Below are 449,779 nucleotides of genomic sequence, written 5' to 3' on the forward strand. Positions count from 1 at the left end.
TTTGGTTGTTTTGATAAAGAAGACCGCATTCCCAACAACTATCACCCTGTTTGGGGCCAGAGCAGAAGGAGAGAAGGGAGAAGTCTGGTTGATTTTTCCAAAACTAGCTTGGGAGTCAGGATTCTTGTAACTTGTGTGGAAGACATGGAGACGGCTGAAAGAAAACATTCCTTTGTACCCAATGAGTGGAAGCAATTCTCTACTAATCTACAGTTATTGTCAGCTTGCTCTCCCAACCAGGTTCAGGCCGGGTAAAACGAATAAAGTCATATTTTTGCTTGATATAAATTATTAAGTTGTCCTTTACATGGTTGCTTTAAATCAAAGGTGTATTAGCATATCCCTGGCACCGTGTTTCACAGTCACAGCATTTTAAAGTACATTTGCTGTCAGTTGAATTTGCCTCATTCATGCATTCATTCAAGGGAACTAAAACTGTGCCAGGAATCATACACGCTATGAAAGAATGAAAGGTGACAAAGGGACTTTCTCTGTACTTTAAAGGCCTTACTTGGGGAGGTAGGAGCAGTGGGGACAGCCTTTATGTCACACATACTGTAATGTGGAAAGTGGTGAGGGCCATAAGGGGCTGAGGTAGTCAGGAGAGGGGAGGTTATTCCTACTCTCTTGGGCTGGGGATCCATGAGGAGTTTACGGGGAGGGGGTGGTACGGAAGCTGGATCTAAACACCAGCAAACCATGGCAATGCAGAGATGAATGTCAAGGGCATTCCAGGAAGTGGGTGTGGCCAGAGCAAAGGCATGGAAGTGTGGGACAAATTGGCAAATACAGAGGGAAATGTGGTATGGTTTGCCTGCAGTGTGGGGGTAGAGGGAACATGAGAAAAGAGCGAGGAGAAGGTTGAAAGACCTGGAAAATGACAGCAACCTCAGCAATCTGCTCTGTTGCTGGAAACACAGATAGACTAACTGAATTGAAATATTGTCGAACCACTCAAACTTTACCAGTTTCATTGACTATTTTGAAAAGTGTTTTCTGCCTAAAACAGGCAAGGCTGTGGATGAGTGGGATACAGAGGAAAGTTGGCCGCACTGTCCATGTCCTCACTGGCTGCCTCAGCCACGCCATCACAGAACACCTCGCCCAGATCACATACTCTCATGCTGGAGAGCCTGTGCTCAGCAGTTGGTGGGGGTGGAAGGTGTGGAGGGAGAAGGCTTTCCCATGTCAGCGCAGGCATGTTGTCACTCAACTGAGAAGGGGCAGAGCACCTCCTACCTTGTGAATCTATGTATAGTTCAGCCTGGAAATAAATCACACCAAAGACTATTCAATGAGAACCAAGCTACTGAAGAAGCCAGAAGAACCACCAGCTCTGAAGAATACTCACAGCCCTAAGGTGTGTGAAATGCACACAAGGAACACGAGGGGAACCAGCAGGTCTGTGCTACACACACACTCACACCACAGTCACAACTTGCACACACATCACACTCACACATCCTGCACACATACACCACACCACACTCCCCATTCACACACACTACTCAGCCCCCCACCCCTCACATACACCACACTCACACATGCCACACTCACATGCACCCTGAAAACTCACACAACACACACATACACACACACTGCCAAGAAACTACACATCTGTGCTAAACTGCTATACACATACAAACACTGACAGGAACTTGCACGTCTGTGCGTGCTAAACCCCTATACACACATACACACACACACACACACACACCAGTTTAGCTTATATAAAGAAGGGGAAAAGCGGTCAAGAAGTCTCTGTGCAGAGCAATTTTTATGTTATCTTCTTTCAGCTGGTTTCAAAGTCTTGTCACATTTGAGCTCACGGGCCTGCACCATCTCTTGGTTATGTGGTCCTGTGCTGTTTACCTGCCTATGACTTGTCTCCTTTGACCTTCACATTTGACCAAGCTTCAGTGATTTAAAATGCTTTTCTAGCCCACTTGGTGCTATAGGATTACAGATGAGGTAGAAACAGAAGGTACATTTTGTTACTTTTAATGGAAAAGCCACTAAGAATCTAATCAGAACAATCCAAGTAGAATAACTTCTCAGATTGACTCTTGGGCTATGGGTAACAGGATGGTTTAATGGATTGAAAAGGAAGACGGTTCTGAATGTTCTTATACATCAGAAACTTGGGGATTTAGTTCTGTATTAATTTCACATTGGCTCCACATCTTCAGCTCTGTAATTCACACACCTTTCCTCCAATTTTAAAACAGATTCTCTTCCTAGAAAGAGCTCATAATTCACTTCAGAGAGTTTCATTGCTCATTTTGGCCAGCCTTTCTGTATTCTGTAGGGTGGAGCTGTTTCTCTCAGCAGCTATTTCTACTAATACAACTTACAGAAACCCAGGAATTGAGATAGTGGTGAGAATCACTAAGTAATGGCACAGAACTGGAACCAGTGTCACAGGACAGCCAGATTTCTTCTAAAAAGAGTGCTGTAGGTGGGGGAAAAAAAGAAAAGAAAAAACCCAGCAGCAATAAACCATCTTTCATCAGAGGAGGGATGAATTCTTCAACATGAATTAACCATATTTCACTCCAGGGGAAGTAAAACAAAATCTTGTTTTCCCAGACATCAAGACCGTTTTAACAACCCCCAAATACAACTACTTCCACCACTAAGCCTTTGCTCACTACCTTAGCCATATCTGCATTCCTAAATGGCTTATAAGCCAATCATATACTCCATTTCTCTGTTACTTTGTGAGTTTCTTTCTGTCTTTCAGGAAAGTTTTGTCCTCCCACACAGAATCTTATTTTCTACTTTTGTTCTTCATTATTTTCCACCTTAGCTTTCGTTTTTTCAAAATAGTCAATGAAACCGGTAAAGTTTGAGTGGTTCGACTAACTGAATTGAATAAGGATACTTTCTAATCAGCAATCTGTAAAAAAGTGCCACCAAGATGCAAGATCCTTCTGTCCCTCTTTTCCTCCGATTTCTCTGACATAGCCAAAAGAGAATGTTAGGATTGGGCACAAGGAATACTAAAGGGTGGGAAGGAGACTTCTGATAATTTCCCAGCAGGAGGATCTTTGCACTTACATATTTGACCTCCACCTCTATAATACAGACTGCACATACTGTAATCCATAAATAGGACCAACTCTCCTGTTAGATGGGCTGCAATGCACTGATTCCCTGACATGCTTCAGTAAAGCCCAGCCAGGGAACTATTTCTATGCATACATTTAATAATATATGGCCATATTTTATGCTCAGTTTCTTTTGGACCCTTCTTGGGGCCTTTTCTGGTGAGAGGTTGTTTTCCACTTTATTGCTTTTGTAGACTTCCTTCTTTCCTGATCTCAGTACAATTTGGGCTATTTTTGTTTCATGGCAGTATTCGGATTTTTTTTTATAAGTCCTTCAGATTTGGAAATGAATATGAAATTAACAAAATGTAAATAATGTTCTAACAATAGTTCCTGAACTTCTCCTGCCTGGTTGGTTTTAAATAACAATAAGGTTGTTGAACACTCAGTTCTCGAATTTACAGGGTTCCCCCCTTTCTGGAAGCCACACCTCCTAGGTTGTGATTTTATTCCCTAGGGTAAAAGTCTTTTAAAAGTATGTCATCACCAATCTTTAACACACATAAGAGGATGGCCAGGCTGTCAGCCCCTGAGGACACTCTCTCAGCTTGGCCCTGGTAAGGATTTGCTTATGGGAAGAAAGTCATTTTTGTCAGAAAAAGAAGGGAAAATCACTCACAGCTCAAGGCAACTTAAGATTCCATTTTTCTCTTGAGAAAAGCACTACCTAGTCGGAAGTACTACCGTGAAGCAAAATTTTTAAGAAAAGTTTCCTTCTCTGCATTCTCTAAACAGGGTTCTTTGTTATTACCCCAAGAGAGCTAGCTGACTACCAGTGGGCAATCAAATCTCCCTTATCATTTCCAGACTACTTTACCTTGCTGTGAACACCCGATGGTGGGAGGGCCACAAATGGTTCTCTCAAGCTTCACTCTAACCACCAACCTGCTGTGTCTGAATTGTTCCAGCCCTGTTCTAGCCTCCATACACCACTGGAAAGTCTCCCTTGGATTCCAAAAGAAAATTAAACTCCTTGGAATCCAAAACAAATAAACTTTCACAGAGTGGCCCCAGGTGGATTGGTTATCATGATATGTCAGTCTCACCTAACCAATAAGAGGGCTGGTTGGCAAGTTCCCAGGAAGAATATTCTTATATGAGCGCTGGATTAGAGGAAGCCAAAAGATTTTTGGCCATCTACATGCTCAATTTACACCCCACTTGAGTTCTGAGGCAGGGATCTTGTGACGGTTGGGGCCCTGCAGAGCAATTAAAAGAAATAAAGCAAAGTATTATATTTTAATTGATGTAATCTTCAAGCTCCCAGTGGAATCTCGGGTGATATCTGACTAGAGTTACCCCAGGTATCAATAGATGGCTATTCTGTGAAAATGCATTTAGGAAGACAAAACCCTGAATCCAGTTCATTAACATGTGTATCCGGGTTTTTTGGGGGGAAGGGATGTGGTGGGGAGGATTGGCTCAGAGTCCCAGGACTAAAAACTGAAAGAAGCTACCTAGACTTTTCTGGGATCTGAACAAAGAGTGGAAGAGGGTGGGGGATTACAGAGGGAGCGGGAGAGAAGGGGGAAGTCTGGGGAGGGGACGACACAGAAGGTATTTCTATTTTTATTTGCTTTCCAAGTCGCACACACCTGGGCACATGGAAGCATACTTCCCAAACCAAAACAGTTCTCACCCGTCGCTAGCATTTCAGGGTTTGTTTCCTTTTTTTTTATTGTAAATATTCCAGTTGAAGAAAGATAAACAGACAAGAAAAAACTGCTTTACACAGTACACAGAGTCAGATAAAAAATACAGAATGGAAAAGAAAACCAACAGCCAATGGATAAAAAGTGGAGACAAACCAAGGATCAAGGAGGACTAGCTGATTGCAAATTCACACAGCAGCAGCAGGAGAGACGCTCAGGCTGAGAAAAACTGCCTAGCGCTGTCAGTCTTGTCTTCATTCCACACAGTGAAGGAAACAGACTTTATAAATGATACATGGGGACATTTTTTTCACTAATCCATTAAAAAAGGTTGTTATCGATCAAGATATCCTGCTCATAAAAATGAGCTTTTTTTAAAAAAACAAAAAAAAACAAAAAAAAAACCCAACTCTTCCGCCCCAAATGTGATCCGAGAGGAGGGACCATGGAGTCAGAAGCATGAGATGGAGCTGCAGGTGGTGCTGTGTGGCACCCTTGGGGTCTGTGGACACTTGGTCTTCAGGTGCCTTTCCCACAAAAATCTACGTTTTTCCATGAGGCTTGGCTTAAAAAATCCTCTAGTGTCAACATGCTGTCATTGGATGATTAAAGAGAAAAAAAATTAAAGTTAATGCGAGACAGGAGGTCAGCTAAGGACAAAACTGGCATCCTGTGTCAAGGTACCCTCTGGTACCCAGGATGGCAGCTCTAACTAGTTATTCCAGCACAAGAAAGATGCCTTCCTACCCAAACAGCAAAAACATGAATTCAGCTTGTCATCTCCAAAATGTCTTTATTTTAGTACATTCAGAACAGAAGCAACGTGAGGACAACTCGACTTGGGCATGGTGGTGGTGGTGGAGGTGGAGGTGGTGGTAGCAGTTTTTTTGTTTCTCTCTCCCTCTGAATTTTCTAAGTTTACAACCAGAAATTGCATAGAATTTGTTTCCCATCAGAAAATGACAACTCTTGGTGTGAAACTCCCAAGCGGTGAGGCCAAGCAAAGGTCAAGCAGCTGCTAGGAAGTCTCACCCCTCCCCTCAGATGTATGCTCTGGACCCTCCAACTTCCCACAAGTAGAACAGGTGACCAGCGTTCACCTGACACCTCAGAAAGCATCCTTAACTCCTAGACTGTGAGTGGAGGAGGATTTAAACACTTGGCCTAAAGTCACACAAGGGGGCCTATTGCCCACACTCAGGTGAAGATTCAAGGTTCCTGGATCCCCCAGGAATCTGGGAAATTCTTGATTACTTAAGGTCTTTCCATTTAATAAACACACACACACACACACACACACACACACACACACACACACACACACTGGCACCCAGGTTTTACATCTACCAGCAAGAAATCATCCAATCCATGATAGCCTTTGGGGAGGGACTTCACAGGCAGCTACAGAGTTTGCTTAGACAGAGATGCAGTTAGTCAAATGTGCATCCCACCAACAGGGTGGCCCTGTCTTTCCTTCCTGGTGAGCAGTACTTTGCAAAGAAGTTGAGGCCATGGTATGGGAAAATTCTACCCACCTCTCTGCTCCCTACAAGGCCCCATGATACTTTGTGCATCCTGTTTTCCTTCCTGGTCTGTCCTCAGAGACTGCATCACAACCAACCAAACCCAACCTGTAATAGTGAAAGTCACAAAACTAAAAAAGAAAAGACAGATTAACCCTGAAATCCCAGACATTTCAAGGTCTCTGTGAGTAAACTGTGGGTTACTTGCTTTTTGGCATTTAAAAAACTGCTTTAATGGCCTTTCCTTTGATACTCTCCCCTGGTTCACCCCAAGACCGCCTCCTTCCAAGACCGCCTCCTTCCAAAGACTGCTGATCACCACAAGACGGGGGAGAGTTCAGCACCTGAAATCTGATGCATGAGCGACTCCACAGCCTAAAATACTGGACAAAGGAATAGGAATTATTTAGATTTCCATTTCTCCCTGTCAAAAAAACCCTCCCCCCGCCAAAAAAACCAAGTGAACAGAACTGGGAAGTAGACAAAAGAAGAAAACGGGGAGAAAGAAAAGAACATGAACAAAATTATACAAATCCAGAAAAGAAAAACTTCCCTGTTGCGTTTAATTTTTTTTTTTTCCTGTAAGAACTAGACCAAGGGTACAATGGCCCCTTTCCTGGGGGGCGGGATTTCCATCCATCCGTTGGACTGGTCTGGGCAGGCCCCTACCCCCACCCCAGACTCCATGTTATTTGGGTGGAGGGAAAGGCCCACTGGGGGAAGATGGGTCCTTGTGCCCATGATGGAGCGCATCCATCCCTTTGCCACTTGGGTGCCACGTGTCTGGGTAGACCCGCTTCCCGACCCAGGAGCTCTCTGTCCCTGGCTGCCGGGGGGGCTTCAGGCTCTTTGATTGGTTTGTAAAGTGACAGGATCCCAAATCCGCAGAGAAGTGTAGACGCTGTACAAGTCCGGGCGTGCAGCGACAGCGACCGGGGCTACTCGGGCTCGCTGCTGTTGGTGGTTTTGTCCCACTCCAGGCTCTCCTCGCTGCGCGCTGGCGACGGCCGCGCTCGCAGGCCCTGGAAACGGCGGCACTCGGGGCAGACGCGGATGTGGGTGCAGCCGCGGGCCACCAGCGCGGCCTCCTGCGCCAGTCTCTGCGCCAGCTGGTCCGGCTCCCCGGCGCCGCACAGCTTGCCATTGCTGAGCGTCGCCGTGCCCCGGGGTCGCCGCTCCTCTGGCACCGGGGGCCGGGGCTGCGGGACCCCAGTGCGCCGCCGCCTGGGATGGATGCTGTCCTGACACAGGATGATGCTGCGGAGCTCAGTCACCATCTCCTGGCACACCGACACCTGGGGGAGATAGCCAGGTCACAACCTCTCAGAACCTCTCTGTCTCCTGCATCCCCTGGGAGGATGGGGGCGGGGGTGCCTATTATAGGGGGTGGTGGGGGGCAGGGCTTAAATAATTATATCACCTTAGGTATGAAGAATATATAAAGGTCTTTCAACCCCTCGCCTCACTGGCACCCCTATTTCTTAATGTCCCAAAGCACCCCATACCACAACGTCCTACAGTCCTGCCAGCTTGTAGTCCAGTGTTTGCACACCTTCAAAGACAATGACCTCACCATCTTGGGAAAGAGCCGGTACCATTTTTTTTTATATATATACATTTCCATTATATGTTGCTTCTTTCTACTGAGTTAATTTCTCTCTCTGAAATTTTCATCCGTGAATCGTAGCTAAATTTGGACCTTGAAATCTACTCAAAAAAAAAAAAAAATCCCTCTACCACACAGTCTCTCAAGAATTTGCAAAAGCTACCATTTATTTGACATTGTGTTTTCGGCCCAAAGATCCTCAAATCATGTGACCAACTGGTTTGGGCTGGAAATGATGCATTCTGATAACTGGAACAAGGACAACCATTACCACTGCAGCTCCAGTCTCCTAGTGTAAAACCCATGGCTCCAGCTGTGCTTCAAAACTGAGAATATTTTGGATTTTAGGAATGCAATACAAGGCACAAATGTTATATCAGGTATCTCACACAGTAGGTCTTGGGCAGACTCCATACTCAAACCTGTTGCTATTTCTATAGCAAAATGTGTGTATGCTCACACAGAGTGAGACAAAGACCATAAACAGTAGTGAGGTTTATGAGGTTTTGCCAACTGAATGCATTTGCATAGAAACTTACAAAGAACTTAGAATTTTCTGAACTTTTTTGGTTTTGACAACATGAACCTGTTACTGTTATTGGATGTGCAAATGGAGGTTCAGAGAGGTTCTGTATCTTGTTGAAAACTGATTAACAAATAGCTGACTGAGAATTTGAACTTTAACATATCTGACTCCAAAGCCCCATCCCTGCTCCCTCAGAGTTCCCTTCTCTGAGCTGGAAAGGAGATGAAGTACTCTCTTCTTCTGTGTTCTCTCTTCCATTTCTATCAATGGGACAGTGAATATACCACAGCCAAATAGCCAACATAGTTTCTCCTCTTCATTTTAGCTATTGAGAGTATGTCAATTCTCATGGAATTTTTCAATGTGTGTCTGGATCATGGGTGAGCTCTTGGAACAAAAACCAAATGTGAAGCAGCTAAAGAAAGTATCACTTAATGGAATATGGCCTGCATTAGGACTTCAGACCCGGATTCTAGACCCATTATTATTACTAAACAGCAGAGATTCTTGTCAAGTCACTTAACCCTCTGTGCTTTTAATAATAACTATGACAACAAAACCACCACCACCCACTTAAACCATTACACGCAGCCAGACTGTAGTGACATATATTTACTGACTCTACTATGTGTCAAGTGCTTTGCAGTGGAAATACAGAGACAAAAGACACTGTCCTTACTTCAGGCAACTCAGTGTCTAGTCATGGCCATCCAGAGTGTTAAGTGCTCTAAGCCTAGGTTTCCATGGTGTTGGGAAGGAGGAGTTATGTTCTACTCTGCTGGTCCAGGGGAGAAGACAGGGGAATTGGGGAAGGTTTCCCAGGGAAGGAAGCACCTAAACTAGCTTTTATGGGATAAGTAAGTACCACCACCATTTAAGTAGTGGTCAAAAAGCAAGAGAGAGGCAGTACCTCTGGAAAGAGGAGTACTAGAGAGCTTGGTGTCACACAAAGCAAGGGAGAAAAGATTTTGGAAGGAACTGTCAATACCATTGGGGCGGTGGGGGGGTCACACTGAGGCCGAATAATGAATCAATGTGTTTGTTCTCTTTGGTTTTGTCTTTGCTTAAAGAGACCAGACTCTTTAGCAGTGACCGTTCAATAGAGAGGTGGGGAGAAGCCAGGCTGGTCTGGATTGAGGACCAAATGGGATGTGGGGAAATGGAAACAGCTTATTATCGGGACCCCCCTGGTTTAGGAGAGGGGAGGGATAGGGTAAAAGTGATAGTGTTATTACTATTACTCTCAAATATAGGTCAACTAGAGCATATTTACAGATTTTGGAGAAAGAACAGTCTGAAAAATACACAGGGAAGACAGGATAATCTCAGAGTAGCTGAAGAGCAAGGTGGGGCATCTTCTGCAGCTGTTAAGGGTAGCTGTGCTTGTGGGTGGGGATTTCAATTTGGGGCTGGTTGCTTCTGATTTCTTGGTGAGGTAGAAAGCTCCATGAATGCAGGAGCAGAGAGTACGGAGAATTTGTGATGGTGTGGAAGTTCTTCATAGGGCCAGGAAAGAGGTATGAGCTCAGAGTAAAAAGATTAGTAGGCAGTGCTATGTCATGGTCGCCTATGAGGTGGGACTCCATAGGTTCCAGAGTACTGCTGTACAGTCAGATGTTTCTCCAGTAGAAACTAGGGAAAGGGGTTTTGAGGAAGACCCACAGTGGGGATCTTGAGATTGAGGCTAATGTATTAAAAAAAAAAATCTCATAATGCAAAATGGAAGAACTGAAGAATATTCCCCATTAGTAACCTGGTACTCACACACACACACACACACACACACACACACACACATCTATCTATCTATCATCTATCTATCTATCCACACTACATCCTAAGTTATAGTTCTATAAGGGTTGGTTGTTCACCAAACATCTTTTCCATATTTATTTGCAGGGATGTTTCAAAGAAGAATCTGGACCCCAGAGAGATTAGTACCCTTTCTGTGTCTGGATAGTCATTAAGTGATATCAACCCAGATCTCCTAACCTGGAGACTGGGACTCTCTCCGACTCACCTCCTGGGCGATTCCATAGGTCTTGTCTGAAATATGTGAAGGCACCTGTAAACTTCACCCCATTGCCAGCTCTATGGGACATATCCTTTGAAAGCTTACCTCAGTTGCTTCTGAGTGTCTAAGAGTCCATAAAAATTCCAACATAGCCATAAAAATGGCCACGATTAAGCCACAAATAAGAACCACAAAGATTCCACCAATATTCTCCATTCCCAGACCTGTAAGACAGTGATAACAAATGAAAATGATTGTGAAAGAGCAGGAAGACATGATCATTCCTACCAACAATGCGAAAGTCATTTAACCTTGACTCTTGTAGATGTATTAGTACACATTCCTGGAAGACATTCAATTATATGTTTTAAAAAAATGCGGGGTGGTTGGAGTAAAGTCGGGGAGAGAGTTCTAGCTGCAAAGGAAGGAGACAAGAAAAGCTGCAACATAGTTTTGGGGGTTGGAAGGTGAGGACCATCCCAAGAAAAGGTACAGGGTAAATCTGATTTAGTTTATAGCAACATGATACCAAAATGCTCATAAATGCTAAAAATTTTAGTCAATCTTCTTAACATTGTGTGGTATAAAACAACTGTTCTGATGAATCCATGTCTAGAACAAATATTCCAAAATCTAAAAAGCTCTGAAATCAGAAACACTTCTGGTCCCAAGCAGGTAAGAAATATTCAATGTGTTACTGAATGAACAATTTGGAAGATAAAACTTTTGGGATAGTGGTTCCCAAAACGTGAATGCTGTCAAAGCTACCTGGAAAGCTTGTTCAAAATAAAAATTCCCAGTCCTTACCCTTGCAAGGACTCAGGAATCTCTGGAGACAGGAGTCAGGAATCTGTATTCTAAAAGAAGTTTCAAAAGTTATTCTTTCCTGGCTAGGCAGGCCTAAAATTAGTTTGCAAGTTGATAACTCTGGAAGCATTTTGCAAGGTCTTTAAAGTTTGGTTGTATCCTCACTGGCTAGCATGATACCTGACATATAGAATTTACTGGATGCATATTTGTAGAATGATTTTATTTCCACAGTATCAGTGAGCTTAGCTGTGTAACTAAATGTTTTCTTTGGCACTGAGAAACTAGACTTTAGGAGGAACGTCATAAACACATGAAATGTTGATTCAAACAAAAGGCAACCTTTATCCAGGAAAATGCCAATGTTCTCTACTCTTTGGGGACCTTGCCCATTTGAATGCTTGGTCAGCCATCACAGAACATGGAACTATTGTCAAGACAATGACATATAACAGTATGAGGTGAGCACAGTAAGGAACAGAAATTGGATGCTACCTTCTGCCCAATGGACAACTGGAGAAATAGCCCTACCTGGCCATTTCAAGATGCTTCGGGTATCCTCTGACAAAGCCCCAAAGGGTGTCTGTAGTTTTTTTTTATTATTATTATTTAAAATAACACAGCATGGTTGGCAGTGCCTGCCTCTCTGAGAATTTGCTTACAGTGGTTCTGAGGGCTCATGTGATGAATGCAGTTCACACAGACCATATGCTGTGGTCTGCAGATTCTTACTGTCAACTCTTGCATACCTGTGTGAATGCAGAGTCACTATGTCGAAAGTCAAAGATAAAGGATCATTAAAAATAGGGATTGTTCCAAGAGGAAGGTGCTTTGGGTTCATTTGAACAATGACCCTTCTCCCAGGAGACATTTGGGCAGAAAGCTTTTGACTGTGGGAGCATCAGGATCCACATGAATGGAGGGACAAAAAGGGACCCTTAAGAGGGAATGCACACTCAAAGGTTTGTACGCAGGAGCTACAGTCCATGGTTTAGGGGTGATCAGAACAGGGTATTAGGCTGTGTTCTGTGCATCCTGGATGAATCAGTTTCTTTAGCCACCACCTCCCCCACCCCTGTAGAGGCAGACTGAAGGAAGATCACCAAGTAAAGAGGAGTGACCACACTAGCACTAAAGATGCTGGGACACTCCAGTTTCTTTGGCACTTGAGAAACTAGACTTTTCTGGGAACGTCATAAACACATGAAATGTTGATTCAAACAAAAGGCAATTTTTATCCAGGAAAATGCCAGTGTTCTCTACTCTTTGAGGACCTTACCCATTTGAATGCTAGGTCAGCCATCACAGAACATGTAACTATTGTCAGGACAATGACATATAAGAGGTGAGCACAGTGAGGAACAGAAATTGGATGCTAGGTGTCAGGACATTCCAGTTCTGCCTGAAATGGAACAAAGGACTAGGACCCACTTGAAGGGCCTCCCCTTCCTCTTGTTTCTGGAAGAGGGTCCTCTTTCTCCTCTGTAGGCCTCATTCTGCTACTGTGCTGTAGCTGTGCACCCTGTCCACCTGTCACTCATCACCTGGTTCTCTTCTAGCTTTTTCCTCCCTAACGGCTTTTTCCCACTCATGCTTCTCCCTTATTATAGAAAAAAAAAGTCCTCCTTACCCCTCCAATTCTGTCTAATCAACACCCCTTCTCTCTCCTTTCTGCCACCACCAAGCTTTTTGAAAGAGCTCTCTATATCAGAACTATTTGAAGACATTCTAAAAGCCCTTAAAACCCTTACATTTGGAGAGACCCTTTCCCACATAAAAGCAGGTAGAAGAAAATGTATCTACCTCTTAGGGGAAGTGCATTTTTAAAATGAGTCACAAGAAACAGTTAGTTTACAATTGGCTGTCATTTCTCAGCAATCACTGTGCCTACCACGGAATATTTGCAAAAATGAGAAAAAAATATAAACCAAAAATTTTGTTTCTAAATGTGATGAGGTTTTTATGAATATTAAATTTAAAAATTAATGAAGTTGAAACAATGTTCCATTTTGGAGATATTTAATTAAACACGTCTTAATTTAATTTTGCAGTTTTTTCTTTTTGCATTTGGAAGTCAATTTTTTTCTAGACTTCTAACATACATTTAGACACCTGAGAAGCTTTTTAGGCCAGAGCTGCTCTGTCTATAGTATCTGAAGGAGAAAATGACTGTTGACTTTACTTTTGTTCTTCCAATTCAGTCCTCATTCCATTTTTGTCTTATACCACTAAAACTATTCTTACCATTTTGTTTATAACTTCTTGGAAATTTTCCCATCCTGATCTTACACAACCTCCCTGAGCACTTGACACTGTCCACCATGACTCCTTTTTGACTTTTTAGAAAGTAATTCCTTGCCACGCTCTTCTAATCTTACAAACTTGTTGAGTTGCCCTGGGAACATTCTGTCCTTGTTTTCCTGCATTTGGTCTCTTGCTTCTCCTCCATGCATTGGTTATTACAGAGTCCTGATGATTTTGCCTTCTAAATAATTTTCAACTACTCATCCTGTCCCCATCTGTCCTGCTACTTCCCTACTTCACCTCTTGCTTGGACAATTACAGCAGCCTTCAAAACAATTTCCCTGCTTGGAACTATTTGCTCTTCAACTCTACCCTCCACACAGTTACCTTGAGTGATCTCCCTGAAATGTAAAATCTGAATCTGAGCTGGATGTGGTGGTACACACAGGAGAAGGAGGTAGGAGGATCTCTGTCTGCAGACAGTCTGGGCAAAATCACAAGACTCTATCTGAAAGGGCTGAGGCCATGACTCAAGTGGCGCCTAACAAGCATGTTAGGTCATGAGTTTAAAATTCTGCTGTTGTCCAAAAGGAAAGAAAAAAGACATTCCAGGTATAAAGGACTGCATTATGAAAGACTCTGCTCCATACTGTGATATAAATTCATTTCTTCATTAAATTTTGCTTGTGATAATAGTAAAATGTAGCAGCCCCTGTTGAGGGCTCCAGCAGATGACCCAGACTGTACTAAGTGTCTGACTGAAGTGGGACTGAACGTGGGTGATCTACGTATAACAGGGACATCCTGTGCTGTGTGGGGGCAGAGAAAAGGGTAAGCAAAGGACATGTGGCTTGTGCTGGGTTGTCTGATTCTGTCATGAAAAGCTTCTTGGAGGAGCTGTGGTTTTTAACAGACGGTTGGATGAAAACAAGAGTCACCACAATGGCCCCCAATCTTTCTGCCTCTCAGGGCCAGCATGAGAACCACAGGTGTTGGCTCCAGTGTGCCAATTCCTGTCTGAGTGGCCTTCTAGTCCTAGGAGTGAGGCTTGTGTGCCTTTAGGAAGTTACTGGAAAGTGGAAGCAAGAATAGATTCCTGGCAGATTCAGAGTCGAGAAACAGATGGAGTGGGGAGTGGGAAGGGAGTGTTCGAAGGGTGCTGCAGTTCCGTTTAGCACTGTCATCAGTCATTCTCAGAGAAGTCAAATGCCTTCCATAGCACACAGCCATTCATCAGAAAGGCCTTTGGTATGGCCTCCGTCCAGCTTGCAAGGCCCTTGCCACACTCACAGATGCTTCAGCATCTGCAAGAGCGACCAGAAGCCATTGACTCACCTCCTCCTCCTCCCTTGCCTTTCTCAGAAGGGACCATACGTAAGCCACCCAGACAGATGGCTTTAAAACTGGGGTTTTCTCCTGATGCACAGCCTCATCCGTGCCCCAGCAATCAGCCTGCACTAGCTGAAATAGAATCCAACTCTTCTTACAAATCCCTCATTGGTTCAATGTTAATTTTGGTGTTACTCACAGATAGCCCACAAATACAAACAATAGTTCTCAAGGGCAAGGGCATCACTCTGTTTGTCTCCAGAACTCCAGAGGGAAAAAACATGGGCAGACACTACCTTTGCAGAGACTTGAATCTCCACCCACCCACCTGTTCTTCCTTTGGCTAAGAACCTCTTCTTGGACTCAGCGCTTAAAACCCTCACCTAGCTCCAGGTACCACTGTGTGGTCACCTGTACCTAAGATATAAGAGGGGAAGTTCCTTTTGAACAAAGTTGTATGGGGAGCTGCGTCCTGGAGGCAAGGAGGCTGAGGCCACATGCAGAAAATCCAGATACAAGGAGAGGATAGACTGGGACCATCATCCTGACAAGAGACAGTGTATTTATTCTATGACATTGGTCAACAAACCTTTATCAAGGAGATTCCATGAACTGAGAACTGTGCTAGGTGCCAAAGCTTTGTGTAGTGTTGGCAACTCAAGAGCATTTGATGAGAACATGGATTCACTGACCCAGGGTGGTTTTCAAACACTCGGTGTCTCAAAGCCACATTCACCTACATCCATGCAAATATATAAGGTGGCCCTATCTCCATGGATTTCTTTGTTATAAGTAGCAATTTCCTGTGCCCATGTATAAACTGACCTACCCGACCTTTCCAGAAAATGCAGTGACTAATCGTGTGCGTTGCAGAGGACTGTGCACCAGTAGGCTTGTCCCTGTGACATCTGCTGACTAGATCATGGAAGATTCTGGATCAAGTGATGAGAGACAAGTGGATAAAAAGGGACACAAACAGAAGATAAACAGGAGAGATATTTGATATATTTTGCAGTTTATCAAAATAGAAACTATGGGAGAGGTACTTTTAAGTCTATCAGAATACAAGCTCAAGTATCTCAACTTTTAAAACACTCATTATCTTATTTATTAAAAACACTATACAGGAGAGCCACTGTTTCTGTTTTATAAGGAAACAGAAATTTAGAGAACTTAAGTTGCCCCAAAGTTTGGCCAGTTGAGCAAAGATGTGAATTCCAGATGAATTTGATTCAATAGCCGATGCTCTTTATAAATAAAGAGCTGACGTTTTTGTGTTTACTGGGAGCAAGGTTCCCATGCTACTTTACTCAGTCCTTACAGTTGCCCTGTGACAATAGCATTTCTCCTCCTTCATTCCTCTGCCAACATAGTCAAGGCGCAGAGAAGTCAGGTAACCTGTCTGCAGTTCCATGCCTGACTAGGGGAAGTGCTCAAGTCCAAACTGAAGCCAGGGTCCTCGCTCCTCACACTATGCCACTTCTCTCTGTCACTCAGTGTCCACTCAAGCTGCACAGTGTGGTTATAAATCTCAACTGACATCCTGGGGACTGGATTCATTCTTTCAGAGTGACAAGGGATAAGGGAAACTATGTATGAGCTATAAGTTCAGCTAATAAAATCCTTTTCTGTCTTGTAGAACGTTATGTCAAATGTTTGAATATGATTTATTGACTTGAACTTGGCTCAGTTTCCAGACAAAGGTGGGCTGTAGTTTTTATAATTGCCGCCCTCCTTGGTCAAGGACTCTGGACCACCATTTGCCTCGGTGTCTGAGCCTGCTTTCTGGTACCCCAGCCCCCCATAAGTTTCTCTGTCTCTCAACCATCAGTCTGAGTTGATTAGGTGCTGACTTCCTCTGCAATATCTCTAAGACACTATCAAACTTTCACATTCAGGTTTTCAGCCTCGGTGCTCTCCAGAGAAACCAGAGAACTGGCCTAGCCAAGCTGGGCCCCCTGAGAAGAAAGAGAGGGAGAAGCATCCCCAGAGTCCTCCACTTTCCCACCCTCTGCCCCCACCTTGCTAAGATGTCTCATGCTTTCATTCCCACTGTGCCAGACAGCAAACTTCCTGTTCTCCAAGGATTCTATGAGTCAATGCCACCGGCCTCTTTTCCATTCTTGAAAGGGGACCCTGATTTCACAGGCTGGTGGTGCATTTAGGTTCCTTTGAAGCCCGATTGTGAGCTTGTGTTTTTCAAGATAAAAGTATTTCATTTCCTTGGAGTTCATCCACCACCTTTTGTCTAGCAATTGTTCTGTGAAGCCTTCAGTAAACCAATCTGCTTACACGGGGATGTCGGCATCTGTGAGTGGCTAGGGATATTTCTTTTTATAGGAGCTGAGTGAGAAAATAAATAAATAAAATAAGTGGTTTTTTGTAAAGAGAAAGCAGAAGAAAATGAAACAGCCTGGAACGGAGCCTGCCTCTTTTTGTAGTCTGCAACTTCCATATGATTGGCCATTTCATTTCTTGTGGTTGTATACGGGTCGATGGCCACCAAGCTTGTGGAGTGGGAGGGATTAAAAGGGGAGGGAAGTGACGGGGAACGTTGTGGCTCTTACCAGAGTCGAGTAAGACCTGGCAAGAAGGCTCAAATGGGTGGCACTATCCCAGTGTTAGGATTCTTCTCTGGAATTTGGCAATGACGTTTGAGCTGTAATATTGGATTAGAAGCAGGGTGAGCACCAGTTCCTTTTCTTTGACATTTCTCACATTTTAATAGGATAACAAAGCAGAAAAGGATTATGTTAGACACTGGTGTGTTGTCTGGTACATTTTAATTGAAACCAAAGTGCCTGTAGCCACTGTTGGTTTCAGAGGTCTCCAAAAGAAAAAGGACCCCCCTACTTCCCTCACCTCCATCTCTCTCTGCCTGTTCCTTATTCCTGTTGTTCCTTTAGGCACATGTGAAAGCGAACGGATTCAAATTATAAAAAGAATGATCACCTAGGCACTGCCTTGGAAAGCTAATTAAAACTACTGCCCTCTGTGTTGTTGGAGATACAAGGAAAAAATGTTCCTGTGGGTTGACTCCTGTTGGCCATTTAAAGACTTCAAAGAGGAGATCTTTTGGGTCACATTTGTCCTGTTTTTCCAAGCCTCTGGAGCAGTGAGTTAACATTCTGCAGTAAGTCCAGTGGTTAATTTGCCAGAGAGAAATGAAACAATATTTTCCATCTTGGGCTATCGCTGTTTTTATGGCCTGGAAGAGGTAGCAGGCTAGTAATTCTTCCTTGGCCAAGGAGGTTTTGAGCCTCTCTGAGTTATTGCCTGGATTCCAGCCATGGCAAAAATGGGGCCACCATGTGCAACTGGCCCTAACTATTGTGGCTGGGTTGGTATCCAATGCCCTGGCTTTCATGAGTTAAATGTCATCTCCCAGACAGCCCTGCTCTTGGAACTTGTCTCTTATTCAGAGCTTGTTCTAAAGCATGGCCCCAGAGAGACAAGTTAACACCAGCAGGTTGGTAGGACCCAGGAGTCTGGGCAGGATGACTTTTCTGTTGATTGTCCCTTTTCATCTGTCAGTTCTCTTTTCTGTGCCAAGGAACATTTAGTTCCTGTGTGCATCGGAGAGAGGCCTCCTGTTTACACTGTTGCATCTTTCCTGGGACCTGATATCCCTGATTCTTTCTCCTCTCCCTCCACCCTGAACTTGGCTGTCTGCTCAGTCTTTCCAAACCTCAGAGGAATGGGGGAGAATTTCCAATGCCAAGTACTGCAAAAATTGTAACTTCATTTTTCTATAAAGGAACCTAATTTTTAGCTCAAACTTCCATTTCCACCTGACTGCCAAACACATAGACTTCTTAAAGTCAGTTAACTTCAGTGTTTTCTCAATTCCCTTCCCCTTCCCCCAGGGTGTATTTCAGGCCTGGGGCTGGGAAGGAGGAACACTTTGCTTGCTGGATGGGATGGGTGTCTGGTCTTCCATTTGATTACACTTTGATTTCCAATTTCCTTGTCTGGAGCCTTGGAAACTCAGGCTTTTCACTGAGTCCTTTCTGCCCTGTGTCTCCATGTGCTGCCACTTGTCCCCATTCCACTTTGGCATGCTAATTCTGGGAGTGACACTTGCCACAAGCTCCCAGCAGGGCCCAGGGCTCCTTCTCAGCCACTTTCTCACAGGTCCTAGCCAGGACATTCCATTATTTGGTTTGCAGACTTGGTGGACTTTGGCCCATTTAGTCTTTTTTCACTCTCTAACTTCTACCATCATTTTTCTACTCATTTCCTCTGTATTCCAAAATACTTCTCTAGAAAAAAAAAACCTAGTCTTTCAAGAATAGTGTCTCTAGCTATGAGCTGCAAGAACTTGTTTTGGAACTCAATAATATTTCTCCTGAGGCAATGACTGTCCCTTGGGACCAGGAATGTCACTAAGAGCTCAGAAATCACCCCAGAGTGCCAGCACGAGGTGCCACACTTTAGCCTAGAAACTTTGATGTCTACAGCCTGGTTTTTTTTCTTTTTTTGGCACTGGAGTTTGAACTCAGGTCCTCACACTTGCTAAGCAGGTGCTATACAATTTGAGCCACTCCCTATCCCTTTTTGCTTGTAATTATTATTATTATTATTATTATTATTATTATTTTGGATAGGGTCTTGGGTTTTTGCCTTGGTTGCCTCAGACCATGATCATCCTAACTACAGCCTCTCTTGTAGTTGGGATGACAGGTCCACACCACCATATCTGGCTTATAGATTAAGGTGTGTGGGGGGGTCTCATTAAATTTTTGCTTAGTCTAGCCTTGAATCTTGATCCTCCCAATCTCCACCTCCTGAGTAGCTGGAATTACAGGCATGAGCCATCAGGCCTGACCCTCTCAGCCAGTTTTCTTATACCAGCTCCAGTACAAGGTACACCAAGGATCCGCCTGCCCCACCTGTGGCCTCCCCTCTTACTGATTTCTGCCTCTACATCTTTCCTCAAGGCATTTACTTGCCCGCAATGCCCTCTTCCCACTGTCCCTACCTATTCAGGTCCTCAGCATCTTTAAAAATCTAGTTCATTCTACTCAGTCCACACACAACTTTTCTCTGTATTTCCTTCATTTTTTCCCTTGGAAAAAATAATAGAGTTAGTCTTCTCTTATGCCCAGTGTTTAATTGTAGTTTGGGTAGTATCTAAAATTGTTTGCCAATTAAGTATGTTGGTTTTATTTCTAGAAGTCACTTTAAGATCCTTGATGGTAAGCCTGAAGGACTTTCTCACTTATTTCTAGGAATAAGACATCTCTGTCATTCAGCATCTCCCTATTGATTGAATGGATGTGGCCTCGCTGGCTTCCTTTTATGGCAACATTTCCTCTGCATTCCAAACGACCCGTCCCCTAGATCTGGAGACCTCTGCTTGTCAGAGATCCACATATGGACACTTAGAAACACACAGTCACTCATTCACAGTCTCATCATGGATAATCAATCATACTGAGCAGGAAGGCAAGCACATTATCCTTCATTTTGCTCCTTGGCTGTCTTCCTAGGGGACAGCACGTTCAGGATAAAGTTGTTGCATGTTTTAACAAGGCTGCAAGTAGAATGCTAGGGTGTCCATATGATTAATTGTTCAAACCAGGACATGTTGAGAATAAAAGTTACCTAAAAATAACTAACAGGCATTAACTAATCTGTAGCAGATATAATCAGGGCATATTATGTGTTCCTGTACTACCCGTGCAATCAGTGTCTGTCTACTCTGTGTTCACCCCAATTCAACATTCATTCATTAATGCAATAAAATACCCCCAGGCTGGCCCTGCGGACAGCCTTGTGAAGAAGACAAACCCTGCGCTCATGAAACATGTGTTCTAATAAAGGAGGGAGAAAGAAAACCAAGAAACACATAGAAAATGATATCAGGCAGTGACAGGTCTGGAAAGAGAAATAAAGTCTGTTAAGGTGGGGGGGGAGTGAGGTCCTCTTTCTCTCTGAGGGAGGCTAGGGAGTGATCAGGGGCACTGACACTGGGGTGGAAGCAAGCTGGGAAACTGGTAGCAGAAAGACAGAGGCAGTCAGAGGGGTTGCAGATCTCAAGGCTCAGCTTGGACTTTATTCTGAGCAAGATAGGAAGCCATTAGAGGCTTGAGCAAGGGAGGGCTGCAATCTGATTTGGATAATGAACTGTAAGGATGCTAGAACGGGAAAAGGAAACCAGCCTATTGCAACCACCCAAGTGGGAGATGATGGGGGCATGGGCCAGGGTGGAAGCTGTGGTGCTGGGGGTGAGAAGCAAAAGTAGCACCTCTAGGATGTGTGACACATGTGCTGTGGGTGCCCACAGCAGACAAGATCATGCAATGGGACTGACCAGCCCCAGCCTAGCCCTTGGTGCCCTCCAAGGCTCTTTGTCCTTGTGTCTAAAAGTCAGTGCCTGGAATTTGGACATGAGGAACACGCCACTTTGTCCTCTTGGGCAGGAGTGAGCTTACCTTTAGCCCTGTGGTCTTCCTCCTTCGGGCACTTCCCCCCTTCCCACCACTTGCGCTTCAGGATTTCCAGGCGGTTGTTCTCCTGTAGCTGGAGAATGGCCAGGTCAAATTCATCCCGGAACACTGAGCCTGTGGGGTCACAAGAGAGCCCAGGATAGGGTGTGAGTGCTCTCTTAGGCACCACTCAATTCCCCTTCCTGGCACACCTCCTGGCCATTCTGCCTGCTGGAGCTTCAAGAGGGTGGCAGTGCAGCAGGAGAGACCTGGCCCGCAGGACTGCTATCTACCCACTCTGTCTCCTCTTTTGCAGAGACCAGGGCCTCTCGCTTCATGCAGGCTTCTCAGCTCTTCCACTTTCCTTCCTCTGCCCCACTCATGGGCAAGCCCAGCCCATGGCCAGAGATCCCACCATGGATCAAGTAATGGCTTTCCACTATTGGATGGGTACTTTCACCCCATTTTCTAAATTAAATACAGGGCCTATCCAGCCTAAGCCACCTACCACTAATACTCAGGAAGCTAGCTGCAGAGCTGCTCACCTGCCTCCAGGAGGCCATAGTTTCTGTTTCTGTGATGCAAACTTCTCAGTCAGTTGTCCAGGGCCTACTTCACTTTAATTTCTCAGACTGTCACTACATTATACTCAACAAAGAGTAGCCACCAACCAGTGGGAGAAGAGCTGCCCAGAGCATGACAGAGCCTGGCATAGTGGTTCATGTCTTTGCGGGAGGCATAGATAGGAGGATCACGGTCTGAGGCTGGTCCTGGGTGAAAACACAAGGCCCTGTCTGAAAAATAACTAAAGCAAAAAGGGCTAGGGGTGTGGCTTAATTGGTAGAGTTCAAAACCCAGTCCACCACCAAAAGAAAGAGAGAGAGAGACAGAGAGCAAGAGAGAGAGAGAGAGAGAGAGAGAGAGAAGGAAGGAAGGAAAGAAGAAAGAGAAAAACAGAAAGAAAGAGAAAGAAGGAAGGAAGGAAGGAAGGAAAGAAAGAAGAAAAGGAAAGGAAGAGCTTCTTTTCATCCATTCTCATGGAGGTGTCCCTGCCCCCTGTGCTCCCTCTTCCCCTTCAATAGAAGGTTTCTCTCTGTTCAGTGTGATTCTTTAAAACTTTTTCTGATGGAATATGGTTAAGGAGCTTTGGTTCTAGAATTAAGGTTTAATCACAAAAACAGGCTTAAGTGAAACTGGGGAAAAGCTGAATTTCCCACAACAGGCTGAGGCCCGAGCTCATTAAGAAACAGCTGCCAAGAGACTGGAAAAACCACTTGGCTGCCGGGTTCCCTGTCCAAGCCCTACCAAGGTCTGGTGTGAACAGATGCCTCAGAGGAAAAGGCTGTGGTGGAGGATCCAGGTAGAGGCTTGGAACAAACTGACAGATAATTGTTCCTCACATTTGAATGTGCATTGGGACCACCCAAAGATTTTGTTGAACTGCAGATTCTGTCTCAGTAGGTTTGGGGTGGGGCTTGAGGCTCTGCATTTTCAACAAGTTCCAAGGTGGTTGTCCAGGTTGCAGCAGGACTATAGTGTAGAACGTACTCTACTGCTATTGACACAACTGTGCTTGGGCACACATGTGCCAAGCCTGCAGCACTGAATGCATCTGAGATGGGTGAGGACATCCACTGAGTCTCATGTAGAGTAGGTGCCTAATGCACCCCTGAAGTGAACGGATGCATGAATAATTTGCCTAACAAATGTGGCTAGGTATTATCATAAGAATGTTCCAGATTTAGAGACAAGTGTCCGGCCCTGCAGAGCACTTCAAGGCATTTTCAACTTAGTATCATAGCATACCAGGGACCTTGTGGAAAGTTACTTTCTTAGCTCCTAAACCACCTGATTAATTTTCTATCTGTTCCTTATTCTGATTCTCTTCATTGTTCTGGGCCAACCACCTTGCTTATTCTGTGAGTTATGTTCTTACATCTCACTTAAGAATGGTACATAGGCACAACCTCAAGTAAGCTAAATCCTGCCTCCTAATGACTGTGTGATGTTCTTTCCACCCTCTCCTGAGACCTTGGGCCAGCCCACAGCATGCCTTCTCTTCTATCCCACCCTGTCTAGCTGATGGGTCTCCTTTAGCAACTTGGTCTGGTCAGTGAAGATCTAGATTTGGAGACAGGCATTCCAGGCTCAAGTCAGCTTCTCTATCCATTCTGTGACCTTGGGCAAGTACCTATCTGCTCAGAATCTCAGTTCTGTCCTCTACAGAATAGGAATAACCCCTTGTTTCTTTTAGGTGGGACCAGTGAGTGAGATTACATTTGTGAAAAGAGAATCATGTCAGATACAGGACAAATGCATTTCTCTCTATTTTCTGGAATTGGTCTGTTTTACCTCAACTATATCTAGTCAAGTTCCTCATGAAACTTTTGAAGCACTTGACATTTAGATTAAATTTATTTCATCACTGGAGTATTACCAAGGTACACCCTAAGTTCATTTCATGGTTCACTCCACCATCTTAAAAGAAAATGTCAACCAATGAGAGCAAAGGAGCGCATATCTACAATATTAATGGACATTGATAAAATATGACAGTAAATAGAAGATGTGCAGGCTTAGGAGTGTGCTGAGAGAGGCCTCCAGTTTACAGAATTGCTAGTGTCAGAATCCACAGAGTCCAAGTATGAGCCCTTTAATTGCCTATGTTCATTTGCTTGGCTTCTGATCAATATTTAAGAAGTCATCTACTTTTCATCGACAACATAGGGAACTATGGGGAAGGAACCAATATTCCCCAAGGCAGGGTAAGACAGAGACCCTGAGGGAAGAACCAGACCAAGTTATGATGATCAGGTTTAACCTTCACAGTAACTCCATGAATAGGTTTGAAAAAGCTAATTTTACTAATGGGATAACTAAGGTTTGGAGAAGTTAAAGAACCTATGAAAGGGAACTCGGCCAGTAACCAGGATGCATGTCCAGGTCTGCCTGACTCTAACACCATTACACTCCACAGGTGTAAGAGAATCCTGTAACCTATAGAGCTTTGTGGCAGGGAAAGATCAATAGAAGGGCTATGTAAAATAACTTACGGAGATGTGCATTCTATGTAGCAATTTTCTCACATGGTCCGATGGCCTCAATTCCTACTTCCTCTCTGGGTGCCTTGTTCAAGAACACCCTTGTACAAGGATAACACTATACAGTGACTCTCAGTGGTGTTATGTGTGGGGAAGAGTTCATATCAGAATCACCTGGGGAACATGTTCAGACCCATCCACAATCATAACAGCAGCCAATATGTCCCCCTCATCTTCTTGGAAGCACTACCAGCAGAGGAAGGCCCAAAGTGTGAATGTCCTTTAAAAGCACAGCTGGGATACCTTTTCAGAAGCCACACCTCTACCCTCTTGTAACAAAACCAGATGACACCCAGTCAGCAGGCTGCACACCAGAGCTTTACTGCCTGTTCTCAATTACCCCAGCTAACTTGGAGGAGATGGATTAGTGAAATCCACAAATAATTTGAAAGTCATCTCATCTGATGGTGGGAGTAAACTTTTCACCAGGGACACTAACAAAGAGAAAAATTAATTCATTCATTTGTTACTACCTATTCCTTCTTCCCATTGCTAGTAAAGATGCCAATCAACAGAGAAATGGCCAAGGGACTGAAAGAGACAGAAGGAACAAAAGGCCTAAAGTATCCACCAAGGGCATCAACATGCCCTTTAATAATTAGAATTAGTCTTTAATAGTAATGACATAGCTAATCAACTAGCTCTTTAATAATTATAGGTTGGGCACTGATTACTAATTAATGGAAGTATATGGGTTTGCTTTTTTTTTTTTTTTTTTTTACCTTAAGAATGCTCAATTCAGGGTAACAGCAAGGGGAATGTCTCCCAGTTGCTCACAAAGTGAATTGAGCAATCTGCTTATACAGCCAGAAGGGGGAGGAGACAGGGGTGTCTGTACCAATCACAATAGTCCCCTCATGTTTCTACCAATTATAGTTCACCCCATTGTGCAAAGGAACAATTGTGTTTGAGCCAATCACAGGCCTTCTGTTGGGCTAAAGTACCCCTCTCCCTCTGGCCTGGATGGAAGCAGAAGTTATGGCAGTTGGTCTTCTTTTGAACCAAAGTGCCTCTCAAGAGGATGCTTACAACAAAAGCTTATCAGTAACAGGACCTTAACAATATATTTCACACACAAAGAAATAAACTTTCAAAGGGTACTTACAAAAAGCAAAAACAGATATCCACTTAAAGTCACTATTAAACTGGTTCTAGAAATAGGGGTTATTGAATTCAATCCTGTGTTCAGTGGTATTAAATACCCTGACCCTGCCTGGAGGAAACTACCCCAAGAGGCTGTTCCTCTCCTGCATACCGACTGGCATGCCAATCCCATAGCCCTTGGTGTCCAGCAGGCCCCCAATCTGAGTGAGGTTGCAGTTTCGCTGCCGATAGTACTCATTCATGGTGGACTCCAGCAGGAAGGCATAGTTGGAATTCAACACCCTGGCGATTCCCTCCTCTGTGCTCTTCACAAACACACTTGGCTGCTTCGAATACATGTAATTCCACATACGTTGGTAGGTCTGGTAGCGGGAGTTCTGGGGAGAGAACAGAAGGAAGCAGGATTGGGAAAAGAGAAAGGAAGTGTTGACTTAAAGGAGGGGGAATCAATGCCTTAAAATGTTGAACCTTCTGTCTCTCTATTTTCCCCTTCCATCTCTCAATTCAAGCTCACTGCTATTGGGTAATGGTGGAGGTGGGACTGTGCCTTTTACAGAAGACGATGAAGCCACAGGGTCCAAAGGCACTGTGAATTACTACTAGTTTGATCATTAGTTCTGCCTCATTTATCCTAGAGAGGTCTTCCATTGACAACTTTCATTTTCTCGTAAAAGAATAGACATTCTGGTTGTCTTTTCATTGTCCCTCAATTTGGGGCAGAAAACTCAGGCTCATTTAGGACATAACTCATGTATAAATAGGGACCTGAAGAAGCAGTGTAGCTGTTTTCTATTCACCCTAAGCCAATGTATCAGTCACACATTCAGTGTTGGCTTCTGTTTCACCAATAATAATAAGACAGAGAATTCAGGGGTCTATCCAAACTCTGTTTGCGTGAAGTCTTCCCTGGTCTCTGTGCCATCAGGAATTGAGACTTGTTATGTAAAACAGAAAACTGAAGGCCTTAGGCTTGTTTCATATGAAAATGAGCTTCTTGGATGTTAGGTTGGTTAGACACCTATGAGCCTCAGGGGAAATCTGTTTCCCTAGAAATCTTGAAGCATAGGAAAACTACTATTCTGTATGGCCTGGTTCTGTCAGCCTTGGTGATCAATCAGCTTGTCCGTCAGCAAACACACTCTTATTGTGGCAGGGTATTCTTCTGAGCCTTGAAAGAGAATCCTAAAAGAAGTCAAGACGGGCTCTATCTCAGATCCATGACACCAATTCATCTTAATCTAGCGTTTCTCAAACCTCAGTCATTTGTATATTATTTTAATCTTGCTTTGTCTAAGAATTACTTATAAAATCTAACTCACTTCTCAAAATTTAGATGCACACACTAGCCCCATCCTATGCAGTAATGCAAATAAAATTACAGGTCTGATTCACAAGGAATGCACACACACACAAACACACACACACGCACACACGTACACATTCTAATGTATATAAAATAAACATGAACCTATTGCAATCAAAAAAGAGTTCCACCAAATTAAACCTAAAACCACCTCAAGGTTCATAATACAATTGCTCATATACAACCCTTTGGAATGGGCTGATTTAAACCCAAAGTCCTGTTGGGACCTCATTCTGGGGATATTTTAAGGAACATGAGAAAACCGAGCCCCGTGTGGGTCTCCAACTAGATGTTCAAAAGAGAGGATGAAATGAGGAGAGATGTTTTTATCTGCAGTGGACAAACATCTCAACTTCATTCTGCCCAACCCCCAATGTCAGCAATCACATGGGGTTTACTTGGAAGAAGGTCATGCTGGAGCCTCCGTGAATCGTGCCGTACTCAATGGCGGTCTGGTCGGCCAGGTCGTCCACTGACTCAATGGGCACATCCATACGCTGCACAGTCAGGAAGGCTGCCAGGTTGGCCGTGTAGGATGAGATGATGATCAGCGTGAATGCCCACCTATGCAGGAAAAGATCAGGAAGTGATCATTGCCAGGAGGCTTGGCCTCCAAACCCAGTCCTGTTACCACAGAGGAGAGACCAGATGTCTTTCTTTTGAAGGAGTTCTTGATTTAGTGGGGAAGGAGAAAGAATGCAGGACGTATGATGTCAAGAGAAATGAATCAAGTTTGTGAGTGTCGTCTGAAAGCAGACAATTGATTTTTGCCCCAATCTCTGAAAGGAGGTGGTTATTGGTTGCTATTCCAAAGATGTGTGGCCCATGCACATGAGATAGTTTGGGGGAAAATAAATGAGTGAATGAGTTAAGGGTGGCAGCTCTGAGGGCTCTGTTCAGAGCTGGAACTGGGCTCAGCCCTCTGCCTCCTCATGCTTAAGCCAGCCTTCAGATGCACATGACCATGTACTGAGCCCCTCCATGAGCTGAACCCACTGCTTCACATAATCCCCACAACTCAGGGAGGCAAACCTCCTATCCCAATTTTACAGGTGAGGAACTGAAGTTCAGAGAAGTGCAGAAACTTCCCAAGTAAGACATTAACAAAATTGTATTTTAGAACCAATTCTATAAATCTCAATAGCAGAAAACTGGTTAAAAAAACGCCCTTCAACTGCTAAAAAGTTGAATTTGAAAATACTCTGACAATGGTTAAACTTGATTGCTTTATTGAGCATCTAGAACTCATTTAAAATTAGAATCATTTTGCAACGCAAACAGCATATATGCTAAAGCCATTAACAACGGTTGGTTCACTTTGGTAGGTTAAGCAAGCTCTTCCTACCTGATCAACAGTGGATTTACATTCAGATCTCTTTGTGTATAGGAGGTGGGTAATTCTAAGCACAAATCACATTGAAGAATCACAAATTCCCAATCAGTAGGGCCTGAAATCATGAGGTTTTACCCATTATGAAGTTGATGCCAGCTAATGTATAGCAGCAGGCAGACACCAGGTGGATTTTTAAGAACAAAGTCCTATTGCCCCTTTTTGCCACGTCCCCAAGAGCTCCTGCTGACTGCCATCACAGGGGTGAAGTGACAACAGAATCTGCCAACTTAAACGGGACATCTATCTACCAGACCACCAGGGAAGTGAACTGGTTTTTAGTTCTGGTCATACTCCATGTATGAAACGGTGGGAAAAATCACTGGCCTTCTCTGAGCTCATTGCCAAAAAAACAAAGGGCATACTAATGCCTGCTCTGTTTATTTTTGGAGATTTGTGAGAGAAAATGAGGTAGTATTTATTACTGATCAGTAATCTAGAAAGGAGTAGATGAATGTGAGACCCTCACTCTGAATATGGGATGGAAATCACTTGGTCACTTCCTTACAGCTGTTCCCATTTCTGACACCTCCCCCTGCTCACCACCTGTTCATGTTGGCTCTGTTGGAAGTTGTTTCACAAGACTTTCCCCCAGGAGTACCCTGCGTTCTGCAGCTGCTTAGCTGTGCTGGTGAGAGCCTGGGGTTAATGAGCCCTGAGTGTGGACATAATCTTGGAGTTGGCTGGGGGGTTCTCCCAATCTCATGGCTCCCTCTGGTGCCTACCTGTTCCACCCTGGGCAGCATGTGCCTGTTTAGGCCCCTGGTCACAAAGGCAGAGGTCAGAGAGCCTAGGTGGCTCAGTGCCAGCCCATTGCCTCTGCTGTGAAAGCAAATGATGACCATGCTGTCTCCAGATGGGTCAGGAGAGTCTTGCTCCTGTACAGCTGGCATTCTTGTGAGCAACGCAAGAGTTTCTGTTATTTGCTCTAGGTAAGGAGGCCAAGGTAGGTCATGATGACCCTGTCTTCTGACTGTCAGTACTCAGGGAACTGAGACCCCAATTTAATCACTAAGAACTCCAAGAGGCAGAGGGAACACTGACAATTCAGGTGAGGGTCTGGGGAGGGTCCCTCATGGTGGTGCCTCTTTTGTGATGAGCACCCTTCTCCCTTTTTCCACAGGTTCTGGAACAAAGTAACCAAACCAACTCAGATCAGCTATTTAGAGTAGAGCACTATATGACATACACCTCCGAAGCTCTCTGATGAGGGATTATTCCAAGATGGGATGGGGGAGCTAACAGGTGGATGAAGCAGGCTGTATGCTGCACCTGTACCAATGGCAAAGCACACCTTCTGGAAGGGACACCCTCAGGGACAATGAGATCAGCATCCTCAGCTGATGAATGCTCACCTCCCAGGGCTTCTGCACAGGTGTCCTGGATTTTGAGGCAGCTCTGTGCCTGTCCATGCCAAGATTATCCCCTTTTCCTTAGGACATGAGCATCCCATTTCAATCTATTCTGTAGTGACTTCTCAGCAATATCTGGTAATAGGTAAACAACTTGCCCAAGTGTTTTCAATCCTACAGTATTTATTGTTTATCAGGGAAAATGAGAACTCTAGACTGGAAGATGTACCACTGTCCCAGTCACTAGCCCCAGCTTCAGCAGTTTCTCTGAGCAGACCAACCCTGACCCAGCCACCAGTACCTTAAGATGGAAACACCACTTTTCCTTCTCCTCTAAAAGCTATAAGCCTTAACTGCTATGGCAGCCAAACCTACAAACTTGCCTCTCTAGGCTGTTTATATCTTTTTATTCTCCCATAGTAATCTAATAAAAAATATTAGTCCATACATTTGTAGAGTACTTTCAAGTTTTCAAAGAGCTCTCCCATCTAACCAGTCATTTATCCATCTGTGAGAGTCTAAGAGTTTGCACTTGTCACACATACTGAGGTGGAGAGACCTGGTGAGCCAGGCACAGGAGGACAAGCCTGAGAAAGCCTGGACAGGAGGCTTGCTATGGCAGCCTCCTCCTTCAGGGAACACCCCCAAACCCACAGTCTCGTATTTGCATAAATCTGCATATTCAAATGATCTGAGTGGTCCAGTCATTCAACCTCAGTCATTTTCAGGCCAGGAAGTTATCTTTGCTTAGCTGTGGGTAGTCAAGGCTGTTTCCTTGATTCGTCTTCCTTTTTTCCTTGGCTCTGCTCTGTAGCCAGACCCCAGTGGCAGAGCAAGGGGAAAGTTGGGTCCTGTTTGCTGCCCCCAACATTCTGAGCTGGAAGAAGGCACCTCTTCTCCTGCTAAGGTCTGCTGTGAAAGGTAGAGGCATGGCACTCTCCTGTAGGGCTGTGAAGGTTCCTGTTAGCCAGCAACCCAGGCTGGGTTTATTGAGAGCCCCCATGGGTCCCCATGTGGCCTGGTCCCACCACCCCTTTGGTCCCAGCCCTGACTCATCCTGGGACCTTACCAGACGCCACTGACACAGCGGGTGGATAAGGCGCGAGGGGCAATGGTGGAGCCCTGCTGCATGAAGCCCCCAACTGGAAACCAGAGGCTGTTGCCCAGGGAGTACTGGTTTACCAGGAGGTTGCACCGGCCCTGTGCACATGGGTGTGGGCTGTACCATTCATATGGCGTCAACCTGTGAGAGAAAAGGAACATACTTTGGTGATGGGGTGATGGGCACAAGGAAAGAGGCGAGAGAGAGAGCTCTCTTTCTTGGTCTTTCTCTGTGCCTCAGTGGTTGGTCTTGTGGCTGGTTTCCTTTGCCGGACCTGGATTTCTCCCAACCAAAAAAGGAAGGGGGGGGGGGCGCTAATCAAATAAACACTTTTTTCCCTTGTGAATTCTAATGTGGAACTCCAATTTCAAAATAGATAACAGTGGAGCCCCATGACTGGAAACAGGGAGTGTTGGGGGCTGGGGGCCAGCCTGTGAAGTGGATTGTTTGTCTACCCTGAGTTCCCAAAGTGATCAGGGAGGGACCCTAAGGGTCCACAGAACCTTCAGCCTAGTTCTGTAGTTCTTAACCTTCGGGCTACATCAGACTCACCAAGAAAGCCTTGTTAGCATGCAAACTCCAGGTCCCACTCTTACAGCTTCTGAGTCAGTAAGTCCAGGTAAGGCCTGAGAATCTGCATGTTCCCAGGAGATGGCAATGATGCTGGTTCAGTGTCTACACTGAGAGCCACCAGCTCACACTACTGAGATGCAGATTCCCAGGTTTAGGCCCTAGTGAAGTAAAGACACTGGGACCTGGGAAATTGAAATGTTTAAGAGCTCCCTGTGCAACTCTGATGATTGCCTCTCTTGGGAATGGCTATGTGAGATCTGTAGTTTCAAGCATTTTTCTTCTCCAAAATCTCACCCAGAAGTATGATGTTTAAGAGATAAAACTAGAGCTGGTCTGGGGCCCCAGAGCTCTTGCTGTCCCTCACAGTCTCTGGTAGCTTCCAGGAACCTTTGCACTGAACCCTGTTTGTAAGCTACTACCTTAGACAGTAGTCCTGGGCTAAGATATCTTGTGTGTGTGCATGCACACGTGATAACCAAGCCCTTTTCCAGCTCTGGGGGTGGCCTGAGAGCTGTTCCATGCCCCACACAGCTCAGCCTCAGGGGCCAGAGCAAATTTCAGAGCAGTGGAGTTGGGCTCACTCAGACAGCTTCCTGAAAGCAGCAGCAGACAGCGCTGCGAAGTGGAGAGCAGAAGTGTCAGACAGCATGCGAGCTCCCGCGCCTCACCAGCTGTCACTGACAACAGATACTTGACAGTGGCAATGCCATTGGGCCCAAGAGGGGTAGATGGCACCCGAGTAGCAAACTTAGCGCTTTTGTAGACTACTGGGTGTTAAGCAAGGCCATTCTTTGTTAGGTTGGACATTGTGGGCTGCAAATGACTTTCTTCATCTTGGCCTTGATCTTAAATGGAAGAGGCATGGTCAGGGTCACGCAGTCCCTCTTGGGCAAGATGGAAACTGCTTCAGGGAGTTAGGCACCCTGAGGTTCCTCAGATCTTAGGACTCTGCTGCTTCATCCTAAGAGGAGACAATATGTGCTCCCTTTATCCATGAAGGAACATGCCCTTGGGGACACACCACAGAGAGGGGACTTGGGCTATGGGATCATCTGCCCTGCCACTGTGACCTGGAGGCATAGAGGACAACTGAGAGGTCAGTTGCAACAGAGCCTCTGACAGGTTTCTAGAAACTCATTCTGAACTGCCCCTGCTTTCACCTCCACTGCAGTAAGTAAGGATTTGAGCAAGTGGCCTGGGAGCCACTAGGGCTCATTCCACTTCTGGGGAATAAGACAGCTGTCCTGAAGCCCAGGCTGGCCCAAAGCCTGTAGGCTCAGAGAGAAACAAACCCCACTGTGAGACCACAGTCTGGGGATGCTCCCGGGGTTCTTCCATAGGGCCTCTGGCTTCTGAGGATATGGGAAGCTTATTTTCCCCAACCCCAGCTCTCGATCATTTATCTCAACTTAACACTGCTTGCAAACGTGTCTCTCCATCCTGCCCTCTTGCCATCTGCCACCTCCATGGTCTTATTCAACAAGACAGCTGTATTTTCAGATCCAGGCTCTGCAGAGGAGCACTCTCCCTGGCCAGTGTCACTGCTGCCTCCAGTCCCATTCACATCTCCCCCCGTCTTGCTGGATTTGCAGGCTCTGTTTCTTGTCATTCAGCACTTTGTGGCAGATCCTGGCAAGGACTGATGCCAGGGCAGCCAAATGCACAGTGCTTAATCACAGTGATCTTCCTGCCACCTCCTCCCTTCCTCTCTTTCCCAAGGCTCCTATAGAAGGTGGGAGCCAGAGACCAGGAGGGGGCAAGAGGCAGGGGTGCAGGTACAAATCCAGATGAGCTCACCTGGGCTACGCACTTTAGGGAACACACGGATAGATGAGTGGTCGGGTAGTGTGAGGTTGACAGCTGGGCAGAGAGCATTTCAGTCCCTGGACTCCCTCCCCCATTCCTCCAGCTTGGCACCAAGGTCTTCTCAACTGCCCTTGCCTCCTCCTACCCCAGCTCCATGCAGTTTCCAGAGGTGGACACAAGGTGGCGGTGTGAGGACAGAGAAGGGAAGTGGAGAGTACCGTGCCACAAGGAAGAGGACGCAGCTGACAGCCAGATAGGCTAGAAGCATGAAGAGCCAGACTCCTGGAGAAAAGGGGTCCAAGAAGGAGAAATAGCCGGGTCTTCGTCCCTGGAAATGGAAATGAAAACAAGATTCACCATACACGGTCACTGCACAGTGACCTTGGGCAGGGTAGGGCAGGGCAGGGCAGAGGGTATGTGAGTGTGTGTCTGGCCCCATATTGCATTGTTTTGTGTTCTGGTTGGTTTAAATGCTGCTGGGGATGAAGGCGTAATGGGAGCTGCTCCAAAATACCTTCCCAATCCTGATTTCATAGAACAACAATATGGGAGAATCACTTCCTAGGATGAGGGAAGCTGTGCTGGGCAAGTGGACCAGCTCTTGATCCCTGATGTGTCACCCCAGGTCCTCAGGGGTGGCATGGATGGGCTCAGGAGCACCTTTGAGCTGCTGATGTCTGCAGTGCTGGAGTCTGACCTCCTAACCCCTCTTCAATACTGTATCTTTCTTGTGAGAGTGCTAACACAACAGGCATCCTTGGCTTTTTGCTGGCAGAGTGATTTCACATACAGTGAGACCTTATTAGTAAACCTTGAAATGTTCCTGGAAGGACCATTCAAAATGGAAAAGGCTACAGTTTTTGATCTTAGAAATTCAGGAAGTCCATGGAGAGAACTGGAAATCAGTATTAAGCTTGGGCGCTCTATGAACAGCAAGGCCTTCAAGCTTAAGATTGTATCAGTCATGACACAATCTACTATCAATATCCAGATATGCCGTTTTTACACTGGGGTCCTCAGAAACAAAAATGGAAACCATTTATGCCATGATTGTGCTAAACCCAATCAGCTCTCTGAACTTGCACTAGTCACAGAAGGCTAGAAGAAGTCAAGAAAATCCAGGTACCAACATCTGTTCCCATGGCCACAAGTGTAACAGATGGAAAGAGACAGTTCTACATGGTCCTCTGTGTTCGCACAGCCCCAGTCCTGGGTGATTTTCCCCTGCTGTTTTGGATGGTTTTCTGTTCCTTCTCAATAGGCACATTCCTGATCCACCTGTGGGGCAGTTTTACTTCTCCCTTTGGGACCACAGCCCAAAGGGAAAGAAGGCACAAAGGAGGCCAGTAGCTCACCCCCTGCCAATGGGGCAGACATTTGTGGACCTCTCAGGCAGTCTCTCTGAAATGTTTCCTTTCACAATAGGGCTTGGGCCAGGGAACAGCTCACTGACACCAGTTGCAAGTATCTTCCTTGTAGTGCACGCATGCCTGATCTTCCCAGAATACATGAGTTCTGTCATTTATTGGGAAAATGAAAGTATTTGAGGGACAAAGCCCAGTAACCAAGAGAAGGGAACAGGGGAGGAATAGGGAGAAGACTTGTGAGCAAGTCTGGACCCATTAGTATGTAAATCTTTCAACAGGAAGCAAAGGACTTAAGGGCAGCAGGATTAGAGCCCCTAGCTGGTTGTCCCAGTGTCCATCGCAGGGTGACCTTGTCCATCTGCACCATCTCAACAGCCAGTGGCAGACAAAGGAAGGCATGGGATGTGCAGAACCCATACACAGAGTCTGGAAGGGGACAAAGGAGCCATTCCTACCTACACTCCTATGGTAGCAGAAATTACTAGCTTGGTCCACTCCCGAGGTTCCCATTTACCTCAGACTTTCTCTGGGCAAATGTACATGAATTCAATGTCCCCTGTCTCTTAGAACTATTTTACTCTGTGTCTCGCAATTGATAGATATCCAGGAGAAAAAAAATGTTTTATTGTTGCTTTCTGAATCTGAAACCCCATTAGATGTTCAATGTTGGAAATCTATACCTGATTATATCACAATGAGTGAAAGTGAAGAAAATGACAGCACTATTTAAAGCTGCCATATTTGGTTATGGGTGATAAGGAATGATGCATAACTGTGGGAAAAATTCTTGGAGACGGGTTATAAAACATAGAACATCACACAAACAAGGACCAAGACATAAACACAGCTCCACTAGAAAACTATCTGTCACATCGGCAAGGCAACATCTGATTCCACATGTGATTTGCTGACGCTAACCAGAAGAACAAGGGCTAGCCAGTCATTTGAGATTTGGGTCTGGGTTTATGCAGCCTTGCCTTAGGTTGAGATGATGCCAAGGAGAATCTTCCTTGCAAGATTCTGAATGCTAACATTTTTCCTATGCGGATGCATTAGATTGCTTCCTTCCCAAAGGACACCCGAATTACTGGCACTTGGAGCAAATCAGGTGTCATATGCCATGGGCATTTCTTCTAAATAACAGCTTTTCCAGAATCCAAAGGATGTATGATGGTGCTGCTTCTTTTCTGAAGAGCTCAAAGTGCTTTGCTATGTTCTCTTGATTTCAACACCCAATTTTCCATGCTGACAGATGGAAAACTGAGACCCAGGGAGGTTAAATGCCTCACTCAAATCACTGGTGATGGCTTCAATTTCTCTGGTGCTCATTCATCAAGATGTGCCATGGGCATGGCATACTCCTGCATTCGAATGGCAGCTGTACCAAATCTTCCTCTCCTTTTAATGTTCGCAAGTTACTCTAATAAACTCCCTCATTAATCCCATGCCTTCTCCCCAATGCCCACAGAATCCGAAACTACTCCATCTTACCCCCTTAAAGTACTCGTAAATGTTATTTATTTACCTTCATAATCATTTACTGTGACTCTGTTGTATTTATAGGCATTTGTATTGATTTATACAATCAATATAACAACTGCTGACTACAAGTTGGGCCAGTTCCTTCTGGTGAATGCAACCATTTTGAAAGTAGATAAGTGGTATTTTATACATGTCTATATATAGAGATAGATATAGATCTATGCCCCAAATGTCAAGAACAGGTCAAGCCCTGCCGATGGAACAAAAAAATTAGATGGCAGTAAAATTAGAATGGGTTCCCTTAGCTTTTGGTGTGTGCTTCAGCTGATCACATCAGAGTCAGCATCCTTGATGCTCTGTTTTGACAGGCGAGACCCAAAGGACTGGCCACCAGCTGGAGTGTTGAGGTCCTTTGAATGACAACAGTGTAGCAGTATAGCTTCCCTTAGAGCTATGATGTGGCACTAAACTTACATGTCAAGAATTCCTCTTATCTTTAAAAAATAAGCTTGTTAATTCAAGGAGACTTCACTGCATTTGTCCTGGAAGAAATGGTATTACAGTTCGATTGCAATTGCTTTTCCAGAATCTGGAGCCAAATGAATGGGACAATAGAGTCAGGTAATGCAGATAGGAGGTGAGTTAAAACACAGACTCTGGAGCCAGACTGCTTAGGGTTGAATCCTGGCTCTAACCAATTACAAGTTGTTTGATGCTAGACAAGTTACTTAACCTCTAGGTCTGTTTCCTCTTTTGTAATATGGGGGGATAGAGCCTGCATCGCAGCACTGTGTTGAGGACTGAATATGTTGGCATGTAGTTAAGACTAGGAGTGTGTCTGCTCCCCTTCTGTCTAATGACAGCAATGAGTGAAGGAGAAGAAGGAATGATATATGAGAGAAGGAGCTTGCTTTTATGCTGATACTTTCCCCATTGGCTAAGAAATACTGCTTTCCATCCCATGGTGACACACACACTGTGGGATGATATGATGTTTGGAGTGGTGGGGGGTGAATTCCAGATACTTCTGGAGTTTGTATGGGTTATAATACATGAAGCAGGAGGCTACTCCCCCTGTCCCGCCCCGCCCACAGACTCTGCCAGGAAGCAATTAGGGCATTCCCAGACTTCATTCTGAAAGGACGGTTTTTAGAAACCAGTGGTTCCAATCTTCAGAACTTGTTTCCACCTCAGCTTTCCCCCAAAAAAATCACCATCAAAGAGGACCAGATAAGCAGCAGTTTCTCCTGGATCTGTGTGAGGGATTTGTACTCTCATCATCATTTCCCAACACACAAACTTCCTTCCTTTTACCTCATCCCTGCCTTACAATATCAATGACAAAGGGTTGTCATGTCCAGAACTAAATGGCAATTTATAGAGGTTTCTTTTCAGATGGTCCATTGCCAGCAGTGGTCAGAGGTCAATGGAACACTCACTGGGGCTGAAGGGAGAGAAAACAGTCTTTTTTTCTGTGACTCCTTTTGAGAGAGTAAGAAGGAGGTGAGCTCTTCCTATTCCACCTCAGCCCCACAGGCAGACTCCCACGAACATCTGCAATGAGTTGTCTTGCAGATTTTGGCTTAGCATACACTCCACCTCTGACTCCAAGAGGAAAAGGAAGCAAGCAATTAGCTCCTCTCCACATAAAACACCCAGATGGTTTGTTGCCTATATAACCCGTATGTTAGCATATGTACTTCCACTCCGCTGGCTGGAAGTCTGGTGTGAGGAAATCCAAGTTCTTATCTTGGCACTGACCTTGACTTGCTGAATAGCCGTAGGCAAGCCATTCAACATCTCTGGGTACCATTTTCTTTTCGCCTATAAAATGGAGCACCACAATCCACATGAAGAGTAAATGTGAGAATTACTGAAATAATGTTGATAAGACACCTTGAGTTTCTTGAGAGAAGCACTCAATAAATAACCAATATTAAAATGATTATACATTCAGGGATTCATATTTCCAGTAGATGGGCTATCATGTTACTTAGCTTTAAGGAATAGAACTCTATTCATTTTCTATTTCTTTATAACAGTATTAAGCAGTATTAGAAATGATTCACTGGTTTATTTAGCACTGTTCTCTATTTTCCTAGACAGTCTTTCTGAAATGAAACAGTCCTTTTTGAAATACAAGTAATATATCCAGCAAATGCTGTACATTAATTTAATGTTGGCATTTTCTTCTCTCTCACTTTTTAATCACTATCTTTTTTTAAATTTTTCTTGAGAGAGAAGACTCCACCTGAGAAGAGAAAAATGAAATGTTTCCATTTGTTCATCAAAAGTGGATCATGACAGTATAGAGGGAAAATGGTAAGCTCACATTTTCCAGGGAGTCTCAGGTGCTCTGGTTCAGGGCCCTACATGGGCTCATAGATACCATCTTCAGATAGGAAAGGATCTGGAAAGATTATCTAATGCGTGGCCTTGACTCTGAGAAAAAATATTCTTACTATACCATGAAGTCAGGCAGTTGGATGTGTATGGAACTTGGAAAGAGAAGACCTGGATTCAATGCCTGTCCTCTTTCTACTGCACTGACCAGGCTCACAGAGTCTGAGACTCCCACCCTGCAGAATAGGAATGAGCTGACCCTCCTCTAATTGTGCTTAACTAGAGCCTGTGGGTGGAAGCATTTCACAAATTAAGAGCTATTGTCAACAGACAAATATCTTAGACATGTACCTGACCTCTCTGAAGAAGCCAACACTGAATTATTCAGGTGAGATTTATCCATTTGGAGGTTATACAGGCCAAATGTTGAATCCTGGGTTGGCTTCTGGCACACTCTGATGATGCCTGGCTACAAAAGTCAGGGTGTGCTAGAGGAATACAAACTTATTTTAATAGTAGTTTCAGCAAAACATCATTAGGTACATTGCTGCAGCAGGGGGAAAAAAAGGACAGAAAACTACGATCTACTCCGATGTTAAATATAAATGTTTTTGTTTTGCTATGCTCTCCTCGACTCACACATATTTGAGAGCTCACAGTATGTATCAACACCATAAAACCCTCGAAAGCAAAATGCCTTTGGAGATATACTGCTATACCAAACACTGACCTTCTCAATAAAAAAGAGATGAGCTAATTTGCCAGGGATATCAAGAGTCTTGAACTTTGAAGGTCCTATCACTTGACTCCCATCCTTGGAGTAGCAGGAGATATCCTGGATTCTAAAGGCTGGGCCTTCTGCATATGGCTTGTAAGCACATTTGACTCTAGCCAGGGATCCTGATGCTTTCTCAGGTGAATCCTATGTTGTATGTGGGCTATTTAGGCATTGGAGGGAGACAGCAGTGAGTTCAAGTGGCCCTGCCTGAGCAGAAGATGTACCTGGTATGCATGAAACATCTGTTTCCCAACTCTTTTGGCTGTCAAGACCAATGGAGGTAAATGCCATAATGAAAAAAATCTATTTATATCACTGCCTAGAATACTGGCCCTGCAGGGCACCCAGCAGAAACCCAGCTTCCTGGCATTCAGTACTGTCCAACCAGGAGACTCAGAGGGAAGAATGGTGCTCACTGACCCCAAGGTCATTACATTCCTTCCTTCCTTCCTCCCTCCCTCTCTTCCTTCCTCCCTCTCTTCCCTCCTTCCTTCCTTTTTTTTTCTTTTCATAACTATCAAGTAGATACTGCATGTTTAGGATGATCACATTTTCCATAATAAAGATAATTTCATAAAATCTATAGCCCAATGAGAGGATACCTTTCCCTTAATGTACCTCCCACTATGGTCTACTTAGAGAAAGACAGATAGAAAATACTATAACACAACATAAAAGTGTTACCTAGATGGAAGCATCTCAGAGAGAGAAGCAATCAGCTCCATCTAGGGGAGTCACTTTGAAGAGCAAGTGCCATTTGATCTGGGTATTGAAGGCCAGGAAGAGTTTGTTCTATGGCTGAAAGGTGAGAGGGTGAATGTGAACCTAGACGAGGAGGCAGGAAAAGGCTATTGTGATTAGAGAGCAGTGAGCAACATGGGGCAAAAGGGCCTTCAGGCAGAGAACTGGAAATGGGATGGGAGACATGGGCTGAGAGGTTGAACTTTTTCTTTTAAGTGATAGACAGCTGGTGAATGATTTGAAGCATGAGGCTGATACGGTTACAATTGTAAAACAAACAAGCCACCCTTAGGCTTTGGTATGGAGGACATACTGCAGTGAGGAGCAATCCCCATACATTTATTAACTGCAATAGCTAACACTTCATTGTTCATACATCAGCACTGCTCTAAGTGCATTATGTGTATATTTGCATTTAACTTGCAAGACAACTCATTTGTACAGATAAAGAAACTGAGACACATGCAATGTGCAGCTAATGGCCATCAGATCTGGGAATAAATGCAGGTAGGCTGGCTCAAGCCCACCCTGATTTTCACTATTGCTTCTTAGAGAGTGCTTATGATGACTGTGGCTCTTGGAAGAGGACAGTGACGGATAAGAGATCCTTTGCCCTTGAGGAGAATATGGGTTGCTGGAATGGCAGCAGGTCAGGTTAGAGAGAAGCAGAAGAAACAAGGATGCAAGGGATGTTTCAGAACTATTTAGGAGGTGAGAGGAGAGGTGAGGAAAGTCAAGACAACTCAGGTTACCGGATAGAGATGCTATTTCCTGTGATTTGGTAGAGAGAATAAGAGGTATTCAGAATGTAAGAAACATTCTGAATGTGGTTTATGATGGCTTGGGGGTGTCTATGAGACATCTTCTGCCCTATGAGAATTCAGGGGAGAGGCCAGGGTTAGATTCTCAGATTGGGAGTGGGTGGGATTATCCAGGGAGACAGATACAGAGAGAGAGAGAGACAGACAGACAGACAGACACAGAAGAGAAAAGAAGAAGAGAGAAAAGGAGAGGGTGGAGGAAGAGGAGATGCAGAGAGGTGTAAACTAAAATGATGAAGAGGCACAAGAAACACCAGGAGAAAATGGTGACTTGCATGCTAGGACTGGAGAGAGTTTTAAAACACAGGATGGATCAACAGTTACTCATGCTAAAGCCAAACTCCCCAGCCAGCCTGTCAAGAGCAGGGAGTAGGTGGTAAACAGAGCAAAATGTTCTCCTTATTTTGTTCTTAGAGATGCATGAGCAGAAACAGACATTGTACCCTGATGTTGGGTAGAGGGAAAATAGCCCATAATAAACTCTTGATGACCCATGTTCATGAAAAAGCCCAGATAATCTTAAGTGTTGGAAATGCACAAGTCATTTCTGGTCATCTTGGAGCTTCAGAGACATACTTGCTTTCACTTCTTATTCTGGGTGCTTTTGCAATTTTCTTGACTAGGGATCACATTGCACAACATTCATATGTAACGAAACATTGGATGGTACCCATTAATATGTACAATTTTTGTGTTAAAAATAAATAAATAATTCTTAACTAGGCATTTACACTTTGGGTAACTTTAATTCTACTTTTAGACACAGATTTAAGTGCCACAAGATGCTCACTTTTTGGTAACAATCACTCATTAGTCAGGTGACCTCATGGACATACCATAGAGTCTAGATCCTTATAGATCATAAATGAGATTAAATGAACCATGTTTTTGCTCAAAAATAACCATCAATTAGAGAAAACTCACAAAATAATAAACACCCATTATTTAACATTAATTTCATTACCTTGGCACTAATATATTAGAGATAGCTTCTCTATGTAGAGATTCCTGCTAAGGTGTCTGTGTCACATACAGCAGAGTTTATTTCAGACTCATTGTCACCAGGTGTCTGCTTTAGTCAACTAAGGATCGTTCTTTCCCAAGCTGACTTTTTGGTACTTTCTAAGACTAGTGCTTCACACACTGAATGCACTCAATAAATATTTGTTGAATAGATGCATAAACTGTCAGTTCTGCTCAGTGTAAGCTGTTCATGCCAGCACTCATTTTTCACTGAGTTTGGCCCCATCATAAATCAGATCTGAGCAGCCATGTGGCATACTGGGTCCTCCAAGGGGAGGCCAGAGGAGGGGAGGAATCCTGACCAGACTGGGAGAACATATCAGTCCTCTATCTATCTATCTATCTATCTATCAATCTATCTGAGTAACTAACTATCATCTCTCTCTCTCTCTCTCTCTCTCTCTCTCTCTCTCTCTCTCTCTCTCTCTCTCTCTCTCCCCCTACCTATATTGATTATAAGGAATTAGTTCACATGATTGTGGTAACTGGTAAGTCTGAAATGTCAGCAGACTGGAAACTCACGCAGGATCTCTATTATGGTCTTGGGCAAATTTCCTTCTTCAGGAAACCTGAGTTTTTGCTCTTACAGCCTTCAACTGTTTGGCTGCAATCCACTCACATTCTTGAAGGTAATCTCCTTTACTTAAAGTGAATTCTTTATAGGCTTTAACCATATCTCCAAAAACCCTCCACAGTAACACCTAGACTAGTGGTTGACCAAACATCTAGTCAACATAGCTTAGTCAAGTTGCACATAAAACTCAATATTCTGGGAACTGATGCAGGGGAACTTATACAGTCATAGGTTTGTATGTGGTAGGAAATATCTGGTCAACAGTGCAATTTGGGAGGTCCAGAGGATTGGAGTGTGGTTCTGGCTGGAGTTGCTATTCAAGGCAGTGGCGCCCTACTTGCTGAGAAGCCCAGCAGCAGGTGTTGACAGTGGATGGAAACACCTGGTGTCAGGTGCCTCCAGCCACATGGTTCTCTGTGTCATCACGTCATCAACAGGGCTCTAGTTAATAAAGAAATCAGAGTTTACTTATGTGTCTATAGCTGGTTGATATCTCCATGTCTTTGGATGCCCCAAGGGCTCAACGGAGAGAAGTGAGAGGCACTTTGAGAAATGGTGCTGGCTGGAAAACTGGCCAGGGAGCAGAGAGAGGTAATGAGTAATAGAACACTGACCTGAAGTGAGTAGGCCGGGATTCTAGGCCCTGCCCTGAGTTAGCTGTAGGTGTGACTCTGGTTTTCCCTGTTCTTGTCTGACAAATAAATTTCAATACTCACCCACTTTCATCAGAGAACATGCCTGAGGATCAAATTAGAAGGGAGTACTTACAGGAGGGGCCTTATAGAACAAAGTACCATTTGCAAGGGAGTGGGCTGAGGTCATAGAGAGAGCACAGAGTGGAAATCACACCATTTCTGGCTTGAATCCTGCTCCCTCACTTATTAGAATGTGTAAATTATTAGCATGTGGACTTGTTCCCTTTTTAAGTTGATTTCACTTCAGTTCCTCATTTATAAAATAAGAACAATAGGCCAGGCATGCTGGTGCATGCCTATAATCCTAGTTACCTGGATGGCGGAGGTCAGGAGGGTCATGGTTTGAAAACAACCTAGGCAAAAAGTTAATAAGATCCCATATCAACAAATAAGCCAGGTGTGGTGCTGTGATCCCTGATATGCAGGAGGCTTAGGTAGAAGGATCACAGTCCAAGATCAGCACTCAGACAAAAGCATGAGACCCTATCTGAAGAATAACTAAAGCAGAAAGACCTGGGGGAATGCCTCAAGTGATAGAGTATTTGACTAGCAAGCATGAGGCCCTGAGTTCAAACCCCAGAACTGCCAAAATAAGCAAACAAATTAATTAATTAATTATTTTAATTAATTAATTAATTAATAAGAGTTACCATTCTTAGTGTTCTAGCATGGTAATGACAAAGTACCACAACTGAGTGACTTAAAATAACAGAAACTTATCATCTCACAGTTCTGGAGGCTGGAAAGCCAAAGTCAAGGTATCTGCAGGGCCTGGCTGTCCCTGCAGGCTCTAGGGGAGGATTATTCTCGTCTCTTTCAGCTTCTGGTTGCTGCAATCCCAGCTGCTCTTAGGCTTGTGGCTGCATCGCTCCAATCTCTTCCTTTGAACCCACATTGCCTTTTCCCCTATGTGTCTGTGTCTACATTTCCCTCTTCTTGGAGGGATTAAGGATCACCTTAATCCTATATGATTTGATCTTCCCATGATTACATTTGCAAATACTATTTTTCAATAAGGTCATGTTCGCAGGTTCTGGGGTGAGGACTTCAATTTGTGCTTTGAGAGGGAGGGACACAATTCCCCCCAAAGCTAGGACCCACATCAAAAACACTTGGTAGAGTATCTGGGACATAAGGGTGCTCAGTGAGTGGGACTGTCATCATTGTAGACAGGAGGAAGACACTGCCAGGTGCGATCAAATCTCCTTCCTCCACAAAACGGACACATCAGTAACCGTGCTGGTTGTCATCATGTCCTCATATTTCCTTCTGTCTTAGCCTGGGGAGCTTGTAATTTTGATGCTATCTCTTTTTTTTCAGATGACTGGCCATCTTACTCAAGATGGGTGGTGACCATGATGGACATGGAAGCCCAGCACTCATCTGAGCTGCCACACAGGCTGTGTGGCTCTGTGATAAGGAGACCATGTTCCTAGAGAACCCTGACACAACTTCTGATGCTGGCTCTCACTGCCAAGGGAATGATGCTTTGTGTACCGAAGGGATAAAACCATTGGCAAATGTCAGTTTCTTCTGCATCTCAACACCAACAGGAGCCAGGTTGAGGCAGCAAAAGTGAATAGTAGACCCCTTTCTCTAGGGCTACCATTGGGCCCTGGGAAGGGATCACTTCAGTAGGCATGTGAGTGTCTCTTGGTCCCTCCCTGTTGAGCAGTCTCATGGTGCCAGGTTATGTTCACAGCAGCTGAACTGTTGTCACTGATAGTGACAATGGCACAGGGAAATCCTTACGACAGCTGTGCACTGAGCAAGTTTAGATAAAGGAGGAGAGGAAGGCTCTCTGGTCCAGAGAGGAAAACTAGGACAAGTCAGCTATTGACTGGCAGTAGAACCATTACCTACTTGATGCACAAGACCCAGCCAGGGTAACTCTTCCCTGCTCAGTCACCAGCCAGGCTATTCAGGGGTCACATTCATTCTTGGCTGTCAATTGGTGTGTTCTCACATTCTCATTTTGACAGTTGCTCTGGTCAATCTAGCTAGAGAAATCTTTCTTTTAAGGGGGAACACAGAGGGTCAGGTATAACTGACATTAATTAGATGACCATCTCTGTATTCCCCAGTATGAATAATCAGATAAGAAGCCTTCATTCCTCACCAGATGCAAGGCTCACAATGAACACAGTGGACCTGGGAGGCAGAGAAATCCTGGAGAATGCTGGGAGGACTAACAGAGGCTTTAGGTCCTGCCCCCAGGAGGAAGCACAGTGACCCACAGGGCCAGTTACTGCCACACTACGCACCAAGTGCAAACCCATTCCACTTGGCCATCCTTATTCAGAGGCAGAAGCAATTTGTACTGGAAAGCTCCCAAGTCTGACTTATCCATGCCTCCTGTCTGTAAGTTCCTGCAGCTGATGGGGGAAAAAATAGCCCAGCACATTTGCATTTAAGTCCTGAAATCTAAATATTTCTGTGAGTCATTCATTATTACCATATAACTCAGTGTTTGCATGCAAATAACTTTAATGACATAAATGCTTATAAAATAAGTCTCTTACCATATGAACTCGGTAAAGAATGCTAATTCCCAGCGTCATGAATGGCTTAGAGAAGTCAATCACCTTCTCGCGTTCAGCTGTAATGGTGAGGCCTGCCACAGCCAAATCTGCTTTCTGAAAGGAACAGAGGGAGCTCATTAGTAGGAGGGGGTCACAGGGACTTCTGACTACAGGGTGTCCCTGCTGAAGAGACATGATTCTGCACTGGCTACTTGGCTCCAGGAGTGACTCTAAAGAGATGCAGCGTAGCTCAGATCTGAACCATTGCTCTTGGAAGGACAGCGTGTCAAAGCTGTGACTCATGGCCACTTGTGGTCACAGCCCTCTAAATACACAGGTGATCAAGCAGCAAGAAGGGTCAGACTGCTCAGACTTTATCTCTAGTAGTTCCAGGAGGCACACAGGAGGGGAAACCAGCAGAGAGGCTCCCAGGTCCTCCATATTGAATAGTTCTGACTCAATTTATTTCCTCAACACAACCTCGCTGATGCTGTGGTAGGGGAGTTACAGTGAAAGGTAAAAATGCGGGGCTGGAGAAATAAACAATAGCCAATCAACTGCAGTCATTTCTCAGAGAGGAAATGACACCAGGAAATGGAGCAAGTAGCCCAACAAGTGGACACCAAGTCCATCCTTGCCAGAGCTGAGGCTGGGATCCAGGCTGCCTGTTCATTAGTGACTTACATTGTGGACCAGGTTTCCACCTGGTCATAGGCAGAGCCATCTGAAGGGTCTCCAGTCCCTTTAGTGCAGAACAACTCAGCTTTGTTGTGAGGATCTTCCTTTCCTCTCTCTTTGCCTCCTAATTGCACTTCTGATGAGAGTCTGGCTTGATTTAGGGCCCTCTGGGTAAGGGGATGCTACAGGCTTCCTCACCACTCTTCTCCATCAGGAATTTCTTCCTTATGTCCAACTTAAATCTATCCTATGGAAAGCAAGCCTCTTCCCTGTTGTCTGCTCTCCTATACCTGGGGCTGTGGGAAAGGAATTGCTAGCACCTATTTCTAGTTCATTCTCTGTCCTGACTAACCAGATGAGCCTGGTCACTTTGCTTTTCTAGGCTCCAAACTTCATTCAAAACCAAGGATATAGAGTTGAGAGACTACCAGGTCATTTCCAGCAATTCTGGAATTGATGCTCTAAACCCAGCCTGTGGGACCACTTCATCCACACCACCTGTTGGGCTGATTCAGCTGTGAATTCCTGAGTCTCTTCCCTGACCCCCTGAGACAGACTCTCTGGTGGAGACTCAGGACTCTGTAACAAGTGGCCCAGGTGATTCCAGCTTACACTCATATTTAAGTATCACTTTTATAACCTCGGCTCTGAATTTCAGAAGGACCACTTTTTTAAACTTCTTCTAATGCTGTTATTTTGATCAGTTGATACAAAAGATGAACAAAGACACAAGGAAAAGTGAAGCATCCAATAATCTATAAACAAGTCCATCAGTCCTGAACACGTATGCAGGTGTGTGTACATACATTCTTGATTCTTGCTAAACCATTGCAAAGAAAGTAGGAAACAGATAGGCTGGCCCTAATTTTCTCCAAGGGAGTTCAAATATGTCTTCAGGAAGGATAAATCTATTAGCAAATTTTGGTTTCTTTTACATCTCAACACCAATCCTCCATTTTCAATTCATGCCCCAGCTCCTAAACCAGGCATGTGACCCAGTGCAGGTATAAACTTAGGGTCTTAGAAAATAAAGCTAACCTTGAAAAGAATTAGAGTGCAGATGAAAGAGGTTTTTAACAAAGGAGGAAAAATGGTATTTCTCCAAGAGAAGGCTGATGACTATCATCAAGCAGTCTTGGGTTACAGAGTGGGGTTGAATTAGAAGACGGTTAGCACCTTTATTTGGGGAATCCTTTAGAGGGCTTCTCTCAGTACCTCAGGCCCTCAAGGGTGGCGGCACTGATTTGAATTCAGCTTGTGAGTCTGAGTGCAGAGCAACAGAAATAAACTATAAAGTCCAGGCAGGTGCAATGCTGGTTCAAGAATACAGGTGTGCTTCGGACTAGGAGAGCCCAGCCCTGCTGGAGACCTGGTGGGGGGACGGCGGGGGGGGGGGACGAGGGGAAGAAAGCAAGAGCTAAAGGAGTTGAAAGCAAGGGGTTGAAGTAAATAAAGATTAAGAAAACTAAAACTGATAAAATGGGCAAGAGGAAAACACGGTATCCAGTTCCTTCTCTGGTTATTTTTTAAAAATCCAAATCAATTAGGCAACATAAACAATGCTGTCCTCAAATTTCTTTTTCCCACACTTAGCTTTCCTCCAGAAAGGGCAAACTTTGGATTAAAATTTGGAAATCATTTCACAAGTTTGTAGAAGTTGGCCAACAATGACACTATGTATGCCAAAACAATTCCATATGTCCATATGGAGAGAGAGCTGGAAAGGGACCGGATCCCACCGCCAGGGCTCTTCCTAAATGTAGGATGACTACATACCCAGAGATAGAATGTGCCCCAGGCTCACACAGGGCGTCTGTCTCTTCACAAACAGACACCTCCCCAAACTAGGCCAAGCAGAGCAACTGTTTCTTGCCCACATGGCTGACTTGGCATCTCTAGCCCCATCTCTCTTTCCTTTGTCCCCAGGCCAGAATAAGTTGGGGGAAGTGATACAGGGTATGGGAAAGGGCAGTGACAAGCTAACATAAACCGTAGAGGTTTGGTATTTTTTACGTTTAATTGACTCAGTGTAGAAGAGTAATTATCTACCTTGGCTTCAATGCACCCTGGGGTATCCACAACGATCACATGGGATCCGATTATTCCAAAAGATGTGCATTCATTTTCCTTTACCTTAGTTAAAAAGACATTAAGGTATAAAGCAGCTTTCAGAGGAGAAAATGTGTCATGACACCAAACTAATAAGCAAAGGGGCTGGGACTGCACAAATGCTAGGAATGGCTGGCATGGGAGGGTGAAGGAAGAGGGGTTCCACGGCAGCCTTTCCAAGACCTGTGCCCTTCGGGGGAAAGAGCAGTATACAGGAGGACCTCAGAAAAGCTGGTTCTTGTCACAGCTGGGCCCCAACTCATCTGTTATTCTTCTCTCTGGAATAGTCTTATTGATTCTAAGATGAAAGGATTCAACCAGATCAGTCTCTAAGCTCTTTTCCAGGTGAAAACCACATGAGGCACCCCAGCTTCTTTTAATGGGCCCCTCGTCTGCCAAGAGAAGATGGCAGCCATCAGCAGTATTGAATGGTGCATAGTGGATGAGGAAAATGAGCTTGGAGGAAACTGGTAACCAGATTGATCGGAAACCAAGGCAGTCACCTCACTTTAGAAGAATCCAGAAAGGTCAGAAAAGTGCAACCCATCTGAAGAGCTCATGCCTGAACTGAACTCCAGGGACTGGGAATACAGACAAGGCCGGGACACCAGAGCCACACAGGGTCTTCTGGAAGTTGAGAAGGACTGTACAGGGAAGTGGCAGTTCTACACACAACATGTGTTCCTGGTTGTGACATGGGGCATGCACACATAAGTGTATAAACATTCCCTGAGAGAGACAGGCCTCTCTTTGTCCAGTTTTTGATAGAAAGCAGTCTTTGAAAAGCTCTGTGTACAACCTCTGAGGCAACCCCCTTTTATCTCCTGGATGTTTCTGGGATTTACAAGGCCAAGGCAGGCAGGAGTCAACCTGAAGGTGACTTCCAGAACATATTCTCCTTTGCCTCATGGAGGTTAATTGGGGTCACACAACTGCCATCATTGTTATCAAAGCTGGAAGGCTTGGCACAGCCTGGGCTTCTCCTGGGACCTGGACTTTGCTGGAGGAAGAACACCTTTACAATTGCTCACAGGAGCCACCCTGAGAACACGAGGAGGGTCTGATGGTAACAGCAGCCTTCCCTGTCACCTTTGCTTCTTGTTTTACTCAGTTGCTGCCCACTTTCTGGAAAACTCCCTGACATAGGGCCATGCTGATGGGAGGAGGGGACAGGCAGAAGGCTGCCCCTGCCTCTTGCCAGCAGTTATCTATGAACAACTTGCCTGTTTTCTCTGGACTCATCTTTTTTTTGGCTATAAAATGGGCAGTGCCTATCTTTCTGTATGATATGAGAGTCAAGAGAGATGGTGGATATGGAATAGCCTTCTAGGCTGTACAAAATTTACAGAATTGCTATATCAATATGGCGGTCATTGATTCAGTGAGGGTCAGACCCATCTGGACTCTGCCACTTACTTGCTATGTGACCTTTGGTAAGTCATTTCATTTCTACAAATCACATCTAGAAAGTAGTGATAGTAATAGTAACTCCCTCTAGAAGGAGTGAAGGTGAGTGGGACAGTGTCTGTGAGTGCTGAGGCTAGACCTTGCTCAGTGCTGTTGTCTGGGTGACAATGGCAATAATGATGAACTTGACAATGATGAAAATGTCCGCAAGGGCTTTGGAGACAGATCCTAGCCCATGGTGAGTTGTAGGCATGTTTTGGAGGGTGGTGAGTCTGCTCTATCCATTATGCAGTGCTGACTGTGCACCAAGGCCACAGGCACTTGGCCCCTGGTGGTCTTTCCCAGTGACCTGGAACACACATACCTGTGCCACCAACACAAGGTGCTTCTTGTGTTGTCATTGTCCGCAGTTTCTTCCTGGCTACATGACCCTCCACTGGGGGAGGCATGCTGGCAGCTCTTCTTTCCTTTGCACATCGGGCCTCCACTTGTCTTGTTTCACCTGCTGCTCAGGTCCAGAATACCTCCCATTCTTTGCTGTCATTTGTTTAACTCTGTAATTTTCTGACTTAACTCTGGAAAGCTCTGGGAGGCTGCATTCAGAATGAGAAAATGCTACACAGAGGTTGTACTGAGCACCCAGAAGCCTTCATTCCCAGGTAATTGTCTCTGGAGAGCCCAGGGATCAGAAGGTGCTCACAGAATGCCAAGCAAGGCCAGGCCCAGCCTATGGAAGTGGGGCTAGCCTTACCATGGACACCAGCCAGCCTCGCTGTCCTGGGAGGGAGGAGGCATGTGGGCCTCTGACTGAGGATTTGGGTAGAGGATGACACCGGAATGTTGAACCAACTGGGGTCCTCAGGAGGCATGGTTCCATGGAGTCTGCCCTTGGGTGTGGGACCTCAGTGCAGGCAGCAGCTGCCTGCAGGACTCCTTGACCCCCCTCAGCTACCCTTCCTTTTTAATGCTTGGTGTCACCTGACGCTCTTTATGGATTTCATTTATACAAGGCAGCGTGCAAGGTGCTGGGGATACTGGAGACAGTAAACACAGGTGGGGGCCCTGACAGAAGAGGGCTTACAGTCCAGGGGAGGGGACAGACAACATCAGATTGCTTAAATAAATAAATGAATTCTGCCTCTGCCAAGTGTTATAAGAAAGCCATCTATGGCACCATGAGAAATTGGAGTAGGGGGCTTAACAGTCTGTGGGGGCACCAGGGACTTTCTCAAGATAAGACTCAGTTACCTGAGCAGGAATTGACATAGAAAAGGGCCTGGGTAAACATGTTCATGTGCCAAGGCCCTGAGGCAGGAGGGATTCCAGGTCTGCATTCCAGGGGCTGCAAGAAGTTCAAAGTGGCTGGTGCACACAGGGCAGGGGAGTGTGCTAGATGGTGAGGCTGGGGAGAAAGGAGGGATCAGGGGATGCAATGCTTTGAAGGCAGCCAGAAGGTTCTGGAGTGTTTTAAAAGTCAGCTCTGTGATAATAACACGTTATTTTGTGTTTGACATGTTCCTGTGTGTTAGGCACTGAACCAAGCTCTTTACATTTGTCGTCTCCCTCAGGACCCACAAAACCCCTGTGAAGTGGGTTACTAATAGTATTAGTTCTATTTTACAGATGACGAAGCTAGGATGCAGAGAGGTAAAGCAATATTCCCAAGGTTGCACAGCAAGTAAGCAGCAGCGCCCGGATTCAAACCCAGGCTTTCAAGTTATATTCTCAACCTGCAACAAATTCAATGGGCTTTATTGGAAAACAAAGTACTGAAAAGAGTCAAGAAAGGGTCTTCCTCACTTTGGTCCTCACTTCCTTGCCACATACACCAGAGTACTAGACATCTAGTCTCCATTCCACCACTCCACCAAGGTTGCTCAGCCAAGGTCAGCAGTGATATCTATGGTGCAATGACAAAGGAGGCCTTTGTGATCAAATCTGGTAGGACTGCCTACCCAGCTACTCCTTCCAGTTCCTGCTGGGCCTTTCTTAATAAGACCAGTGTCAAGGACACAGACCTTTGTCCCCTTCTCCCCCTGCTCTGTCTGTGACCATATGTCCCATGTCACTGGCACCAAACCAAACTGGGTTCAAGTTCTGGCCCGATCAAGTTCATCACTATGTCCTTGGGTGGGTGTCATGGCTTCTTCACACCCACTCTTCTCACCTAAAATTGCCAACTTGGGGTCATGAGCCTGAGATAATTAACATATTCAAGCATGATGCACGGTAGGTGCCCAATAGATGATCACTAATATTACTTTTCTGGCAAAATTCACCTTAACAACAATCCTTATCTTTCCTCTTAAAAACTGACCCGTGACTCCCACTGGTGTGGTGTCCAGCTGGAGTCAGGGCCGGCCGGGAGTTCAGCCCTGTCTCCATCACTCTTACCAGGAGCCACCAGTAGAGGGTCTGCTCAGCTGACTCTCAAACATGCCTGGGACTCATCTACACTTACATTTCCCCCCCTTGCTCTGAAGGTCCATTCACAGTTTCCCTTCTCCATTGAATTACTCCTGGTCATCATTCCAGGAATGAGCCCTCCTGCCTCTCTGTGGCCGGGGAGAGAAGACTTGGTTAGGGGTGCCTACATAAGATTGGGCTCACGCTCTAGCTCTGCCACTGACAAGCTGGGTAACCTTCACTTCTCTGTGACTCATTTTCCACACTGATAAAGTGGGGACAATTACAGGGACCCACATGGCCCCTATAAGGCAATTAAATGAGCCACCCATGCAAAACCCAGGTCTGGCACACAATCATGCTCAATCATTACTATTATTGTTGCTGTTTGTTGTTGACACTCCTGTGCATATCTCAGCTCATTAGATTCTAAGTTTCTTGAAGCATGAACCTCACCCTTTAAGAACGTCACATATACAGCATTTTGACATTGTTATTGGCTGGGTTTTACAGGCATTTGGCTGAGGCACAGAGAAGTTAATAACTTGCTCAAGTACACACAGCTAGGAATGTGGACAAAACTAGCTTTAGACCCCTGTACAGATTCTCAGCACTGTGCACTTCCCTTGCTTGTTGCTGCACTGTTCATGGTGACTTTTTCCCCAAGGACAGCCCCCAAACACAGCCTGACCCGGAGCCCCTTCCTACTGGCTGCAGGATTAGGCAGACAGCTGTGTGCAAGAGGAGGTTTTTCAGGAAACTGGAATGTTGGAACCAAATTCTTGTCACGCTCAATAGATGGTCTCAGTCCTTGTTCTAACCTAAGGACTTGAAGCCATAGATTGGCCACTAGAGGGCCCCCTCCTCTTTGCCCCTTTCCTGACTGTGAGCTGGTAACAGCTTGGACAGCATCCCACAGGGCCCAGGCCCCAGAGAAACAGGCCCCACACTCGCTTGCAGCAGCCATCCACAGAGAGGTGGTCATTACACCCAGAAAAGAAAGAGACAAGGCCCAGCCTGAGCATGAGCAAGGCCCTGGCAGGACCGCTCCATGAAGTGGGTCCCCATTCTTCCCAGCTCCCCGTCCTTCTGTGCTGCGTAGTTGAGCAGATAACATCTGCATCTCGGCCCATTTCAAATGAGATCATCTGCCTACTTCTTGTCTTTTGATCGATTTACCTGCTGCAAGCCTTTCTCCTCCCTTCCCACCCCCGCCTATCGAGATGCCCAGGGAACTTGCTGTGACTCACTGGGGTCACCAAGCTGAGAGGCAGTGGGCGCTGAAGATGCCAGGAAGCTGACTCCCACTCTGTCTCCTGCGTGCCTGGGCAGGAATCCTCATCTGGATTTTCTTATAACATGCCTGGGGAAAGCCACATCTGCTCCCCTGCCACATACATCGGGCTGCCTCCCCACTCCACCCACCCACTGTGGGTTGGCCAAGGTCACATGGCACCCATAAAATGTTTGGTGTCCTTGTGCACTGGGGAGTTGTGATGCCTGTCCCTCTTTCAGAACTAGGATATGGGGACAATGAAAATGCAATAGCAAATGAGAGCCAGTTAGTCACCTGTGCCAACACCCACACTTCCACACAATCAACCCAGCCTGTACCCTTAAGCTCCCAAAGGACTGCTTGAGCTCAGAGGAGTGCCACCCAGAGGCTGCAAACCAACCGAGCCCCTATTTGTAGGCTTCACCCAGCTCATTGGGCCCAGCCTGTCCATGAGCTTGGTGACATTGCAGGAGGCAGAGGCCAAGGGGAGCATTAGCATTCCCGGGAAAGTGGCAATGTCATTCGTTGGTCCAAGTACTTCCTGGTGCTATTTCTCGAGCTGACAGGCTATTCTCAGGATCGGATGAATTTCGTTAGAGTTAAATTAAAATCCCCATGAAATACTGACTTGGCTCAGTCAGTATTAGCCTATGAAGGCAGATCTTAGGAAGGACCTAGATCTAGGAAAGAAAGGGTGGGGAAATCATTCGTGGGTGAAGTCGTGGGGCACAGAGATCCACATGGGGTCAGGAGGCCAAGCAGATATTGCTCACCTTTGACTTCTGGTTCACTGACTTCTTATTCCCTGGGGTCAGAGAAATACGTTTGAATCCCAGCTCTGCCATGCACCCACTGAGCACAGGGCCTGAAGTCTTAGCTTCGGTTTCCATATCTCTAAAATGGGTGCAATAACATTTACCTCTTGTGACTGTCACGAGGGTTATATCGAAGGACTGGTGCAAACAGAGCCTGTGTGTCGAGTTTGACCTTAAGAGGAGAATTCTGAAGGGCTAAAGCAGACTGTGCCATTTTCCTCTGTATTGCTGCCTTTAATCTTTCGTCCCAAGGACCTCTTTGGCAGTCTGGTGGCTTTTGAGGAAATCTCTTCTTTAAAAAATAGTTTTAAGCTCAGTGCTGGAGGCTCATGTTGGTAATCCTAGCTACTCAGGAGGCAGAGATCAGGAGGATCACAGTTTGAAGCCAGTCTGGACAAATAGTTCATGAGACCCTATCTCAAAAATAGCCCAAACAAAAAAGGGCTGGCAGAGTGGCTCAAGTATGCCTGCCTAGCAAGCATGAAGTCCTGAGTTTAAACTCCAGTACCACAAAAAAAGTAGTTTTCAGGCCCAGGGTTAGTGGCTCACTCTTGTAATCCCAGCTGTGAAGGAGGTAGAGATGGAAGTACTGTGGTTCAAAGCCAGGGAAGGCTAAAGTTTGTGAAATCCTATGTCAAAAACAAGCCAGGTGTGGTGGTACACAACTACAATCCAAGTTATATGGGAAGAAGAGGATCATGGTCCAAGACCAGTCCAAGCAAAAGCAGGAGACCCTATCTGAAAAACAAACTTGAAGCAAAAGGACTGGGGATGTGGCTCAAGTGCTAGAACATTTGCTTACCAAGTGTGAAGCCCTGAGTTCAATCCCCCATACCACTTTAAATGATTACATAGAAATACTTTTCAAAATGTTTTCATAGTTTTGGGGGATGAGAGACATAAGTGCATCTTTATATAGCAAGAACTATTAGAGGTGCTACTGGTGACAAAGTCACAGGTATGGTTAATGCTAAACTAAGGTTTGTGCCCCACACTCAACATTATTTTGGGTTTTTGGGGGGGCAGTACTAGGATTTGAACTCAGGGTCAGGCACTCTACCTCTTGAGCCATACCTCCCAAGCCACTGTGTTTATTTGAATTTAGAAAAAAACATAAGATGTGAATTCTCCTTTTCTAAATTTATGGACTCTCTTAATACCATCCTCAGATTTTTGGTGGTGTGGACCCCACCCCACCCCACCCCAAGCTCTGTGAGATCTGGCAGCACCCTGCAGCCCACTCACCATACTAGCTGGCTGTGCTGACCTTTGTCCTGTCTCCCCAACCCCACAAGGTCACTTCCACCTAGATCTTCACATTGAATCTTTCCTCTGCATCCATGCTGTACCCTGACCATGGCCAAGGCTGGCTTTGTCTCTCTCTTCAGAACTCAGCCCACACATCAGGCCAGCAGAGCGGCCTTCCCTGAGATCCTGTATCACAGCCCCTCCTGACCTTGGGCCCTTTATCTGGCTGCAAGCTCTTCATGCAAGAATCATGATCTAAAACTGTCTTGCTCACTTACTGCTCTCCTTGGTGATTATGTAGAGTGAAAGCCCGGGGAGCAGGGACCACTTGTCTGTCTTATTCACCAGATCTTCTCAGAGTCTACAGCAGTGCCTGGCACATAGTAGGCACTAATCAGCTCAACAAAAGGACAAATCCACGAAAGAGGAGTTCAGTCAATGAGATTCCCTTGCTTTGGCTCTCAACCAGGGAACAACTGTAGACTAGGATGTTTTGACTTGGAGCACGCACTTAAGGGCCAGCTCAGTCATTTATCAGCCATATAATCACAAATCAGTTACTTAACCTCTGTATCTCATTTTCCTCATCTGGAAAATGGGAATAGTAATAATATATATACTTCAGAAACACATGAAAAAGGTTAAATGATTGAATAAAAAAATGTGTTCAGGACAGTGCTTAGAACATAGGAAATTCCACAGAGTTGTGAGTTTCAATTTAAAGGGTTAATTTCAATTTTATCTAAAAATTATTGTTTCAGAAAGTTCAATGTAGATTTTGAAGAGGGAGCAGAGAAATTTCATGATTGGAAAATCAATAAGTATTATACATGCCACACGGTGTTTACATGGTAGGAATGTGAAAAAGAAACAGAATCAAGAGTTTGGGTCTTGGCAGGTTACACATACAAACTGTCATGGCCATTGTCACCTCACCCGATTTCTGAAGACTGACCACCCATTCACACATCACATAAAGAGAAGAATTAGAAGCTTGCCTGAGTTTTCAGGATGACAAGCTCATTTTAATTCAAATGCCCCCATAATTAATGCCACCTCCAGCCTATATGGCAACATAGTCACCAACAGCCCATGTGCTGATGGGCTCCAAATTTCCACTTTCTGCAGTGGGTCTGTCTCCTATTCCCCTGGCTAGGGTCTGGGAGGCAGCATAGGGCTCTGACATTGAGCGAGGCCTCCTGACCCATGTGGAGCTCAAACCTGCAGCTCTGACCTTGTGATTAAGGGCCAGCGCTGAACTGACCATGCCAGCCTTCCACTTGTCACAAGGCGAGGGGTTCCAGGCCCGCTTGGGACCTGTGCAAAGCATGCTCAGGCAAGCTCTGGCAGGCAGCTTCGGCTGCTGTAGGAATCTGACAGTAGCTAGCTCTCGGAACTATCTTTCATTTTCCTTCTCACTTGTCAGCCCTGTAATTAGGAATGGTGTGATTCACAGGCCTGTTATTAGGACTGTTTTTGTCGGGTGAAATAAAGTAGCACCAATTGCTGGGAGCACTGCTGACAGCCCTACAGAACCTCCAGAGTCCTCCCCAGGGCTCTCTCCATTTTTACTTCCAGCCAAAGAGCCCCCTCCAACTGCTTCTCATTCCAGCTCTGCCTTACAGAACTTGGGCTCCTGGGCTGCCCCACTGCACCAAGAGGTGAGCAATGATTGGACCAATCAGATCCCCACTTGGAGAGCATCTGGCTCTTTTCTCATTTCTGATTGGTACATGCCCCAATGGAAACATTTAGGGGCAACAGGGCATTTTCCCAGGGACCCCTAGGGTCTTTTGAGGAAGAAAGCTGGAGACATTGCTGGAAACCTTTGGCCGCTCTTCTTGGAGGATGAAGTGTGTTTGGTCTGTTTCAGAGAGATGTCTCGCCTTGTTGACATGGCTCATGTGCCTGTCAGTAACAGTGTCCTCAAGGTTGGTTTCCACAGATTGTATTTGAGCCCCACAACTACCTCAGAGGTCAGCAGCAGCCCATTCAAAGCTGAGGAGAATGAGGCCTACAAAGCTGTGTGGTGTTCAGTTTGAGTAATGGCTGCCTTTGGGAGGAGGAGATGGATGGGACAAGGGGGTCTTCCAGGTGCTGGTAAGATCAGTGATTACTTGGGCATGTTCCCTTGTCATAATTCATCAAGGTGATCCATGGTTTGTGTACTTTTTTTTACATGTATAACTCAATAAAAGTGTTTATTAAAGAGTTGAGTGATTTACTTCAGTAGAAGAGAGATAGCCCGACATGGAACACCCTGTTGACTCTATGAGGGAAAAAGCTGGAAAGGTGCATGGTGACTGGTGACTTCACACATCCAGGAGAAGTAAGTGCAGGTGCAGGTGTCTCCTGGTACCTCTGCTTAACCTCTGGGTGACTCCTAATGCGGGAAGGGGCAAAATGAACATCTGGACATTTTACTGGGTTTTCATTTCCATTTGGATGGAGAAAAGCCCAGATCCCTTGTCTGTCTGGTCCAAACAGCTAAGCAGACTGTGAAAATCCCAGAGGAGCCAATTCTGACTACTGCAAACATTAGGCAAAGGCGGGGAGCCTGGTTTCCCCTCCATGAGCCACAGTCACCCTCCAGAACTTGCCATCCCCATCCTCGAGGGGTCTTAGAACCTGGAAGAGGGAGGGAGGTTTTTACCAGTTTCAACAGCAATGCTTACAGTGTTTTGTGTAAACGCCCCCCAGAATCTGAGGGTGGAGAGGCATCAGAGACCCTGGATCTAAGTCTGCCTCTGGCTCACTGTGTGACCCTGGACATTAACTTAGCCTCTCTCAGTTTGTTTTCTCCTGAGTAAAGTATGAATGATACCCTACTTTGTGGGGTTGTCTTGAGAATTAAATGAGCAAATGCACAAGGCCTAGCGCTTACTAAGTGTGTATCTCTCTTATTCCAATGCTAGGTTTGATTCCAGCACCTGCTTGCTTCCTCTGATGGTTCCCGTGAGGGCCAGAGACCTGGCCTTTGATTTCAGCCACTCCATTCCTGTCCCACTACTTGATTTTCTCTACTGACTCCCTATCGCAGGCCGGCTGTGCTCATTGACCACACAGACACTCCATCTTGATCTCCTGCCCATGCACCACTGTGTGCCCCTCCCTGGCAGCCAGCCAGGCCTCTGGCCCACCTTCTGCTACCATCTGGGACAGGCAGATTGCTCAGGTGTCACCTGGATTTGGGTAGGAATCCTGCTTCAGAAGAGCCAACGATTCCTTTCAAGCAGTCTAAACTCATTGACATGACTGCATGCTGCTGTTACAAGGGACCAGAGCCTTCTTTCTATTGCCTAGGCAGCAAACACAGGACAGCAGGGGCAGAAGTTTGTCATGAAGTAAGGGGCCCTATGTGAGGGCTACTGAAGACAAGGAACAATTCCAGAGTCCTGGGCCTAGTAGACAGTGTGGAGTCTGGTACGGCTGCTTTTTAGATGCCCACATAGCTACCAGCACAGCAGAGTCAGGCCTGGGCACATGTGGGTTCAGGCTGGGACATGAGCGGCCCCTGACAATTAGAGATCAGTAGGGAAAACAGTGTGTGAATCAACCTCCCAGAGCACAGACTGATTCTTTCCAAGTCATGGTAACAAGCAGGTGGAACCCCACCAGACCTTCTGGCAAGAGGCAGCCAGAGGACAGGGGAAAGGGACCCATGTGGGATTCTTGGAAGCAGGAAGGGGAGGTATGAGCAGGGCCTGCCTGCTGGGCAGGGCAGGGAACCACAGCCTTAAGATTCCATGAGGAGTCCCTCTAGGTAAGTGAACTGGGGCAGCTCTGCACAGCAGTTAGAACACACCATAGATCAATCTGAGCTTGAATCCTGATTCTGCCACTTCCCAGCCATGTGACCTTGGATCAGTTATACAACCTCTGAGCCTTGGCTTTCTGATCTCCAAATTGGGGCAATAATACTTTAGATTTCTTTCTTTTTTTTCTTGGTGGTACTGGGGATTGAATTCAGGGCCTAGTGCTTTTGCTCTGTCATTTGAGCCACGCCCCTAGTTTGTTTTTCAGACGGAGTCTCAAGTTTTTGCCCAGGATGGCCTCAGACCTTGATCCTCCTACCTCCACCTCCCAAATAGCTGGGACTACAGCTTGTTTCGGAGATAGAGTTTCACTAACTTTTTCCAGGGCTAGCCTCAAACTGCAATCCTCCTATCTCTGCTTCCAGAATAGCTGAGATTACAGTTGCACACTACCACACCTGACTACTTTGGGCTTATTCTAAGGGCAGTTGGAAAGTGAATGTGTACATAGTGAGGCTGAGCAGATACCCAGGTAAGCCAACTAATGCTTCAAGTGAAGAGAGGAGTTGCCATGGCCTGGGGAACCTAACAGGAGGCAGACAGCTAACCCTGGATCTCCCACCCATAGGAAGAGGGAAGAGGACCATGAGTGCTAATGTTCTCCTTTCCCAAAATCTTGCTGCCATGGGAAATGCAGTGGGGTTGAGCAGTAGGTGAACTGGAGGCCCAGCTGTGGGGAGCTGGGAAAGGTGGAGCCAGGAGGGGAGGCAGAGATTACAGAGTGAGCCAATGCCTTGGCTTCCGTGGAAGGGCAGCCTCAGTGAAAACCACCATCTCCTGCAGCCTCAGATGGCTGAATGCACTAGTACATATGAGTTCCTGTAGTGCTGTCCTCATTACTAGCCAAACAGACCATATGAAAACCTATAGCTGGTTCTCTACAGGATCCATGGGCTGTAATGGTTAGTTCTCTTGGACATCCCTTAGAGTGTGCATCCATCCATGTTTCCTTCCATCCATCCATCCACCCATCCATCCATCTGTCCACCCCACAGTTACTGACTGCTATTATATGCTGATGCCTGTTCCAGATGGTACCAGTACAGGGATGAAGAAGATGGATTCAGTTCCTGATCTCAGGGAACTTACATTCTAGTGAGAAGAGACAGAGAATAAAGAGTCCTATAATAAGCAAGAAGATTTTTGCATGGTAATACTTTCTTTGAAGAAAATTAAACAGAGAAATGTGGCAGAAAGTGACTGGGAGAGGGGATGGATCCTGTAGGGCAGTGGAGAAAGCACACTTCTTGAGGAAGTGACATTGGGCTTACACCTAGACAATGTGGTGGAAAGAGTCCATTGGAGACTTGGGGAAACACAGGTTTAAGAGGAAGAAGAGCAAACTTAAGTCCATAGCTGTTGCACTTGAGCACGCTATGTTCGAGGAAACAAGGAGGATGGAGCATAGTGAGTGTGGGCACATCATTGGCCACACAGGGCCCGGTGGGCTCTGGATGACTTCTTCCCCATGGGAGGGGCATTGCTGGCACTACAGAGGGCTTGGAGGAAGTGGTTATGCTAATTTTTCAGGTAAACAAATGGTAGCTCAAGAAGATTCCAATGCTAATTTCAGGGTCGGGGTAAATCCCGACTTCCAGCTCAGCTTAGAGATATTTTTCTCTAAGCCCAAGAGGACAAATGGACTTGCGATCATTGCCACCAACTGATGTCTAACAAGAGACTTGTTTGGTACTGCTCCTTATGTCTGTCCTTTTTACCCACAGAGGGCAGGAAGACAGAAATAAGGACAGCACAGCAGGCCACCACCACTGCATATGACCTTGGAAGACTGCTGGGCCTTCCCACTGTAGGACTGAGACTGGACGCAAAGTGCACAAGCTCCATGTTGATAAATTACACTGTCAAAGTCACTGGACATGGCATGGAAAGGAGAAACTGTCCCAGGCCAGCCTGGGAGAGGGAAGGACCTGGGTCTGGATGAGCACATCACATGGAAGCAGGCAGACATGCGTGCACCCGTGTGTGTGCTTGGATGGTGGAACTAAGCTTCAGGCCAGGGGAGGAGTGCAAGCAGAACCTTATGTGGAGAGGGAGAACAGGAGAGAGCTAATGGCTACCAAGAGTCTGCAAAGCACCCAGCATGCAAGGAATGTCAGATTCTGTCTGTTTCTCACAATAGCCTGGGGTGGGTACTCTGGTTTCCATTTGAGGATGAAGGCTACTGAGTCAGAAATGTTGAGTGGCTTGTCCAAGTCTACACTGCTCCTAACTGGCAAAGATGGGATTAGTGCCCGTGTCCGGCAGCGGGGGGAGGTGGCGTGAGAACAGGATAAGCGTGAACCTTCTATCTCACACCACCTATTATTGACAACTTCTGAATGGAGCGTGGGCCCAGCTCTTGCTGGCCTTCCTCACTCACCTTCCTAGCTTGCTGTACCCATGCCATCCACACCTCATTTCTGTATCTAAAGCTATTCTTTCTCCATGTACCGTTCATAACTTCCCTGCCCATCTACCATCCCAAACAGAGATGAGGAGTCAGCCTGAAGTCTTCCTTGTCCCTCTCTTCCCTGCTTACTCCCCAGGCAATAACCAAACGCTGTCCATTTTACCTCTGAAATGCCTGCTGAATCTGTCACCACTGCTGCACTCACTGCCAGAATCATCATTCAAGCCTTCCTGTGAATTATTCAGCAGCCAGTGCCCTGGTCTCTTTGCTTCCTGTTCTTTCCCATTCCATCCATCCACTAAATGGCACTGGGCACCAGGAGTTCTCAAACTCCAGCATACATCAGAACCACCTTGGTGTGGGAGTAAACTGATGTCCCTACCCCCAAATTTCTGGTTCAGTAAGTCTGGAAGGGGGCCCAGAATTTGGATTTTTGATAAGTTCAAGGTGATATTGATGCTTCGTTTTCAAGGACCACTTTGAGAACCACTGCCCTTGTTTATTTTTATACCAAAGATGGAATTATATCCCTTCACTGCCTAAAATCCTATAGTGATTCACCATTACCTTTAGAACAAACTCAGTCTCATTCCTTACCATGATCATGATCACTTTCACAAGCTGAGCTAGATGTGCCTCTTCAAAGTCACCTTTGACTGATGTCCCTTCTATCTAGGATATGACCTCATTACACAATTCTTGTTCCTTAAACATGTCCTATGTTTCAGACCTGGCAGTTTCTTCTGCCTGTAACTCACCCCTTTTGTTGCTTGTCAAATTCCTGTTTGTCCATCAAGGCCAACCTAGCTGTTAGTTCCCTTGGAGGCAACACAGGGTGTTAGAATGACAGAGAACTTTGATGTCACCCAGGCTGGGCTTTGAATTCTAGATCATTTGCTTGCTAGCCGTATGTCCTGAGTTTGCCTCTCTGGTAAGCCAAAATTAACCTTAGCTTCTTCATTATAAAATGTGAATAATAATATTTACCTTATGAAATTGTTGTGCCCACAGGAAACAGTGCATAATAAATGCCTGACAGGCAGTAGGTACTCAATAAACAGCAGCTATAATTTCCAATAGCTCTGCAGAATGGCTTCCTTTCCTCTCTATGCTCCAACAGAACTTGGCACATGACCTCATTTTGCATATAGCGCATGCTATGGTCTCATATTATTTTTATACACTGGGCTTCATTCCCAGTAGAATCGGACCGTTGTATGAATAATAAAAAATGAGCTCTCCCAGCAGACTTTGGGCACAAGATTTGGCAAATCTGAAGGCATCTTTATAGAAAGAAAATCTACTACAGGTGGATACAATCCCACACGACAGCACATGCTTGGTGAGCAGAGCAAAGCTGGGCTTCAGGTTACGTTCACCCCTTGGACAATATACAGCCTGCACACTGTACCTCAAGGCTCTATGTACATCAACTGTGAGTTCTGTGAAAGTAGGAATTACGTCTTATTCAACCAGAAGCCACAACTAATGCCAAACTAATGCATCCAGAAGACACTATGGGCCTGGGATAGAAAGCACACCAGCAGAATCAGTAGAGTTCAGGAAAAGGATCCTTATTCTTATGCAGGAGGGGAGTGCAAGAACCAGAGTTAGCAAGGTAGTAATCTTAAAGCCAGGTGGCCAATAAGAATGTCCTTTGAAGAGGCTTAGTTCCTGCTTGCTGAACAGAGCTCTTAAAAGCACACGTGATCTCAGAATGGAGTTCAGGGCAGGCAGAACCAACAGGTAACATCGTCACTTCTCCCTCACAGGTAGGGAATTGGGACAAGAGCACTCTTAGAAGACCTTAAGGCCCAGTGTCCATTGCTCCTTCCCTGCTCTGACCCAAATCAATTCCCTACTGCTTGTCTCTTTGCTTAACAGCAAGACAATCTCTTAGAAGGCTTCAGGTGCCTTAATTAACACATTCTCATTTCCTCTGCAGACCCCTCGCTCCCCATGGCAGTTGGCACTCGGTGGGGAAGGCGGAAATAATTCCAGTGAGATGAGTCTTCTGATGAATTTCCCAGCCTGCTTCCAGACACCCCTGGGGTTTGGAGGAGTTCCCAGTTTGAAGCTGCAGAGACGGCTCTGAATCCAACTGAACTCCAAGCCCCTTGAGATGCTTTACATCAACAACTTTGGTGGAAAATAACCATCCCAGGTATCTATAAAGATGGGCAGGCAAAACTCGCAGGTCTTTTCCTGAGTCTGTGGCTGGCCTTCTTTGGGTTTCAGGTTGTACAATCCCAGGACAGGACCAGGCTATGCCTGCTATATGGGAGCTGAAGATCCAAGCTGTGCATGGACACAGGTATATGACAAGGTCATTCCTTTACTCTGACCAGCTTGGGCTCCCCTGGCATGCATTCATACCTTATACTTTCTCTTACATGTTCACATTTTCCCTAATTGGAAATTGGGGAAAATTTCCTCCATAAGCTTCCAAAGACAGAACAAAATCTGATGTCTTTTACCCAAGCCCCTAGCACAGCAACTGACACAGAAGCTGTTAAATCACAGTCTTCTGCTCAAGCAATTGATGTTCTAAGCCCTGGGCTGACAGTTGGGTTGATACAACTGGCTGAGGGAAGCACTCCCTGGATCTATGCAGGAATTCTCATCTTGTGGTGCCTTGTCCTGTATGATTCAGAGGAGTGTTTCCTGACAATTTACAGTGTTTCAGGCACTGTGTCAGGTGCAGAAGGAAGTCAAGATGCACAGGGTGCTGTACTTCCCCTCAAGGAGCTGCCAGTCTTTCCTCCACTAAGAATTCAGCCAGTGGTCCCCATTGGAAGTCATTTCTCCCTCCTACTCTCCTATTCCAGTACTACATATGTTGGCATTTCTGTATAGCACTCACCCCAGATGGCCTTGTGTTAAAGTGCCTGTCTGCCCTTTTAGCTGGAAAGTTCACTAAGGAAAAAGATCTGGTTTCAAGTCCCAGCACCCTACTTTCCAGAAGAGTAATTAAGGACATAAGTGTCATCCAGTGTCCCTCTCAAACCGACCCCTCAGAGCTACCTCTCTTAATGCCTTTGTCCTGGATCAGCCCATTCCTTCCTCCTCCTTCTTCTAGGGAGCAGAGAACAAGAAGATTCAGTCAAAATCATTCTCTGTGACAGTCACGTGTCCTTTTGGTATGTGGGAAGAGTACAAGATTGGTGTCTGAATAGGGTGTGGGTCTGAGCTCTGGTCACATACTCGTGCTGCACTTGGGTTAATCGCAGATCTCTCTGGGACTCTCTGAGCTCATCTGTAAAATGGGATAACAATCCCTACCTCATAGCCATATAAGGAAAAATGGAATAGTAAGCAAGGACCTCTTATGTGACATCTGGTCTTGTCAGAAGCTATCAGACCCCGTAGCTGATGGCTCATTGTGGCTCAGCTTGAACTGGGAAAAGATGTCATTGAGGGTCAAGGGAAGTCAGAGGGAGATTTGGAATCATGGGGAAGAGCCTCCACTGAAAAAAGGACACAACTAAGGCAGAGTGTGGGCTGGGCTCTTACTGATGGCAAGCTGTGGCTCTGGAGGCCATATTGAAGTCTTTGGTGAGGGGAATGAGCTCCTCAAATCCGAGAGGGGGAGGGAGTCAGGAGATCTCCAAGTAGTCATCTTAGAAGATCAGGAGTGGCATTGTAGTCACAAAACTGTATTTATTGACTTTTTAATCAGGTTGGTAAAAGAACTCAAGTGACCAAAAAGAACCTTTAGAGAATTCAAAATGAGACTGAGTGTTGTAAGGGAAGGATAGACGAAGGAAGGAGTGAAGCCACTGTGACCCGGGACACAGCCAGGGCTCTAGTCTTTTTATTCCCAAGTACAATAGTCAATGGATAATGAACCAGACTAGATAGATTTCTTCCCTTCCCGTGTTGCAATGATTTGCAAACAGGAGTCACATTTGGCACACATCCCTCAGGAAGCCATTCTAGAGGGGCCTTTTCCAAGGGTTAAATTGCCATTCTTCTGAAAGGCAGGACAACCTTACCCATGCTTACAAGGCAACATGAAAAGGAAACTCTCCACTCACCAGGCCTAGGCATAAATGCTGGAGTCCCCCTATTGGGCATGCTTGCTGTTGCTGTCTTAATTCAGCCCCATTCCATCCTCCTGCATCACTGGACAGCTGCCTAATGAGTAGAACTGTATCTGGCCTTTCCACCTGCAATCCTCCCCCCTCACCTGCCACAGTGACCTCTGGACCCAAAGTCAATGATGCCACTCCCCTATGAATAAAACAAATAAGCATCCTGATCTTTCACAGCTTCCCCTACCTCTCTGGACATTGTTTAAATATCCAAATACATAAGTCTTATCACCACTGGCCCCTGATGACAGTCCTGGCCCCCTCTGCCCCTTTTCATGCTTGATTCTAGTTGTCCAGAACCAAGAATACTGCAATATATATAGATACAGATATAGATATAGATATAGATACAGATATAGATATAGATATAGATATAGATATAGATATAGACATAGATATAGGTATCTCAGCACCCACGACACCTAGAATATCGTATTCTACCAAGACAGTCCTTCTTGAGCCTCAATAAAGTAGTCTCCTCTTTTCTGTGAGGGATATGTTCCAAGACATCCATTGGATACCTGAAACTACATAATACCCTGTAATTTAATGTCTTATCCATCTTAACTAAGCAGTTATCACACACAGTGACCATATCTTCAGCAGTTTGAGATACAAAAACAAAACTAGCATGAATTTATTCTTCCTTCTTCATAATTCATAATTTCATAGATAAAGGATTCATTCTTCATAGCAACCACAGAATGCAATAATTTATTCTTCTTATTGAGAACATTCACCTTTTCACTTATGGCTTCTCTTTGGCATATCTGAGCTGTCAGCATCACAACTGTTGCACTTTGGGGCCATTATTAAGTAAAATAAGGGCTCCTGGAACACAAGCACCACCATACTTGCTAGTCTGCTAACCTACACAGCTAAGTAACTAATGAGTGGGTATCATATACAGTATGGATACACTGGACCAAAGAATAATTCATGTCATGGGTGGGATGGAGAAGGATTGTGCTACCTGAATGGCACATGATTTAAAACTTATGGAATTGTTTACTTACGGAATTTTCCACTTAAATGATTTTCAAACCATGGTTTACCATGGGTAACGAAAACCACAAAAAGTGAAACTGCAGATAAGGGGTGGCTACTATACTCTGCTCAATTGTTTCCTCTCTGAGTCCCTCCCTGATCCCATACTTCTGCCAGACCTATTGCTGCCACACACTATGCACATGACTTTGAACAGGTATCTCAACTACTTTTTGACTTAGTTTCCTTCTCTAAGACATCTGGCCATTGTGAGGATTTGCTTAACATAGTCAAGTACTCACAGTAGTGCCTGGCCCATAGGAAATACTTAATAAATGTTAGCTATTATAATTATTATTATCATTATAACTATTATTAATATAGCATGTGACACACTATATACACTTCTGACTTACCTGCCTGTCTCTGTGAACTCCTTCCAGGCAGTTCCTCACATTTAAACAGTGCTTATCAGAAAGTAGGCATTTTGATGGTTAAATAAATCACCCAATTATAATTGAAGCCTAACTCTTCTTGATTTGAGTAAATGCAGAAACAAAGCCTTCATGAGGAAAGTAAAGCCCCACCCCACCCCCAACATGGCTGTCACACGGGGAAAGAGTTGAGTACTCAGTTTTGGCCCCTTGTTCAGTTTCTTTATTTTAAAGAATGCTGAATAGAATTCTATGACCTGTTTGCAGTTAAAATACTCTATGGCTTCAAGGTGAAAAGTGATCCCAGGGGACAAGTTGAATTTTTTTTTTTTAAGCTCAAGAAAATGTCTCTGAACAACCTTCCCAATGGACTGAGGCCATGGAAAGCCACCCCTGGTTCCCCCCTCCCCCCAGGATAACTGGCAAATTCCCTTCCCAGGAGAGGAAATGGAATGAGGTATTTCAGCTTCATTTACACGTAATACGTCAAAATGTCATTGGTAAAAGCTATTTGATGTTCAAGGCTTATGAGCCTTGAATCTAAGCCTCTCAAAGCCCTTTTCTCTTTGAACCTCAACGTGCCATTCGGCCAACATGGAGCTGAATGTCAACAGGGTGCTTTGTTCTGAACCGTGAAGCTGGATGGGGGCTCTCTCTCCTGAACGGGCTCGCCCTTCTCTCTAGCAGGGCCCGAGGATTGAAATGCAGCTGACTGGGACAAAAAGAATCCAAACCTGAAGCCTGCCAAACAACCATCCCCACTACCCCTGCTGTGATTCAGCCCTTGGGGGAGAGGCTGCCCACCCAGCCCCGATCATTTGAATCCACTTGCTTTAGTTCCACCTACACTTCCCTCCTAGTGGAATTCACACCGAAAACCACGCTCTGTCGATTTTCACACATACACAGGAAACGTGCTTGAATGCTACTCTATAACTAATGTGCCATGTGTCACATCCTCCACCTGGGTAAGCAGGTGTTAACGGACAGAGGCTCTAGGACTGTTACTGGACAGGACCCAGTGCTTCTGTCCTTCCTCCAGGTCATGCAGACACAGAGGAAGTTGCTATCCTCTTCACTCTCCAAAGACAGAGATTCCACAGCGAGCCCGAGGCCCCTCATTGGTGGTCCCCTTGGCACCAGGCCTTCCTCCCTGCTGCTGTGGTTTCAGCTGTCTTGACCTCGCTCTTTGCCCAGGAAGTCATGGAGGGCAGCCCTGTCAGTGCACACCCCAGCACCTCATCCCTTACTTGCTCCTTCACTTCCTCCAAGTTCCACATGGACTGCATGAGTGGGAACTCTGAGTTGCCACCCATGCCTGCAGGACAACTCTGAGGCCTGGCACAGAGAATCTGGCTCAGAATCCTGAACCCCCAAGAAGAAACCTCAGGTTTGTTCTGTTGTGATGCAAACCATGGTTTATGACAATCAGCTTAGTTTCATTCTTTGCATTGGAACACATCTTCCTCAAACAGGAAAACGGACACTGAGAGACAGCCCGGTGTGTCCAAAAAGGCATAGGAACAGTCCCTCCTCAGCCACACCTGCTTGTGCTCATCACTGGGTTTGCTCACCCAGGAGGATTTGCTCTCAATGTTCCCAGTGACCCTCCAGAATAGCAGGTTGGCACCAACTGCACTTGCAGGAATCCACAAAGGGCAGCTTCTTTCCTCCCTGGAAGGAGGTCAGCAGTGTACACTGCTCCCTTGGTGGCCAGGACCATGCCATCAGGGTTCCACCTGTATGGCTTGCCAGCACCTGGCCGGCTGTTGTTGCTGCTTTGCCTGCTCCTTACACCATGTACCCAGAGCCTCTGGTCCTGAGACTTCCAGAGGCTACTGAGATGAGAGGACATGTGGGACCTTTGCTAACCTGGCCCAGTCCAATTGCAGACTGCCTGCCCACGGTTCACACCACTCACTGGATCAGCCCACAGGATGTGCCCTGTGTCTGGAGCCCTGCCACTGTTGCCTTGGGATCTAACTTCTCTGTGGCACAGCATCCTGGTGCACAGTCTAGGAGAGTGGGAGAAGTGATGCCCTGTGGCATGGACTTCAGCCAGTGGGAGATGGCACTCCAGAGGCATGTGTCACCCTCCTGGCTGTGCATTATTTACTGAGCAGTAATTTCATCTTGTCTGCAGACCAGGCAACCAGCTGTGCTTGTGGATGCTAATACACTTCCTGGCATGTGCTGTGTCCCCTTCCTGCCATTCTCCCCAGACCCCTCACTTCTGCTTCCTTGAAATTACACTCTCTGCCTTAACATGGAAACTTTGGTCTTGGCCTCTGTTTTCCAGGGAGCCTGGCCTAAGACAACTCTCATACTTCTTATATGTCAAATACTCTCACTGTAGTGGGACAACAGACATGCACCACCACGCCCAACTTTTTTCTCTTGAGATGCAGTCTTAGAAACTTTTAGCCTTGGCTGGACTTGAACCACCATCCTCCCTATCTCAACTTCCCCTATAGCTGGGATGGCAGGTGTGTACCACCATGTTCAGCTATTGGTTGAGATTTTGCCTGGGCTGGTATCAAACTGTCACCTCAGCTTCCAAGTAGCTGTGATTACAGGCATGAGCCAATGGTGCCCAGCATTAACTCTATAGAAAGTTCTTTGCAAATGAACCCTGGAGCCATGAAGGGACAGGTGGAAAGGGTAGAATAACTTTCCCAAGAGCACATAGCTAGGAAGTGGATGTATTGAAATGTTCACTGACAAATCTATCTAACATCAGGATTTGTGCTCTCTCAAATCATGACTACTCAAGTCAGACAGACTAGGCTTAAATGCTGGCTCTGGATTTACTAGATGTGCAAACTATGTCAGGTTACTTAACCTCTCTGAGCCTCCATTTCTTTATCTGTATAATGGACAGATTTAGACATGATGACCTCTAAGGTCTTGCCCAATGTATACATTCATGGGGGACCCTCTGCTGTTATAGCCTCTAGGTCCTAGAAGATATATCTAGACTTAAAACTACTATAATCCTAGGGGAGCATCTTGGCAGATATATCAAAGCTTCAAACCTGGTGAAGGTAGAGTCTCAGCATTACCCACTCCTGCCCAGGACCACCCCCAGAGTCAGTCAGGCAGCTTTCCTCTGAAAGGCTCTTTCCTTCTTGCCCAGGTAGCTCTGGCCCATTCTTTAGAAGCAGTACAAACTTCTCCCCGGGGTAGTCCTACCCTCCCAACTCTCCAGATGGGACCCTGCTCCCTTATAACTCCTTGTACTAATCATAGTTCAAAGTTATATACAAATCTGATCATTGGTTACTATCTGTTTTACCTCCTAGTCTGGAGGATCCGTTAGGGTAGAGTCCATGTTTATTTTGTTCCCACTCATTTTCAAAGTCTACAAGATTGGAAAGTGTTCAATAAATAGTTATTGAGTTAATGGGCTAATTGGTTGATTAAACTGTGTCTCTAAGTTTTGATGAGATCAACGCAGTAGTGTTTTTACTAGAAGACAAGCTGGAGTGAATTTTAAGAGCCTGTCTGATTGCCCATGTCACTTAGTATGTAGCTGCATGTCCTTGAGTCGCCAGCTCTTCTTCTTCTCCTGCCAGTCCATGTCACAGCTCATTAGGGGGCTAATAAAGAGATGGCTGTGCACTGACTCTGCCATCCCTGAAGTCACCATGCCAGGTACCAGGCCACCCGAGGGGGCTGAAGAACTGGGCTCAAGGTGACCGAGGATAGTGATGAGAGGTAAGGAAAAGGCCTGGAATTTCAGCTGGCTGTAGATTAACTGCTGGGTTGAGCCTTTGCAGAGAAATCTCAACATGAACGTTGCAGGAGTGGGGGTCTGGGACTGCATAGAAAGGCAGCAAATCCCTTTTTTGCAAAGCTTGTGCATCATCACAGGGTAGTTTGAGTCTCAAAGACTGCAGGAGCCCCTGCTGAAGCCTTCACTCAACCTCTCCCACCCCTTGGGTTATTCCTCCCAGGCTCCCCAGGCCTTCTGTTGACTCATCAGTCAGTCCTCCATTCACCAGCCTCTGTCTGCAAGCAAGGCCTCTCTTCCAGACAAGTTCACTTTGGACTCCACCCTCTGGGTGCTTCACAATTCCCTAAATGAGGCTGGTTCTTCCCCCCACCCTGGTTCACTGCAAACACCGTCTACACTGCCAGAGCTCCTTTCCTCCTCAGCTACTCAACATCTCTTCCATAGTTCTCACCTACATAGAACTCTCACAATGCAGTCATCAACTCTTATTGAACACCTCGAGTACTATTTGTATTCTCCAAGACTGGGATTTAAAATTTTTATCTTATATTCCAAGTTGGTGCATGTAAAGGACTAAAGCCATATTGCAGTCTGAGAAATGAGTTGCTAGGCAATTTCATCAAGGTGCAGACATCACAGAATACTTATACAAACTAAGAGAGCTACGACATCACTAGGTGATATGATCTTATGTGGCCACCATCAATAAATAACCTGAGGTTGATTGAAATATCATTATGCTACTCGCTATTACAAAGGGATCTGACTTTAAGTCCTAGCTCTGTCTCAGGCAGTGGGTCTCTGAACAAGTCATGAAGCTCACTGAGCTCAGGTTATTCATGTGTGAAGTAGGGACAAGTGGCAAAAAGGTATATTTAGGGGATCGGAGACATTGTGTGGAAAACACCTTCCACATTGACATATCTGGAAAGCTGTAGAAACTCCTTCCACCCTTGAAAAGCAAGGAAAAGGGACAGTTTCAAGATCACACTAAGAACCAACATCAGTGATCTCTGCATTGAATCCTCATCATCTATCCTGGTCATTAAAACCCAGTTGTAGAATCACAGGTAGTCAATTAGCAATGATTTAATTATTTCTTACAGCTGTTAATGGTGTGTACAAAGAAAACAAGAGATTTTCTCCTGGAAGAGCTTTCTATACCCTTGCTCTAACCTAACAGAAGATTGACATGCTATAATGCTCACCTGCATTTTAACCAACTCTCCACATTTACCCTGAAAATTTACAGTATACCTTGGCCCTCAGTCTATAAAAGGACATGGGTGATGGGAAGACAATCCATGAAGGAACAACATAAGCACCACTGTGACCGTCTCTCCTGACAGTTCAACCCTTTCTCCCTGTTATTTACCACACTTCCTTTGGCAGTATCTCTCAGGCATCAAAGTCAACTGAGGTGGGTGTGTTTTACTCTCTCCAGGCCTGGGTGTCTGTGAGCAATACAATCATCAGAACAACGATAATAACAACAACAACAAAAATCCCACCTGAATTATCCAAAAATAGACCCTAACCCCCAAATCCATGTTAATGAGTCAAAACATCTATGACTCATTCCAGCGCCAGACTGGGAGAACCACGGGGCAGAGATCACTGTTTTATTCATCAAAACCCACCAATGCCTGGCTCCCTGCCAACTCAGTCAAGGTTTCTGGAATGGATGATTGACTGGGCAAAAGGGTTCACAAGCACACAGCACAACTTTACGCCCTTCCATCAGTCTCTCACACACCAGCAAGTGAAGAGCACCCATCCTGTCCTTACCCGAGCAATCAGCTCCCCGACCATGCCGGTCCAGGTGCCATTGGCCTCGGGCACACCGTACACACCGTCACCAACCAGGCGGATCTTGTAGTTGAAACGGAGGATCTCAGCCAGCTCCTTCAGCATGTCCACGCAGAAGCCCTCGTAGCGGTCATTGCCCTCCATCTCCTGGTGGTTCCCCTTCAGCATTAAATATGGGTTTTCCTGCAGCAAAACTGGGCAGCTGTCATTCTCATCTTAGCCCTGGTATCTCAGCCACACAGGATGGGGAGGGCAGGGAACAGGAAGTCCCGGGATGAGATGGTGTAGGGGGACATTGCTTGGGTAATGAACTACCTTGGAGGTGGTGATGAGCTCCCCTCCTCTGAGCCACTCCTCAAAGTGCTCCTTCAAGGGGCTTCTCCTATCAGGAACACAGATGGCTCCCACTCAAGGTGAAGTCCCTCCACACTGTTAAAGGTCATCATTTGGCCCTACCCTCCTTCTACCCCTTTCTATCTTATTTGTTTTTCTTTTGCTTATTCCACACAGACCTATTGCTGAGAAATATAAGTGATACAAGGAGTATCTCTTATATGCTTACAATGTAGCAGTCTAGGTAAGAAGTTGCATATGATGAATGGAGAAAGAAAAATGTGGTCTATTAACACAATCGATTATTATTCAGTCATAAACAATGAAATCATGTTATTTGCAGGAAAGGGGATGAAGCTGGATTATCATATTAAGTGAAATAAACCAGACACAGAAAGACAAGTACCACATGTTTACTGTCATACGTAGACAATGAAAAAAAAGAAAAAAGAAAAGTAAACTATGGGAAAGGGAGGGCAAGAGAGAGTAGTTGGGAGAATGTATATGATCAAAGCAAGATGTGTGTGTATGGAAATGTCACAGTGAAACCCATTAATATATACAATTAATATATATTAGCAGCTATAATAAAAATAGTTCACTATCAAATATGTCAAAATTCAACAAAGTAAAATCATTCTAAAGTATATATATGAACAAAAACATGCACACGAACAATGGCAACCCAAGGCAGAGGGCAGTGGGGAGAGGGTGAGCCCCTGTGCTGAAAATGTCCAGAGACAGTTCCACAGAGGAGTGGGGTCCATACTGGCTCCAGAGACGGCAGCACATTGACAAATGGAAGGGGCAGGAGTGGGGCCCATTATGGGTAGCAGAAAGGCCTAAGTGGGGCATAATTCCAGCTCTGTCCCACTCAGGAGAAGATGGATCCTCCAGTCTAGTTGGCCCATGTGTTGTGTGGGAGAAGAGATTTAGAAAGGTGAACCAGGGTCAGCATGGGCCTCGATGGCAGGATGAGGTGACTGTACGTCACACAAGACGCAGCAGGAGGACATGTGGGGAAATAGTTCCACAGGAGATGGCTGAGCATTGTGGTGGAGATACTAGAAGCAGAGGGAATGCTGCAGTGCTGAGTTGCGGAACTCAAGCAGGCAGGGCTTCTATGCTGGAGGAGATGGCCAGATGGACTAGCGGTCACAGCGGGAGTGGGATGGAGAGAGCAGTTTTGTGAGCATGATGAAGTGGGAGAGCGATGAGTGGCAAAGAACAGGCGTATTAGAGGTGTGAGCTCCAAGTTGAAGGTGATGTGATTTGATTTGTGGTCAAGTCCACTGTCATGGCAATGAGATGGACTAGTCTCTCTGCCTTCCATACATGCCATCCTCAGCTCGAGGGCTTCTCCCCGCCCCACATCCTCTCCCTTCCTGTCTTCTCTCTAACCTAACTCATCTCTGTCCTTGAAGTCACATTTCCTCCTACGCTAACCTGCTTCTCAGAACTCTCCCTGTGCTAAGTCCAGGACCACAGGATCAACCAGTGCTTCCTCTAGCACCTATGCTTGAGGCTGTGTGGTTGCAAGGTGCAGTGTAAGCAGGGATGGGACAGCGTCTTCCCCTTCTCTGGTACCACACAAGGCTGTAGGATTAAGCCCTTGCTGTAGCATGATGAAAATGGCCAGAATGGCCTCAAGGACTGGGCTTCCATCCCAGAACCAGGATATCGTCAGTCATCCTAATTCTCCCTCCAATATACTCACTAAATCATGGACATACAAGGCTGATCTCGGAGGGAGGAGATGTGTTGGAAGCCAAAGTAAAGCATGGCTGGGGTTCACTGGCACTTTGGAAGATGCAGGAGGTGAGCACTGACAGGAACGAAGAAAATGTTTAGCATGGGCAAACGGGAAAGGAACTCAGGGCAGGGGAGCTGCAGCTAATCCTATGTGTTTGCTGGTATTAACCAATAAATCATTCACACATCCCAAGAGAACCTGACAGGAGTGAGAGACAACATGGATATGTGCTGAGTTTTAAGGGATAAACTAGGCAGGATTACCATGTGCCAGGAAAACCCACAAATGGTCGCCAAGGGACTGAATTAAGATCATCATTCCTGACAAGAGTTTGATTCAGATCAGCAGTCTCAGACACATGTGAACAAGCAAAGAACTGATCTTGATTTTGGGTTTGCCTTGTACTCACCATGTTATTAGATGTCACCTTCCACAGGAGTGTCCTGTCAGCACCCCCATTCCTCATGAACTCCCATGTGTGCAGGCATGGGTACACACACACATGCACACACACACAGATCAAACTTTCTCAGACTGGAAAACACTACCCTGTGGTCTTGGTGTGGCTGTGGATCTATGTCGAAGCCCCAGGCACAGTTAGACTTCAGACTCTGAGAGGCAGGAAGTGCAACCCAGCAAGTCTCTCATCCCCTTCCCAAACCTTTTGGCTTTCAAGGACTTCCTTAAAATTTCCTCTTCCAATTCCATGGAAAGGAATCCCTTCACCGTCATTGGAGCTATTGTGTTCCTGATACTCTGGTCTTTGAGGAGCTCTCATTCTAGAAGGGGAGGCAGAGATTTAAACAACAACCTCTAGGAGGAGATGTGCCACATCAGAGGGGTGCAGAAAGGGCCAGACCATGAAGGCAGTGGTTAGATTAAGAGGAGACTTCAAGCTGTAGCCAGGAATTGAGGGAAGGGCAGGACATAGCGTGTGCAAAGGCAGGCAGAAGCATGATGCAGTGAGGAGACTCTGGGCAGTCCAGCACTGCCGGACCCCAAAGTGATGGAGAACAAGCAGATAAGGCAAGGCCAGGCCTGATTGTGAGGTGTTGATGGCCCAAGCTAAGGGACAGCAGAAAGGAAATGACAGGACAATTCTGATTGTAGTTGGGAGGGTAGGGTGGCAGACAGAGCAAGTGAGAGGGGATCTTGTAAGGAAATCACTAGGCAGAGGGTCCTTCCTGGGTCTGGATTAGGGTACTGGCTGTAAGGCAGATATAAGGGGACAGGAGTTTTTCAAAGACAGCCAGAAAGAGGTCCCAGCAGTCACCCTATATATGTTGTGTTCCCTCCCCCGACTTGGCTCAGCCAGGCTGTGCTCAGCTCTCAGCTGGGATTGGGACAGAAGATACTACCATTCTCCTATCGTCCTGGCATTTCACACTGTTCAGATGAGATAAGATTGGGGCTGGGATGGGGGAGACTGAAACTCTAGGAGCTAGGGCTTCTGTCTCTGTGCTTCACTCTAACTGTCCACTCTGCCCGAATCTGCACATCCTCTGCCACACTCACACAGCTCTGTCTTGTCCCTCAGCCTCTCCACCATCTAATTTGTTTGACTCTAGGTTAGGCACCCTTATCCTGAAGATCCCAAACCTGAAATGCTACAAAATCTAAAACTTTTTGAGTGCTGACATGACACTCAAGTGTTTTGGACTTGTGATCTTTGGATTAGGTCTGCTCAAACTATAAAGTCCAAAACCTGAAAAAATCCACAATCAGCAACACTTCAAGTTACAAGCATCTGGATAAGGCAGGTTCAACCTGTGTTGACCTTTTATTGCCTGCCTCACATGTACTTCCCACTGGAAGGGAAGCTCCTTATCAGCAGGGATTTTTGTGTTTGGCTCAAATGATATACCCAGAGCATCTGGAACAGGGCCACACATATAGTAGGGTATAATAAATATTCATTGAATAAATGAGTGAAAACACTCAGCTACCCATCTCCTACTGAAAGACGGGGAAACGGAACACCTGGCATTCAACTTCCTAAGCATCAGGTCCTATTTTTCTGACTTTTGCGTCTCCCTTTCCCTAACAATACTCATCCTCCGGGGAAAACCTGTATTTTTAGCATTTCCTAAATGCCAATGCCCTCCTTTATTCATTCCCTTCCATAATCACCCGTCTCATTCAGGGTCCATCTTATATGTTCCTTCTTCAGGCTTTGCTGACATCTGCCTAGGATGGAGCCTTTCTCCCTGTACCTCCCACAGCCCATGGCTCTAGGTTTGTGTCTCTTTCCTGGTTTCATCCCATGCTGTTTACAGTAGATCAATAATCCCAGCTCAGGGTTCCTGGGCCCTAGGTGTTCACGAAGGTCACAATGGAGGTCCCTGAGCTCTTTTTATTATCTCAAAAGCCTGTGAGAAATGGACACATTTGCAGACCTTGCACATTTAGTGGGAGGAGACTGAGCAGACCAACCCTGTTTCATCTCTGCTTTGAATTAAAATGGTATCAGTGTGACAACACTGGTTTTCTCCTGCTGAAGAGATGCTGTGCTAGGTGGGGAAATACACTTTTGATTAGTTCAAAAGGAGATGAACAAACTATTGCTGAATATACATAGTTGGCTTAATAGACAAATCTTTTAAAACATGAGGCCTTCGGGACAGGCAGACAACTAACACCTTGGTTGCATACGTACTTGACTTATCCCATCTGCTAAATGAAAACCTCTTGGGAAAAAGAGACTGCCTCTTATTCATCTTTGGTCTCCATGAGAGAGCACAGTGCCTGGCACATGGCAGGGGGCGGGGATGGGAGGTGGACTTGTGGACTTAGTAATCAATGAATAGAACTGTGCCAAATATAAAGGCAGATGGTTCCTGTGGGGAAGTGAAAAGAGGAGGCCATATAAAACCACAGACATTCAAATGTCCACTTGGGGTTGTAGGAGGTGAGGGTCTCATTGTGTACACAGCAGGCACCAAGCAATGGAGACTGCTGGGAAAGAGCAGGGGCCAACCCAGTGGGCTGGATCCACCTTCTCTCACCTGTGTTGGAAGGTCCCTTTCCTGGGGTCTTGGCCACCAGGGTCCCCTGATGGAAGCATCCAAAAGCTGTGGACATCCCCCCCCCCCACCCCTCTTCTCCAGCTGCTCAGGAGCTCATCAGATATCATTTCCATATGAAACAGCAACTTGAGCACAATTACACTGTCACAAATTGGCCCTGTTACTGTGATTAGCACTCCCATCTTCTGTTCACTGGGAAGCCTGTGAGCTCTCAGCTCCAGGAGGTGGCCCCTTTGGGGAGCTGCAGCTGGGAGGCTCAGAAGACCCCCGCTTACCAGGATGGTGGTGACAACCAGAGTGGTGTTGAAGAGGCTGTCCGAGATGTTGGAGGCATAGAGACGGCTGTCCATGCTGAGGCCCTCTGCCACGTGCCACTGGCCAATCTGGGGAGACCAATGGGAGAGGGACTGGAAGACATGGGAAAAGAGGAGCCAGGGCCACTCAGCCTGTAGCAGCAGAGGCCAGTCCCCTTCTGTGCATAAGCCACGGGACGGAGTGGTGTTAAGTATGGAACAGCAGGCTGGATCTGGACGGGGATTTACACAGGGTTTGGGGCTTGAGGAAACAGGAGAGCTGCTAAGGTAAGGGAAGAAAGGAGTGAAGACTTGGGAGAGATGGCAGAAAAAATGGAAAAAGTAAACAAGGAATGGAATATGGCTCAGGAAGGGAATGAGACATGGAGAATCGAATTATTTTCAGGCAGGGTTGAGTCACAGTGCTTGCCTTTGATAAACCTGATTATCTAGATGAGAATCAGAACTTGGTAGACTGGAGGGAATTAGCATAAACTAGGCCTTTAATGCATGTTTGCTGAATGACTAAATATATGGATGGATGAATGAATGAGGGAGGACCCATGCTCTCATCCTGGTGGAGTCTCTTGCTCACTGTGAGGATTTAGACAAGCTACTGAAGTCCTCCAGAGCCTCAGTTTTCTGTAACTGGGGTCAGTAATGCTCCCCTTCCTTCTTCTCTGAGCTGACAGATTATGTAGGTGGAGGTCTGACATTGTACCCAGACCCAGGAGCACAGATCTCATGGTGCAACCTCAGAAAAGTTTCAGAGCTTCCCTGGGCATGTGACCTCATCGGCCAAAAGGGAATAATAATAAAAACTTCTTGGAGTTAATGTGTGGCTGGATTGACCTGGCCCCCAAGAAATGCTCTCTTCTTTCTACTTCCCTACTGTTTTTTTTTTCTTTTTATTGCTTTGTATTTTATCTTATGGTGGTAAAAACACTTAACATGAGATCTATCCTCTTAACCATTGTTTTTGCAGTACTAGGATTTGAATTCAGGCTCCTTCCACTTGCTTGGCAGGTGTTCTACTACTTGAGCCACACCCCCAGCTCTTTTTGCTTTAATTATTTTTCAGATAGGGTCTTGTGTGTTTTTGCCCAAGCTGACCTGGACTGAGATCTTCCCACTTATGCCTCCCATGTAGCTGGCATGACAGGTGCAGGGCATCAGGGCCTGGATTATGTGTTGAAATGGGGTCTTGCTAACTTTTTGCCCAGGCTGACCTCAAAACACAATCTTCCCAGTCTCTGCCTTCCAAGTAGCTGGAATTAAGGCATGAGCTACAGTTTCTAGTCATCTTCACCAATTTTTAAGTACAAAACGCATTAGTGTGGACTATTACATTGTCTTGAAGATCTCTAGGGGAAAAAGTATCTACAATTTGCTCCATATGCTACAAAGCTACCTAAGACTAACTTCAAAGGCAATGGATTCTTTAGATAAAAAAAAATTATCCAATGGAACTCTTTTTAGAACATACCTAAGTTCACATTGCTTAAATATATGTTATGTGTGAATAAAACAGAAATATGTAATACATAAAATAGATAAATAAACATATATAGAATCCCAATATAATTCTACTAGCCAGAGTCCCTGACCAATCATTTCTGTTGCTGAGTATTTGAGATGGGCAGCCAGGAGAGACAGCTGACAGCTGGCTAAAAGCCCAGTGAGATGCACATGGCTGCCTCTACCAGGCGTCTCCAGACACCAGCAACAGCTTCTCTGGAAAAATCTGAGTCCCACAGGTGCCATATGGCTCAATTCCCCAGAGCTGGGTTCTGGGTTCTTTTCTAGAAGCTCCAACAATAAAGCCATGGCTCATCCTTGGCCCCCACCCTCACCCCATGGCGTGAGAGGGTTTAAGATCACAGCAAGCAGGAACCAGCAATCTGCCTTCATGGTCTGAAAAGGGTAGAGCATGCAGAAGGCAGGTGACCCAGGACATTGGGCCACCAGCTGAAAGCTCTGTGGGTCTTCAGGTCCAGGTAGGAGCCTTATGGTCTCCAAGGGAGATTATCCAAGCCTTTCCAAGGATGCCACCTGGAGGGGTGGGGGAAGCAACTCTCTCCATTTCTGCAAGGGAAGGATGGTTCTGTACACGCTTTTGTTCATTTTCAGTTTGCGAGCAGTGTCTTAATCATATCCAAATAGCAATCCCCATTTTACAAGTAAAGAAACTGAGGCCGAAATTAGAGATCCCCCATCCACACCAAGTTTTCTGAGGTCACACAGCCCATCAGCAGAGAGGCCTGAACTTTGAGCCCTGGGCTCCTAATTGCAGATAAATCTTCCATAGAAGCCCACACAGCCCTCCTGTCGGAACTTTCCAGAGTTCTCTTGCACGCTTTGTGTATGTCCACCACCAGCTCATGTGGCTCATGACAAAAGGCCAGCCTTATCTATGCTCAGTCCCAGCACCTTGCTCTGTACTTGGCCTTAGAAAGCCACCATCTCCTATCAGTGGATTACTCTTGTTTGCCAGGCACAGGCAGCCCAGCCCTCCTCTGGCCTCTGGAGCAACTATTGTCTCTCAAAGGGACCAGCAAGTCTACGTGTCATCTGAGCTTCTTCCTCCTCCTTTCTGCAGGGCGTAGGGATTGCAGGGGGATGAGAGATGTGCTGTCATATTTCCAAATGAAGGAGAACTGAATAATAGTTACTGGACACCTGTTGTGCCAATACATGGTTCTATCACCTCCAAATTCTCCCATCACCCTTTGAGTACTTATGATGTTTCTATTTTATTTATGAAGAAACTGCATCTCAGAGAGATTTAATGGCTGACCTAAGGTCACCTAGATAGTAGGTGTGACACAAGCTTGAATCCAGAACTAACTCCTGAATCTGTATCTTTCCTGACCCTGTTGCTGTCTTAGGGAGGGGATGCTAAGTAGCAAGTCAGGGTAACCAGGAAGTGGCTTCAAGGGGCCTCTACCATCCAGTATGAACTCCAGACTCACAACTTTCTTTTTGCTCTTGGCACTCCACAAAGACAGGAGGAATTATTCTAGTGCAGGCTCAGTTTCCCTGCCTTCAAAATGGGTCGAACTGGCCCCTGGGGCTCCTAGGCTGAGAAGGGCTGTACTTGGACAGAAGGAATACAAAAAACAATTGGACTGGATGTCAGCATCTGAATGTTTCAGACAGGATTTCTTAGGGTTCTGTTTGTCTCCCTAAGCCTATGCTGCACATCAGCAGGGCTGGTAAGACCTCAGTTCCCACTGCTCCCCTTCCCACCTCCGATGTTGTCAAGGGATTCAGTTCTCACTGACTACCTGCTCTACGAGGGTCTTATTCAAGCAAGGAGCCAGGTTCCTATGAAAGCTAAGGATAGAAACGATTTATCCAGAGCCAGACTTGACAGCCTGAGCAACACACCCTCCCAGTACTCACCTCTGGGGACCTGGCAAAGAGACTAATTAGCCTCCAAGCTCCATTTTGAAAATGAATCTCCCACCCACCCTCCTATTAGCCCTCAAGAAATTAATAAACTCATCAGATCCAACAAAGCGGTTTGGCAGCTATTACCCAGCACAATCTAATTGCAGAAAGGCAGTGGGAAGGAAGGGGAGAGACAGTGCCAGATGCCCTGGGATACAGGCTAATTGCCCCACCCACTGGGCACCTTTGAAGCCACACATGTGCCAGTGGTGGGCAAGAGACACAGCTTTCTCATCACAGTAAATGGTATGCCTCTGCCTGCAGCCAAATCCCCTCGCTCTACCCCGCTGACTCCTGCCTCCAAAACTTCCTGTAGGAACAGCTGCTTTTTAAGCAGTTCCCACAGGCCCCCATGTGCAGGCTTGAGCTTGCTACAGATAATGTATCTACTTGGCACTCTCTGGACTTTTGTCTCTCTACCACTTACTTTGGCTTTCCATGGGTGTAGAGGCTCTTGGGGTTGCAGTGAAGGAAGGAGGGGAGAGCACGCCTTTGGACAGGACCACCACTGACCTCTGCAGCATTTTAGTCAAGTAAGAAAAAATCACCATGCTGTGCTGATATGGTCCCAGCATGCATAGCTCAGGGTTGGATTTCCACCTGTATTCACCTTTAAGCATTGTACAAGCTGTACCACCCAGGCAATGGCCCCAGAGTTGGAGAACCTGAGCTTTAACCTGGCTTCTCTGCTATGAGTTGTGTGACGTCACGTAACTTACTGAATCCCTCTGATCCTGTTTCCTCCATCTGCAAGATAGGGAGTCAAATAGTAATTATTGCCTCTGAGGGTTCTTAAGACTGTTAAATGAGATGGTGTGTGTACTATGTCAGTGCTCATTATAGCACCATTATCTGAGACGCAGGTGGTCTCTTCTGTGTTCTACCAAGGGCTCCACACTGAGGACTTATTTTATTAGACAGATTAGGCCAGTGTCTTCAAGTTTGGTTTCCAGACAATCAATATCATCATTAGAAAAGCAAATTCTCCAGCTCCACAAGTTTGGTTTCCAGACAATCAATATCATCATTAGAAAAGCAAATTCTCCAGCTCCACATCAAAGAGACCAAATCAGAAACTCCAGGGGTAGAGTCCAACAATCTGTGTTATGGCAAGCACTCCAGGTGATTCTGATGCTGGCTGGATTACAGCAGGGTAGAAAGAGAAACTCAGACGACAGACAGGATCACAGGGAACTGATTGGGTGTGGAGATTAATAGTGATTGAGTACCCACCTCTCTGAGCCAGGAAATGTTTTAAAACTGGCCCTCTTGGGAAAAGAAGCCCTGATTTATAGCATCTGCCAATTTCTATGGTATAAACACTCCCACCATAGCCTACATGATGTTACAGAGCACCAAGCTGGGAAGACAGGTGGAAGGGGCTCTTGCTAGCTGGGGCAAGCCTGCACAAACAGGTTCTGGGCTGAGCACTACAAGTTTGTGAATACTCATCTCATTGTCACCCCACCTTATCAGTAAAGAAAGTCAAGTCCAGACAGACAAATTAATAATTTATCCAAGTCCCAGAGCAGATAAGTAGAAAACATAAGATGCAATACAAGGCCAATGTGATGCCTCGTTGAGATCATGATATTTAAAGCAAATGTGTAGTCCTTCTAACTCCCGATTCAAATGCTATTAGAACATTTTCTGATAGGAGTACTTAGTGAGAGATGAAAACTTAGGTAATATAACTGGCCCAGAATGTGCTTACACATAAAAAGTATCATCTACCTAGCATCCCCAGAGGACACAGAGCTACATAAATTAATAGTCACTTTGCTCCTTTAAGCACTAAATTTTGGGGATTGTAATTACGTATTCAAAAGTATTCTTTCCAAAAATCCTTTCTAAGGGAACTATATGTTCCTCTGTCCTCTTAAACAGAGTGGGTATCTTTACCTTTATGTGTAGTGTTATCATTAAAAAGCCTTTTACTGCACTGTGTTGTGATCTAATGCTGCCCCCAGGGTTACTATAAATGGGCAGAACCACTTGCTTGCACTTCTGGGCCTCTCTAAGTTCATCTGTCTACTTTTCATAGTATTTGTTTCTTTTCTCACTGGGAGCTGTGAGAAAAGCTTCTTACTTCTGGCAGGACAGTTGCCTTTGAGCTTCTGTCCTTCCAGGAGCTGTGTTTAACACCCATGGGTGGAGCACCAGGGACCAAACTTAAAGAACTGGTTGGAAGTAAAGCTTAAACAGAGGACTAGTGGAGTTATGGGGCCTGTAGTAGATGGCTTTGATAGGAGTTACCCATAGCCCTTTGCAAGGTGATGACAGTGCAATTGAATTACATTAGACCCCTCTATCTGGTCTGCCATGTTGTCTCAGGTCACCATGAGCAAACTGGTCACTATGAGAAGTGCTTGTCTAGGAGCTCCAACCATAGGTGTGCCCTGCTGCTTCATGCCAGAATTGGCAGTGTGTCACATGGAGTCAGGAGACCTGGCACTAGTTGACCAGACCAGACCAGGCTAGGTGATCCTAAGGGAGTCATTTAATTTCCTAGAACCCTCCCCAGGCTCTGCCCTCCTCCACGTTTCCACTGACCTTTTAGGGACTAGAATCTGTTCTGGGCCTTTCTGTTGTGTTCTTCCCACGGTCACAGCCAGCCCTCACTCCAAAGTCTCCCCTATAACCACACCAACCTCGGCATAGAGACCCTGTTTTTTGTTTTTTTCTTTCTCATTTTGGTTTAGGGACAGAGACAAAAATCCTTACTACAGCCTATAAGGCCCCATGAGGCCTATTCTCTGCCCACTTGCCACTCTCATCTCTCAAAATTTGCTCTAGTCATACCTGCCTTCTTTCTGGTTTCAAGTGCAAGAAGCTCTGTCCTGCCAGAGTCTTCATACATGTTATTCCTCGTCTGGAACTTTCCCTGCCAAGTGGCTCCCTTGACCCCTACCCATGGCCTATGGGCCAAATCCGTCCCACTGCCTGTTTCTAGAAATAAAGTTTTATTGGCACACAGCCACACTATTTATGCATAGTCTGTGATGGACTTCATTTACTCTATGTGGAGTTGCAACAGAGACTGTGTGGCCTGCAAAGACTGAATATTCACCTTCAGATCTTCCAGCTAGGACGTGTTTCACCTACCTTGATGCAAAGAGCACTTCCTCCGGGAAGCCTTTCTTCTCTTCTGAAGTCAGAGTCACATTCTTTTCCTCTCAAACATTTGTTAACACGACATTCCTCATTGCCTGTCTTACTACACAATAGGCTTCATGATGGCCAGAATTGTGGCTGGTTTGGTCCGTCCTTTTATCCCTAGAGCCAGGCACCATACTAGCTTACCATAGATGCATTACTGGCGGTTGAGCCCAGAAGTATGCACCATCATACACAATGCACAATGAAATCTAATAGAATAAACACAGCAGGAAGTTTGCATATATCACCTCATTTAATCCTCAGCAAACCTATAAGCGGTAGATCTTTTTATATTCATTTCACAGATTTTAAGAGCTCTGGGTCCTAGCAAGATTAGGTAATCAAAGCACCCAAAGTCACATGCTGCTAAGTACCAGAATGAGGATTCAAACACATGCCTTCTCCATCCCCAGGGCATATTCTCCTAATCACTGTGCTATCTGATTACAAAAGATTAAGGCCATAATGAGGGAAAAGAGCCTGGCATTTTTGGCAAAGTTGACACAAACTTCGCCAAGTCCCTCTCTGTGACTGCTCTCCTTCCTAGCTCTCAAAGATGTGCCCCCAGACCCTTTTTTACAAACCAGTCCTGGAGGTCCAGGGATGCGTCTGATGGGACTTGTGTGCCAGGCTGCAGACAGGGCGCCCTGGTGATGCTGTAGCTCACAGTCCTCTCCCTCCTGCCTAGAGTTACTCAGTTGTGATTTTGCCACTTTGTTCTCTCTAAAGTAGGTAAAAAGGGATTCATTTTTAAAGCCCGAGGGATTTCCTCACATCCTTGCCTACATCCATGGGTGTGCATGCATGCTATAACATTCAATATTTTATGTACATTTAGACAATTGTTCTCAGTGCCACTAGGACCCAGCTTCTTCTAGTGGGGGACTGACAGAACCCCAAGGCAGGGCAGTCTTTCTGCTCCAAAGTCAGAATCTTCAAATGCTTATTGATCTTCTTTCCTTGCTGGGCACTGGGCCATGTGGTTTGCTTACATAAATTTTCTTGATTCTGCCTAACAACACTGTTATTATTCCCACCTGAGAAATGTGGCCTTAATGTAGGTACTTCAGATAACAATAACTGCTTAATGGAGGTACTTTCATACAAATTTTTGTTGAATGAATGAATTAAAGTGAGACTCAGAGAGGACATGCAACTAGCTGAGGAGCACAGTCAATAAGGATTAAACTGGGATTTGAACTCAGATTCTATTTACTACTCTATCATCTGTTTGAATTAGGACAGCTGCAGGCTAACTTGACTTTAAGATCTGGGTCTCCCCACACACCTCTCTGATCACTGTGAACTTGTCTGTTAAGAGCTCTGAACAGAGGCTGCTGAAAGAGCCCACATGACTGATTCTGGCCAAGGGTTGTTGCTCAGAAGCTAGGCACAAAAGAATTCAGGGGAGCACCAGAAGACTCACACTCTTTCCTGCTCTGCCAGGCATAAGCTGTATGACTTTGGGTAAGTCCCTTAACCTCTCTGAACCTTGTTCATCTGTAAAATGGAAAAAGAAATTGCCTATACATATGACATAGTTTGGATCTGGAATGTCCCCCAAAAGCTCATGTATTAGAGGCTTGGACTTCCCTTGGTGGTCTTGGGAGGTGGTGGAAATTTTAAGGGGTGGGGCCTAGTGGGAGGTCTTTGGGCCATTGGGGATGTGCCCCTGAGGGGGATGGTGGAGCCTCATCCCTCTCCTCACTCTTTTTCAGCTTCTGGCTATGGCCACAAGTTGAGCAGCTTTGCTCTGTCACACATTCCTTGCCATGATGTGCCGGGAACAGGACCAAAACAACAGGGTCAACTGACCATGGGCTGACACCTCCAAACTGTGAGTCAAAATGTCCCTTTTCTCTTTATAAGTTGATCATCTCAGATGGTCATTATAGTAACAGAAAGTTGATTAATGCAACATGATAAGAAGCTGAAAGAGTACACATGATGGTGTCTGAAGAGCCATAATAAGCCACCGGGATGTAAGATAACCTGTTACTATTGGAATGCAACATGTAAGACAGGAGATCCAAGATCACTGTCCAAGATGGCCTTGGGAAGTCAATTTTGCTACCTATAAGACAAGCATAATCTCCCATCCTTTCTCCCTTTATGGGAATGAGCTGAGGTAGTCGCAGATGTGACAAAAGTTTAAAGCTCTATCCAAATTCAAGTTCTTTCTAGTCTGGTATCTTTTTCTCTAGGGCCATCCAAAGTCTGATGAGCGGTAACCAATGACTCATTTTTTTTTAATCTCAGGCTCTAAGTTGACGTTCTCATTAGGAAGGATGCCTGTGATAATATATTAATCTCCTTGAATGCACAGAACTCCTGACATATGGGCAGGAAAAGCAGCACTCAGATGTAAACCACTATGGCCAGAGATTCCAAGGATGGATAGAGATTGAGTCAGTGTTCCAGAGCCTCTAGGATATGAGTCTGCACCTTGATCCACATTAGCTAAAAAGACTTGTAGCATCAGTTTCTGTGGTGAACACCTAGCAGGAAGAAGTGGATCAACTCCAATATCTCCACCCATAAAACTTAAGTTCACACGAGAGACTGGGTTATGAGCTAGTCCCCAACTGAGAGATGAATAATGATGGAGAAAAAAGAGAGTTGCTGAAGTTGGCCACAGACCTCATTCTCTTATTAGAGCAGCCTCAAAATATGCACTTGAGTTCAGAATGCTGGGAAAACCTACCATCACAGAACAGCAATGGCACATGCTAAAGGTAAGAGATCAAAAACAAGTCCAGGAAAGCTGGGAAGACTCCTTATCAAATGGACTCTGCCTGAGTTCAATGAAGCCTTCAACTCAGTTGGTCTAAGGCAGATTAAAGTATGGATTGCAACCCATTTGTGAGCTATGCAATAAATTTAGTGGATCAAGAGTAAATTTTAAAAAATGAAATCTAAAGCTGTATGTGGAGGTTCAAGTCTGTCACCCCAGCTACTTGAGAGGTAGAGATTGGGAGGATGATAATTCAAGACCAGCCCAGACAAAAAGTTGGCAAATCCCCATCTCAACCAATGACTGGTGAAGTGGCACGTGTCTGTCATCCCATCTACCTGGGGAAGCACAAATAGGAAGACTGACATCCAGACTGGCCTAGGCATAAAATGAGACCCTATTAAAAAAAATACCTAAAGAAAAATGGGCTGGTGGAGTGACTCAAGTGGTAGAACACCTGCCTAGCAAGCACAAGTACCTGAGTTCAATCCCCAGTCCTACCAAAATACAATACAATACAATACAATACAATACAATGCAATACAATACAATGAAAGCTGTATGTAGACACATTAGGGCACCATGTGCACAGCAGAGTGACCATCGTTTCATACATGTGGTTTAGTTATGAACAGGCAGGCATCTATGTGTAGGCCCTACTTGGTCACTATTCTATCACCGGCCCCTATAAGAAATTATACAGTCTAATATTTTGGGACATTGGCCCCATGCCACCTACTGAACTAAATGCTTTATTTATATGTATTACCTGATTTAGTTTTCCCAACCACACTTTAAGGGGGGATGCTAACATCCCCATTTTAAAGATAAGAAAACTGAGACTTCGGGCGATTCAAACCCAGCCAGGACCACTATGCTATACTGCCTCTAAGATATTAATTTTCTTGGGCTGTGGCTACACAGTTATTCATTTAGGAACATTTTGATGGTTATTCTTTATCCATTGGTATTTATTTGCCGTGAGCATTCCTGCCTGAGAGTTCACATTCCTTTGTATTTCTTTCCTCTGATTCAAACTATGGATTTAAAAGACACTATTTAAATTATGCTTGAGGAAGGGGAGAGTGGGGTATTGTGGAGAAACAAAGCAGCAGGACTTCCGGCTGCAGGACCTGGTTCTGTCAGCCATGCCCACTGCCTCTGGGGAGGCCCTTGTTCAGGCTCATCTCGCTCCCTTCTTGTGGGCTTGTCCACTCATCAGTCAGGCTTCAGCCCACAACCCCTGACTCAGTCAGGTCCCCCATTACAGTGACTCATGGGGTGCCCCAAATTGCTCCTTGATAGCACACACCACACTCATAATCATATAACAATTTATATCATTATTTGTTTCATGTCCATTTCCCCCACTAGGCAATTCATTGTAGAAATGGTGAGACTCTGTCTTGTCCCCATCTTGCCCACAGTGCCTAACATGGAATCGGCACTTACTAAACATTTGGTGACATGAACAAATTCCCCTTTGTGGTTCCAGCTCCTATAATGAGGCTGGCTTATAATGGGTGCCCAGTAAATATCTGCTGGCTTGAATAATGGAAATCCACTGGGCAAGTCACTTCCTTTAGATGTCAGTTATCACACATTCCAGTTCAAAGAGAAATTCCTGGGAGTGTTGCCTGTATTTGTAGTGTGGTGTCGTCTTCCAAAGTGCCTTGGGACAGAGTCTGGGAGAGACAGGACTAGGAGTGCAACACAAAGACCTTGGGCAAAGATGACCCAGATGGCCACCTATGTAAGGATGTAAGAAAGACCCTTCTCCAACTTGCCACAAACAGCCCTCTCTGAGCCCCTGAAAGGAAGGCAGTGAGTGGAAAGATGAAACAGATATGGGGGCTCCAGAAGCAGAATCAAGGGTGAAAGAAAGAAGCTTAAGAAAGATGTCTGTCCAATAGATGAAAGAACTTTCTAAGAATAAGAGTTTTCCAAGTTGGAATCTGCTCCCCTGTAGGTACTGAGTTCCCTGACACTGGAGACATTCAAGTACTGGTTCTCCTTTATGAGGATGCATTTGCAAGAATCCAAGAAGACAATTAGAATGCTGGGCTAGAGGATCTTGACTACTCCATTTGATCCCAGGAATGTAGGATCTAGGTTCTACATCAGGGAACCAAGAAGTCAGGGCCTTGAGAGGCAGATGGACATTGTACGAAAACAGGAGAGCTGTGACCACAGAGACAGAAGGCTATGTAGGAAAACTTCAGCTACTCCAAGTTTGCTCACTCCTGGTCTTCTCTCCCTGCTGTCTTATTACAGCCGATCCTTCTTATTTGTGATAGTCTAATCTATATAAAGTGGCCATACATATGGAATTAGGGAAAACTGAACTTTATCCTAGGGGAAACGCGAGGATAGGTTCTTACAAACCCTCGGTCAAAACATTTTCATCAATACAACCTTGATAATTCATGTGTGTTTCTCCTTACAAACACCTCATTTAATTTATATTGCTGATTCAGTAACACTGAACAAGAGCTCTATAGCCCATGCCCGAACAAAGCTAACCAAACATGGATTTTCTCTGCAGAGCACGTCCCAGCCTTCTTTTGCACAGGAACAGAGAACAGCACATCAACACTGCAATTGGAAGTCATTTTGAAAAGAAAAATTAATAGAAAAAAAAAGCACACAAATGCCAAAGAAATGGCACTAAATATATTCTGTGAAAAGGGTGCTTTTTGACAGCATTAGAGCTGACGCAAGAAGACAGAATATTGCCCTGTTCAACCTTTGCTGCGAGTGTGCACATCAGGTGATTCAAATGTTTTGCCACTCTGCCTGCCTGCAAAAACACTGTGAGTATTGATTTGAGGTTTACAAAAAGATTTTAGCAAGTCATGAAATTTGCAAATACAGGACTCACAAAAGAGAATCCATTGTGCTTCCCTGCCCTTGAATGTTTGGCTTTTTGCTAAGATAGGCTCAGACTTTCATTCCTAATCCCCAACCTCTGGAATGTGACCCAGAATTTGGTCACTATTGTTACAGCCAAGGAGAGTAATGCCCCATTGGCTGTTCTCACAGACTCCAGTGACAGCTACATTATTCCTAGGACAGGAATGGAGATCGGGCTGCTTCTGCTGACTCTGACTATAAACGCAACCATGCCAATGATGTTCTCATGGATTTAATGGACTCCCCACCTAGTTCAAGGTTTCATAAGTTAAACTTCCCAGAGCAGGGCTGGAAGGATGCTCAGATCTTTCTTTTTGGACAGAACTACTAAGTGAATTTAGCAATTTCTTGTGCCTACACCTGAACTCGCTCTTCTTTTTCTTATATAGTCAAAAAGCTTAGACTCCCTTCTAAGTATTTTTGGGATGATCCAATTGGGCTTTCTCACACTGACACGTGGTGAGGGCATGGCAGAGTCAGCAAACAAGAAAGCTCATCTGCCTCTCTCTCTCCGCCTCACAGAAGATTGAAGGTATTTCAAATTAGCTGCCAGGGAGAGGATGTGCCAGAGGAACTCAGGCACACCGGGGATTTTTCATCTTCTAGGAATATTACAGCTGAAGGACGTGACACAGTCAGGGCATGCCCAGCTTTCTTTGTTCCACTCACCAGGTGAAAAGTATCTTGGGAGAGCAGTTGTATTAATACTGAGCTCTGAGTGCCAGGTGCCAAGTGAACTCACGGTTTTAATGAAGAGTCTAGGCTGATGGAAGCAGGGCACTCACTGTCCTGGTGTTGAAATCAGGGGAAGGGTGGAAGGCGGGGAGGATGTGGTTTTTGAGTGTAAGCGATGGGCTGAAAGTGGCCCAGCCCTGCCCCTAGCTGGATGTAGGCTTATGCCTTGGCCTTGCTGCAGTCTGGGAAGATGGGGATTTTTACTTTTGGGGGTGTCAGCTGCTCTTGTCTGAGCAGCGACGTGCTAGGCAGGCCTTCAGTGTGCTTTGGACTCTCCTCAGAGTGGCCATACTCTGGTTCCCATCTTGACTGTCAGGGACGGAGAGAGTACAGAGAAAGGACCAAAGTTAGGGATGGAGAAAGGAGAGAGAAGAGGCAGTGGAAACCTTCCAGAAGCAGGGAGGGACTGACGCAGAATGGATCTCAGCCAGGCATGAGCAGGCATGGACTGGTCCTCCCAGCCCTGGATTGAGTGACCTAAGCACTTTACCCTACTGTGTCCTGTCTAACTTTTACCAGGCTAGAAGTGAGATTCCAGGAATACTGCGAACAAAGATGGAGAGAAATACGACATCTCCACGTGAGACAACAGAACTAAAATTTGCAAATTAGTAGAATCCTCAAAGTACAGCCATAAACAATGCTTCACTTTGTTCTCAATAATTTTATGATGCACAGGAAGCAGATATTATTATGATCATCATCTCTGTTTCACTGAGGAGGAGGTGAAAAAACAAAGGCTAGGAACTTTGAGATATGGGACTCAGCCCTGAGTCTCGTGTTGCTGACATCTGGACTCCTTCCACTCCACCTCACTGCCTGCCCTGCCCCAGCCTGTACCTCACTCCCCTCCTCAATTCACCTTCTTTCTTTGCCCTTGCCTGATTGCCTGCAATCCCACACTTCTAGCCCATGTCTGCTCCACTACTCCTCAGAGCTGACTGACACAGACGGCTTCATGAGACTAAATTAGCAGGTCACCCTCTTCCAGCTCCCCCAGGCATGAGCTGGCTGAAGAGTCACAGAGAGGAATTGCTGGAACTGGCAAACTTCCCTGGGCTGATCTCAGACAGAAGCGTGATCGGGCACATTACAAGAAATAGATTTAAAATGCAGTACTTCAAAATCCTGCTCCTCTGCCCAAAAGCAGGCCCCTGTTCAAAAATTTAAGTAGCTCTAATTTGTTTGCCGGCTGATGTGTGAATAAGCTTTGCAGTGGGTGAATTTCCCAGCAAAGCTGATGAGCAGGAAGTCCCTGTGCTTTGAAGGAAAAGAACCGGATGTGTGGGGACCAGGGATTTGGGATGACAAAAAATGCTTTTCTGGTTACATCTTTCCAAAGCCAGCTGGTCTTCCCCTTCACTTTTGTCCCTGGGGTGCCAGGACAGCCTACTGCCACCCAGGAGAAGGTACTGGAGTGCCTTTTAATGAGCCAGAGGAGCGCTGCTCTTAGTGGAAGCAAATGGAAAGGGAGAAAGAAATGTACCAGTGATTTGAGGGATCTTTCATTTAAAATTTTTACATGCTAGTTGTCAATGTAAATTTTGGCACATGAAATCTCTCTTGAATAGGTAGGGAGCAGTGGCTTTAAAAGACTGTCATGACACAACCCTCAGGTCCCCGTTGCTTCTGATCTCATGAAGACCTAGAAGGTGTGCCCTCTGCACACCTACTGCCCCAGGCCCCAGTGAGTTGGGCTCTGCACACCCCAGATTCTCATTCAATATTGTGCCCACTCTCTGCCAGTTGGGCTAAGTCCACACTTATGGAGTCCACAGTCTTGGCATGAAAGATATGGTAGAAAGCTGTGGCAGAGGCAGTCACAGGAAGGTCACAAAGAAGCATTTTCCTGAGTCTGCAGAGGCATCTGGAGCTGAGTGTTAGAGACACATGGAGATGTGGCCAGGTGAGAAATGGGTAGGCACAGAGGGGTAGGCATGGGGTGCAGGCATCACTGGGAGGAAGCCTGGTGTGTCCCAGGTACCTGTCATCTAGGATCACTGGGCAGAGTGTTGAGTGGGGAGGGAAGAAGGGGAGGTTCAGAGTAAGCACGTGTTGTCCTGAGATCAAATGGGGGACTTTAAAAAACCCAGAAATGAGGGCTCTCTTACAGGCACTGTCTGATAGGACAGTTGGCCTAGCTGACCTCCAGCTCTAAGAATTTATGACATTCTAAGAGACGGTGTCAACTATTTTAATCTCCATGCCAATTCTCCTTCTCCCAGCTCCTTAATCAAAAAGAAGAAATTAGTGACTTTTCAGTCACCTTCAAAGAAGCCCCAAACCACCTCCCTCCACCCGGACCTGCCGCCTGCGTTTCCTCATCAAAGGCAAAGCTGCTGCTTGCTAGGGGCTGGCTCTGGGGGGATCGCAGGCTGGCAGCCTCCCCAGCTGGCCCTCTTTCTTAGGTCCGTCCCCCAGCTGGGGAGCTGGCACCCGAAGCTGCTGATTTCCAGCAATCAAACCTCTCTCCAGTGTTCTGAGCCAGGTCCCGGCTAAGGCAACTTCAAAGGATCTGCATATTTATGGTACACGCCTTCCTCAAATTGAAAATGTATTAGAGGATGGCAGTCATAGGAGTCTCAGGGCTGCCTCTGCCACTGGGAACCTGGTTGAGTCCTGATGGATGTTCTCCTTGGCCAGAAGGGACTGAATCCATCATGGCGGCGGCTCATAGTAAGAGGAGCTAAAGCATAGATGCCAGGCGTGGATTATCTATGGAGATTGTGACACCCTCCTCACTTTCCTCCAGTGCCATGTGGAGGCAGGGGCAGCACTGTCTCATCTGGCAGGCAGGATGTCTTATGGTTTTCTGCTGTTCTGTGTGATTGCTTTTGAAGTAAGGGAAGGGGTCAGGCAGTGAGGACGAAGCAGACCCCACCAGCAAGTTTGCTCAAATTGCCTTTGAGTAGAAACAGAAGCTACTTCCTGTCCCCCGCCCCCGCCCCGATTGTGTGCTGCAGAAGGCTGTAATAAGACATGTATCTGCTTCTGCACCCTTAGGGGTGCTGCAAAGCAAGGGATTCCACTGTCAATATGGAGGATCCCAGACTCCTCCAGAGAGGGACCAGACCTGCCTCTGTTTGGACTGTTGTCAGGCAAGATGGCAGCAAGAAGATGAAAGCCAGATACCCTGACCTTGTAGTGGTGAGTAGAGACCTGCAGGAAGCTGGGGTTGGGTTCCCTTCTAAAATGGACCCCAGGTGTCTGAGCTCCTGGCTTGCAAGGGTGACTCCAATAAGCCATCTCATCCATTCCCCTGCCTCTGGTTAGTACTGTACTCAGATCACTCCAGACACCAGTCCTTGATGGCTTATATCTGTTTTGGAAAGCAAAATAAAGCTATCAGCTCATTAGATTTTTATGTGTCCTCTCTGGCCAATCCCTCCAGCTTCTTCATCTATATAGGAGCAAAGTTACAGGGATCAGTGGCCCAGGGAAAGGATGGTTTAGGTCCTGTTTCCATGAAAATCCATGTGAAAAGAACTAAGAGAATCTGGTGGGGAGGTGTAACTAAGTGACACTGAGGCCCAGAGTTCAGAAGGAATAAAAAACTTGAAAAATAAAATTCCAGTAAAAAAGTTAATGCAGTAAGTAGAAACTGAGCATGCTGTTTGAGGCAACAGATAGTCCCACAGAGTCTCAGCTCTGTGGAGCCTTGGGCTTTCATAGAGGGCTAGACAAACCAAAAAGCATCCATGGTGAGAGAATTACAAGCTGTGTCATGTTGGGAATAGGCACGGACTGCTGCTCAGGGAAATTAAAAATAAGAGGGGTATAATTAGAATACAGTGTAGTAATTGCTGGCTGCAATTTTTGCCTTTCTCCAGAGATCATTGCTCCTAAGTGAACTGTGGCTCATTTATCCTACATTCCCAGTCTTTGACAAAGAGCAGATGCTAAAACATTTTAGGTTGAATTCAGAAATGAAAGTAAAAGCAAACTGTATATATCTGAAGAGTTGGTAAGAAAGAGGAAGCAGGCAATTTTGGACTACTCTATAGGGCAGAATGAGGAGGCAGAGTTTAACCTAGTACCTGGAAGAATCTAGAATGTGTCCCTAAAAGGTGATGAATTACCCAGCCCAGTTTGTGCTTACTGAGAGGGTGGGGGCTGTCTCCCCTAGGGACACCATGCAAAACATTCTTGCACTGGGTTGGCAGATTAAATGAGACTTGAAGCTCTCCTTGCCAACATGGTGTGGGCAAACGTTGAGGAATGGAAAGGCCTTGGACTTGGGGGAAGCTAACTAGACTCACATTCAGCTCTTGAGTCTGGCACTTCCTGGCTGGATGAGCCTGGATACATTTCTTTATCTCTCTGCCTCAGTTCCTCCACTACAAGATGAAAGAAGAGCTTTCATGCAGGATTAATAAAAGGATGGGAAAAATTTAAATATGTATGTAAACAGTTAGCATGGTACATCATGTAGTGACAATAAATGTTAGCTATTATTATTATGTCAGGAGAATCAGCCTCTTCCACACTACCACAGCAAGCAAAAGAGTGCAAATCTGGTTGCCTTCTTCATTGGGTCCAGCCAAGCCAAATGTGGAGGGGCTACCATCTTCACTACACAAGGGAAGAAAGGGAGAAAACTGAGGGAGGACCCCTCCTCATCTGCCACCATGGTATACAGTGAACTAATAGAAAAAGGGTAGCTCTGCATCTTCACCAGGGATGTCAAACCCCAAAGGCTTAATTAGAGCCTGTTAAGCCACTTCCGATCCACACATGAAAGGTGCGCTCATCTTATTACAGCACTAACAAACAAAGTCGCTCGAGGCTGCTCAGAACCTTTGATCTTTAGATCAAGTTAAATGAAGGAAATTAAGGGCCTTTTAAAGCTGTGCTTGGGTTGTTTTTTTTTTTTTTTTTTTTTTGTCATTACTGGGGTTTGAACTCAGGTCCTTGGGCTTGCTAGGCAAGCATTCTATCACTTGAGTCGCACCCCCCATCCCTTATAGCTTGAGATATTTTGCAGATAGGGTCTTACAGCTTTTGCCCAGTTTAGCTCTGACCTTGACTCTCTTATATACTGGGATTATAGATGTGTGTCACTATCTGGCTTGTTGAGATAGGATGTTGCTAACATTTTTGCCTGGGCTTGCCTTGAACTGCAATCCTCCTGATTTCTGCCTCCTGCTAGGGAATCTCCCAGTCTCTTTCAGAAAGGACTTTTCCCAGACAGGAAGGGAGACCCATCCTAACACTACCCAGAAGATTTTTGGGGAGATGAGAAGGGAGAATATGGGATGAGAATGGTGATCTCACATGGGAAGAAACTGACAGATGGACTGAGGCAATGCTACTGGCTCATTATAAATAAATACTCAGGAAATGGTCCAGGTTCAGAGTGTCACATACAGGTCATAACGGGGGTCACGTTCCACCAAATATGCTCCAGTAGAAGTGCCACAGAGTCCCAAGACAGAAAACACTCTCTAGGCAGAATCAAAATAGTAATTTTTCAAATGGTAAAAAATAACCCTGAGTTCTGAAAGACTATTTTTAAAATGGTAATAATCCTTTAATCAGCCACTGGCAGGGAATATGGTATTTGGTTCAGACATTTTACCAATTACAACCTACTGGGTCCCTGCGTGGTGCTTTCTAAATAATCAAAACTTGCTCTTAATATCACTCTCCCAGACAGAAGAGAAAGAATAAAACCAAACCCAAATGAGAAGATGCCATTACTAAAGAAAGCCCAGCCCAGCAGGTCATCAGAACCAAGCGCCATCCTGGCTTGAAGCAGGTGGCAACAGACCTGGAGAAGAGGTTTTGTTTTGGGGGCTTAGGGAACTCAGCGAAGTGAGGAAAAGCTTAACAAGGGAGAGTTCAGAGCATGGATTTTGGAGTTGGACCAACCTGAGTGAGAATTCCACTCAGCAGGACTTGGTCAAGTTCCTTACCCTCCCTGAGCTTGAGTTTGGTTATTGCCATTGATGTACCTTGAAGGGTTGTCCTCCAGACTGCAAGTGATCTGTGCAATGTGCTGAGTGGTGTCTATACATGGAAGGTCCCCAAAAGACATTTCCCTGCTCCGTGTCACTTCCCCTCTCCTGCCGGGTGGGCTTGTGAGAATATCAGAGCGGAGATACTGACATTCCTCCCACCCTGGAAGAGAAGCCCAATTAATTATCCCTCCCTAAACCATTTCTTCATCGTGCAATAAGCAGGGCAAGGACACCTGTCAAGAGGCAGAGATTGGGCTGTGATTGGGATGGGACCTGGGGACCAGCCCTGCGAAGCTACATCTGTGCATGTGATATATCACACAGTTTCCACTAGGTACTCACAGCACCTGGACCAGACAGAAAAGCAATAGGACAGTCACCAGACTTGAAGAAAAATGGGTCACAAAGAGGATTCTCGTCTTCACTTTTAAATTCATTCAGCAGTGTGTGTCCTTTAGGGTAACCCAAGGTCAAAAGACCATCCTGTTTAATGGTCACTTGTGTGGCAAATTCCATTTAAAAAAAATGGAGTAGGCCACAGGGAAGCCAAATAAGAAATTCTACACACAGAACACTCTTCTTCTAGAGCAGGATTTGCCCTAGAATGACTACCTACATTCTAACATGCTAGCTAAACTAGCAGATTCCTGGATGTCCCCAGTTTTGCTAAGTTACAGTGCATAGCTGGGTGGGAGGAGGGTCTGGAATACATTTGTTTTTTGTTGGTACTGGGGTTTTGAACTCAGGGCCTCATGTTTTCTAGGCAAGTGCTCTACCACTTGAGTTCCACTCCCACCCCTTTTTGCTTTAGTTATTTTTCAGAGAAGGTTTCATACTTTTAGCCCAGGCTGTCCTTCTAACCTCTTCATCCCAAGTAGCTGGGATTATAAGTGTGAGCCACTGTGCCTGGAGCAGAATGCATATTTTAAAGCAAGCACTATGGGTCACTCTTGATCACACTTACATTTGAGAAATCTGTCCTATACTGCTAGTGGGCACTGCTGATGAAGGGGCAGCAACCACTATGAGGAAAGCCTCAGTGCAGATGCTCTGGTCTTGGCCAGGATGGAAGTGGGGGCTGATGATGGTGATTCTTAATGACCCAGGCAAACCTGTGGCCTCACAGCTGCTAAAAGCCAGCCTGAGTGGCAGCTAATGTAGAAGCAGAATGAAGGTGAAGAGGAACTTAGAGCCAAATCAGTGGTGTCTGAAGTGGAGGGTCAGAGATGGCAGGTGACACTCGACGGAAAGGATACCAGAAGTGAACTGTTTCCCCATTCATAGAGCAAGATGGAGGTCCACGGGGAGTTTTGCAAAGGCCAGAGTGGGGATCTATGGAGGGGGGTTATGTTCTCCTAACTTCTGCTTCCTACCCACTTGCCTTAACTGGTTGTATTTTTTCTCAGAGCGCTTACCTCCAAGACACAATGTTATTATGTATTTCTCTGCCTGTCACCTATCCTCTACTAGGATGTATGCTCCAAAAAAGCCGATACTTTCTCTATTTTTAAAAACCTTCATCTAGGAGGGAGACCAGCACATCGAAGGTGCCCAACTAGTTTTAACTTGCAACAGTGGATGAATGTTCTTCACTTCATGTCTCCCAAGCAGACTGGGGCTTGGGGTGAGGGAGAGGTGACCCTGACAATACCCCTGTAGGTGGGCAGCTTTATTGTGCAGGGATGCTGAGCCTCAAGGCCTGATTTGAGTCGAATAGCCCCAAACTGCAGTTCTTTTCTTCTGTGTCACCCTCCCACACTAGACTGACTGTAAGCTCTTTCTGAGCAGGGAATGTGTTGTAGTTTTGTTCCCCCCACCAGGCCCAGCATGGTGCCTGACACATACTACATGCTCAGTAAATGAACTTGCTAGATGAATGGGATAGCCATTCTGTGATACTCCATCCCTATAGTTTCTGGCTGCCCTCCTGATCTTGCTCCCATTTGAGAAGATATGGGAAAAAAAAAAAAAAAAAAGGTAGTTTCTACCATTGCCCCAGCCCAGAGGTAAGGGAACTACTGACAGCACCAGGGCTCAGGAATTATCTCCTACTGTCTGGAACGCTTTCCTTCTTCCCTTATTGTCTTCTAAGAAGGGTGACCCTTCAAGAAGGGTCCTACTCACTACCCACCTAGAAAGAACTCCTCTGGACCATCTGGGATGCAGGGACAGAGTGGCAGGAGGCAGATGTGACAGGCCTCTACAGTGGAGGGTTTCATCAGTACTGCCGTGTGTGCCCAGTGACATTCGTTTAGTAGGCCCTTTCCTGGGCCTATCCACCCAGACTCCTGCAGGTTGAGTCTGAAAATAGGCAACTCAGGACTTCGTACTTGCTAGACAGGTACTCTACCACTTGAGCCACACCCCCACAACCCTTTGTGCTATAGTTTTTTCCAGAAAGGTTCTCATGTTTTTGCCCAGGGCTAGCCTCTGACAGTCTACCTTTGGTTTTGCATATAGGTAGGATCACAGGTACTTGTTGATTGAGATGGGGGTCTCACTAGATTTTTTGCCAGAGTTGGCCTCAAACTGAGATTCTCCTGATCTCTGCCTCCTGAGTAGCCAGGATTATAGGTATGAGCCATTGTATCCAACCTAAAAATCTGATTTTTAACAAATTTCCAAGGTAATCCTGTTGCCTAATTTGCCATGATGGTTAAGGGTTTGCGCTTTAGAGGAGAAAATATATGGATCCAAAACAAGTCAATCTCCCTAAGCCTCAGTTTTCTCACTTGTAGTAAAAAAAACTAATGAATAACTATTTTAAGGTTATTAATAAAAGTACCTATTTTATAGAGTTAAATACGTATTATATTTAACATGGTAGGAGGTCTATGATAAGTGCTTAACAAATGAGTTGCCATAAGTATGATGGTGATGGTGATGACAGTGGTGGTGAAGATGATGGTGATGGCTTTTCCTAATCTGCTGGAAGGGTGGTTTTCCAAGCTCTGCAGTTGAGCATTCCCTTGTCTAGCCACTCTGACACAAGGCTCTTCTATATACCTGCTTCCTGCTGTAATTAGTATAGCCCTTTCTCCAGCCCTTCCTAATGTTGGAGAGGGCTCTGGATAAAGGGAGTTGATTATTAGGGTGGTGGGGGAGACCTTCAGAGAGCCACGTGGAATGGATGTCAGAGTTCCAGTTTCCCTCCAATGGAGAGGATCAGAGAAATGGAAAACAAGAATGTTAATGAGGGAAAATGAGGAAAGAAGTAGGGAACTGAAAGGAGCTACGAAGGATATAGCATCCCTGAGATGAAGGGAGTAGGCAAGAGAGGAGGGGAGTGATTGGCATGGAGTAGAAGCTGTGGATTGGCTGGAGAAGAGCAGACAGGAGAGAACAGACCGTGCATTTCAATGTGAAGGGCTTCTTCAGCCCATGTGGTATCCACCATTCACCTTACCAATGGGCCCATGGTGTCTAACAGGGTTATGGTGAGATTCAGGGAGTAGAATAATCCAAAAGATTGGCTAAGATCTCGGTATCTCTTCCTTAATGACACTCCTTGTCTCCCCTCTTACACCCCTAAGCATCACTGTCTCCCTCTTGGTATTTTGCTGGGAGGGCCCTTGCTGACTGATCTGGTGGCAGGAAGCGGGAGGCCAGTGCAAGCCAAGAGCCTTGCCCAGGAAGCAGCCTGTTGTTTTGGAGACAACCAACAGCAGGAGATCATCTGGAGCTAGGGACAGAGAAAGGAACAAAAGCCAGTCTTACCTGCCGAAAACCATTCCTTGTGAACTGTAAGATTTTCAAGGCATAGTTGGACCGCTGGCCTTTGCTGTTGAATTCAATGTGGCCGGTGAGACCTTCCAATTCTACCTGTCCAAGAGAGAGTGAGTTACAGCACCAAATAGATCCCATGTTCACCTAGTCCCAAGCAAGTACCCCAGATGTGCCACTTGGGGAGGACCAAGAAAGGGAAGGCATCAAGACCCATTCTCCTGACTGTTCTCAGTCACAGCATCTGGGTTGAGGAGAAGGATGGTCCACACCCAACACCCCAAACCAACTGCATAAGCCAATACCAGTTAGGATGCCAACTTGAGCCAATTCCCCTCTGCCCTTCTAGGCCCTGAGCCTTTAGCACTTACTCCCTTTGAGCAGCTGCTCATTCAGGCCTGTAAGAAGTCAGGATGGCCCAACACCTAACTGCATATGTAAACACCAAGGTCTTGAGCCTACAATTCCTGGAGGGATCATAGGATCCAGCAGCACAGCCCTTCCCCAGCTGTTCTGAGACCACAGTTGAGCAGAGAGGCAATGTTTCAAGCCTGAAATTTGGGTCCTTCATAGTCAAAAGTTTGAAGGTCATTGCCTGGGGAACAAGCTTGCCATGGATGCTCAGTGGGTGTTAAGGATTCAGGAACAAAAGGGACCCATGAGCCACTCAACTGGGGTTGCCACAGATGACATTTTATCAAGGCAGTGATCTACTTGGGAAACCTGCAGTTGACGGATCTTTGCACCTTGCACAGGGCATCCCACCCCTTGGGCTGGGCATGGCCAGGCCCTCAGCCGCTCCTCACCATGCGCAGGTAGTTCATGAGGCTGGTGCCATGTTGCCAGATCTGGGCTGAGCCACAGGACAGGGGCTTCACACCGATCTCCTGGCTCCGGTTTAGCTCCTGCACGGCTGTCACCACAGCGTACACAGCATCAAACAGCAGGGCCGAGGACAGCTGCGAGAAGCACAGAGAGGAAGTGACAGGGTATAGAGAAAATGAGGGACAGGGAAGGGAGAGAGGAGAGTGAAGGGAAGAGGAAAAGAGAACGCAAACAAAAGAGAAAATAAGGGAGCATCTTCGTTGCCCTTCCCCCACCCCGTCTTTGGGCTGGCTCCATTTCTGATGACACTCCAGGTCCTCATCCAATGCAGACCATGGTGTCAAAAGCTGCTCTGGTATTGAAGCATCAAGCTATCCCTTTGGACTCCAAGTGATTTCAGCAGTATCCTTCTCTCTTTTTTCCAGGGAAATAGCAACTTCCATTGCTCACAGGAATCCTCAAGATTGGGGTAGGGCAGCTTATGCCAGGAATAGGGAAGGAGCTTTGCTTCTCCCGTCAGATTCACCTGTTCTTACAGGCTCAGTTGTAGGTCACTTACTCCTGGAAGACCTTCCTGATGTTGTTTCTTTCTAGATGGACCTATGATTACAGTCTAACTTGTGTCGTCCAGCGTGACAATTATATATGAAGTACATGGTAAGTTCAAAGCCCACAGTTGAGTAAGACCTCACTCCTGTGACAGATTATAGTGGGATGCAGAGGAAGGAGCAGGGAGACAGAACACCAATGAGGGTAACAGGACCCTGAGTGAGTGAACACACAAAAGTCCATGAAGGTCCAAAGAGGGGGATGTCATGTCATGTCAGGGAGAAAGCAGCACAGGAACTCAGCACTGAGGATTTTGGTAGATAGGGTATTGGACATGGGAGTGGGGAGCACCAAGGAAGGAGAAAGGCACTACATGGTGTGAATCGACTGGAACAAAGACTAGCCAGTGGAAAGCATACAGTACACCTGGAGGGGTAGAGGGAGCAATGAATCAGACACATAGGGGGTTCATGCCCTGGGGGAGCCTTTAAGGTGAGGAGGAGGTCAGTGCAACTGTGTCTATATTTTCATCTTCCCTGTAAAGGGTACATGCAGGACCTCAATTTCTATATGCTGCTGGCCTCTCATGTGGGGCCTGACATGTGGTTGACCCCAAAACCTATTTCCTGACTTAAACCGAGTTATTTATTGGCTGACACCTGCCCAACCTAGTGAGTTAGTTCGGCGTCTGCAGCCTTTGGGGAGTAGGGAAGGCCAGAGTGTGTGTGTGGTAGGAGTGGAAACAGTACTCCCTGGGGGGAAATGTATAATCTACGGAGATGACACTGTTGTCCCAATGTGCCCAAGGTCCCTGACAAGAAAGACCTGCTGAGTGCAAATGCCTTTGTGGTCAACACTGCTGAGAGACCCCAAGGGAGGTCCAGAAAGGCAGCTGGAGCTCTCCTGGGAAGAGCAGACTTAAGGGGCTAGAAGTCCATACAGAATCCCCTGGCAAAGCCAGTTCTTCCCCTGGCAATTCGGTTTTGTCCCCTCTGGGCCTTCTCTTTCAAAAGAGGACACTCTTGTGAGTGGGTAAACATTCTCTTATAGGACTGATTTCTTTAACCTACCCTCTATCTGGACAGGTTCTGGAACACTGCCGCACCCCCCCACACACCCCAAGGCTGGAGGGAGGGAGGGAAAGAGGGAGGTCACAACATGTACAAGTGTGACACAGTGAGGTGCAGAGGAAAGAGTTTAAAGCAGAGCTCCAACCCAGGCTCCAGACTCAGATCACTGCCTTGAGTGCTGAGTGATCTTGGATCTCGTTGAACCTCTTGGATTGAGTAACAGTTCTGTATTTGTAAAGGAGAGGCAGTGGTCCCTGCCTCAAAGGGCTCTGTGACTACAAGTGTCAGGGGTCAGCATTCCTGAGGATGGGGCCATGCACCTCCAGGTCCAACCTGTGTCAGCTGTGTGCAGGAAGCAGGTATTGGCTGAACACTGGCTCTGGGGAACAGTCAGAACAGAGAGCTACAGGGGTAAAAATCCAGGCTGGGCCATGCCTTATTTCCTGGAGTTTTGCTCCTGAAGTTTTTGGAGTTCTAATAGGAGCTAGGTGAGCTGACTTTGGATAATGTTTGCAAAAGACAATTACAGCAGCCAACAAAGTTTCTCTGTTCCAGTCTAAGTTCACCTGCATTGAAAAACCACCTGGCCAGTGTATCCCCTCTCCCTTCCTCTCTTGCTTCTTCTTTCCTTCCTTCCTTCACCTGCAGCTTTTCTTTCTTCCCACTTTTATTTAGTGCCTGTTGTATAGCAGGTCCTATAGACTTTAATGTCTCCCTACTCTCCACAGACACAACCAACAAAGTCATTGAATCCCTTCTGCCGCCATGGACTCTCCTGCCTTCCCTGCTCCACCTGCCCTGATCGCTCTTTCTTGGTCTTGAATCTGCCTGTAATCTCAAGACAAGTCCCAAAACAGTGGAGACATCTATGGTCCTGCTGAGCCAGGCCAAGCAGCCACACTGTCTTGAGTCCCTCCAGTCCATCCATCACCTTCCACTCTCTCTCCTCCAGCCCCTGCCCTTCCCTTGGCCACTAAGTTTCTTCTTCATTTGATTCAAGGCTTACTGGCATTGCACTTGATGCTCTTCCACAAGCCTATAAACTGTCCTTGTGCTTTGCACACAATTCATTTTCCCCTGAGCACATGTGGCTTTTTTATTAATTGGCTGCTTGCACTTCCTTGCCAAAAGGACATATGGAAATGGTGGATTCTACAGATGCTCCCTTTCCAGCTTAGACCACCATCAACCCTACTACTGTTGGCTTCTCCATCCTTCAGCTGGGCTATTTAAATGACACTGTAAACAAATTTCCATACAACCTTCCCCTTGCCTCTCAGTTAATCTCTTCATTTTAAGATTTCCCCAAATCATAGTGTTTTCAGTTGGAAAGAATCCTTGAATTTAGCTAGTCTTACAAGTGAATAAAATAAACTCAAGGAGTTCTCCTCTTGCCCAAGGTCACACAGGAAGACAGTGCAGGGCCAGCACTGGCTCTAGCACCCTCTGGTCTGGTGTGGTGTTCTCCCATTTCTGCAGCTATCTTTCCACCTTAAGAAGCCCATGTTATTTTTGCTCTCAGACTTATTCCTGTGCCTAGACTCCTAGGACAACAAGGAGTAATCTTTTAGGACATGGTTACCTGCTCAATAGTAGATGGGAATGTGGGACACTGTGGCCAAGGAGGGTTGGGGGCAGGGAGGGCTGGTGAGGAGGAGAGCTGGTGGCAGAACAGGCTAGGGGCAGGAAGGGCTGAGGCCAGAGAGGTCTGAAGGGAGGAGGGCTGGAGGCCATAAACAAGAATGAAATTATGGTATGTGCAGGAAAATGAATGGAACTGGAGATCATCATGTTAAGTGAAATAAGCCAGACTCATAAAGACAAATACCGTATGTTTTCTCTCATATGTGGAATCTAGATTTTTAAGAAAAACAAATGAAAGTAGAAGGAAGCCTTTTGGGAAGAAGAAGGGGACTTGCATGGGGAAAGAGAGGGTAATGGGGGGAGAATATGATCAAAGTACATTATATACATGGATGAAAATATCATAATGAAACCCATTATTTTGTACAATTAATATATGCTTGCTTAAAAAAGAATAAAACAGTTATAGACAGAAACAAAAGGCTTGTGGGTAGAGAGGACTACAGCAGGCTCCTCTAATGCTGTAGTTTGGGGGCATCCCCAGTTTCCCTCCTGGCCCCACTGGTTGATTGTCCTATGTCAGCTCAGTTGAGGATACACTTAGCCATTGCCACTTACCTAGCACCCATTGTCCCTCTTCCTCCCATTTTGTTTAGGTGCCCTCTCCTCTCCCATGGTGTCAGTGGCTTTAGGCCCCAGGTGAGCCTGAGGGGGTCCAAGAGTTATCCAGCCCCTGCCAATATGCAACTCAGGACTAGTGACCCCATTCTAACCAATGAGACTGAGCTGAGGTCTGAATTGACAGGTTTGCTTCTAAGGAGCTCATTGTCTCCTTCCTCCTCCTGCAGACATTGCTGTGTCTGGATGTAGTAGCTATAACTGCTGCAGCCATCTTGGCTATAGTGTGAGCATTAAGTTGACACCAAGGGTGATCCAGCAGAGATGAGAAGAACCTGGACCTCCAGTCACATCACTCTGGAGTCTTGCTATGCCAGGTGACACCACATTGCCTTTCTGTACAAGACATTTTAACTGGAGCTTCTGCTACTGGAAGCTGAGAGCACCCTAACCAGTATGGAGGCCCTGGGATCCTCCACCTTTTGGGGGTGCTGTTGCACCAGAGAGGCCTCTCCCCCTCAGGAGAGGAAGAAGCACTGATCCCTGAGAGACCATTGCCACTGCTCACTTAAAGAGGAAGTTTGCTGCACCCTTCTCCCACCCTCCTGCCCAGCCCCAGCTTGTTCCTGCCACATGGTTGTTACTATTCCCACTCCCTCTGGGATACATTTCCTTGGCTGTTGCTCTGATTCTGAGAGATCAGTGTGTGCTTGTTTGCAATATTCTTTGGCATCTTTAACTCTGGGGACTTTTCAAGATTCTTCAAGTGCTTCTAATAATCAAACTCCATCTGGGGACACTGGGGGCAGGGAGCAGGTGGAAGGAAAATCAGCATGGTTCTCATCTCATCTGCACCAACATAGAGGCTTCAGAGGGTGGCAAAGGTGACCTGTCCCCGGTAGGCTCTGCATTTCACAGGCCTTTATAATACAGTCTGGGCTGACCTGAGCTGACACCTCCTAAGCCTCGAACATCCACACCCCCAGGGCAGTCTCCTTCGGGTCCTCCATCCATCACCAGATGCCCCTCTTTTGCAGACTCCTGGCCATCTATCTGCCCAGGCCTTTCACCTAGATCCTCCACTCTCCTTCTCTGAGGACTCATCTCCCTTGCTCCTCCAGTTCATCTGTCCAGTCACCAGGCTCATCCCTTACCCGATTCTACCTCCCAGAGTGAGAGGGCCTGCAATCTCTCTGCCTCATCAATTTCCCTCGTTCCAGATCTCCATCCTGAAGCATCTCTCTGCTCTCCTAATTGCTTTCTCCCTCTGCTATTATTTACTAATTTAGCCCTGGGAAACATTTGGGGCTGCACTCAGGGAAAAGTGGCTTATATCACAAAGCCTTTGTCCCCATTTCCACTTCTGGACCCCCTTGGGTAGGGAAATGGGGGCATCCCTGCTGTCCCCCCACCTTCCTCTGCCTTTCCTTCTATTTCTTTTTCCTCTCATGATCCCCCTCCGTGTTTCCAAGGCCTCCATTCCCCATCCGTTTGTGTGCATGTCTCTCTTGGTTTTTTCTGTTTCTGTCCCTGTCTCTTCTAAATACTAAATCCCCCAACTGGCTCAAGTCCTCATTGAAAATCCTTTTCTCTTTCTTGGCACCAAAATGCTGTTTGGCAAAGAACCCTTGATTCTCTTGTTTTTATATTTTCATTTGGTTCCTCATTGTTATTTTCTTTTGAGCTGTTTGCAAATTGTTCTGGGGAATGAAAGACTCGGTATAAATTAAGATGAATCAATTCTGACTCAGGGAGTTGTAACTGAGTTCCTTCCCCCTCCCTACAATGAAAATAAGAATATCTTCTAGACACACACCTGTAACCCTCATCTTTCCCCAAGCTCCAACAACTGGATTCCCAGGATCCTCTCAGATGCCCATTTATAGCTGAGCCTCTCTAAGTTTAAACTCTGACCCCTAATATAATACCAGGGCAGGAACCATTAAAATCTCATGGAACAGTTCTTACAATCTGGATTTTATTCAATGAAATAAACACTTAATTACAAACATCTGCTTTAGCCTAAATTCTAATTACTTAATCTAGCCATCTGTAATTTTAATGATTTCCCACAATTTTCGTTCTTTGCGGCATGATTAATGGGAATGGCAGATGAGACGATTGGGTATGTGTCTCCCATCCCAACCTTCCCTCTCCCCTTGCTTTGTCTCAGGCAGGAAGTGCACCTGCAGCCTGCTGCTGGCCACCTGGTAGGTTTGGCCTGAGTGGGTGCATTGAGCTTTCTCCTGGCTACTTGTTATCTAGCTCCTCCTTTCTTGCCCTTCATTTTGCCCTTCAAATTGGGCTCCCTGCCCCTTAAGCTCTACCTGGAATATTGGGAGCCTCACACACAAGAAAGAAAAGGAGGGGGAGAAAAAGTCACAAGTGGAGAAGGGGTGAGGAACATTCAATGTAGGAGAGGGAGAAATAAAAGGTTATAGGGAAAGGGAAGAGTGGAGGGAGGCTATGGAAGAAGGCAAAGAAAGTCTGGGTCAGGGAGGGAGAGAGCAAGGGTGAGGCTGTGAGAGCAAAGAAGGGGAGGAAAAGGATGGAAAGAGATGTCCAATTGAAGCAGGAACTGGCTTCAGCCTTTTTTACTACATGCAATAGGGGAGAGAAAACAGGCTGGAACTCACCCCTTTGCCTTCCAGCTCCCTGTCCTAAAAGAGCTGGGCTGCTAGAGGCAGGAATTTCTCAGCCCCCAGAGAGATAGGAAGACACAGCTTTTGAAAAGGTAAGCTGCTAAAGTGAGAAAGCTTGAGAGAAATGTGCTACTGTCACTGCTGCCAGCTTCCCTTCCATGTTCTTGAAGTGACAGTGTTGATAACACCTCCCTTCCCCCAGAGGCCTCCCTTTCCCATTAGAGGCCACCCCAGAGGTGATAGCTGGCAGGTTCTCCCTCAAAGAGAGACAGATTTAGGCTCTAGTTTAAGCAGGGTTAAAGAGAGGACCTCTGGAGACCTTCAAGTGCCATCCAACTCTTCTGGTCTTCTGGGCCTCAGGTTGCTCATTTGTCAAAAAAGAGTACATGACTACTCTTAACCATTCCTTGACCAGCAGGTCAAGGTGTTGGCTCATGGCAAGTGCTATAATATCTTCAGGACTGTGCCTGAGGCAGGAGCACCCAAGGCTCATAAGTGAAAAACACAAGGAAATCAAAGGGGCTGGTCTGACACCAAGCCCACTGTTTAGGACCAGGACCAGAACCTGTGACACCGCACAGGGACCTGTTCTAAGTCTGAGGCCTGGCACGTTCTCACTCCCAGCAGGAAGGAGCCTTCACAATCACCCAAAGCCCTCCCAGACACTCTTGGGGATCATAAGACACTGAGGGCCCTGAGAGGTCAGACACCACACTGAAAAGGTGACAGATGAGAATAGGGTTTCTGTCTTTTAAACTGCCCTTTTAAGCAGCTTCTATGTGACAGGATGGCTCTTCACACCCTCAAAGCGAGGCAGCACACGCATCCCCTGCTCGACCCGGAGGCTGTGCACCCTGTACCCTGCTCAGGGTCTTGTAATAGAAAATGAGCAGCAAGTCACAGCCTAGTAATGGGGACATGTTCTGAGAAGTGTGTCATTGGTCAAGTGCATCATTGTGCAAATATCATGGAGTGCACTTACACAAACTAAGACAGTCACAAAGTCACTAGGCAATAGATTTTTATGGCGCCACCCTGGGTATGCGGTCCATGATTGACCAAAACATCATTAGTGGCTTGTGACTATATTAGCTTTCCCACCTTCCCTGATCATGCAGACTTTCTTTCTTCCCCACTGCAAATGTAGAAATAGCACACCTCTAGGGACCACTTTCCCAGATATGGAGCAGATATGGAGGTGGAGCATGCAACTCCATGGTGCACCTTGGAGAACAGTGACTTTGGCCTTACCTCACTGTATGGACTGCCTGATGGGCCCCATTCTGTCACCTCATTCTGTATTCAAGCATTCTGGCCCTTTGCCATATGACTTTGTGGATTTTTTTTTTTTCCTCTAAAAGGGTAGGCTACATTTCCTTACTCTCTGACTTTATCTGTATACCTTCAACTGACTAGTAAAATGAGGTGGAAGTCATAGTGTGCTTGTTCCAGAGACTATGACAAGAAATCTTGTGTGTTTCCATTTGCTTTGCTGTCCTTCTGCTCTGACCATGAGGACATGCCAGATTGGTCTGCTGGTCCAAGGGAAGGGGGAAGGTATATGGAACACAGCTGCCTGGACAGTCCTAGTCTAGATCAGTCAACCCATATTTGTTGCATGACCTTGGCTTAGATGAACCAATCCCCAGCTGACTCTCAGATGCATAAGCTAAATAAATGTGCAGTTTACTGTGAGATTTTGTGATTGGTTATCAAACAGCATTTATGTAGCAAAAGCTATCTGATATATTTACTAATGCCTATTCCAGCATCTGCCATATAGATTGTTAAATAAACTTATTCAATTAATAACTGAGAGTTGAAGATAGGATCATATCCCATTTTATCTTCACAATGATCTTCTAGGATGATCAAGCATAATTAGCCAAATATTACAGATAAAGAATCTGAGGCCTGGAGGGGTGACATAACTACCTAAGAACATGTGGCAAGAACATGGTGAGGCCAGCGCTTGAATGCTGGCCCTGTGTCCCATGACCAATTGTCTTTCCAGTATGCATGACCACAGCTGGCCTTGCAGCTCTGTGAGAGGCTCTGCCTGATTTTGGTTGTTGGGTCCTTACAAAGGATCTCACTGGTCACTAAGGCCTCTCATCTATCTGCTCATGGCCAAAGTGAGCATCAGTGGCAAGGCTAACACTCTGGAAATATGACATGGAGACCTTTAATTATACTAGGCCAAATGCCATCTATATACAGTGTGGGCTGAAGAGGGGGAAGCAGAACTATTTTCCTTTTCTGATATTCTGCTATCAACCTTTCAAGCCCATTGGTGCCTCATTAGAATTTCAGAATGATCACTGCAAGAACTTCTGACTAGACCAGTCAAACAGGACTTGCATTCCTGTTGATGGATGCCTCTTATCCTGCCCATGACTCTGTAGTTGAGAACATCCTTCACTGTCCCTTAAGCCATCTAGTGGGATTGAGGACCCGTTCCTTCAGATGCTCCCCCCTCCAGCCCCTAGATCCTTCCTATGGATTCTTAACCTCTTCCAGGTCTAGAATAGCTTCCATGAAGCTCCCTTTTCCTGTGTCTTCCCTAGATCAAAGCTTCCTTGGTTTTCATGAGGTCTAACCCCCTTCATCATCTGTTCCTTCCTGAGATTCTCACCAGGTTACACAACCATAAAGGGCCAGGGTTTATGAAAGGTCACTATGTCACTTGTCTGCCTTTCTCAGGCCCAACTTGGTCACCATTTTGGCCCACTACTAATTCTGCCCATGTATGCTGAAATCTACACAAGGCTTTGCTTTTGGGCACATTGAATAAAAGATAGGTATGGTCCCTATTTTAAAAGCCTACGAGAGGACTTCCTACTCCAGGAGGATTCCCAAATCCATTGCCATCTCCTAGGCCTGATGACTTCCCATGGCTTTCTATCTCTAACTCATCATTCTACCTGACTTATTTAATCATTGATTCATTCAATAAATAACTATCAGCTCCTTTCATTTTGCCAAACCAAATTACACTGCAGTGTGTCAAGGAAATTACAGACCTAGAGAGAGGCAAAATGGCACAGTGGTTAAAGATACAAATTGCAAAGTATATAGTAAAGCCAGGGTTCTGATCCTAGTTGCTCTGTTCACGAGCTGTGTGACCTTGAGTAGTTTTTTGTTGTTGTTGTTGTTTTGTTTTTGTTGTTTTTGTTTTACAGTACAGGGGCTTGAACTCTGGGCCTACACCTTGAGCTACTCCACCAGCCCTTTTTATGTTAGGTATTTTCGAAATAGGGTCTCATGAACTATTTGCACGGGCTCGCTTCGAACCGTGATACTTGTGATCATTGAGTAGTTTTTCAACCTTTCTGGGCTTCAGTTTATGAGCTGTAAGGTGGAGATACTGATAGCAGTTATCTCAGAAAGTTGTGATCATGTCCTGCCTCAGGTGATGCCTTGTGGACTGCCTTCACATGGTACTTTTGAAATGAAATGATGTGTGTAACCTGGCCAAGGCAGGCCTAGAAAGCCATGCAATCCTGGACAATCCTGAGAAGTTGCTTTTTAACAAATGGATACAGCAGATATACTTGACCCACCTCACAGTGTAAGGATGGCCAACCCAATGAAAAATGGCCAGGGAAAAGTTTACATCCATTAAACACAGCCAGGGCAAGGAACTACAGGGACAAGAACATGGGTGGGGGGCAGAAAGGAAGCCTCTCTGGATGAGCTACGTGGGGCTGTGGCCCAGTGGGGTGGAAAGAACACTGGATGAGGAGCCAGGAGTCTTGGAATCTAGTTCTGCTCTGAAAAAGGTTCATCCCGCCGCCACCCCCATTCCCTGCCTGGGCTTCAGTTTCTTTGTACATAAGAGAGCAGATTAACTCTCAAAGTCCCTTTAATAGTGAGATTCTTGGATCCTAAACTCAGGCACTTCTCGGCAACAGCATTGTGGGAGTCTGGTCTCAGGACACTTGCAGGATATCACCAAGTGACCACTGGGTGCCTCTACTCTTTCCTCATTGCCTTCTTGATCTGGCTTGGTGTTCTAAGCTCACTGCTCCCAAACCACCTCCCTCATTTCCCAACACATGTACACATTCCCTTCTGAGCCAGGACTAGAGAAGGGAGAGGTTGGACTTCAAGAGAGCCCATTGCCCAGTGGCCAGAGTATGTGGGAAGGCCTGGGGCCATCCCGGAGGACTCTGGGGGACACTTACCGCGGGTCCAGTGAAGGGCACGTGGTCACAGTTTTCCTGCCAGGACTGGTTGAGGCTCTGGGCAAACTCTTGGAAGAAAGCATGGGACTGGTTGAAAATGGAAAATCCCAGGATATTGACACGATCATCCACAAGGCTGTCCATTCTCTGGAGTGAGAACTCCTGGAAGACCCAGGAGTCAGAGATAGAGAACACAGTCAGGAAGGGAGAAAGGGAAGGACAGATACCCCAGTGCCTTGCTTTAGTCCAGTACACACAAGGCTCTCTGTTGAACACTAGGGGTCCAGGGATGGCAGAGAGTGGTTCTTTGGGGAGCTCACAGTGTCAGAGAAATCATCGGAACAATTTCTAAGCAAGGTATATATAAGATGTATCAGATGGAGACAGAAGGAAACATGGTATGTGGTGCCTGGTGGAGACAGGACCCCGTCCACTGCAGACCTAACATTGGAGTTGAGGCCTAAAGGATATGTAGACGTTTTCCGGGTGGAACATGTGGATGGACAAAGATGATTCTAAACAGAAATTGCTTTACAGACAAATGCCAGGGAAAGTGCGTGATCATTCTGTGAGCTGCCCCTGGCAATTTGACTAAAGTGTGACTCCTTGAAATGTGATTCTACCATCAGAACCGCTCTGGCGGTCTTCTTAAAAAGTGACAATTCTTGTATCCCCTCTCCAAAACTGCCTGACTCTGTATGTCAGGAGGTGACGTTTTCAGCAGATCCCTAAGTCTTATATGCATAAGACCAGAGTTTAGGAACCTCTGGATGAGCACACATGATACACAGGTCCTGGGGAGGGAGGGTGAGAACGAAGCTGAGGGCTTGGCAGGGCCAGAGCCAGAGGGCTGAATGCCAGGCTAGGAACTCCATATTTTATCCTAGGTGATATGTGCAAGGGACTGTCAGCAGAGGAGTGTAAAAATCAAGTTTGCTTTCTACAGATCTCAACCTCAATGTCTGTAGACAGAGTTTATGCCTTAGTTTATCATTTTTTTATTCATTTGACATGTATGTGTTTCTATGGACCAGACACTGTTTTAGGCATAGAGGACATGAATATGAGATGGGCTTGCTGTTCTCAACAGCCTTGCAGGAAGTGAAAGAGACAGAGAGGAAGTAGGAAATAAGCACATTGTCATTTCTGGTAGCTTTTGCGATGGGAGTCAGGCTACTGCCTTACATGAGGCAGTCCGAGAAGCCCCATCTGGAACACCTGTAAGTACGAGGGAATTCTCCCAGCAACCCACGGTCCTCATCCAATCACCTCGCCAGGTGTGAGCCTGCAGGTGTGCATGTTGCCGAGACTGCTAGTGTTAAGCAGAGTCCTCCTTTGTGTTCAGAGCTCTGCCCTCCAAAATCTCCCTTGGCCCTATACAGGGAAACCAGGAAACAGAGTGTGGAACATTCAGCTCGCTGATCCTCACTTCTGGAAAAATGCCTTCATATGTGACTCAAACCATCTTCTTAGACTGAAGTCACATCTGTCACACATTCATTCTAAGTGCCTCACACACAGCTCTGCACCCCATGGGTACATGGTACTTAGAGACCCTAGGACTACCCCATCAGCTGCTGAGCCTGACGTGACAGATGGCAGGTGCCTTGGTTTACTTCCTGGCTAAGACAGAAACACTGCTTTCCTTCAGGCGGTCTCCTTTTCTGAAGACTTTCTCCTCCAGCCCCTGGCACCTCCCTTGCATCCTCACTCCCATCTCCAGCCACCAGGGCTTCAGGCTACAGGCTGAGTTCACCTGCCCAGTGCTGGTCTCAGCAGTTTCAGCTTGCAGACTAGAGTTACAAAGACTCCTTTGGAGCCACCAACCCCTGACAGAGTATTGTCGGATGAAAAAGAAGTGCATTTTGGATTCTGCCACATTCCCATTAGGGGAACACAGACATACCAGAGAATGTATTGATTCATAAGCTGATTTTATGTCCTATTTCTCTCGCAGGGCAGCTGCCCATGTGCTGTGGGCTATCAGCAGGCATGAAGGGGCAGATGGTTAATGAGAAGAGATGCAGTTGGCAAGGGTGAGATGACTGGGGCATAAAGCCAGGCTGCTGTTGTAAAACCAACAGGCCTCACTGGCCATGGACAGAGGGGCCGTATCAATGTGGGGCAGGCACACGGCTCCACCTCTATCCCTCTGCACACACACACACACACACACTCTGATAAATACAGCCCCATTTCAAGGGAGCCCTGACATCATGAATGACCAGACTCCTAACAGCACTAGGGGATATAGAATGGATACCAGCTTCCTCACTATACTGGATGTATGACTTCAACCAAGGCCTTTAACTTTTCTGGGCTTCAGATCCACATTTTGTGAAATAGGAGCAATAAATATTAGCAACCTCCTATGCTGTTTCAAGGAACAAGTAAGATGTACGCAAAGGCTTCACATCGTATCTGGCAAAAGAGGGATGCTCGGTATGTGATTGTTACTGAAATACTCCCACGGGGCCCTAGGCAGCATCTGGCTCTCTCATCTTTAGTTCCACTCGTCTAGGAAACCTGAGTTTGGACGGTATTCCTTGCCAATACATGTTCTAGGCAGAGTAAGAATGAATGAAGTAATTGCAGGCACTTAGAGATAGTCTATCCAGAAGTCAGCCAGTCTGTCTTCCTGCATTTTAATTCCTATCTTCTTATCCCTCGACTATATCCTATTTTCAAAGGTCTCTTTAGATAAAAAGATTCCAGGAGCTTCCCTGATGATTCATTCTACTTATGGCCACTCACGGGAGAGCTTGCAGAAGGACAAGAAAGGGGGTGGCATGTTCTTTTACTGCAGTTTCCCGGGACACTCTGGAATTCTACCCTCTAAGCACCCATACTGTTAGAAAATTCTTCTTTATGTCTAAACTTAGATACTCCTGCTGCTATGGAAGCATATTTTCTAAAAGAATATGGGAAACAGCTAAGTACCTCCAGTTTATGTATAATGAAAAGCTTCTAAGCCAGTATTTCTCAAAGTGTGTTCCTCAAGACATTAGCTTTCTAAGAGATTCTAACAGAATTTCATGAAATTTCATGAAAACCAGAAATAAGGTGAATCATCGCTTTCTATATTTGCCTTTTTGAGATTCATAACATACACTAGCACATTAAAGTTTGAAAGAAGTCCTACACTGGAGCAGCTTGTTTAGTTTTCTTTAATCTTGAACTTTCTAAACAAATTGGCCCTGGAATATAATGACTCTCCTCAAAAAAAAAAAAGAAAGCTAAACTTTTGAGAGTCTTACAGTAGCATGCTACAGAACACAATTTGGGAAATGCTATTCCAAAAGTATTCAGAGAAACACTATAAACCCCAAATCAAGTGGTGGGGACATTTTGCTGACATGGATATTTCATGAAATTAACAGATCTCAGAGCTGGCAGGGATTAAAGCTCAGCCACTCTCCACGGCCCATCTTGAGCTCTAAGCAAGTGCCCCGGGCTCACTCAGGGCCTGCACGTGCTCCACCCCACCCTATCATCCTGACATCAGAAGAACCAGGGTGAATCCCCAGGAAGAGCAAACAACCATGTGGTAAGGACAAGTGGCAGAACAGATATCAACACCAAATCCTTTCTTGTTCTGCATGGTCATGGCTTTCAGACAGTCTTTTTTACATGTGCGGACTCCCTCCAAAGAACTGTATGTTCTTGGGGAGCAAAGATGCATCTTCCTCACTTCTGAACCTCATATTATACCTAGCAGAGTGCCTGATCTCTAGAAGATGCGTGGTCAATGTTAGATGATGATGACATCTCAATACGTTAGGTCCTCACCGTAGCCACTATCACTAACCACATGGTCTTGTAACTACAGAAGGTATAAGAACATGAGCAGGAGTTGTACCTGCTCATTGACTTCCCAATTGACTTTTGAAAGTTGCAGTATTATATTTGGAAAAACAAATTCCTGATGCCTTGCTTTTCTATCACTGGGCTTTCTCATTAAAAAACAAAACAAAAAAACAACAGAAAACAACTTATGGCTGGCCTTCCAGGTGGTGGTGGTAATACCCAGGGGGAAAGTTAGTGAGACCCTATCTCAAAAACAACCCAGGTGTGATAGCATACACCTATGATCCCAGCTACTCAGAAGGTAGAGGTAGGAAGATTGGGTTCCAAGCCAGCCCAGGTAAAAGTGTGAGACCCTATCTGAAAAATAATCCAAAAGTGAAAAGACCAAGGGGTATGGCTCAATTGGTAGAGAGCTTGTAAAGCAAGTACAAGGCCTCAAGTTCAACCCCCAGTACTGCAAAGAAAAAAATAAAGAAACAAGAAATAAAACAAAACTTAAAAATGTGTGTGCATGTTTGTGTATACAATGGTATATAAAGACCCAAATAACTATAGTTGAAGGTCAAGACATAGCCACAGTGAATACAGGAGATTGTTACCCTGGAATAGAGGAACAGCTCATTAGCAATGATGTAAGGGCCTATATGGACCAATCACCATGGATGGTGGAGCACAGTTGGGTGCCCCTCACTTTCTTAAAGAGGTCTGATATTTCCAGCTTCCCAGTTAGGTATCCATTTCCTGATGAGCTGTAGGAAACTTTCTGCAGATATTCAGTCTGTTCATCCACCTGGGCCAGGAAGCAAGGGCAGGCTATATGTGGGGAACTGAGTTGGGGTAGGATCCAGGGAGGTGGAGGTGTTGGTGGGGAGAAGAAGGGAAGAAAAGGTTTAGGAGAAGAGCAGAGTGACCATGCCTCATACCACACAGAGTCCAAATGCCAAGAAACACACAACCTTGGTGCCAGGTGTTTGGTGGATAAGGCTCCTGACCTAGTGGAGAGCATTTGGACAGGGTGAGAGTGAGGGGAGGAGTTAGTTACCCCCGCTCAGAAGCAGGAAGCCTGGGCTAGTCAAGTCAACCGAGGTGCCAGGACAAAGTTGGTTGAATGTAGCTGCAAGCATAAGAACTTTTTTTTTCAGTACGGGGGCTTGAACTCAGGGCCTACACCTTCAGTCACTCCAACAGCCCTTTTTGTGTTTAGATATTTTCAAGATATGGTGAATTATTTACCCCAGCTGATCCTCCTGATCTCTGCCTCCTGAGTAGCTAGGATTACAGGCATGAGTAACTGGCACCTGGCAAGCATAAGAACTTTTGATGATTCAGATTCTACTCTTGTGTTTGACTTCAAGGAGAAAAGCAAGAAACTAAAGCACAGGTCAAACAGTATCCTTGAGTCAAGTTCATCTCCTAATCCAGGCTGGATGGGAATTTAGGGAAAGTGGCATTCTGAGATAGTCTCCCCACCAGCTGTCCTTTCTCCTTCTCCTTTCTTAGCAAGTGCATTGCTATTCTGCCAGGCACCTAAGCTGGAAGCTTCAGAGACCATCTTTTTAAACTTTGTACCCAGCCAATTGGAGTTCTGTCATCTCTATCTTCTCACCATTTTTTTTTAATCTGTCCCTTCCTTTCCAACCCCACTAGCTTACGCCCTCACCATTTCTCCTTTGCAGTTGCTGCATATTTAATGGAGATGGTGCCTCCGATCTTGGGAGACATGACCACTCTATCTTACAATCCTCAGGTGCCATTTTTTCATAACGACAATGCAAATGGTGCCTAAGACATTGTGCAATGTGGCAATCTCATCAGAAGACAGCAGTGCGTAGAAAAAGCAGAGGTTTTGGAATAAAACAGTCCTGGGTCCAAACCCTGACTTAGATACATCCTGGATGGGTGATCTGGGGCCACCTACCAACTGTCAGTTTTTAAGTTTGTTTACTTGTAAAATGTAGATAGGAGTATTTACCTGCAGGACAATTGGCAGAAATGTGGCACAAAGGAGACCCTCAGGATAGGTGAGTTCTCTTCTCTGGGCTGTAGGTGTTAACAAAAAGGGTAAACTGCTCCTTTCTTCCTTCCTCTCCTGGTTCCCAGGCTACAGTTGGGCCCAGACAAGGGAAATATCTTGCCAGAAGGGAGGGCTGCCCCTTGCTCCTTCTCTTCACTCTAAAAGAAGCTATTCTTAGCTACTCATCAAATGAGAAAAGTCACCATAAGGTGTCAGAAGTCATCACAAGGTGTTAATTGCTTGAGAGGCTATTCATGTCAGGACAAGAGGGCTGGAATTCAAGTTCAAGTTCCTGGATATTCCAATAAGAAGGAAACAATTATAATAGTAACTGCTATAATTTATTGATCACTAGCTGAGTGCCAGGCAGAACTAGGCATACATATCTCACACATGATCTCCATTCATCCTTACTGCATCCCATTGGCAAGGGAGTTACTATTGCCATTTTACAGTTGTAGCACTCAGAATAGCAAAGTAGCTTTCCCAAGGCCACATGGCTGCCAAAACAACAGGTTCTAGATTCAAACCCAGACCCTATTGCCTTCAAAATCAGTACTCTATGTCCATGTACCCTTTATTCACCACAGGAGTCAAAGGTACTATGAATTCATTGGTACTGTGTAAAATAACCAGCAAAATGGAATTGAAGCTGCTTTCAGAATATACATGTGGACCTTAAGATCTGAGAGATTTACATCTAGGAAATAAATGCCGGTAGCCTAAGTGCAGAGAGGGATTATCAAACATAACTACATTTCTACACGAGGATTTTAATGACATGAGAGTCTGAGGCTTGCTACTGGCGCTGAATTGAGTACCTCAACAGTGCTTCTAGGAGCACTGGAGAACTACAATTTGCCCAAGCACTGTCTGTTCAACTTGAAGAACCTGGAGAAATGATGAGTAACACCGAGTGCAAGAATCTGAAGTAATGCACAATTGGAGACATGTGACTAAGATGGCACAGAGAAACAGTTAAATGCAGCTTCGTGAACTTGGTCAACTTCTGCAGAGAACTGTTCAGGACTCATTGCTGTTCCTAGTAAAGACCCTCTGTGTTGCCATGACTCAGGTCACAAATGCTTCCCTGATGACCTGTGAACTCCTTACCGGTGCAGTGGGCTATCTCACTCTCTGCCATATCCCTGACACTGAGGCAAAATCAGTGAAACCCAAAACTGCCTCTTTGGTTTAATTAAATGATTAATAGAATACTTGTTCAGGGGAGAGATGTTAATGGATTTGGAGCTGTAACATTTGAAATCATACACTCTCAATTGGTTTTCCGTCCTAGATTTTCCTCTCTGAAATCTCACATTTCAAAAGCCAAGCATTGGTTTTCAAGTTTCTTTATTTTTATCTCTTTTAATTAGACAAATTTCTTCAGGGGAAATAATACATTACAGTATAATAGGGGAAATAATACTTCACAGAGATGTTGTGAGATTCAAAAGAGATGGGAAAGAGGAAAGCTGGAGTAGTTTGGAAGGAGGATACAGGCTCCATGAGTTATTAGTATTTTTAGAAGTCACAACAAAACAGCTGAAGGCATGCATGAATACCTGTCTCATGTACTTTCAGGCATCATTAACAGGCAATAAGGAAGGCGCTGGAGATAGAGAGCCTATGTACAGGGCCTGCCGCAAAGGTGGCCCTCTGCTTCTGCTAAGGCCACCAACTCTGGTTGACTCTAGAATCTCAACAGCTCCCTACTTGCCGGGGTCACAGGCAACCTTCAAAGGGAGTCATTCCAATGTCTGAACTCTGGAATTTCTCTTAGTGTAGCCATCTGGAACCAGTTGGGTTGTGACTATCCTCACTTTTAGCCTCTTCACTTCAGAGCTGATTCTGTTTTTTTATCCTTTCCCCCCTCCCCCCGGCCCCAGTTTTTTCGGCAGATCTGGGGGACTAAACTCAGTGTCTTCACTGAGTTCAAGCAGTGAACCCTGCCACTTGAGTCACATCCCCAGCCCTCTTTGCATTGGTTATTTTTGGGACAGGGTCTCGCTTTATACCCAGGCCATCCTGGACTGCAATCCTCCTATTTACGCTTCCTTGCATAGCTGGGATGACAGGTGCACCACCCCACCTAGCCATTGGTTGAGATGGGATCTTATGAACTTTTCCCCCATGATCTTCCTGATCTCCTCCTCAACATCTCAAGTAGCTGGGATTATAGGCTTGAGTCAGCGCACACAAGTGAGCAGGTTCTATTTTGTAACAGCAGGGTGTCAAACTCACTCCATAACCCCCTTAGAAGCAGGACTTTAGGCAGCCCCCTGTTTCTCTGCTGCTTTCCCAAGCCTCAGCCTTTGGTCCTTTCTCTTCCATACTCAGCCCAGGGAAAGGAGGCTGGCAACTGTATGTCACACCAATCATAAGTTAGTTATTAAACCTCACTTTATTCTTGAATATAATATCACCTGCTTCCACTGTGTGATTCTAGATAGCTTATACGGCACTCTTCTATTTGCTTGGATTCTCTAGACCACACTTAGACAGGACAGATTTTATTCCCATTCTCATTTGGTAGAAGAAACTTAGATGCCCAGGAGCTAAACATCATGCCCAAAAGTCAGACAAGGCATAAAAGAGCAGAGTATTCTACTTTCCCCCTACTGCATGCTCAGCACAGGGCTGGGCCACCAGGAGATACATTGTGACCCACTCCTCTTCACTGAGGTTGTTCATGACTGACAACTTGAAGTGTTCTCACCCTGGGAGTCCTAAGAACACCAAAGACTCCAATTTCTTAAGCTACTATATAAAGCAGGAATGGTGGAAGAAATCTTTAAGATTATATCACTCCTCAGCTTGAACTCCTTATCTTCCCACCCCAATCTGTTCTTTTCCCTTGTTTCCCTATCTGTGAATGTCACCTGTACCCACCAGTCTTTCAAGCTAGAATTTGGAATGCATCTTCCACTTCTTACATTCTCTCAGCATACACATCTCATTCACACATGCCTACATGGACTCATTTATTGTCATTTGAGCTCTCTCTCTCTCTCTCTCTCTCTCTCTCTCAGCAGTACTGGGGTTTGAACTTAGCGTCTTGTACTTGCTAGGCCATACCTCCTGCCTTTTTAGCTTTATCTTTAGTTTGCTTTTCAGATAGGGTCTCATGCTTCTCCCCAATCGGCCTTGGAACACAATCCTCCTCTTAAGTAGTTGGTATTACAAGTATGAAACACATGCCTGTCTTGTTTTTGAGATAAGATTTGACTAACTTTTTGCCCCAGCTGAACTTGAACTGCAATTCTCCTATCTCTGCCTCCCAAGTAAATAGCTAGGATTACCGGTGTGAGCCGCCATGCCCAGCCAACATTTTTATGACATCGCTTAAATTCAGACCCTGCCTTCCATTCCCATTGCCTCTACCTCAATTCTGATCCTCACCATCTTGTGTTTGGATTGCAAACTAATTGATTTCCCTTCCTCTGGTCTTGCAACACACCAAGTACCTTTCACTGTGTTGCTAAAGGGACATTTCTAAACTGTAAATTTAATCATGAACCTCCAATTCCCTCCTCCATACTCCTTACTGCACACAGGACAAAAGCAAACTCTTCAGCTTGATATCCAAGTCTTTTCCTGTCTACCTTTCATCTGTTGCCACCTTGACCTCCTCCATCACACAACCCAGGCAAAATTGGCCACTCAATTGTCCCACCACTGTACCTCTATGTACACTTATCATCACTTGGAACTTTGTACCATGTGAGTTTGTAAAAAGCTACTGCCCCCAAGACTGAATGCTAGTTGAAGAAAATGCATTTGCATTACATTAGCATCTACTCTGATGTGTCACACATAGAAAGAAGTCAATGCTCTTGACCAAATGAAAATCATAAGGGAGCACCTGCCAAGCTGTCTCTGATCTCACACGGGCAGCCTGGTCCTTGAAACTTCCCAAGGCTCTTCTTTATGGATATGGTCTGTTCGTTTCTCCTTGGGGCCTAATACATGACAGAAGCCAGGCTCCAGGCCCTTGTCTCACAAGTCCTGCCTTAGCTTTTGTTAGCAAAGCCCTAGAGCCACCCAAAGGCCAGAATCTCCTGGACACCTCTACATCTTCTCCCTCCCTCCAGGGTCCACCTAACTGTGGTACCTGTCAGTCTATTTATCTGCATCAAAGCCTGTTCTCTCTGCAGGCTGGAAGATTGCTTTTTGTGTAATAGGTCTTTGAAGACAGTAGCAGCTGGGAGGCTAATTCATACCTGTCAGTAAGTTCTATTTAATAGGAGATTTCATTCTGAACCTCCCAGCTCCCAGCTCTCCTGGATTCTTCTCCCTGCATGTTTCCTATTCATTTACTTCCATGACCAGAACACGCATATCTATTCTTCCCAGGAACTCGGTCTCTCCTCTGTTTTTCTTTCCCCATGTGAGTCCACAAACAGGACTTCAAAGGCAGGGCATATTATTCTGTCTTCTTATTGCTCTGTGCCCTGCTCTATACCCTAGTCTTGTGCTTAGCAAGTGCTCAAGGAACATTCATTAAATGAATTAATGCTCTCCTGCAAACACCCGCCAGGGTGGAACCATCTTTACAAAGACTTCAGTCACTTGCTCCCACAAAAAGGAAAGCACAGGCCAGGTGGAAAGCCCTCCCACCTCTTCTGCAGCAGCTGTGACTGTCTTCATTTTGAATTTAGAAGTCTGTTCTGTGTCTCTGGACACTAAATAAGTAGCTGTTAACTAGGTAGTTAACTGTGCAGCTGAAATCTCCGTGAGTGAAACTGACATGAAAAATGGTGGATACCTTGTGCTCCCAACCCCCTAGGCTAGGGAGAATTAGGGCTTTTCTGCAGGCTTGTTTCCTTCATCAGGCATTGATTCCTTACCTCTGAGGTCCTCCGCACTCAGGAGCCACTGATCAAGCCTCTTATCTGCACCACAAGTGAAGATAAGTGAATCTCTCCTTTCCCAGACCCCAAAGCATTAGCCTCAGGTATGCAGAGACCTAAGGCATCTGCCATCTCAGCAGGGGTCCAGGAGTTGTTGAGGAAAAAGAAGTGGCACTGTCAATCAGTAGCCTCTACCTCCTTACTGACTTTGCCTGTCCCGTCTCTGCAGCAGGTTCAAATACTGGGTTGCCCGTGAGGGATTGGCATCTTGCTAACTCTGATGTGCTTGAGGCCACTTGGCTGTCAGATGGGTTCCCAAGCAGCAGGAAATATACATAACATATTCTCAGATCTTGGCCATGTTGGATGGTCTCATTCGTTTCTTCATTCATTCAACATCAATAGACATGAGTGTCTTCTTGGGGACATACATCCTATGAGGCACTAGAAACATAATGAGGAAGAAGTCCTGTTCCTATCCCCAAGGTGCTTATTCTGAGTGGCAAGTGGGGGAAAGCCCTCAAGAGAGATAAGTACAAGGTGGTCCCCTCTACCAGAATTGCTGTTGCTTTTCTTGGGCCAAGAATAGACTGCAACAAGAAAGATGAGCAGGTGTCAGTCAGGTGACGAGGTGGGAAGAAGAACTTTGCAAACAGAAACAACAGCACATGCAGAGCTCCAAAGATAGCTCGTGATAAATTCTGGTAACTACAAGTCACTCAGTCTGGCTGGGGCATGCAGTGGATGGTGGGGAATAAGGAAGGAGAAAGCCAAGGGAAAGTTCATAAGAGACTGTCAGTGACAGTCAGGAATTTGGGCTTTATCCTAAGGGTAATGGGAGCCCCTAATGAATCTTAAGCAAGAGAGTGATATGATCAGGAATGGTTTTATCTTTCAACCAAGATAAAAAGCCCCACTTTGGAATTCAAGGAGAGGTGTCCACCAGGTGAATGATGGCTGGAGTTTCCGGTGGATGGCAGGCACATGCTTGCCATTGGGCTGTGAATGCGAGCTGTTGGCACCACAGAGCCACGACCACGGAAGCCTCCAGGGGTGATTAATTGAGCTGTGGATAACTTTGACACTGAGTGGAGCCTGACGCTGAGGATGGAGAAACTGGATTGCTTAATAATAATAGCACTTGCTACTCCTAATGGTGCTTGTAATACAATAGCACTTATAATGTAATAATAGTAATACTAATATGATTTGCCCTAATGTCTTTTACTCTTGTTCTCCCTATGCTTCCCAAACATTCATTAAATCCCAACACTCCTCTCAGAGGAACCCACATTCCTCATGGCAGAGAACTCCTTCCCCTGACCCCCAACCCCCGTAGCTGTAGCAGTCTCAAAAGGCCTCAGTTTTCCCCTTTACTTGGCTCTCAGTCTTCCCATATTCTCAGATCTTGGCCATGCTGCATGGTCTCATTCGTTTCTTCATTCATTCAATATGGCCCTGGGGGGCTATCAGAGGTAAAGGAATGTGCCTTTCCTAGAGCCATCTGCTACCTGGTACATTAACAGGGGATGTATGGATAACCTGTCCCAACTCTCTCCCCTGACTTTTACTTGGTTCCCTGGCTACATCTCTCCTTGTTTACCCTTTTGCCAGGTAGTAGAGAGGAAAGCAATAATAATAATAATAATTTACACAGGTGGTATGTGTGGTGAGTGTTATTCTAAGATGACCCTAAGATATCCCACTTCCCTGAAACACACACACACACACACACACACACACACACACACTGTCCCCAGGATTGTGATTACAATGAGTATTACTTCTGTAAGTAGGTCATGCCACATGGCATGCTTGACTTTAAAGGGGGAGATTATCCAGGCAGGTCTGACCTAAGCCCATGAGTCCTTTAAAAGCAGAGTTCCCACTGGCTGGTTGCAGGAGAGGAAGTCAAAGAGATGAAGAGGATGGAGGCACAGCACTGGAGGGAGAGCTCCTGCTGGTGAGATGGAGCAGACCAGGGGCCTAAGAGCCGCTGTAGACACTGAGAGCTGTCCCTAGCCAAGAGCCAGCAATAAACAGAGATGTCACCTCTACAGCCTCAACAAAGTGAATTCTGCTAATGACAGGATTAAGCTGGGAAGAGGACCCTATGCTCCAGATGAGAACACAGCCAGCAACACCTTGAGTTCAGGCTGAGCAGAGCACCATCATGCTAAACCAGGCTTATGACCTCCACAACTCAGATCTAATAAGTGCTGCTGTTTGAAGCTGCTAACTTTGTGGTGATTTGTTATACGGCAACAGAAAACTAATACAGCACAGAAAAGCCTTAAAGATCAGTTTGATAAGGGAACGATGGGGGCTGGGAAAGAAGAGAAATTCTCTCATCCACCATGAAACTGGAGAACCTTAAAGGCTCTCAAACTTCTCTGAGCCTCACCTTCCCACTTTGTAGAAATGGAGCTCCAAACTTACAGGGTTGTTTTGAGATTGGGGCTTGAGATGTGGGATTCAAGATCTTGAATACAGAGCTTGCTGTGATGTCTGCCACACTGCGACACCCAGAACCCAGAGCAACAATCATTCCTATTTCAGCTTGTGGAAATATATAGATTTTTAGGACTAGATTCTCTTGAATGTGGACAATTGGAAATTGCTGGATCAGCAGACAGAAGGGAAAGCCTTGGCATCTCTTCTTGAATTAATGGGACTAATGAATCTTTAACGACTTTGTGACAGAGGTCAAGGCCATCTCCCCCTTTCCTGAAGCTCTATCAGACAGATGGTCTGGGCAGTCAGAGGGGACATTTCCATTATGTTTCCGGAGATACTGAGCCAGAGCAATCCCCAGAGCCTGGTTCTTATTTCAATTTGATTTATTTCCCACATACAGGCTGATGTACCCAGTCATCAACACAACAAATAGGCACAGGTGACACAAGTGTATGTGTGTGCGCAGCACATCAGGGGCAGATATGAGGAGCAACTTCCAGCTTTTATTAAATGGCTGATACACAAATATCTCCAACTTGGCTCTGGGAGCCTGCAGGACTTATCTTCACTGTCACACTGTTTGTCAAGCATCAGCAGAGGGGTCCTCTGATAATTGGTTCCTCTGGTGCAGTTTCTTCACCTCCATCAGGGCCTCAGCACTTCATCAAAGACTTCTTCGCTTGCCACTAATTTTCCGAGCCATACTAATTCTGTTCTCACGCCCCACCCCTCTGGTTAGGATCTCCTGCTTCACCGTGGGTAACCAGGTGGCACTGTGAGTTCAGGTGCTACTGGCTTCTCCCCATCCAAGTTCTGGGAGGGAGAAAGGCATAATTGGCTCATTTTCATGTTCAATGGTTCTGCAGGCCTGGAGTTGGCTTCTGAGTCTCTTTGAGATAACTGGCAGAATGCCTCATTTTCCCCTCTTGGATATTTGGAATAATTGGTCCCATGCACACTAGTTCTTGCTATGAGTGGACAGCAGGTGGAGGGAACAAGTATAATTGCTCGAGCATGGCAGTTCTTGGGAGGCCTCCCTAGCCCAGCAGCTTAGGGTGATTCTTGTGGTCACCTGGGCTTGGCAATGAAGGGTCCCACCTCTGAGGCTTTTACCTCTTCCCCTTGGTAAACAGTTACTGCCAGCCAGGTAAGGCAGTGACTTCATTCAAATGTTTCCGGGTCCAGAGTCTGCACCAGGTACTACAGAGGAAGGAGAGGGAAATTTTCCGATGTTCTGAAGAAACTGTGGCCATCTATGAATGCTGGAAATAAGAAAGGTGGATGGAGTGTTGACCTGGGGTCACCGGGGCTGCAACTGAAGAGAACCCACTGCATCTGGATCAATGCTTGTGTGTATCATCTTCTGCTCCCCTCAAGGGCTGTCACAGCTCCTCCAAGAGGGAGTCCTTCCTTCCTCGGGTCTCAGTGTTAGAAGCCCATGGGCAGACTCCTGAGTTGTCAGAAAAGAGTTCTCCTACCCAACACTGAATAGCTGACACCCCAAGTGATGCATGCCACTCCACCTGCAGGAGTGGCCACACCCCCTGCTCACATCTTAAGGCAGCTCTGGCTCATGTTCTCTTTTTAGGCCAGTGATGGGGACAATTGTTGACAGCTATCCAAATGGTAATCCTTGAACCTGGGATCTGTGACAACTGGGCAAGGGGGAGTAAGAGATGAAGGTAGCTCACAAGCCAGGAATGCTCCCTGACCTGGAGGAGCCGGACAGCTGAGGACACTGGAGGGATGAGCAAGCCAGGTGAGGACATTGCAAAACCATGTTGAGGAAAGCACCTAATTGGTGGAAAACAGGCTGGCTAGGAAAATTCATCCAGACATTTATTGAATACTCATCCAATCCCTCAACTAACTGGATTTCAGAGTTGAAAGGCCTTTGGAGATTGTTTAGCTTACCCCCAGAGAAGAAAGGACTTGTCCAAGATCACACACAGTTAGTAGGACAACTAAGACCTTGGGCTATTAATGTCAACTGCAAAGCTGAAAAGACCCAGCAACTCTATACAGCAGATACACTGCCATCTGACCTGAACTTTCCTTTGCCAGCTCTGTCCCCACCTCTCTCCATCACACCCCTTGTTCTAGCCACCTTGACACCATAACTTACTTGGTCACAGTCACACTCCCATGCTCATTTCTAGCCCATCCATCCATGAAGGAGCTGTGTCTGTAAACCTTTCTCCAAGCTGCCCAACAAGTACCAAATGCTCCTTCCTTTGGGTTTCCATGCCCTGAATTGCTAGATGGAGACCTTGTAGAGAAACAACCTACTGGATTATATCAAACTGGTCCTTGTGTTTCCCACCACACAGCAGGGTCTTAGTAGACATTTGTTGATATGTGTAGTTGATTTCAGCATTCTCCACGGGAAGTTGCTTCATCTTGACTGGCTAATCATTGTATAATCCTGTAACTCAGGCCAGGGAACTTCATGCTGTTAGCCATCAATTTCCCAGATGGAAATGCAAAAAGAAAATTTAAAAATCTCAGTCAATGCTTCCTGAACCCCCTTTTGATTTTCCCTGCTATCAACTCCTGAACGCATTCCCATTTTCCAATCACCCAGTTCGGAGAACAGGTACAGAGGGTTAACAGCTTCAAAGAGCAGTGTTGGAATCACAGCTCCTGTGTAAGATGCTGTTGTACCCATGTGTGCCCAGCAAACAGTTGTCACTATAGGACCTGCCACTTCTCAGGAGCCATATTGGGTGAGGGTGGTACCCTTGCAGTTCAGACACACAGGGAGCTTTCCCTTCATTACTCTATTCCTTGTTGCACTAAAAACATATATATTCACCAAAGTGTACTGTAGTATGTAAAGTGACTCTCTTAAAAGGCTCAATAAAGCTGAAATATGTGGGTACTCTTAATAATTTTACAATAAACTACACTTTAGAATCAATTGCTCGGGCACTGGGAAGTTGTCTGACTGATGGATCGTAGCTTCTGGCTGGATTTGTGGGGGGGGGGAGGTGCATTATACTGTCAGTGAAAGAACGGACAATACAGAAAAGGCTCAACTACCCCAGGGACTCCAGTTCAAAACAGGTGAGAGGATAATTTTGAAATTTTTCTGATGAGAGCTTTGGAGTGTTAGCGGCCGTATATCAGGAAACTGAGGTCTCAGGATGGAAATACTCAATAGGGAAGTGGAAAAAAAAAAAGGAAAAGGAGGGAAATATTTACTAGTAATCATCTGAGAATTAGAAACCTTCATTGTTCTTCCTAAAGTGGTTATAAGATAAACATCGCTAACCTCATTTTGCAGAAGGGAAAGTAAGAGTCCAATAGGTTAAATAACTTGTCACAGGTACATCTGGTATATGGCAGGATCCAGATTAAAACTCAAGTCCCTTCTGATCTGAGGCCCTGGTCACCTCCATTGAACCATGTTTCCATCCTCAGTGTCCACAAAACACAGTGCCCAGCATGGGCACAGGAGGCAAGATTACTTTCGGAATGACCTTTAAAACCTGAAGGAGAGGTTTCATGTTGGAGACCCTTGAGTTATGGCTCCATGAGGCATTTGCCAGGTTCTGGCCTCAAGAAGCCACTTGGCTAAGGCTGACTGGGGTAATTACCTTGACTGTCCTTGACTTGTTCTTCCCTTCTACTTCGATGGTCATTCCCAGTGCCAACCCTTGGTCTCAGATTTTGACCCACATTGCTCAGAGCCCTGAAACTCTCCTCTTACTTAGGCATCCTAAATAAGGATGTGGTTCTGAGCACCTTTAATTCCAAATATACCCAGACCAGGAAGGAAGTAGTTACCAGTTACTATGCAGCTATGAAAATGTAGAGGCATCCTGGGAACAGACAGGTGAGTAGAGGGCTCCCCTCCTGGGCTGTTGGCACCCCCTGGGCTCCTTTGTCTTGCAGGGCTTTGTCTGGATGAGCTAAATTCCTAATGGGTGCAAGGAGATGAGCTATCTCACCTGGCCAGCCCTCCTAGTCCCAGGACTCTATCATGTGATGAAATACTTATCACTGAGTATTTATTGAGCACCTATTTTGCTTCAGTGAGCCACTGGCATTACAGTGATGGACACGACAGCTTTTATGAATTTCAGTCTGGAGGAGGGGCAGATACAGGAGAAAGAATTCTCACTGGAGATGGATGCTACAAAATACAGAACACAGGGTGCTGTGTAAATGTGTGACAGCAGCCTGAACCTCATGGTGTTTCAGAGACGATTTCCTTTGGGGAAGTGACATTTAAACAGCAACTGAAAGATGTGTAGGGCTGGCTTGCAAAAGAAAGAAGCAAAAGCATGGGGCAGAAGCATCCTTACTTTCTCCTGGACACGATTGTTTTTTCTCTCTCTCTGTCTGTCCTGGCTCCCCTTTCTGTAATAATTTTTAGCAATTTCAATTACTTATGGTTTATCTCTCTGATCGATCTTAGGAAACAATAAACATAGGTTCAGGTCTTCTTTGCAATAAAATGAAGCCAGAAAAGGAAGATTAGCTGCATATATCCATTCTGCCCAAACAAGATAGAGATTCGGACATAGAGAGGTTATTGCTACAGGGCTCACTGGGACTTGGATAGAATCTGAGGAGTTATTTGGTGAACAGAAACTACTTCTGCAGACCACATGGACCCTCCATCCCATGGGCCATTCTTCCCTCCCTCTAGGGCATGTCACCAACCTGCAGACATTGTAAATTGGAATGTCCCCAACCACATGTACACAGAAACAAGTTCAAGGCTGGAAGAACCTTCAGACATCACTTAACGTAACCCCATAAGTTAAAAAATGAAGAACTGAAGCCCATTAAGGAGAAATGGTTTATATAGACAAAAGCACAGTAAAGTGACATATTTAACAGTGAACTGACTGGATTTATGATCTGGCCCCTACCTTGAGCAAAAGATCAAGACTTTATGAACCTCAGTTTGTTCATTTCTAAAATGGGAATAAAAATGCCTCCTTTTGCTACAGCTGTTGTGAGGCTTAAATGAGACAGCGTAATGTGCTTATGACGGAGCCTTGCACAGAGAAGGTATTCAGTAAATATCAGCTATTGCTATTATTATGACACCAGAGTTAGGAGCAGGGCTAGAGCCTGAAAGCACAGTGGCTTCACGGCCAATCCAGGGCTTTGTGCCCTTTGATGAGGCCTCCTGCTGGGGTAACCCTCCCCTGGCCTTCCAACACAGACACCCAGGACTCTGCTTTTTCTCTCTAGATTCCCCAAGGGAAAAACTCTGAGGTGCACCGGCTCTGTCTGCTATCTGCACCCCACAGTGACAGCCTTCCTTTCAGGCTCCAGGGAGGAGAAATGGAAGAACTGGCCCTGCCTGGCGGGGGGAGAGGTAGAAAGTGGGGATGGCGGGGAGGAGAGGTAGGAGGTGGGGGCTGAGGGGAGGTGGTGGTAATGGCATTCTATCCAGACTGCCTGAAAGGCAGAGGCAGCCCAGACCATACAACCTCCTGCTTCCAGTGCACAATGATTTCCCAATTTCCTTTGACATCCCATGACTTTTGACCTTTACCCTTAAATCTCCATGTTTCTCCTGCCAAGGTGGCAGCTCCCTCCTATGTCCCACTGCCCATCTGGGCTCTGACAATAGATTAGGTGATTTTATCTTTTCTATTAGGCAGTGATTGCAACTTGCTCTGGGTTCATTAGTAGCTGGATAATCCCTCCAGATTTATTAGCTCAAATCAAGCTTTCTCCTTCAACAGCAGACAACAGGTCTTTGTCCAAAGGCCCTTAATTCTTCATGTCTTCCATACAGACTTCCACCAGTCTTGTGGAACAAAGATTCCTCCAGCCAAACCCAGAAGCCAACCTGAGGCCAGAGCCTCCCTTTACAGACTCTCGAATGGAACAAATGCAGTGCATTTATAATTGCCCTATGCATGCCCTACTCAGACAAAAGCACTAGGAGTCCTAGAACTTTGTGGTTATAGGAAGCTGACAACTTTGTAACCAAGTACCAGTCTCTACTCTTAGGATCAGTTATCCTTTAAACTGAGAAGCCAGGGTCTTGGATACCAATTGCTTTTCTGGCATACAAGAAATAGATGTGTGATGATGATTAATTAAATTACCATAGCAGAGACTGTTTCCTGATCAACAAACCCATTTTCATTTCTCCCTGGGCACACAGCTAAACTACATTTCCCAGATGCCTTTGCAGGTAGGTGTGGCCATGTGATGAGATCTAGCCAATAGAATTGTGAGAAACAATATGCACTACTTCCAGATCTGGTCCATCAACTTTCCCATATGTGATCCTCCATGTTTTTTCCCACCCCTGACCTCTAAGATGACACATTTATAAGCTAGATGAAGCCTGAATCCCAAGGACCTTACTGGAGACTATCCACTGCCAGGAATACCCTTGTAGGATTTCAATTAAGGAATATACAATTATCTCTCCATATCTGTGGGTTCTACGTCCATGATTTCAACCAACTGCAGGTTGAAAATATTCAGGAAAAAAATTAAGCTAAACACATAAAGATTTTTTTCTTGTCATTACTCCCCAAACAATATAGTATAGTAACTATTTACATAGTGTTTACATTGTGTTAAGTGCTATAAGTAATGCAAAGAATACTTAAAGTATATGGGAGCAAATATTATTCTGTTTTATATAAGGGCCTTGAGCAGAGAGTCCTGGAACTGATCCTCCTCAGGTACTTACTGAAGATGGTACTTCCACTGTGTGCAACTCTGAGATTTGGGGGTTGATCGGTCATGGCAGCTAGCATTGTCTATCAGACAGTATTATCAATAGCTACCACAATTATTATCAAGAATTTTTAAAAAGAGGGATTACTATTACTCTTCACATCTTATTGATGAGGAAACTTAAGAGCCACATGGTCACACAACTCATAAGCTCCCAAATTCAGGTTTTTACTAGTTCTGAATGTCCGTAAGGACTGAGTTGTGTTTTTTTTTTTTTTTTAATATGCCAGCACTTTCTCTTATTAGAAGGTTCTTAATCAGCAGGACCGTTGGCTGCAGTCTTGTGGTCTTGCTTCTTCCAATTTGCAAACTCTTAATAGAAATAAGAAACATGTCTGACCACACCTATTGGGAATGGCTATTATAAAAAATGAAAAATAACAAGACTGGCAAGGTTAGAGCAAAGCTAGAACCCTTGTGCACTGCTGGTAGGGATAAAAAAAGATGCAGTTGTTCTAAGAAACAGTTTAGTGGTTCCTCAATAAACTAAACATACAATGGCTATATGATCCAGAATTCCCCTCCCAGACATACATCCCAAAGGTTTGAAAGTAGGACCTTGGACGGATATTTGCACATGCTTGCTCACAGCAGCAGAATGCACAGTAGCGAAAAGGCAAAAGCAACCAAATGTCCACTCATGGATTAATAGGTAAACAAAATGTGGTAGATATACACAATAGTATATTATTCAGCCTTAAGAAGTCAGGAAATTCTGACACACAGATGGGCCTTAAAGACATTAATCTAAGTAAAATAAGCCAAACACAAAGGATAAACAGCATAGAATTCCACTTATATGAAGTGTGTAGCCAAGTTCATAGAAAGATAGAATGATGGTTGCTAGCAGTAGGGGGAAATAGGGAGTGGGGAATGCCTGCTAAATAGGCATTTGGAAAGATGAGGAGATGCCAAGATGGCCGTTAGAGGGAGGAAGCAGAAAGCGAGCCTCCTATAGTGAAATCTTGGAGAGACACTGGAGACACACTTTGCTGGCATAATCACTGAGAAGAGGCATAACTTTGACCCCCTCCACACCTCCAGCCGGCGCTGAGAATCTCCACTTCACATTAAACAGAGAAACCAGGAGGGCCCCCGGGCCGCTAGTTGCCCGGGACCAGACGGCTTGGGAAGACACAGACCAGGTGAGCTTCGCAGTACCACTGTACTCCCACAGACAAGCCTGGGCCAGAGCAGCATAGCCCCCTGGACAGACCAACCCCCACCCGGGGAAAAAAAGATAAACTGAGTAATAAGCAGTAAGAACAATAAAGACACGCGGGAAAGAGGGTGGGGCGCACTGAGCGCCAAAGATTGGGGGAAGGGAATCCTTCCCGGGACTGTAAATAAACAAGCCGGGCAGGCCGTAGAGGCTCTGGTGGCGGGGGGGGGCGCACCCAGCAACCAGGTGCGGGGAAGCTGGTGAGAGTGGCAGAGGGAGGAAAACTCCACAGGAGAGAAGGGAAGACCCACTTCCCACGGGAGCTGTAAACAAACATGGCGGCTGGCAGGAGCAGCAGCACCACCCAGTAATCAGGAGCAGGAAAGCCTATAAAAGTGGTGGTGGGAGAGAAACTGCACAGGAGAGGGGGGAAGACCCACCTCCCACATGAACTGTAAATAAACATGCAGGCCTGAGAACGCGGGTGCAGTGTCACCTTTCCCAGTGTGCTTGGAAAGGGGAAAGCTTGTAGCAGAGTCTCCCGCACAGGAGAACTCTAAGCAAACAAAGCCTGCAGGGCCAGAGATCTAAGCTCACCCCAGAGATCTAAGCTCACCCCAGAGATATGCATAAATAATGCCTCCAGCAACAGCAGGCTGACAGCAGCAGGCAGGCAAGCCACAGCTGCAGATACCATTCTCAGAACTGTCTCCAGATTCTTTTTTTTCTTTTTCTCCCTACCCTTGATGAGAGAACAACCAAATTACACCTGAATCCTGAAAAACTTACTGAAACTATTGCATCTGAACTTGGGACACTTGGTGGTGTTTTTTTTTTGTGTGTGTGTAGTTTTGTTCTACTTTATGTGTCCCCTTTGATGAGACAACTACAGAACAACATCTGAGGCACCATCTCCAGGACTGGAAACTGAGACGGACACCCAAATTATTAAGACTGAAACTTCATTGGATTTGAACTTGGAGGTTTTTGGTTTTTTGGTTTTTTTTTTAATTTTCTATTTTTCATCTTATTTTAATTCATTTTTATATATAGATATTTCTTTCATTTACTTATTTTTTATTTTTATTCTTCTCTTTATTATTTTTATTTTTTATTTTCAATCCTCTTTCTGTCTCTCTAATGTCTGTTCAGCTTACTGTCAATTAGAACACTAATGCTCCCTGTTTATACCTTTGAAACTTTCTTGTCTGATACCTTGTTCTGTTTTCTCCTTCTTGTCTGTGTATTTGTTTTCACCCTTTCTTTAACTTCTTGCTTTCCATCTCAGCTCACCCTTCCATTCTAAATATTACCATTGTTATTATTACAAGCTAGAAAATACTTAATTGCACACAGTACAGAGATAGTAACAACACCAAAGACAATGACGGGAAGACAGAAAAAACAGGGAAACCAGTTTCCCCATAGCAAAAAATTAGTACAGGAACCAGAGGGGAATGAAGAAAACAGGTACTCAGATCCAGACTCCAACAAACTGAAGATAAACTATGCTAAAGGACCCAATGAAGCCCACAAGAATAATTTAAAAGAAGACATACTACAGGTACTCAATGAGAATTTTATAGAGATGATACTAGATAGGCTCAACCAAAATGTACAGGAGACACTCAAGAAATTCCAAGACAACAAAAATGGAGAATTTGAAAAAGCAAAAGAAGAAATAAAGGAAACCATAGAAGCACTGTATAAACACCAAAGTGAAACAGAGAACACGATGAATAAACAGATAAATAAACTCAGGACAAAAATTGACAACATTAAAGAGGAAACCACCCAGGATATGGAAAACCTCAGAAAAAAGAATGAAACAGAACTGCAAAACAAAATGGAAGACCAATCCAGAACTTGAAGATGAAATGGTAATTAAAGGAAAAACCAAAAAACTATTAATTAAACAACTCAAGACCTGTGAAAAGAAAATGCAAGAACTCACCGACTCCATCAAAAGACCAAACTTGAGAATCATGGGCATCGAAGAAGGAGAAGAGGTGCAAGTGAAGGGAATGCGTAATATATTCAACAAAATAATAACGGAAAATTTCCCAAATCTAGAGAAAGATATTCCCATACAGATGCAATAGGCCTCTAGGACACCACACAGACCAGATCAAAATAGAACTACCCCACAACATATCATCATTAAAACAAGTTCAGAAACTAAGGAAAGAATATTGAAGGCTGTAAGAGAGAAAAAACAATAACATACAAACATAAACCCATCAAAATCACAGCAGACTTCTCAACAGAAACATTAAAAGCAAGAAGATCATGGGGTGAGATGTTCTGGGCACTGAATGAAAATAACTTCAACCCCAGGATACTCTACCCAGCAAAACTATCATTCAAAATAGATGGAGCAATAAAAGTCTTCCATGATAAGCAGAAACTAAAACAATATGTCACCACAAAGCTGCCACTACAAAAGATTCTGCAAGGGATTCTGCACACACAAAGTGAAACTCAACTTAATCATGAAAAGACAGGCAGCACCAAACCACAGGAAAAGAAAAAGCAAGACAGTAGAGAGTAACGTCAACTTAGGTACACACAATCAAACCTTCAAACAACTAAGACAACTAAATGACAGGAATCACCACATACCTATCAGTACTAATGCTTAATGTTAACGGACTTAATTCACCCATCAAAAGGCACCACTTGACGAAATGGATTAAAAAGGAAGATCCAACAATTTGTTGCTTACAGGAGACCCATCTCACCGACAGAAATAAGCATAAGTTTAGGATGAAAGACTGGAAGAAGATTTACCAAGCCAATGGCCCCCGAAAACAGGCAGGAGTAGCAATACTTATCTCTGACAAAGTAGACTTCAAACCTACATTGATCAAATGAGATAAAGAAGGACATTCCATACTAATAAAAGGGGAAATAGACCAAAAGGAAATAATAATTATCAACCTGTATGCACCCAATGTCAACGCACCCAATTTCATCAAACATACCCTGAAAGACCTAAAAGCATATACAAACGCCAACACAGTGGTTGTGGGAGACTTTAACACCCCATTATCATCAATAGATAGGTCATCCAAACAAAAAATCAATAAAGAAATCCAAGATCTAAAATATGCAATAGATCAAATGGACCTAGTAGATGTCTACAGAACATTTCATCCAACATCTACACAATATACATTCTTCTCAGCAGCCCATGGAACCTTCTCCAAAATAGATCATATCCTAGGGCACAAAGCAAGTCTCAGCAAATATAAGAAAATAGAAATTATACTGTGCATACTATCTGATCACAATGCAGTAAAAGTAGAACTCAACAACAAAAGTAAAGACAAAAAACATGCAAACAGCTGGAAACTAAATAACTCATTACTTAATGAACAATGGATCATCAATGAAATAAAAGAGGAAATTAAAAAGTTCCTGGAAGTCAATGAAAATGAAAACACAACCTACCGGAACCTATGGGACACAGCTAAGGCAGTCCTGAGAGGAAAGTTGATAGCCATGAGTGCATATATTAAAAAGACTGAAAGACCACAAATCAATGACCTAATGATACATCTCAAACTCCTAGAAAAACAAGAACAAACAAATCCCAAAACAAATAGAAGGAGAGAAATAATAAAAATAAGAGCTGAAATCAACGAAATAGAAACCAAAAAAACCATACAAAGAATTAATGAAACAAAAAGTTAGTTCTTTGAAAAAATAAACAAGATCGACAGACCCCTGGCAAACCTGACTAAAATGAGGAGAGAAAAAACCCAAATTAGTAGAATCAGGAATGCAAAAGGGGAGATAACAACAAACACCATGGAAGTCCAGGAAATCATCAGAGACCACTTTGAGAACCTATATTCAAATAAATTTGAAAATCCTAGAGAAATGGACAGATTTCTAGATACATATGATCATCCAAAACTGAACCAAGAGGAAATTAATCACCTGAATAGACCTATAACACAAAATGAAATTGAAGCAGCAATCAAGAGTCTCCCCAAAAAGAAAAGTCCAGGACCTGATGGATTCTCTGCTGATTTCTATCAGACCTTTAAAGAAGAACTGATACCAACCCTCCTTAAACTGTTCCACGAAATAGAAAAGGAAGGAAAACTGCCAAACACATTTTATGAAGCCAGTATTACACTTATCCCAAAACCAGGCAAAACACCTCCAAAAAGGAGAACTATAGGCCAATCTCCTTAATGAACATTGATGCAAAAATCCTCAACAAAATAATGGCAAACCGAATTCAACAACACATCAAAAAGATTATTCACCACGACCAAGTAGGCTTCATCCCAGGGATGCAGGGGTGGTTCAACATACGAAAATCAATAAACGTAATAAACCACATTAACAGAAGCAAAGACAAAAACCACTTGATCATCTCAATAGATGCAGAAAAAGCCTTTGATAAGATCCAACACCATTTCATAATAAAAGTTCTAAGAAAACTAGGAATAGAAGGAAAGTACCTCAACATTATAAAAGCTATATATGACAAACCTACAGCCAGCATTATACTTACCGGAGAAAAACTGAAACCATTCCCTCTAAAATCAGGAACCAGACAAGGATGCCCACTATCTCCACTCCTATTCAACATAGTACTGGAATTCCTAGCCAGAGCAATTAGGCAAGAAGAAGGAATAAAAGGAATATAAATAGGTAAAGAAATGGTCAAAATATCCCTATTTGCAGACGACATGATCCTATACCTTAAAGACCCAAAAAACTCTACTCAGAAGCTTCTAGACATCATCAATAGCTATAGCAAGGTAGCAGGATATAAAATCAACATAGAAAAATCATTAGCATTTCTATACACTAACAATGAGCAAACGGAAAAAGAATGTATGAAAACAATTCCATTTACAAAAGCCTCAAAAAAATCAAATACCTAGGTGAAACCTAACAAAAAGATGTGAAAGACCTCTACAAGGAAAACTATACACTTCTGAAGAAAGAGATTGAGGAAGACTATAGAAAGTGGAGAGATCTCCCATGCTCATGGATTGGTAGAATCAACATAGTAAAAATGTCTATACTCCCCAAAGTAATCTACATGTTTAATGCAATTCCCATCAAAATTCCAATGACATTCATTAAAGAGATTGAAAAATCTACTGTGAAATTTATATGGAAACACAAGCGGCCATGAATAGCCAAGGAATACTCAGTCAAAAGAACAATGCAGGAGGTATCACAATACCTGACTTCAAACTATATTACAAAGCAGTAACAATAAAAACAGCATGGTACTGGCACAAAAGCAGACATGAAGACCAGTGGAACAGAATAGAGGACCCAGATATGAAGCCACACAACGATAACCAAGTTGTCTTTGACAAAGGAGCTAAAAATATACGATGGAGAAATAGCAGCCTCTTCAACAAAAACTGCTGGGAAAACTGGTTAGCAGTCTGCAAAAAACTGAAACTAGATCCATGTATATCACCCTATACCAACATTAACTCAAAATGGATCAAGGATCTTAACATCAGACCCCAAACTCTTAAGTTGATACAGGAAAGAGTGGGAAATACTCTGGAGTTAGTAGGTATAGGTAAGAACTTTCTCAATGAAACCCCAGCAGCACAGCAACTAAGAGATAGCATAGATAAATGGGACCTCATAAAGCTAAAAAGCTTCTGTTCATCAAAGGCCTATTTCAAAAACCTGTGCAGCAATGCATATTCCGTTCAAAAACTAATACAATTCTCATAGGGAAACAATGTGCTCTCCAAACTGAAGAGAACACCCACAGAGTGGGAGAAAATATTTGCCAACTATACATCAGACAAAGGACTGATAACCAGAATATACAGGGAACTTAAAAAACTAAATTCTCCCAAAACTAATGAACCAATAAAGAAATGGGCAAGTGAACTAAACAGAACTTTCTCAAGGAAGAAATTCAAATGGCCAAAAAACACATGAAAAAATGCTCACCATCTCTAGCAATAAAGGAAATGCAAATTAAAACCACACTAAGATTCCACCTCACCCCTGTTAGAATAGCCATCATTAGCAACACCAGGAACAACAGGTGTTGGTGAGGATGCGGGGGAAAAAGGAACCCTCTTACACTGTTGGTGGGAATGTAGACTAGTACAAACACTCTGGAAAAAAATTTGGAGGCTACTTAAAAAGCTAGACATTGATCTACCATTTGATCCAGCAATACCACTCTTGGGGATATACCCAAAAGACTGTGACACAGGTTACTCCAGAGGCACCTGCACACCCATGTTTATTGCGGCACTATTCACAATAGCCAAGTTATGGAAACAGCCAAGATGCCCCACCACCGACGAATGGATTAAGAAAATGTGGTATCTATACACAATGGAATTTTATGCAGCCATGAAGAAGAACGAAATGTTATCATTCGCTGATAAATGGATGGAATTGGAGAACATCATTCTTAGTGAGGTTAGCCTGGCCCAAAAGACCAAAAATCGTATGTTCTCCCTCATATGTGATCAAGGGCATACACAACAATGGGATTGGACTTTGAGCACATGATAAAAGCGAGAGCACACAAGGGAGGGGTGAGGATAGGTAAGACACCTAAAAATTTAGCTAGCATTTGTTGCCCTTAATGCAGAGAAACTAAAGCAGATACCTTAAAAGCAACTGAGGCCAATAGGAAAAGGGGACCAGGAACTAGAGAAAAGGTGAGATCAAAAAGAATTAACCTAGAAGGTAACACACACGCACAGGAAATTAATGTGAGTCAACTCCCTGTATAGCTATCCTTATCTCAACCAGCAAAAACCCTTGTTCCTTCCTATTGTGGCTTATACTTTCTCTACAACAAAATTAGAAATAAGGGCAAAATAGTTTCTGCTGGGTATTGAGGGGGTGGGGGGGAGAGGGAGGGGGCAGAGTGGGTGGTAAGGGAGGGGGTGGGGGCAGGGGGGAGAAATGACCCAAGCCTTGTATGCACATATGAATAATAAAATAAATTTAAAAAAAAGAAAGATGAAAAAAATCCAACCGGAGATGGATGGGGATGGTGGTTAGACAGAAACTTAATGCTAAAAGGTACATTTAAAAGGGTTAAAATGGAAATTTTGTTATGTATATTTTACCACAATTAGAAAAAGCTTTTCATAAAATAAGAAATAGATTCCAATAAATGCTACAACATGGCAAACCTAGAGAATATTTTGCTGAGTGGAATAAACCAGACACAAGGAAACATATTGTATGACTTTGCTTATTCAAGACACTAGAAGACGCAAAGTCAAAGAGAAGAAGGAAGACCAGAGGGTGCCAGGGGTGGGGGAGAGGGTCTGGGGAGCCAATACTTAGTGGGCACAAAGTTCATTAGTGTTGGGAAAAAGTCTTAGAAATAGACAGTGGTGGCAGTTGTACCCAATGTGAATGTAGCAATGCTACTCAATTGTAAACTTACAAATGGCTAAAGTGGCAAATTTGATGCCATTTATACATTGCACAATAAACAATTCCAAAAAAGAGAAGGAAGGAAAGGAGGGAGGGAGGAAGGGAGGCAGGAAGGAAAGGAGGCAGGAAGGAAGAACCCAGTTATTTCCTATCAAAGACAGCAAGGAGCTCTCAGAGGTACGTACACACCTGTCTTTTGTGACCTTGCACAGAATTTTGTTTGCCTTTCTTTGTCCCTTATTCGGTCCCTCTCTCACTTCAGCCTGTACTCTTAACATCTGACTTTGGTCTGCCAGCCAGACCTTGCTTCTGCCTGGTTTCTCTTCATGTACCTGAGCTCTGGCTAAGTGCAAATCTGGCTTTCAATTTATCCCTCAAGTTCTCATGATTTGGATCTCACAAGCTGGCCTTCTGTGCCTGGGCTTCCACCTTAGCCATGATCTGATCTAGTTTCCTCTGTTGAGAATGGCTCCTGACCCATTAGAACCAAAAACAGGGGCAAAAAACATTTCATTGATCAAACCTCTCACCAGTACAAACTACCCTTAAACCCATCTTGGAAGAAATATAATATAAATGAGAAACCTGGACATCTATTGCTGTTTTCTGTGATGTGGGTGTTTTATATACTTCTGGTCCCTGACCTCTCCTTCTGGTCTGGGCAGGGTCTGTCCCTGTGCACGGGTTTCAAATGAATTGATGGTTTGAACTTTCATTCATGATGGATCATTTTGTTCCATCTCTTGTGATGGGTAACCAACTGATCGAATCTGGAGCAGTCAACCTAAACCATTTATTAGAGATGCCCTGAATCAGTCTTCTGAATGCCTGGATGTGACTGAGGCATGGGGACCTGGCCAAATACTCAGTAATTACCAACACAAATAAATCCTGTAATGGTAGCTTCAGTTACACACAATAACCAAACCACCTAGCTCTATTTAGTCTCTGGAAATAAATAAAATGGCATTTTAGGAGTCATTTTTACAGGCCATTACATGCAGAGGAACAAAATATGTGTCTCTCATTCCTTTTAACCCATGAAATCGAAAACAGGACTTTAAAAAACAATAACTCAATGGAGAAATGACCCAAACAATGTATGCACATGTGAATAAATAAACAACAAAAAAAAACCCAATAACTCCTCCTTATTAAACTCATATAGTGAGCCGATTGCTTTCCTAAGGCAGGTACCATTAGTATCTACTTACAGAAGAAGTCACTGAGCTCACAAACGTTAAGGAACTTGCACAGGATCATACAGCTGGGAGCTAGTCAAATTAGAATTTTAAGTCCTGTCTACCTAATACCTGTGCCTTTCCCAGTATCCCATACCAGAATTGGAATTCAGCAAAACTCAGAGAGATGGGACATGATGAGAATCCTAAGGAATTTAGAATGAGAATAAATAAGAATGAAAGCCCAGGTGCATCCATATAGGGGAAGGAGATGCCAAAGATAACTGTTTCCCTCTGTGAAGTCCCTTCTTATTTAGCTAGAAACCCCAGCTGCATGGTGGCAGGAAGACTGGCCCTAAAAAACATGTTTGACTCCAGTTGGAGCTCCACCCCTTTGGAAACCCAGGGCCCTAATGAAAAGTTTCTAAATATTCTCTCACTGACTGATTTTGGCCATGGTTCTGCTTCAATTTCTTGACTATTATTCACACAGCATCACTCACACCATGGGTTCTCTGGCTTCTATGTGAGTCCCGTTAATTCCAGGTTCAAAGAACCCGACAGAGGTTCACTCCTGGAAGCTGCCTCCCAAAAAGGAGGAAGCCCTTCGCAAGCCAAAAGCATCCTAATGTTACATAAAATAACACACTACCTAGGGACGTAGACGGCATTGCGGTTTACGACACATTTTTACTTAGAGAATGTTGGTTAATCCTCATAATAACCTTGTAAAGTTTTGTCAGCCTCATTCTTAACAGGAGAAAACTAGGGCTCAGCCCAAGTCCCAAAGTAAGGAAACAACAGAGTGTGGACTTGGCCCTGGGTGTCCTGATTTCACAGACCAGAACTTTTGCTAATAGATAATGTGACCACGTCATTCTCATCCAAGAAGGGGGAAGGCTGCTAACAGTGTGGTGTGGATGATGCTTGCTGTCTTCCTAAAAATCTCCAAGCCACAAAGAAGCTCTGTATGGTCTGGGAACTCCTATTTCAAAGGACTGTCCTCCTTCCTTCTACCTGTCCAGTGGCCCAATGACTCAGGGCTGCCCAGCCTTGCCCTGATGCTGCTGCCTAGAGCAGAGTAGGGGAAGGGGCTCCCTGACACATGCAATACTCCTCCACCCACACACACCTTTTGTCCCTCCTCCCTCTGTTTCCCAGGCTCCCAGAATGGAGCACAAATGTACTTTAATCTCTCTTTCCTCTCCTGCCAACTCGCTCAGCCTGCCCTAGGTGCCTCCTTACCTTAAGCAAAGATTCTTGTTTTGCTCTGGGAATAGCTAATCCTTTTCTTCCCTTTTACAGGTTAATGCTCTGATTTGCAGCAGCAGAATTGGATAGAAAAAAAAAGAAAAAAACAACCCAAAAATGGCAAACAAAGAAGTTTGTTCTGTTTTACATTTTGAGGGAAGGGAGCGCGGGGTGTTGGTGAGGTTCTATTTCTGGATGTGGGTACTGCTTACACAGGTGTGCTCTTTTGGAGAAAGTTCTTTGCACTGTGCACATATAATACACATAGTCTCTCCACGTGCATCTAGACTTCAATAAGCAATTTCAGCCTTAGGGCAGGCAATTGGACCGGGGTAGGGGTGGGGAGGGGTGAGTCAGCCATTTATAACTCAAGTTCAAGCAAAGGGGAATGACTCTGGCAAGTCCCAGTGGAGGAAGTACCTACACCAGAGGGAAGGCCATGCACCATTCCTCTGAGGTCTCTTAGGAATTCCACAGCAGCCCCAAGAAAGGGCTGTTTATGACACCTGCAGGTAGAAAAGAGCGAGGGTCTCAAAGCCCATGTCATTTTCTGTGAACAGGTACCTCCTACATGCTGCAGGACATTTTAGGAGATCTGGCCCCTAGGTCCAGGTTGGGAGACCTCCTACATTATCCTATGACACACCTTCAACAGGAAAGTCTTCATTTCTGGGTAGCTTTTCTCTTTTTAAGGCTGAAGAGTCCAAGCTGTGAGGTTGTATTCTGCTTCCTAATTTAGCAAGGCTCCTTCAACTAACTGATATCTGCTGTAAATCCTCCAGAAAGATTATCCTCAAAGATGGATGCCAACAGAGGAGTAAAACATAAACGACATGCATATCTTTGGAACGGTGAATTGCAGAAAGGAGCTCGTTATTTCCTGGGTACACTAGGAGCACTGCATGCTCTTCCTTTCCTTGTTTGTCTAGAAAGTTCCTACTCTTCTTTCAGGGCACAGCCTAAAGGTCCATTCTCCAAGGAAGCTTTGCCTGACTGCCAGGTTGAGCAAGAGGCCCCTGTTTGAGGGTCTGGAACATTCTGCAAACACATCTAGTAATCTAGGAATCTTATAATTATTCCCAAATAAAAAGTTACATATTAAAAAAAAAAACCTTGTTTTCTGAGGTTCTGCATACTCTGGAATTGACTGTTGATATTACAGAATATCAATTTTTGATATTACAAAAATTCACATTTCTTTTGGGTTTTTCTTTTGATGGTACTGAAGTTTGAACTCAGAGCCTTGCACTTGCTACTACTTGAGTCACACCTTCCCAGATATTTTTTTGCTTTAGTCATTTTTTCAGATAGTAGGGTCTTGTGTTTCTGCCCAGGGCTAGTCTCAGACTGTGATCCTTCTATCTATCACCTCCCACATGGCTGGGGACACACACCACCACACCTGGTTTATGGATTAGTTAAGATGGAGTGTTGTTAACTTTCTGCTCAGGCTGGCCTCGAACTGTGATCTCCAATCTCTGTCTCCTAAGTAGCTGGGATGACGGCATGAGCCACTGCACCTGGCTACTTTCTCATTTCTTAATGCTTTACAATTTCAAAATTCTTCCATATAGATTAAATCACTTCATTTCAAAATTACAACAGCTTAATGGTGTAGCTGTTCATATCCCCATTTTAGAGATCAGGGCACCAAAACTCAGTACACATTGTTGGTATTGGCAAAGCTGATGCTTGAACCTGATTTAATAAAATTTCTACAGATCTCGGCCTTCTCATGCGTAAAATAAGAGATTTGGCTAAGATGACTTCTAGAGGTTTTGTACAGTAATAAAACCATAAGACAGGCAGACATTTAGTGCCCTGGTTTTCCTTCTGAGTTATCATGGGGGTTGGCAAGGCGGAGATCTGACTGCAGACAGTACCTGGTGCTTCCCAGGAGGCTCATCCATCACACAGCTGCCCAGGGGAACCAGTGCTGCATAGCTAGTGGCATTTGAATGGTGGCATTACAGGCCACAAGTTCCCATTCTTCCAAGGCTAAGAATTGTTGGGGTGAGAATGCCAGTGGGCTCTGAGACCCACTGCCATGTGTCCAAAATGCCCAGATTGTCTAGTTGCCTTCTGCTCCTCTGCCTCTATTTCCCCACACCCCATCTTCTGGGCTTCCTTTCATCACAACCTATGAACTTGGACCACTGACAACACTACGCCAAGCAGGGGAACTGTGAAAATGGCTTACCAGATTAGTGAAGATGTATGTGTAATACGCTGACACCATCCCTAGTTCAGCTGCCTGCAAAGTAAAGAGAAGGAGGTTAGAAGAAAAAAAAAAAGTGAGGGCTCCAAGAATCTGCCATTTGTCTGACCTATCACCATTCAGGATCAGGCAGGGCAGAACATCTTGACTAGTTCTTCAGTTGTCCTTGATCTTGGACACAGCAACAATTAGCCTCTCGAGCAGCGTTTCTCCTCTCCTACCCCTCCCCTCCCCACCACTGGTGACACACACAGTAGCTGATGTTCTCATGCTTAACACACTCCCATGGAATAAAACTAGATATTATGGGAACCAGAATGACTTTAAGGGAAATGAAGCAAATAATAAAGCAGACTAGAATAATTACCTCCACAACTATTAACGATAACAACAGCTAACGTTTATCCACTGTTCAGGCTGCACCAACACCATAAGGCATTCTGTTTGGGTTAACCACACGAGATAAGCACAGTTACTCTTCTCCCACCCCCATTTTACAACAGAGGAAATGACAGAACAACAGACTGTCACCTTTAAGTATCACTTGTCTCATGCACTGAAAAGATGGCATTAAAGCCAGGCAGCCTAATTTCAGGGCTTTTAATCAAACCATACTCCCCTTGGACAACCATGATATCAATGGAACTGCATACCCAATCCTCTCAGGGGCCTGGGTATAGATGGATGAGTGAGTCGGAGGGTTGTAGGCAATACCCAAATGAATTCTGCCCTGGTCAGGTCAGAGTGCTAGTGAGACCCGTGAGGATATTCTGCACCTGAAGTCATCTAGGAAACAAGTGAATTGTCGCAAATTTTGCTCTTTTATTGTGGAAGGAGCAAGTTGCCCATGACATGCTTGCTCTTGATCACAGCACAGTGGTACAGCATCACTCCACAGCTGAGAACGATGGCTTCAGAACAGCCTCCCTTTGGTCTGATCTCTGTACCCATCATAAATACCCCTAACCAACCTTCCCTGTCAGTGTGCCCAGCTTTGAGTGTGACAGGAGCTATAGGAAGTGACAAGTAGATCAGGTAACTAATGAGCCAGGTTCTCTCCAGGGTCCTTATTCCTCCTGACAGTTGGTTAGATTCTCATAACGTACCCTGCAGCCCTGGGCCACCGGGAGCTGGTTCTTGTCATGACTATTGTGGCAGATGGAGATGCGGGAGAAACAAGACCAGGGATGACTGCATTGTCCTTTTTATGCAGTGTTTATCTCCCAAGAAACTCAAATAGCTCTGTGAGCACTCAAATAGGAGCCCTCGCAGGCTGCTTGGACAGGCCCAGGATTGCATTACCATGGTCCCAGTGAAAAGCTGGAATGCCAAAGGGCTTAGTGACAAGGGCACGGCCACTTGAGGGAGGGCACAGTAGAGGTCAAGGCTCTGTGGTGAGGCTCCTTCTCTCTCTAAGACAACTAGGCTGCCTCTCCCAGTTCCAAGAGGAGGAACTAGCAGTAAGCTGTCCCCCATCCACACTCCACCATACACGCTCACGTCTTCCCTGGGAGGGTCACTGACTCTCACACTTCCTAGACCCACGTGAGCTGCTGGCTGGGGCTGGGGGGCACAGTTAAAATCTATTTTGTGAAATCTGCTTTTCTAAAGATAAAAAACAAGAGATCTTTGGTTTTTAAGACCTAAATTCTGGGTAAACATGGAGTCCATTGCCAGAACAGCCACTCAATAAAATAGGGGATTACTGTGCAAATCCTCCTGGAATCAAGAGACCTGCTGAAGGCTGGCAAGCTCCAGGGGCTGGGCTCCCATGCGCACACCAGAGCTCCCAAAGGTTTTGCCCATGCAGTTTCCCACGCTGCATCCATCCTCACCAAGCCCTGGGAAAGCCCCGTGGACTCCCTAGAGGAAGAAACATGGCGCCCCAGGAAGCCCCAGGGCAGAGGCTACCAGGACATCAAGTGGGAACAGGCTTTCCTGATACCTCTCTGTTTATTGATCAGTTTGGTTGCAAAGACACAGGAGTTGGGGTCTGCAGGGGACTCAGGAAAGATGGTCACAGGGTACCAGCAGAACTGTTTGCTAATGAAGATCATTAGGGACAGAGTTGCCTTCTGAAAACATCACCACCACTCCACACCCAAAAAACCCCCAAAGAAACAAACAAACAAAAAAACCCTACAAAGCATTTTTAATGGAAATTCCTGGGTTCTGGTAAGGGTGCAGTAAGATTTCTGTATGCTGCTACTGAGGGTGTAAACTGTTACAGAGTTCTAAAAGGCAATATGACGAGAATCATCCCCAAATCCTTAAAATTCATACCTTTAACTCAGGCTTCCACTTCAAGAAATTTATGTTAAGGAAATTTATGTACAAAGATGTGTGTCCCAGCTTTATTTACTACAGCAAAAGATTAGAAACAACACGTTTTCTCCAACATTAAAGGAATTGTTAAATAAATTATAGGACACATTTCTATGATAAGAAATGATGTGGCCATTAAAATATATGTAGAAAAAAAATTAACGACATGGGGGAAATGCATGGCACAAAATTAAGCTTGAAGAGGAGCTTGCGGAAAAGTTTGTGCGGTATCATAATAATTGAGTGGGGGGAATGCATTTGAAGCAGAAAGGATAGACATCAAAATTTACGAGTGGTTAGCTGAGTGATGGGATCACGAATAACTTTTTAAAAAATTTTCTTCTATGTGCTTTTCCATTTCAACAACGAATTACTCACATTATTGCAGTGTGGTGGCAGGGGGTACCAATTTCATATGCTAGGAGCCATGCAGTATTCTCGGGCACCCCAAAGGTGCCCAGCTGGAGGCTGTTTAGGCTAGCTCCAATGACCACCCTCCCCATAGGGGCTAGAGGGACATTTACCTACTAAGCTGAAGCTCTCAACCCCTGCTCCCCAAGGATGACCCCTCAACTTGTCTCTCACATGCTCCAAAACCCAGTGGGGGCCTTCTGTCCTTAATGACTTTACTGAGATAGCTCCAGACATAAAAGAAGAAAAAAAGGAAGAAAAGAGAAAAAAAGGGGGCAGGTTTGAGTGTATATGTGCATGAGCAAGCGAGCAAGCGAGCAAGAGTGAGACAGAAAGAGAGCGAGAGAGAGAGAGAGAGAGAGAGAGAGAGAGAGAGAGAGAGGGAGAGAGAGAGAGAGTTGGGTATACACACACATACACAGCTTTGGTGCTGTGTGAAATTACTATAGCAACGGACTAAAGGGACAGCCCTCTCAGTACTGAGAGAACTCATTCAAATCTCTTATTAACTCTCAGGCAAAAACCAGGCCTGGGAGAGGAGGAAGGAAGGAAAGAGGCTGGCAGGGAGGGAGAGGAAGAGACAATCATCTGAGTGTCTACCAGGCTCCTCACAGTCTGGCAGAGGTTAACGAGGAGCCTCGATCCCCCATGGAAGATGGCAGGGTGTGTTTAAATGTGCAATTAAAATGGCTACTGTGCCTGAGAGGTTGGGGGAGAAGCTGAAGAGCCAGGGAAGAGCCTAGAAGCAGGGCCTCTTCTCTGAGGTTGGCATGCCCAGCCCAGCCACCAGCTCAGGAGCCCACGCCAGGTGACACCAGGGCTGCTCAATGTTCAATTTCCACATGTGATTCTTACTCAGCTGGCCCCAGTCCCTCTATCTTCGGGAGCGTAGGAGAAAGTGCCTGGCTGTGACTAGTAGAGAACCCCACAGGCTCTGCTCTGCTACCCACAGCACTGCTATTAGCAGTTTTGTCTGAGGATCCTTGGCTTCCTCATCTGTAGGGTGAAGTCACCATATGTAGCCCATGTCACCATTGAGAGGACCATATTGGGAAATCACAGGGAAGTGAGTGTTTTGTAAACTGTGGAACACAGTGTTGGAGCTAAAGTCTGGACTGATACTCAGGTACACACACAGGTGTGAAAATATGGAGCTACGTCTATGCCACCTGGCAATCAGCCCCTGCTGGAGCCCCCAAGTGCCCCACTTCACCCCCTACCCCATATGTCCTAGGAAATCTGGACCTTTCATCAGGCCCTGGAAGGGTCTAGGTCTGACTGATGCCTGCCTTGCCGTGCCAGATGCGTCAGCAGCCTTTCAGCTTCCAGGGACCATCCAGATCCAGTCCAGGCTAAAGGACAACCATAGTTTGAGAATGCTCAAGACAGGGAGGGAGGGGAAGGGACCGATGCTCCACACCCCCCAGCACCCACCCTGGCCCAGCTCCCACCTTTAGGAGGATGGTGTGGGACATGGAGGCGTTGGCATGGATGATGATGGTGGCTGTCTTGTCGTCCCGGATCTCCTTGAGGAGTGGGGTGGGGTCCCGGGTGTCATCCAACATCCGGACTGAGAGTGTGTCCTTGGAGATAAGGAATTGCCGCAGCAGCTTCTCTAGGTTTAAAAGGCCTGGAAGGGGAGAGAGGAGGAAGCCCCTGAGGGTCTGCAGAGCTACCTCAACAGATCCTTGGGCAAAAGCAGGACTCAGGGTGACATGTGCTGGAGAAAAGTCCTCTGCCTGTTGGCTTCCATTATTTCATCTAAATTAAAAGGAATATTCCGAAGCTCTTGCCATCTCCCAGAGGTCCTTTTAAAGCAGCATATGAGGCTCCTTTGGAGATGTTAGGTGGAGTAAGAGAGTCCCCGATCCTTCCTGCCAATCCATGTGCACAGTGACCAAGAACTGGGGTAAGAGACCACTAGGCTCGGGTTTCTGATCCCACTTCCTGGACCTCTCCATGTAGCCAGATGTCTGGAGTCAGTTTCCACCTCCGAGAAGCTAGAATCGTAGCAGGAGGCAGCTGGCAGGGCTGTGCAAGCATTAATGAGGTAGTGTGTAAAGTGCCCAGGCACCAGCAACTCCTCGGGATGTGACATCGAGACAGATCTAGCAAAACCCTTTGAAATTCTCAGAGCCTTGTGGTCACACTAAGGTGATGTATCACAAGAACAGGTTTTGAGTTGGGCGCTGGTGACTCATACCTATAATCCTAGCTGCTTGGGAGACTGAGATCAGGAGGATCATAGTTCAAGACCAGCGCTGGCAAATATTTCAAGAGACCCCTCCCCATCTCCAAAATAACCAGAGCAAACGGACTACAGGTGTGGCTCAAGTAGTAGAGCTCCTGCTTTGGAAGTGTGAAGCCTTGAGTTCAAACCCCAACTCCACCAAAAAAAAAAAAAAAAAAAAGCTTAGAACTACCCACCAGCAAGTGAGACTCCAGGCCAGAACAAAATGGAAAAAGGGGACCATGTGTTAGGAATTCTCCCTTCTCCTCCTCTATTTGCTGCTTAGGGGCTGTGGTGGGAGGAAGGGGTCCAGAATGGTGTCACTGATACAGAAGGTCTTATTCTGCCTTGTCACTGAAAATGCAGGCCAGGGGGAGGGAATATGTGTGGCAGGACAGTTACCTTCTGGGAGCCAGCAGTCTGTATTCCAATGGAAAGAGACCTGTAGGCATTTGTTCCCAAAGCAATGACAGGAGTAACATTTATCAAACCTTATTATGTTCCAGCTAATGTGCTAAAATATTTACATGGCTTATCTCGTGTAAGTCCTTACAACAACCCTATAAAATATTAAAATCCCCAGAGTTCCAAGGAGGACGGGAGGCAGAGAGGTGAGGAACTCGCCTTGCATGCTGTGGCTGGCTAGGGAAGGGCTGGTTTTCTACCAGTGCAGGGTCCTCATGCTACAGGTTTCCATAGTGGCTGATGGACTATTCAATTTGGAGGTGTCTTCAACAGAGCCCCTAAAACTCTTCCCTGCACCCTCATGACCCTCCAGACCAGAAGATAGTTGGGATAATTGAAGAGTGGTGGCATTGAAGAGTGTCCATTCACCTCCTGTGTTGGACAGAGATGACATGACTTGCCCACTCACACAGAGGCATGCAATACAGTTGGGACCAGAATTCCCACTTTCTGATCTCCATCCACCCCTCCTCCCATGAGACCAGCTTGTCTCTTGGGACAGACTAAGCAGGAGGCAGCAGGCACAGTCCCTTGGGCACATCCAGGCACATGTGCCTGGGGATTTGAGGAGGAAAACCTACTTTTTTTTTTCTTTAACAAAAAGGAAAGGAACCTGAGGGCCTGGCATGATGGAGCACGGAGCTCTGGGAAGGTGTAGCCAGTGCTGATCTTTCTGTCCACTGTGATGAGAACACTTTCCAGGGAGCCAGGGCTGTGGTGGGGAGGGGCCTCTGGGAGGACCTTTCCTTACAAAGAGGCTTCAGAAACGGCCCAGCTGTGCAAACCACACCATGGAGTGGCCTTCCTCCCCTCCCTGCCAGGGCGTCCACGGAGACTTGCATAATTTACTGCTGTGAGTGGCCCTTGCTGCCCCTCACCACCAGCCAGCCCCCATCCACAGTGGCACTGGTACTACAGGGTACTTCCACAAGATCTGGATTCAAGGTCAGATCAGCCTTCCCTGTGACCTAGAGATCACCTAACCTTTTTGTGTTCCATTTTCATCTGTGAAATGGGTACAACAGCGTGAGAACCCCATGAGATGATGAAAAAACATGCTGGGAACTGGATGAGACCTGCCCAGGTTTCTCCTCCTGTATTTACTCATCCACACAGCTCCAAGGGTGGAATGGGTGAGGCAGCCTTCTCCCACACACAGTGAAGGGTGAGGAAAGGTCACACTCTCCCTTCCACTGTCTTAAGTGCCAGGCACTATGCAGACAAGGCCAGCAGGCAGAGAAGATGGATCATATTCAGCTCCTACCCTCAGGGGCTTAGAATCCCAAATTGATGGTGAAGTTCAAACCACATTTCCATTTAGTCTGGCAGCCTAATTATTTGGTCTTCGATGGGTAGCCTATTTTGATCTATACGTAAAACTGAGAGTATTCAGTACATCTTCCTAAAAGACAATACCAAAAGCAAACTCCCACTTGGATAAAAGTCCGAGTGCCTGACCCAAAAGGCCCTTTAATCAGGAGGTGGGAGAGGGTACACAGTGAGTGCTTCTGGAGTCCCAGCCATGCCCTCGGCATGGTGGGGCAAGCACTGGCACTGGATGGATGAAGAAGGGTTGGGGGAGAATCCCACAGGTCCTGATGTGTTGGAGCCTGGCTGGAAAAGTAGCTAGCCCCACTGGGATTCTTCAGATAGGCAATAAAATTCAGTGGGATGAGACAGAGAAGCCCAGGAGAAGACAGCAAGATTGGGCACAGTTCGGTGACTCCTGACAACAGTAGCTCAGGAACCTTTAGCCCTTTAAAGCTGGCAGGCACATGAAGCTCCAGAGAAAAGACAGCCCCCAGGCATCTGATAAACTGGGGACCACTCTGTGATGAGTTCTCAGCCCTCTGACTCCTTGGGGTGCTCTGCTGCCCTCTGAACAAGAACAGCAGGGTTCTGCAGAGGGTGTGCTAAGAGGCAGGGCAGGGGTGGGGCCAAGGAGAAGAGCAGTCAGGCCTCTTGGGCAGGTGTGCATTCCACCCAAATCATCTATCAGAGAGTCATTTTTTTCCCAACCTGCACTGCACTTGGTGTGGCAAAGCGAGCACCACATGGGATGAGAACGAAGCTTGATGTTGCCGGCAGGGTAGTATGGCACTGCCCCTACCCCACTCAGCCTCAGTGTCCTTGTTTGTGAAAGCAGGAGAACGACAGCTTAACAGGGGTAGTAAGAGGACATTAGTGTGTCAAGTCAAGGTGTCAGTCACCTAGCAGGGGGTCAAGAAATCTTGTTTCCCAGTCATCCCCCAACTGTCCTTCACCCCATCTTCTCCCAAAAACCTGCTCTCCTTTCTCTTCCAGTCTTTACCCACTTCTCCCGATGTTGCGGGATTTATTATTCAGCCCCAAATATAGGCTCTGACCATTAGCCATATAAAATATGTGATCACATACAGAGGTTCCTCTACTTAAAATGGGGTTACATCCTGATAACTCTCTCTTCCATCTCCCTCCCTCCCCTACACAGTACTGGATATTGAACTCAGGGCTTCCAGCTTGCTAGGCAAGTGCTATAGTGACTGAGCCCTGCCCCCCAGGTCTTTCATTTGTATTTTGGCTTTTGAAATAGGGTCTCACTAATGTTACGCAGGCTGGCTTTGAACTCACGATCTTCCTACTTCCTCTTTCTGAGAAGCTCAGATTACAGGCATGTGCTACCATGCTTGGTCTGATAAACCCATTTTAAGTTGAAGATATCCTAAACAGAAAATGCATTGACTACACCTAGCCTACCCAACATTGCAGCTTAGCAACCCTGCACACTGTTGTGTAGGTAGTGTGGGTTGTCTCCCTTGTGACTACGTGGCCGACTGGGAGCTGTGACTCACTGCCACTGCCCAGCATGGCAAGAGGGTGGGGGACTGCATATCACTAGCCAGGGAAAAGATCCAAACTAAAAATTCTAAGTATGTTTTCTTCTGAATACTTGGCCCCATGGTAAAAAAGAAAAATTGTAAGTCAAACCATCACAACCCAGGGTTTGTCTGTATACATACATATGTATATATCATCTGTATATGTATACATGTACATATTTGTGCATGTGTATATATAATTTTGATGTATACTATATCTCTGAGTGACTTGTGAAGTCATTTCAAACATCTGCATATCTCCAGGGCAGATGAGGTACATAGGTACTTGCTAGACTGAACTGAGCTAGAGACTGTGAGGAAGAAGGAGATTGCATCCTAACAGGCCAAGGGAGCAGCAGAACCTGGCAGGAGCTGTCTCCTTGTCACTAGGGAGCAGCTGAAAGAAGGGATGCTGGCCTGAGGAGGTGTGGGAAAAGCAGTCAAGAGGCAGATTTGCTCTTAGCTGCCTCCAGGAGTAAAGCCAGGAACAGCATAGGGATGGGAGTTACGGGGAGGCAAACTTCAGCTCAGCCTAGGGAAGAGATTCTCTTTCAGCTGTCAATTGTCACAGCTGACTCCGTGTGATACAGTGAGCTCTCCGTCCCTGGAGGCAGTCAAGGAGAGACAGGAGCCCCTCTTGAGGATTGTTGAGAGGGAATTGAACCACTGGATGGAAAGTTGAACTAGAAAAACACTGATGTCTTCACAGCCCAGAGACTAATTCTGTGAATCAGCAGAGGATACTTTTTAATTCCAGGCAGGGGAAGAGATTTGCCAAAAGGAAAGTGTGGCTTAGTTATATGAAGAATATTAAGGCTAGGAGAGGTTTCTCATGCCCGTAATCCCAGCTTTGGGGGAGGCATAGGTAAGGAGGATCATAGTCTGCGGCTAGCTGCAGGCAAAATCAGGAGACCTTCCAGCCCCAGGCAAAAATGCAAGATCCCACCAAAAAAGTAACAAAGCCAAAAGGGCTGGGAGCATGGCTCAAGTGGTAGAGTACCTCTCTAGCAAGTAGGAGGCCCTGAGTTCAAACTTCAGTACTGTGAAAAAAAAAATAGAAGAAAAAGAAATTTCAGTGCAGTTTGACATTTTCCAGTTGTCATCCTCTGTTTAGAGGAACTAAGTGATTTACCAAAAGCAGCCATCACAGGAGGGGTTAAAACCTGCTCCTCTCTCCCCACACCCCCTCCAGTTCCACTCCCGCCCTCCTCTCCTGCAGGATGCTGGCCCAGCAGCAGGTCTGCCTGCCAAGGCTGAGGCTGAGAGGGACCTAGGGAACCTATTAGCCTCACTCAGGATGGATCGATGAGTGGCCCAGCAGGCTGGCTGCTCTGGGAGGAAGGAGGGAGGCTGGCTTCCGGAATTGGAAGGCAGGGGGCCCAGAGGGGCAGGGGAAGAACAGGGAGGCTGTGAAAGGCACAGCCAGGGTTGGACACAGCCACAAGACAGGGACACAAATACCTAAGTGATGGGTCTGCAGGGGACACAGAGGACCCCTGTATCAAAAAATAAAAATACAGCAAACACCTATTTCATCGGTCTCCTTCCATCTGTACTGGCACTTTGGTCCTGGAAAATGCTCGTATTCTCAGGAGGGGCAGCACTTTCAAGTCCCATGGGAGGCAGCTGATGGAAGGCTCACCAGGTGATGATGGTAAGCACTTAGTGAGATGAAATGCGCGTAATGGCAGGCTTCTCCCCTTGCCCCTGCCAGATGCCCAGCCTTAGGCAGTGTGGTTCTCAGACCTCCTCCACAGAGCTGATTCCAACACAGACAGAGGACGAGGGTCCAGGATGTCATGTCACTGGGTGGAGAGGGGCACAGAACAAGTTCAAGTGCTGGAATGATGTAATAGTGTGTTTCACCTGCTCTCTGTTTTGTCCCATCTCACATCTGGACTTGGCCCTGAGAATGAGCAGGGAATGGCAGAATTATTTGGGCTGGGAAAAACAGAAGGGATGGAGGGGCTGAGGCTGCCCCTTCTCAGATGGACGGCAAGGATGGGCCTGGGAAGGACCTGGCCTCCTAATTTCAGGGTGAGTGCTTCCAGCTTGGGCAGCAGTATTTCCCGCCCCTCCCCCATCCCTAAGACTACCCACAGTTGTTTCCTCAGCTACTCCACACTCCTGGTTGACTTGGTCCTCACCATTGCAACCATTGCCTTGGAAGGGATATATCAGCATGATTCCGGAGTAAAGACATAGCCTCTGAAGGGAGAGGGTCAGGGCCCAAGGTCACAGAGCGAGAGGACATGGAACAGACCAGGACCTGGAACAGGCCAGGACCCAAACCCAGGTTTCCATTGCCAAGGCCTGGTCTCCCATTTCACCATTCAAGTTCTTCCACAACATAGGACAGATGGCCCTCACCCCTGTCTCTTCCACAGGGATCAGAATAAGGTAGACACGGAGGTTGGGAACCAAGTGACCTTGAAAATTCACCTCTTCTTTCTTCATGCATATAATGACAATGACAATACAGTCCATCTTACATGGTCATTGTGACTCATATGGTTTAAATTAGAGGTTTAACATTTTTTTTGGTGGCTAGGGATAGAACCCAAGACTGGAGAATTTAAAATTTAAATGAGATCCTATAAAAACACTCATCACAGTGTTTAGCACAGAGTAGATGCTCACCAATGTCACTGCCACCTCCCAAGTATCAGTGTGCTGATACATGGTTAATTTTGCATCACAGTGCCTCCTGGGGGCAGCATGGGGATGGCCTACTAATGCCCTACTCACACAGGGCCCTGGGCATCTATCATTACCTTCTGCCCTACTCTCTACCCACAGTGCCTCTGCCAGGGTTGCAGAGCAAAACAATGGCAATTATGCCGTGTATGATGTTCTGGGCCCGGTGAGTTTCCCACCCAGTTACCCCAATGGGCATTATCGTCTCCATCTTACACGGCAATGAGCAGAGGCTCAGAGAGATGGAGTGACCCGTTCAATGTCACATAGCTTCTAAGTGATGGAGCAACATGGGTTGACTCCAAAGATGGTTCTCTTCTTACTCCACCTTCCTGCCTCTTCCTCTTGGGAAGCACTTCCTCCCTGAGAGTAGAAACTTGCTTGAGATCAAATCTGCTCCTCTCCAACACCTGGACTGTGTTCAGTGAACATAGCAAGGCAGAAGCACCAAAGGTGAATCCCAGCTCCATCTTGCTCCAGGTCCTGGCCAGGCCTCATTCAAAGGTGATCCAAGAAGACAGCCTGTATGTGCCGAGTGTTTTCCTCTGAAGGACACTGTAGCATTTACTCTGTCTGTGTCATCCTATTTAACCCTCCAGCCATCCTGGGAGTGAGGTACCGTTTTATAGAAAAGACAACTGAGGCAGGGAGAAGTGAAATCACTTCCCCGAAACCACAGAGGTAGTAAATAAGTGGCACAAGATGTGAGGACACAGGGTTCTTAGCCACAAAAAGGACTTAAAATATGTAGAAACACCAAAGCAAACAATGAAAACGGTAAGATTTGAACCACAAAGACAGCAAGGGAAACACAGGACATGTTACATTGTGACCATGTCACATTGTAACTCTATGTCCACCCTGAGATCTAGTTGGTAGCTCCAAGTGGCAGGGTGGGGAGATCCCACCAAATGGGGCCTGGGGGCAATAGAGGAGTCCCAGCTCCTTGGAAGCCACCAATCATCCAAATCCCTCAGGCTCCATGGGGACAACCAGGCCAGCCATGCCTGGGGGCACTCACCCCATCTCCTTTTCTCAGACTCCTTAGCAAAGGACACTTGCAAATGTTCTGATTTTTTCTCATCAAAGAAAAATAATGTAATGCACAGCATATCTCTACTTGGTCCAAACCCTGCTTATTAAAAATCTACTTTTGGGAAGCTGGAGAGTAAGTGGCATGATTCCCTATGGAATGATCTCTGTTGTGCCTAATTCTTGTGGCAGGAAAATAGAATTAGACTCTTGCCCCTAATTCTCTTGCAGTGTCTTTTGGTCCTGCATTAATAAGGAAGATGGCAATGTCTCCTTCCCAGCTCTGAGTGCCTTTCCCTTTAGCTCTCATTTTCTGCACCTTTGATGAGATTTTAAATCTTCTTTGCCCTTAAACTTCTCCCACTCTGTCCGACCTTCCTTCCCCTGGCCCTGGTGCGTGGAGTGTAGTCTCAGCAGGCTTGGTGGGAAGCTCTCTGAGCACAGCAGTGGGGTGAGGCTGCTGAGGTTCCCAGGCTCTCTTGTGCCTGGACATCCTGTACAGCCACCCTGTACCTCCAGGGACTCTGGGGATACAAAGGACTCTGTCCTTTGAAGGGCACTCACTGTCCCTGCCAGGTAGAGCTCACCTCAAGTCACCACTGTGGGGTTGTTTGTGCAGATCGAGGGCTATGTGTCTGGGCAGCAGCTGGAAGCCATACAGGGCTATTGGGCACCCTAAATGTGGCTAGTGAGAATGCAAAACTGAATTTTAAATTTTATTTAGTTTTAATGAATTCAGATTTAAGTCTAAATGGTCACAAGTGACTTGGGACTATTGCCTTAGTCAACACAAACCCAGAGGAACCAAGTTTGAGAAATACTGGCATAATGGTGATAAGGCATTGGGACTATGATCCAGAGAATCTAGGTTCAAATCCCAGTTCTACCACTTACTAGTTATGGGACCGTGGGCAAGTAAACAAAAGGGTTGGAGTCTGTTCACCGAGTGCTTGCTGAACCTCCTCCTTTGCCATCCTGGCCTGAGAACTCAGCACACCCCCATTCCCTAGGGGCCTAGACTCCTCATCTCACTGTTTTAATTGTGTCCTCCCCATAGGCCCCACTTGTTCTTACACAAGGCGCCTCTGTGCAATCTCTGAGAACTTGCTGTGTTGTTCTTTTCTATGTCACACAGAGCTTAACATGGTGCCTGGCACATAGGAGAGGCTCAATAAATGCCAGCTGGTAGACAGGGAAAGGACTGGTGTGCTTGGACTCATGCCGCACTAGCTGGTTCCTCTGAGGACTGGTGTGTTCTGACACATGCCCCATTGGCTGGTCCCTCTCAGAAACTGTCTTTTGAAAAAGGCAAGCCAGCATTCTCTCCAAATCTGAGGGGCCCCAGCAACTTGGGTCCAATTCAAGCTTTCCAGCTCCCATGCCCCTTTTCGCATTCTCCAAGCCAGTTGTTCCCCAAGCACAGACCCATGATTACAATGGCCTTTTCTCTGAGGACATGCCTGGGGGACAGAACTTTAAGGTCCCTCAGTTGAACCAGAACCAAGCTTATGCTCCCTTCCTGCCAATCATGGGCCTGCTCCCTTCCCCAGTTTTTTTTTTTTTTCTTCCATCTTTAACTAATATAGACTCTCAACTGAACTGACTACTTTCTAGGTAGGATCCCTCCTTTCCTCTTTATCTTCCTCAGGTATGCATCTCTCTCTCTTCTCCATTTATCTAAATCTTTTTCATCCTTCAAGACCCATTTAAAGCCCTGTCCTGGTCCCAAAGCCTTCCTAGCACCCCTGTGCTAGGGGACCATTCCTTCACAAATCACATTACACATGGTGAGATTTAACACACTTCTCAGTGTTGTCCACATTGAGGGCAGGGTCCTATCTTCTCTATATCCTCTCCAGGGCTCTGGAAATACCACAGGTTTTGTCATGAAATGATGTGCATTTAAATTTGAGCCCTGCTGCTGAAGTTGTGGGATCCTGGGCAAGTCACTGCATCTCTCTGTGTCTCCACTCCCTCAACTTTAAAATGAGTGCCTCTCAAACCACTGGGAGGGGGGCTAAAATAACAAAATAAGGCAAAATATGCAGCATATGCAGTAGATATTCAGTTGCTTTGTTTCTTGAGTAGCACAGAGGGAATACTCAATACAACACACCTGTGGAGGCAGTCAGGTGCAAATTTCTGGTAAAGTAGGTGGTTCTGACCTAGGACAGGGAGGTGGCCTTTGTTTTTGGATGCTGTCAGGATCCCAGGAAGGAGGGAGGACTTAAGAATGTAGAGCAGTCTGAGAAGTCAAGAAAAGGAGCCCTGATGGATGGCATCTTTGCCAGCATGGCCCACCAAGACCTGCAGGGTAAGACCTACACAAGTGAGCCATGCAGACCACAGATGCTTACCTCAGGCACTGAGTCCCAAGTGTTTGCCAGTGGACAGCCGGCACCTGCTAACTGACTGTGTGTGGATACACAGCTGCCACCAGGAGTGTACAGATGTCAGGTTTGCTGGGAGGTGCTGGTTTAAATTACCTAAATCTCATAAACACCAAATTTATGTCACAAATTGTCTGAGAGTCAGAGAAAACACACTTCCCAAACCTGCATTTGCAAAAAATGCTTTATCAGGAATTGACCTTGGACCTGGTTCCATCAGCAAAACCTGCTCTCCAGGGGAAGAAACTCTTCAACCCATCAAGTACAAATGCATTCAATTTGGTATTTTCCCTCTCTCTCTCTTTCTCTCTCTCTCTCTTTGTATCTCCTTAACAATGAGGCTGAAAATGTGGGAATTGAGTTTGCAGATACAAAAAGGGTTGGCAGTTGGCCAGTCTCTCTGTGACCTAGTTCCTTTCGATTCCAGCACACCCAGGAATTCAGGCAAAGGTGCTCCTAGGCCATGCATTGCCTCCCTTTCACTCACATGTACGAGTATACCCACACACACAAACAAGCATGTGCACACACACAAACACCTAAGGACATGTAGGAATGCCCACACCTGTTGGACATCACCACTGTGATCTGCGCCCTCCCCTCCTGATGTGTCTCCAGCTAGAGGACAGGAAGCCTGGTGGAAATAAAGGAGACTGACCAGCTTGCCCGGGGCAGCATTAGCCTGGGGAAACTTACATTCTGCTTTGGCACAGATGAGGCAGGCGGTGGTGCAGTTGAAGAAATTTAGGATCCCAGCCACAGCCACGCTGATGTCAGTGTTGCTGGGGTGGAGGTTCAGGGTTGTAAATCTCTGGAGCTGGAACTTGACAAACTCCTCTGGGGCCACTTTGAAATGAGGGACCTGGCAGAGATGGAAAAAAGAGCAGCAAGGAGGATCCAGAACGAATGAGTAAGACATGAAGCAAAATGGGTGAACCAAGTTGGGGAGCATGGGTTCTTTTATGGAACACCTTGGCGAACCAACTGGAAAAGCAGCATGCAGGACCTGGGTGCCCCGTCTATGGGAGGAAGACAGTGATATCCCTAACAAGACACAGAACAACTCTTCAGCCAGAGACCTGTGTGAATGTTCCGTGGTCTGGGAACCAGGGTCTGTGACTTGGAAGGCTAAAGGTCTTTATTCTCAGGGGAACAGCGAAATGAATCAATCTTGAAAGTATAATCCTTACAATATTTTATTTGTAGTTAATAAAATCAGAGCAGAGATGGCAGGATAAGAAAAACACTGGGACTAAGAGAGGAGCCCCCCAGTCCAGCCCAACCCACAGGTATGTAAACCAGCTCCCAACAAGCTTTCTGGGTGAATCCCCAGATGGGGAACAGGGATAGTTCCTTGCAGGTGTGCTCTGCTGGGAGGGAAGCACTGATCCTGAAAGCCATCCAGAAAGTCTCCTGATGTAGCCTGGTAACTAAACACCTGCTCTGCTCTGGCTTCATTAGGAATGTCAGCTTCCCTCCACATATACCTCTGACGTTTCTGGGAGGCACTGCTCTGCCTTCTAACTTTCTTCTCTGGGTACAATGATGGCTTCAGCTATTTGGTAGATAATAGGAAAGTTAAAATGTAATAAACTGCCATCCGCCTTGATTTTATTCCGCCACCTTCAGCCCTGGTACCCAAAGCTGGGAGAGCCAAAGCTGTGCATAAATTTGTACTGATGTTAAAGTAAGTGAGAGTAAAAGTAGACAGCAGAAACAACTTCCTGCTGGTGAGTTGGTTCGCTTCTAGAATGGATTAGAAGAAACTAATCCATTCTAGAAACTTCTAGAAGTTTTCTTTGCCTGGCCTGGCCCAGAGGTTTTGCTGCCAGGAGTTTGGGAAGAGGGAGTGATGGTCTCCGTAACATTCTACTTCCTTATCCTTTTATATTTTAAGAAGTCAGCCAGAAAGCAGAGCTATTCTGAAATTGAGGTGGAAAGAGAGTAAAGATTTAGGAAAAACTGAGGAGAAAATTCCTGGATTAGCCCTTGTACCCTAGAGAGAACACAGCCTTATTTTTTTCTCAAGGGGAACTGCAAAGTGCTAGGTTGACAAGAGCCTGATGGGTTATGAGAGATGATTCTGAAGAGTGGGGCTGACCTGGCACCTGTCATAATGGGGCTTTCTTCTTGTTTACATTTTGCATTCCACACAATCTGTCTGAAAGGACTATCCAGTGCACCTTGAAAGGAAAAGAGGTCACAAATGAGCAAGAAGGGAAAGGTTGGGGAGGGGCAGGGTGGTCTGGCTGGCTCAGACATGGGAGCATCCCTGACCCAAAGCCTCCCTGTGTGGCTCACTGGCTTCCATCAGCAGCTGACCAACACAGCACACTGCCCATTAGCACCCTGATAGTGGGGAGCTCTGCAAGGTACCTGGGAGCCCACAGATCCTAGCCATGGACAGGAGGAAGATAAAAGACATGATTCTTGGCATCTGTAGGCTTGGGTGTGCATATGAGTTCAGCTGTGTGATTTAGGGGCAAACCACTTAACCTGTCTAAACTTCATTAAAATGGAAACAAGCACAGGACAAACTTGAGGAAGATCAAATGTGACCCCTTGTGCAAAGGATATAATAGCTCAGTACCTGATGCATAGTAAGTGCTTGGACAATGCCTTTTCTCTTTCCCTGGCCCTTTACAGGGGTTCCTACAGGCCTCGGGAGTTGTATGTGCAGGAGAGAGGGTAGAGGAAGGGGAGTTGGCAGAGAGTCTCCAGCACAGGGCCATCTTGAAGGCTGCTTGGGAGGCAGCCAGCTGCTCTGCTGGCACAGGCAGGAATGACCCAGCCCCCTCCTGGCAATTCTCTCTGGAGGAAGATCAATCCAAAATCGATTTGCAATAGCGAATGCTTCCCAGGAAGTCATCCCAGAGGTGTGGAGGGAGAGCAGGAGACAGGAAGCAGCCAGCCACAGGGGCCACAGAGCCATTAGTAGCGTTTAAAGTCTGGACTCCATGGTGAGAACTCCATTGCTTTTCCCTAGAGCAGGGGATCAGTGTAAGGCTGTTCCGCCTCATAAAATATTAACAGAAATGCATAATCTGAACAGTGAGAAAAGATTGCTCTGGAAAGAACGTGACCAGACAAAGGAAGGGTAACCGTCTGCTGCTCCCTGAGCAGTGTGGTCTGGCTGGTCTGTGGCACGGTGGCGGGAGGGAGGGGCATTGCAAAACAGCAGTTCGGCCTCTGGCCTCAAATGCAAGGCAGACTGAGATGAAACAACCCCATTTTGGAGTGTGATGGGTAGAATGGTAAGGGGCAGGAAAGAGAGTGTGGAAAAGGAGGAAGGAGAGAAGAGGAAAAAAATAAAGGAGAGAGCAAAAGAGAGAAAGTAGGGGATTGAAGTCTTTGCAACCTCACTTGGTGAACATCAGCACCCATGCTGGAGAAATGACCTACAACTGTCACAGACTTGACTGTTACTTGCAGAAAGATTAAAACTAAATGTCAGGTCTAACTTCCTAGGCCTAGGCCTTCGAGATGCTGTAAGGGGCTGTGGTGGAACAAAGCAGCTTTGTGGCCTGGACTGGCCTTGGAGGCATCTTCTCAGGTATCTGAGAGGAGGGGGACAGAGTTTTATCAGCAGGGACCCAGCCTTGGCAAGGAGACTCTGGGCTCAGCCTACTGGTGGGCAACCAGCACTGGGTGAGCAAGACTGACCTCAGGAAGGGGCTAGGGCTGCAAAGCACTCCTACAGCAATTATAGGAAGGGAATCATAAAACAGAAGGATAAATATTAGGCCCAAAGCCCCAGGGATTCACCAAGCCCCATGATCATAAGAGATGGTGGTGACACCAAGGGGTCGGTTCCAGGAGAATGTCAGGTAGGAAGAAGCCTGCCTGTGCTGCCTGCCTTGCCAGGGGTGGCTCATTGAGGAGGCATCCAGCCTGTCTAGCAGGGGTGTCCCTGTATTTCCAAGAGCCAGACCCTCCTAACACTGAAGCTTCTAGAAGGTTGTCTAGCGGTGCCTTCTCCCATGTTCCTCTCCCTGCCTTACCTGCTCCCAACATCACACTTTACCACCAAGCTCCATTTTCCCCTATAGACCTCAGTAAGGCCTTCAGGCCAGAGACGGGCTCAGGGGCCATTTGCCCATTCTGTCTTCAGGGAAAGGACTCTAGGGAGGACTAGTAAAGATGCCAGTCATAGACAGACCCTCTGAAGTTGTAAGTCTGATTTTTCCAGGGAAGAAGGAAGGGAAAGGGACAGAAACTGTTGTTCAAAGCTTGCCCTGTGTGGTATTTTTCTCCCATGAAGTAGAACTAGAGGAAACTGCTCAGTACTTTGGGACTAAAGAGACTCCAGTTAGAGATCACACCTGAGGACAAATGTCCTGCCGGAATAAACAGGAATTGGTGAATGAGGAAGAATGCCAATAGTCTCTTTTCTTTTTTATTTTATTTTATTTTATTTATTTTTGTTTTCATTTTTCTTTTATTATTCATATGTGCCAATAGTCTCTTTCCTTGAGCACTTACAAGGCAGAGGTTTTCAAACTTTATTTTTGCAGTGTAATGGAACACTGCCTTCTTCCCCTACAGGCATTCTTCCCTAGAATTCCAGTGCAGGAACAGATCATCATGGGGCTGCCCACGTGGCCTGCAGTGTGGGCTGGCTTCTGCTCTCTTAGCCTCCCTCCCAGCCACCAGCCTCCCCAGCCTTCCTCCCTTGCCATCACCTAGAGGCCACTGGAGGCACCACCACAGGACCCTAAGACTCAGACTCAGCTTGGAAGTCCTGTTGTAAAACATCTCTAGGGCCTCTCCACCCAAATCACTGAGAACAAAGAAAGCACACAACCAACTGCCACTTCTCGTATTTGCACTGATGCTGTTATTAACAATACCAGCTCAGCCTTGGTGGACCCTTCTGGCTTTAGGATCCATAATGTCTTTAGGTCCTGGGCACAAGCTCCAGCCTGCAGGTACCCCAACCCAGCCCAGCACTCACCTCCTTCTCCCCACAGATGTTGCTGATGATGGAGCTGGAGGCTGGGCTAGACGATGGTCCCAGGACGGCAACCACTCCCTTGGGGAGGATTTGGCACACTGCAGCCATCAGCAGGGGCAGCAAAGGAAATGAGGTACATATCAGGTGGGGTTCAGGCTGGCACCCTGCCTGGCCCGTGGCCCTGAGTCCTCTGATTGTTCCCACCTCCCTTCACCTTCTGCCCACTCCCTTCCCCAGCCCTGTTCCACCCCTCCAAATCCATGTCTCCCCTTCTTCCCCCCAGACTGCTGGGCTTAGGACAGTTTTATTGGTGTTTATAGACAGTATTAAATAAGGAAATGACCCAAGTTATGACAACAAAAAGCCACAGGCAGCAGGGTGTGTAAATTGTCTGGGCCTTCACAGTAGGACAGAAGAGAGTGGAGGAACCTACAGATTACATCCCTGAGGGAATTGGGGATGGAGGTGGGGACAGGGCCTGCTGTAGGGACATGGGGCTCAGGTGCCACAGCATTCAACTTCTTAACACCTCTGGATGTAAAAATAGTCAGGAAGAATGCCAGACAGGTGAGGGATGAAGGTAACCAGGATGATGCTGGCAGACAGGAAGAAGGCAGATTCTGTTGAAATCAAAGGGAGTGTGTGGTGGGGGGCGGTGAGGAGGAGGAGATGGGAAAGATGAAATGGGAAGCACAGATAAAGCATGACAGACAGAGAGGGGCCACATCTGTCACAGCACCTCCATCCACCTTGCCCCAGAGCCTGGCTCAGTCCTTCCCTACATGTATCAGGGACTGTTCTGACAGCCAGCATGCCTGTAACCTTGCACTTCCTCATCTGGGCAGGCACCCTCCCCTTCATGACTCTGGACACTCACTCATCTACCAAGGGCCACCATACATGCCCACTTCTCCTTAGACTTTTCTGGATTCCTTTAAGGTGGAATTAACCCTACCTGGGGCTCCCAAGCTCCCTGTTTGGTGCTTCTGTTCTAAGATGCTTGTAACCAGGTCTACTTTGGTTTGTTGTTTAGAGTTATCCTCTCACTAGATTTCAAACCACTTCCAAGCATGAACAGAGTCACATGCATGACTAAACTGCCACCTGTCATTTCCTCAGTATCTAGTACAATGTTTTCTTGATAGTAGGAACCCAGTTCACATTCATGAGTGAATGCATGAATGAATGAATGAGATGTGGTCAGAGGAGGAAGAGAGTATTATGATTTTAAAATGCTAGAGTGTGAGAAAGGACGGGTGGGAGAAGAGGAGGGCTCAAAGAGACAGCATCAGCTCATTCTCTGTGCATATACTAGATACCAGAACCGAGGTGACGCCCCTAGAAAATGCACTGATGTTCCCATTGCATGATGTAAAGTCCTTGTCTGTAAAAACAGAATCTGAACTCCACACACATTTTTCTTTTCTCATTAGGACCAGGCAGAGCCATTTCCCAGGTCAGGCCACTGCATGTGAGGGATGAGTACAAGGTGACTGGTAGAGGCAACCGCAAAGCTACACCTACAGCCTGGATGCTCCTTCTCCTGGTGAGAGTCCCAACCACAGCCCATCACAGTCAAGAGATCACCTGCATAGGGCACAGGTGACATGGCAGAATACCAGGGTTCAAATTCCACACTTACAGTTTACCATATGAAGTACAGGCCTCTGTGATATCTCAGCCCACAATTCTGTAGGGTCCCCACTGGCTCCTGGACCTCAGCTGGCTGAGAGGTTGTGGGCAGAAGGCACCCCAGGGGGACTCAGCAGTGCTAAGTTTAAGAAGCATCCCCAGTGGCAGAAGTCTCCATGACTAGACCTTATCTCTGAAGAGCCTCTGCAAAGCTCAAGCTATTTCACGTGAGTGACGTCCTGTGATCGCAGCCAGCTTAGCTCTTACTGCCTGTTAGGTGCTTTAAATCCATCATCCCAGCAAATCCCTATAACAGCCTCAGAGAGGAGTCTAACCTCATCTTACCAGTAGGGAAATGCTATCCTAGAGATATCAGGGGACACACGTTAGGTTACACAGCTAATCAAGGGCACAGCTAGCCTTTGGGTTCAAGTCTCCTGACTCTGCCCAGTCTGAGTTCTCCCAGATGCCTTTTTTTGTCTGTGTCACTTCCAGCAGCCATTCCTTCCACCCAACTCTTCTCTGACATATCCCTGCCCACCTTGTTCCACTGAGTCTGCTTTCTCCAAGGTCACCATGACCTGTCACTGGTTCTCATCCAGCTCTCTCCTTGCAGCTTTTGATGTGCTGATTGCATTGCTCTGATTTCATAACACTGTCTAGTCCTGACTCTCCTCCTGTTCTCTGAACACCTTTTCCTTTGCTTTTCTCTCTCCCACCCACTAAATTCAGGTTTTACCCATACCTCACATGCTACCTGGGCAATCCCATCCTTGCCTCAACTCTGTCCACATGATCCTACACTCTAACCTATGTCCTGGGTTACAAAATCAAGTTTCAACCACCTGCTGATGTGGCCACAGGGCCTTCCCTCTGGCATCTTGCAGTCAAGATGGCTGAGTGCAGCCCAGTCTTTGGACTGTGATAGACTCTGATGCCAGACTGTTTAGTTCTGGATGTCACTACTGTCGCTTACTAGCTACAAGACATTAATTGAGTTACTGAGTCTCTCTGGAGTGTTTACTTGCCTATAAAACCAGGATGCTAAAAGCACCTCTCCTGTAAAGTTGTTGTGAATATTAAGGAGAATTAATACATACAAAGTGCTCAGTAATGGTACTTCAGTGCTACACAGCCATTATTATCCCCGCTACGTAATTTTGCGATATGCTTTTCATAATCTAATTTGATCTTACACTTTCACCAGGAATATTCTGTTTTATCCCCACTTTACAGGTGGGGAAATGAAGGCTTAGAGAATGCAAGTAACGCATTCAAGCTCGCACCGGTGCTACATAGTAGAACTGGATTTTACCTTGTAGATATACTTGGCATCAAAACCCATGCTCTTAATCTTGCCACTACCCTTAGCTCCTCAAGGTCAAAGCCATATTCACCCTTAATACTTCCCAGCCTTTTTTCACTAAATCCATTCACTCGCTGTTGAGTCAGAGACAGATTCTGCCCATCTGACCTGAGAGTGGTCCTTGCCTCCTCCCTTCCTATCCCATTGCCCCCATATCTGGCCAGTCACCTGTCTGTCTGGAGTTCTCTGTCTCCAAGATTCTTCATCTCCAAACCTTTCTCCAAGCTGTGAGGCAAATTATAATCCCAAAACATCAATTGTCATGCTCCTCCAAGACAGCACTCTTGTCTTATTTGCTTCAGTATCCTCCATATTGAGCACAGGGTTCAACTCAGAGTTTTGTGCCAAAACATCATCGTGAACCACACTGAGGCCTGCTTAACACTCCCCACGGAAAACTGGAAATAAATGAAATGTCTAGTCATAAGGGAGCAGTTCTATAAAGTGGGGGTCATATGCCCAAATGGAATATTATTTAAGCATTTAAATGCATATGAACAGTTTATAATAGTATTAAAAATATTTATGCAATAATATTAAAAGAAAGAAGCAAGACATAAAATTATATGTATATCTATGCAAAAGCTACAACTAAGAAAATGCAGCTAATATTGTGCGTTGTGGAATGACTGGAAGAAGAGGTAATTAAAGCCAGCATTTATTGAACGCTAATTACAGTCCATTCAGAGCACTTCTCAGGAATTGACTTATTTAATTCTGAAAGCAACCTGATGAAATTGGTACTATTACTGTCATCCTCATTTTAAAGACACAAATACTAAAGAGCAGGTGAAGATTCAGCAGCTTGCCCCGCTGCCCCTGGGACCCGTTCTTTAAACACAGATTCCACAGCAAATGGCAATTAATTGAGATGCTAGTGGAGACTGTCTCAGCCGTTGGGACATTGAGTGATTTTCTTCTTTTTTTTGTTTCTTCACTTTCTACAATAGGCATGTATTCATTTTATAACATATTGTAAGGAATATCATGGCATAATAAAAATTTTTCTTCTGATGACAAGTAAAATCCACAGGTCTAATCTCCCCATAACCCTGTCTCCCCAGCCCTTCCTCTCCCTGTGCCAGCTCTCCTAGAAGGCAGTCTCCATCCTCCTACCTCAGCCTAGCCTTAAGTGGCTGTCTGTGCCTAGCCTGGGGTTCTGGACCTGCTGTCTGCAGTCTGTGGGAGAAGTCTGGAGTGAGCTTTGGAGGGAGGAATTATATCATTGTTCTCTCTAGCCCTAGCTGAAATGTAGCATCTCCTTCCATTTTGAATGTAGGTAATAAAACACAGTATTTTAGCACTTTCTGTAACTTTGCCACCAACAGAAATCACCAATGTTTGCACAGATATTAGTGTATTGCTATTAAAATATTTTAACTGCATTTCCATATAATTTGCTTCCATGGTCACCTGACCTGTTCTATTTTACTCATTTGAAAATACTTTTCTGAGAAGGGGTGCATTGGCATTCCAGTCAACCATGGTTTACACACTCTCTTGCTTTTCTACCTGGCAAACTCCTATTGATCTTCTAGCACCCAGCTCAGCTAGATCTTACCCCTGGGCAAGAAGACATCTGAGCCTGTTGTCTTTGAGAAACAGAGCAATTTCCCAATTATTTAAATTCCTAGCCAGCTCTGCCCCAAGCACACACATGATGTTGGCTCCCCAAAGGGGGAGATTTCTCCTAAAAATAAATTCTTATAGAAGGCCACAATCCATAAGGGTCTGAATTTGGTTAGTTTTCATCAAACTCATTTGGTGGCAAAATCTAATCTAAATAGACCAATGTATAGCTATTTACTGATTAAGCACCCCTCATCCACACATCCAAAAACTGAAACCTGAAACTTTTTGAGCACTGACGTAACGCTCAAAACATTTTGGATTTGGGAATTTTGGGAATTAGGAATTCTTAGCCAGTAAAGTCTATGCAAATATTCCAAAATCCCCACCCCCTACCCCCAAGTTTGGAACCACTTCCAGTCCCAAGTGTTTTAGGTAAGGGATATTCAACCTTATTTAAGCTGTACCATATGTGACCCTAGGAATACAATAAGCACACATTTGTTTGAGTACGGGACATTACTGGAGACGTTATTTAATGTATGGCATAAACACTACACAAGCTTTCTAATGTCTCAGAAGCTCTGGATTCTAAACACACCACACCTCAAGGGTTGTGGGCCTGGGCCTGATCATCTGAGCTCCTCACGTATATGTCTAGTGTCCATCTCCTTCACTGGACAGGGGTCTCATCTGTTCAGTTCTGGCACAAAGGAATTGTTTATCAGATATTTGATCAACTGAATTGAAATGATCCAAATGAACCAGTGAAATTAAACGGTTCATCTTACCAGCAGCCATGGCCTGGGGCCTGCCTGGGATCTGCGCCCGGGGTCTTTCATTCCCTGTGAAGAGGGCCCACTCACTGGAAATGGGCACCATCTTCACAGGCAGGACTTCAGCTCTAGAGCTCTCAGGCCCTGATTCCACAGACTATGGCTGCCTAAGAGAGGACTGTGAGCAGGGAGAGACACAGGGGAGCAGGAAGAGAGGGAACAGGGAGACAGAAGTGACATTGTCATGACAACTAAGTTTCCCTGCTGGCAGAAGAGTCTGAAGGCAATTGTCTGGTATTATTGGCTAGTATAAAGAGCATGATGGGGTGTTGCAACCCGTTAGAAGGACATCCTTCTCTCCAAATGTCAGCTCTGGTCAGGGTCTGACCGTAGGTCCCTGTAGAAAGCTGGGCTGAAAAGGAGGGGTCCATAAAGAGCTCAGTCCTTCCCTGAGTCCCCCCAGGTCTCTCCCTGAGACAGAGGCAAGGCAGGGCAGGAAGAAGCTGACTATGAGGCCAATGATAGAAGAATTAATCCCAGGTGCCATCGATGGTGGGTCCTCATCTCTGACAAGGTGGCCCTAGATGAGCCACTCAGCCACTCTCAGAACCTGAGTGATAAACAATCCTGGCTTTATGGGGCAGACAGAGACATGGCGCAGAGAGAACTGGGAGAACTCAGAATTCTTTGCACAAAGACACTCCATGGTGAAGCTCAGAAGGAGCAGAAGGGCAAGATCTCTCTTTGTGCCGATTTATACCATACACGGAGTACATGAGGAAACCCTGACCACCTCACAGCAAGGCCAACAACAATCTTAGTCCATTCTGACAGCACCAGCTCCTCTCTTATACCAAAGCTATCCAAAGCGCCTTCCAGCCAGGACTCCCTGTGGGTGGACAGTGGACTAAGTGGACAGGACTTGCTGGCCCCAAGCCAGGGAAGGGGCAGCATGGGAGTGGGAGGGCCAGGTCTGCACAATCATGCCCCATGGTGGGCCCACCTGCTCAGGGCTCCCTAAAGGGAACTTGAAACTGCGATTGCCTCCCTCCCAACAGCATATGGTGCAAAATCATCAGCTGGGCCCCAAATCACTGCACAAGGAGCAGCACTACTTACTGGGGCTTTCTGGGATTTCCACCAGGCAGTCAGGCACACCATCAACCTAAGTCCTTAAGATGACCCTAAGAGGGAGGTGTTGTGATCCTGATTCTTCCCCTCCCCCTCACAAGAATGATAAAACTTACTGAGAGCCCACACTGGGCCAGGCCCTGCCTGTGGCTCATTTCATCATCACAGCAGCCTCATGAAGTGAGAACGCTAATCATTCCCATTTCAGAGACTTTTAATTATTCTCTAACAAGGACTCAGAGGTCACAGAATGTAAGTCCAAGGTGTGGTGGAGCCAGGGTTAGAATCCTGGTATATTCAGGAGACACCAGTCCCTGAGTTTGAGTGCTGATCTCCAAATCTGACCTTCGCCATTGTCTGGTATAAGTCTGTCATAGATGTGTTTGTCTTTCACTCACCCCAATGTACCACCTTTTAACCAAGGCTCAAGCCTTTGCTCAGGTTATTGTGCCATATACTGTCTTTTTACCTGTCTGACATTCCAAGGTCTGGTCCAGAGGCCTCACCTGACCACCTTATGTGTCCTAGTTCCAAGGCACTCCCTGACACACCCTCAGGAGACCATTAGTATGTACCTCACTTTGAGGATGTGTGGGCCTTAACTCTTCCTGGAAAAGATCATAAGCCTCAGTTTCCCCAGGTGTAAAGTGAGGGTTTTGGACCTAATGATTTCTAAATTCTGTAATTCAATGCATTTCTGAGTCCCTATCATGCATATGTGATGTGGGTAACTCAGAGAAGGGGAGCAAGGAAGGTTTGTTGAATGACTCATCACTATTTGTGTGCCTTTGTCTTCCAGCTTATTCTTTTCTCTTTTTTTCTTTTTATTCTACTAAGCTGATGGAGGGATGCTAACCCTCACTTATTAAAGGCAGCTCTGAATCACAGCAGGTCATGACCACAGAGCCTTCCAGAAGTTCAGGAGCCTATGAAGCAAGAGCCACCCCTCAGGGCCAGAACATCACATACCCACCATGCTCCACACTAGGCTCACTGGAGCAGTGAGAAGGCCTTGTAACCAGTGTGCTTCTGGGTGTTAAGGGAAGACAACATGGCTGGCTGATGGCATGCTTCGCCTCATGAAGACAAACAGAGGCAAAGGCAAAGGGTTAACAGTGAGGCCCCTGCTTCTAGCTCTGCAGTAAATTAAGCCTCAAACTGGCTCTGGCAGCAGCAGGGATGGTGCCTCGGGTTATTTGGGTGGTAAAGGGGTGGTGCTTAGTTAAGCTCTAATACATTTGCTGCAGGAGACACAGTGATCTATAGAAGAGGAGGGCGAGCCTTATGGGAGCTTTCTGCAAAAGAAAGGCTGCGATGAAGATAAGATGAAGATAAGGGAAGAAGACAGAGCAGGGAGGGGAGGTGGCCTAATAGGTCTTGTCCATTCCTTTCATTTCAGATCTGTGGGCCGTGTTGTAGAGGGAGTTGGAGTCAAACATCTAGAAGCCTGAGGCAATAGTGGTAAAAGGACAGAGAGGGAGGAGTCCCATGGGGGTGGGAGGAAGCTTTACAAGTGACCCTTACTTTAACTAAACCCACTGTATGAAAATTCACTTGAACTAGACAGAATGGGGGTTGATTTTCTAATCGTATCTTTCCCATTTTCAAGTTGACTGTTAATTAATGCCCTGTGTGATGCCTTCCATCTCTGAGCCTCTTTTCCACCATCAGAAGAGGGGGTGACCTCTAGACTCCAGCGTCATGACCTTCTTTATACTTCCACATCTTCAACTCTTGAAATAAACCACTGCTGCTCTGGACTGACTGGCCCACCCTGCATGTGATTCATTAAGTGTGATGTGTGCAGAGTTTTTGGAAACCCATCTATTGCTGAAAATAAGGCACACTGTACCCTGCTGGACTGCACAACCCCAACTTCAATCATAGCCTCTACTTTCTATCATTACTATTCTCTTTCATCTTGAAGCAGAGTCCCTGGCCCCAGGGTGAGAGGTGTGGGGTTGGAAGAGTTGACTGGGGACCCCAAAGCCATTGGCATATTTTTTAATTAACAATGCAAATTATCCCAGGGAAAACTCAGGCTGTGACACTGAGCAGCAGCTGGCATGAGGTAGCCCATCACAACTTGTGAAGGCTCAAAGCTGTCAGATTCATCAAATTCAGGAAAGTGGAAAGAGAAGGAGACTTTCCAATTATGATGGATGTTGACATTAACTAACCCACCAGAGAAGATCATGCTGCCATGTGGGCGTGGCCAAACCTTGAAGCAGAGGAGAGGGGAGATGATGTGGAGAGCTGGAGGAAGCTGGTCAACTGTTACAGGGTGAGGAAAAAGCCAACAGCAAAAGCCATAGCTGCCACTCTGTGCATCATAGTGAGCTCTTTTCCACCTTCTCATGGAATGCTCCAAAGGACCCAGTGAGGTTATATTATCATCACTGGAGACTGAGGCATGAAATGGTTAAACAGCCTGCCTGCATCACTCATCTAATAAACAGTAGAGATAGGATTTAATCCTGCTCAGTCTGATTCTGAAATCCATGATCCTAGTCTTCACACCACACAGACTCTACACAAGTAGAGATCCTGTCTCTTTTGGCAATCCTCCCGCTGACATCTACTTCCTCCCCATCCTGCTTCAGCCAACAATGGTAACCCACCATCCGTCTGCCCCCTTACTTTGGGAAGGAAAGAGCTGGGCTGGAACCTTTCTGTAAACCACCTGCGTCGTGTTTAAAACCCATTGTGACAGACGACCCTGGCTTCAGATGAAAGGCCTTTGGATTAGAAAACTTCAGAAGCCCTCTTTTCTCCAAAATGCTAATCATGGCTCAAACACACAATAAAAGTTGAACTGAGGACTACTTGCTAATAAAACGTTTGGTGCCTAAAAAGAAAAAGATGCCCATAGCCCTGCAACGTGAAATAAAGATATCCACTTCCTTTGTCTCCTGATTAATTTGGCTTAATATTTTAGATGTACTGACATTACCAAGTCAGGCTGCACAGGGCACCGGGAGAGGAAATTTACACCTGCTAATGATGTCATCCACAATGGGCAAATATGCACACTTGGTTCTGCCAGGGAAGCTCTGAAGAATGGAAAAAAAAAGGAAGGAGGCGCTTGGTTTTCAATGTATGGACTAGAGAGCTGGTTAGAAATCTAGGGGCTTGTTTAAGATCTGGATGAAGAAACCCTGCAGACCAGTCTAGGAGATTCATAAGAAATCAGTGCTCATACTTCTGATCTTACTTGGAAGATCTTGGGCAATGGGAGTCTTCCTTTCATTATACTAGAAATGAACATCCATGTCAACTAGGTCTTTTGAGTACTCTCTGCTGAACCTTTATTGCCTAGGATCAGGTACAATAGATACTCATTAAATATTTACTGGTCGACTGACTGACTGACTGACTGACTGAAAGGATAAATAACAACTATTTTGGTACTTGTTCTGCTCTGCCCTCTTAGGAGCAATCTTTATCCATAGGTCTTACTGGTCTCAATGGCCCTGTTCTATACAGTATGAACCACCCTCTGTGACAATACTAGACAAGGAGTGGATACTGTCCCAAAGGAAAGTCTAGTCACACCCATAGTTTGTGAGACTGGCCACTCAGCAAGGCGAGCTGGATCCATCAGATCATCTATGTTGGAGATGCAGAGTATGAGGGATATAGGGAGCAGCACTACTGTGTGCACTCTGAGGACAGGGACCATGTCCTGTCATGTTTCTAACACTGCTCCCAATGCATCATGCTAGAAATTAAGTTCTCACTTACACCTCCTGGAAGAATAAACAAAGTGAATCAGGTCTGGGCGGCCATATGAGACAGGTCCTGATGAATAAGGCAGAGAGGGAAGAACCTGGACCCAATCTGAGAGCATTAAAGAAGTTGGGAGAGCAAGAGAGGCTGGTAGGTCTGGAACCACTGCCATCCTTTCCTCTGCCCCTTTCTGGATCCTTACAATATCCTACCTGCCGTGCTTGGGCCAATGTGAGTGAGTTTCTTTTCTTGCAATTACAACAGCCCAGGGTAGAGCACTGCTAGATCCTCATATGGAAAACCAGATGTCGAACATAAATGCTTAAGCAAGTTGCACTTTTTAAAAAATTTGATTTGTTCTTGCCACTGGGTGTCAAGTTCAAATGGGTTAGAAAATGAACTCTTCAGTGTCTTAGGGAATAGATACTATTGTCTGCCTGGGCTGAGAAGCCCTGGCCATAGTTTGCATCTTGAATGTTCCCCAAAGGCCCACGTGTAGAAGGCTTGGTCACCAGCCTGTGGTGAAGTTGGGAGGTGTGAAACCCTTAGTAAGTGGGGCCTGGTGGAAGGAAGTTAGATGATTGGGCGTGTGTGCTTGAAGGGGATCTTGGGACCCTGGCCCATCCCCTTCCTATCTCTTGTTGCTTCCTAGTCACCATAAGGTGAGCAACTCTCTCTATCACATACTCCTTCTGTGACGTTCTGCCTCTCCACAAGCCAAAAGTAATGGGGCCAATCAGTCATAGACTAAAACTTCCAGAACTATGAATCAAAGTAAACCTTTCCTCTTTGAAATTTGATTACCTCAAGTACTTTGTAAGAGTGGCAGGAAGTTGACTAACATAGCATTTCACCATCCTTCTACACTGGAACTGTTTACTTCCATCTTAGCTACAAGATGCTGGCCCACTCACTTGGGTGGGAGTTTATAAAGTCGCCAAGGTAATACCAGCAAAATGCCAGAGGAGCATAGAGAGGTAGAATAGATTGTGCACTGGGTCTGCCAGAGCCAGGACCAGCTCAGTCCTTGACTAGTGCTGTGGTCAGGCAAATTATTCAGTGTCTTTAAATCTCAGTCTCTTTTCTAAAACAGAGGAAATAGCACCCCATTCTCAGACTATTGTTAGAACTAAAAGTGGTACCCAGTACATACGAGGCTTCTCTTATGTGTCACTTGAGTGACCTAATATGTATATCTGTAAAACAATTCACAGAGCTTTCTCCTATATTTTAAGTAATTTAAATTCACAACAACTCATAAGATTTGAAAAGTAGAACCCAGCACATCCATTTTACAGATGGAGAAACTGAGGCAGAGGTCGGCTAAATGACTTATCTAAGGCCAAACTCTATCCCAAGTCCCAGTTTCCGCCCACAATGCTGCCCTTAGCACAGAAAAAGCAAGACTGTCAGCTGGGCAATGGCTAAGCTACCCTTAGGCTGGCCTCAGTTCTTTTTTAATCATGCATAAGATTTCATTCAGGTGTACAAAATGTGCAGGAGATGAATGACTCAGTTTATATGAGGGAATGAATGAATGAGTAGATGAATGAATGAGCATTCTGTCTTAATTCTATTGTACACGTAATTGACAGCAAAACTGGGAGTGTATTCCAGGCAGAGAGTCTCCTGGCACATGTTTTTCTCCCTCCCCTAGGGATATCTGTAACAGAGGCCTGGCAGTGGGTGTGGCTCACATCACAGTTTGTCCTCCACCAGCCCTGTCCATTCTACGTACTGGTTTCTGCAGTCTCGTACTCGCTGTCTCTGAGAAGTTCAAAGATGTCCACTTCGACCTTGGCCTTGCCCAGCCTCTCAGGAGCGCGGTTGATGCGGTTCTTGGCCAGGGTGATGGACAGCCGCTCCCCTCTGCTGCATTCCATGGGGTCGTCCAAGATAGCAGCTGTGGGCAGGCAACCACATGGAGACAGTTGGTATTGCCACATGCTACCAATCCCCTTCCTCTTCTCCAGCCTCCCCCCATTTCCATCTTTCTCTTCCAGGTAGCTTCCCACATTTCTGTCCACCTTGACAATTTCAGAACTTGTCCCAGTGCAAGTTCTCTATGTGCTTCAGGGTCTTGGCTTTCAGGCAGATGTAGCAGTGAATTTTACAGTGGGCATATACCTCAGGAACCCTGCAATGCCAACAGAGGGTCACAAGGGGTCCTATCTGTCTGAGGTCCCAGGCACGGTGACACCCTTGGATACATGTCTAAGTGCATACAGGCAGGTACATGTGTGCTGCCCTTTGAAAATGGAATTCTAGGCATATAAGAAACTCTTTCTGAGGTGAGAGAAGGCTAGAGAAAACTGGGTTTTTAAGGGAGAGCTGTGGGGCCAGGAGCAGCTGCAGGACACTGCTGAATACTGGTACCCAGGCTGTGACGCCCATGATCCATGTCACCCAGGTAAGCTATGCAGCTTCTCTGAACCTCTCTCTCTCTTTCTCTGTCACTCTGTCTTGTCTCTCTCGCTCTCTCAGTGATACTGAGGTTTGAACTCAGGGCCTTGTGCTACTTGAGTTACACCTCTAGCCCTCTGAACTGTTTTAGACAGTAGTAATAGTACGACTAACTCACAGGTTGGTGTGAGGATTCAATTCAAGCAGTGTAGGTAGGTGACCTATCATATGGGCTTAACCAGTATGACAATCAGCTTTTTGGAGGAGTGTGAAAGATAAGTGTTATGGTACCACAGAGAACTGAGTTTGGGTTCCAGTTCCACCACTTGAAACTGAGTTCAAACCTCAGTTTCCTCACTTGGAAAAGGAGGAAAACTACACCTTCAGCTACATGAAAATTACATGAGATGGTATGTGCGCAACACAGTATCCTGCACACAGTAGGCACTTAATAAATCTAGCTCCTGAGATCCCTAATTCTCTTGAGAGGGTAAGTTACAAATATGAAAATCTACACAGGAAAACTTTCACACACACATGTAAGAGCAACATTTCTCATAACTGCAAAGAAGTGGAAACCATCCAAAATGTCCATCAATTGATGGATAAGTAAAATGTGTTTTTTCTATGCAGTGGATTTGACAATAAAAAGGAATAAAGTATTGATATGTGTACAGCATGGATGAACCTTGAAAACATTATGCTGAGTGAAAGCCAGACACAAAAGACTACAAATTGACTCGTTCTATTTATAGGAGATATCCAGCCTAGGTGAATCCACAGAGATAGAAAGCAGATTTATGGTTGTCTAGAGTTGGGAGACTTTGTGGAACATGAGGAGTGACTGCTAATGAGTAGGGGGTGCTTCTTTTGGGGGTGAGGAAAATGTTCTAAAATTGATTATGGTGATGGTTGCACAACTCTGTGAGTGTAGTAAAAATACTGAATTGGACACTTTAGGTGGGTGAATTATGTGATATGAGAATTACCTCTCAATAAAGCCATTATAGGGAAAAAGAAATATCAAACCCATTGTTCAGAAGTTGAAGGAAACATGGGAAATCAAGCCAGACAAACTCTGTTGACAAGGGGCAGGGGTCGACAGAGAGGTCCAGGTTCTATGATGTCTTTTTTGTACATCATTCTGATGCTTACTGTCAACATCTCACACATCAAAAGCCAGGACCCAGAATATTACAAAGCATTTTTCCTGATTTGTGGATTTATTTATATGTACAACCTCATTGAATAATAATTATTATTGTGCAGAGGGCTATACATTGGCCAACAGAGACACATCCCAAGATCTAGGCAATAAAGTGGGCCTCTATGAATTACCTAGCAAAGTCCAGGCATACCTGAGTCCATTATCCACCTGCAGTGGTGACAAAGGACTGTCACTGTGTAACTGACAAGCCTGGAGACACCTAAACCTCCTCCAAGGTAACCTCAGGGAGAAAGACCAGAATGAAATGGAAACCAAAACAGTACCCTGTGCTGCACCAAGATGACCTTGTAACTAGTAGGACAACGGGCCTCAAAAGGTGTTCCTTGGTAGACTACTAGAGCTCCTTCTAGAAACAGACAGGAAGCTGTCTTGGTGTGTCTATCCCCATGCCTGCTTTGATGATCACAATTCCACAAATCCATCAGTGATGGATATTGGGGTTGCATATAAGATTTGACGTAGGGAAAAATGTTTCACAGTCAAAAACACAATAGAGATGATTAGGGTGGCCTATGGCAAGAGAACGAGACATCCAGAATGTCGGGATTTGGCAGCGCCACCCAGCTGAGTCATGGGAAGGAGACCCTGGATCCATGACACATGAGTTTTATATTAATTGGTATGCATTCATTCAGTGACAATGCTGGTGTAATTGCTTAGTGGACTCAGTCTCAATCCTAGAACAATTCTGTGAGGTGGGTGTCTTATCTTTACGTGGAGACCAGAAATTGCCAGTAAGAGAAATCTGATGGCCTTCCCACATTCTCAGAGCTGGTGAGCACCAGATAAGGAGGTGGTCTGAGGTTGCCCTGACTTCACACCCTGCATCCTGAGCCATGGTTCATCTTCCTTCTCGTAAAAAGGAAGGATACGTGAGCCTTGTAGGCACTGTGAAGGAAGTGTTACCAAGGCAAATGAACTCTGAGAACTAACAGTAACAGGGTGGACCCTGAACAGAATTTTTCCCACATAATTTCTTTGCTTCCTTCACTCTACCCCTCCAAACCCTAGTGAGATTTTTAGACTAGAGGCAGTCTAAAATATTTCCCTTTGTGTCATGTGAGCTCGCTGTTACCAACTTTCTGTCTACAACCTAGTAGATATTCAACAAATCACCTGTCTAAGATAAATTAATAACATAATCTCTCAAAATGCCTATTATGGTGTGAATCTTAAATGTCCCCCAGACAGCTATAAGCTAAAGGATTAGTCCCCAGTCCATGGTGCTAGTGGGAGGTGTTGAACCTTAAGGAGGTGGGGTCTAGTGGAAGGAAGTTAGGTCATTGGAAGCGTGCCCTTGAAGAGAGTATTGAAATCCCCTCCCCCGCCACGCACATCCTAGCCACAACTGAGCAGCATCCTCTGCCATGCACCTTCTACCATAATGTATTGCTTGCCACAGGCCCAAAAGCAACAGGGTCAAGCAACTATGGACAGAAACCATGAATAAAAACAAACCTTTCCTCCTTGTTTGGACTTGGGTGTCACATTGGACTTTCCCCTGCCCCACCAGTACACAAAAGGCACAATTACAAGAACACACATCTGAGGGTCTGTTCCAGAGCCAATTGGTTCCATCTGTTCTCTCTTCTTTTGCAAAGGACACGTTCAGGATGTATGTTATGGTCTTCACTGGGTTCCCCTTGTTGTGTTGAAGCCTTAACTCGCAATGTGTGCAACTGGAAATAAGGCCTTCAGGAGGTAATTAAGGTTAAATGAGATTGTGTGGGCTGGTTCTTGATCTCATGGTATTCCTCTCAAAAGAGCTTTCTCTTTTTCTTGCTCCCTCTCCCCTTCCCCCACACCTCTTTCTCTTTCTCCACAAACCACACTGGACATCCCCATGATCTTGGACTTCCATTCTCCAGAATAGCAAGCGATAAAGTTCTACTGTTAAACCACTCAGCCTGTGATGTCTCACTTTGAAGCCTGAGCTGATTAAGACAATGTGTTTATAGAAACCCAGATGTGTAGGATCCCAGCCAGCCATGTAATGTCCAATACAATCAACTCACAGAGCATCTCTGGATGCTCTGTGACATGGGTTAATAGGCAGGGGGAATAGGGAGGTGGGATCTTATAGTAAAGGAATTGTAGGTCCCTCTGCACCCCTCTTTCCTTTCCCTCCCCACAAGTTTGATTTAGCAGGGACCTATTTGGCAGGTAGTTGCTAAGATCCAAAATCCTACCCTCCCTACTCCCCCCACCATTCTGGGTAACACTTTTCATTAAGGTTTTAGTTCAAGACAGCGATTAACTTATGGCTGGGAAGAGACTTGACTGGGTGGTTGGCTGGCATCAAACACACTTGGATCAAGGTAATTAGGGTGAAAATGGGGCCATGGACGCCAAAGAGGCTTAGGCTCTCATGGGACATCAACATGTCCCCAACAGGCGTTTACCAAACAGCACACTTGTTCTTCAGCAGTCCCAGGAGAGGGGCCAGATGGATGGAGGAGAGCAGCATGCTCAAGACTTAATGTGCAGCGGATGCTCCTGGCCCGTGCATGTCCCTCAGGCCTGGCTGCCCGGCTAGGCCAGAATGTTCAGAGTTCCCAGTCACTGCCAAATGAGGAACAGTATGAGCCAGCATATCTTCCAGCCCTAGGGACTGCTCTGCACAGAAGTCAAACAGCAGCCACGGTGAAGCTGGGAGTTCTGGGCTGTAACAAGGACAGGGCTGAGGTTGGTGAGACCTGTGCAGGAACCAGGACCCACCCCTCTTTCCAGTCAGAGGGACTCAATGCTCCATGATTCCTCCAACCCAGGTCAACTCAACATGCCTTCTTGATGTCAGGAGGCCAGGGTCCTTTGCATTCACCTTGTGCCTTTTCCTACCACTGTGTTCTCTGACCAGTTCTTGCTGAGATCAGAGGCTGATGCCAAGCAAAGAGCGGCCTGTTGACTGTGCCCATCCTGACCCCCAAGCTCTTCCCCTGTTCTCATCCCAGGCCTGTGTGCTCTGGAGAGGGTGCCTCCCCTGGGGCCCTCTGGCTCTAACCACTGCAGCAGTCTCCAGCTTATCCCTAAAGAGTGTTGCTAGGACTAACCAGGAGCAAGTGCATGGCCACTGACCTGCTCAAAGACCTCAGGACCTCCTTATTTCAGTCTGAAGTCCGGGTCCCAATCGAAAGTCTACAAGTGCCTCAGGCCCTCCACAGTCTGACTTCTTCTCATCTTTGGGGGCCACAGCAACCCTTTCAACTCCCCATGATGACTGAAGGAACATAGACTGGCCTATGTTCCTTCCCCATGACTTTGCTGACACTGTCCCTTCCTTTTCCCTCCTTTCCCTGCCAGGCCTCTTCTACTCCCTCAGATCCTCCTCTTCCAGACATCTTCCCAGCCCCTTGGATAGGGCATACCTGTCCATCTGTACCTGTGTGTGTCCTCAGCTGCTTATACCTTAGAAGCTCAAAGTAATCCCACCTTCCACCATGTCTTTCCAGATTCCCCAGCCTAAATTATTTCCCATTCCCTTGAGCTCCCTGAATTTGTGCCTATTTGTAACCTAGCTTTTCTCCCTAGACAACTGAGGGTACAGACCACACATGACCTGTTTCATGATTGTGAACACACAGTGGCTTGCAATGAATAGCTACTGAGTACATAAACAGTATAAGGCCCTTGGTTTTTCATCCCCTACAGCAGATATGGGGATATGGTACCCAGGGATGCTGTGCCAGCAGTGGATGATCTGATGACTGATGGCAGCCCCTGGGCATGGTCTGCAGGACCAACGACCCAGCAAAGCCTCTAGGGAACCTGAGGCTGGCTGTGTCCTCTTGTTCTCTGCTCACCTGCACAAACTGAAATGGGCCTTGCTCTCCCTCCACATATTCTCAACAGCCCAGGAGCAGCCCCTCAGTTGAAAAATCAGCCTCCTTAATCCCAGGGTTTCTCTAAGGCTCACTGCTGAAGATTCCAGTCCTTTCAATAACTCTCAGCTCTTTAAGGGGGGAATAAAGAGGTTTTACTGAAGAGTCTTTATGGGCAGGTTCTGTAACACTGCCTGCGGCTGTTTGGCTAGTCTGTATCAGCTCTGTGCTAACAAGAAAAAGGAATTGCTTGAGCCCTGGGAGCTGGTTAGCTTTGCTCCCCGGCTGACCCATGCTGGCTCTCCAACTATGGGTCCACAGCCCCAGCCCAAACACTCACCTGACACCAGCTCCTCCATTAGTTCTGTCCTCTCAGTGCCTTCCCTTCTCCCCTTGTTCTTGGTCATCCCTCCCACTGGGGGTCACCACCATGCATTCCTGTACCACCTATGGGTCACACACTTTCTTCTTCACCTAGTGTCCCACACTGGGCATCATTGTCCCCAGGTCTCACCCAGCCAGCTCCTTCTCATGTCATAGACTGCATTCACAGGCTGGAGCAGCCACAACAAAGGGTGGCTTTGACAATAGAAACTTAGCTTCTCACAGTTCTGGAGACTGGAGGCCTGGAATTATTGAAGTGTAGCAGAGTTGGTTTCATCTGAGGCCTCTGTCTTTGGCCTGTCAATGGTCATCTCCTCCCTCTGTCTTTTCCCTCTGTGTCTGTCTGTGTCCTAATCTCTTCTTATGAGGACAACAGTTGTGCTGGAATAGGGCCCACCCACCTTAATGATCTCATTTGAAAATCATCATTACCTCCTTAAAGATATTCTTGAAATACAGCCACATTCTGAAGCATTGGGGTTTGGGAATTCTACATACGAATTCAAGGGCACAATTCAACCTATTACATGAACCTTCACCTCTAGCTGTTGCCCAGCACCATTCCCCATTCTTGACCCACAAACTGATTACTCTAAGGCCACCCTCAGGGAAGTGCCTTGACTCTGAGCTCCCAACACTTTCCTAGCAGGTGCAGAGAACAAAGGTCCCTCTTCTGGTGAGCCCCACTGGGCCTGCCCTGCTCTTTCTGTCACAGTCCACCTCCCTTCTCTCCTTTGTCTTCAGTCACTCCCAAACCAGCTTGTCTCCCTATACTTAAACATGGTCAAGGTCCCATGAAGACCCTAAAATAACTACACTGACAGCACGTCTCCTCTGGTTGGCCCTTCCACCTTCAGTTCAAGCCAGGCTTCTCCATTGGTTCCTTAGTGTTTGCTGAATTCAGTTTCATCCAAATTCTCCTCAACCCACTGCAACCTGCTTTCTGTCCACACCACCTCACTTAAGCTGCACACAAAATCAACATCAACAACCAGTTTGAGAAAATTGGTGGACACATTTGATTGCTTGTGTAATTATATGGCTTGCTGGCATTATTGTTTATGACTACCAGATGTTGTTCTAAGATCATCAAATATATCTCATTTAATCCTCACACAGCCTACAATGTACTATTCTGTTTGACAGATGAGACAAGTGAGAAAGGGACAGGTTAATCAACTTGCCCAAAATCAGACAGCTTTCAGTGGCATCCTGGTTCAAGCCTGTGAGTTGCTGGACCATTCTGTTAGGCTGCTCCTAGACCAGTGTTCGTGTGCATCTGAGAGTCCTGAGGCCCTCAACCTCCTTGGCTTCCATGAAGATACTCTCCTAGGGCTCTCCTAATTCTCTGGCCATTCCTGCAGGTACACTCTTTTGCTTGTCCTTTAATATGGATGGATTCCCAGGCTTTCTGCAGAGCCCTCTTCTGGCTTTATTTCCTAAGTGATCTCTCTTGTTTGCAGCCTCCTCCTTGGGGATGTAATGCACATCTCCAACAGCCAGCTGATGTCTCCAGGTAAATGTCAAAGAGCATCTTAAGCTGATCAAGACACAGACTAGACTCACCCACTTCCCTCCTCTATGGTTCCTGCCATTTTCCCATGCTTAGTAAATGGCAGCATTGTGCCTCACCCTAACTCCTCACCCTCAAAACCAGTCCTCAGCCTCTTCTGGTTCCACTCCCTCAGTATTTCTCCAATCAGTCTATTTCTCTCTCTCATGCTAACACCTCTGTCCTCCTCTGTCCTTTCACTCAGTTACTTATCTGTAACCTCTTCTTCTTCTTCTTCTTTTTTTTTTTTTTTTTTGTTGCTGTTTTTTAGTGGTACTGGGGTTTGAACTCAGGGCTTACAAACTTGCTAGGTAGGCACCCTACCACCTGAGTCATTCCACCAGCCCTATCTGCAACCTCTTACTCTTGCCTAGTTTCCTACACTACCATCCTAGCACTCCTGGGTCATATAGCTGCCAGAGTGATCACTTGGCAGTCTTAACCCTGCTTAAAGAGGCTTTGCCTTCAGAATACATGGAATTCCTTGGCATGGCAGACAAGACCACCCCCTCTCTCTTTCCTTACATTCTGCTTTCCTGCTCATCTCTACTTGGTAAAAGTAGTGAAGTGTCCCTCCTCCAGGAAGCCTTCCCTGAACCAAGCTTCAGGCTGACCAAGCTCCACAGCCCTGTATTTTCACGGAAACCCAAGTCTCTTATACCATATTTCAATCATCGGTTCAATCAACTTGCACTCTTTAATTCTTTCTATCCCCAGTGCCTGGTACTTCATCTAGCAACAACACATACTTCATAAATGTTTGAGCCAACTTGCCTTGGCTTTTGTGGAATTTTATGCCAACTTTTACTTCTTCCCTCAGAATTGGCACTCTGACCCATACAGATATGAAACAATGATTCTGACAAAGATGCAATGAAAAAAGGTCTTTTGACCAAGTTATGCTGGAACAATATGATATCCATGTTAAAGAAAAAAATAACTTTAAATTCCATCTCACACCATATGCAAAAATTAACACAGACCTAAAGGTAAAATTTAAAACTATAAAACATTCAGAAGAAATTTTTCATGTGACTTTGAGTTAGACAAAGGCTTAACAATAACATAAAAGCACAGCCCTATAGTTAAAAAAATCAGTAAAATGGACTTCACCAAAATTACAAGTATCTGTTTTTCAAGACACTGTTACTACAAAGACACACCTTGAACTGGAAGAAAATATTATATACAAAGCCTATACTAAATAAAGGACTTTTATCTAGAATGCATAAAGAACTTTCAAGACAGAGTAATAAGAAAACCACCCAATTTTCTAAGATGAGCAACAATAGATTTGAATAGACTCTTCACCAAAGAAGTTATATGGGTGGGTGGAAACTATGCTTAAAATCATTAGTCATTGGGGAAATGCAAATTAAAACCATAATGAGATATTACTACAACCCTATTAGAATGGATGAAATGAAAAGCCTTGACCATACCAAGGGTTGGCAAGGATACAGAAGTGGAATTTTCATACATCCAACTTCTTCCCTAGCTCCCCCTCTCTCTTCTATAGAAGCCTAGTTATGAGTGTCCCCCAAACCTGGATCTAGTCCTCAGTCCACTCGCTCTTCATTGTTTACTTTCTCTCTTAAGAAACTTTCTAATTTTTAACTATTAGCTTCAAGCAGGTAATGCCAGAATCCCTACCTCCAGGCCCGATTTCTTACCCACTTCTTAGACTCTTATTTCTGGCTGCTACTGGGAAATGTCCCATAGGACCGCTTTCCAAATTCTGCCTTCCAAATATAACCCATTATCTTTTCATAGAATTGGGGCTCCTTCTTAATTCCCAGCTTCGATTAATAGCACAGTTGTTATATGCAAATTCCTGACAGAGCTGTCTTACACTCTCCCCATCCCTTTGGTTATTCCATCTGCTCAGTCACTGAGTACTGCTAGGATACCTACTTCCCATCCACTGCCCATTTTCTGTTCCCTCTGTCACCACCCTCCTTTTCTCCTGAATTCCCAGAACTTTTCTCTGCCTCAGTTATACTCACACCAATGTAGCTACTCCCCACTACAGATCTCCATCCTGGCTCCTAGACCTTCCACAGTCTGGCCCCAACATGACTTTCCAGGCTCACATTCCACTAAATTCTATGGCTACTTAGCTGCATCTAGGTGATCCTCACTGAATATCCAAGAGGGCATGTCACTTTGCCTTGTGCTTTTATTCTCTATGTGTATCTTCCTCCTGGAATGTTCTGAGCTTTTCTGTATCCATATCCAAATGCTACCTAAAGAGCATCCTATTGTCATGGCCAACTCCTACCTGAACCCCAGCAAGACTGAACTGCTCCAGCTGCATGGATTATTAACCCTTCTCAAATCCCCCAAAGCATTTATTGCCTGTACCATTCATTTAGCACTTCATCCTGAACTTTGTAACCCAAATAGGACATTGATGCATTCAATTCTTCCTTTATTTGTCAACCCAGCAACTATCCAGCAACCACTTATTCTAATTAAGGCACTAGATATATAGAGAAGGATAGCTATGTTTCTGCTTTCAAAGTGTCCAAAGGAAGACATGACCACATAAACAAATAGCCACAACCAAAAATGGTAAGTGACACACAAAATCTTATTAGGCTCCAGCCATAGAGCAGGCATTCATGTGCCAGGAAATCAAAGGCAAGGAAGACTGTGTGTCCTTGGTTCACAAGGACATCCTTGGGGGTGGGAGTGAGCCAGACCTTTATTATACAATCAAGCAAGCACTTCCATAAAGAGAATCACAGACTTCTAGGAAGCACAAGTAAAGAAAAACCAGACTCTCCTGGGTGATGGGGGAAGCTTTAGGGAAGGCCTCATGCATCTATCTAACACATACGTGCTAAGATCCTACTGCCTGCCAGGCTTCACAAAATAGGCAGCCTTGAAGGAAGTCATTGAGTTTCCCATGGAAGCCATGTGCAAAGTGTGGAGCACCCAGGGTATGAGGAAGCCTGGGGCCACCTGGCAGGGGAGGCTGGGTGGGAAGAGAAGAGCCAGAGCACGAATGACTTGCTAGGGGTTTGGAGTAGTAGGTACCCTGAAGGTGCTGAGGAACTGCCAGAGAACTTTCAGCAGACCATGACATTTTAAAGTTTACATTTTATAGTGATTCCCCTTGTAGATATACTAGAGAGAGAGAGAGAGAGAGAGAGAGAGAGAGGAGAAATATGAGCTGGACTGGAATGACCCACCTGGGTGCTATTTTAATAGTCCAGGGGAGAGAAATGAGGCAGGTAGTGAGGGACAGGGCAAGGAGGATCAAAGAAATGAGGCAGATTCAAGTGAGATTAATGAGGTAGAATCAGTAGTAATATTGTGCGGTGGGGTGGGTTGAGATAATGAGGTAGGCTCTAGGCTTCCTTTACATTTAGTTGATGATATTACTGACCAGGATAGAGTACAGGGTGGTAGAGATGAGGGTTGGTCTTTTCTGTATTTGGAGAAGGAAACCATCAAGTGTGAGGCACAGTGTTCAGTCAAAGTTACTGGCCTGGCTCTCCAGAAAACAGTCCAGGCTAGACACAGATCTGAGAGTCTTCAGGGTGAAGGTTGTGCATGGAACAGACAATTTGGATCCAGCATTGAGTGGTGAACAAGAGGAGAAGAGGAACAAGGCTAAGACCTTGGAGACTCGATCCCTGGGTGGGGAGTGTGTGGAAAGATTGAGAAGCAGTGGTTAGGCCAGAGAATCTAAGTAGGCTATAAGTTAAATAAAACAAAGACTGAGGACTTTGCATAATATATGGCAATTAGGAGGTCCCTGAGGACATTAGTAAGAACTTTTCCAGTGGAGAGGTGGGGAGAGCAGGTGGAGGAGTAAGAGAGAAATAGAGAGTTAAGCAGCTTGTCTTGGAAGAGAAGAAACTCGATGACAATGACAACAGGTGGCGTCCATCACAAGGTCCAAGGAAAGGTTTTTAAACTAAGATGAAAGGGACTCAGAAAAAGAAGTCAGTGGGAGGGGGAGTGACTATGCCAGGAGAAAGGAGGCATTTTTCCAATAAGCTACATAAAAGGCAGACAGAGAAAGAGCCTGGAGCAAGGTAAGTTCACCAGGGATGACAGAACAGACTCCTCCTCCAAGATGGCAGGGCAAGAAGGAGGGAAATATGAATAGACTGCTCACCTCCCCTGGGTCCTTTTTCCTCTTCATTCTATTAAACCAGCGCCTTGAGTTTTAACTGAAAGATGGCTTCCCAGCCAGGCACTGCATTTACCAGCCTCCCCTGAGCTCAGGGAGGCTGTGGGCTGACTTTGGGCGGGCAGATGTGAGTGGAGGAGACTGGAATACCCAGATCATCACTGTGCCCTGGACTCTCCTTCCGTTTTTGGCTGGCTAGAATGGTGACAATCACCTTATGGAAACCACAAGGTGCTGATGACAGCATGGCCCATCACCATCCATCCTTGGACTGCCACTTACCCCCAGACTTGTGTATGAGAAATATACTTCCACCTTTGAGCAACTGCAATTTAAGGTCTCATTGTTATTATGGCTCAACTTGTATTCCAACTCAGTGCTGCCCAACAGAAATATAGCACAAGCTACAAACATGTTTATTAATGTGCTAGTGGACACATCAGAAAAGGTCAAAAGAAACGAGTAAGATTACGAAATTAAACCAAATTTTCCAAATAGTATTATGTCAACATCTAATCAATACAAAAATCACTTGAGATATTTTATATTCTTGTTTCCACACTAAAACTTTAAACTCTAACATGTATTTTAGATTTACAGCCCCTCTCCAATCAGACCAGCTTTACTTCAAGAGCTTAGTAGAAGAACAGGAATTATGGGAGTGAGGTACTCCAGAATGGATGGTTAGGGGGCTGTTTTAGACCATGGAGTTTAGTAATGTAAGGTTTAAGAAGCAGATAACCAAGGGCTGTCATGACCCAGAGTGCAGCTGTGACCATAAAATGGAGTGGGATAGAAGGCCAGCACAGGGGAGGAAGCCAAGGATCCCCAAGGTAATGGCATGGGAGGGATGGGTGTGTGGATACTAAGGATGATCAGACCAGAGCAAGGTAGGGTGAGAGGAAGGCAGTGTGGCTAGAGTCCCATCCCTATAAGAGAATGGCAAGTACAAGGTAAGTGGGGACTTGAAACAGGAAGCAATAGGGGGGCAGTGTTAGGAGGTTGTACCAGGGCAACTCTTTAGAGGGAGCAATGGCCTTTGGACATGGATGGAAGGGAAGCACTTTACCTACCAAGCTTGGTTCTGATAAATGGAGGGAATATGTGCGATGGGGATGGCATCTCAGCTGGATGGGAGCTCTGTATGCCTGCTGCAAGGGCCTAGAAGGAGGCTAGGAGGGGGAGGATGGGCTGAGGACAGAGCATAGAGCAGGAGGGGGATGGAGATGAGCCTGCAAGTAGAGGCACACATGTGCCCAGGTGCTGCAGGGCACTGCTTACTTCCTTGTGTGTGGACTGATGTCTACACCAGCCATAGCAGGAGTCATGGCTCCCCTTGTCAGTGTCCCTGGTAGTGAGCTGGGCCTGAGCTGGGCACTTGTTTGGCATGTGTGCTTTCTAGACTTGTTTGATGTGTGTTCATGGCTAGACTTTCACAGCATGGCTCACGTTAATCTTTCACACTCCCACAGTTAAATAAAGGACATGACCCCTGGAAGAAATTTATGAAGTCCCTGGTATAGCCAGCAATTAGATCTACATTTAGTGCCTTATAAATATGACCACTTTGTCTCTGTACATCTGACTGGGAGACCCAGTTAAGCTCCTTAAACTTCTTTCTCTCCCAGGATCTTGCTACCTCCTCCCAGTTTCTTTTGAGGAAGACTGTCCCAATGTGTTCTCCTTCAAGTGTGGTCACAGAGGGACCCCCCCCCAACCCTGTTTGGCCTGACTGGAGGCAGTTGTGGCTGGCCAAATACACAATCAGGCAGCACAATGCCTGGCAGTCACACTTGCGGCTCACTGCACACAGAGCCAGGTCGGGGAAGAAACAGTAAGCTGGAGCTGCCCGTTTGTCTTGTCTAATGGCTGCTGGTGACAGCCTTCTGGCCACGTTGTGGGATAGAGCAGGAAAGAAGGCAGCAGGGACATGGAGTGATGGAGGCTGCTGGGAACCTTAATGGGTTTCCATGTACAAAGATGCCAGGCAAGGTCTGCCTTTTAACTCCAGAGGAGGCTGAGCCCAGGCTGGTTTCCTTGTCTGGAGTAATTCAATCTGGGGCACAAATACTGATCACCTGTCTTACACCAGCCACCAGTTGGAGTAGATGCAGTTGAGAACATGACACGAAGCAGCATTGGTCCCTGTTCTCAAGGGTTCATGCGCTAGTTGAGGAAATGAAATTGGGGGTAAAGATCACAACTATGGGCTGGGGATGTAGCTTTGTGGTAGAGCTCTTGCCTAGCGTGTATATGGCCCTAAGTTCCATCCCCAGCACCACACACACACCAAAAAGAAACAAGCAAAAACATGCACATTATGTGCTGGGCAGATTCTGAAAAGTAAGTCCAGCTGGACAGCTGGTAGGAGCCATTGTAAGATGGTTCATTCACCTCTGAGCCAATACCACTCCATGCTGCCTTCTGACCCACCCATTAATCTCCATCACCTGACACCACCATTATATCATGTGTTCCTGATTCCTGGGAGGGAGACCCTAAGCCACACATTTTACCCAAACCTTTGAATAAGTGAGTGCGTGTCCTGTCCAGTGGAGTGTATACACAGGATCTTGTCACCTCTCAAAATGTCAATGATCACCATTTGATCAAAAATGGTGACTACAATGGGAACTAAAGAACTGATACAGTAGGTTGATGCTGATCAACTCCCACCCCAGGAAAAAGGGCAAGCAAGAGAAAAATGATAGATTGGAACTGCTTTAAGTTCTTTGCAAGAAGATGGCTAGAAAAATCTGAAGGGCCATTACTTTGATTGTTTCTACCTTGGAGTTATCTGTCTCTTCTCCCAGGAGATCAAAGCTCAAGTAATGGATTTTTTTATTCATTGCCATCATTCCCCAAGGAAGAAGCCAGAACAGGGCAGGGAATATTTATCCAGGAGGATACTGGGGTTTAGAGTCTAAGCCAGGTATCTCCAGTGGGACAAGAATAGAATATTCATGTGTTCATTCACTTGGAAAATATTCAGATAATCTGTCATTCTTTCTCTCTTGCCCTTTTCATAAGGTGGAAGGAAAGAGATTCAGGCCAACAAAATGTGTCAAACTTTTAGCTCACATTGTAATTATGATTTCTGATTGAGGGTGACATTGTTCTATGTGTCCAGGAGACAGGCAAAGTCCTCATGTAGCCCACATCTAGAATACAGATTGGGAGCCTGTATTGCTATCTCCTCACCCCTCCCCCGCAAGAGGCTGGGCACTCGCTGTCACACTGTCTCCCTAAGAGTCTGCAAAGGTCTCATATATCTTTTGTGGCACTTTACCAAAACAAACACCTCTCAGGTATATCTTTTCTCAAATTCATACATCATATTTTTCCTTGAAACTAACTTGCCTGTTAAGTAGGTGTCTACATGCACCTCAGGCTATCCCTGGTAATCATTTCTATAAAGAAAGAAGGAGGCCAACTCCGAGAGCAATGGCCTTTATCCATGCTAGAGTCAGCCCATGAAGTCAGCCCAAGATGACAAGCAAGCTGGGGGGTGAATGGGGGGAGGACAGGGTCCAAGGCTCTCCACCAGAACCCAGCAGACCAGGACTTGGCCTTCCTTTCTGGGTAACTTTAGTCTTCCCAAGAGCTGTTGGTTGAAAGAGACACTAATCTGGCTGCTGTCAGAATATTCAAAAAAATGCATAGAGGGATGAGAGAAAAGAACAATCAACTGCAGGGGATAAAAAGCAGCCCCATTCAGATGCCATATGCCATAGAAGTAAAAAGCCAGTAAATTTAATTTAGTATAGACCATGCAATTACCCACTTTAAAAATTAAGGACCGAGACCATAAACCCACTAAACTTCAAATCTTCATAATAGGCAGTTAAATGAGAGAGACAGAGAGAAAAGGTGCAGAGGGAGAGAGGAAGACAAAGGAAAAGACCCAAGAAAAAGAGGAAGGCAGGATAGAAGAAGGAGGAGGAAGGGAAGAAGGAGAACAAAGAAATAGAGGACCAGCAAGACAGACCTTGAGACAGGCTTGAGAGAAACAAAGGAAGACAGAGAAACAGAGCACTCACACGTTCTCAGAGGAAGTTCCCACCCTTGGGGTCTTCTGATTCTGCTACCAAAGAGACTTAAAGTCACAACTTTAGACATAGATGTGGACAAAAGCTTTCTCTGCTGATTAGAAAACATTCATTCAGGTTTGTTTCTATTTCCACAACCAGCTTAGAGCAGGCTTTGTTGATCTCAGCATTCCTGATATTTGGGGCTCAGTAAGTCTTTGTTGTATGGCTGTTCTGAGCATTGCAGAAGGTTTCACAGCATCCCTGGCCTCTAACCACTAGATGCCAGTAGCACTTTCCCCATCTGTGATAACTTAAAATCATTCTACATATTGCCAAATGTCACTCTGGGTGTGGGGGGAGGGGCGCAGCAAATGCCCCCAGTTGAGAAGCACTGGTCTGAATCATTACTTCACAACTCAACTCTTCCCCTTAATAGTTGTCCTTCCACTCCCTACACATAGCCACAAGAGGAATTCTCTCCACAGGCTCCTCTTCGATGGTGTCACTATTCAGAAGCATTTCAAAGCATTCCAGTGTCCACTATGTGTGTGTGTGTGTGTGTGTGTGTATATATATATATATATATATATATAAATCTCCACTACCTGCTTTGTACTAGGATTTGTTCCAAGCACTGGAAATAGAGTGGTGAACAGGACAGAGACCCAGATGCAAGGATATTGTGCTTTCATTAGGAGAGGTGGAAGAGAAACATGCAAAGAAACAGATACAAAATAATTTCAGACAGCTAGAAAAAGAAGAAAACAAGCAAGTCTCAGCAAATGATGGAGAGCGATAGGAAAGGGCTATCTCATCTCAAGTGTCCCCTGAGCAGGGACCTGAATAAAGAGGTAAAAGAAGCCATGGAGAGAGATAAAGAACATCCAAGTTGAAGGAGCAAGATAAGAAAGAACTTGCAGGTGCTGGAGTTGGTGGTTAGAGTGTAGAGGCTGAGGGTAAAGTGGATGAGACAGAGTGAGGAGGGAGCTGCAGGTGACCATATGGCTTCATGGGCCATGGCAAGAAGCTTAGTCTTATTCCAGTTGCAGTGGACAATCCCTGGAGGCAGTCACATAAACATAACTCAACTCCCTAACTGATTCTCGAATTCATGACCTAGCCCTTACCCACCCAGCTTTGTCGGCTTGTACTTCTCTCTACTACCTTCAGCGTGTATCAGAAGCACCCATGCGACCTGTTAAAGCACAGCCTTCTGGGCTCACGCCCACAGTTTCTGATTCGTTAGAAGTCTAGAGTGGCACCCAAGAATACTCATTCCTCACAAGTTCCTAGGGACTGCTGATACTGTCAATCCAGGGTGCACTCCTAGAGCAGCAACTCCGAACAAGTGTCCAAGCTATGTCCTCAATTCCCATCGCCTACTACACTAGCCCATCCCTCCTCAAAAGTCACTGCAGTTTGAAATCCTAGCCACACTTCAAGATCTGGCTCAAGCTGACTCACACATTCCTCCAGCGATCCCCTAGACACATGGACTACAGCACATCTAAGCATCATATGGGGTACCATTGGCAAGTTGTCACCATCGTCTTGCCTGTAGTGTATGCACTTGTGTGAGGGCTCAGTTCTGCTTCTAAGCCATGACTTTTTCCAAGACAGGACCCCATTCTAACAAATCTGCTTAAAATTCCTCTTTCTTTTCTTTTTTGAATAAAGTGAGCTCTCATTAAAATAATTACCTGTATAAATGACTAATACCCTGTTGTCTCTCTCCCATTAGGATGCCTATTATTTAAAACAAACAAACAAACACTAAAGACAAAAACAAACAAAAAAATAGAAAATAAGAAGTGTTGGCAGGGAAATAGAGAAACTGAAACACTTATGTGCTGCTGGTAACAATGGAAAATGATTCAGCCACTCTGAAAAACAGTATGGTGGTTCCTCAAAAAAAAAAAAATTTTTTAAGCATATGACCCAGCAATGGGATATATATTCAAAAGAATTGAAGGTAGAGTCTCAACTTAATATTTGTTCATCAAAAGGCGAAGAGTGAATAAACAAAATATATACATTTAATGAAATATTATTCTACCTTACAAAGGAAAATAAATCTGACATATGCTAAAACATCAATGAACCTTGAGATCGTTATGCTAAATGAAATAAGCCAGTCTCAATTTGACAAATACTGTATGATTGCACTTATAGGAGGTAAGTAAAGTAGTCAAATTTTAGAGACAGAAATTAGAATGGTGGTTGGCAGGAGCTTGTTGGGGGCAATGGGGAGTTATTCTTTAATGGGTATGTATTTTCAGTTTTACAAGATGTAAAGGGTTCTGGAGATGGATGGTGGTAATGGTACCATTGTGAGTGTATTTAACAGTATAGAAGTGTATACTTAAACATTAGGATAGGGCCTGGCATTGTGGAACACACCTGTGGCCCTAGCTACTCAGGAGGCAGAGGGAGGAGGATCATGGTCCAAGACCAGCCTGGAAAAAAGCAAGAGAATCTATCTGAAAAACAAGCTAAATGCAAAAGATCTGGCTCAAGTGGTGGAGTACTTGCCTAGCAAGGTCCCAAAGTTCAATCCCAAAGGAAAAAAAATAAAGTTAAGATGGCAACTTTTATGTGTATTTCACCACAATTAAAAATCATTTTAAATACAAAAAGTCTTGCTTTATAATTTATAAAGTACTTTTATATACTATCTTACTTGCATCTTTTCATAACCTAGAATATAATGGTAAAATAGTGTCATTCCTGCCTTATAGATAAGTATTCAGAAACCCAGAAAGATTAAATTAACTCAAGGACACAGTGAATGTGTTGAAGAATCAAAACTAAAAAAATCAGATCTACTCTACAACCAGCACTGTTCATGTATCACGATGCTCTGTAGAGAAAATCACCTGTATGTGCTAAAGAAAATGCTAGCTGACTGGTTAGGAGACAGGAAAGAAGATAAGAGGGGAGGAAGAGAAGCAATTATTTGATTTGAATAAGATGCCTGCCTCATGATTTAGGGAAGAAGAAAAACCAACATTTTCTGCTCCATATTGTGGATATTATTATTATGCTGATGATGATAAAGACAACAGATCCCTAAGTCACCTGACTGATTTCTTACTAGATTTTTTTAATCTAGATCTTTGTTTTAGATCTAGATTCAGCTGCTTTCTTGTTCTGAAATGATCCGGATATCAACGTGTGGCATCCATGTCTTTGTGCCCTAGGTTAGCAGTCAGCTGAGTACAAGCCCAGCTCACTGTCTTCCTCTACTACGTCCCAGCCAGGGTACTCACAATTTAGAGGGGACACTTTCCTGAAATGCTTTCCCTTCTCCATGAACCCATCCACCCAGCTATACTTTGCTGGGGTCCTGACCAGCTCACTCAACTTGGGCTTTTCAGGGTGAGGAGAAACGTGGCCTATGGAGGTTTTTTCCTTTATTGTACTTCCTTCTGGCTCACACAAAATGGATGGAAGCCTGTGTACCACCTTCTCCAAGAGTTGCTGGTCCCTCTTCCTGGCCTAGCACTCATACCTCCATGGAACTCTCAGAGGTCAGGAAAGAACCATATTAGAGCAATGTCTCCTTCCTTGAAGCCCTTCTCTCACTCATAAAGGAACACACAATTGAGGTTTTGGTGCATCTCTTCCACCAAACCAGCACTCACCATTCCCTGGTCTGACGGATGGGCAGGACAGGTGCTCCCCACACAGTGTTGTACAGGTCCCTCCAAAGGGAGCACTGGCCAAGGTCAAAGGGGGACTCTGAGAAAGACAGTCTATAAGAGGTCACCTCTTTCTGGCCTCTCCACACACAAGGCATTTCACACCACCTCTCCCCTGTCAGCTCTTCCTTCCATCTCTGCCTCCTTCTACTTTAGGGTTTCAGAGCTACCTGAGCCAACAAAGGCATCCACAGCTTTCCCTGCTGTAACAATGTCCCATTGATTTAAAGCAGAGGCCCTGGCCCCCTGTGTAACGAACTTGGCTACAAATAGGACGCCAGTCCCTGATTCTCCATCAAAACCTGTCATTTAGTGGCCTTCGCTTCTCAGCATCCATAACTAGTTAAATCTACCAAATGTTAACCCACTCCATGAATCTGATGGTAATGAGATTGCCTTTCACTTTATTTATCCTTACAGCTGGCAGATCCAAAAGGTAATTTAGTGTTGGAAAAGGCCGATATACAAACTTTAGGTCAGGGATGCATTGCCAAATGCAGCCTAATAACTGCATCATTAAATACAGACTAAAGTCTTTACTTAAATTCACTTTCATCTTGTCCCTGTCTATAAAACATAGGGATAGACACAGAGCAGGTCCTTAATCCTCAAAACAAATTTATCTGCTCTTATTTCTCTCCCGATTGGCTATCCTAGTATCTCTGAAAGTTTTCTGGGTATACCACCCTGCCTCACTTGGACACATTTTGGCTCCTGCACATCAAAAGGACACTCATCATTCATCAGCCTCCACCACATGGCAATGCTGCCTTAAGCAGCAGGATGCAAAGAGAACAAAATTGGTGTCTTTGTGGTCCCTGCCCCGCAAGGAGCTTACAGACTTGTGGGAAAACAAAAGCAACCTGGGTTGTGTGTCACATATGACATTCCAGTGAACAATGGACTGCAAGACCACCATATAATTATAGTGGAGGTGTAAAATTTATATCACCCAGTGACTTCATAATCCTTTTGATGTCATAGCACAACACATTACTCATGGGTTTGAGATGCTGCTGATGCAAAGAAACCTTCTGCCCTGCCAATTATATAAAAGTATAGCACGTACACTATGTATAATGCATCACACTTGATACCAAATGCCTGGTGCTGGTTTATATATTTGCTACACTGTAGGTTTATCATTATTCTAGACTATATACTTCTACTTATAAAATGTTTACTGTAAAACCATGCCAGGTTGCACTGGCAGCAGTGTCATACAGCTTGTGTTTACCATGTGTCTTGATTGCACTGTTTTCTCTTGTGGCTGATTTAATCTTCTGTTGTTTTGTTCATCATGGCCCTAGGAGCAACAGGCTAGATTAATAACACACACACACACCATATGGCCTAGGAATATATATATATGTGTGTGTTTTATAGGTAGTTATATACAACCTAAATGGTACAACCCAGGCATGGTAGCACACACCTATAATTTCAACCCTCCGAGAGGCTGAGGTAGGAGGATTACAAGTTTGAGGCCAGCCTAGGCTACACAGCATGACCCTATCTAAAAATAAAATAAAATCCAAGATCTGGTGATATAGCTCAGTGATGGAGTGTTTGCCTAGCATGTACAAGGTTCAAATCCTAGAAAAAAAACAAAGTGAACAAACAAAAAAAACTAGGTGGTACACACACACACACACACACACACACACACGTTTGTGTAAGTACATTCTGTGGTGTTAGCACAATGACAACACCCTTAACCATGCATATCTCAGCATGTATCCCCATTATAAAGTGACATGTTGGGCTCTAAACACTGTCCCAGCTGTCCTCTCAATATGGCACCTCATTGCTGGCTCTGATCCTTGTCACTCAGCAGAGAAGCCTTCCCTGAGTGCAACGCAGGAGGTGCCAGGACACTCCTGCACCCTTCTTCTCCTTCCCCCTGTCCACAGCTTCCATCAGTACCCAACACGCTCCACATTGCTGACTTGGTTGTTTATCTACTGGCCCCTGACAATGCAAACCCACAGGACAAAACTTTGGGTGTTTTGTCCACGGTAGCCCAGCACACGGCCTGACACACAGGAGGTCCTCATGCAGAACTGTCAGTGCTTCAGAGAGGTACAGACAGCCCAGGGGCACTGGGAGCACGACTTTGTGGGGAGTCACCTAGGAACATTTCACAAAGGAGATGGCTAACTGAATTGCTATCAGAAACCTACTGGCTAAAGATGGAAATGGCAGGTCTATGAACACAGAGGACTGAAACTGTGAAGGATCTTGTAAGCCAATGGAAAGAACTTGAACTTTGTCTCAGAATTGTTAGAACTAGAGGGCGGGCCTCTAGGTGAAGTTTTCAGTTCTGTACACTACTCCACCGGTACAGGTCCTGGCAGGTTTACATAGCGCCGTTCCTCAAGAAGGTCCCAACTATCACACCCTTCTTGAGTTCAGTCCCACATGTAAGGGGTTCATTTGACCAAAAGCATGTGGCAGAACTGATAGAGATGTTGCTTTTAAGACTCCTGGCCCACAGGAGGCCCTCATGCAGAAGTGCTGAATGACAGTGCTGCAGAGGTACAGAGAGTCATTTTAGGGTCCATCTTAGAAACTCCACACCCCTCCCCCACCCCACCAAGTCCCATTACTGAGGGACACAAGCTGCCCTGTTTGAGCAGTTCTATGGAAATATCCACATGGCCAGATGCTAAGGCCTCCAGCCAACAGCCAGAAAGGACCCAAGGCCTGCCAACAGTCACGAAGTGAGCTTGGAAGTGGGCACTCAGGTCCTAGTTGAGCCTTGAGTTGACTGCAGCCTCAGCCAACACTCCGCTGCAACTTTGTGAGAGAGCCTGAGCCAGACACAGCCAGGAAAGCAGCTCCCAGTCTCCTGCCCTCAGAAACTGAGGGAGATAATAAACCGTTGTTATCTTAAGGTACTAAATTTGAGGAGAATTTGTTACATGGCGATAGATCATGAATACAGCTTCACTCCCCTCCAAGAGGGTGCGGCAGTGTCTTGCCTTTGAGACAGAGATTAGAGGACAGATAGGAGCTATCCCTTCTATGAAGGCTACTCTCTGTGAAACCTGAGAAGGCCAGGCAAAAAGGGGCCCTCCAACTCCTTCACTCCAAAGCAGGTGGGAAGAATGTTTACAGCTCAGCAGAGTCAGCCCTCTCCCTCCAGCTCCCCACACCTGGTGTTCTGGCCCACCCCAGTCCCACAGGTGCTGTAGAGAAAGGAGCCCAGCCATGTTTTACTGCCTCCCCTCCACTTAACTCATAAACTAATCAGAGGACACTAGAGCCAAGGCTGCACAGTTGGCACAACGATAACAGAGGACAGATGTTTCGGGGCAGGTTTATCTCCTGTTGGCACAACATCCAGAGGCTGACCTTTCTCTGTCACGTTTATTAAGTGTTATTTATGCTCTTAAGTAGGCCTTGGTTGCCCAGGTCCTCACTCAAACCCAGAGATGCAGTCTCAGGGAAGTCTTCTGAACATGCCATTGCATGACACAATCTGATCACAACGATAAAATAAAAGCACTTCCCAAATACCCCAGGAGGTATTCTCCCCACTGTGTTGGAGAGACCATGGAATTAGAAAGCAGACAGGCCTGAATTCTAATTTCAGTTCTCCCAGTTAGGTTTTGCCCTTGGACAAGTTACTTCATTTGTCTAAGCCAGGAGTTCTCACCAATCTTGTCATCAGGTGTAATTAAGAAGTCACATTGGTCTGGAATTCAGCAGGGATGAAAAAGTCTACCTGCTAGGATATGTACAAGTCTCATCCCCACCCACCCCATCCAGGACCCTGTAAAATCCTTTCTTCTTTGTTCCACGCATCTAGAAGCATCCTCAAACGGTCCTGTCATCACTGCCATGTCTTACACTTTACAAAGCACTTCTCCATTCACAAACTCATAGATCCTAAGACAACCTGTGAGGTCTGAGGAGTGGGAGCTGTGAGCCTCAGTTTATCCAAGCCACAAAGGTGAGGAAGGGAAGAATTAGGACCAGAACCCAGGCAACTCCCAATCCTCTTGATGTCTGACTCCAGTGGGAGCGCTCGGGCATATCTTCCTCCTTCCTTCATCACACATCTCTCCACTCGGAGAGGCCTCTTAAGTGGCTTATGTGTGGCTCCACATTTGAGTGTCCAGATTCCTCACCGGATGGCATGTTCTAGAAAGCTGGAGCCCTGGGCGGGTCAGCAGACCAGATGGAGAAGAAACAGAGGCCCAGGACCATGCTCCAGGACAGTGGATGAGGAGTGGCATGTCACAGGCTCTCCATGAAAACCAACTCAAAGAAGTCAGAAGTGCTGAGAACATAAACCACCCTCTGGGACACTCAGGCATCCCAGGATGGAGCGCCTGCTAGAGCCCCATCTCCTCTGTGCACCGGCCCTACCTCATTTTCGTGTCTGCCTCAGTGGCAAAAGTGACATTTGTGCCAGTGTCATCGAGGCTCTTCTGTTATTTACATTTTATTCATGCGCATCTACTTACCCACGCTTGGCTGGGTCCCACATGGGCAGCAACCCTTTCCCATGGTCCTGCCATTACTGTTTCTGGCTCCCCACTCTCCTCAGCCTCCCATTTGCTCCTGTTTCCTCACTCTCAGCAGGTTGCCTTGCTTCCCAAGTCACAGAGCGAGTACAGATATCAGATCCATTTTGTGACAGTTAATCGTATGTGTCATGCCTAGAAGTTGGGTCAAATACCAGTCTATATGTTGCTCTGAGGTATTTTTTTTAGATTTGACTAACATTTAAATTAGTAGAATTTAAGAAGAATAATCTTCATAAGTGAGTAGACCTCATCTAATCAGTTAAAGGCATTAAGATGAAATAGCTAAGGTCTCGCAGGGAGAAGGAATTCTGCCTCTGAACTAATTTTGAACCCAAAATGCAACACTTGGGTTGAAAGAGGGATGAAGAGACTCATACCGGGTTTGTCTCTATGAAGAACCCTGTCTAAACACAGCCTTCTAACCCTAATGCCACGTCCCCAGCAATGCTGGTGGTAAATTCCTATCCATCAATCCTTTAGTCTGTGCCCAAATGTGACCAAAGTGAGGCCTTTCCTAACGCCAACAGACAGAGCTCCTTATATTAGGTCCTGAGCATCCTTTCGGTATGAAAACGACCATGTGGCACTGAAACTGGCCTATCCAGGGGCTCTGTCAACTGCCCTTCTTGAGGGTCTAATTCTGATTCTTGGTTCATCTGCTGTCCCCCATTCATGGGGCGCTTTTTGCTTTTTGTTATTACTGATGTAATTCTGGATTATAAGCTCATATTCAGTGGCCTTTATCTGTGGGAATCCTTAGCTGCCAGTGCTGAGGGCTGTACATTTGAGGGGTTTAGTTTTCCATTTGTCAGAAACTCCAGGAGTATTGCAAGCTACTTCTATACAGATGTTTCAGCATGGTGATTCTTGGATCAGCTGCAAGTGTAAGTTTAAACCTCAAACTATCAAAGGCACCCCATAGTTATAAAGTTACAGGGACTACTTTTTCCTTACTTAGAGCCCAAATGTGAGTGGCCATTCTATAATCCATATTTCATTGAGGTCATGACCTTGCGGGGGGACAGGGGACAGGCCTCATTTTTACGTGGAGTTCTCACTTCTAACTCTTGCCTTACAAGTTCCAAGGTCTTGCCGCCTTTCTCTTATTGGGGAATAAAATCTAAACCCCTTGAATCCCCAAACTAGCAAGCTGCCACTCCAAGCTGCCAGAGCATCAGTTCACCCATTCACAAACCTTGTTTTCAATTCTCTCTTCATTTTTGGTCTCTGTGGTTTTTCTTACTTTCCTCTTGCTCAGCTAACTTCTACAAATGGTTTATCATTATATTTTATCCGGCATTTCCTGATATTCTAAAGGAGATTTTCCAGTTTATCTAGTCAACCAGAAGTAGAAATCTGATCTATTTTAATTGTTAGTCTGCACCTCCATCTTTCCCTCTGGGCCTACAAGCTTCTTGAGACATTCCATTTAGGGGTTACATATGTGGGCTTCAGAGCACAGGCAAAGGGGTTTCAAAGCCTATCTCTGCAACTTACTAGGCATGAAACTTTAGGCAGGTTATCTAATCTCCATGTCTCAGTTTACTCATTGAAAAATAATAATAATTACATCTACAGTTGTAAGGCATAAGTAAAGTAATGAATACAGAACATTTCAAACAAAAATAATTTTTTTTCTTTTATTATTCATATGTGCATACAAGGCTTGGGTCATTTCTCCCCCCTGCCCCCACCCCCTCCCTTACCACCCACTCCGCCCCCTCCCTCTCCCCCCCCACCCCCTCAATACCCAGCAGAAACTATTTTGCCCTTATTTCTAATTTTGTTGTAGAGAGAGTATAAGCAATAATAGGAAGGAACAAGGGTTTTTGCTGGTTGAGATAAGGATAGCTGTACAGGGCATTGACTCACGTTGATTTCCTGTACGTGGGTGTTAACCTTCTAGGTTAATTCTTTTTGATCTAACCTTTTCTCTAGTTCCTGGTCCCCTTTTCCTATTGGCCTCAGTTGCTTTTAAGGTATCTGCTTTAGCTTCTCTGCGTTAAGGGCAACAAATGCTAGCTAATTTTTTAGGTGTCTTACCTATCCTCACCCCTCCCTTGTGTGCTAAAGCTTTTATCATGTGCTCAAAGTCCAATCCCCTTGTTGTGTTTGCCCTTGATCTAATGTCCACATATGAGGGAGAACATATGATTTTTGGTCTTTTGGGCCAGGCTAACCTCACTCAGAATGATGTTCTCCAATTCCATCCATTTACCAGGGAATGATAACATTTCGTTCTTCTTCATGGCTGCATAAAATTCCATTGTGAGTAAATGCCACATTTTCTTGATCCATTCGTCAGTAGTGGGGCATCTTGGCTGTTTCCATAACTTGGCTATTGTGAATAGTGCCGCAATAAACATGGGTGTGCAGGTGCTCAAACAAAAATAATTTTATATTATATCTATGTCTTCACTACCTAACATAGCAATTCTGGCACTGACAGCATTCAGAAAATGTTTGATGAGCTAATATAGCTAGATGGTGAGATGAGTGAATGAATGAATATATATTTTCTCTCCTATCCCAGGGGAGAGGTAACCTTCCACCTGTGTAAGGCCCATTCTCTACACATATTCTAGATCCCATCCTTTCCTGCATCTTTCTATCCCTCTCTACTGTACTGTAAATTCCTCTCTCTTCTTCTCCCCAGAATATAAAACATCTTGATTACACACACACACACACACACACACACACACACACACATCTGCTCTGACTGTATATTTCCACATTACTTATCCTCACCCACCAATGAAGCTCACATTCTAAACCAGACTTCTTTCTTGACCTCCCCAAAATGGAATGGATGTGCTTCTCCATGAACCACTGTTTCCTTCCTTGCCCTAATTTCCATCCTGGTCCTTAATCCCTGCATGTTAAAAAAGGATGAGGACAACAATTCTCTCTTTGTGTCTCCAGTACCTAACACAGAAGCTGGTACATACTACATATGCTCTATAAATGCCAATTAAAGAAGTGAATGAATTCAAGTCAGTCATGAAACAGTATTTATTTGCTATTCCACCCCTAGGAGCTCAAAAAAAAAGAAAAGAAAAGAAAGGGTAAAAGCAATCTCCAATAGTGATAGCCCAGTCAACCTTGGGATCATCTAAGTGATTCAACTGCTTGTCACAGTTCCAAGTCAGGTTTATCTTTGCTCTCCCCTGATGAGCAGGCCTAGAGAGCTGTGAGATGGCCAGAGGTTGGGAGACTGGCTCAACAAGAAGACCATGAATTTTGACACAGTCGACTCTATCCTACCAACCTAGCTAGAGAGCCACCCTGGATGAGCCAGTCTCTCTGACCCTTCGGTTCTTTACCTATAAAATGAGTATAATGGTGGAGGGATTATATGCACTCTGAACTATAAAGTGAAACCCAAATGTTATTTCATATATCATCACAGTTCTGCCCTCTTCCTCTCCCAGCTGCAAATCAATCCTGTCACATTTACTTTGGCCTCAAATTCTCTTCCTATCTTATTTGGGCTGCTCTAACAAAATATCTTAGACTGAGTATATCTTAAACTACAGAAATTTATTGCTCCCAGTTATGGAGGTTGGGATATCCAAGATCAAGGTGCCAGCAGACTGGTTGTCTGGTGAGGGGATGTGTTCTGGTTCATAGTTGGCAACTTCTTGCTGTGTCCTTACAAGTCAGAGGGAGAAAGCAACTTTCTGGGTTCTCTTTTATAAAGGCACTAATCCTCTTCACGAGGATGGATCTCTTATGAGCTAATCACTCCACAAAGACCTTACATCCCAATTCTATCACACTGGTGATTATAGATTTCAGCATATGAATTTGGGAGGGACACAAATACTCAGTTCACAGCATTTGCCTTTCAAAATCCATGTCCTTCTCATATACATTATTTCTACCCAAATAGCCCTCAAATTCTTAACTTATTCTAGAATCTAAAGTCCAGAGTCTATTTACATGTCATCTAAATCAGATAAGAGTGAGACTCAAGGTACCATTCCAGCTGAGGCAGTCTGCCTTCCAGCTGCGAATCTGTGAAATCAAACATGTTAGGTGCTTCCAAAGTTATGTGGGACATTCCCATTCCAAATGGAGAAATAGGAAAGGAGAAAGGTGAAACAGGCCCCAAGCAAGTCCAAAAGCTGAGGCTTGAGAATAATCTTTTCCTCGAGGCTCTGTCCTCCAGCCCACTGGAGCAGAGTTCCACCCTTCCAACACACTTGGGCTCCTACCATTCTGGGCAGCCCTTTCTCCATATTTTGAGCATTCTCATGGCCGTGTTTTGCTGGGCATAGCCCACACCACACTCTCCTGGGTTGAAGACTCATACCTGCTGCTCCCCAGGGCTGGAACTGCATGTTAGTCTGGGGCTCTGGGGGATATGCTGCCCCCTGGCTCTACTGGGCATTGTTCAAGTAGGGGCTTTCCCTGATGGCACTGTTACCACAGCATCTTTCTGATTGCTCTCTGAAGCTGTTCATACATCCTTTGTAATTTAGGAGGCAGTCACATCCCCACAGTTGGCTGAATGCAGTGCCTATCCTTCCAGGGCCCACTGAAGCCACAACTGGGGTAGTCAGGAGTATGGGGAGCAAAGTCTTGAGGTGGCACCAAACAGTGAGCATCAAAGTCATACTTGTATTCATGTCCCCTCCTTTGAAATCATTCTTTCCCTTAGGCCCTGGAACTTTGAGCTTATGATAAGAAGAACAGCCTTGATGAGTTTCAAAATATCATCAGAGTCACTTTTCTATTGCTTTGGACAATACAGCCCAAAGTCCACTGAGATGGCTGGCCCTACCAGTCTGTTTATCAAATAGTTGCTTGGCTACATCTTTGATTTTCTCTACCCACCATATTTCCTCATTGCTTATTATACAGATAAGCTGTAAATATTTAAATTCTTCCCTTTATTAACAATTACATCTTTAATTCATTTCTCTGTTCTCATGTCTTACTAAAAAACCCTCAAAAGAAGCCAAGCTGTACCTTCTGCACTTTGCTTAGAAATTTCCTCAGTTAAATATCTACTCCATTACTCATAAGTTCTACCTTCCAAAAAACACAACAACGTGAATATGACTCAGCCAAGTTCTTCACCGCTTTAGAACAGGGCTAGCCTTTTCCTCCATTGTCTAACATTCCTCATTTCTGTCTGCAATCTCAAGAGAATGGCCTTAACTCTCTGTATTTCTATGAACAGTCTCTTCATGATCACTTAGGTATTCACTAAGACTGAGGCTTTCTCTATAGTTTCCTTTTCTATCTGGGTCCTCATCAGGATAGCCCTTAGTAGCACCTTCAAGCAATGTATGCATTTGCTAGTATGTGCCTCAAAACTGTTCTACCCTTTATTGGTTTTTTTTTTTTTTTTTTGGCAGTAGTGGGGATTGAACTCAGGGCCTCCTGCTTGCTAGGCAGGCTCTCTATCACTTGAGCCACACCTTCAGACCTTTTTTTCTGCTGAGTGTTTTTAAGATAGTATCTCATGAACTGTTTGCCTGGGCTGGCTTAGAACTACAATCCTCCTGATCTCTGACTCCCAAGTAGCGAGGATGACATATGTGAGCAGCTGGCACCCAGCTGCCTTTACTCTTCACTCAATTAAAAAGCTGCTTTTTGAGGTATTTATTACACAGTAGCATTCCCAATTTTTGGCCCCAATTTTTAGTCTATTCAGGCTACTATTTTAAAATACTATATACTGAGTTAATGACAAAGAACAGAAACTTAGTTCTCACAGTTCTAGAAGCTGGAAAGCCACAATCAAGTTACCAGCAGATTCGGTGTCTGGTGAGGGCTTACTTTCTGATTCATAAATGGTTCAGTCTTGCTGTGTCATGGTAAAAAGGCAAGGCATGCTTTGGGAACTCTTTTCTAAGGGCACTTATGTCATGTAGGCAAAGCCCTCAAGACCTGCTCACTTCCGAAAGGCCCCACTTCTTAACACTATCACATTGGTGATTAGGTTTCAACACACAAATTTTAAGGGGACACAAGCATTTATACCACAGCACTGCTCCAAAGACAAAGTCTCTCATTGCATAAAATATTAAAGGAGGTAGAAAATACTAGAATGCATACACAGTATTAAAAAGATTACCACTGAAGTTTATTCAAAATAAAGTACACTCTGACAGTCTCCAGTGGGATTGGCCAATGGCAGTTCCTTGCTCTTGTGGATAGAGCAAGGTCAGAGAGAAGACAGCCTGATGGGATTTGGGAAATAGTTTGCCACTAAAAGAGGAAACGAGTCTTCTGAAAGGATGACTGGAGCCAGAAGCTGAACTTTGGTTGACTTCCCAGTTTTGCAGAGGGTCAGCCCTCATTAACTTTCACTAGGTGGCATAAACAGTTGCTGAGAGGTGAGGTCATTTTATCATGCACCGTCACCCAACAGCTCTGTGCTGTAGGATTTGAAAATATTTGTGTGTGTTTGTTTTGGACACCATGCCTTCCCTATAAAGGAGGATCATTCCACTCCTCCTGCTTCTGTATTGCACCCGGGGGGGCTGCAAACCTACTCAGTGTTTCAATGACTACTTACTGACTAACTGACTAATTGCAGTAACTCCCTTGGGTCTAGCAGCAAAAGTGGGAGCCGTGTTGTTGGGAAGCCCCTGCTCAAATGCATGGATTAGGTATTACCTAGAAGTGAGAGGGAAACCCTCCAGCCCATTGCCACCATTTTCAAAGATTAATCCTTAGATGGGATGTATATTAGTTAAGCTAGGAGGGAGCCATGGTACTACCCAGATAGAGAGGAGAGAAGTGCTGCCCAGGAGCTGTGGATGGCCATTGTCTACCATGGAGCATTGCACACATGTTGTCCTCTTTGCTGACCATATTCCTGCCCCATGATGCTCTCACAGGACCCTTGAAAGCACCAGGATCTCAGAGGAGAATTTTGAAGTTGGCTTCCCATCCATTTTACCCCTTCCTCTGTGTGTAGCAGCAATATAGTTTAGGGACTGAACCCTGTTCCAGGAAAGAGTTCTGATTGGGCTAAGTCAGGGTTCAGCCAACTATGGGCCGTGGACCAAATCCAGCCTTAATTTGTCAGTATGTGTGTGTTGTGTGTGTGTGTTGGTGTGGGGGGGGGGGGAGGAGTAATGGTCTGTGGGCTGAAAATGGTTTCTTCCACTTTTTTAATGGTTGTAAAAAAGGCAAAGAGAATATTTCATGACATATAAAAATTAAACCAAATTAAAATATTAATATCCATTGATAAAAGCTTATTGGAATGCAGCCATACTCACTCATTTACGTATTGTCTATAGCTGCTTCAGGGCTGCAGCAGCAGTTAAGAAGTTGCATCAGAGGCTGTATTTTAGGCCCACAAAGCTTAAAATATTTATGATTTGGCACTTTATGGAAAAAGTTTGCCAACCCCTGGTCTAAGTTAATCAGAATCCCATTTCCCTTACCAGTGGTTTTGTTTTTTCCTTAAGAAGCCAGACTAAGTCAATCAGAGCCAGGCATTCCCCCATGGCAATAATTGGTTCAGGGTGGTTAGTGATCCAAATTGGTCCATTAAGACTTGAGGGGAGAGAATGCTATTTGCCTGGTTCTCACTCTCCCATTAGACTTGGAAAAAACATTTTTACTGATGGCTGGTGTTATGAGGGAGAGCCAACCTTAGAATGAAGGTGATGCTATGGAGAACAGAGATGAAGAGACAGGGACAGCCAGAGTTCCTGCTGCCATTGATCAAACAATGATAACACCTACCTACTGCTAGACTTCCCATGGTGGGAGCCCAACCCATTTCCTGTTGTTTAAGCTACTTTGGGTTTGATTTTCTGTGACTTGCAGTCAAAAGCATCTCTTTTTTATTACACAAATTACTATTGACATATAAAATTATAGGATTTTCCTTTGATGTGAAATGGAGTCTTTAATATGTTTGGAGGCAAAGAAAACTAGAAATTATTTTTTAAAGCAATTTTTATTTTTTTCCTACTTCAGATCAAAAGCATCTCTTGACTCTAGCCACTTGGACAAACTATTTTGCCTGTTCCAAAGCTCCCCACTCCCTATCCCTTGCCCAGCTAAGATGTGCCCAGCGTTCAAATGTCAAACTAACTAGCAATGTTGTAGGGAGGCTACACACCTATGACCTCCCAGACTAGGTAATGGTCCTCTGCTGTACACAGCCCACCCACAGCACTCTGGATACTCCTTTTGTAACATATATCACTTATCTATATGTTTATCCTGCCTTCCTTGCTAGTCTATAGGTGCCATCATAGCTGAGACCATGTTTGCAATGTCTCTAACTGATTCCCAGGTGTCTATCACAGTCCCTGGAAATTGGGTACTAACTAAATTGCACATGAAGCTGCATTTTCCAGACTATGTTTTATGGAGTTCTAGGTCCCCTGAGATCATATTAGGCATCAAGACATTCCCATTTATTTATGCCTGTTGTAGACCAAAGAACAGCAGATGGTTATTTTCAGCTGCCTCCCCCACTTTTCCCTCTACAATGTTTCATTTCAGGGTCCTGTGTAGACTGTATATTAGGTGGTCACCCTATTGTTTTCAGGAGTTCCAGGTCTGACACCTAGCCAATTTTGAGAAACAAAGTCAAACAGTTCTCTTCACAACAGGGTTTCTCAGAGACCTTGTTATAGTGCTGATCCTGTAGTGGTGACATGGAAGGTGGGAAATGCCAGGGTCCTGATAGTTAGCCTGACGTAACCAAGTAATGCATTAAGAAGTCATCTGGAGTATCCAGCAGGAAGCAACTAGTTTGCTAATGAGCTTCAGAAGCACACATATTAGCCACAGGAGTCCCCTACATCCTCAGGATGGGGAGGCAAGGCAGACAAAGAAGTAGGTGAAGGGGAAGTCTGGGACCCTGTCTATTATACTGCACTGAGCAGTATGCCATCTCTGCTCCTGGGGCACAGATGGTGCTGCATTGAGCAGTAAGGGATGTCCAGGGAAAGGAATCCAGAGGCATTCCAGGCCAAACCCCTACTCCTGGCATGGCAGCTAAAACCATCTTCTATGAAAGGTTTAGCTTGGATTGTTGGCTATGAAGGTAATTCCTCTGGTGAGGTGGGGACCACAGGGGTGCCACTTATTCTGTATGATTCCCCTCTGCTGTCTGTGGTGTCAGTCCCGTGCTGTCAATATGGAAACTGTAAGAAAGCGGCAAAGTCTCTTAAGCGGCACTGCCAAGGGGAAGCTCCAGGAGAAAAGCCACAGGCTCTGGTTCCCTTCATGTTTTCTGGGTACATAGAGTATGGAGTGAGAGTGGAAAGACATTCAGAAGGAAGGGATCCCATGGAATACATATTTCTTCATCGAAATTCCCCTCCAACAAGCTGGGCCATGGTACCAGCCCTATGATCACTCAAAGAGGACTGGTGGCTGTATGCCCAATACAGAAACCAGTATTTAAATGTGGTTCTCCTAGGACCCCAGATGCTATTTTTGGAACATAAAAAATAGAAGAAAACAGGAGTTTTCACAACTTCCTGTTTGACCCTGAGAGCTTATCTCCCTTTTATAACTGTGGAGGTGGACAGATTTTTGAGAAAGAGACAAGTTGCTGAGCCCTCCTGGGCCACAACCATCCCTGGTATTTTTCATACACTCAGAATTCTGCTTCTCAGCCTTTCCCTGTGAGATAGGGAGCACTATCACCCACATCTCACTATCACCCACTTTCACTGAAGCTCACAGAAGGTAGAGGACTTACCCAAAGACCCAGCCCAAGAGAAATATAGCTGGATTTGGCAAAAAGCCCAGGCTCCTTCCGGGAGTTCATACCACCTTCTGGAACCCCCAAGGCAGGTATTGTGACCCAGTAGACAAAACCCTTACCCTCTCTGGTGGCACTCTCCTCTTCTGTCTCCTCAGATGCTACTTCTAGGGGATACGTTCCTATTTCTGCTGGGTTGGAGACCAAGGGCATGCCTCCAATGGCCTCTTGGACCCCTTATGGGAGTCTCTTGCCCTGCTGGGAGAGGAGGCAGACCACAGTGCTGCCACTGTGTCTGTAAGACAAGACACTCACTGACCATTGAGCTAAGAAGTTCACACTTGGTTCACTAGGTGTAAATTCTGAACCTCCTTTAAGAGCAAAAAGCTCAGCTTGGCTAACTGTGTTCTCCAACAGGAAGCTAGCTGAGCATAGCTGGACTGCTGGCTGCAGGTGTTTGGTGCTGTGGGAGGCAAAGGTGCAAAAGGAATTATCTTCCAGGGACAGGCCCACCTGTGTCACAGACTTGGGCCTTCCCACCCACCATGCTTACTTCCTGCCTCACAAATAATAAAAAGTCCAGGAGTGTCAGTGTCAGAATCTGAGCTGCATGCTAGTTGCCATCAGTGGAGAATCTGGAAGATTCACAGAGTTGAACTATTGTGGTCATTTGCATGAGACTAAGGAGCCTCAGGAGAGGAAGTTGCCCAGAGAAAAGGCAGTAATGATAAATTTGGCTTAAGAACTTAAGAAGAGCTGGCATGAAATGATTTTGAATCTCACACGGCTCATAGACCTCACACTGGTTTTGGAGTCAAGGCCTAGAAAGCATGCAATGAAGAACAACCAAAGCCAAGAGAGAGGCTTACTGGGCATAAGGGTAGCTCAGTTTCCTTTCCTATACAATACAGCGAGAAATGGAGGGCCAGGGGATATTCTATACACATCAGGACACCACAGAGGACTTAAGGGTCAGGAGGCAGAGGTGGGCACAGAGCCACTGGGATCCACAGATGGTAGAAAGCAGGCTGGGGCATGAGGTCCCAGTAATTTTCCTGGAGGGTGTGTGCCTAGTACATAGAGTAGGCACACAGCACATGTTTGATGATTGAAAATATACACTCAAACATACTCAAAGAACCCATTTTGCAGCAGCAATGCTATGTTAACTCTGAGTGGTGACCAAGTGATTTGCCATCCTAGGGAAGAAGGACAGGAAGTTTACATCACTAGAATTCAGTACACAGAACAGGTCTATGAGAGGCTGGAGAGAGACTGCCTCTTTCCTGTGTCAGTTCCAATAATTAGTGATTGTCACCTTGGACAAGTCACTTAACCTCACAAGTTACCAGTTTCTTGTGTAAATGGTAAATAATACGTTTTACCCTCCAGGTTATCTTAAGGATTGAAAATACAAAGTGCCCTGACCCACAGGAACAGGGGAAGTATCCAAACCAACTCTTCATGGAGGATAGGATAAGGCCAATCACATCTTCTGTTAGCTTAGAAATGACAGCCATCAAGAGGCTCAGGAGCCTCAGAGGCAGTTTCTTTTCCTGGTTTGCACTGTTCATTTGTAGGTATTATTTCTCAGTAGAGTTAGGTCTTCCTTCCCCAGGGCTCCCAAGCACCCGGCTGTGCCATTAGCTGTCGACACATGGCCCAGACAGTGTGATGGAGTTCTCCTCACTGCTGACTGTAGGCCACAGAGGCTCTGCCCTCGGCACCTCTCTGTCCCCAAGGCTTGCAACAATCCCTGACTGCAGATAGTCTCGCTAACTGTTCATGGAAAGAATAGAACTTGACCCTCTGCCCTAACCAATTCTAAATTACTAGAATCCAAATTAATGAGGTTTCAGTGTAATTAACACTGGCTTTTTTTTTCAGTTCAGATTCAGATGTCTTGCTTCAAAGGATGACATCAAGAAAGTAAGAAGAGAACCCACACAATAGGAGAAAATACTCGCAAATTATACATATGATAAAGGACTTGCATCTAGAGAATAATAAAGAATTCTTACAACTTAATAATAAAAGAGAACTAGCCCAACTAAAAATGGGCAGATGTAAATAGGTAGATCTTCAAAGAAGATTCCAAGTGGCCAGTAAGCATGCAAAGAGATGCTGAGCACCATTACAGCTTAGGGAAATGCTAATCAACACTACCCGATGGGAATGCAAAATGGCATTCTGGAGCTCTGCAAATGATTACGTGGAGTTATCACATAATCTAGTCATTCCACTCCTAGGTGTATACCCAAGAGAATGAAAAATGTCCTCTTTTAAAAACTCATACATGATGTTCATTGGAGCATCCTTCATCATAGGCAAAAAGTAGAAAACACCAAATACTTACAAATTGATGGATGAATAAAAGGTGGTATCTCCATACAATGGGACAGCTTTTAGTCCCAAACTGGAATGAGATGCTAAAAATACTGTGCTAAGTGGAAGAAGCCAGACACAAAAGGCCACGAATTGTCTGATTCCATTGGTATGAAAGGTCCCAAAGGTGGCACATTTATAGACACAGAAAGTATATTGGTGGCCGCTAGGGGCTGGGAGGGATGCAGGTACTAAGGTGTAGTACCCTAAGGGGGTAGGGTTTCTTTTGGGCATGATGAAAATTTTATAAAATTGACTGTGGTGATGGTTATACAACTCAGTGACTATGCACTTAAAATGGGTGAATTGCATGGTATATGAACCTGTCTCAGTAAAGCTGTTTTAAAATGATGAAAATAAAAACCAAATTCTGATTTTTTCTTTTTTTTTTCTTAAGCATCTAATTTTGAAAACAAGAGCCTGAGTTATATCTTACCTATTATATCCCCCCATGGCACCTAAAATAGGGTTGGATATAGAGTAACTACTCAGTAAGTTATTTCTTGAATTGAAAATCATGACTGTCTGGCCAAAAAGAAAATGGGGTATTTAGCCTCTCATTCAAATTCAATATTACCAGGAAAATTGTCTCTTGGATGAGAGACAATTGTCCCATCTGGATGGGACTCGTTTATCTATTTCACTTTTGTCAAACTACAACCAGTTAGAATTTCACAGAAGAGGGATTGAGGACCAATGAAATTAGGTCGCTTGTCAGAGGCCCCAGAGCTAGCAAATGACAAAGACGAAGCTAAGTTCAAGTATCTCCTGACATGTTTGCTCCCCTGGTCTACTTCCCCAGCACACCTTTCTCCCTCCTTCCCTCTCTCTCTCTCCACAAACCCCCATTCCCACACTGTCTGATTGCTCAGCTGCTGGTCCAGAGTTTGGCATCTGCCTCTGTTTCCCAGCCTTAAGCCAGAGCCCCTCAGGCCCTTCAGGCTCCCACCGCTTTCCCTGGCTTCACCTAAACAGACACAATGTGGAGCATAGCTCAGAATGAAGCCCTTCTGTTCTGCTCTAGGGAAAGCTGGGCAAAACTCTAGAGTTTTCTCATCTTCTTCAAACCACCCATCCTGTACTCAGCCACTCCCCTGCCAAGGACATGATGGGCTGAGCCAGTGATGCCCCACCCACAAGCCCCCACCCAGCTGATCACCCTGGTTTCTCAGGACTACCTCCCTGGAGGCTTCAAGAGAGAGAAAGTACAGAGGAAGAGGGCAGAAACTAAGAGGCATCTCCCAAAGGGCATTTTCCAGCCCAGGTCTGAGGCTTCTTTTTTCTGATGCTGGGCTGAAGGGGACCTCCTCTGGCCTCACCATGGTGGGAGTGAGCAGGCTTAGAAGGCCGCTGAGAGTCATGACCACTGTTGTTCTTTGTGTCTTGGCTATGCAAACAGTGACAACCAGGGCCCATAAGGAGAGCTCTGGACTTAGGGCAAGAGACTGAGTCTGCCCTGGTCCCTCTGAAGGGCTGTGTGCTCACTGCCCTACCCCCTGACTGTACCAAAAAGGGGGAAAGTCAAGTCAATTATTGGAAGTGAGAGAACTTAAGGAGAAAGAAAAAAACTTAGGTCAATATCATTAAACCATCTGTGAGTGTGAGCAGACCTGCTGCGCTCAGGAAAGGCACTAAAATGTAGCAAGGTATTCGAGCCTGAAGAACTAGATTTTTAAATCAAACTCTTGTGTTTCCTGACTGAGTGACCTTGGGCAGATCCTGGCTGGCCCAGGAGTCCTCATTGGTCATGGAGAGGTAATTGTCTCTTTTCACACGTTATGGGAAGGATGCATGGAAACCCATCCTTGCAGCTGGCGGTGATGGGAATGCAGCTACCCTGTCACCCTGCAGGAACACTCAGCATCTTACCAGCTCCTGCTGCTCACACCTGGGAGCAGCTTCCTCAGAAGGTGACTTCCCAGCCCCCCTCCGCCCGCCTGCTAGGGATGCTTGGACCCCACTCCCGACATCCTGCAGTGGGCTCTGTGGTGGGGCCCAGGATCCCTTGCTGGGCAAGCTTGCTAGGACCATCCTGTATACTCGTCACTGAGAACTGAAGTACAGGAAGCACACAACTAGCCCGGAGGCCCTGCGGGGCTGAGGAGGGTGACACTGCTGCCTTCAAGATGGCATCAGAAGTCTGGACAAACCTGCAGAACTGTATCTGAGTGGAACACAGGGCTTCTTGGATTGTGACCAGGAGGCTGCCTGACTGTGAACCTGACCTGCCTGCTCCCTCTGGAGCCTATGTCCTGAAACCTGCCCTTCACAGCCCTTGCTCTTGGGGACTCTAAGGAGACCCCCAACAAAGCAGTAACTTCACAGAGCCCAGGTTTATGAGAATCTGCTTAGCAGCTCCACTGGCTCATACATTTTCTTTATTTATTTCATAAAGCTATGGATAGGACTTCCTATGCAAATGACTCCCAGATGAGATGCAAATTAGGACTTGGAGCCGCCAAGAACCTACGTGGCTTTTTTCTTTGTCTTTTTTTTTTTTTAAATTGTAATGGCACTGTCACACCTCCTGCCTCGTCCTCTGCCCTCTTCTCGGTAGCTTCCTTGCCATGTGCTTCCCGCTGGCAGCCACAGGCAGGGCTCTGCTGGATGCTGCTAGGCACGGGATTGGAGTTTGCTGCAGAGACCTGCTTAATTGCACTGAAGTGGCAGGCCTGGGTGGTGAGTGAGCCCAGGGGGGCCTGCCAAGGTGAAAGGAGCTGCTCACTCTCCACACAGGGTCTCCTCGCTCTGTGTCCTCTGCACACAGATGAAGTTTGACATAGGTAGGTTGCAAGGACCTTCTCCAACTATTTCTGTGGTACCGACAGACCTGGGTTCAAATCCTGCACACCACTAACCAGTTGTGTGATGATAAAGGACTGAAATTTCTCTGAATTTCTATGACATCATCAGTGACGACGATAATAATGCTTCCAGACTTGATGAGGATGACAAGGAATAATAATGAACAGTGTTCATTACAGAAGAGCTAATCCATAGGTTATTGTTATATTACTTTAATAAAATAGAACGTAGAGAACCTCACTTTGAGGAGCTTGCATTCCAGATTGGGGGGTGTCAAAATGATACAAAGAGATGTTTTAAGATCCCTGTTTATAACCAGGGCAGGAGAGAGGATATCAAGATCATATATCTCAACCATTTTTTTTCCAAGTAAGTGAATATGTTCTTTAGGACTTCTGTGCACAAGTCAGCACATGAGAAACAAGAGGCTCCCTTCCGATGCTCACATAGTGTACACCCCTGTTTTCCAGTTACTAACCTGGAAGTCAAAAGCCTTGCATCCTGGTTTCACTCTGCCACAAATAGCCTGTTACCTCCAGAAAGTTGTTTTTTCCTCCTGACTCAGTTTCCCCATCTGTAACATGAGCAACTATACCAGGACCTTTGAATCTCCTTCCAGTGCCAACCTTATGGGATTCTCTACCCAATGCTGCTGCTGACTCCCTGCCGCTCCCCAGCATAGCTAAGAAGGCATATTGACAAATGACTCTGGGACACACAGTGTACAGTCCTAACCTTGAGACTCACTGCTGGATGGATAAATTTCTCTTTCTAATCTTACAGCAAAAAAATTAATGGAATAAAAGTAAATTTTAAAATGACTCTGAAACTTTCCCCCACCCCACTGGAGTCCATCGGCCTGTCATGGGGCCCAGCTGAGGCTAGGATACTGAAGGCTGTGCCCCTGGGGTCCTCTTGTCTGCAGCTTGCCTTGGTGTGAACATCCTGTTGTAAAGAAGTGCTGGCTTACTGACCACCTCCCTGGTCCCATCCTCCCAAGGCTGTGCTCACTGTGTGGGCCCAGCCCTTAGTTCTCAGCCAGATAGACCCAGGCCTTCAAGGGTCTCAGTAGCCCCCTCTGAGCAGTTCCTCTGCAGTTTTGTGCACTCTCCTCTGCCCAGGGAGCTGTGGATTGCTGTAATTCCAGCAAGGAATGACTTCCGCAATGGTGGGTGGCATGGGTATAGGTGCCCAACTGTTGATTCTCTGTAGCTTCTTGGCACCACAGTGAGCTGGGGAAATAGAGGCTCTCTAGCCTTCTGCCCAGGAGAGAGGCAGGGGCTTCCTTCTAGTGTGACTCTTACAGCTGCCAGTCAGTGGTCAGAGATTAGCCATTCTGGAGTTCTGAAGCCTTCTATGTCTTTCTCAGTTGAACAGATCAGCAGATCACTGGGATGTATTGGCAGGGTGGGGGAAGTACTGGCAAAATTCCTCTGGCACAAAAAAGATAAAAAAGGTAGTACATAGCCAAGCACAGATCTGACTCTGCCCACAAAATTCCAACTGCACTGGAGCTTGCTCATTCTTTCTTAAATAGATGCACCCTGGCCAATTTCCAATCCTCATAGATCATTAGAAGGACGAGACAGTGGCTTAAATGACTTAAAAATAACCTCAGAGCCAAGACAAAGAATTAGAATAAGGAAGCCACTGAGTTTTCAATCCGGGGCGTGGGTAGTTGGTACCATATACAAGGTGGCGTTGACAATTGAGCTCTGTGGTCTCAATCCATCCTCCACCCCATTCTCAACACACATAACAATGATACAGACTACTCAGAATTTGCTTAAAGGGCACTAACACTTTTCTGAGAAAGATGAGGAGGCTTTGTGAGCGCTACCAGGAAAGAAAGGCAGGTTTCTGTAACAATCTTAGGCAGATGGAGGCTGCAGCGTGCGCAACTTCCCCCTCAGTTCTCAAACGATAATGGACAAGTCACTGTCCAGAGAATTCAATGGAAACTTTATCTTTTTCATATAAAGAGATAATGGTGACCAGGCAGGGCTTTACAGAGGACCAGGTTTTGAGACCTATTGTGAATGGTGAATGGGAGTGAGATACAAAGGAGGGCATTTGTCATCAGGAGAAAAGCCAGGAGCCAATACCAGAGCCAGAAAAGCCCAAGTCACAACTCATCCATTCCTCCTTCCCTCACCTCTTCCTCCTTCCCTCTCTTCTACAACTATTCATTACTCTCTTGAGTGCCAGGCGCTATCTACTTGGGACCATGAAGTCACCAGTGCATGCGAGAGACATGGAAATTGTGGATCCAGAATCCAAAGATGCTGCACCCCTTTGCCTACTTCCAGCAGCCTATGGCAGTACCTGACTCTCTTTTCTCTTCACAGCTACTGATATCAGGGAGCAGTTTAAAGGCGATAAATAAACGGGGTGCAAGGAGAAGACAGAATCAGTTATTCCAAACAAATTAAAAGTGCTCAGCAGGAGGTGGGAGGCGATGGGAGGAGGAAGGGGAGGCTCGGAAGGCTTCCAGTGGACACCACGGCCAACTGTTTGAGGAGGGAGACAGAGAGAGGAGGGATTAACCTGTCAGCAGGCTTGCCAAAGACCTCCTCTGGAGGCAATAGAACCCCCAGCCAGGACCTTGGTGCTGAAAGGAGAGGCTGAGGGCTGCTCCTCAGAGCAGAATCACTCCTGATACAGCTTCTTAAAGAGGATATTGAGTTAGCCACATAAATCCACAGAGGCTCCTGGTTCAGGTGGCAGTGATAAGCATAATTAAACCACTTAGTTACTGGATCTTCCAGCCCAAGTCGCGTGGCCCTCACCCTGGGTCCTATTTAGAAAGGACACTCAGAGAAAGAGAGAGAGATTGGGTATGTACATCAGTGCTCAGGCACACAAAACCAAGATTTTGTGCCAGACCCTGTGCTCGCTTCTAGGCGCCTTGATCAAATTCTGATTAAGTTTTCTGACAGTAACATTCATGATATTAACCACAATACTAAAAATATTAATGGTAATACTAGGTTGCGTTCAAAATAAATCACCAAGCGAAGCTACTGCAAATGAGAATGCAGGATCAAACCAGGAATCCCGGCAGCCTGCACACCTCTTCCCACCTCCTTGCCTCCCAGAATGTTCTGAGACTTCTAAAGCAATTCCGAAAGCCTTAGCTATTTGTCTAAGGTTTCATCAGCCTCAAACCACCTTAACACTCCTGACTTTACATCTAGGGTAATCCATTTATAGGGTTTTGGATTTTGTCCACCACTTCCTGGCTTCCTTCCAAACATCTTCACCACCCTTAACACCGACTCAGCTTGTCACAAACCCTAGGAAAGGAGGAGACTGTGGCAAGTCAAGATAGGCTGGGGACATGCAGGTCTGGCTTGAAACTCAAGTAGTCCAGTGACTTGGGACATGCAGTTAATCAGCTTCCAACTAATGTAAGCTAACGACTAGCAGATGAATAGCATGCGTGAGAAAGAGCCTTCTACTCGCCCCTAATTGCTTGTTTACTTAACTGACTGATGATCGTGGCACTGATTGGAGCTGTTAGCCCATCAAGGCAGCCATGTCTGCTAATATTGGGAAAGGAGGGAGCTTCAGGATCTTAATTGCTTGTGAGAGTCTGGCAATAATGTACAGCTGTTACTTCTGCGGATGTTGGACCTCACCTAGCACTTCATATGTTTTAGGCATTTATCTCATTTAATTCTCACAACAAGCCTACAAAAAAGCATTATTGTCCTCATTATAGAAATAAAGGAACCCTGGCTCAGAGTGGTAAGTGATTTGCACAGTGTCACACAGCTTGCCAGTGGGGGAGCTAGGATTTCAACTCCATAGCCTTAAGCACTCTCAGATTATCCCCATCTTCCATCCCTGCCTCCATAATGGAGTAAGTTCATTAATTCAAGAGCTGTCTGTCTTTGAAATTCTGGGAGTAATTGCCGAGAGATGAGAAGCCTGGGTTCTGCCACCTCTCTGCTCAGGGATCTGGCAATGATGACAGAGACACTGCAGTCCCACACACTTGACTCGTGGATATTTCTTAATTTCTCTGGAGTGGAACTGAATGAAAACAGAATCTTTATTCCAGTTTGGGCGAGCACGAGCTCTACCCCGTCTGCTCACCTAGACAGTTCCTGAACTCCTGGAGCACTTTCTTTGTCAGCACTTCAGGTCCTATGTCCTAAGGCTCTGAGGCCACAGGACCTCTCCTTCGAGATAGGGCAGAAAAGGGGTCCGAAAAAGGAGTGGTTCTTGCCCTGTTCCTATGACCTGTCTACCTTGCCTACCTACCTATCTGTCCCACACTCTATCTAAAGATCAGCACAGCACCTCAGCTTGAGCTCACCAAACTGGATACATGTTCTCTGTCTAAAGATGCTATTGATCTCCACATGGCTGAGCCTCTTACACAACTGTGCTCTCTCAAGTTCTCAGAAAGGGAAACTCTGCCTTGTAGGAGTTTAATCATTTTCCTAAGGTCAAAGAGGGAAAAACACATCTGTTTTTTAGGTCCCAAGCTCTCAGCACTGTGGTGGAGGTGAAAGGAGGGGTAGAAAACTTTGATCAGTTCTAAATAAACCTCAAGTTCATTATTCATAAAGACACTTGTATTTAAGTGGTGAATTTACAAAGTAGTATTATAAGAATTATGTTATGTAATCCTCAACACAACATAGCAAGGTATGTGGAATGGTCTATTTCACCCAAAAAAAGAGTTTTAAAAAAATACACCCAAGCCCTGATCTCACTAGCAGCAAAGATGGAAGCCCAGTGCTAGGTTGGGTTGAAAGCATGTTCTGAGTGCCTTATGCATCATTTGCACTTGGTGGCAGCTGTGACTACCACCATCAAAGAGAGAAAGGGGTCATCATTATCTTCCTGAACCCCTCCCAGGTCACACAACACCATCAGTGGGGTGCAGCTACACATCCCATACTTCCAAACAAGCTGCATCTCTTTCTCAGCCTCTCTCCTGGCCCTTAAAACAAGCAAGATCACTAATTCCAAAAGGTCTCTCAGTTTTGACCACTAAGAATCTATTTAACCTAGAGGACAGATGTCTGATTTCCTTGCAAAGTCAAAAATGTTCATACCTTTTCACCTAATTATTTCTCATCTAGGAGTTATTATCTAGAAATACCCTCGTAAATATACAAAGAGTGAGGTACAAGGATGGAAAAAACCCACAAGTCCATCTAGAGGGGAATTTACTTAAATGATGACACAGTCATGTGAAGGAAGAACATGACGTTTTTAAAAGAAAACAGGTGCATTAGTCAGCTTTCTGTCATTGTAACAAATAGCTGAACTAATCAATGTATGAAGAGAAAAGGTTTATGATGAGTCAATCCTGTTGCTTTTAGGCCTATGGCTGGGAGTATGCAGAGCTGCAAAACGGCTCACCTCATGGAGGAAGTGAAAGAGAGAGAGAAGGTCTGGGGTCCTACTATCCCCTTCAAGAGCTATAGCCCCAATGACCTGAAGACTTCCCACCAGGTTCCACTTCTTAAAGGTTCCACCACTTTTCAACAGTACCATGGTGGGGACCAAGACTGTAACACATGGGCCTCTGGGGAACACTTAAGTTCCAAAATATAGCAGTAGCTATAGATGTCTATGAACTGATATGAGAAGCTGTTCATGATATAATGGAAACTCCAAATTGCAATACATTATGTAGGCAATGATCCCTATTTTTTTTAAACAATATATAGATGCAATAGGAATAGAAAAAAATCAGACAGGCACTGTAGCTTATGCCTGGGAGGCCTGAGAGAGGGAGGCTTGGGAGGCTGAGATAGGGAGGATTGCAGTTCGAGGCCACCCCAAGCAAAGAATTCATAAGACCCCATCTCAACCAATAGGTGGGCACAGTGGCACATGCCTGTCATCACAAGCTACACAGGAGGCTGAGATCAGGAGGATCTTGGTTCCAGGCCAGACTAGTCAAAAAAGCTGACGAGTCCCATCTCAACAGAAAACAGCTGGGCGTGGTGGTACACACCTATCATCCTGGTGGCAGTAGGAAGACCACAGTCCAGGCTGGTATGGGCAAAAATCGAGACCTTGTCTCCAAAATAACCAGAGTAAACAGGTCTGGAGGTGTGGATCACACAGTAGAGCAACTGCCTAGCAAGTACAAAGCCCTCGGTATCACAAAGGAAGAAAGGAAGGAAGGAAGGAGGGAAGGAGGGAAGGAGGGAAAGAGAGAAAGAAAGAGAGAAAGAAAGAAAGAAGAGGAAAAATCAAGGGAGAGAGTCAGAATTACAGAGGCTGGAAGTGAGCCATGTGGAGGATGCCCAGTGGACTCTGCATGATGCCATGTCCCCTGTCTACTATTTTTCCTCCAACTGTGACCAGGATGAAAACAAGTTGCTTGTGTCTCCAACAGTCATAGTTGGCCATCAACACAGACATGGTGGGAAGGTCATTCCCAGTTATATTCCTCCTCAGGTCCCTTCTGTCATCAAGTCTCATCGGATTCAAAATGAAATCAAATCATAAAAATGAAACACAAATTTATTTACCATCATGGCAGGATTGGGCCATTTTTTTCTATCAATTTCCAAGCCTAGAAATTGCCTTTTAAATAGATAATGATGATTCCAAGGGTCCAGTTATTACCTTGAAACCTCACATTTTGATATATCCAATGCTGTTCTCTTATATAAATAACAGTTATTACTGCAAAGTGATTTTTCCCCTGCACTTCCAAAGTGTTCCTGCAGGAGATGGCAAGAAAATGGATGCCATTAATATTCCACTTAGAACCGTGGCTCTTTTCAGCTCTACTTCCACATAAATCTCCTCATGAGCCTTTTTATACAAACACCATCCCCTCTACTCTGTACTGTCCCACTCCTTCCACCTGTCTCTCCTCCTGCTTCCCCATGATCCCATCTCCCCAGGAACAAGAACTCCCCATTCTCTGATGTGTTGGTCAGCAGCTAGAACACTGCTGCCCTCTTCGCCCGGGGCCTGGCACAACATAAATAGTGGCTAACATCATTCTAACTGTTGTGTCCTTTGCAGTTCCACCTTCCCTCCACCAGCCAGAGAACAAGCCCTCTGGCACTCTCTTCCTGCCTACTTAGTACTAATTAGAACTCCAAAGTCAAATGTCTAAACAATAAAAAACTCAACTTGATAGATACAAGCCAGAGCACAGCGACATGAGTTTTGCAGAACTCAGGTTCAGGCCAAGGGAAGAGGGAGCCTGAGCCCTGGCACAGCTTCCTGAACATTCCCAGGTCCCATTGGCTGATCTCAGCAAAGACTGCTGGGGCTGGGATTCAACAGACACCCAGACCTCATTATTATTTCTGCCAGGCCCGCTCCCCCTGGAATTCTCCCTGGTTGTTGTTATTAGGAAGTATTTATAAAAGACTCTGACTTAACTCGGTTGCTGTCTCTAGGGTCTTTCAGCTGAGCACCTTAAAGGACTGATACTGTCATCTGTGCCCTTAACACAGAGACATGGCTTCCTACCGCACAGCTCCAACTCTGGGCTCACTCTGATAGTTATTAAAATGCAGATCCAAGTTCATACTTGAAAGCTAATCCACAGTCAATTGCTTTCTCCTTACCACCATCCTTGGGAGAGACAAGGCAGATATTGTTGTTCCCATCTTATAAGTGGGTAACTGGGGCCTAAGGAGCTGACTTTTTCAAGGTCACAGCTAGTTAGTCAAAAAAAAAATTCAAGAAATACTTCTGGGACCTCTTATGTTTGACCTTTGTGTCAGGTCCTTTGTACATCATCTTTGCAATAGCACTCTAACCAGAATTGCATAGAGCTAGGATTTGAATCCAGGTCTTCCTTACGCTAACAGCAAGATTCTGTTGTACCAACCTTTATTTCAGTTCCTGAGATGAGATCTCCATCTCCAAACTCCCAGGTCCTATTAGGTCCTCTGTGTCCCCATGGTAGGTTATATCTACCTCTATCATCACATCTACACTGGAGCCACTGCCTAGTTACAGGTCTATATCTACCCTTAGCCTAGAGCTATCCCAGGGCAAGGACTGCCCAGCACCCACCATGATGCCCACTAGGGCCTGATGGGCTTGGGTTGTTTGAATGAATGGTAACATGCTACAGTTTGGAAGGGGCTCCCAAGGTCCCATGTGTTAAAAGCTTGGTGGCCAGCTTATGGTGCAATTGGGAGGTGTTGGAACCTTTAAGAGGTGGGGCCTAACTGAAAGAAGTTAGGCCATTGAGATATGCCTTTGAAGGGGATATTGGGTCTTTGACCCCTTCTTCTCTTTGCTTCCCTGCTGTTATGAGGTGAACAGTCCTCCTCTACATCTACATCTACATCTACATGATGTGTTGTGCCACCATAGGCCCAAAGCAATAGGACCGAGTGACCATGAACTGAACCCATGAGCCAAAATAAACCTTTCCTGATTTTAAGTTGATTGTCTCAGGTATTTTATCACAGTGTTGCTAGGCTAACACACACATAGGCAACAACTATTTGATGATGACAGTACACACACACATGCACATAAACTAATATCCATGAGAACATAAGACATTTTATATCTGGCCTGAAAGGTTATAGCCCCTCTGTGGCTTTCACATGAACAGAAGAACACCTGAGGAGAGAAATCTACATTTCTGCTCTTTGTGGGAAGGCAGGATTGCACAATGGTGAAAACTACACTGACTGCTCTTCTTCTTCTGCTGTAAAAACTGAGGCCAGTTTCTTAACTTCACTGTGCCTCTAGTTCCTCCACTGTACAAGAGAAGGCCATGAATGGTACATAGCTCTATACGCGCAGGTGCTCAGAATGACAACTGGCTCCTGGTAAATACCCAGTGCTAGCAACCATGGGAGGGAGGAAGAGAGGGCAGCAGTGGGGTACGAAACCGAGTGTGTGCCCTCCACACAAACCGCAGCTCTATTAATAACCTACCTACCTCTAGTGTCCCTCTAGACAGTGCTCTCGTCTCTTTCCTGCTAGTCATTCAGCTACACTGAAACACAGAGTCTAGGACAAGCTCTTTGGGAGCAACCCAAGGAGACCAGGGTCCCAGGCAGATCTCAGAGTGAGAGCTCTTCCCAGACTATCAAGCAATGCTGGGGTACTTCCTGAGAGTTCACCTGCCCTGTCCTGGCTGGGGCTCTGTATGGCTGGGGGGCACTGTGAGGTATGACAGAGCCATGGGACAATTCGGGTGACATGGGTTCTCACATTCCTGTGGGAATGCCTCAGTCCTTATCCTTCTCCAAATAGAGTCTCTGCCACCCATGGGGGGAAGGGAGAGGCAGGGACTGAGCCCTACCGCCACTGTGAGAGGCTGGCTGTGATTGTCTGGGTCTCTTTGGCGTTCGAATCAAAAGCAGATACAAGGTCAGCATATATCACCTTCCCAGAAGTCTAATTATAACCCCATGCTGTGCTCAGGCCTAACAGGTGTAAGATTCCCGAGTCTGGCCAGGCTTAGGCATTGTATTAACACTTCCAGAGGCTGAGAGGAGGCTCCAACAGGGAAGCAAGATAATCTTCCCTGATGTGATGCCAACATCTGGATGGATCTGCAAAAGTTCAGCCAGTTGTCCATGTATTCTGGGTCCCAAGCTGTTCCTTGCCATTCAAACCAGCCACCTGTAGTTCCCAAATGCAGGCTTTGGCCACCAGAAGGACTGCCCTGGTAGACAAGGTTGAAGCACATGTGAGGTCAGCTGGCTGAGGCTCAGTGGCACAACAGGGTAATGGATTTGGTCTGTGTATGATGTTCTTAGCCTGATGCTGGTCACAGCCACAAAAGTCCCCTTTAGCTTAGGCCTGCCCCCCCACCGCATGTGAGACAGCCATGTGGTTGGGCCAGTTCTAGTTCAAGTTCACCACACATGCTAGAAAACAAGTGCAAATGCATGACTGATCCTGGTCAGCATCACCTAAGGATAGAAAGACTGCACACACGTGCACACACACCATCCCCACATCCATTTAGGCCTCTAAGGTGTCCCAGAATGTAATAGCTCTAATAGGTATGTACTGAAATAAGAGATGCCTAAACATTTTGACTCAGAGAAACACAGAAGGAGAAATACAAGTTCAGCAGCAGAAAAAGATTTCTCCCCTATGGGCCTCAGTTTTCTCATCTGGAAAACTGTCTCTGGTGTCCCTTGTATCTCCATGGGTGCACTGTACACATAGGGAGGCCTGAAGGAGGCCCCAGCTCAAAGTCTCCAGAATGACATTAAGTTCCTGACAGAGAGCAGTAAAGCAGACAGAATCTACTGGAGGCTTACAGACCAGACCAGCTAAGATTGGTAGCTCCTGGGTAACAAGCATCATAACTCACTTCTGCCAATAACTGTATGAGGTAGCTACATGGGTGGTGATGAGGTGCAGTCTGGAGCTTCCATAGCAACACTGGCAAGGGGAAGACCACCAGGCAGTGTCTTCCCAGGGCTATGAATGCTTTTTTAAATTGCTAGGCTACTCTGAAGTAGGTATCAGCTTACTATGAAACTATTCAGCCCAATTGTTTGAACTCAGAGCTTTGTGCTTGCTAGACAGGTGCTCCACCACAAGATCCATGTCTCCAACCCTTTTGCTCTGGTTATTTTTGAGATAGGGTGTCAGTTTTTGCGAGGGCCATCCTGCCATCCTCCTATTTACATTTCCCCCAGTACCCACAATAACAGGCACATGCCACCATGCCCAGCTTTTTCTGTTGAGGGAGGTCACCCAAACATTTTTGGCCCCTGGATCTGGAACCACAATCCTCCTTATCTCCCCTTCCTGCTAGGATTAGAGGTATGAGCTACCATACCCAGCTCAGCCCAACTTTTTGGCTCTCACCTTTCAATGAACAGAGGCTACCTGTGCTACTGTGTTAAGTGGCCACAGTCAGCTCCCACTGGCTGTGTTTCCCACAGCCCTGGCCTGCCTCATCTGCAATGGCAGGCCCTGTGTATCACTGGGCTGAGAAAGAGCTGTGGCTGGCCTTTAATGGGTTGGTCAAAAAGGGTTGCATGAGTGAGTCACAGGGAAGGAAAATGGATTCTCTAGTATGGCTAAAGCAGGTGACGACAGATATCAGAAACCCTAGCTGGCAGCTCTGATCTGAGCGGCATCATCTCTCAATGGTTGGCTGCTATTGTTCCCAAGTGCCTCCTGCCCGTCAGGCCCTGCTGGTGCTGCATGTACAACACCCACTAGCCACTGGTCACCTTGCTACAGGTCTGTCTTCAGCACCCCGTGTTGAGAGGAGCAGGGTGTGGGTTGGGGCTGAAGAACTTCAGCAGAACAGATGTTACAGCTCCATCTTCCATGCGGAGTGCCCAGCCGTCATGCCTGGTACTCAGAGAGCCAGGAACTTTCCTGCTTAACCTTTGACCTCCTTTATAGCACTCAAGGCCCCTTGGAATTGTCTTCTCTCATTGACATTCATGTCACTTCCTATTCACCCCTCAACCCCACCCCCAGCTTCTGTCTCCTTGCATGGGGACAGCCCTTATTGGATCATCACCTGAATCATACCAAAGCTGGGGGGTGGGGGTTGCGCCCATCGTCACTGACTCTGTTGAGTCTCTTGGCAGCACTGACCTGTTTAACCACCTACTTTGTTCTCTAATCTTCCCTGATATCCCATTCATTTGTTGCTTCAGAGCCGGTGCTGTGTTTTCCTGCCTTGCTGTGGTTTGTCACCCAACAGTTCACTTGAGGGAGGCTTGGTCTTTAGTGTGGTGATGTAAGTGGAGGTGGGGCCTATAAGAAGGGGGACCCTTCTGGTCATTGGAGTGCTGCCCTCTGAAGGGGTTAAGGTGGTTCTCATAGGATTCTGAGTTAGCTCTTCAGAAAAGTGGTTATAAAAAGAGTAGGCTGGCCCCACCAGCTCTCTGGTTTCCCGTCTGGAGATATGGTCTCTTGTTCCTGCAGACGACCCTGTCATTGTGATGCCATTCCCTCAAGGCCCTCACCAGAGGCCAAACTCATGGGACCACCTGAGTTTAGAATCTCAGCCTCCACCACAGTAAGCTGAACAAACTTCTTTTCTTTATAAGGTTAGCCTGCTTTGTGTTTCTCACTATAGTAGCAGAGAAAATGAGCTAATACCTGCCTCAATGACAGCTCCTCCTCAATCTTTTTTGCCAGACTTTCAAATATTGGAGTGCCCCACACCCACAACCCTCAGGTTCTGTTCCTGAGCTGTCTTCCCTATCTATCTTTCTCCCAAATGAGCCTCATCCATGGCTTTAAATTTCACTTATATGCTCATAACTTTAGGGGGTTTTCATTTTTCACTTGTTTATTGTTAACTAAAACATAAATACAAAAAACATACAAAACAAACAACTTAGTGAATCACTATAGGTTAAGATATAGCGCTCTGCCAGCCACCCAGAAGGTCCTGACCACAGCCCCTCTATCCCTACCCAAAGTGACCGCTTGTCCCACTCAGTGGAATTCCTTCCATGGTGTGTTTCGTTTACAATTTTATCACCCAAATGCATTCCTAGACACTACAGTTTACTCTTGTCTAGTTTTTGAGCTTTTATGTCTTCTAAGTCTTTTAGTTTAGAGTCATCCTTCATCTCTTTCCTTTCTTTACAGTTCATCTGTTCATTGGTCCTGTGGAGTTTCCGCCAGTCTGGATTCTGCTGCCTGCAGGCTCATGTGCAGTTCAACCCATTCCCCTGCCTCTGTATTCCTGAACTTGGCAGCTGGGTTCTGAGGCTTGATCAAGCTCAAGTTGAATCCCTTAGCAAACACTGTGTTGATGCTGCACACTTTCATCAGGAGGCATATAATGTTTGCATTTTGCTCTTTTAAAAATTATTAGCAGCTATGGATGATTCATTGTCTAAATTCTCAACCTTAGATCCATAATTTATTTTAGTTTACACATATCAGTTAGAATAATTTTATCCACAGATGGTACCCTCCATCTATTATTTGGTTACCCTGGGGTACAGCTCAGATAGAAATAACAAGATAAATGCTTATTTTCTTTTATTTGCCCAGCTTTCAAGATAAATCAGTTCTCTGTCATCCTCAGAAGATGACCAGTTAGTTAAATTTTAATGTGTTGTCATGAACTCATTAACATAAACGTATTAAACCCATGTTTATATGTGAGTTTCAATCCATGCCAATTACCATCCTTATTAGAGCTGAAATTGTCATCTTTAAAGGAGTCTCTTTAAGTTGACACCTATGTCCTTTGGACTTGACCCTGGCTCACCCTGTACATCTCCTACCCAGACCTGGGGTTAGTCATTTCTCCAAGGCACCCTTGTTTCTTTCAATGGGAATTGGTGTACCATGACCACAGTGTGGCATAAGAGATGCTCATTGTATCTCTTGGCCATAGTTTCTAGCCCTTTTTCAGTGGACAGAGCTGGAGGGGGAAGATATGAAGTGTATAATTAAAAATTAAAATACAAGTTTCACTCTATAAGATTTCTTCTTCTGTACTACTCCTAGTTCCACTCTTTTGAACTGAGAATCTTGGAGCTCAAGGACACAGAAATGTGGGCTTGAGCCCACGTTATACACACAACGGTCTCAGGATAGCAACACTAATAGCATTGGGAGCAAATTATGATTACAAAACAATTAAAATATCTTCATTCTCACTGATCTTTTTGTGTGGCAGTACTGGGGTTTGAATTCAGAGCTAAGTGCTTAGTAGGCAGGTGCTCTACTGCTTGAGCCACACCTCCAGTCCTTCTGCCATTTTTAATACTGTATCTTCACTGTTGAATCATCTTGTCCTCATATGACATGAATCCTTTTTAATCCTCACTCAGTCTTGGTTCTACAAGTAAGTGCTGACCACCAATTTCATGTCCTTTTCTTTCTAGTCACTTGGTTGTCTGATACTCATTCTCCAAAAGATTTCTGAGGAAGGGCTCTTGGAAACAATATTTTCTGAGCTCTTCTATGCTATGTTAATAACAGTTTGTGTTCTTTATACTTGAAGGTCAATTTTGCTGAATATAAATCCCTGGCTTATATTCACATTTTCTTTTTTGAGTACCTTTAATATGTTATCCCATTTTCTTCTGTCATAACATATGGCTGTAAAAAAGTCTGATGACAATATCATTTGTTTACTCATGTAAATCACCAATTTATTTTTGCTTAGCTATCCAAAGGGCTTTTTATCTTTTTCTTTAAGGCCCAGTAATTTTAGTAGAATATGTTTTGATCCTTCTAGGTCTACATTGTTAGGTACACAATTTGCTCTTTTAATAGGCAGCTTTAAATACATAGTTGTGATTTCACAAGGCTTTTTGAATTGTAATTGTTAGGATGTTTTCTGTTACTCTGCTTTTTTTTTTTTTCTTCAAAGATACTTATTATCCACATCTTGGTTCTTCTTTGCCTATCTTCAATATTTGTCATTTTCTCTTAAAACATTTTAATCTCATTAATTTTCTTTTGATTCTAAAATTCTCCTTTCCTTATGCTTTTTATGTCTTATTTATAGTGTCTATTTGCGCTTGTGTTCCTTCTAGCTTCATTTTCATTTATGAAATCATTTTTCTATTTCTCACTTTTCTTGCATGCTGTCACCCAAATATGAAAGCTTTTTTCCTGATTCATGTTATTTTCCATGTCTTATATCATTTTTAAATGCTTTTGAGCTCATTATGAAATCATATTTCATAGGGTATTGTTATGGTTTGTATCTTAAATGTCCCCTCAAAGGCCCATGGGCTAAGAGCATGGTCACTAGTCCCAGAGCTGTTGAGAAATAGTGGAACTTTTAGGAGGCAAAGCCTAAGGGAAGGAAGTTAGGTCATTGGGAACGCATCCTTGAAAGAGATATTGGGACCCCATCCCTCCCTCTCTCTCTCTGCTTCCTGATGACATGAGGTAGACAGCTTTATTTAGACCACCACATGTTCTCTGCCTTGATGCTCTACAGGCCCCAAAACAATGGAGCCAAGAGACCATGAACTGAAACCTCTCAAACTGTGAGCCAAAGTAAATCTTTCCTCATTTTGAGTTGATGATCTCAGGTATTTTGTCACAGCAATAGAAATCTGACTAAATCAAGTAATTTTTTCTGTTTTTTTTGTAGCATTTGTTCTGGCATACTTCCCTGTCTATGGGAATATTAGTCTCCTCACTTTCTCTTTCTTGCAGTAACTTTTATGGAATTTGGATCCAATCATTTAATTTTTATGTGAAATAAGTTTTCCCGCCCTGTTAGATAGAGGCTTTGTTCAGATATTCTTTCTAACGCCACAGAGCTCACACTTCTATTATTTCATGTAATGTTAAAAATAAAACAAACAGGCTGGCTTGCTTTCTGAGGTTTCCTGGTTCTATTCCCCTCACCCACCCTTATCTACACTTTCTGCTTTGTCTTTATTGTTCTGGCTCTGTTCAGTTTTATTCCATTCTCAGCAGGTTCTCTGCATTAGAGACCTAAAAGGAAGTGAGTTTTGAGAACATGCAGGACCTTGTCTACTCCTGGCCCTATAGTTCATCTAGTGGGCTCTGGCCCTCAGCTGCTTGGGAGTGAGCAGGGCTCCTTCCAGCTTCAGCTGCTGTTCTCACCCTGGCCACTACATTCTCAATGGGATCTCTTGCTTCTTTGAGGTTCTCCTATTCTCAGATCTATCTCTGCTTTCCATGCTTGGACTTGTATTCGCTAATGGCTCCTCCCCACCTTACTGTATTTTGCAGCTCATGGGAATACTGTACCACCTAGTTTTATTGTAAATGTTGCGTACAAGCTTGTGGCTTGGGGAAATTTTTATTTTGTTTTGATTTGTGTGGTGCCAGAAATGGAAACCAGGTCTTCACTTATGCTAGGCAAGCACTCTACTGTTGAGCCACACCCCCAGCCTTGGTTTTTGGTTTTGTTATCTCATTGTTCTGTCTGTTTTAGGTAGGGATTTGGAAATACTCAAAAACTATACTGCTACCATTGTCACTCTCTTACAAATGTCTCCCCTGATGATGACTCTTAAATGTCTGCTTACAGCTGGCATCTCTCACAGATCTTGTATACCCAACTATGAATTGCTGTCTTCTTGTGGATGTTTAGTTCGGGCTCAAACTAAACTTGGCCAAAAGAAGCCCACTTACACCATCTCCCTTAATCTTCTCCTTCTCAGTAAATGGAACCACCTCCCTCCCAATTGCTGAGGCCAAAAACTTAAGAAGTTCTACGGGGAAAAGCATTCCAACCACAGGGAATGGCCCTAAGACAAGAACAGTTGAGTATGCTCTGAGGATAGAAAAAGACCCAATGTTAGTGACCCAGGGATTACAGGGAGAGTGGAGGGACATGGAGAAGATGGCATGGTCCAAATTATGTGGGTCCTTGTAGACCAGGCTGGAGTGTAGCTGCTTGCTGTAAAAGCTTTTGGGATATGCTAAAGGTGGGACTGATGCCTTAGAGAGACCACTCTGATTGCCCTGCAGGGAGAGTAGAGAGAGAGACTGGTCAGAAAGCTAGTACTACAGTCCTGAAGAGAGATGGTTAAAGCGGGAGATGTAGAGTGGCCTGTGTCCCTAGATATTTACAACTCTGCCTATTTCTCACTAGTAGATCTGACTCAAAGAGGCCTTTCTGGATACTGGAGGTAAGCCTGTTCCTTATTTATCTCTGTCTTAGCACTCATCAGTGCCTGAAATATTGTTTATTTCTACATCTTGCACAACCATCAGCACCACTAGAGTTCTCTTTATGGACAGAGATAATACGTGGTACATAATAGAGCTCAATATATTACATTAACTACATTTTCACATGGCTCTGGATACAATCGAGGGAACCAAGCCCTGTACCACAGCAAACTCTGAAATATGACTTTTTTCCTAATAATTCCAGTTGCCAACATAAACCTTTCACTCAGGACATGGTCCTGTCTGTACCACTGGACACAGTGTCCTGACTACCTATCTCTTGGGAATAGTATCCAAACAGCCCAACTCAATAAGAATCAGTACTCCCTTTCTACAGTAAATACTTTATGTTTCTTTACTACTCAGAAATGAAATTTATATATGACTGCATGCCTAATTGTTTTTTAAAAAGTCCACACAATTCTCTAACTATAAAAGAGTAATAAAAAGATAGAAATTTAGAATGAAATAGTATTTCATTATGTAAATGCCTTAGCATGACTAAACTGGAAGACACTGTGAAATAGTCAGATGTCTGCACCTTTCGTAGAATCTCTGTGAACACAGCAAGTACGAACTCAGACTAATACAGAAGTGTTGTGTCAGTGCCGCAAATATCACAAGCCAAGCTGGCAAGAGTGATACATAGTGATATGATTTTCCAAAATGGTGTGCCACTATTGACAAAATTCAGAACAAAACAAAGGACAGTCTTTCTCAATTTACTTGGTTGCATTAATGGAAAATTCTATGCATACTTAAGTCTTGAAAAAAAGATTACTCTGTATTTACAACTATATATATTCATTTATAGGTTTCTATGTTTATAAACAGGTTTATCACATGTGAATGCCTAGCAGCACGGTTAAAAGTCTTGCAGGAAACAAGGCTGGGTGCAGTGGCTCATGTCTGTAATCCCAGCTACTCAGGAGGAGAAGATGGGGAGAATTGCAGTTCCAAGTCAGCCTGGGCAAAAAGTTAGTAAGACCCTCCCACCTCCGCCAATCTCAACAAACAAGCCCTCATGGTTGAGTTTGGCTGTAATCTCAGCTATACAGGTAGGAAAAGCACAGAACTTGGCCCTGGGGGGTAAAAAAAAAGCACAAGACACTATCTGAAAAATAACCTAAGCAAAAAGGGCTGGTGGTGTGGCTCAAGTGGGAGGAGCATGAGCCTAATAACAGGAAGACTCTGAGTTCAAACCCCAGTACTGCCAAATTTTTTTTTAAGTCTTGTAAGAAACAGAAAATATCTTCATTTCGTAAGAAAATCCTGAATTATGAAGGACACCTAGTAACCCAGGCCTGGCCCATTAAATGCCAGGAACACTCCCTCCCCAATCATTGTAACATGAAAAATGACCTAATGAATTTACAAAATGCTTCTTCTGTTTGTATTATTATAAAATATTGGACTTGTTCATGGTTGCCCCAAACTGGAAATACCCCAACGTCCCCCAGCTGGTGACTGGGCAGATACACCCGGTCCATCCACACTGTGGGACACCACACAGTGACAAAGCAGGGGCACATTTCTCACAAGGGCAGCAGCAATGGCTCTCCAATGCTTTATGCCAAGCGAAAGAAGCCAGCTGAGAGATGCTACCTACTCTCTGATCCCACTTAGAGGACATTTGGGAACAAGCAAAACTCTAGGGACAGAAAACAGATGGGCAGAATGGCTGATAACCAAGTAATATGGGGAGTTTTCAGGGGTGGTACAAATGTTCTCTATCTTATGGTGGTGTTACATGCTGGGATATATCGGTCAAAACTAAGAATTTACTCTTATAAAAAGTGAATCTATAAATTATTATTCAAATTTTTTAAATGTTAATAAAAAAAAAAAGCAGGTGGCACTGCCAATGAGACCCACTGTGTAGCACTTGAGAGCTTACAAAGCACTTTCCACTGTGAGGAAGGCTGGCAAGACTTCCTGGTCCCATTCTGGAGGCAAACATGGCATGTGGGAAAACCAACACTTGATTAAAAGACTGGTTCCAAGGCCTGAAATTTACCATTTAAGCAAACTTGCAATACCTTGGGTGAGGAACTGTTTTCCTGTGAATCTCAGTTTCCCAATCATTGGTTCTGACACCCTTTGATTCAGTGATTTTTCTGAGGCCACTGAGCTGGTTAATGGCAGATCAGAACATCTAGGTCCTGGCCAGAACTCAGTAATGTCACTGTGCTAGGCACTGAGAAGCCTCCCATGGGCTGGTGACATACAGGGGAAGCTCATCAGCCGCTGTCCTTGTACCCAGAGGTTGATACAGAGGACAGGGGGTAAGGCCCTGAAGAGCAGTGGGCAGGCATCATTAAGAATGGGCACTGGAGGGAAGTGCCTACTGCAGGGGTTTAGGAAGCTCAGGTGGCAGCAAGTCAGGGCAACGACTTGGTGACAGATCACAAGTCAAGACCACTCTCCTGCAAACCATCCCAACCTTGACATGGCCCTCTGGCCACAGGGATTCTCCAGGGCCACTCTTGTCCTTCTGTCTGTTGTGGCCCATTCAGACTCACATGCAAAATACTGTGATCTGGATAGCTTGAAGAATATGAATTTATTGCTCATGGTTCTAGAGGCTGGAAGTCAAAGATCAAGGTGCCACAGGTTCCCACTCCTGCATTGGCCTGACTTTGTAGCTGCTGGGTTCGGGTGATGCTACATAAAGGTGCAAATATCTGGTCCACTTCCTGATTGGTAGATGGCCATCTTAATATTAGGTCCTCACATGGCAGAGAGCACAAAGAACTCTCTAGATCCCCTTTTGTAAGGGCACTAATCCCATTCATGAGAGCTCCACCCTCATAACATCATCACCTCACAAAGGCCTCAGTTCCAAACACCATCACATTGGGGGTTGAGATTTCAACACAGGAATCTTCAGGAGGGCATAAACTTTCAGTCTGCCATACCTCCTTCCAGGATCTCTCTTCTGTCTCCTTTCTTACTCTGCTGCCCCATCCACAGAGCACCTACAGCTCAGTCTTTCCACATAGTGGTCTGTCCAGTCACCTTCAAAGGGCAAAGGTAGATGTTTTGCACCACAAATCCCCAAAGGCTGGAGGATGAGCCCAGATTCCAGTGAAGCCCCTGTGGTAACTTTGAGAAAAATTAATGCTACCTGAATCCTATGACACACCCTGAAGCCTTAGCAACCAGAAGCAAGGAGGGAAGGCCAGCTGTCAGAGGTGGCAGACACCTGGAACCCCAGCACCTTCTTTCTCCTTCTCTCACTCACTGCAGCCTTTGGAATTGGATCCCTTCAAATCCTCTGGGTGCCAGGAAGCACCAGTTACCAATGAGGAATGGCTGTGTCTGGGTAAAGCCTTGTTAGTTACTGCCTCCTTTAAAGTCAGTTAAGGAAAACATAATTGCCGTGTAAATCTCATTTGAGCTCACTCTATGCTCCAAAGGCCCCAGCATAGAATGTACTCCCCCTTCCTTACAGAAAAAACAGTATGCAGGCTTGCAAAAGACTCCTGGAAACCTGGAATTGTCAGATGTGCATACAAATGAAGGAGTTACAAATCTCGGGGAAGCTTGCTGGTATCGGCCAGAGAGTGAAATGTCACAGACCCCTCATGATGTGTCCTTGGAAAAGCCTCAAAACCTTCTGATCCTCCCGTCATCCTGCACAATGCCACCACTTCCATCGTGATAGAAGTAGTCGGTGTGAAAGAGAACAACGCTATCCAGGAATGCCAGAGATCCTTAACTTGAAGGAAAATGGCCACTGCTGAATGAAGGATCTCCAGCTGGCTCAGCACCATGACCTGTGCCAGAGGTGGCACAGCCCAGAGCTTAAGACTGCTCATCTGGGAGCCACTCACTAGCGGTAAGGGATCTACCTCAGTTACTCAGCCTCTCTGAACTTCAGCTTCTTCATCTATAGTGTAGAACTTAAATCCTAAAGATGTTATGAGAATTAAGTGAATTGAAACCTGAAGATTATTAAGAAGCATGCCTGACGAATAATTTGTGTCCAGTAAAGGTTACCGTGATTATTCCCTAAACTGCTTGTTTTCACCATGTCTTTCATTTTCTGTGTTCCGAAGCTTTGATGGTGAAACCCATCAGATCCTGGAGATACTCCCCTTCCCAGGATTAGCCTTTCCCAGAAGGTAACAAACAAATCACCTACAGAGACTCCATTCCAGAGCCCACCCCACCCCCCACTGCCTCTTTCATGAGGCACTCACTCCCTGGGTCACTAGCTTCCTGCCCTAATTACCCCAGAGCCAGGCACAAAACAGCTAGGTCCAGCCCTATGCCCTGATCCTGCTGAAATTATCCCAACTAGCCAGTTGCAAGTCTGCTTCTCCCTCAAGAAGCCACAGCAAAGGTTCCTGCCCACATCTCCTTATACCTGACCAATCCTATGTGTCCCTATATGGTCCCCAGGGCCCCTTCCTTGTGGGGACTATGAGTGCCAAAATCTTCCCAGTGGCAATTATCACCTGATAGGTCACCCTTGAGTTACCTAAATTTGCTATGAACACACTGTATTTTAAAACACTGCTCTTGCCCTAGCTTTAATTCTCCTGAAACTACTCTTGCAAAGGTCATTCCTCCTCCTTCCTCTTCCTTTCTTCCTTCTTCCTTTTCCTTTCCACATTTTCTCTTTGTTCCTGAGGGGTTCCTGTACTTTCCCTTGTGGCCCCCGTAGTGTGGCATCACCCTCTTTGGCACGGAAAGTGCCAAACTCTTTTTACCCTTCACTCCTCTGCGCTCACTATCACACACTGAACAGAGCAACGTCCTCTTTTTTTTTTATAGTAAAACTCTTTTATTTAATTAATTTTATATTTTTTAAAATTTTTTCTTTTATTCATATGTGCATACAATGTTTGGGTCATTTCTCTCCCCTTCTCCCTGCCCCCTCCCTTACCCCTCCACTGCCTCCCTCTCCCCCACACCCTCTCATTACCAGGCAGAAACTATTTTGCCCTTATCTCTAATTTTGTTGTAGAGAGAGTATAAGCAATAATAGGAAGGACCAAGGGTTTTTGCTAGTTGAGATAAGGATAGCTATACAGGGAGTTGACTCGCATTGATTTCCTGTGCATGTGTGTTACCTTCTAAATTAATTCTTCTCGAACTAACCTTTTCTCTAGTTCCTGGTCCCCTTCTGCTATTGGCCTCAGTTGCTTTAAAGTATCTGCTTTAGTTTCTCTGTGTTGAGGGCAACAAATGCTAGCTAGTTTTTTAGGTGTCTTACCTGTCCTCACCCCTTCCTTGTGTGCTCTCGCTTTTATCATGTGCTCATAGTCCAATCCCCTTGTTGTGTTTGCCCTTGATCTAATGTCCACATATGAGGGAGAACATACGATTTTTGGTCTTTTGGGCCAGGCTAACCTCACTCAGAATGATGTTCTCCAATTCCATCCACTTACCAGCGAATGATAACATTTTGTTCTTCTTCATAGCTGCATAAAATTCCATTGTGTATAAATACAACATTTACTTAATCCATTCATCAGTAGTGGGGCATCTTGGCTGTTTCCATAACTTGGCTGTTGTGAATAGTGCGAGCAACGTCCTCTTAATTCATCTTCATTCCAGTCTCTCTCTCCAACCCATATAGCACTCTGACTTCTTAAAATATAACTAAACTCCTCAGTCTGCCTTTCATCCCGCCATCCCCATCCCCACCCTCTCAGGATAAAATCCCATGTGCCCATCCTGGGGTGGGAGGGACCCTCCTCCTGCTCCACTTCTTCTCCAACCACCCACCATTATGATCTCTAACCTGAAATCTTTCTTCCTTCCCACTTCTGAGCTAACCCTGACCAACACAGGACAGATCCACACCCACAGTTCCCACCTCTCACACTCTCCAGGCCTGGGATCTGGGGGCCCAGGTACCATGCCAGATCACTCCTTACCCCCCACACATGCAGAACTGCAAGGAAGTCAGTCTTGAGACCTGAAATGTGCAAGAAATCTATCTTAGTTTGTTCATGGTCAAAGACACATCAGATGATGTTTGCAGAAAACAGTCTACAATAAACAGAGTCAAACACAAAATGCAGTGTTGATCGATTTCATGACCAATTTTGCCTCAGCAGACCTTAATGTGCTGTGACTGTGACCAGCAAAAGTAGTTGCAACAGTCATGCCAATATAAGCCCTCGATTCCCAAACTCCATCCTCCCCCTCTGCCTCCTTTCCTCTTCTTTCTCCCTCTATGCATTCATGGGCACTCCATACACACACTGTGCTCCACATTCTAGGTACAAGAGCAAGGTTCCTCACTTCCAGATACACTTTACTTTATGTCAAAGCTATGTCCTGGGTCAACTTGAATTTTTATCAATCAAATTCCAGTTCTCCCGAATCTTCCCCCATTATCTGCTAAATATACGTTCCAAGACCCTCACTTGTTCCTGAAACAGATAGTGCCAAGCTCTGTGTGTGCTATGATTTTTCCTATGTCTGAACAGTTAAGGTAAAGGTTAATTTATAATTAGGTACAGGAGGATAATAATAATAATAATTAAAAATAAAAGAGAACACTTATACCAACATGCTATAATAAATGTTAGGTGAATGTAACATATCTCTCTCTCTCTCTCTCTCTCTCTCTCTCTCTCTCTCTCTCTCTCTCTCTTTCTCTCTCTCTCTCTCTCATTGTGCCACCATACTCACCCTTCTTCCCTTTGACCACGGGAACTGAAAATATAAGATTGAAACCACAGATAAGAGTAAAAATTTAAAAGATAAAAATAAATAAATATTGCAAAGCAGAGAAGCATTTTAAAAACACACAGAGATAGGAGGGAAGCTGTGCCTCTCCTCTCTGAATTGATCTCTAAGAATCATGGCTTCCTCACACTTAATGCCTGCAGCTCTCAGCCTCTTTCCCCTGCCAAATGGATAATCCCATCTCACAGAGAGAATGATGCTGTGGACTGGAAGTACCCCAGCAAATATCTTTAGGCAAAAAGACTAATCCTTTTATAATAATTCTAGTCATTGTCCGTCAACTTTCTATTGTGTAAATTCTGGGTTTTGAATATTGGGTAGGAGAGAAGCTCATCTTCATAACAGCAAGGAGGTAGGGATCATAATCAGTCTGCATTTACCAAAAAAGATGGCACTCAAGATCCAAGGGGTAGGGTGGGTGGCCCAAGGTCACACAGGCAATGAATGTTAAAGCTGGGATTTAAATCTAGGTCTGAGTCTAAAATCTTCATCTTCTCCCAGGTTCTCCGCAAGGAAGCCATCTGGTCAACCATCCCCCCCGCCCCCACCACCCCCCACCAACACACACACACACTCTGCCTCCACCTAGGCCACACAGGTGATAGCAAATAGTACTTCATGTGAGTCCACAGTAGTCGTTATAGCCTTTCCATTGTTTTTTAAAAACCTATTTTTAATTAAGGACACCTCCAGTCATGCATAAAATGCTATTAATGGTGTATCTATAGAACAATGTGAGAGCTCTCATTTGTTAGATTTCTTAAAATGTGATTTAAAATATTCATATTATTCATTTTATACTTTTAAAATAAACTCATTCATGCAACTGACTAAAACAAAGAAGAGTTAATGTTATCTAAAAAAAAAAAAAAAAAAAAGCCCTCCAAAATCTATTGTTTCGCTTCTTGAAAGGACCAGAAGAGACCACCTTTCTTCTCAGCAAATCATTCCTGTGATTAGTAACTCTGGCTGTCAATGCAAAGGCTCAGGTAGTAGTGAAATGGCTCAGATTAGAGGCAGCAAGGAACCCAAACCAGGCAGAACGATGGAGAAGGAGTAAAAAGAGCCAAGCAACCTTAGGAAAGGGTCTGGTGAAGAGGGATGTGAAAGCAGGACCAAGGTGGCCCTGGCAGACCCCTACCCTGGGCATCCATCTATCCACCCAAGGGGAGGAAGATACTTGATACAAAGGTGGCTCTAGCTCCAGCATGCAGACTCAATGTGCGTGAGGCTCTCCCTCTTCCCTCCCAGCTCAGTGACAGGACTAATCCCATTTGGGGGCAAGGCTATCCTCACAATCAGAGGTTGAGTGTCCCTGGCTAAAACACTAGGGGGGACAGGAGAAAAGAGCTGAGCAAATCACTACATCCAGTGCCACCAAGCTCTTCTTTAACCTCAGCCAAAATCTGGCTAGCTTCTACCTAAGCCTATTCCTTCTCACCCTGTCCTCAGGGAAAATGGAAACTAGCTGGCATCCGCCCCTGAATATGGATGTGTTAGCGCTACAGCACTACTCAGTCTACCCAGTGTCTGGGGGTTTTCTGCTCCTTCCAGAATGCCTGAGTACAGCCAAGGTGAAGAAGAAGTGATGAGAGGCTGCTGACTGACTTACAGATCTGCAAGGTGTGAGGGACAAATGCACATCTGGACTGAGCCGACTTCCTGAAGAACACAGTGACAATCACAGAACTGCAGTTTTGTGGCTCCAGGGCTGAGCTGTGCCTTTCTTTGTGTGAAAGAGGGAAGAAAGAAGGCCTCAGAGGAAAGAGAAGAGGAGATGGAAGGAGGGAGAAGTCAGGCTTCCAGTACCCAAAGCAGCAAGCAAAGGACTTATGATCTTCCCTGCCTGGAATTAGGTGTTGTGTCTAGACAAACACTTAAGAGGTGGGGAAAAGCTACACTAGCTTAATCCTGCTCAGAATTTCAAGCCCTCTTGCCACAGACAGCTGCCTGGGTTCAGAGAAAGCAGAGCTGGTGCTGGAGAGGAGCTGGGAAGGTGCACCATGGTAGGTCTCTGCCTGGCAGTATGCAGAGCCTGCAAGAACCCCTAGTGGTGTGGCCACAGGGTGGAGCAGATTCCTGCTAAATTCAGGGCAGGCAGGTGGCATGGGCTGGACTTCCTAGACCATCTCCTTATCAACTTTGACTCTTTCATTACCTCATTTAGTCTCTTCACATCATCCGATGAGGCAGGAGCAAGATTTTTAGTTTCTTCCTCTAAATAGGGAAATGGAGTCCAAAGGGCCGATACAGCCAACTTCACAAATCAAATTCTAGAGGCCAGTTTTTGGTATTTTTTTTAACCATTGTGGTTCAGACTTCCTAGTCGTACCCTCTCTTTCTAAATAGGCTAGGAGGAGGAGGGTAGCCAAAGAAGGAAGTGGGCCTGCTTTCTCCTTTAGCTTTCATTCTTGGCATATTCATTGCCCCATGAGCAAACTCAGCTAGCAGGAGAAGCAGAGAAGAAGCAGGAAAAAGCTCCAAAGACACTGAGGTCTCTGTCCCACGACAGTGCAAACCAGTCCAACCAGGCCCCACAGTGCATCTGTGCGTACCTGCTGGCTGCAGTGCCCACCAACCGCTGCTTGTAGTTGCTTCCTCTTTTCCATTCCTCACTTACTTTGCACCAGCTCAGCTGGGGATCCCTGCCCAGTGTTTACTTACATTAAGGTGACTAGGTCTGTGATGAGCACAGGACAACTGGCCCAATTTAAAGTTCATTTGGTCAGCAAGACAAATCTCCCAGCCAGATCTGCTTATCACGGCAACGAAGAGTCCCAGCCTCAGCATTCTTTCCCTTCTTGGGTATGAAGAGGTCCCCAAAGCAAATATTGAGGGAATTTGCATCCTAATCCCTGCTCTGCCTTGCCAACTCTCTGAGCTGAAATCTCAGTCCAGAGCTGGCCAAATAGGCTTTCTAACCAGGTCCCTGATCCTCTGAGCGAAGTTTGGGGAATAGTCCTCTGCAGATCAACCCTGTCCTGTCAATCTGTCACAGCTTTGGTCACAGCCCCTGCTCCTGGGGCATGCCCTTTCCAGGAAACTTCTGGGTGTTCATCTTCACTTCTCATCATGGGAAGGGTTCCTGGGCAAAGCAGATGGATGCTGGATTAGGAGAATGAGGTCCTCAGTTTACTACACTGTGTTTCTGCTGACTCTCTGAAGGCAGGGACCCCATCTCAGTTATTTTTGCATCTCTGGGTCAAGGCTTGGAGTCTGCACACAGCAGTCACTCAATTCACATAGGGTAAATGAATGAGCTTTATAATTGTACAAATACAGATTTGGGTTCTACAAATCAGGGTCTAGTTCCTTCACATCTGCTTTGATAGAGTCGCTCCCACTTCAAAAGCCCTGGCCAGCTCCACCCCTGTCTACAGAACAGTGCAGACCCTGTATCCTCTTTGCATTTAGGTCGACCCTTATAAAGCACCAGTCTCTACCATTCAGCCTCCTTCCCCTCACCGCAACTTCCCACACACCCAAACCTTCATAGTCACCAGAGTGCTTCCTCTGCACCAATGGCCCTGCCTCTGTGCCTGTGCTTGGTGACTTCCCCCACCTGGAATCCACTGTGCCATATACAAAGAATGGGCTCAAGGAGAGCATGTTTAATTCACCTGAATTAAATTAAGGCTGGAATCTAGAGGAGGCAAAGTACTATTTTCTGCTTCACTCTCCCCAACCCTATCTCAAATAAGGAACTATCTGTCCTGAGTCCACTGACCCACACAAGGGAGATGGCAAGGTGCCCTTGGGGCCTGGGTGGGATAAAGCCATCAACCTGTGGCCTTTTCCTTCCTAGTGGTTTGGGGCCACTGGGATTTGAGACTCCAAGAGCCCTTTGCAAATGTCACTCTCCATACCTGACCGGGAAGGCACTGGTGAGGAAAGAGAATTTCTGGGGAAGGAAAACATGGAGGGAGCTAAAGGACATACTTTAGCCCAGGGGGTCTCACCTGAGCCCACAGATCAACGTGGGGTTGGGGGACTCAATAAACTTTTGATTTCTTCTTTTTTTGAGAAAGGCCCCATGGCTTGCACTGAATTCTCAAAGGGGTCTGTGATTCCAAAAGCGGCTTCTTTATCTCCTGATCATCTGCAGGCTCAAATCCCTTGCTTGCCCTCCTAGGTTGGGTTCTTCAGAGTACTGCCCCAGCCCCTCCCATGATAGCACTGAGTCCATGGCTTCAATTTCTGCTCAATACACTGACCAGCAAGGTGTCCAGAGCCAGCAGAAAGGCAGTGAATCCCTACTTCTGGCCTCGCTCTTCTCTTGTGAGCTCCAGATCCACACACAGAGTTAGCCACCTCCAAGATGGATGGCTCCACTGGGAGGATCCAAGGCTCTTCAGAATCAGCAGCGCCGGCCCCTCCCTTCCATTCTACTCAGGGCAGCTAGAGGACTCTCTTTAGAATAGGCATCTGACCCCAGCTGTTCACTAGCTTTCCCTTGTACCAGGCTAAAGACCAAGGCTCCTTAACAGGACTCCTAATACCCATTAGGATCTGGCCAGTGCCTGTCTCCCCAGGTTCATCTCTTCCCAACTCTCCCTCTCTCATATTTCAAAAAATCATCATGTTCTCTCTTGTTTAGGACTTTTCCCTCCAACTTCAGCACTCGACCATATCCTCTCATCTAGGTTAACACCAACCTTTTACTGAAACTTCAGTTCTCTTTTTGAGTCATGATTCCCTCTAGGAAGCCTTCCCTAACTCCCAGGCCAGATCACAGGCCCTCGCTAAGTGTCCCTAGAGCACTCCATGCTTCCCCGTTAGGATAAACACCATAGCACTTTTCAGCAAGCACTTAGTCTTCTGTGTCCCAGTCCCTACCACACGAGATTTTAAGTTCTAAGAGGCCAGAGACTACTTCTGCCTACTTATGACAATTTCTATAGCATCAGGCTCAGTGTCTGGCACACAGTAGGTGCTCAATAAATAACTGATAATAATTGATCAGAATATCATTGATTGGATAGAAAAAATAAATAGAATGAATAGAGGGAGGGAGGGAAAAAAGGAAAGTAGGAAGGAAGTAAAGGAGGAAGGGAGAGAGGAAGAGAAGAATGGAAGGAAGGAAGGGAAGAAGGGAGGCAAGGGTAAGTCCTTTCCTAGTGAGAGTCACTCACTTTACTCTTGGTTGCAATAGACATATAATCAGTACTTTCCTGACTCTAGGAAATCAAGACAAGTCTCCAAGCTGAGGAAATTCCCCACATTGTCACAGTGGCTCCAACTGAACAGTGTATACTCCACTTTTGTACGGTCTGGTCCTCAGCATGCACTCACGTACACACCGTATCCTGCATACCACGTGTCCCTAGTCATCACCACAGGAACCACAGAGAACACTGTCGGGCTTCAGTTTTACACTGCACTGGCACGTGTACCATCTCCAAATAACGATGGAAGAGGAACTAAGGATGAGCGGGGCTGTGAGCCTTTGACTAACTCTGCAGCAGCTGCTCTTGGGTAAGATTAGAGCCCAAGACCAGTTCCAGTCTCAATTCTATTCGTGACTTTCCCTGGGCCCCTGAATCGCCAGCAAATTCATTGTCAACTCACTTTTTCCTCTGTAAAATGGAGAATGGAGCTCTCCTTTCCTATCTTCCAAGGCTGCTGAGAAGAGATAAGACTCAAAACGCAGCTACCTAAAGAAAGGAACTATGAATATTCACGCTGTACATCTCTTAAGGCGACCTCAGGCTTCAGCTCATCAAGTCACTTGTAGCCACCTCTCTACTGCGCAGAGTTCCTCAGCTCCAGTCCCACTTGTCTTTCTCCTCCCTTAAAAATCTGTAGCCAGAAAGGATGAAAGTGGCACGGCCACATCTATTACCACCTACAAGCAATAGTCATAATTGTGTTGCAATTAAACTGAGGCTGGTAAAGGGCTGAAGCACAAAACATGCTGGGGTTTTCTGCATTTGCTGACGACAACGTGATGACTGAATGACCCCGTGTCAGAGAGGCAAGGAGGGTCCCTCTGTCTTCCTTCTGCTCCCATATGAAGTTTACCAGCCAGGGTCTGGGGGCTCTGCAGGTGCCAGGGACACAGCACACAGAGAATGCTAACCAAATCTGCAGAGGATGCAGCACTAGTGGTGGGGCCAGGGCACACTCAGCATGGCAGATGACAGAATCCAAACTCAAAATGACCAGCAGAGTAGAGTACTAAGGGAACCAATGAAATATGATCTCAGATGGAAAATGTGAAGACATGCATTGGATTCAACAAATCAATAGCAGACCTATAAACAGAGTGACACCTGGCTTGGACAAGTTTATTAAAGAGAAAGACATGGGTTTTGTTTGTTCACATATTTTTAGAATCATACACATGACATAAGCCAAGTGACAAACTGCCACTTATATAAAAAAAAAAAGTGCAGCCTTGGGCTGTGTTAAAATAGAATGTCTGGGACAAAGTAGAGGCTTGCTTCTGTAGTTTCTGCTCTAGCCAGACAAACACGGAACACTGTGAGCAGTATGGTCAGCCCTTTCTGAACTAGAAAAAAAAGGGGGATTCTGATTTATGACACACCCAGAAATCAAATCATAGAAGAAGTAAAGAAAGAAGCAGGAAGTATTTATCCTATGGAAGAGAAAATTTGGAAGTACTATGGTAGCTGACTTCAAATGCACAAAGGGTCAGTCTGAATAATCAAGAGTACACCTTCTCTAGACCCATGAAGGCCAAACCAGGACAAGAGAAGAAAGCAATGAGACTCAGATGTCCACTCATCAGCAGGAAAAACTGACTAGACTCAGGCTGCTGTAAGCCCCGTGTCCCTAGCAAGGTGCAAGCAGAAGCTGCAGTTAGGAAGAAAGAACAGAAGGGTCTCTGTTGTATTGCATCTGCAAGGCAAAGAAATGGAGGCGATTGCCCTGAGTGAACTGAAAATGGCTCGGCCAATGGTACACCAATAGGGAGAACTCACCAAGGTCAGACGTCAGGGCCCCTGCAGTCCAGATGTTCATTTCTCTGTCTCACCAGACAATGCTAAAAATGCAGTCGATGCTGACCAAAGTGGAAGGATAAGAAAAGAGGTCCCCCTTCTGATGAAGTTCTAAAAGTCTCAGTGGGACCTCCAAAGATGAAATCAAAATCTTCTTGTGAGATTGGGGCCTGCCATGCTGGCTAAAGTCACAGCTCTGTTAGCATAGTGGCAGAGACAGGGAGATCTGAATCACTCTGAAATTCCCAGACAACAAACCAACTATGAAATAGGATGTTTGAGGGGTTCTGGGTTCTTATTTCATGAAGCTGAAGAATGAATTTCACAGGCAACAAGAGCAAGTAAAGCAGAAGAGTTTATTGAGATAGGGAAGTGTAAAGTTGGAGAATTGAGCTCCCAGAGTTGGAGAGGGGAGGGTGCCCCAAGAGAGGGTAAACCGGAAAATGGCTCAGATTCACCTTGCCTGATGCTCTTCAGGAGGCCAGCAACACTGGTCATTTTCCTCTCTTAAATCCTGCCTCTCTGGTCTCATTTTCTGTCACCTTTGCCCTTCTCTGTCTACTCCTAACTCAGCATCCTACATCAACAGTAATTAGGGACCAGCTTCCCCATGCCTGTTCTAAGAGGCCTCCCACCCCCACACCCAAAAGCAAGTTGGGTGACCCTGCACCATAGGCTCCCTCAGCACGTAAGATTTCAGGACTGGAGCACTTTACAGCTATTGCTTATGACTGTGTCAGGTTTCCCTGTTGACAGTAAGCTGGATGAAGGCAGAGGCCTTGTCTACTTCGCCTATTGCATCCAGAGCTCCTGGCACAGTGAATGACACAGTGCAGACATGAAACCAACACATCCTGGGCGTATGAATGCATGGATGAACTGTATTCTAAATATAGCTACTCAGGGGACAGTATAGTTGGGAATCAGTTGTTGGAACTTCCAAGCTTCTAGTCCTTAAAGAACACACCTTCTTCTCCTCTAGGCTGCAGGTCAGGTTTGAAGCTTTTCTGCCTTGCCGTCAGGCCCTGGCGAGGAAAAACCCTTCCTTCTCCAGCCCTTAAAGGCCTTACAGAACTTCAAGGTGTATCCACGATGCCCCCACTGGCTAGTCCTGTATTGGACATTTTAGGAAGATCTTTCCTGGAAAACATCAAGGATCAACATGTCTGCAATGTTTTTGCCAGGTGGTGAGAGATCAGAAAAGGTGGCCTTGGAGCTGGGAAGCTCTGCCTTAGATTCTGGATGGGCCTGAACTTAGGTTATCCTGGAATAGAACCATATCCCATGCCTGGATGTGACTCAGCGGTGCTCCCAAAGGGGACTCATAGCCTCCCAAACCCAGAAAGATGAGTCCCAGAAGGTTGAGTCTGCTCTTTCTCCCTGTACACATTGGGGCTGTGCAGAGTCAGGTGCACAGCCCCAGCTTCTGGTAGTGGAACAATAGACAAAGTGCAGGGTGCCTGGCCCCAGCTTGGTGAGTCCACTGAGAAAAGACCCGAGGAGTTCAAGGCCTTTGCTCTGCTCTTGAAATGCACATTCTACTCTCACCCACCGAAGTTAATGCTATGGTCCTTAAAATGAACATTTTATAACTCGCTTTTGTTTACCCTCTGCCTCTATTGCTGCTATTAATATTTAATGTCTCTCGAGGAAGGCACTCTTTCCCGACACAACAGGCCTGGTGCAGTATTAATCAGATAGACTGACTCGGAACTCACTGCTTCCTGCAGCTCAGCAGGACCCACCCTGGGCTAACTGGAGAGGAGGGCCCTGCATCAGCCAACACACCCTCCCCACCCCAAGGTGGCATGCAAGGTGTGGCTGGGAAGCCTGGTGCTCCTTTCTGCACTGCCTTCCAGGGAACACCAGCAGCTTATTTATTTACACATGTCCTTACCTTCTGGGCCCCTGGCAAAGAGGCCTCAAGGCACAAAAACAAACTTAAAATAATATAAACCACTCACATTTGAAGTAGGAAACAGCATAGTACGTTCTGCCTTCCTGAGGGTACAAAGCAGCTCAGAGAGGAGCCTGGAGTAGCTGAGCAAGGTTCTATCTCCAAGGCTCAGAGCCACTGGGAACAGAGTGTGGAGGTACCATTTCTTCCTTGGAGAAACAGATCCTGGCTCCAGTTTGAGCCTTGTGTACAGAAACTCCTAGCACACTAGAATCCATGCATAAAGACTGTTGTGAGTCATAGTTTGCAGGAGAAACGGGCCTGGTGGTGCCTCCACTGGAACTGGGGACCACTCTGCCTATACAGAAGGCCAAACTCAGCACCAATGTAAGCTTGGTCACCGGAGGGCAGAGGGAGACAATGCAGTCTATGACAGAAGCAGAGCAACGAGGTCAAGGGCCCCACTTGCATTTGACTTTTGTCATGACAGAGTCCTGTGGTCTCAGCCAGATCTCTTAACCTCCCAGTATTTCAGCTCAGTCCAATTCAGGTTTCTCATTGGGCAAACAAAAGAATTATTCAATTTTAGAGCTGGGTGAGGTCCCAGAAAATAACTAGTCCAGTCTCCTCACTGAATTGATAACTCCTGTCCTACCTACTTCTCCAAGTTGCTAGAAGGATTAATTGGACTTCGGGAAACCTGTGTTTGTGGATTCCAGATTTAAGTTGCCACATGGGGTCAGTCATTTACTTTTGCTTCTGCCTTGCCTTTCCCTCGCTACTATTCAGCTGGGACCCGGAAGCCACTCAGAGCCTGATGCACCAGGTTCTTGTTGCTGATAACCATGCTTCGAATTTGTGAGGTTGTTTCTTGCTTTCCAGAGAACCCCCACCTGCCTAAGCTATTGGATCCTGAGAGGCAGACAGTGAGGTACATATGAGTGTGGCAGATGGGAATGTAGCTACAGAAAGGCACCTGCTAAGTCTCACAGGCAGCTGAGAGGGGACTTGGTTCCTATTCACTTCATTCCTTAGGACCCTTGCTCCTACACTGCTCTGTTTTCTGAAGAAAAAACAAGACTCTCTTTGGTATAATCAGAAAACCTCAAAAGGAAGGGGCTTTGGGAAATGGATGAATAGCTGTCCAAAGCATTCTGTGATGAAACAAACACTTCTAGATCTATTTGCAGGGACAGGCATACAACAGAGGGGTCATATAAAGTAAAGTGTGGTTATTATGAAAATCCCACACTGCAAGACCAGATGGCATCATTCCCAGTACTCCTAACCAACTGACCTTTTATTTTCTATAAGCTAGTCAGCATTTGCAGAAAATCCTTAGAAAGTAATTCCCAAACCCTGGTAGAAGGTGAGAAGGATTGGAGGAAGTGAATCCCGTTTTCAGACATTAAAATTTAGTCTGGGAATTTCTGGAAAGAATTATCTCCTCCCTTGATAGAACCTTGGCACCTAACACAATTCATGGCACAGAGTAAAGTGCTCAAGAGAGATGGAGGGAACCGCTGCCCTTGGGACAAGAATTGGGTTTCAAACCCTGGCAGGTGCTTGTTAAGATGCAGACTGACTCAGACATTGGAGATGCAGTCGGTCTGAAGTCTGCATGTTTAATAAGCTGTCCAGGTGAGGTTCTGAATAGGTGATCCTTGGCTCTCCCTTTGAAAAAGATGGCTTAAAAAGGACTCCAAATTCCTGAGCTGGTAGGTTCTCTACAAGCTATTTCTACATTTCCCGTCCACACAGTTTGTTCCCAAGCTCCTGGGTAGTATAAATGTCCACAGGACCGAGCAAGTAAAGGTTATGGCCCGGAGTTTGCTTAGGCTCTGGGCCATTATCAAGGAGCCAGCTGACTTGCTGGAGTCCTACAATGCACAATGGAGTCAAGGGTGAGAGAGGAGTTTGTGTGTGGACTGCAGTCCTGGCCTTCCAGCACCAGGTAACCGAACGTCAGCAAAGGAAAGACTTCAGCAGACTATCAGGACAGTAGATCTCAGCAACAGCTTTCAGCCCCACACAGCTGAGGGCAATTAACCTTAGCAGGGCAGCTTCATTACTGGAACAAGCAGCTGCCTCTGTCCTCTGAGCCTGCTTGCCTTCTCTTAAGGAGCATCAGGCCAGGGGCGTCTCCCTGGTGTTGCACTGTTCCAGGGCCCAGAGATTCAAAAGGATAAAAACCTGCACCAGCCAGCCAGCCAGCTGCTAGGTTAGCACCTCGAGCCCCACGCAGCCCCACCTCTGTCTGGTTGCTAAGGAGCAAGCTGTTTCTGTGTCTATCTCTCTGTCTCTGTCTCTCTCTGTGTCTCTCTGTCTCTCTGTTTCTGTCTCTCTGTCCTAGATGAAAATTATTCATTAGGGACTTCTATTGAGCTGAGCTATAAGTGGAAGGAGATGAAGAGACTCAACAAACACAATTCCCACTAGGATTTCACTCACACAGGGTCTCTCACACATCAAAGAAACTACTCGAAAGCTTTGCCCCTTTTTCTCCCCGTGCCCAGAATGGAAACAAATCAGGTGCCACAGTTAGGATCTGTCCATGGCAAGATTCACTCATCAGCATCCTGTCCTTGTACCCATGCCACTCCAAAAGGTCCCTCAGTAAGTGAAAACCTCAAATGATGGCCATTCCTTCTACAGGGCTCCTATGGAGGTTGTATTTTTAAAAAATGACCACCATGCTATCTCCCATCCCATGCGTTCTTTTTATGGTATGATTCTGGCGTACTTCCCACTGAAGGGGCGGGGGGGTCTATGGTCCCTCCTCTTGAATCTGAGTGACTGGGCCTTATGACTTCTGTCATAAAAGACAAGACAGTTTCTGCACAGTTCTTTGGGTGGCTCAGGCTTGGAACTCAGCTACCATGTTGCAAGGAGGCTCGAGCCCCATGCAGGGAGGCCATGTGGAGAAGGAAGGACAGAGTGCCTGGCTGTGATTCTGACAAAGCCTCCAGCCTGAAGCCAACACCAATGTGCCAGCATGGATATGAGCCATCTTGGAGCAGATACTCCAGCTGCTGCAGCTGGTGCTATAGGGAACAGAGATAAGCCTAGATCTTTCCCCAGTGAGCCTTGCCAGGCTGAAGACTTGTGAGCTAAATCGATGACTGCTGTTGTGTTAAGCATGCCATTTGGGGATGTTGTTACACAGAAGTAAATAACTGGAACTGGTATTTGGTTAGGTACTAGGAACCCAGTCTCTGAGTCAGCACTCTTGCCCTGCCAGTCTGCCACCAAAAGGAGGCTCTGAGGTTACAGAGTCACTTATAGGGGGAAAAGTATGAAGCCTGCTGGGGGCAGAGTTCAGAGTTCATTCAACCACACTGATAGGTGCTCCTTTTGGTCTCTCTTGATATTTCACCATAAGCTCAGTGGCTGTCCTTGGCAGTCTGGTGGCCAGGACAGTGGGTCTCAGCCAATGAAGTGATGTATTGAGACCTTACAGTTTCAGCTCCCAGGACATGTGTTCTGACTCATGCACTTAGCCTCCCTTCTACAGTTCTCCAGGGCTCTGGTCTCACTACTTTCTCCTCCCCATGTCTCCAGGCCTCTGTAAACAGGCAGCAGGGTCCCTCTGAGAGCCCAGTCCTGGCAAGCTTACCCCGACCAGGTGGCTTAATGTTGATGAAGACAGAAAGGCTCTGCTTGGTTGTCCCAGATGCTGTGGAGTACTCTAAGACCTTTGCCAGAGTCAGAGAGGATTTGGAGATATATATTCCTCTCGTGGAGGCTGCCACAGCACTGTGGCACCTGGTACAACACAGTGATCATAACAAAGAACAGGGCTGACAGGAGGTGACGAGGCCACCAAGAAGCATGTGCCTACAGAGCAGGAACCTGAAATCAGGAGGCCTCCTGGGCGGGTAGTTACAAAGGAGTAAGGCTAGTTGCCATCCCCAGTCACAGCTTCTTAGGGTCTTGGTTATACTCCCCTTTCTTGAATTCACATGATACTCTGACACTGTGTGGAACAGGCTACCTGTACATCTGATGCAATAAAGCCCCAGCAGGTTAAGCATTCCCTAAGCCAGAAATCAACCTTAGTCCTTTCACAGGTGCCCAGCACTCTTAAAATCTCAGAGTGTACCACACACTGACAGCCTCTGACCTACCAGTCCAGCTGTCCAGCCTATTCCCCACTATGACCTGTCCCCAGGCTCCACATATGACTCCAGGTCTGTAGAAGGGGAGGGACCAAGGGCATTCCCGAGGTTCACATCCAGACACACGCTCCCAATCTTACATGTCACACCCTCAGGCCACATTCACACTCAGCCTACACAAGCCGACATAGTCATGATGAAATAGGTGGGAGACTGGGCACGACAGCTATGGCACACGCTGGGCCAGTTCAGCCAGGAGAGCAGAAGAAAGTGGATCTGAATGTTGACCAGACAAGAAATCTCTACACACAAGGTGGCTAGAAGAGTGGAAATGGTGGTAAAAAACATATTACAAAAAAAGAATGTGCAAAGGTCAAGGTCAGGTATAGAGCCCTTCCCAGGAGGTGTGCACATTTCAGACTCTTACAAGTAAAAAGTACCTCCCCTGAGACTTGGTCATAGGGGCTGCCCCACATCCATGGGACTCTGGAAAGCTCAAGACCAGGCTGAAGGCTGAGAAGCAGTCCTCCGGGATTGCCAGAGTGGGAAGTCCTGGAGGCTTCATTGTAGCTTCATTGTGGCCCCGAGAAATTGGGGCCTCTGGGAAAAAAATAAGTGATGAAATGTGGCTTGATTTTAAACTTCTGCCCTGAGTTTGACCCAAGAAAAAGGTCACAAGACTGTAAAAAGTGGCTTTCAAGCTTTTATTAACCATGGTCCACAGCAAGAACTATAATCACATCCTTAACCAGGCAACCAGCATCGTGTGACACAATAGCACTTCACTGTCTGTGACGCCACTGATGTGTTCTGTTCCGTGATTTTTCACTTTTCTAAAATTGCCAGTTGTGACCCACTAAACTCATTTCCCAACCATTAATGGGTCTTGGCCTGCAATCTGAAAAACACTCTTCTAGAACGGGAGTCAACAAACTATGGCCCACAGGCCAAATCCTGCCATCTGTTTGATTTTTTTTTTTTTAAATCAAAGTAAATTTTACACAACTCATGCAGCTTCACAATACATTTTTACATTTGAAAGTGTAGAAGTCGGCAGCATTTACTGCATGTGTTCACCAGGTTGTATGACTACCTCCTTTCTCTAGTGTCAAAACTTGTTCTCACTTCAGAAAAACATTCTGTACCCTTTAAATAATCTCTCCTCCATCCCTGACAACCACCAATGTCAGGTTTCTGTCTCTATGGATTTACCTCTTCTGTACATTTTATATAAAGGAATCATACAATATCTGTTCTTCTGTGTCTAGCTTCTCTCACTTAGCATATCTTCAAGGTTCATCCATGTTTTAATTTATCTAAGTACACCTTTCCTTTTTTGGCTAAATAATATCCCATTCTCCGGATTTACCACAATTTTTTTTATTCACTCATCTGTTAATGGATATTTGGATTGTTTCCACATTTGGGGCTATTATGGGTAATGCTCCTATAAATATTTGTATATAAGCTTCTTTGTGGACAGCTGTTTGCATTTCTCTTGAGGAATAAGAAGTGGAATTGCTAGACCCTATAATAATCATGTTTAACTTTTGAGTTGCCGCCATATTGATTTTTGTAGCACGGTAGCATTTTACTTTCCCACCAGCAATGGAGGAAAGTTCCTGTTTCTCCACATCTTTATGAACACCTGTTATTTTCTGGATGTTTTTAATTTTAGTTTTTCTTCTTTATACATAGTCACCCTAGTGGGAGAAAAGTGGTATTTCATTATAATTTTGACTTGCATTTCCTTAAAGATCAATGAAATTGAGCATCTTTTCATGTGCTAGTTGGCCATTTGCATATCTTCTTCGGAAAAATGGTGACTCAAATCTGTTGTCAATTTTATAATGGGTTTTTTATCTTTATGTAGTTGAGTTGTAAGAGTTCTTTATATATTCTGAATATTGAATCCTTATCAAATACAATGTTTACAAACGTTTTCTCCCATTCTGTAGATTTTCTTTTCACTTCCTCAATAATGTCCTTTGATTCATAAAAGTTTCTAATTTGATGAAGGCCAATTTATTTATTTTTGTTTTTGTTGCCTATGTTTTCATAAGTGTTAAATCAAAAAATCCACTACCACATGTGCTATCATTTGAATCTGGAATGATTCAGCTTGGCACTATTGGGAGGCAATAGAAACTTTAAGAAGTGGGGCCTAGTGGGAGGTCTTCAGACAATTAGAGGGACCCCAGCTTTTCCTCTTCCTGTCTTCTGTGCATCCCGACTGTGAGGCAAATGGCTTCCCTGTCATGATGTACTGCCTGTCATAAGCCCAAAAGCAATGAGTCCACCTGACCGTGGATTGAGGTTTCTAAAACTGTGAGCCAAAATAAACCTTTCCTCTTTAAAAGTTGATTATTCAGGTATTTGTTACAGTAACAGAAAACTGACTAACACAATAGATAAACTCAGGAAGATTTAGCCCTGTGTTTTCTTCTTTTTACTTTTACTTCTCACGTTTAGGTTGTTAATACATTTTGAGTTAATTTTTGTATATGGAATGAGGTAACGGCCCAATTCCATATGACATTTTTCTATATGGACAAAATCCTGTAGAATTCACAAAATACTACAAGAGCTAATAAATTCAACAGAGTTATAGGGTATTAGATTACACACACGGAGACAAAAAAAATTAGTTGCCTTTCTAAATACCAGAAATGAATGATCTGAAAAGGAAATTAACAAGTCCATTTATACAGCATTAAAAGAATAAAGTACCTAGGAATAAATTAAACTAAGAAAGTAAAAGTGTATGTAAGAACCAAAATACATTGCTGAAAGAAAATTAAAGACCCAATTAAATGGAGAGAAATCTCACATTCATGGATTGGAAGACTTAATATTACTAAGATGGCAATATTCCCCAAAGTGATTCAACACCATTCCTACTGAAATGCCAATGGCATTTTTTACAGAAATGGAAAGGCTGGCCCTCACATCCATTTAGAATTGCAAGGGACCACCCTGACTAGGCAAAATAATTTTGAAAAAGAAACCAAGTTGGAGGACTCAGACTTCTTGATTTTGTAGCTACCTATAAAGATACAGTAACAAAAGAGTGTGATACTGAGGTAAGGATAGACACATAGATAAATGGGATACAAATGAAAGCTTGGAACAACCCAAAACATCAATGGCCAATCAATTGCAACAAGAGTGCCAAGACTATTTTATTCAATGGAGACAGAACAGTCTCTTCAACAAATGGTGCTGGGACAACTGGAAAGTCACGTGCCACCCATTCTTGTGAATTATTGGGACACAGTCCTGCTCACTTGTTTACATATTATCCACGGCTACTTTTGAGCTACTATGGCAGAGTAGAGCAAGCACAACAGAGATGGAATGGCCCATGAATGTAAGATATGTACTCTGGCTTTGCCAAAAATGTTTGCAGATTCCTGTTCTAAAGCCTTGCTTATCACACCTACCTGTGGACAATTCTTTTATCCAATAAACATCGATTGAGCCCTACCTGCACCATGCACTGCTCTGGACACAGCAGTGCACAAAACAGGCAAGTTGTCTGTTCTCAGGGGGCTTCTGTTCCAGCAGGAGAACTATCCAGGACAGCTCAACTATCTCAAGATATTCAGTGGCTCCTTAGGGAGAAGCAGTGGGTTGTCTTTAAATTACCTGCAGGCTTCTTAGCTGTTAGCAGCCATGACTTCTCTAAGCTTTGGCACCCACAAATGTCCCCAGTTGGTCCTGAGTCATGTCTCATTCCACTGCATCTCCTAAGCTGGAGCTAGAGGTATCCTGCAAGCAATAAATCTAATAGCTTTCCTAAGAACCTAATATGTTCAAGGCCTTGTGTGAGTGTAGAAGAAGTTATCACTGAGTAAAATGCAGTCCCTACTTGCAAAAAATCACAGTCTAGTGAAGAATAAACCAAATGCACATCATTGTAAGGGATGTAAAGAAACACTATCACATAATGGGCACCTGCTAAAACTTCTGGGGTTATTATCTCATTCAATTCTCATGAGAACACAAGAAATACTGTCATCACATTTGATGGATGAACAAATTGGGTTTCAAAGAGCTTAGCATTCTGCCCTTGGCTACAAAGCTACAGGCAGAAACTCAGAATCTCAACGGAGAGGATGTGATTCTAACTTTAGCCATCCAGTTATTAAATAGATTTTTATTGAGGCATCACAATTTTCTAAGCATCAGTCTAGGTTCCGGTGTTGCAAGGATAGTATCTTTTTACACCATTCCACCCTGTACCCACTGGGAACAGGAACCAGAACATGTCAGAATTCACCTGCCTGACGGAATTTATAAAGTGAGTCAGGAGACAGGACACAGATATACCTGAAATACTGACAATAGCACCAGGTATATTCCAAGTCCAAAACCAGGTTTAAATAATAGTATTTCAAAAGATTTGAAGTACTTAAGGATAGGAGACAGGAACAAAAGACAGGGAATGCTTACAAAGGAAATTGGCAACCATAGGACTTATAACTGGCCACCCAGACTAGGGTCCCCCTCTCTTACTGCACAGAGCCTAGGTTAGGCTGACAGTAAAGGGAAAGGCAGCAGAACACTCACTTCAGGTGAGTTCCTTGCTCATATGGACCACTTCCTCCATCTCTCTGCTTCCCAAGACTCATCAGCTCAAGCCAAGGTAGACCCCATTGGAATAGTCTATCACCTTCATAAGAAATAGATGGTAGTCTGGAAGACCCAGGCCTTGAGTTGGAAGACCTGGCTTTTTTTTTTTTTTCATTTTTATTTCATTTTCATTTTTATTCATTTTATTATTTGTTGTATAGGGAGGATTCATTGTGACAATTCTGAATAGCCTTACATTATACATTGGTTAGATTGACCCCACCATCTCCCCCTACCCCACAACCCCCTCCCTGCCCCACTTAAAGCAATTGCAAGAGGTTTCATTGTTCTATTTCATATATGTATATTAAGCCCATCTACTATATTCCTTACCTTCATCTCCTCCATTCACCCTCCCCACTCCCACACTGTACCTATTTTACAGGGCTATGGAAGACCTGACTTTAAATATAAATTTGACCACTCAGAATTAATTTCACTGTCCGTGAAGGTATCTGATAGGTACCAATGGTTCTTTAAATTAAGTCAAATATAATCAGAAAGTCAGCTTGGTAGCACTAGTTACATCTCAATTGATGAATGGCTACATGGAGCCTATGGATCCAGTACCACACAAAGCAGATAGCGAGCGTTTTAATCATCATAGAAAGTTCTATTGGCCAACACTGATTCAAAAGCCCCTGACCTAAAGCTGGTGATGTAGCCTTTTTACATTGCACTTTCTTAGCAATACAAATACTTTCCCAACATAACTTATGGTGGGAACTCAAACTTGAAAGCATGCTGGCACCTTTATCTTTCCCCTTAGATATCTCCAAATCTTCCCTCTGGCTTTCTGCAGGGATGGGGACTCAAGTTCCACTCAGACAGAAAAGCCCCCAGAATATGATCTGCCTTCTTGGACCCCCTCATGAGTGCTTGTCAAACAGACCACTCTTTGGCTTCCAGAAGAGAGGGTTCACCTGCTTTCCTCCTACACTCTGGCTACTCTTCCTCATTCTTCTTTCCTGGCTCCTCCACATGCCTCTGATCTCAGTTTTCAAGTCCTCTTCTCTGTCTATGCAAACCCAGTCCTACGACTTTAAGTATGATCTATGTGTGGATGACTTCCAAATTTACATCTGAGTAGAATCCAGTGACTTAAACCTGAGACTCACATTCCTACTGCTGCAGACATCTTCACATGGTGTCTCATTGGCACCTCAGACTTAGCACACCAAAACTGAGCTCAGACACCTCCTACCCCTCAAACCAACCAGGTCTCTTTCCCTGTTACAGCAAATAACAACTCTATCTTCATAGGTTCCCAGTCAAAAACCTTGGAGTCACCACTCTAGACTCTTCCTTCTCTCACATGTCATGCCCAAACCATCAGGAAATTCCTTTAGTTTTACCTTCAGAATCTATGCAGAATAGCACTCATTCTTTTTGCCTTTACTGATACCCTAGTGCAAGCCTCCAGCCTCTCTTGCCTGGATTGTGGTGAGAATCTATAAAACGGGCTTTCCTGCTTCCTCCCTTTACCTATAGTCTCTTAATGCAGGAGCCAGAGCAAGCCCATTACATCTAAGAAAATCACCACCCTCTAACCGGTTCCCATTTTACTCTAAGGAACCCATGTAGTCCAACACTTACATTCACACTCACACCTCTGACTTCATCTCCTGCCCCTTGATGACTGGGAGACAGCCACATGGGCTGCCACTGTGCCCTGAACCATACAGGTCCACTGCTGCCTGAGTCTCTATGCTGGCACCTACTGTTCCCTCTCTGACACATTTTTCCCCAGAATCTGCATGGCTCCTCCTCACTCCACGTGAGTCTAGTCAAATGCCACTTCTCAGTGAGCCATTCCTTTCCCACCCTGCATGAAATGTTAACACCCTTTCCCTGGGTCCTTCCCCCTTTATTTTTCTCCTTAATACTTATTAACAAACCACACACACACACACACACACACACACACCTGACTTATTGCTTATATTTCTCATGAGGCAGGAATTTCTATTTGTTTTAATTCACCAACCCATGCCCAGTGGCTACAACAGTGCTTGGCTCATAGTAGGCGCTAAATATTTATTCACTGAATGTATGAATGAATAAAACAAAGGCTAGAAGCCATGCATGTAGACATTGCTCTACCACAGGGTTTTGGAGGCTACAATCACAGCCATGGTCACCAATCTTTGACACCTGGATACAACCCCTGGAGGGGCCAGTTTGATCTCTCCTTAAGGCTGATGGGTGATTCAGGCTTTGGAGTAGTGGAACTGGGGAACCTGAGTCACAGAGAAGATCAAGAAGCTGGACAGTGCACTGTCCCTGCTTGCCACCTGGGTCAAGGGTCACACACAGCTGTGATGGACTAAAGCAGCTAGTTCTATTACCATGTATTGGCCACAGGAAATAAATATAAAGTGGGAGATGCACAAACTCTAGGCTGTCAATGACCAAATGGAAATCTTCTGAAGCTAGGCAGGACTTCTCTCCATTTTGTGGTGGCAGAGAGGGTGATCAGTACTTATTCAGGACCTGGGCTAGGCCTCACTGGGGGATGGGGGGGCCACCAAGAGATAAAAGCCCCCTCCCTGAGTAATATAATGTACCCACAATGTAGAAAAGGGTATGCATGGGTGTAGGGGTAAATGGACTCCTGGAATCTGCATCACCCCATAGATGGTGGAACCCAACAAGTCCCAGGTGAGAGCAGAGGCTCAGGGATATCTGAGGATGAAGCAGGACTGGAGGGCTGAAGGAAGAGGAAGTGGACAAGCTGGCAGCTCAGGGATTCCAGAGGCCCAATGGCACGATGAAGACAAAAGTGCTTTCGAAGTTATAGTACAGATGGCACAAAGATGAGGCAGAAATATCTTATGAATATGACCAGGAAATGGTATTGAGAGAGGAAAAGTCAGCTCTATACCAAAAGCTTCAAAATATTGCAGTTCCTTATGGCCTCTCCTTCACCCTGGTGTCAGCTTCTGTTTGGTGAAATTTTCACATGAGGATCTCTGGGCTCAAAGAGGCTAACTCACTTACCTAAAGTCACGTAGTTATCAACCAACAACTAGAAACAGAAATTTGAACACAATTCCCTAATCCTGAAGCCAGTGGTTCTTAACAGGGGCCCTATGGAATTTTCTAGAAGTATAGGGGATGTTTTTACCCCAGAAATGTAGTAATATCCAAGCATTTATTTACTGAAACACATTTTATTATGTCATTTTCTTTTTATTTATCCATTACATTTAGGACATTATATATTTTAAGTTGTACGTAGAATGGTTATATTATGTCTGAATTCCATTTTAGAATAGTAAAATTTTTAACAAAATGTGTGTAAAAAATGAGTTGGATGAACGAGGCACCGGTCGCTAAAGCCTGTAGTCCTAGCTACTTGAGAGGCTGAGATCAGAAGGATCATGGTTCCAGGCCAGCCCAGGCAAAAACATTTCCATCTCAATGGAAAAAAGCTGGGCATGGTGGTGTGTGTGTCATCCCAGTGACAACAGGAAGCATAAAATAGGAGGGTCATGGTCCAGGCTGACCTGGGCAAAAAGCAAGACCCTATCTCCAAAATAACCAGAACAAAAAGGGTTAGAGGCCCTAGAACATTGGAAGGGAAAGGCAATGGGTCAGGGCAGGAGGAAAGCAGGGGAGGGATGTGGACAGTGGGAGCAGGTGGTAAGGCAAGAGCAGGAGCTGTGACCCTCTGCGGAGACCGCTTTCTGGCTTCCCTTCCCTGCTGCCATTCCTCCCAGAAAGGACCAACAGCCCCAACGCTGCAGACTACTCCAATGTAAACCACATCCAGAGAGTGTATAGAGGCCAACACACTGAGTTCATGCCACTGTCACCTCCCCAAGAACCACTGTGTGTGCTCTGCAACTCATCCTCAGCTCCTGTGGCACCTCTGGCCATTGGGTGTACTAAAGGAGCACAAACTCTACAGGGTGACTTGCTAAAACCAGCTCAGACATGGCAGACCACCAGAACCAGCTCAGACATGGTGGGCCACCAGGCATTGGAATCTGCAGTGAACTGACGCATCTGGCTATCCATCACTACTTCCCAGTCAGTGCAGCCCCTCCCAGGGCTCTAACGACAGTCCCTCTGTGAGCACAGACCTGCCTACTTGGTCCATGTTGAGTCACAAGGCCTGAACAACGCAGAGTGATACAGTCAGGGAAACAAGGAAAGCATTTTTGAAGAGAAGGGGACCAAAGATGGGTTGAGGAGGCAGAAGACCATTCATTGGTAAGGGAAAGGGCACAGACATTGGCAGGAGGTGGCAGTGAGGACATCAGACAGGTGAGGTACCGGCCTCAGGATGCTACAAGTGGGGCTGGCCCCTCCTCAGCTTTTCTGGGCTCACACACTGTAGATGTTGGGAATGTGGTTGGCAGAGGAAGGGGAGAGGTACAAAGAGCAGAGGCTGGGCCTGCCATGAGCTCCACTGTTGGTATTGGTACTGGATTCTGGGAGCCACTCCAGCTCCCACTTCTTCTCCCATTCATCCCTGCTGCCACTGCCTTCACTAAACCCTTCTGATCTCCCTGGGCCTCTCTCCAGGTCTCCTCAACCCCAAGCCCACTCTGGCAGCCTCTGTTCTCCTCCAAAAGAGCAAGATGAGGAAGCCATCACCAATATGGAAAGCCGTGACTCCTCACTGCTCCCAGGATAGCACCTTGACTTCCCAGTACACACTGGGCTCCAGGCCCCTCTCCAGCCTCAGCTCTGTCACTTTGGGCCTCATTCAAGAGCAGCTTCATGGCTCCTTGACCACATGCCCTCTCCTGACTTCTTTGTCTAGAAATATCTTGTTCAAAATGTAGCTCAGACTCTACCTCCCCTGCAATCCCTCTCTGAGACCCTAGGCAGAAAAGAGTGGTCCCTTCTTGGTTCAGATGGTTCCTCCTGTCCCCACCACACTGGTGGGGACATAAGTATGTGTAGCGATGGCCTCCCTCATCAGGCATTGACCCAAGCCAGGGTGATCTTCGTACACGCTTCGGGACACAAGCAGGAGACTGGCCTTCCCAAACTGCAAGTTCAACCTTGATTCCAGTACCAGCCAGCTGTGTGGCCATAGATAAGTCCCCTCTCCTTCTTGGGCCTCAGTCTCCTCATCTGCACAGGATCTGACAATCTGTGGCTCCTTTCAGGTCTGATGCTCTGGGCTCCTGGCCACCAGCCAGGACTTGGTGTGGGTGGTAGGAGATTCCCCTGGCTTTCACTGGGGCAAACTCACTTCCACACAGATGCACTCACATGCATTCTTCCTTGCTCTGCACTGCCAGGGTTAATTAGCCTGCAGCATCAACAGGGTTGCTTTCTCCTTTCATAGCCAATTAGAGCTTGTTAGCTATATTGTCATTTATAGGACAAATCTCAGATGCTCTCCCAGGGCCCCTGCCCCATCTTACAAAGGCAGACAGCCTGAATCCCTCTGCTGGTGAAGGAGTCCTGGAGACCTTCCTCTCCTTCTCCTAGTACAGAGACTCCAGACTCCTGGGGAGAGGTACAAGAGAGCCCTAGACTCTGCTCCCACTGGTCCACAGCACAGGTCTTCCAGGGGTTGCACACAGAAAGGTCCATGGACAGTTATCTGTGTGGTGGCCCCATCTGCCAACCCACCAGGCCTCTGCAAAGCTGATCAGTATCTAGCCAGGCTGCCTTGCTAATGACACAGTGGCTCACCCTGGTCACAAGGGTGTCAGCCTACTGCCACTTGCTTCAACTCAATTCAGAGCTTCTGCCTTGCTAACAAGGCTGAGACAGCCCTGCCGTCCCTGCCTCCTGCTAGGGATGGCCTTCCAGGCTGGGAGGCAGCAGCAGGCCAGTCACTATCGGCTGACCTCGCTCTTCTGCTGGCCTCCACCCCCCTTGCTGTTGAAAAGCAGACAGCTTGTAATGGCTGAGAAACTTCCCTCATGCTCCTCAGTGAGAAAAGAGATAGTCTCTCCAGGAGCCTTGGTGGAATGTGTGTGTGGAAACAATCCCTTGGCAAGCCACAGAAGGCCCTTCAGGGAAGGTATCAATGTGACACGGGCCATAGGGAGGCCAGATGGGTGGGAGATGAACTGGTGGCACAGGAGGCAGAGTGGCTCCGTGTGGAAACAGCACCAGGATGGAACTTTGACCCTTGGCCCATTTACAGTGCCCCCTGGAGTGGCTCCACACTTGAAACTCCCAACTAGGAACCAGCCCCGCTTTGGAGCCCTGAAGCTCCAGTCTACTGCAGGAGGCAGGGTGGAGCACCTAGTGTCCTGGGAGCCTGTCCTTAGTTACACAGACCTTTGAAAGGAGTGAGAAAGAAGCAAGACTGGCTTCAGCTGAGGCTTAGAATTTTTTAAAGACTTTCTTAAATGCTCTGAAGGGGAAAAGGAAGTAATCAAGGTCCTGTGACGAAGCCTGAGGACGATAAACTAGAAGGAACCAAAGCTGCGGGAACAAATGAAGCCGCCCAGGCTATGGTGTTTTATGGCCTGTGCTGCTAGTCTGTCTTTCTCTCCTTCTTTAAAGGGAAACAAATTAAAGGGCTTGGATTTTAATTAGACTATTGAAAGATAAGAATGATGCAGGGGTTTTGTGGGTGGAACAGGCTTCAGGCAGCCTTTTCTCCCCAGTCTCCTTCCACCCTTGTGACACTCTTGGAGGTCCCAATTCTCTCCTTTCCACGCTTAAAACTAGGTAGAGAATCAGGCTCTTGAAGGTGGACCTCAGAAAACACATATGTTTCTGGTTTTCAAACTATGTCCTCCAGAGCACCCTCAAGGGCCACAGCTGGGTGCTAAGAGGTAAGAGGACAACAGAGCCCAATCTCCAAGTCCTTGACCTTCTGCTTCCCTTAGAGCCGCTCAGTTTTTACCTGCTGAGATCCTGTGTGGTTTTATTTGAACAAAAGATTTAACTACTAAAAATAAGTTTGGAGACCACTGATCTGGTCTGATCATCCTATTTTACAGATGAGGGCCTCCAAGGCTCAGAGGGGGAAGAAAGAGCCAGTGGAGTCACTCTGTGTGACTGAATCAAAGACTGAAAATGAGGTATCTTGTCATTTGGCCCAGGGTTCTTCACTGTATGCCACCTTTTCCCAGTCATTTTATCTGCTCTTGTACTTTCTCTCACTGGCAATGCCAAAGCTCTCCTCCAGTTCAGACCATGCCTCCAGCTTCAAGCCCATCTATCAACTGCCTATTGCTATCTCGCTCAGATGTCCATGGGCACCTTCAGCCACCACAGCTACGGTGGCTATCAGCCACCTGCTGAATGACCAGCTCCGACAATGGCAAGCCACCCTGGCTTGAGCCATCCTATCACCTAGAGGCAGCTTCAGGTTTCTTAAAGGAGGGAATGAAAGGCTCTTGGGCTGAGATGGGGAAGGTACTGGCCAGCTTGTTTGGGAAGTGAATTTATGTGGCAGACACACTGTGCTCCTCAGCGTACATGTTCAGCTGAGACATTGAAGATGTCAAGGGAAGCCTCATTGTGACCCAGCCTCTATATCATCCAACAGGAAACACGGGAGCTATCCTTAGTACTACTTCAAGCTCAGCAAGCCCACACCCATGCCATGACCACATCCTACTAAAAGGACTGCAAAAAAATTTTTACTTCCTCTTTCTCCATCTGCTCTACAAGACAGCCCAGACCTCTTCACCTCTCCTATGTCAGTGCTAGAAGTCAGAGACTCTTCTTACCCACCTCTGCAGATCCAGCCCTCCCCCGGTACCTGACACATGCTAGTATTAAGCAAATATTTATTAGTGGGTGAGTACACTACTCCAACTGCTTCTTAATTTGCCTTTCCTTAAAGCTTTAGCCCCCTCCGGGATGATTTCCATTTTACCATTGGCTGATTCATCTAACATGTAAATTGCCAAAGTACTCTTCTTACTTAAACCTGCTCTTTACAAGTTCACTGCTATTTTAGGGCTGATGGCATGGCTCAAATGGTAGAGCACTTGCCTAGCAAATCCCAGTTCTACCCCTTCCCCCAAAAAAAGAATTCAGGGCTATTCCAAAATAAACTCAGGCTTCCTTCCTATTGTAGCACACAGGGTCTCCAAGACTTGGCCCAGACTCCTCTCCAGTCTCATCTCTCCCTCCCTACCATCCTACCCAAACTTCCCCTCTGGAGCATTCTTGTCCTTCATCTGACCACTCAGCTCCTGCAACATCTCCCTCAAAGACCACTCCTGCCTCTGCCACTCCTGTTTGAGGCTGTTTGGTTCCTGGTCTCTAGGTTTCCATGGTGCAAATCCGGGTCCCTGCAATTGCCACACGGAGTCATCATGACACCTTTATATGTCATCTTCCCCCTTACACTCACTTTGTGAACACAAGCTCAATGTCTTGCTTGTCTCATGTCCCCAGTGTCCAGCAGCAAGATCAGCACACTGGCAATAGCTTGGTTTTAGATGAGATGTGCCCCCATAGGGGCCAATTCTGAGAGGCAAAGCCTAGGAAACCTTTCTCAGAGCTGAGTTAGACCGGCTTTTCTCTGGCTTCCCCCAGAAAAAGCATCACTGATACTGTTCCCTCCTCCAAAAGCAAGCCATGACTTTCCCTGGACATTTCCTGATGGGGACTACTCTTGTATGTTTTGTTTCTTTTGCTTGTACTAGGGTTTGAACTCAGGGCATCATGGTGCTATGCAGGTACTCTACCACTTGAGCCATGCCCCCAACCCTTTTTTACTTTAGTTATTTTTCAAATAGGGTCTCACATTAATGCCCAGACCAGCCTGCACTGGGATTTGCCTATTTATGCTTCCCACATAGCTGGGATGACAGGCATGCATGTGTCACCATGCCTAGCTTTATTGGCTTACATGGAGTCTTGTGAACTTTTTGTCTAGGCTGGCCTCTAACTGCCATCTTCCTAGTCTCTGACTCCCAAGTACCTAGTATGACAAGATTGAGCCATTGTGCCCAGTGTGTGTTTATTCTTATGCCAGGGTGGCAATAGGATAATGGTAGATGCCTCCCTATCCCCACCAAGAGGGAAGAAAGATAGCTGTCACACTGGGTACCACTGAAATTTGGCCATTCTGTCCTGTTGGGCCCAGCAGCTAAAACATCCTTACCCCCAACCCTCTGCTGCCTGGCTGGGCACAGAGAGAGACAGGATTGGAGGCCACCTACAGAGAGGTCATGTCCTAACCAACCTAATGGCATGTACATCATAGGAGGGGACCCGTCCCATCAGCCTTAATGGGGACCAGGAAAGGACTAGAGGCAGCATCAACAAGTGAGAAAATCTCCACACTCAAGGCTCTCTGTCCAGTTCAGGAGTGGAGCACAGCAGTAACCCCAATATGCCCCTTCAGATCAGTGGCAGGATATGTAGATACATGGGCCCCACAACACACAAGGCAGGAAATAAGCTGAGTTCAGGCTAAAAGCAGTGGCATTTGGACCAGTGAGGGTTGTTTTGTTTTTGTTTTTTTTTTAAATATATCAGGCCATGTTTGAAGAAAGCCACTGGTCCCCAGGATCTGGATTCAGTGAGGACAAGGGAAACATTAAAGCCTGTTTCTGCTGCTTGGAGTTCAGCTGCTCCTGCGGCATGCTGCTCCCACTGCAGGACCCTCCTGCCTCTTCAAAGGAGGCTTCACAGAGTGGAAGGGAAAGACGTTTTGAGGTCATCTCACAGCCTGCGTTCAATGGGCCGTTTATTAGCTATATGTATTTGTGAAAGTTACTTAACAATTCTGAGCCTCAGTTTCCGAAAGTGCAATAATTCACTGAAATAAGATATGTGACTGTCTTTCCCAGTGCCTGACATAGTCCAAGTGTTGAATGCCTGTTGGTTCCTTCCTCCTTCTTCCCTGAATCTTCCCAAACTAACTTCTGAGCCCTCAATGTCTCCTAAGCTCCCTTTCCAAGCCTGAGGATTGGGCTGTAGTAAGGATAAGATGATTCCATGAGAAGTAGTTCAAGGTGGGTGACTTGGGACTAGCAGAGGCCAAAGTAAAATGGAAAACCCACAGAACATCATCAGAGGAAAAGGAGCAAAGAGTACCCAAAGCATGGGACCCTGGAAGTCCCCCATCTGGGTCATTCTTGAAACACATTCTGAAGTTTGGGCTTTCTTGCTCTTAAGAGAGGCCAAAGAAGATTGAATACAAAAGAAGGTGATAAAAATGATTAAAGGAATTAGAAGGCTTGACCTATAAAGGGAGGTTAAAGGACATAATATGTAGAGCCCAGAGAACCAGGGCCTATGAGGACATGATAACTTCCCATAAATATGCAAGACAGAGCCACATAAAAGAAGGGCAAGAATTATTTCATGCAACTTGGGACACCATTAAAAGAAGAAATGGCCTGAAGCTAAAATAAGAGAAAGTTAAATCTGGGCCTTGGGAACATTGGCTGGTAGGGAGGATGGGGACAAGACACCTGGCTTTGCTGCAAACTCATCAGAAAGTGAAAGCCACAGGTCTCAATGCTATTGTCCCTGTTTGGTAGAAATGGCCCTTTGGGGACCCATCTTGGCTACTCCGGTGGTGTTCTTGCTCTCCACACTGAACTACTGTTCCCAGGCATCCAGTTCATGGCAGGCAGGGCCCTGGCTCTGACTGCCCGGCTGCCCATGCTCAACTTCACTCTTGAAATAAGAAGAGACAGGTGCAGCCAGTTCCTGCTGTGTCCACTCGGCTCTGTCTGTGTGAGTCTGAAACCGGGAGGCCAGCATCACAGCATTGAGCCCCATGTAGGCAAAGCCAAGGCATGAAGCAAGAGAATGTGGCTGGACAGGTAACAAGCTGACACCACCAGTGCCAATGTGCCTAACATACAAGCCACACTCAGAAAGAGTATTCTTGAACCTACGATGTGTATGAATGCCCAACACACTCTCACGAAGGAGCAATTTATCCAGTGTCAGCCATCTGGATCCAGGGGATCCACATCTGCAGGTTCCACCAACCACGGACAGAAAATACTTGGGGAAAAATTGCATCTGTACCAAACATGTAGACTTTTTATTGTCCATATTTCCTAAACAATGTAGTATGACAATGCTATTTACATGGCATTTGCATTGCATTAGTATTATAAATAATCTAGATTTTTTAAAGTATGCTGGAGGACATACATAAGTTATACACGGATATTATGCCATCCTATATAAGGGGCTTAAGCATCTGCAGCTTCGGGTATCTGCAGGGTATCTGTGGAGTCCTAGAACCAATGCCCCAGAGATTCAGAGGAAGGACTGCCACTTCGGCACCACACACTAAACCCACTCACCTGCAGGGAGGATGCACAGGTAAGAGCAGTCTGCCTGAAGACCACCAGGTCTTGGCCAAGGCTGCTGAGGGCTGTGCTTCTGCATTTAGGGTCAGTGGTGATGGACAGAGAAAGCAGAAGCTGACTGTGAGCATCTCCCTAACCTGTCTCATGGATCTCCTACCCACCCATAAATCACTTTTATTCTCCTTCTCAAACCTCACATAAAATCTATCTTGCTTTTTGCCTGAAATTGACTTTTAAAAAAAACTTTAATTATAAGAAGAGATACCTAGAGCAAAATACATAGAAAGTGCATTCAACGCACACTGATTCATTTAATCAATAAATATTTATTAAGCACCAGAAATGCACAAGGCACCATAAGAGCTGTGATGGAGACTGTAGAGCGAACTAGCTGCCTCCAAGGAGCTTCCTCTGACCGTGGGCAGGGGTGGGAGGAGGGCAGTGGGAGGTGGGAGCAGTCACCATCAGAGACACAGAGATAAGTAGAATGTGACTTATGCAAACAGAGAGGTAAACAGTAGAGGGGTGAACTCAGAGAAAAAAAGATTCACTCTGGAAGCATCATGAAAATTTCCAGAAAGGAGGTTACGTATGAGCTGGGACTTGACACATGGCAGACTTTCATCAGGTGACAATGACCACTTGGAGTATAGCGCATACCACAGACAGAGCTATGAGGCAGGAAAGGGGTTTTCCTCAGGAATAGCAAGTGGCCACATAAAATCAGAAAAGAAGTGCTGAATAAGGGACAGAGGGCATAGAGGAAGGTGATGAGGAAAGGAGAGTTTGTATGGTCAGATAAGGCCCACTAAGCAGTCTGTACTGTATTTCACAAACTAGAGAAACCCTAAGAAGGCCTGGGCTGTGAACAACCAAGGTCAGGTCTATATTTCTGGAAGAAAACACACGTTCCACATTATCTATTCTGTTGCTAATAATATAATACAACAGTCTGAGTCATTTATAAAGAAAAGAGGTTTATTTTGTTTCACAGTTCTGGCCCAAGGTTGAGGAGCCCCACCTAGTGATGGACCTCTTGCTGGCAGAATTCCAAGGTGGCACCATATATGGTACCACCATATATGGTGACATATATGGTGTCATCATATTTTGAAAGACAGGGAGTGAGCATGTCTCTTCTGGTCTCTTCCTTTTCTTATAAAGCCACCAGGATTCAATCATAGGGGCTGCACCTTGATGACCTTATCTAATCCTAATCGCCTCCAAAAGACCCCACCTCTGAAAACCATTCCACCCCCTTAATACCTCACAACAGGGATTTAACTCAGCATGAGTTTTGAAGGCGACAAAGCATATTCAAGCCATAGCACATTTGTAAAACAGACTCAAGAAGTGAGATGGGGGCAAACCAAGCCAGGCAAGAGGTCATGAGGTCTTGCCCAGGGCAATGGCAGGAGCAAGGCAAACCCTTGGGGTTTTGCAGAATTGTGCGTGTGTGTTTTCTCAATATTGTAGCAGCATATTTCTTCAACCTGTTCCTTCTCCCTGGAATGCCCTTTCCCATTTATCTGGCTCACTTTAGAGACTGGTTCAAGCTTTGCCTTGTCTCTGCTCAGTGTTGCTAATGTAGCAGGGACCTTCTTCTACCTGGTACCTAGCACTGTGCTCATCTCATCCAGACAGTCCTGAAGGACCTAACTTTGATTGTCTTTATCTCAGTATTCTCAGGACCTGGTCCAAACTGGTGTTCAGAAAGCACTCTGTGATGGAATGGAACAGTCCCTGCAACACCCTTTGTGCACACAATGGTTCTCTGTCACACCCTTACACATAAGCACACTCCCTATTGGCATGCATATGGGCCAGCCCCATGTCCAACGTCTCTCCAACATCCCACTCTTGCTCTAGCCCAAAACCCTATTTCCAACATAAATCATCCTTGACTGGCCTCTCTCAATCCCATTAAAATGTGATGAATTATTTTTGGGCTCTCATGCAGGACTCCATATTGGGTTATCTGGGTTGAAACACAATCTGTTTGCTGATATCAAAATGCTGCTGCTCACCCGGGGGATTAACACTCTGACAAAATCATTAGAAACCTGATGGAGTATCAAGGCCTCCTGAGTTTGCTGAATGCTCATTCCTCAGCCTCATGAATGCCTTCCTCCTAGCTCACAGTTCCACCCTCATCCATTCCCCTGCCTCCTTTCTGACTGGGCAGCCCAGATTCTAACAGTCAGAATCTGACTTCCGAGTAGGGTGGAGAGTCTGGGGCCGATCAATACTTTCATTGAACACAACTACAAATGCTGGGTAAAATACAATGTTCACCTATTTCAAGGCACCAAAGATCTGATGGCACAGAAAGGACCAGAGAAGACACAACTGTAGGTGGGAGTGAAAGTTCTGTAATGGTTTCTAACCTGAGTCTATCCTGGGCCCATTCATTTCTGATAGGCTAAGAATTCAGGCTTTGCACAGACAGAGGACTGCTGCTAGGGGATCAAGAAGCCAACAGAGCTTCTGGCTGTCTTAGGACTACAGTGAAAAAGTTAGGGACTTGAGGGTCCTCGAGTATATGACTCCTTTAAGTCATATAACAGTTTCACAAAGCTGAATGGAACAGAAAGCCTCTGTTTAGGGTGGCAGAGCCTCTGGAGAGTTGGTTGTCTATTGTTATTGTTGTTTTAATGTTTTTTTAAGAAGGGTTGTATCAAAGGGGCAAAACTAGAATTCAGGACCTGCCAGGGAGGAGATGTAGCTAACACACCAAGCCCTAAGTTAATGCTGATTGTGTCCTGGGAGAGAAGAGAGCCAGAGGTAAACTAAACCTCATCAAGACACAACCCAGCTTGAACTCACTTCATTCTTTCATTGGATTAAGATCATTGGTTTTATTCTGCATGGCAGAGTCAGCTCTCTCCTGAGAAAGATCACAGCATTTATGGTCTGTACAATGTCCAGCATTTTATTAAAATATATCAGGCATATTCAAAGAAAGAACCAGATGACCAAAATCCAAGAGGCAGGGGAAAGCATAGACAATAGAAATAGACCCAGATAGGATGATCCAGATGGTAGAGTTGACAGAAAAAGACTTTACGTGTGATTAATTTGATCTAAAAATAGAAAAGATACAAAATGGATGACAATAAAGAATCTCACCAGAAAGTTGGGAAAGATAAAAAAAGAATCACCTGGAAATTCTCCAAGTGAGCAAGAAACATTTTAAAGAATGGGAGGTTCATTAATGGAGCATGGTAAAGTGGGGACCACTGGAATCTAGCAGGGAAAGACCAAAGCTGTCATCCCTGGCTCTGCTTCTATCTCACTCCAGAGAGCCTGGGGAAGTCTCTTCTCTTGTCTAAGCCTTGGTTTCCATATCTTTCAACTGGGACAATGAGACCACTCTGTTTATTTCAATGCCATGTAGTAAAACTAAGTAACATGCATACAAGCTCATTATAAATTACTAACCACTATACAAATTTAAGTTACCATTGCTGTGATAGTCTGACAGCAAATCAAACACAGGGCTTCTGCTCTATCACCGGAAGTATGTTATGCCGATGACAGGTTGTTCATGCACCCTTCCTTGATTTATTTTATCAAGGATTTAGACCATGGAAAGCTAACAGAGGAATCATAACACAATAGTCAATGCTCAGTTATGTGGGGCTGATTATTTATCTTATGGATTATCCCTAGGCTATGAAAATCCCAAACTAGGCTCTACACTGATCAGCATGCTTTCAGATGACCCCTTCAGTTTCCCAGATGGCATGCACTCATGGAATGCAAACTCGTACTAATGCATGCCTGATAAAACATAATCAGCAAGGTGAATCTGAAACAGAAATATCAAAATGCCTTCCAAAGCCAACAGCAATAATGGTGGCCGTCTGCTCTTTTGATTCTTCACATCATTGTTCTCTATTAGCAGAGGTAATGGAGAGTGGTGTGCTAGCCTGCACATAGAAAGATGGCACCACCTGTCTACTCCCAGCAGGACACAGGCCTAGCATGGTTGACAGGCTCTTACTGGGTCCCTTGGGGAAGACTGTTATAAGGTCATGATCCAGACCTGAACAGAGCTTTCAGTCTTATAGGGAAAATGCTCTGTGCTTAAGTAATGATAACTCAGAGTAGAAAGTGATGTAGGTAGTCTATGAGACACAGTTAAAGAAATACAGGAATTTGTGCAAAAGCTGATTTGGGGTTGATCAGAGCCTTTATGGCCTCAGGAGGCACAAAATTTGGTCTTGGAATTTCGACAACAAAATTAGGTATTCCAAGCAGAGACAGGAGTATGAGCAAAGACACAACTTTAAAAATGTAGGATGGCCACAAGGAATTGAGTTCACTTCATAGAGGTATCTCAAAAATGAATTTTCTTTTAGAAAAGCTAACATTCATTATGTGCTTGTTATGCACTGTGCAGTTCATAAAGATTATCCTACTCTGTCTCCAAACTATTCCTCTGAAACAGATATAATTAATCTCACAACCAGGTAAACTGAGACTCAAAATAAGTTAATCTACCCAAGAGCCTTCAGCTGACAAGTGAAAAGCAGGACTCAAATCCAAGTGGGCTATGGCCCATGTCCTTGCTGCCTCTGAGGGGTACATAACCCACCTACAGCCCAAGTGACATTAGGTGTGTGGGAAACCACATTTACACAGCTGGGGTTGGAGACAATGTGGAAGTTGTTTACCTAGAGATGGTAATTATAGCCATGGAAGAGACAAGATTACCCAGAAGGACAAGGGAAAAACAAAGGTTCAGGGAAGAGAATAATCAGAGAGAGAGAGAGAAAAAAAAAAAAAAAACAAAGAAGTAGCAGAGTATGAGAATAAATGAGAAAGAAGACCCTGGTCTAATGGAAGCCAAGATCAAGAGAGCTATGGAAAGACCATCAAAACAGCAACTGCTGCAAAGAGAAGGGCAGTGAGAGAATGGAGACAGAGAAACACCATTTGGTTTGTGGTCTTCAAAAGGATGACTTCAATAGAGATGAATACCCATAGCCAGGAGTCTTCATGGTGAGAGAGCTGGCCTGACCCAGGGATGTGGGGCTCAGCTGTGGACAGACTAAAGCAGAGCTTTCAAAATTCCTGCTGGCAAGCAACATCTGAGAGCACTTCTTTAAAATATGAATTTCAAGGTCTTTCTCTAATCCCACCAATCAGCATCTCCAACAAGAAGGCCTGGGAAGTATCCCAGAGAGCCCCATATCTCCAAGTAGACCAGTGGGGTATTTTTTGCTTAGAGTTTTTTTGTTGGGCAGGGGAGGGGTTGGTAGTACTGGGGTTTGAACTCAGGGCCTCCTGCTTTCTAGCCAGGTGCTTTATCACTTGAACTATACTCCCAGCCCTTTTTTGCTTTATTTGTTTTTCAAATAGGGTATTGTATTTTTGCCCACGACCCATTTCAGACCATGATCCTCCTACCTGTGGCCTCTCACATAGTTGGGATGACAGACAGGCACCTGTCAACACACCTGGCTTACTGGTTGAGATGGGGTCTCACTAATATTTTGCCCAGCGTAGCTTTGAATTCCGACCCTCCCAGTTTTCATCTCCCAAGTAGTTGGGATTACAGGTGTGATTCTTTGCACCTGGCCTAAATCAGCATTTCTTAAACTATAATGAACATGAAAATCATCTGAGCATTTGGCTAAACTGCAGACACTGATTTGGGGTAGGCCTTGAGACTGTGCTGTTTAATACACTCCTATGTGATACCAATGGCCTGGTCCAAAGACCACATTGTTATTCATGTCAGTGGACTAGACCCAAACTCTCTGTCCCAGGAAAGTAGGTACCAACACCTGGTTCTTCTTGGCACCTTTCATTTTCACTACCTGATGACTGTGCTCTAGGCAACTTCCCACACTCACCAACAGATGGCAGCAGATCTAAACGTCATTTTTCACTGAAGTACAGGTTCAGAGTTTCCCCTCCCTTCCACCTGACTCCTTTCTGCCTTAAGCAGCATGCTTTATCCACTTCCCCAAGGGAAACCACTGGATCAGGTGAGCTTCCCTTGACTACTTTAGCATAGAAAGGGTGAGTTCTCCTTCTCCTAGACTTTTCTACCATATACTATCTGCACCATTCATTGGGGCACTTAAATAGATTTTCCCTTGCTATAATTATTGGATTGTCTTATACTGTCATTCATTTTTCTTGTGTGTTAATAATGTCTCTATGAGCTTGTAGAGGTCAGGCATCAAATACTATCCTTTTTCTTCCTATCCTTGATTTACCGTTCTTTGTTCAGAGTTGTATTGAGTATTAATAAGTGGATCAATCAGCCACCATTAAATCAAATGCACATTCCCATTGCTTCATTTTGGTTTCTTCCCAGAAAAAAAAAAAAAAAAAAAAAAGGTCTGCCAGAATGTTAATGGTCTGGAAAAGTTCTATACTAATTTACAAGTCTGTGTTCATGTCTTACCCCTTGAGACTCTTCCAGCATTTTGCTAAGGATAACTTCCTAGCTTGGCAAATGAACATTCTAGAGCTAATGTCTACTTTATCTAGAACAGGGTAAGAAGCCACACTGTCCTGACAAGGTTCAGTTGGTCTGCCCAAAGACATCTGGTCTCTCGAGATCATACCTGTTTTTCTATGATGGGCCTACCATAGACCGTATGACCAATTTGCCCCCATACACAAAATTCATAGCTTTCTACTCTTTCCTGCTGGTTAAAATCTTTTGATTGATTGAGTCTGATATATACTTTAGACCTGGGGTTTATTATGGATTCACTAGACTATGTCTATTTTGCAAAATGGCCCAAGAACCTTTGATAATCTTTATTTTTTGAGCAAACATTCAGGTTGCTTGGTCCTGGGTCCCCCACACCATTTTCCTTAATTTTTTCCTGATCTCATGGCTCTAAGCACCATTTCCATGCCAGTAACTTTCTGATTTATATCTCCATAGGAGACTTCACTTCTGAGGTTTAATAACTTACGCTGATCTGACCACATAGCATCTCTACTTGGATGTCGTATAAGCATCTTGAATTCAGCATTTGCCAAATAGAATTTTTGATCTCCCTACCCTAATTCCCTGCTCCTCGTCCCCCTCCCACCGGGTTTAAACTCAGGGACCTCACTTATTAGACAAGCACTCTACACTGGAGCACATCCCCAGTCCTTTTTGCTTTTTTTTAGTTATTTTTCAGACAGTGTGTTATGCTTCCTTCACCCACTTCCTGCAGGGCCAGCCTTGAATCAACCTCACTCCTCCCGTCTCCACCTCCCAAGGAGTTGGGATTACAGGTGTAAGCCACCTCACCAATCCCTCTTCCCTTCTTAATAAATGACACCTATGGCTACCTTGTTGGTCATTGCTGAGCTCTCCTTCATCCTCCAGACCCAATCTACTACCAAGACCAGTCAATTTAACTTCAAAAAGATTTGTTCCATTCTCACCATCTCCAGTGCCACTCCCCAAACCAATATCATCTCTGGCCTGAATTATTAAGTAGTACCAAAACACTTTTACCTTTATATTCACTCATTTGTTCACTCAACAAGTGATGGAGAACCCACTCTGTGTTAGTTAATGCTCTCAAATGAGCACAGTCAATTCAAGAATGACCCCAAAGCAAAGCGGCTCCAATAAAGGAACTGAGGAGGCTTAAGGATGCAGAAGAAGACTGTGAGCGGCGAGAGAACAGTGTCAGGGAACACATCATGTAGAACTTGACACTTAAACTGGGTTGTAGAGAATTAGTAAGCATCACCAGGTAGATACCTGGGAGCTAAGCCTCTGAGCGTACTGACAGAGGTGGGAACATGTGGTGCGTTGAGGGAGCTTCAAGCAGAGCACAGAGTTGGGAGAGTTGGTGAAGAGTGTTTGGTGAGGTAGATGGGGGTAGGGGCGAGATCACAGTGTACACCATGCAAGGGACTTTGGACACACCCTGTAGACAATGAGGGCATGGGAAAGGGTTGAAACAGGGAAGAGACCATTTATCCATCCACTCCTCACTCCCTCTGTGTGACATAGGGGATGTGCCAGGCATCAGGAATAACGTTTGACCTGAGGGATAAATAGAAATTGACCAGATTGAAAAGAAATCGGGGGCAAATAATGGTTAAACAGAGGAAATACTCTGGGTAAGGCCTTAAGTCAAGGAGGCTCTTGGCACATTCGAGAAGCTGGCATTAGGCTAGTGTAGAAAGAGGTTGGTGAGAGAAAGAAGTGTCAGAGTTGCAGACGGAGGAGATCACGGCCACCATGCTACATGCCAAATAAGCAAGTGCATCTGCCCTCCAGGGAATTCCCCTGAGGGCCCAGTCACCTCCCTGCTTGGGGTGAAGTGGAAGGCTTCTCTTTGACACCATCTCTGCCTTCCACAGAACAGCAGGGGAAGCCTTCCCTGCCACTGTCCCTCTGACCACGCTACCAAGGTGACACCTCCAAATGCGTTTCTTCCCAACCAGAGCTCTGGGACACCAGGATTTGCATTTCAATTTGACTTCTTTCAGATGGTTCCAGCCAAAGCTGGGAAGTCACTCCCCCTGTCATTCTCTCCCTAGATCTGTTTTCGGTTTTCCTCCCTCAGTGCCTGTGGAGGGCTGTTTGTTACTTGACATCCTGCTCCTTGATGCAGAGAAAAGTCATTCTTAACAGCAGTTTTATTGCCCGGTGATATTAGCACAATGAAGGAAATCACTGCTAATTTTTATGAATTATCACATCATCTGTGACTAATTAACAGCTGCTGAAAGAGGGGCATTGTGCGTCCCCTCCGAGACACTACCTAGAAGACCGTTCTCATAGCTGTACCCTCACCATCAAGGGGCACCCCAGGCTTTGAGATGGGCACTTCCTTTCCCAAGGGCTTTGCACCTCCGGCCCCCAGCCCCAATTCTGCCTGTCTCCAGCCTGCGGAGGCAGCCGGGAGCTGACCCACACACTCAGCAGCTGCGTGCCGCCTGTGACATGATGATTTAGGTTAGCTAGAAACTTTATTAAAATCCGATCTAAGTGGGCCGCCACTGCTCTCTGTTCTCATTACCTTCCCTCTCCAAAATCAGGCCTTGGCCCCTGTGCCTCACTGAACATGACTATAAAACTGAGCAAACAGGCAGCCAACAGCTGAATGGCACTTAATCAGGGGCTCATCCAGACCCAGGTGGGTAGTAAATACACAGAAGGGCAAAATAGAGAAAAGGGAAAGAAAGCAGAAGAGGATGACAGGGAGGCTAGAAATCCATCTATCGCAGCCTCCAGCAAGAGGAACCTCACAGAAACAGAATCTCAGACACAAGGAACCTCAGAGACCATGGCAACAAAAAGCTGAGGCTCAGAAAGGGGACCTAATCTGTGCTAAATCAACAGTTCACAAAGCCTAGACTTAAGCCAAGTATGGTGGTACATGCTTATAATCCCAGCACTCAGAAGGTGGAGGCAGGAGGCAGTCTAGTTCAAGGCCAGCCTGGGCTACATAGTGAGACTCTGTTTCAAAAAGATAAACAAATAAACAAAACCTGGGACTCTCTTCTTCCTGTGCTTCCATCTGCACTCTGACCCCTTCCCACTGTGCTCTTCTTCCCCTGGCTCTCTTTCTGTGATTGTCCAAGGATCCTCTTTTCATGTCCCCTGGCATCTGGCCAAAGCCCAGGCAGCCACTGGCTGTGTCTCAGAGATGAAGGGAATGGCTCCTGGGGATGGCATGAAAGGATGAAGAGGCTGGAGGCCAGGCCACCCAGCTACAGTGTGGTCCTCCCTTTGTGGGAGTCGGCCATCAGAGCCAAGCAGCACAAGGGGCCTGTGATGCTGGGCCAAGCACATTCAATCCTTCTAAAGGTCAAAGGCTTCACACCACTTATTTGTCTACAACTGAAAAGGCCAGAGACTCGAGTCAGTGCTGCAGGGAAGAGAGGGGTGCTGGACAGGAGCTCCTGAACCCCTCCTTGTGCACCCAGGTGAGTCTCTCCTCCTTTCCACACTCCAGACAAGCAGTCAGTTAACAATTTCCCTCCCTCCCCCAACCAGAATGATCATGCTTTCTGCTGTTTCATTCAGGCTGTGAAACTGAACCCATTTCATCCCTGCCTCCTGCCCCAATGTTCCCATTTTTAAAGCTAGTGGATGTGCACCCTAGTGGAAAAAATGCCTTTTCCACAGTAGCCCAGGGTAAGAATGAGTCCATCACACAGTTACTCAGCCAAGGCTTACTGAACCCCGTTGGGGCTCAGAACACAATACCCCAAGTATAGGACCGTGGCATACTGACTGCTTTGAACTGAAGAAGATCCAAAGGATCCCAGAGACTTCTCTCCTGTATCCCACCTCTCTTTCACTCCCAACACAGGTCATAGAAGCCAGAATTCCTCTTCCTCAGAGCAGGTCATAGTAACTATATTTCCCCAAATCAAGCCATAAAACCTAGAACAAACCCACTCTCCCTTCTCCCTTCTTCTTTGAAGACCCTCATTCCAAAAGGGCTCCCCCCATTCCCAAGAAAAAGGAATGCCACATAGAAGCCAAGAATCTGAACAGACAGGACTGGCCGGGTTCCCTCACTCTATTACCATTAGATGACACCTTTTTGTACTGCCATTTCTACACTAAACCCAAGCATACACATGACCTACCTGGGGATTTGCCTCTTCACTTCTGAAGGCTTCTGTGTCAGGTACAACTCCGATTAAATAAATCTGTTATGCTTTTCTCTTGTTCACCTATCCTTTGCTATAGGCACATTGGCTGAAGCTCTTATGGTGAGAAGGAAAGGGTCTCACAACACCTACTGTGAGCAAGGACCTGAGAGGAGTGTGAAGCCACCCCAGGCAAACAGTTTGCAAGACCTCATCTCCAAAATAATCAGAGCAAAATTCACTGGAGGTGTGGCTCAAGCAGTAGAGTGCATGATTTGCAAGTGTAAAGCCCTGAGTTCGAACCCCAGTTCCACAAAAAATAAATAAATAAATAGAAATGATGTGGCCTCTGCCCTGACAGGCCACCTCTGAACTCATGTCACTGTGGCACAGGAGGTAAGGGCCACAGTGTTGAGGGAGAGGTTCATCATTAAGGACAGAAGGAACCCACAGAGGTTTCTGGGAGGAGGAGGTTGCTCACACTCAAGGCCTTGAATGATGAATAAGGTTCTGATGGCTGAGGTGAGAAGGTAAGAATTGCAAGGTTCCAGTAGAAGCAAAAGCCTAGCAGCTAAGATGCAGGCAGGCTTAGCCAGCCTGCCTAGAGAGCAGAATGCATGGCAAGGGGTGTTAATGGGGTGTGGATGGGGTCAGGAGGGAGTTTGGAAGGCAAAGGCAACTAGGGTGACAATAGCTGACCTGTGAAGGCTTTGAATGCCCTAGGAAAGAGCCTTGTAGAAAGACAGAGCTGGAGGAGTAAGGAGGGAAATGACAGGGTGGGTGGAGGTGGGGGGGTGTTGGGGGGGTGGCGAGCCTGGGATGTGGTGTCCAGAGTGGGAGGGAAGTTCAATGCTGCGAGCTCCCTATGAGGACACCCCTGTTCTCCTCAGACACTCAGGAGGTAGAAATGCCACCGGCTTCCCCCTGCATGCCTTGGCCTGGCAGTGCCCAGGCCCCCACCTGCTATCTCCCTCCAGGCAGGCACCTAGCTACCATGCTTTGCAGGCATAGGCAGGGAGCTCCTGCTGCCATTCCCTGTCGTGCCCCAAGGAGCCCACCCAGGCCTGCATTGGGGGCCCTGTGTGGGCCATGCCCCAGGGACTGCTCACAGCTTTGCCTGAGCCAGCTGTGAACACCACAGAAAAAACTAGAGGAAGCCAATTACTCATTCTCCACAAGCTCTCCCTGGCTCCTGGGCAACAAGTTCTCCATTCTGTCCCTGGGCTGTTTACTGAAAAAGTTAAGCTTCGTCAAAAGAAGAGGAGGGCCCTAGCTTTGAAATAGGACAAGGCAGGAAAATGGGGACATGGTCCCAAAAGGCAAGCAGGAGTACATTTAATACCAGCTGCCACCTCCTACCCACCGGGTGGCCATGGGTAAGTTATTTGACTTCTGTGAGCCTCAGTTTCACCATCTGTCAAATGACAGAGGAAGTGGTGGGGTTAAATCAGCTTGAACAACATTTGGCATCATGCCAAATATAATAAATTCTCCATATATGTTGCTGTTAATATGAGGTTAGATATTTCTGGTGCTAAAAGTCCCAACTCTAACCTTAACCTCTTCTTTCTCTTTTATGGCATTCTCTCCACTATCCTCCCCCTACCAACTCCTTCTATTGCCAAGAATTGGCCCCTCCCTCACCTGGTCCCTAGGACCACCTGCCAAGACTCTTCTTCCTTCTCCTGACCCTTTCCTTGGTGGCTTTATGGAAGAGAAGTGCCCTGTACATTTAGCAGAACTAAATAAATGGCAATAATAATATATGTTCAGCCATTAGCCACATAAGTAATCAAGGATCAGTGCCATATGATTCCTGGTTAAACATCATTTGAAATCTAATAAATAAGCAGCTATAAATAAAGACAGCATGCCGACTTGGCCCCTCTCAGCGCCACTGCCTCTGCTCTTATTTTTAGCCTAAAGGTGCCTTCAGCGCTACTCCTGTGGTTTGATTTTGAGTTAATTTCTCTCACACATGTCTGAAGAGGAAATCTGCAGGCACAGGGCCATCAGGGAGGGAGGTAATGTCTGCCTTTTGGCTTCTCCAAAGAAATCCAGTGTCACTCTTGTCTGGGGCAGGCTTCGGCCATACCCACCTTCTCCCCTCACTTCTCTCTCCACAAGGCACTGCCAGAGGCCTCAGAGCTCCACTCCAGAGCACAGCATGGAGGCATTGAGCATAGGGGACAGAGCAAAGGGTTAGAGCCCAACAAATCTGGTTCAAAATCTTCCACATTCTGCATGGGTGAGCTTCCAGGTTTGAGTTTCCATGCCCAAATACCAGATATTATCAAACTCACTTCTGGAGGTTGTAAAAATTAGAGTATATAATTTATAGCAACTGGTGAGCACATAGGCAGGTGCTCAGTGAGCATGGCTGTCACTCCATTTCCTGTAATGAGCTTTTCAGAATGACGGTCCACTGCCCTGACATTCACTCCACTCTGGATGGCAACAGCACAAGTACCTGAAAGGGGACAGGGGACAAGGAGCCCCAAATGCCCTTGTGCCCATAGCCCCTGGACCTAGTTACCATCACTCATGGCTTAACCCTAGTCTCTCCATGTCTGAGTCTTGCCTTTTCGTATGTCAAAAATGTGCTTGAATCTTGTATTTCCCACAGAGCCTACCCCAGCACAGGGCACTGGCCCTGTTAAATAAGTTCCAGAGGACAGAGGACTCGGCTAGACCTGCTGCAGACACCAGGCCTCCTAACTCCTTGCTCCCAGCACAAGTGCTTCTTGCTTCTTAAACCACAAGTGGCCCTGTACCCTCTGGAAGGATGACAGGCAGAGTAAGAGTGTGTGGGGACTCTGGGGGACATTATTTTCTCCAGGCCCCACGGCAGGAAATAAATATATCACTCCAAGCCGAGCCCAGCCGAGCCCACGTGACAGCCACAGATAACATTCAGCTTGTAGGCTACTCCGTTGGCGCCCTGACATGTGAGAAGCAGGGAGATTATTAAATCAACGTGATAAAGTACTTCCTGTACAGCCCTTTCCCGGCTGTCTCTCGCCTGCTGGCACAGTCTCAGTCACAGTAATGTGGCCAACTCGTGCAATGACCACCGCTCATGGAGGAAACACATTGGCTCCAGGGCTCTGGGTTGCCTGGTTCTCACGCAAAATAGACAATAGTAATAGGAGTCTGGCAATTTGGGACAAGGATGGGGCTGAGGACAGTTTCCAAGGGCAGAGTGTCATGCATCAGGTGAAGGCTTTTGTGGCCCAGCCTCCCACTTGGGAGGCCATCTGCAAAAAAGCAGTTGTGGTAGGTAAAATAATGGCCTCTAAAGATGCCCCTCTCTCCTCCCCAATCCCTGGACCCTGAGAATGTATTATCTGTAATAAAACGAACTTTGCAGATTCAACTAAGTTTGAATTCAACTACTGACCTTGAGATGGGGAGATGATCCTGGATTGTCTCAGTGGGCTCTGCCTAATCCCATTAGTCCTTAAAATAGAGAACATTATCCAGTTGAGGTCAGTGAGATTTGAGGTGAGAATGACTCAGTTTGCTATTAGTGACTTTGAAAAGGTAGGGGAAGAATCAAGAGCCAAGCACTCAGCAAACTAGAAGCTGGGAATGGCTGTCAGCTGACAGTCAGTAAGAAGATGGGGACCTTAGTTTTTAACCACAAGGAAGTGAATTCCACCAGTGACCCAAATGAGCAGGAAACAGATGCTACCTCAGAGCCTCCAGGAAGGAACATCTTAGCCTTAGCTCAGTAAGGCTTCTGAGCTACAGACTGAGATAATAAATTTGCCTTAAGCTGCTGAATTTGTGGTAATTTGTTATGGTAGCAATAGAAAACCATAGTAATAGCAATAATGGTAGCACTACTGATAACAGCTATTATTTATTGACTTCCTACTGACTGTCAAGAATTCCACTAACTGTTTCCCATACATTATCTCTCACACAAACCTCAATAATCATATAAGGTGAATATTATTATCCCCACTTTATAGAAGACAAGTAATCACATGTGAATCTGTAATTCAATTCCAAGTTTGTGTGTCAGTAAAGGTCACCATTCTACTACCCTGTGGTTCCATCCAGTTGCTTGCAATAATTGTTGAGCTAACTACTATTTCTTGAAAGAAACAAAAGAATTGGAACTAACATTTACTAATCATTACTATATGCCACACACTGTGCATGGCTCATTGTATTGTTCCTGTCAATTAATACCAAAATTAATGATAAACTCTGTTATTGCCACTTTACAGATGGGGAAATGAGTATGAGAAAGGTTGAGTCATCTGCCTAAAGGCACGTAGCTGGTAAGTGAGATTCATGCACAAAGGTGTGAATCCAAGGCTGGACTTGTTCCATGAGGCCAGGGATATGAAGATTTGAACATGACCAACCAGGGTAGCTCACATTTATAATCTGAGCCGCTAGAGGCCAAGACCAAAAGGATTGCAGTTCAATGTCATCTCTAGCAAAAAGTTAAAAAAAAAAAAGCTGGGTATGGTGGAGTGTGCCTGTAATCCCAGGTACACAGGAAGCTTAAGTAGGAGGATCATGGTCCAGCCTGGCCTGGGGAAAAAAAATGGGAGATGCTACCTGAAAAATAACTAACACAAAAAGAGCTGGGGGCATGGCCCAAGCATAGAGTGCTTGCCTAGCAAATGCAAGACCCCGAGTTCAAGGTATTAGTGCAAGACCCTAATACCACCAAAAAAAAAAAAAAAAGAGAGAGAGAGAGAAGACTTGGATGTGAGTTCCAAGCTCTCCCATGGGACCATCCTCATGACTTCATGGTAAGATCAGTGCCCATTTAGTCCCAGCAGAGAGCCTCCCCCAGGCTGCATCCACAGCCTGTCTCCAGGTGAAGGTATCTGTGCCTCCCCTGCTCAGGAACCTCCCAGGTGCCACCTTGTTCTCTGGGAGGTTGTTCCCATGACAGCTGAGGAAAAGGTTGATTAAATAAAGAGAAATCTCCAAAGGCAGCCAGGCAAAGAGAATTTCATTTGTGCACATCCTGCTTCATCTCCACCAGATCCACTGGTGGCCACTTAACACCCTCCATTCCTTTAGAGCTCAAGTTTTCCCAAATTAGTTCTAAAGGGGACATTAGCATTCACCTGCCATTCCCAGATGGAAGTCCTTTCATTTTAGAACAGCTTCAGGACTTGCAAGGAGAATTCCTTACCACAGGCTTTGGGAAGTTCCTTCCCCTTCTCCAGATGAGATTGGGGTTGGAAACTCAGAGGTCTGGGTGTAGCCACTGCAACCCTACTCCAGGATAAGCTGGTGCCTGGTGTCTCTTTGGAGCAACTGCTTATTGCCATTTCCTGCAGAGGCCCCTGAGGCTGAATGCTTCCCTTTTCTGTCATCTCTGGGAAAATCCTTATTCTTTCATCTATGAGCTGAAAGCTCAAAGTCTCATGTTGTTAGATCCCTGCCACTGGCAGAAACTTATGAGTATTCCCAACAAAGTGGCATTCCCTCCTTGCCAGTGTCATTCCGTGCTCAAAAGACCATGTCCTAAAAAGGGAAGGAAAAACAGAGCTTAGAGGAAGCCACAGAGGTGATTCAACTTAGGGGACTTCCCCCAAACCTCATCACCCAGATCTTTGATGCAGTGTCTTTAGACACAGGGGCAACCTGCTGTCAGAGAGCAGTCTGGGTCCTGGGTATTGAGAGCAAAGCCCAGGCTTGGAGGTGCCAGAGGGCTGCATTTTCACGCACAGGTGAGGTGAGGCTCTTTCCTTAACTAAAGACTGAGCAACCAGAGTTTGGTGGGAAGAGGTCCAACAAGGGGCTCTGAGTTTGGAGACCACACCCCCACCAAGTTGGAGCAGGTGAAGAGGAAGAGGGAGAGGATTGCCTGCCTCTGGTTTGAGGGACTGAATCCTAATTAGGAAGGAGAGAAAAGAAAACCCATTCAGAGGAAAGTAACCAGGATGAAAACTGGAATCCAACTGATGAGATAGAAGGGACAGTCAGACACCAACGGTGACTTTTGATGCTGGGGACCATGAAATGACAGTGCCTCAGCTCTGTATGACCCTAGGGACAGGCAGAGATAGCACAGTGGGCACAGAGTGACAGATTTGGGCTCAACAGAAAGGAAAACAATGGCCATTGTTGTTCAAAGGTGGAATGGGTTACACTGGGGTCCCTGCCATCATTTAAATTTTGTGAAAGTAAGTGTAAGCAGGCAGTCATAACTAGTGGAGACTTTTTGCAAGCAGCAGACAGGCACCCCAGCCAACAGCAGCAGTGCCAGGAAAGATTGGAAGCTGGTAACCGTCTCAGCTAGGACTCTGGGTCCAGGTTCAGGTCTCTTGGGATGAGACAAACAAAGCCTGACCATAGACTCAGAGACGTTCAGGCATACAGGCATAGTCAGAATGTTAGAGTGAGCTCTCAGACTCAATGACAAGATGCAGACTTGGGTCCTACAGGAGCCACAAAGTGGGAATGGATTATAAGCCAAGAGCCTTGGTGTTTGGATCTGAGAGACAAAGCCAGATTGATGGCCAAGACCATGTTGGTGCTGAGTGACAACTGCTGGCTTGGGTTTCCTCATGGAAGGATTGAGAGGAGCCTCCTTGGGGTTTGGCAGCAGGGACCAGAGAATACAGGGGCAGAGAGCCAATGTGTCACTGTGCTATTCTAGTTGAGGAAGGAGCACCAGTTAAGAGCTGCCTCCATGTTAGTCCGCACCTTCCAAAGGTTTTCACCACCAAAGCTTCTTTGGTTCTGCACCCTTCATTCACTCAGCAGATATTTAGTGAGCTACTATCCATAGCTACTGTCTTAAGTGCTGGGAGAACAGAAAATAAAACAGCTTTTCCTCAGGGGAGGCCTTGGACAAGAAACAAATAGGACTAGATGTAAGAGGGAATGAGTGTTACAGAAAAAATATAAAGCAGGGAAGGATAGAAAGTGCTGAGGGAATGGGAGAGAAGAGAGGATGATAAGGGTATGACCTGTGACCAACTTACAAGAGAATGAATCATGAAGATATCCAGAGTATTCTAGGCAGAGAGAACAGCACATGCAAAGGCCCTGGGGTGGGAGCATATTTGGTGTGTCTGGGTGAAAGTCTAGGGCTGGTGTTGCATGAGTAAGAGATGAAAGTGAAATAGTAAGAAATGAAAGTGAAAAGTGACAGACTAGAGGGTAGATGATAGAGGGGAAGGGCCCCCACAGGCCATTGTGAGGACTTTGTCTTTTATTCTGTGGGGGGACAGAGCAGAGGACTGACATGATCCAACTTACATTTTAAGATTCATTCTTGTTGCCATCTTGAATTGAGAAGTGACAGCATAAGAGAGAGCAGGGAAATGAATGCAAAAGCTTTGCAATAGTCCAGGGGAGAAAGTATGACTTGGAATAGGAAAGCAACAGCAGGATGTGAGGGCGATCTGGCTGTGACATCTGTCACCCCATTGATCGCCAGGGTTGATTCAACTGATCTGGCTGGCTAGGCGGGTGTCCCCTTCCTCCCTCACCGCTCCATGTGCGTCCTTCCTGAAGCTGCATGCTCAGTCGAAGAGGACGGCCATCCCCAATAGAGGAGGACCATTCTTCGGTCAAGGGTATACGAGTAGCTGTGCTCCCCTGCTAGAACCTCCAAACAAGCTCTCAAGGAAAGCAACAGCAGCAGTGGTAGGAAGTAGTTGGGGTTTACCAGGTGCACTTGGAGGGTAGAACCTGCTGAATTGCTGATGAGAGGGGGTGGGGTCAGAGGATGATGGGAGAAGGACAACTCCAAGATTTGGAGCCATGTCCAGACAGGATGGCATTGCCACTTATGAACTGGGGAAGACAAGAATGCAGGCTTAGAGGGGGAAACCAAGAGCTTTTTGGGACATGCCTTATTTGAGGTTCTGTTGCCATCTGAGTGGGGACGACAAGTAGCAAGCTATGTGTATGAGTCACAGAATGAGTTCAGAGCTGGAGATGAGACTAGAGATACATTTAAAGTCATAATATGTGGTAATCCCAGCACTCCAGAGGCTGAGGCAGGAGGATTACAAGTTCAAGGCCAGCCTGGGCTACATAGTGAGGCTCAAACACAAAGCCATAACACATGAGATTACTAATGGAGTTGGGGACAGAGAAGAGGCCCAAGGACAAGCCCCAGAGTACATGCATATTCAGAGATCAAGAAATGGAGGGGGAACAGCAAAGGCTGTACAATTAGTACTAGGCAGAACTCTGATTCACAAGCAGGCAGTCTGGATCCACAGTCCTTGCTCTGTGCTAACCTCTATTCTATGCTGAGGAGGAGGAGCCAATGAGGAAGAGCAAGAAGCAAGATGGAGTGTGGTTCAGAAGCCTAGTGAAATAAGTCACAGATTCTCCTACTGAGCCTGTAAGATGAGGCCTGGGGACAGATGCTGGACTCAGCAATTATGGGCATCACTCATGAGAGCTAAAAGTCTGATTAGAGAGTCCTAGTGATAGGGAAAGAGAGGAGAGGAAACAGAAACAGCTTGAAGAGGCAATTCTTCTGCAGAATTTTGCTGTAAAGGGAAAGAGAAAAAAGTAATGTGGGAGGGCTGTGGGGGAGTTGGTTAACAGGGACAAGGGCGAAGGGAGCGTTTTAGATGGGGCATCATTCAGATCCATGAGCCATATGGGCCAATACTCCAGCGCAAATGACACTTGAGGGTACAGGAGAGACAGCCGTCCACTCAGGATGCTCTTCAGCTCCTGGAGCACATGGAATTCAAGTTAAGGTTTTTAAAAACATTTGCATAAAACAGGTGGATAAGTACCAGTGAAGACAGTGCAACACATGCACAGGCGTGAGCATGCACACACCTGCACTCTGATAAGGCCTGTGGTTAATACAAGGTTCAGATTAGTGCATGTCTTGCCAGCAGAAAGGATCTCAACTCCAGAGATTCCCAAGTGGGTAGGGCATCCAACTCACCTCTGGTGCCTCCCAAAGCCAGCACAGGGGCACTGCCTGCTGTGCCAATGAATGCATCGCTGAGCCTGACTCTCTGGGTTCTGTGCACAATGTTCTTGACCAGGATGAGCTTAATGGGCCTCTCTGGCTCAGCCCACCAGAAGCTGCCCAGGCACCATAATCTAGCTGCATGGGAGGAAACACACATGGACAAGACACAGAGGGGCTATTGGGTGACCCGACAGCTGTCTGCAGCTTTCTGTCAACCAGTGCTCCCCAGCAGCCCCCATAAAGCCTGTAGGGAGCACACGCCTGCATATGTAGACTAATGAGAGCTAAGTGTGACCACGGTCTTGTCTGCAGCTGAGCCGCGAGGCTGTGAGTGGGCTGTTTTGGCTCTGATGACATGCATGAGTGCGTCTCACCCACTCGGCCTCACACACACAAGGTGCTCAGCTGAGATCTAACAGCCACTTCCACCAGCACCTGTGCTTCTTCAACTCCCCCATCAGTGACTGCAGGGTCCCCAGTCTACACCACGAAACAAAAGGATCTGCTGGCTATTCAGCTATTCGGTTTTACCTGGCTTATCCAAGCAATTGGAGCCAAATGGGGTCATGGCTTTAATTAGGCAGATGGCTGCTCAATTTAAGCTCTTGTTAATGGTTATTAATGAGGACACAATGATTATAGAATGTCTCTCTGTGAAAGCATGAGACCAAAGGCTAAACTATCATGCAACAGAACCCCAGGTGGGAAAGGCTCTTAGAGGTAGCAGGCCAAACACTCCATTTGATGTTGAAATACCTGTCTAATCTTTTTGTGGCCACCTCCAGCTCTGGGGGCCCATTCCATCTGCCTGGCAAACCATGTTTTACATGGAACCAAAATCTCCATAATTTTCATATTCCCACCCTCCTTCTCCACAAATACAGCTTGGATGTGACTAACTTCACATCCTAAGACTTTGTAAACCATTTCACATTGCTGGAGACAGGTTTCTGTGATTCTGACAAATTATCACCATGGCTGGTTCTCCCAGTGCCATGCTGATCTCTGTTCAATTCAATGTTGCCAATCAAGTTCACTGGCTACCCTGCCACATGCAACCAGGAAGCAGATACCATCAAACCATAGCATTCTCTGAGGGATAAAAAGATGGCAGGGATGGGGCGGGGTGGGGGGAAATAGGAATCTAGGCCATTCTAGCACAAATATACACACAGGCAGCCATATGCCAAAATTATATGCAATCTACTCTAGGATGTGTAGTTACAGAACCAGGATCCCATCCTCTCACCTCTGGTATCCCTGCCATGCTGAGCTTTCCTAGCTTTCTCCCAGAGCCAGTCACAGTATGTTGGAAATAAAATAGAGAAGATTTACTAATGGTCGCTGTCATTACTCACCTGTTCCCTTTGGCTCAGCCTCATTTTGTAACATGCAGGAGTTGGCTCCTGGGCCCCTTGTAACTTTTCAGATCTCACTCATTGGGAAAGCACGGCCAACAGGCTATCCAGAACTGTGCGCCCCCACCACTTTCACTCAGTTCACACCCTCTGTGGTGACTACTCTTCCTTTTGACATGATCACTTACTTCCAAAGAAGTTTGAGCAAATCACACACTCTGAAAGACCCAAGCTTCTCCCCACAAAATGTGCTTCCTTCTGCCTGTGGCCAGGGTGACAGAATTAAGAAGTACACCACGTAAGAGCATGGTATACACTGTGAAGCATTGCACGGCACTGATCTCACACTGTATGGCACTAATGTCACCAGGCAGTTGAGGGTCAGGAGTCAGCATTACCAATGAGACTTTTACCAGCTCATACGATCGTTTGGGGTCCCAGTACTTATCTGTGAAATGGCACATCTAGGCCTAATTCATCCCTAACTTCTTAGTGAAAGGATAGAGCCTGAGGCAGTTGCTCACTCTGAGTTCTGGAAAGGTTGAGAAAGAAGACAAACACCCTGAAAACTCTTGAATCATAGACAGATGACAATATACAGCAAGTTGGCCCAGGTACCTAACTACTGCTAGGCCTCCCTTGTCCACCCAAAAGAGTATTGGTGGAAGAGGTGGAGGAAGAGAAGAAGGAGAGAGGCTTAGCATGCACAGCGTGTGTGGACACAAATGAAGACTCTTTTGGGGGACAAAATATTTCCTCTCCTAGTTATATGTTTTGTGGGCTAACAATAAAATTGGTTGGTATTGTTGAGTATTCGCTGAATCCTGGGAGAAGAGAAACTTGAAAACTGAAAGGCTAACTCAAGATTCAAAACTTTCCATAGATAATTTATTTAGCAAACAATGAGCAAGCCCACTACTGTGGGACAGGCGTTGTATTAGACCCAGGGAATGCAGGCGTAAGACAGACACAGTCTCTCACCGGGGAGCAATTTATGTTTCAGAAAGCTTTCTATTCCCTTGCTAGGTGACAAATGAAAGAAAAAGTCATCAATTTCTATTTGTTACTAATGTGAGAGACCAATTGATTGGCTGTATGGATGACTCAATTTGGAACCAAGATGAAAAGTTACATGCTGATCAGAATTTCATAAATCAAATCACCTGGTGAGATTATTAGGGGAGCCCACTGCTCCACAAACCCCATGGTGAATCCTCTACAAGGCAAAGGATTCTGTGAGTTAAATTTGAATCTTGGTATACTCGATATAGTTAATACACGGCAGAACAAGATCAGAAACCAGTGGTTTTTATTCTTCCCTCGTCTCCCCCAATCCTATGATTAGCTTCATCTTTATAACATTCGAATGCTCTACGCTGAACAATTCTCTGCAAGCGATTGAATCTCATTGGAGGAAACCAACTAAGTAAAAAATTGTAGTTGTAAAGTGCTTGGGGGGTCCTACTGAGGCAGAGTGTCAAATAAATCCAAGCTCTTGCTGCTTCTCCACACAGGGAAACCTTAAACAAGAAAGAGATTCAATTGCTGCAATAACCTGCTGATGTGTCTGGTGCCACTCACGCTGAACAGGACTTCCCCTGCCACCAGGACCAAGCCTCAGAAGTCCCCAAGCCTCAGTTTCCTCATATGTCAGCTACACTTTGCACCCTTAGGTATAATTCTTTGGAGGGAAAGGTGTCAAAGCAAAGCAAAAGACTATATTCGCAATAATAATCCCATCTTTCAATTTCTTTACCAGAAAGAACAGAATACACTTAATGCTACTGCCAAGATAATGCGAGATGTCAGATGTCTCCAGGGGCCTGCTGGCTACAGCACAGCAGAGCAGAGACAGCTTTGGAGGCAGATAGGCTCTAATTTTTGTGCCCATGTGACCTTAGGCTGCTATTTAAACTCTCTGAGCTCCTGTTTCTTTGTCTATAACATGAAGATAGACTAAGATATAAGAAATACCCAGTCCCATATCTGGAAAAGAATAAGACCTTTCCAAGTGGGAGTTATTTTGATTATTATTACTTAGTATAATATTCTCAGTGATTGGCACACTGCAGTCAATAAATATTTGTTCAATGAATTAATGAATGAACAATTAAATCAATGTATTTATTATTAGAGCCAGAACCTTCACCACAACCCAATCAGGCTCTTCAGCCAATCCCTGTTGTCTCTCCTAAGACAGATATATGCACATTTTCTCCTTCTCTTTCTCCTTTCTCTTTCACTTCCTCCCATAAGTCTTCTTCTTTAGGCACAGGGAAAACCAGAAGAAAGCACTTTAAAACAATAGTACTAACTATGTCACTAGAGAACCAGGTCTTGCAAAGGCTATGGGTGCCTCCATTTCATTCACTGAGTTCGAGCAATACATTTGTGTACATCGGCTGCTGGGTCCTTGTGTGAGGTGGTGGCCCTATTTTACAGCTCAGTTTGGTGGGAAAAAGTTGTAGTAATTAGAATATGATACCATAAGTGCAGGAAATGATGTGCATATGAGGGGGATGGGAGACTAGCAGGGAAAAGATGAATTCTCTGGGAGGGTCAGGAAGATATCAGGAAAGGATTTGCAGAGGAAGTCATTTAAGCCAATGGTGATAGAGGTGGAAGAAGAGGAGGAGGAGTTTTTGGAGTTGCTTTCCAGGCAGAGAGGATGGGGTGGGAGGAAGAGCACTTTCAGCAGAGCAAGTATAAAGCCTGGAACAAATCTCTTGGTACATTTGGATAACCACAAGTAGCTGGGTATTTCTGTAGTACGGGGTGGGGAAGGAATAAGAAGAGGCAGGCTGGAAAGCCCAACACTAATTCTGTTAGCAAACACTTACTGAGTACCTAATGCATTAGGGACAAGGATACATTGGCTAATTTCTGAAATTTTTCTAAAAGAGATTAGAGAAAACCATAAGGGGAAATAACCTTCACATACTGTTGGAGGTGACTTTGCTTCATGGTGGGTAAGGGAGCACAGTTTACTAGTAGGCAGCAGAAATGACAACAAAAGAGTCAAGGATACCAAGCCCTTAGGCCAACCACTATGAGCAAGGTCACCTAGTTGCCATATGACCTTGACCACACTTCAGTTCTGTTTCCTCATCTACAAAATAAGCAGGTTGGAAAATAGGTGCTTTGCATCCTTATAGGCAAGATATTATGACCATGATCTCTTTAACTAATAGAGGACTACACGTGTGGGGTGGGGTCTTCTTGGAATATTTATTACCTTGTGAATCCACAGTCATTGCTCAGAGGACCAAGACGGACAGAAGCAAAATCAAAAAACATTTTCCAAAGATAGATGACTGAAGGGGGCTGACATATGTGTGAGAGTTTGGGGAATTTATGCAGGCAGTCTCATAGCCATAAATAAAATCCCTTTTTCTTACCCAAAACCTCATTCGAGGGGTAAACAGCGGACACTGTAATAGACAATTTGGCTGGATCTCCTGCCCCATCCCTCACTTAAATGAAAAATGAAAAACAGCCATCACAAGGCAGGGTAATGGGTTCAGCTGTCTCTTTACAAACATCCATATTGTCACCAGTGACAAGTGGGGCTGAGGATGGAGCAGACTGGACAATTTATCTCTGAGATTCTCGGTCCCTCTATGCAGGTCCACTCTGACAGCCATCCATTCTGGGCTGGAGGGCTGGGGGAAAACCCAAAAATAGTTCAAATGCCAAATCAGTGACCCCTGGAAGGATGAGAGGAACAATATCCCCTTTCCCATGCACCCCTCTCACAACTGGGAGCCCCTTTATCACCTCGTATCCAGTCCATGTGTGTGTAAGACTGCCTGCTGTGAAACACAACTACTTGAGTTTCCTTGACCTACTTCTCTTCCCATCCCTGCCCTACTCCACTTCCTTCTGGAGTCCATGTAATTAGCACCTCTCCACCCACAAAGATCCAGGACTTTTGAAAAGGCACCTAACTCCCAGGACAACCAAGGAGACAGGAAAACAGGTCCTGGTGTTGCTGTTTGACTTTCCTTTTCTCTTCTCTTCTCTTCTTTCTAATTTTTAGCTTACCTCTACCTCCTGCCTCTGCAAGAAGTCAGGCCCAGTTTGACCTTGTCAGCCAGCTGGCTGGAATCAACTGGAAGTGGCCTGACATGAACCTAAACTGTGGGGGAGGGAAAGAGGGCAGAGCCTCAACAAGACAGACACTGCCCAGAGTGTGGGAGTGTGTGGGGTCCTCAAAGCCCTCCACTGCAGGAAGGGATCTGTGGGCCCTCCTTTCTGCTTTTCTCCCCAAGAACAAGTGTCAAGAAAACCAAGAACCAAGGCTGTGAGGCAGTGAGGATTCAGGGTCAGTCCCTTTCTGCTTCCCATTAGTGACAAATGGAAATTGATGGGCTACTGCTTTATCCACTCATTTAGAGGAGGAGAAAAGCTCGCAGCAAAAGCTGGATAACCGTAGGCGTCTTATAAATTAAGCATCTTAAGGATATGAACCATTTTTTCATTGCCACTAAGCAGAATTAAATTAGGTTTTGAAGTTTCTGTAGACATGAATGAGGAAAGGGAAGGAAGGTTTTGTTTGTAGTTTCTTTTTTTAAGTATTCAGAGCAGGGAGTCGAGGTCAGGGTGAAGGGAGAATTGAGTTCCCTGTCTATGTTTTTTATTTCAATCAGTGGCCGCTGCATATGTATGCAGAAATGTACCCACAAGGTAACACACAGAAGCTCACAGACCTGCAGGCTCAGCCTCTGGTGGTGACACCTGGCCTGGCCGGGGTCTCAGCTGCTGCCCACACCAGAACCTTCGGACCACCGCCAGCATGCCAACCTCACTCTGGATGCTTAGGGCAAGTCCTGGTCACAAGTGTGGGAGGCGGGGCTCTGGAGCTTTCAATCACCTTCCTGTGTCCAGTAACAGCCATATTTATTCTAAGTCAGACTCAAGCCCTTTTAGTTTCAGGTTTAGGGTCTACATCCTGCCTTGTTCAGAGTATCCACTCTGCTCCTGTCCTACTCTCCATCTAAGAAGAAAGACCTCGTGGTTATCAGTGTGGATAACCTGGCTGGTATTTGTCTCCCTGGAGTACTGGTACCGAACTTTGCCCCTGGGCTCCCAGTGCTGGATGGGTCCAACACCCATCACCCATCTGCCCGTACTGTCTTCCACCCCCCACATACACTTGTAGACATCACTGACACCCTCCCACCTGTGCTGATCCCACGGATTCTCATCAGATGACCACACTGTGTCTGTTTGACTGAACTGTGTCCTTGTTCCTGCAGCTGGGGATGTGTCTCCAGAACTCAGAATCTCGAGCACATCCGTCTGAGGTTGACTAGTCTCATTCAATGATCCCGGCAGGGAAGGTGGCACCTGATTTCCCAGTCCCTCCCCTCCAGGGTGGCAGCCCTACCTGAGTGGTATGCACACAGCAACAAAGAGAGACTGGAGAGACTGGAGAGACCCTCTCCTCCTGCTAAGAGAACCCCTCCCTAAGAACTGGCACAGTGAGTAGATAGCAAAACAAGGGCCTTTCTGAGCAGTCAGGCCAGTGGCACAAAACTGGCTTCATTCAAATTCCCAAAGACATGGTGAACTCTCTAGACTCCTCTTAGACTACTCAAAGGAGAGAAGAAAGGACCTCTTCTCTTATCTCTAGCCCTGGATTTGCCATTCTTACACTCCTTCACTGACAACTGCCCCTTAATGTACAGAATGAAACAGTCATGAATCATGCCAGGAAGTGATCAACAGGTTGACCAGATCAGAGATATCAAACTGTTGCCAAGCCATAACCAGCACTTGTCCATGTCCAAATCCATGTCAACTTCCACCTCCACTTCTACCCCAGCTTCCCACATCCTGTACACACAAATATGTCCCCTGTGGACACTTCAGGTAACAACAGGGGGAGTGTCCCCCAGAGCCTGGCTGCACTTACCTATCCTCAGGGAGTGTGGGCTGCAGGCAACCATCACGAGCCACGCAGGAAGCAGCACCAAAGGCGCCGAGACGCGGGGCATCTTCTATAAATCCTCATGGAGCCCTCTGCTGGTCTGGGCATGACATAACTCTGTGAGAGAGCCGAGGGATGGAAACACGTGAGTCCTAGGCTTCCAGGTAGCTACCCCATCCATCCCAGTGACCTGAGAACCTTGGTGGGAAGGACTGACAACCTCTCCCTAAGAACTGGCACTGCCCGTGGGATAGTTGCAGGCAAAGCTGTGGAGTTGGGCTTTGACTTTTCTCCCTGTGTCCACCAGGGCTCAAAGAAGGCTCAGGTTCTAATTACACGCTCCTGATGCACACAGAACAGGCAGCTAAACTGAAGCTGGGGGATTTACCAGCCCCGGGGCTTTTCTTTCAACATGTCTTCTTGGAAATGAAGATTTTTGTCTGCTATTAAAGAATGGGAGCCATGAATGAGCAGAAGAGGAAGGCATGGGAAGGGTATCCCCTTGCCCTAAGTACATGGCATTCTCACACACGTGGGCCTGGGGTAGGAAAAAGGTTGGGTTCAAGTCCAGCTCTTCTACTTGCTGGCTGTGTGGTCTGAATGAGGCTTCTCTTTGTCTCAGCTCAGTTTCCTCATATGTAAAAGTGGTAATAACCTCTCCTGGTGGAGCCAAACTGAGGATTAACTAAGATAACATGGGAGAAGCCAGCCTGTATAGGGCCTAGCCTCAATGAGGAACTACACAAATATCAGCTCCTCCCTGGCTGGAATGGGAGATATCTGTTCCGAGCAAACACAGAGTGCAGACGCACACATCCCAGATCAACAGTCAGTTTCCATGTCTGCTTATGCTGTCTACTACAAATTAACCCCTTCCTCTAGCCTTATCCACCAGTTCCTCCCCTCCTTCCTGATGTCAAATACAGATAGTAGGGCCATTGTCCCCTCAACTGCAACCTCTCAGACACACTGAGACTCAGAGTCTGAAGCCAGACAATTCTGCCCCCAGCACTGGGTAATGGTGGAGCTACTGAGCACCCAGACATGCTAATTCCAGGGGACCCAAGAAAGGAAAGAAGTATTAAAATGTCTCCTCCTCCCATCCCAAAGACAATCAACAGAAAAATTGGTGAAAGACTTGAACAGACACCTTATTAAAGAATATATCCAAATAGCCTATACTCATTTGAAAAGATACTCAGCTCCATTGGGCATCACAAAAATGCAATTGTAAGCCACAATAATATACCACTGTCTACCCACAAGAATGGCTAAAAAATAGATATTATTAAGGGTTAGCAAAGACATGAAGCAACTGGAATTCTCATACCACATTTGTAAGAGCATAAAATCCTATAACAGCTTTGGAAAACTGGCTCACTGGAGCTTTACACACACACAAAAATGACCCAGCAATTCCACTCTTCAGTATATCTCCAACAGAAGTATTTGTAGATGCTCACCAAAGACATGTTCTAGAATGTTCATAGTAGCACACTTTGTATTTTCCCAAACTGGAAACTACCCAAATGTCCAGCAGCAAAAAATATATTGCATAGCCACACAATGGAATGTGATACAGAAATGAAAATGAATAATGAACGACTACATGCAACAGCGTGGATGACTCTCATAAATCCAATATTGAGCAAAAAGAAACCAGGCACAAAAGAATATATACAGTACAATTCCATCTATGTAAAGGCAGAAAACAGACAAAAGTTCTGTGCTGTCAGGAGTCTAGTTAGTGGAAAATTTTTTTGTTAGGGAAGCCAAGATGGCAGACTGGAAGCAAGCAGCCCTTTCCAGCTTCTCCATGACTCAGAATCAAAACAGCCAGAAAACAGCTTCTCAGTGAGTGTGGGTGACTGAGGGAATGCTCTAATATTGGATAGGCAGAGACTTGGAGAAACTAAGTCGCTGGTTATTCCCTTGCTGTCTCAGTCAGGGTCCACTCCAGTGGAATGCTACTGCAGTAAGCTCATTGAAAAATATATGCAGTTGCATTCAGGTAGGTCAGGACATGAAAAGGAATGGAGCTTGTTTTCACTTTAAGACTGGTGACTCAGGCAGCCACTGAAGAGGTTCTATGATTGAGCAGGGACTGGGCCTCAGAGAAGCATGGTTATTGGCAAGCAGTGAAAAGCACCTCTCTTCCTAGAACAGTTTGTTGCCCTTCCTTTCAGGTGGGCTTCGTGCCTGAGATCGAGACTTGCAGTGGGGCTCAGTACTAGCCTGGCCTTGGAAGTAGGTTGAGTTCATCCATCCAGAGTAGACTCAAGTTGAGAGAACTTTGTTTCTGTGCTATCTATGCTAGCAAACAGGTTAAGAATACTATTTCAACCAGCTCTCACTCCAAGCCATTGCCAGTGGCAAACAAAACATAAAAAAGGAAAGGATGACTATCTTCTAGTCTGTTCTCTCCAAGGGCACGTAGTCCAAGAAGACACAGAAAGAGGTGCAGATTGATAGAGAAAATGAATATTCACTCTTGCCTATATGACTACCCCTGTGGAAATGAGTATTTGTATTAAGACTTTTTTATTTGCTAATTGATTCATATATATATTTTTTCTTTTTCCTTTTTGGTCTCTTTATGTATTTTTTCCTTTGTATTGTTCTTTTCTGGGATTTTTCCCGCCTCTTTCTCTTTCTTCCTCTCCTAAGAGTAGATTTCTTATATTTTTCTTAGCTCTCTCTTTTCTAAATTACAGCCTTCATGTTCTACTTTTCTCTGACTTTCTCCCTTTCAATTTTTGAATATCCTAACTTTTTTGCTTTCCATTTCCCATTTTCTTCCCTCTTAATTTTCCCATTTTCTTCCATGTTCCTCATATTTTCTTTCCTATCAACTTTTCAAACATTTTGGTTTATATTATTTCTGTGCTCAAAATTTCTATTATTATTAGAGTTGTGGATGTCATAGTTGGGACTTGGTTTTTACTTATTTATGGATTTGGTTGGTTCCTATTTGTTGCTGCTACTGTCACTTGCTTTCCCCTTTCTATGTGGTGCTGGGTACCAAGAGCCACACTTTGAATACATTATGTAGATGCCCTACCATTGGGCTACACTCCCAGCTCAACTAAAACTCAGTGCACCTTGCTCCACACATGACCTACCTTCACTCAAACTTTAGCAAATAATTTACCCAAAGAATAGGACTTATAGGAAATCCCAACCAACAAGCAGAATAGGCATGGATAAGAAGAACAGAAGACCTGCTCTGGACATCCATCCCTACAGCAACAGTAGAGATAAACAACAAAAGACTGAATACTACCTAAGAGACACCATGGGATAGGTTGCTCCCAAACCACCTTCAGACTGAACATTATTTTTTTTTCATATTCATCTTCTTTACTTCCTTCTTTTACCCTATTGTGACCTGTTTTTCTTTTTTTTTTTTATTTTTTTTCCTTTTATTATTCATATGTGCATACAAGGCTTGGGTCATTTCTCCCCCCTGCCCCCACCCCCTCCCTTACCACCCACTCTGCCCCCTCTCTCCCCCACCCCCTCAATACCCAGCAGAAACTATTTTGCCCTTATTTCTAATTTTGTTGTAGAGAGAGTATAAGCAATAACAAGAAGGGACAAGGGTTTTTGCTGGTTGAGATAAGGATAGCTATACAGGGCATTGACTCACATTGATTTCCTGTGCATGTGTGTTACCTTCTAGGTTAATTCTTTTTGATCTAACCTTTTCTCATACCTGTTCCCCTTTTCCTATTGGCCTCAGTTGCTTTTAAGGTATCTGCTTTAGTTTCTCTGCGTTGAGGGCTAGCTAGTTTTTTAGGTGTCTTACCTATCCTCACCCCTCCCTTGTGTGCTCTCGCTTTTATCATGTGCTCATAGTCTAATCCCATTGTTGTGTTTGCCCTTGATCTAATGTCCACATATGAGGGAGAACATACAATTTTTGGTCTTTTGGGCCAGGCTAACCTCACTCAGAATGATGTTCTCCAATTCCATCCATTTACCAGCGAATGATAACATTTCGTTCTTCTTCATGGCTGCATAAAATTCCATTGTGTATAGATACCACATTTTCTTAATCCATTCGTCAGTGGTGGGGCATCTTAGCTGTTTCTATAACTTGGCTATTGTGAATAGTGCCGCAATAAACATGGGTGTGCAGGTGCCTCTGGAGTAACCTGTGTCACAGTCTTTTGGGTATATCCCCAAGAGTGGTATTGCTGGATCAAATGGTAGATCAATGTCTAGCTTTTTAAATAGCCTCCAAATTTTTTTCCAGAGTGGTTGTACTAGTCTACATTCCCACCAACAGTGTAAGAGGGCAGACTGAACATTATTGATGAGATTAAAGGAGTAAACACAAAGAGTACCCTATATACTATGCTGACTATAACATATCTATCTGATCTTATAGAAGTACTCCACTCTTATGAGACCTACTGAGAAAGTAGGACTCTTGGGCTCTATCATCACCCAAGAAGGAACAGGAAAACTACACTACAAAATCCAATTGGAAATATATTTCACATTTCACAACAATCCAACATCCCAAGACACATCATTAAGAGTAGGTTCCTTAAAAAGGCTTTCATGTAAAAGTGGGAGAGATATATGCACTGAATATAATTACACCTTTGATAAAAACAAAACTACTATCCAGAAAGGGAGCATTAGACACCAGTACAATAATAGTGGGTGACTTCCGTACCTCACTCTCACTGAAAGTCATCCAGACCAAAAAAAAATCAACAAAGAAACTTCAGAATTAAACTACACTATAGAAGAAATAGACTTAAGAGCCATCTACAGATAGTCCATCCAATAACAGAATGCATATTCTTTTTTCAATAGCTCATGGAACTTTCTACAAAATAGATCATATTTTAGGTCACAAAGAAAATCTCAACAAATGACAAAAAATTGAAATAATTTCTTTCATCTTATCAGCTCATAAGGAGTGAAACCAGAAATCAATAGCATGAGAAACTATATCAATACATGGAGATTGAAAATATACTATTAAATAACTTGAGGGTCATTGAAAAAATCAGAGAGAAAATTTTAAAAATTCCTAGACTCAAATAAAAATGGAAATACAATATATCAGAATCTGTGGGATACAACAGAGTGAAGTTTATAGCTATGAATGCCTACATTAAAAAATAAGAGAGATCACAAATACTCTAATGATGCATCTCAAGGGCTTATAAAAATAAGAACAAGCAAAGACAAGAAATAATAAAGATCACAGCTGAAATTCATGAAATAGAGTGTAAGACATGATACAAGTCGATAAAACAAAGATTTGGTTCTTTGAAAAGACAAAATCTTAACCAAACTAATGAAAAGAAAGAGAGAAGACCAAAATTAATAGAATTAGAAATGAGAAAGAGGATATTACAACCATCACCACTGAAATCCAGAGGACCATTAGATATTATTATACTATAACAAGTTGGAAAATCTAAAAGAAATGGATAAATTTCCAGATACATATGAATTATCAAAATTGAACTGAGAAGATATTAAAAAAACTTAAACAGATCAATAACAAGTAATGACATTTATGCAGTAATAAAAAGTCTCCCAACAAAGAAAAGCCCAGGACCAGAGAGATTCACTATGGAATTTTGCCAGATCTTTAAACAACTAACACCAATACTCCTCAGACTAGTCCATAAAATAGAAAGAGAAGAAATTCTTTGAAAGTCATTCTATGAAGCCAGTATTATCCTGAAAGCAAAAGTGGATAAAGATATAATAAAAAATAAAACTATAAGTCAATATCCTTGATAGATGTAGACACAAAAATCCTCAACGAAATACTTGCAAACCAAATTTAACAACATATTTTTAAAAGATCAACTTGGTTTCATTTACAGGGAAAAAAGGGTGACTCAACATATGTTTATCAATGAACATAATACAGCACATGAATAGAATCAGATACAAAACTCATATTGTCATCTCAATAGATGAAGAAAAAGCATTTGACAAAATTCAATATCACTTCATGATAAAAGCCCTGAAAAAAGTAAATATAGAAGTATCATCTGTTTAGAAGTACCCCAACATAATAAACACCATATGTGACAAGCCCATAGCCAACATCATCCTGAATAGGGGAAAACCAAAAGCATTTACTCTAAAATCAGGAATGAGAACAGGATGTCTACCTTATCATCTTATTCAATATAGTACTTTTGAAATTTTAGACAGAGAAATAAGGCAAGAAAAAGATATGAAAGAGTTAGAAATAGGAAAGAAAGAGGTCAAATTATCTCTATTTGCAGATGATATGATCGTATACTTAGAAGACCCAAATACCCCACCAGAAGATTTTTAGATCTGATAAACAAATTCAGCAAATAGTAGGATACAAAATTAACATACAAAAATCAGTAGCTTTTATGTACACCAATAATGAACCCACTGAGAAAGAAATCAGGAAAACAATCCCATTCACAACAGCTTAAAAAGAATAAACCTAACCAAAAAGGCAAAAGGCCTCTACAATGAAAACTATAAAACCCTGAAGAAATAAGTGCAAGATGACACTAGGAGATGAAAGAACCTCCCTTGTTCATGAATCAGCAAAATTACCATTGTAAAAAATGACCGTATTACTGAATGTTATCTATAAAGTCAATGAAATAACCATCAAAATAGCAATAATATTCTTCACTGAACTAGAAAAAAAAGTTTGAAAATTCCAGTGGAAGCACAAAAGACCATAAATAGTCAAAACAATTCTGAGCAAAAAAGAGCAAAACTGGAGCTATCATAATACCTGATTTGAAATTAGAAATAAAACCAGCATGATACTGGCATAAAAACAGTCACCTAGTCCAACAGAATTCAGGTCTCAGAAATAAACACAAGCATCCTCAGCCATCTGATTCTCAGCAAACATGCCAAAAACATATGTTGGAGAAAAGATAGACTCTTTAACAAATGATGCTGGGGAAAAAATGAATGTCCACATATAGATTGAAACTATGTATCTATCACTCACCCTGTATTAAAAAAACAACTGAAAGTAGATCAAGGACCTTAATGTAAGACCTGAAACTCTTAAATTACAGAGAGAAACAGTGTAAACACTTCAGTGTATAGAACTCCAATAGCTCGGGAATAAGAGCAAGAATTGACAAATGGGATTGCGTCAAACGAAAAAGCTTCTGCACAGCAAAGGAAAAAAATCAACAGAGACAACCTATAAAATGGAAAAGACTCTGGCAGTTGTTCATCAAACAAAAGGTTACAGTTTAGACTATCATATTCTAGAGCTCAAAAAACTGAACATCAAAAGAACAAGTAATCCAACCAAGAAATGAGCAAGTGAACTGAACAGATACTTTTCAAAAGAAGTACAAGTGGCAAATAAATACATGAAAAAGAAGTCAATATATTTAGTCATATATAATTTCAAAAATATATTTAATCAATATATTTGCGTCAGGGAAATGCAAAACAAAATTACACTGAGGTCAGGCATGGTGGTACACTTCTAGAATCTTGACTACTCAGGAGGCAGAGATAGGAGGATCACTGTTCAAGACCAGCACAGGCAAACGTCCCCAAGACCCTATTTCAATAATAAGCCAAGCATGGTGACAGTCACCTGTGCTCCCAGCTACTCAAGAGGAATGTGATTTGAGGCCAGATGGGGAAAAGGTATAAGTCCCTATCTGAAAAACAAACAAAAAGCACATTGACTAGGAGGATGGCTCAAGTGGTAGAGCACTTCTTAGCAAGCATGAGACTCTGAGTTCAAACCAAAACAAAACAAAAAAAAAAACAAAAAACTACACTGAGATTCCATCTCAACCCAGTCAGAATGACTATCATCAAGATAACAAAATACAACAAATGCTGGTGAGGATTCAGGGGAAAAGGAACCCTATACATTGGTGGTAGAAATGTAAATTAGTCCAGCCACGATGGAAATCAGTATGGAGGTTTTTCAAAAAACTACAAATAAAACTGCCATATGATCCAGCTATACCACTCATAGGCATATACCTAAAGGAATAAAAGTCAGCATACAATAGAAAATACCTGTATACCTATGTCTATCACATCACTATTCACAATAGCCAACTTATAGAATCAGTCTAAGTGTCTGTCAGTGGATGACTGGATAAGGAAAGTGTAGTCTGTATACACAACGGAGTATTATTTAGCTATAAAGAAGAATGAGATCATGTCATTTGCAGGGAAATGAATGGAACTGGAAATCACTATGTTAGGCAAATTAAACAAGACTCAGAAAGACAACTATCTCATGTTTTCTCTCCTATGTGGAATCCAGAAGGAAAAAAAAGATCATGCAAGTAGAAAGGGGACTGTTAAGAAAGAAGAAGGAGACCAGGGGAAGGAGGGAGGGAGGACAAGAGAGGGTAATGGGTAGGGGGAGGTGTGAATGAGATCAAAGTACTTTAAGTGCATGTATAAAAAAGCCATAGTGAAATCCGTTATTTTGTACAATTAAATACGCAAGAAAGTCGAGCTACTGGTTAGGGCAGGCTCTAGCATGGGGGGCTTCTGGGGTGCTGATGGTCTGTTTTCACTCTGGGCTCAGGTTACACTCTGTATTCAAACACCTTGTGCTTGTTCACTTTTCTTTATCTCCCCAACACACATAAAATGTCCTGGTCACACTCAGCACCTCGCAGTTTCCCGTGCGCCCTGGGCCTGAGGCATGATCTTCTCCTCTGCCTGCACATCACCAGAATCACGCCTCTTGCTGTGTCCAGCACAGCAGCCTGTGGTGGCTCTGAGATAGGCAGCACTCTGCCCTGTCTGGCTGTTGGCTTTATGGGCCTCCACCTGGGATTACTGTGGCTCCATAGGGCAAGGACTGTTTCTGGTTTCCAGATGCATCCCCAGAGTCACCTTATACACCACAGCTACACAGTACCTATTTGTTCAGTGAACGGGAAGCCCTCAAGCAATCCCTGCTGGAGGGAGACAGGGAGACAAAGGAGGATAGAGGGAGAAGGAGGCAGGTAAAGGAAACTCCACTATGAGCAAATCAGACACAGAATCTTTTGTCTTCTCCTTCCTGGGTGTGGGTGCAAGGATAGGTTAAAGGGAACACAGACTCCAGGGAAGCTAAGCATTCTTACTCATTATGCATAAAATCACAGAGAAAATTACTCAGTGATTGTCTCCCCACTAGGATGTAAGCTCAGCCGAGGTGGGGTTGTATACTCATCCCTGTGGCCAAGGTGGTGTCACAAGGACCCAGACCTGGAGTTCTCAGCCTGCATGGAGTCCCATTCGCTCCTGGTAGAGCAAGAGGCATCTGATGTCCCAGACAGAAAGAGAGTTATCTATCATACTGTAATCTCTAGGACCATTTCTTTTCTACTCCTAAAGTAATAAAATAGTTTTAGTTAATCAAAGCCACACTGTTTGGTTTTCAGACTAAATTCAAATTTCTTGGTGCTTTTTTTATTTTTACAGAAGATCTGAAAGGTTCATTTTTCTGCTCTCATATGGAATCAGTTAAGACAGGGGAGGAAAGCAGAGAAATCAGAGATCTGTTCAACCCTGGCTGCACTTAATTTTGAGCTTTGAACTTCACTTTTCTTGCTCGGGGCTTCCTCATCTGCAATAGCACTTATTTGATGGATTAAATACAACCAAGACTGGAAAATGCTTTGCAAACCACTGAGCCTTCCATATGTGCAACATGGTAGCTCTTTTTAATCTTGAAAGGTTTGGGGGAGACTATTTTTCACCAGAGTTATACAGGTCAGTACCAACAGCAGTCCAGGACCTCAGCCATCATTATTCTGAAATGTAGTCTCCAGCTTCAGTCTGGCTTCAGGGTCATGAATGGTAAAAGCCGTGCTTTCACGAACTGAGTGTAACTCTTCCATCAAATAAAATTTACACTAGCTAATCTTATACCTATTTAGCAGTCAGCTCAATAATTATTGTGCAGCATGCTGATCAGGCATAAATAGAAAGTATTTGATGTAAATGACTGTATTCTGCATTGCTTTTACATAGCCTAACCAGATTTTTACAGTTCTTTCCTCTTTGACAGCCCATTTATCTACCGGACAAAATTTATGGAGGCTGAACAATATGCCAGGCACTGTTCTAGGTCCTGGGGCTACATTTAAACATGGAAGGACAAGAGTTCAGAGACACAGTCTTCCCATGTGATGAGGCCATTGTTTTGAATACCTTGGAGTCACCATGTCATTACACTGTGGCAGAGCCAGGGCTGGAGTAAAGCTAGGCACTGGGCCTTACTAAGCCACTACAGTTGGGCACTGTGCCCCTCAGATCCTATTTCCTCATCCACTGTAAACACAGGAAGAGCAATGCCTACCTCCGGGGTGAAGATCACCAGGCAAGCAGGGAACAATTCGAACTTTTCCACCTGTGTCCCCAGTGCCTGGCACAGGCTGGCACATAGTAGGCACTCACAAAATATCTGTTGAAATAATGAAAGAACCCAATCAGAGAATGTACGTGGAGATGCTCTGTCAGCTACCAGGTATTTAACTGTGATGAGTTACATTTAGGGCCCTTGCCCACGAGGACTTTACAGTTCAGAGATAATTTCTACCCCCACACAAGCTCTCCTTTGACCTCCTAGTACTCACTGCCCATGCTGGAGGACACCATTTATTACACTGCCCTGTGGCAGCCCAAAAGACATGCTATGGAGCAATGGATCTACCCAAGATGTCTCCTCATCCTAACACCAAAAACTAACACTTCTTCCAGAAGGGGTATCTAATGTGCACATTTTCACAGTGGCAACACTTCTCAAGATGTTCCTCCAATGTCTCTTTCAGAGCGAATCATCTCTGACCCCCCTGCCCACAGGGCAGGCTTTTATCCCTCTTATTCACAGCTGCAACTCCAGCACCTTGGACAGTGACTGGTACGCTCTGCCACAAACACTGTTCTCAGAGCTGTAAAATGAACAAGTGATTATTTAACTTCACGCTTATTTCTGCCATGGGGGGCATGCATCCACCTGACATACTTGCTATGGGGCCTTTTTTTATGAGTAGAAGCTCAATAAATGTTTGCTGATTCACGCTCAGTGGCCAGTTGATAGAGCTAAGAAGCAGAGCCTGCCGACAGCTCACCACACTCCTGCAGTGGCGCAAGCTCTCTGGACCCCTTGCCTGCTTGTGCTGAATGGCTTCTCCTCTCCTGACTCGCCAGTGGTCCTTCCACTGCTGTCTCTCTTATCCTCATAGGGCCACTACATCATTAATCATGATTTTCCCAGGGTGGGAGAGAGAAGAGGCTGACAGCCATCAGACAGTGTTTGGTGGTGGGGAGGACACAGGAAACCAGAGGGGCAGCCAGATTAATTACAGGTTTTCTCTCAGCTGTGGGCAACAAGATCTTGATTACTCCTCCTGACGCTCCAGGCTCCTCAAGACAAATGGATGTGGGCTTCGCCACTGTTCTCTGACTCCCCCTGGCTGGGAGAAACCCCAAGCAAAAGCCAGCAGCTTGTATAGAGTATACAGGCTGGTAGGGAGGCCAGAGCAGGGGAACAGATCACCCCAGGCCCTGGGCCTCCTTGAGAGAGGATCATCCTTCGTGGCCTAATACAGTTGGACAGCACTTTGTAGATATCTTGTCTCTCTGGCAACAAGCAGCGTCATGTCGGGATTAATGGCTGCCTTGGGAGTCAAAGACCTGGGTGCTCACTAACTCTGGCAGTCAACTCTTTGACTTTCAGTTTCTGAGCCTGTAAAATGAGGGAATTAGACTAGATATTCTCTGGGATTCTTTTGTGCTTTGAATTGAACTTGTGAAAACACGGTATTTATTGGATATTTACTATGTGCAAAGAACTGTTTCAGAGTCATCGGCTCCTAGGAAGAATCTTATGAGGTTGGCATGCTCCTTCTGCCCCCTTGCACGCTTAGAACCCAAGGGTAGAAAGGCCGAGTGAGTTGCCGAGGTCACGCAGCTGGTAAATGGAGAAACAGGGCCATGGTTCCAGGCCCTGTTCTCACCCACCACTCTCTACACCCCCCTCCTCTTTGTGTCCTAGAAGCTGACACTTGAAGAAATGTTGGAACGTTGTCGTGACAGCTATCATGTTGGAGAACAAGGCAAGTCCAGCGAAAGCAGACCTCAGCCCATCTGTACCTCTTGCCGAATCAGGAGCAGAGAAGGAGTCTGGGAGTGCCCTCTGGAAAAGCAATTGACCTGGTGTCCTTGACTTTTAGCATTTCCCACAAGGAGATGCTACTGGGGGCATCACATCCTGGGGGTGTGATGAGTTCAGACGTGGCAGGTTAGCTGGAAGAGATCCACAACACAGCCTAGAGCGAGGCCTGGTCTGACTCATTAGGATCAACTGAAGACAGTGGCTGGACTCACTGCCCAACTCAGGCCTAATTTTGACAATGGGGGTGGGGTAGTTCTGTGAGCTCTGCAGCTGTGGGTATCTGGTGGCCCCCAGGCCATGGGACTAGGAAGAGCCATTCTGAATTCTCAGGTGCTAATGAACCAGAGGAATGAGGACTCAGAGCCTATTCTCACCTCCAAACCACTCCCTGCTAGATTTCAGACAGAAACCCCTAAGGTACCTCTAAATAAATCTTTCTCATCAGAGGCCAGAGCAGCATCTCCAACTTCCCATCCCAGCTGTTACTACAAGTCCTTAACATCTCTGAGCTTCGCTTCCACAACTGAAAGACTGTCGATGATGAGGCCCCTCGGAAAGGTGGCTGTGCCTAAATCCTAGGCATAGTACAGTTAGTAGATGTGAACGTCCCTTCTTCCCTCCTATCACCTCTCCATCTCCATTCAACACTTCTGTCCAGGCCCTGTGCACAGCCGCCCTGGACCACGTCCACATCTTCTCCCAACAGGAAGGCCTTGCGTGGCTGTTCATTAGTGAACCCGAGCCCTCACTCCAAAGTGCAGCACCAAGACAAGCTCATCACCCCCAGAGGCTCTCCCTGTGGTCAGCTGTCCTCCTTCCCACTCAGTCCCAGCCTGCCACAGGATGAAAATCAGCAAATTGCAGGTGAGGACCTGGGTGACCTTGAATCTGTCACTTAACCTCTTAGGGCTTCCATTTCCTCTACCATGAAGTGGGGAAATTACACTCAGGCCATCTACCTTACAGGGTTGGTAAAAGGATCAAATGAGATAATGGGTGTGGAATTGCTTTGCAAATGAGTAAAGTGCTTTTGATGCACAATGGTGCATACTGTCTCCATACCCTGGACTGGCCAAAGCATATCATACACTTGTTACTACTATGATGTGTATTTCATTCATTCAAGGGATATTTTTGTCAAACTGCTTGACAAGCAGTTTTACAGGTCCCAGGATATAGTCCCTGTCCTCATAAGGCTTATAGTCTGGGAAAGTAAGAGACATGAATCAGGAGCCAGGCTTTGATGCACTCCTGTAATCCCAGATACTCAGGAGGTAGAGATAGGAGGATCTTGGTCTGAGTCCAGTCCAAGCAAAAGTGTGAGAACCTGTCTGAAAAGTAAACTAAAATTAAAAGAACTGGGGGTATGGCTCAAGTGGTAGAGCTCTTGCTGAGCAAGTATAAGGTCTGAGTTCAATTCCCAGTACACAGAGAGAGAGAGAAAGAGAGAGAGAGAGAGAGAGAGATGGATGAATCAAATATTCAGGAATTAGATGCCATTGTTACAGATGGTGGTGAAAGGAAGTACAGGAGGGTGGCAGGGAGGATGGCAGGGGATAACCTCTTTAATTTGCGTTAGCTTCAATGGGGGCCAGGTTTAGGGAGGAGATTAGGTCAGAGAAAACAGCACATCTCTGATGGGACATGTCATAGTGGGTTTCAGAAATAGCCAAGTGTCCACTGCAACAGAAAAGTCCAGAGCTTTTCTGTGTATCTGCTGCTGTGAAAGTGCCATGCCTCCCTTATTGGGTGTAGCCGCCCTAAGGACAGAGCCTGTGCTCTCTCTCTCTATCTCTATCTCTATCTCTCTCTCTAGCTCCCTGCAAACCTAGGTCTATGATAAGACTCTGCATCTAAAACAGATTTTCCCCATGAACCTTGTTCTGAACAGAGCATCCTTCACAGACAAAGCCAGGAAGCCTCAGCCTCCACATCTCCTGCCCACTGAGAAAGAGGTGGTCCGTGGTGAGATGGAGAGCTGCAATCAGTCAGGGGAGGTAGAACAATGGGAAGGGCAAGACTGGGCTCTGAATGGTGAAAAATGTTCCTGGCATTTATCTCAGGCCACCAGGCTGGGTCCTGGGGGAGATGAGATCCTGGCAGAGACCACGTGGCTTTCAAATAAAACAGCCCAGTACTAGAGCTTTGTGTAAGAGCCCAAAGACCTTGTAAAGGAGAGGCCACAGAGGAATCAAGTGGGCAAGAGGAAGAGAAGTGGAGAGAACAGCTTTTAGGACAGTGTTTTAATCACCTGCAGATAAACACAGCCCTCTCTCCTCTGCTGGGAATCTCCCCAATGTTGTGGGGAGAAAGGGCTGTCCTGCAGAGGCCCATCAAGCCCTTGAGCCAGGTGTGTGCACTGCAACCTTCCAGAAGGGGATCTGAAAGGAGCTGGGTAACTCAGCCTGGAGGAGAGGAGGGGTAGGATGACACTATGTGACAGGGATATAATCAGAATATCATCACTGAAAGCCAGAGAGGCTTCCAGACTCACAGAAAATGGTGCTCAGATCAAGACCAGAGGAAGGCACTTTGCTGAGTCCAGTGACAAGGAAGAAGTCCTGACACTAGAAGCTGTTGAGATATGGGTGGAACTCTTGTACCTTGACCTGACTTTGTCACCCTAAAATGGACACACCACCAGATCCATCCTGTCGTGGACCACTTTGCATACACATCAGCATTTTTCGTGTCTTAGATGCATGTGAGGCAGTAAAGCTCTATTGGTTTGTTCTTCTTAACTCCTAGGCAATCAAGGAGGCAGTTATCCCTAGACCCACACATTGCTTGGGGGAGACCCAGGACCAGCCCCTCAGTCCTCCCAGAGATAGAAAATCTAGAGAACAGAAAAACCAAAACTTTAAAATAAAGGTCCATGACAAAGTAAGTGGCATTTTCTTCAAAACTCAGAGTGCCAAGCTTATTTCAGTGTACTCACCCAAGCTCAGAACAATTGCTGGGAAGTGCCTAAGATGCACTGGCATGACCCGCCCTACCCCTTCCCTTCTGTCCAGCTCAATTACTGCTGATTGTCATCCACTTGGGCCAAGGCCTGGCACAGGCCTCCTGAGGGTCTGGGAGTAGAAAGTGCCTGCTGGCCAGCTGCTAGCCAGAGAGGGGCTAGACCGGCATGATCTGGAGGGGGCGGGAGCCTGTACTTCATTCTAAAGTGCTCTCTGAAGTTTGTTTTTTAACAGAGGTTGGGTTCCTTTTTCCATTAAAAAGTCTGCTTCAGAGTTTCCAAAACAAGCATTCCATTCTCTCCTTGGATAGCTCCAACACTACAGCATGTTCTTTCACCCCTCGCCTGGGTCGCCTTGCACAGCAAGGCGAACCACACCTTTGCTCAGACACAAGTGCTCAGTGGACACAGGCTTCTCCTGGCCTCTCTGGAACATTCCTCACCAGCCCAGTGGGAAGTTGAGCTGCTGCTGTCTACCCTCCCAGCCAGGCTCACCTTCTCCACCCTCCACCTGAGTCTACCTGCAGCCCCAGAACTTGCTGCTGTGGTTCCTGGCTGGATGCCTGTCCCTTGGCAAGAGGAGGCTTCTCCCTAAGGATGGAAGAGTCCTAAGGAACCACTACATTCAGTCTTTTCCAGGGGTCAAGATACAGAGGGCATCCACTCCAGGAGCTACTCTAGGCTTCTCCATTTGCCATGGGCCACAGAAAAGAGCATATCAGGACCCTGTCCCCTTCCCTCTGCTGTTGGTCTGAGCTGGCAAGTCTATGGATTGATAGTCCAAGGGCTAAAGGCTCTAATCTTGCTCCTTCTCCAGTCACCAGGGGAAATCCCGGACTTAGCTAAGTAAGGACTTGCCCTTGAACTTGATACTTCCAATACACACATCTCCAAAGGAACCACAGTGAAGGAGGACACAGGCCCTTAGCTGCCAGAAGTGGGGAAAAAGATAAATAGTGCTATACCTGCCCCAGAAGAGTGCTGTCACATGGAGGGGGACGATCCCAACATCCCCAGCACTGCAGCATCCATACACACCCTGGGCCTACCCAGGTTCTCAGATGTGCTGCCTTCCTCAAGCTGCTCTGGGAAACAGGTTGAACTTGTGCAAAGAGTACCACACCCCCAAGACACAGGACATATCACAGCAACCAAGCAGCTGTCACAGGCCAGGCCAGCCTGTGCTGAACAGGGAATAGGGCTGACGATCCAGGCAGAAAGACAGCCCAGTCCCCTGCAGCTAGAGCAAAAATCTTGGGAGATACAGGATACAGACTAGACCACAAACTAGGCCCCACATAGATATGCTGGGGAAAGCTAGGATCTCCACAGCATGGCAACCAAGCCAGCCTGGCAGGTGCCCATTGTGTGTGAGGGGCTTAGAGACAGGTAAGCCTAGGATTCCGGAAGGGTTGAGATTCTAGAAGGCCTCCAATGCCAAGGCTAAAGAGGTTAGACTTTATCCTCCAGGCAATAAGGATCCACTGCAAGTTTCTGGTAAGGGAGACCAAAGGAAATCTACACCATGAAGGGCCCAACAAGGTTAATGCACACCCAGTCACATATGAGGAGCATGTGAGTGTGGTGGAAGCCAGCTCTAAAGGGACCTGACCTGATGCCACCCAAAATCACAGTATGGGGATTTTCTCATCAACTGGAAAAAAAAAAAAGTTTCTGAGCAGACAAATGTTGGGAAGAATGTGTGCTCTGTAGATCTCCAAGGGGAGTGGAGCCCAAGCACACTGCTGGGTCTGAATGGGGCCCAGTCCAAAATGTGGAGCTGTCAGCTATGGGGTGACTTTGGAAAAAAGGGTCTGAACTTGAAGTCAGGAGTTGCTCAAACCTGACTTTGCACTTGTTCCTGGGTGAACAAAATCTCTGCTCTTTAATCACCCTGGAAATAGAGATACACTGCCTACCCCATCTATTTCACAGTGTTGCTTGAAGATAAAAGACAATGTTGTATATGAGAAATGTTTTGATAACATGTAATCAGGAAGGTTTATCCTGAATGGGATTTCTGTGGTTGGTTAGTTCTTAGCATTCCTCCCTCAATACACCCCAATACTTCACTCCCTGGCTTATGTTCTAGAACGTCTGTCTGACCCCCTATGTCTTAGACTCATTGAACAGATGAATGATTTACCTTTGTTTTCTATAAAATATCTAGGATCATGTTTTCCACCTTGTTGGAGCTCAGTAAATGCTTGATTGATTAATAAAAGTGAGCCTATAAAAGGATGTTTTCATCCTATATATCTTACCCCCCATTCAGTGACCATCTTAATAGTAAGGCTAACAAAAATAATTAGGATGGCAACCTGGACATTCCCTGTCTCCATCTCCTCCATTTACTAAACTTTACCAGGTTCATCCCATCAGGAGATGGTACCAGGCAGTGGTTACCAGCACCTCCACTATTCACGAGGTAGTTGATTTGGGCAAGTGTTTAACCTCTTCAAGCCTCAGTTTCCCCATCCATAAAATGGAGAAAACATTAGATATTCTTAAGGTTACTGTCAAAGATAAACTGAATTTCCTATGCTTGCAAATAGCAAGTGCTGGATGCCTGCAGCTGTTGTGACTGGTACCAACCACCACGATTGGTCTTGGGGGGGTGGCTTTGGGTACAGATTTTCCATCAGTATGAATGGTTGTGAGACAACCATTGTGACAGCCAATGGATTAGGCTTCTCATTGCTATAAAGAAGCAGTCGGACCCCCAAAGCCATCTTAATGTCCCCGCTATCAATGACATCTGGCACTGGGGGTACTGAATGGATCAGTGGCCCTTATGGTGCTAACCCAGCGTTAATGGTGCAAGTGAATTACAAACAAGGCCCACCTGCTGTGCTCAGCAACAAAACCCGGCAGGAGGGTAATTGCCCAGAACTTGAGCACAGGGGGACACAGCGGGCATGGAACACATTAATGAAGGGAAGAACAACTTCCCAACATTTTCCTTTTCCATGCAACCCAAGGAGAAGCCAGCAGGCAAAGGAACACAGGCACCAGATGGGAACTCTCCAGAAGCACAGAAGAAAGGTGCTTCCAGATGACCACAGCTGGCCCTCCAGCCCAGCTGGGCCACCCACACAGCCTCATGGCCCTACCTCAGCTTGGGCACCAAAGATGTCCAACATCTAGGTCTTGTCTAGGGTCTTCATGCCATGGCAGATAGCCTCCTTGGTGATAAGCCCTTCACCTGAGTGGTCAGAAGCAGAAGATGAGCCCACCACAGCTGGGATGGGCAGTGGGGGATGAAGTCCCCTCATTTGTTCATTCATTTGTCATCTATACCCTCAAAGTGCATTTGTGGAAAGAAAGCTAACATGGCAAAAACATTCTTTCCAGGGATCCTGTCTGCAGAGAAGACAGACACATACATCAGTCACCCAGCACAGGCCAGGAGCAGTGGACACATAGCCAAGGCACAGGGCAGTGTTGGCACCAGGTAGAGAACCCCCTGGTGTGTTCGGGAGGCTTTGCAGAGAAAGTGACACTTACACTAATCTTATATGCATACATACATACATTACACACCAAACCCTAACATGCACAGCATCCCATACACAGATACTTGCACATACACAGATGCATATACATATACATACACACGCATGTACATGCACACATACGTCCTCGGGTTTTACGCACCTAAGAGGGAAGCATGGAGCCCAAGCTCATATCTCCGCTAGGTTCTTAACATGCTCTGAGACCAAAAGGAAAAGGACAAATTCAGGTACATGGCAAAGCGCACTCCTTATCTTTGGCTATCTTCATTGTCTATTGCAGACATGAAGAGAGAATCCCTCACTTTCCCTTTTCAGTAAGATTCACTGATAGCCTGACAAGTGACTTCACAGCCCTGGACTTTTCTCCTGGCCTGGCTAGAAGAACAGCCTTCCTTCTCCTCCTCCTCCTCCTCCTCCTCCACTTTTTCCTCCTCCTCCTCTTTTTCCTCCTCCTCCTCCTTCCTTCCTCCTGAGAGCTCTGATCATGAAAAAGAAGGTGTGGAGTGGCGGGTACACACTTCCTTCTGGAAGACTGATGCCATAAGATTGTACCTGGAATGCTTCCCAAAGACCATGTCCACAACTTGTTGCTAATAGAAGGTAAGGGAAACTTTAAGAGGAAGGACCTAGTGGAAGGAAGTTAGGTCATTGGGGCTAGGTCCATTTGAAGGAGATAATGGGATCCTGGTCCCTTCCCCCACCCCTTTCTCTTTTTGCCTTCCAGCCAGCATGAGGTAAGTGGGCCTCCTCTTCCACCCACTCCTGCCACCATGATGTACTACTTCACCACCGGCCCAAAAGCAACTGTGCCAACCATAGACTGAAACCTCAGAAACTGTGAGCCACAGTAAACCTTTTCCTCCTTATAACTTGTTTATTTCAGGTATTTTGTCACAGTAACAGAAAGCTGACTAACACAGCTCGGTTCCAATCCCAAGTACCCTCAGTTACTAGCTGTGGCCAAGACAGTAACTTCTTTGAGCTTCAGTTGCTTCATATGTAAAACATGGAATTTCAAGTGGGGAATGCATGTAAGTGCCTTAGACACTGGCTGCTACATAATGAGGGCCTCAAAAACTACCTTACTAATATAATTCCCAATGGCACCATACTTCCACTACCTAGAAGCAAAGAGCTCTACTGATTCCCATCCATGTTTCGTCCTACAAGGAATGCTTCTGTTACTGCTATTCATTCATCCAACAAGGATTTACAAAGTGCCAATATGTGTGCGAACCATAAGATCTTGTAGAAAAATAGTGTCCTTGTCTAGGAAGCATTTATGAAATAATACAAGAAACCTGTGTCCTGCAGCCACGTACACAGGAGAAGGGTCTTTGGACATTTATTTTCTCTAAGACTCAGTTCACTCGTCCAGAAAATAGAGTACAATAATTCCCATGCTGCCAGTTATGTAGTCTTTAATAATTTTTAAGTCCAATAGCATAGATTATGTATTTATAGTACTTTATACCTAGAGGACAGTACCCACTGTGTACCTCACGTTGGCCCCTTTCACACAGATACTTCATGAAACCCCACAATGACCCTATAAGGCATGGGTGTGAGCCCTCCTTCAATGAGCAAGAAGGGAACTCAGAGAGGTTAAGTAACTTGTCAAGGTGATGCACAGACCTGCCAGTTCCTCTGTAGGACCAAAGTGGACTTAGTATATGGGACTCTGGGACAAATGAAGACATGTGACTGAACCTTCAGCACTACTGTGGGGCCCAGGCGTTGTGCTCTGAGAGATACCCCAGTGTGCAGCGTCTACAGGCAATGCCAGGTCCTCACGGCATGCTTCAGCCTGTGGTCCTCCAGCACACACCCAGCATTCCCACTTTGGGCCTTAGCTGGATTCTGCTCTTGACCTTGAACACTCTTCCTCTGAAGAACTGGCACATTCTTCAACCTCTTCCAGGCCTCACCTCGAAACTCAAAGTCTCAGGGAGCTTTTGTCCTGCTTGCCCTGCTTTCTTTTCTCCCCACAGCATTTATTACCTCCTAGCTTATTATATCATTCACTTAGTTACAACATGGTTTCCCCTAAACGCACTTGCAGGAGTGTGTGTGTGTGTGTGTGTGTGTGTGTGTGTGTGTTAATGAGGTTTGAATTCAGGGCCTCCTCTTGGGCTTTCTAGACAGAGTGCTACCACTTCAACCTGCCCACAACCTTTTTTTGCCTTCCTTTTTTTTTTTTTTTTTTTTTTTGCCTTGGGCTAGCCTTGGACGCTGGCCTTATACCCACAATCTTCCTACTTTCACCTCCCGAGTACCTGGGATTACCAGCTTGTTGGAGTCTCACTAACTTTGCCCAAGCCAGCCTCAAACCTCAATCTTCCAGATCTCTGTCTTCCTAAGTAGCTAGGATTACAACCGTGAGCCACTGCACTCAGCAAGAATAGTTGGCTTTGTTCTTGATGTATCCCAAGCACATAGAACAATGGCTGCCATGTAGTAGAAGCTCAGTGAACGTGCCGAGTGGACCTAGTAGCCATTTACACAGGACATGGCACCCACAGTGCTGACTGGAGGCCTGTGCATCCTGGGGTCGGCGCCAGGCCCACCAGGAGTCTCTTATTTCTGCATGGAAAAGAGCGGCCTCAGGAGCATACAGACTGGACAAGACCCTATTGATTTCTGTGACAATTCAGAGACAAAGGCTGTATTAGAAGCTTCCTGTTTTCAGTTTTTTGACAGCAAACAAGATAAGGTGAGGAAGAGAACACCAGAGAATTTCAAGTTCTTGTCCTGGATACAAGGAGAACTCAAGGCCATGGCCAGCTGGCTAAGCACAGCTGAGGGAGAATGCCTCTTGAAGAGCACATCCTGGGGGATGGGAGCACTAAGGAAGGGAGTTGGGGAGGGGCCCAACCCAAGGAGTGCTGACACAGTTTGAATGTAAAGTGTCCTCCCCAAAGGCTCATGTGTTGAAGGCTTGGGTCCCAGCTAGTGGATCCAATCATGGAGAGGTGACTGTATTTTGAAAGCTCTTCCTTCCTAAATATATTAATCCATTGATGGATTCATAATTTGATGGCATTATTGGGAGGGGGTGTCTAGCTGGAGGAACAATGCCCAGTGTGGGGCATACCTTTGAAGAATCTTGTCCCTGGCTCTAACCCTCTCTCTCTTTCTCCTGGCCACCGTGAGGTGAGAAACTTCACTCTGCCATCCCCTTCCACCATAGGTCCAGGAACAGGGGAGCCAGTCAACCTTGGGCTGAAACCCCTGAAATGGTGAGCCAAAATAAATCCTTCCTCCCTTTAGGTTCTTTTCTCAGGTATTTTGTCACAGAGATGAGAAAAGTGACCAACACAAGTACAAAAACCCTTGCTTCAGAAACCAGATCCCAGAACCTCAGGCTACAAGTATGCTTGGAGACCACCTAACAGCACTAGCTGCCCACTTCATGGGTAGGAAAGTGAGGCTCACAGGTTCAGAAAGAAAAAGGCCGCATGTTTTCTCTCCTATGTAGGAGATAAATCCAAAAGATAAATACATACACAAAAACAAACACGATCATATACACATTTCCATATAGAGCATGTTTTAAGAGTGGAACTCTTCTATGGGACTTGGGGGAAGAGGGAAAGGAAAAGCGAACGATAGAGCATCAATAATGTTGACGTGCATTGCAAGTGTAGGTAGACGACATAACAAAATGTACTGACAGCTGTTGAATAATAGGGGGTGGGAGGGGGAGGGGAAGGCAGAGTAAGAAAGGGGGCAGTATATTCACAGCTAAGATACACTGAGAAATCCCTTTGAACACTGACTTTGGAACTAAAAATGAAGGACAGGACTGTAAAGTATCCTGTGGGGGGTGGATACTTGTGGGAGGGGGAAGGGTAAATGAAGGGGATAAAGAAGGGTGAAAATGGTCAGTGTACTTGGTATATGAATATGAAATAGAACAATGGAACCTTTTGCAATGGGTTTAAGTAGAGGAGAGCGGAATGAGGGAGAGAGAAGGTATGGGTGAACCCAACCAATATACAATGTAAGCATATTCAGAAATATTACAATGAATTCCCTCCATGTACAACTAATGTATACTAACAAAAATGGTTTGAGGAAAAAAAAAAAAAGGGGGGGAGACTCAGAAAGGAACAATGTCTTAATCAAGGACAAGAGTTGGTACCAGAAGGGGGTCTAAACCCCCAATCTCCAGACTGCCCCATCAGCCTCCTTTTTGTGACAGCATTAAGACTTTTAAACCGTCCTGTACTAGGCAGTGGAGACACAGCTGTGTACAAGACAGATAACATGTGCTGGGAAAAACAGTAAGGTAGCCATCAAATCCAAATCCAAAGTGAATGGTGAGATCACTGGTTACCATGGGAACACTGGGCGTGGGAACTCCAGCCAGGCTTTGGGGGGTGGGGCGGGGGTTAGAGAAGAAAGAACATTTAAATGAAGACCTCCTCCTTGAGCTGGAATCAGCAGGAGGCAAGGGCAGGCTGAGAAGGGTCTGGCCTGACTGGGAGGTAAACTGATATGAAAGCCCTGAGAGTGATGCCTGCGGGGGAAGCCTGCATCTGTAATGGCTCCTTAGCCAAGCTGGGGTCCGAGCTGAATTCCAGGGGTAGTGTAGAGCCACTGAGGTTTTAAGCACAGGGGTGATGCAATCAGAATTTCTTACAGAAAGATCATTCTGGGTGCAATTGGAGAACAGTTTTAAAGGGGCTGAATCTGGAGTATGGGATGGACACTGGGTGGGTACTGAAGCCCTAAAAAGAAACAAGGGTGGTGTAAGGTAGAGGTGGTGGAGGGCACCTTTGCATTCACAAGTTTTTCAGATGGTAGAATTGATGGGAGATGGGGATTAAACGCCGATGTAGAAGAAAGAGGAAACAAGATGGCTTCCAGAAGGAGCATCTGCCCACGCAAGGCTATATCCCGAGACAGAAACCAGTGGAGGAGAGGCTTGGGAGGGAGAATGACTACCCTAGGAAAACAAAAGACAGCAGGAGAAAGGGTCAAGATCCCAGAGACGCCAGGAGCTCCTGTGCTTGTGGATAGCAGGACAAGGGCTCAACAGCAGGCCTTGCAATTACCCCACCCAGAGCTCAGGTGATGCAGGCTGGCGCAGGCCTGCCTCCAAGCTTCCCTCTCCTCCTCTGTGGTGCTGCTGATGCAGGGAGCCTTCCAGCAACAGTGTGCTTCATAGACTGTGACCACTCTCCCAGGAGATGGTCCCTTGCTCTTCCAAGGCCAAAAGCCACCTTGGATAGAAATGATGTTAAGAAAAGCACAGAAAATTATTTCTAATCCCTGAAAAAGGTCAAGGGCCACTCTGGATAGAAATGATGTTAAGAAAAGCAAAGAAAATCATTTCTAATCCCTGAAAGGCCAGCCCCAACTCACCATGGCACTTTAGAGGATATCACTGAGGGAGAGCAGAGCACTGGACTCTGGGAACAAATTCCAGCTTCACCACGTACTAACTATGTGATCTCACACAGGTCACTTAACCTCTCTGTGCCCTGCTGCCACATTTGGAAAACGGTGGTCCTAAGTAGTACTTCTTATGGAGTTGCAAAGGTTAAATAAGTCAGTATTTGTTAGAGCTTGGAAGAGTGCCTGACACAAAGTGGGTGCTATAAATGGTAAATTAATAAATACATGAATAGAACAGGGATGGTGGATAGCATCAATAAGAACAGGATACCTGGATCAGGGAGATGCCATTCTGTAGGCAAAGGGACCCTGGAGAAGAGGGACATTCTGCAGTGTGGGTTTTACATACTCCAATGCACTTCCCAGGAAACAATAAATGGATTGGAGAAAATGAACAGATTAAACCACTTGAGCCTCTGACCACCCCAAACAATAATTAACCTAGGTGTGAGTCTTCTTTAAGATGTAATGTTTACTTTTGAGGCATAGTGACACAAAAGGCTTTGGTGCCATGGAATGGAACCACTGCCTGCCTTATTGGGGAAGTGGCCCTGCTCTGTGTTTTAGGCTCCGTCTAAAGCATGGGTATTCACAGCGTGTTTGTTATGCAGCTCAGCCAAAGGTGTATGAATAAAGACAATCGCTCAGTCAACAGCAGGCAGCCAGGAGGCAGCAGCCACTCGCTCAGCCTGTGAAAGGGATTTGATAAGCGCCATGAGGGAAAAAAACCCTGTCCCACCAGGGCACCCTGACACAGCATTTCAACAGACTCATGTTCCTTCCTCTGCTTTGTCCCTTGTCAGTGACAACAATCCAACCTAGACACAAGGACACTCACTTCCTCCTGAAAGCAGCGGCTCCATGCCTGATGTCCCATCCCCCCCAAGCCTGGCTTCAGGACAACAGAGGAAAAAGATTGGCTCCTGGGTTCCTTCTCCCCTCGCCTCCTCTCTTTCTCTTCCTTTCACCCTGCATCTTCTTCTTCTCCTCCTGATCTCCCTCCCAGCTGGCCACCACATGCCTGTGTCCCAGGAGGCTCAGCATAGGGGTCCTCAGAGGCACAGAGGACATCAGCTTTCTGGGGAGCATCCTGTAGAACTCCCAGAAAAAGTTGCTGCTGCCAGTCAACCACAGTTTTGGACTCCAGCCCCATTCTTGCAACACCAAGATCCAGGTGGAATTCTGAGCTCAAAGCGACACTCTCTTTAGGGGAAGAGTCTTAACCAATGGGCTCTATAGTCACTTTCTTTAGATACTGGGGTGAGCCTGGGCAAAAGTGTGAAGCAAGTGAGATGTGTGCTCATTCAGTCATTCAACTGATGCTCATGGGCATCGTAAGATACCATCTAGGAGCTGAAAATGTCACGTAGACCATTGCTGCCCTTGCGGAATACTACAGATGCCATACGAGGAAACAGACATATCCATGCTCCCCCAAGGTGGGAGGAGGGCTTCTAGGTGAACAGCATCTAACCAGGGTCAAGAAAATAAAGACGATACAGCTAAGAATATTTAAAGCATTACTGTTTGTGAGAGTCAAAACGTCCAGCAACCACAGAAGAGGGTCGTGATAAAGCCACATGGCGGAGCGCTATGTAGCAACAAAAAGGAACAGATCCTAAGGTGAATGAATCTCACAAAGAAAAACTGAACCAAAGAAAACCAGACACAAAAGGCACATACACAGTAATTCCACATCCAGAGCTCAAAGGCAGGCAAAAACTTATCCGTGGTATTAGAAGTCAGCATGGTAGACAGCTTGGAGGGGGTCTTTGGGTTGGGGGTCTGAGAGGGGCAACTAGGTGCTGTTTCTCAATCTGGGTGCTGGATACAAGTGCATATTCACTTTGTAAAACTTCAAGCCTTACACAAAACTTCAAAGATTTATATATCTTTTTGGTGTGTTTGATAAACTTCTGTGGAAAAGTTTACATTAAAACAATTTTTAAGACAAATGAGATACCCTAGTAAAGCAGGGTCATGTTTGTCCTGAGAGCCCTTAGCTCCCCTCCTTTGTGCTCTCTCTATAGTCCCCAGTGACCTCGTGCCCTTTCCAACCTCTCATCACCCCTTCTCACTCTATAGTCAACAGGAAGGCATCAGGTTAGTTAATTCATACTACATTGTCCATGACTGATAGCAGTTTAAAAGGATTACTCCTCCCTGGGAATCTCCTTTGGAATAAAGCCTTGGTTAAATAGTAACTGCCAAGCATCAGGTGCAAGGGGTGGAAATGAGGAGCACTCCCTCAACTCAGCCAATGCCATGAGGGTCCTGTGCGACACCACTGAGCCTCTCCCCTCTTCTCAGAGAATAAACAGTGGCATCTCAGCTGTGATCTCTGGGAGTTCAGCCTCTGAGAGTAGAGTGGCCAGTCCTTGGGGTCAGCTCCAAGTAGCAACAGAAACTTCAAAATGCTGCAGTGGAGACAGAGGGTGGGGAGAAGTTAGTGCAGAGGACTCACGGTGGGGGTGGGGGAGGGGGTCAGCCTGCCAGGGAATCTGCAATTTCACACTGCCAGGGAATGACTGGGACTTTGACCTCTGCCCCTCAATTTGCACAGCTGATTTAGTGCATCTTGGACAGTTCTGTCATTTTCAAGTACAATCCAAATGTGTCTTCCCTTCTGAGCAGGTAGGGGACAGCTTGGTTTGAACTCCACGGCCAGATCTTCTGTGAGAAGAACTGACGGCAGGCAGATGACAAGGAAGCAGAAGCATGGTGGGGACCCCAACAGGAGGCTTCCCCTGGGGTTCCTGGGCCATAACTGGCCACCCCCATCTGCTCACCCATCTTCTCTGTCCTGAAAGGGGATATGGTATTGGGGCAGGAAACACACTCACGAACACTCAAGGTTCCCAGGCCTCTTCTCCTGGGCTTTGCTCCCTACTGTCAAGATGGAGCTCAACTGCAATGCAGAGGGAGGCTGGCAATTCCCTGTCACAGGCAGTGGGAGATGAAGGGCCACTCGGGCTGGTCACCTGCTCATGCAGGCAGGCGGGTCACGCGCTTGGCTTGTTGGCTCCATGAGCCAAGCAGAGAGATTGACAGGGAGGAGCGAGAGGGAAGTCCCAGGTGGCATGGAGGGGGTGGCCCCTCCTGCCTGTGAGGATCTCGGGAGACCTCCTGCCATGGATCTCACTGTCTCCCAACTCTCCTGATCCTGTCTGTTCCATTCCCAAAGCTGCTGTCTGCAGAACACTGGGCTTACAGACAGGGCACCAGGTCCCCCACCAGACACAGTCAACCCTGAGCGAGGTCTCAAAAAGAACAGAGTCTCTCCCTGCAATACCCTGGGGAAGGAGGCAAGCCAGCGGGGAGCCTCTAGGGTCTGGATGCTCTTTCCAGAAAGGCTAGGGCCAGGCTCTGCAGGCTGTCCTTGTGGCTGCAGCCTGCGGGGCAGCACCAAAGGTAGTGAGAAAAGAGGCTTTGGGTTGGGAGACCTGGGTTTGAATCCCAGATCCACCTTCTGCTCCCTGCTGAACCTCAGGCACAGCCCTGGCAAGTGGTAGGGTCTTGCTGCACACAAGATGTCATGTTTGACCACTAATACCACAATGATGGTAGAGTGACAAAGAGCACTGTGAAACGTGGGACACCAGAGTCCCCTTCTGCCATTACAACATGTTAGGCACAATGCCAAGCACTTTACACACACTCTTAGTCCACGCGCACGGAAAGGTGGGCTAAGAGCCCTGTATTAGGGCCGAGGCTCAGAAAGGAGCAGCGCCTGTCTAATGCTATGTAACTTGTGAGTGGGAGCCCTGGGTTTGAGTCCACCTTTGGCCACTGCTATGGCTTGGATCTCATGTGTCCCCCAGAGGTCCACGTGTTAAGGCTTGGTCCCCAGGCTGCAGTGCTCTTGGGAGGTAGCAGAACCTTTAGGAGGTAGGGCCTAGCGGGAGGAAGTTAGGTCATTGAGGGTGTGCCCTTGAAGGGAAAATGTATAGTGTGGAGTTCCACGCTCGCTCTCTCTCTCTCTCTCTCTCTCTCTCTCTCTCTGTTTGCAGATACCATGAGGCAAGCAGCTTTGCTCTACCTCAATGTAGTGCCTCACCACAGACCCCAAAACAACAGACCAGCTGACAGTGGACGGAAATCTCTGAAACTCTGAGCTGAAATTAATCTTTCCTCTTTAAATTGGTTTCTTTGGGTATCTTGTCCTGGTGAGGGAAAGCTGACTAGCATAACTGCCTCCAACTTCTGCACAGCAAACACCGGGCAGTCCCTCCCCGATACTCCCTGGCCAGCCCCTGTGCTCCCAGCTCGTCTGTAGGCATAAACAAAGAGGTTGTCAGTGGTCTTTTACATACCCCATTGGTGCATGTTCAGTAAGCAGAGCCCTCTCTCAAAAGTCCTCCATGCTCAGTCACACATTCCACTGCCCATGCCTGGGTGTCCCCAGAAAACCACAGAGCAAAGACAGGGGACAGATTTCCAGGTCCTCTCCCAACCCTCCTGCTCATGCTGACACAGCCCAACCTAGGGGAACGTGTTGCCCTCTTTTCTTAAAAAGGCCAAATCAGTACAGTTTTAATGCTCAAAATTTATCTTTACTCATAAACAGTAAAAGTTAAAAGCTTCTCAGGCCCTTAACGGAACACAGTTAGTGGTAGACACAGCAGCCTTACTGCAGACATCTGCTGAAAACGTCTAGGCCAAAGGGTGTAAAGGTAGGCTGGCCAGTGAGCACATGTGTGCTCACATGCACAGCGAGGGAGAGGATAGCTCTGGTGAGGACCAGAACCTTGGGAAACCTTCCTCTTGCCAGGAGTCATTCTCACTGCATCCCCTGGAGAAGGGTCTGGACCCCAAGGGCTAGGATTCCTATAAGGCCTGGTCCTGGTCTAATTGTGTCTCTGACTTAGAGAACTGTAAAAGCTTGACATGGCTTCAAATATTTAAGTATTTTAAATATGTGATCATGATAATTACTTCGCTCATGGTACTTCATCTGAAACAAAGGTCCAGGCCAAGACCCGAAATCGCTGTCACTGAATGGACTCTGCTCTTGCTCTTGGTTGACTCTAATTCCTGTGGGCAGCTGCCGCCCAAGGCAGAGGGCATTGAACTTAGGGTCTGGTGGCCAAGGTATCACCATCCGATTGTATCTCCCGGGGGTTAATTGTGTGACCTCTAAGTCTCTAAATCGGTGAGTGAGGGAGCTGACAGACGGGCCAACCTTATAACTTATTTGGTAGGGCAAAGGAAAGGGGAGTGGGGCTCCAAGGCAGGCAAAGGGGCAAGCTATTAACATAGCAGTATTGATAATCCCCACCAAGGTGCCCCTTGCAGCAGATAAGCACACTCCAGCCCCTCAGTATCAGCACACAGAAGGGATGCACCCGGGTGTCCTGGAGAAGGCAGGAACACAGATGGCCTGAACACACAGGCCACAGGGGGCTGCGGGCCAGGTGCAGGGTCTACAGGGCATTCTGGGAACCATAAGCCCTCGGTTCAGCCCCAGCACATGCTGGGTGGTATTGACCAGAACGTTACTCCAGAAAGAGAAAGGTTTTCAGCAAGGGAAATCAGGGTAGAAGGAGGGGCTGGGAGTGATGGAGGTGGTGGAGAGGAGGAGCAAATGATAGGCCTTCACTTTTCACAGACTGAGCTAATGCAAATGTAGGATTGGTCAGCACAACGAGGCCCTTGGAACTAATCATGGAGGTCTTGGGGCTCCAAGTTCCTGCTCTAACTTAGAACATGGAAGAAAAGGAAGGGAGATGATAAGAGAAAGAGAGCCATCAGGTATGGACTGCCCACAGTGAGCTGGACCCTTAGTCTAGCTCAATCAGGCCTTATAGCCCTGTGAGGTGGGAATCTTGGTAGGGACTACAATAACAAAGAGCCACAGACTAAGTGGCTTATAAACAATAGGAATTTCTTCTCACTGTCCTGGAGACTAGAAGTCCAAGGTCAAGGTGTCAGCAGGGTCAAGTTCTGACGAGCCCTTTTCCACTTGGAGACTGCCAGCTTCTCCTTGTAGGGTCACACAGTGGAACAAGAGAGCAAGCTCTCCAGGGCCTCTTTTATGAGAATGCCAATCCCATTTGCAAGGGCTCCAAACTCATGACCTAATCACCTCTCAAAAGCCCCACCTCCTAATAACATCACATCGGGGGTCAGGATTTCGACCTGTGGATTCTGAGGGGCCACACACACCGTCCATAGCAATGGCTGTTGTTATTCTCGTTTTCCCAGATTCAGACACTTGGAGACTTGAAGGGCTTGCCCTAAACCTTGCCCAATAGCATGTGATTGTGCTGGGCTGCCACCTGGGACTGCCTGATTCCAAAGTCATGCTCACATCCCACACCCTACCAAGCTCCAAGGCTGGGCTTCTAGGCAGATAGATCCTGTGAGCCTCCTACAAGCCCAGAAGAGCTCTGGGGTAAAGACTGACATGAGGCCAGGCCTTGTCCTCCCAGTGTTTTCCACATAATTGGGAGAAACACCCCATACCCATGAAGCCATCATGCTATCAGCTCTTAAGTTATGAGGAAATTAGGGAGTTCATCATGAAAGAATCATCAGTTGGTAAGATGCTAAGGCCTCGACCCCATCCCTCTCTCTTCTCTAGTGAGACATTTGTACTCATCATCCCGGAGGCTGCTAGATTTATCAGGCCTGTCACATCTCTCTTTGGACACTAAGAGACTCCCATGTGACTGAAAGGCCTGGCCCTGGAGGACACGCCATCTAAGCTGGGCATTGACACCTGAGGTAGCACATCTATAGCCTGCCCACTCAAAGTGTGACCCACAGATGGCAGCATCCAGATCTCCAGGAGCCTGTACAAAACCCAAACCTCTGTCCCTCCCCAGACCCCACTGAGTCAGAATCTGACAAAATCCTCAGGTGATTCATGCACCCATCAAAGTTCTAGACGTACTCAGGGATTCCCAACCTGCTGCCCACACAACACTGTCAGAACTGGAAAGAACAATGGAATAATGACAACAACAATTCCAACAAAAGCAAGCATAGCTGACATATACTGAGTACGTCTCTGTGCCAGGCACTGCTAGTAAGTGCTTTATGTGCGTCTATTAATTTCGCAATCACCCCAAGAAGCAGGTGCTCGGGTCATTCCCATTCTGCATATGAGAGAACTGAAGCTGAGGCACACTACCTAGCATGTAAATGACAGAGAGAGCCCAGGCCCAGAGTCATCATGTTATGTAGCCCACACATGTTCTCATCTGGATGGAGTGCCTCACCAAGAACCCAGAGATGAGCTTGAGTGTGGTGGTACTTGCCTGTAATCCCAGCTACTTAGGATTCAGAAGCAGGGGGAATCTCAAACATGAGGTCATCCTATAAGTTAAAGAGACCCTGTCTCAAAAACAAAATAAAAACAAAAGGTCTAGGTACATAACTCAAGTGCACTTGCCTAGCAAGCTTGAAGCCCTGGGTTTAATCACCAGTAACACACACACACACACACACAACCCAGAAATAGAGTTCATTTCACAGATGAAGAAATTGGCCCAGTGAAAGCAGAGCCTAGCCCAAGGTCTCAAGGCCAAGACCCTAGAACTCCAGTTGGCTTACATTCCAGCACACTGCCTTCCATCAACATCCAATGGAATTGCACAAAAGAGGCAAAGAAAAGTAGAGTTTTAAAGTAGGCAAAATGAATTTTAGATCAATCACTTTTGTTCCAAACAATATGGATTTATGAACTGTCACAAGTTCCCCCTTACCTGATAGCTCCTGAGATAGGGGCCCAGCTCCAGGCCACCGTTGACCTCTCCTTATACTTCACTTCTTCCTGGCAGAGCAGGAGAAGATGGTGCTGGCTGCTGGCTCAAACTGGCTACAGAAATACCAGAGCAGTTCAGTCTGCCTACCTACCTCCTTTCCCCAGCGGGCTGCCAGGAGCGCACACCACCCAAGACATTCTGACCCACTCTTCTTCAAGCGTGCTTCGATCTGTTTCAGAAACACACCACAAAATGGCCAGGCAGTCTTTTGTCTGAGCTAAAGAGCAGGTCACTGGAGATCTGGCTTATCCATCCCCAAGAGGCTCTGCTCCAGCACAGGGCTTCTAAGCCTCCTGCTCACTCTAGAGGCAGCAGGTGAGAGGCAGACTAGGAAATGCAAGGCACAAGCCAGAGCCACAGCTGAGCGAGGAGAGAAGACACCACTCTCAGCCACTTCCTTTGCAGAATGAGTGCAGCAGGGTTGCTAGTCTTGGCTGGGAGGGATGCTCCCTGCACTGTGCCCATAGTGTCCCTGCTCCCAGTGCAAACTCCAGGTGCCTCTGATCTCTGGGCAGGGGTGTGCACCGAGGCTTTGCTGGTCCAACTGCCAACTGAATATTGGCACCCAGGTCAGGCCCAATTAGCACAGAGTCCTCTGCCCTGGTGCAGACAAAATGTCATACTCCTGAGGGGTGGGCAGACATCGCCTCTGAGGGCATGGTCCATGCTGGGTGGCCAGCTCCACAGCCACCCAGCATGGGGAGATGGCCAAGGAAAAGGTGACTAGAGCTGTCAATACAAACAGCAGCAGGCCTGGCAGGACACTTTCTGCCTCGAGGACGATCCGAAGAGAGCAGGAATGGAGCTGGGTTTAATTCACACCTGCCAGAGGGACTCTAGCCTGCTCTGCTTGGGAACTGGGGATTGGCCAGAGGCCTGAGCACACAACCAGGTGCACATGGGCTGAGGGGAGATTCAGGTACCTTCTCAGCAGCAAGAGGGCAGCAAAGGCAGGGAGGGCCTGACCTGGGAAGAGTAGCAGCATCCAACATGCAGGGACAGAGAGCAGCAGTGCCATTTTTTGAATGTGTGTGCTGCAGAACGAGCTTGGCCAAGGAGTTCATATTCTATTGTGTTTAACTTCAAATAACCTCATGCATTAGAGCCTGTGGTTGCCCATCAAATGAAGAAGCTGAGGCACAGACAAGAAGGTGACTTGTCCAAAGACATGTAGATATTTGGTGGTATAGACAGGATTCAAACTTGGATCATTAATCACAGTCCTGAACGTTTGTTCTCACCATATGCTTCTTTTCCCCTTTTCCACCTTCTCATCCTCCAATGCCCAACTCCCGACCACCTACTCCAAGAAGCCCTCCTGCCCTGCACAGGCTTCACCATACTCGCAGTTGCCAGCAGGCCACTTTTCCGACTGCTGTGGTGCTCATCCTTCTGACTAGACTGGGAGATCCTAAGAGGGCAGCAGACTCCTGTGTTCTTTGCTCTCAGCATCCTAGCACAGCACAAGGCATATCCTGCCCACTCGATAAGTAATTAAGAAAGGAAGGGAGGACGAAAGAAGGATGGATCTTTCCCTGAAGCCCTCTATACTTTTTATAGTACAGGAAGAAACACAGAGAGAAGTGACCACCGGTTTCTCCCCCTTGCTGGAGATGTGCCATAACCCAGGCCTACACAATGGCCAAAGACTCAGTACCCACCTGAGTCACAGAGAACCACCATTCTCAGGCCCCTTTAGAACTGACCTCCCTCTCTTTCTCCTCCCACCTAAGAAACAGATCAGGGCCTCTGGGATGCAGGTGACACTCCTGAATCCTTGTCATCATGAGTCCTGGCCTATGCAAGTCCCTCTGCAAAAGGCCCCACTGTCAGGAGCCACCCCAAGAGTTCAGCTCCTAGCTTCAGGGAGCCTAGAACCTCCAGGGGTGCTTTTACCCAAAGAGGCCTGTGGTGGTCAGAGAGGCCTAGGGAACAAGTGAGGAGAGCTACATTCCTTACTTCCACCAAAGGCAGGGGTGGCTATGAGGCAGTGAGTGATGTCGGCAGTGGGGATGGAGGTCTCCTGTGGCCCTGGGCTAAAGATGCATTTCTGTATTTTCAAAGTCAGTGACTTCTCCAAGCAGGGAGAAGACACCACTCGAAACTATGGCCTGGACTAGAGATGTCAGGTGAGGGGCCTAGTGACAATGACAGAACCCATTCACTCCACCTATACCTAATAGCAAGTCACAGCCTCTGCATTTGAGCCATCTGTTTAGCACCCCAGTGTGGACCCTGAGCCTGGTCTCCAGGAGCCCTTTAGCGTGTCCAGTTGGCACAGACTGTCTGCCCTCCCTGGAAGCTGTATGCTGATAGAGGCCTCAGTACATTTTAAAGATGGCCTTAGATCTTCATTGTGAGTATTCTCACACCCATTTTAGAGATAAAGAGACTGAGGCTTGAGGAATTAGGGACACTGCACCACCCCGGCATGAACTCAGAAGTTTCTACCGGAGCTTTCTTCAACCAGAGAATAGGTTATGACTTGGAGAATGATTTACACTGGAAAGGGGGAGCAAGCAGCCAGCTGCAGGCAGCTATGGATAGCCCCCTCTCTGCTTGTCTGGTTCAGGCACTCCAGGTGAGACTGAGCCAGGCCCTGGTGTGCAGGTCCAGCAGTGTGGCATCAGGGACCTCCTAAGCCATTCTGTCTCATGGCCCTGGGGCCATGGCAGTAGCAGCAGTGAGCTTTGCTCCAGCAGCACTTGCCCCTCTGGACAAGTGGCCTTGCTCCGGGTAGGTGACTGTCTTCAAAAGCTGCTCATTCCATCCCCTATCCAGCATGCCCTGGGAGGCACAGGGTTGAGGAGGAAGAGGAAGGAGAAGAAACCGGAACCGGAGGGAGCTAGCACACTATCGGGCCCCAATGTAAAGAGGCACCTAGGAACCCTAGCCCTGGGGAGTGAAGCACCAGGCTGGCAAAAGCCAGTGCCCAGCAGAGCAGCGACCGATCTCTGGCAAGCTCCAGTCTCATACCCTCCCTGCCGTATACCGAGTGACTTCTTTGGAGAAGAGCAGGCAAGTGAGGGCTTCCGTCTGAGATCAGTTTTGTAATCTCAGAGATGGTGAGATGCTGATTCCCTATGAGTGAAGGAGGAGCTGAATTAACTCAGGCTCCTCAATGTTGATCCACCAACCAGTTAAGTTCAAAGCCCCGGAGACCCAAAAGTGAACAAAGCAGGTAACTACCTTGGATGAAGGCCTAATGGTGCATGTAGCCCCAGACACAGGGCCCCGGGGCTTCAAAGACAGGAGCTGCCTGGCAGAGCTCACTTCCTGGCCACTATCTCTCAGGTGGAGGAGCCCCTTGGGCCTCCATGGTGTCCATTGGCACATAACAAAGTGGTGTGCTGGTCATCACCATTTACCCACACATACATACACACCAGGGCTGGCTCTGTGTCATTCACATCAAGCCACAATTTTTTTTTGGGGGGGGGGGCGACAGACAGTAAGGCAACTGTTTTAGTCTATTTGCCCTATAAAACCCTAGCTATGTGACTCCACTGTCCCCCTCATGAGTCCTGACTAGGGACAGGGCTGAAGGTCCAACAAGAGCATTTCCAGAAATGCAAATTAAAACCACACTGAGATTCCACCTCACCCCTGTTAGAATAGCCATCATCAGCAACACCACCAACAACAGGTGTTGGTGAGGATGCGGGGAAAAAGGAACCCTCTTACACTGTTGGTGGAAATGTAAACTAGTACAACCACTCTGGAAAAAAATTTGGAGGCTACTTAAAAAGCTAAACATTGATCTACCATATGATCCAGCAATACCACTCTTGGGGATATACCCAAAAGACTGTGACACAGGTTACTCCAGAGGCACCTGCACACCCATGTTTATTGAGGCACTATTCACAATAGCCAAGTTATGGAAACAGCCAAGATGCCCCACCACTGACGAATGGATTAAGAAAATGTGGTATCTATACACAATGGAATTTTATGCAGCCATGAAGAAGAACGCAATGTTATCATTCACTGGTAAATGGATGGAATTGGAGAACATCATTCTGAGTGAGGTTAGCCTGGCCCAAAAGACCAAAAAATCGTATGTTCTCCCTCATATGCGGACATTAGATCAAGGGCAAACACAACAAGGGGATTGGACTTTGATCACAAGATAAAAGCAAGAGCACACAAGGGAGATATGAGGATAGGTAAGACACCTAAAAAAACTAGATAGCATTTGTTGCCCTCAACGCAGAGAAACTAAAGCAGATACCTTAAAAGCAACTGAAGCCAATAGGAGAAGGGGACCAGGAACTAGAGAAAAGGTTAGATCAAGAAGAATTAACCTAGGAAGGTAACACACATGCACAGGAAATCAATGCGAGTCAACTCCCTGTATAGCTATCCTTATCTCAACTAGCAAAAACCTTTGTTCCTTCCTATTATTGCTTATACTCTCTCTTCAACAGAATTAGAGATAAGGGCAAAATAGTTTCTGTCAGGTATCGAGGGGGTGGGGGGGAGAGGGAGGGGAAGGGTGGGGGGTAAGGGAGGGGGTGGGGGGAGGGGGGAAGAAATGATCCAAACATTGTATGCACATATGAATAAAAAAAATTTTTTAATTAAGAAAAAAAAAGAGCATTTCCAGATTATGTGGGTCCTAAACAATGAAAAGACAGCACCACTGGCATCCTGAAAACTTGATCCAGATGGGGCATTCAGGCAAAGAGATGGACATGGAGAAATCTGGGATCGCTAGGGGCCTTGGGAAAAGCCTAGATCAAGGGGAGCTGGAGAACTGAGGGCCCTGGAAGCAGGATTGGTGTGGCAAGGACAAAGGGTGCTGGATTCTAGAGCCACCCTACCATGCAGCCTTGGAACTGCACAACTTCTTGAGTAGTCTACATCCTCACTCAGACAGGCCACTCTCTTCTTAGGGCAGGGGAAACACATTTGCTTCCTTCCCAGAAAGTTTCTGTGCCAAGTCAATGAAAGTAGTCAATGGTTTCAGGTTCTTCTGCTGTCTAATCTAAGTAACATAAATACAGTTCCCCTTTCCTGATCTCTTGTTCCTCAGGTTAGCAAGCCTTGCCTTATCTGTCACCAGTACATAGGAGAGGTGCAAGAAATAGAAGCTGCCTTTTCCTGAGCTGCTGACAGTCCTCTGATCAACGGGAGCTTTAAAGACTCAAAGAGATACACGTATATAATATTTTCATGTGATCCTAAAATGAATTCTCTTTAAAAGCATCTTTTTGGGGGGATACTTTGAGATAACTAAAGTCTTTCATCAAATTACACTGGAACTCTCTTTCCATAAAAAGCCTTTAATTTCACCCTCCTTAATGTAATTCCATCCCAGCAGGTGACCTTGGCCTTTTACATTTCTTCAAATATTGTGTCAGGCTACTGAGTCAGAGGAAAATTCTGAGTGGAAGAGGGACTGGGCAGCCTCTGTTTATAGAGCCTGGGGCTGGGCAGTGGGTAGCCATCATGAACATGTCCCCACCTCCATCTGCCACCATCTCCTCCCCCTAAGGAACGAATCTATCCAGCAACAGATCTCTTCCACCTGGAGAAGCTGATTCACCCATCCAGCCGCCCACCATCCCGCCAGACACACGGAGCTTCTACCACGTCCCTGGTGCTCTGCTGGTAACTGGGGAGGAGAAGATAAGAATACACAAGCCAGCTCTGCTTCTGTCCACTAAAACCAAGACCAAAATGTTCCCTGTACCAGGCAGATGGAGTTGTCCTATTAAAGGGGACAGAAAGATCTAGAGAGAAAGAACAGCAGAACTGACAAGTCCGCATCTGGAATGCTGGTGACAAGAACAGTGACATTTTTCATCCCTAAAGCACACACTTGCTAACAGCATACCCATTACGTCTGTGTGCTGTGGCCCTTTCACTCACACAGTCCCCACCCCAGGGCTCTCCTCTCTGTCCTTGTTCTGTGTCTCCTTCTCTGGCCAGTTGCTCACTTGCACCCCAGCATTTACTGCTTCTCAATGGACATCCCTCTTTCCAAACTGCCTTGGTGACCACACTGTGAAAGTGATGTCAAGTTTTTGCATATTGTATTTATTTAAAATGAGGTTTTCTGATTGCTTCTTTTGACTTTCAATGCTGGGCACATTTCTTCTTTTCTAGGTCTCTCTCCATTCTCCACTACTGCCCTCCCTTTTGGGCAACCAGAGACATGTGGCTGTCTGTAATTGCTGTGTGGTTTTCTGGCCTTTCTTTCCTGGGCAGCAGGTGGGGAAGAGGCTGGCAGCAGGAGGAGAGGCTGGGAGCTGTTTCCTAGCCTGGAAGGAAGAAAGGAGATTCTGTATTATCAGGTAAAGAACACTGAAGAGGAGGGAAATTCCAAGGTGCTCCAGGAAATGCAGTTTTACTATGAAGTAGACCAGATTAAGTGTCTGCCCTGTAATAAGGTCCTGCAAAGGACTTCTCTCAGTTCTCCTGCGTCCCTCTGTCAGGGCTGATGCCAGAAAGGTGCTAAGAGAACAAATGATTCTCGGAGCCAGGGTGGTAAACAGAGAGATGCAAGTGCTCTCTAGGAGCACCTGTTGGCCACATAGAGAGCAGAGCCTGGGTGTGCAACAAGAAGGAGAGCAAGCAGAAGGGGTGGGCACCAGACACAAACTGACCTCAGCCCAGAGCCTTTGCATCTGGTGACAGTGAGGGGCTGCAATGTATGCAAATGCTGCCCAAAGAGTTCCATCCCTGTGTGCTCCATGGTGAAGGTACAGAAAGGACTGGGCAGCCAGCTCGTGAGCTTGCATTTGGTGCTGTCCCCTGGGGACCCCAAGAGGATATCAGAAGCCCTTGATGAGAGGCTGAGGCAACACCTTGAGATGTTTGTATTACAGCATAATTATTGCAATAACAATTCAATCATTTAAAAACAATATCTTGTGTTACCTTAATGAAGAGAAAGGCTCTTTTCTATATTGTCTGTACCATCTGTGAGCAGTTTCCACATTAGCCTTATAGAATAGCAAAGCAGAGACAAGGCACTGTTGGAGAGGGTCAGGGCAAGGAAGGGAGGGAGGGACGATCCCAGAGGAGAAGCAGGAGCTGGGAGGGTTGGGGGTGACATAGAGGCTGGGCAGTGTGGGTGCCCTGTGTGCAGAGCCCATCCTGGACCAGGAAAGCACTAATAGATGGAGATTTGGCCCTGATTTGGGGTGTTTCACGTTCTGATGGGAAGGAAGTTCCTAAACTTGTGAAGGTTTAGAAAGGCAAAATAGCCCCGTGGTTTTCACATTGTGAGTTCTAATCCATAAGTAGACTCCTAAAATCAATTCAGTCCATGATTATATTAGTTACTTTTTCATCACTGTGACAGATACCTGAGAAAAACAACTTTAGAGAGGAAGGATTTATTTTGGCTCATGGTGTCTATCCACGGTCTCCTACTTTTAGGCCTATGGAAAGATAGAAACATCAGAAGGAGAGGGCATGGCAGAGAACTGCTCACCTAATGGCAGCTGAGAAGCAGAGGAAGAGGAAGGAGCAGGGTCAAGATATATCCCTCAAAGACACACCCCCAGCAACCCAGTTCCTCTAACCAGGCCCCACCTTCCACAGTTCTCTATTTCCCAATAGTCTATTCAAATTTTGAATCCATCATAGATGAAACCATTGATTAGGTCAGAGCCCTCATGATCTAATCATCTCTGGAAACAACTCACAGACACAGTCAGATATATGCTTTGCTAATCTCCTAGGTGTCTCTCAACCAAATCAAGTTGAAAATCAAGATTAACCATCACAATTATAATCAGTATTTTTCTTTAATGAAATAAGAGAGAATAAAATTAAGAAGTGCCATTCCCTCCTGAAAGAAATCGGGGTGGTTGGGAGAAATTCCATGTCAGAGGCAAGGAATACACAAGGTGGGCTCTGGCACTTGTGTCAAAGAGCAATGACTTGGCTCTAGGGAGCCATGTCCCAAGGGCACAGGAGCTGGCTCCAGAGGGATCTAACTGGAAAGCATTGTGACCATTTGAGAGGAAAAAGAATTGTGAGAACTGACTGAAATATACTCAATACAAAAAAGTTCATGAGTCTATTACTGTAGTGGGTTAAAAGACGGTTGGCCTCTCAAAGTCAGATCCAGAACCTGTGTACAGAGCCTTAGAAAGCAAAAGATAAGATTAAATCAAGGACCACAACTGGGCCCTAAATGCAGTCACAAGTGTCCTCATGACAGACACAGCAGAGGAAGGAGCAGTGTGACCACTGAAGCAGAGATCAGAGAGCTGTGTCCCCAAGCTTAGGACCTCTTAAAGAAGCTGGACCTATTCTCACTGGAGCCTCTGGGAAGAGGGTGGACCTGCTGATGCCTTGATTTTGGACTTTGGGCATCCAGAACAGTAAGAGAATTAATTTCTGCTATTTTAAGCCACCCAGTTTGGGGTCATTTGTTACAGCACCCACAGGACGCTAATGGAATAATGACACTGAAAAAAGAAAACACAAAAGCCAGGAAAATAGGAACGATCAGAGCACGTAGCACTAGGCATTTCCACATGATATGCACATATTCTACCTGTGGGCAATCTGGGCTGGACTTGGAAATGAATTTCCTGCTGAGTTGTAGTCAAAAAAGATGGAAATACTGGCCCAGTGGTTAGGAGCATGGGTTTTGGAGTCCAGACCAGTGTCTTAGCTCTGCCTCCTACAGGCCATGTGACCTGGGGAAGGTCACCCTCTCTAAGCCTCTTGTCCTTGTCTGAACAGTGGGGATGATGACAGAGTCTAATTCACGAATTTGCCACAGTGTGTGACATGTTGCATCTTCAACAAACGTTGGTGGCTGCATACTTGTTACGGGTAGGGGTAATAACAATAAAATATACACATGGAAACAAGCACAGACTACCCCCCATGCCCTCGTTAAAACTGCAAAGGTTATTAGTCCTGCTGCTCCAACTGCAAAGCCTCTAGGGATGGCACAGTTGTCACCTGTCACAACTGACTACAATCACTCAATCAAGTGCCTTCACGATGGAGAGGAGGAGGATAAGGCCCAAAGAACAATAACTTGTTCTAGTGCTACAGTCTGGATAAGTGTCCCCCAAAGGCTTGGTCCCAGCCCATGGTGCTATTGGGAAGTGGGGAAGCCTTCAAGAGGCGGGGCCTAGTGGGAGGTTTTCTGGTCATTAGGTACATACCCTTGGAGGGGATATTAGGACACCAGCCCCTTCTCTTTTTCTCTGTCTGTCCTGGACCACGAGACAGGTTTTGCTCCACCACACACTCCTGCATTAATATGCTGCCACAGCCCCAAAGCAATAGGGACAACTATTCATGGATTGAAACTTCCAGAGCTGTGAGTCAAAATAAACCTTTCCGCTTTATAAATTTATTATCTCAGGTACTTTGTTACACTAACAGAAAGCTGACTAACACACCAAGCTTGCATTATAAATAATTCAGATAGGACTAGAACACAGCTTACAATTCTGGGCCTAAGGTAATGGCACATTAAGCACTCCCCACAGTACCTCCTTTGCCACCAAGGAGGTCATGACCACCACTCCAACTGGTCTCCCGACATCCCAGCTCTCGACCACCTGCCAGAGCTCTGGGGAAGCCTTTTGGTAATCCCCCAATAGGAAATTACTTAGATGCATTGCTCAGTGATATCTGGGAGGGGATTTCTGTGCCCGTGAGCTTTCCTTCCACTAAACAAGCCTATGATTACCTTTCAAACAATTCCAATATTTCTCTCTGACCGCTCCAAGTGCCTGATCCCCTGACCCTCTGATCCCCCCAAGCCGGAAGGGGGCCTGCAGAACACCAAGCAACCAGCTGATCACAGATAAGAAGGATCACGTGAAAAGCTTAGCCGGAGAGAAGGTTCCCAAGGTCACCCACCAACCCTCCAGCCCCAGGCTTGCCCCCACAGCTTTCCCAACCTCTCCAGGACTCAGAACCATTGTGCTTCTCTTCCACTTGACAGGGGCTTTGAACTTGAAGTTTGTGCAGGCCGCTCCATGGCATCTCTCAGCCAGGGAGACCTCAGCCCATCTGCAGACAGGGGACAGGATAGATGAGCTCAGACTTTGGCACTGAAACACTCAGCCCTGAAGATGACACATGGCAGAGAACACTGGTTTGGAGTTGGGCAGACTTCATCAGTGAAAGACAGGCACCAGTACCTGCTTTGCCAGATTACTGAAAGGACTTAATGAGGTCATGTTGCAACGATGCCTGGCATGTCATGTGTGCCCAATAAACAGTGACTGGTGGTAGTAGAAGGAATAGTGGTGGTGGTGGCATTGGCAGTGATAGCAGTGATAATACTGTAATACCTGGCACACAATTAGAATTTAATAGATAGTTAATAAATAAATTAAACCAGAAATTTTCCATGGGGCTGTGAACATCTTCATTAAAAACTTGCCCCATCCATAAAACATTAGTCCTCTTTTTTTGTTTGTTTGGGGTTTTTATTGTTGCCGTTTATTTGTTTCTTGAAACAGGGTCTCAATATGCAGCTCAGGCTCCCCTCAAACTTGCTACATAGCCCAGGCAGGCCTCAAATTCAACATCCTCTTGTCTCCACCTCCCAAGTGCTGGGATTATAGGCCTGAGCCCTCATGCCAGCCCCATTAGTTCTCTTAATCAACTATTCAGCCAACAATTATTTATTAAGCACCAACTAGGTGCTAAGGGCTGAATGAGGCACTGGGAACACAGATCACAGCAAAGCAGGCTTCCATAGAGCTTATTGGGGTTCTTAGCCTTAACCTGTTGGGGATCATGAGACCATTTTGAGAATCTGATTGAAGGTTTTAGATTCTTTTCCAGGAAGTCCACATCACAACATATATGTAACATTTGGTCAACATTTGAGGGATTTAGCTAAGAACCTCTGTCCCAAGGATCCTTTTTGCTCCAGTTAACATGCCCACAGCCGCCCCTGGAGCCCTGTCTGACCATTCCAGCAGAGGCTGCCTGGCCTTGAGGAAAGCCCATGGCAAAAACCCCAAATGCCCTCTTGACACAGAGGTACTGAACTCACCTGTGCAGGTGATTACAGTGCATCATAAGCTCATCCTATGCAAGCAGAGTTCAATGGTCCAACTGCCAGAGCAGAGAGGGCATCTGGTGTCATCAGAGCACCCAGGACTGAAATCTGTCTGCTCTCTCAGGGTCTCAGCTTGACTCAAGCTGACCTTTCGCTTCTGACTGCACTCGGAGGAATTTGATGCCTCCTGTTCACCCATCTCCAATTCCTCTTCTTCTGACCCCTCCCTGGCCATGAGCCAAAGGTGCACCCTGCTCCCAGACACTTAATCACAGACAGTCTCACCCACCTTCTCCATCTCACCCATTCTTGGCAGGCACACAATCTGATCACCACACTTTTGTCTGCGCAGTTTCCCTTGACAGAAAATTCCTGTCTTTCACCCTGGAGAGTTCTACTTCTCTGTGAAGTTTTTAGCTTTCCTCAGTCTGTGACACATCCTCCTCTTCTGTACTGACTTTCCACAGTAGGACGTTTTCTGCACGTGTCTGTCTCTGCTGATAGATTTAGCCTCCCCAGAGAAGGACCTCTGTCTTATTCACCTTTGAATACTCTGGAGCCGAGTATGGTGCCTGGTGCATACTAGGGACTGAGTCCATGTTGCTTTTTTTCTCTGGGAAAACAAAAACTAGATCCAAAGAGCCATGGAGCAAGGGCAGGCTGCCAGGCTAGTGAGGAAGATCAGGCACATCCAGCTAAACCTGGCACCCTCAGCCTGAGGCCCATGGGGCCAACCTCAGTTCCATCCACCCTGGCTGAATAGCTTAGGTCAAATCCTCTGGGTCACAGCAGCCACCTCCTGCTTGATGAGAACACTAATAATGGCTTCTCGAGGGACATGTCTGTCACAGCCAATTTGAAAGAGTGCTCTGACAGGCTCTTCCCCGGGACCCTCTTACAAAACCTCTGTTCTCCACTGCTGACTGAGCCTGGCTGAGATGCACCTGGAGATGTCTTCATGAAGGGATAAATGACTGAGATGTTGAGTACCCATACTCCATCATGAATGGGTCCCCTACATGGGCCCCTCAGGTGTGCAGGGACTGGCCCAGGCTCCAGAGGTCCAGATTCTGCCCTTTTCCCTACCCCCACCATGGTTCCCATGTTCCTCCCTCTGTCTACCCTCCACCCTGGTGGAGACCTGAAGGCAGCAACTACCTCAAGCTACTAAGTCTAGAAGGCCAAGATGTCTGAGCCTGCTGTCATGGGTCCTAGGGGCTTAAACTGCCAGTAAGCAGAAAGCTGGGACCCAGAGGACCTGCCCTTGCAGTGTGCGGTAACCCGCTGCCCTGGTTCTGAACCAGTTCCTGCATCTCCGACTCGTGGAATGTGGGGCATTGAAGGATATGAGACCCCATTCCATAGGAGGTAAAGAACTCGGACCAGAGAAGTCTGAGGACACGCCGTCAATAAGTGGGACTTAAGGAAAGGTCTCCTGCTTCCCCCTCCGGGGACTCAGCAGCTATAAGACTGCAATGAAAACTGAGAACCCAGCTAAAAAGGACCTGGGGTTCCCTGCCCATAAGCTGCAATCACAAAGCCTGATGGCAAAGTCATTGCACCAGGGCCGGGGGCAGTGAGCCGGCTAGCCAGGCCCAACAGGTAGAATGTGTTACTGAGAGGTCTCCAGGGGCTCCCTGGGACAGAAAGTGACAAGCAGGAGCTGGCCCAGCCAGGCTTCCTGGAATCGAGGAGAGAGACCCTGCCAGGCAGAGACAAATTCATTAAAAGGCTGGGATATTCCCCAGAGGAGTCTGACCTAAAGGCAGCTTCCATCCACAGAGGCCCAATTACCCATCAATCCATAATCCGGGAGAGCAACTCACGGGCTTTCGGATGGGTTCGATCATATTTTGGGGTCTTTATACCCAGCAGGCCCACAGAAGACAGAAGTAGTCCACCCAACCCGCTCGACGCTTTGTGAAATGCCACTTGGCATAACTGAGTACCCCGATCCTGAGGTCACACAGGAGGCCTGGCACAGCGTGAGCCACCCTCTTCCAGGGAGCAAGGTAGGGCATATCACTCGAGCACTCTACGTCAGTTGCCTCAAATGGAAGGACTATGGAGAGGACTAAGACAAAAGTGCAGGAGAGGCACTTAGCTTGGAGCTGGGCTCATGGGAAACCTTCTATATATGCACATTTGTTTGTGGTTTTAATGAAAACAGATCACTGTCAGTCTCTTCCAGAAATGAAGCATGCAGAGATGCTTCCAGAACTTAGAGGGCAGCTGGCACCCAGCGTGAATGGGGTTATGACCACAACAGCTGCCCTTTCCCCACTGGGCCAAGCAGGGATCTGGTCAGTATGTCTGGTCTGAGGCTCTGAATGGACAGTAGAGGCCATGTAGAGGCCCTGTCTGTGTTCCCTTTCATTCACTGACTGATAGCTGCCAGGTATAGGTACTTGTGGATTACCTCAGAACTTTCTGGTCTCTGGTCCCATGCAGCCCTCACACAGAGGGCAGGTCCCAAGTGAGGCAATCCTGGCTAGTGGCCCAAAGGATGCCCTGCCCTTGGCTCTCAACAACCTCTCCCACTGTGCCCAATGGGACCGGCCCTGGTTACCCATGCATGGATTTATTGTCTTTTGCATTATTTTTTTCAGTCTCTTCCCTGCCTCCACTCTTTGCTCTTCTGTCAGGATGGACTTAAGCACAACTCTCTCTCTCAGTGGTTCCTTAAAAAAAACCTACTTACATCCTCACCTCAGGACGGCTTCTAGGGAGCCACACTTCACATGGGGCACAGGCCCGGCCCTGCACTGAGGGTCTGTCCCCATCACTGCCATGAGGGAGGCGCACAGAAGAAAGCTGGCCAGGACACAGGTACCGCCCACTCATGTAGAGGAGCAAGGAAGGTGGGGGGTGATTGACAACTTCCGGCTCAAGCCGAACTCCTGAGAGAAAACAGATTGCGTACTGCAGAGCTGAAACAGAACAGAATGTCTCCCAGTTCGCAGATCCCCCGGTTCTAGGCTGCAGTCGGCTGGCAACTTTGCCAGAAAGATCACTGGGAGTACTTTAAATTCTCCAGGCATCCTGAAACAACAAACAAGACAGCATGCAGACAGCCCACTGCAAACTGACTATAAGACTCCCCTTGGACTACTCAGGGGCTCCTTCAGAACTCAGGGACCTCCTGCCTCAGGACCTGGGTCACCTCCAGACATGGACAGACTATCAGCATTTCTGACATGGAAAGACCCCATCTGACACATCGATCCCTACCCATCAATTCCACAGCGCCCTCAAGGGGAAAAACAACCTGTGCAAGTGTGAAGTCACACATGTGCACGCACATGTGCACACACGCACACACACTCACGCTCATACAGTGTGCAGCCCATCCTTCTGGTCAATTCTCTGGCTATAAGTAGTTCACACTGAGTGCTATCTGGCTTGCAAATCACGTCCCCACCTTAGCTCTACACAGACTGAGGGATTAGCAGCATGGAGAGTGTCCTATCACCCAAGCACTCAGCACCCTCAGTTAATGAAAGGAACAGCCCCCTTTCCCTCAGTTTCCGTGTACAGAAAGCACAGGACAAGAATTCGAGAGACGCAGACGAATAGTGATTGCAACACTCACACAAAAGATGAAGAAACAGAGAGGATGAAACTTACCCAAGTCAGTCAGCGAGGATGTAGCTGAGATTCATCAGTGACGAACAGAGGTCTCTAAACCCCAGAACCAGAGCTCTGTCTTAATCCCTACTCCAGTCACATATTATCATCCTTCGTATTCTCGCCATCCAAGATCCCACCACAAACACCAGCCCTGCCGGCCTCCAACAGCTGCTTACTCCAGCCTCCCACCACACACGCCCACAGCCCTACTCACCATGAAGGCAATTGGTTGGAAATGTTTTTTCTCACACACACAGTCCAGTTCACATCATGTACCCAGGATGCATCTCCTCTCCCCAGCTTCCTTCTCTCTAGCACTGTGTTCCTTAGCCTACCCAGGACTCCACACATGGCAGAAGCTCAGAGCCCCACTATGGCCTCAGCTTGGCCCAGAATGAGCAAAGACTCCCTGTCTTTCTGTCATAAACAAAGCCCCAAAGCCAGCTACCATCCACCATAAGGCAGTGTAAAATGAATCAATTCATTAACGAGGGTTACATTTATAACTTCAATAGTCAAGTCTAATAATTTCCTTTAGCTGAGATCTTTTGCCTTCGTTAAAGTAATCAGTGCCTGTCAGGAAATGATCAGAAAAACAGGATTTCCTCTTGTCATATGGAATCCTGCACACTATATGTGTCATCATAAGGACTGGGGCTAAGTCAACTCTTTCAAACGTTGGCACCCCTCAATAAGGCGAATAAGATTTTTTTTTTTTTTGCTTCAAAAGTCTTAATAAGATTTGAAATTTGAAGAGCTCAATCAGGAATTAATTACCCATTAAACATTATTTGCCCAGTTCTATGAGAACACAGAAGTATTTAATAAAATCCTTGCTTTCATGGAACTTAGAAGAGATAATCAGGAAAAATAGCCTAGCAATGAGATAACAGCTGAATAGGCTCCTATACTACACACATGATAAATCGGTCACTCATTTGTTCACTCTCTATAAACAGAGAAGTGTATGAAGTGTAACTGTACGTGAACACAATGGTACTTCTCAGAGATTGATACGCGGTATCTGCAAAGAGCTTCGAGAAGTAGGTAACATAAGGAAGTGATATAGTACAAGGCAAATATGACAAACATGTTAGGTGAAGAATGAATCTCCACTGTACAACGGGAGCAGTACAGAAAGATGGAATTATCAGGAAGGCTTCTGGAAGGTGCAGAACTTAAGTTACAATTGGTTCTATAGGGAGGTAAGCCAGTCACAGACTTCCAATCACCAGCAGGGGACGCTGTAAGCCCAAAAGCACAGTGCTTCCCATACTGCACTAAAGAACTCAGGTTTACCTTGGAAAGTGAAAAGCTGGTATGTTCATCTCAGGCTGTGCTCACCAGCCCAGAGTGAGAGCACCCAGACGGTTCATAAACACCAAATACTGGCACTGAGTTTGTTGGTTAATTTTTCCCCCACTTTTGTTAGGTTATATTTGTTGTACAGGGGGGGATTCATTGTGACAATTCTGAATAGCCTCACATTTTACATTGGTTAGATTGCCCCTACCATCTCCCCCCCAACCCTCTCTCCACCCCACTTAAAGCAATTTTCAAGAGGTTTTGTTGCTCTCTTTGTATGTATATGAAGCCCATCCACCATATTCCCTCACCTTCATCTCCATTCACCGTTCCCCTCCCACAAGTACTCCCTCACACACTGTACTTATTTTACAGTCCTGATGGTTAATTAGCTTGATTGGCTTGAGAGACACCTAGGATTAGTAAAGCACACTTCAGGGCGTGTCTGTGAGGGCATTTCCAGTGGATTAACTAAAGGGAAAGAGGTGTCCTGAATGTGGTGTGCAATACACCACCAACCAGACTGGGCGTCCGAATGGATGAAAAGGACAAGGAGGAAGCCCACTTGCACCAGCGTGCTGGCTCTCCGCTTCCTAGCCGCCTGAGATAACTGGCCTCCTCCTCCACACCCTCCTGCTACCTTCATGTTCTGTCTTCAGGCTCAAGTAACGCAGCCAGCAGTCCTTGGACTGAAACCTCTGAAACAGTAAGCCAACATAAACTTTTCCTTCTTTTAAATTGTTTTCCTCAGGTATTTGTCACAGTAACCAAAAACTGACTAACACACTGAGGATCCCAAAGGGGAGGAAGAGCTGCCTCTGCCCTGCACTGAGTTTGCTGTTGGGTGGGGAAGGCAAGCAAAATGCTCAGCAAGAAGAGCAGAAGTGGGTGCTCATATGGCACAGAAGGGGGAGCACTGAACCACACAGAGAACACACCCAGAGCAGGTGACTACTAAGCTGAATCCCAAGGACAGGTAGGGGGTGGGTGTGCAGGCTGCAATCACAGAAGCAGAAAATGTTGAGAACAGTAACAACAATCACAATACACCTCCAGAACCATCATTTTGAGTGCATGCCTTGTGTTGTGCCAGAAACTACACTTGGTATTTATCCACACGTGCACACGCGTCAGTTCTAATGTGCACATTTAGGACACACGTGATCCTTAATGATACCATAGCATATTAAATACTGGTCCTTTCTGATCGTGGGGATTCTGAGGCCAGAAAGATGAAACTGGGATTCAAATCTGAATCTGCTCTTTTATACTTCAGAACTTTTGGGGTGAGGTCCTTTGTGGCCCAGGGAGCCATCACCTCTAGGGGCCACAGTCCCCAAGTCCCAGCGCGCCAATCTGAGTCCCCAGGGAGCAATAAAGGAGAACGACCTGCTTGTGACTCAGCTTCAAGCTATTGGTCCAAATTAATGTCTCTTCCTCTCTCTGGGCCTCAGTTTCCAATTGAAAATGATAAGGCTTAGACCCACACCCTTTCCAGGCTCCTCCTGCTCTGACACATGGTGACCCTACAGTCCTAGTCTAAATGATCTAAGTGAAAACCAACATGGAACTGGAACCTGCCTCAAGAGATCCAGCCAACATGTTTGGCTTGGCCCAGGTCTGTGACTCACCAGACATAGCCTACATAGCAAGAATCCCTCCAGCCAGGAGAGGAGACCATCACAGACAAATCCTGGGCTCATTCTCAGAGGTCCTGAAATTCAAGGTGCTGAAGTTCAAGCCTGTCTCTTCTGTCCTTCCTTCACTCTCTCCTAATCCCATGGCACCTTTGAAAACTCAGGTCAGCCCCAGAAACCAGGGAGAACAGGCCTTGCTGTTTTCTGGACACGCTGCTCCTGAATGACAGTGTCCTCCACACCTGATCCCTCTACACTCCAAGTCCCAGCCACTGTGCTCCCCACCTCCTCTCCAGCTGCTAGGCCAGTGGTGAGAAAGCTAGTCAGCAGGGGCTGTGAGGCCAGCAAACTGTCCCTCCACCCATACCCTCCCGCCACACACATAGCCCCATCACGAGTTCTGAGGCAACCAGGCACACCAAACATGAGAATAAACAATCTCTTCTCTGAGTATATATTTTGTCTTCATTATGCCACTGAGAAGGTGTTAATATACAACTTACAACATATTAATCACCCCTCTAACTTCCAAATGCTAAATGCATCATTAACATTCATGTTTTCTTCAATTACTTGGTTGTTCTGGGGGAGGGGAGCCAATTGGCTCCTTACTAAATCCATCTCCTGTGGAAGGTTCAAGGATCATAAAAAGTTGGCCTGGGCCTCCATCTCTACTATGTAGGGGGAAATTCCTGTTCAGAGCACCCACTGTAGGCTGGCACTTAAACCACAATTGAGGTCAACAGTGAAAGGGAAGAGAAGGCAGGTGGTGGGGAAAGAGAGACAGAAACAGGGAAAAATCCCCTTGGCACCAAGGGTCATACAGACCTTTTAGGTCTGTGGCCTACCTCCTTCATTATGAAAGGAGTGGAGCTCAGAGAAAGTAAGTGACTTGCCCATGATGGAACAGCTGGTAAGTAGAGAGAACCGAGGAAGGAAGGGAAGGAAAACTGAATGTTGAAGAGGGATGGTGGTAGAGAGAGGTCCATAAAGAAGTGCAAAGTAGGAACAAGGGGAAGCATAGAGGGAGAGACCAAGGCAGGGATAGCTGTAGGATGTGAGAGAAAGAAAACTCTAAATCTCGGGCAAGCCAGAGCTGTCTTCAGCTTCACCACAACTGCTCATATCCACATCCCTGAAGTGGAGACCTAGACACGGCGACAAACAGGACTTGCTGAAGGAGGAAGGAGGAGCAGGAAGCACCTGGGTTGGACCTCCATCCCAGGGCTCCAAATTTAGCCAGACTGAATATGACACATAATTAAAATGTCATTACCCCACAATCCTGCCATCTAAACTTCCCTTGGAATTTGTTACAGGCGCTGGTAGCTACAAAATCAATCTGCTATTGTATTTCGGCAAATCAGATTCTATCATCTCCCTGCCAGTGGGTTGCAGACTAGCTCTGAATTGAAGAGGAAAAAAGAAGAAAAGGCTCCTGCTGGCAGGTCACTTTTGTCCACAGGCTGCCATCCAGCCAGGCCTGTCAACCTTGAGGCAGAAGCATCCAAGGTCAGCACACAGGAGCAGGTGCTTCCAAAAGGGTGAGGCTGGGGGCTAAAGACCAAGGTCCAGAAGGGCAGAGAAGGAGGGTAGGCGGCAGCAGGGTCAGCTTCTGCAAGTACCTTCTGAGCCCTGGAAAATGGTTGTCTGGATCATTGATAAAAACCCACCTAGTTCATCACAACCTGGGCAGTTGAAAAGCATCCTTTCCAAAGTCTCACAAATTATAGGGGGGAGAAGGGTCATCTTTACCTCCACAATGAGGTGAAAGCCTTAGAAGGGTCAGGATCATGGCCAAGCTTACCTCTCAGTAGGGGGAAGGGCAGAGACTATGTGTGTGACTTAGGACAGCGTTTAGCCTGGAACACATGTGTGCATGCACACACACACTCATTCACTCAAGATATAGGATCTGCAGGTTCCCAGGGGAGTGTGGCCAGTGTGACCTGCCCCAAAAGCCTCTGTGATGTGCCCCCTGAGCCTGGTGACTGAGCCCTGGTGAGTTCCTGCAGTCCACCTCTCAGCTGTCTTTCTTTGCTAAGCCCACTGCTATGCTCTGGACTGGCAGGATGCCTGCAGCAGCCTCCCTGCCATCTTCCCCAAACTTAGCTTCTCCTCCCTCCACCTTGCACATCCACTCCAAATAATGTCCAAAAATGCCACTTTGACCTTGACACTTCCATGCTCAGAAACCTCATACAGCTGCTTCTGCTCCTGCCACCTAACTGAAAACATCCCCTCCAAGGCCACTTGGCCCTACTGCCCTGTGAATACATGATCAGTCCTTGGTGGACTTCACCCTTCTCTCAGAACACTGGCATTTGCTACCTCTTCCTTCCTGGAGACTGGCCCCTGGTTTCTGTGGTCTCACTGCTCATGTTTTTTGCCTTCATCTCTCTGGTTACTCATTTGACTCCCTGGGTTTCTACCCCTGCTTGTTCCATAATTTCTTATGTTTTCTCAGTCCTTTCCCCTTATCATGCAGTCTCTGCTCTTCTTTTGTGGCTACAAGTGACGTCATCTGAGCCCACCGTCTTGGCTGCCTCTCTACCTGAGTCCCAAGTCTCACGCCCACACCCTTTTCCTGAATTCTGGATCTCATCAATTAGCTACCTACTGGAAGTTTCCATATCTTACAGGTACCCCAAGCCCAATACAGACAAGCTGAATTAGTCATCTCCCTTTCTGTCCCCAAATGGTTACTCCCCCAAATTCCCTCTGAATGGCATCACCCCCAAACAGTGGCCCTGGAAATCAGCCTGAACTCCTTGCTTTCCCTTACCTGCCCTCCCTCAGAGATGCCCACAGTGTCCTGCTCATGTCTCCACCTGAACTGCAAGCCCCTAGGACCTCTGCAGAGGGCTCCCCTGGGCCTCCTGAAACCCACATGTGCAGTGCTGACTGAGGGGGCAGCCCTCAGCCAGTAATAATGGCACTGGATGATAGGTACACAGCTTCCTGATCCTATAGGTGGGACCTTCAGGGCAGGCTTCCCACTGCCTCCAAGAGACCCCCAGGGAACTGAGCCCACACCCACAAGTGTCTTTAACACCTTCTAGTGGTTTCCCTAATTCCCTGTGGTATTTCCTGTTAATCATCTGATATTAAAACCTTTTACAACCCAAATTTTTGTCAGAGTCAACTTTTGGGGGGACCCAGGCTAAGAGCCTAACAATACTAAATCGTCCACCATCTAATCCATGTCCTCCCTCTCCATCCTGTTCCCAGCCCTCATCATTTCTCTCACTGTCCACAGAGTACAGCCCAAATTTCTTTTATTGTATGACTTCTAAGGCCCAGTGTAACCTGCCCTGGCCTCCTGTCCACACTTAATTCCCACCAGGCCCTTCCCTGAGCCCCACCAAGCAGCTCTTAGATCCAAAATGGCAGCTTCACCTTCTATGCCACTGCTCAACAGCAATGCTCTGAGAGGCTGTCCTGTCCTACCTCTGCCTTCTACACTTGAATACCAGGCCAACATCTGGACTCAACATCTGAGTCATTCCTTCTGTAAAGCCTTTCCCACTGCCTATCAGCTCCAACCCCTGGGAACTGAGTACCCATGCTCCCAGCCTCCACAACACACTTCCCCAGGACATTTGTGGTTCTCTCTTACCCTGGACGACATTCATACCTTCCTCTTTTAAAAGTGAGACAGTAGCTCTTCATCTTAAAGTCCCCAGGGCCTAGATTGGTAGCTGACCCTTAGTAGGTGCTCATTAAATGTCCAGAGAAGGGTGAGAGCAGAAAAGGTGGGAATGTACTCCTGGACTGCAGGAAGCCAAGCTTCTCCCCTCAGCCTCAGTCCCCTGCTTGGTCACTATCTGGTGTGGAATCTGGAGACATCTGGGAGAGACCTTGTCCTTCTGCAAATGTTTACAGTGCTATGTAAATAACTCTCCCAGGAATGATGTATATGGCCTTTCTGCCCTGGGCCTACCATGGTCCATGCCAAGTGGGCTGTCACCGTGGCTGTTCAAGTGAGACACTGAGGAATGTGGGTCTTCATGGAGGGGTGGGGCAAGGGGTATAATAAAACACTGTGCGAGGACAAATCTGGGACCCATGCCATGAAAAATGTGAATCTGTCCTTGACTTCAGTGGCAAATGAGCCGTGAAAACATATCAAAATATGATATTCAATATATGGATGTATTTAATATTTTATGAGACTGGAAATCAGTTACCAAAGGTTCAAAGGATAAATCAAGCGCCAAGCAGACGAACTTTCTCAAGCGTCTGCACCTGATATGTCCCTTTCCTCGGGAGGGGAGAAGGGAGGAAAAGAGAGCAAAGGCCAGGCCTGGAGACTTGGGGGAGTGGTAGAGACCTGGATGCACCCACTTTCTGGGCCTGCCTTGCATACTCCCTCCAGGCTGCTGACAAATCTTCTCCACCTGGTCAGCATCATTCATCCTGAAAAATTCAGTGACCTCCTTGAAGCACTCTTATCCAGGACCACAGAGAGTGTGCCCACGTTGCTCTGGGCCACACTGTGCACAGCAGGGCCTGGCATTCTATAAACACTGAAGAACTGGGGCTTTCCACACCCACCTCCTCACCCCACTCTAAGCTTTGTGAGGATGAAGGCTAGATCTCCCTTACTCCGGCATCCTTTAGAGCCTGGTGCATCCCTGACACACAGGGGACCTGTAGCACACATGGTATTGGAACTAAACGAAACAAAAAGAAGAGTTGGGTGTGGTGGTGCATACCTATTATCTCAGTAGTACTCAGGAGGTGGAGGCAGAAGGATAGAGTTCAAAGCTAGCCTGGGCTACACAGCAAGACCCTATCTCAAAAAACAAAATCAAACAAACAAAAAGGAAACATAGAAGAGGTTCTTACATTGAGAGTCATGAGTAAAACTGGGAATGTGGCTCAGTGGTAGAGCACTTGCCTACCATGTACAAGGCCCTGTACATGGTAGGGCACCCCAAAAATAAATAAATAAAAAAGCCATGGAAAGCAGACAGTTATGGAGAACACACTAGGCCCACATGCTAGGGACTTTCTGTGGTTTCACATTGCTCTTGTAAGTAATCCTCAAGGACACCCTGTGCTCTAAGGATTACTCATCTTTTTTAGACCCTCTCTTTTTTGTCCCCTCTCTTGCTATAGCCCAGCCCAGAGTAGGCAAATGGTGTCTTCACACAAGCTGTGACACAAAAGAGTGTTGATTTTCAGTATTCTTCAAATACTCAGTGAGGGGTTAACAGCCCCCACTGACAGAGAACAAGTCTATCTGCCCCAGGGACCCCAAAACTTGACTGGTCATCAATATCACTTGGGGAGTTTTGAAATTCCCAATTCTAGGCCCTAGGCCCCACTCCCAGCTGTTCCAGCCAAGTCTGGGATAAGGTCTGGTCATAAACATATTTTTGTCTTATTAACCTCCCCGGGTGATCCTGACCATGAGGCAGATCTGGGTACAATCAGTGATGCTGTGCTCTAATTGCCCATCTGGATTTTTTTTTTTTTTTTGGAAACAGGGTCTCCCTATGTGTAGCCCCAGGCTGGCTTCAAATTCTCTACCTTCCTGCCACAGCCTCCTGAGTTCTGAGATTTCAGGTGTGTGCCACCATGCCTGGCTTCATCTTGATCTTGACTATTTTCCCAGCTCTGGCTTCTAGGCTGTTGGAGATTAACTGGCTCCTTCCTGGGATGGGGGCTCTTTCTGCTCATCACCCTACACTTCTCTTTTTCTCATGTAATCCTCCTGAGCCCTTGTTTGTCTTCAGGCCAGAGTTCTCTCTGCTTGGAAGTGACCATAACCCTCTCCCACCTTATTTTGACCTCCCAGGTCTGGGCACAAGTCTAGTCAAGACTGAATCCTGCCTATCCAGCTCATTCTGAAACCCATGTGCCAAACAGTGCTTCCCAAACCCTGCTTCCCCTTCCTGACCAAGATGAACGCTATGACCTTGAATCTCATCTCTTCCTGAGACAGGAAAAGGGGAACCAGCAAGCCAGAGTTCCTCAGCCTTGGCACTACTAACACGTAGGTCAGACAACTCTTTATCATGGAGCTGTCCTGTGTACTGCAAATGTCTAGCAGCATCCCTGGCCTCTACTTAGCAGACACTAGCACCTCTAATTGTGACAACATCTCCTGGAAGGCAACCCCTCCCCAACAGAGAACCGTGGAACTAATCCATCAAGGGGCACTGAGCTTAAAAGCAAAGGACTTGTCTTTGAACCCATGCTCTCTGTGCCTTATGCCCCAGAACATGTTTCTTTGTCTTCATGACAAGGTCAGTGCTGTGAGAAGTAAATAAGATTGAACTAAATAAAACAAGAACATGCCTCAAACAAATTGGAGAGACCTTTAGAAGAGAGACGGAAAGCAAATGCCTATAGACAGCAGTATGCAGGTAAACTCTCTGTCAAATAATAAACTAATTAAATAAATAAAAAGCCCTGATTTGCAGTGTTTGCTGATTTCTATGGTGTGAATACACCCAAGGTGGCCAATTACAAGCAACCAACCTGATTTCACCAAATGCAGAATGGGGGAGAGATGTGCAGAATCGTGCTCTCAGACAGCCAAGCCAATAAAATAAGTGTGGCTTAGCAGGTGTGTGGCAGTGGGGAGACGTAGGCCTATGGCACTGCTGGAAAATGCTTCTCTGCCTACAGGCATCCAAAGTCATTTCCAAGCAAAACAAAGCAATGGCATTTCTGAACGGAGCACATCTGCCAGCGGGACTCAGCTAGCTAACAGTGAGCTCAGCTCTGGAACTTCCCCAACAGAAAATCACCCCTCAGCCTTCTTCCATTTCCTCGGCTGCTTTCAGACTTCTATTGTCAGAGCCAGCACCAAACACAACGGACATATTTTTAATATTAATAAGATACTAATGAAGATACAGCATCATCAAAACTTCAACCAGGACCACGGGCTCTGGGTCAGATAGTCCTGCACTCACAGCCTCCATCTGCAACCAGAAACATGCTTTCATTTCTCTGAGCTTGTTTACTCATCTGCAAAATGAACTGTAGGTACCCTGGCCCAAAAGGACTATGGTGAGACTGGCCTGTGGGAATTTCTACAAGCTAGCTCCTACCTTCTTCAAGTGGGGCTCTGAGAGCTGCCTGTGAGCAGCCAGCAGGTGCTGATCGATTCCTATAGAGCTCAATTTTACCTACTAAACAGACCCAGCTCCAGGAAGCAAAAAACTATCAGTTGAAAACAGCAAAAAGATGTTTCCAACATTTCTGAGAAACCAGGAGGAAGGGATGGCTCTGCAGCTTATTAAGGGTGTCAAAGAAAGAGGAGAGGGCTGATCTATGTGAAAGCCCCCAGGGCCTTCCTGATCAATACTGTAAGTGGTAAAGCTGGAAATTTAAGGAGCCGCTGGATGAAAGAGGAGGATGAGAGCAGATGGAAAGTGGCCCCGGGGTTCCTAGGTTGTGCCTGAGCTGGTGAGAGGGACCCAGGCAAAATCAAAGGCGAGGATCAAAGATCAAGGGGTGAGAGTTCCGTTTCAGTGGCTCGTGCCTATAATCCAAGCAACTCAGGAGATAAAGATTAGGAAGTTCAAAGTTCAAGGCCAGCCCCAGGCAAAAAGTTAGCCAGTGCACCCCTGTCATACCAGCTACATATGAAGTATAAATGGGGAGATGGCGAACCAGGCAGGCATGAGCGAAAATGCAAGACCCTATTTGAAAAACAACTAAAGCAAAAATGGCTAGCAGTGTGGTTCAAATGGTAGAGGCCCAGCCTAGCAAGCTGAAGGTCCTAAGTTCAAACCCCAGTACTGGGGTTTGAATAAATACAGAAAGAAAGAAAAGAGAGAGAGATAGAGAGGGGAGGGGAAGGAAAGGGAAGGGAGGGAGGGAGACAGAGAAGGGCAAACCCCTAGCTCCATGGTGCCAGAAAACAATAAATGGAAACCCTGACCGACTCTACTACGAATGCAGCTCTTTTCTCATCTCATTAAGCTGGACGAGGAACACATATGGTGCACTTCACTTTGCTCCTGTTCACTTCTGAGTCAGTTTTACCCCAAACTCAGCCACTCTTTACTTTCCACTTCCCCCACACATTGAGCCTGTTTATTCCTTATTTATTTTGCTCATCTCAGCCCCTTTACTTCTGGGAGTGATTCCAACTTAAAATAAAAAAAAAGCACACACATACAAACAACAACAAAAAAAAGTCACGATCAATTAAGAGACAAGCTGCTTGCAAATCATCAGCAAATGAACAAAGGCTCCCTTCCTCATTATTGTCCCCCTCCCAGAAACATGGGAGGTTTGATCTTTAAACAAAAAGCCACTAATATGAAGTGTGATGTGAATCAAGTCACTTACCCTATATGGGTCTAGGGTTTTTCTTGTCCACAACAAGGAAGCTGGGCTAGATCTCATGAGTTCTTCATCTTTTTTAGGGTCACTGACCTCTTTGGGAAACCAGAAAGAGCTATGGATTTGGCCCTTCAAGCTCCCTGCCTGTATACACTCAGTGTGCTGCCTGTAACGCCAAGCCTCCTCCCAGAACCCTTGAAGACCCTGTCAGGGGTCCCGAGCCCCCTGGCTCAGCACTGCTGAACAGGATCTCCTCCTCTCCTCCAGACCCCTCCCCAGTCCCCTGATCACAGAGCAGCACTAGAACCAGGTGGGCCTTCCCAAGAGACCTCGTGGTGAGGGGGAAACGCCAGTTTCCCTGAGGCGCTGCTTCTGGAAGGCTGCCAGTCAGGCAACTAGGGTTGATTTGACATTTGTTTAATAAGGGAGGGGGGACCAATCTAACAGAGTCATAAAGGTGCATCAGAGTCCACCCTGCAGAAAAGCCAGCAGGGTGGGGCTGGGGGCTCCAGCTGGGGAGAGCTACAGCATGGGAGATTCATTTCTCTCTAGGCCCTAGATACCTGCTCAGTAAAGCGCTCACCACTTGCACCTGAACCACAGTTGCCAACACCACACTCCCTTGAACCTTCCACCAGAGGCCTTCAGTCCCTGCATAGAGGTCAAGGACAAGGTCACACGTGGAACATTTCTCATGAGCCAGGCCCTGGGCTAGGTACTTAAGACAACCAGCAAATAGGAAAACCCCAAACCAGCTGCTGATTTTAGGGACCCAGGCTTTGGGGCAGGGTCCCACAGTGCTGTATCTGACCTGCTCCTAAGGTGCTACACTTGAGGATACTGGGGGAGGGAGAGGACTAACCAAGGTGCACCCAGCTTCTGCTGCCTTTTCCTCTCCTGGAAGAAGAAGGGAATCAAGACAGCCTCCATCAGAGGTCTGCCCCCCCACACACACTAGCCCTCAGCCATACCCAAGCAAGCTGCCCTGCAGCTGGTTGCCACACACCTCTGATTACAGGAGTTTCTACTACGAAAACAGGTCACTTGGGCCTTGGAAGGCTAAGAGGAGGTTGGAGGCCAGGAACAAAGAAGCCAAGATGGAGCTGGCAAGATGTCCAGAGACTCCATCATAAGCTCCTTCTTCTCAACTGCACCTTCCTGCAAAAGCCTCCAGCTCTCTGGGGTGCATTCCTCAGATTGAGGATGACCATGTTAAGTTCAGGCAGAGAAACCAGTTCTTACTATAGCCATGGAGAAGGGGAAGGTACAGACCCCCAAGCTGCCCCTTCTTCATCCTTGAGACCCCAGAACCAACACCACACATGTACACTCCAAACAGGCACCAGAAGCAGCTGGTCCCCAGAAATAAAAATCATGAAAGATAATAGCTGGTTATGAAAACCTACATAAAGGAAGGTTTACCAAAGGAAGGTTTTGTTTCCTTGTTCTCTGCATGTTTAAAAAAAAAACAAAACAAACAAAATGCAAAAAGCAAAGAACCTGAGACATCTGTCCAGACCAGCCTTGGTGACATCCTGTTCAGATGGAGAGAAGGGCCAAGCCTTAGTTCACAGGACCAGCAGTCAGAAATGGCGTTCTGAGAAAAGGGTCTTGCTTGCCCAGTCCTGGGACACCCCTGGGTCATGGGGTTTCTGAGCCCCTCCCCCCAACAGCAGGGACCTATGGTCCAGCCCTTGAATCTGGGCATGTGACTTCCTTTGGCCCATCAGACAGTAACAAACATGAAATACAGAGGATGTAGAAGTACTTCTGTGCTGGCCTCTCTCTTTTGCTCCATGGAATCTCCCACAGCAATGAGTACGGATGGGCAGGGTTCAGCCAGCACAGGCACGTTCATGTTCAAAGAGGAAGGATGGAAAGGACGGAGGTCTATATCCAATATGTGACACTTAGAAGATGAGACCAAGCTTGGGAGGGCCTCCTGGAGGACAAGTTGCCCTTAGCCCTTGCCCCAGCTGACACTGCACAGCGTCATCCTAGGTTGACCAGTCCCAACCAACCCAGCCCAGACCAAAACAGCTATTTAGCTCACCTAGAACAGTGAAAAGCAATAAAGTCTGTGTTTTAAGTCACTGAGTTTGAGGAAGGTTTTTATATAGCAGAAGTTAATCACTGCACTCTCTTCACCATTCACTATTCAAGACAAAAAAATGGTGAGCTATTCTAGGGCTGGGCAGACCCCTCCAAGCAGGCCAAGAAGGTGTCCCAGGGGCCAATGGGAAAAGACAGGCCTCAGCACCAAAAGGTTGAATTCAAACCACCCTTCTGTTTCCTGCCAGCTGTGTGACCTCAGGCAAGACACTCACCATCTCTGAGTCTCAGTTTCCTCACTGCACAGTGGGCATAGTGAGCCATTTTAACGTTGCTGTGAGAAGATAAGAGAATGGAGAGAGAAACCCCTGTCACACAGCAAGTGCTCAATAAATGCTTGTCTCTTTCTTAATCAGCCAAACTAGATGGTCAAGGTGACTCCCACAGAAAGGGTCCTGAGACCTTCTCTCTGGTCCCAGAGCAGCTCAAGCTGCCTGCCAAACGTGGGCAGGAGGGAAAGTGTCACCAAAGCAGCCACTCAGCTGGGTCGCCCAGGCACTTAGTTTTTAATCTCTCCAAGAAAAGAGACATTTCATCCGACATTCACCACATCAGCAACTCTGTAAGTAAAATGCAGAAAACACCATGTCTTTATTCATTCCATCAAGCAGTAATTAGGGCTCAGAACAGGAGTCCTCGTAGGCAGGTGCTTCTGCTTCTAAAAGCCAAGCAGGTTTCTAATTGAATGGCTTTGGGAGATCCCACAGAGGCTGCCACGGAGGGGCTCAACCAGGGCCACTGTTTCCCTTTTTCTTTCACACCCTTCGAGACAAAATTCAAATGCTGCTCCAGATCAGGAAATTAAATAACGTGGGAACTGCAATAAATAGGCAAAACACACACAGCCCCAACCTGGAGGACCCCCCACAGATCTCTTAATGTAAACATGAAGGCGAGGCTCGAGGCTCGGCTGGTGCCGCTAAGGAAGACTGGGAAGCAATTTGATTTTTGTTGTTTAAAAAGAAGCAGCTAAAAAAAAATTACCTTCATGTTCTTGAAGACTGCTGCTGTGCCACTGAGCTCAGGGGAGGTTGGGAAGGAGCCCAAGGCAGAGAGCAAGGCAGGTCGCACCTGTTGCATAAAGCCAGCCAAGAAGAGGAGAGGAAGGACAGGGAAATGGCAATTGCCAAGCCCTCCTTGTGATAGCTTTCCACACATCACCTCTGACTCCTCCCCAGAACCTCATGCAGAAGCATCCTCACCCCATGCAGAAGGGCCTGGTCACCCAGCAGGTAAAGAAAACAGTCAGATGGAACTTAAGAGAGAAAGGTCAACCTTCAAGGTGAGTGGACACCTCTGGCAACCAGGGCCCCAAGGAACAAAGCTACCTGGGGCTGGCCTGGCATGAGGCTGCTGTGTTCCCCTCTGTGAACAGCTGCTAAGCCAAGTGGCCCTGAGTACTTCACTCTCCACAGGAGAGAAATGGATGAAACATAAGTCTAGGTGCTTGGGAAGGGGAAGGGTGAAAGGAGAGAGTGAAGAGGGTGGTTGTAGGATCGAAGTGCTTCATAAGCATTATGAAAATAGAATAATGAAACACATTAAAATTTGTTTTTAAAAAGAGGGAGAAGGACAAAAAACAGTAATAGAGGGGGTGAGTTTGATCAAAGTACATTATATGCATGCATGGAAATATCACAATAAAACCCCTATGTACAATTAATATACACTAATAAAAAGGAAAAAAAGAAGTCATATAATTAAAAAAAACATACAAGTCTAACTGCCAAAGCCTCTTCTCAGATCCCCCCATCTTCTCTATACCTGCCCTCCCCCCACCCCAGTCCAGCCCCATCTCCCCCATATTTTATATATACACCTAGATGACTTACACAGAGACAGACATAGAGAAATAGACACAGACATAGACATATCCATCCTTCCTCTCTGAAACTACTTTGCTGGCTTGAATCCTACTCTTTCCCCTGACTTCCCCTGGGAAACCTTCCCAAATAACCCATGTCCCGTGTTCCAAGAGCCGCCTTTCCCTCACTCAGCACAGTTTTCTATTATGTTTACTTGTTAGTAGGTCTCTCATCCTTCCTAGAATGTAGGCCCAGAGACAATTTCTTATTCACCATGGTATTCCCAACATTTAACACAATGTTTGACACACACTGTGCATTCAAAAATGTTAGACAAAGAAATTGATGTAACAAAGAATTTTTGAATACCTAGTACAGGCTGGTGTGAGGGATCCACTGATTAAGGAAGGCACCCCTCAAGGAGCCCAGAGTTTGAGGGAACCAGACCATGGGAGGTGTGCAGTAGACAATGCTAGGTGCTTTGGAGGATGAGAGCAGGGTCTTAAGTAGGCATGGTGTGGGGCAGGCTAGCAGAGTGGCTCAAGTGGTAGAGCATCTGCTTAGCAAGCATGAGGCCCTGAGTTCAAACCCCAGTACCACCAATGATAAATAAATAAATGAATGTAAAAAAGAAGGAGGAGGAGATGTTCCAGCAGACTGAGGTGCATATGCAAAGGCCTGGAAGTGACAGGAATATTCTAGAAGGAATGTTCTAGAACATACATTACCATAGGTCAATGTGGCAACAGTAGAAAGTGTGACATGTCTTTGAATAGCAGAGAATAAGAATGGGAAGAGCATAGGTCAAATTACCCTTCTCCCTGCAATGAGTCAGGTGATAGAGGGTGCAGAACACTGGCAAGGGGACTGAGTGAGATGGTGAGCAAAATGGATGGTCTTTCCCTATGGAACTTTCAATCTAGAGGGGGAGAAAATAGTAAATGCAAAAGTAATTTGATAATGTGCTGGGACTATGAGTGAAACTCACCAGAAGCAGAGAAAAAGATTTAACAGGACAGGGAAATCTTTATGTGAGGATGATCTGAGAGGTCAAGGACGGAGATGTGCAGCCTGTGTGAACCAGCAGGATGGAAAGTCTCTGAACTGGCCACAGTGTGTGCAAACCTCCTCAGGCAGGAAAGAGCCTGGTGTGATCATGGGCTGAGGCCAGTGACTATGGAACACAGCAAACAAGAGGAAGGATGCCAGTTAAATTATGTTCAGCTACCAGCAGCAGACAATCTTCCTAAAAGTGCCTGGAACTCTAAAGACATTTATTATCCCATGTAAGAGAATTCTATAATTGATTCTGTGTGCTTTTAAGGACCTGCTTCTTCCATCTGCTATCATCAGGACATAGACAGAGTCTCCCTCATGATTGTAAGATTGCTGACCCAAGCATGGCATGCTCACCCACTGTCCTGGTCCACTTTCTGCTGCTATGACAGGATACCAAAGACTGGGAAATTTGTATACAGCAGACGTTTATAATGCGCACTATTCTGGAGGATAGGGAGTCCAAGAGTGAAGGACCACATCTGGAGAGGGACTTCTTGCTGTGTCATAACATGTAAGAAGACATCACATGACAAAGGCTATGGGATTGACCTCTTTAAGACAAGGGGATCATTTGTAACTAACCCACTCCATGATAATGGCCTTGATCTATTCATCAGGGATGTGCCCTCCCCCATGATTTAATCAGTTCTTAAAGGTCTCATCTCTTAATGCCATCACAATGGAAATCAAATATCAATATGAGTTTCGGAGGAGACATTTGAATCATAACAGCCACCAACATCTACAAAGCAGGAGGGCAGCATGGAGGCATCTCTTCCTCTGAGACAGCCCTCTTCTGAGAGTAATCTTCCTAAATCAACAGTAAACATTTTCTTACGTCACCTGGGTGTGGTGGTACGTGTCTATAATTCCAAATCTCAGGAGACTGAAGCAGGAGGATCACAAACTCAAGGCCAGCCTGAGCTACACACACACACACACACAAAATAAAATCTCTTAGTCCCATTGTCCAGAACCAAGTCACATGTCACCCACCCTTAAACCAATCACTGGCAATTGAGTCACTGCATTACAGTATTTGGCTTGAATTAACCATTGCCTACCTCCTGAAAATGTCACCACCTTCTTCATGAAAAAAGATTCCCCCAATTCTGAACAAAATAAGGGTTCTACTACCATGGTAGACTGTAAGAAATGGGTGGGAGGGCAGTGATCAAGGAGAAAATATTAGAAAAGGTTGGAGAAGAACATGGTCAGCTCCTACAGGAATCTCATAAGGCTCTGCAAGCACTCAGGATTTTGCACTAAGGGTGATTAATAACACTGAAAGGTTTAAGCAGAGGCTTAAACCGTCTACACAACACTTGAGACACTAATAGGAAGGTCATGGTCCAGGCCAGCCTGGGCAAAGAGCATGACCCTATCTCCAAAATAACTAGAGCAAAAAGGACTGGCGGCATGGCTCAAGTGGTAGAACGCTTGCCTAGCAAATACAAAGTCCTGAGTTCAAACCCTAGCACTGCCAAAAAATAAAACAAATGGAGAAGGAGCTGATGAAGAAGATACAACTGCAGGCAGCCTTCTCAAAGACAGAGGGCAAAGCACATTCCCACCCTGTTGGGAATGATTTAGGGTAAGACTCCCCCCCACCCCTCTGGGAGGTAAAAAAGCCAAGAGTACATGCAGGAGCACAGGTCCTCTGAGTGCCCCATCCAAGTGCTGCCACAGGCCAACTTACAGATGCTGCAGATTCTGGGCTGAAAAGATGGGGCGCTCCAGTCTGATGCCTGCTGCATCCTCAGTGAAGGCCGAGAGGAGAGACTGGACTCAGAGGGAGGGTGTGGGAGGTAGGAGATTTCTCAAACCAGAGAAGCTAAGAAGTAGGAGCCTTGGGGAGTGGAAAGGAAGTCTACTAGAGAGACATCATACATGAAAAATCTTAAAAGGCCACTGAATTGCACGATGATTTTCAGTGAGGAAACCTCCCAGCCCAGGGGAATGTGGTACTGAGTGGAGTGGAGGGTCAATTAGGAAACTAGCTCAGAAAGCTTTGCTGCTGTTCAAAGGGCACACATTGTGAAAGAAAAGGGGGCACACTTACCTAGGGGTCCCTGGCTTCTACAATGGCAATCATCTCTAAAAGGTGTGTTCACATGTGTCTGGGCAAACTGACTGCGATTTCCCCTCTCACTTTCATACAATTTCCAGGATGCTACATCCTCATTTCTGAAGGATTCGTAATTGGCGCTGATTCTTAAGCTTGAACATAAAGTTTTCCAGTCCCTAAAGCCTTTCTGTCAAGTACTTAATGACCTGTAAAATACTTAAATAAGCCAAAAGAGCTCCAATTTTAAGAAGCCAGGCAACAAAGCCTTCCTTAAAGTGAAGTCTTTTTGTAATACAAACAGCCTGATCCTAAAGAAAGATCGACCTGCATTCCTGGTGTTCTGTGGCCCTGGCAAGCACAGGTGGTTTGCACAGACATCTTTTATTTCTTAGGATACTGACAGGTATCTGCTCAAATTAGTTACTCATCCAAGATTTCTCCTTTGACTCATTTGGAGACAACAAGAACTCATGCACTGATGTGAACACAGAGGCAAGAGGAGGAGGTGAGGCCCAGGATCTTGCAGCCCATTGGAATGTAAGCATCAGCACAAATGTTTTTTAGGAACATCCAGCCAGAGGCGAGTGCATACCAGAGCTGCCCAGAGCAAAGACAGGGAGAGGAGAAAGCTGGGTACATCCCTGCTGACCAGGAGAACTTTCCAGAAGGTGGGGAAAGGAGGAAGGAGGGAACAGACGGTAGCTGGAGCACACAGGGAGTATGTACCAGTGAGCCCTTCCAACATACTTTGAAGTTAAATTTGTGCCTGACTCATGCAACTGCCACAATGAGAAGGAAGAACAAACATGAGATCAAGTTTGTAAAGAGAAGTGGTTCTGCAATGGTATCTTACTGGGGTGCTAGCTCCCCAGCCAACCAGTGGTATAGTCACAAGCCTGTCTGCTGGTGTCAAAGCCTGGCTACATGCTTGGGAATCAGGGCCAGAGGGCACCACCCCAAGAGGTGACATCTCCCACAGTTCAGTGAGGAGGTGTGCAGAGGGAGCACTGCTGTCCTCCTCCTTCAGATGTGACCAGATTGCCCACTGTGGCAACTAGCCTCAGTTTACTCCTCCAGCCTGAGGAAGAAGCAGTGAAGGAGCCAGATCTCCTGTAACTGAACCACTGACTAGCCATCAGCATTTGGAAGTGTCTCTAGCCTCAGGTCAGAGTTAGCCTAAAGAAACCCAGGGAAGGGAGAGAGCCAAGAACTGATTAAGCCAAGTCCCTTAAACTCTCAACACCTTGCTTTAACCCACCTGAAAAACACAGACCACAATAGCCATCTCGGGAGCTGCTGAGAGAATCAACAATGTGTGTAAGTCCCCTGGCACATACCAAAAACTACACAAATGGAAGGTGAGATGGAGGAAGGGACCACTGAGTCATGCATGAATCACACAGTATGGTGAGCCGTGATGTTCCCAAGAAAGAGGCCCGAATCCAAATCAGGGGAAGGAGCAAAGCAACTGTAGGCCTCCACTTACCACTTGACAACTGAATCAAGTGCCAGTTACATTCCAAGGACTGTGCTCAGCCTGGAAATGCAGCAGTGACCAAGGGCACATACCAGCAGCAGGTGGCACCTGCATGGCAGGGGGCCGGAGGGGGGGGGCGGCGGGGGGAGGGCCTCACTAGACTTCTCTGAGGTTGCAGACCAGGCCTGCTAGGCAGACCCGCAAGGCAGATTACTTATCCCAGGTAGGAGGTTGGAGCCTGGGAGACATTTCCATCCTAATTCCCTTGGATAAACAAAACCTGCATTGGAGCTTGGAGCTGAGAAGACACCTCCACCTGCCCAGGCATGGTGCTGCAGGACTGCAGGTGAGGGTTTAGAGGGGGAAAAGAAATCAGAGGCATAGGTAAGGGCAGCTCTGGGGTGCCCTTAAAAAGAGAGAAGAAAAAGCCAAAGGAAATAAATCCTTCATGATATTCTGACATATATATTTGGTCTTTGTCCCCATTTCCTGACTTATTCCTAAAATCTTTACAATCTCTAGTGCTGAGTGTCTTTTGTATGATAATGAATTGACTGATGGCTAATAGCCCCCAAACAGCTTAGGATGAGATCAGAACAGACCCCCCAACTTCAGGTTGTGAAGAGCTGCTAAAGTTGATTACCAGTGCCCAATGGTTTAACCAATCATGAAGTTTTCCTAAAAACCCAAAAGAGCAGGGTATGGGAGACTTTAAAACAGTTGAACATGTGGGAGCTTGCAGAAGAAAATAAGAACACAGCCATGCGACAGGAGGGTGAGTTCCCCAACTCCACAGAGACAGAACTTCCTATGCTCAAGACCCTTCAAGACCTTGCCCTACATATGTGTCTCTTCACCTGGTTGTTTATTAAAATATCTTTTACAGTCAAACCTAAAGGAGAGGAGTTGCTGGAACCCCATTTGTAGCCAGGGTCAGAAGCACAGTCCAAACAACCTGGGGCTTGTGAGTAACATCTGAAAAGGGGGTGGGGAGTCTTGGAGGTCCCAATCTGTGGGATCTGAGCTGCCTTCAAGTACAATGTCAGAATTGACGTGGGTTCAAGGACACCCAACTGCTGCTTATTGTAGAAATATTTTGCTTATTGGCGGGGAGAAGTTTCCACATCTTTTGGGGCTACAGAAGTCTTTGGTGTTGCAGAGTAAGAGCAGAAGAAAACTGGTTTGTTGCTCCTGTACAGCCTTCATGGATACACACACATGGAGCCTCACATACACACACACAGCCTAGACCCAGGCCAGGGTCACAGGCACATCCTTAGATCCACAGTAGTTCATCAGAAACACTACTGGCTGCCCCAGACCCTCCATAGCTGCCTTACCCTGAAACTAGAGCCTCCCTCCCTCGGTCTCAAGGGAGTGGGTTGAATGACCTTTAAGTTCCCTTCCTGCTCTGGGCTTCTAAGAATGAAGTCAGAAAGAAAGCTTTTCCTGTAAAGATAGCAGGCCTATCTCTGTCCCTCTGGCCTTTTTGGCTATCAATACCTTTTAAATATATATTAAAAGAGACAGATGTGGCTGTTTGCCACCTGGGACAGAGTTATTATGGTTGAATGAGTGGGCAGGCAGGGGGTAGTGAGGGATCCCGGAGAAGGGGCGGGAGGGTCCCTCCTTCCAAGTCCCCCCTTCAGGCCAATGAGTGCAAACAGGGAATGGTCCCCAGGCAAACAGTGCTGCCGCTCAATGCCTTTGTTTCTATAGCAAACCTTCTGAGCCTTGACCTTCTCCAGGGCTTGTGATAAATTCAAGAGACTCAACGGCTTGCCCGAGACACAGGTGGCCAGCACTGTGGCAGTCCTGGCGGCTGAGCTGTCAGGAATTCTTGACCTTGATCTCAGGCCAAAAGCAAGTGTCTCCAACCTGCCATGCCCTCCCTGAAGAGCTCTTTACCACTTAGATGGTGGCCAAGTTAGGATTTTGACTTCTGCTGGATAGAGGTCAGGGCCGTTCACTACAATTGCCAGCTATGTTTTATTTGGCCAGGGCAGTGAGTTAAAACTAGATGGTGCAGTGCTTCTCAAAGTGTGGTCCCCAGACCAGCAATGTCAGTACCAGCACCTGCTAGAAACTCATTAGAAATGCCAGTTCTTGGGCCCCTAAAAACCCAATGTTTTAACATGCCTTCCAGGTGATTCCCATGCCTAGTGAAGTCTAAGAACCATCAAGGCAGTATAAAAAGCAAAGTAGAAATTAATCTTGGGCCTATTGCAAGTTGTTTAGTGACTTACTGTCTTCAGCTCAGCCTTCCGGGTGGGTTGTTACCAGCCAGTGGGTCCACAGAGGGCATCTGACCTGTGTGATCCTAGCAGAGAGGGAGTTCCATCCTGAACAAAATTGTTTCTGGGGGCTTCCTTATGCCACACCCTTCTGCAGCATCTGCTAATAGAGTTCCCATTTTTTCCAGCATATAGTCCCAACTCTCTTAACCCAGAGCCCAAGGTCCTTTCAGACTTGGCAACATTCTCACTCTTATCTCTAACCCTGGCACCAGCAGTTCTTAGCTGGGAACAACTCTGTCACCCAGGAGACAGGTGGCAATGTCTAGAGATAAATTTGTTGTTGCAGCATGGGGAGGAAGAGGTACAACTGGCAACTAGTGGATAGAGGGGCGCTGCTAAGCCTCTTACACTACTCGAGATAACCCCCTCTGCTCTACACTCTTCCACTCATCACTCCAAACACCTGGCCCCTTGGTTTATAACCCTGACCACCTGGCAGGACTGGTTCCTGACTGAATCCTCCTGCCCATGCCCTCCTGGTGTTAGGCTTTCCCAGCAAATCCTGATTACAGGAACTACCTGTCCACTGACACCTGCTCCAGACTAGCCAGGAAAAGACCTGGGGCTGGGCCCATGCCTCCCCATCCCAGAGAGACTGTAGATGACCCCCTGCCCTAGCCCCTCTATGCTTGTCTTTAGCAGATACCAAATCCATGCTGGCTGGTGAGCTGCCAAGTAGTAAGGAAGAGAGATGGCTGGCCAGGTGTTCACCTTACCACACATCCCAACCCCAGGAGCATCCCACTCCAAGAAACAAGGCCCAAAGAAAGAAATTGGCCCCAGACACTGAGGTACCTGAGAACCAGAAGCTATTTCACCTCCTTTTGGATTCCAGGTGTCCCATGTGCAGGACAAGTCTAACCACACACCAGCAGATGTTGGCACTTTGGGCCTCTGTCTTGCTCACTCCTGCTGCTGCCCATCCTCCTGAGTGTGCTTGCCCACCCCTTCCCACCATTGTTATGTGCCGCAGTCCTCAGGCTGGGGCAATAAATGGAATTCATGAATACAGTTTGGCAAATCCCGGCAGCCAAGTGACTGACAGCGGTTTTCATACTGAGCCCTGCAGAGCTGGAACAGTTGCGTGGTATCAGGATAGAATTAGCAAGATCTCTTAATAATGCAGCTGGTCCCTTCAGCAGCCATATCCTTGTCCAACAAGGCCCTGATCCTCCCACCCAATTGGAAAGGCAGCACATCAGCCTCCTGGTGCCTAGACCATACTTCCGACCTCTCAGCACCAAAGCTGAGCTGTACCTGCCCAGGTAGATAGGCATACCTGCCTCCAGAGGCTCATCCTTACACACAGGGTCTAGGATAAAGGCCGGGGCCAGAAAATCAATCCTCAAGAGCTCCTGATTTATTCACTATGCAAGTTACTGGTCCAAGACCTTACCATGCCCATTCCTCCCCGAAACCCACTCTGGAGAGATCATGATGATAATAACTACATTTGTCTGAGATTGTGCCAGGCGCTTCACATATGCCATGTCATTAGGTATCATTATCCCTATTTTGGATGTCTTAAGTAACTTCTCCCAGGTAACAGAAGCAAGGAGGGGCAAAGCTATGATTCCAAGCCTCAGCTATCTGATGGGAAACTCATGCTTCTCTCTCCACGTGACATTCTGAGAATCCTTTTCCATCTCAAAATGGCTCCAATGCTCACTCCAACCACTTCTCCTTACCTGCCAGTGGGACTGCCTTCCCCGAAGGCTTGTCCCCCCTGATTGTCAGTGTCATTACATTAGGCTTCTTTTCACTCCAATTCCTGTAATGTCATCTCAGCCTGGCATTATAAAGTGATCCCATCATAAACACCAGCTTGATTACAAGCAGAGACTGTTGCTCCTAATAAATAAGCATGTGTAATGCATACAGAGAGAGAAAGAGACACCTCTATATTTTCAGTTTTGTAAAGACAAATTGTCTCGATTGTTTAATCAATAAAAATGCCTCTCTAACTCCTACTGTTATTACAAAGCAATTTCAGGCGGAGTGAGGAAGAAGCAACACATCTGTATCCCTGTCAGGACAGACAGGGTCTGATTAGGCCGATGGATAGAGGAGAAGACCCTGGCCGGTCCACGGAAGGCTTGGTTTGGACCCTTCTCCATGCCAAGCATGGGCCCCAGCTGCTCCTGAGCAAAAGGAGAGAGGAGCAGGTGTTTCAGTACCAACCGTGCAGCAGGCACAGGCACGGGCAGCTAATGCCCAGAGACCCCTCTAAACTGGGAAACTTGTCTTCTCTGATGTTCCTGGGGACAGATACACTCTCCTGGTCAGAGGAAAGGCAGCTACTATGGGGCGAGAGGGAAGGGAGACCAGAGAGGCTCCCCCTGAAAACATCCTTGTGACCTCTTCCTCCCAGGCCTACAAGCACAGCTCAGCACGTGACCATGGACTGCCATGAGCAAACACCTGCTCACCGTGTCTCAGTTTCCTCTAATTCACACTGAGGCCCTGGTGAGCCACCTGAAGCACACAGAGGAGAGAGGACGGCGGTGATGGTCACTTCCTTATAGAAGTTTGGTATTAACCACCACCCCACCCCCACCAGGGCCTCCAACTCCTCTCGTTAAATAAAGGCCCCTCCCACATCAGCCCTGCCTTCTCTTCCAGCCAAGGCCCCTGTGTTCCTATAGGAATATTCCTCTCTGGCTGCTCTAAACTTTTCTCAGCTTCCACATCCTACAATTCATGCCCCTAAACTTTTGCATACTGTGTTCTTGCCCCTGAAATCCTGGTCCCCAGATGCTCTCTTGACATTCTCCTATTCATCCACACACTTGACCACCCCTAAGATTCTTCCCCACTCCTCTGGGTGCCTGCCTAAGAGCTCCTGTACACCTCTCACACAGCCCCACAAGCAACATGTGGCATATTGTGTCAGCTTATGTGCCTATCTCTATGTGGCAATGGCTTGCAAAATATGTACCTCTAGCCCTTACTTTTGTCATGCACTCCACATGCATGCGTCCAGCTGTATTCTTGACAGATGCTAATGAGAATCTCTGAAACATAACTCTGAACTCCCAGGCCCCAAACTCACCTCTCCCCAAGGCTCACTCATTTTAGAATATGAAACCCAGCCCAAGCAATTGCTCAAAACCAAAGTTCTTAACTCCTACTTCTCCCTCGTGTTCCACACTATCTCAGAACTGATCTAAAGCAAGGCAATTCAATGGAAGGACGTTAGACTTTTCAATAAATAGTGCTAAAGCAATCAGATACCCATTAAAAAGATGAACTTTAGTCCATACCTCTCACCGTATACAAAAATGAGCCAAAATGTGTCATAGTATAAATTCTAAAATTATAAGGCTTCTAGGCGAGGACATTTGTGACCTTGAATTAGGCAATGAGTATTTAGATATAATACCAAAAACACAATCCATAAAGGAAAAAATTGGTTACTTAGACTATTGAAGTTAAGAACTCTGTTTTTAAAAGGAGAAAGAAAGAAAAACTCTGTTTTTCAAATGGCATGGTTAAGAGCATGAAAGGAACTCAAAAGGAAATGCAAACTAAAACCACCATAACACGTCTCTATCTACCAATTAAAATGGGGAAAGATTGTTCAGGTTTTTATTTAAAGAACAGCATTATATGCTAGTGAGGATGCAGAGGAACCAGAGTGCTCATACATTGCTGGTGGGAATGCAAAATGATATAGTCACTCAGGAACACAGGCTGGCCACATCCTATAAAGTAAAATATACACTTACTATGTCTCACTCCAAAGAAATGAAAACTTATATAAAAAACAAGACTCCAATGTGTGCAGCAACCTTCTTTAAGATTGCCAAAGAATAATCATGCCTGTAATCCAAGCTACTAGTGAAGTGGAGCCCAGAAGGACTGCAGTTCCAGGCAAGCCCAGGTAAAAATCAGGAGAACTTACCTGAAAAATTACAAAAGCAAAAAGTACTAAAGCATGGCCCTGTGTTCAAACCCTAGTACCACAAAATAAATAAAGTGTCAAAGAATTGAAAACAACCCAACTTCCCTCAACTGGTGACTGAAGAAAGCAGTCTTCCCATGCAACTGGAATACTTCCCAGCAGTAAGGAGTGAACACCTGATAAAAGCAGCAATGTGGCTGAAGCCCAAAGTATTACACCGAATGAAAGAAGCCAACCTCAAAAAGTGACATCCTGCTTGAGTCCATCTATACGACATTCTGCAAAAGACATGCCTCCAGGGACAGAAAACAATCCAATCTGTGGCTGCCGAGGGTAGAAGCAGGAGGCGGGCTGACTACAAGGCCGAGGTGGGTGGATTTGAGGGATGGTGGCGAGGTTCCCATATCTTGATTGTGGTGGGGGCTACATGACTTAAGTGTTTGTCAGAAGTCATGGAACTTTACTAGGCAGGGTGGCCTTGCTATATGTGGCACACTCTTCATACAACTCTGCCCACTCAGGCCTGCTGCCTCAGGGCCACCCTGTCCTAGCCACTGCCAGTTCTCACCCAGCCTACGGTGACACAAAGCTTCTTAGCTTTCCCTCCCCTATAGTTTATTCTTAAAAAGCTGTCAAAATTACTTTTTTCAAATATAAATCACACCATGTCACTCCCCTGCCTAACTCCCCCAGTGTCTCCTCATCTCATTTTTAGACTAAAATCCAAATTCCTTCCCTGGCATGGAAAGCCAAGCCTGCCTCTCAGATTCATCTTGTCCCACCCACCTTTTGCCCACCATGATCCAGCTGCTCTGGCATCATCTGCCACTGTCTCAAAGCCACCAAGTGTGTCCCTACCTGGAGGATTTGGCTACTACCTTGTTCCATTTGCCTGGAAGGCTCTGCCCTGATACATTCCTACATAAATGTTACCTCCTCACAGTTCACCCCACAATTCTGTACCCCATCATTCTGCACCCTGTGCTATCTCACTCATCCTACAGTTTCTGTTGTGTCCTGGCACTAACACTGATCACTTCCTTATTGACCACTGGTATCCCTGATCCAGGACAGCACCATGGCTGAATACTCAGTGCTAGTGCGGGGTCTGGCATACAACAAGCACTCAATGAGTGCTTCAACTAGACTATTATCTTCAAGTGGGAATCTGCCTCTGAGCCTTCCTGGGCACACCCTGAGGTATCACTTAGACATGAGGGAAGCACAAGACAGATCAGGATCTCTCACCTGACCCCCACTGTGCTATAGCACCAAACGTGGAACTTACAACAGCCAGTTAGTAACATAGCCTCAGAGTCAGAGCTCAGGCCCAGCTCCCTGTGGAACCAGGGGCATCTGACGCCCTCTTCTCCTTCTCTGAGCATGTGTGCAGATTGGTCAGGTTCAGAAGGAAGGCAGAGCCGGGCAGAGCACTGCCAGGAAACAGAGAATCCTCTGGCCACCTCAACCCAGCCCTCACCCCTACATGACTCCTGGTCCCAGAGCTGAGAGGCAGCTACTGAGTGGCCATACTGATTCAAAATCCAATTCTATCAGGTACTACTGAGTGCAGAGTATGTGTTCTGTATTTACAGTATCTGTTCCCATTTACAGAAGGGCGGGAAGGCAGAACACTGACTCATTGCACACCGTATGTTCTAGAAGTGCTGGCTGTGTTGTCCCATTCAGCTACATGATAACCCTATAAGGTCAGCAATAGTATTATCGTTTTTATGTGACCTCAGAGGTCATGCGTGTTATTATGGCAGAGCCTTCTGGAGTTCACATCTAGATAATTCCACGGCATGCCTAGAGCACCATAAACCCATTCTCTTCATCTCAGCCCAAGTGGAGAGGCAGAGCAGAGAGCCCCACAGGACACACTGCTGTGACACCTGGCCTCCCCTTTCTGAGCCCTGGGCTGTGCCTAGTCCTGTCCCTCCACATTCCCATTTCCTGCCACCAGCAGGTAAGACACACAGCTGAGCCCAGCCCCAGGGGTGGAGGCACCAAGGGCCCTTCTATGCATCTTCCCTCAGTACTTGTTTCTCTCCTGCTCCATGTCCCCATGTCCCTGTGGCTGTCTCATCTCTCTGTCCTTGTCTGTCTGTCTAGCACTACCTGTCTGTCTCATGCATGTACATAGTGCCACTTCTCTTTCCAACTCTCTTCTTTTGACTGTTAAACTTACTCTGCAGGGCACAGGACCCTGCAGATCAAGGCTCTGGCAACCAGCTTCAGGGATCAAGGGTAGAGAAAGGAGATGTGGGTTGGAGCTACGTCCCAGACCAAGCTGAGGAGTCTGTGCTCTGCCAGGGGGCTATGGCTGCCTAGACCTGCACTGGCATCTCCCTTTCTCATAAAGTCAATAGTCAGCTGCACCTATCACAGGCAGGGAGGGCTCACTTTGTCCAGTAGTTGCTTTGTCCAGTAGGTGCCCGGGGCCAGCTCCAAGAGCAGCAGCCCAATGGTGTGGTTAGAGAGGGCCAGAGACAGGAGGGCAAGGACTGGCATAATTTCATGTCTGGCCTTTTCTAGCTGACAGGCAAAATGACTCTGTGATCCCCTAGCTCCCTAAATTAGCTGCATTTTACAATCCCCTTGCCTGGCAGAAAATGTCCCATTAAATCTTAATGATCTGCCTTCCAAGAAGCTCCCCAGCCCCTTTGTTCCCTGGAGAACACTAGCCCTGAATGATCAGGTGAGAGGCTAGTGGGGAAAAGGTAAGATAAGCAATGATAAGATGGTATTCACGACGGGCTCCCATCCATGTTTCATTGGGCAAATGCCTTCAGAAGCGAAACTAAGAAGCCCCTTCTAAACCAAGAGATCTCCCTGGGGACCCCACCCTTTTCACTCTCCCCTTAGGCCGATGTCTACTCACCCCCTGGCAACCTGCCCTCCCCTCACCCCAGGCATTTACATATGTCTCTATGCTACAAGAGTCCCTGGCTCTGATTCACAGGATGCAGTTCGAGTCAGCCCTGTACCCTGCCCCACTTTTCCACACAGACACTAAGGCCAGAGGAGAAAGCTGTCTTTGAAAGAAAGATGCCACATGACCTTCAAGATTATTCCAGTATTAACCACCTGGATAAACAGTTTCTCCTCTCTTCTCATTATCACCTCTCTGGCTAAAGCTAAAGTGTAATATTTCTGTTTTATGCCCTGAGTAGACATTTCTGGTGAGTTGTAGGGAGAGGGGGGAAAATGAAAGGAAGGGAAGAAAAGGGCAATCTGATGTGAGAGGGCAATGAGTCTTTGCACCTCCACAGCTCAACTGGGGCAGGAGCTAAGGTGAGACCCTCCAGAAGGGTGGAGGTCCTCCAGAATCAAGTAACAGCCAGCCTGTCCCTGGCCCAGCACAGGTCGGGGGGACACAGAGGAGCCCAGGGAACAAAGCTCACAAGAACCATTTAGCTCCCAAGGGTCTTTGCATGATTTTAGCCTTGTCACTTCTTGAGCCCTCCTTGGAGGCACCAACACTTGCCCCTGGCCAAGGTGACTGGCCATAACATTTTAAGCAGAGCTCCTCTTCACTGGCCTTGAATTAAAACTTGCACATTCTTGGCTGGACCTTTTCCTTCCTGTCTTTATTCTACTCATCTAATTGCCCTTGGTCTCTGCCTCAGTTTCTTCGGTCCTGAGAAAGCTAAGCACAGGTGTGTGGATCCCAACCCACTTCCATTCCCTATAGCCACTCAAAGGCCTCACCAGCCAAGGGCAGCTGTTCACACACCCACCGTCCCTAGGGAGGAGAGCAGAAAGGAAAGCCCTAGTCTTCTTGAAGTCCAGTCTTGCCCAGCAGAGAAGACAAATCTATTATCAACTTGTATTATTGCAACTAATTTTAAACATATTACTGTGGATTCTTAAGATGTCAACAATGAGGAATCCTATTGTCCCACTAATTAATTCAGCAATCTCCCTGAAATAATAGGAGCTGTAATTGTAATTCCAAACTCACCCCTCGACCACTGGAATCAACTAATTAAACAACAATCAGCCAGGACCGGGCTTTCATGGGGAAGATGGACTATTCCTTTTTATAGCTGCAATTAGGCAACGCATTCAATAATCAGAATGAAATACAAATCTACCCAGGAGCCCAGTAAATTATGGCCATTCATACTTTGTTTTCCTACGGTCACCTCCCAGTAAAAGAGCTGCATCTCCCAGCTGCAGCCGGGTGTTGTCCAGATGGCTGCCAGCTGAGTCTCTCCTTGGGGTCCCTCCCCACACCAGGGGGCTTTCTGTTGCTTGTTCAGAAGCACAGGTAAAGGAGGAGGCTGCAGATAGCAGCTTCAAGTCTGTAGGGATGCCAGCCGGAAGTCCAGGTGGCTTATGGCCTCTGGAGAGAGAATGGGGGGAAGGAGGCAAAAGTAGGAGCCACATCTCTGCTTGTGCCTGGGTAGATGTGCCAATCATATGCCCCGAGTCATGCCCACACATTCATGGGCACAGCCACTCAGGTGCAGTAGCACCTGGCCAGAAGCACAGTGGAAAGAAAACCCTTTGCATTCCTTGCAAAATGCTCCAGGTAGGGACGAGGGCATGGACAAGGGTGGGAACACTCTCATGCCAGAGGGAAGAGAAGTAAGCGAAGCAGACAAGGTTCAGGGGGAGCCTCTGAGTAAGTGTGAAAATTAAATCAGGTAAAAGGCAATGGCTGGGCAGACAGAGGGAGGAGAGGCTTAGGATGATAAATGGAAAGATAGTCGCGCTGAGGCGCTGTCAGCCTGCCACAGGCCAAGCGGAAAACATGCGCTCTTCAGAATTTGCCAAAGCGCTCGTGGTCTCCAACCGAGGGAGCACAGGATGGAACTGATGTGCAGAACTGAGCCTCTGCTCAGTCTCCCTAAGAAGGGCGGGCACGGCAGGTGCTTGGAAGCTGAGAGAGTTCTGCAGGGGATGGTGTCCAACCACCTCTTCCCAGAACTCTCTGAGAGCAAAGCAGGAATTATTTCACCAAAAGCATTCTCTTTAGGAGAAAGTCAATGAAAGATTTCTTTGCAGAAGATGTGGTCTGCATTCTCCATGCCCTCAGTGTTAGAAGTTCCCTGGGGTCAAGCACCCCTTCTCCATTACTCCATGTAGGTGTAAGCACATTAATAGGTGCTCAATTAACACTTGTTAAGATGCCTAATTCTAGATCACCCCTTTGTTCAGCAGGCCTGTGAGAGCACACCAAGCAAAGAGCCTCCCTCCCTGTGTGCTGATCACTGAAGTGCTTCTATGGAGATGAAGTGATGTAATAGAAAATGAATTTACTCATTCAAAAACACTGATTAAGGCCTGGAGGCATGATTCAAGTGGTAGAGTTCCTGCCTAGCAAGCATGAGGCTCTGAGTTTAATTCCCAGTACTGCCAAAAAAAATTGATGGAGTACCAGATCCATAATACCTATGTGTGAGACACCAAAGACTCGAGAGTTACCAAGACAGGCACAGCCACTAAAGCTGTCAGTCCTAGGAAAGACAGACAAGTCAGCAATAGCCAAGAAGAGGGAGAAATTAATGACAGGGAGGGGGAGCGATTAAAAACCTTCCCAAAGAAAGATGCTCAAACTGGAACCTGAAGAATGAACCTGAGTGAGCCGGGACCTTCGTTTCTTCATCTGGAAAATGGGAGCAATGAGTGCCTGCCTCGTAGGGCCATTATGAGCATTAAATAAGATGACAGACAAGCATCCCCAGGGCATGGAAAGCACTGGAAGTGTTTGCTGTTTTGGCTCCTACTATCATTACCATCCATCCCTACATCATTCCCTCTTTCAAGAAGACCGAAAATCAAGGTTGTCTATCTAGGCCAGCAACCTGATCATGGACAGCTCCTCTCAGCACAGTCCCTTTGCCTGTCCAGGCATAATCACACAGCACAGCTACTGCTCCATTTACCCAGCACTGGTGAAGCCCCACCATATGGGGCTGGGACCAGCCTGGAACAGGAATAGACATATGACACATTCTTCAGAAGCTTATGAAAAGGCTGGAGAGAAGTCATAGCTTTTTTTTTTTTTTTCATAGTCACATTGCTCGGTCTTTCCCTGAGACACGGTGCTGGCCCAGGGTCACAGCATTTGTTAGGGTTACTCTGGGGACTCGAGGCCCCACGCAGGGTGGCAGTCCCATCTGGGCAGTCAGTGACATGAGTTAACAGAATTCCCAAGGCTTTACCATCACCTTTCTGCAGCCAGGCTCTACTCAAGTCTCAAGGGTGAGGACGACCCCGGAAAGTGCTATAGTGTCAGTCCTGGCCACCTCCAGATTAAAGGGGCTGGAAACAGTCCCTGAGCTCCAAACCCTGAATTTCTGTGGCCTCCTGGTTCCTAATCCAGCCCCATTCACACTGTCCAATGGCAGCCAGGACGAGGGCCTGCTGCTTCAAGTCCTGGCCTTACCTCTTCCTCTGTCTATTCCTGGTTTGCCCAGTCCTGACTTTCTATCCCCTGTGTTCACCTCCTCCTCCCAGAGGGACACAAGATTTGAACCGGACCTCAAAGGACCCACAGCTCATGCTGGAGAAGGCTGAGCCAAGGCCAGGATTCTTGCAGCTGTGGGGTGGTCCTGGGTGGTGTGGGGGCAGGGCCTAGACTAATGGAGCGAGTCCTTGTTAGCTGCTTAACTTCTCGGCAGCAAATTGCTGAGATCTCTTTCGTCAGGACTCAGCTCTTGGAAATGGCAAGGAGTCTGACTGAGCCTCCTTAGCATCACATTCAACGGGAAATTCTCCCACTCGTGACCAAAGATTTATATCCAGATAACAATGGCAGGATTAGCTTTATTGATCAAGCATCGCTATCATCAACAACAAACATTCATTCATGGGCCTCTCATTCGCACATATCACTTGTCCTTCAACCCACTCAGTAGAATATCCAGGACACATGCAGAACCCGCAACACCAACCTGGTTCATGGCCAGTTAGTTTCAAGCCACATGAGGCTACTTTGTTTTAAATTCACTTTAAATACCACAGACTGAAAGACACTGTGATTTTCTAACACCTGAGCCAAGAACTATACTGGATCAATAAAAGATTGAGTGAATGAAGGAAGGAATGAACAAACGAATGAACGAATGAATGAATGAACAAAGTACAGTCACCTCTCAATGGCTTCTGGCCTGATTATCTAATTTATGGATAGCTGAGGCCTCTTGCTTTTCCATCTTCTTGGGGAACATTTTAATAGTTTTACTGGGGTCATTTCATTACTAATTTGTACCTCAACCAGAAGAAGAGGGAGAGAGCAGAGGAAATGAGAAGGGGAAAAACACAAATCAGTCAGTGCTGGTCCCTTTAGCAGCTGGGAGAAGGTGTAGGGGATAAGAAAAAGACTGAAACTAATGGCTTAAGCAGGCTTAGGAATTGTCTGTGGATTTTATTTATGCAAGAGTTCTGCCATCCACTGCCATCTTGCTTCCACTCTGCCTGGAAAACTTCCCAAGATAGACAGTGTTTTAGGAAGTGACTGAAAAGGAAGAGAGGAGACCCAGCTGCCTTAAAATGGATAAGCAAATCCTCCCAAAGACAGCCTGAAAAGGAGTTGGCTCCCTTGCCACATCTCAACTGCACCAAGTTTCCAGGGACCTCAGGGGAGCTGCCACATGCCCTCTCCCAGTCTTCTACTCCCTTACCTGCTTGATCCAGGTCTCCATTTTTCTAGAAAAAGGCTATCAGGCTTGTTGTGGAGAGAGTGTGTAAGGAATTGAATGTCTGTGTCTCCTCAAATTTATATGTTTAAGTCCTAACCCCCAACATGATGATATTAGGAGGGGGAGTAATTGGGAGGTGATGAGTTCAGGAAGATGGAGCCCTTGCCAATAGGATTAGTGCTCTTATAAGTGAGATACCAGAACTTCCTCTTGCTCTTTCTCCTCTCCACTACGTGAGGAGATGACAATAAAGTGGCCAACTTCAAACCAGCAAGTGGGTCCTCACCAGACACCGGATCTGCCAGCACCTTATCTTGGACTTCCCAGCCCCCATAACAGTCTGTTATTTAAGCCACAAAGTTTGTGGTAGTTTGTTATAGCAGCTTCAACAGACTAAGACAGGTCAAAGTGGCATAGCAGGGCAGTGTGACAGACAAAGGGAGGAACCAGTGATAGCGCTGGTCCTTACAGGCCATGTTCTCACCATCAAGTGAATTGGTTACCCAGAAAAACGTAAAAAAATATCCAGTTCACCACACAGACCCTGGGGTCTTCTCCAGGCAGACCATGTCCTAGGTGGAGCCAAGGCGAAAGTGGAGGACATCAAGGAGACAGGGAGACAGACATCAACATAGGGGCTGGCCATAGAGGAAAAGAAGGAGAGAAGAGGGCAGGTGGGCAAGACCAGGTGGATGATCAGTGGGGAGGGCTGGGGGTGGTCGCTGATTTCCATGACAGCCCAGTAGATGCAAGGAGTCAGGATCACTGTTCTAGGAAAAAATCCCACCAGATCTGAGCCAGCAGACCTGGGTTTGAGCCACTAACTGCTGTGATATGTATGAAGTTCTGCCACCTATTGGCCTTCCTAAAACTCAAAATCCTCCAGCAAGATGAGGGAATACCAAAGCCAAAGGATCACACGGGTAAAACCAGGAGACCCAACCCAGGGGAGAAGAGATGGCTGTGCACCAAGGACAGAAGGCAGCCAGCCAGAGTGTGCAGCACACCAAGGAACATGGATGGCCGCCTCCATGTTCTTGGATGCTGTACATCTTTTCAACCTGAGAAAACTCCTGGAGAATGTGGTCCAACAAAACAATGGAGACACCCATGGATGGGTGAAATAGTCAAGTCTAGGAAAGGGAAGTTCTAAAGCTGTTGACTCTGTGACATGGGGGGGTTGTGGGTGTGATTTGGGAGGGTGACCCCCTCCCTGTTTTGTCAGCCATCTCAGCCACCCAGACCCACTATCTTTGACCACGTGTATTTCCCCAGCTCTCCAGCATAAAAGCAGGAGTTGGAGACCACCATTTTGAGTCTTTGCTTCCATTTCCTTCATGGAGAACAGGAAATGCTTCTCTCTCTTTTTTCCTCTCCACTGTTCTTCTCCCAAAAGACTTTAAAAAAAAAGAAAGAAAGAAAAGAAAAGAAACCAAGAAAAAGGAAGATGCAAGATCCCAGAACCAGGGGAAAAAATCATAGAAAGGCAAGGGAGTTCCAGGGCCCTGGAGGGAAGAGGGAGTCCCAGGAGAGGGGTAGTGTGGCAGGCCTGGACAGCAAGCAAGTTAACAGAAGAACAGAGGTGTCCGCATGAAGAACCCAGGACACATGCTAAAATTGACTGATCACTGAAGAGACTGACGTGGAGAAAAATTATTCCAAGAGGCTACTGGTAAGTTCGAAGAAAACAAACAAATGACCAAACAAACCAGTTCCCGACTTTAGAACAAAACAAGAAAGAAAACAGCTTAATGCATTTAATGCCTCAGTTGTGAGTAATATTCAAACAGACAGAATAACAAATTCTGAAAATTGACTTAACTAAGTTTGAAGGTGAGAATCAAGGGACAGCTGTTAAAAGATAACGATGCACACACACTATGGAGGTAAGCGTCAGAAGAAACAGTTAAAAGCTTGGAAACTATAGCTTCTAAGAAAGGAGGCTGGGTTCAGGGAGGGGTAAGTCAGAGATATACTGTACATTGTTATAAGCCTTTTAATATATGTCACTTTTCAAACTATAAGCAATGGTCACAGTTTTTTAAAATCCTCAAATCCTGACCCTCTATGGTTGGCAGTAGAGAGGGGCCCTCCAGGTGAGTGAGGCAGCCAGCACTTCTACCTCAACCCTTGTCATCTGTGCTTCATCTTGCCCTGGAGTTTCTCACTCATTATTGCTGCCACCAACAGGGTGGTCCCCGGAGCAGCTAACTCCCCTTTCATGTAAGGCTTTGCTATGGAAATGGGTCCTTGGCCTTAGTCCCAAGAACACAGCTACTGCCAGTGGAATGATGAAAGGGGGCTTCTCTAACAGCCTGGAAACACCTAGGGGAAGGAAGAGGAGAGGGATGCTGGCTCACCTTGCTCTCCAGGGCTTTGTGAGCATGCATAGGACTCCCTGCCTCAGCTTCCCAGCTCATCCTGCCTGGCGCCTGTCCACCATATAGGGGACAGCACTGTTCTTCACACCCAGCCAAGAGTGAGGTCCAGAGCTTCTCCCCAGACTCCTGGAGTCCTTGCCACTCCTGATTCCTGGAATGACCTCCTTTTCTCCCTGTGATTGGCACCTTTTAGGGAAACTACTCTTTCCTCCCCTGAAATCAGAATTTAATGAGGAAAAAAAAGATACCTGACATTCACAAAGGGTTACTCTTATACAGAAATGGGAGGATGAGGGCAGAGGTGTAGCCAGTGCCTGGGGGTATAGCCAGTGGGAGAGTGCTTGCTTATAACATGCATGAGGCCCTGGTTTTTATCCCCAGCACTGAAAAAAAAAAAAAAAAGGAAATGGAAATGGAAGGATTGACCAGAATTAACCAGAGAAGCCTTTTAATCTTGGACAAAGTAGTTTTGTCACCTGTAAAATGAGGATGACAGTATCTATCACAACCACAGAGAACTATCATATGCAAACATGATCATATGCAAACCCATATGTAGGACATGTTTGTAACAGTGGAAATACTCTATGGAACCGGGGAAGGAGGGAAAGGAAAAGAGAACGACAGAGCATCAACAATATCATAAAACATATAACAAAGATGTTATCATCTGTGAAGGTATGTAAGGATATATATTGAAAGCTATTGATAAATGGGGGGTGGGAGGTAAAAGGCTAAGGGAGAGCAATGGAATGGGTTGAATGGAACAAAGTAAAGTAGGCTCACAGCAGGGCGCATTGGGAAACCCCTTTGAACATCACTTAAATATTAATAACAAAAGACAGAACTGTAAAATAGGTACAGTGGGGGGCACTTGAGGGAGGGGGAAGGGTGAATGAAGGAGATTAAGGCAAGGGTATATGGACTTCATACACTTATATGAAATAGAACAAGAAACTTCTTGCAATTGCTCTAAGTACGGCGGGGAGGAGAAAGAGGGGGAGAGACCGAGGGGGTGATCTAACCAATGTACAATATAAGCCTATTTGGAATTATCACAATGACTTCCTCCTGTACAACAAATATATCCTAATAAAATAAAATTAAATAAATAAATAGGTAGATAGATCAAGTTTGATAATGGGCAGAAGGCATCAAGGTAAACTTGTTTGTCTCTCAAATATGAACTACTATTATTATTCTTGGTAATGACCATATTTTTAAGTTAGCAGTCTACAAAGAGCTCCTTGAGTGGCAGGAGACCAATGCACTGAAATTAAAAACCTGCACCACGGGTCTTGGGTCACCATTTCCCCTATGAGCCACAGGTGCAGCCTGGTTGGTCTGTTACCCGCCTTGCAGTAGCAGTGCCAGCTGCCCCACCCAGAGCTGCAGATGCCTGGGGCACAGACCTCGGTGCCTCAGGCAAATGGCTCTAAGCACCTGTGCCACTTCCCTTCATAAAATCAAATCACTCGCTAATGCTTCTCAGCTCCTTTCATCCAAAGGCAACAGCCGTTGTTCTTATTGGATTGTAGATGAATCACTTGAAAAATATTTTGGGGCACATTATAGAGGCAATAACATAAAAATACCTGGAAAATGGTTCTGTTTTGTTTTCCACTTTACAAACCCCAACTGGAGCCGGAGGTTGTGTTGCATATTTTTGTCTTTTTTTTTTTAACAGAAGTGCTTCACTCATTTCCTCTCCATACTGGAAAAAGGGACATGTGAATTGTTCCTAGGCAGGGAGGGGAAACCCCTCAGAGGGTCTAGCCAGGTCCTTGGCAGGAAGGATTGAAAAAGAGCAGAGGTGAGGCCTCCATGCCAACTTTCAAATCTGGAAAGAGTGACTGTAAAGGGGAGGGAGGTTATCCATCTCAGTTTTCACTGAGGGCAGAAATGAAGAAGACAGCAGCAGTAAGAACTGAGGTAGGGTATCAGGAGGAACAGTCTGAACCACCAGGCAACATGTGACTGTGTCTCTAAAGAGGAGGTAAGTCTTTGTTGGAGATTTTCAGTGGCCAGACAACCACCTTTACAGGATGTTTTTAGTCTGTTCCTGTGTTGGACACAAGACTAGGACAGATGGCTCTTGAAAAGCCCAACAGTGTGATATGCTAGTCGCACAACACTAGGAGTCACGTTCCAGTGGACATCAGATGCCCCACTGGGCTACCTTCACAAGGGCTTCTCTGCCCTGGAGGCCTCTGCTCAGGAAGCACTAACCACTCTCTTTGGTGTCACTCAAAGTGAGTCCTGACACTCAAGGCCTTCAACCATGTGTCCTTGTGTGTATCCCAGACCCTTAACTCTGCTAACACAGAAATCCCCTTTCCACCCTTGCTCTTATCCTGCTGACAGCTTTTTGAATCTTAATTCCAATAGACAAAGTAAAACTGTCAAAGAACAAGGACAGAGTTCTGTGACATGTCCCTAGAAACACCCTCTCGCTTGACATCAACCAATTAATTGCTTAGCCGTTTAAAAATCCACTAACTGTCCTACCTCTTACTCAAAACTGAACCTAAAGTTAAAAAGGGGCTGCCAATTGTAAGAACAACACATACGACAAGCACCTTTCTTCTTCTAACTCCTGAGGGTCCAATTCGCAGACTGGCATGACTTAGGCATAACTTAGCTGCAGTCATCTTAAATTTTCCATTTCCAATACCATGTGGACTTATTTGACCTCTCAGGCCTTACTCAGTAGGAAGGAATTTAAGGTCTGGTCTCCTTTCTCCATCACATCCTGTCTGGACCACCCTGGGCAGGTAGCTTCCAGTTACTTCCTTTGAAAAGCAAAGTGAAGAATATCTTCCCTGGACCAGAAGCTCTCCTGAAATTCCTTATAGCTTCAGAGCTACAATCGCTCGCTAAATGGCCTCTACAAATGAATAATTTTTTTGCTTTTTCATTTGTGAAACAAAATCTAAGGCCGAGGATAATAGGCAAAGAACAGGCTTTGGAGTCTGAAGGACCAAAGTACAAATCCATGCTGCTATTTACTGGGTCTTGATAGAGGACTTAACCTCTGTGGCCAGGCTCAGATCTTTATCACAGAAATAGCACACTTAAACGCTAGTGCATAGCAAACATAGTCATTCCAAAATCCCAGCTACTCAGGAGGTGGAGATGGGGATGTTTGGGGGTCAAGGCCAGCCCCAGGGGGAGAAAAGTTAGCAACACCTCCATCTCAACCAATAAGCTGGGTGTGGAGGTGCATACCTATCATCCCAGCTACAAAGGAGGTATAATAAGGGAATCGCAGTCCAGGCCCACCTATGCAAAGCTATAAAACCCTACCCAAAAAACAACTTCAGCAAAATGGTTTGGGGCAATGGCTCAAGTGGTAGACCACTGCCTAACAAGTACGAAGCCCTGAGTTCAAACCCCAGCACCACCAAAACAAAAATAGTCATTCCCTTTCCATCTTAAGTCATCCTGCTTTGCCAGGCTCAATTTTTTGTTTTGCTTTTTACTCCTTTTAGGAAAGGACAGCTTTGTCCATTTCCTACCAACTAATGTACTATTTAAATTTTGTCACGTGGCCAGATATTTCCTCCGAATTATAAGTGGAAAGAGATGTAGAAAGGAACCAGGGCAAGGAGGCAGGAGTAACGAATAAGACAAAGCCTTAAGCCAGACCTTGCTTTTCTGCTGGGTCTCATTAACTGCTGAGCGCTGCCCTGCCTGGGAGGCCACTCCTACCTGTCCCTTCCCACTAGGCTGTTCTCTGTTGTACCTCTTACTATATGGGAACTGTTAAACTCTTTATATTCCGTTTGCCAACGCAGGGATGATTCAGAACAAGATTGGGTTATTACAAATTCAGGAGGCACTACACACACGCTGTCATGTTTCAGTTACCCTTTCTCTCCGTTTAATAAAATTTGCCACACTAATACAAAGCCATCTTTTATCGTTTTCCCTGCAGTTGTAACATCTTGTCCGGCTCCCTCCTGCTAATTAGGGGAGGAGGGGATGCAGAGGCTGATTGGAAAGTGGGTTTCCAAGGAGGCCATCAATATCTTTGCAGCCACTTAGCTCTGGTTCCTCTGGTCCTTTAACCACCGGCTCCTCCATGATAGGAGCCCTAATGAGGTCGGCAGCTGGTGGCAACATGGCAGGCATGTCCCGCGTGGCGGCGGCCAGGGCACCTGAGCGCCCTGGGAACAGGGCAAACACAGCATTGCCCAGAGACGAGATGACGTGGGCTCAGCAGCCGGTCCTCCCACGCTGCCCGGCAGCACTGCCTCCGCCCTGACTTGGGTGCGACAGACTCACCAGCAAAGGGTCCCCACCGGAAGAGCGAGAGGCCGGGCCGGGAGGTGGGCGCTTAAACAGGACCTCCGCCCCTCCCCACAGGGCGGGGGGGAGCAGATAACCGGAAAAGGGAGGCGATGGGTGCAAAGGAGACGGGGAGGGAAGGAAAGCCAGGCTGTCAACAAAGAGCTGCCCTTGTGCAAATCCTGAGCTGGGTCCAATCAGCCCGCTTCCGGAAGGCCCACGCGCCGCCTGTCCTCCCACTCGGGAGCCTCGAGGGGCCAGAGCGCGCGGAGAGCGCCGTGCGTCCGCGCCGGGTCCATCTGTCCAGCTAATTACCTGCTCCGGCGGCGGCGGTGCTGCCCTTTAGAAGTACCCATCGCGGCCGTATTAGCATTCCCGGCGGCCGCCGCCTCCGCGCGCGCCAGGTTGACGCTGGCCACGGCCAAGGCCACAGCCACGGCCAGAGTTACAGGGAATGCAGGCTCCGGGGCCACGGCGCCCAGTGCGGGGCAGAGAGCCGCCGCCGTTCTTACAGGGGGAGGAGGCCCTTCCCTAGAAGACACCTATCTCCTGACGGGGTCCTAAGACCCTTCCCAAATGTGCGCTTTGACCCCATTCCTAAAGAAACGTCGTGCCATCTGGGCAGGCAGGGGCAAGGTCAAGGCTGGGGCGGGAGCGCTGGGAGGAGGGGGGAGCAGAGCGGCCCCCTGATTAGCATGCGTTGGCTGTCACCCCCTCCTGTCTCCCACGCGGCCGTCGGGATTCCCGGGGCCTCTCCCCGCGCGCGCGCGCACACACACTAATAAGTTTACAAATGGAAGCCAGTGGCTCCGCTTGCAATAAAAGGCAGAAGCTCCGCTCAGGCGCTTCAATAAGAGCATTTTCCCCCTTAACAAGGGGCTGGATTCAGCTGCCTGGTGCACTTTGAGCGGGGCCAGTTGCCAGAGTAACGAAGGCCTAACGACCACCACACATGGGGTGAGGGAGCAAGTGGAGCGGGCCCAGGCTCCAGGGCTCTGCAGCCATTCCTCTTAGGCATTGTCTCCCCCACCCCAACCTTCCCAGGACATAAGCTGTCTCAGGATCTCCATCCGACCCCAGCCTTTAAAAATTTCTCCCGTGCTGTAATAAATGCATGGGAAACGCACCTTTTCTGAGATGGGGAGGTTAATGTGCTAATCCTGACATGGTCAGCAGGGAGGAGACTAGAGCCTACCTGGGCTCACAGCAGCCTGGGAGGCATAAAAGGACCCAAGGGTGATAGGTGCCAAAACTGGCACCAACAAGAAAGACAAAGGGGGTAGGGCTCACATGCTGTCTGCTTGAAGAAGGAAGTCCCTTCTGAGCTCTCCAGGGAGGGGCTGAGGGGTAGTCAGAGCCTGATCAGCCAGGGTGCCACACGATTGCTGTGGATGGAGAAGGACTGAAAGACAGAGATCCAGAAGTACTGAGGGAGGCAAATAGCTGGATAGTGAACAAGACCTGAGCTGTTGGTTTCTCTCAGACCTTGGGCCCAAGACTCAACACAAAATCCTTAGATTTCAAAAGATCACATTGTACTCCAGAAAGTTCTAGTTGCTCTCTGCCTTGCTTTCTTCCCACGAACATCAAAATACATGGGTTCTCTCATCTCCTTTTATAAGCTTGTACTGGAGCACCTGATTCATTCAGACCCCAGAAATTCTACAGGACCCAGAAAGACTGGGCTATGGGGAAAATTGGAAACACACACACACACACACACACACAACAGGAGCACGCATGCACCCAAGAATCCAGAGCTCCCACTTGAAGCTAGTCTGGGGGCTCCCCAGCAACTGCCTTCCAAAGGGCTCTTAACCTAGGAGAAGCAATGCTCCAAATCAGTGCTTACAGGCCACGCCATCCCTAGACCACACAGGAAAAGAGACCAATCACAGGCATTGCTCATGTGTCTAATAGAGAAAGACTTGGTTTCCTTCACAACAGGCAAAGCAGGAACCCCTTCCCAGGCTCTGCCTGGGGAGGAGGGGGGATGAGGTGGAGAGGCACACTTTGCTGGCCCTGCTCCTGGGAGCCAGGCCAGCTGGGTGCCTGCCTGTATGACTGACATCTCAATAGTCACATGTGCTCCCTGCCACCCACAGTGCACAGGTCATAATGCCACTACTTCATCCACATAAGGTCAAATGGAGTTCCCCACTGCTACCGCAGCTGGACCATGCATAGTTGGGGACTGTCTACCCATTGTGGCCCCCCAGACCTGGGTCCTCCCTTCTCCTCATATGACACCCTCCATATCCAATCACCATTAGGGCCTATGGATTCCACTTTCTAATTCCCTCCAGGCAGTCCACTTCCAGGCCATCGCTCCAGCCGCACACATTTCTCACTAATGTCTGCAGCAGCCTTGTGATTTTTCTACCCTCCATCATCCAACAGCTCTACCACCACCAGGGGATCTCAACCTGTCTCTTTTGTATAAGTCTGATCTACAAGGACCTCATTTGCCTGACCATTGTCACCTCCCTGGCCTCAGCACTTCCACAACTCCACAATGCTCTCTCCTTTTCCCTGGCTGGCTCTTGAATATCCAGATGCAGCTTAAGCATTGCCTCCTCCAGGAAGCCCTCTCTGCTTCCTTGCTACCCACCCTAAACTGACTCAGACCTTGTCAAGTCCACTTTGCATTGTTAAAACAGAATGCCTGATACTGGATAATGCATAAACAAAAACAAGGTTTATTCTCGCTCATGGCTTTGGAGGCTGAAAGTCCAAGATTGAAGTGGCCTTATCTGTTGGGTCTTTGGTGAGGGTCTCTGACTACTTCAGAACATGGCGACCATGACATTGTACAGCAGGAGTGTGTGGAGAGCACTAAGCAGGGGGAAGTGAAGAGATCAGATGGCAAAAGAGAGGAGCAACAGAGCAGGGAGGGGCCTCTTTTATAACAACCTGTTCTGGAAGGAAGGACTGCACCTGAGGGATCTAACTCCCTGTAGGACCAGCCTTAATCCCTTCACAAGGGATGTCAGACCCAGTCACCGCGAGGCCCCACCTCTTAAAGGTCCAACACATTTCAACACAGTTGCATTGTGGACCAGGCTACAAGCACATGAACCTTTGAGGGGCAAGCCATTTCCAAACCATAGTACCCCCAGACGTATTCCTGTTCCCCTCTCTTGGCTGTGACATCCTCAGGATACAAGCACAGTAGGTCCCTGTGGACCGCTCAAGAAGCCCTATTGCCAAGTGGTTAGAAGTCTGGACTTTGGGGTTAGTCGTGTGTGAGTTGGAATCTCAGCTCTTCCATCTGGGATATCACTTCGTTTTTCTGAATCAGTTTCCTTTTGAAAATGGGCATAATAATACTGAGGCTGTTAGGGTTAAATGAATTAATGTGTTCAAAGGCTCTCGCACAGTGCCTGGCACGTGGCAAGCACACTCTCCCTCCATTATTTGTATTTGCTCAGTGTGGGGCAAATGGTCCGTTCTAATCACTTACTCATATTGTGGATCAGCTGAGTGAGGAAGGAAGACTATGACATGGTTCTGAGGCATTTGGCCACCCTGGCCATCTCTCTAGATATGCTTCTGTTTATTTGTAGCCCTCTTTGAAGTGAGTCACAAAGAACAAGTGACAGCCACACACCCATTGTTGAGTGTACGTAGTGCGGTAGAGTCACATCCTGATGAGTGGATGGGTGAGAAGGCAGAGGAGAGAATCAGAGAAGACTGGGGATAGCCACATGGCTTGGATCATCGTGGGGTTTGGTGGGTAGGAGGAAGGAGATTGGGGGAGGGCTATGTCCCTCTAGAAGACAGAATCAGTCCTTCTCTTGCTCTTTCCTGACCCGGGGGACACAGGCTGTCCCCTCTGTAATGTGGAAGCCTCCTGGGAGTAACAAAACAGTTCCCCTTGCCAGTGTGGCTCCCCAGCACTGGAAGAGCAGGGCACCACACTGCTTCCTCTGAGGTGGGGATGCAAAGGGCCTTACCTGAGGCAGGTGGGGAGGAAGGTTTGAAGCCCAGCAGGGGAGCCCAGGTGGAGATCTAGAACAAAAAAGGGAGAACTTCCACCAAAACTAGCTGGATGCCTGGGGGTGCGTAGCTCAGTGGTAGAGCATTTGCCTGACATATGCAAGGTCCTGGGTTTGATTCCCAGCACTGCAAAAACAAAAACAAAAATATGGGCTGGACTTCAAAGTCTAATGACCTGAAGCCACCAACCTGCCCCTGGCTGCCCCTTAGCCAGACCCATTCCAGTTCTACCCACCGCCTGTACCCATCATCTCCCTCCCCACCTGGAGACCACACACAGGGGGCCGGACTACCTCCTCCCTCCCTGATGTTTTGCAGTATTAATTTCTCACCCTCCTAAACAGCCAAGATTTATGGCACACTTGACAGAAATATTTAATTTTCCAAATGTCTATTATTCAAAGGCTGTGGAAATCTCCAGCCCTAACATTTCCACATTAATATCCATCCAGGGCTGCGGCCAAATAAAGATCTTCCCAGCAGCATGGAAGAGGGGAGGAAGAATGAAATCTTTGATGAAAGGACCTATAGAACACACCACACACAGTTCACACCATCCCAGTCACTCTTCCCAAATCCAAACATACAGGATTTTTTGTTGTTGTTGTCATCAACATCACTGAGTGCTATTGTGCTAAGCATTGTGTTTTGTTTGGTTTTATTTTGGTTTTTTGGTGACATTGAGGTTTGAACTCAGGGCTCACACTTGCTAGGCCAGGCTCTCTTACAGCTTGAGCCATTCCACCAGATAGGGTATATTCGAGATAGGGTCTCGTGAACTATTTGCCCAGGGCTGGCTTAGAACTGAAATCCTCCTGATTTCTGCCTTTTGAGTAGCTAGGATTACAGGGGTGAGCCACCAGCACCCAGCTATGCTAAGCAGCCAGGCTTTTAACAGCCAGGATTTCATTTAATCCTCACAACCCTATGAAGCAACCACTATAGTTATCCCATTTTATAGATGAGAAAACTGAGGCACAGAGAAATCTAAGACCATCCAATAAGTAAATGGAGGAGCTAAAATTAGAACCCCAATTTAATTGACTTTACTCTCAACCAATCTCTTTCTGAGTGTGGTCAAACACTCTTTCCTTCTAATGGCACAACCATGCTACATTCTGTTTAATTCCACATCTCATTGTTAAACAGACTCATTGATATATTCACTGTGTTCACCTGTGTAGGGTGCCTGCTAACACACAGAGCACTGCTGTGTGGATAGCATAGCAAATGTGAAGTGAGGCTCCTTGTCTATCACGATCTTAAAATCTGGTTGGAAAACTGGGCATATATGTAAAACAACACTGCAGCAGCTGTGCAGCCATGCCACCTACCTAGGGGCTCAAGTCTCTCCCCAGATAGAACAGGAAACAAAAAGAGCTCAGAACAAACAAGGGACACCTTCTCTCAGCCTGTCTCCCCTGTACTGGTGTGAAGCAGGTTCAGTTCATACCCGCTCAGTGCAGGGCAGAGAAGGGCAGGCTTTCTGGAAAAGGTAAAGTAGAAGAGAAGAGGAAAACAGAAAAGGTGGACAAAGAACTCGAGAAGTTCACAGTCATGGGCAAATCGGTGTCGGGGAACTCAATATCCCCTAGGAGAACATGCTCCTTGGAGCACAGAGCACAAGCTGATGTTAATATTAATGGCTGTAATGAAGAAATGATCAAATCATGTCCTGTTTATGGGAGCATGGAGCGTGGTCAGGCTTTCTCATGCCCATTTGGGTGGAAATATTTCATTAAGGCAGTCAAAATATTTGTTTTAAGTTCTGGTGCTGAGCAGAGAAAGAAGCCACATGCAGATAAAATACAAATCCCAGTGCATAATGAAGCACCCTGGTAGGTCAGGACTGGCATCCCTGATGGGCAGGGCCCTGTGTTACCAGCACAGGTAAGCACCCAACATGGACTGCCTCATTCATCCAGGGCCAAGAAAAGAGACATTCTGGGTCCCTCCAAAGCTGGTCCTGGGGCTGAGGACCTCACTTCTCCATCTCCCAAGAGGCCTGGCTTAGGAAAGAATTGCCATCACAGAGTCAAGGGACCTTTGTTATGCCATGGAGGTCACCCCCAACTAGACCTCTCTACGAGGAGTGCTTATCTGAGTGTTAGCAGCCAAACCCAGCTGGTAGGAACGAGGATTTCTCTATCTCCATTTACCTGGTCATAAATAGCTCTAGTCATTGCTACTGGGAAGCTGACAGGAAAAGTAAACATAGCAAAAAAAAAAAAAAAAAAAAAAACAGAAAGAAAGAAGAAAAGAATAAGGATTCACCAGCATCACCATGGCGAGACTTATCAAGGATCTCAGAAGGCTCTAGGAGGCCAAACACTCACAGGTAGTGGACCAGACCAAGACCGAGTAAGACGCCAGAGAGAGCCCAACCTGGAAAAGCCATGCCATGTCTGAAAGGGGAACACCTTGCCCTGTCTCTTTCTATGTGTGCCTGAAATGTCCCTTGAACCTTCTCTATCAACTGCTGCTTGTATATAATCTATACGTGTGTTAATTTCCTAGTGTTGATTATGTGTGCAAACGCCTGTCCATCAGCCTCACTGTGTGAATAGCACTCCTCCACAGAGATTTTAGCTTGCTTCACATGGGAGAAGGGGGAGTGACAGTTATAGAGCACCTGCTACAGTGCACTTCACATGGGTTTGTCCATTGAGCCTCAAAGAAGCCCTCTAAAGGCTTTTGACATATAAGGAGACTAGGCTAAAGAGGCCGAAGTCACTTGCTCAAAGTTGCACAGCTAGTAAGCATAGAAACAGATTCTGTTTCAGGCTCATTGACCAACTCCAAGCCCCACCATCTTCTTGACGTTACCACCAGCTGAAGAACAGAGAGGCCTCTCAGGTGGCAAATGTAGGATAAGGAAGACCAGGTCTGCCTTCAGATAAGAATGTTCCTCTTTTGTGACCTCCGCCTGGCTGGTATTTCAGGGACTGACTTACATGATGAATGGGCTCAGGGCACATGCGAGATGTAATATGTCTTGATTTAGTGAAGCGCTTGATAGGTCTTCTGATGAAATTTTACTTGCAAAATTAATTCAGATTGTCTTGGCTGGGTACTCCCATCACCCAGACAGCAGACAGGCTGGAAACTGTAAACAAGTGGTCAGAGGAGGCTGTGAGGGACAGGGACTGGAGGGCCAGGGGCAGGAGCAGTCTGAGAGCAGACTTGGATAATAGCAGGTATTATTTACTTGCCCCCTATGGGGCAGCAAGAAGACGCCAGGCTGAACATGAGAGTCCCTTCACAGAGAAGAAACTGGTAGAGGAGAGGAAGGGGCAAAATGACCTCCCAGGCCTCTCCCAGGCCCTGGATTCTATGTGATCATGAAACACAGGCCAGGATTGCACTGATAGAGCAGCACCAGAAAGACTGTCAGCTGTGTCCCTGAGTGCTGTAATCAAGCAGACAAGAGGAGCAAGTCACCTGCCAGAGTCAGGGTAATGTGAGCCTCAGCCAGGCTGACTTCACAGCAGGTATCAGAGGTCAGTGCCTTCTGTGGCCAGGAGAAGCTGGCAGTTGGCTCAGGCAGGGGTGGTAAGCCCCTGCCCACTGCCTGCTCCCTACTCCCAGGGGCTGGAACCTGGGTGAGAGGAGCAAGATGGAGAGTGGGGAGAGTGACTGAGGAGGAAGAATCAGAGGCACACACAGAGTTGGCTAAGCTGACATGGGGGGGAGGGGGCCAGGAACGTGATTGCCATTCACAATTAATAAGGAGCAGAGAGGAGATAAATTACTATAATTATGAACCTACAGGGCGCAGTTAAAAACAAAAGGATTCTTCTTGTGTATCCGCAGGAGGAGAGGAGGGTGCCATTTTTTTTGCCTCCTAAAACAAAAGGTTGAGGTTAAGCCCATTCCAGAGACAAGCATTACCTGTTAGACATTGAGGAGCCTGGGTCTTAGAGAGACTGGGCAGAAGGAAAGCAGCTGATCATTGAGGAAGTAGGTGTGCCCAAGAAATCCAACACCCCCTTCAAGAAGTTGGCAGGAGGTAAGTGGAATTGGCCTGGGGAAGGGTGGCAAGCTGCTTTTTGTATGTACTACATTATGAAAGGTGTAGTGCAGGAGGTAGAAAGGGGACAGTGGCAGAAGTTGAACAGTGGTTAGATTTGCGGTACATTTTGAGAATAGAACAAGCAAGATTGTTGAGAAATTAATATGGGTGTGAGATGAAGAAGGCACCATGAACTTACTTGTCCATGCACACTAGTACAGGGACCCAGTGGTAGTCAGGGCTCACTCTCTCTCCAGGCTTACCCATCTTCCCTTCAGTTTAAACCTTGACCTAGGCCTGCCCCGTCCAATGACTCTTTTTTTTTTTTCTTTTTGGTGGCACTGGGGTTTGAACCCAGGGCCTCACACTTGCTAGGCAGGTGTTCTACCACTTGAGCCACTCCTCCAGTCCAATCATTGACCTTAATATAAGCTAAACAGCTCCCTGTGTGCTGACGTGGAAACCAAATGCTACCTGCAAATGCATTTCTATGAGAAGAACAGGTCTCAAGTAGCCAACAGTGAGCTTATAAACAAGCAGTTGGAAATACGACCTATATGTAGTGGGAATTGGCTGAATAAACATCCCAGGTGACTAAGTCATCAAAGCTAAGGCAAAACAGTGTTTATTGCCCTCAAGACAAATGGCCCAGCATGGCCACGACTCCCAGTGGGCTGGGGCATCAATAATGACAACAGTGGGAAGCAGCCCCAACCCTCTTATGATGACAGGTTAAAGGAACTTGAATACTGTGTGCCACTCACAGCTTTCCTAAGAAGTGGAAAGGGCCAGGGGCCAAGGGCAGACCTTCTCTGCCCCTCCTCCCAACTCACTTCCTAGAATCTGGATGATTCCTAACTCCATGTACCAAATAAACTGCCCAGAAGTGGGGAGGTTGATAAAGGCAGGTGCACCTGGAGAGAAGGAGTGCCTGCAGTGTACATCTGGCCACAGTCTCAGCCCCAGAGTGGATTTCATTGGGAGAAGATGAGCGTCAGTTCTGTGAATCAAGTACAGGGTGGGAAGCTTGCAGAACAACCTTGATGCAAATCAGACTTGGAGAAGCAAACTGCAGCCCCAGCCTGCTGTGTCAGGGCTAGAGACACTTTCCACTCCTCATTTGGCCCTCTTGGCCTCGAAGTGGCTTCTGGTTCACCACCCAAGATGAGAGCTCCCATACCTTATGCATAAACAGGAAGCTGCTTGCTGGGCTTTGTATTCTGAATCCCAACCAGCAAAAAACCAGGCCTCTGGGACTTGTGTCTCCATTTGCAGAGTTAAGCTTGAGGTGATGGGACAGATGGGAGGACAGCACCACCCCATGTGCACTGTGACCCACAGGTGCATGGCCTTCAGGACTTCAGCTGCAGCTGGAGTCTGGGCTGCAGAGAGCCTTTACATGTCTCGTCCACTTAAGAAGCAACCGGCAATCCTGTGTGCTTTATGGGCTACCTCTCAGGATGCTCAGGTTGCAATATAGTGACCTCCCCCCGCCCCCACCTCATCCATTGCTGTCCTTGCCATACCCTCAAGCTGAGCAAATACTCCTCATTTAAAAAAACAAAAACAAAAACAAAAACACCATAAAGGCTCATCAACTGAGCCCAACTCAGGAGAGACTGGAAAGAAAGAGAAGGCCAACCCCCCCCTCCTTTTCACCAGGGTCGGGAGTGTGGAGGGAAGCTTGGAAAAGAACAAAACCTAAATAGTGGCAGGTGCCCATGCAGGGGCTGCAAAGTTTGGGAGACGCTGCCATCCACCACTGAGAACCAATCACTATGTGGACTCTAAAACAGAGGGCCAAATTAACATGCCACGAGGAACTGCTCAGGTTAAGAATAATTAAATGTCACCACAACTACCAGGGTTATTGAAGAATACAAGCTACCTCTGTCAATGACATCCTAGATTCACAATTTCATCTGGAGACATTTTTGCTGGTCTCATTTGGCCCTGACCCTGGTTTTTCTGAACTTCATGCATTCATATTAATCTACCTTTCTTTCCTTTATACAAACTTATAGGTGTCTACAGCACAGGGTATTACAGATTGTGTGTGTGTGTGTGTGTGTGTGTGTGTGTGTGAAAGAGAGAGAGAGAGAGGGAGGGAGGGAAGGAAGGAAGAGAGAGACAGACCCTTAACACTATCCATAAATGTAAGCATCCCTGCATCCATCCTAGCCATGGCCGCACCGATCGCCATAGTGCTTTCTCTGTTTGGAAGCCTGACCTTGACACCATGCCTTGGATCTCCGAGTCCTGCCCCTGCCCCGCCTGCATTCTTTCTGCCGGTGTTGAGAGTACACGGTCTGCTTTATTGAGCAGTGGGGAAATCTTACACAGGTGGGCAATTTACAGTCACTCAGCCTGCTTGAGGCTCCACAGCACCATGGTCCTCCCTCCCAGTTTGTTCCCTGACCTCTTTTAACTTATTCCTTCTCCAGGTCCACGGGGCTCCCTCCCTCACACTTGGGGAAGCCAGGAGCTGATTACGGTTCCAAACATAGCCTCTAAGTTCAGGTCAGAACTTCTTTTACCTACAGCCTCTTAGAAAATTAACCAGTTTCTCATTGTCCAGGTCAAGTTCATGCAGGATATAACACTTTCACTCCCTCCCAATGCCCTCACTTCCTGGATTTCCACCTTCACTCCACTGGCAACCACTACCTTTTGGACAGTGTTCTTCCCTAGCTCACCAGTGACCTCAGTGTTAACAAGCCCAACCTCCCATGACTTTTTAGAAGCATGTGACATGGTTGCTACTTCTCCATGGCTTTGTCTCATCCCCCTCTGGATCATCCGAAGTTTTCTCTACTGGCCCTCTGAGGATTTGATGGCGGGCTCTGTCTTTCTCACTGCACACACTCGTGCTGGGCAATCTCATCTAAACCTGCCTGTCGCTGAGGATACCAAAGTCATTATTTGCTGCACTTTTCTTCCTGGGATGTACATGAGGAGTCCCAGGCTGGCCCATCCTGATCCCTCTCTTACAGACAACCCAAGCACTTGTCTTTTCCTCCCTTCCTCCCTTGACTCCCACAGATAAATCCCAAGTCCACCTAGACCCCACTTTTCACCAGCAGTGGATCATTTCTGAGAAACCACAAAGCCAGGCTGCCTCCTTATACTTTCAACTGACAGCCACAGCTGCAAATGGGCCCTCAACAGTGCTCTGTGACCTATGAATCTGGCAGATCTGTCACCCAGCTCCTGTGAATTCCAATGTCAGTCTCTCTCCTTCCTTGGGTCTCCCCAGCACTCCCTGCCCTGTCTCTTAGTCTGTTGGGGAAACAAGAAAACAGGAATGTCTACCACCGATGCTAGAGACTTATCTCATTCTGGCCTCATAGGCTGTCCTCTCCATTCCTGGTGGGGCCATTTATCTTCTGAATCCCAAGCCCTCACTCTCTCAAGGCCTCCATTCGGGAAGTCACCCTCCTTTTTCCTGAACTATCAATTTCTCCCACGTACACGATGCGTCACTGCATCACTATGCACTCTCGCTCTGCCATCTCCTACCTCTAAAGATAGAAGGCCCTCACCTAATCCCACATTCCCTCCAGCCTCGGCTCCATGTCTCTCCTCCTGACCACAGCCTACTCAAGGAACCTGCATTCATCCCTTGCCACTCTTCCACATTCACCTTTCATCACCCCAATCTGCTTCTTATCAAGACCCACCAATGACTGCCATGTTGCCAAATCCTATAGACATGTCTGTGCTCTTTTGTGTGTCCCCCTTAGCAACCCAGAACCCATCAGCCTCTCTTTCCTCCCTGTGCTGCAGTGACACACACTTCCTAGACTTGTCTCCATTCTCAAGCTACTCTCCGTGTCCACAGCTGGTCTTTCCACCTCTCCCTATTTCAACCTGGTAAACCCCAGGCCCCTATCCCCAGCCCTCTTCTCCTCAATTCTTTATTTCCTCTCTATGTCACCTTTCATTTTCACCTTAATCACTAATGACTCCCAAGTTCTATCTCCAGCCTTGACCTTCTGCCTCAGTGGAAGATTGATATCCAAGCACTGACTTGATCTCTCTACTTAGCTGTCTAATCAGCATCTCCACAAAGAACCCCAACCTCCAACTCACACTCCCCATCAAGTCTTGCTCCTTCTACTCTGTGGTATTACCTAAGAGCCCCATATTCCTCCACCCACCCAGAGTCAAGTAAGGCTGTGCCTCTTCCCTCTGGGCCCGCAGTGGCAGCTGTCTTGTTGTTTGTCCATCCAGAATACCCCAAGACCCTGTTGGCATCTACCCTCAACTAGGACCACCCAAGTCTATGCCACTTCTCCCACACAGCTGACCATGACAGCCTTCTTAGTGGTCTCTGCTTCTTGTCACCCCTCAACAGTCCATTCTCCCTTTGATCTTTTAAAAATATAAATCGGACCTGTCGCTCCTCTGCTCAGAATCCTTTAATGTCTTTTCATTGTCCTTAGCACCAAGTCCTTCACAAACAACAGAAAACAACTCAAACTGGTTTAAATGATAAAAACTAATTTATTGATAGTAAAATAGCTCTAGCTGTTGTCAACCTCTTGTCTTCACATCTCAGTATCCAACAGGAGCTTTTTTTGTAAGGCCACAGAGGGGCCACCTAGACCAGCAGCAGCCCCAGCAGCTCAGCTAAGAGTCCTCAGCCCCTAGAGGCTCTGTTATCTTAGCAGGGTCCCTTGTTCCCCCTCAGCGTAGCAGCTGTTGCTTCTCCCAGCTCCTCCTCAGGCCCCAGCTCTGCCAGCTGCTCACAAACCAGCTCCTCAGCCTCGATAGGTATTGTCCTGGCTCCTGCTAGGAGCTGAGCTGCTGGGTGCGGGTGCTGGATGTGCCTCCCTCCTCATTTCCCCTCCCACCCTCTTAAAGGAAAGAGGTCACTGAACAGGAGCTACTCAGCGCCCCCTGTAGGTATCACTCCTGTTTTGTTGTAGTTTGAGTCTGTCCACATCAATGGACCCACGGTATTCCTGGGGCCATGTTTCTCCCCATAGGAAACAGCCAATAAACAGCAGATACATCTGAGCCCCATGAGTTCCATGGCTGTCTGGGATGATGAAACATGAAAGATGAAAACCCCAGCCCTGTACTATAAGCACCAAGCCTGAGACACCTCCAGCCCCACATGCCAGACAGGCACTGATTCTCTGGGGAAGACTGACCCCTGACCACAGGTGCTCCCCTAAGCAAGAGAGTCCTCTCTACCCTGCACATTTGGTCACCTCTGCCCATGACTCTTGATACATCAATTCACCTCCCAGTGCTCTGGGCTTCTGTCTGTAAAGAGAAGGGTTCCTGGAACTAGGGGAGATGGCCCTGAGGTCTGGCCTATGTTCTAGAGCATTTGCTCTGAACTTTGCCTACTCCAGGCAAGACTCTCCCCTCTCCATGCATCCACTGCTAAGAAGACAGAGTCCAAGCCCCTCCCGCAAGGCCATCATCTCCTGCTGCAAGTGTGAGATTCAACCATGGGACACTTGTCCTTCCCTTACCACACTTGTTTCCACTCCATCATGCCTCCTCCCAGCTGTTCCCTGTGCTTAAATCCTCTTCCCTTTCACCCCACATCTCCCCTAGCTCCTTCCTCTTAATAATCAAGACTTTGCTCAAATTACCCCTGCATCCTCCCCATTGCCACCCTCAGAATGAAAGACCCTCATGAGGCATTCATGGAGCTGGGTTCTCCCCCAAGCCTCCCAGAGTCAGCATTGGTATGGGAGGGATGTCACACAGTAGGAGCTCAGGGCTAGCAAAGGCCGCAGAATCCAGCAGAGCTTCGCTGTGACTAGGGCTAAGCTACCTACAGGCACTGGTGACAGGTGACCACTCTCACACAGACATTAAGCTGGCACCCATGCCTGCATTTTGCCAGTCGGCATGTGTACATCCCTATAGGAGCTACCCAGCCAGCAGCCCCACCCATGTTGGTGGCGCCCAGCAGCATCCTGCTAGGTCCCCTCACACCCGGCACATTTATTGTGCTAATGAGAAATTTCTTAAAGCCCTAACAAGTCTCTTTCCACTGAGCAGGTTCAATAACAGATTCTTATAAAAAATAAATCCAGCAAATTAGTAAACCCGTGGGGAGGGGCTTGAATTTACCAAATACCAGGCAGTTTCTGTCTTTTAATTAAAAAATAATAACAAGCTCCTGTAATTTCTGGTCTCTCCCTAAGAAAGATTTTCTGATTTCCCATGTCAGATGTTGCCATGAAAAAAAAAAACCAAGTTATTTCTGTCAGGACTACAAATGAGAGGAGGATTTCCCTGCCTGGCTCACCGGCTCTAGCCCCTTCTAACACTTCTTTCTCGTGTATCTGATTCCTCCCTAAAAGTGTTTGTGAGAACACATGCCCACACTAGCATCAGGCGAGTCGCCTCCAGCCAGATTCTGACCAAGGTCAGCTCTGTGTAGATGTTCACTGTCTGTCCTCCCCCTGAACCTAGCACCCTGTGCTAGGAGCTAGAGTTCATGGTCCAGCCATATGATGCTAAGAGCCACAGGAGAGGAGGCCAGGGCATTCTAGAGACAGAGAGGACGAGGATGGAGTCAAGAAAAGGCTGCTACGCAAGTCCTTACAGAGACGATGATCACTGAGCTCGCTCCTGAGGATGAATGGAGGGCAGAGAGAGGGAAGGGGGACTTCAGGTAGATGCAAAGAGACTGAGGCATGTGACGAGGTAAAGCTAGCACCGCCTGAGTCCCTGGGGCAGGCTGCCTGGGAGGCACACTCTGCTCTGTGTGGGAGAAGTTAAGTCAGGCATTTGGCAACACCTAAACCAACCCCACCCCTTCAACCCAGTTGTGCTCTGCCAAGAATCTGGTGGGATTCAAGACATCAAAGCCGTGTTTGGTTCTTCTAGCAAATCCTTTTCTTGCATTCCATATCCTGCCCAGTTCATGGGGGCCTGGAGCTTCACACAGACTCCATCCTTACTCCTAGTAGACATGTAGTGGGGAGGGGACTTAGGGGCAAGGGAGTCTGTGACTCAGAAAAGGGACTGACATGCTGAAGAACTCCCAGGGAAAAGGGTGCTGAGTGCATCTCTACAGGAAGGGATCAGGCCCCTGGAATGCAGGCATAGAAGCCTACGTCCCTGAAATGACAGGGCAAAGTCTCACCCTCTCACCAGCACAGGCAGGCATGTCCCCTCAGGAAATCCTTTGTCATTCCAGGAAGAATTAGCCATTCTGAAAAAATATCCATGACCACTTTTCTGGATAGGTGGTCTCTTTCTTGAGTCCTGAGAACTATACCCAGAAGCATGACTGAGACTGCACGAGCAAGCCCATCCAGCTGGGGTAAACCAATCCAACAGAAGAGGCCAAGCAGAGCTGCAAGCGCTACTTTTTAATGAGGATCCCAGCTTGCTAAAAACCTGCCTCCTCTGCACATGGGCTTCCCAATATAGGATGTAGAGCCAAGGGACCCCTGTTAGGACCACAGAACCACTGTGCCTTGGACACGTGGGCTAACCTACCAAGACCAAGGACTCTTGGTCACTGGCCAGAGGGATATGAAGGGAGAACCCAAGGAGACCCAGCCACACTGTGGGACACCAGACCACAAAGCAGAGGCAGCAGGAGAGGTGGGTGCATTGCATCCTGGAGCCACTACCCTGGCGGAGGAGGGAAAGAAATAGCCCCACTGTGCTAGTCTCTATGCATAGCAAGCAGTATCACCCATGAAGGACCTCCCTGCAGATCCCAAGAACTCTTCCCGTCTTCACAAAGCTCCAGTTAAAGAAGCTCTAGGTGTCGTTATCTAAAGATTTCTGAAACTGGCAGCCCCTACCTGACCATTACAATCAAGATTTCTGAAGTGCACAGTAGGTAAAACTCAATGAACAGTTTCAGCTCCTCCCATTTAAAAGTCATTGCCATTGCTATTTCACCCAAGAAAGAGCTAAAGAGCTTGGGCCCTGGAGCCAAACTGTGCATTAAAATCTCATCATTTTCTGCCTGCATGACCTTCCTAACTTCCCTGTTCTCCCCATACTTAAAAGGGGCTCAATAATAATACAAATTGAGTGTCCTTAATCTGAAAGTCAGAAATGCTCCAAAATTTGATACCTTTCAAGCACCAATAGGATCCCATCTGTGGAAAATTCCACACTTGACCTCATACGACAAGTCACAGTCAAAACACAGGTGCACTAAAATACTGTGTAAAATTACCTTCAGCCTATAGATATAAGGTACATGTGAAACATGTGAATTTTGTGTTTAGACTTGGTCCCATCTAAAAGAAAGCTTATTATGTACATGTGAATATTCCAAAATCCGTAACACTTCTGGAGAAGGGATGCTCAACCTGTAGCATTTTAAAGCACTTAGAATGGTGCTTGCTATAAAGCAGTCACTGATACATGTCAGTTATTGTTATTGACATTATTACACACCAAAGGATTACAAACAATTTCCATCCTCTTGCATTTGCTTCACGGCATCTTCAGACTCTCTTCAATGAGCATATATCTTATAACAATGAAAAATTTATCTTAGGAAAATAACCTTCAATTAAATTAACTTAATATAATTTCAGCCAAAAGAACATTCTCAAGACTAGAGATAAAGGGGTTTTGAGTGAGCAGGGCTCTAGTTCCGATCCCTCTACAGTCTTGTGGAAAGGGTCACAACAAAGTGCTTGAGACAGTGGCTCAGATTCTAGACCTGCAGGGAACCAGAGGCAGCAGCTGGTCCAGCCTCTCCACCTTGCCAGGCCTGAATCTCCTCCAGTTTGCTCGTGTTCTGGGGCTCCAGGACAATGGGAAAGTGCCCGGCCACAGCCACAGGAAATGATGACTCATCAGCTTTGAGCATGGACTGCTGCAGCAGTTCTGACCCCTGCCTCTGACTAGCCATGCATCTTCTTTGCCTCAGTTTCCCCATTTATCACTAGAGAAAATAGTGCTTCCATGAGAGTGTACCCTGCCCAGCACCCTACTGTGCACCTGCCTTGTGCTCAACAAGCTTTACCCTAGCTCCTCAGTCTGCTCACTACAGCCCCTGCCTACATCTCTGCCAAACCCTCCCAACCTTCCATTTGCATCCATGACCTGTCACCCCTGTGTTAGAACCAGACCTTTTATATCCCACAGGACCTCACTCTTTCTTGTCCCTTGGTGACTCAACTTAGCCTGCTCCAAACCCAAGGAACTATCCCTAGCATAGAAGAGGAAATGTGGAGAGAGACCTAATCTTACCTAATTACAGAAGTGCTGAAATTACCAAGTTTAAAACTAAGAGCAATTTTAACCACTTTATTAAGGTTTGATTGACATGTAAAAAGTCATACACATTTGCCCTGGTGTTGTGGTACACACCAGGGCAAATCCTAGCACTTGGGAGGCCAAGGCAGGAGGATTGTGAGTTCGAGAAAAGTCTGGGCTACATAGCAAGCCCTGACTCAAAAAAATTAAGACTAAAAAAAGTGGGGAATTCATATACACTGGTGGAACCATCAACAAACTATGGACCTACCATCTCCCAAAATTTCTCCCTGCCCTTTACCTCAAGCTGCTGATTACATTTCCTTTGATAAATTCCCAGAGGTGAGATTGCTGGACCTCACAATATGGTTGTTCTAATTTTTACCTTTTTTTGGTTTTCGCAGTACTGGGATTTGAACTTGGGGTTTCACACTTGCTAGACAGGTACTCCACTGCTTGAATTAAGCCTCCAGTCCTTTTCACTCTGGTTATTTTGGAGATAAGGTCTCACTTTTTGCTCAGGCCAGCCTGGACTTTGATCATCCTATTTTATGCTTCCTGCCGTCCCTGGGATGACAGGCTTACACCACCACATCCAACTTTATTCCATTGAGATGGGGTCTTGCAAATTGTTTTGCCAAGGCCAGCCCAGAATTGCAATCCTCCAAATTTCAGCCTCCAGAGTAGCTAGGATCACAGGTGTGAGTCGATGGGTTTTAATCTTTTAAGGAACCTACATAGCTTCCCACAATGGCTTCACCAATTTACATTCCCACTAACAGTGTTCCAGGGTTCCCTTTTCTCCACATCCTGGTCACTTGTTATCACTTGTCGTTCATTACAGTCATGGTAACTGGTGTGAAATGATACCTCCTTATGGTTTTGATTTGCAGTTCCCTGAAGACTAGTGATGGTGAATACCGTTCCATGCACCTGTTGGCTATTTGTATACATCTTCCTGGGATAAATAGCCTTTCAGGTCCATTGCCGATTTTAAAATCAGATTTTTATTTAAGTTACAGGAGTTCCTCACACATTTGGGGTATTATCCCCTCATCTTACATATGGCTTTCAATATTTTCTCCCCATGCCACACCTTCCTTTTTACTTTGTGCACTGCATTCTTGCCTGCACAGAAGCTGTTTAGTTTGATATAGTTCTGCTTGTTTGCTTTTGCTTTTGCTGCCTATCCTGTTGGCGTCTATCCAAAAACGTTACTGGCAAGACCAATGTCAAGGAGACTTCCCTGTGCTTTCTTATAAGACTTTTATTTCCATCTACACTGTATTCTCTGTTGGTTTTGTGTAAGGTGTAAAATAGGGGTCTCATTTCATTCTTTTGCTTGTTTGGTTTCTGTTCTTACAGTGCTGGGTATAGAACCCAGCCTTGCACATTCTAGGCAAGTGCTCTACCACTGAAGTACATTCCCAGCCCTTTTTTTTTGAAACAGGGTCACATTATACAGCTCTCGCTGGCCTTGAACTCACTATGTGGCCAGGGCTGGCCTGCAACTCATCATCCTCCTGCCTGCGATTACAGGTATGCATCACTGCCTGGTCAAACAGCATTTACTGAAGAGATTGTCTTTTTCCCCACTGTGAATTCTTAGCACCTTTGTGACCATAAATCTGTGGGTTTATTTCTGGGCTCTCTATTCTGTTCCATTGGTTTGAGGGTCTGTTTTTAATGTCAGTACCATTTGTTTTGCTTACTATAGCTTTATAATATGATTTAAAACCAGGGCGTGTGATGCCTCCAGCTTTGCTTTTCTTGATCAATACTGCATTGGATTTTCAGGACATTTTATGGCTCCACATAAACTTTAGGATTGGTTTTTTTCTGTTTCAGTGGAAAAGGCCATTGGAATTTTGATAGAGATTCCATTAAATCTGTAGATCACTTTGGGTTATATAGTTTAACGATATTAATTATTCCAATCTATGAACGTGGGATATCTTCCCATTTATTTGTAACTTCTTAAATTGAAGAGCATTTTTCTTTTATTTTTATTAGCATACTATTTTTATTAGCATAGGAGGTTTCATTGTGATAATTCCATAAATGTATGGTGTACTTTGAACAAATTCATCCCCCATATTATATTTCTTCAATCCCCCTCCCCATTTTTCAAATTATATATACATAACATACTTCAATCCTCTTCATCCTGCAGTACTCTTTTCTTCCCCCTCCCCCTTCCAGTTCCCTTTTACACTTAAGTCCCAATATCATCATCGTTGTCATCATCATCATTTTAGATCTAGAACAGGCCACATGTGATTGGTGATTGAAAACATGTGATAGCTAGCTTTTTTGAGCTTGGCTATCTCACTGCAGTTCCATCCATTTTCCTGCAAATGACATAATTTCATTCTTCTTTATGGATAAATAATACTCCATGGTGTATATATGAACCACATTTTCTTTTTTTTTATTGTTTTATTATTCATATGTGCATACAGGCTTGGGTCATTTCTCCCCCCTGCCCCCACCCCCTCCCTTACCACCCACTCCATCTGCCCCCTCTCTCTCCCCCCCACCCCCTCAATACCCAGCAGAAACTATTTTGCCCTTATCTCTAATTTTGTTGAAGAGAGAGTATAAGCAATAATAGAAAGGAACAGGGGTTTGAACCACATTTTCTTTATCTGTTCAGCATTATTGGGCACCTAAGCTGATTTCACAGAGTGGCTATTGTGACTAGCATTGTTATAAACAGGCATGAGCACATATCTCAAAGATTGTTTTTCTGGATACCTACCTGTGTTGGCCCTTTTGAAAGAAATAGTTTATTCAGGTCAGATGAACAAATGCTATCAAGGGCTCATTCAGAAATGCAGAGGACAGATCCACCCTCAAGAAGTACCCAGTCTTTCAGGAGACAGACGCAGGGAATGACTGGTTTGAACATACTGTGTGGCAAGTCCCCCATTAAACTTGTCCAAGTCTTGGTGCCGGCTCAAAGGAGGGGGCAAGGGCTCTGCCTGGAGTGGATGGGCGGCAAAGGCTTGAGCCGGGTCTGAGAGGAAGGGGAGGAGATGGGCAGGTTGGATAGGAGGCAAAGAGCCAGAAATGTGAACCAGAACACCACTGTCAGGAAGACACAACTACCCTGAGGCTCACCCCAGCATGCAGTGTGGAAGGGGTAAAATGTGCTGGAGAGGGGGTGGGGGTGGGGCCAGGTTTTGGAAGGCCTTTGACAGGTGACAAATGAAAGATCCTTTCTTCTTTGAGAATTTGATGAAATTTGTAAAATCCATGTATTTACAATTTTTCGTACAATTCATGAGGCTTCCATCTACCCATGACGCTCTATCAATGACTGGGTGTTAACAAGCCCCAGGTTGTAAGTTCCCCAGGAGTAGTCTCAGGGAAAACTGTACTATGTGCAACCCTGTCCCTCTGCCAGACACATCAAACAGATGTGCTGAGTGGCTTTCATTCTCGGTCCCTAAACTCATCACGTAGACTTTCAAATCCAAGCTGCCCTGCTCTTCCTCAGCCCCCTTCCCACCTGTGAACTACATGGTGGTCTCTTGCCAGAGGCTAAGAAGGGTCTCCTGCACACCTAGAGACTGCCCTGTAGTGGTACTGGGATTTGAACTCTGGGCCTCTCATTTGCTAAGCAGATGCTCTAACACTTGAGCCAGGCCCCCTCGCCCTTTGCTTTTAGTTATTTTTCAAGTAGTGTCTTGAGTTTTTGCCCAGGGCTGGCCTCAAACTGCAATCCTCTTGATCCCAGCTCCTAGATTACAGGAATGAGCCATCATGCCCATCCATGAGTGCTCAGTAGCTCGGGGCCATCCCAGCCCCAGAGACACTCTATTCTGGTCCCCTCCAACCTATATTTGGCTCCCTATTGCCAAATCACTCCTCTACCTGTGACAAAGTCATAGCGCCAATGCTACTGTAACTCAATTATTTTAAAATTGCCTGTGGTGAGTAACCTTGAAAAAAGGCCTTTGAGGGCCAAGTAGACGGGTCTGCTGGCTTTCCTTCAGCTGGCTGCCATCTCCCCCCTCCAGGAGTTCATTAGACCAACCATTCACACGTCCTGTGCAGAAACTACTGTCTGGTCCCAGCAGAGGCATTGTGCTTCTGTGTTTGGTGACCCTGTGCAGCTGTGGGACGCTGACATGGCTTTAAATATTTAACCACTTTAAAGACATTGGTAATGATAATAACTTTGCTGATGGCAGCTCGAATTAAGCTCCAGATCAAATACGATTTGTTGAGCCTAAAATACTTCTAATTAACTCCCTGGCCAACTTCCCTTGCACCAGATGGTCATAGGGGGCAGCTGTGTGTTTTGGAAGGAGCACTGGACTGGGAGTCCACCTGCAAAGACAGGCAAAGAAATAGGATGTGCACACAGTTGTTGTGAAGAGCAAAAAGGATCATATTACAACAGTACTGACCTTGTGACCTATTATTAAACATAAAGGATCACAACCGTCATGGTTAAAAATGCTAGCAGCTCACCCTCAGGGGCTGACCTATGGTTTGCCAGACTCTTACCCAGAAGTACTTTAGGACAGAGAGGACCAAGTTGGGTGACAGGCTCAGCACTGTACCAGGAGGCCACTCCAACAACAACAGCATGGAGCTGTGCTTTCCTCCACAAGGAGATGGTCCCTGCAAAGGGCACCTGTGACCAGTAGGGCTCTACATCCTAACCCCCAACCCTCAGGAGCGCCAGCTGGAGCTGCCCTGCAGAGTGCCTCTCTCCTACTCTGCAGGTGGCTCTGGTCCCAACTTCAATTGAGGAGCTCTGGGGACAGGTGGTTGGCGCCCCTTTTCTTCCCTCACACAGAGAGACAAGTTGCTGCCTGGGCCTGGCCCAGTGAAGACACTGACTTCTCATTTGCCCCTGGCACATCCTGCCATGCACTCAGAAGCCCCAGCCCAGCATCTGCAAAACTGTCCTGGACCCTTGCCTGTCAATGGACAGACTGAAAAGCTATTAAGTGAAGTGCTTGGGCCCAGAAATATTGCAGAGTTCAGATTTTTTTATCATATTTTTTTAGCATTTGCATTCTCATGAGGAGCTATGTAGGAGAAGTTCACTTATATTTCATATACGGCTGATCCACATAGCCCAAAGCTCATTTTATGTGATAGTTTTAATAATTTTGTGTGTTTGTGAGGTCAAGTGTGGAATTTTAGACTTGTAGTATCATGTCAGTGCTCAAAAGGTTTTGGAGCATTTCAGGTTTTGGATTTGCAGATTAAGGATGATCAACCTGTATTGTGTTGACATGCCAGTGGAGAACCCCACTTTTTTTTTTTCCTCCCGACTTCCTCCCTCTTTGGAGACAGACTGATAGTTGGCCAGGATTGCTGTTTCAAAGTTTCAGATAAGCATAAACTTGAGTGCCTGGCCTGTCTCTCTCTGCACTCGCAGGGGAGAAGGGGCCAGAGACAGTCTGCCCAGGCAGCCCAAGGCCACAAGGAAGCCAGTGACAATGGCTGATGCAATACACACAATTTCATTACTAATGTGAAAACTGATTCTAACTCATGGAGAAAGAAAAGGAAAATCTGACTGGATTAAGTCCAGGGATATGGAATGATTGCTGGATGTGCCTTTTGAGAGAGTAGACCTTTCACAACACAGACTTCACAGGCGGGGAACAGACACTTGCCTGGGGGAACAGGGGTAGAGTCACCTGGATATTTTCAACTTCCCTGACCACATGTTAACAACTGCTGGGTTCCACTCTTTCCTGCCCAGGAGACACCATCTCCAGAAACGGGTCCCCTCCCATTGCACTGGCACCAAAGGATGGGCCACCCTGCCTGGGAAACAACCCTGTCCTGGGGCAGGTACCCAGGGGGGTGAGACTGTGCTGTTCCAGAGACTAAGAAGGGTTCGGCTGGGGGACCAAGTCATTTCTTATCTCCCCAAAAAGACGTCTACCCTCATTAGAGCTGTGTAATTCATGGAGGTCTGTGGCTGTGACTTCAAAACCCAGTTTTGTTTCTTAAGGCTAAATAATTAAGACAAGATTTTTATTTAAACACTAGCCTTGATGATCAATAATGAACTTATATGATTCTTCCTGCTGAATTATCTATTTATCATCTATCTATCTATTATCTATCTATCTATCTCCATGCCCTCCACCTGAGTCTGTCCCCTTAACAGGGAAAACTCATTCGAAAACTTTTTGTTTTGTTTTTCTAAGAACAAGTGAGTACGTGTTCCAACCTGAACATGGAAGAACATGGATTCATTCTACAACAGAGTCCCTCATTCGTTATTGAGCATCTGTTTTGTGTGTGATGTGGGGCCCACGTGGAGACTGTGAACAGCCCCAGTGAGTTCAGCAGTGTGGTGCTGGGCCAAGTGGGAGGCTATAACAGCCACAGGGAGTTGGGCAGCATGGCGGGAATTAAGGCTCACAAACGCCCATCCGTGATGCAGGATGATGTGAGCTAATAGAACTGGGTACGGTGTGGAGAGCCAGAAGAAGAGGACATGGTTACTTCTGCCTCAGGATCTGGGGAGAACTTCCAGGGACTACAGTTCACACTGCGCCTCTACCTTCCCACAGGTTTTAGGGTAACTCCTCCAGGCAGCACTGTCCTGGTAAGACCCTGGACATCTCACTTGTGTACACCCACTTGTCCACTAAAAAGCAAGCAGACATCCTTATCAGGGGTGTGATTGGTTCTCTTAAGCTTCCTGTACAGCTGCGGTGCTTGGCAGCACTGAAGCATCTCTGGCTCTGTGTTTTGCCCAACCATAACCACTGCCCACTGCTTCCCATTCTCTCATTCCTAAAACCCCTGCAGCCAGGTCTCTCATGGGAGAAGATGAAGGGCCTGTGGAAGAGAAAAGGAGGGCTCCTGCATGCCCACTGATTGGGGTGAAAAGTAAGGGACAGTGATACAAGTGAGACAAATGAGTCGGGCTCTCCCGAAGCCCTTCACGTATTTGAATCGGTTGCCCTCTCCTTCAGTGAAGCCTCCCAGGAAATGGGTCTCTGCTCCTCTGCTGTATTACCATGGCTCTTCTGGAAGAACTGTAGAGTTTTTGTTTGAGTTTTTTTTGGCAGTACTAGGGTTTGAACTCAAGACCTTGCACTTGCTAGATAGGTGTGTTATCACTTGAGCCATTCCCCCAGCCCTTTTTGCTTTAGTTATTTTAAGATAGAGTCTCAAGTTTTTACCCCAGTGAGCCTGGACCTTGATTGTCCCTGTCTCTGCCTCCTGACTTGCTAGGATTACAGGCTTGGGCCACCAAGCCCTGCAGAACTGTGGTTTTTATCTACATGTCTCAGAGCACAGCCTTGAGCCCTGGGCAAGTACACTCTTGCACATGCACCAATCAGGGTGTGTGGTGGTGAGCATAGCCTTTGCCTGAACACTAGGGCTCCCCCAGTTTGCATCTGGAGGTGGTGGGCAGGCCCTCCTTCAAGTCCTCTGCCCCAAATAAGTCTGGGTGAAGCCTCGCCATTCTGTGTATCTGCAACTGGTTAAAAATCTAGATGCAGGGCTTTCTGTTTGCTTCTGGTTAATTCCATCTGGTGATTTGGACCCACTCGACACACTGATGATGTCATCGTGAGGTGACACCTCTTCCTGCAGCCTGGCATCATGTATGAATGGTGAATGTGCTCACCTGAGCCATCAATAAATGTGTCAAACAGGACTGGCCCAAGGATGATGCCCAGTGTCACAAGAGATGTACAGGAAGTGGCCAGTTAGCATTTGTCTCATGAAGATGGGAATCACTGAGCGGATCAACAGATAAATGTGACCTTTCTCTACGCCCACCCCTGACCCTTGATCAATACACAGATCCGAAGCTCACCCACCCATGAATCCAGCCCGTGTGCACCTCAGAGTGATTGTAGCTCCTCATCTTTCCCTTACAGCCACACCAGGCTTGGCTGGAGGCTCACTGATTAAGACGCCCCATGTTTAAATACTTAACCAAGGTAAGATTTTGAAAAACAGAAAAGGAGATGAGTTTGAGCCAACCTGTCCTTCATGAACCACTGCCGGCCTGCAGAGCTGTCACCTTCACACACTCCTGCAGAATGCTGGAGGAAAATGGTCTCACACTCACTGCTTTAGAATATTTTCCAATCTACTTCTTTCCTCTTTGTGTAAACATCTGCCTGACTTCGGCTTTCCTGGCACAGCTCACCCTCTCCACAGTTTCTCAATAATACGCACACTGCTTCCAGAACTGCATTCTCATCTTCCACTGGCTGCCCTGAAAATGACTTCACAGCTACCTTTGTTTGTCCTGGTCTCAGTTTATGGGCCTGGCTTTGGCCGTGGTCTAAATGCAGCTCTGTGGTCGGGAGGAACCAACCAAGCATGCAAAGGCAGTATTCATGTGCACTCAGACCTACGACGGGGTCAAAACTATGCCACTGATGGAAGGCAGGGGACAGCCTCCCCTTCCTGTCTTAGGTACTCACCGCTCATTATGAGGGAGCAAGGCAGGAATGTGTGTGGCAAGGCAAATATGCATGCCTGTAGGTATAAAAACTTCAGCATGCATTGAGTTCCTGCTATAATAGTAATAGTTAATGTTTTATATCACTTAATATGCTCAAGTAGCAAGTGCTTCATATATTTTAACTCGTTTTATCCTCACTAGAGTCCCATGAGGTGAGAGCTATCATTATCCCCAATTTAAAGCAAATAGAAACCCATAGCTATAAGTGGTCAAGCCAAGGGCCAGAGACTAGGTTTCATGCTACTCAGCAGGTGGAGATCCAGAGGACCATGATTTGAGGAGACCCCATCTCAACAAACAAGCTGGTGTGGTGATGTGTGTCTGTCATCCCAGCTAGGCAAGAGGCATAGGTCTGAGGCCGGTCCAGGCAAAAAAGCCCAAGACTCACTTGAAAAATAATTAAAAGGGGGCCTAGGAGCATAGCTCAAGTGTTACAGCGCCTACCTAGCAAGTGTGAGGCCCTGAGTGCAAACCCCAGTGCCACCACCAAAAAAAAAAGTAGTAAGACTGGAACTGGAAACCAAGCAGCCCTTCTCCCGAATTCAGTCTCTTAACTACGGTGCCCCTTCTTAGGCACAGCTTCAGCCATCAGCAAGACCTCTCCCTGTCTTTCCACTTCATTTCCTCTAACCCCAGCATACATGTTCTTTACATCGGGATTCTTCTCACTCCTCTCTGAAAATCCAGGTTCTTTCACTCCACTGTTCCCCTGTTCATGCTATTGACTCTGTCTGGCATATACTTTCTCCTCTTGACCTACTCCTATTCATCCTTCAAAGCCCAGTTCAATGTCACCTTTCTTATGAAGCATATCCTAATGCAATGTAAGTGGAATGATTTGTTCCCTCTTCTGGTTCTACACAAGCAGTTTGTTCTGTACTGTACATAACCAGCTTTGTAGATAACAAAAGATTCTGGAATAGGGTTCTAGAGGTTAAAAAAAAAACTGGTATGAAAGAGCAAGGATAAAGTTTGAGCTGGGTGCCAGTGGCTCAAGCCTGTAATCCTAGCTATTTGGGAGGCTGAGATCAGGAGGTTCGTGGTTCAAGGCCAGCCTGGGCAAATAGCTTGAGAGACCCTAGCTCCAAAATTACCAGAGCAAAATGAACTGGAAGTGTGCTTACTTTGCAAGCAAAAAGCTCTAAGTTCAAATCCCAGTCCTGCCCCCCCCCCCACAAAAAAGAATAAAATTTGCAGAAATTTCACTTATACATTGGTTCATTAACTATTTGATGCCTACTGTATATCAGGCACCATTCTGGATACTGGAGATCGAGCAGTTAACACAACACAGGCTCACAGAACTTACAGTCTGGTGAGGGGGACAGAATAAACACAGCAAGTTGGTAAAACACACAGATGCTAGAAGGTAGTACATTATCTGGACAGAACAAGCAGGGAAAAGGGCCCAGGGTAGAGGGACAGGGACATTCTAACATTGGATTCTGAATTCTGAATCTTATTCTCAGTTCCTACCAGGAGGTGCCAACCACAATGACATGGAGAGACTCTTTCAACTGGTCAGGGCTCCAGAGAGAATGTAGGGCCCTTCAGCTGCCCAGCCTCCACCTCTAGCAGTGGGGACAGTGAGCTGAGACCACCGCACTGAAGCGAGGAGGCAGACACAGGTGAGAAAGCCAGGCTGGACGTGACCCACGCCCACAGTGATGGTATGGGACCTTCACTGGGTGATGTCTACTCACAGGCTATTCTTCCCTTTCCAGAAGATGAGTGCTATTATTCTCCCCTTTCATAGATGAGAAAACTGAGGGTAAGCACCTGGACCAAGGCCCATGGAATTTCAGTGGTGGACCTGAGCTCAAACTCAGGTCCTTCTGACTCCTGAACCTGCAGCTCTGCCTCCTCCGAACCAGAAGTCACTGGTCTGGAGCCACATCAGCCTAAGAGTCTTCTTGTCTGAATAAGCTCCAAAAAACACACCCAAGGTCAAGGACAGAGCACAGTAGAGAGAGTGAGGCAGCTTGGCCAGGCAGCCTTGTGGTGAGGCTGGGCAAGACCTCCTCCCCAGCTTTCTACACAGGCACAGGTGATTAGTTCTGCCACAAGAATGTGAGGGCTGAGAGCAGAGGCTCCAAACCCAGGGTCTGACCTGGCCTGGAGCTTCCCTCCCGGGTTCCCCCATGCCTCTCCTACCTCAGGGCCCCAGCCCCAGCCAGGGCTTCATTCAGCACAGACATTTGTCCCTGGCAAGGTTTGGCCACCCACTGTGCTGCCCAGCCTTGGCCTCCCCGCTATCAAATCCAACCCTTCCCAGGACATGGTTCCTGACTGTGTCATCTGTCTCCAACCCAGTCCTATCTCCAGTTTGTCCCTCTGCTTCAGACAGCTGCCTGTGAGCCTGTCCTGCTGCCATGGCCCCTCTTCACTTGCTGGTCTCTCCAGGCTCTAGCCCCCACCCACTCTGCTCCCTCTAGCTGAGCCTGATCTCCCTCCCCCACTGGTCTTAAGACTCCTGCTAATTGCTACACAGCTACAACACTGACCATCCTGCTCCCTAGCCTTTGGTCACCCCAGCCCTACAAAACCCAACTGGCCAACTTCTTCTTGCTCAGATGTCAGTTTCTAAAGCTCTTTAACAGCAAGTCACTTGTGCAGTACCTCCACCAGCCTCCAGTGCCCCCTATAATTCCTGGGGAGTGAGAGTGTCCTGGTCAGCTCCCTCCCTGACCCCCTCAGTCACATCCCCAAAGTAATTGTCTTCCATCAATGGCCATCAAGGCCATGGAATCACCATGTGCCTCCTTGCACTTGGCCCACCCTTCCCCCCACTCCCTGGTCTCCATGAAGGGAAAGTCCTCCAGTCTCGTTCAGGTTCGGCTCCCAACCCGTTCCCCTCCCTCCCCCCAACCCCCTACTCCTGCTCTGTCCTGGACTATGCTAGAGCCAGATTGGCTTAAAAAGGAGGTGGTGCTTGGACACCTTGAAAATCAGCAAATTCCATCCACAAGAGCTCACCACACAAATGGTGGCCATACTCCTAGGGTAGCCAGCCTCAGGTCTGCCCAGGACCATCCGGCTTAGCAGGTATGTTCCAGGTATGCACTCCAGGAAGCCCCTCATTCCTGGGCAAACCAAAAGTTGTTCACCACAACCTCCATAGCCTTGCTGTAAAAGTGCTAGGGTTCCCTCACTGTTGAGCCCTGCCCCTCCTACTGGCAAGGTCTTCCCAGTCTCTTCTCCTAGGAGGCAAAGGACGCCATCTGCCCACACAGCCCTCCTGACCTGCCCACCACTCTCCTACCCAGTAGCCAGGAGTGACCAAGAGACACCCAGTGACCTTCCAGTGACTAAATGCACAAGGCACTGTGGCACCTTACACTACTTACCAGGCCTTAATGTAGCATTTTACACTACAGATTACTGCCCCCACAATCCCCTCTTCCCTGGGCTCCTTCCACCTGGCTGTCCTTCCACCTGGGGCCACTTCTTCCAGTCTCTTTGGTGGTGTCAGGCCCTGGGTGTGGATGGTTTCAGAGCTCCATCATTAGCTCCTCTCTCATCACATTAACAGTTCTTCCAAGCGGAGCTCACCCCTGTCTTCCCTCACTCCAGAATTGTGTCTCTAGGGATCTTGGATTCGACATGGATGTCTCTTGGTCACTTCAAACTCAGCCAGTCTAACACAGAAGTAAACTCACCTCCTCTACCACTCACCCCCAAATGCCCTGTCCTGGTGCCTGAGTATCAACTGCCCACATGAAGAATCAGAACATCTATACCCCAACCTTCCTCCTGCCACCCTCAACCACACCTGGACCACCTCCAGGGTCCTGAGGCTCATGCCTCCCTCCTGCCTCTGGGCTCACACCATCCTCTGCATCCTGGCTCCCCTTAGCATCTCTCCCACAGGATCACCCAGGCAGATCCGCTCCACAAGTGTCCAGCCGGCATCCGACCTGCTTAGAGCCCTCTACCCTCGACCCTCCATATGGCAACTGGATATTAATACTGAAAACAAACCTGATCGTGCTGGGCCTGCTCACAATTTTTCGTGGCTCTCAGGATAGAGCACAAACTTCTTAGTTATATATTATACCCTCTATTCTCTGGCTCCATGGGGATGCCCCAAAGTTGATGACCCAACACTTGTGACAGAAAACATCAGTGATGTGGCAAGGGACTCATAGAGCAGCACCCCTGAATCAGGTGGTTGTATCTCAGGTCCTTCCCCAAGGAGGTGCGCCATCTGGGCTTGGCTATGGGGGAAGGGTTGCTAATGGAACCCCCATATAGGGTTGTTAAAGGAAACAAACCGGGTTAACACAACGAAAGCCCTTAGAACAAGGCCGGTGTTTCTTGAGTGCACGATATTCGGTCACTATTATATACCTCATTAGCCATTAGCTCTACTCTCTGCCACTTCCTGCTCTGGGTGCCCCTCTTCTCAGGCCATAGAGGGCATTCCCTCTGCCTGGGAGGCTCTGGCCAGCTTTGCCAAGCCAGCTCCTCCTTACACTTTGGCACTTTTTCAGTTTTGCAGTGAGGGGATGGAACCTAGGTCCTGGGCCATGCTAGGCCCTTCTTGTCCTCTAAAACGCAGCCCAATCTCTGCTGTAGGAATTGCTTCCACTCCTGGAGGCCTCTCCTGCTTCTCACTCTTTTCTGCGACCGCTCCCCCCACCCCCTCTTCCCACCCCCAGTCAGCTCCTGCGTGGCACACCAAGCTACACAGTGTCATCTGCTTACTTCTCAGCTTCCTCTACAAAACGTTAGACTTGGGGACTCATCATTCCCTTCGTGCAGAACACAGGGCCTGGTGGGGAGTTGGTGTTCCCACTCTCCCCCAAAAATGTCATGGAGCAGATGAATGAATGAAGCAAGCATCCCAACCAGGGGTGTCCCCCAGGTCTCCAGGCCCCCGACCAACCCATGCCTTTCCAAAGAAAAGCTCAAAGCATTCACAGCTCCAGAAGAAAGGCAGCGGCCACCTCCCTTTGTCCCCTGTGCCCCATACTTCAGAAAACTCTGTTTAAGGACTGATTCGTGGGAATCCACTTGGGATGGTGCCTACAGAGAGGTCAAGGCCATAGCAGGAAACAAAAGATGCTGATTATAAAGCCAATGGAAGGAATAAAGGGATTCAGGGTGCAGGGAAGGAGTCCAGGTTAGAGGAAGAGAAATGGCAAAGTGGGCAAGCCATTCAAACAGCAGACTGAGGCTCCGAGGGGAAGTACAGAGTAAAGCAAACCTCTGACAGGCAATCAGCGGACATCCAATTAACAGTCACAATATTACTAATTTACACAAAATATCTAAACAGTACCTTTTCACCTCTGAGGGGACCTTGAGAGTCCCCTGCTGGCAGGACATTCTCAACAGGGCCAATGTGCCCCCAACCCAGGGTGAACCTGGTAGCACCAGGCAGCCACAGTGATTGTGGTGGGCCTAGGTGCATGCAGAGAGCATTCCCCTGGCTGGGGAAGGCAGGTCAGAGCAACCAGGCTGAGTCACTTCTGGAACTAGGGCAGGCCACCAAGGACTCAGGCTCATGTGATCTTCCTAGCATCAACAGCCCAGGGGTCTGTGTGCCACAGACTCCCTAGGCAATCTAGGTGGAAGTCCTGCTTTCTGCAGTCATTGGCACATGGGAGGTAAAATACCTGTCAGGTATCCAAGCCCAGGACATCCAGAAGTGGCACAGGGGTCTCCACCAGGGAGAATAGTGGTGAGCAAGGTTGACACCTGCTCTGTAGTGACACTCAGAGATTACTGATGGCCATCAAATGACATCTTTGGCCCAGAACCATGAGCCAGCAAAGTCTTAAAAGTACCAAGTGGGATTCTGTACTAACGGGGACCTTGGGCAGATCCCTCATCACTGGGTAGAGTAGGAGGACACTGGCGCCCACCTCAAGGAGGGTGGAGAGAATGTGTATGGGTGCATGGTCCTCCAGATAGAGATGTAGGGGCTGAGGGCTGATCTGCTCTACAGAGCAGGTAGGGGGTTGGGGGCAGGGAGCATGGTGGGTGCAAGGAGGAGGCGGGGAAGAAGTTGCCCTTCCTCTTTCCGCAGATGCACTCTGCAGGGGCAGTAACTTCTGAGGCAAGTCCCCGGCTTGCTGGCCCTGGCAGGTAGATCCTGAAGACACACACATACACACACAACCCCTCACTGTATCCAATTGCCCCAGGGCATCAGGAGCAGCTGCCCCCACATATCTGAAGAGCTATGGTACCCTTCCCTAAAATAGCCCGATTTTCTCTTGGTCCTATGAAGCGGGCCAGGCAGGAAGCACCCACTGTCCCCATGTTATGGAGGAACAAACTAAGTCACAAAGAGGTGAAATGACACTCAAAGCCACACAGTGGCAGGTCTCATCTAGTTTTTTTTTTTTTTTTTTTTTTTTCATTTTTCTTTTATTATTCATATGTGCATACAAGGCTTGGTTCATTTCTCCCCCCTGCCCCCACCCCCTCCCTTACCACCCACTTCATCTAGTTTAAATGGACATTCTTCCCAGCCCATGACGCTCTCCTAGCAGAGGGTCTGGGGACAAGGGGACGTGGAAATCAGAGTAGCCTCACCCAAAAACACCCTCCGGCCCCCTCCATGTCTCCTCTACTTTCCAAGGCTGGCTCTCTGTCTTCCTATTGGTTTTCCTAGGAACCTTCCTGGGTCTCTCTGACATTCTCAGCCCTGGGTGGCACAATCCAGCTGCCCTGTAACCCAGTCACCCAGTCACCCAGTCATCAAAGGCAGAGGTGTTTTCTGAAACACAGTCCCAGGGACTTCACAGGGAACAGCTTCCCAAATGAAGGATGCTCAGCACAGATGACTGAAATAGAAATTTGGGGGCTCTCCGCCCAGCCAACAGCCACCTCTTCAGCCTGCAAAGCCACCACCATTGGCAAATGTGCTTTCCAACAAATTTTACCTGCAAATTAATGACTCCCTGATCTGGCCTGGGGTGGCTGCCCCCCAGAAGGAGCCCCCACCCCTATAGCAGCCAGGAGTCCATCTTCAGAGTTGGCCCCTGCTCTGTCCCCTGCTGCTCCTCTCATGAAATATCCTTCTCAGCATCCTCTCCCCACAGGCCATCGACCGATTCATTTACTCACCATTATTTTTAAAACTCAAATTTTATTAGCAGTGGAGCATGGGTAATAAATACTAATACACTGTTTGCACTTGAATTAGCCCTGCATGTCCTGGGACCACAGGGCTATTTGTCACAGGCAGACTCTCCTCTCCACCTGCACCATGAAGTCAGACTATAGGCCCTTCCAAGGTCAGGGACTCTCAGGTGCTGAGCGACGACACATGCTTGGGGTCCCCTGGTTCCTGAGCAGGCCACTGAGCTGTTAAGAAGGAAGGACATGATGGGAGTGTAACAGTGGGAAAAGGAGAACTGGATTCCACTGCTCACTGGCTGGGTGACGGCTCAGTACCCAATGGGGCATCTGGGCAGGGGGCAGGCAGCTCAAGTACAGTGTGGAAAGTGCTCCAAGGAAGATGGGCAGGGAGCTGTTTTCAAAACCTACAAATGGTGTTGCCCTTAAAGCAGAGAAACTAAAGCAGATACCTTAAAGCAACTGAGGCCAATAGGAAAAGGGGAACAGGTACTAGAGAAAAGGTTAGATCAAAAAGAATTAACCTAGAAGGTAATACCCACGCACAGGAAATCAATGTGAGTCAATGCCCTGTATAGCTATCCTTATCTCAACCAGCAAAAACCCTTGTTCCTTCCTATTATTGCTTATACTCTCTCTACAACAAAATTAGAAATAAGGGCAAAATAGTTTCTGCTGGGTATTGAGGGGGGGAGAGGGAGGGGGTGGAGTGGGTGGTAAGGGAGGGGGGTGGGGGCAGGGGGGAGAAATGAACCAAGCCTTGTATGCACATATGAATAATAAAAGAAAAATGAAAAAGAAAAACAAAACAAAACCCACAAATGGGGCCTCATGTAGGCTAGGGGAGGGGGCAGCAGGAAAGGACTTCCCAGAAGAGGAATGGATAAGCTGTAGTGACACAAGAGAAGAGGAGCTGGAAAAGGGGATTCTAAACAGGGGGAACAGTATGTGCAAAGATCCTGACACAGGCCGAGCACCAGTGGCTCTCACTGTAATCCTAGCTACTCAGGAGGCAGAGATCAGGAGGATTGCCATTCAAAGCCAACACGGCCAAATAGTTCACAAGACCCTATCTCAAAAAAACCCATCAAAAAAAGGGCTGATGGAGGGGCTCAAGGTGTAGGCCCTGAGTTCAAACTCCAGTACTGCCAAAAAAAAAAAAAAAAAAAAAAAAAGATCCTGAGGGCAGAGAGCCAAAGCCACACTGGGGAACTAGAGTCAGTACTGCAGATGAGTACCTGCTTATCTGGGTGGGATGCCCAAGACAGTGTCCTCATAGTTCAAGCCCTCATCCGGCCTCCAGTCAAATAGAGTTGACAGGATCAACACGCTGATGACTGACTTAAGATACAAACAACACGAAACAACGAGCTTGCTAATGTATTTACCCATTCACAGCATGTCTCTGCTGAGAGCCAGGATATAATGGTCGAAGAGTTGAAACAGTTAGTAGGGCAGGCCTCCTAGAGGAGGTGATGCAGGCTTAGCTGGGAAAAAAGCCTTCACCAGCACCCTGAGAGGGACCCCCAAGCCCCTTTTTCCCACCTGCTTGGGAGTCTGGACAACAGTAAGGCTTCATTACTTTGTCAGTTGCATATAAACACAAACACGCCATCCTTCTTCTCCCAGACAAGGCCACATGTCAGAGGTGGCTCTGTGGGAGTACAAGAAAGGTAACAAAAGCACCTGACTTCCATCTTCCACCCAGCCCCAGCCCAACCCTAGAGGCTGCAAGCCCCACGGCTTCTCCTGAGGGCTCTAGGGAAACCAGGGCACACATAGCAGTAGGTATCTCCTCCCCTCTGCTGCTGGGACAAATGCTGCTGTCCCTCCCTCACCTGCCTGGGCTGCCCTGGAATGTTGTAACTGAGTGCTCCACCCTTTGCCCTACAGCCTCCACCCAGTCCCAGCCCCTTCCCAAACCTGGAGGCTGGCACCCAGCACAGCCAGCCCACTGCTCTCCAGAGCAATGCCTGCCTTCTGGCTCCTGCTTCCCACTACTGCCATTCTGGAAGCTTCTCTACGCTGAGAGCAGTGTGGGAACTGAGGCTGTTGTGCACCTTCCGTGCAAGCTGAAGCCCAGCAGGACCCTGAAGTCAGAGCTGCAAAAACAACCCAGATGCAGGGGACAAGCTCCAGTTGCCAAGGAAGGGGTCAGGATGACATTGCCTGCCCAGGTGTCCTGCAGACTCCACTCTGCTGAGAGAGCAGGCACTGGGTCTGACCTGGCCTGAGCCCCACCACTACCACAGGCTGGCTGGGTGACTTTAGGCAAACTCCCTGAGCCTCAGTTTCTCTACCTGTAAACTGTGGGTTGTTGTCGGATTAAATGAGAAAAATGCTTGTGACGTGACCAGCTTGTCACCTAAAATGTTCAACAAATACTGGCTACTATTTTTATTCATGCCATTCCAGGTCTCCTCTTGGACATTTGAACAAGGGCCCGCACGTTAGCCATTCCACCCTGGCCATTATATGCATTAAAAGCACTTCAATTTTAAAGAACCTTTAAACTGAAGAATAATGCACAGGCAGAAAGTGAACCTAAATGTCTGGCTCAATGGGTGTCCACGTAAACAACATTATCGAGGCTCCTTGAGGGCCCCCCCCAGGGTATCTGCCACCCTGACACATTACCAGAGATTACTGTGCCTGTTCTAGGACTTTCTATAAATAAAATCATACGGTTCTGAAAGCACTGTATCACTTAAGGAGCCCTTGTGCACATGTTATCATATTTACTCTTCCCCAAGACGTTTAGTTTAGGCTTTTTATTATCCCCCATTTTACTACTAGACAGAGGATTCAGACATGGCAGCTGGCTTGTCCACGACTGCAGAATAAACAAAGGGGGACCCTTACCCTAGGCTATCCAGGCCTGTCCTGCCACCTCATCCCTACACCAGGCAACTTCCCGCACATCAGACCAGCCCCTCCCAATGACACTAAGTCCTTCCTTTCACAGGCCTACTTCCTCCAGAAAGCCCCTTGGATTGCCATGAAGACAGCCATCCGCTTGTCCCCTCTGTGCCCCATTCTAGCCTGGGCCCCTGCTCCAAGCTTTGGCCAGGATCTGACAGGTGTGTGTTTCCCGCCTGTTGAGGGTTTGTGCAACATCCCTGCCATCTTTCTCCTTCTGCCTCTCAAACTCACAAGGTCTGCTTCTGCAGCTCCTTCCATGTCCTGTCTGGCATGAATGCGGCTGGCCAGAAGTCAGCGGGAACACTGGGGGAAACCAGTGCATGAGGCCCTGGCCAGGGGGAGCAAGGCAGCAGGGTACATGCTCCCTTGGCTTGAGAGGCTATCATTACACACTCCTGTCTTGCCTCCTCAATTCCCTGATATTAGGCTTGACCTTGGCCAAGATCCATGCAGACCTCAGGTTACCTACTACTGATCCAGCTCCATTGCGGTGATGCTAACTGAGAACAAATCCCAACCCCCTTGCAAGGGAAAGGCATTTTGAGATCCACACAGTTGACTGCTCAACCCCACATCTGTGAGCTGAAGACCACCCAGCCAAGCTGTCCAGAGCTGAGGCTCCCTCTAGACAAGGGTCCTTGGAGCCCAGCCTCTGCAGACAAGTGCACAAAGGAGCCATTCACTCAACAACTGGCATTGAGCACCTGCTGTATGCTGATACTGCCCTAACTGCAGAGGAATGGATGCTAAGAAACAGTGCCTGCACCAGTGGTGCCCACACCTACAATGGTGATCTGAGGACCTCCCCAAAGCATGCAAGCATGGCCTGGCCTTGTCTTGCTACCAGCCACCTGACCATTCCCAGTTGAGCTGCTTCAAGTTCCTTCCTTGCTGGGGGCTGGAGGCTGGAGCACAGACCCCTTCCAGTTCTTTATAGCGGCCCTGGCTATGATGGACACACAGTATAAGAAGCGGGAGATGCTGTGATTCAGCTGTGTGCCCTTGTACAAGGGACTCAGGAGTATCTGTGGTACCCCTCCACTGCCATCAGGACTGACCCAGCTATGGTGCAGGGCTGCTGTGAGGACTCACAGTAGCACATAAGGACAAAAACCAGGGAACAAGAATAGCAGCAGCATTGGCCCAGAATACAGGACAAGGTTAGCTCTACTCCACTCCCTGAAGCCCCAGGTCAAGTTCTGGACATCCTACCTGCCGGCCCCCCTGCCCAACAACCCCTTTCCCAAAAGGGGCTGAGGGAAGATAGAGCCTACCAGCACTGATGGAAACACACAGTCTCCCTGAATTTCCCCTCCCCAAACAGCCCAACTGCCTTGTGCACTGCCAATTTGCACCTACCTGGCAGAACTCATGTTCCAGCCTATGCACTTGAACTCTAGCAGGATTTCTCTCTTCAGAAGAGTTGGATGGTGCTGTATTAGCGTGAATAAACTAGCGAGCTATGCACTCCCTACCTGTAATTACCCAATCTGTGCTCTTAGATTTGGGTCATCTGAATTTGGGGCCCCCTGATGGGGTGTCTGCAACATCACCCAGGCTCCTTGACACTCAAAGAGCAGTGGTCCCTTGGTCCCCTGATCTTCAGGCCCAGTCTAACTGGCAGACTAAGCAGATATCTGTGCACGCATCTCTCAGGACCCAGTCTTAGGGTGTGCCCACCTGCCTCTGCTGTGTCCGTGCCTGGCACACGCAAAGTACTCTGAAAACATATTGTCATGAATGTGCCATTGGCACAGCCCTGAGTGGACAAGGACCAGGCAACTGTCTCCTCTGGGAGGCAAGTCCCAGCCTTGGACATGTCCCTGAGCCCCCCCCAGGCCAGTGTCACCTTGCTAGTTAGGGGGTTGCAGTCTAAGGAAAAAAAGTCTTGGAAAACCAAGGAGGATGAAGTTGAATGCTGGCTTTATTTCTTGCTAATTAAGATAGAAGAAGGACCTAAGGGATATAGATTTGGCTCAGCATAAGGTAAGACCTCCTGGTATCTCTAGAAGAAACTCACTGGAGGGCCAGCTTAGTCCACATAAAGCATCTAGAAGCAGAACCCGGACCACAGCAGGTGCTCGGTGATGTTGGCTCTCAGGAAATGGGGAGGTGGGGCCTAGGTTAGATAACCATCCAACCACATGAGCCGCAGGTTGAGACCGTGAGCACAATGATCTCAGGATACTCCCAGGGACAAGATTCTACTATTCACTTCACCCTCCTGGCTTTCCGTTTTCCTGACAGTCAAGTGTAAGTTGTCATTTTTACACCAATGCTGCCTTATTCTACGTAAGATTCTCAGCCTTGGGACAAGCACATGTGCCCTGGGATGACTATCTCTGCCCTTTGTATAGACGGTGTGCGGCCTGCAGGAGGCCTCAGACAGAGCCCAGGATAGGCTGCTCCTGACTCCTGATCCTGATCCAATTTCCCCCAAACAATGAGGGGAAACTAACTGGTTTTCAGTTAGTTACTGAAATTCTTGAGAGTCTGGGATAATAATACCTATCACCATCAGATGTGGCACAGTGGCTTCAGCACCAGCAGGCTGTACAGGTGGAGGAACTTAGGAAAGGATTCCAGAGGGACCTCTGGCCTCCCTAACCCACTCCAGCCCCTAAGCCTGAGAATTCCTCTGCTGCTTCCTAAAAGAGAAAGACCCCACTTGATCTTATGAATGAAACCAAGCTAGAGGAGACACTGTCAAGAGCAACAATGACACAACTGTCACAACAGTGCTGCCATTGGATTTCTCCCCGGAAAACTGCCTGTCATGTTACTGAGAATCAAGGACCCCAGCAAGATCCATCCTCTCCCACAAGTCCCCAAGGAATAGCTAGGGCAGCTGTGCCAGCCAGCTGGACCCTTGAGGTGCTGCAGACAGACAGACCCCTGCGGGGGGGGGTGTCCTGCAGTATGTTGCGGGCGGGGGGAGGTTTGCTGCTGTTAACTTCCAAGAGCCCAGTCTCACCCAAGCTCTGACCACTGCTGAGATGCCTTCTTCCTGTCTCCACCCCACTCCTTTTCTAGGTCCTCCATGGTAGGCACACGACTCAGAGACCACTGCAATGATGGAAGGATCTTTAATCAATTCCTCAACATTGCCACTGACCCTGTCATCAGGGTCAAAGAAGCCAGGCCAAGGAAAGACAAGCAGCTGATAGCGTAGCCCATCCACCACCCACTGTCCATGCCTGCTATAACTGGACAGGCTGGGCCTGGGGCTGGAGGATGTCAGTTCTAGAAACCAGTTTTGGCCTCTTTGCCTAAGAGATGAGGAATAGAGGTAATGAGGGAGCCAGATGGAGAGTCTAGGAACCAGGGATGGATTCGTGTATATTTCACATAAATGTACATACACATCCACATGCCACACACACAGTAATTATCACCAGAGTTTGAAATCCGACTTCCTGGATACAAAGTCCAGCTCTGCTTATTAGCCAGGGGACTTTGGGCTGAATCTCAGCTGCCTCATCTATAAAATGGGCAAAATAATAGTACCTTAAATTTATCTTGATCCATTCAGGCTGTCATAACAAAATACCATAAACTAGGTGACTTATAAGCAACAGAAATGTATTTCTCACAATTCTGGAGGCTGGAAGTCCAAGATCAAGGCACCAGCAGACTCTGTGTCTGGTGACAGTTTCCTGGTTCATAGATGGCACTTTCTGGCTGCATCCTCACAGCCAGAAGTGGGAGAGGTGAGGAATCTGGGTTGGGACCTCTTTTATAAAGGCACTGATCCCATTGCCTCATGACCTGATCACCTCCCAAAGGCCCTACCTCCTAATCCCATCACCTTGGGCATTATTAGCACTGATGTGTGAATTTGGGAAAAGACATGAGCATTCAGTCCATAGCAGTTACTAAGAGGATAAACTAGGATAATATACAGAAAGCTCATTGTGTCATGCTCATTACACAATAAGGATTTGATAACTATTAGCTAGCACTCCTGTCATTATCACTGTTGCTAACTTCACATCTGCCGTTTGTCAGTGTACATAAAGCCCCAACCCAGCCCCCAAGGAGCTCGGTCTAGTGCCTTAAAGAACATTCTGCCGCCTAGTTCTAGTCCAATTTTGTTTGGATGCTGGGATTGGACCAAATGACTATTATCACCTCTTTTTCTCACTGCCACGTGAAGGACCACAAGACTCAGTAAAAGAGATTCAGGCCAGGAGCCTGGGGTTACACCCCAGCTCTGCCATATCCCTGCTGTGCAACTTGGACAGGTGGCTTTACCTTCCTGGGTCCCAAGGCTCTTCTCATTGACTAAAGACACTCTAGACTACTCTGACTTAAAAAAAAAAAAAACACACTGCTGCCTCCTCAAAGAGCAATGTCCCCATCCCCTTTCTCTCACCAGCCTTGCTAGGAACATTATTCTATAGATCTTTTGACCTGGACGGGGCTAGCAAGATGCTATGAACATGAAAACGTAGCAACACTGCTGACACTGACAACTGCTGCTTCTCTGGTACTTCCTGCACCTGCTGAGATTTCAGGAGTCACTACTAAGCTGCTGTAGCCCCTGCCCAATGCCAGGCTGCTGGGTTTAGAAGACCCTGAGCCTCTGAAGCCAGAAGTGCCAACCACTGCACACCCAAGCTCCAGGGAGCAAGGGAGGTGCCCACCACCCACAAGACTCAGAAAGCAGTACGGGGTCTGCCTGTCACTTCACTCCTGAAACTCCCTCTTTGGGAACCACCTGGCTATGGCAAAGGAAAACAGAGAGCAGCCCACCCCACCTGTGCCTCCATCTTCTACATTATCTTAAAGTTTTCCTTTTTATAATGTGTCCTGCTACCGGCCTCTCGCTCACCCATCTTAACCTCCTCTAGTTATTGATTTCTCATTCTATTAAATCCTCCTCTTTAACTCTGGCCCTTAAACTCCCATTGCAAACAGTATTTACTGCTAGCCACCCTCCCAGGCCTGCACCAGGACTCCCCTGTTCTGGAGGTCACCTCCTCCCTGCTCCCTCCTGGGGGCTGCAGTAGAGACCCATAGGGCCTCATGTGGTGGGTGGTCTCACTGAATTGGGAACTCTGAGAGGCACAATGCATTGTATGCCCATGTTTATACAGAGAACACTGAGCAGCAATTCGTAGCCTGGGTTTCCTGTTTCCACACCTGCTCTCTTTCACTGGTCCCTAGCATATCCTCTCCCCAAGATGACTCTGGGCACACCCCAGCTAGCCTGTCAGCCTCTCCACAGCCTACATACCACAACGCACTTTGAACAACCACATTACCACTGCCACTTAGCTTACCTTGATCCCTCTGAGAAAACTGCTCCCCAACACATAGGTGAGATGCCAAGTCGACTCTACAGGAGAGGAGGCTGGCCTGACTTCCAGGTGAGCAAATGGGCCCAACTTATAGGTAGGATGGTGGCCTGACTTCCAATGAGAAGGCAGGGGCTCACAGTGATTGGTCAGTCAGTCAATAGTTCGTGGACATAAAATTGCCTAAGGCCTCCCTGTGGTGCACAACAGATGAGCCTCAGCCTCAGGACTACATGAGGAAGGGAGGGCTGCCTGCTTGGGGACAGGGAAGTCCTGGGCTCCTTGGCCACCCAAGCTAGGACTCCCATGGTTAGACAGAAAGAAGGCGAGAGGGTCACAGAATCAGGAAGTTCAGTCTGACTGCGGAGCCCTGGACACCAATCCCAGAATTCTAAGGCTCACACGGCCACCTGTGCATTTATCCCTGTAGCAAACATTTGCTAAACATGAGTTGAGGCCTCTTAAGTAGGACAAATATTTGCTTGCACCTGCTCTTGGCAAGCACTAGGGACACCTCAGTGAGCAAAGCAGATGCAGCGGTCCCTGACCGACCTCCGGGATGGAAGCTCCACTCTGGGTCCCCTGGAGGCGACAAACACAGAAGGGGAAACTTCAAAGGGAGTAAGTGCTGGGCACAGGGTCCCAGCGCCATGAAGGGAAGGCAGTGAGGGCTGGCAGGAGGGTGAGAGGTGAGATCCAGGCATCAAACACTTGAGGGACAGCCCCCTTGCCGCATGTGCCCCAAAGGTCACACTTGGCCCAAGACTGCTCAGCTGCTGTCCAGGAACTCCACAGGCCATGCAGCCTGGTCCCCAAATGCCCCAGGCACTTTGCTCATGGCAACCTGGGGAAAGCACTTCCTCTTCTGGTTTCTTATTTCTGAAAGTCTCATTGCCATTCTCTGGACTCCAGGCTAGAAATCCGAAAGTTACCCCGACACTTCCTGCTCCTCATCTGCTGATCCAATCTGTCGGCACGTTCTGCCGTTCCTCAGAAATGTCATTCAAGCCCCCCCAACTGTCACCCCCGCCTAGCCCTCAACCCTTCTTTCAGCATAACACTCCTCTGCCCAAGAATCTTCAACAACTCCCCCGAGCCTGCTGCAGCCACCAGAGCCTTTTCTCTTTGGCGTTCAAGGTCCTCTTGAATTCGGTCAGTTCTGCCCCTACCCGTCCACCCTGGCACTCCACTGATAGGGTCTTCTGCAGCTGACAGGACCTTCTTCACTTGCTCTGTCCGCTCTGCCTACTCACTCCATCCTCTCTCCCCCTGCTCTGCCTGCAGATGGCCACTGCTCACCCTTCTCTCTGTGGAGCTCTCCCCCCCATCACCGAGCTCCGCTTGGCATATGCATCACCACGTGCGTGTCAACAAGGGCATCACATTCCACCCATACATGTGTCTAGTGTGCTCTTTGCCCAAATCACACACCTGCTGGGCTGCACGAGAATGATTTAAGTGCCTGGATGTTCAAAGACCTGTGATGAACTGTTGAAGAAATGCCCCCTCCCACTTTTGAAAATAAATGATGCCCGAGAGTAAAGAAGCTGGAGCCCGCATTGGTCTGTGACATAGGACAGGGTATGTGACAGCATTAGAGCCCCCTGGGACTCCTGTCCTTATCTGTAAGACAGAAGATGCTTACATCTAACTCACAAGGTAGCTGGACTGATTGAGTGAAACAAGCAGAGTATGCAGTCAACAGGATGTTAAATTGATTCCTTCCTTCCTTCCTTCCTTCCTTCCTTCCTTCCTTCCTTCCTTCCTTCCCATAATTTACCCAGCCTGGTACTGCGGTACAAGATTGTTTTCCATATTGGATTTGCTAGACATAAGGCATACCCTATTTTATGTAAGTAACTATTTCTTATGTCTCCACTATGGACAGGGCCAGGTTACAGCAGCTGAAAGACAGTGTTAGGAGCTGAAGTATGTGAACAGGTACCAGGCAAAGGCTTTGCTCCTTGTGGGATTTGCCATCTGGGTAGGTAGACAAACAGAACAGCTCATCATCAATGCCAGGCAGGAGCTGGGAGGTGACCCAGTCCACCAAGAGGGAGAATGGGAGGCAGTCACCTAGCTGATGTATCCTGGATACTCACCTGGGCTCACCTTCTAATGGAACCAGTCACATCCCCACCCTCTCACTTTCCAGGCTGCCAACCCTCTGAAGCAGGTGAGATTGTCCCCATTTTACAGGTGAGGGAAGTGAGGCTCAGACAGGTTAAGCAGGTCATGCAGGGATGATGTAAGGAAAGGAAGTGCCTGACACCGAGCAGCTGGAGTCACCCTTCCAGGTCATAAAAGAACCCACTGCACCCTGAAGGCTGGGCAAGGTGAGGATGGGCAGAAAGGAAAAAAGTCAAGGGCGTGAGTGAGGGAGTATGGGTCCTGTGCTGAGGGGTGGGAAGAGGGTCGCACCAGAGGCCATGGTGCGACATGAAGGCTGGGACCCACACACAGAGGGCCTCAACTCCAGGGGAAGGCCTCCACAGGTATCCCACAGCCCAGGGACACTGAAGACCCCTGAGACCAGGTCACCACAGGTAAGACCTGAGTGGGCACTGAAGAGACGGGGACGGGACAGGGATTCTGAGGACCCAGCAACTGAGCCCTTAAAAAACAGCAAGGACTTCACCAAAAGTACAGGACTGCAAGTGCAAAGACCTCTGATGAAGCTGTGTTGCCTCTGACAAATCATTCAACTCTCTGAGCCTCAGTTTCTGTGGGTCAATACCACCTCCTTATGGGGGCGTTGGCAGGCAGACCAAATGCTGGTAGGGCTACAGTGGGGGGGGGCATTCAATGCAGCCATTGTTCTGAAAAGTGTCTGGAAGTCTGCAGAACTTTGTCACAAGGAAGGGATTAATACTGGAGCAGGGACAACAGCTGAGCTCTTCCCACAGGTGAACTCACCAGCCTCATAACTGTCCTCTTGCTTCCTGAGCCTGCCTGCCTTCCTCCCTTCCTCCCTTTCATCCATCGTTCCGTCCTTCCTTCTTTCCTCCTCCCATCTCTGGGGAGCTCAGACCTAGCCCAGAAGCAGCTGAGTTCCCTACTCCAGAACTCCCTGCTTCCACTCCACAGGGAGTTTCTCCCTAGAGAAGGGTTCCATCATGAGAAAGTTCCAGTTTTCAAACTGGAAAGTGAAACCATGAAGCAGCTCCAGTCTCTCAGAACTTTCAGTGCTAGGAAAGCACCAGCCAAAGATCAAAAGATGCCTGGGTGGGGGATGGGGGAAATGTGGAATCCCAACATCTGCCCCCAGCCTCCCCTCCACTAGCACCTGCCCCATCAGGCTGAACCAACCCTGCCTGCAGGTCTCAGGTGGCCCAGCCAGAGGAGGACAGGGGCGGAGCTGGAGAGTCAGACAGGAAGCTGGTAGGTAAGCCCAGGCCACAAGAAACGCACAAAATACAGAAAATTAAACAAACCCAGACACTGTGATGTGTGCATATTAGATTAACTCTCCAAAGGGTCGCGACCTTGAGGTACACATCCAGCCAGTAAGGAAAATAATAAACCTGATTAATGGTAAAGTATGAGCTGCCGCTTCAGCAAATAAAGCCAGCCTGATGATGCCCAGTGGAATTCCAGGGGCTCTCCTTCCCTGGCAGGAGCAAATGCAGCCAACATTTCCTGCCCCTTGCCTCGGCCACCTAAGCCGACACTCAGGGACTACGGATGGATGGGACTTCTCTCTCACTTGTCCACTGCCAACCCAGGCAGTCCCATTCCAGGAGATATCGTGCCAGCTGTTTCCAAGTACTCTTGGAAGTGACACTACCACCAGGTGACCCCCAGGATTGCACGTGAAGGTAGCTGTTTTTGTCCCCGCAGGGCTCAGTTCTCTTGGCCAGTCCTTAGACCTCTTCAGAGATGCCCACTGCCCAGCAGAGGGGCCCAGCCCAGACAGGGTTTCCCTCCTCTTCCCAGACAACCCAGGCCCCTGGGAGACATGCCCAGGAGAGCCACTGGAGGGAGGCAGGGAGGTGGCACCGCGTGGCATCACCAGACAACAGCACCAAGAGGAAGATGGCAGCATCAAGTACAGATGCCAAGAGCCATGCAGCTCAATGTCCAGGCGGGGACCAGCTCAGCCCGCATTGCCCCGCCACTGCCAGGCAGCCTGGCCAGAGGGCCCTGACCCAGCCCCTAGGCGGCGCCTCCCCCACCCCAAGGCAGGCCTCCGCCAACTCTCCCCGGGCTCCACCTCCTCCCTCACTTTCCTCAGCTCCGGGGAGCCGGGGAGCGAGGCACAGGTGCTCTCAGCGCCTTGAACCCCCCTGTCCCAGCTGTCACCAGGGCGCCCTCCACCCTGGCCAGGACTGAGCCGCTCTGCGGGTCCTCACTGGAAAGCATCTCGGTCGCCTCCCCTCCCCCTCCCCCCAGCCCCCTCCCCCTCCCGCGCCCAATGCAGGTCTCTAGAGTTTCTCCCTCACTTCCCACTCGGGTGAACTAGGGTGGGATGGCTGGGAGCCCCATTAGTCGCGGGAAGGAGGGTCATTTCTGATAGGACGCTGGCTCCGCCAAAGCAAGACGGCGTGTAGGATGGGGGGTGTGGTGGTGGCCGGAGTCCAGGGCAGGGGCAGGGGGCAGGGGAGGCAGACGGCAGCGAGGGAAGGGGGAGGGGGCTTTGGGAGCAATGCTGCGCCTGTAGGGGGGCTGTAGTGGGGATTCGGCGCTGGGGGAAGCGGAGGGTGACGAGGAGGGGGAGAAGCGCCAGTGTCGGGAAGGGGCCGTCATCCCTGCAGGGGGCAGAGGCAGGGCTGGGAGTTGTACAGGGAAGGGGGAGGACCACGGCGGGAGGATGGAGAGCCGGGGAGGGGATGCGGAGGGGGGAGGCAGACGGGGATGGAGACTGAAGGAAGTACGGGGCAGATCGGGGGGGCTCGGGCACCGGAGTGCGGGGGACAGGGCGGCTGAAGGCGGGAGCGGGGGGGCGGGGGTGGTGAGCGGGGGCCGGGCAGGGTGCGGGCCGCGGCCCCGAGGGAGCGAGCGGCGAAGACGTCAGAAGTCGGGGTGCGGCGCGGCGGGGGCCCGCGCGGATGGCACTCGGGGGCGCGGGCCGGGGTCTCCGCGGCGGGCCGCTGCCCTTACCTGGGCGGCTCCGCACTCCAGGGGTTGAGCCGGGGGCCCGGCGCTGCTCGGCCGGTCGCCGGGCTGTTGTTTTCCTTTTTTTTTTTTTTTTTTTTTTTTTTCTTCCGCAGCAGCCGCGGCGGCTCCAGCCCGATCCGCCGGCAGCCGAAGGCAGAGTCTGTGTCCGGCTGCGAGCGAGCCGGGAGCGGGGAGCGCGGGAGGCGCGCGGCGAGGCGCGGGGCGCCGCCCGGCGGGCAGCGCGGGAACTGCGGCGGCCCCGCGCGCAGCCGGCTGGGGGGGGCGCCCCTTCGGGGCCACCGGCACCCCGCGCTGCCGGCTCGCCCCGCGCCCCGGCGGGGGCCTCGCCGGCGTCCCGAGCCTAGGCACAGGGATAACCGGGCGGCGGCGGGTCCGGGTGGCCCGATCCAAACTTGCGGTCGCCGCTGGAGCCGGGCCGAGCGTGGGAGAAGTCGGCTTGGGGGAGCGGTGCCGGACCCGGCCGAGGCGAGGGGCGAGGGCCGTGCAGGTGGCGCGCCCCGCGATGTCTCGACCTCAGCCAGGAAACCTGGGTGCAGTCCGCACTCTCCACCACTCTGCGCAGAGGGGCAGCCCACCCCGGCCCCGAGGAGGTATTAGCCCAGCCGCCTTCGGCGGGCAGAGGGCGCCTTCTGGTGGCAATTGGGGACCAGCACGAGGGACGAGCATGCCCTGGTACGGAAGAGACTGAGGCCTCAGTGGTGGTGTGAAAGATAGAGAGGGGGAGGCTTTCTGGGGAGAGGCAAATCCATCATTCTTTCCAGGAGGCTGAAGAGCAACGGCCTGTGTTTGGTAGTTCCGGGGCACTAATTTATGAACACAAACGTCTCGTGTTTAAGAACGAGGGGCCTGAGGCGAGGAAGGAAGGGCCCAGCCCCAGAGCACACTGGGAGCAAGTGGCAGGACCAAGAAGGAAGCCAGGCTGCAGATGGAGCGCCCTAAGGGACCAGGAGGCCTGAGGGACATGTGGCCCACTCAAACCTATTATCCCCTCTTTCCCAACCGGCAGGGTCTGTCTTGGACAGACCCCAAAGTCATTACATCAGCCCTCCCATCTATCACCTGTGCCCCACCCATCCCTTAACACACCCACAGTCTCTCCAGATGCTCTGGGAAGGATTTTGTTGGTCTTGGGCATAGAAGGGCAATATGTGGACTGCAGAATATGTGTTGGCACATCTTCCTCGGGGCTAACTGGCTAGACTGGGCCAACGCTGAGCTCACTGCTCCAGGGAGGAATGTGGGTGGCTCGTCCTGTCCTCCCTCCTCCACCACCAGACTGGGCTTCTTTTGGGATTGAACAGGGTTCCATTTCTCCAGCCAAACATTATATAGTACTTACTGTATGCCAAAGCTGCAAGTGTGATCCCAAAAACCCTTGCATCAGCTTTGCAAGATAGGTGTCAAGATGAACCTAAGGCCATCTGACCAATGAGGAAACCCTTTAAAGTTTAAGATCAAGTGTGGGGCAGTCCCATCCTGCAGTAAATGGGCTACACAGAACTGAGGTGTGAATGCGGCTCTGTTCCTCATTGTGGAGGTCATTCTCTTGGTTTGCACAAAGGACAGAAAGGCAGCAAGTGCCTTGGGCTGGCAGAAGAGGCCATCCCTGACCAGGCCAGGCGACTTTACATTCCCTTGGCTTCAGTTTTCCTCTTTAAAACCAAGAGAAGCAGCCTCCTGCAGTTGGCTCACACCTGAAATCCTAGCTAACCTAGGAGGCTAAGGTGGGAGGATCCAGGTTTGAAGCCAACCTGGGCAAATAGTTCCCAAGACCCCATCTCCAAAATAACCAGAGCAAAATGGACTGGATGTGTGGCACAAGTGGTAGAATGCTTGCTTTGCAAGCATGAAGCCCTAAGTTCAAACCCTAGTCCCACCAAAGAAAAAAAAAAAGAAAGAAAGAGAATGAGAGAAGAGATTGGATGATCTCAATCACTTCAAAACGACATGCGTGGATCCCTGACCTACTGGAAGGACACAAGATCAGCACAGTCACAGAGGCTTCCATGTCTGGAGAGGAAAATACTGTATATGTGAACTGTTTGCCCATGTTCTTTGGGCTGGTGAGCTCATCCTATGAGCCAAGGAAGGGGGAGGAGCTTTTGGAAGGTCTTAGAGATATCTGATGACTAGAGGTAGCCTTGGTTGTGGCCTCATGAATACCCTAGTTTCTTCCCTTCCTGCAAAAGCGATTCTTTCTTAAGTCTGCCCCTGGAAGCAAGGAGCCCCCACAAGTCAGAGGGTGGGCAACAACACCAGAGAAGCCTGCCTTCAGCCCTACCTTGGTTATCCCCTACCTAGTCTCCTGTCTCTTTCTTCCCCCCTGTGGCTCGCTGTTGAGTTCTTTTGACACAGTCACTCCTTGCTGTCCACCTTCTTTATTCCTGATCACAATTGCCCATCAGCATTCAATTCCAGGCAATTTCCCAAGCTTAGCTCTAAGGGTCGGAAGGCTATTCTAGATGGATTTCATAGTTGGAGGCGGCAGTAAGCTGGCCCCACTGATCTTGGATGAAAAAGCAGGAGGGATGGGAAATGGGGCCCTAGTCTAGAAAGTCTTGCCTGAAGCGCCCCTTGCAGACAGCAGCTATGCTATGCTGGATGGAATGACCTGGGCATCATGATTAGGTCTGGCGGATCCAAGCTCTTTGATGGCTGGTGCTTGCACAAAAGTTTGTTCTCCGGGATTTCTTTTTAGCTTCTTCCCTCTTTGTATTTGTCTCAGGTATGGCCAGGAAGAATAGTTGATTTGAACTACCTACCATGTCTCTTCCAGAGTTCCCTTTAAGGGTTCATCACAAGTTTATAAAAACTCTACTGCATAAACAGGGCCAGCTGAGGCACCCAGTAACCAAGTGGCTTGTCCTCACATTGCTTAGTGGCACCTGCCATCATCATGCCCTGTCTTTCAGGAACTCTTCCAACAGTCTTCTGTTCTCCCTGTCTGTGGACTGCTCCTTTCAGTACATCCTAAAACGGCTACCAGGGTGATGTAATTAAAACAAGGTTTACCACTTCACTCCCTAGCTGAAAACCCTTCCACCACCCTGTACAACCTGTAATGGTAAAATTGCATCCAAAACTTCTGGGCACAGCTCCAAGTTCCCTGCTTACCTCTGCCTCTCTCGTCTTCTACCTCTGCTCCTCTCATACTCCATCCATACCAAGGCATTTCCAGTTCTCTGGTCATCCTGTTTTTCAACTGTGACTTAACACACTGAATTCTGCCTGGAATCCCCAGCCTTGCATCCACACAAAGACACAAGGGCCTTTTTAACCTTTCAACTCTCAGTTTAGGAATCCTCTCTGGTAGCTTAGTCTTTGCTACCTAGCCCACCCTGTCCCCTGCCCCACAACAGAATGAATCCTTCCTTCTCTGAGCCTGTCTTGCACTTGTTAGATTTTGCTCTAACAGACTGGGAATGTGTGCTCCTGGATTTATCCTTTACTTCTCCCTTCTTTGTATTTTGTCTTGGGTATGTCCATGAAGCAGAATATTTTATCTTAAATTTCCCTGCCAGTTCTTTTCCAAAGGTCCCCTTGAAAGTTTGCCACCAGTTCATAGAATACAGACTATATAGAGTAAGGGTTAGTGGGGTTCATATGTCTGGAAAAATCAGTTTTGCTCCTGTCATTGGTCCCCAAGAGTCAGGTGAAATGACCTTACTGGCAAACATGAAACTCTGGGTCCTCACTAAGTTTGAAGTCTTTATAAATGTAGGTGAGGTTGGAGTTCACGTCTGAGAGAGAACTTGAGGTTGAAGAAGCAAGAGCCTAAGCCAGTCTTCATAACATTAGGTTTGTTTTCTATAGGGCTCTAGTGTAAAATTACTGATTTGCCAGAACTTTTGACTTTTCTGGCAGTTTGTAAGCTAGGAACTAGGTTTAACTTCTTTGACGACCACCTGACGACTCCATAAATAGGGTCGCAGCCTATCTATGTGGCTGTCCAACTGTTCCTTGTGCTTGTGTGCTGTTGCTCTTTGTGAGTCCATGACAAACAAGTCTCCTCCTGTGTTGAGTTTTTCTATGCACAGGCCTTCTAGGCATGTGCCTGAGGGAAATCTCCTCAATGTAGGGAAGGGTTCTACTGGCAAAGATACCCAATAAAAAAAAGCTACAAAGAAAAACAAAGTTTTTCTGTGGAACATTAAGCTTTTCTGTCTTTGGAAAAAGAAGTAGAGGTTTAGGGTTCACAAAATGATTTTGAACTTTGGATTCAAATCTCTGCCAATAAATTACTAATTTACCTGTGTCTGCTTTCATGGAGGAAAAGGTGATCATGGTTACCTCATGGGATGGTTGAGTGAGATATATATATATACATATACATATACATATACATATACATATACATATACATATACATATACATATATAAACCCTTTTAATTTCTGACAACAACAAAAAGAAACAGGAGCCTAATTGTACATCCACATCAGCATGCCGTATTAGGGGATTTTTTTTTTTCAGTACTGGGGTTTGAACTCAGGGCCTCACGCTTGCTAAGAAGGCGCTCTACCACTTGAGTGAGGGCCCCAGTCCCCAGGCAATATCATAGTTCAATAATCCTAGTGGATCACTTCACTCAAATTCCAGACTGAGAGAAAAGAAATCCTCAGTGTCCTTCTTGTCACCTTTTTGAGGGATAAATGGCTCATTTGCAAAGCATAATGTGTACCAAAACTAGCTTAGAAGTAGAATTGAAGTTAGGAAAAGTATTCTTTGATTTTTACACCTACCTTAAAAGATGAAAGAAGCAGTCATTTTTGCCAATGACATTATGGATAAGTGTTGGCAAGGAACAAAAGTATGTGTTCCCCAAGCCATGACACCAGATTGCTCAGCCTAGCTGGGTATGAAGACTACATCTAACATTAAAAAGTTGTGACCCCACTTGACAACTGTATTATAACCCAGCTCCCTTCCCTCAACACTTATTATCTCTGTCTTGTTAGTCCAGGCATAAAGAATACCACTAACATGGAAACTAGAACGAAAATTTGGATCGTCCTTGATCGAGATACAACCCGTCTCTCAATTCTGCAGCCTCGCTCTCATTCCCAATGTGAGAACCTAATTCATTCCCACCACGTTAGTTACTTTCCACTTACTACTCTGCAGAGAAGATAAGCCACCATGGCATGTAGTTCTTCAAGAAATCTTTGGTGCCTGTTATGTGCTGGCACCCAGAGGCAAAACAGAAAGAAAAAAAAAAAAGACAAATTCAGGGCTTTGTCCTCTTGGAGTTCACAGTAAAGTAAAGGGTACTGTAACATAGTACATTCTCCTTCTAACAGTGTCCATCCGTCCTGACATCAGAATGTTTGGGGTATGGTATTTTGCATGCAATTAACTTGGTTACATGGTCTTCCTCCAGGCTGGCAGGCAGAATGGGGATATAGAGGCAGGAGGATGTGGTTTATGGCAATCAAAAGTTGAGACAGTTTAGAGACCATTTCCTTTGATGAACAGAAGCTTTTTAGCTTTATGAGGTCCCATTTATCTATGCTATCTCTTAGTTGCTGTGCTGCTGGGGTTTCATTGAGAAAGTTCTTACCTATACCTACTAACTCCAGAGTATTTCCTACTCTTTCCTGTATCAACTTTAGAGTTTGGGGCCTGATATTAAGATCCTTGATCCAGGAATTCCAAGATGGCAGCTAGAGGGAGGAAGCAGAAAGCGAGCCTCCTATAGTGAAATCTTGGAGAGACGCTGGAGACACACTTTGCAGGCATAATCACCGAGAAAAGGCATAACTTTGACTCCTCCACATCTCCAGCCGGCGCAGAGAATCTCCACTTCACGTTAAACGGAGAACCGAGGAGACCCCCGGGGCCGCCAGTGGCCGGCGCCCATACGGCTTGGGAAGACGCGGACCAGGTGAGCTTCGCGGTACCGCGGTTCCCCCACAGACAAGCCTGGGCCAGAGCAGCATAGCCCCCTGGACAGACTGACCTCCACCCGGGAAAAAAAGAGAAACTGAGTACTAAGCAATAAAAACAGTTAAGACACGCTGGAAAGAGGGTGGGGCGCCCTGAGCGCTGAAGATTGGGGGAAGGGAACCCTTCCCGGGACTGTAAATAAACAAGCCGGGCGGGCCGGAGAGCCTCTGGCAGGAGCGGGGCGCGCACCCAGCAACCAGGAGCGGGGATGCTTGTGAGAGTGGCGGAGGGAGGAAAACAACACAGGAGAGGAGGGAAGACCCACCTCCCACGTGAACTGTAAATAAACACGCAGGCCTGACAACGCGGGGCAGTGTCACCTTTCCCAGTGCTTGGAAAGGGAAAGCCTGTAGCAGAGGCTCCCGCACAGGAGAACTCAGAGCAAACAAAGCCTGTGAGACCAGGTGAGCGCTAGCTCACCCCAGAGATCTGCATAAATAACGCCGCCAGCTACAGGCTGAGAGCAGCAGGCAGGCAAGACACAGTTGCAGATACCACTCTCAGAACTGCCTCCAGACGCTTTTTTTTCTTTTTCTCCCTACCTTTGATGAGAGAACAACCGAATTACACCTGCAAGCCGAAAAACTTACTGAAACTGTATTGCATTTGAACTGGGGACACTTGGTGGGGCTTTTTTTTTTCTTTCTTCTGTGTGTGTGTGAGTGTAGTTTTGTTCTACTTTATGCATCCCCTTTGATGAGACAACTACAGAACAACATCTGAGGCACCAACTCCAGGACTGGAGATTGAGACGGACATCCAAATTATTAAGACTGAAATTGCATTGCATATAAACTTGGAAGTTTTTTGGTTTTTTTTTTTTTTAATTTTCTATTTTCCATTTTATTTTAATTCATTTTTATAAATAGATATTACTTTCATATACTTATTTTTTATTTTTTTATCTTTGATTTTCAATCCTCTCTCTGTCTCTCTATTGTCTGTTCAGCTTACTGTCGATTAGTACACTAACACTCCCTGTTTATACCTTTGAAACTCTCTTGTCTGATACCTTGTTCTGCTTTCTCCCTCTTGTCTGTATATTTGTTTTCCCCTTTTCTTTAACTTCTTGCTTTCCATCTCAGCTCACTCTTCCATTCTCAATATTACCATTGTTATTATTACAAGCTAGAAAATACTTAATTACACACAGTACAGGGACAGTAACAACACCAAGAACAATGACAGGAAGACAGAAAAAACAAGGAAACCAGTTTCCCCACAGCAAAAAATTAGTACAGGAACCAGAGGGGAATGAAGAGAACAGAAACTCAGATCCAGACTCCAACAAAATGAAGATAAACTATGCCAAAGGACCCAATGAAGCCCACAAGAATAATTTAAAAGAAGACATACTACAAGTACTCAATGAGAATTTTATAGAGATGATACTGGATAGGGTCAACCAAAATGTACAGGAGACACTCAAGAAATTCCAAGACAATAAAAATAGAGAATTTGAAAAAGCAAAAGAAGAAATAAAGGAAACCATAGAAGCACTGTATAAACACCAAAGTGAAAGAGAGAACACAATGAATAAATGGATAAATGAACTCAGGACAAAAATAGACAACAATAAAGAAGAAAACAGCCAGGATATGGAAAACCTCAGAAAAAAGAACGAAACAGAACTGCAAAACAAAACGGAAGGCCAATCCAGCAGAATAGAACAAACAGAAGACAGAATCTCAGAACTTGAAGATGAAATGGTAATTAAAGGAAAAACTGAAGAACTATTAATTAAGCAACTCAAGACCTGTGAAAAGAAAATGCAAGAACTCACCGACTCCATCAAAAGACCAAACTTGAGAATCATGGGCATCGAAGAAGGAGAAGAGGTGCAAGCGAAGGGAATGCGTAATATATTCAACAAAATAATAACGGAAAATTTCCCAAATCTAGAGAAAGATATTCCCATACAAATGCAAGAGGCCTCCAGGACACCAAACAGACCAGATCAAAATAGAACTACTCCACGACATATCATCATTAAAACAACAAGTTCAAGATCCTTGATCCATTTTGAGCTAATATTGGTATAGGGTGATATACATGGATCTAGTTTCAGGTTTTTGCAGACTGCTAACCAGTTTTCCCAGCAGTTTTTGTTGAAGAGGCTGCTATTTCTCCATCGTATATTTTTAGCTCCTTTGTCAAAGACAACTTGGTTATAGTTGTGTGGCTTCATATCTGGGTCCTCTATTCTGTTCTACTGGTCTTCATGTCTGTTTTTGTGCCAGTACCATGCTGTTTTTATTGTTATTGCTTTGTAATATAGTTTGAAGTCAGGTATCGTGATACCTCCAGCATTGTTCTTTTGACTGAGTATTGCCTTGGCTATTCGTGGCCTCTTGTGTTTCTATATAAATTTAACGGCAGATTTTTCAATCTCTTTAATGAATGTCATTGGAATTTTGATGGGAATTGCATTAAACATGTAGATTACTTTTGGGAGTATAGACATTTTTACTATGTGATTCTACCAATCCATGAGCATGGGAGATCTCTCCACTTTCTATAGTCTTCCTCAATCTCTTTCTTCAGAAGTGTATAGTTTTCCTTGTAGAGGTCTTTCACATCTTTTGTTAGGTTTACACCTAGGTATTTGATTTTTTTTGAGGCTATTGTAAATGGAATTGTTTTCATACATTCTTTTTCAGTTTGCTCATTGTTAGTGTATAGAAATGCTAATGATTTTTCTATGTTGATTTTATATCGTGCTACCTTGCTATAGCTATTGAGGATGTCTAGAAGCTTCTGAGTAGAGTTTTTTGGGTCTTTAAGGTAAAGAGAACACCCACAGAGTGGGAGAAAATATTTGCCAACTATACATCAGACAAAGGACTGATAACCAGAATACATAGGGAACTTAAAAAACTAAATTCTCCCAAAACTAAAGAACCAATAAAGAAATGGGCAAGTGAACTAAACAACTTTCTCAAAAGAAGAAATTCAAATGGCCAAAAAACACATGAAAAAATGCTCACCATCTCTAGCAATAAAGGAAATGCAAATTAAAACCACGCTAAGATTCCACCTCACCCCTGTTAGAATAACCATCATCAGCAACACCACCAACAACAGGTGTTGGCGAGGATGTGGGGAAAAAGGAACCCTCTTACACTGTTGGTGGGAATGTAGACTAGTACAACCACTCTGGAAGAAAATTTGGAGGCTACTTAAAAAGCTAGACATCAATCTACCATTTGATCCAGCAATACCACTCTTGGGGATATACCCAAAAGACTGTGGCACAGATTACTCCAGAGGCACCTGCACACCCATGTTTATTGCAGCACTATTCACAACAGCCAAGTTATGGAAATAGCCAAGATGCCCCAGCACTGACGAATGGATTAAGAAAATGTGGTATCTATACACAATGGAATTTTATGCAGCCATGAAGAACGAAATGTTATCATTCGCTGATAAATGGATGGAATTGGAGAACATCATTCTGAGTGAGGTTAGCCTGGCCCAAAAGACCAAAAATCGTATGTTCTCCCTCATATGTGGACATTAGATCAAGGGCAAACACAACAAGGGGATTGGACTTTGAGCACATGATAAAAGCGAGAGCACACAAGGGAGGGGTGAGGATAGGTAAGACACCTAAAAAAACTAGATAGCATTTGTTGCCCTTAACGCAGAGAAACTAAAGCAGATACCTTAAAAGCAACTGAGGCCAATAGGAAAAGGGGACCAGGAACTAGAGAAAAGGTTAGATCAAGAAGAATTAACCTAGAAGGTAACACCCACGCACAGGAAATCAATGTGAGTCAATGCCCTGTATAGCTATCCTTATCTCAACCAGCAAAAGCCCTTGTTCCTTCCTATTATTGCTTATACTCTCTCTACAACAAAATTAGAAATAAGGGCAAAATAGTTTCTGCTGGGTATTGAGGGAGTGGGGGAGTGAGGGAGGGGGCGGAGTGGGTGGTAAGGGAGGGGGTGGGGGCAGGGGGGAGAAATGACCCAAGCCTTGTATGCACATATGAATAATAAAAGAAAAAAAAAAGAGTTGGGACAAAGGGTTGTTAGTTCCTACTGGTTTGGGTAAAAAACCAGTTCTCCATCTGGAATCTTCCACAGACCTGCACGATAGCTGGGGGTCTACTGCTTTGGATGTACAGACCTGGGGGAAGAGGCTGTGACCATACTACCATAGCAAGGGGGCCCCTCGTCACATCTCCAGGCAGCATGTTACTCCCACATCTGGGTGAAAGCTGGATTAAAACTCAGGGTCCAGGAAGGAAGTCACAGGCTGAAAGAAGCTGGTCAAAGGTCACTGTGGAAAGGGGTGCAGCTCCTTTAAGTCAGATGGGGTAAAATGCAGGAAGGATTACCGAAGCTGCATGTTCTGCTTCCTTTCACTGTTCTCCATCTCCAAGAACGATGGAAAAGACCATATGACTGAACAGGAGAAGAGACAGAAGGATGAGCAATGGGCCAGTATTTTCTCCCTGGGAGCACTGCTTCAGCACTTTAGCATGGCAGTACAGAGCAATCTCGTCAATGCAGTGACCAACCTGAGGATATCAAAAATAAAGTGGCAGCCTCCACCACTACCTCAGGTGTTTGGTATTTGAAATTTATTCAGAGTACAGTAGTTCAGTCTCAAAAGTGGCAGTAAGTCTTCCTGGTAATTACTTGGCAATGACTCAGGGACACTGATGGTATTTGAAGATTTTTAAAAATTGTGTGCATATATACACATGTGTATATGTAAATATATATGTACTTTGCATGTACATATTTTAACATACTTATATATTTTAGCACAATATTGGCCAGTGCTCCTTTTCAGCTCAACAGAGTAGCTTCTATCTGGCAGGTAAGGTATTTGACACTGCAGGAGACAGAAAGAAAAATTGGGCATGGTTCCTACTTTCAACAAACATAGTCTTTAATGCATTTAATATTACCATAGTGCATTTAATTTTACCTCCTGAAGAAAAGCCTTTAAATTTTATCTCACAACAATTTTCAAGAACTTGAACTCCCTCAAGGAATTCAAAATGGCAAAAGGAATAGAGCAGGATTTCTGCCCACCCAGGACAGGTTCCTGCACATCCCAGCTGAGTGAGGAATAGGTGAAAGGCTAGGTAGTGGGCTATGCCTGCGTTTGAAATACTAAAAGAGACACGTCACCAGAAAGCCACAGTTATAGAGAAAGCTTCATTTTGGGAACTGCAGAATTTAACATACGGTCATTCCCATTCTTGTCCTTCCAGATCCCAGGCAAAAAAAAAATCTTAATTTTAAAAGAATTTGTTTTCTCAACATGGAAAAGTCTAAAGGAAGATGTGGTAGCTTGAGTCACCTTTAAAATCTTTAAGAGCTTCACTGCATTGCTGCACATCCAAGACCCATAGATAGAAGTCACAGAGAGGCCTATTTTAGTTCAAATGAGTTGCCTCAGGAGATAATGAGCTCCCCAGCACTGGAAGTATCCAAGCAGATGGACGGCCATCTACCAGGAACTCCTTATGTCGAGGGTATTCCAACAGTGGATTCAGAGGTTAAACAGAGAACTTCCCTCTCTAAACTCTTTGATTCCCAGTCTGGAAAGGAAATTTGAATCTTTGCAGAAATGTGGCACTTCATGTTGAAAGTAAAAATTTGCCTTTGGCCAACACAGGATCACCCCTCAACCCAGGTGGGGAGAATAAACTTGCCTGTGTATTTGGGCCTTGTTTGTAGATACTTGGGCACTTTTCTTGTGGTGAAGATGCTTAATACCAGAAAATGCAATAATTACTTAAGTGCTCTATTGATAAAAGCAATGTATCGAACTACTCAAGTGTTACTAGGTAAATAGCCTTAACGGCCTGTGGAGAATGACCGTAGGTCTACATGAGAGGAAGATAGCTCTAAAAGAAGACCCTCTGATACATGAACATGTTTGTTTTCCAAGTGACTCCTTACAAGACACACGCATGCGTACACATTCAGGAATGAAAAGAGTAAATGGAGTAAAGATGTGAAAAGTATCTCAACATATCCACTGTTTTTATGCCCTGAAGTCAGACAGCATCTCCTGCTAGAGGAAGGATGTTTTTCTCCAAGCATTTTTTTTTCAAGCATTAGCTCTCAGGTGAAGTTCTATACACACAGTAATACCTTATTCCTCGAACACAAATAATTCCCAGCCATCCTCCCCTCATCTGATGGAGTGCTCTGCTTTTCAAATGCTAATTAACAAGGTCTGTGGTTGAAGTGATATGGTTGCCTTAAAATATTTTTCTCTATAAATACAGAAACAAAACTGAAAAATAAAAGTAAAAGAGGTAGACCCAGGCAAAAATATCTATAGCCAAAATAGAAAATATGTTTTTCCTATGGCGTTGCTGCATACCTGTAATGCCAGCACACGGGAGGCTGAAGTATAGAAGATCACCAGTTCAAGGTCAGCCAGGGCTACAGAGCAAGTTCCAGGCTAGCCTGGGCTGCGTAGTGAGAGCCTGTCTCAAAAACAAACAAGCAAACAAATAAAAAGTCTTCTCTCCTAACCTCCAAAGACAAGCTTTTCATTGTTCAGTAGAGATATACGAATCTGCTTCATGGTGTTGCTGGCTAAAAAAGTAGAGGTAGGTGGAAGGAGTTTATTAAGTAATGGGGGTCACTCCTGGGGCTGTCTTCAACCTTCAGTTGAACAAGTGCTCAGTGGCTTCTAGTGCTAGGCACACTGTCCCTGTACCCAGCTGGCTCACCCCTAGGTAGGATATAGACACCAGCAGCATTGCCTTGTGCACTAACTGGGTGAGCCACCCCACTAATTTGAGTCCTCAGCTTCCCACTGTTGCCCTGCACCTTACTCCATAAAAACAGGGCTAAGGGCCAAGTGTTCACACCTGTAATCCTAGCTACTCAGGAGGCAGAGATCAGGAGGATCTGGTTCAAAGCCAGCCCAAACAGTTCTCGGGATCCTGTCTTGAAAAAAAACCCTTCCAAAAAAAAAAAAAAAGTTCGGTGGAATGGCTCAAACTTCAGTACTGCAACAACAACAACAACAACAAAAACCCAGCAAACACAGGGCTAACAAGGCTCAGTTGCAAAGCCCCTGCTTAGTATGTGCAAGGCCCTGGGTTCAAGATCAGCACCAAAACCAAATGACAAACAAACCCTGAGTGCATGAATAAACACTTTTCAACACAACACATACACACATGCACGCATCTATCTGTACAGATGGAGCAGTAAGTGTTCTTGGGATTCTTTGTAGTTGTCATTGCGTGGGTACAGAGTCCACCTCACCTCTGTGCTTCAGAACAATGAACACTTGCCCAGAACCTCACAGTTTACAAAGTGCTTTTGCCGCCATCATCATATTTGCTCCTCATCTCAGCCCTCTGGGTTGTGTTGTCCTCATTTCCAAGACAGGAAATGAGCCTCAAAGTAACATTTTCTTGATTTAAGTGAGGATGATCTCCTTCCAGCGTGGTCATATTCTAACACCACTGCTGGTCTACTGTGTACATATAGGTCCCAGGGTAGGAAGCGCTTCATTGAACCAAGCTGTAGTGCTTAAGTGAGTTCAAGTTCAAACTCCGGCTGCTTAAGGTTCCAGGCTCTTGTCTTATAACTGAGCCAAACCCCCAGCTTTGTCTTGGGCCAAATGAAGAGATCAACATGCTCTTCACAGAACGAAAAACATAGGTGAGGCCAAAATAGCTGGAAATAAGAGTAGAAATTAAGGTTAAAAAAAAAAATCAATCTTACTTTTAAAAGAAGTTTAAGTGTATTTTACTTATCTCTTACTCTATGCCTTGTTTTATATAAATATGCGACTCCCTTCAGATATATGTTCCCCAGCAACAGGATCCAATGTTCATTTAATAGAAAACATTTGGACACTATCTCCCAGGATGACATCCACTGCCCACTGTACATTTTTGTTGTTGTGTTGCAAGGGTTGAAACTAAGCACTCCACACTAAATCCAGACAGAACCATGCTATTCTTTGTGTTTTACAGAGCACGAGGTTGACATTTAATAAATGTCGGATAATAAAAATAGATGAAGGACTTCAAAGTAACAACTCCGCAGAATCTCATTAAGTGCAAAGTAAGGCAAACAAGTCACCATGGCACATCTGGATTGCACCTTCCCCTTGGCTATATAAGACTTGACTCAGTGTCCACACAGACACGGATATGCCAGCCAGCATATTTCACCAACACCACGGTGAGAGAAAGGGGAGAAAGGCTCTTTTGTTCAGCTCTCTTCCCTAACTATAGCTTAAATCTAAAGAAAAGGAAATGCAGCATACATGATCAGAAATAATCAGAAGTAAATGAAAAGGTACAGAGCTGAGGGGTTTATCACATTATCAGTGGCAGGGTCAGAGGAAGTGGTCAGCGGGGAGCACAAATTATCAACAATGCCATGAGCCGGAGAAAGGGATTGAAAACGCGAGGAGCTGAGTTCAGCAATTAAACTTGATTTTCATGCTAATTCAAAACTGTTTGTTTGGGGGCTGAAGGAAGAGAAGGAAGCAATGTGGTTTCCAGTAGCGAAACTGCTCGTTAATATCCTGGTGAAGCAATAACCTCAGGTAATAGGAAATATTATGATGTCTCCAGAGGACAGATAGAAATTCAGATTTGCTCTCCTCGTCCATGGAGCTCAGCGTAATACAATCTATTCTGCAAAGCTGAACACCCACAAGAAGGTTAAAACATTGATTGGGTGAAATACTTCACACTACTGACACCTAGCAATAAACGGACCAGAAAAAAAAAAAAAAAGCAGGCGGGGAGATGTGGGTTGTTTTATTTTATTCCTCTGAAACTAACACTGGTGATTTATGGTTCCAGCTGCCCAGCAGGGGATGACTTCATGGGTAGAGAGTGGGATGAGGAGGAAATTCGAGGTGGTGGGGGACACTCTTGGTTCAAAACTATTGACGGCTGCTTCTATTGGGTTTATTACAGTGTTTTATGAAGCAATACAAGAGATATCGTCAGCTAACACCAGGATTGCACGGGACACATAACAAATGGTTTATAAAAGGTTGCTGAATCTTCTAGATAACTAAACTTGAATAAATTGTCTCGTGCCTAGGCTTCTGGTGCCACACCATTTCATAGCATTTTGTCTAATCTTAGCCAAAACAAGGATAAGAAGTCTGAGGTCAGGACACGAACCTAGGAAATGATGCCTTGCTACCTTCCTACTTTCCAAACTATCTTTCAGTTACTAGAGAGCATGAGGACAGGAGGACAGGTCAGATCAGCCACCTTACTCTAAGTACAACAGCTTTAAGCTCTGCAAATGTCATTAGGCCTTGGGGAGAACGGGACTGAAACATCCTGCCCACCATCATACAGCCATCTAGGTCCAAAAACCCCTCCTATCAAGCCTGCCACCAGGCACACACCTCTTGAAGGGGAACACAAAGTTGCTGGCAAACTGACCTAAAATAAAAGCATCAGTAGATCCTAATGAGGTTCTGTAAAAGCAAAACAGGACACACACTTCCATAGTTCATTCCAATTACATCACTGCCCTACGTTGCTCAACTTGGTACAACAGATCTCAGGCAACTTCAAGAGAGCGTAGCAACTTAGCTCTCACTAGGTGTTTTGTATTGGGAGGAGTTGGCAGGAGGTGGTCGGACAGCTATTGTCACCGTTTTTCAAGTGTTGACTGTGCTAGGTACCATAAGCTTCCCATGCTGTCTCAGTTTCACGCACACAACCCCGTGGCTGGGAACTATGACTACTTCCTCATACAAAGGATGAGTGGAGGCTCAGTGAAGCCAACTGCCTGGCCCAGTGTCACAGCAGTTAGCAAATGATAAAGTCTGGAATGTTCAAAGGCAAGGCTCTTTGTCCACTGGAAGCCTTGACACATGGAATGGCTTACTGTGTGAAAGTAAGTTCTCCATTGCAGACAGATGTTTACCACCTCTAGAGTACACAAAGGATGGATGAAGGCATGGAGTCAGTTGGTGTGGGAAGAGAAAGGCACTTTTTTTCTTCCATTTTTTCTTTTTTTCCAAACTGGGGATTGAACCCAGAGCCTCACACATGCTAGGTAAATGCAACTTCCTCAGCCCTAGATTATTTTGGTTGGTTTGTTTTTAAAGACAAGCTCTCACTATGTTGTCCATGCTGGTCTTGAAACTCCCGGACTCAAGTGATCCTCCTGTCTTGGCCTCCTAAGTAGGTGGGACTACAAGCATGCCACTTGCGCTGCACCTGGCTCCAACTTTTTTGTTTTGACGATATAATCTATGTGTCATAATATTCACCTTTTAAAAATGTATGATTCAGGACTGGGGGGTGGCTCAAGTGGTAGGGTGCTTGCTTAGCAAGTGCAAGGCCCTGAGTTTAACCCCAGTACTGCCAAAAAAAAAAAAAAAAAGTATAATTCAAGGGGTTTTGGTGTATTCTCAAATGTGTGCAACCATCAATCCCACTCCCATTGACATTCTCCTTTCTCCCCAGCCTCTAGAAACCACTAAATAACTTTTTATGGATTTGCCTCTTCCAGACATCTCACATCTAATATAGACTAGCTTCTACCCTTATCAGAAAGTTTTAAAGATTCATCATATCACGTTTCAGTACTTCATTTTTTTTATGGTCAAATAATATTCTATTGTGTGGATGTACCACATTTCATGTGCTTTTCATCAGCTGATGAACTCTAAAGTTCTTTTAGCTCTGAGCTTTTATGTACCCAAGCCTCCTGTGCTTACCCCAACTGTACAACTCGTGTGAGTTGTGGCTCCAGAGCTGTTGTATTTGCAGCATCTTGTTGGACATGCCTAAGCTGGTGTGACACTGCTAAAACTCAACATGGCCAACATGAAACTCATTTCCCCTCAAGGACTCTTTCCTCTCCACGCTCCCCCACTTCTGTTAATGGCAAGATCCATTTCTCCTCTGCCACTTTTAGTGCCAAATCTGTGAATTCTCCCTCAGTTACATCTTTTTCTTCCCTTTCTGTCACTTTGCCAAATTGAAACTTCTGGTTTGGATATTATAATAGCCTCTACTGCTTCCTAACCCTCCCTGCCTGCTCTGTTCTACTCAGCATAATTCAATTGCTTGAATTTATCTTAATTTCCAGCTCTGCTTTAGTGATTTCCAAGATTGAATGCTTTGAATGAAATGGAAACTTCTTAGGACTTTACTCTGGAGTCCAGGGTAGCCAACCGCAAATTAGTGAGAGAGAAAGGTGATATTTATGTACTTTTCTTTACTATTTGATTATAAACACTTTTTTGTTTGTTTTTTTAGATAGGGTCTTCGCATGTAACCCAGGCTGGCCTCAAACTCAAGATCCTCCTGTCTTAACCTCCCCAGTGTCAGGATTATAGGAGTACCCCACCATGCCCAGTTGATTTTAAACACTTTTAAGGGCAGAAACTAATTCTGTAGCTGAACAAGAAAGATGAAACTTTAGTGGAGAATAAACTCTGTCTTGAATCCTGCTGTACCACTAGGAACACTGTGGTCACTGCTACCTTTATTAACCTGATTTGTAAAATAAAAGGAGAAAACCCAATTACTTCTTGGAGGCCTTGTGAAGCTCAGAGGCAGTGTGTGTGTGGAGTGGCCAGGAAATGACACCGTTAGACTAAGTTGTAGTCATTTTGAATTCCTGCCTTTGGATCCTCTGCAAAGTGAGGTATCTACCCTGCACAGAGTGGGTGCTCAAAAATGCTTACATTGCTGAGGGAGACATGAAGAAGGGAAAATGAGTTACAGGAAGAACTGGACACAGAGAGAAGTAACTAGTGCAGAAAATGAAGAGGGTGCGCTTGAAAAGAAATGCAGGTTTGAAGGGCTCCAGAGGAAGAAGAGGTACACTGCATTTCAGACTGAGTGTGGAAGAGCCAAGGTCAAGGCAGGACATGGAATGAATGCCAGGTGAGGGAGACAGGAAGGAGGCCAAGGCTTAGTGAAGAAGACTCATGATGGGGCAGAGGGAAATAAAGCTGGCTGGGTAAACAATAAATGGCTTACAGACTAAGCAGAGTTTAGTGTTCACAGAGCAGTGACCACAGAGCCAGTGCAGGTTCTTGGGCAGACAAGTGGCCTGATGAAAGTAGTGTCTTTTGGAAATCTGAGTGGGCAGCCAAGTGCATGACAGAAGGGAGAGCAGGAGGTCATTTATGCAGGTGCTTAGTCGTGGAGATGTGCAGCAAAGTAACCTGGCTACAGGGGTGAATCAGAGAGTCAGTTGGAAGGAAAAACCCCATCACCCACCCAGCATCAGATACTGTAAATGATCCTAATCTTTAGCCTCCTAAGATTAGTGTTTTCTTAGGCCTGTGTTTTCTTTTCTCACCCCAATCCCTTAAGCTGTCTTTAAACGCCCAGATCCTGCTTAAGTCCTTGTTTTCTGGAACAAAGCTGGGAATAAGTTAACCAATTGATCAATGGACACTTTAGTCACTCCTGCCAAGCTGTCCTGGCTCAAGATAGCAAATTTCCTGCCTTTTTCAATTTCCTAGGTCTTCACAGCCTTAATTGCAATTCAGCTCAGAACATCTCTGAAGAGAGAGGAAGAAAAAGTTGAGAGTGTAAGTTAATCATAACTCATGTTTAAAGATCCAGTCTTCCACACGTATTCCCATTCATGTGGGAATCCCACCCCAGGAAGCAAACATTAGACTCTGTAGGTATCACAGCTAAATGTCACAGACTGCTCAAGTCAGAGCTTACCCCAAAGAGAACAATTTCTAAGAGGAGAAGAAAAGATAGGCGGAGACTGATTTTTTTTTTTTTCTGAGTCTTTAACTGTCAGCAAGTAGCAAGGTAAGGGAGTTTTGTACCACTTCTTTTCCTTTCACTTGAGCTATTAGTGTATAAAAATCTGATTGCATGACAGCTTCTGAGTTCCCTGAGACTTCATCTCACAAGCTAGAACACTTTTTCTGATGGCACATTTGCTTGCCAACTCATCAATCCAGCTAGCTCATATTCCAGGAACTCTTTTGAAATGTCTACACGTTTTATAAACCTTTCTGAGGGCCAGGAGTCAGGCCATGAGCCAGAATGGAGATAGGACCTCACTGTCCCTCCTCAAGGCAAAGCTTCAAGTCTCCTGTGAATCAGGAATGCCAAATTTTCCTCAACAAAAGCCTTACAAAGTGGCAGTGTGACCTGGACAAAAGATGAGCCAAAAGTAGTATTTCATTATCCCATAGGTAATAGTGAGCAGACACTCGAAAGCAGAGCATTTTCCAGGGACAGATCTCAGAGTTATGCTAAAATCATGCCCTTATCTGGAACACCACACAAGCAGGAAAGGGAGGAGAGAGCTCACCTATCACCCAGCAAGCCAGTAGGTTAAGTACTGTTTTCTTGGGTTATCAAGTTCATAGGCTGTCAGAGTTGGGAGGGCTGTGGACAGACTTGCACTAACTTTCGGAGGGTAAGATGACAACATAGGCCCAGGTAAGGTAAGTGACTTGTTCTAGGTTGGGCACCAGCTGAGATCAGAGAGTGAATGGAGAGAATTTGGTTTGGTTTGATCTTGCTTCTCTGGCATGCTTGGCCCTGTCGCTACAGTCAGGAGAGGAAGGTGGAGAAGAACCCCAGAAGTCAGGCCATGCTCTAGATTTCACCCAGGACGTGTGCTCTCGGTTTCTTCAAAAGGGTGTCAAAGTGCCATTATTAGGATTTATGTTCTTTGGTGCAGCACAGATGTCAACCACTGACTGCACTTTTAGACAAATCACAAACTCATTAAATACCTACCATGTATCTCAGACTGCCATTAAGAAATAAAAAGGAGCAGTGGAAGTTCCTGCAGCGTCAAGACAATGTGGCAGGCAGCCAGGGTTGACTATGGGGGATTCCCAGAGTAACACTTTATAGAGGCGGCAGCACAGCCTGGTTCATTCAAAAGGGAGGCCTTTCTGGACTCCTCTGACAGCACAGGCTCCTCACAGAGAGCTCCCTGGATCCTGCCATAATGCCCAACTTCCACAAAGATTTTAAAAGGCCTCTCTTCTAAAGATACACTGGGCAGAAAATGAGACCATCTGTTCTCACCTCTGTTCCAACTTCCATGTCTCAGACTAACTGCGGATGGTACACTGCCATTGCTCCAAATAGAGCCTTCTAGTTGTGGTCAGTCCAGGCACAGACGGAGTCCAGGGGCTTCGGACATATGACCATGACAAATTCAGCCAGCACTTGGAAAGGTACACATTCTCCAGTATGCAGACCTCTGGTGGACAGCAAATACCTGTGCCCAGCAACCGGGTGGTTGTATAAAATACAGCGGGAGGTACGCAGACACATCAGCTCTGTGCCATGCCTTTGACTACTTCACTGCCACTGTGGTGACGGTGTCTCCCGTGACTCTTACATTTTGGACAACTAAGGTAGATGACCTCAACTGAAAAAGAGAAATAAGGCTGATGGAAAACTAAGAAGCTGCTTGAGAATTTCAGAGAGAGAAGGAATAAGTGAAATGCCTGGAAAATCAAAATAAAACTCTTAATAGAAGAGTTAAAGACTTAGACAGATCTTTCTTCTCATAAAAGGTTTGATTTTTGAGAAAGAATTGTTATGGACTTGCCTAAAAATGAGACCATTTCTTCTAAGTGGAGTTTTATAAATTAAAAGGTCAAAAGTGAAGACAATTTTTATTTAGGCCTTGGCAACTCAAAATTAAATTGTCTTATGCAAGAGATCTGGTGGCAGAGAACAGAGTGAAAAATGACCTCAAAGAAGCCACTGGCATAACTGGAAACTTTGTAAAACTGAAAAATATTCAAGAAGCAAGAAGCTAACTTTCACTAGTTTGAATTTTCTGAATAACAATAGTTGTCAGTCAAAATAGGTCAGATAAGAAGAAATTTGGTAAAATGAATTTTTAAAAGCAAAATTATAGTACCCTGCTGGTTTCTACATCTTACTGTTTCCTGTAATTTACCTTTTTGTTATATGTGTATATTTTATTTCTATCAATAAATTCTAAATTACAAATGTAAAAGAAAACCTAATATATTACTAAATGTATAAATTATGTGCTCTGATTATGTATACTTTTTTCCTTGTCTTTTAAGTGGATTTTTTTAATGGTTTTGTGGGATTGAGAGGGTTTTTGAGACTGGGTTGCAAAGACTGAGGTCTTGTCATTTAATCCACACAACTGTTAGGCTGAGTATTATTTCCAAATGGAAACGGAGACGGTAACCAACTCAAGGTCACAGGGCAAGTAGAAGGGGCAGAATTGAGTCCTGATTGTCATCTAAGTTCAAGCTCTTTTCACAAAACCAACAGTTCTCAAAGTGTGGCCTGCAACCTCCTGGGAGTGTTCAACACCCTTTCAGGGAGTCTAGAAAGCCAAAAATTGTGTCACAAAATCACTGAGACACCACTTGCCATATCACCATGTTGATGTTTGCACCAACAGCACAAAAACATTGGCTGGTAAAGCTGCTGGAGGCTCAGTGGGCATCTACGGTGTGGCACCAAATTGCACCAACAGTCACAGCATTCTTACTGCTGTCTGCTTACAGTGCAGACTGCCAACGGCACTTAACAATTTTATGAAATTTTATGAAATCTTAATCCTAGAGTACACGGTCCAAATCAATCTATCACCTATCTATCTATCTATCTGTCTATCTAATCTATCTATCTAATCTACCTACCTATTGGTGGTGCTGATTAAACCCATAGCCTCTGCTGAGCTACACTCCAGTTTAGACCCTCTTATCTTTGGAAACTGGTCTTAAACTTTTAGTAAAACAGTCATTTGGCTTGAAAGAGGACAGTGAAGAGTAGAAGTAACTGCTCACATGCAAAAACAGCTTTATTGCCTCCAGTCCTATTAGAAGATGGCTATGTAAGAGCAAGCATCGGCATTACTTGTTCTAGCAGACATACATATGTTATGTTTGTAACCAAGTTAAAAGTAAATCAGGCAAATTTCTAACAGAACTAAGAGTACAAATAGTTACCTTCTGGACATTCCTAGTTTTTAAAAGGTTTAACTAAAAGATGCCACAAAATATTGACTTTTGTTATGCTTCTTAGCTCTGTCAGTCAAATGTGCCCCAGAACACCTGAAAACTAAACTGCTAGCCCAAGAATAAGTCAGACTACACCTATATTTCAAAACCAGAATACAGAAAATACCAAAAGTCAGTGAGCCTTGGGAGTTGAAATGTCATCCATGAACGTGGACAAATGCTGGTCTGTTAGGAAGCTAAACTCTGGGGATTGGGCAAGAATAAAGACTGTGTGTTCTTCATCTAGGGTAGCATTAAACCAGCTACCTTCAAGTAAGCCTTGAAAAATGGCCCATTAATCCCACTGAATTATATACTTAAAAGTGGTGAAAATGGCAAGTTTTGTTACATGTAATCAAACCTTTAAAAAATTAACAAAATAATACAGCAAAATCTGCTGGATTGTACACTTTAAATGAACAAGTTGTTTGATATGTGACATATGTCTCAATAAAGCTGTTTTTTTAAAAAAGTTGCCCTGCTTGCAAGGGCAGTCCCAGCTGCC

General features: G+C 46.3%; 1 protein-coding gene and 1 pseudogene across 7 annotated transcripts; one reads left to right on the top strand and one right to left on the bottom strand.

The window, feature by feature from the left end:
* Positions 1–4,756: 4,756 nt before the first annotated feature.
* Positions 4,757–427,481, bottom strand: Grik4 (glutamate ionotropic receptor kainate type subunit 4). 7 transcript variants are annotated; one of them, XM_074066526.1, is made up of 21 exons: positions 427,320–427,481; positions 304,798–304,902; positions 294,453–294,584; positions 176,549–176,713; positions 164,608–164,705; positions 160,350–160,515; positions 149,433–149,611; positions 145,228–145,281; positions 112,161–112,322; positions 101,492–101,644; positions 100,680–100,784; positions 77,991–78,098; positions 72,583–72,762; positions 45,380–45,493; positions 33,252–33,361; positions 30,622–30,795; positions 27,209–27,374; positions 25,599–25,824; positions 21,249–21,377; positions 10,537–10,655; positions 4,757–7,580 (listed from the first exon to the last, which is right to left on the bottom strand). In XM_074066526.1, the coding sequence occupies exons 3-21, from the start codon at positions 294,532–294,534 to the stop codon at positions 7,224–7,226; spliced, it is 2,847 nt and encodes a 948-aa protein (XP_073922627.1). In that variant the 5' UTR covers positions 294,535–294,584; positions 304,798–304,902; positions 427,320–427,481; the 3' UTR covers positions 4,757–7,223. The 7 variants fall into 7 exon arrangements, with proteins under 7 accessions (XP_073922627.1, XP_073922623.1, XP_073922624.1 ...); XM_074066522.1 differs by having other exon boundaries at positions 72,583–72,786; positions 427,320–427,480; XM_074066523.1 differs by lacking the exon at positions 427,320–427,481 and adding an exon at positions 353,658–353,888 and having other exon boundaries at positions 72,583–72,786.
* Positions 427,482–447,425: 19,944 nt separating this feature from the next.
* LOC109688220 (cyclic AMP-dependent transcription factor ATF-1 pseudogene) lies at positions 447,426–447,811 on the top strand (annotated as a pseudogene).
* Positions 447,812–449,779: the final 1,968 nt, after the last annotated feature.

This window comes from Castor canadensis, chromosome 2 (genome assembly GCF_047511655.1).
Source record: "Castor canadensis chromosome 2, mCasCan1.hap1v2, whole genome shotgun sequence".
NCBI lineage: Eukaryota > Metazoa > Chordata > Mammalia > Rodentia > Castoridae > Castor > Castor canadensis.

What these genes read in the sequence shown, in the direction of transcription:
- Grik4 (XM_074066525.1), bottom strand. Translation starts at nt 294,534, where the DNA reads ATGCCCCGCGTCTCGGCGCCTTTGGTGCTGCTTCCTGCGTGGCTCGTG. An exon ending in GTACGAGACTGCAGAAACCA is followed by an intron (nt 164,706 to 176,548) that starts GTACGTAGAATG and finishes TGATGGCTGCAG; the next exon opens with TGTGCCAAATCCTCCCCAAG. An exon ending in CAAGGAATGGTTTTCGGCAG is followed by an intron (nt 78,099 to 100,679) that starts GTAAGACTGGCT and finishes TGGTCTCCCCAG; the next exon opens with ATTGGCCAGTGGCACGTGGC.